Source organism: Bos taurus, chromosome 5 (genome assembly GCF_002263795.3).
Source record: "Bos taurus isolate L1 Dominette 01449 registration number 42190680 breed Hereford chromosome 5, ARS-UCD2.0, whole genome shotgun sequence".
Classification (NCBI taxonomy): domain Eukaryota; kingdom Metazoa; phylum Chordata; class Mammalia; order Artiodactyla; family Bovidae; genus Bos; species Bos taurus.
Window position 1 is genome coordinate 4,303,837 of NC_037332.1, and position 461,669 is coordinate 4,765,505.

General features: G+C 37.7%; 1 protein-coding gene, 1 long non-coding RNA gene and 1 other non-coding gene across 9 annotated transcripts; 2 read left to right on the plus strand and 1 right to left on the minus strand.

Moving 5' to 3' along the window:
- The first annotated feature begins 157,726 nt into the window (after positions 1-157,726).
- On the plus strand, positions 157,727-157,798 carry TRNAY-GUA (transfer RNA tyrosine (anticodon GUA)). Its single transcript has one exon. It is a non-coding gene; the product is annotated as a tRNA-Tyr (tRNA).
- A 27,413-nt stretch (positions 157,799-185,211) lies between these two features.
- On the minus strand, positions 185,212-423,351 carry KCNC2 (potassium voltage-gated channel subfamily C member 2). Of its 7 annotated transcripts, XM_024992372.2 has the most exons (6): positions 422,697-423,347; positions 420,848-421,526; positions 195,355-196,282; positions 193,134-193,298; positions 187,398-187,490; positions 186,250-186,335 (listed from the first exon to the last, which is right to left on the minus strand). In XM_024992372.2, exons 2-5 carry the CDS (start codon positions 421,505-421,507, stop codon positions 187,429-187,431), a joined length of 1,815 nt encoding a protein of 604 aa, XP_024848140.1. In that variant the 5' UTR covers positions 421,508-421,526; positions 422,697-423,347; the 3' UTR covers positions 186,250-186,335; positions 187,398-187,428. The 7 variants fall into 7 exon arrangements, with proteins under 7 accessions (XP_024848139.1, XP_024848135.1, XP_024848138.1 ...); XM_024992371.2 differs by having other exon boundaries at positions 185,212-187,490; positions 422,697-423,346; XM_024992367.2 differs by having other exon boundaries at positions 185,212-188,353; positions 422,697-423,346.
- LOC132345234 (uncharacterized) lies at positions 342,561-344,165 on the plus strand. The gene is made up of 2 exons (XR_009494437.1): positions 342,561-342,616; positions 343,710-344,165. It is a non-coding gene; the product is annotated as an uncharacterized lncRNA (long non-coding RNA).
- Positions 423,352-461,669: the final 38,318 nt, after the last annotated feature.

A 461,669-nucleotide genomic window follows, 5' to 3' on the forward strand; every position in this document is an offset into this window, starting at 1 on the left:
GGGAGCTCATTGGGAGGCAGTTGCAGTGTCCAAACAAAAGATGACAGTGTTGGAATTGAGTGATGGCTGTAGAGATTTTGAGATATTAGCATATTCCTACATATTCTGAAGTTTCTCGTAACAAACTAGTAGGGAAGAAATAACTTTAAAAATATGAGATTGAGATCTTGAGATATTCCCTACGTTGAGAGAGGATGAAATTCAAAGCAAACCAAATTATGGACAAAGATTAAACTATAAAATATAAATGATAAAACACCAATGGAAATATGGATGCATTAAAAACAATCTGAGGTTGCTGAGAGACTTACTAAGCAGAAAGACAATAGTAAAGGAAATAATCAGCAAAGAGAAATTTAAAACTTTTGTATATTAGGAGTACTAAAAATTAAGAGGTGAATATCAGGCATGTAAGAATATCTGAAATATTTATAATGAAATGTACATGTTAGTCTCTAGTTAAAGAAATACCTTCCAGCTTGTTCAGTCCCTTTTATAAATTTTTTTCCCTCTCCTGGCATCTTTCCTCTATTGATCTGGCCATGGTTTATACCCCTCATCAAGAGACATTATTACAGTTATTACCTCACAACTCTAGTTCTTTTGTTCTTCTCATTTAAATTCCTTGGCACACCAACAATCTTAGAGAATCTAACCAATTATATGTCTCCATGCTGAACATTACTAGAGAAAATAACACACACATTAGGGTGGGTTAGCTCATGAATATGATAAATAATGAATATTTATCACCCACAATAAATGATCATTCAACAGTATGCAGTATTATTTACTCCATTTTTCAATTAGCAATGTGGTATGAACATTTATGTGCTTCCCCGGTAGCTGAGCTGGTAAAGAATATGCCTGCAATGCAAAAGAACTGGGTTTGATCCCTGGGTTTGGAAGATCCCCTGGAGGAGGGCACGGCAACCCACTCCAGTATTCTTGTCTGGAGAATCCCCACAGACAGAGGAGTCTGATGGGATTGCAAAGAGTCAGACATGACTGAGCGACTAAGCACAGCACAGCGTGAACATTTATACAAGTTAATAAATTCAAGTATATGAATGTATGGGGGACTAGAAGGCAATTAGCAAACCTATTATCTCATTCATATATTTTGATTCCAAAACTGGACTACTAAAATACAAATGTAATGAATAATCCTATGTCTAAGTATTGCTTTAGCAAACATTATTAAAAGTGGAATTATGTCACAAGGAATATAAAACATTTAAGGCTTCTTATGTATATTTCAAAGTTTCAATCTATTTTCTAGAGGTGAATGACAGCTCCTATACTGTTTTTTGTTGGTTTTCTAATTTATGAATCTTTTAAAATGCTGCCATCTGAATTTAAAATGCTGCTATTTGTATCTTAGTCCACTTGGGCTGCTGTAACACAGTACCACAGGCTGGATGTTTTATAAACAATAGAAATGCTGTGTCTCATGGTCAGGTGAGGGCTCTCTTCCAGGTTGCAGACTTCTCATGATGTTCCTACATGGTGAATGTGGGGAGGGAGCTCTGCAGGCTCTCTCTCCTCTCTCTGTCTTTTTGGCTGCACTGCTTGGCTTTTGGTATCTTAGTTTCCAGATCAGGGATTGAAGCCAGGCGCCTGCAATGAAAACACTGAGTACTAACCACTAGATCACCAGAGAATTCCCAAAGATCTCTTTTTTTCAGAGTAGTAATCCTCTTCATGAAGTCTCCATCCTCATAATCATATCACCTCCCCCAAACCCCAACTTCTAAATCACATTGGGGTTTAGAATTCCAATGTAAATTTAGGGGGGACACAAACAGTCAAACAGTAATTATAATATTTTAATTGTATACTTCTTAAATAGTAACATAACTGTCACATTTAAATAATATTGCTTGATTTCTATGGCTTTATTTACTTCAATATAAGGAAAATGTTAAAAACACTGGGATTTAATGCTATTATAAATGAATGTTATTTCTTACGATTTCCCTACTTATTGCATTTTTTCTGCCAAAAATATCTTCCTTTTAAAATTAGGGGAAAAATACAATTTAAGAAAATTCAGTTTTGTTTTCCTATTTAAAGAATACTTCATGTGGACATTTAGTTTTTGATGTTAATGTCATTAAATAATTTGGGAGACAAATTGAGAAAGTTATCATTTAAAAAGGAAATCAATTACAAAAGCATAATGGTTTTAATATAACATATAAAATAAACCCATTCTAAAAAATTCAAATTATGTAGGCCTTCTGAATATGTCTTACATAAATTAAAGCATGTCATATTTAAAGAGATTAGTGTTAAAGAAATCATAGCTATCTCTATATGTGAATATACAGATATGTATATTTGTGTGTGCGTATCTGTGTATATATATGAAGGGATGATTAAGTTTCAAGGGAGTGAGAAGCATAAAGAATGAAAATGAACCCATAATAGGGAGATCACAAAGAAGTGAGAAGAAGGAGTTCAGAAACTTAAAAGGTAATGGCAAAGAAGAGAAAATATATACCTTCAACCTCTGGTCAGTATTTATCTTAGATAGATAAGTTAGTTCTTGAAAACATCATGATAGGAATGGCTTTCAATTCTTGGTCAGTTCAGTTGCTCAGTCGTATCCGATTCTTTGTGACCCCAGAGACTGCAGCATAGCTGGCTTTCCTGACCGTCACCAACTCCTGGAGCTTGCTCAAACTCATGTCCACTGAGTCAGTGATGACACCCAACCATCTCATCTGCTGTCGCCCCTTCTCCTCTTGCCTTCAATCTTTCCCAGCATCAGGGTCTTTTCCAGTGAGCCAGTTCTTCACATCAGGTGGCCAAGTATTAGAGTTTCAGCTTCAACAGCAGTCCTTCCAATGAATATTTAGGACTGATTTCCTTTACGATGGACTGGTTGGATCTCCTTGCAGTCCAAGGGACTCTTAAGAGTCTTCTCCAACACCACAGTTAAAAGCATCAATTCTTTGGTGCTCAGCTTTCTTTATAGCCCAACTCTCACATCCATACATGACCACTGGAAAAACCATAGCCTTGACTAGATGGAACTTTGTTGGCAAAGTAATGTCTCCGTTTTTCAATATGCTATCTAGGTTGGTCGTAACTTTCCTTCCAAGGAGCAAATGTCTTTTAATTTCATAGCTGCAGTCACCATCTGCAGTGATTTTGGAGCTCAGAAAAATAAAGTCAGCCACTGTTTCCACTGTTTCCCCATCTATTTGCCTTGAAGTGATGGGACTGGATGCCATAATCTTAGTTTTCTGAATGTTGAATTTTAAACCAGCTTTTCACTCTTCTCTTTCACTTTTGTCAAGAGGCTCTTTAGTTCATCTTCAATTTCTGCCATAAGGATGGTATCATCTGTGTATGTGAGGCTATTGATATTTCTCCCAGCAATCCTGATTTCAGCTGTCCTTCATCCAGCCCAGCATTTCTCATGATGTACTCTACATATAAGTTAAATAGGCAGGGTGACAATATACAGGCTTTATGTACTCCTTTCCTGACTTGGAACCAGTCCAGTGTTCCATGTCCAGTTGTAACTGTTGCTTCTTGACTTGCATACAAATTTCTCAAGAGGCAGGTCCGGTGGTCTGGTATTCCCATCTCTTGAAGAACTTCCCACAGTTTGTTGTGATCTACATAGTCAAAGGCTCTGGCACATTCAATAAAGCAGAAGTAGATGTTTTTCTGGAATTCTCTTTTTTGATGATCCAGTGGATATTGGCAATTTGATCTCTGGTTCCTCTGCCTTTTCTAAATCCAACATGAACATATGGATGTTCATGGTTCATGTATTGTTGAAGCGTGGCTTGCAGAATTTTGAGCATTATTTTGCTAGCGTGTGAGGTGAGTGCAATTGTGTGGTAGTTTGAACGTTCTTAGACATTCATTGCCTTTCTTTGGGACTGGAATGAAAACTGACCTTTTCCAGTCCTGTGGGCACTGCTGAGTTTTCCAAATTTGCTGGCATATTGAGTGGAGCAATTTCACAGCATCATCTTTCAGGATTTGGAATAGCTCAACTGGAATTCCATCACCTCCACTAGCTTTGTTCATAGTGATGCTTCCTAAAGCCCACTTAACTTCACACTCAAGGATGTCTGGCTCTAGGTAAGTGATCACACCATCGTGACCCAGATAACTGGGTCATGAAGATCTTTTTTGTGTAGTTCTTCTATGTATTCTTGTCACCTCTGCTTAATATCTTCTGCTTCTTTTAGGTCCATAAAATTTCTGTCCTTTATTGTGCCCATCTTTGCATGAAATGTTCCCTTAGTATCTCTAATTTTCTCAAAGACATCTGTAGTTTTTTCCATTCTATTGTTTTCCTCTATTTCTTTGCTGAAGGAGGGAGGCTTTCTTATGTCTCCTTGCTATTTGGAACTCTGCATTCAAATGTGTATATCTTTCCTTTTCTCCTTTGTCTTTAGCTTATCTTCTTTTCTCAGCTATTTGTAATTCTTGTATTCATAATAATTCATAATAAAACTTTTGTGAATGTATAGGCTGCCAGACTCCTGTCCTAGTGATTCTCCAAATACTGGAGTGGGTTTCCATTTCCTTCTCCAGGGGAACTTCCCACACTTTCCATCCCAGGAATTGAATGCAGATTCCCACGTTGTATGGAGATGCTTTACTGACTGAGCTATGCAGGAAGCTACTTTTAATTCTTAATTCTCAGCTACTTGTAATTCTATTTGTAATTTCTCAATTCTTGGAAAAACTTAATAATTATAATGTAACAAAAATCCCCTCATGTATTATTTCATTATTTGGAGTAGCAAAAAAGTGCTGGAGTGTCTGCCAGCACTTATGTAATAAGGACATTCCATGGTTAGTTTTGACTTCACTATCCTATCTTGGACTTTAACTTGGTTGTCATTTGGATGTTACCAAGTTTAGAGACAACTTGGACTATAATACAAAGCTTGCTGGAAAAATAAACCCCTAAAATTTTTCCCTTTCCTCTAAAACTAGAGATGCTGTTACCAAAAAAAAAAGTGGTTTTTTATTAACCCTATAGGTACTTGATTAGTGACTATTGCATTCATAAAATTTTTATTCCCCTCACATTTTTATTCAGAATCTCAGCAAGTCCATATCTTGGCAACCAGCAGATCTGATTTGTTTTTAGAACAAAGGAGGCTCGGTAGCTAGAATAGCTGGGCATTTATGGAATCTGTTAAGTCTCATAATTGACAAATGTTGCTTCATCAATCACAAGCAGGCCACAGTCCCAGAATCCATTCTCCACAGGCCATTCTGAAGAGATAAATTACTGCTATTTTTGTAGCATGGTCTTACAATAGCTCAATGAGCTGATTTAAAAACCTTTAAAATACCACAACCAAACCACATGCTAAATTTACAAAGATGAATTAAAGTTCGATTTATAGCTTTTAAATGTACACTCCAGGTAGGAGTACTTCAAGGAAATGCAGCAATGGACACTTACCATTGTCCAAGAATGTGAAGAAAATTTTCGACCTAAATGATCTAAATCATTGATTTTGGAATTCATTCCAGGTTTTATTCTCCTCCTAGCAGATATATTATCTGATTACATTTTAGGCTAGTACTAACATAAATTTCTACCCCTTGAGCATACCTAAGTGTTGGGAGAATAGACAGGCATGAAGGATAAATAGACTGAGTCTTCATCCATTCTGTTCTTTCTTTCCTTCTCCAACCTCTATTTACCCTTTCTCCTTTCTTTACTCTTTGACACTCTCCTTATTTATTCATTCCTTCTTCACTTTTCTATTTGCTCATTCCTTATTTCCTTTTTCACTCATTTTCTGAATGTTTTCTTCTTTATCTGAGGGAAAACCCCTTGCCTTGTGACGTGACCTCTGCATTGGAAGCTTTTGAGCTACTTTCCGTGCTCAGTTAAGTTTAGTGTCCTACTAATCAGATTGGAGCGTGGCCTGTAATATAAGTTTAATATAAATAATTAATATTTTGAATAGTGAATGGAAACAAACTATTAGAAGGTAAGTTGTGCATGTTTAGCCGCTTAAATCGTGTCTTCCTCTTTGTGACCCTATGGTCTGGACCATAGCCCACCAGGCTCCTCTGTCCATGGGATTCTCCAGGCAAAAATACTGGAGTGGGTTGCCATGCCTTTCTCCAGGGAATCTTCCCAACCCAGGGATCAAACTCCTGTCTCTCAGTCTCCTGCGTGGGCAGGGGGGTTCTTTACCACCACTGGTGCCACCTGGGAAGCCAGCCACTCGGAAGGTAGGCTACCAGAGGATAAATACTTTATTTTACTAATGGTAAATTTCTAGTGATTTTTTGGTGTGTGGTAGGGAAAAAAATCAAAAGAGTAGAAGCCAAAGAGTTTTAGATCAGGGAATTTGACAATGGCATAGTATCATTTTGGAAATAAAATCTGGATATCTAGAATTTGATTTTTGCTTGGTTGTTTAAAGTAGTCTAGGATTGGACTTTCTGAAATGGTGTCAGATTTCCATTAAGAGGCAATGAACTAAAATCACTATAGACAAATGTAATGCAAACTGCAATAGAATTAAGAAAAGGGCATAAAGTTCTGACATAGAAATTTAGAAAGATGGTAACAATAACCCTGTATACGAGACAGCAAAAGAGACACTGATGTATAGAACAGTCTTTTGGACTCTGTGGGAGAGGGAGAGGGTGAGATGATTTGGGAGAATGGCATTGAAATATGTATAACATCATATATGAAACGGGTCGCCAGTCCAGGTTCAATGCACGATACTGGATGCTTGGGGCTGGTGCACTGGGAGGACCCAGAGGGATGGTATGGGGAGGGAGGAGGGAGGAGGGTTCAGGATGGGGAACACACGTATACTTGTGGCGGATTCATTTTGATATATGGCAAAACCAATACAATATTGTAAAGTTAAATAAAATAAAATTAAAAAAATAAAGAATATGCTAATCACAGAAAAAAAAAGAAATTAAATCTGTCTAGAAGGATGAGAAAAGAATTTCACAGGGAAAATAACATGCGAGTTCAAACTTTAAAAAGAAGTAAGAATTCATTGGCTACAGAAGGAAAATGTGCTTGCCGAGAAAGTGAATAGCAAATAAGTGATGTACATTGGATGAGATTTTTTTCCTGATGCTCCGGAATTACTGAATATTACGTCCCTTCTCCATTGCTAAGGCTCACTGATAGCAAAAAAGAAAGAAAGAAAGAAAGGTCTACCAGAATTGGTTTCCTCTGGCTGGCTTCCAATTATATTTGGGGAAGACTATGTTGGCAGTGAGTATGGTAGCCGAAGTCACTGGGTTTTTATATGGGTGGCATTGAAGCAGCTTAAACACTCCTCTTGGAGGGGCAAAGCAATCCTTGAATGATTCTCAGGAATAGGGTAGATGCTATACGAAAAAATGTGCTTCAGATAGGAAAGGAATTTGATGCTTATAGGTGAGCTGCAAACTCCATCCTAATTAAGTAATGCCTCCTTCCACCCACCACCCCCCTCACCACCTCTTTTCTTTCTGTCCTCAAACATGAAGGATGCTGAATTTAGAAGGGAAGAAGTCAAGAAAGTAAAAGAGCTGAAGAGCCCTCTTAAGCACAGACATAGTTTGCACTGGGTTTGGGGAATAGTTTAGAACAGGATAAGAGATTGGCGTTTAAAGGGGAATGGACTAATTTTAAAAGCAGAAAATGATTATGCATTTATGTAAGCTGCCTAGCTGGGATGAAAAAGTGGAATTTGATATATTTTAGTTTGGGGAAATAATTGGAAGAAATATAAAATTTTCATATCAATATATCTAGATATTTGAGGTTGCTCCAAAACCAGATGATTTGAATGTGTGAAAACACCGGTATAAAAGAGCATAGTGTATTCCAGGTAAATAGATTGGAATGACTAGAAATCAGAGGATGTGCTGGGAAAGCTGAGAGATGCAGCTAGAAAGTTATTCAGGGATTTCCACTCTGTCTTTAAAATTTGAATTTTTTTTGTGGAGAATCTCTTAAAAGCTGTTAAATGCGAAAACGACATGATCAGTTTTTCACTATGAAAATATTGAATGCTGATAAATTTATTTTAATCAGTCAACAGCTGAAACTCAAGTTAAACTTCAGGAAATATGTTTTGGGAGGCATGTTAATAATATGGATTTTATACAGCTTATGCAAAATGGAAACATGAAGAACTAGAAATCATGTAATATGAGGTTTTCTAGAGTAGGTGATATTCAATTTGGGCTTGAAATACTGGTAGAATTTTCATAGATAGAAATAAATTCAAAGCTGGTAAAGGGGAACAGGAAATAATGAAGCTTTATTTAAGGGTAATTGATTCAATTTGCCAGAAAATAGAAGGCATATAGTAAGATAATTACATAATGTATTGTCCAAAATGGGATGCTTTTGAAAAGAAAAAGGGGAATCAATTATGCTGAGGAAAACAGATGTAAACAGGACTTATGGTCAGAAATCTAGAAGTGTGGTCACCTATATGTAGGAGTCAGCAAACACACTAAAGAAAGAGTGTGAACAATCCTCAATTCAACTGTCAGGCTTGTACCTCCAGCAAAAGGGACACATAGAAGAAGTTCTACCAAAAGAGCCCTTTCCTGGGATTTCCCTGGTGGTCCACTGGAAGTTTCCGCTTTCCCAATTCAGAAGACTTGGGTTTGCTCCCTGGTCAGGGAACTAGATCCCACATGTCATAACTAAAGATCCCATGTGTCTCAACGAAAACTGCAGATCCATGTACTGCAACTATGACCCAGCAAAGTCAATTATATAAATAAATAAAAATAAATGCTAAAAATATAATTTTAAAAAACAAACAAAAAAGAGCACTTTATTAAAATTAATGGAATACAAGGATCAGTTAAGCATCCTACATTCTAATCTATGAAGGCATAAGAGCCTGAATAATGGTGACAACAAGAAGTCAAAGGGTTCCAGAAAGAATTAATAAAGCGAACAAAACAGTCCAGTTATCAATTCTATGTGGCTGCTAAAATTATAGGTGGAATCAAACATGACTTAAATATTGTGAGAGTTTGAACTAAATTCTTCTTGTGGATACAAAGAAAAGTGGATGGAATTGAGTGATTATTAGTTCAGTGTTATATAATAATTCGACTTGGGAATTTCTGAGTTAAATAACCCAAGAGTTTTCCTTTTTCTCTTCCTTTGTTTCATTTTCTTTACATCACAGCACTCCTCAAAGCCTTAATTCACTAATGAACATTGAGAATCTTTAATTTGAAAAATTACAAATTACAAATTTGTAATAGAATAGTGAAACTTACAATTATTCACTACAAAGCATGAATAAATGGAATAGCAATTCCAAAGTGACAGACTAGTTTGCACCAAAGCAAGACTAGTTTTCAGGTCTCCTGATTCTCAGTTCCATAGCTTTTTCTTTTCTACTCAGTTGAAGCAATAACAGTGAATGAGGACCTAAGATATTAAGTAGAGAGTGGTAAGATGGTAGAAAAGCCTGAATCTTCAGTAAAAGAAAGATATTAATGCCCTAACACAAGGACCAATTATGTTCAAGGCTCTGCCATGACCTAAATGGAAAGGAGATCGAGAAAAGCGGGGGTCCATGTATACTTTCAGCTGACTCACTCTGCTCTACAGCAGCAACTAACACAACTTCGTAAAGCAACTCCAGTAAAAAGTTTTAAAAGATCTGAACAAGAAGAGTTTCTAGGAGAGCTGTCTAAGACTATTTAGGCTTCTAAAACAAAGCAAACGGGGTGGCTGATAAACACTGTGTATGTGTTAAGTCGCTTCAGTCGTCTCCAACTCTTTGTGACCCAAGGACTGTAGCCCTCCAGGCTCCTCTGTCCATGGCATTCTCTCTAGACAAGACTACTAGAATGGGTTGTCATGCCCACCCTAAGGGGATCTTCCCGACCCAGGGATTGAACCTGCTTCTCTTATGTCCCCTGCATTGACAGGAGGGTTCTTTACCACTAAAAACCACCTGGGAAGCCCCTTATGAACAATAGAACTGTATTTTTCACAGTTTTGGGGGTTGAAGCCTTAGAGCAGGGGACATAAACATGCAAGTATGAGGAGTTAAATTTCAGTGCAAAGATATGCCAAAAGCAACAGGTTATTAAACCAAGAACACAGCAAATGTTGAGAAGGAGGGATTATGAAATCTGACAGGTAGAAATTAGAAATAGCTGAGATGAGAATACACAGAAAGGAAAAGTTGATTAAAGTTCAACAGTGTACTATATAAAGTTGTTCAACACTGAATAATTTAAAATTTTATAAATGAAGTATATTACAGGAAATGTTAAAAGTTTTATGTAAAAATTGGTACCCATATAACGAATAATTTAAAATAAATGTAAAGATAATAGATAATCCAATTACAGCTATGTCAGTAAAATATTCAGTTCAATTCAGTCGCTCAGTTGTGTTCGACTCTTGCGATCCCACGAACCGCAGCACACCAGGCCTTCCTGTCCATCACCAACACCTGGAGTCCACCCAAACCCATGTCCATTGAGTAGGTGATGCCATCCAGCCATCTCATCCTCTGTCCTCCCCTTCTCTTCCTGCCCTCAATCTTTCCCACATCAGGGTCTTTTCAAATGAGTCAGTTCTTCCCATCAGGTGGCCAAAGTATTGGAGTTTCAACTTCAACATCAGCCCTTCCAATGAACACCCGGGACTGATCTCCTCTAGGATGGGCTGGTTGGATCTCCTTGCAGTCCAAGGGACTCTCAAGAGTCTTCTTCAACACCGCAGTTCAAAAACATCAATTCTTCTGTACTTAGCTTTCTTTATAATCCAATTATCACATCCATACATGACCACTGGAAAAACCATAGACTTGACTAGATGGACCTTCATTGGCAAAGTAATGTCTCTGCTTTTGAATATGCTATCTAGGTTGGTCATAACTTCCCTTCCAAGGAGTAAGTATCTTTTCATTTCATGGCTGCAGTCACCATCTGCAGTGATTTTGGAGCCCAGAAAAATAAAATCAGCCACTGTTTCCACTGTTTCCCCGTCTATTTGCCATGAAGTGATGGGACCAGATGCCATGATCTTACTTTTCTGAATGTTGAGCTTTAAGCCAACTTTTCACTCTCCTCTTTCACTTTTGTCAAGAGGCTCTTAAGTTCTTCTTCACTTTCTGCCATAAGGGTGGTGTCATCTGCATATCTGAGGTTATTGATATTTCTCCCGGCAATCCTGATTCCAGCTTGTGCTTCCCCCAGCCCAGCATTTCTCATTACTGCCTTTATTAAAAGATCTTTGCTTCCCTTGTGGCTCAGCTGTTCAAAAAAATCTGCCTGCAATGCGGGAGAGCTGGGTTCGATCTCTGGGTTGGGAAGATCCCCTGGAGAAAGGAAAGGCTACCCACTCTAGGGTGCTGGCCTACAGAATTCCATGGACTGTATAGTCCACAGGGTTACAAAGAGTCAGACATGGCTGAGCGACTTTCACTTTTCACCTTTATTCAGAAAACCAAGAAATATTTGCCTATTAAAGTTATGCAGATATTTTAAGTGAAGGCATTTTCACTTCCTTTAGCTTGTTTTAACTATAATTGCCAACATAGTATTTGCACAAAGTATTTTTTACTATTTTGCATAATAATCTGATATTCCTGGATTTATAATTGTTCAAGTGCCTTCAAAATGCTTAGTAAGTCATCTAATCTATCTGGGATCAACAGTTCTGTTCCTATTATCTAAACATATCCCAGAATAGACAGGTAAATGGTCAGAACATAGTTCTTTCATCTTCAAATCATGACTATATTCAGCATTATATAGTTTATTCTATAATACATAACTGATACAAAATAGATTGGTTGGATTAATATCAGCCATCTTTTTATCAGAGTAAAATAAAAAACAAATTCTACAGTGTCAGACTAATAAAAAGAATGATTTAATTCACAACGGTCTTTCACAGGCATACTTTCCATCAATAAGTACAGAGGAAACTGCATCCATTATAAAGGAGAATTGACCTTTCTTAGACAAGCTTGGTGTTTATTACCTGAATTAGAACTCTAATGTACTAGCCACTACTTACTTGAAAAAAATTTATTTGAAATTAATACATCACACTCTTGTCTTCTTCTTGGATCAATTTCCTATTAGTATAATTTATTTTTGTTTATAGACTAGTATTAATTGAGCAAACTGTTACTCTGAAATGATGATGAGCATAGTAATTCATATAAATAGGCCAATGTTTTCATTTTAATGAGATAATAGAATACAATGTCTATTCCGCTAGCACAATTCAATGTATATTTGGATAGATTTCGAGAAAGAGAAGACCAGCTTCATAAATAATTATCTTATGAGAGCAAAAAATAATCTTTTAAACTTGTAACAGGGCAGGAAACAAATGATAGTGAGAGACTCGTTTCATATATGAGCTCAGCTTTGGTTAGGGCACTGGCCCGTTAAACCCTGTGATTGAAAAAGGAGACATATGGATTTTGTCCCTAAAAGCATTTAAAAGCAATATTACAGCTTCCCTGGTAGCTCAGCTGGTAAAGCATCGGCCTTCAATGCACGAGACCCCCATTCTATTCCTGGGCCAGGACAATCCTCTGGAGAAGGGATGGACTACCCACTCCAGTATTCTTGGGCTCTCCTGGTGGCTCAGCTGGTAAAAGATTTGCCTACAACGTGGGAGGCCTGGGTTTGATCCCTGGGGTGGGAAGATTCCCTGGAGGAGGGCATAGCTACCCACTCCAGTCCTCTGGCATGGAGAATTCTATGGACTGTACAGTCCATGGGGTTGCAAAAGTCACACACAACTGAGTCACTTTCACTTTTCAGTTAGGACACTGGCTCATTTAAACATTGCGATTAAAAAAGGAGATGCATGGTTTTTGTCCCTAAAGGTATTTTAAAGCAATGTTATTTTTAAGAAGAAAGTACTTGCCAAGATCTGGATGGTCATGAAAAGATTTTATAGAAGAGATTTAACTTGAACTAATATTTTATACCTCTAATCTTTCACTAAGTATCTCCTGAGATTCCTGTGGTTCAACTTCATTAGAACCTCTAAAGGAACAGTTAAGCAGTGTAATAGTTAATATACTTGTTTTCAGTTACTTATGGGAGTGTCTTTAGCATTTTGGTAAGTGGTATAAGGACTTGTCAGTTATAATCAGCCTAGTTGCTAGTTTCAAATCCCGACCTGATCACATCCTGTGGTAAAATTGCCTAACCAATCTAAACCTCAGTTTCCTCATCTGTAAACTAGGGATTATCGTAGTAACTACCTCAAAGGGGTGTAGTGAAAATTAAGTAGGTTATTATATATAAAGTTCACAGCAAAAGACCCTGAAAATAACATTAAAATGTGTATTGAACGCTTACTGTTACTACTACTTCTACTAGTACCTCTAAGCGTCTGCCTGCAATGCGGGAGACCCATGTTCAATCCCTGGATCGGGAAGATCCCCTGGAGAAGGAAACGGCAACCCACTCCAGTATTCTTGCCTGGAGAATCCCATGGATGGAGGAGCCTGGCGGGCTACAGTCCATGGGGTTGCAAAGAGTCGGACAGGACTGAGCGACTTCATTTCACATCACTTCTACTAGTACTAGTGCTATACTACTTAGGGAACTATTTATTGCAGTTTGAGCTGAAAGTTATTTTATTTTTTTTCCTCTCAAGTAGAGCAAGTTTCAAAGAACACCCATCCTCATCTGAGTTATATTTTAAAGAGGCTCTAAAAAATGTCCTCATAAGCATGCTTATTCTCCCTTTGCTATGAAATTCAAAGTTCATGATACAGAAAATCCATATGCTTGGATGCAGTTGACTTGGAGGTCAACAATGCATCCCATGAGATGTTTAAACTGTATTTGAGAAAGAATTTAAGCTAGTATAGACAGGACTAGAGGTGTAAAATTTTCTAAAGATGTAATGTTTGCACAATAACATTTTAAAAACTAGTCATACTGAGTTAAGTAAATCAGACAGAGAAAGAAAAATATTATGTGGCATTCTGTATCTGTGGAATCTAAAAAGAAATGATACAAATGACTTACTTACAAAACAGAAATAAACTCACAGACTGAGAGAATGAACTTATGGTTGCTCAGGGGAAGAATGGGAGGAAAGGATAGTTAGGGAGTTTGGGATGGACAAGTACACACTGCTGTGTTTAAAGTGGATAACCAACAAAGACCTACTGTGTAGCACGTGGGACTCTACTCAGTGTACTGTGGCAGTCTCCATGGGAGGGGAGTTTAAGAGTGAATGAACACTTGTATATGTGCGGTTGAATCCCTTTGTTGTTCACCTGAAATTATCACACTGTTAAGTGGTTGTACCCCAATGCAAATTTAAAAGTCTAAAAAACATGGTTAGTAACCAACTCTGCTAATGAATATTGAGAATCTCTGGGAACTGAAGCTGGGAAAGCAGCATGATACCAGCTCAAGGCATTATTTGGATTCTAAGGTGTAACAGAACAAAAATAACATGAATAACGTTAATTGGGTGATTACTGCATGCCATGCACTCATGATGACCCCAAAAATGATATACTATTTTTATATCCAGAAAGAATCAAAAAGAATATGGAGTCTGGAAGACTTTAGTCACTCACCTAAAAATAAACATCTAAGAGTCAGGACTAGAATCAAATGGAGGCAGTCTAATCCAAGAGCCAGCCTCCTTATCTGTATTTTCTAGTACACATACATTTCACAATTTTATTTTAAATTTATTTTTATAGATTTTTGGCAAACATTTAAGTTTTTGAGGAAAGAAATAAAAGCACATTTATGGCTGTAGATTGAGAAATAGGAGATAAATGCTTAAAAGCAGAGAGTTTCATTATTTATTTACTCATTCTAGACCATGGAAATACAGTGCGGCATGTCCTGTATTTTCCTGAAACTTACAGTTTAATGAATGTGAAGACATAGAATAGCACAGACACACCTTGATTTATATTAGTGAACATTGCCAAAGGAATTAACCTTTTTCCACAAGAATGTTTAAACAAGGAAGGTTTTTTTTACTCTTGATATAAACTGAAAAGCTTTTCTGATACATCTCCTGGAAGGAATAAGTGGGATTTGATTGTTTTCAACTGAGATTAGAGGAGATAAGGCATTTAGGAAAGTGAAATTCAGTTCAAAATGTAATTGATACAGCACATTCTAACAAACAAGATGTATTTTTACTATAATTTAACAATCTTTGTTTTTATACATTGAGAAGATGCTTAAATGTGTTTGGGTTAGGTTTTTGCTTTTGATTTTATAAAGCACCACTCAAAAAAATGCTTGAAATCACTACATATTTTAAGGTTTTCAGCAGTTTAGAATAATTACCACCATATAATCGACAATCTATATAATAAGGAATATTAACACCCAGCACCATGACAACTTAATAGCCATTTGTATTTCACTTTGTTGGCCACAAGTTGAAATAGTCAGAAGAAAAGTATTGGAGTTCCAAAATCAATTACAAAAATCAGTGATCTTTCAGAACAAGAAAGGAAAATAAAACAAAAGGAATTTTAATAATGAATCTTAATTCTGATGAACAGGATGACCTCTCTCAATAACATTTTATATATTTTATTTTGCACATATTCTCCCTATATTCTCTAATAGACAAAAAAACTGTTGACAACAATTGACTTTTGGACTTCTCCAGTGGACCAGTGGGTAAAACACTGTGATTTCACTGCAGGGGCCATGGGTTTGATCCCTGACCAGGGAAGTATGCATGCTGTGTGGGACAGTCAAAAAAAAAAAAAAAAACCAAAACAGTTGCTTTTACTAGTTGGGGGTGAGGGTATTCTGGCTAACTTGATTAAATCTAGGTAAATCCCATCAATGCTTAAGTGGCTCAGTTTAGTTGTTTATAGTATAAAGATCAGAATAATAATACTTGGCAACTAAACCACCACCACCACATTAGGTTTGGCTGAATGTAACACAGATGACCAGTAGGGATATAATTTTCTCACTTTAAAAGAAGCTCAGAAACAGTCCAGGACCAACAGAATACCTCCAAAGAGGAGAGTGAAAAAGTTGGCTTAAAGCTCAACATTCAGAAAACTAAGATCATGGCATCTGGTCCCATCACTTCATGGCAAATAGATGGGGAAACAGTGGAAACAGTGGCTGACTTTATTTTGGGAGGCTCCAAAATCACTGCAGATGGTGACTGCAGCCATGAAATGAAAAGATACTTACTCCTTGGAAGGAAAGTTATGAGCAACCTAGACAGCATATTATAAAGCAGAGACATTACTTTGTCAACAAGGTCTGTATAGTCAAAGCTATGGTCTTTTCAGTAGTCATGTATGGATGTTAGAGTTGGACTATAAAGAAAGCTGAGTGCCGAAGAATTAATGCTTTTGAACTACGGTATTGGAGAAGCCTCTTGAGAGTCCCTTGGACTGCAAGGAGATCCAACCAGTCCATTCTAAAGGAGATCAGTCCTGGGTGTTCATTGGAAGGACTGATGTTGAAGGTGAAACTCCAATACTTTGGCCACCTGATGCGAAGAACTGACTCATTTGAAAAGATCCTGATGTTGGGAAAGTTTGAGGGCGGGAGGATAAGGGGACGACAGAGGATGAGATGGTTGGATGGCATCACCGACTCAATGGACGTGAGTTTGAGTAAACTCTAGGAGTTGGTGATGGACAGGGAAGTCTGTCGTGCTGTGGTTCATGGGGTTGCAAAGAGTCAGACACGACTGAGGGACTGAACTGAACTGAGCAATTTCATCTGGGCTGGAGGCACCTTCTGTTTATTCATTCTACCATCCTTAACATGTGTTTTTCATTTTTATGGCTTCAAATCTGTTCTACTTTAGTCACATGTACACAATACAATATGAAGATGAAATCACAAAAAGCAAAAGGTAAGACTGTATCTTTACTCTTTTAGCACAAACATAATACACTTATCTTTAACTTGCTTTCTTCCAAAACATAACAAGCAAAACAATAGGACATCATTTCATGGTACTACATAGATACACTGCCTGTGTGCTAAGTCGGTTCTGTCTGTGCAAAAAATCTGATTATTTGCCACCCTATGTACTGTAGCCCACCAGACTCCACTATCAATGGGATTCTCCAGGCAAGAATACTGAAATGGGTTGCCATGCCCTCCTCCAGAGGATCTTCTGGACCCAGAGATTGAACCCATGTCTCTTATGTCTCCTGAATTGGCAGGTGGGTTCTTTATCACTAGTGCCACCTGGGAAGCCCCAGAAATATATGACATGGGTAGCTGTTTTAAAATTGTTCTTGTATAGCAGTGTTGCAAGGATACACTTGTGTATGTCTTTGCATTCTTGAGTGAGTATAGCTATGTTTTAGGCAAATTTTTAAAAATAGAATGTGTAGGTAAAAGGATATAATATTCTAGATTTTGAAAAACCTTGCCAAAATGTCCTCCAAATGTTGTATTGATTCTTAATTCTAGCAGCAATATTTTTCTTTCACATGCATTCCAAAGCGATTATTTACAAACTTCTTACTCTTGCCAAGTTGAAAGATAGAAATGGAATTCGCTATTTTACTGGGCATATGTTTTTGAGTTAGTTAAGCATTATTTTTTATTGCTTTGGGGCTACATATATATATATATATAAAATAAATTAACATGACAAAATCATTCCATACTTAAACATATTAACCTCTCTAATATGAGTAAATCCTATCCATCCACTGAAGGCCTAAAGACTGAAGAAGTGGAATGCTCTCTCTGCCTGACTCTCTTGTCCCTGGGACATGGGTCTTCTCTTATCCTTGGTCTCAGGCTTGGCTGGAACTCACACCCTTTGATCTCCTTGTTCTTCGGCCCCTGGACTTGGATAACATAGGTTCCCTTGGGTCTCCAGCTGGCCAACTGCTGATATAGAGACTTCTTGGCCTCCACAATCAAGTGCCTGTTTCCTATAACAAACCACACACATGCAGTAGTGCAAACAAAAGTTATGTTTACATTATACTGTAGTCTGTGTACAATAGCTTTCTGTCTAAGAAACAATGTACATACCTTAATTTAAGCATATTTTATTGCTAAAAATGCTAATTTTCATCTGAGACTTATTTCAGTGAGTCACAGTGAGAGCGATCTGAGGGACATGGGGGTATGAATTACTATAACGGCGTGGGATATTGGTGGGAAGAACATAAAGTTACATCAGGTCAAATTTATTGACGAAAAAGAGATTTTGCATTTAATGTTGCAGCTTGGTGAGTTATAATGGGCTCTAACAGTTTGTCTGTTTGGCTGAAACATGAACCAAAAGATAGTCCACTATAAGTGGAAATGCAAGGAAAGGATTCAGAAACTTATGGAGAGTGGAATGTTAGAGTGGATTCTTCATTTGGGACTTGCCCACACTGGAAGGTCTGGAAGAAATACCTTTCACTATTACTGTAAGGTGAAATGTGACATATTTGAAAAGCTCTGTGAGCACTCTTTGTTGATGAGACCTTACAGTGGAAATGCAGTGATGGATTGGAAAACCTCTATGAATTTGGATTAATTGGGTTTTGGTGTTGCAGGGATCAGTCAAATGGTAGTCTTTGACGGAAGGTAAGAGGGGTATAATTATGATAAAGGGCAGCAAGTCAAAGCTGCAATCAAAATAGTCTGACTTGCATGGACTATGGCTAGCTGATCATGGTTTTCCTAAACAGTGTAATGGAGAGGAAATCTATAATTCTTACTCGATTCTCTTAGGCTAATTGATCCAAAGTCTAATCTGAATTATAAAAATTAAAAAAATTTAAAAAAGGCAATGGCACCTCATTTTGTTCCAGCTTGAGCCAGTTTATGGACCCATAACTCCTTGAATGAAGGAGAGGCCCAGTTCTCTTGAGAGAGGACTCTGCTATGCTGTCAAAACTTTATATTGCTAATCTCTTTTCCAGCTTTTCCCCCAAGGACCTTTTACCAAGGTATGTTCACTGGGAAAAGGAAATAATAAGATTTTGGTGGGGGACTATTAGATTCTGTGGGCTTCCCAAGTGGCGCTACTGGTAAAGAACCCACCTGCTAACACAGAAGATGTAAGAGTCACAGGTTCGATCTCTGGGTTGGGAACATCCCCTGGAGGATGGCATGGCAACCCACTCCAGTACTTTTGCCTGGAGAATCCCATGGACAAAGAAGCCTGGAGGGCTACAGTCCACAGAGTCTCACAGAGTTAGACATGACTAAAGCAACTTAGCACCCATGCACACATTAGATACTGTCTCTGTAATGATACTAATTCCAGGACACCCAAAATGTAACTGCAGTTCACAAATCAGAGTAGAGGCTTATGGAAGTCACGTGATCAGTGGAGTTTTAGCTCAGATCTTTTTTACAGTGGGCCACTTTAGTCCCCGCACTCATCCTGTGATTATTTCCACAGTTCCTGAATGCTTATTTGGAATAGATACACTCAGCAGCAGGCAGAATTCCCCTGTCAATTCCCCAACCTGTGGGGTGAGGACTATTATGATGGGAAAGCCAACTGGGGGCCACTAGTAATACCTCTATCTAGGGACATAGTAAACCAAAAGCAATACTTTGTGTCTAGAGAGACTTCAGGGATTAATGACACCACCAAGAACTTGAAGGGTGTAGGGATGGTGATTCACATCATATCCCCATTCAACTTGCCTCTTTAGCTTGTTCAGAAGACAGATGAATCTTGGAGAATGATGGTGGATTATTGTAAGCTCCAGTCATAGCTGTTTTACCAGATGTAGTTTCATTGTTTGAGCAAATCAACACGTCTCCTGGTACCTGGTATGCAACTGTCGCTCTGGCAATTTGCTTTTTCTTTTTTCCCTTCTTTCTCTATTAATAAGATCCACCAGAGCAGTTTGCTTTCAGCTGGAAAGGCCAGCAATCTTCACGATACCCTCAAGGGTATAGCAACTCTCCAGCCCTATATCATAATTTAGCTCTGAAATAGCTTTGAAATCTTTCCTTTGGAGAAAATATCACACTAGCCCATTACATCGATGATATTACACTAATAGCACTACCCTGGATTTAGTTAGCAAGAAATTACAACTACTCTGGACTTATTGGTAAGACATTTGCAAGTCAGAGGGTGAAATAAATCTGACCAAAAATGTGGGGTCTTTTACCTCAGCAACATTTTCAGGGGTCCAGTGGTGTGGGTCATGCCAAGAAATTTCTAAGTTGAAGAATAAGTTATTACATCTGGCCCCTAATAAGAGGGCACATACCTATCGCTCCTCTTTGGATTTCTTAGGTATAATAGTCTTCATTTGAGAGTGTTTGTTGTTGTTTAGTTTCTACATCGTGTCTGATTCTTTGCAACCCCATGGACTGTAGCCTGCCAGGCTCCTCTGTCAGTGGGATTTCTCAGGCAAGAATATTGGAGTGGGTTGCCATTTTCTCCTCCAGGGGATCTTCCCGAACCAGGGATTGAATCCCTGTCTCCTGCATTGCAGGCGGATTCTTTCCCGTTTGAGTATGTTACTCCAGCCCATTTGCCAAATAACCTGAATCCTAGTTTCAGGTGTAGCCCAGAACAGGAGAAGACTGTGCAACAGGCCCAAGCTCCTCTGCAAGCTGCTTCACCGCTGGGGCCCATGACCTAGCATATCCAGTGGTGCTTGAAGGGTCAGCAGCAGATGGAGATGCTCTTTGGAACCTTTGCCAGGCTTCTGTAGGGGGTGGTTCTGCAGTGCCTGCCCTTAGGATTTTGGAGCAACGCCTTACCATATTAATAGATAACATAAAAACAGATAACTTCTGTTTTTCATAAATAATTCTTGGCTTGAGGGTGGACTTTAGTGGAGACTGAATGCTTAATCACGGGCTGCCAAGTTACTATGTGACCTGAGCGTCGCAAATAGTTGGTGTCATCTGACCCACCAAAGCATACAGCAGGACCTGCACAGCAGCCCTCCGTCTTCAAATGGACGGCATACAAAACAGTGCCTCCCTCATTCACGGTTCCCTGTGTCAAGGTTTCAGCTACCTATGGTCAGCCACAGTATGAAATATTAAATGGGATACACCAGAAATAAACAATTCATAAGTTTAAGTTGCACACTGTTCTGAGCAGCGTAACGAAATCTCAAGTGCTTCCAGTCCATCCCACTCTATTTGTGAGTCAATCCTCTGTCCAGTGTATCCACCAGGTATATGTCCATGAGTCACTTAGCAGTCTCCTCAGCTCTAACAATGAACAGTGCCAGTGTCCAGCTAACCTCGTTTACTTAATAATGACCCCAGAGCGCAGGAGTAGTGATGTTGGCAGTTCAGATATCTCTTACAGTGCCTGACTTATAAATTTAACTTTATCATAGGTTGTGTGTATGGATAAAGCATAGTGGGCATCCACGGGGAGTCTTGGAATAATGGGGGGACTACTGTGCACCGTCGCCTCTTCTGTGTCTCCAGCTTGCTGACCACAGCGCTTGTGAACTCTCAGCCTCCATAACTGAATAAGTAAATACCCTGTATTACATATGTAGTCACCATTTTAGTTCTGTTTCTCTGGAGAACTTTCACTAATACACTCATCACCCCACGTTCTGGTAGGCTCGCTAAGTATACATAACTATGACAGAACCAAAGAGATCACTCACTCAAAACTAACTTCTTCAGACGGCATTTAATTCTATGTATAGTTATAAGAAGTTTTTATAAATACATATTGTTTCATATATATGTATATATGTAGATATATGTATAATAATATATAGTATATATCTATATATATGTAGTATTCCAGTATGGTGAACATATATTAACACCTATATGAGAATTTTTGTAAAACATGGGGGGAGGGGAAGAGAATAAAGAAATAAAGACAGAAAGCTGGAGTCAGAATAAGAGACATAGTAATAAATCATTCATTTTCTTTGTGATTTTATACAGAATTGTAATATTTTTATTCTTTTCCTAACTGTTTATCTTAATGTCATTTTAGATTCAGAATTGTTTTTATGTTTTTACTTGTGTATTTTGTAACTAGAACAAATAGGTATTTTGTCGAGAAAAGATTTTTCTTCATTGATTTAAAAGATTTTTTTTTAAATAATAAGAACATGAGCCCTCCTGTCTTCTATGTTGTAATATATTTGTTTTTTGCAGTTGGTCATTTATATTTTGCTTTAGAATACCATTTTCTGAAGTTCAAATATAAAGATGCAATCATAACAGGCTTTCATGACTAACATAGTTCAAACAAAACAAATTGCTTATACACATCCTTCCTTTGCTTATCTCATAGAAAAAAAAGATACTGCATCCAAATGCCATGAAGGTCAGAGACAGCAGTGTTTTCAGCTGCAGTCAGAATTTAAGCAGTAGAAGTCCTTATGTAAGTAAAAGACAAATAAATAGACTTGTCAGTCTTTCAGATGGCATGAATGGAATATATCCCTGCATACCAAAGTACCATTTCCTAACATTGTCCAATATCCAATTTCTGCCTTTTCTTTGTATTGCAATTCATGGTTCTCAGACCACTCATGTATTAGTAAGGTATTCCCAATAGTTGCTTGACTGCTGAGGAATATTTTTCACTTTAAAAAGTCCCTACCTTTGTGTACATGTAGGTATAGACATCATGAAAGAGTACACAGAGGGATAAGAAGAGTACCGGAGAAGAATGGTGACTCAGAACCCAGGAGGAGAATTTCAAAGAAAAGTCCCTGGTGACTCAGAGGGCTTCCCTGGTGGCTCAGTGGTAAAGAATCTGCCTGTGATGCAGGAGACCTGAGTTCAATCCCTGAGTGGGGAAGATCCCTTGGAGAAGGGAATGGCTATCCAATCCAGTATTTTTGCCTGGAGAATTCCATAGACAGAGGAGCCTGACGAGCTACAGTCTGTGGGGTTGCGAAGAGTCAGACATGGCATAACAACTGACACCTTCACTTTCAGGTATAGATATAACATTCACAAAGCATAATATTGACTATTTACATGGCCAACTAGACGGATATTGAATACTAAAATTGTGAATTAACTTATTTTCTTAACTATATATAATTAAATTTTCAAAAATAAATATAGATTTTCAGAATGTCAGCTAAAATAAACAATTTTGATACATAGGGTAATATATTTAGACACAAGTTATGTGAGCTCTATTTGTACTCCTGCTGCAGGCCTAGCAAATTCTAAATGCTGCTGCTGCTGCTGCTAAGTCGCTTCAGTCGTGTCCGACTCTGTGCGACCCCATAGATGGCAGCCGACCAGGCTCCCTGTCCCTGGGATTCTCCAGGCAAGAACACTGGAGTGGGTTGCCATTTCCTTCTCCAATGCATGAAAGTGAAAGTGAAGTCGCTCAGTCGTGTCCGACTTTTAGTGACTTCATAGACTGCAGCCCACCAGGCTCCTCAGTCCATGGGATCTTCCAGGCAAGAGTACTGGAGTGGGGTGCCATTGCCTTCTCTGATTCTAAAGGCAGATCTGCTTAATCAATCCATGTCATTTATCTTCCTAGATTGCAGTACCTGTTAGTAGTAGACATTCATTGTTCAGAATTGTGCTATTGCTACTTCTGTTTCTGTACATGGGCTTCAAGTTCAAAAGTAAAACACAAGATCAGAGGGTGAATTCTGCTTCTTGATAAGAAGAGGGGAAAAACACTGGTGGAGCCATTTCTTTCAGAGCAAAGTTTAGAAATCTGTAGCCATTTATTACCTACGTCTTGAGTATTTAAGTCATACTTCACCCTTGAGTGGAATCTTAAAACTTAAAATTCTGGAATCAGCTGAGACTACCCCAGTTTGCCTAAGGAAAAGACTTTTGATCTTTTGTGGCTGCTGCTGCTATTTTTACAACTGGCTTAAAATGTTGAATGTCTGTAAACTCAGGGAAGAATCTGATTTTCCAGCCGACCTACTTTCTTAATATGAGTGATTTGAGACCCCAGGGCTAAGATTCATTAAGATTTGTTGAGAGTGGCCTCCATCAACTTCAGCTTTGATTTTCATATTCAGATTTCAGGTTTCCTCTGAGGCAGCAACAAGTCACAGGAGTAAGGGACTTCATAAAATTATTTGCTCTGGGAAACTCTCCTCTTCTACACTACAGTTTTCATTTAAATGTCATGTACTTTAGTTTCTTTTGAAAATATATTTTGGTTAAAACTTTTGGGTTATTATTACATGGCAAACACTGTCAAAACACTCTGTATTAGCTCAGGAACCTTGGTAAAAATGAATGAGCTGGTTAAAAGCATAGGATCTAGAGTCAAACTCCTTAAGCTAAAATCTCATTTGGCAGCTGTGTTCGCAGGACAAGTTACTTAAGTTGCCTGAATGCATACTTCTCATCAGAAGAGTAGAGCCAATTATAAAACCTTTCTCACAGGACAGTCATGAGGCTTATTTGAGGTATTTGTTAGAAGCTTAGAACCATGCCTGGTGCACAACAAACACTCAGTATGTGTTGTCTTATGTTCTGATGACTCTGCTGTGATATTGGTTATGTTTGCTTGTTGTTTGGTTTCTTGCTTTGCTGAAACCACAGTCTGAAGCCAGCATATCATTTCAATTCTATTATTGACAGGGCCCACACGGGGTCTCGTTGATAAGACGGCTCATTATGTCGACCTCGCAAACAGAATAAATCACAGTGATCTGTGAGACTGACCAAATTGCCCAGATGGCATCCTGTTATTTCACTGGGGCCTGTCTTCTCAAACCTGCAAGACCACCAGATTCCAGACCTCGGCTACGTGACCATCCCTTCAGAGAATTCGTCACTGGTGGGCTCTAAGAAGGACTCCGTCAGAAACGGAGACCGCTGGTTCTCCTTAAGAGCCAGTCACCCTCTCTTTTCCCTCTAATAGATCTCCCTTTTCTTGCCTGACTGCCCGGCTCACTCTCTTTTTTCTCTGTACTCGCCTTATGATTATGATTATCTTTGTACAAACTAGAAATATGCAGTTAAATCTATGTCAGTCTAACTTAGCTATTCATAAAAATAAACAGATTAATGGAAAATTAGGTCTCACAAAAATCACTACCAGGCAACCATTTCCAAACTATTACTCATCAAGAAGGAGATCCATGCATGGCCACAGCTAATAGACTTTTCTGTAACAGCTCCATCATTTAAACATTAATCCTTTTAAAAAAATAGTGAAATTCAATTGACTTTAAAGACTTTTGCAAGAAATAATTTCAAAATTAAAACTGTTAATATTCTAGAGACTTAGATATCCTCAGGGCCCATGCCAAATAGCTGGTAATGATATGTAGGGTAACATTAATCTATTATATTGCTTCATGTAAACAGTTCTCCCTTTTGACTAATAAATCTGATCTAATGTAATTTAGAGTAATGAATTACAAAAAATAAGGAATGATTTTCCTATTGATTTCATTAAATATTTAAAATATTTTTCTCCAAAAAAAAAAAAATTCAGTCTCTTTTAATGGATAACAATATTTATCTATAATGTTTTCTGAGGCTCTTATTTATAAAACTAATGGTAAATCATCTCAGCTCTTAATTTTTTTGGCAGAGCACAGGTACAATGCATAGATTTAAGGGACATAAGCATGACTACCAGCTGAGACTATAATTGATATGATTGCACATTGATGCATTTGTTTACAATAAAGTAGAAAATATTAATGTTGAACATTGCAGAAAGTCATGGACTTTTCTGTTTTTCATATTTTTTTTTTAAGCTTGCTGTCTTTTTTTCCTTCTCTTTTATTTTTAATGATAATCTTTGAGTTGAAATTGTCTATAGGGTACCGCTGCTGCTGCTGCTAAGTCGCTTCAGTCATGTCCGACTCTGTGCGACCCCATAGACGGCAGCCCACCAGGCCCCACCATCCCTGGGATTCTCCAGGCAAGAAAACTGGAGTGGGTTGCTATTTCCTCCTCCAATGCATGAAAGTGAAAAGTGAAAGTGAAGTCTCCCAGTTGTGTCCGACTCTTAGCAACCCCATGGACTGCAGCCTACCAGGCTCCTCCATCCATGGGATTTTCCAGTCAAGAGTACTGGAGTGGGTTGCCATTCAAGTGCTATTACATAGCAACCTGTAACACATTCTTTAGGGTACCTTTTACAAAATACCAATTTATTCCACTGACAAAATGACTCATTTGTTGCTTTGTTCTATTATCTTATTTTGTCTTCTTGCATTATTGTTTTTATTCAGGCAATAAATCACAGTACATTGTGACTGAAAGTCACTATGATCCTTTCAGTGAAGGATTACACATACTCATATCCTTAATAATGAAAACTTTCTAATGTCTTCATGAAGTAATTGTGGGTTCCTTCTTTCCATACCAAACTTAATTCTTAGGTGGTATTTTAACAAATTTTACTGGGACATGAAAGTCATCTATAAATCCTTTTTTCAAATTTGGGAAGAATGGCTAATCATTTTCAACAAATGCATGCTGTGTATGCTAAGTTGCTTCAGTCATGTCCAACTCTTTGTGATCCTTTGGACTGTATCCCACCAGGTTCCTCTGTCCGTAGGATTCTCCAGGCAAGAATACTAGAGTGGGTAGTCATGCCCTCCTCCAGGGGATCTTCCCGACCCAGGGGTGGAAACAGTGGTCTCCGAGGTCTCCTGCACTGGTAGGCGGGTTCTTTGCCACTAGTGCCACCTGAGAACCTCATGGACTGTAGCTCGCCAGGCTCCTCTGTCCATGGATGTACTAAAAGATAAGTACATCTCTGTATACATAACCACAGTTTCACATCCCATCATCAGCCCCAAATCAAAGGTAGTTCATTCATTAACACCATCAAATATTCAATTATTGTTCACCATTCTTAAATTATCACAATTCAATGAAGAAAATAAAACAAAGAATACTTTTGTCATACCAAAAATGCCACATGTGTGACTCTAAAAATCAATCCTTTCTCTATAGCTTCAAATTCTGGCAACCATTGATCAGCTTTAAGTTCCTAGGTTAACTTTTCCCAGAGTGACACATAAATGAAATCATAATATGCAGCTTTTTGAGTCTTCCAACTTAGCAAAAAAAAAAAATCATTTGATAGTATACATTGTGTCTCATTCCTGCATCCTCTATTTTATTTAATTGGTTTGTCTTTCCAGGTGGCATTAGTGGTAAAGAATCTGCCTGCCAATGTAGGAGACATAGGAGGTTCAGGTTTGATCCCTGGGTCAGAAAGATCCTGTGGAGTAGGAAATTTCAACCAACTCCAGTATTATTGCCTGGAGAATCCTATGGACAGAGGAGCCTGGCAGGCTAAAGTCCATGAGGTCACGAAGAGTCAGACATGACTGAGCGACTGAACACACAACACACGCATTGTTATACCAATACTAGATTGTCTCAGTTACAAGTCTTGAAAGCAGATACGTAAGTTTTTGAAATGTGTTCTTGTTTTTAAAAGTTTTATTTCTTTTAAAAAGGGAAAAAGTATTTTTAATTCTTTTTTCTGCATTAATTTTAGAATTAATGTTTACACACACACACACAAAAGACCCAGCTGGGATTTTGATGGGGACTGCATTGAATCAACTTATCAGTTAGGTGAGAACGATGGTGGCCTAGTGCTAAGTCCTGTCCAACTTTTGTGACCCCATGGATTGTAGATCTCCAGGTTCCTCTATGCATACGATTTCCCAGGCAAGAATACTGGCTGTTGTTTTTCAGTCACTCGGTCCTGTCTGGGTCTTTGCAACCCATGGACTGCAGCATGCCAGTCCTTCGCCATCCTTCACCATCTCCCAGAGTTTGCTCTGGGAGTCAATGTCCGTTGAGTCAATTATGGCATCCAACCATCTTGTCCTCTATCATCCCTTTCTCTTCCTGCTCTCAATCTTTCCCAGAATCAGGGTCTTTTCTAATGAGTTGGCTCTTCACTTCAGCTTCAGCAACAGTCCTTCCAATGAGTATTTAGGATTGATTTCCTTTAGGTTGACAAGTTTGATCTCTTTGCAGTCAAGGCACTCTCAAGAGTCTTCTCCAACACTACAGTTGAAAAGCATCAATTCTTCGGCACGCAGACTTCTTTATGTCCCAACTCTCACATCTACACATGACTACTGGAAAACCATAGCTTTGTCTAGACGGAGTGGGTTGCTATTTCCTTTACCAGGGGATCCTCCTGAACCAGAAATCGAACCCAGGTCTCCCACACTGCAGGAGGACTCCTGACCAGCTGAGCTACAAGGGAGACATACGTCTTAACAATATTCAGTCTTTCAATCTGTGAACAGAGTTTTTCTCTTCACTTATTTAGACTTAATTTTTTGTTGTTTATGTTTGTAGTTTTCAGCATATAAATCTTACAGATATTTTTAGCTATACTTAACTATTCCATGTTACTTGTTGCTATAATAAATCACACCTTTAAAAATTTTAATTTTCTGTTGTTCTCTTCTAGTGTTTAAAAATACAAATGATTTTTAAAAATTAACTTTGTATATTGTGATGTTGTGAATATACATATTAGTTTAGTAACTCTTTTTTAGATTCTTAAGCATTTTCTCTGTAGATAATCATGTCATGAACAAATAGAGAAAACCGTATTTCCTTCTTCCCAGTACTCATACATTTTATGTATTTTTCCAGTCTCATTTGATGGACTGGGTCCTGTTTAACTGAAGTGACAATGATGGATACCCTTTACTTGTTCTTGATCTTAGGAAAAAATCATTGTCTTTTATTGTTATGTATGATGTTAACTGGAGGATTTTCAAAGATGCAGTTTACTAGATTAAGGAAGTTGCTTTATATTCCTTTTTTCTGCTGAAAGTTCTTATCACGAACAGATATGAAAAATATCTAATGCTTTTTCTATGTCTACAAGGAGATTGTGTGTTTTTTTTCTTATATTTTTGATATGGTGAATTGCATTGTTTATTAAAAAAATGTTCAAGCATTTCTTGGATAAACTTACCTTATCATTATATATTATTTTTTAATAGTTGCTGAGTTGATTATTAATGTTTCATTGTGATTTATTGCTTGTATGTTAACAAAGGAGAGCTATCTTTATTTTTAACTTGTTATATCTTTGTCTAATATAATGATAAAAACATAAATAATCTCTCTGGGAGAACAGAGAATGTGTAGTCAACTCAAATCAGGAGATAGAGAAAGACTTCAGGGTGCTATATTAATACTTGGGATGTTGAGTCTTAAAGAATAAAGTTTTGGAAAGGCAAGTAACATCACAGAAGAGGGTAGAAAACCTTAACTGTTCTTCTAAAATGCACAGTTTAATAGCTCTAGTGCCCTGTAATAGACAAACAGATCAAAATTAGAAATGAGTACAAAAGTTTAGAGTTCAACAGGGAAAAGGTTATAAAAGATAAGGCTAATAAGGAGATTATAAGATTGCGAAATGATGGTATAACATTTTTTCAAGCAAGTTAAAAAAAAAAAACAACATAGCCTCTACTCTAATTCAGTAAAACCAAATTAAGGATACCACAGATAAAATGAAAAGAAATTCCAAGCAAGAATTATAATCCTTTGCTGTCCATTTTAAATGGTCAGCACACGATATATATATAAATAGATCAAGATCAATAGCAGGTAAGACTGGAAACTACCTAAGTGTTATTTGCAGGAGTCTACAAACCTTAGTGAAGTCAAATGTTAGAATTTTTAAACTGATTTTATTGCTATGATGAATAAACTATCAGGTACTACTGTGTATACGCAACCCCAAATTTGTGAATATGTATAGGCAAATGGGGCTTCCCTGGAAGCTCAGTTGGTAAAGAATCCGCATGCAATGAAGGAGAACGCAGTTCAAGTTCTGGGTCGGGAATATCCCTTGGAGAAAGACAGGCTACCGGCTCCAGAATTCTTGGGCTTCCCGGTGGCTCAGACAGTAAAGTACACTTACGATCTGGGAGACCTGGGTTCGATCCTTGGGTTGGGAAGATCCCCTGGAGAAGGAAATAGCTACCCACTCCAGTATTCTGGCCTGGAGAATTCCACGGACAGAGAATACCTGGCAGGCTCCTGTCCATGGGGTCGCAAAGAGTCGGACATGACTGAGAGACTTTTACTTCACTTCACATAGGCAAATGAATTTAAATAAAAAATGAAGAATAGATTTTACTAATTTAAAATTGGAAATAAGTGCTTCTTATAAGAGTAACTATTATCATTTATGCACGTGCTCAATCTTTCAGTGGTGTCTGAGTCTTCAGGACCCCGTGGACTGTAGCCCGCCAGTGTCCTCCGCCCATGGGATTTTCCGGGCAAGAATACTGGAGCGGGTTGCCATTTCCTCCTCCAAAGCATGTTCCTGACCCAGGGATGCGATCCCCGTCTTAACATCTCGTAACATCTCCTGCATTGGCAGGTGAATTCTTTACCACTAGCGCCACCTGGGGAAGCCCTTATTTGCACTGGGAAACCAAAAATTTTGTGTAGTGAGATATCGACAAAATAGGAAGAAAGATGAAAAGCCAACAGTCCGTTAGTTTGGAAGGAAGCAAAACACTAATCTTTTGAGGATCACTAGAAAAGCAAATCAGACTGAGTTTGGATTATTTATGCAGTTGCAAACTGAAAAAGCTCAAACGGAGGGGGGGCGGGGGCGGGGAAATCTGGACAGTTTCCCTAGTACTTGGTTTAAAAATGTTTTCTTTTGATTAGATTCCACAATTAGTTACATAAAGGGATATGCAGAGCCATGACTATATTCTTGCAGACAATACCATGCAAATGACTGTAATCAATTTTATAGCCCAAGGGAGGCTGACTTATTTGCATTTGTGTCATTTTGTCTTGCTAATAGACAACCTAGCCACACAGGCAGGGGCAGTTTTCCAAGTTGTTATTTGGTTCTGTCATTTTCAATTAATTTACTGTTATTTTGGTGACTGTTTAATCTGGCCTTGAAAAGAACAATGAGTGCTTCTAAATTTCCTAGCCAGCCTTCTATTCTTTATGAAGCTATGTGACTCTGGCCAATGGATTGCTATTGGAAATGTACTACATCTCCAGGTATGGCACACTAAATCTCCTGAGATAGCCTCCAAGCCCCAGTCATCTCACAGCCAGATGCAGATGATCAAGTGAAAAGGCTTGACAGTCTATTAGATGGAAGGGGCATGCCTGAATCACCACCTGGAATCTGGTTGCCAACTGAATTGAATAAGAAATAAATGAATCTCAATAAGACACAAACATTTTAATTTTAAGGTAGAGAATTTGAGGGTGTCTGTTTTAGCACTGGCATTCTCTGATACCATGAAAATAAGAGTTCTATTATTTTGGATGATAAAAGTTCAGATTTCAAAGATAGTGTATCATCTGCTGGACAAATGCAGAAAAAGAAGCTTTCAAGTTTCTACATCAGCAAAATAGTCATTGTATATTGTATTGAATGTTTGTTTCAAAGTTGAGAATAAAATAAAAACTGGATACAGTGTAAAAAAAACAGAAGGCAACACAGATAAAGGAATAAAACAAGTCTTAAGAAAAAAAAAAATCCCGAAAAGTGGGATCATTTCACTTATGGAAAGAATACAATATTGTGCCTTCAAGAATATTTTAGACTAAGCAGCAGGGCCATCAATCCATCTGAAAATAAAGTTACTAGTGACCATTAAAAAATAATAAAAGCTCAATTAATATTGAGACAATAATAAGATACCAAAGAAATAACCCACAATCTAGCCAAAATGTAACTGATTTGGAAATCTAGAATTAAGCTTGGCAACATTACTCTGTGCCATGAAGGCAGTTGACAAATACAGCGAATTTAAGCTTTGGTTTAGGGGTTAGAAGAAAATGTCCAGGATTTGCCTAAAATAGAAAATCAAAAGGCAGAAAGGCTAAAAATAAATGAACTCAAAAGTTAGGAAAATGAATAAACCCATAGAGTAAATGACTGGAAATATAAAGAAAAAAAGTAACATTAATGAAATACAAAACAGACATCAACAAAGGTCAATGTTGGTTTATGAAAGAGCAATCTAATACAACAGACTAACCATCAGTGAGATTTAATGCATTAATAGATAATGAAAAATTCTATACTAATACATTTGAAAGTCCATATGAAATAGACAAATCTTTAGAACACAAGTTGCATGTTGACAAAGGAAGAACTATTCCTTCCTATAACTCTAAATCGAGTGCAGTCAATAGTGAAAAATGCTTGAAGAAAATTCTTTGTTTACATGGCACTCGTAAATTTTAACTTCTAGTGGCATATGATTCTAATCTTGTACCAACTGTTCCATAATAGAAAATAAGAAGACAATGTACGTATACCAACTTATAAGATTAGTATAACTTTGATATCAAAAACAAATAAGGATAGTATAGGAAAACAAATTTACCCATGAACATAAAGGCAAAAATGCAAACCTATTAATAAACCAAACTTAATGAATAAAAATGATAATATAATCTATGTTATTAAGTTTATTTTGTGGATTCAAGTATATTTAAAATTTGTAAATTAATTAATATAATATACCATGTTAAATTTGAAGGAAATAAAACATTATCTCGATAAATGTAGACAAAAATCATTTATTTTGCTTATACATGACTTTTGGCACATTTATGTTTGATATAGTTGAGTATATCACTAATAGTAAAATTTCTGGGTCACGGGATAAGTGTACCTTCAACTTTAGGAAATATTTTTTCCTAGTCAGGATGCTATCTTAAGGATATCTTTTGAGGAACAGAGTTTATAATTTTAACATAGTCCAATTTGTCAACATTTTTCTTTGTGGAAGATTTTATTTTCAACAAAATTTCCTCTTTCTTCCTCTCTCCCCGGCTCTGTTCCGTCCTGCTTTACCTTTATCTTCGGTCTTTCTTTCAGTGTGACAATACATAGTAATGTCTTCTAAGGTGAATTAGGATTGAGTTATTGCATTAGCCTCAAAAAATAAATATCTACAAGACTGCAGTTCCAATCTGTTGAATATAAGTATTCTAATTTCTGAAACTGGAAGATAAAATCACAGACAGGAAGTAGAAAAGCAATTATTTAACAAAAATTATATAAAGAAACCACTTTCTTGTAAAAGAGAGTAATATTTAAAATGACCCATTTAGAAATTTTGAATCATTATGCATCCATCTGAAATTTGAAAAGAACAGCTCTCCTGATATGCACAGGAATTAGGTAACTGGAAGTGAGGCAGTTTACCAGTGTTTAAGAATGTATGTTCAGAGTTAGACTGAGCACCAAACTGGAGGATGCATGCATTATTTGACTGATCCTGGAGAATTTCTAAAATTCTCTGTGCCTTAGTTTTCTCATCTGTGTGTGTTTCGTATATACAGCAATTTAAAAATGACTTTTAAGTTACCATTGTTTCAAAGGAGAGGATTACAGTTAGAGAAAGCATGAAGTACTTTTCCAACATTCAAAGCAAACTATGGTATGTTTCCCACTAGTTCTCTATGTGCTTCTTCAAATTCTGAAAATGCAATATAATATTCTAAGATATTAAGAACTTAATTAGTAATAAGAGTCGTAGGTCAACTGCAGGATAGATAAAGTTTATTATTAGATTTTGAAATTTGAATATTTTAAGTTCTATTTTATTTTTATGCTCCTTTCTTTAAAGCAGTTCTTTTTAAATATACAACAGTAAATTTCACATCTAATAGTCAAGTAAGATTTTGGTATGTTTTTCCCCAGAAAGGATCCATGTGGTTCTTTGGTATTTCTATATTTTCCACCATGGTTTTACTTTCAAAGAAAAAAAAGTTTATTAAGTTTGTTATTCAATAAGCTTTAAATTTTTCTATGTGTGATAAAAAAAAAAAAAAAAACCTTATTTAATCCACGGAGTTTCTGAGGATTGTCAGTTATGGTATGGAGAAGGCAATGGCACTCCACTCCAGTACCCTTGCCTGGAAAATCCCATGGATGGAGGAGCCTGGTAGGCTGCAGTCCATTGGGTCACTACGAGTTGGACATGACTGAGTGACTTCACTTTAACTTTTCACTTTCGTGCATTGGAGAAGGAAATGGCAACCCACTCCAGTGTTCTTGCCTGGAGAATCCCAGGGACAGAGGAGCCTGGTGGGCTGCCATCTATGGGGTCACACAGAGTCGGACACAAGTGAAGCAACTTAGCAGCAGCAGCAGCAGCAGCAGCAGCAGCAGTTATGGTAACTAGCCTTGTCCAACTATGCTTGGGTATCTCCATTTTATGAATTATTAGCATTACTAAATATTATGTATTTTAATAGCATTCATTTTGGCAGTACTTATTGTATGCTAGGCAATGTACAAAGAATCTTGAATACAATATTTTGCCTTTAACCTGTACACTAGGCCAATATGGAAACTAAATATAGATGATGAAGAAACTGAGGATCAAAGTGGTCATGTGAATTAGATAAGCCACATGGCTTGTAGGGAGCAAACTTATTACACCAGGGTCCAGAGAGTAACAGGTGCCACAAAAACAGGAATAGGTATCAGTCAGTTCAGTTCAGTTCAGTCACTCAGTTGTGTCCGACTCTTTGCGACCCCATGAATCTCAGCATGCCAGGCCTCCCTGTCCATCACCAACTGCCGGAGTTCACTCAGACTCACATCCATTGAGTCAGTGATGCCATCCAGCCATCTCATCCTCTGTCGTCCCCTTCTCCTTCTGCCCCCAGTCCCTCCCAGCATCAGAGTCTTTTCCAATGAGTCAACTCTTCGCATGAGGTGGCCAAAGTACTGGAGTTTCAGCTTCAGCATCGTTCCCTCCAAAGAAATCCCAGGGCTGATCTCCTTCAGAATAGACTGGTTGGATCTCCTTGCAGTCCAAGGGACTGTCAAGAGTCTTCTCCAACGTAAGTATAGTGATGTCAAATAGTCATTCCTATGAAATATATAGAAGGTGGCTTTGCTAACAACTAGTTGCCCAGTAGCATTTGTCAATGAGTTCAGCTTGACAATCAAAAAAGGAAATAGACTAGACGAAAGAAAGAGGATCTTAAAAGCTGAAATGTGAACCTTTGAATTTCCTGCTTCCGACAAATAAAGGAAAACTAGTATGTCTCTTGATACAAATGACTAGTTAGACTAAGGGTTTAAATCAAAACGCTTGACTCTTAAAAAAAAATTGTTGGTCAAAATAGTCTAGTTTTTTAGCTTTTTCTTTTTTAGGCTTGGACATGAAAACAGAAAAATTAGTAAATGTAGATCAAATCTGAATTGTAGATTTTTTCCTTCTCTTATTCTTATGCTCGTAAAAGGGAAATGTCCAAAATTTTATCATATAAACCCAAAAATCACAGATACAATGGAATGGACAATCTTACAAGAAGGTGACACTTTTCTGAATAATGAAATGAAACTATGTAAGTTTCTAGTTCTACATTAACCTAAAAATCCAAAATGGAGGCAGGTTTTATCGGACGAAGTCCCCTTCACAGACTTCATTTTTTAACTTCTAATACAGTATATGGACTGCTGTTCAAATTTATATCAGAACTCCCGTACTTAGCTGAAATCATAAGAACATGAATTGAAAGACACTTTGTAGAAATCTATGTACCCACTGGGCACCCATATGAATAAATCAATGGCAATTTAATACGTGTAGTGAGTTTGGAAGGGGTTGAGCAAAGGAGATGATTAAAGGTTGAAGCACAGGGCCTATAAGAAAAAAAGTAAAAATAAAAAGGATAATTTAGCCTGGAGAAAAAGAAATTGAGGAATAATTTAAGAATGGTCTTCAGAGATATATAGTCTATTTTAGAAATTGTTTCCTTTTTCCAAAAAGAAAAGAACAGAAAGACATGGAGTCAATTTTCTGTAAGCCATAAAAAGGGGGGATATTTTAAACTGTAATAATTATAAAATAGTATTTTCCAGTCTTTTTAGTAATAATAACTGAATCCATTCCTTTTTTTTCTTTTTAATGTTTGGCCACTCAGTGGGAGCAGCTTGTGGGAGTTTTCCCATCAGGGATCAAACTCACAATAGCAGTGAATGCATGGGAGTCCTAACCAATGAGCCTCAGGGAATTCCTCAACTCTGCTTCTTAAATATAAACATGTACGTACTATATGTGTGTGTGCATTAATTCATATAGAGAGTTTTAAAAGTAGATAGATCCTGAACGATTATTTGTCAACCCCTGGCTTGTGCTCTATAATGTTTGCTGTTTGAGTAACTATTATGGACTTCAGAAAATAAAGATTTCTCTTTCCCATACTCAATCTCTTTAGTATAGAACTTCACGACCCCACTGAGGGGGAAATGACCATATCAACTTCAACATTGAGTCAGAGTAATACCATATGTACCTATATGTTATTTGAATAGAAAGTTACTATCAGATTTTACACATTCAAAGTTGTGAGCTAGACTAGTAGGAATAGCAATTATTGAGGAATGGAAAATTCAGGGATCAGACACTGAACTGAAACTTTTTTTTTTCTTTTTTAAGCAGGGGGCTTCTTATACATAAAATAATTACATTAAAATAAAGGATTTCCCTAGATGTGATTTTACAGTGCACTTTTAGACTTGGTATGCAAAACGTTTTTTGTGTGACATATTCTGATTACTCAATAGCTCTGTGGTATCTTTGTTGTTTTTTTTTTTTTTTTTTCTTTCAAACTTAATTTCCCTCTTTGAATATGGGAGTCATATTTCTTTTTCTGCCTACTTCACAGAATTCCTATGAGGACTAAATAAGATAATAATGCAAAAAACCTTTAAAAAGTATAAACTTTTAAAAATATTATGCATTGTTTATCATGATTTTACTTGCCCTGTGTGGCAAGTAGCACCTTTCTGAAATCCATGCACTAAAGATCTGGGATCAGGTAGCTGTCATGCTTATCTACTTGTTTTTCCTTTGAAAAGAATTTGACAAATGCGTCATGTTGGACTAACAAAATGATCGGAAGGTGTTTGAATCATGCAGAAACCCAATCATTGTTAATAAGTCTTTTCATGGTGCTTTAGTTAGAATTCACAAAACCCTAATTGGCTAACGTGAGAGAAAGTGAAATGCATTGAAGGAAGAAACGAAGACTTTCGCTAGTACCAGGCAGGAGCAAATATAGCCCCAAAGGTCGAGGGAGTGAGAACAAATAATCTCCCATCGCATCGCGGCTTTTGTCCCTCAGCTCTCCCCGCCTCCTCCATTTGTGCCACTTAGCTTATGAGTCAAAGTTCTGATGGAGTCTAATAGGCTTAACTGGGTTTGCCTGTCTACATCTTGTCTCTGGGCAGACAATGAATGTTAAAGACTCTGTCTTCAAGAACGCAAGAAGAAACTGTCATTTGGAAGGCTGTTACTAAGAAGTGAGAGTACATGCTGCTGCTGCTGCTAAGTCGCTTCAGTCGTGTCCGACTCTGTGCGACTCCATAGACGGCAGCCCACCAGGCTCCCCCGTCCCTGGGATTCTCCAGGCAAGAACACTGGAGTGGGTTGCCATTTCCTTCTCCAATGCATACATACCAAATATCTAAAACAACAAGTACAACAAGGAGTGTCTACCAGTACAGTAGGATCTTAGGCTTGCTGCAGAGTCGGATATGACTGAAGCGACTTTGCAGCAGCAGCAGAGTGAATCTGAATAGATTAGATTTCTTGCCAAAGTTTCCAAATAGTGGAGGGTATTTTTAATTGATTTTAAACAAACATGTATTACTTCTAATAACAGCTAAGAAATCCTAATATTTAGAAATACTTTGAAGCCATATATATATATAAAGAATAGAGTATGAAAAATACATTGACTATCACTCACTTTCTTTTTTTTAGCTATATTTCCTTTATAATTGCACTGAAGTCTGACACTTTCTATAAATTTGTGGGATAGTGTTTCTCTCCTTGTCTCTGAAATGATTTGTCTGGATCTCAAACAGCTAGTAACCTTGGATATTTGGTTTTACTCTTAAAATAATTGTGATTGTCATCCTAATTAGGCTAAATGTATACTTTTGATCCTAATCAGTATCTATCAAAATACCTAATATACTTATTTTCTAGCAGTGCTGTTCTATTTTTAATGAAGTCTGCTAAAAATATTTCTCCATGTGTTATTTAATTATCTCTATAAGAAAATGCAATAGAATTCTAAAACAATTATCTGTCTTAAGAACCACAATTTATTCGCTTCTCTGTAAATACTTAGCAAGCAACACAGGCATTGTGAAGATACCAGTAAACAGTACTAACACATATAAAACTCCTCTACATGGAAGAAAGTAGGAGCATTCTCAACAAAATGATGCTATGAGAGTATCTAGAAGGAATACTTAAATCTGACCCCCAAAATTGGGGAATGGTCAAATTAGGTAGGCTGTAGTACAATATAGTTTTATTTTGTCTAGTTTCATTGAGATATAACTGACATAAAACACTGTATAAGTTTCAGATTTAAAAGGATTCTGGGACCCAGTTTCTGTGTATGGTGGGCTACAATCCATGGGGTTGCAAAAAGAGTCGGACATGACTTAGCAAGTAAACAAACAAGAAAAAGCATCTAAGAGTGCTCAAAGATGGGAAAAACTTTGGAAAGATGCAGCCAATTGTTAAAATCATCTAGGATTTAAATGCTATCTAACATAAGCCTAATATGTTTAATGTCAACTGAAAATAATGTGATTTTATGTTAGTGGCTCTGATTGCCTTGGAAATACCAAGAAAGAGTCAAGGTAAGTATTTCTTTAAATGAAATCATGATTAGTATGGTTAAGTACTCTTATGCCTTTTCTTAAAAAGGTGTAAGCATGCATATTTCCCCCATAAATTAATCCACAGAATTGAAATGTGTATGATAATCATTCGTTCAGTTCAGTCACTCAGTCGTGTCTAACTCTTTGTGACTCCATGGACTGCAGCATGCCAGGCCTCCCTGTCCATCACCAACTCCCAGAGTTTACTCAAACTCATGTCCATCCAATTGGTGATGCCATCCAACCATCTCATCCTCTGTTGTCCCCTTCTCCTCCCACCTTCAATTTTTCCCAGCACCAGGGTCTTTTCAAATGAGTCAGCTCTTCGCATCAGGTGGCCAAAGTATTGGCGCTTCAGCTTCAGCTTTAGTCCTTCCAATGAACATTCAGGACTGATTTCCTTTAGGATGGACTGATTGGATCTCCTTGCAGTCCAAGGGACTCTCAAGAGTTTTCTACAATACCACAGTTCAAAAGCATCAATTGTTCGGCGCTCAGCTTTCTTTACAGTCCAATTCTCACATCCATACATGACTACTGGAAAAACCATAGCCTTGACTAGATGGAATTTTGTTGGCAAAGTAATGTCTCTGCTTTTTAATATGCTATCTAGGTTGGTCAAAGCTTTTCTTCCAAGGAGTAAGCATCTTTTAATTTCATGGCTGCAGTCACTATCTGCAGTGATTTTGGAGACCAAAAAAATAAAGTCTGTCACTGTTTCCACTGTTTCCCCATCTATTTGTCCTGAAGTGATGGGACCAGATGCTTTGATCTTAGTTTTTTGAATGTTGAGCTTTAAGCCAACTTTTTCACTCTCCTCTTTCACTTTCATCAAGAGGCTCTTTAGTTCTTCTTTGCTTTTTGCCATAAGGGTGGTGTCATCTGCATATCTGAGGTTATTGATATTTCTCCCGGAAATCTTGATCCCAGCTTGTGTTTCTTCCAGCCCAGTGTTTCTCATGATGTACTCTGCATATAAGGTAAATAAGCAGGGTAACAATATACAGCCTTGATGTATTCCTTTCCTATTTTGGAACCAGTCTGTTGTTCCATGTCCAGTTCTAACTGTTGCTTCCTGACCTGCATACAGATTTCTCAAGAGGCAGATCAGGTGGTCTGGTATTCCCATCTCTGAAGAATTTTCCACAGTTTGTTGTGATCCACACAGTCAAAGGCTTTGGCATAGTCAATAAAGCAGAAATAGATGTCTTTCTGGAACTCTCTTGCTTTTTCCATGATCCAGCGGATGTTGGCAATTTGATCTCTGGGTCCTCTGCCTTTTCTAAAACCAACTTGAACATCTGGGAGTTCATGGTTCACATATTGTTGAAGCCAGGCTTGGAGAATTTTGAGCATTACCTTACTATCATGTAAGATGAGTGCAATTTTGCTGTAGTTTGAGCATTCTTTGACATTGCCTTTCTTTGGGATTGGAATGAAAACTGACCTTTTCCAGTCCTGTGGCCACTGCTGAGTTTTCCAAATTTGCTGGCATATTGAGTGCAGCACTTTCACAGCATCACCTTTCAAGATTTGAAATAGCTCAACTGGAATTCCATCACCTCCACTAGCTTTGTTTGTAGTGATGCTTCCTAAGGCCTGCTTGGCTTCACATTCTAGGATGTCTGGCTCTAGGTGAGTGATCACACCACCGTGATTATCTGGGTCATGTAGATCTTTTTTGTGTAGTTCTTCTGTGTAGTCTTGCCACGTTTCTTAATATCTTCTGCTTCTGTGTATAATAGACTCAGCAATAAGCAAAAATCTGAAAAATCTATGTTCTATTCCTTCTTTACTTTACTACTGATTCACTCTATGGTTTTAAATACCTAATGTAGTATTTTTCAAGTTTCAGCATTTAATATGTAAATTTGGAAATATGTATTGTACCAAGCTTCTACTAACCTCACAATAGTGGATAAGCAAATTTTTTTTAATAATAAAGGACATCATAAAGTGAAGTGTTTACAGGGTGATATTAAATGCTTCATCACAAAGAGGACAAAGTGATGATCTTTGCTTACTGAATGGTGGTCATTCACCGTGGCTTGAAATCAGGGATGTTTTCACATTGATTAAATTTATAAGAAACTGGATTAGTATGATCTTTCATATATATTCACCAGGATGCTAATTCACTGATTCATTCTGAGAAATATAAATGATGTTCTTCTCCTCTAGGGAAAAAAAAAAAAAAGAGTTGCTTAGTGAACTTCAAATTGAGAAAAGGAGTTGTTGGCTCCAACAGGATCCATCTGTAACACATAGATATAATTTTAAATAAGAAGCCCAAGGCACCTTTGATTAGAAGCTAGTGTTATTACTGAAAAATCTCTTCCTAAAATTCATATTCACTGCTTTGTTACTGGCAAGAATTGTTAGCACCATTTCTTCTCACCAAAATAACTCATAAAGCATTGCCCCTCACAAATTCTCTCATTGGTTTGCCCCCATTCATTGGGATCGGCCAACGAATTGGGGTCAGCCTTATTCATTGGGGTCCATAATCTCCTAGCCTCTTAACTTGCTGTTTCAGCTCTTTCTCTTATGTCACTTAGTAGGATCCTTTGGCAACAATCCTACTTCTTGCTAATAGGAGCTCCTAACTTTGTCATTTCAATTCCTTGCTCCATTTGCCTTAATACTTATCACATTGGTCATAAATGACAGACAATTTCTTTCAGCATCTACCTGTTGTCAACGTTTACTAACTTACTGTGTAACACTGTTCTAGGATCGCACGCCAATTATTTAGCTATAGTTGAAAAGTTTGTTGATCCAGTTCTGAATTCAATGTTGAAAAGTAGAAAATAGCATCTACTTTTTGTTGTAGAATTTACAACATTCTATTTAAGAATAGAATCTTAAGAAGAATGTTGAGTGTTTCAATGATGTTGCTAAAGAGAATATGGGGTAACCATAAAATCTGTTATCCGCATCAGGAAATTTTGAGGATAAATAAAGTTTCCAATAATAATGCTGTGACAACAGACCTAAACCGAGAGTGTCCAAGACCAACTAGGACATACGCTTACTCAATAATTCAACATTTCAGAAGGGACTCTTCAAGGAAATCCCTAGTTTAAACGGACACATCATAGCTACCATGAGATGATGCTGTGCTGTGCTGAGTCGCTCAGTCATGTCTGACTCTTTGTGATCCCATGGACTGTAGCCCATGAGGCTCCTCGGTCCATGAGGATTCTCCAGGCAAGAATACTAGAGTGGGTTGTCATGGCCTCCTCCAGGGGTTCTTCCCAACCCAGGGATCGAACCCGGGTCTCCCACATTGCAGGCTGATTCTTTACCATCTGAGCCATCAGGGAAGCCTACAAGATGATTAGTTGTGCCTAAACTGCATTACATGGACATGAGAAAGATATTGAGAGTAAAGCCATCCAATAGCCTTTAAATGTTTTGTCTTTTAATATTAAAATGAAAATGCTACATCCACTACTGTGAACATGGCAGGTGGTCCTGTGAACACTTCACTGATCTAGGATATAAGCACCTGGGTGCCAGATGATAAGGATGGTCTATTGAGCAGCTTTGCCAGCGGAGAGTGGGCTACGGAGCCAGGTGGGCATCTTGACAATTAGAGCCCATAAAATAAGCTGGCAAGGGTCTCCTACAGGACCTTGGCAGAACTTCAGCATCCTTCAGAAACTGGACCATCTTAACATCCAAGTGAACTATCAGGATTATATTTAATTTGTCTTAACTTTAATGACATTTTGTGTACAGTATTAATAAACCTCTTTTTGTATTTTATCACTTATTAAATGTCTTTCCATCTGAAATGTACCAGAGAGATTTCATAGTGGAGTATCAGATTATGCAAAGTATAACATTTCACTTTGTGTATTTAATTTCTCTAAGAAAAGCTTGTATAGCATATATTTAAGCATAAATTCTTCTGTATAGGACTTTTAGAGTTTTCCTCAGTGTCCCACAGCTCCATGATGTCACTCACCAAAAAGCAAGCTTAAGATCCTAGACCTTAGCTCCATGATGTCAGTCACCAAAAAGCAAGCTCAAGATCCTAGACCTTAGAGAGAGAGAGTGGCAGAAAGGGAGATATCACTGGCAAAACAGATAGATTATCTTAATGTAGTTGGTTTTTTCAATGTTAGTGAAAATTATTTGGCATTCAGTTAACCACACTATCAGTTCTATATTTTAAATGTTACTCTGTGCCTGTGATCTCAAATCTCTTCCAAGTGCTGAGATTTCAGAGTGACAACGGTCACAGGATATGAGCATTTTTACTTATACATGCATTTTCATGAGCTTGTAATGCTATTATAAACATACAAATATAAAATTTCATTACCACTATTGAAAAAGATGGAGGAATCATTTGATTCATCTAGTTTAATTTGGTGGAGAAGGCAATGGCACCCCACTCCAGTACTTTTGCCTGGAAAATCCCATGGACGGAAGAGCCTGGTGGGCTGCAGTCCATGGGGTCGCTCAGAGTCGGACAAGACTGAGCGACTTCACTTTCACTTTTCACTTTCATGCATTGGAGAAGGAAATGGCAACCCACTCCAGTGTTCTTGCCTGGAGAATCCCAGGGACGGGGGAGCCTGGTAGGCTGCTGTCTCAGGGGTCGCACAGAGTCAGACACGACTGAAGCGACTTAGCAGCAGCAGCAGCAGTTTAATTTGGTGACTTCTCTGGTGGCTCAGATGGTAAAGTGATATGGTCATTCCAATCTTGTTAGCCCAAGTAAGGAAAAATTTAGATAAATATTTAAAAATAAATTGGTCTATATTTGAAGCTGAAGAGAACATAAGGAAATGATCCCTTTTTTAAAATTTTATGTTTATTTATTAATTGAAGGGTAATCAAAAAAGCACCTACCATGTGCTGGACTATTGTGAGACAGTAGTGTCTCACAGATGTGCAGTGTCTCATTAATCCATAAAACAACCCTGAAGGATGCATATATTATCCCCATTTTATAGCTGAAGAAATTGTCTTACTATGTTTAATCAACTTGCTTCATGTCATATAATCAGGAAATTAAAAATCAGACAAATACAGGTTTAACTTTAACCCCTATAACTTTCAACTACACAAGGAGATCCATCATGCCAAACCTTAATTTCAAAGATGAGAGCATTAACATCAACCCAGGTTAGATGATCAGCTTAAGGTCACATAGTAAGCATTTACTGTCAACTCACGTGACCCTCTATCTACAGAAACAATTTATCTGCATGAATGACATCCAATCTTAGCTTAAGTAATTTTATAAATCAATTTTATTAATGGCATAATACATGTAAATATTTAAGTACTATGGCTTAAACATAGGGAAATCCCCCATGGCTCAATGGTAAGGAACCCGCTTGCAATGCAGGAGACCCAGGAGACGGGAATTTGATCCCTTGGTCAGGAAGACACCCTGGAGGAGGGCACAGCAAGCTACTACAGTATTCTTGCCTGAAAACTCCCATGGACAGAAGAGCCTGGCAGGCTACAGCCTCCAGGGTCACAGAGTCGGACACGACTGAAGAGACTGAGCACACAACACAGCGCGTGGCTTAAACATCCCTTGCTCATTCGCTTCTCATTTCCTCCTTATGGTAAAGTCTTCGGTGATAATGTGTTTAGAAAAGTGTGGAGACCATCACATGGGAACACTTATTACAGTGGTATATATTTTATCTCTGTGTACTGTGCTTAGTCACTCAGTCGTGTCCGACTCTTTGTGACCCCGTGGACGATAGCCTGCCAGGCTGCTCTGTCCATGGAGATTCTCCAGGCAAAAATACTGGAGTGGGTTGCCATGCCCTTCTCCAGGGATTGAATCCCTTCCCCACCCAGGTATTGAACCCAGATCTCCCATATTGCAGGCGGATTCTTTACAATCTGAACCACCAGGGTAGCCTATCTTATCTCTGGTCTTATCTAATATGCTAATTCTAGATGTTATAGAGAATTCCTGAATTTTTCAGCAGGAATAGATCATTGATAATTGATCACCGACCAACTCCTTTGGTCATCATAGTGTCTGTAAAGCTGCTCTTAGTTTAGATATCAATCTTGCTATTATCACAGAATTTTAATATTCTATTAAATTATTTCTATTAATATTCTATTAATTATTTCTTGGATAGCCTCATTTCGTAAAAAAAAGTCAGTTCTTAGAACTGTTGAATTGGCTTGGTCACATAAGAAATAAAGTTGCATCTTTTACAGCTCATTGATCTCCCTTTTATTTTCATAACCATCATATTAGTGATACTAAACATTTTCTGCTTCCAATAATAATCACAGAACTGTGGAACTTGAGAGGTCTCAGAGAGCAACAAGCCCTAACGTTTTACATTGTAGGGAAGGAAGCAAAGGTCAAAAGGGCTAAGTGGTCTGCTCACAGCTCTTGAACGCAGATCTCTAGGCTTCTCTTCCTTGGTACTTTCCACTGGAATTTATTTATTTACAAGATCAGAGATTCCTTGTAATTCTGAAACAAGGCCATAAACTGCAATGCTGCACTTTCTGAAAATTCATTGCAAATCATACTACCATTTCAAAAGCAATTATAATCCTCGCTTCAATATTGCAAGGTTAAGGTTCCTGGTCTCTGAATATCTGTTGATATCTGAAGAAAGCATTTCCAGTGATAGCATCTAAAGTGATAGTTGCTTTATTCTCAGTCCTTGAAATAGCTTAGCAGGTCAAAAAAAAAAAAAAAACTTTGACTATTCTAAAGTGAAAGGATACCAGTGTGCAACTTTACTGTGCAAGAAAGCTCATATTCACAGCCTCAGAAGATTATACTACACGGAACAATGAACATGCATTGCAAAACAATTGTGATCATTTTTGGCTATATTTTGTGAGGGTCAGTGTCTTTTTTTCACAATATCTCAAGAAATATCTTGGTAAAAATGAATTATTTAATATATGACATTAAAATATTATCAGTCTCCAGACAGTTTTTCCCTTGCTAACACACAAACTGCTTTGAACTAGCAAAAATCAACCTTTTGAAGCTTATACAGTCCCTCTCTTTTCTATTATTTCTATTATAACTAGATGTGTCATCTGAGGAACTCTTTTCTAAGTAGTAAATAGTTCACCTTATCCGTGTTTTAGATCTTTACTCTCTTTAGTTTTAAGGCACGGACATGTACCTATGATGGAATTAAAATTATTGAGCAACATAAAGATTTCTAAAACTGAGAATTATTTCAGTTGGTTGTGATAGTTTTACATTATAGACATGTGAATAAACCATGGTGAAGTGGACCCACCAGCCCTGGTTCTGCCTTCAGAACTCCACAGCGCCAACTGATGTTTTGGCTGGAAATCCTTCAGAGACCCTAAGTAACAATTACCTTGCTAAGCCTCTTCCAATTCCTGTACCACAGAAACTTCAAGATAATGAAATATTTGTTGTTTTAAACAGCTAGATTTCTGAACAACTTAAGAGACAGTTAATGCTATAGCCAGTTGTGAGTGTATAGTGTGTTATGGCAGAGAAGGCAATGGCACCCCACTCCAGTACTCTTGCCTGGAAAATCCCATGGATGGAGGAGCCTGGTGGGCTACAGTCCATGGGGTCGCTAAGAGTTGGACACGACTGAGTGACTTCACTTTCACTTTTCACTTTCATGCATTGGAGAAGGAAATGGCAACCCACTCCAGTGTTATTGCCCGGAGAATCCCAGGGATGGGGAAGCCTGGTGGGCTGCCATCTATGGGGTCGCACAGAGTCGGACACGACTGAAGTGACTTAGTAGCAGCAGCAGCAGTGTGTTATGGATTGAATTGAGTCCCCACCAAAATTCACATATTGAAGCCTTAACCAGCAATGTGACCATTCTGGGAGATAGAGCTTCTAAGGAGGTAAGATCACAGCGTGATCTGATAGACTGATGTCCATTTAGGAAGAGAAAGAAACCCCAGAACTCACTCACTGGAACTGACTCTGTCTGCAGGTGCCACAGAGAAAGGGCCATGTGACAACACGGTGAGAAGGCGACCACCTGCCAGGCAAGGAGAGAGGTCTCAGCAGAGAACAAGGCTGCTGGAACTTGATCTTGAGCTTCCAACCTCCAAAATGGTGAGAAAATAAGTTGCTTTTGTTGTTTAAGTGACCCTGTCTGCGGTATCTGGTTGTGGTATGGCAGCCCAAGCTGACTGGTACAGAGCCATTCTATAAGTAAGCTCACAATGACCTGTCACCTAGTGTAGTGGTGTATTTGTCTCAAATGCCAACAGAACCAACTCATCTGATGTTTGTAAGCTATCAGTGTCCTTCACACTCCCCTTGATTATTGAAAAGCATTTCCATAGTTCCATTCTGTTTCTATGCCTGATCTAGTGTAGCTTTCCTATAGAAAGGGAGAGAATGAAGGCAAGAAGGAAGGAAAAAACTAGAAAGCCCTTGTTTGCCTTGTGTTGGAATAGCACTGCCGCCTTCTCTTGTGTTGGACTGTTATATGCTTATACCAGTTTGAGTTCCTTCAGAGGGGAGACTAGGCTTTATTTCCGTTTTTGTAATACTTTTTAGAAAGAAGACACAAAACAGACAATGTGAATTTATGGAAGTTAATAAACTCACCCTAGATTTCCTAATTTTGATAAAATGGAAAATTCAAAACTATAATTAATTTTAAAATATGGAAAATTTTAAAAAATTCAGACATAAAATTATATAAAACATTTTTGCTTATTTCATCATTGATTCATTTGATATTTTTATGCATTTGTTATATGCAAAGCTTTCATTTATTTAATTAATTATTAATTTCATTAAAGATTTTAAGCCAAAAAGAAATAGGATTTGGATTAGATTGGTGAGTACTGATCTTTTTACAAGATAAATCCTACTACATCATCGTCCTGCTTAGAATCCTTCAACAGATTTTATCACTGCACTTAGCATGAGTTTTATGTATGCCCATATGACCTGACCCCTGCCTATTTGTTTGACCTCATTTCAAATAACTCCTTATTGTCCACTGTAAGGCCATACCAGCCAATTTATTTTCTTCAGACAAGTCAGTCTGCATCCTAAACTTGTTCCTCCTCATCTTTCTCCTTCTCTGTCATTTCAATTCAAGATTAAACGTCATCTCCTAAAGAGAACTCGTCAGATGCCACAGTTGCACAGAGCCACCCTCCCTCTTCTACATGACCATATTCCCACGCTGTTCAGTGTGCTTATTACAATTGAGTATTGCATCCACTTGTTTATTACTTGTCTTTCCCTACTTAAATGTAAGTTCCAGCCCTAGCGGAGAACTTAACTGTTGTGTTTACTGCTGGATCTCTAGGGCTCAAAATAAGAGTTCATTGTTACTGCTCAATAACTGAATGAATGAATAAATAATGAATACATGAGCAGATGATAAGTGAGAGAACTCAAGGATGATTCCTAAAATTTTGATTTTAGCCAATGGATGGAAAATGATATCACTTAGGAAGACTGAACACTGAAGGAGGAAAAAAGTTAGGAGTGGTTTAAAATGAAGAATTTTGATTAACTCACATTGAATTTCATAATGTTATTATTATAGATTTTCAAGTTCAAGTATAAAGTTGTTAGGTAGTTACTAACTCTGGATATCAATGATAAACTCAATGATAGTATTAAAGAAACAAATATCCAAACACTTTAATAATAACAACAATCATAATAATTAACAAATCATATACATTTGTGTATGTGTGTGTATACGAATGAGCCTGGAATTACTCAGATTGTAGAGAAATATCAAAAAAAGGCAAAAAGGTAAGAGGAAAATTAGGTAGAAACAAAACCAGAGAGTATGTCTTCAGAAAATAAAAGAGGAAAGTTCTTTCTTTTAGAAGGAGTTTCCATGCCAGATATTCCTAAAAGTTGCAAAAAAGAAGAATAAGAGACATCAACCAGATTTTCAAAATAGAGGTAGGTAAGAGGTGACCTCCTTAAAAGCAATCTCTGTTTAGGTGTGAAGTGTGTGAAAAACTAGGAGGAAAGCATTAAGGAGAGAGAAGAAAGTGGAGGAGCCCAGAATGAGACATTTTTCAAGAACGTTTTACCTAATGTGAGTGTAGTATCCAAGATGAAAAGGAGTGGGTTGGGGGAATTTTTTTCATAGAAAGTGTAGAATATGTTTCATACTGATAAAATCATAGTGCTGAAGTCATTATACTAGGAGCTCCTTAAGACCAAATTACAAACAAGGGAAATATCAGAATACAAATCACGTCTATATTATAAATTCAGTATGTAGCTGTACCTTCTTCCCACCCAACACACTAGCTTCTGGATAAAAAGATTTAATTTAAAAATAAATAGCTTGTGAGCACATTTTTTTTAAAAACCTACTGCTGGCCTCATTTAATTCTTTCTAGGTTATGGCAAGTTGGGATGATTAAATATTAAATAAGAACAGCAACACAAAAATGAATGTGAGAGTGTGACTTCCAATCTTTTTCCCACAGATAATTCAAGATAAACATTTCAAGCTGGAGTTGCATTTCTTTCTTTTCTAGAACACAAAAATATTGTCAATTTACTAAAATCAAAGAAACCAAAAGAGAGAAGTGGTGATTAAAGAAGAAATGATATTGCTCTTATCTTGTCAGCATTTGTGGCTTAATTCTAAAATGCTGAGTCCCTTAAAGATCAGAGAAAGGGACTTTTTTATTTAGCAAACACCAAGTCTTGGGGTGGGGCTTCTGTGGTGGCTCAATGGTAAACAATTTGCCTGCAAGGTAGGCAACCCAGAAGATAGGAGTTTGATCCCTGGTTTGGAAAGATTCCATGTGTTCTTGATGGGAAAATCCCATGGACAGAGGAGCTTAAGGACCTATGGTCTATGGGGTTACAAAGAGTCAGACACGACTGAAGCGACTAAGCACGCACAAGCCTTGGGGCATGGGGACAAGTGATAACCAAGAGTTCCCATTGAATAACAGTTGTAGGGTATGTCAGATTCAGACAATGCCAATACACATCTACCCCCAAAAAACCTCAGCAAATTTGGCAACTGCAAGTACTGTGTAGACACTATATTTTTGAATGGAAGCCAGAAAAACATATTCCAGAAAATATATTGTAAATAGATTTTGTTATTGTTATCCAACGCCCCAGTATTATCTAGGACAGAAATATGTTTGTACACATAGTGGTAAGTAAATTAATAGATATTTTTCTTACTTAAATTGCCTGTTGAAGGAGGTATCATGTAGAATAAAACTTGAAGAACTAGGTTAACCATAATGTATTATTCAGAACCTTGGTTCAGCATACTAAGCTGAAAACAAGAAGTTAAAAGCAATAGTTAGTTAATATCTTCCTAAAACAAATCAAGAATGGTAATATGGGCAATGCTTGTTAGCCCAAAGGCAGATTGGTGCTTAAAATCTGTTGCCAGTACTTCAGTACTTACATTGGTTATCCTGATGTCATTGCCACCAGCGTATGTCTATTTACGCCATTGTGCCAATGTACCATGTGTCTTCCCCGTACTTTTGCAATAAATTGCTCTATTTCCTGAAGCAACCATTACATAGCAAATGATTGCTCAATATATCACTAAAGCCCGAAGAAATAATATGCATTCAACTCAAAGCCATCTGCTATTCCAAATGCTGTCTATTGAATAAATAAGTGTTGATTTAATCTGTGGACATTTATAAGCTGATCAAGTGAAGGAAAGCAGAGCTGAATAGAAAAACTGAATTTTCACAGACTGGTGTGGATTATTCATAAAGTGGTATAAAACTCAGAGCGTTTTGAAGTCATGTCTCAATCATTGTTTTATATCCAGGTCAATAAATATTGGTTGCATGAAATATATAAGAGATACCATCTGTCTGTAAAACCAAAATAACAGATGACAGTTGTGGATAAAAGCAACAATAATACTCATTATCATATGCTGAGGGCCTTGACACTACACTAAGAAATGTAATTTTTTTTAATTTAATCTTCAAAGTGACATTAGGGAGAAGATGTTATTATCCACATTTTGGAGAAAAGACTTAGAGAAAATAAGTAATGTGTCCAAGAGACAGTAAGTGGCAGAGTGACTATAGGAAAGAATGTTGGCTAAATTCAGTATCAGTAAGCATAAGAATTATGCTCACTTGAAATTTCTGGAAAAAATATGGGGTGAAAATTAATGAATAATTTTCCTATAGGATTTTTGTTTGGTTTTTTTAATGAGAAGAGAATAGCAAGTGAAAGCAAGTGTTTTGGTCAGTTATTCATAGCTGAAAAAAATATTCTGTCCAATTTTTAGTGATATTGTCCATATATTCTGGATTTATTTTTAATATTTTCTGTGGCAGAGTTTGACTGGAAATAGGTCCATACATACATGGAGACCACAAGAAAAGAAATAGAACGGCAGATTGGAGAGTATTATCTAGTAGAGACCACTGGGCGTTGTTTCTGACACATGGAACTTAGAACAGACCAGAAACCTACCAAGTTTTCAAAGAAATGCAACTTCAAAGAAACTGGCTTTAAAATATGGCAAGGGGATCTTTGACAAATACTTAAAATAATTATTGTGACCTTAAAGTATAAGAAAAAATAAGACTTCAAAAATATACATTGAACATGGCTAAGGAGGATATTGAGCAAGGAGATCCTGAGCAAGGAGAAGCCTTCCGCAGATCTCATCAAGGAGAATATGGGGGAAATGAACACAGGAGCAACTCCCAAATAGCTGACTTGGTTCCCCAACTCAGGCGAGTGGCTTTTACATAGTCTGACTGGCAGGGTTTTGTGTTACTACACAGCAGTAACTTTTGGGTTTTCCTTTTACTTCCAGAATAATAGTATTTTTGTGTTTATGCACTTCTTGTATCGCCATTAAATAATCGAGTGGTTGTTGGGAGGAGTGTATGTCTTTGTTGACAAAAGGTCTCTAGACCCAAAGAAGTAATGATTGATGCAACTGTTTCACAAAGATCCTAGATTTTTGAGATGGATATATGTTGGAGTTGCTAACACTGGGAAAGGCCGAATGTGTTCTGGGTAATGGAGCACATAGGAACAGCGCAAGAGGAGTAACGGAAAGGTTACTGGTGATCAGAAGGGACTGGCTGGACGCGAACCAATTACACTGATTTTTCCGGAGCACACATTAGAACATATGCCAACCTTCTTTGTGGCAAGATTGTGATTCCGAATTAGTTTTGGTCAATAAAATACAGAAGAAATGAGGCATTCCCACTTCCAAGGGTAAACCTAAAAATTCTAGACTTTCCTTTCTTTCTGTCCCTCTCTCTCTCCTTGTCTCTCTCTCTCGCCACAGGCAAATGACTTCAGGAGCCTGGACCCACACTATACAACACTATCCTTAAGTGACTCCTTCAAAAACAGACTCCTAGGAGACCCATGCTACTCACAATAGGCTATGACGTGAGGAAATTATGTATTAAGGCACTTTAGGCACTTTGATTCAAGGGAGCTTTGCTGTGGCAGCTAGAAGTATTACTGTCTAATATGTGACTCATACACCCATCTATGCCTTACCCAAATCCTGCTTGCTTCACTCGTGGTTACTGAATAATGCCCACTCCTTAATGTCACACAGGGAGAGGGTGTCAGACCTTGATGTCACACATTAAGGGAGAGGGTGTCAGACCTATCCAAAGCAAGTTGCAGATAAGGTAAAGTCACTTATTCTAGAACCTACAGTGATAGGTCATCGGCATTTCCTTTTCCTCATTGAAAAATTCTGATAAATTCAAGTTATCCTCTGTTTTCCTAAACACACACACACACACACACACACACACACCCCACATGGTATTCATTCTCTTATTCTGGTGGTAAGGGAGTAGAAATAACACCATTTACTCCTGATGAGTTGCTCACATAGCAAGAAAAAATTCAGCCATGCAGAGATTACAAAATGACCACACCTCTGTTTGGTAATATAAAATAGCAAAGAAAAATAAGACTATAAAGTGAGTGTTATCCACTCTATTTGAATTTGAAATTATGAATCATAAAGCAAGGCAGTTCTCTGAGGAAGCTGGAGGAACTCAGGCTGATTCCTGATATGAGTCTAATGATGAGTCAATGGCCAAGCTATTTATAACTGAGTTGGTCCCAGCAAGAGATAAGAGCCTGTGCAAAACTTCATTAAAACTGGTATTTCTGCTGGCAGCTACCATACTAAATAAATGTTTGTGATACCATCAGTGCACCAGTCCTGTGCAATAAACCAACAGATTCTATGTATTCTTTCAGCATCAGTCTATGGAATGAGAATATTAACTTAGTTACATAAACTGACCTCCAATTTTGAAAACTATTAAACTAGAATTCTCAAAGATTTTTGTCTTTGGCTAAATAAACCTGATTTCGAGTTGTAAAAGGAATCTTTAACGCACGCAAGAAAGCTAGGCTGATTTCGTGTAATGCAATATAAATGTAAAGTTGATTATATATAGCAAAATTATTTCCCAAGGGCAAGTACATCATAAGAAACATCATAAGAAAGAATATTGAATGTTCAGTGTGGATTGCTATAGTCACACTGCAAAAAGTTCATTCCACAATTTGAAAATTCTAATTTGGGGAACTAGGTGAACTGGTTTGCACAACCCTAATAAAGAGTGTAAGCACAACATGTAAACAACAGGCCTTCATTTGCATTTATAGAAAGCAACTTCAGTGTTAAGCCATTCTGTCTAATCCAGATAATTCTAAGGACCACCTACACTTGGTTTACTGGGGTTCCCCTGGAAGCTTAGCTGGTAAAGAATCTGCCTGCAATGCAGGAGACCCCAGTTCGATTCCTGGGTCAGGAAGATCCCTTGGAGAAGGGATAGGCTACCCACTCTAGTACTCTTGGGCTTCCCTGGTGGGTCAGATGGTAAAGAATCCGCCTGCAATGAAGGAGACCTGGGTTCAGTCCCTGGCATGGGAAGATCCCCTGGAGAAGAAGGGCATGGCAACCCACCCTAGTATTCTTACCTAGAGAATCCCCATGGACAGAGGAGCCTGGTGGGCTACAGTCCACAGTGTCACAGAGTGGGATATGACTGAGCAACTGAGCGCAGCACACTGGGTTTACTAGGCTGCTTCTTTACATGCAATATCTAGGGCCCATATCATGCAGCCTGAATAAGAATTATTATGAGTGTGGCTAAAATCTTTTTTTTAAGCAATCTACACAATATCCTAAGGATGCTAAAGTTAATGAACAGGAATTGGAATAGGAATTCTCAAATTTCACAGTGAATCAGGAGAACTTATTAAACATTGCTGGGCTCAACCACCAGAATTTCTGGTTCAATAGGTTTAAGGTAAGTTTTCAGAATCTGCATTTCTAACAAGTTCCCAATGATGCTGATATTGCTGGTCCAGGGACCACGCTTTGAGAGCCACTCTACTAAAATATTAGATTATAAATATGTATACCTGACAAAGGACCTCATTCAGACAGCATCCATAAAAAAATCTATATGCTAGTGATTTTTCTATCTTCTGAGTTATCTTCCCTGAAGATAATGGAAACATGAATTTTTGCCTGAAAATTAGTAACTTCTCTGGAAACTTCCAGTCTTAAAGTTTAAACCTTCTAGTTCAAAGTTATAGACTTTATATGATACATAAAGATAAGGCATAGAAAGCATTTGACCTGACATACAGCTAGCATATAGGGATTCCCTGGTGGCTCAGCCTGTAAAGTATCTGCCCACAATGCGGCAGACCCGGGTTTGATCCCCAGGTCAAGAAGATCCCCTGGAGAAGGAAATAGCAACCCACTCCAGTACTCTTGCCTAGAAAATTCCATAGATGGAGGAGCCGGGTAGGCTACAGCCCATGGGGTTGCAAAGAGTCAGACACAACTGAGCGACTTCACTTTCACTTTCACAGCTAGTATATATTAAGCTGAAAAATAACAGAAAATAAAAATACATAGTTATGCAATACTATTTACTGTCTCTTCAAAATACCGAATCCTTGCTTCATCTTTATAACACCACAGAGGAGAATCTAGTGCTGATACTCACATATCTTAAATAATGAGAGAATAAGTTGCCCCCCTTCAATTTTTTTTTCAGTTTTTTCCAGTTGGAGAATTATCTAAGCTATCCTGAGAATGGCTTTCATGTCCTGTAGCTTAAGACTGAGCTCTCTTATCCCACTTCATTTTACAAAATGTGTAGTAGGGGAAAACTTCATAGACTCCCCAAGAGTCTGTCTTTCCTTTTCAAAGCCACTGTTCTGAACTTGAAAAACTTTTAATCTATATTTCAGTGAGCCCATATTTTCTTGGTCAGCTGTCATCTGCATCAAAGGTGAATCTCAATGTCATGTGGTAGAGTGGGCTATTCAAATAGCCCATCTGAAATCCACAAATTGGCCTGATAATTTCTCCTCTGTTGCAGCTCAAGGAAAATTAACTGATCTTGTCTCTTAGCTGTTGCAGAGACATTAAATGACCAGCTGTTGTGGATACCAGCCCCCTACTCTAAAAGCACAATTTCAAAGAAAAAAAAAGTTTATATAAATGAAGAGGGAAGTTTACCTTTGATTCTGGGTTATTTAATGTTTTGTTGTTGTTGTTGTTTTAACCTCTTGACAGAATGAAAAATTAATGAAGACATTGATAAAGATAGGAACAAATAATAAAAAAGCCCGTGAAAGGTTTGATGAAATACTTCTATGCCAGAAAGAGTTGAACCGGGCTTCAGAGCCTTTCTAGACTTACATTGGAAATGCACAAAGCCATCAAATTTGAATGAAGTGAATGACCTCCCCACAGGTTTGCCAAAGCAAGAACATGGCTGCCATAGGGATCTCAATACAATACATTGAAAGCATTCGGGGAAAGCATTTTCCAAACTGAGAACTAAAAAGTATACCTGGCCTCTGAGTTGCAGGGAAAAAAAATTTTTTATCATTATAAAAAGCTTTTTAAGATTAAAGGGAATCATCTAAGATTTTATCTGTAAGGAAGGTAGAGGAGGAAGTAGGACACAAAGAAATACAGCAAGTGAGCAAAAATAGCAACTCTGAACAAAACCAGATGAAACCTAAAGTATGAACATATTATTTATTCATTTGACAGTCTCTGGAATCAAACAAGAATTACATGTTCTGAATACATCAAATATTAGAATTTTCCAAGGATAGGAAAAAAAATAAAAAGAAAGAAAGCGTAGGTAGTGATCATACTACACCCTAAGATGAAACTCAAGGAATGTAGTTATTCTTACTATCTTGAACAGAATTAATTGCTCACTAACACCCTCCAAATTCTGCTCTCAACATTTTCTTTGTTGTAGCGAATCTCACGTGCTGCACTTATCTATATTGGTCTCTAGGTTGCTCAGGAAGTGATGATCATTTTATCAAAATTAGCAAATAATGAGATTTTGCATATATTACGTTATTTAAGCCTCTCTGATTTTTGAAATACCATAAAATGATCCCCATTTTCCAGATGTACAAATGAAAGTGAAGTTATTTGACCAGGGGACATAGTGGTTGCTATAGTAAGAATCTGAACACCTGAATCCAGAACTCCGACTTCAGGTGGTAAATCAAGCTGACTCTTGAGGAAACAGCAACAGGATTCTGAATATTTCCAGAGGTAAAGCAGGAGTGGCAGTAGTAGCCACAAGTCCAACTTAACCAAATAATTGGAGAGACTTTCAGATTTGCCTAATCCTTTTGGGTAGCTGCCAAGCTATGTTAGAGAAGAGAAGGAAAGTGAAGAGAAAACATGGATGGTACAGAGACTATGCACACATCTGTACATTTCTCTCTCTTTCTCTTTGGAATATGTACTTCTATCCCACATGAGTCTACAGGATTCTGGCAAGGCTACAATTAAGTAGACACAGTTGCCTAGCACGCGGTGGGCTACAGTCCATAGGGTCTCAAAGAGTCAGACAAGACCGAGCGAGTAGGCAGAGCAGAGAGAGGTGGGTTATGACTAAGGAATATTTATTACTTTCTGGGGACAGTTTTGCAGCTAGCACAAGAATATCAGCTGAAAACAATGCACAACTTAAAATTTGAGAGTTACGTTTTATTCAGCGGACTTTCTGAGGAGTTCAAACCAGGGACACAGTATCTCAGATAATGCTGAGCAAACTATTCCAAAGAGGCAAGGGGGATAGAAAATCAGAATATTTAGGAGCTTTTGCAAGGAAAGACCAAGTAGTGGGAACATCAAAAGATTACTGTTAATAAAAGCAAACCAGGAATCTCAAGTTAAGGAATTTGTGCATGCGTGCTCAGTCATGTTGGACTTTTCGCGACCCCATGGACTCTAGCCCACTAGGTTTCTCTGGCCAAAGAATTTTCCAGGCAAGAATACTGAAGTGGGTTGCATTTCCTCCTCCAGGTGAATTCTCTACCATTGAGCCACCTGGGAAGCCCAGGGAATTTAGCCCTTTTCTGTGTATGAGAGGGCTTCCCTGGTGGCTCAGAGGGTAAAGTGTCTGCCTGCAATGCAGGAGACTCGGGTTCGATCCCTGGCTTGGGAAGATCCCCTGGAGAAGGAAATGGCAACCCACTTCAATACTCTTGCCTGGAAAATCCCGTGGACGGAGGAGCCTGGGAGGCTATAGTCCATGGGTTGCAGAGTTAGCGACTGGGCGACTTCACTTGTGTATGAGAAGATGCAAGTGTCTGGGCTCTGAAATCACTTCTTTGATCTGCACCTAGCTACCTGGGACCAGGATCCTTTGTTTTCTGTTTCCCCTCAGAGATGGCTGCAGGGCATGGCTTCTAGACGGGTTCAGCAGTGAGCAGCCTGTTTGTCCTGAGTTCCCTCAGGACTTACAGTCTGTATGTGATGGATTGATATTTGCAGCATCCTTTGTTTACTAATATTTAGTTCTCAAGAACCAAGATGGGCCAAAGACGGACTGCCTTGGGGGAGTTCTGGGAGAAACGAAGTGATCTTTCTCCCTTTTACTAAGATCTCAAATAAAAAAAAATAGTGCAGTCGTAAAGGGTTACACTGAACATCTTGTTTAGAATAAAACCAACACAAAAGAAAAACTGAGAATGACAGAACCTGATATAAAACTGAATGAAAACTGATATAAACCAAGTGAAAAGTGAAAGTTTTAGTTGCTCAGTTTTGTATGACTCTTTTGCCACCACACTGACTATAGCACACCAGGCTCCTCTGTCCATGGGATTTCCCAGGCAAGAATACTGGAGTATTCTGATCAATCAAGAATACTGAAGCCATTCCCTTCTCCAGGGGATCTTCCCAACCCAGGGATAGAACTCAGGTCTCCTGCATTGCAGGGAGATTCTTTATCGTCTGACCCAGCAGGGAAACCCTAATGATTTCTTCAAACCCACGAGTGTTTGGACCCTGAATCCAGCTGTGTTCAGTCATGTCAGATCATAAGCTATTTATTTGATCAATCTCTTGAGTTTATTATCATCACTTCCATCTAAAAGTGTGTTGATGAACCTGATACCTTTGTTTTCTGAACTTAAAAATAGGATTCATATTTTTAAAACAGCAATGTTACCCAAAGGGGGTATTAAGTATTTAGATGAAAACTGTTCTTACAACTAAAACAGTTACATAGCTGACACTTACTATGTGCCAAGTACTGTTTAAAGCACTTTATACAAATATCAAGTTACTTAATTCTCACATGGGTACCGTCATACCAGTCAGTTTATACATAGGGAAAATGACTCATGGATAATATGTAATTGATCATGAGGTCTTTTAAGACCAGTTCCAGTTACTGTCTTGGTTCAGGTTGCCATAACAGGATGCCATAGACAGTGTGGCTTAAACAACAGATATTTACTTCTACTTCTCACACATCTAGACCATGAGAGGTCTGAGGTCTAGGTGCCATCAGATTCACTGTCTGGTAAGGACCCTCTTTCTGGCTTACAAGTGACTCTCTTCTTGCTGAATCCTCACTTGGAGGGCAGGTGGGGCAGGAGAGAGACAGAGAGGGAGACACAGGGACTGAGAAAACAAATAAGCTTACTGATCTCTTAATAGGGCACTAATCCTATCATGAGGACTTGACCCTCATCTAAACTCAGTTACTTTCCAAAAACCCCACCTCCTAATATCATCATTTGGGGGTGGGGCTTCAGCATATATATTTAGAGGCACATAAGTATGCAGTTCATAACAAAACACCAATTCTCATCTTCAAGGGTAGCCCAGACAAGAGGAATGCATATGTCCTAGTATGAATTTCCAAACTTTCTCACACTCTTTTTCATTATATGGGTTGTATATACTCTGATGCTCCATCATTCCAGGGCTTGAGTGACAGAAATGTAAGTAACCAATGTTACAAATAACCCAGAGACATGGAGGAAAAAGGATGAACTCCCAGCCATCTCTCTATATTCATGGCTTTATAGACAAAATTACTTCTGTAACTGAGAAGAAGATTATAGAGAAATACACAAATTTGGAATCTAGAAATATATATACCCATTACAGCCTGAGAGTGTCCCATTTGCAAATAAACATATGTCTGAAACAGACCAATTAGCACTTCCTTAAATGCAGGCCTGATCTTCCAGATATTATAAGTATTCATTATGCTAAGCCATAAAAAAAAAAAAAAAGATACATAAGGGACTTTCAATCAAGAATTAAAGTATTTCATAAAGAAAATGTTTAATGAGACTATATTAAATTTGAAAACTGAAAACTACAATCACGCATTAAATTATTTAAAGGGAAATATTTTGATGAAGACAATTTAACTTTAGATATTGTTTAGATAGATATTGAAATATGATGAGGATGGTGATGATGATGAAATGTCTGCCAATAAAAACAAGAATATTCTTTCACATCACTGATACCAAGTTATCCCCTCTTTGCAAATTTTTAGCAGATTTCTCTCTTTGTTTTATCTTGTTTTATCTCTTCTGACAGGTCACAAGTGGAAAATGTCTAAAGGAACAATAAAATATGTGAGCAAGTAGTAAATACTACTATTAAGGTTTTTTAAGTTTTATATTGTCATTTTCATTAAAGAAAATTTATCAAAATATTTAATAATTTTAATAAATATTCTACAAAAATAATAATGCATACTATAAAAACAATCACTGGGATTTTAATTTAGGGAAATAGGTCTAGTTTAACTGCAAAATACTATTATTTATTTTCATATTTATGATACATATATAAAAACAGGATGAACTTTTGAATAACTTTTCTCAATATACACTAAAAAGGATGTCATGTGAAAGCTAATGTCATGTTAGAACTTTACAGAATGACTTGCATGATGATGAAGTGGGGATATGCAGGAATCCAGGAGCCTGAAGGCTGTCTCGTGCTCTCTGGACAGTATTCTCAAGAGGACCAATGAGATGGTGTATGGATGCACGTGTCATGAAGCCATGTTATGTATACATATGTATAGCCTCATCAGTATTTTATATATGAACCTAACAACCAACCAGAGGAAAAAGTGCCAGACACAGGCTGCTACATAAACGGTGCTAACTGCAGCTTTTATTGTTTTTATTTTCACTTGATTGCTTTGTTTAGTAAGAGTGCAAAGAATAAATGTCAATAAGCTTCCAGTACCTAACTTCATCACCGTTCAGGGTTTGTGTTTTGACACAACACACAAGATGCTATAATGTAGTAGAAGAAGAGACAGAAGCTGTAAACCTGCCTCCACCATAACCAGAGAGAGGTAACCAGAGAGAGGCAATTAATTTATACAGTTTCAGGTTCATCGACTTTTTAAAAAATGATAGCTTTATTAAATATTCTTTTGTTTTTTAAGTAATAGAATTACAGTTTGAAGTAGTTCTATAAAATAGAAAGTATTTGTTTACGTACGACTAGTTCATTCTAGGAGTGAAAATATTGCTCTTATGTCTTTCTCTTCTAAAGCTTCCTTTTCTTTCTGTGCATTATTACGCAGTAATGTATGGTATGTATCACATCCTCCATTGACCGGGGAAGGTGCTATGAGCAGCTCTGGGTTTACATACAAACAATTGAGATTCCCTGGCTTCCCGGGTGTCCTTAGTGGTGAAAAAGTGCCAATGCAGGAGACTTATGAGACACAGATTCCATACCGGGCTCAGGAAGATCCCCTGGAGGGGGGCATGGCAACTCTCCATTCCTGGAGAGTCCCCATGGACAGAGGAACCTGGTGGGTTACAATGCACAGGGTTGCAAAGAGTGGGACACAACCAAAGCGATTTAGCACACATACAATTTAGATTCCCAGAGGAGGCTAAATCTCTCTCCTGTGGCCTGTATACCAAATCCCAGCTAAAGCTCCCGACTGAGTCATTTGGCAGGGATCTATAGTACTCTAAACTACAAGCCTGCAAAGTATGGCTACTCTGATGGCCTGAACAAAGATGCAGTATGATTTCAGGCCCAATGTACTAGGGGAAAAGTGGTCCCAAAGGAAACAAGGAATGGGGAAAGTTCAGAATTACAAGTGGAAATGATTTGTAATTATACCCAATGAGAACCCATATTGAATAGTGTGAGTGGAACAGAGAGATGTTTTCAGGCACATGAGAGTCTCTTAATATTTATTTTCTGTATCCTGTTTTTCAGAAAATTATAGGAGGATGTATTTGAGATGAAAGAGGGAAACACTAAGAAAAGAAAGAAGCAATCATGGGAATGAGGAAATAAGGCTTCCAAAAAGAGACCCTCAAGATGCTGGCAAAGGGTATCCTGTGGCGAGTTGTATACAGCTGTTGTAGAGAGGTTGCAGAAGCAGACCGAGGATTTCAAGACAAACTGGTAAAATACATAACGTATGTGAGGACTGTGAGAAGAATTTTACATTTCTGTAAGATAATTTGAAATTAATATGTAGAAATTCTAGCAAAAGGAAAAATGAGTTAATATGTATAGGAGGAAAACATTTGTAAAGAAAGAATAAGAAATCATAGTATACTACTTGACTTTGCTATGAACACCATTTAATAGTCATAATAATGCAAACACTGAGTACTGCATGAACTGAAACTGGTGATATAAATATAAATATATGTTACTATAATGGAAAGAGAAAGGAAGAGGAAGTAGATCCAGGAGAGGGAAATGTAAAAAAAAACATCTTTCATTGCCATGTGAAATGATGCCTCAAACTGAAAAATAAAAACAGGCAGGCTAATCATATTGCTTATAAACATGGAGATAAACTTGTAAAGAGAACTTGAAGACTTAAAAACGGAGGACTTGAAAGTGGCTACCTCTGAGGTAGAGAATTAGGAAAGGGATGGACTAGGAAAGGTGTTTTTAACAATAAATCATGACTGTTTACATTGCGAATATTTGAATACTTTGAATGTATATAAAATACATATGATATATGCCAGACATAGTATATATTTTCATAAAGGTGAAAATTTAAATTTCTATAAATAGAAACATTAAAATGAATAAATGGATGAGTTTGGAGAATAGGGAAAGAATTCTCCGAAACAATGAAGATTTCAAAAGTTCACCCACGATGATCAATTAAGGAATAAAGGACTATTTATCATGGATTCCCTGAGATACAATGCAGTATCTCAGGTACTACATTGCTCAAGAAACACAGCATTAGATATTTGCCTTGACAAATTCTGCATTCTTTTTTCCTAGTTTTCTAAAAAATTTTTAATTGGAGGACAATTGCTTTACAATATTGTGTTGGCTTCTGCCTTCCACAACATGAATCAGTTATGATTATACATATGTTCCCTCCCTATCGAATATGCTCCCACCCGTGTCCCATCCCACCCCTCTAGGTTATCACAGAGCACTGTACTGAGCTCCCTGTAACACACTCTGCTTTTAATTTCTAAGGATGACTACCTCCTAAAAATCTAATTATTTTAGTTTATGAATTCACCATGTTAATTCTGTATTTAGTTGTGGTTATGTTAACGTAAGGAGATCAGATCAGATCAGTCGCTCAGTCGTATCCGACTCTTTGCGACCCCATGAATTGCAGCACACCAGGCCTCCCTGTCCATCACCAACTCCCAGAGTTCACCGAGACTCACGTCCATCGAGTCAGTGATGCCATCCAGCCATCTCATCCTCTGTTGTCCCCTTCTCCTCCTGCCCCCAATCCCTCCCAGCATCAGAGTCTTTTCCAATGAGTCAACTCTTCGCATGAGGTGGCCAAAGTACTGGAGCTTCAGCTTTAGCATCATTCCTTCCAAAGAACATCTCCTTCCGAATGGACTGGTTGGATCTCCTTGCAGTCCAAGGGACTCTCAAGAGTCTTCTCCAACACCACAGTTCAAAAGCATCAATTCTTCGGCGCTCAGCCTTCTTCACAGTCCAACTCTCACATCCATACATGACCACAGGAAAAACCATAGCCTTGACTAGACGAACCTTTGTTGGCAAAGTAATGTTTCTGCTTTTGAATATGCTATCTAGGTTGGTCATAACTTTCCTTCCAAGGAGTAAGCGTCTTTTAATTTCATGGCTGCAGTTACCATCTGTAGTGATTTTGGAGCCCAGAAAAATAAAGTCTGACACTGTTTCCACTGTTTCCCCATCTATTTCCCATGAAGTGGTGAAGGCAATGGCAACTCCAGTACCCTTGCCTGGAAAATCCCATGGACGGAGGAGCCTGGTAGGCTGCAGTCCATGGGGTCGCGAAGAGTCGGACACGACTGAACGACTTCACTTTCACGTTTCACTTTCCTGCATTGGAGAAGGAAATGGCAACCCACTCCAGTGTTCTTGCCTGGAGAATCCCAGGGATGAGGGAGCCTGGTGGGCTGCCGTCTATGGGGTCTCACAGAGTCGGACACGACTGAAGTGACTTAGCAGCAGCAACAGCATGTTAATGTAATTTATTATATATGAATTTCAAAAAGATTTTAGTTCAAAATTGGGTGTGTGGAGAACTCTTTGGAATAGCCAAATAAAAGCAGTCATGGCATGGACATTACTTAACATTTGCTGATGTTTTAGTTAGATGAAAAAATTCATACTATAAAAGATTCTATGTATTACTGCAATAAGTAGGGCCATTTTAATTAGAACTGTAAAATAGTATTTAAATTTCACTTTAGTGGAATTTCCAGAGAAAGACATTTTATTTTCATAGCCCCTTTAGAATTAGATTTATATGTTTCTCTGCATGGGTATCAAATAAGTTTTCTTTTCTTTTGTATAAAACTATTATGGATACTTTGAGAGGAACCTCGAGAGCTGATGGTGAATTCCAAATCCTCTAACAGAGACTTGGAATTAAGTAATTTGAAAAGCTTGTCCTTAACTTTCAGGAAGTTGTACCTGATGAGAAATTCAAGTGTCCTTATCTCAGATGCGTAAAGAGGTGGGATAAAAAGTTCACAGACTCAGGGGCCAGGTTACCTGCTATAAAATCACAGCTCTGCCCCTAATTAGCTGTGAGGATTTAGACAATTTATTAAGCTCCTTGTGCCTCAGTTTCCTCATCTGTGAAATAAGGATTAATATTTTCATGAAGATTAAGTGTTAATCTTAACACTTAGAGCAGTGGGTTGCTGTAAGACTGTTCCCTCTCATTGCTTCCACTGGATACTTGACATAAAAGTTGTCTGTTGTCAATGATAAGAAAAAATAAGTTTGAATACTGCACTATGAATTGCTATTTACATTATCTTCCAGTTCATGTCCTAGTGGGATTTGTGAATAGTTTCAAACAACAATGGAGTATGATTAGGTATCACATTGAAAGTCAAAGTATTAGTGCCCAAAATGTAGATTACACACAGGAAAACCATGATCCCCATTTGAGTGTTTAATTAAAGAATTGCTATCTCTATTAATGGAGTCTTCACCCAATTTCAGTACAGTGACTGAAGAAAAGGAAGGGAGACTGGAAAGTTAATAGGAGCAACAACATAGTAAAAAAGATTGGCTTCCAGAATCGTTACATTGCCAGCGCTGTGTCAACAGGATGACTGACCAGAAAATAAGGGTGGCTTGAAGGTGAGCCAGCATCAACTGCAGAGACCTCAGCCTGCACGTCCAAGGCCATAGGAAGGTGAGAAGGGAAGGCTGGTCTCAGTGGGATCAGAGCAGGACATCGTTGGCTGAAATGAGAATGCTTTTGTAACATGGGGACTCCAGTAAGGGACCCCAGGGACATGGGGCTGGACTGCTGTGTGGCTCCAATAAGAAAGTGCTGGGGTGGGGTGGGGGTCTCCCTAAAATAAGCCAGAGGCTGCTCTTAGAGTACTTTTGATATACTCTTATCTCCTAGCTTTTCCTTCTCTTATCTGGGTCACACGGGAAATATGGATGACACAAGTATTACAGAGAAATTTCAGAGATATGTGGTAAATGATTTGTGTAAAGTATGTTCTGTCTATCATCTTTGAAAGCAGCATGCTTCTCTCTGGGGATGTAAAAGTGTTTCTGTACTTTGTTTATAGATTTGGTCTATAAAAGACATCATTTTCTCTTTAGTTAAACTTCTGTCCATATATCTATGTTTGCTCAAATGTGTAATGTTCAGTATTGTCCATAGGCCAAAACAATTTTAAAAGGCTCATGGAACGATAACCCTGTAAGCAAGACAGCAAAAGAGACACAGATGTATAGAACAGTCTTTTGGACTCTGCGAAAGGGAGAGGGTGGGATGATTTGAGAGAATGGCATTGAAACATGTATAATATGTGAAACGAATTGCCAGTCCAGGTTTGATGCATGATACAGGAAGCTTGGGGCTGGTGCACTGGGATGATCCAGAGGGATGGTACAGGGAGGGAAGTGGGAGGGGGGTTCAGGATGGGGAACACGTGTACACCCGTGGCAGATTCTTGTTGATGTATGGCAAAACCAATACAATATTGTAAAGTAATTAGCCTCCAATTAGAATTTTAAGAAATGCTCATGGATTGAGGCCCCTGTGATTTATTTACCACACACCAGTGGAATCATTAATGAGAGTATACAGATCATCCATTATCACTGTTGTCCAAAAAAAAAAAAAAAAATGTCACCTTTAACATATTATAAATATTTTGAGAGTGAAAATTTTCATTTGAAAATGATTTAGAAAAACAGAGTGGAGGAGAGCATGGACTAAATTTTCGGCAATGGAATAAATTTGGCCTGCCCCCACAACCAAAGGTCATATGTTGAAAACCTAATACCCAATGTGATGTTATTAAGAGATCAGTTCAGTTTAGTTGCTCAGTAAGGTCCGACTCTTTGCTGCCCCATGGACTGCAGCACTCCAGGCCTCCCTGTCCATCACTGATTCCTATCTACTCAAACTCATGTCCATTGAGTCGGTGATGCCATCCAACCATCTTATTCTTTGTTGTCCCCTTCTCCCACCTTCAATCTTTCCCAGCATCAGAGTCAGTTCTTCGCATCAGGTGGCCAAACTGTTGGAGTTTCATCTTCAGCATCAGTCCTTCCAATGAATATTCAGGACTGGTCTCCTTTAGGAAGGACTGGTTGTATCTCCTTGCTGTCCAAGGGACTCTCAAGAGTCTTCTCCAACACCACAGTTCAAAAGCATCAATTCTTCAGCACTCAGCTTTCTTTATAGTCCAACTCTCACATCCATACATGACCACTGGAAAAACCATAGCTTTGACTAGACAGACCTTTGTTGGTAAAGCAATGTCTCTGCTTTTTAATATGCTGTCTAGGTTTCTTCCAAGGAGCAAGAGTCTTTTAATTTCATGGCTGCAATCACCATCTACAGTGATTTTGGAGCCCCCCAAAATAAAGTCTGCCACTGTTTCCCCATCTATTTGCCATGAAGTGCTGGGACCAAATGGCCATGATCTTAGTTTTCTGAATGTTGAGTTTTAAGATAACTTTTTCAATCTCCTCTTTCACTTTCATCAAGAGGCTCATAGTTTCATTGAGTTAGACAAGGCTGTGGTCCACATGATCAGATTGGTTAGTTTTCTGTGATTGTGGTTTTCAGTCTGTCTTCCCTCTGATGGATAAGGATAAGAGACTTAGTAAGAGATAGGAGCAGGCTTACCTATTGGCTCAGTGGTAAATAATCTGCCTGCCACTGCAGGAGACATGGGCTTGATCTCTGGTCCAGAAAGATCCCACACGCCATGTTGCAGCTAAGCCCATGTTCCACAGCTATTGAGACAGGGCTCTAGAGCCTGGGAGCTGCAACTACAGAGCCCATGAGCCTCAACTACTGAAGCCCACATGCCCTAGAGCCCTTGCTGCCCAACAAGAGAAGCCACTTCAGTGAGAAGCCTCTGCATCCCAACGGGTGAGTAGCCCGCGCTCGCCCCAACTAGAGAAAAGCTCGCACACAGCAACATAGACCCTCACAGCCATAAATAAATAAATAATTTAAACAAAGAGAGAGAGGACTTCATGCCTTTATAAAACAGATCTCAAATAGCTTTCTCACCCCTGCCAAATAAGGACAGAGCAAAAAAATTATAGTTTACAAACCAAGAAGCAGGTTCTCATCAGATGCCAAATCTGTACTGGAATCTTGATCTTGGTCTTCCCAGGCTACAAAACTGTGAGAAATACAGGTTTATTGCTTATAAGCCACTCAGTCTAGATATTCTCTTATGGCAGCCCAAATAGATTAAGACAAGAAAAATAGAATATTTAAAAAATATATATATAACATCTAATTATGCTTCTATAGAGTTAGATATGTGTGTGTATATGTGTGATTCTGTGTTCAACATTGCTGTCAGTCTTAGGAACTCATTATCTTCCATTTGTGCTATTTCCTGTAACTGATGCTGTGTATTCACTGAAAAAGCTGACATTACTGCATAGTCGGCTTGAAATTTTCAATGCACCACTGTGTCAAGCCTTAAAGTTAAGCTCTGTTTCCACAGCAACCACACGTTAGCTCTTCAAGCATAGTTGGACTTTTTTGTGTGTGTGTGTGGTCTTAACCTACACGTACCAGTAAGACTTGCTAATCTTTGATGCAGCATTTATAAGTTTTACTGGTTATATAAGTGAATGCCTCAGGTTTCTTTTGTGCATTTGAAAATCCAATGAAATTTTACATAGAACTAATTTTTGAGGTGACAATTGGGGAAAAACTAGCAGCATTATTGTAAGCAGTTGGGCATTCAGCTACATTTTATATAAAACTAATGACTAGTTCTTTCAAAAAGATATAGATTTGTGTTCATGCTCACTCCACTGTGTATGATTCTCTACCATCCTGTGGACTGCAGCCTGCCAGTCTCCTCTGTCCATGGCAACTTTCAGGCAAGAATACTACAGTGGGTTGCCATTTCCTACTCCCTAGGATCTTCCTGACCCAGGGATCAAACCCATGTCTCCTTCACTGGCAAGTGGATTCTTCACCACTGTGCTACCTGGGAACCCCCTGGATTAGAAAGTTCATCTATAAAAACAACAAATCTGATGCAAGCTTTGAGAGGCCTCTGCTTCACACACAAATACCTACATGTACCCTGGAGAAAATAGGGTACAACTCCTGTGCAACTGATGCTCCTCCAGATGCCTTTCCACATGTATGTCAGTGGATCATCTGAGCTATGGCAGTATGATGGCTGTCTCATGTACCTACAGAACTAAATGATCTGTGTGTACTGCGGCCTGTAATCACTCTTCTCTAACCAGCTGTCTTCCCCCTTAATCAACCTGAGTCTAAATCACTTAACACTTTTTTATAGGGGTACTTCATCTTCTGAAGAAAAAAAATTGCCCAACTGTTTCAGTCACAAGAGATTTCCTTCACACACACACACACACACACACACACACGCTCATTCACTGACTCATTAGATTTACTCTTGAATCACCTGAAGTAAAGGTCAGACTATGTGAAAACTAATGTTGGGCCAATGGAATAGCCTAAAATATGAAGGCAGTCATTTCCATTTCAGATGTCTAAGTAATCCTATTCATTTCCTGAATACATCATTTATTTCTTGCACCAAGTAACTGGCCAAAATCATTCAACTGTGCAGTTTGGTATCTCTTCAAAATTATGGTTCATAAATACATATGACTTCTCAATGATTCTTAGTACTGAATCTATTTTTAGCCATTCACAATCATTCACATTACTCAGAGCAAGTGTTCAAAATTTTCCACATCCCCTTCTAGCTTCCTAACCCTTCTCCTTTAGCATAAGATCTACTTTTCTATTTTACATGAAAGGTGGATACCATCTGGTGTCCATCAACAGCCACTCCCACCTATTCGACCTACAAACTTTCAAATACCAATCATTTTTTACTTCTTGTCTAGGAAGAAACAAATCCAGTTACATCTAAAGTATGACCCTTCTACTGTGCATGCTAGGCTCACTACCCTTTATTGACCTTGAGGATTTTGTCCAGCCATAAGTTGTTGTATATCTTGACCATCTTTTACTCCATTGCTAGTTTCTTCCCCTCTGCTTATAAATATGCACAAGTTGTTTCTGCACTTAAAAATTAAAATATGATGAAATAGAAAGTCAAAGCTTTACCTTTGAGTTTCAAACCATCTATTATTTATTTTCTTGCACTTCTAAAATAACCAAAAGGATTGTCTAAATTCATCATGTTCCAATATCACATCCTCCTATTTGTCAATCCACAGTGCTTGAACTTTTATTATTATCTCATTATTTCAATAAAACTGTACTAATTAAGCCTTGTAATAATACTCTGATTGGTGAATCCAAAGTCATTTTTGTATCCTATTCTCCCTTGACTATTAGCTTTCAGTAGTGGTTATTATCCTTTTTGAATCTGTCTCAACCCTTTGAATCCAGAATATCATTACTGCATTCTCATCTGGTTCACCCCTAGATTCTTTGCAATCTCATTCACAAGTCTCCTTTTTTGCCTTACTCTGCCCCACTTTCTCAGCAGCCACTGTTTTCTTTCACCATTCTCCTTTTCAGGGATCTCATACATTCTAATGATTTTGATTGTCCAGATTCAAATCAGATACTTTTCCTCTCCTTCAGCAAACTGTATTTTCTAGTTTCATCTTTATGTGCTCAGTGATAACAAGAGGCAACCTAAGGGCCAAGATCGAATACTGAGGTTCATAGTCAATCCAGCTTTAACCATCATTTATTTCATACATCGCTAAAAGTTGTATAACTTCTTTGCTCCTAATTATAACTTACATGTGCCCTCTCATCTGAATCCCTACACTCATCACCTGGCTTTTGCCCTACATAGATCACCCGGGATATTGCCTTTTACTTAGGCTTTCTACTTCCGATCTCATTCTCCTCCAGTATATTCTTTTCACTTTTCTAAGTTTTTTTTTTTACAAATGCAAATTACACAGAATACTTAATAAATATTTGCTGAAAGAATAAAAAAATGGGCAAAGATACACACATAAAAAATACAGACCAAGGAAATTTTTCATATTTCAAGGGAAGGGACAAATATGAGACCATGTTTGTCAGTAGCTAATCTCATTTTTATGAATATTAATGTCCCTATGAGTTATTCTATAGATATCTAATCTCCACTCTATATTCCTGCATTTATGGCATCTAACATAGGAGCTAGTTATTTTCATGCAGGTGTTTTATTGGGGAATGTTCTTAAGACCAATACCTGTAAGACAAGGAGGGAACTATGATAGATTGGAGACAGAAGTTGGAGTATCATGAGGTTGTAACAGGTTTCAGGCAATTTCACAGGGAGATCCAGAGTTGGGATGGCCATTCTAAATTGAGCTGAATTGAGGCAAGAGAACTGGGTCATTGTAACCCTAATTAAACCAGCTACTGGATGTGGGCTGCCTTGTCTGCCCCACTGATGGTGCATAACTTCCAGTGAACTAGTTTCTCTGTCAATGGAAAGCTATGAGCCACCATCACTCATACACCTGGTAGCTGGAGGAATGAACTGGGCCACTTACCCTAACAAGGACTGTTCAGTTTTGACAACTCACTTTCTTCCTCCCACTATAAATGCTAACTTTTAAAAAGGCCAAACCCTACATGAAAAAGCAACTCTCTACAACTTTCCCTAGCCCCTCTGGCCACCAGTTAACCCACCCATTGCAGAACACACAGACAACAGAATTACTTCAAAATAAAATTTTTTTTTATTTATGAAGTAAATATCTTGACTCCTAATGACCTACAGATGAAAACACAAACTTTTATGCTATCATATTGAAAGTACTCGTAGGTTTGCTTTTCCTGTCCTGTGGTGACTTGGTCCCTGAGCCATAGTTTATCCAGACTTTTGTCATGACCAACGCAACAATGGCCTTGGGCTAATCCCTATTTTGTACATGCTCTTCTTCTTCTCTATTTAGAGGTATAGAACTTCTCCTTCTTCAAAAATCACCTTAGAACTTTTACTTTTGTAAAGTCTCTCCAGCATCTTCAGCCAAGGTCAAACACAATCTCTTCTGTGTTTTCACTGCAGTGTTCATCAGCACTGTTAGAATATTCCAGTGTTGTTTTACACAATCTGCTTAAAAAGTTCTCTCCCTTTCTATCTTAATCCCTGTAACATCAGTGCTCCCATATTTGCCAGGGCTTCTCTGGTGGCTCAGATGGTAAAGAATCTACCTGCATGCAGGAGACCTGGGTTCGATCCCTGGGTTGGGAGGATCTCCTGGAGAAGGGCATGCCAACCCACTCCAATTTGCTTGCCTGGAGAATTCCATGGACTGAGTAGCCTGCCGGGTTACAGTCTATGAGGTTGCAAAGAGTCAGACACAACTGAGTGACTAACACTTTCACTTTAATATTTGCCAACACACGGTAACTACCAAATATAAGTTCGTTGCATGAGTGAAAGAATAAATGATTAGGGTTAGGGTTAGGGTTAGGGTTTAGGGTTAGGGTAAAAAAAAGAAAAAGAAAAAAAAAAGAATAAATGAATGGCATAGTTGTTTCATTCTAGCATGCACATTTGGATATTAAGTCAGCAGATACAGCAAGCATGGCTAAGAGATTACTGTAGGAGTAAATGCCTAACATGCTTTCTCTGTTTTGCTTTTGTTTATACTCTTCTTTTCTCCATCACTAAGAAAACTGGAGAATCTACTGTTTCAACCTACTGTTTTCCCAAATGCATGAAAATAACTAAATGAATGAACAATGTTTTTCAAGCAATGATATAAAACCAAATAGCTATATTGAGACATTAAAGGATTTTTCTAAGATTGTGTCTTCTGTGTTATAATTCCTGATTCAGCATATATATATATATATTTGATCATTGAATAGCTACTTGGATAACTGCAGCTTTCAATATATCTTACAGTTATAATGTAAATGATTATAATATATATTATTTTTATGATGTTAATAAATATTTTATGATGTTAATGTCTCACACTTATTTTCTAGTATTCTCTATACTAATGCTTATGATATTACAATTTTCATTGAAAATTATCAGAATTAAAAACATCTTTATCTCTGTTCACAGTAGTCATAAGAAGTCCAAGACTCTGCTTATAACTACCTTTGATCAGAAAATCCTTTCAGTTCTACCACAAAAAAAAGTCTATAATTTGACCATTTTTCTAGTTCCATTGTAAAAACTCTAAACAATGTCACAATCATCTTTTTTCAGGATCTAGAAAGGTTGAAACCTGCTTCCAACCACAGCCTCGGATCTATTAGACATTAAAAAAAATGATAATTGTGACTCTCCCTCAGAGCTATATTGGCTTTCCAGGAGGTGCTAGTGGTAAAGAACCTACCTGTCATTGCAGGAGATGCCCAAGACAAAGGTTCAATCTGTCAACTACAAATTGGCACTTGCTTGTCAACTATAAATTGGCACTTGCCAAGGATACACAGAAGAACTATACAAGAAAGATCTTCATGACCCAGATAACCATGATGGTGTGATCACTAACCTAGAGCCAGACATTCTGGAATGCAAAGTCAAGTGGGCCTCAGGAAGTATCACTATGAACAAAGCTAGTGGAGGTGATAGAATTCCAGTTGAGCTCTTTCAAATCCTGAAAGATGATGCTGTAAAAGTGCTGCACTCAATGTGCCAGCAAATTTGAAAAACTCAGCAGCAGCCACAGGACTGAAAAAGGTCAGTTTTCATTCCAATCCCAAAGAAAGGCAGTGCTAAATAATGTTCAAACTACTGCACAATTGCACTCATCTTATATGCTAGCAAAGTAATGCTCAAAATTCTCCATGCCAGGCTTCAACAGTACACAAACCATGAACTTCTAGATGTTCAAGCTGTATTTAGAAAGGGGAGAGGAACCAGAGATCAAATTGCCAGCATCCGCTGGATCATCAAAAAAGCAAAAGAGTTCCAGAAAAAACATCTACTTTTGCTTTATTGACTACATCAAAGCCTTTGACTATGTGGACCACAACAAACTGTGGAAAATTCTTCAGAGATGGGAATACCAGACCATCTGACCTGCTTCTTGAGAAACCTGTATGCAGGTCAGGAAGCAACAGTTAGAACTGGACATGGAACAACAGAGTGGTTCCAATTAGGAAAAGGAGTACATCAAAGCTGTATATTGTCACCCTGCTTATTTAACTTATATGCAGAGTACATCATGAGAAATCCTGGGCTGGATGAAGCACAAGCTGGAATCAAGATTGCCAGGAGAAATATCAATAACCTCAGATATGCAGATAACACCATCCTTATGGCAGAACATTAAGAGGAACTAAAAAGCCTCTTGATGAAAATGAAGGAGGAGAGTGAAAAAGTTGGCTTAAAAGTCAACATTCAGAAAACTAAGATCATGACATCTGGTCCCATCACTTCTTGACAAACAGATGGGGAAACAGTGGAAACAGTGTCAGACTTTATTTCTGGGGCTCCAAAATCACTGAAGATGGTGACTGAAGCCATGAAATTAAAAGATGCTTGCTCCTTGGAAGAAAAGTTATAATCAACTTAGATATATTAAAAAGCAAATATATTACCAACAAAGGTCCGTCTAGTCAAAGCTATGGTTTTTCCAGGAGTAAAGTATGGTTGTGAGAGTTGGACTATAAAGAAAGCTGAGCACTGAAGAATTGATGCTTTTGAACTGTGGTGTTGGAGAAGACTCTTGACAGTCCCTTGGACTGCAAGGAGAGCCAACCAGTCCATCCTGAAGGAGATCAGTCCTGGGTGTTCATTGAAGGACTGATGCTGAAGCTGAAACTCCAATACTTTGGCCACCTCATGCGAAGAGTTGACTCATTGGAAAAGACCCTGATGCTGGGAAAGATTGAAGGCTAGAGGAGAAGGGGACAACAAAGGATCAGATGGTTGGATGGCATCACCAACTTGATGGATATGCGTTTGAGTAAGCTCCCGGAGTTGGTGATGTACAGGAAAGCCTGGCATGCTGCAGTCCACGGGGTCACAAAGAGTCAGAGACGACTGAGTGACTGGACTGAACTGAATGGAAGAGCGCTGCCAGTGACTGAACGAGGGCCTTTGCCATCTGCCTCTGTGGGGACTGAACCCTGTGCTGCTGCAGCTGTTGACCTTCAACACCTCCTGAGGGAATGGCCGGTGGAGTGAGGCACTTTGTGCTCCAGCGAATCTGACAGAACAGGTGTTTAGATAGAGGAACTGATTTCATGATCCCAGTCCTTGTATCTCTTCATATCTGGAAAAGCACTATGTCTCTTCATGACAACATCAGCTCCTCGTGACTAGCAGAAAACCTTTTATGACATAAGCACTTCATTGTGTTGAACTCCCTCTTTACCAAAATCTTATATACTGATCTTTCTCCACTGCCTCTTTGGAGCAGTCTCTCAGAGCTGTCTGTCTCTCAGGCTGCAGTCCTCATTTTGCCCCAAATAAAATTTAACTTGCAACTCTCAAGTTGTCTTCCTTCTTAGTCGACAGTCCTGGGTTGGGAAGATTCCCTGGAAGAGAGCATGGTGACCTACTCCAGTATTCCTGCCTGGAGAATCCCATGGATAGAAGACCCTGGCAGGCTACAGTCTGTAGGGTCTCAAAGAGTCGAATCTGACTGAAGCAATTTAGCACGCACACACATGCATAAGAGCTATATATGTTGCAATGATCTAGAATGTATGCTACAGCTTCCTTTTTTTGTTTTCTGTACCAAAGTTTGACATCATGTGGCCACCAGTATTACGCTGAACATCTTTAAGAAATCTTTATCTAAGAAAAAAATTATTTTATTGTTTGTTTTTAAGTAAGAGAAATACATGTGTATTTATAGAATGAGGAGAAGTATCAACTGGATTTGGAAACGTTAAAAATATGAGAAACCAAATAATTGGTTAAACACATGTCCAGAGAAATGTGATGGGCTTAAAAACCAAGAAAAAGCTAAAGGGTTTGCCATTTCCAGATGGGAAACATGTAGAGACTGAAGGAAGAAAATTATGTGTCAAGAATGTAGTTAGACTTTGACATATCCTTGTTCTAAATCATATAATAGAATAAATTATTCAAACACTTTAAGGCTCAATATTCTTGTCATTTGTCATTTATTCTTACCAAAGATTTATTGATCATCTGTCATCTATTGTCACTCTGCTAGGCATTGAAGATACCTTGGAAGGAAATGTAGTAAAGATATTTGCAAGGATTTCTTTTATAATCTTACTGTACTTAGGACAAAAGAATTACACTGTGGGATTAATATGTTTAGAGCTAGAGTGAGAGAAGTGCAATGTGTTATGGAAACAAAAGGGAGGGTCAGATAACAGATGATAGGGATCAGGATAGGCCTCTTGAAAGACTGGCAAGAGGAAAAGAGACTTGAATAAAAGAGTTTGACTTTGGAAAAAGTGCAGTGATATGAAGGTAAGTAATAGTGCCAGACAAAACAAACAATATATGCAAAAGCCTAGAAGAAGACAGAGCTGGTTAAATACATATTAAATTCAATAATTTTCAAAATCATTGGGGTTGCATCACAGTGTGTCAGAGCACAGAGTAGGAAAAGATGAAGTTGGAGGGGTAGGCAAAGGCTAGATTAAAAGACTATGCGCTTCTAAAAAACTGGGGTGCACAGAAATCATCTGAGAGCTTGTTCAACCTGAGATTCTGAATCCGTAAGTCTGCTATAGGGCCCTAATTCCTAATAAGCTTGCAAATAATGTAATTCTGCTGGCCTGTTTGCTGGTCCACTTTGAACAGCAAGGATTTAAATCAAGTTCGGGAGTTGGAATCCTATATCTATTCCCATGAAGACTCATTGGTAAGTCTAAATAGAAAGGTAACATGATCAAATTTGTGTTTTCACAAGATTCTTCTCATGTCTTATGAAGATTGGATTAGAAAGTAAAAGGTCTGTAGGTAGGGAGACATTAGAAACAATTATTCTAAATTATACAAGTATCTGAGAGGTGATTGCAAACTTGGAAAGTCACAGTGGAGATAACAAGATAAATTTAGTAGCTAAAATCAAGAGAAAACAATAATAAACTGAGTACACATAGAGAAGAAGGGAAGCATTAACTATAATGCCCAATTTTATGGTTAGAGCAAATGCATGGAGATTGATGATTATAATTATGTTAGTAATAAACAGCTAAAATGTATTCATATTTATAACATGCCCAGAATGATTGTTTATGCTTTATAATTACTTAATGCACAAAAAAACCCATAAGTGAGATTCTATTGTATTTCCATTTTATAGATGAGGAAACTAAAACCTGGGTTAAGAAATTCAGAATTGTAGAGTGTATGCCATAGCTTTTCAGAAAATGGCAATTATTATTATTACTCAAATGAATTTGGAGCTGGAAAACAAATGGTTGAAAGAGTCACTCTAATAGAAATAAAGGTTGGGTACGGAATACACGAAAGTGGTGAAACAACACAGTGAAAAATCTACAGAATGAGAGAAAATACTTATAAACTCTATATCTGATAAGGAGTTCATATGCAGAATACATTTTAAAAATTCCTGCAGGTCAATAACTTTTTTAAACCCAATTTAAAAATGGTTAAGAACTGGAATATGTATTTTTCCAAAGAAGACATACAAGTGGCCAAGTGGTATATTAAAGACACTTTAACATCACTAATCAATAGACAAGTTCAAACTATATTTGCTAGACTAGATAGCGTTAGAAGTTGTGGATTTCCACAGTGATTCAAGCATTCAAAGCTTCCTTATTTGCTCTGTGCTCATTTAGTTCACAGATTGAACTCATTCAGTTCAGTTCAGTTCAGTCAGTCGTATCCGACTCTTTGCGACCCCATGAATTGCAGCACGCCAGGCCTCCCTGCCCATCACCAACTCCCAGAATTCACTCAGACTCACGTCCATTGAGTCAGTGATGCCAGCCAGCCATCTCATCCTCTGTTGTCCCCTTCTCCTCCTGCCCCCAATCCGTCCCAGCATCAGAGTCTTTTCCAATGAGTCAACTCTTCGCATGAGGTGGCCAAAGTACTGGAGTTTCAGCTTTAGCATCATTCCTTCCAAAGAAATCCCATTAGACAAAACTAAAAGAAAGCCTTGAAGGGATAAGTAAGTTCTCATAAGATGAAACATAATGTTTTGAATTATTCTAACTTACATATTTCTCACATTTACTGAACATACTTAGTTACTGGATAATAAAGTGAAATTAGGGAGGGACGGAGGAGCCTGGTAGGCTGCAGTCCATGGGGTCACTAAGAGTCGGGCACAACAGAGCGACTTCACTTTCACTTTCATGCACTGGAGAAGGAAATGGCAACCCACTCCATTATTGCCTGGAGAATCCCAGGGATGGGGGAGCCTGGTGGGCTGCCATCTATGGGGTCGCACAGAGCCGGACATGACTGAAGTGACCTAGCATCAGTGCTTCCAATTTCCCAGTGGTCATGTATGGATGTGTGAGTTGGACTGTGAAGAAAGCTGAGTGCTGAAGAATTGATGCTTTTGAACTGTGGTGTTGGAGAAGACTCTTGACAGTCCCTTGGACTGCAAGGAGATCCAACCAGTCCATTCCAAAGGAGATCAGTCCTGGGTGTTTATTGGGAGGACTGATGCTAAAACTCCAATACTTTGGCCACCTCATGCAAAGAGTTGACTCATTGGAAAAGACCCTGATGCTGGGAGGGATTGAGGGCAGGAGGAGAAGGGGACGACAGAGGATGAGATGGCTGGATGGCATCACTGACTTGATGGACATGAGTTTGAGTAAACTCCGGGAATTGGTGATGGACAGGGAGGCCCTGGCATGCTGTGATTCTTGGGGTCACAAAGAGTCGGACACGACTCAGTGACTGAACTGAACTGAACAGTGCTTCCAAACAAGTTGCTAAATTATCTTAAATCTCATTTTAATGTTTTCATATTTCATAACAAAAGAAACCAGAATGCAAATATATGTCGTATGCTTACTTCCCATTCAGAGACAAAATTTCATTGTATTACTGACTTTCAATTTAGCTCATCATCTTTCCCTAGACAGATGGAAAAAAGTCCTTCTTGAAATTTAGAGCTGAATTCATAAAGGGTAGTCTGTTTGCTAAGTGATGCAAAATGCAAATTATTAAATAAGTAAAATATGTAAATATGTCACTCTTTTGATTGTGTATTAAATATGTGCATAATTCTGTTTCTTTTTCTGCTTTATTTGCTATTATTTATTTCATAAATACTTTTTCCTCTACTTTCCTCCATAAAATGTTCATCTTCTCCATTATAAAGCAAGTATTCTTGCCTTTTTGCAGAGAACATCCTCTTTCATACCATAAGCTTATACACTCTATAAAAGTAAAAGGCAACCACTTACACATATATGAAAAAAATAATCAACATGGATACATGTTTTACCTACTTTAATCAACTGGTTATTGTGATTTTGATTCCTATGTTCATAAATTATTCTGGACATTTTATAAAATGAAAAATAGATTTTTCTGCATTTTCTAACACCTGTAACTGTAATTTATAAGTCATTTCTAAGCACTAACAGTGAAATGAATCACATAGCTTCATTTAAAATATACATATGGATCAGATCAGATCAGTCACTCAGTCGTGTCTGATTCTTTGCGACCCCATGAATCGCAGCACGCCAGGCCTCCCTGTCCATCACCAACTCCCGGAGTTCACTCAGATTCATGTCCATCAAGTCAGTGATGCCATCCAGCCATCTCATCCTCTGTCGTCCCCTTCTCCTCCTGCCCCCAGTCCCTCCCAGCATCAGAGTCTTTTCCAATGAGTCAACTCTTCGCATGAGGTGGCCAAAGTACTGGAGTTTCAGCTTTAGCATCATTCCTTCCAAAGAAATCCCAGGGCTGATCTCCTTCAGAATGGACTGGTTGGATCTCCTTGCAGTCCATATGCATATGGATGTACAAATAATAGGACTTTTTTAGCAATAACCAGAATCATTGCAAATAGTTTTATTGAATAAAACAATTTAAACTTTTTATTGTATATTCCACTGAAATGTCTTGTGTCTAAAATATTAAATGCCATCTTATAACATATTTTCTTTCTTGTATTCAGCAGTATCTCAATATTAGACTTAAACAATTCTGGAGGGTGGAGGTTCAATTAGACTAGATGAATTTAAATTTTTAGAGTTTCACATTTTATAGTAGATTATGAAAAATAATAAACACCTTTATTTTGTCACATTGTAAAAATTTTGCACTTTTAAAATGTGAAGTTTTTTTAAATTAAATAAATAACCGGGCATATTACTTCAAGAAACAAGTAGAAATTTTACTTTACTGAGAGCTGAAACCACAATTATTACAAAAGAATGTTCCTTGCATTGACATATATGAGGGAGAAATAAAAATAGTGGATATATAACTTTTTAGTTATAAAAATCCTTTGTCTTCCTTTTCTTTGAATATATATTCAAAAGTAGCAACAGAAAACAAACTGAGAAGAAAAATTCAAATATACTACTTACTCAGGGTTGGGTGTAACAAGGCAAAATCATCAATTAAAAAATAAGGAATTAACTTTGACTCTTTTCCCAGTTCTTCCTCCATCATCCTAATTCTTGAAATTTTCATAGTTTAAGATTTAGTTTATTTTGTGGCTTTGCTTCTAATAATATACTGCCTCTGACCACATAAGTCAAAATGTTTTATGAGAGTTTTGCTAATAAATGTCTTCCTGCTTTTTACATTGCATTTAGTTTGGCATAAAAACGTGACCTTTTATGCAGCAGTATAAATGAAGAATGAATAGATGTTACCCATAAATTAATGGTTGTGGTTTCACTTAATCTTACAATGGACCCATTGCCAACTATAATTTAAGAGGGAAAACTTATAAAATAAATCAGCGAATTTTGCAGTTAGAGAATTTTGCAAAAGAACAATATTGTAAAAGATGACCATTTATTTTTTCCCTCTGTATTACCTTTAAACAACTTCTCCACAATGAAAACACTTAAAGATTGAATTAGGGTTTATGGACTTATAAGAAAGACGAATCTGGAGGTAATGGGGGTATTAAATACTCAAATACTTTTGGTACAAAGGATCAAGTGATGCAAAGTGTACTGATAGAAAAAGAAATAATAACAATTAAATCAAAGAATGAGCAGATCTAAATAGACATTTCTCGAAAGAAGTCATACAGATGGCCAGCAGGCACATGAAAAGATGCTAAACATTGTTAATTATTGGAGAAATGCCAATCAAAAGCACAATAAAGTGTGACCTCACACGGGCCAGAATGGTCATCGCCAAAACGTATATAAATTACGAATGTTGGAGAGGGTGTGGAGAAAAGACAGCCCTCCTGTACTGCTGGTGAAAATTTGAATTGGTGCAGGCATTATGGAGAACAGTACGGAGGTTTCTTATGAGACCAGAAATAGACTATATTATACTATATGACCCACAAGTTTCTGCTGGGTCTGTATCTATAAAAGAGGAAAACTCTAATTCAAAAACATACATGTACCCCAACATTCATAGAGCACTATTCACAGCAGCCAAGATAGGAAAGTAAATACAAATAATAATATATGTAATATATTATATATATTGTAATATTAAATAATAATATTATATTATATTAAAGATGCTGCTGCTAAGTCGCTTCAGTCGTGTCTGACTCTGTGCAACCCCACAGATGGAAGCCCACCAGGCTCCCCCGTCCCTGGGACTCTCCAGGCAAGAACACTGGAGTGGGTTGCCATTTCCTTCTCCAATGTATGAAAGTGAAAACGGAAAGTGAAGTCACGTCTGACTCTCTGCTACCGCATGACTGCAGCCCACCAGGCTCCTCTGTCCATGGGATTTTCCATGCAAGAATACTGGAGTGGGGTGCCATTTCTTTCTCCAGGAGATCTTCCTGACCAAGGGATTGAACCCAGGTCTCCCGCATTGTAGGCAGACGCTTTACCATCTGAGCCACCAGGGAAGTCTTCTTTTAGTTATATCATTTAATTGGATTTTGTGTAGATAATTCTTTAAACTTATGAGGACTCACAATACACAATATATATATAATACATAACATATATAATATATACTATAAATATATTATATCAATATAAATATATTAATATATAATAGTATATTATATATATAATTATATTATATATAGTTATATATATAATATACCATAATTATATATAATATATATTATAGTATGTGATTATATATATTATAGATATAATATATAATATACATAATACATAATAAAATATATATACCGTAAATATGTTATAATATATTAATATATAATATCTATATAATTATATATATTATAATTATAATATATAATATATAAATATGTATAATATAAATAATTTAATATATAATATATATATATAATATATATAGTATATATTTATATTATATATAAATATATGTAAATATAATATATATATATTATGTATATAATATAATTACATTATATATTATATAATCTATATTGATATATTTAATATATATTATATATCTATGATAATATATTAATATATTAATATAAATATATTAATATATTATATTTATATATACATAAACATAATATATATTTAATATATACATATATAATAATATATAATATATATTATCATCTTAATATCTAAATATCTTCTGCTTATTATTATATATAATAAGCAGAAGATTATATTATTATATATAATAATAATAAGCAGAAGATATTAAGAAGAGGTGGCAAAATACACAGAAGACCTGTAAAAAAAGATCTTTACGACCCAGATAATCTGATGGTTTGATCACTCACCAAGAGCCAGATATCCTGGAATGTGAAGTCAATTGGGCCTTAGAAAGCATCACTACGAACAAAGCTAGGGTGGTAATGGAATTCCAGTGGAGCTATTTCAAATCCTGAAATGATGCTGTGAAAGTACTACACTCATTATGCCAGCAAAATTGGAAAACTCAGCAGTGGCCACAGGACTGGAAAAGGTCAGTTTTCATTCCAATCCCAAAGAAAGGCAATGCCAAAGAATGCTCAAATTACCGCACAATTGCACTCATCTCACACGCTAGTAAAATAATGCTCAAAATTCTCCAAGCCAGGCTTCAGCAGTACATGAACCATGAACTTCCAGATGTTCAGCTGGTTTTAGAAAAGTCAGAGGAACCAGACATCAAATTGCCTATATCCGCTGGATCATTGAAAAAGCAAGAGAGTTCCAGAAAAACATCTATTTCTGCTTTATTGACTACGTCAAAGCCTTTGACTGTATGGATCACAAGAAACTGTGGAAAATTTTGAAAGAGATGGGAATACCAGACCACCTGACCTGTCTCTTGAGAAACCTGTATGCAGGTCAGGAAGCAACAGTTAGAACTGGGCATGGAACAACAGGCTGGTTCCTAATAGGAAAAGGAGTACATCAAGGCTGTGTATTGTCACCCTGCTTATTTAACTTATATGCAGAGTACATCATGAGAAATGCTGGGCTGGAAGAAGCACAAGCTGGAATCAAGATTGCTGGGAGAAATATCAATAACCTCAGATGTGCAGATGACACCACCCTTATGGCAGAAAGTGAAGAGGAACTAAAAAGCCTCTTGATGAAAGTGAAAGAGGAGAGTGAAAAAGTTGGCCTAAAGCTCAACATTCAGAAAACGAAGATCATTACTTCTGGTCCCATCACTTCATGGGAAACAGATGGGGAAACAGTGGAAACAGTGTCAGACTTTATTTTTGGGGCTCCAAGATCACTGCAGATGGTGACTGCAGCCATGAAATTAAAAGACGCTTACTCCTTGGAAGGAAAGTTATGACCAACCTAGATAGCATATTGAAAAGCAGGGATATTACTTTGCCAATTAAGGTCCATCTAGTCAAGGCTATGGTTTTTCCTGTGGTCATGTATGGATGTGAGAGTTGGACTGTGAAGAAAGCTGAGCACAGAAGAATTGATGCTTTTGAACTGTGGTGTTGGAGAAGACTCTTGAGAGTCCCTTGGACTGCAAGGAGATCCAACCAATCCATTCGGAAGGAGATGTTCTTTGGAAGGAATGATGCTAAAGCTGAAACTCCATACCTTGGCCACCTCATGCAAAGAGTTGACTCATTGGAAAAGACTCTGATGCTAGGAGGGGGGTTGGGGGCAGGAGGAGAAGGGGACGACAGAGGATGAAATGGCTGGATGGCATCACTGACTCGATGGGCGTGAGTCTGAGTGAGCTCCGGGAGTTGGTGATGGACAGGGAAGCCTGGCATGCTGCAATTCATGGGGTCTCAAAGAGTCGGACACGACTGAGAATCTGAACTGAACTGATATACATTTATATTATTTATAAATATATATTACATGTATTTACATATATATAATTGAATCACTTTGTGGTCTATCTGAAACTATCACAGCATTTTAAATCAGCTATACTTCAATAAAATATTGTTTTGAAAAAAAGAGATGAAAAATATAGAGAATAAATTTGAAAAAATGGTAAGAACAAAATAGAATACATTCCATTGTAAGTAATAATAAGCAACGGGGCTGGATTCGATGAGAAAAGCAGTATTTCGTGTAATCATTTCATCCCCTAGTTTTCATCTATTCTAGTCATTCAAAATGAACAAAATCAATGTCCACATCTGCCATTCCAGACACATTATTTTCTCACTTGACACGGGTGCTCCAATTCTTCTTAAATGATCCATATACATTCTAGCTACTGAGAAATCACTGGTGTGCTATCTCTCCAGACCAAACACATCCTTAATTCTTTAAATCCTGAATTTCTTATTCCAACCCACTCCCCAAGTCCTCTAATAAATTTTTATCTATCACTCCACCCTAACATTCTATACTTCTTTTGTGAAAGTGAAAGAAAGAAAGTCGCTCAGTCATGTCCGACTCTTTGCAAACCCATGGACTGTAGCCTACCAGGCTCTTCCGTCCATGGGATTTTCCATGCAAGAATACTGGAGTGGGGTGCCATTTCCTTCTCCAGGAGATCATCCTGAACCAGGGATTGAACCCAGGTCTCCCGCATGGTAGGCAGACGCTTTACCATCTGAGCCACCAGGGAAGTCTTCTTTTAGTTATATCATTTAATTGGATTTTGTGTAGATAATTCTTTAAACTTATGAGGACTCATTAAACTTTAGTTTTCTCATCTGTAAAAGGAAAATAATAAGACATATTTTAGTGGGTTCTTGTGAAAATAACTTGTGAAAAAGTTTTTAGAAATATATAAATATAGTTAAGTTTTATGTCAATGTTATTTTTTCACAGATTTAACCTTGTATCATTGTTTATGCTTTTGAGTATATGTCCTGCTTTATCAAATATTATGTAAACCATTGAATATTTGCTGTATTTTCAGTTTACGTTTTATGGAAAGTGTACAATAATACAACACCCTTGCTTCCTTGGTGGCTCAGCTGGTGAAGAATCTGCCTACAATGCCGGGAGACCTGAGTTCGATCCCTTGGTTGGGAAGATCCCCTGGAGAAGGGAACAGCGACCCACTCCAGTATTCTGGCCTGGAGAATTCCATGGACTATTCCATGGGGTCACAAAGAATTGGACACGACTGAGCAACTTTTATTTTCACTTTCATCATTTTCCATGTCCAATTTTGTGTCCCCTATCTTTTAGGGGTGTATTTGTTCTTTGTTCCTCTTATTCTCTACATTGTACCGAAGAAGTAGGGTACAGAAGCCTATCAGCTGAAACCCAAAGTTGCTCTCCAGCTATATCATAACTAACAGTGCAATTTCCTCTGCATGTAATCTGGTCTCCATCTCTATAATCAAGTCTTAAAATTCAGTCTTTTTTCTTGCTCAGTTATAGAAGAAGTAGACTCTCCGATATTAATGTTCACTCTGGGGAATTCTCGTTGAATCATTTATAGATAAATTCAATCTATAAGCCTATATTACTTTTTTTCTCTCTTGGAGGACTGGTAATTGATGTGGGTCTGGACAGCATAGTACAGCGAAAAGGATTTAAATTTGAGAATCGTACAGAGGTATGTTTCATTTCACCTCTTTCATCATATAACCTCAGAAAAACTGCTCATACTCTCTGTAGCTCACTTTATTGAAAAACTTTCCAAATTTTGATCATATCTAGTAAGAAATTATTGATTTTTACACTTGTGGCACATCCTCAGACCAATTTTCAAGAACATAAAATGCAAATGCTAGGATACATTTGTCTCTACAGGGTCATGGACCCTCCACCTAGATGCTTGTGGTGTCTCTTTCTCTCTGGAAAGTTTTACTTTCCAGGTCTTGCATATAACATATAAAAGAGGCTGATATCTCCTATATAATCAAATAAGTAATCTTGGGATCTCCCTTAGCCTTTTGGCTGCATAATTGTATAATATAGCTATTTCTAAATAACAGATACCTCCGAACTTAGTGGCTTAAAACAACAGTATTTATTATCTATCAGTCCTCTGGTTTGGGGGTTTTCACAAGTCTGTAATGAAAGTGTCAGCCTGTGCCGTAGTGATCTTAAGGTCTGAATGGGAGTGGGTACTTTTCCAAGATTATTTTCATGTTGTTGACAGGATTCATAACTTCATGGGCTAGTAGACTGTGGGTCTCAGTTCTTCACTGGCTGGTAACCAGAAACCACCCTTAATACCTCTCCCTGTGGCCCTTTCCATAGAGCAGCTCACAAGATCGGAGTTTATTTTATCAGAACTTGCAAACAAGAGGTGAGAAAGTAAGAGCAATATAGAATTCACAGTCCTTTCAAAACTAATATCAGAAGTGACATCCCGTTCATACTGCCATCTTTTCCTTGGTCCAGCCCACACGAGTGTATGGATCTGAGAAGGTGGGAGTCGCTGGGAAGATTTTCAGAAGATGCCTACAACAGTGACGACTCTAGGAGGTTAGTTCAGTTAGCCAACTGTTAAACATGTTTCAGGAAGCAGACTACAATAAAATGACAAATAATATAACGTTGGCTTTAGAAAAGTTCATAATATATTTTGGAAACTAATGGGTCTGAGTTTATCATGCACAGGCTCTTATGGGAAAATAGATTCCTAATCCAGTCTATGAGATCAGAAAAGTTTCCCAGTGGAGGCAACCTAGTCCATTTTTGACACATAAAAGGCAGAGAAGATGCAGCATATCAAACAGAGAAAAACAGCTATGCAAACGTAATAGGGCACCATGCAGGACAGTACGTGACGGTGCATGCTCATAACGGTGTCCATGCTGAGCCCTTCAGAAGATGCCTCAGCCTCATTCCTTCCAACACGTGCACAAAGTGCTACAGGAAAACTCTATTAGGTCTTATTAGCTCTTTTCTACTCACTCTCCCCTGGGCTCACAGTGAGCTCTCTTGCTCCTCAGGAGGCTTTCCTAGACGGTTACTCTAGAACCTATTGCTCAAAACTGGCAATATCCAAATTCAGGCTCCTAGTGGAGTTGACAATAATCACAAGTTATTTCCCCATACAAACTCCAGAGTCTTCATAGAGACCGAATGACATTAGCTCTCCTGATACCCTGCTTATTCCCACAAGCAAACATCCAAATTAAGGTATAATTGTTAGACAATTTCCCTATAAGTGGGAACTTTTTCATTTGCAACAATTATAAAAACCTGCTAATGTTGCAGGAAAAAGTTTTTTTTTTTAATGAAAGAAAAGTATTAGAAATAAAAAAAGTCATAACAAACGTATAAAATCCAATGGACAGTTTTAATTTTTATCTCTGAGACTGTGTGCTATTGATTATCCCTTCTTGAAACATTCTCTTTTCTTGGGATACAATCCTTTGCTGATTTATGTCCTTCACCTCTGAGTACTCATTTATGTATAAATATTTCCAGGCCACTTAAAAATCAGTAGATGTTAATGCCTTGAAATGGAGCCAAATATCACACATTTACCTAATCTTAGAATTTAGGAAATAAATCTAGATTGCATTTGACTCAGTGAAGAGAGGAGTCTCCCTTTCTTGGTGATAAGAGTTTTCTTTGTAAATATAACTATTTCCTTTCTCGCTCTGGCAAGTTTTAAGTTTTTATATCTGCTAGCTCCAACTTCACGTGGTTCTAGAATTCCATGCTATCAATTATTTCCCCATCTCTCCATGACTTAGCTTCGGGGCTTCTGGGGTTATGGGTAAGGGCAGAAATGCAAAGAACTAGAAGGAAACAATGGCCTTTATCATCACAAAATATGGAGCTGTCAACTGTGCTATATATATATATATATATATATATATATATATATATATACACACACACACACACACACACATTTGTTTTCTGGATGAAAACTGGCTTCTTGTTTTAATGTACTTTTATTTATTTATTTAATGTCAATCATTTTTAAAGTCATTACTGCATTTGTTACAATATTGCTTCAGTTTTATGTTTTTGTTACTTGGCCATGAGGCATTGCAGGGTCTTGGCTCCCTGACCAGGGATCAAATCTGCACCCCTGCATTGGAAGGTGAAGTCTTCATCACTGGATTTAATCCACAGAAAGCCAGGACAAGCTTTATATTTTTAATGGAAGGAAAATTTCCTATAAGCATACTAAAATTTATTATAGCTTTAGACTTAGAAAGTAGAACATAATATGGAGGAACACACTTTATCATTGAGCTGGTCTAAACTTGTAGCTGGTGATTTCATCTGCACAAATACTTGTTTCTGACAAGTTGTGTCTGACTCTTTGTGACCCCATGGACTTTAGCCCACCAGGCTCCTCCATCCATGGAATTTCCAGGCAAGAATACTAGAGGGGTTGCCATTTCCTTCTCCAGGGGATCTTCCCAACCCAGGGATTGAACTTGTATCTCCTGCATTGGCAAGCAGATTCCTGAGCCACCAGGAAAGCCCTAATACTAAAGAAGACTAATTGCATGGCCTCTCCAATTATCAAAAATTGTGTCATTAAAATGTCCAAAATTAATGATTTTCTTAAAACATAATAATGACAAAGATACATACAAACAGATGAAAAATGCAATTTAACTAGGGGTAGGGGCAATTTAACTAGAGCATTTGGGGATATAAAAACTAGAGTCAGAATGCCCTAGTGCAAATCCAGATCTGCAATTTACCAGCATTATTTTGGACAGATTACTTAAGCACACTGGTTGCTCTTCTGCAAAATGGGGAAAATAATAGCAACCATCATATAAAATTTTGTGTGAATCAAGGGGCTAACATTTGAAAAAGAATGAAAGATCAGCTGTCACATAGATGGTGTAATAAGCTTGAAAGATTAAAAATAAAATAGCATATCTCTTCAATAGGTCATGATCACTATGTTCAAATAGAAAGATAATAGTTAAAAATGGCTTAAGAAAAACAATTTTAATTAAGAATTTGGAGGTCCCTGGGGTGTGGTGATGAAGCTCTGGACTGCAATCATTTCTTTACTAGGGATTTATCTGTGAGCAGTAGTAGTTGAAGTGGGCAATTATCCATATTAATTCACCTATCAGCATTTATCATTTCTGTTGTGCTAAATGAGGGTTGAGGAATTAATTCATCTAAATATAATTACACATGGTCACAAATGTGATAGCCTATACGAAAATAAAATGAAATATTTTATGGACTTTTCCTAAATCTTCCTTTATATTCTTTTAAAATAAACATCTTTTATAAAATGAATAAATGATTATAAGCAAATTTCAAAAGCCCCTTCAAAATATTACAGATGTGACACCTAGATAAATTCAGTTCTTCCCAAGGAACTCCATGTCATTAATTATAGAGCATGTTGTTCTGTTTTGCTATCTCTATTATGGCCTGAAGTACAGTGCAAATACTCTTATTATAAAGTGAATGATGAGGGAATTTGTTTCCGATATCTAGTGTGGACACAGGAAATATTATCTATTCTCAAACTATAAGGCTCCATGAAGGCCCATACTTGTATGCCTGTATCACTATAACCTCAGCCTTTATCATACTGCAGTCCAGCATATAGCAGGACTTCACTAAATATGTAACAAATGAATTAATGAAAGTTTAGCCTGTTCTCATTCAAGCCTTCAAAGTTTCTGAAGAAATTCTTGCTTCTCTGGGTAGAAGGAAGCATTATTTTCTTTTTCTTTTTTATTTATTCATTTATTTTGCCTTGAAAGTGTGTTGTAATCTGTATTTACCAGCTAAGGAAGCATACCTAGAGAAGAGGAATAATCCAGGGGAAAGGAATGCTTTAGGGTAACTGGAGCTTCTGTGAATGAAAAGTGTTACTTATTATATCATTTAACAAAGGATGTTGCAGCCATTCTTTTCCTGGTCATTCTCATTTCATTTTGCATGCTCACCTCAGTAATATTCAATCTCTAATGTTATCTTTTTTTAATTACCTGAATGTCTTCTCTATGCCAAGCACTTTATACATGTCATTTCCATTAACTCTCATTATTTTATGATATAGGTGATATTAGCTACATTTAACAAAAGAAGAAACTGAAGTTCAGAGAGGTGAAGTGATTTGTAAACATTAGTAAGTGATGTATCTGCAAGGGTAATTTTGTCCAACTCCAAATTACAATTTATTCCCACTACTCGAGGTTGTCTATCTATGAGGGAGGTTATCCCAAGGAATAAGATATATTTATTTTATGTTTGTGGTCATGTTTGCAGGTTTATGTGTCTATTTGACTGCTTTAATTTAAGGCTAAAACTCCAACCTCTTAATCTTTGGTTTGGAATGTCTCCTCTCAGCATCAGTTCCTGATTTTTCCATTTAACACTTAAAGGAATTAATTTCAATACAAATGAGACAAGTGAGTGTGTGTGTGTAAATAATTACAGTAATGCTAAAAAAAAAAAACTGATATGGAAATTAATGTGACCTGCATATGTTGGACATCAGCTTGGCCAAGTAGTTGTGCAAGGAGAGGAAGCAAATTGAGAAACCATCCTCTTCTTCCATTTCCGTATTTGATTCCAGAGCCTTTTTATTATTCCCCTGGTGATTTTGAAAGCAGCTATAAAGTTTCAGGTAGTCAGCCATTACCTACGTATTCCCCAGCCTCTGAACTGCTTTACAGATTCTTGATGGATCTGTCAAAAAAATGAACACAAAGAGAATGAAAGTAATAAATGGAGATTGAAATTGGTTAAAAATACTACTATAATACTGCAATAATGTCAACCCATTCCTTCCCCAGCAACCAGAGGTTACAGTTACTTGAAAAAACAATAAAAAACAAATGTCATTCTTTAGAACCTTTGGGAAGTAGCTGAATCTTAACAAAGCAAATGTTTCTAGATATACCCTTTGGGTACAATGAGACTTTTCAGCAAAAAAAAAAAAAAAGCAATTTGATCCAGTTTGGTTTTATAGATCCTCACCATGGGGAAGGGATGATTTCTGCTACCATCATGCTCACCTGGGATCAAAGAAGACTAGAGTTTGCTAGCAGGCTCTGTTACAACTACATTTATATCTTCCTTGCGTTCTTATGACGAGAATGTTTCTATGTGGTGAACATATTCCAAACGTAAACAAAGAAAAATTAAGCTGAAAGCTGCTAATGCTAAGTTTAGAGCTTGCAGAAAATATCAGCTAGTGAAGAACAGCTGCCAGAATAAGACACTTGTACTCATAGAGATGATTTTTCTTACAAAATTTGAAAGAAATTGTGACGATGAATCATAAGCCCTGCTATAAATAAATTATGACTGCAAATTGCCAGATACAGAAATATGCTCATTAAAGTCCATTGTCTTTGAAGACAAAATTGCCTCATTTATTATTTCAGTAGACTGAAACCAATTTAGAACAATTAAAGCCTGCATTATCAAGCATGCTTGATATGCACTGAAAATACATTAAAAGAGAAACAGGTGCTGTTCCAATTTAATAGGATCAATCACTGACTATCCACTATGTGAAGCATGCAACTTTGTTGTGGAAACAATTTAGAGTGTCTCACTGAATGCATGCCAAGTTTCAATCAGCCAAGGACAATGTGGCCTTATCCTATGCCAACTGTTCCTTTCATTCATTTATTCAATCAATCTTCTGCACTTCCACAGCACCTATTACAGACAAAGCAATTGGCCAAGCATGATAGAAAATCCAATGATAAAAAATTTTTCATTTAAACTCATATGTATTCTCTAGTAGAGTCAAAATATATGTACTGAAATAAACGTAATTTAAAACTGTGCTGTGCCTGGAAACTTGGCAAATGTAGTGTCAAGAAGTTGAGAAGAAAGGAAACTAAGTTTTTGATTGAAGAAGCTAAGCAAATCTATGAGCATTTGACACTATGTGAACTAGGGACCGAAGACTATAAGATTACTTCACTTCTTATTATTAAAGAAGAATATTACAGGTGGAATCAAGAGTGAAAAACAGAGCAAAGAAGGAGTAATAGTGAAGAGTTCAATCTAGAATGATGGAGCATTAAAGAAAGTTGTGGTAGATAAGACTGAAAAATTCAGCCAGATCATAAGCTTAAAATCAAGCAAATGGTTCTAGATTAATTTTAGGCACAATTGAGTGTAGGAAAGGCAGAGGAACCAGAAATCAAATTGCCAATATCATAGAAAAAGCAAGGGAATTCCAGTAAAAATATCTACTTCTGCTTCACTGACTATGCTGAAGCCTTTGACTGTGTAGATCACAATAAACTGGAAAATTCTGAAAGAGATGGGAATACCAGAGCACCTGACCTGTCTCCTGAGAAACGTGTATGCAGGACAAGAGGCAACAGTGAGAAGTGGACATGGAACAATGGACTGGTTCAAAATTGGGAAAGGAGTACATCAATGCTGTACATTATCACCCTGCTTATTTAACTTATATGCAGAGGACATCATGTGAAATGCTGGGCTGGATGAATCACAAGTTGGAATCAAGATTGCTGGGAGAAATATCAACAATCTCATGTATGCAGATGATACCACTTTAAATGGCAAAAAGTGAAGAGGAACTAAAGAGCCTCTTGATGAAGGTAAAAGAAGAGAGTGAGAAAACTGGCTTAAAACTCAACATTCAAAAAATTAAGATCATGGCATCCAGTCCCATCACTCTATGGCAAATAAATGGGGAGAAAATGGAAACATTGACAGATTTTATTTTCTTGGGCTCCAAAATCACTGTGGATGGTGACTGAAGCCATGAAATTAAAAGACTCTTGTTCCTTGGAAGAAAAGCTATGACAAATCTAGACAGCATATTAAAAAGCAGAGACATTACTTTGCTGACAAAAGTCCATATAGTCAAAGCTATGGTTTTTCCATTAGTCATGTATGGATGTGAGAGTTGGAGCATAAAGAAAGCTGAGCGCTGAAGAATTGATGCTTTTGGAGAAGACTCTTGAGAGTCCCTTGGACAGGAAAGAGGTCAATCCCAAAGGAAATCAACCCTGAATATTCTATGGAAGGACTGATGCTGAAGCTCCAATACTTTGGCCACCTGATATGAAGAGTCAATTCACTGGCAAAGACTCTGATGCTGGGAAAGACTGAAGGCAGGAGGAGAAGCAGGTGACAGAGGATGAGATCGTTGGATGGCATCATTGATTCAATGGACATGAGTCTGAGGAAGCTCCAGGAGATAGTGAAGGACAGGGAAGCCTGGCATGCTGCATTGCATGGGGTCACAAAGAGTCAGACACGACTTAGCACTGAACAACAACAATTATACAGACAGTCAAACATTTAGTGAATCCCTCACTTGGTAACTATGAAATTTAAATTTTTCTTCACAAAATCTCTGTACATGTACACTTTCCTGAAAGTATCCATACAAATTATCAGAGGAATAACTTAGTATTCAGACAAATGAATCTGTCATTTATCACATCTGATTCAGGAATGAGGTTCATTAAATGTTACTGACTTTGCCTTTTGAAATGTCCCTTCTTGATCACATCTTCCTACCTCCTATGAGAAACAACTAAATTGTATGTTCATTTTGAAGCTCCTGGAAAAATCAGCAAGAAGTGAAAATGAAAGGGCTTCTGTGGTTCTAGTTTTTAATTTAGGCAATGGAGAGGGTTATTTATATAGATTACTTCTTATCACAGGATGGAAATGATTTTTTTGTATGATATTCTTAAACACAATGAGGAAAAAATAATAGGGGAAAGCGTTTATAAATACTCTGTGGGATATGTGATATTATGGAAAAGAGGTGTGATATGTTACTAAGTGGAAAAATAAGCAGATTATAAAGCAGTATATGAATTTTGATTCTGTTTATTTAAATGTATATATATAAAAAAAAAGAAATAGAATTGCTCTTGCATAAATACTAAGATATATGCAAAAGATTATTGATTTCAGCATAGTTTGAAATAATAAAAAATTTTAAACAATAAAAAAAATGTATATATATATACACACACATACATACACACATACAAGTGTGTTATCAAGTCTGTGAAAAAAATTCAACTAGGTGTTAACATGCTATTTCTTGCCAAGTGGTGTGATGTAACTGGAGAATTTTACTACCTTCATTTTGCTTCTCTATTTTTCAAAGTCTATAATTCATATATAGCTTTATATAAAATAATGAAAATTATTCAACTAATCAAACTATAAACTTATTAATATTAGTTTCTGAATATATGCATGGCTAATGTCAAAGCAATATGAGGTCACTCAAAATGCACTGGATAATCAATCAGGTGAGTTTTATCCAAATTCTGGCTCTATTTCTCACTGACTATGTACAAAAAAGTGTGAGCCTTAGATTTTCTAAGGTGCTTAGATTTCTCATTTGCATAATGAAAATTCAAATATCTTATTTGGCTTCTGGGAATATTTTTATTTTTTTATTATTTTATTTTTTAACTTTATTGTATTGGTTTTGCCATATATCAACATGAATCTGCCACAGGTATACACGTGTTCCCCATCCTGAACCCCCCTCCCACCTCCTTCCCCATACCATCCCTCTGGGTCGTCCCAGTGCACCAGCCCCAAGCATCCAGCACCGTGCATCGAACCTGGACTGGCGATTCGTTTCATATATGATATTATACATGTTTCAATGCCATTCTCCCAAATCATCCCACCCTCTCCCTCTTCCACAGAGTCCAAAAGACTTCTGTACATCAGTGTCTCTTTTGCTGTCTCGTATACAGGGTTATTGTTACCATCTTTCTAAATTCCATATATATGCATTAGTATACTGTATTGGTGTTTTTCTTTATGGCTTACTTCACTCTGTATATTATGAGATTACACACTCAAACATACTTTGAAAGTTCGACTGCTTTTTAAATACCCAACATTGTTTTGAAATAATTTCTCTTTGTGGACTCAATTTTCTTAGATTAAGATTTAAGCTTACTGCTGACTGGCTTGTATATTGGAAATAAAAAATTCAAAAGTTATTTTAAAATACACAAAGCTGTTAAATCATTAGTGGAGAATAATATGTTCTCAATAAGGTTTCCATGTATTCCTTTTTTAAGAAAAATCCTAATTCTAATTCTCTCTAATCTAATAATTCTCTAAATTTTATCTCTAATTCTCAAAAAGTATTTTTCCTAGTGTTATGTATTTTTATTTTGAATTTGTGAATGAGTAATTATCTCACAGGCTATACAGTTTTAAAGCAAAAATGAGTCAGATTAATTTAGACACTTTTCCTCTCTATCAGATTAGCAAGAAAAATGCTTGTAAATTTGAAATATATTCTCAAATTTCTTTGAAACTGTTGTCTTGAAAGACAGCAATAGCATTTTCTACAACCATGTTACCACAGCTACAGGCAGAAACTGGAATGCTGTGCCATTTGTCCCAGTGTACATGTGCTTAATTCCAAGTGAAAACAGGTATATTATGCAATGAAGGACTGGTTTTGTAAATATTTAAGAGAAATGTTTTGAGAATCTGGTCATTTTGATCATCAGACAATTGAAGAGCAAATTTTTTTAATTCAGGCTGAGTTTACTGGTTACACCCATAATGTCTCTCTCAACCTCATATCCATTTCAGCTTTCAGTATTCTAGTTCTATAGCAAAAGTTTGTGTTTTCTGACTTTATGCTTTTCCCTAATTATTAATCAGTCAACAACATGTATTTGTATGCAGAAGAACTAGAGTACTTCACTAAAGGTGAAGATAAACAGGAACAAAATAACAATTCACAGATCTATAAAATAGTCAGATTTCCCCATTTAGTTAAGGAGCAAACATTATAAAGATTTTCTTTTTCCTGGTAGTTTACTGATATTGATTCAATGCTTTATAAAATTTCAAAGCACATCCTCTATCTCATTGTTCACCTTTCTGTACAGTGTGTGTATATATATGTGTGTATATATATATATAGAGAGAGAGACACAGAGAGAGAGACACAGAGATAGCCCCTGGCTGTGTTAGGTCTAATTTAGGTTCTAAACTTGCTGGTTTGGTACTAAACCTGAATTCTTTATGAAGAAGGGAGCTGTGCCAAATGGAGACATTTGAAGATGCTGAAACTCCTAAGATGCTGTGCATGTGGTCTGTAAGCCATGTTCATTAGAGACACTTTACAACAGCATTTTATCAGTCAAGTGAAGTGTTAGTTGCTCAGTCATGTCCAATTCTTTGAGACCCCATAGACTGTAGCCTGCAAGGCTCCTCTGTCCATGGAATTCTCCAGGCAAGAATACCGGAGTGGGTCCCCACGCCCTTCACCAGGGATATTTCTGGCCCAGGGATTGAAACCAGGTCTCCCACATTGCAGGCAGATTCTTTACTGTTAAAGCTACCCAGGAACCAACTATTTTTATCAGATTCCAACAAACTGACAAAGGTTAAGAGCTGGGTTGCCATGTTTATTTATTAATACAAACTCAAATCTACTCATTGCCCTAAGTAAATATTCATTCCAGCTTGTAAAGAATTATTTCTGATTAAAAGCACATTCCTAACATGATGTAGAAGTGATAAATGTTTTATTTCTTTAGAGAAAAATGTTGAAATATTTCCCCATCCATCTCTATGTCTAAATATTTAGCAGAAATTTTTATGATGCAACTTAGTTCTTCACACTGTCCTAAAATCCTTCATCTGCACTAATTTTTACCCTTTGGTAATGTGCCATTGGATTCTCTGTCATGCTTAAAATAGAATTGCACTGAAAAGAAACAAACATGGGTAGTTACAGTTAATGATCTATTACTTGGGTATCTGAGCATAAAGAAACTTCATGACTCAAGGGAATAAAGAGAAGCACAAATGAACACTTTTAATCACAGCCTAATTATACTTGTCCAGAAATATTGTATTGTTTATAGAAAGCTTCTTGAATGCCACATTATTGTTTGAAAATTAAGGCCCTTTTTCAGATATATCTTATATTTCGTTTTCTGGCAGTGCTAAGCATTTACCTCTCTTCATGTTGGAATGCATGACTCTCAGTAGACCAACAGACCACATGTGCAATAATCATTAGAAGTCCATGAAGTAAAAGAAATGAACTTTCACATCTGTATTCTCTGTGCCTAGAACTGTGTCTGGCACTTAGTTTAGTAAATGAACTCACCACAGTCTATTTGGCTCTTATGATCCAAGGATGTTGTACACTGTTTAAATTCAATAAATGTACTTTCCATATGGGTGAACTCAGCTTAAAAATATCCTATATGCCTAGCTTTTCATCAACAGATGCTCACATTTTATATTGTAATTATTTTAATTAAAAGGTTTCCTTTACATGGTGCCTACTCACCTATATGCATTGGTCATTCCATAAGTAATATTGGCTTTATGAATTCAAATTTTTCATAAAATTTTACATGATTTTAATAGATTCTTTTGAAGAAGCACAGTTCAATTCTGAAGCTTTACTTAAAACTATCTAAAAACCCTCCTTGAATATTTTGTTCAAAAATCATCTTTCTAAGCAATTTTGGTGAAATTTTACACTCAATGGAATGCAAGTAAGTAAGTCAGAAAATTTTCTTACTGTTAAGAATTTGAGATAAGGGCTTATTCACAATATTAGTATTCCATTTGCAAAAGACGGTCCAGATATAAAGTGAATATTTTTAAAATAGAACCTAAATTTAATATATACAGTAAGAACAGGTAATATATATAGTCTGTTCTTTAGCCCTTAGAAATTTTTGTGTTTATTCAATGATATTTTACATAACAGAATTTGTGTAAATTTGGCAAACACAATGTCCTATATATTCTCTAAAAATAGAAAACATGTGCCTCTCAAAAAGAGCTATTTGAAACATAGGTAAAGAATCCCTTTGCTAATGCAGGAGACGCTGGAGGACAGGGATTTGATCCCTGGGTTGGGAAGATTCCCTGGAGGAGCAAATGGCAACCCACTCCAGTATTCTTGCCTATAAAATCCCATGGACAGAGAAGCCTGGAGGGCTACAGCCCACGGGATCACAAAAGAGTCATGACTGAACACAGCACCTAGAAAATGGAAGAGTCATTTTTCAAATTTTCAGAAACTCCTATATGTGTGCTACACAAAGATAACCAGATTTCAAGTCCCAGGTTTAGGAAGAAATTGTCTTCACTGACCATCTGAACTAGAATGCCTGGAGATTCAGTCTTCTTTGACATTTGGTTAACAGTTTATATAATCTTTATCTTTTATTTCCGGTATGGACAAGTTGTACCATGAAATGACACCAGAGTTTCCTACTGTAACGGATACAGAAATGGCATGCTGCCCTTAGGTGATACCCTCTAAAGAGAGAGGCTGTGCAGAAGGAACATATGTTCTACTGAATATGGAGAATGCCAGCAACTTGCCAGCGAGTCCAGAGAAGGAAAAGGATGTGTCTCCTGGTAAATGTCTCAGAGTCATCTGAATCTAGTGATGAAGAATGGATTGGGGAAATGATTAATGGATATTGTGGTAAGCATGCCCGAAGAATCTCATATTTAGGAAGAGAAACTGGTACAAATAAAATCACAGAAGTGGGAAAGGATCATGGACCACATTCAGAAAAATACAAGCAGCTAACCTAAGGGAGACAGCACAGAGAAGTTGGAAAAGGAAGTAGCTTAAAAAATCCACAAATATGTGCCTTCTGTAAATCAGAAAATGAAAATAACTACTTGGGCATTGCATACAGATATCTCTGTATGAAAATGTATCCACGTGTGAGTGCAAGAAATGTGGAGAGAAAAATGGCTGCATCTGAAATAGGTCAGCTGATTACACAGCACCTGGAAAAACCTCGGTTTGTAAGCTTATTTTGGAAACTTTTCTTTCTGTCCAAAGCAAAGGAGAAAAAAGGGCGCAACAAAGGAGACGGAAATGTCTGAAAATAGCCTGGTATCTTGCCAGAGAGTGAAGCAGTGCATGTAAATGTGGAAAAATAAGAAGAAAGGGAAAGACTGCATATTTTAGTCATTCCATCAATTTCACACAAACGCAACCATTTCCTACAACCAGAACTAGAGGGAGATTTATCAGGAAAAGTCATTTGCAAATGACAATTTGAAAAAGTGGCCTGTATGCCCCTTGCATAAATAAGGTTTGTTAATTCCAAACACTGGTTCCTCTCACAAATTATTGTTTTCCCTGCTCACTCAGACGGTAAAGCATCTGCTTACAATGCTGGAGACCTGGGTTCGATCCCTGGGTTGGGAAGATCTGGAGAAGGAAATGGCAACCCACTCCAGTATTCTTGCCTGGAAAATCCCATGGATGGAGAAGCCTGGTAGTCTATAGTCATGGGGTTGCAGAGTCGGACACGACTGAGCAACTTCACTTTCACTTTCCCTTTCAAAAACAACCTGAGTAAAGAAATAGGGTGAAATTTCCTACCATCCTGAAAGAGAGGTGTAATATTCTTGGTGTTTTTTTTTTTTTTTTTTTTTTAGTGTATATAGTTGTCATTGACAAATACGCAAGTGTAGTTCCCAGCTAATTAAATGGAAGGATATACAGCTTCCCTAAAGTATTCTGCAGAGGAGAATGAAACTAAGTTAAAGCCCAACCCAAATTCACATTAGTAATGTTTTCATAGTAACGATGCCTGACTTTCAGCTCTCCACAGTACTTTCCAAATCAGTAGAGGATTGGGCAAGAGTTAAAGAAATCTACCCCCACCCCCATCACCTTTAAATTAACATAAAAATGTCCTCAGCCTAAAATAAGATGTCAAAAGAAACAAAAAGTCTCAGAATCCCACAGTTCAGAATAAAATTTGGAGTCCATATACTATCCAAAGTTCAATCCAATCAATAGAAAATGAAAATTAAATACTTCACATAGGTAAATACATGTTCAGTTTTGTGCAGATACAAAGTTCCTGGTAAGGAATTATTAAAAAATACAATTAAAATTAGAAAAGAAAAAAAAATCAGTATTTACTTTTTGAGTTATGCTAACCATAGAACAGATCTATGAGTCACTGAAAATATAGTAAACCTTCACTAATTAATGTAAAATAAAAAGAAAGGAAACACTGCCATGAATAAAAATAACTCCAAATTGTATAACAATTTTAGAATAAACTGATTTTTGAACCACTCTTCATTTTAGAGATGAGGCTATAAGGAGTCCAATAGATGTAAATTAAGAAGTTCAGGTGAACATCGCTAACATGTATTCTTTTCTAACAATTGTTTTAAGACATTTCTTAAAATTAGCACTAACCAGTACATTTCATATATTACATAGACCTGTGTTTCTTTGAGAAACTGCTATCGATACAGTGGTATGATTACTATATTATTTCAACTGGAATATTATTGACTTAAAGAGTTAAACATTTAAAAATTCAGAAGATAGCTTTAATATTAGAAATCAATATTCCAGTTCAGTTCAGTTCCGTCTCTCAGTCGTGTCCAACTCTTTGAGACGCCATGGACTACAGCATGTCAGGCTTCACTCTTCATCACCAAATCCCAGAATCTACTCAAACTCATGTCCACTGAGTCAGAAATGCCATCCAACCACATCATTCTCTGTCGTCCCCTTCCTCCGCCTTCAGTGTTCCCAGCATCAGGGTCTCTTCAAATAAGCCAGTTCTTCGCATCAGGTAGCCAAAGTATTGGAGTTTCAGCTTCAGCATCAGTCCTTCAAATGAATATTCAGGACTGATTTCCTTTAGGATGGACTGGTTACATCTCCTTGCAGTCCAAGGGACTCTCAAGAGTCTTCTCCAACACCACGGCTCAAAAGCATCAATCCTTTGGCGCCCAGCTTTCTTCATAGTCCAACTCTGACATCTATACCTGACTACTGGAAAAATCATAGCCTTAACTAGACACACCTTTGTTGGCAAAGTAATGTCTCTGCTTTTTAATATGCTGTCTAGGTTGGTCATAACTTTCCTTCCAAGGAGCAAGCGTCTTTTAATTTCATGGCTGCAATCATGATCTGCAGTGATTTTGGAGCCCCCCCAAAATACAGTCTGTCACTGTTTCCACTGTTTCCCCATCTATTTGCCATGAAGTGATGGGACCAGATGCCATGATCTTAGTTTTCTGAATGTTGAGTTTTAAGCCAACATTTTCCCTCTTCTCTTTCACTTTCATCAAGAGGCTCTTTAGTTCCTCTTCACTTTCTGCCATAAGCCTGGTGTCATCTGCATATCTGAGGTTATCGACATTTCTCCCAGCAATCTTGATTCCAGCTTGTGCTTCTCCCAGCCCAGTGTTTCTCATGATGTACTCTGCATAGAAGTTAAATAAGCAGGGTGACAATATACAGCCTTGACGTACTCCTTTTCCCATTTGGAACCAGTCTGTTGTTCCATGCCCAGTTCTAACTGTTGCTCCCTGACCTGCATATTTCTCAAGAGGCAGGCCAGGTGGTCTGGTATCCCCATCTCTTTCAGAATTTTCCACAGTTTATTGTGATCCATACAGTCAAAGGCTTTGGCATAGTCGATAAAGCAGAAATAGATGTTTTTCTGGAACTCTCTTGCTTTTTTGATGATCCAATGGATGTTGGTAATTTAATCTCTGGTTCTTCTTCCTTTTCCAAAACCACATTGAACATCTGGAAGATCACGGTTCACATATTGTTGAAGCCTGGCTTGGAGAATTTTAAGCATTACTTGACTAGCGTGTGAGATGAGTGCAATTGTGCGGTAGTTTGAGCATTCTTTGGCATTGCCTTTCTTTGGGATTGGAATGAAAACTGACCTTTTCCAGTCCTGTGGCCACTGCTGAGTTTTCCAAATTTGCTGGTATACTGAGTGGAGCACTTTTGCAGCATCATCTTTTAGGATTTGAAATAGCTCAACTGGAATTCCATCACCCCACTAGCTTTGTTCGTAGTGATGCTTCCTAAGGCCCACTTGACTTCACATTCCAGGATATCTGGCTCTAGGTGACTGATCACACCATCGTGATTATCTGGGTCTTGAAGATCTTTTTTGTATAGTTCTTGTGTGTATTCTTGTCACCTCTTCTTAATACCTTCTGCTTCTGTTAGGTCCATATCATGTCTGTCTTTTATGGAGCCCATCTTTGCATGAAATGTTCCCTTGGTATCTCTAATTTTCTTGAAGAGATCTCTAGTCTTTCCCATCCTATTTTTTTCCCTCTATTTCTTTGCATTGATCACTGAGGAAGGCTTTCTTAGCTCTCCTTGCTATTCTTTGGAACTCTGCATTCAAATGAGTATATCTTTCCTTTTCTCTTTTGCTTTTCACTTGTCTTTGTTTCACAGCTATTTGTAAGGCCTCCTCAGACAGCCACTTTGCTTTTTTGCATTTATTTTTCTTGGGAATGGTCTTGATCCCTGTCTCCTGTACAACGTCATGAACCTCCGTCCATAGTTCATCAGGCACTCTGTCTATAAGATCTAGTCCCTTAAACCTATTTCTCACTTCCATTGTATAATCATAAGGGATTTGATTTAGGTCATACCTGAACAGTTTAGTGGTTTTCCCTACTTTCTTCAATTTAAGTCTGAATTTGGCAATAAGGAGTTCATGGTCTGAGCCACAATCAGCTCCCGGTCTTGTTTTTGCTATCTCTGTAGAGCTTCTCCACCTTTGGCTGCAATACAATCAGTCTGATTTGGTGTTGACCATCTGGTGATGTCCATGTGTGGAGTCTTCTCTGGTGTTGTTGGAAGTGGGTGTTTGCTATGACCAGTGCGTTCTCTTGGCAAAACTCTATTAGCCTTTACCCTGCTTCATTCCGTACTCTGAGGCCAAATTTGCCTGTTACTCCAGGTGTTTCTTGATTTCCTACTTTTTATTCCAATCCCCTAAAATGAAAAGGACATCTTTTTGGAGTGTTAGTTCTAGAAGTTCTTGTAGGTCTTCATAGAACTGTTCAACTTCAGTTTCTTCAGCATTATTGGTCAGGGCATAGACTTGGATTACTGTGATACTGAATGGTTTGCTTTGGAAACAAACAGATCATTCTGTCGTTTTTGAGGTTGCATCCAAGTACTGCTTTTGGACTCTTTTGTTTACTATGATGGCTACTCCATTTCTTCTAAGGGATTCTTGCCCATAGTATATTAAATTCTTTAATTTAAAATAAATATTTTAAATTCTGTGTTTTGTTTTCTTCAAACAAACTTTTCATTAGTAAAAATGAATTTGGAGACATAATACTAATCCAAAGAGAAGGAATACGATACAAACGGCCTCATTTCAATATGATATCCAAGCAACAAACATCAGCAAAAAAATTTTGGATTCTCAGGAGTCTGTAAATATTAGCCAGTTCCGCAGTTTCTTGACTTGAAGATTAAGCGACATTGGAATAAAATCTGTGTTTTAATGCAAACTGCATATTTCTCATTAGTAGCGAGTTTCTAGATTAAAATGAACCATCTGATGCCAGACCACCTGAGTTTAAATTCAGGCTCTTCCAATTACTTAGACTCAAGGCCCTGCCAAGCCAAACTGAAGACAGAAAAAAAATGTGTCTCTATGTACACTTACCTAAATATTCCCATGTATTTTGAATAAATAGAGAAAGTTAATACAAACTTTTATATGTTTATTTACACATAGATGTTATAGATATACTGTATATATGAGCTTATGTGTGTGTGTACAGATAGAAGACAGAAAGAGTTACATCTCTGAATTGCCAAATCTGTTTGCATACCACTGTCAAACATCATAAATGTGTGCTGCAAGAGGAGACAACAGCCTCACTCAGGATCAGGGGATTGACTAGACACAACTGCTCTGCTTGCACAGTAACATTGGGTCATAAGACAAACACACCTGTCTTTATTTAAAATTTGGATATTTGGCTTTTCATGGATTTATTTGATTTTGTTTTTAATTCATGGCTTTAAATATTATTAACCCTGATTATTGGGTTTTTAGGCATCCTTAAATTTTGCAGGAGAGTAAAGTCCCTCACTTGACTCAGTGCACCGTAATAGAGTAGCCCCGACTCGCTGCAAGTAGAGGAAGCCTGCATGGCAACCAAGACCCGGTGCAACCCCAAATGAACATGAAGTGTATGTTGCTGCAGTAATTTCCATCATAATATGATGATGGAAAGATACTATAGGAGAGGAGTGCGAAAGCAAGCAAATGACACACCAGAAGAAGACTGTTAAATCCAGGCTGCTTCTGTGAGCTCAGCTCCTTCCTCCTGCCCCTAAGCCATGTAGGCTCAGGGATGTCAGAGCCAGCTAGCCTCCAGTAGAAGAATTAGAATTCAAGCCCTGCCCTGTGGGGAAAACAGCCCCTATGACATGATTATCAGCATGACAAGAGCATTTAGCCTAATGTCAATAAGATGTTATTTTCCAACAGCTTCTACAAGGAAATCCATTATTCTTAAGAATTTAGACAGAAATAAAAGTGTTATTTATGTTTTCTGGCAGATCTTATTTCTTTATTTTCTGCACTTCGAATAGCAGAGTTCCTTTCATGAATATTCTAATCAGGTTGAAGATTATAGTCTTATAGTTGTAGCTGAGAGTTCCCACAAATGGCAATACCCAAGTAGAGTAAACCAACAAATACCTGCCTTTTGCAGCAGGAGAACTTCTGTCCCCCCTGCCCCCCACCCACCCCCCGCCCCACCACCACAAATATCTCCAGTGCATTTTGGGTATTCACATCAAGAATCCTAGACAGTTTTAAAGAAAGAACTGTCATGTTCTGCTTCCACATTTGCCATTACACCAGGCTGAGTTTTATATTCTCTGGCTGTTCTCTCAGTAATTAGTTCATTTAAATATATGAAAAATGTGCACTATGACTCTACTGCTTCTAAAAGAATGAACTAACCTCGTGAATGACTGAGTAAATGAATGACCCATTGACAGAAAAAGTACAAAATGTCTGACATGTTTTCTTATTCTTGACACCCCGTGTTAATCTTCCATGGCAATAAAACTTGCTCAGTGAAAAGGACAATTTTTTGAGTGGTAAAAATAAAATTAGCCTAAAATGTCACTGGAACATTTTTGAACTGGGAAGAATATGCCAACTTGAGGGAATTTTTTTCTGTCCAATATTTGGCTAGAAGATATGACAGAAACCAGTCAATAATAAAAAAGTTCCACATTTTTACATAATCAAGTGTTCTGAACATCTGAAAGTACACAGGAGAAGTTTACATAAAATCAAGTACTTTTAAATAATCATTTAAAACAGCCATTTATATTAAAAAATTAATAAATAAATTGCATGTAAATGGGGAAAAAAAAAAAAAGTGTCAGGAATCAGGAAATGCAAAGCGAGTATGTATGAGCACATGTATGTATGTATAAAATCAGGCCCTTATTTTTATTTTGCAGTATCATATTGATATTTTATAATAAAATACTTCCTTTGAGCAGATGAAAAAAATAAAAATAAAAAATAAAGTCACTCCATACAGATTGTAAAGGATGTGTGTCTTAGTGATAATATTGAATTAATACTGTTTCTTACTCTTTGTGGCAGATAATGAGTTGAAGGATGTGTTTTCTAAATAGTTACTTCATGGATATGGACAAATCAAAGATGTTTTATCCTCTATACTCATTTAAAGTAATTATATATATATATATATATATATATAATTCATATAATATAATCTACATATATATTACTTTCCATGTGGTAGGTGTACAATGGGGGTTCAGTAATAAATATAATGTAATCTCTGTTCTAAATCAATTTATAGTCCAAAGGAGGAGACATCCAGGCAATTACAAGGCCACTTGATTTGTGCTGTGATAGCACCTAGGAAAAATTAATCTTGGAATGAGAGGGTGAAGAGTTTTCTTGGTGTATGTGAAAGCTAGATGAATCATAAAAAATGAGAAACTAATTAAAATTCTGATTATCAAAGTAGATAAGAATATCCCTAAAAATCTCAATTTGTGTGAAATATGCCAATCATGGTGGCTGTTACAATGAGAGGATCTGCTGAGAGAAACTGCTCCAATCCACTTACCTAAGCTACAGCTCTGGCCCATGTGCAGCTGTTTTCTGGACTCCACCATGCCTTCTGCCCTGGCCTGGCAGGGTGGCTTCTGTCAGAGAGAAGTCAGTCTTGTCACTGCTCTTTAAAAGTCAGAGTCTATGTATGGCAAAAAATCACTCCAATATTGTAAAGTAATTATCCTCCAGTTAAAATAAGTTAATCAATATTTTATAAAAGTAAGAGTAGAACAGATGGCACCTTGAAAATCTGTTGAGAAAAAGACCAAGAGAGAGAACAGACGCCGTAAGTAATCTAAGACTGATGGGAAATAGGCAAGGGAAATTGGAGTAATCTCTGTGTAGATACCAGGTCGAGGGCGGGGCAGCCAGCAGTTGGAGAAGAGAAGCAGAAGAAAAGAAAGAGGTCTCAGGTTTCGGTCTAGTTTCAGTCTCCCTACATGGAACAACAGACTGGTTCCAAATAGGAAAAGGAGTACGTCAAGGCTGTATATTTTCACCCTGCTTATTTAACTTATATGCAGAGTACATCATGAGAAATGCTGGGCTGGAAGAAGCACAAGCTGGAATCAAGATTGCCAGGAGAAATATCAATAACCTTAGATATGCAGATGACACCACCCTTATGGCAGAAAGTGAAGAGGAACTAAAAAGCCTCTTGATGAAAGTAAAAGAGGAGAGTGAAAAAGTTGGCTTAACCGATTCACTTTGCTGTACAGCAGAAACTAACACAACATTGTATAGCAATTATACTCCAATAAAAATTAAACAAACAAAAAAAAACTCAACATTCAGAAAACGAAGATCATGGCATCTAGTACCATCACTTCATGGGAAATAGATGAGGAAACAGTAGAAACAGTGTCAGACTTTATTTTGGGGGGCTCCAAAATCAATGCAGATGGTGATTGCAGCCATGAAATTAAAAGACGCTTACTCCTTGGAAGGAAAGTTATGACCAACCTAGATAGCATATTCAAAAGCAGAGACATTACTTTGCCAACAAAGGTCCGTCTAGTCAAGGCTATGGTTTTTCCAGTGGTCATGTATGGATGTGAGAGTTGGACTGTGAAGAAAGCTGAGCACCGAAGAACTGATGCTTTTGAACTGTGGTGTTGGAGAAGACTCTTGAGAGTCCCTTGGACTGCTAGGAGATCCAACCAGTCCATTCTGAAGGAGATCAGCCCTGGGATTTCTTTGGAAGGAATGATGCTAAAGCTGAAGCTCCAGTACTTTGGCCACCTCATGCGAAGGGTTGACTCATTGGAAAAGACTCTGATGTTGGGAGGGATTGGGGGCAGGAGGAGAAGGGGACAACAGAGGATGAAATGGCTGGATGGCATCACTGACTCGATGGACGTGAGTCTGAGTGAACTCCGGGAGTTGGTCATGGACAGGGAGGCCTGGCGTGCTGCGATTCATGGGGTCACAAAGAGTCGGACACGACTGAGCGACTGAACTGAACTGAACTGAAGGCCCTCTTACTTTAACCTCCCTTACGTTTTCTAACTTCTCTGCCTTCTCAGTGACCATTGAAAGAACTTTCCATATTTAAAGTAATGTGAGTGTCAGTGCCTTGCAACCAAATTGGTCTAACAAAAGTTATCAGTCTTCATTATAAGCTATATAAATATATTTTAAGATACCCAAATCTTTCAATTACCTTAGTGAGAATACTTTTTAAGTAAAGGGCGAAGGGGAAGAAAGCTTAAAATAATAAAGAAGTGGAAGAGATCACATAACGTGGACAAAGTGAAATTATATGTTTCAATCTTATTTATAAAAGGGAAGAAGAACGCATCTCTTGCTAGTTCATTGGCTGCACACAGTGACATTTAAATGGAAAGGGAAAAGTCAAATGTCTACACTGAGTTCCTGCTCACTCCTTGAAACTGCTATGCATCCCCTCGGGAAAATGGCTCTGTAGTTCATCTGGCCAATCTGCATAACGATATCAATTATCATGGTCCAGTGACCACAGAGCTAGTCCTTTTCACTGATGCTCTGAAGTCATCCTTGTATTTCTCACTTAAGTAGGCAGTCAGCCTCTCTCTAGATGTTTGCTTATTTAGAGCCTGAAAGGATAAGAGAAGGGCAAAGAATTAACATTGAGCCATTACCCACTCCATCATTTTTGGGCTTCCCTTGTGGATCAGTTGGTAAAGAATCTGCAAGCAATCTGGCAGGCCTGGGTTCGATCCCTGGGTTGGGCAGATCCCCTGAAGAAGGAAAAGGCTACCCACTCCAGTATTCTGGCCTGGAGAATTCCATAGACTGTATAGTCCATGGGGTCACAAAGAGTCGGACACAACTGACTGAATTAAAAAATAAAAAACTTTATTATCGTCCAGGTCCTTCTCATTGGCCATTTTACCTAATCATAACAGTATCTCTATGACTGAGGTTATCTTTTCTCTGCAGATGAGGAGATTGGCATCAGAAAGTTGTCCAAAGGTCACACTATTGGAATTGGAGCTCAATCTTCAGTTCAGTTCAGTTCAGTCTGCCTACCTCCAAATCACCTATGTCACGATGCTTCCCATTTTCAGGCTTCATTTAGCCCCCCACAACTGACTTTTTACCCTGAAACTCTGGAGACAAAGGGCACCAGGAATTGCAGTTGCTGGTATGGGTTACACTAACACAACCACAGTCCTAAAGAAGCAGATGTTTGAGATTAGAGAGTGGTTCACTTTTCTGGATGGACTCTGCTGGGGTGATTATCTATTAATCTACAGAAACTCTCACCTAAGAAGAAAAACCACATAATCCAACACAAGCCAAACACATTGGAATAATGGCCATCATGTTAAAGAATCCTTACATTACTCCCTCAACTTTCAGCCTTTGATGTCCTTCCCTAAAGAGAGAAGAAAGGGGATAAGAAAGTCTTTCTCTTCCACTATTAATGCTTCATGCTGACATGACAATATTCCAATGATGGTGGGAGTGGGGAGACACAATCTTGCCAAGTATATCCCTTGAACTCTATATTCTGGCCCCCAATTCTAGGGATCAAGAATTTGGGCAGGGTACCAAATTGGCTGAGTGCCAAAGAATTGATGCTTTGAACTATGGTGCTGGAGAAGACTCTTGAGAGTCCCTTGGACAGCAAGGAGATCAAACCAGTCATTTCTAAAGGAAATCAACCTTGAATATTCATTGGAAGGACTGATGCTTAAGCTGAAGCTCCAATACTTTGGCCACCTGATGTGAAGAGCTGACTCATTGGAAAAGACCCTGATTCTTGGAAAGAGTGAGGCCAGGAGGAGAGGAGGGTGACAAAGGATGAGATGATTGATGGCATCATCAGCTCAATGGACATAAGTTTTAGGAAATGCAGGGAGATAGTGAAGGACAAGGAATCCCAGCATGCTGCAGTCCGTGGGGTCACAAACAGACACCACTTAATGACTAAACAACATCAGTGAAGATGGCCTTTCTGTGTGCCACAATGGCTAGGTCTCTTTTGGGGGTAGCGAAATGTCAGGATAGTGCGGAGACAGTCACATGTTTGGACTTCAGTTCTTTTCCATGGGGCATATTCTGGGTCTGGGAAATCCAGGATGACTTCTTCACACTTCTTATGAGTATCTGGACTTGGATGGCAGAACAACTGGCAGTTAACAAATATTGCTTTCTTTTCATATATCCTCTTCCCGTCACCATTTTTTAATTCCTCGCTGAAATGGAGATCTCAGGTAGTCCAGTTTCTTGGCAAGAGACAAGAAGTAAAACAGCAGATTCTTAAGGCCAGAGTCTATAAACTAGTGAAACTTAACCTTTCCTGTAGTTTGTTGGTCAAATAATTCACTCAGATTCAAAGGGGATATAGACTACCCTTTTCAATGGAACAGTCTTAAAAAATTGTGTCTGTCTTCAAACTACTGTAGTTTATCTCCTGCAACTTTCCTCTCCATTCTTCTTGTTTCACTATTAGTATGGATTCCTGATTTAATGGATATTTTGTAATCTTCTTTCTAATTAAGAAACTACTATGTACCACTTAGTTTATTAATATGACAAGGAAATAAAGTAGTATACATAATTGATGGTTCTACCCAATAGTACCTTAGTATCTTTCTAACATTTGCAGCCAAAGATGGAGAAGCTCTATACAGTCAGCAAAAACAAGACCAGGAGCTGACTGTGGCTCAGATCATGAACTCCTTATTGCCAAATTCAGACTTAAATTGAAGAAACTAGGGAAAACCACTAGACCATTCAGGTATGACCTAAATCAAATCCCTTATGACTATACAGTGGAAGTGAGAAATAGATTTAAGGGCCTAGATCTGATAGATAGAGTGCCTGATGAACTATGGACTGAGGTTCGTGACATTGTACAGGAGACAGGGATCAAGACCATCCCCATGGAAAAAAATGCAAAAAAGCAAAATGGCTGTCTGAGGAGGCCTTACAAATAGCTGTGAAAAGAAGAGAAGTGAAAAGCAAAGGAGAAAAGGAAAGATATAAGCATCTGAATGCAGAGTTCCAAAGAATAGCAAGAACAGATAAGAAAGCCTTCTTCAGCGATCAATGCAAAGAAATAGAGGAAAACAACAGAATGGGAAAGACTAGGGATCTCTTCAAGAAAATCAGAGATACCAAAGGAAAATTTCATGCAAAGATGGGCTCGATAAAGGACAGAAATGGTATGGATCTACCAGAAGCAGAAGATATTAAGAAGAGATGGCAAGAATGCACAGAAGAACTGTACAAAAAAGATCTTCACGACCCAGATAATCACGATGGTGTGATCACTGACCTAGAGCCAGACATCCTGGAATGTGAAGTCAAGTGGGCCTTAGAAAGCATCACTATGAACAAAGCTAATGGAGGTGATGGAATTCCAGTTGAGCTATTCCAAATCCTGAAAGATGATGCTGTGAAAGTGCTGCACTCAATATGCCAGCAAATTTGGAAAACTCAGCAGTGGCCACAGGACTGGAAAAGGGCAGTTTTCATTCCAATCCCAAAGAAAGACAATGCCAAAGAATGCTCAAACTACCGCACAATTGCACTCATCTCACACGCTAGTAAAGTAATGCTCAAAATTCTCCAAGCCAGTCTTCAGCAGTATGTGAACCGTGAACTTCCTGATGTTCAAGCTGGTTTTAGAAAAGGCAGAGGAACAAGAGATCAAATTGCCAACATCTGCTGGATCATGGAAAAAGCAAGAGAGTTCCAGAAAAACATCTACTTCTGCTTTATTGACTATGCCAAAGCCTTTGACTGTGTGGATCACAATAAACTGTGGAAAATTCTGAAAGAGATGGGAATACCAGACCACCTGATCTGCCTCTTGAGAAATTTGTATGCAGGTCAGGAAGCAACAGTTAGAACTGGACATGGAACAACAGACTGGTTTCAAATAGGAAAAGGAGTTCGTCAAGGCTGTATATTGTCACCCTGTTTATTTAACTTATATGCAGAGTACATCATGAGAAACACTGGGCTGGAAGAAACACAAACTAGAATCAAGATTGCCGGGAGAAATATCAATAACCTCAGATATGCAGATGACACCACCCTAATGGCAGAAAGTGAAGAGGAACTCAAAAGCCTCTTGATGAAAGTGAAAGTGGAGAGTGAAAAAGTTGGCTTAAAGCTCAACATTCAGAAAACGAAGATCATGGCATCTGGTCCCACCACTTCATGGGAAATAGATGGGGAAACAGTGGAAACAGTGTCAGACTTTATTTTTCTGGGCTCCAAAACCACTGCAGATGGTGACTGCAGCCATGAAATTAAAAGACGCTTACTCCTTGGAAGGAAAGTTATGACCAACCTAGATAGCATATTCAAAAGCAGAGACATTACTTTGCCAACAAAGGTTTGTCTAGTCAAGGCTATGGTTTTTCCTGTGGTCATGTATGGATGTGAGAGTTGGACTGTGAAGAAGGCTGAGCATCGAAGAATTGATGCTTTTGAACTGTGGTGTTGGAGAAGACTCTTGAGAGTCCCTTGGACTGCAAGGAGATCCAACCAGTCCATTCTGAAGGAGATCAGCCCTGGGATTTCTTTGGAAGGAATGATGCTGAAGCTGAAACTCCAGTACTTTGGTCACCTCATGTGAAGAGTTGACTCATTGGAAAAGACTCTGATGCTGGGAGGGATTGGGGGCAGGAGGAGAAGGGGACGACAGAGGATGAGATGGCTGGATGGCATCACTGACTCAATGGACGTGAGTCTGAGTCAACTCCGGGAGTTGGTCATGGACAGGGAGGCCTGGCGTGCTGCGATTCATGGGGTCACAAACAGTCGGACACGACTGAGCGACTGATCTGATCTGATCTCTGATCTTTCTAACAAATCTATTAAGCAAGTAATTTGTCCTTCCCCAGTTCATTTTTGTCATCTGTAATACATATTTGAGACTGGGATGTTTTGACAATTAAATGAGATAAAACAGGTAAATTACCTAACACAGTACCTGGAATACATTCAATTGTGAATAGTCAACTTTCCCTACCCTGAATTAGACTTAATTGTGGTTAATGTGTGTAATTTGGTTATTATAAGTGTGACTTGAGGATGGAAAAAAAGGGAAAGTAAAAAATTTTACTCTATCAATGCCTGTATCATAACAGAAATAGAATTCTTCAGGCAGCATTTCTAGGGAGTATGGAGTAGTTATGGATGGTTTATTTGAGGATACTGAGAACCTATCAAGTCTACAAGAAGCAAAAAAGAAGAAAAATTTGAAAATACTTGAATACTAACAATCATTTGGGCTTAATACACTGGGTTGGCTTATGCATAGTTCTTTTCTCTTTTATTACAATCTTCCTATATTACAAAGGTCTTAGGTATAAATGAAGCTTTTTGTTACAAAGTATGCAAACCAATTGGAATCCACACTATTGCATCAAAAGGTAAAAAGCAAGGAGGCAATTCAGACTTGTTTACACACGATCAAATTGTTTGTCTATAAAATTGAATATATGCTGGAGGAAGTATATTACAATTTTTCAATATCAATCCAGTGGGAACTATAGTGATTTAAATTATACTTACAAAATTATGCAGCTTGTCATCAGAGATATATCTGTTTATGAAAAGTCATATGGTATCTAGATTGTTGGTGCTGCTGCTAAGTCACATCAGTCGTGTCCGACTCTGTGTGACCCCATAGACGGCAGCCCACCAGGCCCCTCCGTCCCTGGGATTCTCCAGGCAAGAACACTGGAGTGGGTTGCCATTTCCTTCTCCAGTGCATGAAAGTGAAAAATGAGAGTGAAGCTGCTCAGTCACATCCGACTCTTCATGACCCCAGGGACTGTAGCCTACCAGGCTCCTCCATCCATGTCCATGGGATTTTCCAGGTATGCCTTATTGCCAAAAGTAAAAAGCCTTTGGAGTTTGACCAATTAATTATTGAGCTCTTACTTTGTGTGAAATACCATAGTAAGTCCTGTAGAATAATTTAATATTACCTATTGCATTGTAATGGAACTCAATTGACAATTTCTTATTTATTATTGAAATTTTATCTATAAGATGTAGACCTTAGGAATAGTATGGGCCATATTTCCAATCCATGAGAGAGCCATTCAGCAATCTAAGTTTTATATTTCAGGAGTATTTTTAGTGTGCGTTTTTAGTCTTCCACAACCACAAAAAGATGCATCAGGATGCAGCAGAAAATAGAAAAATTTAAGTAAAGTAAAAAGAATATGAAAAGAACATTTATACTGGTAAAACCTAGACTGTGACTTGCTATCTTTCTGTGGTGTTTTTGTTTTTTTAAATCAGTCCAATTCTGTATGGGGTATATAGGAAATTCAGCTGTAATTGAGATATTGAAACAGAGGAGTCTACTATTTAACAAATGAAAGGTAAGTAATGAAAATGGACTAAGAATTTAGAGGGTTTTCCTTTGTAGTATTCATCAGTTAGAATGCATGCTCATATTGATAGCTGATAATATCAATATAATTCCCTTAACTGATATTTTAAAATTTAAGTTACATAAAACTTAAGTTGACTAAATGGAACTTGTCAAGCCAAGGTCAGATGTTAGAAACATTACTCAAGAATCCTTTCCAATACTAGACATGTGTTCCCTCTAGTTCTATGAAATATTCACATTGCACTGGCTGAAGAACACTATATGAAATTTAAATATAGTTCCTGTCTAGTAAATTATCTAAGCTAATTTATATGAAAAATTATCCTCTTATTTAACTAAAAACCAGTTGGGATGCCAACAAAACAAGATGATTGATGTAGAAGGAATTGCTAAGAGGCTTGAGATGGCTGTGATACAATTATAGAAATATGATCATGAGTCTAAAGTACACATAGAATTGCACATAATCCAAGTGTTTTCTATTTGAATCCAAATTTTTAGAAACCAGGTCAACTGTACCTAGTAGTTTTTCTGTTGAGCCCAACGAGTCTTGTTTCAGCTGAATCTGTTTCTGTTAGTTTTTCACAAGTGAAAAGTATGCTTTTACAATCCCCCTCATTCCTGTTGCTCACTCACTCTTAGATAAACTATTTGAATACTGCCAGAGCTACTAAAATTAAGAATTCAAAAACAGAAATGCTTGTAATTCTAAACAATAAATTCATCTATACCTTTCCCCCTTCCCCAGCTTTATTGAGGTATAACAAATGTACAAAAACTTCACATATTTAATGTATCCATTTAGATGAGGTGGAAATGTATGTACACCTGTTACACCATAATCAACATCAAGGTAAAATATTGATTAATTACCTCCAAAAGATTAAAAATCCTAAAATGTGGTTTACCTTCTTGAGTCTTAGAATGAACAACATTGTGTGGTTAATAGGCACTGTTTTACAGTTGATCTTTAGAACTTATTCATCTTGTATAATGGATTTTAAAATACCCACAAAACAAAAACTCTCTACTGCCCCTCCATCCAACCCCTGGCAACCACCATTCTACCCTTTATTTCTATTATCTTAATTATTTTGTATACTCTGTACAGGTGAAATCATCCAGTATTGCCCTTTTATGACTGATATTTCATTTAGTATAATGTCTTCCAGGTCCATCCATGTTGTCCAAATGATGGAATGTCCTTCTTTTTCAGGGCTGAATAATACTCCCTTGTATGTGTATACCACATTTTCTTTATCCATCATCAGTCAATGGACATTTAGCTTGTTTCTCTATGTTTACTATCATGAATGATACTGCAGTGAGTATGAGTACAGATATCTCCTTGAAACCCAACACCAATTTTCTGAGATAAATACCCAGGAGTGTGATGGCTGGATTATGTGGTCATTTTATTTTATTCATTTTAAAGAATCCCTATGTATTCTGTAGTGGCTCTTCCGTTTTACATCCCTACCCTATAGTGTACCAGGTTACCGATTTCTCCACCATCTTTACCAACATTCATTATCTTTTGTTTTCTAAGCTTTTTAAAAAATAATACTCTTGAGGTATAATTGATTTACAATGCTGTGTTAGGTTCTGGTGTACAGCAAATATATTCTTTTTCATTATCATTTATTAAAGGATATTGAATATCATTCCATGTGCTACACAGTAGGACCTTGTTCTTTATCTATTTTATATGTAGTCGCTTGTCTCTGCTAATCCCCAACTCCTGATTTATCCTTTACCGCCCTCCTTCCCTTTTGGTAACCATAAATTTGATTTTTATGTCTGTGAGTCTGTTTCTGTTTTATGTAGCTACTGTGGAAAACAGTAGGGAGGTTCCTTAAAAAACTAAAAATAGAGTGACCATATGAACCAGCAATCTCACACACACACACACACACACAGAAGTCGCTCAGTCGTGTCTGACTCTTTGCAACCCCATGGATTGTAGCCCACTAGGCTCCTCGGTCCATGACCATATGAACCAGCAATCTCACTCCTGGGCATAAATGTGGAGAAACTCTAATTCAAAAAGATACTTGCACTCCAATGTTTGTAGTAGCATTATTTACAGCAGTTAAGACATGGAATCAACCTAAGTGTCCATTGACAGATGAAAGGGTAAAGAATATGTGATACACACACACATACACACACACAAAATACACACACAGTGGAATACTATTTGGACATTAAAAAAGAATGAAATGATGTCATTTGCAGTAACGTGGATGAACCTAGGGGTTATCACACAGAGCGAAGTAATGTCAGATAGAAAAAGACAAAAACCATAAAATACCACATGTGCACTCTAAAATATGATACAAATTAACTTATCTTATTTTTTTAATAATAAGTGTGAAGTGATATCTCATTGTGGTTTTGATTTCTCTATGAATTTTAGAGATGTAAAGCAACAACAAATTGTAACTCCAGGAGAAATATATGAAGTACCTTCTGTGATCACAAGACATCAAAAATGTACTATGATTTATTTTTAAATGTCAGTTCGCTTAACTAGTACAAGGGAAATGCCTCTTTTTCATATTTCACACAATTATGTTTCCTTGAATATAAAACAAAAATCAATGATTATACTGTCTCATTGGCACTGAGAAAAAACGTGGTGTGCCCCTGTAACTGATCCCTGAAAAGCAAGAGTCCAAATATCTGACTGAAAACAAAAAGGAAAAATAAAGATGTATTGTAACAAAGAGATTGAACTGTGGCCAGCTCTCCAATATGTAGTTAAACTATTTGAAATATATGCTTTTCAGTTTAGTTCAGTTCAGTCGCTGAGTCGTGTCCAACTCTTTGCAACCCCATGAATCGCAGCACACCAGGCCTCCCTGTCCATCACCAACTCTCAGAGTTCACACAGACTCACGTCCATCAAGTCGGTGATGCCATCCAGTCAGCTCATCCTCTGTCGTCCCCTTCTCCTCCTGCCCCCAATCCCTCCCAGCATCAGGGTCTTTTCCAATGAGTCAACTCTTTGCATGAGGTGGCCAAAGTATTGGAGTTTCAGCCTCAGCATCAGTCCTTCCAATAAACACCCAGGACTGATCTCCTTTAGGATGGACTAGTTGGACCTCCTTGCAGTCCAAGGGACTCTCAAGAGTCTTCTCCAACACCACAGTTCAAAAGCATCAATTCTTCAGCACTCAGCTTTCTTTATAGTCCAACTCTCACATCCATACATGACCACTGGAAAAACCATAGCCTTGACTAGATGGACCTTTGTTGGCAAAGTAGTATCTCTGGTTTTCAATATGCTATCTAGGTTGGTCATAACTTTCCTTCCAAGGAGTAAGCGTCTTTTAATTTCATGGCTGCAATCACCATCTGTAGTGATTTTGGAGCCCAGAAAAATAAAGTCTGACACTGTTTCACTGTTTCCCCATCTATTTCCCATGAAGTGATGGGACAAGATGCCATGATCTTCGTTTTCTGAATGTTGAGCTTTAAGCCAATAAATTGCTCCTTTAAACTGCAAAATACTTTGAAAACAATGGTAGAATTAAATAAGATTTACATAGGTAAAAATTCTGTTATGTTCTTGGAGAAGCTAGATTGATATACATGAAGCAGAAAATCTATGACAGATTATGATTCATTGCTGAACTATTTATACAAACTATATTTATTTATACAAACTATTTATATAAACTATCAAGATTTATACAAACTATAAATCTTTAGGCAGCCCCGTGGACTGTAGCCCACCAGGCTCTTCCATCCATGGAATTTTCTAGGAAAGGGTACTGGAGTGGGTTGCCATTTCCTTCTCCAGGGGAATCTTCCTGACCCAGGGATCGAACCTGGGTCTCCTGCATTGCAGGTGAACACTTTACTGTCTAAGCTACCAGGGAATCCCATACAAACTATCAAGATTTATACAAACTATAAATCTTTAGGTGTTCAAAAAAGGAATAATTAACACAGCACAACATGATTTTCCAAGACTGCAGAGGCTTGAATTCTGAGCCTTAAAGGATGACTAGAGTTTGGAAAGGAAAAGAGTCAAAGATGTTTTTATATATATTCTGCACAGAAAAGAGTTTATGGGAGAATAAAGGAAGAAGGTAACTTATTTCTTCATACATATAATGCCTTGATTTTCTTATCAAAAATAATTTTCTTATAAAAAATTTTATAAAGTTGTGAAAATTTTAGGTAACAATATGTGCAAAGTAGCTGTATTATGATTGAGACATCTAAGTTTAAGAACTTAATAAGATGAGTGGCTTAGCAGGAGTTCTTTGATTAATAACCAGCTTAATATGAGCTTCCCTGGTGGCTCAGATGGTAAAGAATCTGCCTGCAATGCAGGAGACCTGGGTTTGATCTCTGAATTGGGAAGATCTGCTGGAGAAGGGAAAGTCTACCCACTCCAGTATTCTTGCCTGGATAATCCCATGGACAGAGGAGTCTGGCGGGCTACAGTCCATGGGGTTGCAAAGAGTCGGATGCCGGGAGCCGGCATATTGCATATTGAGTGCATATTGCATATTGAGTGCAGCACTTTTCAGGATCTGGAATAGCTCAACTGGAATTCTATCACTGCCGGTAGCCAGCGTGAGGAACTCCGCCCATGACAAAGGTCATGAGGAAGGAGGCTCGGCATACGCAAAGGCGGGATCGAGCTTCAGGAGTCTCCCTGGAAATTCTCGAGCAATCTACCCCCAAAACCAGAGTCTGCCTACTTTCTGCTTTGTGCTTTCACCTACACCTCTGACTTTACGGGGGGCTGTCCCCCACTACCTCTCTCTGAAAAAAGAGTTAGCTTACAGCTCCAGTTAATAATTCCTGGGTGTGACAGTGTTTAACTTACAAACTCCTTTGGAAATCCTCTAGCCTGCCTGAATAGGTTTTTCGGGCCTCATGTGATTGTTCAGAGCCTCCCAACTGTGAGAGGCAGGAGATGTTCTAAACTGTCTAAACACAGATTCTTTTGAGTAGTTAAAAGATTGATTAGAAATTGTATTGGTGAAGGGATTTTCACTTATTGGGCCAATGTTTGCTGCTAAGTTTCCATATCCCTTACCTGCTGTGTCCCTGGCAGTGTATTGGTTAATATAATTGGTGTAAATAGTAGCTTTAATGTTTGTAACCTGGGACCCTTGAGTTAATTCTTTTTCTTGTTGTAGCCCACCACACCTTTGCGCTGTACGAATGCAACTTTATCTAATGCTTTTGGAGGGTGGCTCCTGACCAATCACCTTTAGAGAAAAATAAGTTTTCTGAAGAAAAGGTCTTAAAATGTTAACAGGCCTCCGGGCCAGAAGATGATGCAAATCACCTAAGCTTTTGCATATGATAAGTTTGCAGGAAGAAAGCCTGGTTTGCTGCAAGACTCTACCCCTTCCCCCATTATCCTCTGTGCATAACTTAAGGTATAAAAACTACTTTGAAAAATAAAGTGCGGGCCTTGTTCACCGAAACTTGGTCTCACCATGTCGTTCTTTCTCTTACCTTCTGGCTGAATTATTCAGCCTCTTTTCTCCACTGAATTTCCTCACTGAGCTATCCTTATTTCAGCCTCTTTTCTTCACTGAATTTTACTGAGCTATCCTCATTCTATTACTCTTTATATCCTTAATTAACATTTAATTAAGCAATTGTTTCCTGATCTTCGCCTACGCCGTCTCTCCTTCGAATACCCTGGATCAGCCGGGGCTGGTCCCCGGCAGTCGGACACAACTGAGCACCTAATATAAACTTTGCTATGTTATGCTAAGTCACTTCAGTCGTGTCCGACTCTTTGTGACACTATGGACTGTAGCGCACCAGGCTCCTTTGTTTCCTGAGAGTAAGACCCATCCTTTTGTTGTTCTTGTTGTTCAGTCACTCAGACCCATCCTTAAGCTCTGGACTATAGTGGACAGAACAGTGATTCTTATGACAAACCGCCTCAGAAACTTTAAGTATTTACTTTGCTCAACTGTTGTTGTGTATCTGTGTGTGTGTAGCAGGGGGGAGATGACTACCAAGAAGTACTTATTTTTTGAATGGCACTGGACCTACATTTTTAGAAGGAAATGGTTCAGTTCCACATTGTTCACTAAAATTTTCCTTCTACCTTTTATCCAGGTTTATTTTCATAATTTTGAAAATGTTTTTCTAGATTCCTTTCAGAGACAACTAATCTAAGAAAAAAAATCATGATGTGATTGAAAATGTCTAAATATTGAAGAAAAACTCTTCTCAACTAAGTACAATAATTAAATGACTTGCAAGTTGAATTAATAGATACATTTACATGGATCCTTTTTGTAAAACCTGGGGCATCAAATACTGTATTTATCTTAATGAACGCAGCCTATAAGTTTCTAGTTGTTTGTGACACCCATATAAAATAGCTATAACCAGTTTCTAAACAAGACATGACTTTAAATATAATTCCAGAATTCCAGGTCAGTAAGGGATTCATTCTCCTTGGAAGGAAAGTTATGACCAACCTAGATAGCATATTCAAAAGCAGAGACATTACTTTGCCGACAAAGGTCCGTCTAGTTGATTGAAGAATTGATGCTTTTGAACTGTGGTGTTGGAGAAGACTCTTGAGAGTCCCTTGGACTGCAAGGAGATCCAACCAGTCCATTCTGAAGGAGATCAGCCCTGGGATTTCTTTGGAAGGAATGATGCTGAAGCTGAAACTCCAGTACTTTGGCCACCTCATGCAAAGAACTGACTCACTGGAAAAGACTCTGATGCTAGGAGGGATTGGGGGCAGGAGGAGAAGGGGACGACAGAGGATGAGATGGCTGGATGGCATCACTGACTCGATGGACGTGAGTCTGAGTGAACTCCAGGAGTTGGTGATGGACAGGGAGGCCTGGGGTGCTGTGATTCATGGGGTCACAAAGAGTCGCACACGACTGAGCCACTGATCTGATCTAATCTGAAGGGATTCATTGAGAATGTGTTTAATATGGATTACCATATTCAATAGAACGTTAAAATATTAGTACAAATAGAAGAAATGGAGTAGGAGTTAGGAAGACTCAATCCACGGTTCTCTTTTTTACTTAAAAGAGAGAGGAATTTTCTAATAAGAATTTATTATGTTTTATTACAGTGTCAAGGGATTAATGACAATAATATACCATGTAAAAAAATCTTAGGCAATACTTTGGTTAAGTTAATTTGGAATATAGATGAAAAGAATGCTCGAGGTTAGAGGTCTATGAACTTTTTTCTTTACGGGGCCCAGATGGTAAATATTTTAGGCTCTGTGGGCCGTATGGTCTCTGCTTGCAGCTACTGAATTCAGCCATTGCTAACTGTAGAAAATGCATAGATGAATGAGTGTAGCATTGTTATAATATAATCTTATTTACAAAAGCAAGTGGTGAACCAGATGGATTTGGCCCACAGGCCTTAGTTTACCTTAGTTCACCTGGTCTGGATAAGCAGTTAAACATATTTCTTATACAAAATAATGAATCCTCAGATCTGTAGTTAAAGTAGTAGTTCCTGCCAAATCCCTGAGGGCTTAGCTGGGAGAAAAGGTGTTTTCTTCAGATACTTGCACACTAAGGCTCAAGGGGATCTCTGGCATAAGCTAAGACTCCTTTTTTAGAAGAAAATGCTTGACTAAGTCTGCAGAAACCTCTTTAGAAATTTGACTCTCACAATTAAAAAATATGGAGGAAGCAAAACACAGCTGCATAGGATACTGTGCACCAGTAATCAGTGGAATTGCTGGTTATTTTCTATGAGGACAATAGATCTTAATTTAGTTCTGCTCTCTTCTCCTAACTTTATGCTACATAGTCATCTTTATCCTATAACGGCATATATTGAGTACAACATTGCTGCTTTATCAAAATTCCATGATATGTATATTATATTTTCTGAGGTTGTTACAATTTAAATGTTCCATGATGTCAGAAAAAAAAATCTTTAAAAACTCTCTTATCCTAGATAACTGTGTTATGAGAATCTATAGTATCTTTTTCTGTTCTTCCTAATACAGAACCACAGGCTACCAGGAGCTCAGGAAAAGCTTTCACAATGTAAAGAGGTAGAATTTTTATTTGAACTAAAAATAAGATATTGTTGAATAGAATACATTTAACAGGATAAAGGAGAAACTTTCTCTCATCTCTTGGCAAGATAAAACATCTTAATGCACATCCATCTGTCATTTGAAATGACTCTTATTCTATCTTAGAAATATTTTAACCAATTTCCAGTTGTTGACATAAAGGTCATTTTCAATTACCTACTAAACCAGATAATGTTATGATGAATATTTTTACACACATTTGAATGCCAAAGATAATTCCTAGAAGGAGAATACATCAGACCTTGGATCACTACAGGATACTTTTTGCTTTAATCTTGCCATTTTGATATACAATGATGGTAATTCAATGTTTTTAAATCCATATTGAAGTAAGAGTCTAAATTGTATATGTTTATTTCCCATTTGCATTCCTCTGTTTGAAGACTTATTCTTCCAACCAATATTTATCTTTGTCCACTTGTGCCAAAAACACAGAGGGTCCTGGACAGTACAAGATCGCTGTTCCTCTAAGAGTCTAACTTTCAGTGTGTGAGTCTCAGTTGACCAACAAATCTTTACTGAGAGTCTTTAAAGCATTGAGTACACAGCAATGTATAGGACAGAAAGGTCTTTGTTATAAGGTGGGAAGAGAAAGATACTAAACACAGTGAGTTAATACATATTTCACATATTAATTCTACAAAGAAACTAGAGTAATATGGTAGAGGATAAACAGAGACAGTGAGGTTTGGAAGGGGGAGCCTGCTTTATTTAGAGGATTCTGATTAGGCAACTTTTAAGTTGAGACTTGAATCATAAAAAGAGTCCTGGTAAAAAGCTAACTAGAGGATCACCCAACTTGATGAAAAAAATTACAAAAGATTCTGAGATAGGAGTGAATTTTTTGTCCTGGTAAGTTAGAAACACAGCTAGTCAATCTAGAGTATGAAAACAAGGTAGTGAACAGAGGGAAATAAAGTCAGACTTAGGAAGTGACCAGATCATGCTGGATCAGGTAGGCCAATGTGAGGAAGTTGGACCTGTATTTTAAATATGATAGGAACCTATTGGACAATTCTGAAGAGGGAAGTGATAAGAAAGGGATTGATAAATTATTAGAAAGTGGAGTAAAATGATTTGAAGCCTTGATGAAGTAGCAGATCTGACGGACAAAATAAATGCATAAAGTTAGAGATGAGATTGCTCTCAATGCAGTTAGAGGTCTTATATTTACAGTGTGCCTATCTACATATTTACATGGTGTGGTTACTTGAAGTGAAGTTGTGGTAGAATTCACTGCATTTGAGAAGGTCGGAGAAATCTGATTGGACATACCAAGTGACATTGAAGTGAGAGATGGCATCAGGCCTCAGAAGGGAGAAAGGATGAGAGGAAGGTCAAGTGATGTGATGACAATAGACGATAACAAAAATGATAACCAATAGAATGTGCCATAGGTAATTAGCAGAAACATTCATTAAATTATGGTGGAGATAGATCAGTGATCCACTGGAATATAAATTGTGAGCTGGGAGAATATCACCTTACCTGGCATTTCTATGCTACGTGGCTGTTAGTGGAGCAAGGAGCTTCAGCTTAATATGGCTGAAGGGGTCATGTATTTTGGGAACCAGCACATTTTATTTATAGCAAGAAGCAGTGGTGAGTACTGTGATGAGACTGAAAAATGAAGGGAACACAGTTCCCTAGGAACAGAGGTGCCTGAGGCCCTTTGAGAGAGGTTGGGAAGAGTAAGAAGTGTAGGAGGAGGCCCCACATGTATAAAAGAATGAGTCTGTAAGAATGGGATATCATCATCTCTGATCTGAGACCCAAACAGAAGTTATCATTAAAACCTTTACATAAAGCATAAAAGTAAAATTATTTCAGGGCTCTCCTCTCATGGCGAAAACAGCAGCAGTTCCTAGTCCCAAAAGGATTCAGGCTAACCAGTGAAGCGTGTTCCAGACAGGCTAGGTGGTAGAATTATAAAACAAATTAAGAATTGAACCCTTTCCTCAAGAGGCTTACTGTCTAGTAGAAAGAGGCTGAATACATTTTCTAAAGGTGCCTATAAAGTAAGTACAACAAAGTGTGTATAAATTCATAAAATATTCGTCAGCTTTGTTTTCCCTAAAATCAAAAGTTCTTATGTTTAATATTTCAGGAACTTCATACTACAATAATTGTTGCTAAGTAGTGCAGAGTTTCTAGGCAGAATTTCACACTGGGTCTGGCATATAGAAGCCAATGAAGTATGCATTTATGAAGGGTCTTAAGCAAGGGACCTTTGTATAGTGAGAATATTCTAAGACAAATCTCAACTATACCTGGATCAGGATCCGGGTTCTTCTGCCTAGTCCTGCTCCTTATAATGCAAATGTCCCATTATATTATTTAAGGATGGTTTGGTCCCAATTCAGAGCAAACTGAGCAAGCCTGTTTGCTGAAAATGTATACTGGACATGTCAGAAGCAGTCAGATTCTGTCATGCAGTTATTTTATGACAGATCTAGGCCAAAGACATGAAGCTTGGCAAGTGCCTTATAAATTATAGCTGTGCTGAAGCCTACAGCAGTGAGTCTTAACTTTATCCCACCTTCTAACTATTCTTGCAAAAATAAATATGATAGAATTACTTAACACAGGAAAGGAAAAGCAATTCCTCCAGAAAACTACATGCCAAGCATTCAATAAGAGTCTTAGATTTTTTTTATTAATGTTTTATTTCTTTTTCCAACAAATCTAAAACTGTCACTATTAATAGAAAACCATGTAATATTATGTAATGCTTTTCTTTAAAGTCTAACTGGCCCTAAGTCTAAAGTCCTGGCACAGGTGACAAAAATCTCACCCTAAAGAGATGTGACTAACATCACTCTTTGCTTCATTTTGGGTATTAATTTAGTAATCTTCAAATTTTAAGTGGAAATGTTCTGCATTATCTGTATCTTACTTTCTAAGAGGGCAGGAAGGAAAAGGCTATCGTTACTTAGAAGCAGTGTATCTTGTCACTCACTAATTTAGAATAATTGTTCAATATCATTAAGAGACACTTAGATGTTTGATTATAATGGCAATAAAGGTCCCAGTATAAATTTAATATTTAAGATAGAAAAAATCTATAATAAATCAATGAAAGAGTCTTTCAGCTCTGATAGTCTGATACCTGAGCCTGTGTGTTTCAACAATAGATTAAACAGCAGGAGATCCCGATTCAATTCCTGGGTCCATGAAATTCCCTGGAGAAGGGATAGACTACCCACTATAGTATTCTTGGGCTTCCCTGGTGTCTCAAACAGTAAAGAATCCACCTGCAATGTGAGAGACCTGGATTAGATCCCCTGGACGAGGGCATGGCAACCCACTCCAGTATTCTTGCCCAGAGAATCCCCATGGACAGAGGAGTCTGGCAGGCTACAGTCCATGGGGTTGCAAAGAGTCAGACTGCTGCTGCTAAGTCGCTTCAGTCATGTCCGACTCTGTGTGACCCCACAGACAGAAGGCCACCATGCTCCCCCGTCCCTGGGATTCTCCAGGCAAGAACACTGGAGTGGGTTGCCATTTCCTTCTCCAATGCATGAAAGTGAAAAGTGAAAGGGAAGTTGCTCAGTCGTGTCCGACTCTTAGCGACCCCATGGACTACAGCCCACCAGGCTCCTCCATCCATGGGATTTTCCAGGCAAGAGTACTGGAGTGGGGTGCCATTGCCTTCTCCAAAAGAGTCAGACATGACTGAGCAACTAAGCACAGTAGTCGGTGCAAATTCTTATAGCGTCACCTAGTTCTTTATTATTTGTTTGTGAAATATATAAAAATTTAATAAGTTCAAAAAAATTCCCAAAGAAATTTTATTATCTATTTTTTAAATTACCAAAATTTTCTTCACTTTTGGGTAACTAATTATCATAACTTATTATACATTCTTAATGCTTTTATGGTCTTCCCTGGTGGCTCAGATGGTAAAGAATCTGCTTGTAATGCAGGAGACTGGGTTTGATCCCTGCATCAAGGTATTCCCCTGGAGAAGGGAATGACACATGACTCCAGTATTTTGCCTGGATAGAGGAGACTGGTGGGCTATAGTCCTTGGGGTTGCAAAGAGTCAGAGGTGACTGAGCAACTAACCACCACCATCAATGGTTTCTATGGGCAAACTCGAAGCTTTTGTAATTATTCAGTTCCCAAATTCCTTAGTAAAAATGCATGTTTCAGTCAGTGTAAACAATCTATAAAATACGGTGCTTAAGATAGAGCCATTTAATGTGCAATTGTATGGAGAAATAGGAAATAATGGAAATAGTTTTGTCCAGTCCTATGAGCTCAGTATTCAGAATAACAGTTTTCTCATAATAGTGTTGAAGAGTGCATATTATGTCTTGATTCTGAAATATTTTTTGCCAAAACAATAGCATGAACTGAAGTCTGATTTACTTCAAAATGAAAAACCTTCCCAGGAGAAATATAGAACTTTACATTTTGGTGAAGATAGATAAATAAACATATAGATAGAAAATGACATGGGGAGATTTTTTAAAATAATGAAACTAGGATCTTGCTGTTTTCATCATGGTGGGAAAACTGTGCCCTTACAGTTGAAGTCTATTGCAATGATTGAATTGAATGCCTTTTCATTCAACCCCACCTTCCAAATATTCTTGCAAAAATAAAAATGATACAGTTATCCAATGCACAAATGCACAAATCACTTCCTCCAAGGAAATAAGTGCCAAATATCCAATAATAGGAGCTATGAACTGGACAAAATATATGAAAAACTGTTTTTCAGACACTGGACAAAATGAAACTCAGAATTCTAGTCCTCGAGATAAGAAAAACAAATGAGATGCCTGTGGTGGTCACCTCTTCTTTCTGTATACAGCCACATTCCAGACCACAATGAAGGCAAAGGGGATCCAAGCAGAACATAACTGTATCTCTGAATTTAGGAGGCAGAAAGTCTATGAATAGTTTGGGAAGGCTGAGGAAACTATTACACCAGAAATAATGGAGAAGAAAGAATAGAGCTTCAGAAATTTGAATAAGGTTTGCCTTGAGTCTTTGTTGTTGCTTTGAAGATGAAAAGAACAGATATTTTATCCTTCTGTAGGGGAAGACTCAGTATTATATAGATGTTAATAGGCCCCAAATTAGTCTACAGATTCTTCGTACCTAACGGAATCCTAAGAACTTTTCAAGGCTGGAAGAACTGTACGCTTGTCAGCATTCACATATATATTCACAACAGATGTCCACATAAAGCAAAACATGTAATAAAGGTGATATTTCATGTCAGTGGCTTCATAGAATTAGTAAATATGACTGCTCAAAAAAAGAAAAAAAAAATCCATCTCTGTACCAAAAAAGAACACTCAGATTTAACCAAGTTGGCTTAAACCTGTAGATTTTATTAGCTTTATTCAGAAAGCCACCAAATAACACTTTCACTGCTAGAATTTTAACTCACATGACCTGGAGAGACATTAATATAAAAGCAGTCATTTTGTTTCAAAGAAGCAAGCTTGTGAGCCCCTTCTGCGAGAGCTGCCAGCTTGTCCCCAACTCTCCTCTGTGCTGCTTGGAACCCTCTCTCCTGTTCCAGGTGCCTTGAGTCTTTGGATGAACAGTTTTGTATGCTCAGGGTTCAGCCTATTAATGCTCGGCAAAGAAATATCATGGAGCTGTAAACTGAACAATTTCTGAAGCTCTCTCAGGACAGAGAGATATTCAAATTCCAAACAAGCAGAATAGAGGAATTTATGAATAACCAAGGATTCATTAGAGACTCAGGAAGGCTATGCTTCTGTAAATGAGCTAAAGTGGTTTTAGGAGTTACAGCTATTCTATACGCATTCTTTTTTTTTTTTTTTTTCTGGCCTTTCCATTTATTTTTTTTTATTATTTTTTTCATTTTACTTTATTTAACTTTACAATATTGTATTGGTTTTGCCATATATCAAAATGAATCTGCCACAGGTATACATGTGTTCCCCATCCTGAACCCTCCTCCCTCCTCCCTCCCCATACCATCCCTCTGGGTCGTCCCAGTGCACCAGCCCCAAGCATCCAGTATCTTGCATCGAACCTAGTCTGGCGACTCGTTTCATATATGATATTATACATATTTCAATCCCATTCTCCCAAATCATCCCACTCTCTCCCTCTCCCACAGAGTCCAAAAGACTGTTCTATACATCAGTGTCTCTTTTGCTGTCTCGTATACAGGGTTATTGTTACCATCTTTCTAAATTCCATATACGCATTCTGATCATGATAGTGTTAGATGCTCAGTTGTGTCTGACTCTTTGGAATCCCATGAACTACTAGCAGCTCTCCAGGCTCTTCTGTCCAGGCAATAATACTGGAGTGGGTTGCCATTCCCTTCTCCAGATATCTTCCCAACACAGGGATCAAATCTGGGTCTCTTGCATTGCAGGCAGATTCTTCACCATCTGAGCCACCAGGAAAGCCATATGCATTCTAACAAAGGTTAAAAAGTTCAAAAAAACACAAGTTGATCCAATAGTAACTTAAAGTATTGTAAAACAAAACTAAACAAAATGCGCAAAACCTTTAAAGAAAAACAACCATGTCCAGACATTAGACAATCTAATATGTATAATATCCAGGATCCAGTAGAAACACACTAGACAAGTCAGAAAGCAGGAAAATGTCATCAATAACCAGGAGAACAATCATTAGAAATAGACTCAGAAGGTATAAATTTGGCAGAATTAACTGAACAGGACTTTAAAAACACTATTATATTACAGTTAGGATTTAAAATAAGAATATAATGAGAAGCAAAATATGTTTATAAAATCAAATGGAACTTTTAGAGATGAAAAATACCTGAAAAAAAATCCTGGATGGGTTTAATATCAGATTAGATACTTTCAGAAAATAAATAAATAAATAAAAGGGTATCCAAAGTTAAACAGAGAGAAAGAAAGGTTGAAAAAATAAAAAGAGCCTAAGTGGTACATAGAGTAGTCTCCAGCAGTCTAAAATCCATATTTAACAGTGGGAATGAAAGGAAGCATCACTACAAACAAAGCGGGAATGAAAGGAAGCATCACTACAAACAAAGCTAGTGGAGGTGATGGAATCCCAGTGGAGCTATTTCAAATCCTAAAAGATGGTGCTGTGAAAGTGCTGCACTCAATATGCCAGCAAGTTTGGAAAACTCAGCAGTGGCCACAGGACTGGAAAATGTCAGTTTTCATTCCAATCCCAAAGAAAGGCAATGCCAAAGAATGCTTAAAAACCGCACAAATGCACTCATCTCACACGCTAGTAAGGTAATGCTCAACATTCTCCAAGCCAGGTTTCAACAGTACGTGGACCATGAACTTCCAGATGTTCAGGCTGGTTTTAGGAAAGGCAGAGGAACCACAAATCAAATTGCCAACACCCACTGAATCATCGAAAAAGCAAGAGAGTTCCAGAAAATCATCTATTTTATCTGTTTTATTGACTATGTCAAAGCCTTTGACTGTGTAGGTCACAATAAACTGTGGAAAATTCTGAAAGAGATGGGAATACCAGACCACCTGACCTGCCTCCTGAGAAATATGTATGCAGGTCAGGAAGCAACAGTTAGAACTGGACATGGAACAACACACTGGTTCCAATTAGGAAAAGGAGTACGTCAAGGCTGTATATTGTCACCCTGCTTATTTAACTTATATGCAGAATACATCATGAGAAACGCTGGGCTGGAAGAAGCACAAGCTGGAATGAAGATTGCCAGGAGAAATATCAATGACCTCAGATATGCAGATGACACCATCCTTATGGCAGAAAGTGAAGAAGAACTAAAGAGCCTTTTGATGAAATTGAAAGAGGAGAGTCACAAAGTTGGCTTAAAGCTGAACATTCAGAAAACTAAGATCATGGCATCTGGCCCTATCACTTCATGACAAACAGATGGGCAAAGAGTGGAAACAGTGACAGACTTTATTTTGGGGGCTCCAAAGTCACTGCAGATGGTGACTGCAGCAATGAAATTAAAAGACGCTTACTCCTTGGAAGGAAAGTTATGACTAACCCAGATAGCATATTGAAAAGAAGAGACATTACTTTGCCAACAAAGGTCCATCTAGTCAAGGCTATGGTTTTCCTGTGGTCATGTATGGATGTGAGAGTTGGACTGTGAAGAAGGCTGAGCACCGAAGAATTGATGCTTTTGAACTGTGGTGTTGGAGAAGACTCTTGAGAGTCCCTTGGACTGCAAGGAGATCCAACCAGTCCATTCTGAAGGAGATCAGTCCTGGGTGTTCATTGGAAGGACTGATGCTGAAGCTGAAACTCCAGTACTTTGGCCACCTCGTACGAAGAGTTGACTCATTGGAAAAGAGCCTGATGCTGGGAGGGATTGAGGGCAGGAAGAGAAGGGGACAACAGAGGATGAGATGGCTGGATGGCATCACCGACTCAATGCACATGAGTTTGGGCAAACTCCAGGAGTTGGTGATGGACAGGAAAGCCTGGCGTGCTGCATTCCATGGGGTCGCAAAGAGTCGGACATGACTGAGCAACCGAACTGCAAAGAGTCGGACACGACTGAGCAAATGAACTGAACTGAACTGAACTGAACAGTTGGAATCACAGAAAGAGAGGAGGGAGAAACAATGGTGAAAATATTTGAAGAAATAATAAAAAGTTTACATTCAGTTGATATTTCTATCAACTTCTTTTCAGAATTAATTCAAACCCAAAGAAAATGGAATAGATTCATAATGCTGAAAAAATTAAATTAAAATTAAATATCCAGCAAAAAATTTTTTGAGAAACAAAGGTGATATAGAGACATTTTCAGAAAAAACTAAAGAGAGGATTAATCGTGAACAGCCTTGCACTAGTTAGCGTTAGTTGCTCAGGAATCTCTTTACACTCCACGGACTTGTAGCCCACCAGGCTCCTTTGCTCGTGGAATTCTCCGGGAGACCCAGGTTCAGTCCAAGGGTCGGGAAGATCTCCCGACCCACTGGGGGAGGAAATGGCAACCCACTCCAGTATTCTTGCCTGGAAAATCCCATGGACGGAGGAGCCTGGTAGGTTACCGTCCATGGGGTTCCAAAGAGTCAGACAGGACTGAGCAACTTCACTTTCACTTTCACTTTCATCCACAGTTTGAGGTCTGTTTCAAAAGTGACTTCTTCCATGGAGCCTTTCTCAAATCTCCTTGACAAAAATAATAGCCTCTTTCTTTGAACCTCAGGATACAGTGCAAGAAACTCTTTATACACGTGATCTGTGTTTACATTACTTTTGTAATCAGTTTTTCCTCATTGGTCGGGCACAAGCAGAAAATGCATCTTGCTAACTGTGATATCATGTTTCACATCCAAGATAAAAAGTGAATTAACATTGACTGAACACCTAATATGTATCTTTATGGAACTAATCATTTGAAAAATACTTATCTCTACTACAACCCAAAGAAATGGGAATTAATGTTCCTGTTTTACACATGATGAAATAAAACCTGTGTATCTTGTTCAAGGAGCAGCCCCGGTGGCTCAGCAGTAAAGAATCCACCTGCAATATACATAGATGCAGGTTTGACCACTGGATCAGGAAGATACCCTGGAGGAGGTATTATACTCACTTTTGTATTCCTTCATGGAGAATCCTTGGACAGAGGAGCCTGGTGGGCTGCAGTCCATGGGGTCACAAAGAGTTGGACAGAGCTGAAGTGACTTAGCATGCACACTCACTGGCATCTTGTTCAAGATCACATAAATACTAAGGCAAAGCCATAAAGATACCTTGTGATTCTGAGACTATAAAGCATGCTGCTGCTGCTGCTAAGTCACTTCTGTCGTGTCTGACTCTGTGCGACCCCAGAGACGGCAGCCCACCAGGCTCCCCCGTCCCTGGGATTCTCCAGGCAAGAACACTGGAGTGGGTCGCCATTTCCTTCTCCAGTGCATGAAAGTGAAAAGTGAAAGTGAAGTTGCTCAGTCGTGTCCGACTCTAGCAACCCCATGCACTGCAGCCTACCAGGCTCCTCCGTCCATGGGATTTTCCAGGCAAAAGTACTGGAGTGGGGTACCATTGCCTTCTCCAGACAATAAAGCATACATTTCACTAAATATTCTCTATAATTAATTTGCAAAATAAATATAATCTGAAGAGTTTTGGTTCAGATGAGCTATTGATGTATTAAGTATTTCAAAGATATGAAGAATGGAAGGAAGGGGAAGGGGAATAGGAAGGAAAGAGGGAAGGGAGAGAGTAAAAAGGAAGTAAGAAAAGAAGGGAGGGAGGAAAATACCAGAAGTGGAGACGATAGCGAGTATTTGAAGCAGAAATTCCAAGCATTTTTGTTTAGAACATTTCATATAGAACACCCAAGGGAGTACAAAGGGATAAATCAAAGTAACTTTCACCTCAAGACAGCCATCAAGCAACAACAAAAAAGCCAAGGTGCTACTAAAAATGACTATTATAAAGACAGAAAATCTCTATTGATTTAGATTTCTAGAGTTAGAGGAAGTACCATGAATAAACAGTACATTGAATTACTGTTGGTAACTCCAAAGTCACCTTATGAATGCCTGAACAAGGAAATATATTTCTTTCAAGTAGATCAACTTTCTTCAACAGATGTTGTATATGCATATAGTTAGGTCAATATTCTAAGAATTATTAATAACATCATATGATGATGAGAGGACTTTTGTTAATAAAACAAACACATTAGTTAATGCCTCTTTTACTACAAGTGTCAGGAACGCTTTTGTGCTATGAAGCCTCAAAGAATATTGTCATTTCTTGCTCAATGACAGTAATTTTTTTAGATAAATAAGGCCATGGTTTCCACCTGTTTTTTTAAACACATGGTTTGAAGGACGTGTTGCATAAGTTAAAATATTTATCAGTATTATTTGTGTATATAATCTATGTCTGTTTATGTGTGCATAAATCCATTTACAAATATCTCTGAATCTTGTTACAGAACAATATAAAAATGCTGGAGATTATACCTACACTGATGGATATATATCATTGCCAGTAAAAATAGTTCTATAATTTGCTAGCATATTTCAAAGAGTATAACAGGCAGGGTTACTAACCTCCATTTTGCTCAAATTAAGTCACAGCCATTCTTTGTGAAGCTCTTAAAATGATGTATTAAGTGCTGAAACATATGAAGCTAATATCTAAAAGATGTATACATTTTATAAAAATACACATGTAAATTTCTCCTTGAAAGACATTAACAGAGTTTTTCCAATATGCAATTTTAGGATGTTGAACCATTTTTCAAATGTATTCACTAAGACTTTCTAATCAACATACATTCCAAAGTGGTTCATAATAATTAAAATTTAAAATAATGATGGTCTTCAATAATAGGAAGCAATTATTGCAGTGATAATCTGTGGAAGATATCTTCAAGAAGCTTGACCGCAAAGGCAAAATTATACAGACTGAATTATGGTAGTAATCAGATGAACAATTTCTATAGTAAAAATGGTCATTTCATGGCAGCCTGGTTAATTAATATTGTCGGTTGCAAATCAATTCAAAAATAAACAAGTATATTAGCTAAAATAAATAAGCAGAACACTTTTCAAAACAATTGAGAAAAATATTCCTGAGCAACACAGAAGACTCAGTTGAAAGATTTTTGTGGAAATATATCTTAATCAAGTAAGTAGACGAGATTTTGATGCAGTGGAGAATTATGAATCACAGCATTAACTGCTGTCGTTCGCATCATGTCACAAATGTAACCTTATGTTTAAACTCCAGGATGAGTGACTTTGTTTACCAATACATTCACGGGTTTTGCACTTGCCCATTGTAGGTGTTAAATTATTTGTTGGTTAGGTGAATCAGAAGATGAAAATCTCTTCTGAAAATATCCTTTGCAATAGGAAGAACCACATTTATTCTTTTTCTGTCGATGATATGCATTCACTCTTAGTCTTTTCTCTAACCTCTCACTACTGAGTCCATGTGTTACAAGGACATTTTCCAATATAAAAGGGCAAAAATATCACTAAATTGCTAATGAGATGCCTAGCAGATTACTTTTTTTTTTTTTGCTTTTGCTTCATTTCATTGAACAACATGCAGCCCAGAAGGAACTGGAAAGTTAACATATGGGTTAAAATGTTCCTTCTGATGTTTCACTGTGGCACTGCACAGTAACATTTTATAGGTTCCAAGAAAACAAATGAAAGCAGTAATTCAGACTCTGGTCTAACTATCTCTACAACCTTAATTTTTGTTCTCATTTATGACATAGCCATCTTGGGAATTCTTATTACAAAATTTAATTGCTGAAGCAACAGAGCAATTCAAAAGCAAAGCCGTTCAACCCATCAAAAATGTTTGTGTTGCAGAGGGCAGGACAGGAATCTCTTCAAGTTCATTCATACAGGCCCTTAAGAATTGACAAACACTGTCTGGTAGCATGAATCCCTTGCCACTAGAGCCCACGAAGGTCTTATGTTACACCAGGTTAACTCCCTGACCTGTTCAAAACTGTCTCTAGCCCCAGCCCTAGTAGGTATGCTCAAGATTTCATGAAAAATGAGTTCTCAAACCTACCAGCTCCTTGAATATGATCAACAGGCAAGAAATGAATACTGTCAATGATTATGAAATTAAACTTTTTTCTATCAAGAGTATAAAAAAGTTCTTAGAAGGATTTGTCCTACAAGGAAAAAAATAATTAACAGACTCATATAAAGTAGGCAAGGACTTCTCTGGCAGTAGTGGTTAAGAATTCGCCTTGCAATGCAGGGGACCCGGGTTTGATACTTGGTCAGGGAGATAAGATCCCACACTCTGTGGAGCAGCTAAGCCCATGAGACACAGCTGGAGAGTCTAATGTACGGTGACAACAATCCTGCATGATGCAACAAAGATCCCATGTGCTGCAACTGAGACCCGATGCAGGCAAATAAATAAACACATTTCTTTAATTAAAAGAAAAAAAAGATAAGTGAGTTAAGAGAGTTACCACTTAAGGATGAGGTGTTAAGGCGCAAGTTAAGAAAAGTGATGACTGCTGATGAAGGAGGAGAGGCTGGAGTAAAATAAAAATGCAAAGGGAGCTTTTTGATTCTGCATCTTGTAACTAGTTAGCTCTAAGTCATATGTGTAAAAACAACCTGGGATAGCCCAGGATAAATGTAGTGGTCTATGGAACTTGGTCCTGGAACTTCAAAATTCTTCAGTATTTTTTAATAATTCAGTTACATGTGAAGGGCAACAAATGGTACTCCAAGTGTCAGGAGTGAATGAAGAAATTAGTGTTAAACATATTATCCAGGACACATATACAACTTCCTGTGATTTCTCTTTTTTGAAATCAATATTCCAGGTCATGTGAAATAAAATTACTGGGATAGACTCCAGTTGGCATTCTGGTTTTCTATTCCTGGATTGGAAATGTCAAGGCTGAGCTATGTGTTGAGTCTTGTCTGCTTCTCCCTATGATTAAGAGAATAGTATAAAGAACAGCAGGATTGCCGGGAGAAATATCAGTAACCTCAGTTATGTGAACACCACCACCCTGATGGCAGAAAGGGAAGAGGAACTGAAGAGCCTCTTGATGAAAGTGAGAGAGGAGAGTGAAAAAGTTGGCTTAAAGCTCAACATTCAGAAAACTAAGATCATGGCATCCGGTCCCATCACTTCATGGGAAATAGACGGGGAAACAGTAAAAACAGTGGACTTTATTTTTCTGGGCTCCAAAATCACTGCAGATGGTGACTGCAGCCATGAAATTAAAGGACGCTTACTCCTTGCAAGGAAAGTTATGACCAACCTGGACAGCATATTAAAAAGCAGAGACATTACTTTGTCAACAAAGATCCACTTAGTCAAGGCTATGGTTTTTCCAGTGGTCATGTATGGATGTGAGAGTTGGACTATAAAGAAAGCTGAGCACGGAAGAATCGACATTTTTGAACTGTGGTGTTGGAAAAGACTCTTGAGAGTTCCTTGGACTGCAAGGAGATCCAACCAGTCCATTCTAAAGGAGATCAGTCCTGGGTGTTCATTGGAAGGACTGATGTTGAAGCTAAACTCCAATACTTTGGCCACCTGATGCGAAGAGCTGACTCATTGGAAAAGACCCTGATGCTGAGAAAGATTGAGGGCAGGAGGAAAAGGGGATGACAGAGGATGAGATGGTTGGATGGCATCACCAACTCAATGGACATGAGTTTGGGTAAACTCCGGGAGTTGGTGATGGACAGGGAGGCCTGGCGTGTCACGGTTCATGGGGTCGCAAAGAGTCGGGCACGACTCAGTGACTGAACTGAACTGAACTAAATTGATATAGAACAGCTTTCTTCAAACTAATGAAAAGTAAAGGTGATTAGAGAAACCAACCCAGTAGGGAACAGTCCAGGTTCCTAGATCTAGCTGCTGCTGCTGCTGCTGCTGCTAAGTCACTTCAGTCGTGTGACCCCATAGACGGCAGCCCAACAGGCTCCTCTGTCCCTGGGATTCTCCAGGCAAGAATACTGGAGTGGGTTGCCATTTCCTTCTCCAATGCATGCATGCATGCTAAGTCGCTTCAGTCGTGTCCGACTCTGTGGGACCCTCTGGACTATAGCCCACCAGGCTCCTCTGTCCATGGGATTCTCTAGGTGAGAGTACTGGAGTGGGATGCCATTTCCTTCTCCCTAGATCTAGCTAGAGAACAGTAAACAGTCCACATCTCAAGTTACAGGAAGCTGTCGCCAAAGATTCCAAGGATGATTCAGATTCTTTGGGAGATGTCAGTCTTTGCATAAAGAAAACGTTGCTCCATCTTTTGAGTTATTTAATACATACAGTCTCAGCTTTGAGATATAGTTAGAGCAGTCACACAATCTTGGATTTTTTGAGTCAGTGCCAAATTAAAATTTTCTGTTTTTGATGTGTGTGCCCTCGATTTGGAGTCAGGAAATAATGTTCCCTTGAACCTGATATCACTGGACATTAAAAAATCCCTACCTTAACTCAGGGCAGGGCAAGAAAGGGAAAAAAAGGATTTTCTTAGAGTTTCTAAGTCCCACACCAATTTTTAGCTTCTTTAAAAAAAGGGGGGATGCAAACTTTGAAATATCAAAGAGATCAGAATAATGATGGGCAGAAGATATGGATCATTTTTAGATAAAAGATTTTTGAATACCTTTATCTTATTTATTATCATTGCAGCAGTCAGAAAAGACCCTAAAATAACCATAGGGATTGCGGGCAGACAATAAAGATGCACCTGCTCTTCTCTCTTCCATTTGCTTGCCATACTGTGTGCATGTACATGTGTATACATGTGCTTTTCTCAGCATTTCCTCCACTATATCATGAGCTTTCTTGGGGTAGGGGTATATTTTTAATATCTTTATGTTCTTGAGCCTGACTTAGAATAGGTACTTAGTAAGTGCATGTCAGTTGCATGCATATTTGAATGAATGAATGCTATTCCCATGGCAGAAAAAGTAAATAAAACAACAGTCACGTTAGTTTTAGCTAACATGCGTAAATACTGTGGTAAAGAAGATAAAAATCGTTGCTTTTAAAGTGGAATGTAAATCGATTCTCTAGGTCCCATGTAGGAAGCAGTAGGAGGGGTATAGACTTGGAATCGTTGCCTAGCAACTGCTTACCACTAATAAAAAAGGGTCTCAGAGACAGACCCGAAGAAAGGATCCTGAACCACTGTAGCATGGAATTTATTTTCTAGCTCAGGTACAGTTAATTCTTGATTATTTAATTCAATTTCAAGATATGGATTACGACTAGTATAGACTATAGGCCTTGCCTCCTAGGAGCATAGAGCAAGCAATATTCCCTATTTGCCTTATTCAATCAAGTCCTTGCATCCCTCTCTGTTATACTCAATGCTGAAGATGTAAAGCTGAGTCAGTCTTCTAAAGGAATAGATGAAAATAAAGGCATGTGGAAAATATGGAGCCAAAAAACCGCTTGTCTGAAAGCAGGTCAATCTATGTGGCAAAGCCACATGGAGCAAAAACGGCCACTCTTGATGATTTTGGCAACTAATTTCACCCAATGGACCTAACTGTGTCTCTCACTTCTCAGCTTAAAACCTGGAGAAGCTTGCATTGCTTATACCAGCTCAAAACCTTCAGACTGAGTATATTTGACAGATATGTTTTCTTAGGTCTATTCACTATGAGCCTTCATAATATTTTAAAACTATGATTTATCAGTAATTACAATTTTGGATACTTCACAAAAGTGCAATTTACACTTCTTGAAAAATTGAGAGTTGTGGCAACACTGGGTGATTATAACTGGGGCTTTGTAGTAGCCACTTTAGACAGTAAAATATGCCCCCATGGACCATACCCTGAGAGGCTTCACTTCCAATGAATTCTCCAGGCAAGAATACTGGAGAGGTAGCCATGGCCTCCTCCAGGGGATCTTCCCAACCCAGGGATCAAACCTGGATCCCCTGCATTGCAGGCAGATTCTTTACCATCTGAGCCACCAGGGAAGCCCCCCAGTATTCTCCAGTCTACCACAGTCCTCATCACTCCTAAATGATCCAATGACTGTCAGGTCAGGTCTCCCTTCAGGTATACACAGGTAAGACTGAGGCAGAGGTGTGCTGGAGCTGGCTGATTCTGTTCAGAAGAAAAAGCATGCACAGCTCTTCTGAAGCTCAAGTTCAATAGCACTTTCTGGTTACTCGAACAGTTCTTTACCCAACTTTAGAGACTAGTTGTTAGGCATTCATCAGTGCCCCAAAGGACTGAGGTGAAATGAAGAGCAGCTGCAACTCACAAAGCCACTTCAGTTAACATATATCACCGGCTTTATAGAAAAAAAAAATCAAAATCCACAATAAAAATATACTGACATACCATGATCTACCTCTATACTTATTTTAATTGGAGGATAATTGCTTTACAATGTTTTGTTGGTTTCTGATGTACAAGGATGCAAATCAGAACATATATATATATATATATATATATAGGGGAGAGAGAGAGAGAGCATGGCAACCCACTCCAGTATTTTTGCCTAGAAAATCCCATGAGGAAAATCCGCAGAGGAGGCTGGTAGGATATGATACATAGGGTTGCAAAGAGTTGGATATGATTGAAGCGACTTAGTATTTACACTATATAGAACCCACTCCAGTATTCTTCCCTGAACAATTCCATGGACAGAGGAGCCTTGTGGGCTATAGTCCATGGGGTTGCAAAGAGTTGGACACGACTGAGTGACTAACACTTGCACTTTTTCACTTTCATATATATAAATACATATATATCCCTCCCTCTTGAGACTCCCTTCCCCTCCCACTGCACCCATCTAGGTCATCACAGAGCACTAGCCAGGCTGGGCTCCCTGCATTATGTAGCACCTTCCCGCTAGCTAGCTATTTTCTACATGATAGCACATATATGTCAATGCTACTTTCTCAGTTCTTCCTACTCTCCCCTTCCCTGGCTGTATCCACAAGTATGTTCTCTACTTCTGCCTCTCCATTCCTTCCCTGCAAATAGGTTCATCAGTACTATTTTTCTAGAGTCATATATATATATAGTTAATATAGGACATTTGTTTTTCTCTTTTGGTGCAATCCGTTAGTGTCTGGTACTTATTTTTTTTTAGCATAGTATCAAATGGTCCAATCCAGTCTTGCTAAAGTGCTTAAAGTTTCTAAGATGTAACACTTTTTTTACTTTGTTTCTTTGTAAATATTGTTCCCTTTATCTGGAATAACCTTTCCATCTTCTCCCTCTGACCAGTGCCTGTCTATCCTCTAAGATTCAACTCAGGTAATTTATCATCTGCTCAGTTTCTCTCCAACTGGCTTCCATCTCTGTGCATTTGAACATGGAGGACACTTCTCTAATAGCTCTTTAGTGTTTGGTCATTGCCCGATTGTGTCTTTTCCCCCTGGACTTTGTGACACTTAAGAACAGAACTTTGGGTTTATTTTTTAATTATCCTTATATAAAGATACATGTTTTTCAATAAATGTTCAGTAAACATTTCTTAATTTTAATAAACACTTAACATTTAAGAAAATGAATTTCTTTGTATTTTGAGACATGCAATGCATGCTTGTTATAGCTGTGAGTAGTTTCTCTCTGTAAATCAAAATGTGACTCTCAAGCCTGAAACACTGGAGATAAGGTAGAGTGAGGGGTTAGAATGGCAGAGAATAGAAACACTGTTGGTCACCAAGACTGCAAGGCTCTCAGTGACTGACTGAATCAGGACTCCAGTCCAAGGCTGCTGCTGCTGCTGCTAAGTCGCTTCAGTCGTGTCCGACTCTGTGCGACCCCATAGACGGCAGCCCACCAGGCTCCCCCGTCCCTGGGATTCTCCAGGCAAGAATACTGGAGTGGGTTGCCATTTCCTTCTCCAATGTATGAAAGTGAAAAGTGAAAGTGAAGTCACTCAGTAGTGTCCGACTCTTAGCGACCCCATGGACTGAAGCCTACCAGGCTCCTGCATCCATGGGATTTTCCAGGCAAGAGTACCCGAGTGGGGTGCCATTGCCTTCTCCGCAGTCCAAGGCTGCTAACAACAAATTCAATCTCTTTCCACTGGTTCCTGGTTTCCTTTTAGTCCTATTAATCAATCTTATTACTCCAGCTTTTCTTCCCAATGCTAAAAGTTCCTGCACATGTTTTACCTTCTTCCTAAAGGCACTGGGATTCAATAAATAATGTAGATATCTAATTTTATAACTTAACACCTTAAATTTCTACTTAGGAGTCCATTTCTGCCTTCCCTGGACTACCTCACAGACATCTCTTATCATCTTATCATTGAGATTTATTGGTGTCATTTCATTTACCAACTGCCGTTTTCAATTTCGATCAGAAGCAGATGTTCAATCTGGCATCTTCCCCAGCTGCAATCAGTGTACATAATGCCACAGCTCCTTGATTGGCTTCAAAACATCTTCCTGTGTGCAGTCAGGAAGACAGTTTTAGGTTTCTGATGGCACATCTCAAGATGCTGCTTAATTTGTCTCCAGTTCTCAATATCTTAGTTGTTTCACACTGATCTTTAAAAATAGACTCTCTGTTGTTGTAAGCTGAGAAGTGGTCCTAAAGAAGAGGAGATTAAAATTATTATAGTGCAATATAGATTCCAGATATCCTATTGCACTATGGATATTAAAAGGAATATGCTGGAGAAAAATGTAGATGTATTGAACATGAGCAGTTAGATAACCCCTGTTAGTTGATAAAGTTATTTACTGTGATTATTGTTGCTTTCCTAGTCCGTTTTTTTTTTTTTTTCAACTTCTCTTGATATGAAAAGAAGACTCTTGAGATCCCCTTGGACTGCAGTAAGACTAAACCAGTCAATCCTAAAAGAAATTAACCCTGAATATTCAATGGAAGAACTGATGCTGAAGCTGAAGCTCCAATCCTTTGGCCACCTGATGCCAACAGTTGACTCTGGAAAAGACCCTGACTCTGGGAAAGGTTATGGGCAGGAGGAGAAAGGGGTGACATAGGATGAGATGGTTAGATGGCATCATCAACTCAATGGACGCGAGTCTGAGCAAACTTTGGGAGATAGTGGAGAATAGGGGAGCCATAGGCCATGAGGTAGCAAAGAGTTGGACATGACTCAGCAACTGAACAACAATATAAAAAAAGTAGTAATTTTCTTGGCAGTACTTACATGTGGTTTTCAATGATATACAAAAAAAATTATTTCTTGACATAGAGAAGAATGTTTTATAGCGTGTGAATTATTTTATGCTTAATTAATACAAATTGCTCCAAATAAACTTAATACAATAAGTGCCATTTATCCACTTCTCAAAGCGTGTTTTTAAACACTTTTACTTATAATAAAATATGCAATCTATCCTCATTGAAATATTTCTCTTTTTTCTGTGTGATTGCTATTGTCACTTTTATCATTTAGTTAGTATCCACTGATCAAGTACATACAAAAAAGGCAAGGTTTTTGCCTTTCTCCAGTGAATTTGGCTCTGCTGTGACTGTTACTCCCTCCCCAGCTTCTGAAACAATTAAATCAAAACCACCTAGAATTTTTAGTTGTAGTTGATGAATTCTGAAAATGGGGTGACTTTTTTTATTGGGGTGACTTTTAAAAGAACTTTTTTGCAAAAATCATAATAGAAAACACACCAAGTGATTGAAAAAAAATTCCTCTAGTTTCTAGAGCTCTGTTCACTTTGCTCTTTTTCTATAAATTGTTATTTTTTAGGTAGATTAAAGCAACCTGGTATTTGAAAAGTCTAAAAGACTGGCTTTTAGGTTTCTACTAGTCTATTTAAAGACATTTTAAAGAATTTTTTGCAGTATTTGTACCACAGGGGATCCAGGATATATTAGGAAGGTGGAACAAGGTAAGTGTTTCTCAAAGTGACAGTTATAAGTGAGTAAGACATAAGGAGATGAATCACTTGGTCATCATATTGATCTGAATTCTTGGAGGACATAGATCATAAATCTGAAGGAGAAAGGCAATGCATTTCTGCAAATGGATACTGCTTAAGTCTCTAAAATTCTCCCTGAAATAAAAGGGGCACAAACAAGGTTGCTTTACCCTAAAATGATCTCAGCTCCAATCTTGGAAGTTTTCAGAATTCTTGATACTTCTTGATTATCCTCTTAATCAGTGCATCTTTAATGAGTAGCCAATGGAGTATTGACTGGATGTAGAATCAGAGGCCTTAAGCAAATCACTCTAAGCAAGCAAATTACTCTGAGTATTAACTGTGCGATTTGTAAAATAGATTTTGTTGAAAAAAATATTCACAGATCTCAAAAATCCCATGACATATAACAGTGCAATGCAACCTCATATCAAAAGTCATTCCATTTTCTTCAGAGAGCTCTATTTCAGGGCCTAGTGGAAAATATTCCAGTAAAACATCTAATAATTCCTGAAAACTTTAGCATTGTAAATTACATTATGTTGTTATATGACAAGGCAAAAACATGTATGTTAGGCTTCACTAAAATTCATATTTGGTTTATTATCAGATGAAATTGGCAAGCACACATATAAATATAGAAAATTTTTAATTTCATCTTTGCTACTTAATTTAAAATTTTCATCTTATGTAAATAACCTTAGCTATCTCACATAACTCCTCTGAGTTTAATTTTTTTCCTTCTATAAAGTGGAAAGAATAATTTCAACTATGATAATATAATGAGTTATTAAAAGGTAAATGAAACAATGTAAGAATATCAGCTGTTATATCACCTAGGGATAACTCGTATGTATGAACAGAAGCCAAGAGTCTTTCATAAGCAGTGAATTGCTTTACTGCCATGCTCAGAAGAGGGGCTGAGTTTTTAAAATTAATTTATTTATTTTAACTGGAGGCTAATTACTTTACAATATTGTGGTAATTTGATTTTTGTGGTAATATGGTTTTTGCGATACATCGACATGAATCAGGAGGGGCTGATTTTTAAGTGAGATTTGTTTATTCATTCAAGCCACATTGATATATTTCAAATAGTAGATGAAGGTAGATGATACTGAGATTCATAAAGCACATGCTCTAATTTCAAGAGAGGCATAATCCAGAAAGGTTTGTAAACTCAGCTTATGGTGGCCCACAGATAAATTAATTTTTTGTTAGCACAGTTTATTTAAAGATTGAATTCTAAGACCTTTTAATATACTCTCCAGTTGGCCACATGCTCAACATCTTCCTTTTTTCTTACACTGAAAGTGAAAGTCGCTCAGTCCTGTCTGACTCTTTGCAACTCTACGGTCTTACATTAACCTTCCTTTATTCTTACATTCATTACATTGTCTACATTATGTAGTCAAACATAATATGTGCACTTACCTTCCAAAGTTCATGTGATACAGTCATGATACAAGCATGATCGTGTTTCCTTGGCCAAATGAACACCCTCGTATAGATGCCTTATAATGTGTTGCTTGATTCTCAGGCTCCTTTCAAGAATGCATGTTCCCATGCAAGCTGTTGGAATAATATTTAGATCAGTCATTCTTAAATATGTGTGCCTAAAGCCTTTTCTTTTCATTTTCCTTCCGGACTATGCATATATCTAGATATTTCTCAGATTTGTTGTATTTCTTTATAGTTTTGCTGAAACATAGCCCTGCCAGACAGGATACATGCTGTTACATACTTCTGAGACCTCTATTTTCCTCAAACTCAACAAAGTTAAATCTTCACTACTTGACTATTTTACTCCTTAGTATTTGCCCCCTTTCCTGAATCCCTGTAGCATTATTTACGCATATATCACTCACTAGGGAATGGATATGGGAAATAGATGGGGAAACAGTGGAAACAGTGTCAGACTTTATTTTTCTGGGCTCCAAAATCACTACAGATGGTGACTGCAGCTATGAAATTAAAAGACGCTTACTCCTTGGAAGGAAAGTTATGACCAACCTAGATAGCATATTCAAAAGCAGAGACATTACTTCGCCAACAAAGGTTCGTCTAGTCAAGGCTATGGTTTTTCCAGTGGTCCTGTATGGATGTGAGAGTTGGACTGTGAAGAAGCTGAGCACCGAAGAATTGATGCTTTTGAACTGTGGTGTTGGAGAAGACTCTTGAGAGTCCTGCAAGGAGATCCAACCAGTCCATCCTAAAGGAGATCAGCCCTGGGATTTCTTTGGAAGGACTGATGCTAAAGCTGAAACTCCAGTACTTTGGCCACCTCATGGGAAGAGTTGACTCATTGGAAAAGACTCTGATGCTGGGAGGGATTGGGGGCAGGAGGAGAAGGGGACGACAGAGGATGAGATGGCTGGATGGCCTCACTGACTCGATGGACGTGAGTCTGAGTGAACTCCGGGAGTTGGTGATGGACAGGGAGGCCTGGCGTGCTGCGATTCATGGGGTCGCGAAGACTCGGACCCGACTGAGCGACTGAACTGATCTGATCTGATCTGAGGGAATGGATTCACATGTGAAAACACTTCATTAGCTACTTTGTATCTCTCTAAAACTGCATTGTTTATTTTTTGAGAATAGGAACTGGGTCTTACATTCTCTTCCTTCCAGACCTTCTTCTAGTGAAATTTTTTTTTTTTTTTTTGAAATCTTGGAGTAAGTTGACAAATAAGCACTGAAGGATGACACAACTCAAAGTGAAGTGAAAGTCGCTCAGTCGTGTCCGACTCTGCGACCCGCGGACTAATCCACGGAATTCTCCAGGCCAGAATACTGCAGTGGGTAGCCTTTCCCTTCTCCAGGGATCTCCCTAACCCAGGGATCGAACCCGGGTCTCCCGCATCTCAGGCGGATTCTTTCCAGTTGAGCCACAAGGGAAGCCTGAAACAACTCAAAATGTGACCTCAAATACATTAGTCTAATAATACACACAGGACAGTTATATGAAATATAAAATTATGTAATATATATTATAAAAACTACCCTCAATTATTAGAATCAAGTTAACCACAACTTGTCTGTCTACTTTATTCATCCTGGAACACAAACAACAACTGAGAAAAAAAAAAAAAGCTCCAAACTCTCTTTCCATCAATTCAGTTGCTCAGTCGTGTCCGAATCTTTGCAGCCCCATGAATTGCAACGCGCCAGGCCTCCCTGTCCATCACCATCGCCCGGAGTTCACTCAAACTCATGTCCATCAAGTCAGTGATGCCATCCAGCCATCTCATCCTCTGTCGTCCCCTTCTCCTCCTGCCCCCAATCCCTCCCAGCAGCAGAGTCTTTTCCAATGACTCAACTTTTCACATGAGGTGGCCAAAGTATTGGAGTTTCAGCTTCAGCATCAGCCCTTCCAATGAACACTCAAGACTGATCTCCTTTAGGATGGACTGGTTGGATCTCCTTGCAGTCCAAGGGACTCTCAAGAGTCTTCTCCAACACCACAGTTCAAAAGCATCAATTCTTCGGTGCTCAGCTTTCTTCACAGTCCAACTCTCACATCCATACATGACCACAGGAAAAACCATAGCCTTGACTAGACTGACCTTTATTGGCAAAGTGATGTGTCTGCTTTTGAATATGCTATCTAGGTTGGTCATAACTTTCCTTCCAAGGAGTAAGTGTCTTTTAATTTCATGGCTGCAATCACCATCTACAGTGATTTTGGAGCCCCCAAAAATAAAGTCTGACACTGTTTCCCCATCTATTTCCCATGAAGTGATGGGACCAGACGCCATGATCTTCGTTTTCTGAATGTTGAGCTTTAAGCCAACTTTTTCACTCTCCTCTTTCACTTTCATCAAGAAGCTTTTTCGTTCCTCTTCACTTTCTGCCATAAGGGTGGTGTCATCTGCATATCTGAGGTTATTGATATTTCTCCTGGCATTCTTGATTCCAGTTTGTGCTTCTTCCAGCCCAGCGTTTCTCATGATGTACTCTGTGTATAAGTTAAATAAGCAAGGTGAAAATATACAGCCCCGACATACTCCTTTTCCTATTTGGAACCGGTCTGTTGTTCCATGTCCAGTTCTAACTGTTGCTCCTGACCTGCATATAGGTTTCTCAAGAGGTGACCTACAAAAGCTATTTTAATAATATTATCTGCGGTGCTATAGCAAACATCAGTTTTCTTGGCAACCTATCTTTATCTTCTGTTGCACTTGGTAACCTCTTGATTTTATGTATAGAGTTATTTTTCTGATGCTGAGTGTCTTTATAAAATCACATTTTAATGCTTCTGGAAATAAAAGCTTGTTGTGAGAAGCTATATGGAAACCTAGAGGCTATTATCTCAATAGTTTCATCTAATACACAGCTATGTAGTCTGCAGCTCCCTGATTCTCCATGTAATTCCTAGGAGGCCAGTCCATTACTTTGATGTGCAGGATTTTAAGACTACATTTAACCATGCCTAGGCAGGTCAGTTATCTTTTGTGGCTTTATACTGTATAAAGCTGACCTCTTTATGTGCACATTCATTTTTCTTTCATTTTCTTTAATGGGTCACTGATGCTGGTCAGATATTCTCAAAATGATTTCCAATTAGAAAAACATATAAATTTTTTACCTTTTATAAATGTCCCCCAAATGGAATGATATTTTTACATATAAATTGCAAAAGATTAGCAGAAAGTAAAGATTATTACTGAAGAGGCATTGAATTTCAAATCAGAACACCAGAATTTGGTTTCCATTTTTGTCAGTTAATAAAAATACAGCTTTGGCTGCCTATATAGTAACTTTTCTAAGCTTAATTTTCCTATCTGTGTATATGATAATAATAATTCTACTACCTATTAAGAGTAATTGGGAGGATCAAAAATTTCCAGTGAAGAGCTTTGCCAAACATTATACAACTGGTATGTGTAACTCCTAAGCATAAATAATGATGGCTAAAGTCTTATATCTGGTACCCTTTATTCTTGCATAGCCACAGGACAAGCCACTGCTGATGCAAACAATTAGTAAAGAATCTATAATAGGAAAAGAAGAGTTTTATTTGAACCAAACTGTGGACAATAAGACAGGGAGACACAGATTTGGGAAACTCTTGAATTGTAATCTGCTGGACTACAAAATCTGGCAAGCTTATAAAAGGTGAAACCTGCAAAATTATATAAACTGTAAAGAATTAGAATTGGAGCTGGAAAGACGTAAGGGTGCTTATAACACAAGGATTGACTGGGGTCCAAAATGATTGCATATTTATAAGGGGTGAACTTGAAAGCATATGTTTGCAGCTTGCAGGTGCTACTAGACATTGTTTTGAGAATGCCTTGTTATGTCCTTAAGTTTGATACAGTTCAGAAAATTCAAGTTTTTCAGTGATGCAGGAACATACCTGAAACCATATCCACAAGGGTCACCCAGATCCATTCTGAATGCCTGAACAACAGTTGCTCCATTTTGATTTTTAAATACATTCTTTTCTTTAATGGCTAAAGCAGATATAAAATGCATGTTTGTAATAGGCTACAAAACAGGTTCTAAGTGGCACAAAGTTTAAGTAAAAGTCACTCAGATGTCTGACTCTTTATGACCCCATGGACTATATGGTCCATGGAATTCTCCAGGCCAGAATACTAGAGTGAGTAGCCTTTCCCTTCTCCATGGGATCTTCCCAACCCAGGGATCAAACCCAGGTCTCCCGCATTGCGGGCAAATTCTTTACCAGCTGAGCCACCAGGGAAGCCCAAGAATACTGGAGTGGTGGCCTATCTCTTTTCCAGCAGATCTTCCCAACCCAGGAATCGAACTGGGGTCTCCTGCATTCCAGGCATTCTTTACCAACTGAGCCACCAAGGAATCCCAGAGCTATCATATGTTTATGCTGTTCCATTCCTGGGTATTTATTCTAAGAAAATGAAAACACTAAAATGAAATGGTATATACACTACAATGTTCATTGCCACATTATTTACAATAGCCAAGATATGGAAGCAATCTAAGTGTTCATGATGGATTAATGGATTAAGAAGATATATATATATATATATATATATATATATAATGAATATTAGTCATAAAAAGAATAAAATTTTGCCATCTGAAAGAATCTTACTGGGCCTGGAAGACATTATACTAAGTGAAATAAGTTAGACTGAGAGAGATAAATACTTTATGTTTTCAATTTTACGTGAAATGTAAAAAATTTCAAATTTCAATGAATAAATACAAAGCAACAGAAACAAACTCACAGATACAGACAATAAATTAGCAGTTGCAAGAGGGGAGGGACAGAGAAGGCAATGGCACCCCACTCCAGTACTCTTGCCTGGAAAATCCCATGGACAGGGGAGCCTAGAAGGCTGCAGTCCATGGGATCGCTGAGGGTCGGACACGACTGAGCGACTTCACTTTCACTTTTCACTTTCATGCATTAGGGAAAGAAATGGAAACCCACTCCAGTGTTCTTGCCTGGAGAATCCCAGGGATGGGGGAGCCTGGTGGGCTGCCGTCTCTGGGGTCACACAGAGTCAGACATGACTGAAGCGACTTAACAGCAGCAGCAGCAGAGGGGAGGGATGAGCAAAACGGGTGAAGAGGATTAAAAAGTACAAACCAGTGATAAGTCACAAATATGTAAGGTATAGCACAGGGAGTACAGTCAACAATATTATACTAACTTTGAGGGTTTTTGTATACTCTATCCTGAGAGCTTACTTATTTTATTTATTTCATTGAAGTCATAGTTGACTTATAATGTTGTGTTAATTTCAGGTATGTGGCAAAGAGATTCAGTTTTATATATATGCATGTATCAGATCAGATCAGTCGCTCAGTCATGTCCGACTCTTTGCGACCCCATAAATTGCGAATGCCAGGCCTCCCTGTCCATCACCAACTCCTGGAGTTCACTCAGACTCACGTCCATCGAGTCAGTGATGCCATCCAGCCATCTCATCCTCTGTCGTCCCCTTCTCCTCCTGCCCCCAATCCCTCCCAGCATCAGAGTCTTTTCCAATGAGTCAACTCTTCGCATGAGGTTGCCAAAGTACTGGAGTTTCAGCTTTAGCATCATTCCTTCCAAGGAAATCCCAGGGCTGATCTCCTGGGATTGATTGAAGAATTCAATCAATTCTTCGGCACTCAGCCTTCTTCACAGTCCAACTCTCACATCCATACATGACCACAGGAAAAACCATAGGCTTGACTAGATGAACCTTTGTTGGCAAAGTAATGCCTCTGCTTTTGAATATGCTATCTAGGTTGGTCATAACTTTCCTTTCAAGGAGTAAGCGTCTTTTAATTTCATGGCTGCAGTCACCATCTGCAGTGATTTTGGAGCACAGAAAAATAAAGTCTGACACTGTTTCCACTGTTTCTCCATCTATTTCCCATGAAGTGATGGGATCGGATGCCATGATCTTCGTTTTCTGAATGTTGAGCTTTAAGCCAATTTTTTCACTGTCCACTTTCACTTTCATATATATATATATATATCAGTTCACTCTCTCAGTCATGTCAGACTGTTTACAAACCCAGCACGCCAGGCTTCCCTGTCCATCACCAACTCCCGGAGTTCATTCAAACTCATGTCCATCAAGTTAGTGACGCCATCCAACCATCTCATCCTCTGTCATCCCCTTCTCCTCCTGCCTTCAATCTTTCCCAGCATCAGGGTCTTTTTCAGTGAATCAGTTCTTCACATCAGATGGCCAAAGTGTTGGAGCTTCAGCTTCAGCATTAGTCCTTTCAATGAATATTCAGGACTGATTTCCTTTAGGATGGACTGGTTGGATCTCCTTGCAGTCCAAGGGACTCTCAAGAGTCTTCTCCAACACCACAGTTCAAAAGCATCAGTTCTTCAGTGCTCAGCTTTCTTTATGGTCCAACTCTCACATTCATACGTGACTACTGAAAAAACCATATATTTGACTAGACGGACCTTTGTCACCAAAGTAATGTCTCTGCTTTTTAGTATGCTGTCTAGATTGGTCATAGCTTTTCTTCCAAGGAGCAAGATCTTTTAATTTCATGGCTTCAGTCACCATCTGCAGTGAATTTAGAGCCTAAAAAAATAAAATCTGTTACTGTTTCCATTGTTTCCCATCTATTTGCCATGAAGTGATGGGACAAGTTGCCAGGATCTTAGTTGTTTGAATGTTGAGTTTTAAGCTGGCTATATAGAAATAAAAGCTATATAGGTGGCTTAAAACTCAACCTTCAAAAATATATATAAATAGATATTATATTTGGCAAAACTAATACAATTATGTAAAGTTTAAAAATAAAATTAAATTAAAAAATTTTTTTCACATTATTTCTAAGTTCCCTTATTACAAAATATTGAATATAGTTCCCTGTGCTATACTGTAGGTTCTTGTTGGTTATGTATTTTACATATAGTAATGTAAATATATTAATCCCAAACTTCTAATTTATAATCTTCCCTTTTTTAATCAAAATCTGTTTTCTGTCTGTTTGTCTATTTCCATTTTGCATATGAGTTAATTTGTATTTTTTTAATTCCACATGTAAACAATATCATATGATACTTTGTCTCACTTCACTTAGTATGATAATTTATAATAACTTTGGTGTGTAATCTACAAAAATACCAAATTACTATGTTATATCATATTGTATATAACTGAAAGTAATATAAGTTAATTATACTTCTATAAAAACAGACAATAAAAATATGTAAATTAAGGTGAGAGATCTGATAGCAAAGGGAAAAATGGAGAAAAGTGAACCAGGGAAGGTAAGTAAGTCCGGTACTGAAGGCCTTGTTTGTGGGGCCTGTCAAATATGTTGACCCTAAAAGAAATGGAACCTTTGAAGGGTTTGAAGCAAGAGATCACACGTCTAAATTACATACCTAGAATATATGAATTAGTGTGAAGAAAAAATTTAATGGTACAATACTGGATATGGAAAGAATAGTTGGGGACAATTGCAGTAGGAAGGAACAAATTTGTATTGTTCCTATGGCAGTGGCAGTGGAGATGGAGAGAAGACTGATTTGAGAAACATTTAGGATGTAAAATATATTCACAGTGCTGAGCTCTTCATTGGAGGAAAGGGTCACGGGTGCTAATGTTGGAAACAGCGGAAGGGATCCAATTTAGGGGGACAATAGTGAATTCATGGATGTTGACTTACAGGTGCCTTTGAGGCATCAAATTAGGGATATCGGGACCCTAGTTGGAAATATACTTTTGGAGTCCAGAAATTTCTCATTCATTTGCACATGTTCAAACTGTTGCACTGCATTCAGATCTATTTTAATTGGATGATCCTCTTGCTGTGTTGTTACACCATGCACCTAGTCTCGACAGGATGTGGCTGGTGAACTGCATTTACTGAGAAAGCACGTGGCTGAACTTATTCACAGTCGGGGCTTCATTTGATGGATATTACAAAACAGTGGAAGAGTCCAAGGAATTGATAGTATCATCAAGAGTGCATTGAAATATGAATAGTAGATTATAGTAAAATTGGAGATACTCACAGGCAAGGAAGAAGTAAAGATGACCAGTGGACTTCAGAAGCCAATGAAGTCATAGATAACAGCAGCTAGACTCAAAATGGATTAAAGATCGAAATGTAAGACCAGAAACAAAAACTCCTAGAGAAGAACATAGGCAAAACACTCTGACATAAATCACAGCAGGATCCTGTATGACCCACCTCCCAGAATAATGGAAATAAAAGCAAAAATAAACAAATGGGACCTAATTAAACTTAAAAGCTTTTGCACAATGAAGAAAACTATAAACAAGGTGAAAAGACAGCCTTCAGATTGGGAGAAAACCATACCAAATAAAGCAACTGACAAAGAATTAATCTCAAAAATATACAAGCAACCCCTGCAGCTCAATTCCAGAAAAATAAATGACCCAATCAAAATAAATGGGCCAAAGAGCTAAACAGACATTTCTCCAAAGAAGACATACAAATGGCTAATAAACACATGAAAAGATGCTCAATATCACTCATTATCATAGAAATGCAAATCAAAACCACAATGAGGTGCCATTTCCCACCAGTCAGAATGGCTGCTATCCAAAAGTCTACAAGCAATAAATGCTGGAGAGGGTGTGGAGAAAGAGAGGGGTAAGGAACCCTCTTACACTGTTGGTGAGAATGCAAACTCGTACAGCCACTATGGAGAACAGTGTGAAGATTCCTTAAAAAACTGGAAATAGAACTGCCACATGACCCATCAATCCCACTGCTGGGCATACACACCAAAGAAACCAGAATTGAAAGAGACACATGTACCCCAATGTTCATTGTAGCACTGTTTACAATAGCCAGGACATGGAAGCAACCTAGATGTCCATCAGCAGACAAATGGATAAGAAAGCTGTGGTACATATACACAATGGAGTATTACTCAGCCATTAAAAAGAATGCATCTGAACCAGTTCTAATGAGGAGGATGAAAGTGGAGCCTATTATACAGAGTGGAGTGTGTCAGAAAAAAAAACAATACAATATATTAACACATATATATGGAATTTAGAGGAGAAGGCAATGGCACCCCACTCCAGTACTCTTGCCTGGAAAATCCCATGGACAGAGGAGCCTGGTAGGCTGCAGTCCATGGGGTCGCTAAGAGTTGGATACGACTGAGCGACCTCACTTTCACTTTTCACTTTCATGCATTGGAGAAGGAAATGGCAACCCACTCCAGCATTCTTGCCTAGAGAATCCCAGGGACGGGGTACCCTGATGGGCTGCCGTCTATGGGGTCACACAGAGTCGGACACGACTGAAGCGACTTAGCAGCAGCAGCAGCATGGAATTTAGAAAGATGATAACAATGACCTTATATGCGAGACAGCAAAAGAGACACAGAGATAAAGAATAGACTTTTGGACTCTGTGGGAGAGGGTGAGGGTGGGATGATTTGAGAGAATAGCATTGAAACATGTATATTGTCATATGTGAAACAGATCGCCAGTCCAGGTTCAATGCATGAGACAGGGTCGGGTGCACTGGGATGACCCAGAGGGATGGGATGGGGAGGGAGGTGGGAGGGGGGTTCAGGATGGGGGACTCACGTACACCCATGGCTGATTCATGTCAATGTATGGCAAAACCAATATAATATTGTAAAGTAAAATAAATAAATAAATAAAACTGGAAAAAGAAAAAAAAAAAAAGCAGCTAGAATGGGGGAAGTTTGAGACCAGTATGGGATGTGCTATAAATCTAATTGAAGATGAAATAGTTTCAGGTGGCAGCAAGATGTCTTATAAGAGTGGATGAGATGGTGGAGTGTAAAGGACACTCATCTGCAGTGGGACCAAAGAGTTGGGGAAAACACATGTTGAACATTCCATGATGATGAAGAAAAGGAATAAGTGGTTATTCAAATAAAAACACAAAGACTTGTATACTATTCCCTTGCTCAAGAATATCAAAGAAACTAGAGCATATGCTATTCCAGGAACTTTAAAGACTTTGTTACAATAAAGCCTTTGGGGTCTCTCCATTTTGGATTTCAGTGCAAAATACTTGTACATAAGATCCTAGTGATTTTGGATATTTCACATTTTTAGCTAATATTACACTGATGCCTCTCATCACACACAGACACGCACACCATCCAGAAAATCCAGCATGGAAAAATATATATTTTGACAGCTTTGATCATTAGGAAGCAAAGATGACAGTCATAAGAGATTTCCTAGGAGGCTCTTGGACAGAGAAAGGAAACGTAATTAAGATGTTGAATCAGTTAATGACGTCCACTCTCTAGAGCTTATCTTTTACTGCAGTTGCTATTTCCAGATTCTATTTTCCAGCCAGCGATTTTTTCATGAGTTGTGATATTCACTTGAAACCTTAATCATTCGCAGAGATCCAGCTTTAAATGGAAACTAGGGCTTTTCCCTCCACCTGAAACTCACTTGAAAGAAGGATAGCTGCTGTGTCAACTGCTTTCAAGAATTATGGAGGGCAGGCCAAGGAAAAGGCTTAAGAATAATGTAATAGTTGTTCTTTAGTTTTTTAAAAAAATGTTCTAAGGCACTGGTTATCAAGACTTTCCCTATGAAAACTTCAAAGCTCAGTTTTCAGATCCCAGATTAAGATGCTGGATAAATGCACAGTATGATCTAGGTAAGGATCCCTAATAAAGACCCTGTCATCATAAAATGAACAATTGGCAGCAACTTAAACAATGTAGCTACAAAGTAAGCAGGAAGCAAAATTTTCACACTCAAAACTCTAATTTGAACAATTCTAATAATTTTCACATTGCTTTTAGTGTTGCTTTAATGACTTTATTTACCAAGTTCTGTCACTTTTACCTAACACTTTTTCCTTTGCCCCTGACTTTAAAACATAATTCTCATTCAGTCCCATTTTGCACCCTTAAATTTGTCTCTATCAGTCTACTGACTATATTACTGTTTCAATGCAGTCTTTACTTTGTGATATGTTTCAAACTGCCTCCTTCATTTTGCAAATGCTTTCCTTCCCCAAAGTGAAGTTACAGTGATTGGTCTTATTCCACCATTGTTTTTCCAACTTTAGGAGAAAAATGTCCCCCCTATCCCATACATTTTGTGATAATTTCAGAAACCTATGAATATGTTACATGACAAAGGGAATTAAGGTTGTAAATGGATTACATTACTAATCAGCTGACTTTAAAATAGAGAAATTACTCTACATTTTTGTTATCTAGTCACTAAATCATGTCTGACTCTTTACAACCCTATGGACTTTAGCCCTCCAGGTTCCTCTGTCCATGGGATTCTCCAGGCAAGAATACTAGAGTGGGTTGCCATTTCCTTCTCCAGGGGATCTTCCTGATCCAGGATTCAAACCCCCATCTCCTGTATTGGCAGACAGATTCTTTACCACTGAACCACCAGGCAAGTCCTAGGGAGTATACATTATACTGATGTCATTGTAAAAGTCCTTAAAAGTAGAGAAAGGAGGGAGAGGAGGGCAGAGTTAGAGATATTTGGTGATGCTACACTGTTTCCTTGAAGATGGAGGAAGGGGCTTTGAGCCAAGGAATGTAAGTTACCTCTAGAAGTTAGAAAAACAAACAAGTGTTTTTCTAGATACTCTAGAAGGAACCTGTCAACACTTTGATTGCAACTCCAGAAGACCCACTTCAATCTTCTGACTTTCAGAACTGTAGTATACGTTTGTGTTCTTTTAAGTCACTGCATTTGTGAAAATTTGCGAGTAAAGTAATGCTCAAAATTCTCCAAGACAGGCTTCAGCAATATGTAAACCGTTAACTTCCAGATGTTCAAGCTGGCTTTAGAAAAGGCAGAGGAACCAGAGATCAAATTGCCAACATCCGCTGGATCATGGAAAAAGCAAGAGAGTTTCAGAAAAACATCTATTTCTGCTTTATTGACCAAAGCCTTTGACTGTGTGGATCACAATAAACTGTGGAAAATTCTGAAAGAGATGGGAATACCAAACCACCTGACCTGCCTCTTGAGAAATCTGTATGCAGGTCAGGAAGCAACAGTTAGAACTGGGCATGGAACAACAGACTGGTTCCAAATAGGAAAAGGAGTACGTCAAGGCTGTATATTGTCACTGCTTATTTAACTTATATGCAGAGTACATCATGAGAAATGCTGGGCTGGAAGAAACACAAGCTGGACTCAAGATTGCCAGGGGAAATATCAATAACCTCAGATATGCAGATGACACCACCCTTTTGGCAGAAAGTGAAGAGAAACTAAAAAGCCTCTTGATGAAAGTGAAAGAGGAGAGTGAAAAAGTTGGCTTAAAGCTCAACATTCAGAAAACGAAGATCATGGCATCCGGTCCCATCACTTTATGGGAAATAGATGGGGAAACAGTGGAAACAGTCTCAGACTTTATTTTTGGGGGGCTCCAAAACCACTGCAGATGGTGACTGCAGCCATGAAATTAAAAGACGCTTAGTCCTTGGAAGGAAAGTTATGACCAACCTAGATAGCATATTCAAAAGCAGAGACATTACTTTGCCAACAAAGGTCCGTCTAGTCAAGGCTATGGTTTTTCCCGTGGTCATGTATGGATGTGAGAGTTCGACTGTGAAGAAGGCTGAGCGCTGAAGAATTGATGCTTTTGAACTGTGGTGTTGGAGAAGACTCTTGAGAGTCCCTTGGACTGCAAGGAGATCCAACCAGTCCATTCTGAAGGAGATCAGTCCTGGGTGTCCTTTGGAAGGAATGATGCTGAAGCTGAAATCCAGTACTTTGGCCACCTCATGCAAAGAGTTGACTCACTGGAAAAGACTGATGCTGGGAGGGATTGGGGGCAGGAGGAGAAGGGGACAACAGAGGATGAGATAGCTGGATGGCATAACTGACTCGATGGATGTGAGTCTGAGTGAACTCCGGGAGTTGGTGATAGACAGGGAGACCTGGCGTGCTACGATTCATGGGGTCGCAAAGAGTCAGACACGACTGAGCAACTTAACTGAACTGAACTGAATGGTAAAATAACACCCAAGTTTTTACTTATGGGTCTATCAGCAATTTTCAGCTTCTGAATTCTCATCTTCATTGACAATTTGCACAGATTCTCTACCCCCATCACTGACTGGCATCATAGTCAAATCCACTGTAGCTAGTTTACTGCACTGTAGTTAGGGTTTTCTATTACTCAGTAGCAATATCATGAAATAAATAGTGTTCCCATAAAGGAAACATTGGAAAACCAAGCATCAGAGATGACAAGTCTTCCAGTAAAGCTGCAGAGAAGGATTGCTTTGTTTAACCTCTGCTCATATCACTCACCAGGCTGTCTCACCTACAGGGCTGATTTTTCCCCAATTCCCAGATTTTCTTCTCCTTTACCAGATCCAGAGTCAAATCCATTTGGATGTACCTATCTGTGTTCCCCAAAGTCTGTTCAGGATTAACTCTAGGGCTGTAATAGCTCTTATTATTGTTAATTAAAACAGTGTGTGAAGTATCTCTTATTCCTAAGTAGTTCATGACTAATTGGAGGAGGTACACTGATCATCTAATTTGTCTAGTGAAAGTGAAAGTGTTAGCCATTAAGTCATGTCTGACTCTTTGTGACCCCATGGACTGTAGCCCACCAAGTTCCTCTGTCCATGGAATTTTCCAGGCAAGAATACTGGAGTGGGTTGCCATTCCTTCTCCAGGGATCTTTCCAACCCAAGGATTGAACCTGGGTCTTCTGTATTACAGGTAAATTCTTTACCACCTGAGCCACCAGGGAATCCCTAGAATACTGGAGTGGGTTGCCATGCCCTTCTCCAGGGGATCATCCCAACCCAGGGATAGAATCCAGGTCTCCACATGGCAGGCGGCCTGCAGGGCTACAGTGTGGCAATGCGGGAGACCTGGGTTTGATCCCTGCATTGGAAAGATCCCCTGGAGAAGGGAGCAGCTACCAACCCACTCCAGGTAATAATTTGTCTAAGTAAATAACAATTTCCCAAAGGTATGTAACTTCTAATGATTTCTAATAGTCATTTGAATCACTGGTCCTGATTAGTCTTAAGTTTTAAAAAAATGGAGAAGACACGTCTGAAGAAGAGAAAATTTGAATTATATGATACTTATAAAGGATGAAGTTTTAAATTTATATTATTGACATAATTAAGGTGCAGCTGTCAAGCATTAAGCTATTTGTCTTAAATGATGTTAAGTTTATGAGCAACCTATCAATGTTTGCCTGCTTAGAGATGCTTCCACAGTGTGAAAAATAGCTTATCCTCCTACAAAAAGTTAAATATCTTGGTGGAATGTTACTTGATTTTGTTATTTTTTTTTCTTTCTGAAAAAGTAGAAAATTAAGTTTGTGCACCTAGAGATGGTGATTTCTAAATTGCCAATTTATTGGATTATTATTTATGAAGCTGATGTATGTGGTACATATTTCACATACTTGAACACATCTATAATTTTTATAGTATGCTGTACCATCTATAGGCAGAGACCCTGCATTATGGAACATGGATACGGGTTTGAGAAATGCATTCTTTTCAAATTAACAAGAAAAATAAACCTAGTAATCATTTTCTTCATCTTTCAACTCATAAGCCCTAAGCTCTCAGGCAGAATGTTTTAACTAGATAACAAGGATGAAATAAGCATATTATCTCAAAGAACTATCATGAATAACATTACCCTGATTGTGTACCTCAGAGAATATTTTCAAAAATTATTGGAAGAGTTAATACATTGATGATCCAGTTAGAGAACACATGTATTAGCAGTGTCCTTGTAGCGAAAAATAAATGCCATGCCACAGTTTACAGGAAACACGAGGAATAATGAAACCAACACATAAATAAAATAAATAAATAAGCAATCCCTGCCACCAAATAGCTTCCCTAGTGGTTCAGATGGTAAAGCATCTGCCTGTAATGCAGGAGACCCAGGTTCAATCCCTGGCTCGGGAAGATCCCCTGGAGAAGGAAATGATATTCCTTAGATTGACGATAATCAAAAGAGGTTAAAAAAGGAAAAGGTCTTTCAGAGAAACACAGCATCACAATATTTTAAGGGATATTTTCTTCTGGGCTGGTAACCTTTGAAAGATTCCATCATTTGTCAAGTTAGGATGAAATAAACTCAGATCAAATGGAAAAACAACAAAGCCTAGCAAAATTATGCTGAATCATCTCTTTTTACCCTTTCTTCTGGAAAGTTCAAGCAAATAACATTAGTTTTATTCTATTTGTGGAAAATAGCTATCCACTTACAACAGTCAGACATTCAAAAATATTGAAAAAGAAAATGACTTATTTTTCATTATTCTAAGTAAACGTAGTACTGTTTTACTGATAGCCTCACCACTGTGGGGAATCATGAGAGAGAGAGAGAGACAGCTGACCACTGTGCCTGAATGGAACTGGTTTGTGGCAGAGTTTGACATTTTAAATAAAAATGTCCAAAAGTCAGGTCTTTTCACCTATATATAGATACCCATGCCTAATTAAACTTTTCAAGAGGAATAATTGAAGCTCAAATACCTCATCTGAACTGCTACATAAAATAATATGCTTTATATTTGGTTTATAAAAATGGTGCTCATGTAAGGCTCACAATTTTGCCGTTCTGAGCCATTAAACAGTCTAAAACACTTGACATAAAGGGATTTTAGAAAACAAAGACTATCTATCTTTATAACATATTATTTCAGTAGCTGATTCCTTAATATTTTGGCAAACTTTCATATATGCCAAACAATGTAAGCAATATTTCACTATTACTTAAATCTTCTACCACAGTTTGGAAATAAAATTTTGTGTATTCACCTTAGATGTAAATATAGCTTCTTACATTTTCATTTACAGAATTGAATGGCTCTAAATCCTTTGAAATTTAAATAAATTCAATAACTAGGATATTAATTTCATTCTTAAGAACTCATACTCTTAAAAAAAGACTACAAATGTCAAATATGGTATATTGCCAATAAGATTATAAAACAAATTTGCATCTGGGTAACAAAATCCACTACAAATTCGGGGGAAATTTCCTTTTTGGCTATTACCACACACTTCTGTAGCCATCAAACTGAGAAGGAGTTAAAGAAAATTAGGAAAAATAAGATTAATTTGGATCTAAAAATTGTATCATTAAATCATAGAATAAAAAAGATCCTACTTTTATCCAATTATGCTCCAACAGCATAAATTTACGTAAGCAAAAAATATATAAAAAGGCCTAGAATACGATCTTTAAATGTTTCACGATAGCCTTCAGTTCAGTTCAGTCACTCAGTCATGTCCAACTCTTTGCGACCCCATGAATTGAAGCACCCCAGGCCTCCCTGTCCATCACCAACTCCCGAAGTTCACCCAAACTCATGTCCATCGAGTTGGTGATGCCATCCAACCATCCCATCTCATCCTCTGTCATCCCCTTCTCCTCCTGCCCCCAATCCCTCCCAGCATCAGAGTCTTTTCCAATGAGTCAAATTTTCGAATGAGGTGGCCAAAGTATTGGAGTTTCAGCTTTAGCATCATTCCTTCCAAAGAACACCCAGGACTGATCTCCTTTAGAATGGACTGGTTGGATCTCCTTGCAGTCCAAGGGACTCTCAAGAGTCTTCTCCAACACCACAGTTCAAAAGCATCGATTCTTCGGCACTCAGCTTTCTTTATAGTCCAACTCTCACATCCATACATGACCACTGGAAAAACCATAACCTTGACTAGATGGACCTTTGTTGGCAAAATAATGTCTCTGCTTTTCAATATGCTGTCTAGGTTGGTCATAACTTTCCTTCCAAGGAGTAAGCATCTTTTAATTTCATGGCTGTAGTCACAATCTGCAGTGATTTTGGAGCCCCAAAAATAAAACTGACACTGTTTCCACTGTTTCCCCATCTATTTCCCATGAAGTTATGGGACGGGATGCCATGATCTTAGTTTTCTGAATGTTGAGCTTTAAGCCAACTTTTTCACTCTCCTCTTTCACTTTCATCAAGAGGCTTTTTAGTTCCTCTTCATTTTCTGCCATAAGGGTGGTGTCATCTGCATATCTGAGGTTATTGATATTTCTCCCAGCAATCTTGATTCCAGCTTGTGCATCTTCCAGCCCAGGGTTTCTCACGATGTACTCTGCGTATAAGTTAAATAAGCAGGGTGACAATATACAGCCTTGATGTACTCCTTTTCCTAATTGGAACCAGTCTGTTGTTCCATGTCCAGTTCTAACTGTTGCTTCCTGACCTGCATATAGGTTTTTCAAGATGCAAGTCAGGTGGTCTGGTATTCCCATCTCTTTCAGAATTGTACAGTTTATTGTGATCCACACAGTCAAAGGCTTTGGCATAGTCAATAAAGCAGAAATAGATGTTTTTCTGGAACTGTCTTGCTTTTTCCATGATCCAGCAGATGTTGGCAATTTGATCTCTGGTTCCTCTGTCTTTTCTAAAACCAGCCTGAACATCTGGAAGTTCACGGTTCACGTATTGCTGAAGCCTGGCTTGGAGAATTTTGAGCATTACTTTACTAGTGTGTGAGATGAGTGCAATTGTGCGGTAGTTTGAGCATTCTTTGGCATTGCCTTTCTTTGGGATTGGAATGAAAACTGCCCTTTTCCAGTCCTGTGGCCACTGCTGAGTTTTCCAAATTTGCTGGCATATTGAGTGCAGCATCATCTTCCAGGATTTGGAATAGCTCAACTGGAATTCCATCACCTCCCTAGCTTTGTTCGTAGTGATGCTTTCTAAGGCCTACTTAACTTCACATTCCAGGATGTCTGGCTCTAGGTGAGTGATCAGACCATCGTGATTGTCTTGGTCATGAAGACCTTTTTGTACAGTTCTTCTACGTATTCTTGCCACCTCTTCTTAATATCTTCTGCTTCTGTTATGTCCATACCACTTCTGTTAACATTTCATGTTAGCCTTGGTAGTTATTAATGCATTCTTTGCCTAAACAGGTGAGAACATGAGTACTTATTTTGATTGTTTTGTCAATTATTAATAACTGTAATACAAAAATAAGTGCTTTGGGAGAAGATCACGGAGCTGTTGATATCTGATCTTTTTTTAAGAGTCAATTTTACAGGTGCTAAATTTTTTAAATATTAAGGTTTTATTTAAATTTTTTAAAGTTATTAGGGTTTTTTTTTAATATTTAAGTGTTCTAGAGTATCTGCTTCATGAAGGAAATGGTCTTTAACCTGTTTTATTCACTGACACCAAAGAACTTAGAAAAGTGCTTGTAAAATAGTAAGCAATCCATATAATTACCTCAGTATTTCATATCAAGAGGAAGAGTTTTCTAAAGTTGAAATTTCAAAAATTAAAATCTTGAAATTTTGCCTTTGAGGGTGCTTCCATTTATAAAAACAATATATTTGAGCTTTTTATTTAGCATATTTTGGATATAGGACGGATTTTTCTTCCAGCTTAGGGTTTACACCTACCAATTCCCTTAACCCAATGTCAAGAAAATGAAAGCTCTGATTCTTTAGTGAATTTTGCTTTCTCAAAGAAAATGACAGTGTAAGACATCTGATTCCATCCTGTCTTTTGTTCCGTTTCAGAATAAAGATATTAGGACTTCAGTTGTTGTTCAATCACTCAGTTGTGTCCGACTCTTTGTGACCCCCATGGACTGCAGCACACAGGCTTCGCTGTCCTTCATTATCTCCCAGAGTTTGCTCAAACTCATGTCCATTGAATCTGTGATGCCATCCAAGCATCTAATCCTCTGTCGTCACCTTATCCTCCTGCCCTCAATCTTTCCCAGCATCAGGGTCTTTTCCAATGAGTCAGCTCTTCGCATCAGGTGGCCAAAGGATTGGAGTTTCAGCTTCAACATCAGTCCTTTCAATGAATAATCAGGACTGATTTCCTTTAGGATGGACTGGTTGGATCGCCTTGCTGTCCAAGGGACTCTTAAGAGGACTTGAGAAAAAACTACACGTTAAAAACTAATACCAGATCAGATCAGATCAGTCACTCAGTCGTGTCCGACTCTTTGCAACCCCATGAATCGCAGCACGCCAGGCCTCCCTGTCCATCACCAACTCCCAGAGTTCACTCAGACTCACGTCCATCGAGTCAGTGATGCCATCCAGCCATCTCATCCTCTGCCGTCCCCTTCTCCTCCTGCCCTCAATCCCTCCCAGCATCAGAGTCTTTTCCAATGAGTCAACTCCTCCCATGAGGTGGCCAAAGTACTGGAGTTTCAGCTTTAGCATCATTCCTTCCAAAGAAATCCCAGGGCTGATCTCCTTCAGAATGTACTGGTTGGATCTCCTTGCAGTCCAAGGGACTCTCAAGAGTCTTCTCCAGCACCACAGTTCAAAAGCATCAATTCTTCAGTGCTCAGCCTTCTTCACAGTCCAACTCTCACATCCATACATGACCACATGAAACACCATAGCCTTAACTAGATGAACCTTTGTTGGCAAAGTAATGTCTCTGCTTTTGAATATGCTATCTAGGTTGGTCATAACTTTCCTTCCAGGGAGTAAGTGTCTTTTAATTTCATGGCTGCAGTCACCATCTGTAGTGATTTTGGAGCCCAGAAAAAGAAAGTCTGACACTGTTTCCACTGTTTCCCCATCTATTTCCCATGAAGTGGTGGGACCAGATGCCATGATCTTTGTTTTCTGAATGTTGAGCTTTAAGCCAACTTTTTCACTCTCCACTTTCACTTTCATCAAGAGGCTTTGAAAAATGCATGCCTAAAAACTATATCATTTTTTAAAAATGTATTTATTTATTTTAATTGGAGGCTAATTATCTTACAATATTGTAAGGGCTTTCACCATACATCGACATGAATCAGCCATGGGTGTACACGTGCACCCAGTCCTGAACCCCCCTCCCACCTCCCTCCCCATCCCATCCCTCTGGGTCATCCCAGTGCACCAGCCCTGAACACCCTGTCTCATGCATTGGATCTGGACTGGCAATCTGTTTCACATATGATAATATACATGTTTCAATGCTATTCTCTCAAATCATCCCACCCTCACCCTCTCCCACAGAGTCCAAAAATCTATTCTTTATCTCTGTGTTTCTTTTGCTGTCTCGCATATAGGGTCATCGTTACCATCTTTCTAAATTCCATCAGATCAGGTCAGATCAGATCAGTCACTCAGTCGTGTCCGACTCTTTGCGACCCCATGAATGGCAGCAACCAAGGCCTCCCTCTCCATCACCAACTCCTGGAGTTCACTCAGACTCACGTCCATCGAGTCAGTGATGCCATCCAGCCATCTCATCCTCTGCCGTCCCCTTCTCCTCCTGCCCCCAATTCCTCCTAGCATCAGAGTCTTTTCCAATGAGTCAACTCTTCCCATGAGGTGGCCAAAGTACTGGAGTTTCAGCTTTAGCATCATTCCTTCCAAAGAAATGCCAGGGCTGATCTCCTTCAGAATGGACTGGTTGGATCTCTTTGCAGTCCAAGGGACTCTCAAGAGTCTTCCCCAACACCACAGTTCAAAAGTATCAATTATTCAGTGCTCAGCCTTCTTCACAGTCTTAGATATGCGTTAATATACTGTATCGGTGTTTTTCTTCTGACGCATTCCACTCTATAACAGGCTCCACTTTCATCCACCTCATTAGAACTGATTCAAATGCATTCTTTTTAATAGTTGAGCAATATTCCATTGTGTATATGTACCACAGATTTCTTATCCATTTGTCTGCCAATGGACATCTAGGTTGCTTCCATGTCCTGGCTATTGTAAACAGTGCTACGATGAAAGAGACAATGGGGTACACTTGTCTCTTTCAATTCTGGTTTCCTCATTGTGTATGCCCAGCAGTGGGATTTCTGGGTCGTATGGCAGTCTAATTCCAGTTTTTTAAGGCATCTCCACACTGTTCTCCATAGTGGTTGTACTAGTTTGCATTCCCACCAACAGTGTAAGAGGATTCCCTTTTTTTCGCACCCTCTCCAGCATTTATTGCTTGTAGACTTTTGGATAGCAGCCATTCTGACTGGTGGGAGATGGTACCTCATTGTGGTTTTGATTTGCATTTCTATAATAGTGAGTGATGTTGAGCATCTTTTCATGTGTTTGTTAGCCATCTGTATGTCTTCTTTGGAGAAATGTCGATTTAGTTCTTTGGCCCATTTTCTGATTGGGTCATTTATTTTTCTGGAATTGATCTGCATGAACTGTTTGTAGATTTTTGAGATTAATTGTCAGTTGCTTCATTTGCTATTATTTTCTCCCAATCTGAAGGCTGTCTTTTCACCTTGCTTATAGTTTCGTTGTGCAAAAGCTTTTAAGTTTAATTATGTCCCATTTGTTTATTTTTGCTTTTATTTCCATTATCCTGGGGGGTGGGTCATAGAGGATCCTGCTGTGGTTTATGTCAGCGAGTGTTTTGCCTATGTTTTCCTCTAGGAGTTCTTTAGTTTTTGGCCTTACATTTAGATCTTTAATCCATTTTTAGTTTATTTTTGTATATGGTGTTAGAAAGTGTTCTAGTTTCATTCTTTTACAAGTGGTTGACCAGTTTTCCCAGCACCACTTGTTAAAGAGATTGTCTTTTCTCTATTGTATGTTATTGCCTCCTTTGTCAGAGATATGGAGGAAATGGCAACCCACTCCATTATTCTTGGGTTACAAGAATGGGTTACAGTCCATGGGGTCACAAAGATTTGGACACAACTAAGCAACTAACACGTTGTCAAAGATAAGGTGTCCATAAGTGCGTAGTTTTATCTCCAGGCTTTCTATTTTGTTCCATTGATCTGTATGTCTGTCTTTGTGCCAGTACCATACTGTCTTGATGACTATTGCTTTGTAGTATAGTCTGAAGTCAGGCAGGTTGATTCCTCCAGTTGCATTCTTCTTTCTCAAAACTATACCCTTTTTATCATCTATACTTAATACAGAAACTCTTTATGCTGCTGCTGCTGCTAAGTCACTTCAGTCATGTCTGACTCTGTGCGACCCCATAGATGGCAGCCCACCAGGCTCCCCCATCCCTGGGATTCTCCAGGCAAGAACACTGGAGTGGGTTGCCATTTCCTTCTCCAATGCATGAAAGTGAAAAGTGAAAGTGAAGTTGCTCAGTCGTGTCCAACCTTCAGCAACCCTATGGACTGCAGCCTACCAGGCTCCTCTGTCCATGGGATTTTCCAAGCAAGAGTACTGGAGTGGAGTGTCATTGCCTTCTCCTGAAACTCTTTATAATGCTATGTAAATACAAGGTTTATTTGTATGAGTATGTATAATATAATCCTAGGTAAAAGAGAGTGAATGCATGTTTTATTATTAATAAAATTATTCTATTCCCCAGAATATTTCTTTCTTCCACTAGCAACAAATTTTATTTTTATAGTGTTGAGGGATTTTTTTTTTTTATAGTTTATATGTAAAAATGTGCTGGGAAAATGCTAAAGTAATGTATTCCATGTAGGTCTATTCTGTCACAAATATTATTAGTTCACTTATCTAGTATGTGGTTTCTTTGTAAGTCGGATATGATATTGTTCAAAAATGAAATATATACCTCAGCTATATGGTATTTCATAAGCTATATGATACTTAAATTCAATTATTTGTGTGTGTGTGTGTCTGTGTGTTTTACTCTGCTCTCTCAATGAAGTTAAATGGTGGGACAATTTCAAAGGAGATATTTGATTGAGGTTTTTGCTGACTTTGAGTCCATTGAGGAGGAAAAACTCTCTGATCCCTGATTTTTAATGTCGCCTTTAATTCTCACTTCATTCTTGCCACCAATCTCTGTGGCTACTACAAATGGAGAGATAACTTATAAATTTCCGTGTAATAAACCCAGATAAGAAATTCTCAGATAATAGCCCTGGGAAACAGCAACTGATTTTAGTGTGTCTACTTACTACTACTACTACTAAGTCACTTTAGTCGTGTCCAACTCCGTGCGACCCCGTAGACGGCAGCCCACCAGGCTCCCCCGTCCCTGGGATTCTCCAGGCAAGAACACTGGAGTGGGTTGCCATTTCCCTCTCCAATGCATGAAAGTGAAAAGTGAAAGTGAAGTCGTTCAGTCGTGTCCGACTGTTAGCAACCCCATGGACTGCAGCGCACCAGGCTCCCCCGTCCATGGGATTTTCCAGGCAAGAGTACTGGAGTGGAGTGCCATTGCCTTCTCCAGAGTGTATACTTACAGATCTTCAAATAAATATATATTGGACTGCTATTCCAGTACCATAAATGTCACTTTATTGTTCCTGAATAGAGCTACCGGGGTAAATATTTTGAAAATAAGCATTATCTGAATTCCTATTCCCCTTTAGTTCTTGGATGAAAAGAACTGAATTAGTCACTCTCAACAATTCACCCCACTCCAGTACTCTTGCTTGGAAAATCCCATGGATGGAGGAGCCTGGTAGGCTGCAGTCCATGGGGTCACGGAGAGTCGGACACGACTAAGCGACTTCCCTTTCACTTTTCGCTTTCATGCATTGGAGAGGGAGATGGCAGCCCACTCCAGTGTTCTTGCCTGGAGAATCCCAGGGACGGGGGAGCCTGGTCGGCTGCCATCTCTGGGGTCACACAGAGTCGGACATGACTGAAGTGACTTAGCAGCAGCAGCAGCAGCAACAATTCACAGCTCTCTTTTTTGGCCACGCTCACAACTTGCAGGACCTTAGTTCCCTGCCTGACCAGGGTTTTAACTCAGGCCCTCAGCAGTGAAAGTGCAGAATTCTAACCACTGGACCACCAGAGAATTCTCAGATCTGTTATTTCTTTTTGTATATTTTCAGAATCAACACTCCCAGAACTGTCTGCCTCATAGAAAACCATTCTCAAATATTTAACTTGTTGCCTGAAAAATACTTTGTAAATAGAGAACACATGCCATTGTCTTATGTATATATTTACCACGTGTTGTAGATTTCACTTTTTGCTGTAGTTTTCCCTGGGCATTATGCTTTCACGGTCTAGCATTACTGCCTAGTACTGTTTCAATTGTTTGTTGTGATCCATAGGGCTTTTCCATTGCCCTAGAAGTACACACCTAGGTTACTTTTTTCTGATGCCAAAATTAGCATTACAGTGAAATTCTCCATAGCTGTCCTCTGACATACTTGTTGAGATATTCCTTGGGATCTGTAACTGGGTGTGATTGCAGAGTACATGCCCACTTACTGTCACTGAAGGGGGCAAGACTATTCTGTAAAACAATAATATCATTTACATTCGTACAGAAATGAAGCCTTTCCACAACTCACTGATGCTTGGAAATAATCAGGCTTGTTAAATTTGCCAACTGACCAGACTAGGACAGCAGTGCACTGTCCCTTTAATTTGTACTTTTCATTAGGTTGTGACCATGTCTTCATGTGCCTTCTAGTCATTCATATTTCTCTTTCTATGAATTACTTCTTTGCTCATTTTTCAACGAAAGTCCCTGGTGTGCATGTGCGCCCACATTTGCATATTTCCTTGAAAACCAGTTTTTAAGTGAAAACCAATTTTTAGAATTTAAAAGTGACATTTCACAAAATAAGTCATTTGTTAGATTTTGCATGTGTCATTTCATAAACTGAAACTGTTAATGTTAATGTAGTAAAATTCATGATACATTTTTGTTGTGGTTGCCAACTGTATTTTTTATTAGCTCAGAAGGATTCCTTTCCAACAGTTCTTAAATCCACTGGAATCCAAGAATGATGCAACTAATCTCTCCATAGCAATCAGTTTTGCCAGTGCTGTGTCCTGTGAAGCAGTCCGCCTTTCCTGTACACATGGGTCCGAGTTATTTACTCTCTGCCATTGGTTTTACGTTTGTTAATTTTTCATAAGCATCACACTGTACCTTTGGACTATATTCTAATTTTTGTAGAGTGAGTCCCCTTCTTTGCTCTTCTTTTTCAAAACTGACGTAATTGTTAGGGACATTTTTATGTTTCTACATGAATTTTAGCATACACTCATGAAATGCTTCAAAAATTCTATTGAGATATGACTTGATTTATAAACATGTTAAGAATTAATACATTTTAGTAAGTTATTTCATCTGTGGTGAGATTCTGTCTGTGAACATGAAGAGATGTTTATTTATGCAGGTGTTATGTCTTTCAACAGTTTCCATTTTTTTCCAAAAGGCTTTTCAATATCTTTTCTTGGATTATTTGTCTTCCATTTTGTTGTTTGAGAATGATATAGTTTTCTAATATAATATCTAGTTGACTATTTGTAGAATTTAAAAACATTATTGATTTTTATAAGTCTCTTATGACAAATTAATTTTATCCAGAAGCTTTATGAATTGTTTTATTAGTTCCATAGAGTTTTGGGTGATTCTGTAGGGTTGATCAAATAGCATGAAAAAAATGACATTTTTCTTTCTTCTAATCCTATAAGGATTGTGTTCCTTTTTTCCTTCTAAAATTATGGCCTTTTGTAAATTGTTACAGAGTAACAGTATTAAGGTATATCTCTGGTAATGCCAATCTTAAACAGAAAGTATGTAATTTTCTGAGTTTCTTGCATTTGTTTGACATTACAGCTTTTAGAAAGCTACAGAAAAATTCCCTTATCTGTAGCTCCCTGAAAGTTTTTAAAAACCATAATTGGTATTACTTTTATCAACTTATTTTCCTGAGTCTATTATGATCATTGTTTTCCTTCAATTAATGTGGTAAGCTGATACGTTTTCTGATGCAGAATAACCACTGCATTCTTAGACAAAAGTCTAATTGATCATTATGAAATATTTTGAGTACGTTTTTTGCCTTCTGCATGGTTATAACTTAAATAAGTATTAGTCATTGTTTCTTTGTTCTTTCATTTTCCTGTTTTGAATCAAGTTTATATTAACTTCAAAAAAGTACGTTGAAAATTTTTCCTCTATCTAATACTCTGCAATAAACATATAATATGAAGATAAGCTGTTCTTTGAATTTTGGGAAGAACTCATCAATAAAATCAATTGAGTTGTGACTTCTTGTTGAGAAGGTCACATAGGCTTTAATCATCACTGGAATTTTTTTTCTATTTTGTCTTGTACCATTTTGACATTTTACATCTTTCCCCCAAATGTAAACATTTCTGTTTAATACTCAAAATTTATCATATATTTTTTCATAATATCCCTTTCCTATCTTGCAGTTACGATTGTGTCTGTAATTAGATATCTGCTTTCATTTTGTATTTTATATCTAAATTGCTTCCATTTTCCTTGACCTGATGATTGTCTATTCATCCGTCTCATCAAGAAAGAGGTTTTCCTTGGTTACATCGTTGTTTGGTTTCTGTTCCAGTGATTGCTTCCTTCCTCTTCTTTGCCTGGATTTGTTTCTCTATCATTTTGTCAGTGGTTTACTAATATCAGTTCAGTTCAGTCACTCAGTCGTGTTCAACTCTTTGCGACCCCATGGAATGCAGCACACCAGGCCTCCCTGTCCATCACCAACTCCCAGTCCACCCAAACATATGTCCATTGAGTTGTTGATGCCATTCAACCATCTCATCCTCTGCTGTCCCCTTCTCTTCACGCCATCAATGTTTACTAGCATCAGAGTCTTTTCAAATGAGTCAGCTCTTCGCATTAAATGGTGGAAATATTGGAGTTTCAGCTTCAACATCAGTCCTTCCAATGAACACTCAGGACTGATCTCCTTTAGGATGGACTGGTTGAATCTCCTTGCAGTCCAAGGGACTCTCAAGAGTCCTCTCCAACACCACAGTTCAAAAGCATCAGTTCTTTGGCGCTCAGCTTTCTTTATAGTCCAACTCTCACATCCACACAACTACTGGAAAAACCATAGCCTTGACTAGACAGACCTTTGTTGACAAAGTAATGTCTCTGCTTTTTAATATGCTGTCTAGGTTGGTCATAACTTTTCTTCCAAGGAGCATGTGCCTTTTAATTTCATGGCTGCAGTCACCATCTGCAGTGATTTTGGAGCCCCCCAAATTAAAAGTCTGTCACTGTTTCCCCATCTATTTGCCATGAAGTGATGGGACCAGATGCCATGATCTTAGTTTTCTGAATATTGAGGTTTAAGCCAACTTTTTCACTCTCCTCTTTCACTTTCATCAAGAGCCTCCTTAGTTCTTCGCTTTCTGCCATAAGGGTGGTGTCATCTGCATATCTGAGGTTATTGATATTTCCCCTGGCAAACTTGATTCCTTTATTCTTTCCCACTCTATGAAAAATGAACTTAAAGCAGAACATTGCTATGTCACACATGTGTTGGTATGTTGTGCTTTCACTGTTACACAATTCCATGTATTTTCTAATTGGTCTTATGAGACCCTCTTTCAGGTAAGAATATTTAATAGTATATAGATTTATTGCATTTTAAGCTATTCTCTTGTTATCAATTTCACTTTATTGCATTATGATCAAAGAATATGATTTTTTGAGATGTTGAATCTTTGAATTTATGTAGATTCCTTTTAGGGTTAAAGCAAAAGTTGATTTCTCTGAGTGGGTTTGAAAAGAATGTATGAAGTTATATATTCATTCCAGCTCTTCTGTTCTAGATCCATTGTTCTTTAACATATCGATTTGCTCCTTATAAACTTAAGAAATAATCTTAAATTCATTAGTCTGTTATTAAAACTATTAATCCAACTTACTTTTGGTTGATATTTGCCTGAAATATCTGTTACTCTGTATCATTATATTTGAACTTCTGTTGTTTTGTTTCAGGTGAGTCTAAGTACTGCACAGTGCTTCTGATTATCACTTAGGAAAGTGTTTTCATATACATTGTTCTGTTGATACTTCCACTTCACAAAAAGTGAAATGACCCGCCCAGTTCTTAGGCTTTCAGAACCTCAGTGCTTTCCCGTAGACCACAGCAGAGAGAGCGGAGTTTGCCACTTTCCTCTTTACATCCAGTGTCCCCATTCTGACTGCCTTCCATGGAAATGCCATATTCAGAAGCTTCGACATTCCCACTCTCACACCTCACTTCTGTCTCATTCCCAAAGTGTGTCACTAGGTGACTTCCCAGCTCATCGGATTTGAGAGAATTTTTAAATAGGTAATGATTAATTTTCCTCCTTCTCAAGGGGTGTTTAAATAATTAACAGCAACCTCCAGTGCCTCAACTCAAGGCAATGAATAATGTGGTAATTTCCAGCCCTTGGCAAGTCTAGTGGGATAAATGTTTTTGAATCATGGGGTGTGGGAGTAGCCAGTTTCGGGCTTGTCATGAGCTGAATCACCTGTGCAGGCAGCTCAGCCCACACTACCCACACGACAGCTTAACACTCTGAGTAGTCAACCTAAAGTTACAGGTGTGTAGAGAAGACCCAACTTCAAAAGATGAAAAATTTCAACACTTTTACAACCACTGAAATCCATTAAATTTACATATTCATTATATATGTATATATGCTACTTATGAAGCATTGATAAGAAATTTAATTTTATCCAGAAAGTATAATAAAAGCATGTTAACATTTTTACTCTATAGAGTGTACTCACATCATATGGGAACAGTTAAGTCAACTAATAGATCAATTAAAGTCATAATTTTGAGTTTTTGTTCAATTTGTCAATGAAGATTTTACTATGGTAAATGCCCCTAGGTGTTCTATACCCCCAACGCATCCTCTACCCTTTTCCCTCTTGCTCATGTCACTGCAGACACACAGGTTCCTTGCTGCTCCCTAATCATACCAATCATGCATGTGTGCTAAGCCTCTTTAGCCATATCGGACTCTTTGTAACTCCATGGACTGTAGCCCGCCAGGCTCCTCTGTCCATGGGATTCTCCAGGCAAGAATACTGGAGTGGATTGCCATGCCCTCCTCCAAGGCATCTTCCATGACCCAGGGATCTAACCCCTCTGTGCTGCATCTCCTGCCTTGCAGGCAAAATCTTTACCACTGAGCCACCGGGGAAGCCTCCATACCAATGATACATTTCTGCATTTCTGTCCTCTCAGCTGGAAACACTGTTGTCCCAGGTTTCTCCTAGGACTACAGCTACCTTGATTATCCAATACACATGGCACCTATACCATCCAATCACTTTCTTCACATGCCTATCTATCTATTCAACCCTTATCACCAAATAGCATATAATGGATGTCATTTGTTTCTATAAATTCTATGAAAGCAAAGACTTTGGTGTGCCAAAAACACTATGCCTAGGACTTCCCTGGTGGTGCAGTGGATAAGAACCAGGTTGCCAATGCAGAGGAGCCAGATTCAATCCCTAGTCCGGGAAGATTTCACATATCGTGGAGCAACTCAGACTTTGTGCCACAACTACTGAGCCCACTGTGCTACAACTCCTGAAACCCGCCCACCTCGAGTCTGTGCTCTAGTCTGTGTTTACGAAGAGAAGCCGCCACAGTGAGGAGCCCTCGCACCAAATGAAGAGGAGCCCCGCTCACTGCAACTAGAGAAAGCCCATGCACAGCAGCACAGACCCAGGGCAGTCAAAAATAAATGAAATAATAACTAGAAAAAACACTCTAGCTACGAAAAAAATTGGGGATTCAATAGTTTTTTGTTAATGGATAAACCAAAAGAGAATTTAAGTACTATGCAAATTACAATAGATATCCTATAACTCTAAATTAATGACATATCAATGAAAATAGTATATTTCTGCAGTGTCTTAAATGGCATACTGTTTTATATAAATAAAAGACATTATTAAAATGTTTTGGCTTATGACAAATTCCTAATTATTGTTTTTACCAGTCAACATTTGTGGAGGATTGAGTTTATAATCATCTAAATCATGTTTAATTGAAAATATCTGGAGATAAAAGCATGCTAATAAAATCAACAAATATCTAAGTACCTATTGCAAATGTTTAGATTTTTTTATACTTCTATCAATTGAAAGATCAATAATCTATTTTGTTTAGTGATTGAGATTTCAGGCTCTCAGAGTCATTGCTGGAACATATAATAAAACTGGGTGGCAGATGGTTTTAACTCCACCACATAAATCAGGTACAAGAAGCCTAACATGGCTATATTTTGGTCATCAGATTAAATCCATCTTTATGCCCCTCTTTGCGTGGATATTAATTCAACATTAGTCATTAATGGGGGAAATTTCTCTCTTTGTCTCTAAGATTCTATGAAGATGCCAGGATTTTATGCAGTCCAGCAAATGAAGGTCTTTTATTCTCACTAAAAGCTAAAGGCATGCTTCGATTTCAAGTTGGCATTTTTTTTTTGGAGGAGGTAACATGCCAAGGACAACAGAAGCTATACACTATCTGACTCTTTCTTCACTTCCATCTTATTCTCCTTTGCCTTCCGTGAACACAAGAAACTATAAATACAATGCAATTTACCAGGCTCTATGGCAGCTTGGGGAGCCATGTGGCAGCTGAGCAATGAGTTGAACACAGAAGCTCACTGGTCTTGGTTCTCTCCCCTGGTGCATGGTATATGATTCACTGGTACACAGTTATCTCCACATTCTTTTTCCTGCAACAGCCATGTGAAGCTGGAGGTATAGATACCATATGAAAAGCAAAAGAATAAAAGTCAACATGCTAACAGTGGCAGAAGAGAGAGCCAGCAAGAGCCTGTGTCCTTGATGGCACTGCTGAACAGCTGGGGCAATGCCAAGAACCAGCTACGTATGTGCTAAATGTTATGGCCCCAAACCAAACACCTATTTATTTAAAATATTTTAAGATTCTGTTTCTTGTAGCTGAACACATTGCTAATTGAAATGCCAGTCTTGGGCAAGGGGATCTTTGTCTAGCATTTTAGCCCTGCTACCTACTGTCTCAGCTCGGTAGGTACACCATGCTGTCATTTTCTGCAGTTAGGGCTGCTTCTCTGGGCTCTGGTGATAAAGTGAGCACAGTTATCTGCTAATGGCTGGTAACCTCCGAAGCCTGCCTCCTTCGTGGCCTTGGTGAATTTCACCATTCCACAGAGTGAGCACTTCCAGCTTTTGCCCTCCAAGCACTTATTTTATTCTCCTCCACCATGGAAATATCAAGCATATTCCCTGCAAATGAGCCTTAAACCCTAAACTGAGATCACTTTTAAAGGGTGAGACAGAGAAATAAATGAAATAGGGAAAGTAGAGGATGATGTTAAATACTTTTTTTCATATTAATTTCCCAGTTACACTATTATAACCTATCCTGTTTTGGCATAAGTGTTGATATTTAATTTAGTCATTCAAAAGATCAGTTTTAAATTCCAGAGTCTGCCTCAGTTAGCGAGCAATCAACTGAATGATAGACACATCTAGTACATTGTTGATTAAAATACCAAATAACAAATTGCTATGTTTCAAACCTTAATCTTCCCCATAAAAAAAAAAATCACAGACACAACCTAAGTTAATTTGAAAACAGATTTTATCACCAAGGATAAAAGAAAAAAAGTATGATATCAACTTTATGTTAGCCACTTGAAATCACCTTTAATCCAAAGCCTATGTCTTATGCTCACGTCAGGCACAGTTTAAAAACATCTACCTTTATCTAGAAATAAGCAGAACTTATTTGCAAAATATTTAAGTATATTGTCTCATTTTTTTCTGGCTAAAGAGAAATGCTGTCATTTCCTCCATTTATTAAAAATAATCACTCAACTCCACTTTCCACATCTACAGTTGCCCTATTTCTCTGCTCCCTTTTGTAACAACTTTTCTAAAGAGAATTTCTCCATGTGTTGTCTCCAGGTCTTCATTCTCTTAAACCTATCTTAATCAGATTTTTACCTGTGTCACCAAAGCTGATCTTGTCAAGGTTGCCAATGTCTCCGCAGTGCTAAATCCAGTGACCAGTTCTCCCAATTGATTGTTTCCTCCTCCTTCATTCATTTTCTAAGCTTTCAGTCCCCTGCATTCTTTTCATTTCCATCCCTCCTCACTCTTTGGTCATTCTCAATCTCATTTGTTGGTTATAACAATCTCTCCCTTACCTGGAAGTGTCCCAGGAATCAGTCCCTAGATCTCTTCACTTTCCCATCTACAGATAACTCCCTTGGCGATCTCACCCATTAGGATACCTTTAAGTGCCATCTTTATGTCAACAATTCTCAAAGTATGTTTTCACCTCAGACCTCTTACTCAACCTATGTCATATCTAATAACCAAGCTGATATACCCATTTACATCTTTAAACTATCCACTTGTTCAACGGAAATCTTATATTTATACATACATAAATATGTGTGTGTGTGTGTTCATCACTCAGTTGTGTCTGACTCTGTGACCCCATCGACTGTAGCCTTGCTGTCCATTGGATTCTCCAGGCAAGAATACTGGAGTGGGTTGCCATTTCCTTCTCCAGTGTATCTTCCCAATACACACACACACACACACACACACACACATATAAGGAAATTAAAAATCAATTTTCCTAAGAAGCCAAAATACAGGGTTAATCAATTTATTTTCTTAGAAAGAAATTTACAAGTAACAAATATAAATACACTTTTTGTGCCTAGCCAGTTTCTTCAACAGCTGAATCTTTCACATATTAATATGAAGTTTTGGAGACAGTGCTATAGATATTCTAGAATGTATTTTTACATTAGTAAATGTACTTTAGAAAAAGTTTTCTTTTCCCAAGTGTGCTGTATTTTCCTTCGTTCAAAGAAAAATATGCCAAGTTATATGCCTCAAGAAGAGTTCAGTTCAGTTCAGTCGCTCAGTTGTGTCCGACTCTTTGCGACCCCATGGATTGCAGCACGCCAGGCCTTCCTGTCCATCACCAACTCCCCAAGTTCACTCAGACTCACGTTCAATGAGTGAGTGATGGCATCCAGCCATCTCATCCTCTGTCGTCCCCTTTTCCTCCTGCCCCCAATCCCTCTCAGCATCAGAGTCTTTTCCAATGAGTCAACTCTTCGCATGGGATGGCCAAAGTACTGGAGTTTCAGCTTTAGCATCATTCCTTCCAAAGAAATCCCAGATCTCCCTTAGAATGGACTGGTTGGATCTCCTTGCAGTCCAAGGGACTCCCGAGAGTCTTCTCCAACACCACGGTTCAAAAGCATCAATTTTTCGGTGCTCAGCTTTCTTCACAGTCCAACTCTCACATCCATACATGACCACAGGAAAAACCATAGCCTTGACTAGACGGACCTTTGTTGGCAAAGTAATGTCTCTGCTTTTCAATATGCTATCTAGGTTGGTCATAACTTTTCTTCCAAGGAGTAAGCATCTTTTAATTTCATGGCTGCAGTCACCATCTGCAGTGATTTTGGAGCCCAGAAAAATAAAGTCTGACACTGTTTCCACTCTTTCCCCATCTATTTGCCATGAAGTGATGGGGCCAGATGCCATGGTCTTTGTTTTCTGAATGTTGAGCTTTAAGCCAACTTTTTCACTCTCCACTTTCACTTTCATCAAGAGGCTTTTTAGTTCCTCCTCATAAGAAAGAGTTAGCTTATCTTTATTTTTATCTCAGAAAAAAACAAAATCAAAATATCTTACTGACATTGTTAATAATGTTGGCCACTGCTTCCACCCTTCTCAAGCTAAATGAGGGCATGTTTTCCATTTTCATAGGATTGTGAGAAATAACTAAGCAAATAACTATGTTACTATAACCACTGCTTTAACCAATTCATAATTAAACTCCCTCTTAATGTTAAAAAAAAAAGACAAAACCACTTTTTGTGGATTTGGTAATTTTCTACAGAATTCTCAATAAGCTAGGGAAGTACTACTACCACATCAAAGATTATGTCTAATTTGGATGGTCCTACTGTGACCCTGCGGAGAAGGCAATGGCAACCCACTCCAGTACTCTTGCCTGACAAATCCCATGGGCAGAGGAGCCTGGTAGGCTGCAGTCCATGGGGTCTCGAAGAGTGGGACATGACTGAGTGACTTCACTTTCACTTTTCACGTTCATACATTGGAGAAGGAAATGGCAACCCACTCCAGTGTTCTTGCCTGGAGAATCCCAGGGACGGGGGAACCTGTGGGCTGCCGTCTCTGGGTTCGCACAGAGTTGGACACGACTGAAACGACTTAGCACCAGCAGCAGCAGCCAGCAACACTGTGACCCTGACGGTAATCTTGGAATCTTTAAGCCTACTTTGCAGAATAAAATAAAAGTTATATATAATATTTTTATATTCTTCATAAAATATGCTAAGACTTTCCAAATCATACTGAACCTTTAAATTACCAGAGATTTCGCTGATTTCTATTTATTGTTATAAAATGTAAACAACTCAATCTTTGGAGATTTAGTTTGTAAACAATAGGAAAAAAAAAAAACCTTCGAAAGTATATTCATTTTGATGCTTGGATGAATTTGAAAAGAAGATTTCATTATCTTTAAAGGCAACCTTGAAATGGATTTAGAAACTGTTACCAAAATTTTGTCCCATGATTATTACCTGCAAAAAAAACCATACTAGAAATAAAAACTATGTTACTACTCTATGAAAATTCTTTGCAAAAAAAAATCAATGATAACATAATAATTATAATCATAATTCAGTTCAAATTTACTGAGGAGAATCCCTGAATTCAATACTGTGCTAAGGATGCGTGCATGCATGCTAAGTCACTCAGTGGTGTCTGACTCTGTGTCACTCTCTGGATTGTAGCCCCCCAGGCTCCTCTGTCCGTGGGATTCTCCAGGCAAGAATACTGGAGTGAGTTGCCACGTCCTCCTCCAGGGGATCTTCCCGACCCACAGATCGAACCTGCCTCTCTTACACCTCCTGCACTGGCAGGTGGATAGTTTACCCTAGCCCCACCTGGAAAGCCCCTGTGATAAGTATACTATATGCATTTTCTCATTTAGAACTCATGACAGAATTATGATATAGATATTACTATTCTCAACAGTTTACATGTTTCTATAAAATTTAAATTACTTGCTCGAAATCCATATCACTAGTAAAGGAGAACAAGATTCCAACTCAAATTTACTTCGACTCTAAAGCCATTTGCTTTACCATAGGGCAACAAAGGTCCGTCTAGTCAAGGCTATGGTTTTTCCAGTGCTCATGTATGGATGTGAGAGTTGGACTATTAAAAAAAACCGAGCACCGAAGAATTGATGCTTTTGAACTGTGGTGTTGAGAAGACTCTTGAGAGTCCCTTGGACTGCAAGGAGATCAAACCAGTCCATCCTAAAGGAAATCAGTTTTGAGTGTTCATTGGAAGGACTGATGTTGAAGCTGAAACTCCAATATTTTGGCCACCTGCTGCGAACAGCTGAGTATTTGAAAAGACCCTGATGCTAGGAAATATTGAAGGCAGGAGGAGAAGGGGACAGCAGAGGGTGAGATGGTTGGATGGCATCACCGACTCAACAGACATGAGTTTGGGTGGACTCCAGGAGTTGGTGATGGACAGGGAGGCCTGGCGTGCTGCAGTCCATGGGGTCGCAAAGAGTCGGACATGACTGAGTGACTGAATTGATCTGAACTCAACTGAAGGGCTTCCTAGGTAGTGCTAGTGGTAAAGAACCTGGCTGGCAATGTAGGAAATGTTAAGAGATGCGGGTTTGATCTCTGGGTCAGGAAGATCCTCTGGAGAAGGACATGGCAACCCAGTCCAGTGCTGTTGCCTGGAGAATCCCATGGACAGAGGAGCCTGGTGGGTTAGAGTTCATAGCGTCGCAAAGAGTCAGACAGGACTGAAGCGACAACATAACACACAACACAGGTTAAGTAGGTTTATCTACAAATTACAATAGAATGATGATTTGTGCTAATTGGTGGGGGTGGGGGTAGATCAGGGGAGATCTTTAAAGTGAATTTCTGATCTTAGAAGTTAATTCTGGCATTGCTGTTGATAAGTTTAGATAAAATATATATGAGGTTTAAAATAATAGTAAGCACAAAATCTGTTGCAAATTGAAGTGTAACTTAGACAGTTATTAGTGTCCAAGAAGGCCCAAACCAATAGGTGAGGCAGGACAGCAAGAGGTCCAGGGTCAGTGATGACGCTGTGTCTACCATATCCCAGAGACTTTATGAAGCCCTGGAGCTACTGAACAAAGGAACTAGAGAAAATAATGAATTGTTGACTATAGACACACAAGAAAGAACCAAATGATAAGATGTGTTGAATGGCAAAGTTAAACATTTGTTTTATTCCAATGTTGATAGATTGACAACTAGGAAAGAACATGGTGAGATGCAAATTCAGAAGATTCAGTCTAAGTAACAGTTCACTTTAACAAATATGTACTGAGATTCTTCAGTGAGCTTGGAAGTTTGCCTTGCAGTAGGGATAAAGTGATGAATATACCTGTTGGGGGACTCTAAGGGACAGTGTCCAAAAAAAGAGTGGGTCTTACTAAATCATTTTATCATATTTTGGGCAGTAAAAGGAAAAGAGATGAATGGCAACAACTTAGTTTATTTACAGCTCCCTTTCAATTTAATCATTTCAAAAAGGGAAATTTAATTCTTTCAAAAAATGAAAGCTGTTTTATTAATTCTCAAATTATATTTATGATATTATAAAAAATCTTCTAAATGTCTGTTTCAAAATTAGCTTACAGAGTGGTTGGAATTCCTCTTCACCTCTCCCTACCTATGTAATTCTAAAAATGCTTTTTTCATTTCGTTTTTGTGATTCACCACAACTTACAATATCGACTAAGGAACTAGACAAACTGCATTTCATTGGACCAGTTAAACAGGCAAGGAAGATTTTATTTAAGATTATTGCAATAAGGGACAGAGATTAAACTCAACTACACTGAAACACAAGTGGTAGAGTTTTTAAGCCCTGGAGTGAGCCAGTAAAAAGTACCAGAGGACATTAGAGGGGAGGTTGGTTAATGTGACTGGATCATCGGTGTTTGCTAATTGGCACTTAAGAAATGCATATATATGGAATTTAGAAAGATGGTAATGATAACCCTGTATGTGAGACAGCAAAAGAGACAGAGATGTATAGAACAGTCTTTTGGACTCTGTGGGAGAGGGTGAGGGTGGGATGATTTGGGAGAATGGCACTGAAACATGTACAATATCATATGTGAAACGAATCGCCAGTCCAGGTTCCATGCATGATACAGGATGCTCGGGGCTGGTGCACAGGGATGACCCAGAGGGACGGGACGGGGAAGGAGGAGGGAGCGGGTTCAGGATGGGGAACATGTGTACACCCGTGGCAGATTCATGTTGATGTATGGTAAAACCAGTAAAATATTGTAATTAGCCTCCAATTAAAATAAATAAATTTATATTAAAAAAAAGAAAGTTAGGCTCCTACCTTCCCACAGAGACTAGGAGTTAGAGGTGCTATCTTTTGTGATTATTCTATTTCAAAGAAATGGATCCCAGGAACTTGAAAAAGATATTCCTGGGTTGTAGAAATGGTGAGAGCTAGAAGGCTTACCCTTCCAAGGGGCAGAGAAAGAATTTACACTAGCAAGTTTTCAAAAGTAAACACTTTAAGAAAAAGGGATGTCAGGGGCCAATGCCAGAAAGAAACATGTGGTGACCTAGAGGGGTGGGATAGGGCTCGTGAGAGGGAGGCTCAAGAAGGCAGGGATATGTGTATATTTATGGCTGATTCATATTGTTGTAGGGAAAAAACAACACATACTGTACACAAATCATTTTCCAATTTAAAATAACTTAAAAAATAGTGTTTTGTGGAATTGAGAGGAATGGTAAGGCATCTTGGTCATAACCATCAGTTGGCAATTCAAAAGATAACATTTGTCTTCATGAAACAGTCTCCTAGTTCACCTGGTTTAGTTAGAAGAAGGATTATTTGATGGTGTGAGGCTGCAGAAGTTTCTGCCTGTGGATCTCAAGTGAACCACTTATGTCAGAAGATGCTTTCTAAGCAGCAATTCTACGTGTCTTTCTTCTACAGGTCCAACATACCGCATGTCAATACCAGAACATTTGGTGCCAAGAAAAAATGATATTAAAAGCAAAAAATGTTATTTTACCTTAATATTTTGACATTCAATGTTATGGTTGCTATGTGTTATCAGTTCTAAAAAACAAGTAGGTGGATCTGAGCCTGAAAAAATTTAATTTTGGGAAAATAAACCTTATATACTTGTATCTTTCCTAGGAATCTCATTTGTGTCATTAGGGAATTTCACATTAAAAGGCAACATGTTCTCAGTAGTCCTCTGTCATTTTGTGCTCTTATGATAAATTTTTTAAAAACTTATGTAAATTCATTTTACACAAATCAAAACAAATATAAAGCCAGTAGTATTTTATATTTTGACAGTCAGCTAGTTCTGAAAATATTTAACTTTAACACTAATGTAAAAGTAAAGAAAGGATATTGCTTTGTCAAAACTGAAACAAGCAAATAAAAACAGAGCATCTAAGAGGAAATTGTCTAAATTCACTAAAGAATATGAAAATTTGTGGTCTCTTCTCTAGCATCCCTGTGACGGAATGGAAACCTTTCAAGGTCTCCAGTGAAAAGAAGGTCTGGCCTTTTTGTGCAGAATTTATTCTAACATGACTTATGAAGCTGAATTATATAATTATTTCTTTACCTTTGACTTGTCCTTTCATTTATTTCACACTAACTGACCTTGCTTCAGGCGATATTCAGTGTTTGACTTTATCTCTGGCTTTTCTTTGCCTTTGTATTTGCAGCAGTGAGTGTGTGTCTGTGTGTGTGTGTTTTGATCGGTATTGTCTTAGATTCTGGGGCTCTCTACCAGTCATCTGCCTAGAATTCTTACAATTTTTTTTAAGTTTTTTGCCACCCAATGTGATAAGGAACATCTACTGCAACAGGAGAAAATACCACTGTACAGTGTTTAAACTACTGTCTTTGTTTCCAGATAGAGACCAAATTACTGGTAAAATGTCGGGTCTCAGGGAAAAAAAGAAAAGAAAGAAAGAAATACACAGTCATTCCTTAGGTACTGACTTCATGCTTAAGTCTTCGCAATAAAATTACAGGTTTTATTTTTGATGAGAAAGTTAAGTATATCTTTAAGTCATATACTTTCTCTTGGCTATTAAGAAATAACTGGTTTTAAATTAACTGTTCAGTTCATTGCTAACAGATCTCAAAAGGAGATAAAAACACCGAGACCATTGATTAAAGTTTAATCAAAGCTTTTAGGAACTACGATCTTCAAATTACATTAAGAATGCTTTTATATCCTAGCTGTTTCACCTCACTAGTCACTACTCCTAAGACAAATGTGAAATTGTCACTAATGCCAAAGTCATTTTAATCATTTTGGTGTGATGACAACTCTTTCTAACTCAGAAAAAACTCTAAGTGTTTACCAAATTTATAACAAAGATCAAAAATATTTTCCCTCAAAAATAATATACTTGAGTTAGATGGAATGTCCTTATATCACTTTTTGATTATAAGAAATACACTGAGAAATGAAGATTTAAACTCTATGGATTTACAATACACCTATAAAATTCTTTTTAATGACATCTCACTTTGGAATCACATTTGATGACTACGAAAAAAAATTTTTCCTAATACAGGTACTTGGCTGATCTGCTAGTAAAAGACTAGCTAACCTATATGATAAATTCACTTCAGTTCAGTTCAGTTGCTCAGTCGTATCTGACTCTTCCTGACCCCATGAATCGCAGCACACCAGGCCTCCCTGTCCATCACCAACTCTCAGAGTTTACTTAAACTCATGTTCCTCAAGTCGGTGATGCCATCCAGCCATCTCATCCTCTGTCGTCCCCTTCTCCTCCTGCCCCCAATCCCTCCCAGCAGCAGAGTCTTTTCCAATGAGTCAGCTCTTCCCATGAGGTGGCCAAAGTACTGGAGTTTCAGCTTTAGCATCAGTCCTTCCAATGAACACCCAGGACTGATCTCCTTTGGAATGGACTGGTTGGACCTCCTTGCAGTCCAAGGGACTCTCAAGAGTCTTCTCCAACACCACAGTTCAAAAGCGTCAATTCTTTGGCGCTCAGCTTTCTTCACAGTCCAACTCTCACATCCATACATGACCACTGGAAAAACCATAGCCTTGACTAGACGGACCTTTGTTGGCAAAGTGATGTGTCTGCTTTTCAATATGCTATCTAGGTTGGTCATAACTTTCCTTCCAAGGACTAAGCGTCTTTTAATTTCATGGCCGCAATCACTATCTGCATCACCATCTATTTTTTGGACCCCCCAAAAATAAAGTCTGACACTCTTTCCACTCTTTCCCCATCTATTTGCCATGAAGTGATGGGACCAGATGCCATGATCTTAGTTTCCTGAATGTTGAGCTTTAGGCCAACATTTTCACTCTCCTCTTTCACTTTCATCAAGAGGCTCTTTAGTTCCTCTTCACTTTCTGCCATAAAGGGTGGTGTCATCTGCATATCTGAGGTTATTGATATTTCTCCCGGCAATCTTGATTCCAGCTTGTGCTTCTCCCAGCCCAGCATTTCTCATGATATACTCTGCATATAAGTTAAATAAGCAGGGTGACAATATACAGCCTTGAAATATATATGGTATTTATCAAATCTACAAGTTTAATTCATGCTCATTTTTTTCTTTGTTATGTTTCATTTGCTAATAATATGCATATAAGTCTTTTGTAAAATAATATACATGTCTAGGCTTCATCTCCAGATATAATTTAAAAGGTTTAAATTTTATCTGGCATTTGTTTTTTTAAGTGACATCAACAATTTTTTTGATGCAGAGCCAGGATTAGATATCAATATTCTAGGTGAAGTTTTCCATGCTTGGAATGATGTCTTATGTATCTGTGCTTCCCTGGGCTGCTCTAATGGAAACTATGGACTTTGGATAATCATATATCAATGCAGATTCATTAATTGTAACAAATACCACTGGTGTAGAATGCAGAGAGTGGGGGATGTTGTGCATGAGTGGGAGCAGGGGGTAAATGGGAAGGCTGTATTTTTTGCTTAATGTTTTTATGAATCTAAAGCTGTTCTAAAATATAGTTCATTTTTTAAAAATTGAGGGCTAGGCACCTGGGATTCTCAATGGAGAATACATAGTCTTTGAACATTTTAATGTTCAAAGTGCATATTCATTGGTCTGTCACTTTGACATGACAGTTTGATGAATAAAGAAACCATAATACTAATGCAATTTAATTATTTAATCCTTAGATAATGAAAAATACCATATTCTCAGAGTTGTTTCAGGGGAGAACAGGAAATAAAAGATCAATAATAATGATACTGCAACTATGTCAGGGAAAATTTATATAAATCTATAGTATTCATTTAGCTCTAAATGTCTTCAAGCATGTTATAAATCCTCCAAAGTCCTTGCTTTGTATTATCGTCTTTTAATATATTCACTGTCTCTTTCCAAGTTAAGTTCACTCTTGCTCATTCATCTGTCTTGTGATTTATTTCAAAGATAAACTGAATATCTTCCCCTTTTTTCTGTAAGTATTTAATCTTGATTTTTAATCAAAATTTGATGGCAATTATCATGTATTAAAATGCATTCTTTCCCCATCCTATATAATTTTCCTTTTTACAGTAAATCCTACATCCTGACACCATAGTTAACAACTTTTTGTCAGTAATTATATTTAGACAGATTTTCTTTTCTGAATCTTGGTTTCTTAATAGTCTCTTAATAATCAACAGTCTCTTAATAGACTTAATAATCAATAGTCTCTTAATAATCTAGCTCTTTTAGACCTAGAAAAGATTCAGTAAAGTGTTGGATTTGTCAACCTTATTTCTCTTTTCCATTTTCCCTTTCCTCTCTTCCTGTTGGTCGCATAGAATTTACAGGTAAATAAACACATAACCCTGCAATGAAAATGGAATGCCAGCCACATGTGGTGTACTGCTGAAACACTCATCTTTTATCCAAAAGCAAGACAGAAGTCATATTTAGAAGATACGGCATTTATAAGAGGGCTTCCCAGGTGGCAGTAGTGGTGAAGAAACTTCCTGCCAAAGCAGGAGACACGGGTTCAGGGAAGATCCCCTGGAGTAAGAAATGGCAACCCATTTCAGTATGCTTGCCTAGAGATTCCCATGGACAGAGGAGCCCGGCAGGCTGCAGTCCACGGGGTCACACAGAGTTGGATACGACTGAAAGGGCTCAGCACAAGAAGCTCAGTAGATATTTAAACCATAAGAAACTATGACAGGAAAATCGTGACAAATATATACGTGAATAGTCTTGCCTCTCTGATCTTTCACTTCACCTCCAGTAAAATGAAACAAAAAATATTTACCTCCAGAATCACTGTGATGATTAAATTGGAAAGTGTAAGTGAAAATTCAGTATTTAGTCATAAAATGCCATATAAAAATCAAATACCATAATAATTTTACCACTTCAGAATTATAAGAGCAAAAATCACTTAGAAGAGGAAAACACTGGCTACATGTCTAAGGCTTGAATGAAAATATGACCTATGTATGTTTACAAATCCTTTCATCTCAAATTCTTTATTATGCATGAGTGTCTTTTGTTATCACGATGCATAAAAATGGTAAAGCCTGTTGAAAACTCCAAAACAAAGAGACGAGCCAAGGAAAAAACATGAATAATTTATTCCGATAGGATTCAAGTTTATCCCCAACTTATTTGCCTTTTATTCTTCATTTTAGTTAATTACATTTTCACCATTTATCTTCAAGGTTATGCATGCACCTTGAGATGGTCACAAAAGGTCCGTGATATAGGGGTTCATAATTAGGTTGTATGTTATATTCAGAGTCCCAGGGGAACTAATAGATTCCAGAAATACTGATTAAGCAAGATGAATTCTTATACAGTTTCAACTACAACAGTTTTAAAGACAAGTACAAGCTTCTTTGCCACAAAATTCACAAAAAAAGTAATCGATTGAAGAATATCTCTTTTATGCAAAATATACATTTTAGGATATAATTCAATTCATATTCTACTATACACTGACATTGTTCTTGATAATTTAATAAAAAAATACTCTCATTGCCAGAATTTTATTTTTTTAATATTTATAATTGAGGTAACAATGACAAAATGCTTGAATCATGAATAATATTAATGAGTTTAAGTCAAATAACTTTTAAGAACTTAAAACAAATGTGAGACTCCAAATGGGTCAGTTTTGACAAATAGGCACTGAAAATTTTACAACATAATATGACAAGCTAGTGTAAGTGGTTTATTAAAAATAAATGCTACAGTTAGTGTTCGTGGATCTAACCAACAAAGGAGAACCAAAGGAAATTAAGACAGACCTATAGTATACCAATATCACTGCTCGTATGATCACAGCACAATCTACTGCAGGTCCACAGAGGGTAATTCACAGAGGGGCGGGCCTTACTTGAAGCTCCAGAGACGCTGATCATGACTCTGGCTTTCTTTGATGTGAGATGGCCAAAGCTGTTGACCCATGCATACATGTGGGTATTTACAGCTGTTTCACGCCAGCCAGTCCTCAGCAGACCACTCATATGGGCAGCACCAAATGAGTTCCAGCCACAGTTCTTGCATAGGCTTCTCATGCCTCATGAAGACGCCAGGATCTCTTCCAAGTGCAACCTGGTCACGTCAGGGCACATTCAGCAGCAGAAGTCTGTTTCCAGAACAGTCCTTGGTATGGCTAAATTCCACTGTCCCTTTTTCAGCAGTCAAAAATCCATGATAAATTCTGTATAACACTGCAGTCAATAACAGCAGCACCAGACAGTATATTAATTCCTTCACCATAAACTTGTGTTTAATTATAACTTTCTATGTGTAGTGTTATCAAAAGCATCACGGAATCTCTAAATATAAGTTGTTTATGTCTGGGTAAATACAGTGCTGTACAAGGTCTCTGACATGCAGGTCATGCTCTAGGACTTGGGGATATAAAGTAATGCATGTTATGTGGCCAATTCTAAAAGTGACAATTGTCTCCCTAACCGGAAATAAACATGAGCATCAGGAATTAGCAGTCTCAAGGACCCTAAATGCCTTAGAAATATTGTTTATCTCTCAATTTATAGTATGGTATTTTCTTCCCTCTCATGTCCAATACATCAGACACACTACTGCTATTGCATTTGTAGAGATGTGCAAACAGAATGTCTTCCACTTGGACTGAATAAGACACCCTGAGGGTTTCATCGGCGTGTCCTGATGAATTCTGGTTGCTAGGTAGTAGAAACTGACACTGCAGCAGGCAATCAAATGCAAAGGTAAAACTGCTGCTTAAATCCTGCTCCTCAAAAAGGTTCACAGTACCAATTAACTTAGGTAGTCTACGGGGCATCATTAATTTACACACAAAGCAGAGAGGCTGTTCCAAGTAGTGAAGAAGGCAAGGGGCAGGGGAGAAGACCCAGTTCTAAAATCATGAACACCTTATCAAGGCATTTCTGTGCTTCATGGAGACAGATGGCATATACATATAAGACAGGGAGCTAAGACATGCGGACAGAACAACATACAGGACAAAGCACCTGATTAAACACTGCCTGAAAACCTGATTAATGCTGTCAGTCAGGAATTTAAGGCTGGTCAAGAAAGCTTCCTGTGAACAACAATGCTCTTTGTTGTTTGAGAAAAAAATAATAAATTAAATAAAAGAAGGGGGTAAAAAGACAAGAATTTTGAGTGATATTTGGCACCCTGACTCTGAAAATGATGACAAATTCTGGGATTAAAAAAAAGAAAACATGAGTCTAGTTCCAAATAGCAGTTCCTATCTGAACGATGCAAGCCTGGCTGGCAGTTACCTTTCTCATGTTTTGTGCCTTCCCCAAGCCATTAAGTAAGAGATCTGGCCTCGGCTTGCGTGTAACCAGTAATGACAATCTCTTTGCAGTTATCTGTGTGCAAATAACCAGAGACATTCAGAACTCCAATACAGCATTTTGGAAGGAAAGTAAATCAATCAAGAAATTAAACAAATCTTTTTTTTTTCAAAGACTAATAAAGAAAAAAAAATTGTCAAGGAGAAATTCGCCCTCCCTGCCCCACAGTTCAACATGCAGAACAGCCAACCAGTGCCTTCACATCAGCAGGATGGCTCAATGCAAGTACACATATCCCGAGCCCTCTGCGGTCCCCGAGCTCTGCGACATCGCTTTCAGGTGATAGAGACAAGATGGTCCATGCAAATGAGCTGACCCAAGTCATGTTGTGTGCATTCAAAACAGAATCCCAGACATCTTCAGAATGGTTCAGAGTCACAAGAAATGAAGTTCCCATGAAGTAGCTGGCATTTGGAAGCACAATGATTTAAATATATCTCCCTGAAGATGTGTTTATGTATTAGGGTACTCGCCAATATCTGGTGCTATCTGTCATTTTATTGCGAAAGGAGATCAGGGCAATTCATACGGAGAAGTGGTAGCACTACTAGGAGAAGATTCGTTTAAAGCCAGGATAAGATTCGTCAGCTACCCAAGTGGCATTTCCGACCTCAGATAGTAGTATCATGCAGGATTTATACTGTGTTAATGGCGTGTGGAGTAACTCTACATTTAATTATTTCCATTATGGGGTAAACAGTACTTGAATTAAGACCATTTAGCCAACTGATGCGGTTTGGTTTACAAGATAGATGGGATTGGAGATCGAGAGCGCCTTAGAGGACAAGGAGAGTTGTAAGGTGAAGTTACTGGAGAGAGCCTCAGAGCATTGCCTGCCAAGCCCGCTATGTTGTTTAAGCTTCTGGATTTTTCATATCCTTTTATGGAAAAATGCACAGACATCAGTTGAATTCAACCAGAAAACAGACACAGACAGACAATATCATGCAGGGCAATCAAAGTGCTATTTTTGAGCTCAAAGAATTTTCTTACAAAGAATTCAATATTGAGACAATTTACAACTCTAAAAAAAAAAATGAAGCTCATTGTAGCTGTCATTTCCAAAAGATTAAGCCAGCTATCACAAATTACTATTGTAATATTCAAAATCTATTCTTTTCCAAATTATAGTTTGTATTGATGTAATTTTGACATATTCAGTATCAGAAAACTTTTAAGAATTATGCAAAGCAACTTAAGTAAGATATAAATTTGGCTAGTATTTTTAAATTTCAGAATACGTCCCTGAAAAAAAAAATGAGCTATTTTTTCTCTTTTCATTCTTATGTTAGTATTTACTAGGCTAATAAAGCATGCTTAAGTTTAAGTGGACAACTCTTTCCCAGCATCTTTAATCTTCCAGCTTTAAAAGGGGAAGGGGTTAAAAGGATGATTCCTCAATAATGGCTTTTAATGCCATTATCTAGGTGATGCAGAATGAATGCCCATTTCTAATCCCTTGTATTAAAAAAATAAATAAGTAATATAAACTGAGTCATCATTTCAGTAAATTTAAATCTGATTTTGATTATATATTTTCAGCTGATTCTTCCCTGCCAGGAATAAAGAATAATTTGATATTAATCCACCTTTTCTTCCTATTATCTTGCATTCTAATCTTCTGTTCATAATAATCATTGACTTACAGAATCCTTTCCACTTACAGGTCTTTCTGACAAACTTTAACCCACTGATTTTTGCCTTAGCTGCTCAACCCACATCCATCAAGGACACTTTTAGAAGAAGTATATATTGTGGTATTTTTTATTAGAAAAGACTAGAGGCAGGTAAATGAGGTAGTGAGTACCTACTGTACAAGGAGGGGTAAAATTGTCTTAAAAGCCAGGCAATCATTAACCGAAAAAATAGTCATATTATACAATTCAGTAAATAAATGTTCTGACAGCTCCATTGAAAAAGTGTTATAGATCCAGAAAATGACAGCTCTACTTGGGGTAAGGTTTGACTAGTAGGAACGCTCTCTCTCTATACACACCCACAAACTTTTAGCAGATTAGATGTTTTCTTTGATATTTTGTAGATGAAAATTTATGTCATCCACTGATTATAGTAAAGTTCTCTCGAACATAATTTCTGCTAATGAGAAAATTATCTGCCTATATGTTTTATTAGTATTTTGAGCTATAAAGCTCAAAATGTGAGGTGCATATATTTCACTCTGCTCTGGTGGGTGATGGAATAGTTAATGAGAGAATGTCTTAAATAATTAAAAAGGAATTGCAAGTCATTCATTCTTACATAGGGACCTTCACATTTCTAGAGGGCTAATTATCATTACTCTTCTGTAATGCGATTGGAAATATAACTAGGACTTGTAGAAAGAATAATTTATCCAAGTTGACTTGGATTTTTAGTGTAACCTAAAAATGTAAACTAGACTATAAACATTGATTGGTGTTGATTAAAAGCAACCTCATGAATATACATGAATCAAAGAAGGTTAATAACTATAAACCGTCCTTGTAAAAATATACATCTTTTTCCCCCACAATAACTATGTTCCCTATGAGACTTCCAAAAAAGGTAAAAATCTGTTTAACAATTTATATTAATCATGTTATTTACATGTAAATCTTGGTTGCCCTTGCAAATGTTTAGTTACTTTTCTGAATTATAGTCATTAAGATAAATATTATTTATTCTGTTTATAAGTCCTTTTATTTTTAATAACTATGATTTCAGTGTCCATTTGAGAAGGGTTCCCTTATAATTTAGTAACAAGTATTTAATTAGTAAAATTATGTTTTTCATATACATTTATTCTTCCTTTATTCTGCAGGTTCATTTATGATTAGAAAACTTGACAAAATTTTGCCTCATCAAGCTTTTATTGAATGGAATGACCGAAAATATAATTTATGAGAATAAACAATATTGAACTCAATTTGAACTAACATCTAAATACATGATATACATTTTATACAGCTTTTAAGAGCACATATTTGTTTGGGGCAATATTGAAACTGCCTATTTGTGCACTATCAATGAGATGTTTGTGTTCATGTAAAATGATATATATATATAAAACTACCATATAAATAAAATCATAGGTTCTAAGTTTTGGGATTTCATTCATTTAGGTAATCCATATGTTTTCTTAATGTATGCCCAACTGCATTTACACTTGTTGATAGAAAAAGAATACAATGGGGATCCAGTCATTTTTCTCATCTATATAGGGGAGAATTTACATAACTCAAAAATCAGGTCAGTGTAGAAAATGATTAGAAACATACAGAAGATAAATATGTGAGTGGGAATAATAGAAGACATCTCTAATCTATATAAAGGAAACAGGAGAAGAAATGAATGGATTTCTAATAGACATGACAAAGAAAACACTGAGAAGATTAAGTGAAAATAGCCAGAAATGTTACCAGATCTAGGGAAAAAAAAACACAGATCTACAAAATAAGCAAGAATGAAAAAGGATTTGTTTTTAGTGAGAAATGATGAAAAATAAAAAGCTCATAGTTGGTTTTTCAAAGATGCTTTCATTGATAGAATTTGTATTTGTGAAATAAGATCACATGTATAATTTTCTCATATAAACACAATATCTTATTAATTGCTTTGCTATGGAATTTTGCCATTTTACAGGAAAACTATATTTATATAGGTGCTTTATAGTTTTCAAAGTATTTTTAAATATGTGATCCCCTCTGACAGTTTAAAATTCAAAATACTATCTAACATAGAAGAAAAACATTCTAGCTAGAGTCTTAACATGTAACCCTAGTATAAATACTGCATGTGATATTTTATTGAACGATGCTTAAAATATATCCAAATATAACCACATAATACATAAAAATACATATATACACATATGGATATATGTATATACATATATAGTGATTTAAGATTACAAGGCACTTTAAGTACTATATTCTATATTATTAGTTATATACATATATTTTGCTTAAGTACTATGATAGAGTATTAACTATAAAAATATTTAAAAACTACTGTAACAATATAAAATAGTGAAAAATCAGATAATTGAAACACATTTTCGTACAAGAAATAGATGCAAAGAGTGACAGTTCTTGGAATGAAGTATAATTTAAAATATTACACATTAAAGAAACAAAAGAAGAGTCCTCTGTCTTCTCTTTTGTATGGAGACAGAAAGAACAATATAAAGTGCTCAGAAGAAGCAAAAAAGAAGCACAACATGGGTAATGAGCTATTTCAAAGGAAGTAGGCATCATAAAATAAATATTTTAGGCTTAAGCGGTAAAGTATTCTGTAGGGAGAAACAATGAATTTGCAATGAATAGCAAATAAGCACAATATTTTTAAAATGCAGTTGCATGAACATGAAAGTTCTAGAGTGGTTTTTCATTCAAATTCAGTCAATTGCCTAAGAAATTTTATTTCTTCATAAAAAATGTGTAGTTCTTTCTCTATTCTGTCAGTAAATTGAGTAAAATAACCTTGGCACTAAAGCAACTGGAATTCTCAAAGTAGAAGGTGTTCTAAGAGCATACCAGAACTTTGACAAGAGTGGGTTATAAGTGTTATGAAACTAATTTCTTGAGGATAAAAAGGGTCCAATTGTTTGGTTGGCAAAGTTTACTAAAATGAAAATGAAAACTAGCACCTAAGGAATAGTCATAGATGGCTGATACAATCTAGGGAAATAAAACCACCGTGCTGGAGTGGAGCTTCAGTATCCTGCTACATTTCTTAACCAAGATGCCTATCTAATACAATGCATCCATTCAACAGATATTAAGTATCTTCTATGAGCCAGGAATTGTTCAGTGTCAATTAAAAAATAATAAAATGATTATTGCCCAGAAGAGAAATTTTGTAAGTACATTTTGTAAGTACAGTAAGTAACCTTTCCACTGATTGGGTATACTGTTCTGTATGGCCAGAGGATCATGTACCTTAGCAAGCTCCTGACATTCAGATTAATTACTGGGGAAAATTTGCCCAAACACTGGATAAGAGACCATTAAGTGAAGTCGCTGAGTCGTGTCCGACTCTTTATGACCCCACAGACTGTAGCCTACCAGGCTCCTCTGTCCATGGGATTTTCCAGGCAATAGTACTGGAGTGGATTGCCATTTCCGTCTCCAGGGGATCTTCCCGACCCAGGGATCAAACCCGGGTCTCCCACATTGTAGACAGACGCTTTACTGTCTGAGCCACCAGGATAAGAGACCATTAGAGTATGTTTAATGCTTTACTTTGAAGAAAAAGCTTTATTATTGTTTTATAATTATCAACCACGTATCAAACAGGTGCATAGAGTTAACTAGTGAGTTTAATTTATTGTAGGAAAAAAGATAACTTTTCAAGACTGCTGAATATATTATATTAAAACAATTAGATGATTGACTTTATTAAATACTTCATTACAATTCTGCCTATAGACAAATGAAAAACCAAAAAATAAAAAAAAAGAAAGAAGGGTGAAATGTCTTTCAGATATGACAATCAAGTTGGCTGTCATGATACATATTTTTAAATGTTTATAATGAGATAAGATGTAATGAGGCAAAAAGCACTATGATGTCATAGTTGTTCCTAGAAAATGATGAACGAGCATTTTACATCACTCCATACATTTGCAGCATTTAATTGCTATGTCACCTGTTAGGATCTAATGAAATGCATGCCTACCTTTCCTGATCCCTCCATCAGAAGCACACGTGTAATCACCTGCCGTCAGCAGGAAACATGTTTCCCCTCTTCTGTGTTTGTCTCTGGTACTAGAGCGCCTGATGGGGAGCCTTTCTGGGGGTGATAGTGGTGGCTCACTTCCTGCACTGTCGTCACCTGATAACACTGGTCACAGCGCCGTGCCCATTGACAGACAGTGATGATGAGGAAATGAGACAATACAAAGAGTTTACGCCGGGTGTCCACCGCACAGCCACGCGATAACACAAATCACAATAATCACAACATGGTAAAAGAATTTTCATCACTCGTCACAAAAACTTACATGGAGCAAAATGGAAATGTACGGAAAAGGAGAGAAATGTTCTCAGGGAAATTTTAATTTCATGTTGGATTTTATCTAATATGACAACGACTTTTACAAAACTAACATGATTCAAAGTAAGGGTGATAATGAAGTAGCACACGAATTAACATCTTTCCACTTTTGACAGGTTATCTAGGTACTGCAAACAGACATCTTTAAAAACGGAGCCTACTGAAGGAGAAACTCCTAAGTAAAGGTTTGTCTTTGCAGTGCTAAAAGACATATGCTTTCATTATTTTCTGAAAGTAATTTTTCCCAAATTTCATAATGAAAACAATCCCAAAGTTTACAGACTTAGTGTCCAGATTCTCTGTTTTAAAGCGACATAGTATTTTTGAGCATAACAATGGAACAAGATCAACTTCTCCAAACGCCCTTGAAACGTTTACGTCTAAATACTTGCCAAAGACTTTCACGTCCTATAGCCTAGATGCTAGCTTGTAACAGTGCTTGCCCAAGCTGAGAGTGTGTCCTCCTTTCCATGCCCTTCAGAAAAGCTCTGCACGGGTACCTGAGAACAATCCAATAAGGGCAGCAACACAAACTAAATTCCATCTTTCATAAGGGCATTCCTGGCATAGCAACTCTCAGATACATACTGACAGAATTTGCAAAACAATCTACTAAATAAACATAAGGACTTTGAATAAAATCTTTTAAAAAGCAGCTCTGTTCCAGTCAGGTTCCCACCACCCCCCACCAATTTAATCCATAATAGTTTCTGGGAGCTAAGGAAGCAACCTGTGAAAATGTCACTTGCCTTTTCCATGTGTTTGCTGGTTTGCTTGTTTTGTTTAATCAGTGTTATTTCTAAATAATGCTAAATTATTCACATGAGATTGTCATAAATCATTTTTCTACAAGAAAAAGATTAAACCTATCTAAGTTATAGGGAATGCATATATCTTAACACTTCATAGATGACAAAAAATTAGTTAAATTGTGAGGTCTACAATATAGTTCATCTGTACTAGACACTATTGACTATCACTTTGGCAAACTGAATGTCAATTTACAGTCAATTAACTCTAGATTATCTATGGCAATAGAGAGAAGTAGGAATTCAGCTAATTTCAAGCAGGAATTTATCCAAAATTACATTCTGGGAGGGAAAAGACCAGTGCAGAATGCATAAAAAAGGAAATCCACAGAGAAATTCAACCTTCCTATTGATTAGCCAAAGCAGATCATCTAGACCCTGCATAATGTTGGGCTGATTGTACTACATAGCACTTTACCCAAAGCAAAGGAATTATATTGAAATACCCTAATTTAAGAATAATGAAAACTTAATCAACCGTCCATAATATTAATGAAGAAGACCTTTACTTTCCAAAGGGCATTCTTACATATCACCTCTTCAGTGTTTAGGCCTTGGAAACGTAAACATCCATTCTTTTTACATAACTTTTTCTTGTGAATTAGGTCAAAATGCATGGCCCCGTGTGGCAGAGATAAAACTGAGACAGACACACCAAGCCAAATGATATGGAGATCAACATTTTTAGAATGAAGGATGGAAAATGTCCAATATCATACCACCACATCGTGCAGGGAAACAAAGAAACAACGGCACACAAGCAACGAACAGGCAAAAGAAAATATTGGCGCCGTCAGCACATGGCATTCCCGTCAAAGCAGGAGAACTCTATAGACCAGCTATGCGGACTTCTCCTTAGGATTCATTTAGAAAAGCTACAGTCGAGCTATCTACAAGCCTGACACAAACACATTTTGTAAAGGGGTAGAACTGAAAACTCCAAACACTTGCAGAAAATGAGAAGGTGCCTTCTACTTAAGGGACATACTGGTCTATAAAGTATTTAATGGCATGCATTTGAAACCGTGCCTTACCTGATCTGTTATGTTCCAGAAGCCGACTGTCTTTGCCCAGACACGTGTCACCCTGTTTGCTGTTGCAGGCCATGTTTAATTCTGTCTTGCAAAAACTAGGCGAGCTTGCCTGAGGAGCAGGAGGGATGTGCTTCTTTCTTTTCCTTGGAAGTTTCTGCTTCGCCATTGCCAAGGAGTAGTACATTCCAAAATTGTTGACAATGACAGGCACTGGCATGGCTATTGTCAGTACTCCAGCCAGAGCACACAGGGCTCCCACCAGCATCCCCGACCATGTTTGGGGGTACATATCTCCATAGCCCAAGGTGGTCATGGTCACTACAGCCCACCAGAACCCAATGGGGATGTTTTTGAACTGCGTGTGCTCACTAGCTGAAGGGTCGTTGGGCTGGGCACCCACTCTCTCCGCATAGTAGATCATAGTAGCAAATATCAAAACTCCTAGAGCCAGGAAGATTATGAGCAGCAAAAATTCATTTGTACTCGCTCGAAGAGTATGTCCAAGCACCCTCAAACCTACAAAATGGCGGGTGAGCTTGAAGATCCTCAGGATCCTCACAAATCTGACCACTCTGAGGAAGCCAAGTACATCTTTAGCAGCTTTAGATGAGAGCCCACTGAGGCCCACCTCTAAGTAGAAGGGTAGGATGGCCACAAAGTCAATGATATTCAAGAGGTTCTTGACGAATTCAAGTTTATTGGGGGAGAAAACAATACGGACTAAAAATTCAAAAGTAAACCATACCACACATACTCCTTCTACATACGTCAAGGCAGGATCTGTTTCAATTTCATACTGTGGAACCACGCTGGTGCCATTGGTGACTGATTCTGTCTTGTTCTTAACAATATTGAAAGCTTCATGTGTCTCCAGGCAAAAGGTTGTGATTGAAACCAGGATGAAGAATAAAGAAGCAAAAGCAATAAACTGTAGAGAAAAAAAAAAAAAGAAATAAAAGGAGAAACATAGAATGATCTGAACCATAATATACTTCAACCCAAGTCTAAGAACACTCCCTGTAGATGAAGAAGTATAAACGCATATTTGGAGATTTCACTTGGGATGTTACTCAACTATAAGAACTTAGACATGTAGGTAACATCCATTAGAGTTGCACAGGAAGGATGTTTCAAGTTCTTCTTTCAGCTTATATAGATTAAAAGTTTTGATTTACGTTGGAAAACAATTTGACTCTTTCGGGTAAGAAAAAGAGTGAAAAATAAAATCCTTGCAAAAGAATGTTAAAGGGCAGCAGGCTGAAAAAAAATAATAAATGTAGACAATGGCTCCAGATATTGGTTATGATCCTAGAAATCTTCGTGTATTAGATCCAGATTGACAACCATAAATATAAGATGCAGTCTACACTGATGGAAATTTGGAAGTCACCCATATTTAACTGCAGGCTTCTTAAATGTTCAGATTATCATGAGGTGTGAACATGCAAACACTATCTGAGCTGTGCTACCATTTATATCAACTAAAGGTGAAGGCTTGTCCACAAAGAGCAAACCTAGGGAAGAAGAGTTGGCATTGAGACTGAAGGGAGAGAAAGAATTAAGGAACAAATTAAAGGCATTCTTCCTCTCCTGAAAAAGAACTTCAAATGTTAGAATAATATGTTAAAAAGTTATAAAGTATATGTTATAAAGGATTTTTAAAATTCAACATTTCTTTTTTTATATCTTTTTTTTAATTTTAATTTTTAATTTTATTTTTTAAATTCAACATTTCTTTGGCCAATAATATATGACTATACACACACCTACTAATACAGAATAATAATAAAAGCTCCCACTTATATAGTTCTTACTAGTACCAAACACTCTTCAAAGCAATTCACATAATTAACTCATATCAATGCTCATAACCACACTACACTGTCACTTTTATGGTCACAGAGTTGGTAACTTTTCCAAAGTCATAAGATTAACCTGATAAGTTTTGCCCCAGATTCTGTTCCCATAACTACCAAACTCTCAGATGTAGAATACAAACACGTGGAAACCTTTGTTTATTTTAGGGTCACATTCTTCTTAACATGAAAGACCTGAAAATCTGAGACCCGGTGTCGTGTGATGCCCGTGACACTGCTGCCAGCTATCAGCATTGGAGGCTGTCAGAAAAGCTGGCAGGGCCCTGGTGCTCTCGGAGTGCACTCAGATTGGGCATGCTCACTGAGCATTAAGAGACTACCAAGAGTCCTTGAATACCTAAGCAAATGAATTATGAACGAGGAAGAGGTCATCAGTCAAATAGAGGGAGGTTCTTTTAGAAATAGTACGACATATCCCAAACCCAAAGTTCTTCCCTAATGCCTGCTTCTCAACTAAACATTGAAAAGATCTAAGTTTCAAGAAGAGATTGAAATCATCTCCCTTCTTCCCTGATTGAGTTTCAATGTAAGAGATATACAGATCTTGCCAAATCCATGAGATACACAAAAAGACTGAAAAAAATCTTAGGACTGAGATTATCTGCCTTAAAGAAACTTCTCCAGAGGCAGGGGAAAGATAGGGGTAAAGGATTAAGAGGTACAAACTATTATGGATAAAATAAGTAAGTTATAAAGATATATAGTACAACTTAGGGAATACTATCCAATAGTTTTAATAACTATAAATTGAATACAACTTTTTAAAAGTTGTAAATCACTATGCTGTACACCTGAAACATATAATATTGTACATCAACTATAACCTCAACTAAAAAGGAAAAGAAAATGAAAGTGAAAGTGAAGTCATGTCCGACTCTTTGAGACCCCATGGACTGTAGCCTACTAGGCTCCACCAGCCATGGGATTTTTCCAGGCAAGAATACTGGAGCAGGTTGCCATTTCCTTCTCCAGAAAAGGAAAGAACCACCCCAAATTATGGACTAGTTTCTCTGCAGTGTGCTAGTAAAGTACATTGTTCATATTAATATTATAAGTCATGTAAATCAAGGCTTTGCCTTATTTTTCCATTCCTGTCTTCCAACTTCCCTTGGTTTTGATGTTACAATTTGACTATGATCTTTTCCAGATATATTGTGAGATGATGGCATTTTTTTTTCACTTAGCTTTTCCTTCATACAAATAAATATACTCTTCTTTTTAAGTCAACTACTTGTTCTAACACTCAATATCACTAGGACCTCACAGAGTCTTTAAAATATTACATCTTTTGGAGAAAGAATCAATTATCTTTGTTCTGTGCATCACTTCTTTATCTAATCACAATTTATCTATGGATCTGAGAGTCGTGCTTGTTTCTGACTCTCCCCACACTCTTCCTTTGTCACTAGGGCCTCGGCAGTGTGACATACTGAGTTCTCCACAGCCACTCCCCACACATCCCACCATGGCATCCAGAATTTTAGGCTAAGCATCTAAGGTTTTAGTGGGCAGATTCTATCCATGAGACGTTAGCAAGTACGAAGCGATTAAAGTAAACTGCACTTTTATCTTTAATTCCAGTGTTTCTGAGTCAGCATTTTTTCTGCCTAAAATAAGTTTTCAGTCTCAAATGCTGTCCACCTATACTCTGTAGTGAATAGAGTGGGACCTTCAACGTTGCTCATTCAAAATTAGTCCTGACTTACCACCTCTCATACAACAAAGACAGTTTTCAACTATACTTTTATGCTCATCAATATAAAGTGCTAAAATCTTTTCCAGTCAGATATTTTCCTACACTTCATTCATTAATTCAACAAGTATGTTGAGTGCCTCTGTACGCCAGGTCACAGGGATAGGGCCTTACTTTAACAGTAGTAAACAAAACACAGTCCCATCCTTTGAGGAACTCACAATCCACTAGGTATACAGACATTAAATATTTAACTACACAAAACTACACAATTGCAATTATAATGAATTCAATGAAAGGAAAAAATGACCTAAAACTTTATTTAGACTGAGAGATTATAGAAACCTCTGAGAAAATATCAATAGATTGGACTTTGAAGGATAAGTGGAGGTCAACCTGATAGAAAGGAGAGATGTGTATCACACAAGAGAGAAGTTTTAACAAAAATGTCTGGAATTTCTTAAGTGATGCTTGAAGGGAACACCAAAGGAAGAGTAGAATAGACTTTCCAAGTCTGCCTCTTTTGCACAAATTGTGATGAATAAATCCCAAATTAGCACAGAGATCCTCACTTTTCAAAGGTTTTAAATCAACCAAAAATATTACCTGTATTTGAATTTAAAATGAGACTGTAAGGTGACTTTTGAGGTTTGAGTGCTGGTAGAGTCCTTTTGGACTTTCTATAATGGGAGACCTATTGAATTAACTTGTCTTAAATTATTGCACCAGCCCCATTGACTGGAATAAAGTGAAAATAAAAGATATATATATTAATATGGCTTCTAATTTAAAGCACTATGAAAATACTTGAAATCATTATTACCTCAGTAAGAATTACTGGATCTTACTGTTTATGTTCATTAAACAAGTTGTTACCAGGAAAAGGTCAAAAAAGTCTTAAGATACCACACTAGGTGGCTGGGATTTAGCTAACATGAATCTTTTTGTACTAGGACATTATTTAAATACCCCACTCATATTTCCAAAAATGTGCTCACACTCATTATAACACACCTGGGCAGCTTACATAAATGTGAATTTCTTAGTCCTACATCAGATGTCAGATTCCATTGTTTGGGGAGATGGAATTTGCATTCTATAGGCTTTCTAGGTGATTGCTATGCATAGTATAGTTTGAAACCTCTGTTTCCGTGTTTTTTCAACAGACTGATAATACAAGATTGATAACTGATTACTAAATGAATTGGAGTAGTTTTTAAATTCTAAGCATTTGTAGACTCTTAAAAAGGTCTTCCTAAACCTTAATGAGAGTAGCTAACTACCTCCTATGTAATGGGATGTTTATGGCCCATGTGTGTTTATGTGTGTTTATGTTAAGACATAATTCTGGCTTCTACACAAATAACTGAGTAAGCAAAGCAACTGAACAGTTTCTAAATATACATAATTCTAAGACATAAAACTTCAGAAACCAAAAGTTGTCTGGTTTTATGTCATTTGGATCTTTCATTTATCAAAAATTTTATTAGAATTATTTAAAGAACCACATGATGATTTTTGCATTTGTATTATTCTGCATTGTAGTCTTTATAACTCAATATGTCTTTAGCTTTTAAGGACTTTGTATATCTGCTGGTGTGATAATATTATAACAGGAAAATACAGAGAGTATGAAAAATAGAAATAAACTTCGATATGCTTGGAAATATACAAGATTCATCTTCCAAGTAGATGATTATTTTGTTTAAAAAACAGCTAGATAGGTCATTAATAAAGGCCAAAGACACTTGGTATGGTCAAAATTAAGAAAGCTGTAACCGAAAGCCAAAGTTTACTTCATTATTACATGGTAGGGAACTGGAAGTTGGCTTCTGTCAGCCTGCAAAAGAGGATGCTGGAAGAAAGTTGAATTCTAATGAGAAGGAAATGGAAAAGGTCTCGAAAGACAAGGAGGAAAAGTCCAAAATGCGAGGACAAACAATTAGAGATCCCCCCACAGATATCAGTCAGTAAAGAATCTGCCTGCAATGCAGGAGACCCAGGTTCGATTCCTCGGTTGGGAAGATCCCCTGGAGAAGGAAATGGCAACCCACTCAAGTATTCTTGCCTGGAAAATCCCATGGACAGAGGAGCCTGGCGGGCTGCACCCTATGGGGTCACAAGAGTCAGACGTCTTAGAGACTATATCACCACCACCACCACAGATATAGCAAAAGAACCTTAGGAGACTAACGGAGAACATTAAATTCTAAGACGATGCTTGCTTTCTTACGCCTCAGTAAAAGGTGGTTTTACAAAACAGCGTGGTGTTGAATGTGCTCTGAGTAATGAAGTTCTTGGACCATGGGAGGATGACAGGAGGGGAGCAGGCAGCCAAGGAGGAAACATACATAGTCAGATTCAAAAACATAAGAGAGCAGCAAATAATAGTAAAAGGGAATCAGGAGAAATTGAGCCCCCAGTAAAGTCCTTGGAGATACTGGGAGACAGAGCTTCCCACGGAGTGAAGAACAGGATCTCAGTTTACTAGGAATTTAGTTTGAGCATCAAATGAAAGGGCAGCTCCAGAAATCTTGAAGATCTAGGATTATCCAGAGGCTACACCTGGATTTCTTTAACAAAGGATTTGAACACTTTATTTGAACTTAAATCTAAGAGTCTCAGAGATAGAAAATGTCTTCCTTTGTTCCTACCTCACAGATTGCATCAAAATGAGTAAATGTGAGGTTAGACTGAATAATATTAAGAAAAAGAAATGCAAAGGGAAAGAAATAGGGGGAAAGAAGACTTTAATTATTTATTTATTTATTTATTTTTCTCTTCACTGAACTGGTAACTGTTTAAGGACTTGAATATTGTCATATTCATTTCTATATCCCCTGATTCTGTCACAGTAGTTAATATTTAGTATGACTAGATGGATGAATAGAAGGGTGGAAGAATTAATTCAAAATGTATAAAATGAACAAAATAATAATCACATTTTGATGGTGATAAAAATGATGTGAAAAGGAGAAATGAAAAAATAAAGCATGCACATTGAAGCAAAAATTCAAATTTATAGCAGAAACAAATTAAATTGGTTCCTAGGTCCAAATGTTGCCAATAATAGCTTCCATTCATTCAGCTAATAAAGCTTGTGTCTTACCTGGGATTTGAGGAAGAAAACTATACTGCCATCTTTCTCTTCCTTTTCCCCTGTGATAAGACTACAAACTCCTACAAGCATTAAATAAAAATAAGAAGAGGCATGTTAAATACTAATTAAAAATTTTAAAAGTTTTCCAGAGAAGATGCTGCATGTTGCCTGACTTCAAAGGACTGCTACATCACCTAAGGCAGTTTCAGGATGGGAATATCCTGCTAAAATATTGGTTTGTGGTTCCAAGAAGCAGTTACTTTTTCTCCATAAGCTCAGTGTCCATGCTTAGCAACACAGAGTGCCCAACACTCTCTAATTTTTTTTTTCTTGATTAGCATCTATGGAGAAGTCCTCAGAGCCCAGGTTGTACATGGAATGTATTACATCTAAAAGCCTCAAAGCAAACATTCAAGTAAGATTCTCCAGGTATACATAATAGGCTGAAAGAAAGGTGAGGGAAAATGTCATATAGTTTTATGTTTCATCATTTTCTTTTTCATGTATGTATTAAAATACATATAGCTGAACTCAACAGCTAACTAACATTATCCACCATCATACACAAAAATAAACTCAAAATGATTAAGGACCTAAATGTAAGGCTGAAAAACTTCTAGATGAAAACATAGGCAGAACACTCTTTGACATGCTGCTGCTGCTGCTGCTGCTGCTGCTGCTGCTAAGTCGCTTCAGTTGGGACCGACTCTGTGCGACCCCAGAGACGGCAGTCCAAGAGGCTCCCCCGTCCCTGGGATTCTCCAAACAAGAACACTGGAGTGGGTTGCCATTGCCTTCTCTGCTTTGACATAAATCACAGCAATATTTTTTTTTGGATCCATATCCTAAAGTAAAGGAAATAAAAGCAAAAATAAATAAACAAATGTGAACTAATTAAACTTAACAGCTTTGCATAGCACAGGAAACCATCAACAAAAGAAAAAGACAGCTTAACGAATGGGAAAAATATTTGCAAAAGATATGACTGATAAATGACTAATACCCAACATAAATAAGCAGTTCCTACAACTCAACCTCAAAAAAACCAACAATTCACCTAAAGATGGGCAAGAAAACCTGAGTAGACATTCAGCTAAAGAGGAAATGCAGATGGGTAATAGGCACATAAAAAAATATTCAGCATCACTACTCATCAGGGAAATGCAAATCAAAACCGTGATGAAATATCACCTTACACGTGTTAGGATGGCTACTATCCAGAAGAACACAAGTAACAAGTGTTGGCAAGGAAGGAGAAAAGGGAACACATGTGCATTATTGGTAGGAATGCAAATTGATACAACTACAGTGGAAAACAGTACAGAAGTTTCTCAAAAAAATAAAAATTCCACTCCTGAGAATATACCACCTCCAAAAAACCAAAACATTAGATCAAAAAGATAAATTTACTTCAATGTTCATAGCAATATTATTTACAGTTGTCAAGATATGGAAGCAACCTACATGTCCTTCAGCAATTGAATGGATAAAGAAGATGGGTGTATGTATATATACATGTACATATATACATACATACAATGGAATATACTCAGCTATAGAAAAGAATGAAATATTGCCATTTGCAACACCATGGATGGACTTACATGGCATTATGCTAAGTGCAATCAGTAAAACAGAGAAAGACAAATACTGTGTGATATCACTTATATGTGCAACCTGAAAAATACAACCAACTAGTGAACAGAACAAAAAAGAAGCAAGCTCACAGATATAGCAAACAAGCTAGTGGTTACCAGTGGGGAAAAGGAAGCAGGGATGGGGAATATACAGGGGTAGAGATTAACAGGTACAAACTATTAGGTATAAAATAATCTACAAGGATATGTTGTATAAAATGGGAAATATAGCCAATATTTTATAATAACTATAAATGGATGTAAACTTTAAAATTGTGAATCACTATATTGTATACCTGTGACCTATATAATATTGTATAGCAACTATCAGATCAGATCAGATCAGTCGCTCAGTCATGTCCGACTCTTTGCGACCCCATGAATCATAGCACGCCAGGCCTCCCTGTCCATCACCAACTCCCAGAGTTCACTCAGACTCACGTCCATTGAGTCAATGATGCCATCCAGCCATCTCATCCTCTGTTGTCCCCTTCTCCTCCTGCCCCCAACCCCTCCCAGCATCAGAGTCTTTTCCAATGAGTCAACTCTTCACATGAGGTGGCCAAAGTACTGGAGTTTCAGCTTTAGCATCATTCCTTCCAAAGAAATCTCAGGGCTGATTTCCTTCAGAATGCACTGGTTGGATCTCCTTGTAGTCCAAGGGACTCTCAAGAGTCTTCCCCAACACCACAGTTCAAAAGCATCAATTCTTCAGCACTCAGCCTTCTTCACAGTCCAACTCTCACATCCATACATAACCACTGGAAAAACCATAGCCTTGACTAGACAGACCTTTGTTGGCAAAGTAATGTCTCTGCTTTTGAATATGCTGTCTAGGTTGGTCATAACTTTTCTTCCAAGGAGTAAGCGTCTTTTAATTTCATGGCTGCAGTCACCATCTGCAGTGATTTTGGAGCCCCCCAAAATAAAGTCTGACACTGTTTCCACTGTTTCCCCATCTATTTCCCATGAAACGATGGGACCAGATGCCATGATATTTGTTTTCTGAATGTTGAGCTTTAAGCCAACTTTTTCACTCTCCTCTTTCACCTTCATCAAGAGGCTTCTTAGTTCCTCTTTACTTTCTGCCATAAGGGTGGTGTCATCTGCATATCTGAGGTTATTGATATTTCTCCCAGCAATCTTGATTCCAGCTTGTGCTTCTTCCAGCCCAGCATTTCTCATGATGTACTCTGCACAGAAGTTAAGTAAGCAGGGTGACAATATACAGCCTTGACGTACTCCTTTTCCTATTTGGGACCAATCTTAGGAGGGCAGAAACCAAAAGGAAGAAAGAATTCAACCTTCTTTAAGGAAAGAACTCAACTTTCCTTGAAACCTGGGAAAAGGAGACCTCAAACACAATAACTTAAAAAATAAATGAAAAGGCAGAGAAATACTGCACAAATAAAGGAACAACCTAGAAAAACATAAGTCCAAATAAATGAAGAGAAAATAGGCAAACTACCTGAAAAAGAATTAGAATAATGATAGTAAAGGTTATCAAAAACCTTGAAAACAAAGTGGAGAAAATGCAAGAATCAATTAACAAAGACCTAGAAGAATTAGAGAAAAAACATACAGAGACAAACAACACAATTAGTGAAAGTAAAACTACTCTAGAAGGAATCAGTAGCAGAATATCTGAAGCAGAAGAATGAATCATCAGGCTGGAAGATAAAATGGTGTAAATAACTTCTGAAAAACAGAATAAAGTAAAAAGAATGAAAAAAGCTGAGGACAGTATCAGAGGCCTCCGGGACCATATCAAACCCACCAACATTTGAATTATAGGAGTCCCAGAAGAAGAAGAGAAAAAAAAAAAGGGTATGAGAAAACTTTAGAAGAGATTATAGTTGAAAATTTCCCCAACATGGAAAAGAGAATAATCAATCAAGTCCAAGAGGTACAAAGAGTCCCATACAGAATAAATCCAAGGAGAAACACACCAAGACACATACTAATCAAACTAACAAAGACTAAACACAAAGAAAGAATATTAAAAGCAGCAAGAGAAAAGCAACAAGTAACATACAAGGTAAACCCCATATGCTTAACAGCTGATCTTTCAGCAGAAAGTCTGCAGGCCAGAAAGGAATGGTAGGATATATTTAAAGTACTGAAAGGGAAAAATCTACAACCAAGATTATTGTACAGCAGGGATCTCATTCAGAATTGACGAAGAAAAAAGCTTTTCAGACAAGCAAAAATTTAGAGAATTCAGTACCACCAAACACATATAGACTGAAAGTGAGAGGATGGAAAAATATATTCCATGCAAATGGGAAGCAAAAGAAAGCTGGAGTAGCAATCCTCATATCAAACAAAATAGACCATAAAATAAAGAAGATTATAAGAGATAAGGAAGGACACTATATAATGATCAAGGGATCAATCCAAGAGGAAGACATTAAAACTGTAAATATCTATGCACCCAACACAGAAGGACCTCAATACATAAGACAAACATTAACAGACATAAAGGGAGAAATTGACAGTAACACAATAATAGTAGGAGACTTCAACACCCCACTCACACCAAGGGACAGATCCTCAAAACAGAAAATTAATAAGGAAAAACAAGTCTGAAATGATACATTAGATGAGATGGATCTCACAGATGTCTTCAGGACATTCCATCCAAATGCAGAAGAATACACCTTCTTCTCAAGCACACATGGAACATTCTCCAGGATAGACCACATCTTGGGTCACAAATCAAACCTCAGTAAATTTAAGAAATTGAAATTGTATCAAGCATCTTCTCTGACCACAATGCTATGAGACTAGATATAAATTACAAGAAAAAAAGTGTAAGAAACACAGACACATGGAGATTAAACTATATGTTTCTAAATAACCAACAGGTTACTGAAGAAATCAAAAGGGAAATCAAAAAATTTCTAGAAACAAACAACAATGAAAACATGACAACTAGAAACCTAAGGGATGCAGCAAAAGCAGTTTTCTAAGAGGGAAGTTTATAGCCACACAATCCTACCTCAAGAAACAAGAAAAACATTGAATAGACAACCTAACTTTACACTAAAACAACTGGAAAAAAGAACAAAAAAAAAAACCCCAAATTAGTAGTAAGAAAGAAATCATAAAGATCCAAGCAGAAATAAATGAAAAAGAAATGAAAGAAACAATAGTAAAGACTAATAAAACTAAAAGCTTGTTCTTTGAGAAGATACACAAAATTGACAAACCTTTAGCCAGACTCATCAAAAAAGAGAGAAGAATCAAATCAACAAAATTAGAAGGTTACAACAGACAATGCAGAAATAGAAAGGATTAGAAGAGACTATTATGAACAACTATATGGTAATAAAATAGATAACCTGGAAGAAATGGACAGATTCTTAGAAAAGTTCAATCTTCCAAGACTGAACCAGGAAAAAACAGAAATTATGAACAACCCAATTACAAGCACTGAAATTGAAGCTGTGATTTGGGGAACACATGTATACCTGTGGCGGATTCATTTTGATATTTGGCAAAACTAATACAATTATGTAAAGTTTAAAAATAAAATTAAAAAAAAATAAATAAATAAAATAAAATAAAAAATAAAAATCTCCCCAAAAGCAAAACCCCGGGACCAGATGGCTTCACAGGAGAATTCCATCAAACATTTAGAGAAGACCTAATTCCTATCCCTCTAAAACTCTTTCAAAAAATTGCAGAGGAAGGAATACTTCCAAATTCATTCTACGAGGCCACCATGACCCTGATACCAAAACCAGACAAAGACAACACAAAAAAGGACAACTACAGGCCAATACCATGGATGAACATAGATGCAAAAATCCTCAACAAAATTTTAGCAAACATAATTCAGCAACGCATCTAAAAGCTCATATACCATGATCAAGTTCAGTTTATTCCATGGATGCAAGGATTCTTATATATATGCAAATCAATCCATATGATACTATATTAACAAATTGAAAGGTAAAAACCATATTATTATCTCAATAGATGCAGAAAAAGCCTTTGACAAAATCCAGCACCCATTTATGATTAAAACTCTCCATAAAATGGACACAGAAGGAACCTACCTCAACATAGTGAAAGCCACATATGATAAGCCTGCAGCAAACATTATTCTCAATGGTGAAAAACTGAAAGCATTCCCCCTAAGATCAGGAGCAAGACAAGGGTGACCACTTTCACCACTATTAGTCAACATAGTTCTGGAAGTCCTAGCTACAGCAATCAGAGAAAAAAAATAATAAAAGGAATCTAGATCAGAAAAGAAGCAGTAAAGCTCTCACTGTTTCCAGATGACACGATACTGTACATAGAAAACCCTAAAGATAGTATCAGAAAATTACTAGAGCTAATCAGTGAATTTAGCAAAGTTGCAGGATATAAAATCAATACACAGAAATCACTTGCATTTTCATGTACTAACAATGAAAAATCAGAAAGAGAAATAAGGAATCAATCCCATTCACCATTACAACAAAAAGAATTAAATATCTAGGAATAAACCTACTTTAGGAGACAAAAGAACTGTACACAGAAAATTATGACACTACTGAAAGAAATCAAAGATGATATAAACAGATGGAGAGGTATCCCATGTTCCTGGGTAGGAAGAATCAATATTGTGAAAATGACTATACTACCAAACACAATCTACAGATTTAATGGAATCCCTATCAAATTACCAATGGCATTTTTCACAGAACTAGAACAAAAAAATTTCACAATTCATATGGAAACACAGAAGACCCTGAATAGCCAAAGCAGTCTTGAGAAAGAAGAATGGAGCTGGAGGAATCAATCTTCCTGACTTGAGATTATACTACAAAGCTACAGTCATCAAGACAGTATGGTACTGGCATGAAAACAGAAATATAAACCACTGGAACAAGACAGAAAGCCCAGAGACAAATCCATGCACCTACAGGTATCTTATTTTTGACAAAAGAGGCAAGAATATACAATGGGGCAAAGACAGGCTTGTCAATAAATGATGCTGGGAAAACTGGACAGCTACATGTAAAAAAAATGAAATTAGAACACTTCCTTACACCATACACAAAGATAAACTCAAAATGGATTAAAGACCTAAATGTAAAACCAGAAACTATAAAACTCTTAGAAGAAAACACAGGCAGAACACATGATGACATAAATCAAAGCAAGATCCTCTATGACCCACCTCCTAGAGTAACGGAAATAAAAACAAAAGTAAACAAGTTGGACCTGATTAAACTTAAAAGCTTTTGCACAGCAAAGGAAGCTATAAGCAAGGTGAAAAGACAACCCTCAGAATGGGAGAAAATAATAGCAAATGAAACAACTTACAAAGGATTAATTTCCAAAATATACAAGCAGCTCATACAACTCAATGCCAGAAAAGCAAACAACCCAATCAAAAAGTGGGAGAAAGACCTAAACAGACATTTCTCCAAAGACATAAAGATGGCTAACAAACACATGAAGAGATGCTTAACACCGCTCATTATCAGAGAAATGCAAATCAAAACTACAATGAGATATCACCTCACACTGGGCAGAATGGCCCTCATCAAAAAGTCTACAAACAATAAATGCTGGAAAGGGTGTGAAGAAAAGGGAATGCTCTTGCACTGTTGGTAGGAATGTAAATTGATACAGCCACTATGGAAGACAGTATGGAAATTCCTTAAAAAACTAGGAATAAAACCGCCATATGAGCCAGCAATCCGACTCCTATGCATATATCCTGAGGAAACCAAAATTGAAAGAGACACATGCATCCCATTGTTCATCCCAGCACTATTTACAATAGCTAGAACATGGAATAAACCTAGATGTCCATCAACAGATAGATAAAGAAGTTGTGGTACATATACACAATGGAATATTACTCAGCCATAAAAAGGAACACATTTGAGTCAGTTCTAATGAGGTGGATGAACTTAGAACATATTATACAGAGTGAAGTGAGTCAGAAAGAGAAAGGTAAATACTGTATTCTAATGCATATACACGGAATCTTAAAAAATGGTTCTGAAGAATTTATTTACAGGGCAGCAATGGAGAAACAGACATAGAGAACAGACTTATGGACATGGGGAGAGGGGAGGAGAGGGTGAGATGTATGGAGAGAGTAACATGGAAACTTACATTACCATGTGTAAAATAGATAGCCAATGGGCATTTGCTGTATGGCTCAGGAAACTCAAACAGGGGCTCTGTCTCAACCTAGAAGGGTGGGATGGAGAGGGAGATGGGACGGAGGGTCAAAAGGGAGGGGAATATGTATACCTATGGCTATTCATGTTGAGGTTTGACAGAAAACAACAAAATTCTGTAAAGCAATTATCCTTCAATAAAAAATAAATTAATTAATAATAAATAAATAAAAATAAAAAGAAAGCTAGATAAATAAATAAACTTGAACTCAATAACTAATTCAAAGGCTCCAGGACTTAAAAATGTAATGAGAACCAGACTGATTAAATGACCTTCCTCCACCCTCGTCTAGCCCAGGATCACTGATGACCTTCCTCCACCCTCCCCTAGCCCAGGGTCACTGATAATACTGTAGCACTTTTCTATCAGTCTTGTTCCTGATGCTAATTCCTCATCAGCATTTTGAAGAACACTTTCACAAGTTCTTCAAAGAGAAGGACTTGATATCTATCCTTAAAGCTAAGGACCAGACGTAACCCATGGCAAGAAGTAGGTGCTCAGTTCTTATGAAATTAGTAAAGCAGCACATTTTAAAAATATCTGTTATGTAAAAATTATGTTGGCCACAACACAGAATCTGTCTTTAAAATTCACTTAAAAAAATAAAATTCACTTCATCTTATTAATTCACAGATACATGAACCTTCATTGCAAGTTTTAAAGGGAGAAAATAGTTGAAGAAAACTTAAACTCGCCTCTACGTTTTAACAACAGTCAATGAGATAATTTTATACTTGGACATAAACATTATAAGAAGCTTTTCTAAGGCATATTACCTAAAATATATGCTAAGGAATTTGTTTTTACAGTTCCACATGAGGTGCACCTATTTTTAGCTTGTATTTCAAGGGCATTATATATTTTCCAAATGGGAATGCTTCATTCCTATTATGCTCATTCTGCTTTACTCTCTTAAATAAATACATGAGAAGAGGAAGGTCTTCCAACGATAAAGTATCAGAATTTACAGTGCCTCTTGATCCAAAATTCCCACTTTCAGAAATTTACTCTGGTAAAATATGTATATAGAAATACAAGGATATATGTAGGGCATTCATTTAAGCATTATTGTACAAAAAAGAAACAGAAAAAATATAAACATCCATGAGTCAATGGTATGGTCATGGTATGGTCATAAACTTGCATCACAAAAGAATGATATAACAATATGATATAATGATATAACACAGAATGATCACTAATGAAACATACTAAACAACCACCTGGCTCCTAGTAATTACTATGTACCAGACTCTATGCTAAATGGCTGTAGCACAACAACGCAGAGTTCAACACCATTCCTTTCTTTATGTATAACTGCTGCTACTGCTACTGCTAAGTCACTTCAGTTGTGTCCGACTCTGTGCGACCCCACAGACGGCAGCCCTCCAGGCTTCCCCGTCCCTGGGATTCTCCAGGCAAGAAGTCGCTCAGTCGTGTCTGACTCTTCACGACCCCATGGACTGCAGCCCACCAGGCTCCTCCATCCATGGGATTTTCCAGGCAAGAGTACTGGAGTATAACTAGTACGTACAAATAAATAGAAATGCTATATTCTTAGCAGTGGTTATGTTTGAGTGTAAGAGTGTGGCCTTGAGTGAGTGTGTTGCTAATGGAGAATCATAACTGATTTTATAAATGAAAGCCAAGTTTACATTTATCACAAAAATTTTAATTATGTTTTAAGTTTTAATTTTAAAACAAAACTCAAAGAAAATAATGACCAAAAGAGGATTAAACCTGGATCTTCATTCTTGATGACCATTAAGCTTATTTTATTTGTCCATAGAAATTATACATTGGCAGTTTGTAATTTTTCTTCTTTTCCACAGCATCTGAAACTCAGCAGATGCTCTTAATCATGTCTGTATGCAGATCCCATACACTAGCTTTGCCGTGTTGTTCAAAGAACTGTGGTCTCTAGGGAGAGAAGTTTCTTTCATTAGTCAGTCTATCCTCAAGGGCCAACCAAACAGCCCAGTGTCTGCTGGCTCCATGCAGAGTTGACAATCACTTTGACTTCTTAAGCCAGTAAAATCAGTTTCTCTTCATCCAAGTTTATTATTAAGAAGCAGTTTCACATACATTACTGCATTTATGGTACAGAATTAGGTTGAAGAAAGCTGATCACCTAACGTGATTACTAAACTCAGAAATCAGGGAAGAAGATTAAGCTAGAGGTAAGGCGATGGCACCCCACTCCAGTACTCTTGCCTGGAAAATCCCATGGATGGAGGAGCCTGGTGGGCTGCAGTCCATGGGGTGGCTAAGAGTCAGACACGACTGAGCGACTTCCCTTTCACTTTTCACTTGCATGCATTGGAGAAGGAAATGGCAACCCACTCCAGTGTTCTTGCCTGGAGAATCCCAGGGACGGGGGAGCCTGGTGGGCTGCCGTCTATGCGGTCGCACAGAGTTGGACACGACTGAAGCAACTTAGCAGCAGCAGCAGCAACTGTATGTAATCATGTATGTGTTTATAACATGTTATGTGTTTCATATCTACATATAAAATGTGTTTATGTATGATAGATGGGTATTATATATAGTAGCCATAGATTAAATATAGACACAAAATATTATATAAATAGATATAGAAACAGACATATATAGAAATGGTCAAAAAACCCAAAGACATAGAACAATATAAGATTTTTTAAATCAAGAAAATATACCAAAATTTTACTTTTGGCTACTGAGACCTATGTGATCCCTAATAAATATCTTCCATCATGTTTTTTGGTATCTTTATCCAACATATACATGATTCTCTCTGCACTTTCTTTGCAATAGACTGATTTCACTGAAATTTTAGTTGTTTATAATCAAGGCCTATTCACTCACACCCAAATATAATTTTCCAGGATACAGGCAAAAAAGGCCTGTGTATAATATTAGTATCACCATAATGGATTGTGTTATTCAAAGTTAGAGAACTAGGATTAAAAGCATCAGATATGAATATGTAATGTGATTTTACTTCTCTAAGTCTCACAATACAATCTAAACTGTGTCATTAATATACTTCATGAAAATAATTTTTACAACTGTTTCATTAGACTAAAAAAAATTCTATACCTTTTCAGTCATAAGAATAACAGATCACATATAGTCATTTCACAACAGAAACATGAATTGCATACCTTAGATGCCAATTATTGAAAACTCTCCTCAAACCAAATTTTCCATCTTTAGCATATATTGATTTACCTTAAATTTATTTTTTAAATGATTCAGTTTGTCTTGAAATGATATGATGTATGGAACCATAGTCTAGGATTCCCTAGAGAGGGGCACATTTTAAGCCTTGTATCACATGAACCCCAGTACATCTTTCTTTAGACTAACAACTACTTTCCAAAATGAATTATTTAAGAATCCTTGATTTTACTTAGTTGAAAGTGAGGGAGGCGAAGGGAGGATTAGATGAAGGTGAAGGAAGGTGACTAGTTTGAAAACACCTGCCAGAGATTCACTGACTCTGATAAAAATGTTTCTTTCAACACTATGGCACTGTGGTTGAAACACACTCTACCCAATGACATGCATGCCTGGCTACCTGCCGTACCACCTCTGCTATACACCATACAGTGTTCCCCAGGTTCAGTCTCCAATATTACTGCTCCTTTTGTTCCATATCTGCTTGCTCAGTAATCCTTTCTAAAAATATGACCTATGCCAAGGTAACTGATCCTGAGAGTCTTCCAATCCTAGCCATTGCTCCAATGTATCTGGGCCTTCCCCGTACATACTAACATATTTGTTGGGGTTTTAGTATCCCCCTCTCCTCAAGATCATTTCGTTTAGTAGATACCTTGATCTTCCATGCTACTCAACCTGGGTCAGGCCCCTTCAGTCCACCCTAGTCTACCTCTGTGTGGATTGAGGACTCTAGATTCTCAGTCCCTCCTTTACCTGAAGATCTTGAGCACTAGTGCAAATAGTTGCAAATTCTTCCCAGAAGGCAGAGGAAAATTATCTATATGTCACAAAACAAAGCCCATGTGTAACTTGCAATTTCATTACAAGACACAGAAATGACATATTTAAAAACGAAAGGGGATTCATTGGCTGTGTAATCGAAAACCCAGTAGGGCTGACCTTAATATTGCTTGCCTTAGCAATTTAATGATATCAACAGCTATCACAGTATAACCTGTGGACTTATAGAGGTCCTTAGAACTTTTCCTGGGCCTATAAGATCAAAATTGACTTTGTAATAATATTAAAATAATTTTGGCATTTTTCATTGTCATTGTCTTACCAGTTTACAGAGAAGTTTTCTAGAGGCTGCATGACATGGTGTGTTACAACAGACTGAATGCACAAGGAGATATGAGAATCCAGCCATCTTCTAGTGAGTCAGACATGAGATTTGCAAAAATTTAAAACGATGCCACTCTTCTCACATTTTTTTCTTTCAGAGATGCTATTCTTTTAAAAAATTATTTTTATCAAAAATGTTTGCTTATATCACTGAGTCATGTCCTAATCCAGGAAAACAGGTATCTCCCGATCCTTCTATAATAGCTAGTAGGACTCACCAATGACTCTATTGTTGGTGTTCAGTTGCTCAACTGTGTCTGACTCTTTGTGAGCTCATGAATTTCAGCATGTCGGGGTTCCCTGTCCTTCACCATCTCCCGGAGTTTGCTCATGTCCATTGAGTCAGTGATGCCATCCAACAATTTCATCCTCTGTCATCCCCTTCTCCTCCTGCCTTCAATCTTTCCCAGCATCAGAGTCTCTTCCAAGGAGTTGGCTCTTCACATCAGGTGGCCAAAGTACTGGAACTTCAGCTTCAGCATCAGTCCTTCCAACGAATATTCAGGACTGATTTCCTTTAGGATGGACTGGTTGGATCTCCTTGCTGATCAAGGGACTCTCAAGAGTCTTCTCCAGCACCACAGTTTGAAGGCAATCTTTGATGCTCAGCCTTTTTCATTGTCCAGCTCTCACATCCATACAAGACTACTGGAAAAACCATAGTTTTGACTATATGGACTTTTGTCGGTAAAGTAATGTCTCTGCTTTTTAATACGCTGTCAAGTTTTGTCATTGCTCTTCTTCCAAGGAGCAAGTGTCTTTCATTTCATGGCTGGAGTCACCATCCACAGTGGTTTTGGAGTCCAAGAAAATAAAGTCTGTCACTGTCTCCATTTTTTCTGCATCTGTTTTCATGAAGTAATGGGACCACATGCCATGACCTTTGTTTTGTGAATGTTGAGTTTTAAGCCAGCTTTTTCATTCACTCTCCTCTTTCCTTCACTCTACACAAGACCACTAATTCTCCAAGGTGATCTTTAATAGAATTATATGCTTTATTAGATCATAAAATAAATAAATCATGCATTTATTATATTTATAATTTTAAAACTATCACACATGAACTGAGCTCTAACCTAAGGAATTCTTGGTATTCACAGAAATCTGGAATAATCAGAAATACTTGCATCCACTGATTAAGTATTGAAATCTCTGGAAATCTGGTGAGCTTCTTTATTTCCACAATTCCAACTACCACCAATGTATGAAATATTAATCTTCAGCTTATACTTTTTCCTTTGTGACTTATAATCATAGTTCTCCAAATCCATACAATTCTTCCATCTCAATCAAATAACAAGTAATATGGAGGTAATCAAAACAATAACTCTCTTGGTCCAGGTTCTCTAGAGAAACAGAATCAATATGATATATCTAGGTATATAAAAAGAGATTATGAGGGACTGGCTCACAATATTGCCAAGGCTGAGAAGCCCCATGATCTGCTGTCTGCCAGATGAAGGCTTTAAAAAGCCAGTAGAGTCCCAGTCCAAGCTTGACAGTCTCACAGTAGCCCCCCAGTCTGAGTCTGGTGATCCAGGAACCATGAGTCAAAATGTCCCAGGGCAGGAGGAGATGGATGTCCCCAAACAAGCAGAGAGAGCTAATTCACCGTTCTGGTTTTTGACCCTCAACAGTCCACCCACACTGGTCCACTGATCTTCTTTAGTCAGTGGATAGATTAAAATAACTTATTCCAGAAACACATTCAGAACTAATGTTTTACCAGTGATTAGGGCATTCCTTATCCTAGCTGACACATAAAATTAACCATCAGAGTAGATGTTACATATTTTATTATTGAAGGCTTCAAAGGAACTTCAAACTGTACTTGCCTAATATACATTCAAATCTGATATTTCTATTCCATTATATTTTCTGTTATTTTGAACCTTCATTTGCCAATAAACTGTGGAAAATTCTTAAAGAGATGGGAATACCAGACCACCTGACCTGCCTCCTGAGAAATCATTATGCAGGTCAAGATGCAACAGTTAGAACTGGACATGGAACAACAGACTGGTTCCAAATAGGAAAAGGAGTATCTCAAGGCTGTATATTGTCACCCTGTTATTTAACTTATATGTGGAGTACATCATGAGACATGCCAGGCTGGATGAAGCACAAGATGGAATCAAGATTGCATGAAGAAATATCAGTAACCTCAGATATGCAGATGACACCACCGTTATGGCAGAAAGTGAAGAAGAACGTAAGAACCTCTTGATGAAAGTGAAAGAGGAGAGTGAAAAAGTTGGCTTAAAATTTAACATTCAGAAAACTAAGATCATGGCATCTGGTCCCATTATTTCATGGCAAATAGATGGAGAAAGAATGGTAACAGTGAGAGACTTTATTTTTTTGGGCTCCAAAATCACTGCAGATGGTGACTGCAGCCATGAAATTAAGAGACAACTACTTCTTGGAAGAAAAGCTATCACCAATCTAGACAGCATATTAAAATCAGAGACATTGCTTTACCAACAAAAGTCCATGTTCTAGTCAAAGCTATGGTTTTTCCAGTAGTCATGTATGGATGTGAGAGTTGGACTATAAAGAAAGCTGAGTGCCAAAGAATTGATGCTTTTGAACTGTGGTGTTGGAGAAGACTCTGGAGAGTCCCTTGGACAGCAAAGATCCAACCAGTCCATCCTAAAGGAAATCAGTCCTGAATATTCAATGGAAGGATTGATGCTGAAGCTGAAACTCCAATACTTTGGCCACCTGATGTGATGAACCGACTCATTAGAAAAGACCCTGATGCTGGGAAAGATTGAAGGCAGGAGAAGGGGACAACAGAGGATGAGATGGTGGATGGCAGCACTGACGCCACGCACCTGAGTTTGGGTAGGCTCCAGGAGTTCGTGATGGACAGGGAAGCCTGGTGTGCTGCAGTCCATGGGATCGCAAAGAGTCAGACAAGACTGAACTAATATTTTCTGTTATTTTGAACCATCATTTGACCATTAACCAACTTGGAACCTAGATTCCTTATTTATTTTCCCAACAGCTTCAGCTGTTGAATCACTGAGTCTTGTAGTTTCTCAGACTTAAAATTTCTCTAGTATTTTTCTCCTTTCCCTCTATTCCCAGTCCAGTGGCTTAGCTTTTAATTTGCCTTTCATTAGCTTGTCCTTGATTACCAGGAATAAGCACCCCTTTAAGGGAACAAACGTGATTATGTCACTCATCTGCTTAAAAGTTTAATGGCTCTCAATTACAGGATAACGTTCTGTAATCATTCAAAACATTTCTTTATGGAGACCTTACACACTTTTCTACTGTGAACCTCCCTATCTCCCGTGTTGCACCAGATGCTCCGATCCTCATGCATTTGTACATGCACCTCTTTGCTTTGTATGACTGGCAAAGAACTACTTAATATTCTAGACTCAACTCAGAGATCACTTGGTCTTTGAAATAAATCCCCAAAATCTGAGGCAAAATTAAACACTTTCTTGATAGGTTCCTGTTCATATCTCTACTATAGCACCTCCCTCATTTCTATAATATTTTATTTCTGTTCCTTTGGTTGCATATAAGCTTGTGACAGCAGGAATCTTTGTTCTTCTTTTATGTCAATGTCATTGAGTTGGTGCTTAATAAATATTGGCAATAGCAAAGAATATGCTCACAGCAAACATAAAAGTTTAACACCACTTTGGTTCACTTATTTACACCCAGCCACTTTTTTCAAATCGATGTTTAAAAAGGCTTATGAAAACAACACACACAATAGATTGGAAAGAAAAGTATAAACCAAGACTAATAAAGGAACAGGCTGTCAGTGAGTGACAAGAGCAGGGCAATGTCAGAGATGAAAAGAGAAAGAGGAAGATTCAAGGAAGAGAGATTAAAATGTCAATTTCCGCAGAGTTCAAAGACAATAAAAATGGAGAAAGGTCTTCTGGATGAGATAATTAGGCCATTACTAGTTTCCCTTGATGAGTACTTTTAGTGAAGAAAAAGGGGAGAATAGATTTCAAGGGATTAACAAACTGTGGGTACTAAGAAGTATGAGTTGTATATAAACACACACACACAAATTACTGCTTTCACACGGGTAAGTCAGTTTTGCTCATAGGGATTATTACAGATTTTTAATTTTTGCTCTACTTGCTATAAGAATAAATGAAACGGGCTAGCTCTGAAAAAAATGTAAAAAAGTTATTCAGCTAATACAGCAGCAGACCACATTTTTGAAACTGTAAAGTTAAGAGCTTAGTAATGAAAGTACAAATATCCCAAATATAATCACTGAAACTGTCTAAATCATAGACATTTTCTATCCATAACCAATCAGCAAAATATGGGAACTTGCTGTTGTTCGGTCACTCAGCTGCGTCCGACTCCTTGTGACCCCGAGGACTGCAGCACGTCAGGCCTTCCTGTCCCTCATCATCTCCCAGAGTTTGCCCAAGTTCATGTCCATGGTAACTACACAATTGTTTTATACCGTTTGTAACTAATTCCACCTCCCAAATCTAATTCAGTATCCACTGTCCTCAGCGGCATCGGGAAACTAGGAAATTGAGGGCAGTACCACCAATGATTAAGGATTAAAGAATGATTAAAAAAAACAACTAAGATTAGTTTTAAGATGTCAGGAGGAATACCGTCTTTGTCATTTAAAAGGTAGCAACTAAAAATAATAAAAACAAAAATCTAAAACAAAAAGCAATAATAATACTAATAGGTAAAATTCAGTGAGGGTATCTGTCCTCAAAAATAATTAGTATCTGTTTTAATTCTGCAACCATATTGCAAGTACATTCCATTAACCCATTTTAAAGAAAAGTTGCAGAGACTAAGGTCAAAGCTCTCTGTTTTCTAACATGAATTGATTCTCTGAATTTCTCTCTTATTAAAACAAGAATCTTCAACTATACCGAACACAAATATTTAGAAAATAAGTATTATAATATTCCAACAAATAGCATTTTATACAAATATATATGTACAAACACTCATGCACAGACACATGCTAAACTTTGGTCATCAATAGTGCAAAAGTAGCTAAGCCACAAAAATGAAATTCCTAAGCTTTATTCCTGATTTCTCTTACGGGTCTTTATATATAGTACTTTTTCAAGGTCCTTATAAAATAAATAGAATAATAACCAAATGCTGATTCTTCATAAGCAAAAATAACTAAGCAAAGAGGCATCAGGCTAGAAAGCAACTGTGTGTTCATTACTCGGACAAACCATACATTTTGCTCCTAAAGTATCTTTAAAAAGTCTGAAGCTTGCATGAGTGGACAAGTATGAGCTAGGTTCTTCTCCTTTACATATTTGTTAAAAATCTATTTTCTAGCTAGAGAAAGATATGGTTGTTTTCACAGGTTATTTAGCTCATTTAGACTTTCCAGAGCAAGGTTTGCAGGACTTGCCCTTGATAGAGAGACAATGAAGGGAAGCTTCTGAATATTTAATAGAGCTAGAAAATCCTACAGTTAATATTCTCTTGAGCTTGCACAGTGCTGACTTAGAAAGAAACCCAAAGTGCATCTTTTCCACATTGTAGAATCTTAAAAATGCTGTGTGCTTTAAAATGACACTCACAACTTGAATTGGTTTCATTCTTAAAGGTAAAACATTTCTTTTAAACTATGTGCTAAAAGTCTTTAGTTAATCAGGAAAAGGTAACTTTGACCTTTACCTTATGTTTCTGTTAATGTCTCATTTTTTATCACTTTATTTCTTGTTTTTAGAACTTCAAAATCTGGCAACAGCTCAAGTTTTATCCAGGTTTTATTTTGTTCTGCTTTGTCACTTTTGTTTTGCTTTATTTGAATCAGGGACACATTTTAGGAATGCTAAGCAAATCAGCCATCTAATGCCATTTTAACAGCTTTTGCACATCCAACATGCTTTGTTGATTTTGACTTTATAAATGTGAAAATTTCTTTAAGACAGTAAGTTTTGAAAGAACTAGGACTGGAGAAGGAACCCCCATACAAAAAAAATCCTTCTTAAATGGTTACAGTAATCCTTCACTGAATATATTTAATGACCTACTGTTTTGTTTCTTCTCTGTTCTGCAGTTTTATTAATTGTGCAAGAGTCTAATTCAATTCAGTAAATGTTTCTTGTTCGACTATTAAGTTGAAGCTTCTCTGCCTGAAATTCTGGAGAAACCAAGACAAGTTATCATATACAAAGAGCATGTATTTGTGGGGGGATATAAAAAAATAAATGCCTCAGATAGAGATAAAAATAGTTCATTCAATAAGAAAGAGACAAAATGTTTAAAACTCAGCCATCCACCCACCTCATATTTCTCCAGTTAGAGCACCCAACTCTCATAGAGGGCATGAGTTGCAAGCCAACTTGAATGGATATTTTCATGTTCTCTTCCTCAAAAGCAGTAAACACTAAATGTCCTCTCTCTTTGAGATATTCACAGCAAAGATTTCCAGGCTACCACATCCTTCTGATTTCCTCCCTACTTCTCTGGACAATACTTTCCAGTTTTCTCTGAGAGGTCCTCTCTTCCACTTGATCTCCAAATGATGGAACAACATGCAACTTGGCTGCAGATCCGTTTATATATCTAGGTGACTTCATATGATCCAATGATTAAAAACTCATCCATTTGCTTCTGATTCCAAACTTACATCCCCAGCTCTGGCCTTGCTGAACTCTAGACTACATTCTTGCTCAATGGCTTTCTTGTTATTGCCACTGGACATGATGTCAAGTAGGTTCACCAAATTTTTCAATTTCCCTCTAACCTGTTATTTCTCTCTTCCTCTCTATCTCAGTAGAAATAACACTGGTAGATATCTCAGTAGATAGATCTAACTAGTCAATCCTACAGTCCTGAATATTCACTGGGAGGACCGATGCTGAAGCTGAAACTCCAATACTCTGACCCACCTGACGCGAAGAACTGACTCACTGGAAAAGGCCCTGATGCTGGGAAAGATTAAAGGTGAGAGGAGAAGGGGATGACAGAGGATGAGATGGTTGGATGGCATCACCAACTCAATGGACATGAGTTTGAGTAAACTCCAGGAGTTGGTGATGGACAGGGAGGCCTGGCATGTTGCAGTCCATGGGGTCACAAAGAGTAAGACACAACTGAGCAAATGAACTGAACTGAGAAAACTGGTGTGGGTGTGTGTGTGGGTGTGTGTGTGTGTGTGCGCATGCGCTCAGTTGTGTCTGACTCTTTGTGACTCATGGACTGCAGCCTGCCAGGCTCCTCTGTCCATAGAATTTTCCAGTAAAGAATACTGGAGTGGATTGCCATTTCCTTCTCCAGGGGATTTTTCCCGACCCAGGGATTAAAGCCACATCTCTTGCATCGTCTGCATTGCAGGCAGATTCTTTACCATGGCATCACCTGGGAAGCCCTGGAACACTGGTACTCAAGTACTCAAGTCAAAAGTGAAAGCTCATGTTAGGCCTTTCTTTTCCTTCTCACTTCAGAGTCTAATTCACCAACTCACTGGAGTCAGGAGGCAATCATTCCTTTGAGAAATAACCAGTCTTTAATTAATCTCCTTACTCCCATGCTTCCAGACACGAAAGTTATAGTTATCTATTGTTATGTGAATATTATCTCAAACTTAGAAAATTAACAGATTTTTATTATCCCAATTTCATATCATTCAGGGTAGGTAAGGGTGGTTCTGGCACATGGATTCTCATGAAATTGTAGTTAAGATTTCAGCTAGGAGCTATGGTCACTTGAGGCTTCTCTGGGGCTGGCATATCTATTTCTAAGGTAGCACAGTCATAGTCTGTTTCCAGGAGACCTCTATTCTTACTGTCTATTGAGAGAAGGCCTTAGTTTCTTACCATGTGGGCCCCTTTCCACATGGCCTTGAGAGCCTTCAAAACATCTGCCCACACCAGGGATCCATGAGGAATCCAAAAGAGAGATAAAACAAGGAAGAAAATGTGATGTTTTCTGTGACCTAGTCTCAGAAGCTACTTTATGCACCATCACTTTTCTCCACATTCTGTCTGTTAGAAACAAATCACTAAATCCAGCCCACTTTCAAAAAAGATAAATCAAACACCATTTTTGAAGAGAGAGATAATCAAGAATTAGGGGAACATTTTTAAACCACCACAGCCTTTCTTTGCCCAGAGTGCAGGGCCTTTATACAAAACAACTCCAAGACAATTATAACACATGGAGAGTGGAATTAAAGGGTTCTGAAAATGATTGATTCAAGAATTGAGAGTTTGTACAGATACCAATGCAGAGAATGCTGCTGCTGCTGCTGCTGCTGCTAAGTCGCTTCAGTCATGTCCGACTCTGTGCGACCCCAGAGACGGCAGCCCACCAGGCTCCACCGTCCCTGGGATTCTCCAGGCAAGAACACTGGAGTGGGTTGCCATTTCCTTCTCTAATGCATGAAAGGGAAAAGTGAAAGTGAAGTCCCTCAGTCATGTCCAGCTCTTAGCAACCCCCTGGACTGCAGCCTAACAGGCTCCTCCAGCCATGGGTTTCTCCAGGCAAGAGTACTAGAGTGGGTTGCCAGTGCCTTCTCTGAATCCAGAGAATAATCTTTACTAAAAGAAATCTAGGTGGGAAAACCTAATGTTAACAAGAAAGACTGGAAGAGATTCAAAAATTCTCTGGGCAATTTCAATGAAAAGGGACAGTCTAAATGTATAACCTACAGGGACAAACCTTCCTTCAAATGAGGAAAGCTTCTGGACATGTATAAACCTGGCAGCGGAGAGGAACGTGAAAAGCACCTCTTCTCAAGGAACGGCAAAAGGAGGTCCTGCTAATTAAAAGCAATCTCAGGAAAAGTTAGGTTTCACTTAGGCAAGGAGGTAAAACAATGACAGGGAAGCGAGCTATAAGCTATATTAGTCTGGTCCATAGGCTAGGTGACTTAAACAAAACATCAGAAATTTATTTCTTGCGATTCTGGAGGCCAGAAGTACAGAGGAAGGACGGTTGTTTCTGATAAGACCTCTCTTCCTGGCTTGCAGATGGCTACCTTCTCCCTGTGTCCTGATGTGGTCTTTCTTTTGTGTCTGCTCATTCCTGGTAGCTCTCCCTCTTCTCACAAAAAGATAATAGTCTTGTTGGACTAGAGTTCTACCAATATGGCCTCATTTAACCTTAATTACTTGCTTAAAGGCTCTGTCTCCAAATACAGTCATATTAACAGTTAAGGCTTCAATATAGGAATTTGCAGGGTCGATCAGGAGAAACAATTCAGTCCTTAATACTGAACTGGTTAATTCATAGTCAGAGTGCACTGTGGGTTTCATGGGACCACATGATAGAAGAGCATCACAGTCCAGGTTGTTATAGACACAGGAGAGAGTTAGAACAGATGTTGAGAAAGTGGGAACATATAATATGGAATGAGATCAGAAAGCAAGGACACAGAGTCAGAGTCAGGTGTGGAAGGTAACTGATAAATAATGGGGTGTTGATCTTCAAGCAAGAAAAAACTGCAGTGCGATGAGATGGAGAACATTCCATATTGAGTGAGTATAAGAAGAAGTTGGAAATTAGAAGTTATTCAATGTTCAACTTATATATTTAGAAACTTGGTTTGAATTGGAGCAAAATTATTAGCCTTCTCAGAGCATCTACCTGCCTTGTCTGAGCCTGGAAGGGAAATTATTCTTCACACTGATCTTCAACATCCAGATTGAAAGAAGGACAGTGATAGGAGTGTGTCAGCAATAGGCTTAGGCTGGAAGGAGAAGCAGATCTGAATAAGCAGTAGCTTGTCATTTCATGAACTGAATCACCTCAAATACTTCATTCAATAAGCAATCATTGACAATGCTGGTGGTAAATTCAAGAAAATGTTTGAGATCCTTAAGCTTCTTTTCAAACATTCTGGCAGAAGAGGCCTATACACCAGAGACAGGACAAATTCTCTCACAATTTATGACAAACATGTTCAGGCAGATTAGAAGTTGAATAAAGAAAATTATACGCAGAAGCAAGATTGGTCAAGAATGCCTACACTTCCTTAGCATGCCAATGTATTAATTTTCACAGTCAATTTTTTTTTTTTTTTTTTTTGCCCAACAAAGGATTCACAATAATTTGGATGACTTTTGAAACATTTCCACTAAAATTACATAATTTTCACTTTTTTGGTGTTAAAAAAATGATTTCCTAACTATAAGTTCTTAACAGTAGGGATACAATTAAAAAAACAAAAACTACCCATCACATTTGAAACTATTATTAAATTGTTAAAACCAGACTGACTCCAGGGCTTCCCTGAAGGCTCACTAGGTAAAGTATCTGCCTGTAATGCAGGAAACACAGGAGACGTGGGTTTGATCCCTGGGTCGGGAAGATCCTCTGGAAAAGGAAATTACAACCTACTTCAGTATTCTTGCCCCCCAAATCCCACAGACAGTCCATGGGCAACAGTCCATGGGGTCGCAGAGAGTCAGACATGACTAAGTGACTGAACAACAAGACTGATTCCGAGGTAAAGAAATACTGAGAAGCAAAAATTGATATGCGTGTCACTTAATCTTTCTTAGATTCTACTTTGAAATGAGCTTTCATTACCTCCTTTGTTCTTTTACTCCATTATTTCACTACTCTAAAGTGCTATAAGAGCCAATCTCTCTTTGCAGATTCTGAAAGGTTATTCAGCCAACCATGCCACACTGGATAAGCAGCATCACCTCCCCATAGCACCTTTTAGTTTTTGTGAATCGGCTCCATGGTTCGGCTGTGACTGTTGGAATAAAGCATCCCATTTTTTCTTGAAATAATTATAACTTTTCATTTCCTGGAAAAAAGCTTGAGTATACTAGAGTCTTCTGATCAAGAAGTATAGTAAGTGTTTCAGCTAATTGTATTAGGAAGACAACAAATATATCTCTAAATTATGTTAAAAAGAAGATACAGAAATGTTCACTTTTTGTTACTGTTATTAGGTTATGATTTCTTTCCATTGAATTTTTGCTTGCTATTGTCAGCAGTTGTAATTATTTTCAACAAGACAGATGTTTTCAAACATGGCCTTTGAAATGACAGTAGAAATTATGCTCAAAAATGTCATTTGCAAGTTTATTTCCTGTGATAGGGTATATAGCCTTTTAATTTTGAATTTAACTGATCAGAAATGTTCTCTTAAATTTTGAAGTTCCACATTTGAATTTTGAAGACTTAACCTTAAATTAAAATATACCATTTACAACTTTTACTCCAGGCAAAAGTTTTTGGTACGTCATTTGGATTCTGAGTGTATACACTCCACTATGCACATGTGTGTGTAGCATAGCACCAATATGCTATAAAAGTTATATAAAACTTATGAAATTGTGTGTATATTTTCCCAAATAACACAGGCAACTAGATAGGTGGAAAAGAGAAACTAGTATCAGTGAATTTCTTTACTATTTGAGCATATAATAACCTTTACTCACTAATTTTATTTTATTAGCTAGAGTTTACATCATGAAAACAAAATACAAAATTAAATATAATTATCAGTATTTGAAAAATAGATTTCATTGGTAATGCAAGACTGAATCACTGGATTCAATGAACCCCTAGCGGGGGTGGAAACAGTAACAATCAATGTTTTTTGGCTGTTTCTTCAAAAGACACCAAAACGAAAGATTCAACAGCAGTGTGAGCGCAGTCCTTCAGTGCATTAGTGTGCCTCAGGTGAAGCCCCACTTGATCTAACGTCTTAGAGACTGACAAGCACGTGAGTTTACTTAAAGTTGATTACTTAGTGTTTATAAATTCTATAATACTATAAATAAGCATGATATTGCCAGTTATTTGTTTGCTCTGAATTTTCAATTGTATAAATGCTCAAAGATAGCATTCCATATGATCAGGCTTTTCATGACTAACTTAACTAAAATTACATTTTTGTTTTCAATTTGCTACAAATCCTATTTGTACCAATTATTCAAAATGAGAAATATAGTTATGAAAATCTTATCTTGCAACACTTAATATCAAATGTCTATCTCTTAAAAATAAGACATTATTCTTTTTTTATAGAAATATAAGAATAATTCAAGAAGCCCTAACTTTACAATAGTAATATTTTCTTCTCAGCCTTTATTACTTTTTTTATCTTTACCATTTGGCACTATTTTTTATAGTTAGCCAATGTTTAAAGTATCATAATAAAATTTCTAGTTTGCCTTAAGTTAGGCTACAAATTTTGATTTTATATGATGTCTGATATAGTAAAAATTAATATTTTCCTACAAAGTTCAAACTAAAATGCACTCCTTATGCCACATAAGAAATAGTAAGTTTTTTTTTTCAACAGAGCAAAATCACTTATAAGTTAGATTACATAAATGTCATAACCTATGTCTGCTGCTGCTGCTGCTGCTAAGTCACTTCAGTCGTGTCTGACTCTGTGCAACCCCATAGACGGCAGCCCACCAGGCTCCCCCATCCCTGGGATTCTCCAGGCAAGAACACTGGAGTGGGTTGCCATAACCTATGTCTAAAGTTTCCTAAATAATTTAAGCTTTGGGGCTATAATTGCAGTTGAATAATTCATTTGCATATAAAAATAAAAAATTTGGATACTAAATTAAATCCAATAACTCACTTAACTTCAACTAATGTTAATGAAATAAATAGTACTCTGTTACTATTTGAACGATTCAGTCACATTACAGAGATCTGATTTTAAGCCATGTGTTCTTTCTCTTTAAGTAATTATTCATCATTTAATCAATAAACTTAAACTGTTAATTTCAATAAATCTAACATATATAAGAACTAGAATTGATATGTGTATTCTTGTCCATACCAGTTAATTGAAAATAAATAAAGATTTTTCAAATTTAACAGGACATGGTTTAAAAGTGATATTGTTACCTTAAATATACCAAGTAAATGTATTCCAATTGGTTTTCGTCTATTACACATTAATAGAAAATTAAATTTTAGAGCTATAAAGAAGTTTAAAAGCATTTTGTCTAATCTCTTCAATTCATGGATGAAAAAAGCCTAAGTTAGATCTCATGTCCAGAGTCACCTAGTTTGTGACAAAGTCTCTAAGTAAACACCATAGTATTTACATAGTTATCTTAAAAATTTTAAACACAAGTAAACATATAAATTATAAAATAATATAATATATTATGTCCTATTTGAGAAATTCAGTGGGCTCAGTGGTAAAGAATCTACCTGCTAATGCAGGAGATGTAGAAGACACGGGTTTGATCCCTGGGTCAGGAAGATATCCTAGAGGAGGAAGTGGCAACCCACCCCAGTGTTTTTGCCTGAAAAATCCCATGGACAGAAAAATCTGGCAGCTACACTCCACGGGGTCACAGAAGAGTTGGACGAGACTGAGCACACACACCGTCTTCTCTACATGCATCTAACCAACACTTATTGAACACATAGAATAGGTAAAACCCATGAAAAATATGACAAATATAAATAGAATTCTTTACCGGCTGAACCACAAGAAAAGCCCAAGAATACTGGAGTGGGTAGCCCACCCCTTCTCCAGCGGATCTTCCCGATGGAGGAATCAAACTGGGGTCTCCTCAATTGCAGGCGGATTCTTTACCAACTGAGCTATCAGTGAAGCCCCTTATGCACATAGAGAGTGCCTATAAAACTTCTGTTAAACTAAAGTGAACTGGGTCTAATGCAATGATCATAACATTTATCTCTGAAGCAATGAAACTGATTTTCCAGGGAAGGAAAAAAAAATGGAAAATGTACAGAGTGTTAATAGACTCTACTAATCTGAGACAGAGTAGAGCCAATTATGCATACTTGGAGGGTTAAACCATGGTATGGAAAGCAGTGGCATGTTACTGGGCTTCTGCTTCCCTGGTAGCTCAGACAGTAAAGGATCTGCCTGCAATGCAAGAGACCCAGGCATGTCACTTGTGAAGTAAATGATGGGCAATGAGTCGGATCCAAATAGGCAATGGTCTTAGATGCCATAAGAAACATTGTGTATTCTGTGTTCACCATAGGTGCCCAAGAAAAGTTGTAAACATGGTAGGGATATAATAAACACTTTTTTATGAATTTTAATTAATGATAAGGAAGGAATTTTGGGAGGGAAAAAACTGAGTAGAGTATATTCCAATCAACTAAGCCAGAGAAGATGAAGGCATGAGTTAAAGCCATGGCAGCAGCTGTGAGGATGGAAAAAGGAAACAGGTTCAAGATAGATTTCTGAGGTGAAACAGACACAAGGCACAAATACATTTTGTTAGGAATTATTTAATGAGGTGAATTTGTAGAAAGTAGGAGTTAGAAACAATAAGAGGAGAAGCTATACAGACAAATTGTGCTGTGCTCAGTCGCTCAGTCATGTCCGACTCTTTGGGATCCCACAGACTGCAGCCTGCCAGGCTCCTCTGTCCATGGAGATTCTCCAGGAAATAATATTGAAATGGGTTGCCATGCCCTCCTCCAGAGGATCTTCTCAACCCAGGATCAAACCCAGGTCTCCCCCATTGCAGGAGGATTCTTTACCATCTGAGCCACCACAGGAGTACATATAGACAAATTAAGTATGCCTTACTTCTGTGGGAATTGTCTGCTGACAAAAAGATTATATTTGTACTGATAAAGTTAAGTTGCAAAAAGCCAAAGGAGGAACAAAATTTGAGGAGTAGAGTATTATTAACTAGTTACAAATATCAGGGAGAAATCAAAGAAAACTTAAGATGGGTCTTTGGACTTGGGTAATGGGAACTAATCAATAACGAGAATGAGACAGAATCATTTCAAGGCCGAGGGAGTATTCAGCCCAGAAGCAAACTTAGTTTAGAAATGACTGGCATATAGGAAAGAAGGGCTAACTGTTCTTCACGAAACGCACCCTAATAGGAAAACAAAGTCTTAAAGGGCAGGAACATTTCAAGAAGGTCTGCTTGTCTGCCTGGTTTTTGTCTTCTTTTACAAGATATTTTACTCAAAATAGGCAGAAAGAAAGAAATCAGTGGAAAGGAAGAGCTTGAATATACATGAGTAAGCACACATCTATGTGAAAATAACTTTAAGAATTAAAATTAAAGGACCATTGAAACAAGTCAAAAGAACTGAAATGTAGCTTTGCTTTCATATAATCTAAAAATCAAAACAACTGTCACCTGAGGCTTAGTGTACTGTTTCCATTGAATGATTATGGTGGACCAAAATTTCACTATGCGGTATTGCTTCTGCACAATGACCACTGCAGACAAATTTCAATGGTTTACACAGATCTTTATTTCGGTTCTTCCTATCTAAGCATAACTGGGCTTAATCAAGCATTCTTTATTACCAAGCACTTAAAAAGATGAAAGGAATATGGGGTAATCCAAGGTTTATAGTATTAGGTAGCACTTTTATGGGTTCATGCATACTAAGTCACTTCAGCTGTGTCTGACTTTTTGTGACACCATGGACTGTAGCTCGCCAGTCTCCTTATACAGAGTGAAGTAAGCCAGAAAGAAAAACACCAATACAGTATACTAATGCATATATATGGAATTTAGAAAGATGGTAACAATAACCCTGTATATGAGACAGCGAAAGAGACATGATGTATAGAACAGTCTTTTGGACTCTGTGGGAGAGGGAGAGGGTGGGATGATTTGGGAGAAAGGCATTGAAACATGTATAATATCATATATGAAACGAGTCGCCAGTCCAGGTTCAATGCACAATACTGGATGCTTGGGGCTGGTGCACTGGGATGACCCAGAGGGATGGTATGGGGAGGGAGGAGGGAGGAGGGTTCAGGATGGGGAACACATATATATCTGTGGTGGATTCATTTTGATATATGGCAAAACCAATACAATATTGTAAAGTTAAAATAAAATAAAATTATAAAAAAGAAAAAAGATGAAAGGAAGCCTCTTTACTGTGTAAATCAAGAAAAGGAAAGCATCCCTCCTCCACCTTCACCCTCTGGGTAGAACCTTCTTGCAGCTCTAGGGGATAAACGAAGCTTCAAGGCGAGAAGGAGTTCTCTTCTCTTCTCATTCTATCTTCTCTATCTTTCAGGAAGACCCAGAGGAGTAAGGTTGGGCCTCAGAGGGTCATTTTTACGGCTGTAAAGTCAATTTCAATAGCCCCAACTATACATCAAGAAAACATAAACAGGATCTAAGTGACTCCTCTGCAAAAATTTCATGAGTAGATTTATCTCTCTGGCTTCTTTACTCATGCACAGAAATGGGGCTCTTATCACATTAGCTAATCATTAGCTAAGCTCTATGAGCAAACTTAAGAAAATGCACTTAATCAATAAAAGAATAATAAACAAGTATATGCTTCTTGCCAGTAAAATAAATGTTTTACAATACATTTTTAGACAAGGCATCGTCACTCTTTAACTTGTAGAATATTAAAAATTGCAAAGGTAAATTCTTTCAAGGAGAATGAAATATTTTCAGAGAAAAATTCCTATAGTCTTACACCTACATTGCCGTTTCATCTCAGTCCTCAAGGTGATACAAATAGAACTTAAAAAAAATGCCTGACATATTCTTAAATATAGAATTATAAAATAATAATATACAAATGTATAAATGCATTTATAATACATTTAATTTATATGTACCTTTATAAGAGGTCTATGTATTAATTTCATTTGAGAAAATGACTTTATAAATTATAAATGTTGATTAAAACCGCATTTGTGATAAATAAATGGAGAGTGCAAATATTCTGAAAAACATTTTTCAGACCAAGTGGCTAAAATATACTCACAGAACATATAAATGCAGAGGGAGAAAATTACATATTAAAATTATAAGCTTTAAAATTAATAGCCTATTTTATTAGCAACAGATGTATTTTTCACATTAATTCTTATATTTATTTTTCTAAATTCTTTATTTTCATCTTTTTCACGTTTTTTCCTATACCTAATCACATTTTCATGGTTTAACTGTAAGTAAATTTTACTGGACTGAAGTTGAATCATATCTTCACCATTTACTATCTGTGTAAATCTGGCCATTAGTGTCCCACTTTAAGCAGAGAGATAATAAAACTCTACCTAGTTACTATTTGATCTCCAGAATTACCCGATCTATGTAAAAGGCATTGCATAATGCCAGGGTCTCTTCTGGCATAAAAGATGTCTTGAAAGTAATTTAAATCAACAATAGCTTTGGACAGACTAATTTCCAAAAACACTACCATGCTTCACCAGGTCCCAGGATTTAAGGAACTGAAAGAAGGGATTTCAGATTCCCAGCGTATACCCCATGACAGGAGGCAACACAGGCAGCACGAGTTGCAGTACCTAAGTCATAGTCCTGAGCATTTATTGAGGAGGTACTTAATAAATATTATGCTTTATCTCCCCACTTCTACTTAGACATACCAGGTTTATGAATAAGGGAGTATCCTAAAAATATCTGCACACTTTTTAAAATTTATGTTTTTACATAAACACTTCAAAAGGAAACCCAACACATTCTTCGTTACCTTAAATGGTTAGCTTCATGACTTTTGGGGAGTTATCCTCTGTACTTTATGCATATTATATGTTTTCAAATAATTAGAAAATAATGAACTATGCTTCTTACAAAGCATACCCCACCAAATAAATTTCTTTTATCCTTTAGTAAACACTTCAGAATATACCAATTCCCCAGAACTGGCACCATAGAAACAAATAACCCTCCATCCAAGTGAGAGTGAGCTAAAGTGCTGGTTAATAGAATGCCAGATACAGAGATTATATTTATATAAATATGAAATGTGAAATAAATATCAAATGAAAGCTCAGTAGGGGTATTTCTTAAAATACTGTCAATTTGATATGTGCAGCATTGCTGATATAGAATTAATGTCATGGAGCTAGCTGCAAAATTACATAGACTTCTATCTTTCTATTAATGCCTCTGTTACTTGACTTTTCACAGCTGTTATTAAACATCATGTCATCAAAAAAGAGAAGAATTGAAGTGACTGACATTTGTGCGCACTGTGGCAAGACAATGTGATATCTAATTTGATTCAGTTAAGGCTTAAAATTATGCTAATTACTCATAAATAAATTCAACATAGATGATTTAAAATTATATTTATGGAAAATAGCCTAATAATGGTAAAAAGGAAATTTATTCTTCTGTAATTATAAAAAAGTACTTCATAAATATATTCTTCAAGAAGATCCTTCCTGAGATCTTTCAGGAAGTCCTATTATTTAAATGTATGTGTTACAGAGGCTCAATCTCCCTGCATAGCTGAAGTCTTAAAAATAGAAGGATAACATCTGGGAAACCCAAAGATATGAAATGTCAGGATATTTAAAAGAGAAAACCAACAGAAAAGTCAAGTAAGTCCTATATACAATAGGTCATTTTATTATTAGCTTTTCAGGAACTCTCTTATAGAGCTCAAAAATTTCTCTGGAACTTGCTGAATGCCTGGGAATGACAACCTTAACTTGCAATGTTCTTTCGCTTGTCAGTTTCAATCAGACTTTTAATGCTATTTCAGTAAAGCTTTTTGAACCAAAGATCTTGAAATGGCTTTGATCTGACACGATTTTAAGACACAAATCTGTCAAAATTGCCAAATAAATTTAACTTGTAGACTATTCGGGATTTAGGATCTCCTGATAAGACAGTTTCAACTGCAGTGGGCAGAATGGTGCCCATTCAAAGGAATACAAATATACCCCTCCTTACAAAAAATGCCTATTTATATCAAAGAAAAACAAATATGATCCAAATTGCAACAAACTGAGCTGAGAATTCTAAAGCTCATTCCCTGATTTCATAACTCTGCACAGGTTGTTTATCTGTTTTGACCTGACATTCTATCATCATAAAAGAGTTACTGCCATATCATTGATTATTCAGTCTAAGCACACAATATCTGTACAACTTTTGAGCTTCTCTGAAACAAATATTATCATTTGGTAATAACAATATTTCTATTTTTAAAATAAGCATACTTTTAAAGCAAGTTCTTGGCTGGCTGAATTCTGCCAAAAAAAACTTGTGACTGAAGGTAGGAAATACATTTTTAAAAAGCTTGCAAAGTCAAAGGAATATTTCTATATAAATTTCTGAAATCCACTCTCAAATTTTGTATCACTTCCTTAGACAGTTAAGATTTTCCCAAAATTAAACTTGTTTTGGGGCTTCCCTCGCGGCTCAGTGCTAAAGAATCTGCCTGCCAATGCAAAATTAAACTTGTTTCACAATGGCACCTTAACAGAGTGTTGTTAGTATGTTTAGTAGAAATTTTCCCTCATTAGTTGTAATCTTACATTAACTTCAGGTAGATACAGATGGTCGTATTTTGAGTATTTTGCTTGTGTCTTTGCTTGAAATATTTTTCACAATTAGAAAGTCTGCACCTAAATTTAGGAGACTGTGAATTATGCACATAAGCTAAGTGCAACTAAGATATCTCTTTAAAGAAGGAAGAATATAAAATACAAAAATAGATGATTTCAAATGCCTCTATTAAATAAACTATGGGTGGGATGATTTGGGAGAATGGCATTAAAATACATATAATATCATATATGGAACGAGTCACCAGTCCAGGTTTGATGCACGATACTGGATGCTTGGGGCTTGTGCACTGGGATGACCCAGAGGGATGGTATGGGGAGGGAGGAGGGAGAGGGGTTCAGGATGGGGAACACATGTATACCTGTGGCGGATTCATTTCGATATTTGGCAAAACCAATACAATAAAGTTTAAAAATAAAATTAAATTAAAAAAATTTTAAACATTAAAAAAAATAAATAAATAAACCATGGGAATCGTTTAAAATTCTAGAGAGCATAGAAATGTATGGGCTACTAGATCTAACTAGTTATTATCCTAATATATTGCTATGTTTCATGAGAAACGCTGGGCTGGAAGAAGCACAAGCTGGAATCAAGATTGCCGGGAGAAATATCAATAACCTCAGATATGCAGATGACACCACCCTTATGGCAGAAAGTGAAGAAGAACTGAAAAGCCTCTTGATGAAAGTGAAAGAAGAGAGTGAAAAAGTTGGCTTAAACTTCAACATTCAAAAAACTAAGATCATGGCATCTGGTCCCATCACTTCATGGGAAATGGGGAAACAGTGTCAGACTCTATTTTGGGGGGCTCCAAAATCACTGCAGATGGTGATTGCAGCCATGAAATTAAAACACACTTACTCCTTGGAAGAAAAGTTATGACCAACCTAGACAGCATATTGAAAAGCAGAGACATTACTTTGTCAACAAAGGTCCGTCTAGTCAAGGCTGTGGTTTTTCCAGTGGTCATTTATGGATGTGAGAGTTGGACTGTGAAGACAGCTGAGCGTCAAAGAATTGATGCTTTTGAACTGTGGTGTTGGAGAAGACTCTTGAGATTCCCTTGGACTGCAAGAAGATACAACTAGTCAATTCTAAAGGAGACCAGTCCTGGGTATTCATTGGAAGGACTGATGCTAAAGCTGAAACTGCAGTACTTTGGCCACGTCATGAGAAGAGTTGACTCATTGGAAAAGACTCTGATGTTGGGAGGGATTGTGGGCAGGAGGAGAAGGGGACAACAGAGGATGAGATGGCTGGATGGCATCACCGACTCGATGGACGTGAGTTTGAGTGAACTCCAGGAGATGGTGATGGACAGGGAGGCCTGGTGTGCTGTGATTCATGGGGTTGCAAAGAGTCAGACACAACTGAGTGACTGAACTGAACTGAACTGATTGCTATGTTTCTAAATTGACAATTTTTAATTCAATGAATCCAAGTAAAAATACATACAATTAACCTAATCAAAGTTCATATTTTATATTCGAGTTCCTCCTAAATATTCTGGGCAAGTGACTTTTCCATTTGTCAATTTCACATAATTGTTGTTGAGTCCCTAAGTCATGTCCACCTCTTTGCAACCCCACGGACTACAGCACGCCATGCCTCCCTTCACTATCTCCAGGAGTTTGCTCAAATTCACATCCATTGAGTCAGTGATGCTATCTAACCATTTATCTCTGCCACTCTCTTCTCCTTTTGCCTTTAATCAGGGTCTTTTCCAGTGAGTCCACTCTTCTTATCAGGTAGCCAAAATATTGGAGCTTCAGCATCAGTCCTTCCAATGAATATTCAGGGTTGACTTCCTTTAGGATTGACTGGTTTGATCTCCTTGCTATCCAAGGGACTCTCAAGAGTCTTCTCCAGCACTACTGTTCAGAAGCATCAATTCTCGAGCACTCAGCAGTCTTTAGGGTTCGGCACTCATATCTGTACATGACAACTGGAAAACCCATAGCTTTGACTATACGAACCTTTGTCAGCCAAGTAATGTCTCTGGTTTCTTATATGCTGTCTAGATTTGTCATAACTTTCCTTCCAAGGAGCAAGCATGCTTTAATTTCATGGCTGCAGTCATCATCACTTACAATGTTGCAAACATCAGACATGAGATACTGACACCACAGAGATATATATGATATATCCCCTGACCTCAAAGAGACTGAAGTGCTAAATAAGTGAGATTAGTAAAGTAATACTTACTGTAAACGTTTAATAAGTATTGTGTTTGAGAAACAGTTTGCCTACAGAAGAAAGAAAGAGGCCTGTCTAACTCAGGAGGACAGGAGAACTCACTTCAACCAAAGTTCAGCTCACTGAAGGACAGAAAGGTGTTCCTAGATCAAGAGAGAGAAGGAACAGAAACATTAGAAAACAAGATATGCAGTATTGTTGAGCAACAGTTTTATGTGGAGGAGTAGATGAATGTGAGTCTAGAAAGCTCAAAAAGGAAATAATTTAGGGATCTGAATTTAATCTACAGACACTAAACTCTAAGCCCAAAATAATATTGAAGGTCTATGCAAAACAATGATAGAATCAGATCTATACTTTATAACTCTACTAAAGTGTGAACTAACCACATGTTGGGTTGTTTTGTTTTGTTTTTTGGTTATTTAATTTTGTTTTATCTATTTATCCGAAGCCCCATCCCACCAGGCCAATGTTGGTAGTTAAACTGTTCCAGTCAAGATGTGCTGATTCCTCCTCTCATTATTCCTTCAAAAAAAACACCCTTTCAGGATCTGAATAATCTTCTTAACCTCTTTGTAGGAAAAAATGAATGTCTCTAAACATTAAATCCAAGTCTCGGGAGAACAAAACACAAAGATTCCTCAATACATACATTTTCTAATCTAAAGACTGAAAAGGAATTAATGGAAACCTCTTTAGAAAGAAAACACATAGCTAGTCTTGAATCTATTGGATTGGGTGGAAGGCAGATGACAGCTATCATTGCATTATTAGTTTCTAAAACGTTGGAGTTTTGACCTAAATGTTGAAACTTTAAAAAATTATGAAATTATGGTTGCATTCATGCTCTAAATAAAATAAACTGTATACCATTACTCATATTCATAACTTAGGAAGTATACCTAGGAAGAGGTAAAATACAAGATTTTTCCTCATATCATTTTACAAGCATCTGTTAGAATGGATCTAAATAAATTAACTCCTATCTAAATTTACCTTAAAGATTACTCTTCTATTTAACATTTGCAAGTGACATGCTCACTATAAAAACAATGACAATGTTTCCTAACAATCAAACTACTGGTAAAGTGCTTTCAGGTAGAGATGCTATACGAAGGCCCTGAGACATTTTAGTTCCCACCAACTTAGACCAGATGTAAAAATAAAAAAACGCATAAGCAATCCCAGAACTTTCTCTTGACAGAGAATTCTAGAACACTGACAGAGCCTTTCTATATGCCTAGAGTTTTCAATCAACTTATCCTTTTATATAATAAATGAGTGCGACTCTTTGTGATCCTATGGACTACCGTCCACCAGGCTTCTCTGTCCATGGGATTTTCCCCATAAGAATACTGGAGTGGGTTGCCATTTCATGCTCCTGGAAATCTTCCCAATCCAGGGATCGAACCCACATCTTCTGTGTCTCTTGCATTGCAGGGGGATTCTTGACCACTGAACCATTGGGGAAGCCATAATAAATGGTAGAATTATTGTTAGGTATAAATTTCTAAATTTATGTTATGATTAACCTCCAGAATGTGAGACTCTTGAAACTTATTCATTTCAATAATCCCAATGCACATTACTATAGTTTCAGCATGAAAATTGTTGACTTGCTGTGTATTTTAATATCTTACTCTGCAGCTAAATATATCTATTTCGCTCTACCAAATTAAATATATTAAAGCATTATTGAGTTTCAATAAAGCTTAGGAGTAAGATATTTTCTCACTTGAAATAGTTGCAAATTTAACCTAATCAATGAAAAAACATGTCAATTCAGTTTCACCAACTTTTAATAGTAGATCTATTACATCAGTAGTTCAGCTTGTTAATACCAGTGCTAGTGTCATCAGTATTTGCTGAGAAAAAAATCACTTTTGTCCTTATTATTTAAACAAAAATGCAACCATGTCTATATGATAAACCTCATTAAAATCAGTCAATTTCCTAAGACTTAATAAACTCCTGTTTTCATGGATCTGAATGACTCATACAATAATTACTTTCCGTACAGGGTCATTTTAGTAATATCTCATCACATGCTGTCTGGCCAAATCTGTTTCCTAATTGTATATTCCACGGCTCCAAGTAACTTTGAGAAAACAAGGTAAAGTTTCTGATGCAAATCAACTTCTTGGCAGTATTCATTTGTCCTTTTATTGTTAGTCCATTTTAAGTTTGAAGGGCAAAAATTTCCTCTCTTCTAAAGGATTCCAAGATATACCTTAATTTGTAACCATGGACCTGTCAACTATCTTAAAATAAATATAGCAACCATTAGACTCCTGAAAGGGAAGTCTAGGTTTATATAGGCAATATCCTTTGTTAGACAACCTAAGTAATGACAGGATAAGACCTCCCAAACGTACTACAAAAATTTACAAGGAAAGGGGTAAATGAGTTTAACCTCCACTCCCTCTGGCACTTCTGACAGGAAAGGAGGATGGAGAGCAGGATGTTGAAGGGCAGAGTACATAGTGTCCAGGCTAGGAGGCTGGCGCTACATAAAGATATCATACGTTCTCCTCTGAGTCATAAGGAGAGTCTACTCTTATTATTACCTTCCTTTTCTACCAGGTTCTCCGGCTGTCTTGTTCTTGTCACTTGTCTTCATGCTCTGTGTTCTTTCTTCCATTTATGTGTGACTATGTTTAATAAAACATAACACATTCAGCCCATCTCAGGCAGCTCATATAGAATATTCATTAGGCAGAATGGTCAAGAATAAGAAACCATAAACTGTGAATAAGTGCTAGGAAGAAGTAGTCTGAATGAAGATTCCAGAATGCTGGGTGTGTTCTTTCACAGGCTCACAAAGCCAGAGTGGTATTGGGAGACCAAACTGGTTGGAGTACACTTTATAATAACTTCGGTTTTTAGGCTATATAAGTACAAAGGAGTTTAACTCCTGCCATTGCGCACACTTATGTGTCTGAACATTCAACTTGACGTTTCCACATAAATCCATATTCTGTCATTGTAATGGCTTTAAAGGAAGTGTGATACTAAAGAATACAGAAAGAGTTGTTGAATGGTAATTGCAATTTCCTTCAATACAGTCTTCATCATCATAATAGCCAACACATATTGAGAGTTCTTATTACAAAACCAGTATGTTTTCATAAATGTTCTATACACGTGCTGAATCCTGTAATCCTCAGGGAAACCTTCTTTCTATAAATGAAGTGAAACATACAGACATTAACTCGTGCAAGTTCACATATGCAAGGCTGGGATTCCAATCTAGTTAGTCAGTTTCTGTTTTAACTAGGAGAATAAATCTGGTAGGCAAAAGGAATGTCTTAAAGATATTAGTGAGGATATTTTTTAACATAATTTATATCCCTGAGATACTGGAGTTTCAACAGCCTTTTTTAATACTACAAATCAATCAAGTTGGGTATGACTAGAGATTATTTAAGCAATGGTAGCATAAATTTCCAGAGAAGGCAATGGCACCCCACTCCAGTACTCCTGCCTGGAGAATCCCATGGACGGAGGGGCCTGGTAGGCTGCAGTCCATGGGGTTGCTGAGAGTTGGACATGACTGAGCGACTTCACTTTCACTTTTCACGTTCATGCATTGGAGAAGGAAATGGCAACCCACTCCGGTGTTCTTGCCTGGAGAATTTCAGGGATGGGGGAGCCTGATGGGCTATCGTCTACGGGGTCACACAGAGTCGGACACGACTGAAGTGACTTAGCAGCAGCAGCATAAATTTCTCTAGATTCTATCTATACCCAAGGGCTTCCCCAGTGGCTCAGCAGGTAAAGAATCTGCCTGCAATGCATGAGATGCAGGAGACATGGGTTCAATCCCTGGGCTGGGAAGATCCCCTGGAGGAGGGCATAGTAACCCAGTCCGATATTGTTGCTGGGAAAACCCCAGCAAGAATGGACAGAAGAGCCTGGTGGGCTACAGTCCATGGGGTCGCAGAGAGTCGGACACGACTGAAATGACTGAGCACACATCTATACCCAAGTTTAATGTAAGAGCATAGAGAATTTTATGTGTATATTCTTACATTACTAAGATAAATATGTACTAAACACAAAAGCTTCATGTTTTACCAGAAGCTGAAATTAGACTAGGAGGTCAGAGAAATTAAATTACATGTTTCACATAGATCTTAGAATATACCACCAAATCATGTATGCAACTTACAAAATGTTTTTGGTATTGTGGTAACAGTATATAGGAATATGTTAAGCCATATTTATGGTCTGTGCCTCTGCCACTGTTAAACATGAATAACGATCAAAGGCTTGATCTTTCCCTAAGGATAAATTACCAAATGCTTTAGAACTATAATTTAATCCATGATTCCCCAGAAGTTTTCCAGTGAACTACCTTAAGGAATGCAATTTTCTTCATTCTTGAGTGGAAAGACTATATGTAAACTTTGAATACTAAAAAAAAAAAAAAAATGTTCAACTGTGAAAAACAACCTAAGGTCCCAAGATCTTAAGAATAGTGTATTTAGTATAGTAGGCATGTAATACATATCATGGAATACTTTGTTGACTAAATGAATAAATACATACTCAGCCCCTTTGCTAATATATCTCTGTGTTTAAAATAGCTATGTTTGTATGATGGTGTATATGCTTATAAGCTGTTTGATCACCATAACTTACTGCAAGGTAAATCTTATCATGCATCATAAAAATATGCAGTCTCTGTACAAGGTCAGAATTCTAAACAAAAATAAAATAAAAACTCACTTACTGAACATCAAAATCTGGAATAAATATAAGCATATAAAAGTCTACTGAATTTAACAGCTCTCACTCAGTTTCTCAATATAAAATAACCAAATAACCAAAAGTTAAGATAATTGTCTATCATATTTTTATCATTTAAGATACGGAAAGAGGGGGAAAGTATAGCACCCGTCTTTGAAATAAAGCATTTCCTTTGTGGATGCCGTTCTTTTAGTGGGAAACGATGTGTTGTCTGATTTTTGTCTCTGAAGACTTTTCACATTTTATCAGCAGTGAGAATAAAAAGGAATAAATGAGCTTAATCTTACACAATCAGTCTAATTTTACACAAAAAATTTCCTGTTTTAATTTCAACATATACTGCTTTTGTTCTTATTTTCTTGCTCAACCTTGTGATCAGTTCTGTTGGCAATGAATTACTCCTCCAAAATAACTTGAGAATTTAATTGAAGATAATTTTTAAAAATCAAGAATGCAGAAAAAGTAATTAAATAACATGCTAAGACAAGTAGATGAACTATGCAAGCACTCTTTTATCGGTGGCATTTGTGCACCAAGATTGAGGATTAGAGTGTCTTGTTTGGAACATGTGAGCGAGGAAATGCTTGTATTCACTATCATGCACAAGCTTCACTTACTGTGATAAAACAGAAGAAAATGCAGAACACTGAGAAACTACTCAAGCTATCTCTTGATACAAACCAGCTAGCCATGCATAAAGAGAACACAGTTCAGTTCAACATTTGCGCTTCAAGCTTTACAATAAACACAAAAGGCATTTTTCAATATATATAAATATCTCTATAAATGGAAATGCTGTACTGGGCTAGAATTGTACTGAACGACACATAACAGATCAAACTTTAAGATATGATTATCCTTGAAGAATTACTTTATAAAAATAAATACAGGAAACCTTATTTAAAAACAAACAAACATAACTAAGCAAAACCAAAGCCATTGATACAGAGGAAAAACAGATAGTTACTAAAGGAGAGGGGATGGGGGAGGAGAGAAACAGGTGAGGGAGATTAACAGTACAATTTTCAGTTACAAAATAAATGAGTCACATACGTGAAATGTATATTGTGGGGAATATAGTCAACAATTGTGTATCTTTGTATGGTGACAGGTGATAACTAGACATCTCAGTGATCATTTTGAAACATATAGTATATGAAATCAGTATGTACCAGGAATTAACATATTGCTGTAGGATTAATTAATACTTCAAACAAACTCATGGAAAGAGGGGTCAAATACATGGTTACCATATGCAGGTAGAGGGAGGGGTGAAAGAGGAATTGGATGAAGGTGGTCAAAAGGTACAAGCTTCCAGTTATAAATTAGTACTAAAAATGTGATGTACAGCATGATAAATGACGTACAACATGATAATTAACATAGCTGTATGTTATATATGACAGTTGTTAAGACAGTAAATCCCAAGAGTTTTCATCAAAATATTTTTCTATTTCTTGAGTGCTGTTATCTATTTAAATGATGGATGTTCACTTTATAATTGTGCTGACCATTTCATGTGTATGTTAAGTCAAATCACTGGGCTGTACACCTTAAACTGGAACAGAGCTGTTTGTCAATTATATTTCAATAAAACTAGAAGAAAACATAATTAAAGTTGGGAAGCTCTAAGGAGGCACTCTCACCACAGGTCACATACTGCGGCAGGAAGAAAGATTCCCTCCTGACCCGGTAACAAGCGGCCCACAGCCTGCAGCCAATGAAGAGCCGCCACCGCCTCCCCAACTTCCTCCTGATACCTACTAAAGGCTAGCCTCCCATCTGTCTCCTCAGACTTGCTATAGTTTGCCACAGTTGGATGACCCAAATTGCAAATTTCTCTGATCTTCCCAAATAAATTTATTTCGCTGGTAAAATAATTGGCTATTTTGTTTTTCAAGGTAAACAGACTTGAGGAATAGTTCTACACTGAAGCTTTCCTCCGCCCCTTAGCACACACCACCCTTCTTTAACTCTCTCTCCTCTGGCTGCACACCAGTCACCTATCTCTGCCACACACACACACACACACACACACACACACACAGACTATAATATGCCTATACTAGAATTTCGTTCCTAGATAGTTGTTTTGAGTTTGTATTTGATCATCCCATGATGGCACGACCCTCACTACAAAGTACAGAGCTGAGCATTAATCAGAAGTCACATTAATTGACAAAAACTGATGGATCATTTATGGCTTCTTAATCTTCTTATGGCGAATTCCTCCCAGAAAGAAGATATGCTAGCATAGGGTAAAATTACTGGTTTCAGAAATGACTTTCTTTTTTTTTTTTTCTAATTTTGTTTTATTTTTAAACTTTACATAATTGTATTAGTTTTGCCAAATATCAAAATGAATCCGCCACAGGTATACTTTCTATTGTCTGTAATTATATTCTATAGCCTCCCTATAACTCTACACATTATGTCTTCAGTATCCATGTCTTAAGTACCCATTCTATTAGAATGGGAAGGGAGGAGGGAGGAGGGTTCAGGATGGGGAACACATGTATACCTGTGGCGGATTCATTTTGATATTTGGCAAAACTAATACAATTATGTAAAGTTTAAAAATAAAAATTTTAAAAAAAAGAGTAATATCTTTAACAACTTTCTTCCAATAACCTTTAAAGATCCTGGTACAGCATTAAAACTAAACCAAATCCCCTCCCAGAGAGTTTCTTCTCACAGCAGGACTCTGGTATGTCAACAGATTTAAATAATCAATGTATTCTGCCACATTCAATTCCCGGGTAATTTATATTTTGTTTATATCACTGTGTTCCTATTGGAATAAAATAGAAGCACCATCTAACACTGCTTATTCTTTTTTCTCCTTCCAAATTGCTACTTTTTATCCATTTATTTTGACCTTAGAAGACTCTGGCAGAAGATGAGCTTTATAGAGACAATAAAGTATAATAATGAGACCTAAGACTGACTTGACCAACCTCAAAATACTTTTGTTCTATAGATTTACAACTTTTGTAATAATTTGGTTGCTGGGGATAGTTTGCTAAATAGTTTATCTACAAACAGCCTGATTCACTTCTTGTAATAAATTTCCTCAGCTATTCTGGAAATGCAATAAAAATGAAAGGTAATGAAGTTATGCCTATATAATAGCTTGAGACCATGAGAACTATTTATACCTAAGAAGAGAGAAACATAAATGCCTCAGTGGAAACACACACAAATTGAAAATCATGACACATAACTTCTAAGTTTAGAAAAATATAATACATCTTAGCAGATGTATGTGGGGGTGTGTGTGTGGGTGTGTGTGTGGGTGTATGTGTGGGTGTGTGTGTGGGTGTGTGTGTGTGTGTGTATTGTGTACTCCATCACTCAGTCGAGTCCTACTCTTTGTGATCCTTTAGACTGTAGTCTTCCTAGGTCCTCTATCCGTGGTGTTTTTCAAGCAAGAGTACTGGAGTGGGTTGCTATTTCCTCATTCAGGGAATCTTCCCAACCCAGGGATTCAACCCACATCTCCTGTGTCTCCTGCATTACAGGCAGACTCTCTACCACTGAGCCATCTAGGAAGCCCATTAGCAGACATCCTCTGATCTAATTGTTTGGTACCTATAAGCGTGTGCTGGACCCAAAGCCAACACAATATGGACTGGACCTTTTTACTGATTCCTATTCATAGTAAGCATCTTCAAAACAATTATGTTACCAAACTAAAAATTTATTCCAATTTCCTAGAAGTATGCATTTCCACAGAATCTCTTGAGAACCACTTAATTTCTGCTTAAGCTTAAATAAGTTGCTTTTCTGCTAAGTACTTTCAGAATGTGTGAAAGACAAACAATAATACTTATTTCTTATTATTACCTCAGTGGTGTGAAGATTAATTAAAATACTGTTTGCTGACAATTTTGAAAAGTGCTATATAAACACAAGGTATTACTTCTGAGGAGTAAGAAACTACCTTAGGGAAGTTTAAATCCTGGAAATTAATGACTCATCAGAAGGCCTGTAATAATAATTTTACTTAAAGTTATGCGACGGTGCACAAGCATGGCCAAGAGGAGCTACCCCACATCCAAGGTCAGGGATGGCGGCCAGGAGGAGCTACCCCACGTCCTAGGTCAGGGGCAGCAGCTGCACTTTGCTGGAGCACCCATGAAGAGATACCCTACGTCCAAGGTCAGAGAAACCCAACTATGATGGTAGGCGCTGAAAGAGGGCATCAGAGGGCAGACAGACTGAAACCACAATCACAGACAGCTAGCCAATCTGATCACAGGGACCACAGCCTTGTCTAACTCAATGAAACTAAGCCACACCATGTGGGGCCACACAAGATGGGCGGGTCATGGTGGAGAGGTCTGACAGAATGTGGTCCACTGGAGAAGGCAATGGCAAACCACTCCAGTATTCTTGCCTTGAGAACCCCATGAACAGTATGAAAAGGCAAAATGATAGGATACTGCAAGGGGAACTCCCCAAGTCAGTTAGGTGCCCAATATACTACTGGAGATCAGTGGAGAAATAACTCCAGAAAGAATGAAGGGATGGAACCAAAGCAGAAACAACATCCAGTTGTGGATGGGAATGGTGATAGAAACAAGGTCTGATGCTGTAAAGAGCAATATTGCATAGGAACCTGGAATGTTAGGTTCATGAATTAAGGCAAATGGTCAAACAGGAGATAATAAGAGTGAACATCAACATTCCAGGAATCAGCGAACTACGATGGACTGAAATAGGTGAATTTAACTCAACTGACCATTATATTTACTATTTTGGGCAGGAATCCCTTAGAAGAAATGGAGTAGCCATCATAGTCAACAAAAAAGTCTGAAAGGCAGTACTTGGATGCAATCTCAAAAATGACAGAATGATCTCTGTTGGTTTCTAAGGCAAAACATTCAATATCACGGCAATCCAAGTCTATGCCCTGACCAGTAATGCTGAAGAAGCTGAGGTTGAACAGTTCTATGAAGACCTACAAGACCTTCTAGAACTAACACTCAAAAAAGATGTCCTTTTCATTATAGGGGACTGGAATGCAAAAGTAGGAAGTCAAGAAACATCTGGAGTAACAGGCAAACTTGGCCTTGGAGTACAGAATGAAGCAGGGCAAAGGCTAATAGAGTTCTGCCAAGAGAACACACTGGTCACAGTGAATACCCTCTTCCAACAACACAAGAGACATCACCAGATGGTCAACACCGAAATCAGATTGATTATATTCTTTGTAGCCAAAGATGGAGAACCTCTATACAGTCAACAAAAACAAGACCAGAGTTGACTGTGGCTTGGATCATGAACTCCTTATTGCCAAATTCAGACTGAAACTGAAGAAAGTGGAGAAAACTACTAGACCATTCAGGTATGACCTAAATCAAATCCCTTATGATTACACAGTTGAGAAATAGATTTAAGGGCCGAGATCTGATAAACAGAGTGCCTGATGAACTATGAACGGAGGTTCATGACATTGTACAGGAGACAAGGATCAATACCATCCCCAAGAAAAAGAAATACAAAAAGGCAAAATGGCTACCTGAGGAGGCCTTACAAATAGCTGTGAAAAGAAGAGAAGCAAAAAGCAAAGGAGAAAAGGAACGATATACTCATTTGAATGCAGAGTTCCAAAGAATAGCAAGGAGAGATAAGAAAGTCTTATGAGTGATCAATGCAAAGAAATAGAAGAAAACAATAGAATGGGAAAGACTAGACATCTCTTCAAGAAAATTAGAGATACCAGGGGAACATTTCATGCAAAGATGGGCTCAATAAAGGACAGAAATGGTATGCACCTAAAAGAAGCAGAAGATATTAAAAAGAGATGGCAAGAATACACAGAAGAACTGTACAAAAAAGATCTTCATGACCCAGATAATCATGATGGTGTGGTAACTCACCTAGAGCCAGACATCCTGGAATGTGAAATCAATGGGCCTTTGGAAGTATCACTACAAACAAAGCTTGTGGAGGTGATGGAATTCCAGTTGAGCTATTTCAAACCCTGAAAGATGATGCTGTGAAAGTGCTGCACTCAATATGCCAGCAAATTTAGAAAACTTAGCAGTGGCCACAGGACTGGAAAAGGTCAGTTCTCATTCCAAGCCCAAAGGAAGATAATGCTAAAGAATTCTCAAACTACTGCACAGTTGCACTCATCTCACACGCTAGTAAAGTAATAATCAAAATTTTCCAAGCCAGGCTTCAGCAATACGTGAACCATGAACTTCCAGATGTTCAACCTGATTTTAGAAAAGGCAGAGGAACCAGAGATCAAATTGCCAACATCTGCTGGATCATCAAAAAAGCAAGAGAGTTCCAGAATATCATCTATTTCTGCTTTATTGACTATGCCAAACTCTTTGACTGTGTGGATCACATTAAGCTGTGGAAAATTCTGAAAGAGATGGGAATACCAGACCATCTGACCTGCCTCTTGAGAAATCTGTTTGCAGATCAGGATGCAACAGTTAGAACTGGACATGGAACAACAGACTGGTTCCAAATAGGAAAAGGAGTACGTCAAGGCTGTATACTGTCACCCTGCTTATTTGACTTGTATGCAGAGTACATGATGAGAAACGCTGGGATGGAAGAAGCACAAGCTGGAATCAAGATTGCTGGGAGAAATATCAAGAACCTCAGATATGCAGATGACACCACCCTTTGACAAAAAGTGAGGAAGAACTAAACAGCCTCTTGATGAAAGTGAAAGTGGAGAGTGAAAAAGTTGGCTTAAAGCTCAACATTCAGAAAACTAAGATCCTGGCATCCGGTCCCATCAGTTCAATTCAGTTGCTCAGTCATGTCCGACTCTTTGTGACCCCATGAATAGCAGAACGCCAGACGCTAGTAAAGTAATGCTCAAAATTCTCCAAGCCAGGCTTCAGCAATACGTGAACCATGAAATTCCAGATGTTCAACCTGGTTTTAGAAAAGGCAGAGGAACCAGAGATCAAATTGCCAACATCCGCTGGATCATCAAAAAAGCAAGAAAGTTCCAGAAAAAACATCTATTTCTGCTTTATTGACTATGCCAAACTCTTTGACTGTGTGGATCACAATAAACTGTGGCAAATTCTGAAAGAGGTGGGAATACCAGACCACCTGACCTGCCTCTTGAGAAACTTATATGCAGGTCAGGAAGCAATAGTTAGAACTGGACATGGAACAACAGACTGGTTCCAAATAGGAAAAGGAGTATGTGAAGGCTGCATATTGTCACCCTACTTATTTAACTTATATGCAGAGTACATCATGAGAAATGCTGGGCTGGAGGAAGCACAAGCTGGAATCAAGATTGCTGGGAGAAATATCAATAACCTCAGATATGCAGATGACACCACCCTTATGGCAGAAAGTGAAGAGGAACTCAAAAGCCTCTTGATGAAAGTGAAAGTGGAGAGTGAAAAAGTTGGCTTAAAGCTCAACATTCAGAAAACGAAGATCATGGCAACCGGTCCCATCACTTCATGGGAAATACATGGGAAACAGTGGAAACAGTGTCAGACTTTATTTTGGGGGGCTCCAAAATCACTGCAGATGGTGACTGCAGCCATGAAATTAAAAGATGCTTACTCCTTGGAAGAAAAGTTATGACCAACCTAGACAGCATATTGAAAAGCAGAGACATCACTTTGCCATCAAAGGTCCGTCTGGTCAAGGCTATGGTTTTTCCAGTGGTCATGTATGGATGCAAGAGTTGGACTGTGAAGAAAGCTGAGCACCGCAGAATTGATGCTTTTGAACTGTGGTGTTGGAGAAGACTCTTGAGAGTCCCTTGGACTGCAAGGAGATCCAACCAGTCCATTTTAAAGATCGGTCCTGGGTGTTCTTTGGAAGCAATGATGCTGAAGCTGAAACTCCAGTACTTCGGCCACCTCATGCGAAGAGTTGACTCATTGGAAAAGACTCTGATGCTGGGAGGGATTGGGGGCAGGAGGAGAAGGTGATGACAGAGGATGAGATGGCTGGATGGCATCACCGACTCGATGGATGTGAGTTTGAGTGAACTCTGGGTGATGGTGATGGACAGGGAGGCCTGGTGTGCTGTGATTCAAGGGGTCGCAAAGAGTCAGACACAACTGAGTGACTGAACTGAACTGAGGCCTCCCTGTCCATCACCAACTCCCAGAGTTCACTCAAACTCATGTCCATCCAGTCAGTGATACAATCCAGCAATCTCATCCTCTGTCGTCCCCTTTCTCCTCCTGCCCTCAATCCCTTCCAGCATCAGAGTCTTTTCCAATGAGTCAACTCTTCGCATGAGGTGGCCAAGTATTGGAGTTTCAGCCTCAGCATCAGTCCTTCCAAAGAACACCCAGGACTGATCTCCTTTATGATGGACTGGTTGGAACTCCTTGCAGTCCAAGGGACTCTCAAGAGTCTTCTCAAACACCACAGTTCAAAAGCATCAATTCTTCGGCACTCAGCTTTCTTCACAGTCCAACTCTTGCATCCATACATGACCACAGGAAAAACCATAGCCTTGACTAGACAGACCTTTGTTGGCAAAGTAATATCTCTGCTTTTTAATATGCTATCTAGGTTGCTCATAACTTTCCTTCTAAGGAGTAAGCATCTTTTAATTTGATGGCTGCAATCACCATCTGCAGTGATTTTGGAGCACAAACAAATGTCTGCCACTGTTTCCACTGTTTCCCCATCTATTTCCCACTAAGTGATGGGACCGGATGCCATGATCTTAGTTTTCTGAATATTGAGTTTAAGCCAACTTTTTCACTCTCCTTTTTCACTTTCATCAAGAGGCTTTTTAGTTCTTCTTCACTTTCTGCCATAAGGGTGATGTTATCTGCATATCTGAGGTTCTGATATTTCTCCCAGCAATCTCGATTCCAGCTTGTGCTTCTTTCAGCCCAGCATTTGTCATGATGTACTCTGCATATAAGTTAAATAAATATACAGCCTTGACGTACTCTTTTTCCTATTTGGAACCAGTCTGTTGTCCCATGTCCAGTTCTAACTGTTGCTTCCTGACCTGCATACAGGTTTTTCAAGAGGCAGGTCAGGTGGTCTGGTATTCCCATCTCTTTCAGAATTTTCCACACTTCATGGGAAATAGATGGGGAAACAGTGGAAACATTGGCTGACTTTATTTTTCTGAGTTCCAAAACACTGGTGATGGTGATTGCAGCCATGAAAATAAAGACGCTTACTCCTTGGGAGAAAAGCTATGACCAACCTAGGCAGCATATTCAAAAGCAGAGATATTACTTTGCCAACAAAGGTCCATCTAGTGAAGGCTATGGTTTTTCCAGTTGCCATGTATGGATGTGAGAGTTGGACTATAAAGAAAGCTGAGCGCCGAAGAATTGATGCTTTTGAACTGTGGTGTTGGAGAAAACTCTGAGAGTCCCTTGGACTGCAAGGAGATCCAACCAGTCCATCCTAAAGGAGATCAGTCCTGGGTGTTCTTTGGTAGGACTGATGTTGAAGCTGAAACTCCTATACTTTGGACACCTGATGTGAAGAGTTGAATCATTTGAAAAGACCCTGATGCTGGGAAAGATTGAGGGTATAAGGAGAAGGGGACAACAGAGGATGAGATGGCTGGATGGCATCACTGACTCAATGGACATGGGTTTGGGTGGACTCAGGAGTTGGTGATGGACAGGGAGGCCAGGTGTGCTGCAGTCCATGTGGTCACAAAGAGTGTGACATAACTCATTGACTGAACTGAACTGAAGTGATAGAATGACATTGGAAGTGAGAATCCTACAACTGAACCTCCTACTATCATGAACAGGTTTTGTGTAAAATAAAACTCTATCATAGAAACTAATCTCCAGGAAAATAGTGTTACTAGCACTCATAACATACATATGAAAGAAGGACATGCACGCTAAGTCGCTTTAATCGTGTTCACCTCTCTGTGACCCTATGGACTATAGCCCGCCAGGCTCCTCTGTCCTTGAGATCCTCCAAGCAGGAATACTGGAGTGGGTTGCCATGCCATCCTTCCAGGGGATCCTCCTGGCCCAGGGATCGTACCCACATCTCCTATGTCTCCTGCATTGGCAGGCGGGTTCTTTACTGCTACCACCACCTGGGAAGCCCCACCCTAGAAAAGGACAGACAGCAGTATTTAATTAGCACTGTGATACTAGTATAGCAGACACTGTGCCAATCGTTTTTCCATAAAGATCTCATTTGAGGCTTACAAGAATCCTTAATGTAGACAGGTATAGCTTTAACTATTTCAGAGGTGATGAAACAGTCTCAACATGTTGAATAATGTGCCCAAATCAAACAGCCTTTAACTACCAGAGCTAAGAATTCTATCCAGGTCTTCTGCTCTTTGCATTTCAACATGTTGTATTTATTTTAATGGTCATTGACCAAAATATAATTGATATTTCAACTATTTAATGAGAATTTAAACGTCCTAAAAGTAGAGAGATTACTCTGTATAAGTGTAGACTTTTCCCTATGAGTGAGTGGGTATCACCTGGTATGTAGGGAGATACTGCCATAATTAAAACTTAGTGGTCACTACCACTGCTCAGAAGGACACTTCAGATTGTTAACATCACACATAAAATGAAAATACAGTAAACAACTCAAGACAATGACATTTGTAACATACGTGACCTTGATTAGCATGCTTGATATGTAAAAAACTTTTTTATAATTACACATCTTTAAACATATGAGTCAAAGAACACAAGCAGCGAATTCACAGAGAGTACGGATGTCCATTTTCTGTTCTTTAATGTTTAGCTTCACTCATAATAAAAAAAAAAAAAAGAACAATTCAAAACCATAAGATATTTGCTGCGAATCAAATGCATATTTGAACCAATGTTTATAAAATTGGGGGATGTTTATTTTTCTGGTTGGAGTATAAATTAATACAACATTTTAGAAGATTAATTTAATAATAAAATAAACCCAAAATTTTAAAAATGTAAATTCTATTTGATCCAGAAAGTCTTTTAGATTCTCATTCAAAGGAATTAAGTTTTGATGTGTTAAATTTTTCACTATGAGAATATTCATCATGGTGCTGCTTTTCATGGTAAAAACATGGACATTACCTCAATATACATGTAATAAAGGATAATTAAGATAAATCCTGGAGCATTCATATATCGACTTACTTGCTAAACAATTAAAACAGCATTTTGGAAAAATACTAAATGATAAGAAAAAAAGGTTCATAAACTTACTGAAAAGTAATCAGGGTGCAATTTAATATTGAGGATGATTCTATTTTGTTTATATAAAGACAGCATATATTTCATTTTTACATCCAGAGATAGATATATATATATAGAAAGAGATGGAAAGACATCTGTATAGCAGAGATAGAACCAGAGATAAATCAAGAAAGACAAAGACAGATATACCTCATGAGATAGGTGTGGAAATAAAATACAGATAGAGGTACTTACATATAGAAATAAAATATTTCTATAGAGATAAAATTACACTTTCAGAAATACATGAATCTAGATGTGTATATATATATATCTTTAAACAGCTAAAATTTAGAAGTAGCTATCTAAAGGAACTGAGGATTGAAATTTTTTTTCTGTTCATCTGTCTTCTTTTGCTTAAAAAATTACTAATTTTAGAAATTTTTAAAAATTAATATGCAATATTATGTTTTTAAAAAATCATTTGTAAAGACAAAAATAATTATAACTAAAGGCCAGCATCCAAGAACAGTAACACTGCTGTTTTCTGTTAGCTGTTTTAATTCAGAGTAAGAAGAAAAAATCATGACCCTTTTAGATGTCTCCAATCATCATCCAATTTCTGTTTGTTAACTGTATCAGTAATTAATTGGTAAAATATTTTAAAACTTTAAGGTTTACAATAAAAAGTCCTTGGAGACAACCACGCTAGGTGCATTTAACTAGACAATGTGTATAGAATGTAATTATTTGTAGTTAATTTGATAAAATTAATAAGGGTACATGTTAAAGCCAAAAGAGAATAGTAAATCAGAAGTCATGAAAATAAGAGCTATAATCCTACTTCTGCTATTTGCCAGGCACAAAGCTTTGAAATGTTTCCTGAAAATTTCTATACCTCATTTACTTCATTTACAAAATTGGGCTAAAACTAACTGCCCTTATACCTTAACAGATATATGTAAATACTAACTCTGGTAGTATGCATAAAATCTAAGAAGATTTACATAAGCATTACACTCAGTGTAATTATTATTATTTAATAATAAACCAAGAAATTTACAACTTGAGTTAATTATCATGTATGTTAATCAGTATAAAATACTTAAATTTAACATTTTAAGACTTTAAGAAATTTTATTATAATAAATACATGATTTTCTAATGTTTTTCTTACCCTTCTCTATTAGCAAGGTGAAAAGGCAGCCTTCAGAATGGGAGAAAATAATAGCAAATGAAGCAACTGACAAACAACTAATCTCAAAAATATACAAGCAACTCCTACAGCTCAACTCCAGAAAAATAAATGACCCAATCAAAAAATGGGCCAAAGAACTAAATAGACATTTCTCCAAAGAAGACATACAGATGGCTAACAAACACATGAAAAGATGCTCAACATCACACATTATCAGAGAAATGCAAATCAAAACCACTATGAGGTACCATTTCACGCCAGTCAGAATGGCTGCGATCCAAAAGTCTACAAGCAATAAATGCTGGAGAGGGTGTGGAGAAAAGGGAACTCTCTTACACTGTTGGTGGGAATGCAAACTAGTACAGCCACTATGGAGAACAGTGTGGAGATTCCTTAAAAAACTGGAAATAGAATTGCCTTATGATCCAGCAATCCCACTGCTGGGCATACACACTGAGGAAACCAGAAGGGAAAGAGACACGTGTACCCCAATGTTCATCGCAGCACTGTTTATAATAGCCAGGACATGGAAGCAACCTAGATGTCCGTCAGCAGATGAATGGATAAGAAAGCTGTGGTACATATACACAATGGAGTATTACTCAGCCATTAAAAAGAATACATTTGAATCAGTTCTAATGAGGTGGATGAAACTGCAGCCTATTATACAGAGTGACGTAAGCCAGAAGGAAAAACACCAATACAGTATACTAACGCATATATATGGAATTTAGAAAGATGGTAACGATAACCTGGTGCATGAGACAGCAAAAGAGACACTGATGTATAGATCAGTCTTATGGACTCTGTGGGAGAAGGAGAGGGAGAGGGTGGGGAGATTTGGGAGACTGGCATTGAAACATGTATAATATCATGTATAAAATGAGTCGCCAGTCCAGGTTCGATGCACGATACTGGATGCTTGGGGCTGGTGCACTGGGACGGCCCAGAGGGAGGGTATGGGGAGGGAGGAGGGAGGAGGGTTCAGGATGGGGAACACATGTATACCTGTGGTGGATTCATTTCGATATTTGGCAAAACCAATACAATATTGTAAAGTTTAAAAATAAAATAATATTTTTAAAAAATTCAGAAACATCAAGGTAAATAAAATACTTCATTAAATTCAAAGAATAAATAAGTTCATTTTTATTCCCTCTATACTATAGTCTTGGGCCAAGTGGAAAATGTAAGCACTAATGTTCCTAAATTGGAATGTACCCCTTTAATTAGAATCCTCTGTTTAATTTTTGCTTTGAGTGCTTCATACTTCTCTTGAAGTATCCTAGAGTTAAACCACTTCAAGTGTGTTCACAAAGAAAGCTGGAAAATGTGGACATGAAAGAAAGTAATTCACCCAAAAGTATCTAAGGAACATCTTCTTTACCAAATACTATATGAAAAGGAAATCTTGCTCTCCAGGGGTTCATAATCTAGTTGATTTTATATCTGTATCTACCTATCTGGCTATCTAATAAATAAAATACATATATATAAATATATATACATACATTTAAAAATGCAAAATGATAGAATTTTAAACCTCTCCAAACGCTATAGGAATTCATAAAAATAGGACACCATCCTAGTTCTAGTATTTTTTGAATTATACTGCTACAGTTAGGGAGTGACTGAGCTAGGATTCAAACTTTTGTCATTCAAGTTCAAGGCCTATGATTTTGCCATCTACAGAGAGGCTGACATATTTGAAAATTCCATTAACTCTCTTCAGTCACATATATTTTACTGTGCTTAAGAGTGATTTCTCAAATAGTGTCTCTGAGAAGTTTATTGGCCCAATAAAAGGTCATTATTATTCATCTCTCACACTAGTCTCCTAAAGATAAATTCATTTCAATTGATTATGATCCCTTATCTAGTAGCCTTCCAAATTCTCATATCTCAAAATATAAAGAACAAGAAAATTAAAGATGAATCTAAACCAGTGTTGTTAATGCAGTGATTGTGATGGAATAACATTATGTTGGGATTCAAAACACCTGATTTCTCCACTCTACACATTTCTTAGTGAAATTTCTTTTCTGCTGAAGGTATGAGCATAACTCATGCCCATGCTAGTTCTAAAATTTATGGTTTTAATTCAGCTTTTTTAAACAAATATTTTCCATCAATAGTATGTTCCATTCATATTCTAGAAAAGATTCAGGTTGTAGGAAATATCAACAGTGACTATAAAATTTCTCTACCCCAAAATTCAAGAAGCCATCATTTTGCTCTAAAACTACCTGGAAGGGCTTGGGTTGGGGTGTGTGTTGGGTGAAGTGGGAGGAAGAGTAGAGGGGACAATGGGTGAGAAATGTAATCATTCGAAGACATGATTTTGTGCCATAAATGGCTCCTGGCTGTTGAGCCATCTGCATTCCCCTACTATCTGTCAAGTACACAGTTTAAGTGACTTGGAAAAACATGCATAATGAAAGGATAATGAAAAGAATTTAGCCGAAACAAGAAATAAGATGTATTTTTCTACCTTCATTTGCTTGTTATGTTCTACTATCTTGGTGCTCTCCTCGTGAAATAGTAAAATGGATGTGACTAAGTCAGATCTATCTAATGTGTTGTTAGCCTGCCTTTGGTCATGTAATAGACACACTCAGGGAGGCAGTAAGTCAGCACCAGGATTTAGGGCTAAGGCATATGTTTAGTTCACCTTCAAACAAGTAGAATACAATCCCTTAAAAAGTAGATTCACTTACTAATAAAATATAATTTAAGATAAAAGATAAGAGCAAGTTTAAGAAGCAAAGAAAAAAAATGAACATGTTAAATTTCCCACATTAGCTAATAATACTATTCAAGTGAACTGGGTTTATTTAGTTAAGTCATCCTTCTGTAGCGAGGATCCTCAACCTCAGAATCAACCAAAGACAGACTGAAATACTCAGGCTGAGAACTGGTTGATAGGGATGCCTAATACTACTCCATTTCATATACTCATTCACAGATTTTGGTATCCATGGGGTCCTTGAACCAACTCCTCTCAGATACCAAGGGACAGCTGTACCTGGCTCAACCAATAAATTGGAGTTGAGTAACTTTAAAATTTTTTCTTGCAATGCTTCTTAATGTTCAACAGCACCTTTAGACTCACTTATTCATGTAGTTATTCAACAAAAAGGAAATCATCAAAATAATTCTTTTGTACCAAGTTCTTCTCTGCATACTGAGGATGGAAGAATAAAGAACTTTGTTAGCCTTTACTCTTATGGAGCTTGGAGTTTGAGAAGGGAAACACATAAACAAATCATTCTTGGTCTACATGAGAAGGGCCATGTGAAAGAATGTTCAGTGCCGAACCACTTATCTTCACAAAAACCTCTGGTTAAACTTAATGTTTGCATCCCCATACTAAAGGTAGCATTGGCCTCTGGAGGTATAGCAGGATTTTTCCAAGGCCTGAGAACTAAAGCAGAATCATAAGACTTTTCATCCATAACATTCAGCTTAGCATTAGTACATGCCCTCTCTTCCAATTAGTAAGGATAATATTCTAGAGGTTTAGATTCATAAATGCTTTGCTATTATTTTAGGTATGTAGAGTAATATCCGTTGGTGATCTCAGCATCGTTTTCCTCAGCAGTTTTCTCAGCAATTGTTCCTACAATTGGTCACTTCAATAATTTTCAAACCTCTAATAATTGTGTAAAGACATACTTTTTTCTTGTTTTTTTATATTAATTTATCCATTTTAATTGGAGGCTAATTACTTTACAATATTGTACTGGTTTTTGCCATACATTGACATGAATCAGCCATGGGTGTACATGTGTTCCCATCCTGAACCCCCCTCCCACCTCCCTCCCCATCCCATCCCTCAGGGTCGTCCCAGTGCACCAGCCCTGAGCGCCCTGTCTCATGCATCGAACCTGGACTGGTGATCTGTTTCACGTATGATAATATGCATGTTTCTATGCTATTCTCTCAAATTATCCCACCATCGCCTTTTCCCACAGAGTCCAAAAGTCTGTTCCTTACATCTGTGTCTCATTTGCTGTCTTGTATATAGGGTCATTGTTACCATTTTTCTAAAGAAAAACACCAATACAGTACATTAACGCATGTATATGGAATTTAGAAAGATGATACATTTTTTAAATTAATCTTTTCCTAGTGCTTTCATTATTTTGAGGTTCCTGACCTTTAGCACCCAAGGCAATTACCATTTGGTTTTTCTTTTCGATGCTCATGACCTTAGTTTGATTTGTCCACATTCAACTCTTTCAAATTAAATCTTAGGGAAACCCAAGGCAACACTGCTACTTACCGTATAGATCTCCATCCATGGGTGTATGTTACTGCTGGGTTTAGTAATGCAAAGCCTGGGAAGAGGCTGGGAGTGGGCCAGGGATGAGAACATGAAGATAGGCTAGTGGAAAACTGCCTCTTCCCCCAGTAATCTGACTAAAGTGTTTCAAATGTAACCCAGTGGCCACCAGTGTCATCCTCTTCCTTTCCTCTTAAACTCCTGATTGTCCCAAGTGTTCCATGGTAACAGAAACTAGCCTAATAATTGAGTGATAGATTTTTTATTTGATGGATCTGGGTTTATATCCAGTCTTTGACACTTATCAGCTATATAGCATTAGGCAGCATGTTTATCTCTCATCTGTGAATTGGAGGTTACAAACACGATTGACCCAATAGGGTAATTATAAGGATTTAATGAGGGGAAATAATGGAAACAGTGTCAGACTTTATTTGGGGAGGGGGGCTCCAAAATCACTGCAGATGGTGATTGCAGCCATGAAATTAAAAGACGCTTACTCCTTGGAAGTAAAGTTATTTCCCTCCAAATCCTTGGAAGGAAAGTTATGACCAACCTAAATAGCATATTCAAAAGCAGAGATATTACTTTGCCGACAAAGGTCCGTCTAGTCAAGGCTATGGTTTATCCAGTGGTTATGTATGGATGTGAAAGTTGGACTGTGAAGAAAGCTGAGCATCAAAGAATTGATGCTTTTGAACTGTGATGTTGGAGAAGACTCTTGAGAGTTTCTTGGACTGCAAGGAGATCCAACCACTCCATCCTAAAGGAGACCAGTCCTGGGTGTTCACTGTAAGGACTGGTGCTGAGGCTGAAACTCCAATACTTTGGCCACCTCATGCGAAGAGTTGACTCATTAGAAAAGACCCTGATGCTGGAAAAGACTGAGGGCAGGAGGAGAAGGGGACGACAGAGGTTGAGATGGTTGGATGGCATCACTGACTCAATGCACATGAGTTTGAGTGAACTCCGGGAGTTGGTGATGGACAGGGAGGCCTGGCATGCTGCAATTCATGGGGTCACAAAGAGTCAGACACGACTAAGCGACTGAACTGACTGAATGAGACAATAAACGTTGTGTTCTAGCACAGTGTCTGGCTTATAGTGAAATCAATGGGACTTTTAGCAAATTGTACAAAAATTAAGTTCTAAGTTTCAATTTCCACATCTGTGTAAGTAAAAATAAATTATCCCTTAAAGTCTGAGAATTTAATGAGGGAATGCATGAAAGTATTTCACCTGGTGTCAGGTCTATAAAATGAGCTCAATAAATGTGAAATTGTAAAATACTGCACAAGTATAAAGTTACAGTGGAAGCTCGCTTAACCTCTAATTAACTAATTGCCCAGATTAACCAAAAGTTCTGTTCTTTGTGTACAACATATTAACTGATGTTCAAAGTTTCCAAACACCAAGGCTAGTAACACACTTTGTAACTATAGGCCTTAGTTTGTCTGGAACAGTCATAATTTTATTCTCAAAAGCTTCTAGGTGTGGAAGATAAATTATATGCCTACTATACAAATATGCCCATGCCCACCATACCTGCCAGAAAATGTGTACACTCACCAAGTACTCTCTGGATTAGTTTACAGAGATGTTTTTGCAAGTTTTCCTTATTATTATAAACTCATAATCCAAAAAATTTTATAAAAACTGATGAAAATGCTATATTTGTTTCATATATGCTTTATCTATACCTATAAAATGCTATAGAATTAAATGTAATTTAATTAAAATTTACATAAACTAATGAAATCTTCTACAGCATTGGACATGAGAGAGGGAAAAAAAAAGATCAGAAGATGGGACTAGAGACTTTTTGAAAGTGTAGAAGCTTCAGCAGGCTTTACTTTCCAAGTTTAAGTGCTTGTTCTCATTCACTGAAATTCGAAGTAAAAATTGTAGAGAATGGAGAAAAGAAAACATTAAATTTGTCACTGGATTCATACTCACATACATACTTTACCACTGCACCTCAAAATAACCTTGCAAGGAAATAATTTGTCTAAGTCCACTAACAAGCAACAGTGCTGCATCACAAACCTAAATGTGTCTGACACTGAAGTCCTTCTCTCAGGAGCTAGAACATAGCTCCCCCCACTCCCATAATGAAGACGCAGTATGTAAAGGCTGGCTGCTGCTGCTGCTAAGTCTCTGCAGTCGTGTCTGACTCTGTGTGACCCCATAGACGGCAGACCACCAGGCTCCTCCATCCCTGGGATTCTCCAGGCAAGAACACTGGAGTGGATTGCCATTTCCTTCTCCGTAAAGGCTGGAGTGAGCAAGAAAATATAATATCTTTTGAATTGAAGCCCAAAGGGCTTAATTTGTTAATTCTGGAAGATTGACAATATACAATTTTTTATACAAAAGAGCATCATAAGTTAAGGATGCATCATTATGCTCTATGTCAGCATTCCATTGAGATAGATAAATACGGGCTTCCCAGGTGGCGCTAGTGGTAAAGAACCCACCTGCCAATGGAGGAGACACCTTCAGGCCCTGGGTTGGGAAGATCCCCTGGAGGAGGGCTTGGCAGCCCACTCCAGTATTCTTCCCTGGAGAATCCCCATGGACAGAGGAGCCTGGCCAGCTACAGTCCATGGGGCCTCAAAGAGTCAGACATGACTGAGTGACTAAGCACATTGACAGATATATTTTTAATTGCAAAAGGAAAAAGTGAAGAGAGATTGAGTACATCCTGGTGATTTATTTTCTGTTATCATTCTACTAAAAATTAAGTGCCTGTATAATTCTGCTGTAACACAGTAAAGGCATATATTTAATCTGCAGTCCTGCAATATATAAACTTTAATGTTAAACACAAAACTGCCATTCATTCTCAGTGCTCACTATGTAATCCTTCTAAATTGATAACCTTCTATTAGAGCACTGTGTAATATGACTATAAAATAGTCTATAAAATAGTATCCAGTTTCATCAGTAATTGATTTGGGCTCTGCTTTGAAAGATTATCTTAATTATACTGAAACCAGGAAAATAAAAATGCAACCTAGTTAGATTTAAATTATGATTTATGAATTTTAAAATATTGAACCATTTTACATACATGTTTCACTAATGTCAGTGGGAGACGTGCAGCTAAAAGAACATGCAACACTTAACAATGTTATACTTAATTGGACACTTCTTTTCCGTTTCCTTTATCAGTGATGATGGTGGATTATTACAAATGGAATTGCAATCTCCAAATTGTTCATAATGCACTCTGTTTTAGATTAAAATACTTATAAAATATCTAGATTTATAAATTACAAATATAAATTATAAAACTATAAATATCTAAATTATAAATAAGTTATTAACTTAATACATTACATAAAATGTGAAATGCTCTCGACAGTCATGTTTCAAGTACTTGGTAAACACACATGGCTGGTCTCAACCATCACGGGCAGCGCAAATACAAAACAACTATTGGAGAGTCCCTATATAGGTTTTAGAAGAAACTCTTTTCAGTTTTAATTTTCCATGCATAAAAGTCCAGTTTGTGACTTTCTAACAAACTAGAATGGATTTTAAAAATATTTTCATTATTATTAATAAACCAGGTAGGTTTGGATGGTACCTTCTAGGGAGCTCCAAATCCTCATGTCTATAGCCTGACATCTCTACCAGAAGTCTCTAAATATCCTCAAACTCATTACTTTGGGAAAATCTATGTGTCTGCCATACACAGTTCTCCAAAGCCCCTGTTTACCTTCTTCTTCTATTTATGTTTATGGTACTACCATCTCCACAGCCACATCAAAATAATTTTCAAAGTCATGCCTTTGATTACTTCCTTTACCTCTCACCACGACCTCTAAAGTGGTCACGGTGCCATTTCTTAAACCGGATAATTCCTTTTTTGCCTTGTCCTCTTCTCTACCCTCACTGTAACTCTTAACAATCGTTTTCTCACCTTAATATATCTTCCAAACAAACACCATATCAGTCTTATTAAAACATAGATAAGATGCCAGATCCAACTACAAAACGAGAGGCAAACTCCCAAGCATAGCATTGCTGCTAAGTCGCTTCAGTTGTGTCCGACTCTGTGCAACCCCACAGACGGCAGCCCACCAGGCTCCCCCATCCCTGGGATTCTCCGGGCAAGAACACTGGAGTGGGTTGCCATTTCCTTCTCCAGTGCATGAAAGTGAAAAGTGAAAGTGAAGTTGCTTAGTTGTGTCCGACTCTTCACAACCCCATGGACTATAGCCTACCAGGTTCCTCCATCCGTGGGATTTTCCAGGCAAGAGTACTGGAGTGGGCTTCACTGCCTTCATAAACCCCAACACATGTTACAGACACCGCCCCCCCCCCCACAATGCCTTGGTAACTTCTGTTGGCATATTTTGAAGCCTTTTCCAAATAGCTGAAAATAAATTCAAGGTCTTTAATCTTTGTGACCCTCAGTTTTTCTACCATAAGTGGAGGAAAGAATAGCTACTTTCAGGGATAATTTAGAGCTTCAAATAAGCCATGTAATAAATTTTTGCTGTTGTTATCATCATCCTCTTCAATATAATCATTAATTTGGCTTTAAACCTCCACATCTCTAGTTGCATTTTCAAAGAAGTCTTCATAGACGGAGTGGTCAAGATTCCTATGTTTCATTTCACTGGTGAAGGAAAATAGGTCAGACAAGGCACCATCCACTTGCCATGACCAATCCTATCACTGAGGGGTAGCCCGAGGATCGCAACGACCTTTCATTACCACTAAAAATTACTCAAAGGCTGTTGAGGCCCAATGCTATAAATAATCTTAAATTATTTTTATAAGATTTCTGAATGCAGTATAAAAATGTCCATTGTACTCCACCGCCTGATACAAAGATCACATCTGTAGTCCCTATGCCTTATTGCCCAGACAGATTATAATACTGAGTCTATCCAGTTGGTAATGTTATCCCCTTATTACTAAAGAAGAATTGCTGGAATATTTTTCTTATAAGGCTTATCTCAGTTTTCATCTTTTGTTTCCTCCAGTTTTTATTTAACTGATGTACAGCACAATTTCCAGGTGTACTGCATAATGGTTTGACTTGCATACATGATGAAATGATACCACAATGAGTTCAGTGAATATCATCATCTCATTTAGACGCAACATGAAAGAAATAGAAAAAACATATTGTATCCTTGTGATGAGAACTCTTAGGATTTACTCTCTCAGCAACTTTCATATATACTGTACAGCAGTGTTAATTATATTAATCATTAAATATATTAAATCATTAATTATATTAAATCCCTAGTACCTGTTTTTCTTAAACTGGAAGTTTGTACCTCTCAACCACCTTCACCAATTTTCACTTTTCACTTTGAGTTTTTTTAATTCTTTAAGGTTTTCTAACTCTTCCTGCAGCAACAATTTACGAACAGTTGTCAATAAGATAGCTCCCTTTTGATTTAATAAAGGCAACTTGTTATCAGCAAAAGCATCAAATTTGCTGAAGGATTATAACATTTGAGTAAGGCTGGCCTAGCAAATGAATCTTTGAATCTCAGCTTTCTGCACGCACAGTCCGATTCTGAAAATCATTTAAAAACTGCTTGAAAAGTAATTTATAAAACACTACTTTTATCCTCATAGAAAATAGGTGGAGAGTCAGATATTAAGTTGCTCTAATTAAAAAGTCTTCAGTTTCTACAATGCAAACTATGTCTTTGTTTCATTTTGTTATTGAAACAAAGTTTAGAAGATGTGAGAATATGTGGAGAATTCTCTCTCACTGATGATAAAACTATTTATGGGTACTTTTGAGAAACAAAACAGAATGCTAAAAGGCCTTAGTGTGTATATGCTTAGTCACTTAGTCGTGTCTGATTCTTTGTGACGCTATACACTGTAGCCCACCAGGCTCCTCTGTCCATGGGATTTTTCAGGCAAGAATACTGGAGTGGGTAGCCATTCCCTTCTCCAGGGGATCTTCATGACCCAAGGATCAAACCTCAGTCTCCTGTGTCTCCTGCACCGCAGGTGGATTCTTTAACCCCTGAGCCATCAGGGAAGCCCATGAGAGCTGTAGACAAATATAAAGTTGTGTCCTTTAAAACATATGCAAACACTATCCACTTTGGTTGTAAGACACAAACTTATGAGATGTCAGTTAATTTTGTGATTAATGGCAAATGTTCAACTCAATTGTGGTTAATAGTTAATTGAGAAAAACAATGTTTACTTTATAGAATTTCCCTTAAATACCAACATTACTTCATTGTAACCATGTGTCTCCAAGTGTCTCCTAGATCAACAGTATCCGGTACATCTGAAACACTTGTTTGAAACATAGATTACTGGAAGAATTTGAATTTTGGAGTTAGGGCCTAATCTTCATTTTAACAATCTCCTCAGATAACTCCCGGAGAAGGCAATGGCACCCCACTCCAGTACTCCTGCCTGGAAAATCCCATGGACAGAGGAGCCTGGTAGGCTGCTAAGAGTTGGACATGAGTAGTGACTTCACTTTCACTTTTCACTTTCATGCATTGAAGAAGGAAATGGGAACCCACTCCAGTATTCTTGCCTGGAGAATTCCAGGTACAGGGGAGCCTGGTGGGCTGCTGTCTATGGGGTCGCATAGAGTCATACACGACTGAAAAGACTTAGCAGCAGCAGCAGATAACTCTCAGGTATTCAAAATTTAAAAACAATGCACTATGTTATTTAGAATGAAAGCAATTAAGTGATAAAACCAAAGGCAGATAAAAGGTCAGGTGGACCATTTCCCTCTCTCCTTTAAATCACACGGAACAACTAAAGTCCTTACTTTAGATATACGGTATGTATGCTCAGTCGCTCTGTCATATCTGACTCTTTGCAACCCCATGGACTGTTACCGCCAAGTTCCTCTGTCCTTGGAATTTTCCAGGCAAGAATACTGGAGTGGGTAGCCATTCCCTTCTCCAGGGGATCTTTCTGACCCAGGGATAGAACCCTTGTCTCCTGCAAGTCTCCTACAATGGCAGGCAAACTCTTTACCACCGGGCTTTCCTGGTAACTCAGCTGGTTAAACAACCTGCCTGCAATGAAGAAGTTCAGTTCAGTTCGGTCGCTCAGTCGTGTCCAACTCCTTGCAACTCCATGAACCATAGCATGCCAGGCCTCCCTGTCCATCACCAACTCCCAGAGTCCACCCAAACCCATGTCCATAGAGTCGGTGATGCCATCCAACCATCTCATCCTCTGTCGTCCTCTTCTCCTGCTGCCTTTCCCAGCATCAGGGTCTTTACAAATGAGTCAGCTTTTTGCATCAGGTGTCCAAAGGACTGGAGTTTCAGCTTCAGCATCAGTCCTACCAATGAACACCCAGGACTGATGTCCTTTAGGATGGACTGGTTGGCTCTCCTTGCAGTCCAAGAGACTCTCAAGAGTCTTCTCCAACACCACAGTTTAAAAGCATCAATTCTTCGGCGCTCAGCTTTCTTCACAGTCCAACTCTCACATCCATACATGACCACTCGTAAAACCATAGCCTTGACTAGATGGACCTTTGTTGACAAAGTAATGTCTCTGCTTTTTAATATGCTGTCTAGGTTGGTCATAACTTTCCTTCTAAGGAGCAATGCAAGAGACCCTGGTTCAATTCCTGGGTCTGGAAGTTCCCATGGAGAAGGGATAGGTCACCTACTCCTGTATTCTTGGGCTTCCATGGTGGCTCAGATGGTAAAGAATCCACCCGCATGCTGGAGACCTGGGTTCAATATCTGGGTTGGGAAGATCCCTTGGAGGAGTACATGGTAACCCACTCCAGTATTCTTGCCTGGAGAACCCCATGGACAGAAGAGCCTGGTGGGCTACAGTCTATGGGGTCACAAACAGCCAGGCACAACTGAGAGACTAAGCACAGCACACATGTAGGGTACAGTCAGTATGTATAATTACCCTGCAGCATAACAGATCTGGTTTTTAAATCTTCTTGACAAAGTTTTGATAGTTTAAATAGGAAAACAGACCGATGCTTTTACTGCCAACATAAATTTACTTGTAAAAATGTTTTAATCAGTGTAGCACTTCTCTAGGGGGGAAAAAAGTTGATTTTTCATTGCCTTGCAAACATATTCAAATATATTTTACTCAACTTAACATTAAAATTCATTGATGACAACTTGCACAAATATCTTCAAGGCAAATTGAACACAGACATCTATTCCTAAAGAATGAGACTCTCTCTTGGGACAGTGATAATTATGATAATCAGTTGTACAAAACTCTGAACAACAATGATAAAAAAATTAAAATTTCATGGTTGAGGAAAATAAAAGAATAATTGTCAATCTTCCCTTCTCCCTTTCATACTTCTGTCACAATCTCTAAGGGAAAGACATATCAAATATTACATTTAGTCCCGAAGACAATATTCTTTGAATAAAAGGAACAAATTAATAACTTTGCTCAAAATTAAACCTACTATGTGAATAAGCTTATCATATTCAATATTCTTGCATACTGTTTAATCAGCTCATCACAAATCTTTATCATAAGATTGATAAGGTCATGAGTCATTGAAAAGGTCATGAGTCCAGGATATGATTGTAATTTGACCTTCAGTGTTTTTTAATCGGTTGAATAGTTATCTGTTCTGTCCCCTGTCCTTGAAACCACTAAGAAAATGAGGATAGCGAGCACAGAGAACCAATACAACAATTGAAAACATCCCTTTTTATTGCTTTATGAATTCACAGACTCTAAAACCTTTGGCAAACACAAACATGAAACATATGCATATTCAGATGGAATGGCAGCAATTCATAAATTAAATGAAACTCAATAAAGTCTTCTTTTAAAATCTGTTCCCTTTTTTCCCAATATCAGTTGTCTCAGTAGTGTCAACTCTACATATATTATAGGATTAGTTTATGTCCATTAAAAGGAAAAAACTATTGTAGTATGTTCCTTCTCTCATGTGTTTCATGGAAAATCAATCTCTGAAAGAAGCTAATGCCCCAACAAGCCTGACTTCTTCAGATGCAACATCTATTCTTTAGACCTCTTCAGCACTGATTGGTTATCCATGGACTTGTGGAAGACTAAAAGACTTGAAACTCGTGTTTAATTTACTCAGGGATAGAAGGGCTTATTTCATCTAGAAGTGTAGACAGCAACATAATACAAGTAAATTATTGTTAGAGTAAAAGGGCTAATGAAGTTTCATAGACAATTGGTAACTGGGACTGTGTTTAGGTACAGAGAACACAGCACAACCTGACACTGACTAGAGCTCATTGAACTAATTTTGCTTTGATTTAAATGACCAGCTAAGACACATGGCAATCCACAAAAGAATCAAGCTTTTCAGAAAAAAAATCAACTTGTAATCTTCATTATTTACAAATAGTAAACATGTACGTGGGGCTTTGCAGGTGGCACTAATAAAGAATCTGCCTGCCAAGGCAGGAGGCACAAGAAATGCGGATTCGATCTCTGGGTCAGGATGATCCCTCAGAGTAGGAAATTGTAAGCTGCTCCAGTATTCTTGCCTGGAAAATTCCATGGACAGAGGAGCCTGGAGGGCTACAGTCCATGGTGTTGCAAAGAGTCAGACATGATTGATCAACTGAGCACACTAATATGTATGTACTGACCAGTGAGAAACAGGTAATGTGAGGCCACTTTATTAAAAGGTTTCACTTTAAGAGAGAAGTTTAGTACATTCTGAATTTATAATAATGCATAGTTTCAGTATAATGCTTTACTAGGCCCTCTTTTTAAATTATTTTAAAGTAATTAAAAATTATTCTCCACGACCCAGCAATCCCACTGCTGGGCATACACACTGAGGAAACCAGAATTGAAAGAGACATGTGTACCCCAATGTTCATCGCAGCACTGTTTATAATAGCCAAGGCATGGAAGCAACCTAGATGTCCATCAGCAGATGAATGGATAAGAAAGCTGTGGTACATATACACAATGGAGCCATTAAAAAGAATACATTTGAATCAGTTCTAATGAGGTGGATGAAACTGGAGCCTATTATACAGAGTGAAGTAAGCCAGAAAGAAAAACACCAATACAGTATACTAACGCATATATATGGAATTTAGGAAGATGGTAACGATAACCCTGTATGTGAGACAGCAAAAGAGACACAGATGTATAGAACAGTCTTTTGGACTCTGTGGGAGAGGGAGTGGGGGGATGATTTGGGAGAATGGCATTGAAACATGTATAATATCATATATGAAACGAATCACCAGTCCAGGTTTGATGCAGGATACAGGATGCTCAGGGCTGGTGCACTGGGATGACCCAGAGGGATGAGATGGGGAGGGAGGTGGGAGGGGGGTTCAGGATGGGGAACACGTGTATACCCGTGGTGAATTCATGTTGATGTATGGCAAAACCAATACAACACTGTAGAGTAATTAGCCTCCAATTAAAATAAATAAATTTATATTTTAAAAATTATTCTCCAGTACACACACAAAAAAGCAAACTCTTGCCACTCTTTTGCGTTGAGGCTCAGAATACAGTCTGCACATTTAGTGACTAGTTCACAGTTTGGGTAGATACAACTTTCTGGTTGTTAAAAGTAAAATTAAATATGATTTCTCTTTTAAAGTTATCTTTTGATTTTTCAATTACATAAATATTGAACATACACAAGTACATATTGAAAGTAAAAAACTATCTGCTTCTCTTATACTAACATCAAATATTCCACCAACTAATACTTTATGAATGGACTACCAAAGCATATGGCTATGAAGCTAATACATGGTTAAATGAATTGTCATTCTCAAGTTGAGTGAATTAGAAGTCTGTTTGTCAAAGGTGATACAGCAAAATTATTCTGCTCTTGTATGCTTGTGAGTAAATGCATCTATTTTAACTTAAAAGTGGAAACAGAATAGCAAAATTCTCCCCTACCCTCTCATATTTATATTCAGTAATATTTTGCCTTCTCATTTTTATCAATTCTATATATAAACCTTCCCTTATCCAGGGAAATGTCTGACTCTTAAAATTCTTGTTTCTATTTAGCAAGAATATTCACCTTTCTAACAGCAAGGTTTCCAAAAGGGCAATTCAAACAAACATTGAGAAGTTTCCAGGAATTTTTAATTGAATCAGAACCGATAAAAATTAATTAGCTACATCTGTCCTCATGACAGTCCTGATGTGGGAACAATAATCAAATGAAAACTCTGCCAACAGAAATTGGCAGTGATAAAGACTTACTGCATCCCTCTCTCAAATGTAAATCCCCACTGCAAAGACATTACAGAAAATGATGTTACAATGAGATGGATGATAAGTGACCTGATGTGATTGGAAACAGACCAATGCGTCTAGGAACATCTAGCTTTTTAAAAAGCAATAATGTGTAAAACTGAGAATTAACAATGCCCCCTTGATTGAACAAAGTCTTAAAGGCATCATGCTTCACAGAGTGAACAATACATTGTCAGCACATTTAAATCGTGAAGGAAGACTTGTGTTTATGCACTTATGTTATATAGATAACAGAAGAAGTGTAAGGGTAGAGAATTATAAGGATGGAAAATGATTTATAGCTGATCATTAACAAAGAAAATTATACAACCATACTTTCTGCTGTCCTGTCCAATTTATGATTTTAATCCTTAAAATGTCCCTCAGTGCTCACAGGGAATTCTACTGTAATCTCTTTTTCACCTTAAAATGCATGAGTGTATCTGCACTTAGGACCCATGCTTGGTTTCATGCATAGCTTTCAGAGACTTGAGGGTTTTTTTTTTTTTTTTAACAATTTATTAATAGGACTCTCACATTTTGTGTTGCCTGTGCTAGTCAAATCTCTATATTCCTCTACTTACCCAATAATTATTATTGCTTTCTTTTAGTCTTCTAGTGTCTTCTTCTTTCATCTCTCTGTTTGAAGGTTTGGGTATATTATTTTACTAAAAAGGAAATGAAAACAATCAAAAGAGAATTTCTACCTCCTCCTGCAACCATATTCAGCAACCTACATCTGTATACATATAAAGTTGGGTCTCCTTCTATTAAATTAAATAAATGTTTCTCATTTTATCTAAAACCACATAACCCACAGGGAACATAACTTCTACTTAATGCCTGGTCTACAGAATCGCATGAAAAGCCAATAAATCTGCCTAACTGTGGAATGCAGTATTAGGAAACCCATTTTGCCCTTGCAACTGAGCTACAATCCCCATTCCACCTCTATTAGTACTAGAGGTAATATTTTAGGATCTCTGTCTATTCATTCCTTGTCTTATTTTTCAGAACAGAAAAAATTTAATGTTGTTTGTGAGTCCCTCAAAGACCTCAACAGAGATCTCTTAATTAAATATTTCTTGAAAGACTGAATAAGTGAAATGTGTCCTTTAATGTTTGTTTACATTTACCTAATCTACCAAGTAACCTTAATTTTTAAAATCTCCTGATTTTTACTTCCTTACCATAATTATCATATTTTTCTTATCCCATTAATAGTAATGTATGCCAAAGCCTTTGACTGTGTGGATCACAATAAACTGTGGAAAATTCTGAAAGAGATGGGAATACCGGACCACCTCATCTGCCTCTTGAGAAATCTGTATGCAGGTCAGGAAGCAACAGTTAGAACTGGACATGGAACAACAGACTGGTTCCAAATAGGAAAAGGAGTATGTCAAGGCTGTATATTGTCACCCTGTTTATTTAACTTATATGCAGAGTACATCATGAGAAACGCTGGACTGGAAGAAACACAAGCTGGAATCAAGATTGCCGGGAGAAATCTCAATAACCTCAGATATGCAGATAACACCACCCTTATGGCAGAAAGTGAAGAGGAACTCAAAAGCCTCTTGATGAAAGTGAAAGTGGAGAGTGAAAAAGTTGGCTTAAAGCTCAACATTCAGAAAACGAAGATCATGGCATCCAGTCCCATCACTTCATGGGAAAGAGATGGGAAACAGTGGAAACAGTGTCAGACTTTATTTTTCTGGCCTCCAAAATCACTGGTGACTGCAGCCATGAAATTAAAAGACACTTACTCCTTGGAAGGAAAGTTATGACCAACTTAGATAGCATATTCAAAAGCAGAGACATTAATTTACCAACAAAGGTCCGTCTAGTTAAGGCTATGGTTTTTCCTGTGGTCATGTATGGATGTGACAGTTGGACTGTGAAGAAGGCTGAGCGCCGAAGAATTGATGCTTTTGAACTGTGGTGCTGGAGAAGACTCTTGAGAGTCCCTTGGACTGCAAGGAGATGCAACCAGTCCATTCTGAAGGAGATCAGCCCTGGGATTTCTTTGGAAGGAATGATGCTAAAGCTGAAACTCCAGTACTTTGGCCACCTCATGTGAAGAGTTGACTCATTGGAAAAGACTCTGATGCTGGGAGGAATTGGGGGCAAGAGGAGAAGGGGACGACAGAGGATGAGATGGCTGGATGGCATCACTGACTCGATGGACGTGAGTCTGAGTGAACTCTGGGAGTTGGTGATGGACAGGGAGGCCTGGCGTGCTGCGATTCATGGGGTCGCAAAGAGTCGGACACGACTGAGCGACTGATCTGATCTGATCTGATGGGTATAGGAATCTGTTTCAAGTAAGTGATGCTCAAAGACTAAGTTTAGTTGAGAAAATAACTTAAATGGCTTACAGTAAAATGGTAAATTATGATGACTCTACAGAAGTGAGTTTTCACCCTCTCCCTACAACTTCAATTTACAGCTGATCGAAGTCCTTAATTTTCTCCATATATCACAATGAACAAATTTCACAATTTGCTCTCCATTACACTACTTCCCTGATCTGGGGCTTCCCTGATAGCTCAGTTAGTAAAGAGTCCACCTGCAATGCAGGAGACTCTGGTTTGATTCCTGGGTTGGGAAGATCTGGGAAGATCCCCTGGAGAAGGGATAGTCTACCCACTCCAGTATTTGGGGGCTTCTCTTGTGGCTCAGCTGGTAAAGAATCCACCTGCAATGCAGAAGACCTGGATTCAATCGCTGGGTTGGGAAGATCCCTTGGAGAAGGGAAAGGTTACCCATACCCACTCCAGTATTCTGGCCTGGAGAATTCCATGGACTGTATACTCCATGGGGTCAATAAGAGTCAGACACAATTTAGTGACTTTCACTTCACACTACTTCCAACCAAGTCAACTGCAAACAGCTCAGCTCAATTTTATCTCCCTTTAGGAATAAAGATACACTTTAATTTCCCATGCTTATAGGAGTTCCAAACTGAAAAGAATGAATTAGATTAATGTTTTCTAATATTGTTGATTTCATAAAAATATTTTAGAAACAGTTTTGGGTAAGTGGGGAAAATAGGAAAGAACTTCAGTGGATTCTCCACTTTCTACCAGAGCAAATCTGTATTTGCTTTCATTATTCATTGATTTTTCTCATACATTTGTTTAAGATATTCTTCTGCTAAAACTTGTCTAAGTCTCCTTAATAGTTCTAAATGATTAAATAAAATATTATTGTTGAATATAGGAAAAAAGCATATAGACAATTTGTTACCCAAGGATCTATATTAAAGAAAGAAATGGTACACTTCTTCGTAAGAAAAACTGAGTAAAAGGCAAGTGATTAATTATACAATTATAGGGGGAAAAAAGAATGAGTAATAAATGACAGAAGAATAAGAAAAAGTTGCAAAAGCACATATTCATCCCTATTATCATTACCCTACTCCCCTTAAGCATTTAGGAAATGAGCTTAACCAGATTTAGGAATCTTTAAAAATTCTGCAATTCATACATGGAAAGATGAATTTAAAATCAAGTTATAACTCATTTTGCTTAGTGAATAAATAGTATCCTCATTATTTTCAGGCCTTTAAGAATTTCCACTTTAATATTATGGAAAATAATTTAATTTATATAAATGTAAAACTAAAAACAGAACTACCTTATGACCCAGCAATTTCACTCCTGGGTATATATCTCAAAAATACAAAAACACTAATTTGAAAAGATATACACACCCCAATGTTCATGGCAGCATTATTTACAATTGCTGCCACTGCTGCTGCTGCTAAGTCACTTCAGTCATGTCCGACTCTGTACGACCCCATAGACAGCAGCCCACTCGGCTCCCCTGTCCCTGGGATTCTCCAGGCAAGAATGGATATAACCTAAATGTCCATAAACAGATGAAGAGATAAAGAAGACGTGGTGTATATGTGTGCGTACATATATATATATGTATATATATGTGTGTGTGTGAATATATATACATATTCATATACCAGCTGAGCTACCAGGAAAGCCATATATATATATATTCCAATATGGAATATTACTCAGTCATAAGAAGAATGAAATTTTGCAGTTTGCAACAACATGGATGACCATGGAGAGTATTATGCTTAGTGAAATAAGTCAGACAGAGAAAGACAAATACTGTATGATATCACTAACATGTAGAATCTAAAACATACAACGAACTAATGAATATAACAAAAAAACAAACAAAAACAGACTCACAGATATAAAGAAGAAACTAGCAGTTACCAGTGGGGAGAGGAAAGGGGCAGGGTCAATATAGTGGTAAGGGTTAACTGTAAATGGAATATAACCTTCAAAAATTGTGAATCATTATATTGTATACCTGAACCTACATAATATACTTATATAATAGAGTTAAATAATAGAACTTACATAATCCAGTGTAGCTCAGTAAAAATAAGTAAATAAATAAAATAAGAAATGAGATATGTTCATGCAAAAACCTGTATATGAATGTTTATATCAGCTTTTATTTTATTTCTAAAACTTGGAAGTGACCAAGATATCCTCCAATAAGTGAGTGAGTGGATAAACAGGTACATTTGTACAATGGAATATTATTCAGTGATTTTAAAAATGAGCTATCGAACCAGGAAAAGACATGGAAGAAACTTAAATGCATATTGGTAAAAGGCCAAACTATAGAGACAGCAAAAGATCAATGGTCCCCAGGAGTTTGGGGTGGGGAGGAAAGGATGAATGGATGGAGCATAGGGGATTTTTAGCACAGTGAATATACTCTGTGTGGTATTATAATGGCAGATATATGTCATTATATATTTTTCAAAACTATAGACTGTATAACACAAAGAGAAATTGTGAGCTGAAGACTTTAAATAATAATAATGTGTCAGTATTGGCCCATCAATTGTTAACAAACGTACCACTTTAATGAAAGAAATGGTAACGGGAGGAGAGGCTGCTGCTGCTAAGTCGCATCAGTTGTGTCCAACTCTGCGACCCCATAGACGGCAGCCCATCAGGCTCCGTCGTCCCTGGGATTCTCCAGGCAAGAATGCTTGAGTGGGTTGCCATTTCCTTCTCCAATGCATGAAAGTGAAAAGTGAAAGTGAAGTCACTCAGTCGCGTCCGACTCTTCACGACCCCATGGACTGTAACCCACCAGGCTCCTCCGTCTGTGGGATTCTCCAGGCAAGAGTACTGGAGTGGGGTGCCATTGCCTTCTCCGGGGAGGCGAGGAGGGGGGATGCAAATGGGAACTCTGCACTTTCTGCCCAATTTTTCTGAAAACCAAAACTGTTCAAAAGTAAATAAAGTCTATTTTTACGATCCATAAAAATGAGAAGAGAAAATAAAAGTACACTAGTGAAGTAATTTTACCTTACAAAACAGCACCAGAAGCCTATATATACCATGATTTCTAACAGCAAGGATTTTGAAGAGAGCTCAACCAGCATTTCAACTGAAGCTTTGCTATCTACCACCTGTTTCACCTTGGAGAAAAAGTTTTAATCACTCAAAAACTAAGTTCCGTCATTTACAAGAAAAAGATGATATTTGTACCTATTTCCCTCATTCTGTTTTATCTCAACATGAAATATTAAAATAACCCAATAATGTCCTTTTATTTGTTCTTTTGGAAATAAAAACAGTATCATGTTATGAGATGGTTCAGTTTGAATAATTGCTTTAAATTACTACCTTCTGCCTACTCAAGTTCTATAGTAAGAAAGCTTATTATTTACATTATTATTAATATGTATAATTAAGAAGTCTTGCTCATTTTCAAGCCTTAAAGAGGTGGTGAATTTATAGCAATAAGGCTCCAAACTGAGCTTCATTATGTAGATGCAGTTCTCATCCAGATAAGGGCAACTTAGAGACATGATAATATTATTGAATATTTCATGTTAAAATACATTACCAGCATTTAATAGAAGAGAAATTTGCTTCTGTTGTTCATTTAAGAAGTATGAGAAGCCTTTTAAGCACTTACATGTTTCACTGGGCACTTATATTACTGTGCAATCTGTTGCTATTTGTAAAATATTTATTTCACATCACTTCGGTTTGTTGATTCAGGTTTTATTTCCATGGAGAACTACAGAGAAGCTTTTCAAACACTCTAAAACTACCTTAAATCCCCCTTATCTGTGGAATACTTAAATTGTGTTGGTCTGGTGCAGGGAATTATTTCTCAGAAATCATGCTGGAAGAATTCTGAACCAATACAAAAATCATAAGCCAGTGTCGTCTGAGAAAGGCTGTTGACACACAGAGTAGGGCTTTGCCCTCAGAGAACGTGGAAAGATTCTGCTCTCAGTGTCCTGCTGATTCACTGTTTGACCTCTCTCAAGGACTCTTCCTCACTAGTTGTTGAAAATGAGCAAAAGATGTCAGTATCTTCTACATTCTTTAATGACAAATTATAAATCAATAACCTTATCTTATGATACAAATCTGAAACAGAAATGTTGCTAATACAAAGCATTATCATTATTTATGCAAAATGTGATAAAAACCTGAATGTATTAACTTGAAGAATTATGAGTCGTGCCTAGAGGGCTGGCACCATGCAAGGTGTCATTTGTTCTGAGATAAATTTACTTTCCATTTCTAAGATTCAAATGAGAGAAAGAACTTGAATATTTCACCCACAAACACACAACTCTACAATGCATCCAGGGATTTTGGAGTTGAATTTAATTCACATTCAAATAAAGTTCAGTTTTTGCACATTTTTGCTTTGTTTTGTCCATGAAAGGCCCAGCTGCTTGCCCAGCTGCCTATCAGTCATTCCAGATCATAGCTTTATTTGTGTGATTCTGTACTCCTGCTATTTCCTTTGGAACTAAAAATTGTAGATGTATATTTTCTTTGTTTTAAGGTCATACGAAAAGCTTCTGACTCTATGAACATGAAGATTATAAAGAAGACATTATTTAGAGATTCTTATACAAACATAAGGCACTTATAAGAATTCACCCTGATTGAGTTATTATGGCTTCCTTAGCTGTTGAATGACCAATCATCTCAAGATAAAGAACTCAGCTTGGGTTCAAATACTAGATTTCTATCATTTCCATTTCACACTCAAGTCTCCATTGAATAACTTCAGTTAAAAAACAAAATATATCACAAAAAAATGTCAAGTTTCCAAGACCCATAACATTTGTCAGAATGAACAAAAGAACTGTGAGCTGTGGATAAGTGCAACAACAGACCAGGATCAGAAGAGCTTTCTCTGACTCCAAACGATGCTAAGACCTTGGGAAACTATCTGGACATCCATTTACACGTAACAGTTAAGGAAAATAGGCTAGATGAATGATTTGCAAATTGAATTCCAGAACATCTGGGTTCTGTGAAGGTATCTGAAAGGAAGGCTTAGGCAGAAAAAATGGAGAAAGAAAAGTTCAGATGGGTAGGATTTTTGCTCCCCTTTTCATTAGAATCACTCTGCACTAATCTTTCTTTGGTTTAATAAAAATGTTTTCTATACATGCATTAAATAACTGGGTTATTTCTATAGTCTTTTTTATATCTAAGAGTCAAACCAGAAAAAAATTGATGAATTTCAGGCAAATCCTGATCAATATGTTCCTCAAACAGGTTACATCAAAGGGTTGCTCATCCTTTGGTTTGTTTGTTGTTATTATGGTATCATGTACTTAATGTACAAATTTCAGCATGTCCACACAGCAAAATACATTCTGGAAATCCAAACCAACTGACAAAGACAGTAAGACAATATAAAACTACATTAAAATTTCCCTAAAGAAATTACTGATATATAATTTTGCATACTGAATAAAAAATATAATTTTACATGGAAATAATAATTATATAAAACATATGCACACCATAAATTTTTGGATATCATTAAGTACTCTATTTTGCTCTTATTATGAACCATATTGCTACTACCATTTCAGTGGTCCTCTTTCCTTACTTCCCACATTTAGATAATCTTAATGTATATTCATAATGATTACAACAAATCCAAAATTATAGTATGAAATTTTGATTGCACATATTTTTAATACATTTTTGTCTTAGGGACAAACTTGACAAATCTAAATATTAAATTAATATTCCTTAGATCATAAACTACAAGCTCTGTACAAGCAGTTAATGATAAAGGTCAAATCAGGAGTTTAAATAATCAGATATCAAGAGAAATACAACGTGAAAAAATAGTAGGAATTATGAAGCAGTGGAAGTGTTTAAGTAAAGCAGGTCTCCAAACATCATACATAAGTATCAGCTCAATTTGATGATAGACTTAAAGGTAAAAACAAAACTACACAATTTTTAGGGACTTCCCTATAGCTCAGATAGCAGAGAATTTGCCTGCAATGTAAGAGACCTAGGTTTGACCCCTGGGTCAGGAAGATCCCTTATAGAAGGAAACGGAAACCCACTCCAGCATTCTTGCCTGGGGAATCCCATGGACAGAGAAGCTCCGTGGTCCATGGGGTCACAGGGTCGGACACAACTAATACAGACACACACACACAATTTCAAGAAGAAAATACTTTTAAAAATTCTTTGTAAAATTCTGTTAGACTCATCCTTAGATAGGACACAAACCAAGGAGTCTTAAAAATAAATAAATAAAAATCTATCAGAAGTAAAAATCTTCTGCTTTCTCTTTTCATGCTAAAAACATATCACAATAGGCAATAAACTATAAGAAAGTAATTACAAAATGCATTATTAAAGGACTTAATCCACAATATGTAAAGAACTCTTATAACTCAATAATATATGAAAACCAACGGTACAATCTAAAAAAGAACAAAAGATTAGAACAGACACTTCATCAGACAAGAGATGAAGATGATGAACAGGAACATGAAAAGATGTTTAATATTATTAGCCATCGGGGAAATGCAAATTAAACCACAGTAAGATACTACTATATACAACTACTAGAATGGCTAAAAATTTTTTTAAGAAAAGTACAATATAAAATTCTAACAAGGAAACTCTCAAACATTGCCTGGTGAGAGTGCAAAATGGTACTACTTTGGAAACCAGGTTGACAGTTTCCAAAGATTGGTATTTTCAATGGAGACAGCTGTTTAGCCCTCCAGGCATTTAGGTCTGTATACTGTTGACAGTATTGACAGTTTGACAGGTTGACAGTTTGACAGTTTCTTATAAGATTACAATCATATCTACAGGTTGACAGTTTCTTATAAGATTACAATCCAGGTTGACAGTTTCTTATAAGATTACAATCATATCTACCATGTGACCCAATAATTCATAGAGTAATTACCCAAGAGAAATGGAAACTTGTGTCAAACAAAGGCCTATGCACATATTCTTCACTCACAATTGCCCCAAACTGGAAACAACCCAAACTTCCATCAGCAGATGAATGGATAATTAAACTGTGACAGATTCATACCGTGAAAACTTTACAGCAATACAAAACAACAACAGTGATGAATCTCGAAAGCATCATGCTGACTGAAAGAAAGCAAGCTACACACTGCATGATTCTATTCATTGGACATATGGAACAGGGAAAGCAGTGGTGTCCAAGGGTGGGATGACTGGGAGCAACGAAAGAAGCAAGACTGAATCCAAAGGGGCATCACACTCTGCAGTGACGGAAACCTTCCTATTTTAATTAAGGTGTTGCTTCCAAGTGTGTACATTCACCAGAACTCATCAAACTTTGACCTGAAAAGAATGCTGTTTCATTCATTTCTAAAATGAATAAGCATATCTTTTCAAAAAACAGATCTACTCTATCTGTGGTTCAACAATAGAGAGCTATTTTTTTCAAGTCATTAGAAAAATATATGCATAGACAGAAAATTCATGGACTCTTTCAGTTTATTCAGAGCTTTTTCAGTATCACTTAAGAGAACCACATGTGATCTGAACTTCCTTGAAAAATCCCATGTGAAATTAAAATAAGAAAAAAATAAGAATGAAAATAGAAATAAAAATAGAAATACTGGTAAGGAAGAAACTTAGAAACCATAAAACAATAAGTGCTGTGGCATATCGTGCATATTACAAGAGCAGTGGGGCTTTGCTGCTGCTGCTGCTGCTGCTAAGTCGCTTCAGTCATTAAGATGGTAGCCCACCAGGCTCCCCCATCCCTGGGATTCTCCAGGCAAGAACACTGGAGTGGATTGCCATTTCGTTCTCCAATGCATGAAAGTGAAAAGTGAAAGCGAAGTCGCTCAGTCATGTCCGACTCTTAGCGACCTCATGAGCTACTGCCCACCAGGCTCCTCCGTTCATGGGATTTTCCAGGCAAGAGTACTGGAGTGGGTTGCCAGTGCCTTCTCCAGTGGGGTTTTAGGTAGCACAAATTCTTAGGACCTCTATCTTGATTAACTCCGGAGTGCCTCTCATGTCACACTCCCCTTCCTATGGCCTTTCATGGCTGCTGAAAATGGAAGAGCATCTTATGGGATTTACTATCTTCTTTCCCCTCAATTCTTAAGGAATTGTCCACAGGGCCCTCCTAGTCAGACCACAGTAAGAGTAAGCCATCCAGATTAATTTGATTAGGGGGTGGTAAATTTGGGAGGGCTACTCTATTAATGTATTTGCGTGTTCCTCTACTGGTTGATTTTGGGGGGCACAGATAATATAGTTTGCTCCATTAAATAACTGCTGATACAGTGTTTTGAGAAGTCCAAGGAATGACAGGATTGGGCAAAGCACAATGAAAATCTTACAAAGAATCTTCTATTCTTTCCTTACAGTGATAGACGCTCAGCCGTGCCCAACTCTTTGTGACCCCATGGATTGAAGCCCACCCAGCTCCTCTGTCCATGGAATTCTCCAGGCAAGAATTCTGGGATGGGTAGCTGTTCCCTTCTCTAGGATATCTTCTCAACCCAGGGATCGAACCCAGGTCTCCCTCATGGCAGGCGGATTCTTTATTGTCTGAGTCACTAGGGAGGCCCTTTCCTGACAGTATACAGACCTAAATGCCTGGAGGGCTAAACAGCTGTCTCCACTGAAAATACCAAAGGAAAAAAGGCACACAGCTCTTCAGTTCCCCTGACACATGCTCACACATGAACAACAATACCATTCTTTGGGGGAGGGATCATATGGACAATTTGATATTGGTCATGAAAACACAGACTTCCCAAATGATTCAGAAAAAAGGGGGAATGTTTACCCCAGAAGATATGAATCAAGATCAGTCTGAAACTGCAAGATCATCACACCAGTGTGTAACCACACACACACAAAAAAGTGGTAATTCCTAAGGTTTGGATTTCACGTATATAGTCAACTATTTGCCTTGAGTTTTGTTTTTGTTTTTTTTTCCCAAAGCTTTAGGTGAATCATTTTGCATTCATTCCACATTCTTCTCCTACATATGGGTTTTCTAACCTTGGGTCTGATCACAAGATTATATGGAAATACTACTACACAGAGGTCAGGAGATCTAAGTCCTTATTACCTCCGCAATCTGACCAAATCAATTAACTGCAATGACACTCAAGTTTCTTTTTAAAAGGTTTTTTAAATGTTAAAAGATATCATTCTATTGGATGACTAATGAACGGGAATAAAATGTAGTTTTCTGAGCCATTTATGTCACGATGCTGAATTTAAATTACATTAATAAAATCTTAAAATTTTAATAGTCTTTAATTTTTCAAAGTACTTTCACATACCTCATTTTTCGTCCACAAAATTACTGTTTAAAATTTTGTCTTTGGTTTTATATACATTAATCAATGTAGCATCAGTGAAAACTAAATATTTATCACATGTAAGTATATACATATAAATATATTTTGCTCATGTATTTATCAATGTAATTAATGAGTTACATTAATTACTACTGAATATGTTAGAGTAGAGTAAGGGTATCCTATACGTTGTCAATATAGTATGATCTAAATGATTCCTGATTTTTCTGAACTGTAATTGTATTAATTAATATCTCTGCTTTGGAAGAATTTTAGTCAGAGTTACCTACATATATAGAAAACAATTTTCTGTTGCATTGGACAGGGAATAAGCCTTGTCCTCCAAAGAAAACTGGTTGAGAGACATCTTCAATCACATTTACTAATGGCATATTAGCAAATTATAACACTAAATTCCATAAAATATCTAGCTTTTATGAAAGAAATTAGGGCTTCCCTAGTGGTTCAGTAGTAAAGAATTCATCTGCAATTCAGGAGACGCAGAAGACTAGAGTTCAATCCCTGGGTCAGGAAGATCCCCTGGAGAAGGGCACAGCAGGCCACTCCAATAATTCTTGCCTGGAGAATTCCATGCATAAACGAACCTGGCGGGTTACAGTCCATGAATTCTAGAAGAGTTCAGCTGCACAAGACTGAAGGGACTGAGCCCCCATGCAGAAAGAGAAACTATATCTTAAAGAAAGAATTATTCCTTTCCTCTAAAACAAGAGTATGGAATGTTGGCTGTGTGGTACAGGAGCTAGCTCATGTCCAGAGCAAGGAACAGCAGCCATGAGGAGCTACCACATGTCCAAGGTCAGGAGCAGCGGCCATGAGGAGATACCCCACACCCAAGGTCAAAAGCGGTGACCAAGAGGAGCTACCCCATGTCCAAGATCACGAGCGGTGGCCTTGCTTTTCTGGAGCAGCTGTGAAGAGATACCCCACATCTAAGGTAAGAAAAACCCAAATAAGACAGGAGGCACTGAGATGGGGCATCAGAGGGCAGACAGACTGAAACCACAATCACAGACAACTAGCCAATCTGATCACAAGGACCAGAGCCTTGTCTAACTCAGTGAAACTAAGCCATGCCTTGTGGGGCCACCCAAGACAGAAAGGTCATGGTGGAGAGTTCTGACAGAATGTGCTCCACTGGAGAAGGGAATGGCAAACCACGTCAGTACTGGTGCCTTGAGAACCCCATGAACAGTATGAAAAGGCAAAATGATAGGACACTGAAAAATGAACTCTCCAGGTCGGTAGGTGCCCAATATGCTGATGGAGATCAGTGAAGAAATAAATCCAGAAAGAATGAAGGGATGGAGCCAAAGCAAAAAGAACACCCAGTTGTGGATGTAACTGGTGATAGAAGCAAGGTCCGATGCTGTAAAGAGCAATATTGCATAGGAACCTGGAATGTCAAATTGGAAGTGGTCAAACAGGAGATGGCAAGAGTGAACGTCGACATGCTAGGAATCAGCGAACTAAAATGGAATGGAATGGGTGAATTTAACTCGGATGACCATTATATCTATACTGTGGGCAGGAATCCCTTAGAAGAAATGGAGTAGCCATCATAGTCAACAAAAGAGTCCGAAAGGCAGTACTTGGATGCAATCTCAAAAATGACAGAACGATCTCTGTTCGTTTCGAAGGCAAACCATTCAATATCACGGTAATCCAAGTCTATGCCCCAACCAGTAATGCTGAAGCAGCAGAAATTGAACAGTTCTATGAAGACCTACAAGACCTTTTAGAACTAACACCCAAAAAAGATGTCCTTTTCAGTATAGGGGAGTGGAATGCAAAAGGAGGAAGTCAAGAAACACGGAGGAACAGGCAAACTTGGCCTTGGAGTACAGAATGCAGCAGGGCAAAGGCTAATAGAGTTCTGCCAAGAGAACACACTGGCCATAGCAAACACCCTCTTCCAAAAACACAGGAGAATATTCCACACATGAACATCACCAGATGGTTGACACCGAAATCAGACTGATTATATTCTTTGCAGCCAAAGATGGAGAAACTCTATACAGTCAGCAAAAACAATACCAGGAGCAGACTGTGGCTCAGATCATGAACTCTATATTGTCAAATTCAGACTGAAATTGAAGAAAGTGGAGAAAACCACTATAGCATTCACACATGACCTAAATCAAATCCCTTATACAGTAGAAGTGAGACATAGATTTAAGGGATTCCATCTGATAGAGTGCCTGATGAACTATGGATGGAGGTTCTTGACACTGTACAGGAGACAGTTATCAAGACAATCCCAAGGAAAAAGAAATGCAAAAAAGGCAAAATGGCTGTCTGAGGAGGCCTAACAAATAGCTGTGAAAAGAAGAGAAGTGAAAAGCAAAGGAGAAAAGGAGAGATATAAGCATCTGAATGCAGAGTTCCAAAGAATAGCAAGGAGAGATAAGAAAGCCTTCCTCAGCGATCAATGCAAAGAAATAGAGGAAAACAACAGAAGGGCAAGACTAGAGATCTCTTCAAGAAAATTAGAGATACCAAGGGAAAATTCTATGCAAAGATGAGCTCGATAAAGGACAGAAGGGGTATGGACCTAACAGAAGCAGGTGATATTAAGAAGAGGTGGCAAGAATACACTGAAGAACTGTACAAAAAAGGTCTTCATGACCCAGACAATACGATGGTGTGATCACTGACCTAGAGCCAGACATCCTGGAATGTGAAGTCAAGTGGGCCTTAGGAAGCATCACTATGAACAAAGCTACTGGAGGTGACGGAATTCCAGTTGAGCTATTTCAAATCCTGAAAGATGATGCTGTGAAAGTGCTGCACTCAATATGCCAGCAAATTTGGAAAACTCAGCAATGGCCACAGGACTGGGAAAGGTCAGTTTTCATTCCAATCCCAAAGAATGGCAATGGCAAAGAATGCTCAAACTACCGCATAATTGCACTCATCTCATACGCTAGTAAAGTAATGCTCAAAATTCTCCAAGCCAAGCTTCAGCAATACGTGAACCATGAACTTCCAGATGTTCAGGCTGGTTTTAGAAAGCGCAGAGGAACCAGAGATCAAATTGCCAACATCTCCCGGATCACTGAAAAAGCAAGGGAGTTCCAGAAAAACATCTATTTCTGCTTTGACTATGCCAAAGCCTTTGACTGCATGGATCACAATAAACTGTGGAAAATTCTGAAAGAGATGGGAATGCCAGACCACCTGACCTGCCTCTTAAGAAATGTGTATACAGGTCAGGAAGCAACAGTTAGAAGTGGACATGGAACAACAGACTGGTTCCAAATAGGAAAAAGGATACCTCAAGGCTGTATATTGTCACCCTGTTATTTTAACTTAGATGCAGCATACATCATGAGAAACTCTGGGCTGGAAGAAGCACAAGCTGGAATCAAGATTGGCGGGAGAAACATCAATAACTTCAGATATGCAGATGACAACACCCTTATGGCAGAAAGTGAAGAAGAACTAAAGAGCCTCTTGATGAAATTTAAAAAGGTGAGTGAAAATGTTGGCTTAAAGCTCAACATTCAGAAAACGAAGATCATGGCTCTGATCCCATGACTTCATGGGAAACAGATGGGGAAATGGTGGTTGACTTTATTTTTTTGGGCTCCAAAGTCACTGCAGATGGTGACTGCAGCCATGAAACTAAAAGATGCTTACTCCTTGGAAGGAAAGTTATGATCAATCTAGACAGCATATTAAAAAGCAGAGACATTACATTGTCAACAAAGGTCCATCTAGTCAAGGCTATGGTTTTTCCTGTGGTCATGTATGGATGTGAGAGTTGGACTGTAAAGAAAGCTGAGCACTGAAGAATTGATGCTTTTGAACTGTGGTGTTGGAGAAGACTCTTGAGAGTCCCTTGGATTGCAAGGAGATCCAACCAGTCCATTCTAAAGGAGATCAGTCCTGGGTGTTCATTGGAAGGACTGATGCTAAAGCTGAATCTCCAATACTTTGGCCACCTTATGCGAAGAGTTGACTCACCGGAAAAGACCCTGATGCTGAGAGGGATTGGGGGCAGGAGGAGAAGGGGCCAACAGAGGATGAGATGGCTGGATGGCATCACCGACTCAATGGACATGCATTTGGGTGGACTCCAGGTGTTGGTGATAGACAGGGAGACCTGGCCTACTGCAGTTCATGGCATTGCAAAGAGTTGCACTCAACTAAGTGACTGAACTGAACTGAATTGATCATTTAAAATGAATGTTTCAACTGAGAATTGTTATTTCAGTGGAAGTCTCATTTGCCATTTTTGACGTAATACGTTTCACATACATTTAGATCTCTGTGGTTGGGATTGCAATCCCTAATGTCTACTCAAAAGTCCAGCCAGCACAATCTAAGAGGGCAGTTTTACCTACTTTTATTTGATAAAATGACTATTAAAATTAAAATTTTCACATTAATAAGAATGGTTAAGCTCAAGATTACACAGTGTTCAGAGATTTGCCAATTCATTATGGGGCAGTTTCACAGGGTGGACCTATTCTGGGAATACATAAGGGTAGGTTACATGTGATTTGTAAAAGAAAAAAAATACCTTGTTGCAGAGTTGGTCAGTTGATCTGTTATACCTTTTGAGGATGCAACTCTGAGTTTAAAAAGGCAACAATAGCAAAAAGAATTAATTAATTCAGTATGTGAGCATAAAGAAAGCTTCATTTCCACAAAAAGAGTATTCCTAAAAAAGAGAACACTTGACTAGTTTCTAAAATCACCTTTGCTTCCTGAATGTAAGCATACTCTTCCTTAAGAAACTAAAAAGACCAAAAATAAAGATTCCATATTGTCTGCTTTAATACCAATTTCCCAAAGCTTTAGGTGCAGTGCTAGCAATTATGTGGGATTTTCCTTATTCTTAGCACCAGCGATGAAAGTAAGAACAGAAAATAAAAATAAAAATTGCATATATATTCCTCTGTGGCCAAATTTAACAAGTCTTGAAATTGCTAGAAAATGAGATTTCATTCAAGAGGAAGAGATGGCATTTAAAATACCAAATCATCAAGTTCAAAGTGCTTATCCCAGCAATGCAAACTGACAGCATATGCACAGACATAATCAAATGGGAAATAATAATAGTACATCTCAATAGACCGCCCAGCACAAAAAGTCAACGGCCCAAGGGATATGTCAAGAATAATTTCTTCACATGCATTGCTCCCATGCTGTGCTCCGTCACAGAGTGATTTCATCAATGGAGAGTATATGAAGCTCTCAGGCAACAAGACTCGATCTTTATTCACACCCAGCTTCTTTACATGGGAAGAAGAAATCAGGTTACCTTCTTAAAACAAGCAGCTCTTTGCTTGGAGTTAGCAGTGAAGGCTTTTTCTAAAAACCATATTTCTGTGTATGCATAGGAATCAAGAGGGAAGGAAAAGGAACTATTTTCCAAAAGTGAGTAGAGACAAAAGTATGTAGTGGGAGAAGATTTGATCCTTTTACAGAGGAAAACTCTATCATTTGGAAGTTATTTCAAATATAATCATTAGATGCAAATTAGATAACTAGGGTGACATCTGCACTGGTTGCTGCTGCTGCTGCTTCTAAGTCACTTCAGTTGTGTCTGACTCTGTGCAACCCCAGAGATGGCAGGCCACCAGGCTTCCCCATCCCTGGGATTCTCCAGGCAAGAACACTTAAGTGGGTTGCCATTTCTTTCTCCAATGCATGAAAGTGAAAGTGAAAGTGAAGTCGCTCAGCCATGTCCGACTACCAGCGACCCCATGGACTGCAGCCCACCAGGCTCCTCTGTCTGGTTACATACCTCTAATTTTGGAGAGCCCTAGTAGCTAGCCCAGAACACCACGTCAGCAGCCAAAACAACCCTCAATAAAAGCTACAGAAATTCAAATGCTATCTGGACATTTCTTGAAGGCCTATATTTTTTAGAATTCTCCCCCAAAATATTTATTACCAATAGCCAAAGAAAAGATTTCTAATTATAAATATGCTGTGCTTAGTCGCTCAGTCATGTCCGACTCTTTGTGATCCCATGGAGTGTAGCCTGCCAGGCTCCACTGTCCATGGGAATTCTCCAGGCAAGAATACTGGAGTGGGTTGCCATGCTCTCCTCCAGGGGATCTTCCCAACCCAGGGAATGAACTCACGTCTTCTGCAATTGCAGGCAGATTCTTTATCATCTTAGCCACCAGGGAGGCCCAAGAATACTGGGAATATATGCATATGTATATACATAGATATAGATATAGATATACACACATTTCTAATTACACATACATACAGGTCACATTATATATACATATGTAATACATAACTATGTGCTTGTGTACATGCTCAGTCACTTCAGTCATGTCTGACTCTTTGCAATGCTATAGACTAGGGCCCACCAGGCTCCTCTGTCCATAAGATTCTTCAGGCAAGAATACTAGAGTGGGTTCCCACGCCATCCTCCAGGGGATCTTCCTCACCCAGGGATCAAACCTGCGTCTCCTGCATCTCCTGCATTGGCAGGTGGGTGCTTTACCACTAGAACCACCTGGGAAGCCCAATTATATAACAGCATAATATATTAATTATAAAATAATATTATATAATAATTATACATACATATAGCTTAAATTTGGGCTTCCCTGGTGGCTCAGATGATAAAGATTCTTCCTACAATGCAGCAGACCCAGGTTTGATCCCTGGGTCAGGAAGATTCCATGGAGAAGGGAATGGCTACCTACTCCAGTATTTTTGCCTGGGGAATTCCATGGACAAGGAGCTTCATGGACTATACAGTCCATGGAGTCACAAAGAGTCGGACAGGACTGAGTCACTAACACACAGAGTTTATATACGTATACATTTCTAATGGAATACACACATATATGTCTATGTTGTTTTTAAGATTGAAGGGTTGTCTCTTAATGGAGCTAATTAGGCGACTACAGAAAAAATTAGGCTCTTATAACATGGTGAGCTTTCAGAGTTTTTAGAAAGCGCCATTGCCCATGGAACATGTCCCCTCCCATACAGGATTATTGATAACAGATCTTTTAATAGAGGACAATGCCTTTGATTTTACAAGATAATTTCTTTCAAATAGCGTCTATGGAATGGAACGTTTTGATTTGAACTTTTCCCATATAATATAAAAATCTGTAACTAACACTTCTTCAGTGCAGGTCTTCACAGTTGGAGAAGAGCCCTGGGATGGAACATGCCTCCACCGAGTACAAGCATGAAAGACAAACCCGGGTGCCAAGAGGTGAGATTAAGAATGCTGAGACACACCCAGCTTTCCCTAAGAAGGTGCTGAATTGCTGAAAAAATCATCTTTAAGGGCAAATCATAAGCTCTCTAAATGAAAATGATTAAAAGGGTTAAATCTAACTCCATGGAAAACAAACAAGCCAAAGAATGTAACTGGACATTTCCAACCATGAGTCAGACTAGATGTGGGGCTTCTATGACCACTATTGTCGTTTCCAAGCACGTGAGGGGTTTTCTCTCCTTACTGTTGTTATATAAAATTGTTAAGGAGGGCCTATTATTTGTTCTTATCCATTTGTTTGAAACCTGCAAATATAGCCCCTCATAAAATCCCACTAGTAACTTTCCGTAAGATATCAAAGCAAGGACAATATTTACACATCCTGGGGATTGATCCTCATTCTTCACTGTCAGGGTTACTGAGTAATTGATCTACTTAGTATCAACCATTCTTCAAGATCTTCTATATCTGTTACCTCATTTGCATATTATACTAGAAAATATCCCCATTCTAAAATGAGGTGGATAAAATTTAACATTATTAACTTGAATCCACATGACTAGTGGGAAGACTGGAACCACAAATCAGATTCCAAAAATCCACACTCACTGTATGATGTGACATTCATAGAGTGTGTAGGGATCAGTACAATGCACTCCCCAAAAAACAGGCACTGAAAGAAACAATACTAATAATCAAGTACGATCAACTTGTTCTATGAACACCATTATATCTATATAATTTACTTCTGAGCATAGTTTTGAAACATATCTAATTCATATATCAATTTAATAATATTCCTTGTGCAATATATATATATATATATATATATATATATATATATGCTATAAGGAAACTGACAGAATAATTAACTTGTCTAAGGTCATACAAAGTAAATGGTAGAGCCAGTTTTCAAACCTGGGCAATATGATTCCAGTCTCAAGAACACTGTTGGTGGGAATGCAAACTAGTACAGCCACTATGGAGAACAGTGTGGAGATTCCTTAAAAAACTGGAAATAGAACTGCCTTATGATCCAGCAATCCCACTGCTGGGCATACACACTGAGGAAACCAGAAAGGAAAGAGACACCTGTATCCCAATGTTCATCGCAGCACTGTTTATAATAGCCAGGACATGGAAGCAACCTAGATGTCCATCAGCAGATGAATGGATAAGAAAGCTGTGGTACATATATACAATGGAGTATTACTCAGCCATTAAAAAGAATTCATTTGAATCCATTCTAATGAGGTGGATGAAACTGGAGCCTATTATACAGAGTGAAGTAAGCCAGAAGGAAAAACACCAATACAGTATACTAACGCATATATATGGAATTTAGAAAGATGATAACAATAACCCTGTGTACGAGACAGCAAAAGAGACACTGATGTATGGAACAGTCTTATGGACTCTGTGGGAGAGGGAGAGGGTGGGAAGATTTGGGAGAATGGCATTGAAACATGTAAAATATCATGTATGAAACGAGATGCCAGTCCAGGTTCAATGCACGATACTGGATGCTTGGGGCTAGTGCACTGGGACGACCCAGAGGGATGGTATGGGGAGGGAGGAGGGAGGAGGGTTCAGGATGGGGAACACATGTATACCTGTGATGGATTCATTTTGATATTTGGCAAAACTAATACAATTATGTAAAGTTTAAAAATAAAATAAAATTTTAAAAAAAATCAAAAAAAAAAAAAAAAGAATCTTACCAGTAGCTTGCACTGCCCTTTACAGAATAAAAGCATGTTCTGAGTTTAATGCTATGAAATTAAAAGATGCTTACTCCTTGGAAGGAAAGTTATGACCAACCTAGACAGCATATTAAAAAGCAGAGACATTACTTTGCCAACAAAGGTCCGTCTAGTCAAGGCTATGGTTTTTCCAGTGGTCATGTATGGATGTGAGAGTTGGACTGTGAAGAAAGCTGAGCGCTGAAAAATTGATGCTTTTGAACTGTCGTGTTGGAGAAGACTCTTGAGAGTCCCTTGGACTGCAAGGAGATCCAACCAGTCCATCCTAAAGGAGATCAGTCCTGGGTGTTCATTGAAAGGACTGATGCCGAAGCTGAAACGCCAATATTTTGGCTACCTCATGCAAAGAAATGACTCATCGGAAAAGACCCTGATGCTGGGAGGGATTGGGGGCAGGAGGAGAAGGGACCAACAGAGGATGAGATGGCTGGATGGCATCACCGACTCGATGGACATGAGTCTGGGTAAACTCTGGGAGTTGGTGATGGACGGGGAGGCCTGGCGTGCTGCAATTCATGGGGTCGCAAAGAGTTGGACACGACTGAGCGACTGAACTGAACTAAACTGATAATCCACTAATTCAATAGGCTTTGATCTAAGTGCCTGAGATGAAGCTAGAATCAAAACATATCAAGGTCCCTGACTTCAGAGAGACTGTATTCTAATGGAGAAATCAGGAAACAGGCATTATCAGTAAGTAAAATATATGGCATGTCAGTGCTTTGGATAAAAACATAAATAAGTGAAATAAGAAAGTTTAGGTATATAAGAGGTGAAGATATACTGTTTTAAATTTCTTACTATAGAGATGGCATTTAAAGAGAGAGCTGAAGGAGGTGATGGTAGTGGTTTAAATTTGGTGATAGCAATGGAGAGAAATATCAAATTCCAGATATATTTTTGAAAGCAGAGCAAACAGAATTTCTTAGGGGCTTCCCAGTGGCAGTAGTGGTGAAGAACCTGACTCTCAACACAGGAGTTGTAAGAGATGCTGGTTCATTCCCTGGGTTGGAAGATCCCCTGAAGGAGGGCATGGCAACCCACTCCACTATTCTTTCCTGGAGAATCCCGTGGACAGAGGAGCCTGGAGGGCTATGGTCAACAGGGTTGCAAACAGTTGGATACAACTGAAGCGACTTAGCACATACACATACACGCAAGAATAGGATATAGGGAGTGAAAAAAAAAGGAGAGCTTAAACTTGACTCCAGTGTTTTGGAGTCACAGGATAAAGCTGCCATATCTTGAGGTGGGGAATGCTTTTCAAGAAGCTGTTTTAGGGCTTACCAGAATTTCACTGAGTCATGTTAAGTCTGTAGTAACGGCTATAAGGCAACAAGGAAGAGATGTCCATTACAGCAGCTGAATACAAGAATCTAGTTTGGAGAAGAAGACTATATGAACGAATGTATAGAATTCGACTTTCTTAGACTGGAAGAAATCACCTACAGAGGGAACTAGAGCAAGTGAAGCTTTGAGGACTGAGTTCCTGGAGACGCCACCATTAGGACATTGGGCAGAGAAGAAAACAGCAGAAGAGACCAAGAAGAGCTGAGATGATCACTTGTGTCAAGCACTGCTGATAAGCGTTAGTGTTGCAAAGATGAATGATTTCACCTTAGTTTTAGCAACCAGAAGTCACAGGCGACCTTGAAAACAGCAGTCCTGTGACATTGAGGGCTGAAAGCCTGAGAGCAGTAGGTTCAAGCATGAGTGGTAAAATGGAGAAAGTAGAGAGAGAAAATAGACACCTCTTGAGAAAATTTTATGCAAAAGACAGCAGAGAAATAAGGTGGTGGCAGGAAGAAATTATAGTATGTCTCTATGCTGATAAAAAGTATTCCTGGCTAAAAGAAAAAGCAATGATAACTAAGAGAGAAAGGAGAATTGCTGGGGTGGTGTCACTGAGAAGAGGAGATGAGCTGGATTTATTGAACAAGAGGAGAGACTGCTATCAGATGGGAAGAGGGAAGATCCACTCATGGAAACAGGAGGGAAAGCAAAGGATGAGGATTTGGCCAAAAGATGCAGACAAATACCTAGAAGCACATGCAGGTTTCTTCAAATTGCTATAATTTTCTCAATAATATATAAAGTGAATAAAATACAATATAAATATAATCACCACTAATAGAGACTGAGCATCAACTGTGTAGCAGGCACAGGCCTGGGCCCATTAATTATGTGATAATACCTCTTTTAATTTAGATACTATTCTTACATCACTGGGCTTCCCTGGTGGCTCAGATGGTGAAGAATCCTCCTGCAATGTGGGAGACCTGGGTTTGATCCCTGGGTTGGGAAGATCCCCTGGAGAAGGGAACAGCTACCCACTCCAGTATTCTGGCCTGGAGAATTCCATAAACTGAATAGTCCACAGGGTAGCAAAGAGTTGGACACAACTGAGTGACTTTCACTTTCACCTACATTACTATGGAGAAAGCTGATATCAGCAAGAAAACAATTCATATATTCAATTTCAAAAATATGCTTTTAATTCCACACAAACTAATATTTAGGGAAAGTCAAATTTAATAGAATAACAATATATAGTAAAGAATAGCAGTTTTTAGAATCAAGTCAATTTTTTGTCAGCAAATTTAAAGTTATTCTTTTTTCTTTCATATTAAGAAGATAAGCCCCCCAAATATCACAGGGATATGAACAGAGTTGAAAGAGTAGGAATAACTGCTCATGATAAAAGGCTTTTCTAATAGAGTTTATTATGAAATCAAAAGCACATAAAAAGTCAAATAATATTTTATTATCTGATGCATTATCTGAAATGCTTAGTCTATTTTACTAACTTCTGTCAGGAAAAGCAAAATTTCTCTAATTAGTCTCCAATTAATAACATGGCCACTCAGTCTTCTCAAATCCCTGTTAGATTTATGTTTTCAACTGAAGAGCAGAAGGAAAACACAAAGTGCATATTTTTATTTGAATATGTTTCTTGTAAATGTCTTTCATGTAACACAGCTATAAGTTTTAAGTTTAAAAATCAGAACAGTAAAAGGAACGTGATGATGACCACCATAAAGAATATAAATTTTAGAATAAGCTGTAAGAGCAAACAAAGAAAAATCAGGTCCAAGTCATTGATTTTTACCTTTTGTAAACTATTCAGGAAAATCTGGAAAAGAATTACTTCTACATGATGCATATTAAAACATAGAGCTCTCCACATACTCTTATTTACTTTCTTACTTTACTTATATACTTTATTTATTTACTTTACTTATATACTTTCTTTTCTAAAAGTAGCAGAATCCTGCATAGAAACCTAATTTACTTTTCAATTCTTTATTCACATCACACAACATGAAAAAGAAAATAAAAAACAAAGCAGGAAGGAGAAAGAAGATAATTGCAGAGTAGAAAATAAAGCTACCAGAGCTGTCCTTAGACCTGTGACCTCTGGGAAGTGACACATTTCTTCAGTCAATAGTAAGAAAGAATGTTTGCTGAATAAATCAATAAATAAATGCCAAGCAGATATTTGGTACAGCATTCTGGGTTATTTTCCACCTACCTCTTCAGAATATGACCTCTCTGAAGCTAACTGAATATATCCAAGAAAAATTAAAACAGCCTGACTTTTGATTCAGAATGATGAGTGTTTTACAAAGCAGAGATGCAAGAGGCCTCTGCGACCTTGGGCAAGCTGCTTAACCTATCTGAGCTCTAATTTCCACATTCATTAAATAAGAAAAAAGACGATTACCTTGTAAAGGCTTTCCCAACCTCACTGTGATGATATATTTCTCTCTTTTACTTCATAATTTTAAAAGGTTCAGAAATATCCATGTCCATTCTTTAGGAACACCATCTCCTTGGCTACTTAGTTCCTTATATTATCATATGACAGTGAATTTGAGAACAAATTTTAATTAAAAAGTAGAGGAGGAAACAGCAGTGACTAAAATTTGGTTCTGATTATAGCTACATAAAATAATTACTAACATTTGCATATTTTTGTTTACCCTATGTTTTCTATGACTATTCAACTGAAGACTACTTAAGGGCAAGAAAAGGAGACCCTGCCATCTATTTTTTTTAACCCCTCAACAGCTTCAAGAACAATTTGTCTAATACTGTTGTTTACCCATTCATCTTAGAAGCAATTATTTTAAAAACATATTTAGAATTGAGACTAAAGTTTACCATGACTAAGCCTTTAACTGCCCTTATCCATTCCAAAACAGCTGCTAATTTCATAAAGCCAGCAATTACAACTTTCTCCCTCCCCCAAACCCTCATAGATTCTTACAAATGGATTGTTAGCTTAATTTCATTCTAAACCAAATAAGAGTGTTTTCACGAATCCAGTGTGGTTGTTTCAAGGCTGAGATGGTTTCATTGGGCATGGATATTTAAGCATTTTTTTTTTCTAAACTGAAATTCAAACTATCAGATACAGTCACTTTACAGTAAATATCATCCCAAAGGAATACATGTGCTAGAAGGAAAGAAGGGAATATGACAGCAACTGTCACAATTCTTCTGCAATTAAGTTCAGGGTAACTTAGAAAGTAAGAGAGTTACCTCCTCGTAAAGGTGCAAAAGACTATAAAAGAGTGAAAAAGTCTATAAAGTCCAGAAAATCGGGAGTCAAAATCTTAGCCACTTAACCCTTGCATCTGTGAGCAGGTTACTTATTTAACTAAAACCTCAGTTTCCTCCCTTTAAGTGGGGCAATTACTATATACCTCGAGACACTGATGTGGTGATTTAAAAGTAGATAAAGCCTGACACATAGGAAACCCCACAAACAATGTTATCTTTTATGTAAAACTGATCAGTCTCATAAAAAGTTCTGGGAGATTCTGGAGAGACGGCATCTCCTGAACTTAATCCTTAATGCTCCCACCATACTCTCTCTTGCTCTATGGTTCCAGACAGCAGCCGCTGAAGAAAAACCATTCACTCTCCTCTGTGTTTTGACGGAAGCCAGAAACCACTGGTCCGGGGTGATTATTCTGACCTTCGTACACCCAGAGATAATGTCACCCTTCAAAATCTGTGAGTTATTGTAGGGAAGTCATGCTTATGTGAGGTCTGAGAACCTACAGAGGACCCATAATTCGAGCCACACTGCTAACTGTCTTGAAAGTTATTAAGTGCAGTATTAAGACTTGCATTGCACCCCAGAAGGTCTAGGAGCATCTGAGAAGCTCCTCCATGGTACCCCATCAGATTTCAAGTCCCCTGTCTATTCACAGGTCTAAAGGAACAAAAACATATTGGGCTCTCTTTGCTGGTTGGGCAGCAATGACAGGATCCTAACAATCTGACCTGATGGCTACCAACAGGTATTGGAGCCCAGATACCTATGGGAGGACTTTCAAGTAGATGATCCCAAACTGAAGGCTTTTACACAGTTCACTGAGAAGAGTCTGTTGATGACTTGAAACTAATAAAAAAGCAATAAGACCATATAAAGATATCCTTTGGGTCTTAAAAAATAATCCGAACTTTTAAAAAATTAGCAGCAGAGGAAATGAAAGAGACAATGTTTAGGCAAAGACCAATGAACAGGAATATCTCAAAACACACAAAAGAGACAGGAATATAAAAAGTCATGGGAGAACAGTTAAGAGTCTGAAGGAAAAATACAGGAGGCTGGATGTAAATTAATAAGAATTTCAGATAAAGGGAAAGGAACAGATGGAGGAGAGAGAATAATCAAGCCAACAATAGACAAAATGTTTTCTGAACTGAAGAAACATTTGAGCCACAGATTGAAAAGATTCACCACACCCCAGTAAGGACTAATTAAAAAAAACATATTTTTATATGTACTCCAGTAAATTCTTTTAAGCTTCCACACAAAGTTACTTTCACAATAAAAAGAACTGGAGTAACATTCAAATCATCTGAAATTCCAAAAGTTAAAAGAAACTCATATTCACAGCCTGCTGAGAATGGGCAATAATCAATAACCCATATCCAGATGATACTCCTGTCACCTGGGAAGAGAAAAGAAGTCTATCTCTGCATATACAGAGATTCTGAGATTACATCACTCACGTATTCCCATTTGAGGAAAATATGAGAAAGTATCAAACATCAACTGAGGAAGACTGTAGACCCCGGGATAGAAAAAGATGAAAAGAGGAGAGTAGTAAGCCAGGAACATTGTTGAGCATACAGGGATGTGTGTACACATAAGGCGCACAGCACACAGGGATGTGTGTACACATAAGGCGCACAGCACACAGGGATGTGTGTACACATAAGGCACACAGCACACAGGGATGTGTGTACACATAAGGCACACAACATATGGGGACGATCTCCATGAAGATGCCGATCACTGATATGTTGTAAATATGCTTTTTCTTGAAAACATCTTAATGCAATGCTTTTAGTTATAAAATATGCACATAAAAGTTATAAAGAACAATAACAAAAAGAATATCCATGAACCAACTACTTGACCACTCCAAAAACTCTAGGCTACAACACCTCTGCCTTACTGTACCAGCAGTGTTGTGTTAGTCGCTCAGTCATGTCTGACGCTTTGTGATCCCACGGACTGTAGTCTACCAGGTTTCTCTATGGGATTTTCCAGGCAAGAATACTGGAGTGGGTTGCCATTCCCTTCTCCAGGAGATCTTCCCAACCCAGCAATCAAACTCAGGTCTCCTGCATTGAAGGCGGATCCTTTACTGTCTGAACCATCAGCAGAGACCATTATATTTTTCTTGCTCTTTTGGAATTTATGTTTTAAACAACATATGCATATTTATATACATTTTTTTTACTTTTCTTGCTAGACTATGCAACTTTCTGAAACTTGCTTTTTATGCAGTAATATGCTCATTCAGCTCATGAATGTTTTTCTGTAGATGATCTGCTTTCAGTGCAAGACATATCCATTGAATGAACTCATTGCACATTTTGTCTGTTTTTTGGTGGAAGAAACTTGGTGGTTAATAATCATGAACAATATTAATATAAACTATTTTATTTATATTTACTGGTACAATAGTTTCTCTAGAGAACATACCAAGATAAATATTTTAATTTTATGTTAATATAATAAATATATGTTCTACAAGGTAATGCCAATTTCATTGTCTCCAGTCATGTATATGTTTTCATTAAAAGTTGTCAAGATTTGGCATTGTCAATACTAATGAGTCTTAAAAGATAAAGTGATTCAAGACAAAACATTAAATCTGGAGTAAAGAATATTAAGCTATCTCCTCAAAAATCTAAAAACTTGAAGCAATTTAGGAAAAGATAGGAAATACATGAATTTTTAAAGCACATGAATTTAAATATCCATTCTGTGAACAGAGGAACATTATACGTGTTTCTCTTTTAAGTAATAATTTAAAAATATGAATTTAAAAATTATTGATTAGAATGGGAATATAAGCACCAGCAGAAATGAAAATTGTATTTAAAAGCTCTAAATTTGTCAGTTTAGACAGGATAAATTCCTTACCATTTTATAAAACAAGAAATAACAATGAAAATAACTAGAAAAATTCAGAAAGCAGAATTAAAAATCACACACAAAGCTATCATTACCTACATTAAACATGACTGACTTGACTGCTGATCTCCCCTAATACAGGAGAAGGGCCCACCAAGAAAGGCAATAAAACCCTTCTATTTGTTTCTTTCACACTACATGTAAAACAAAAGGCTTAAAATAAAACTAGAGCCAGTGACTAGACAAATGCAAGCAGAACCAAAGCAGAAGTGACAATATCAGCAAAGCAGACTTTAAAGTCAAAGCACCAAATAGGACAAGAGGCATGTGAGGTAATCATAAAGACACAATTTACAAATTTCTCCTATAAACTTTGCAGCTAAATATAAAAACTCAAACTTACTCAAAGTACAAGGTGACCTTGGCAAACAATTACAGCGTTAGATACAGCTTTCTGAATAGAACAGAATACAGAGAAAAAACATTTTGTTAAGGAATGAAGGGGTCTGAAAAATACAACTAAAAAGTTCAGTTATATTGATTTATATTTTCTACCCATATCTGTATATAATTATCTCTTATACTATAAGCACTGAAATGTTATTCATATCCTATGATGAAGGGACATTTATAAATATGCATTATATGCTTACAAATTAAAAATCTTCAATATATTTTAAAAAAGAAGAAATCATCAAATAACTTAGAAATAATAAAATCAAGAAACAGTAATTTTCCTTATAATTGCATCCAACTGATTAAGAAAAAAATGTACATATTCTTCAAATAAAAGGCCACAATATAGAAAATATATTAATGTTTATTTTTAATCAACCAATAAACTTAAAAAATGAATTAATTGTAACCATACAAAGAATGAACATTGATAAAAGTCAGCATGCCAGAAACTAAAAATTTGAAAATATGGGAGATATATACTACGAACAAATGTCTAGGGTGTAAAGATGTCTTTTCTTGACAATTAACCTTCCCTTGATATTCAAATAATTGGAATCACCAAATAAAGTTAGAAATGATAAAAGGACAATTAAATAACTTAACTATAACAGCATTTTCTGAATTTTTTCCTAATCCCTGGGTCAAATAAAAAACCCAAACTAAATATACAAAGTTCACTTGGATTCATGTTGATGTATGGCAAAACCAATACAATATTGTAAAGTAATTAACCTCCAATTAAAATAAATAAATTTATATTAAAAAATAATAAAATTTTAAAAACTTAAAAAAGATTTATTTTTGAAAGTGATCAAAATCTACACAGAGGAAATCTGATAGACTTGAGTATCATCATTACTAAAAACTGGAACTGACAAAAGTAACTTAGCACTTATTTTAAGAAAAAGATAAAAAATAAATAAATAAACCAGGAAAGTCAGAAGATGTAATTAATACAGGTAAAAACAATTGGCCCTCCATATCTGCTGGTTCTGCATTTGCAGATTCAAACAACTGCAGATCAAAAGCATTCAGAAATATAAAATTCTAGAAAGTTCCAAAAAGCAAAACTTGAATTTGCCACAAGCCAGCAACTATTTACATAGCATTTACATTGTATTTACAATTATTTACATAGCATTATGGAGTATAAGTAATCTAGGGATGATTTAAAGTATACAGGAAGTTGTACACAGGCTGTATGCAAATACTGTTACACCATTTTATTTCTATGAGGAACCTGAGCATTGGCAGGTTTTGATATCCACTGGGATCCTGGAACCAATCCCTCACATATATTGAAGGATGACTACACTAAAATAAAATAAGTAAAAAATAAAAAAGGGAACTTGTAGTTTCCAAACTATCTTTTAGTATTTCATTCTGGCTGCCTTTATCATCAGTGTCCATTAAAATTAACCATTAATACCATAACTTTCATAATAATAAGGGGTCAGGAGTTTTTAGCAAGAGAGGTGGTCATAATTCATTATTGCTACATCAGTTCATTAACACAGGTCAGAAACTCAAATGCCTAAAGAATTCAGATGAGTGACATAATTATTGCCTCAAGACAGGTGAGGGTACAGTAGGGAAAGATCCGGAACACGCAGGCTGATTCACGGGGGATGCTGCCAGCTTCAGACAAACGCTGTCACGTGGGAGTGTGGGCCACTGCAGCCAGATCTTCCAACTTTTCAAAAGATGCCTAACAAAAGCTTTGTTTTATTTTGCTCTTACATGATATTACTGGGAAACCAATTGAAAAGTTTTAAAATACAGTGAGAAACTATGCTACATGAACTAAAATGGGTGGGCCTGGTAAAACAGTGAGTGCCTGCTCAGTCGCTTCAGGCGTGTCCAGCCCTATGACCCCGTGGACCAGAGCCCGCCAGGCTCCTCTGTCCATGGGGATTCTCCAGGCAAGAATTCTGGAGTGGTGGCCATGCCCTTCTCCAGGACATCTTTCTGACCCAGGGATCAAACCAGCATCTCTTTTGTCTCTTGAATTGGCAGGTGAGGTCTTTATCACCAGCGCCATCTGGGAAGCCCAGTGAAACAAATCAACAGCTAAATTCAGTCCATGGACTACTTGATATCACCTTCTTCCTTAAATCCCAAAATTAATGTTCCCTGGAATATTATAGCAAACATAGAAACAGCAGATACAGCAATTTCATCTTTAAAGTTCCTCAACAAACCATCCCATCTGTGCTGTGTGAAAAAAAATCACACAATTTTTAAATACTCTCATTGTTTAAAAAATATTCTACAGACAAGATAAAGAAAATTATGAAAATACTGAAATCTCCATCCAATTCACATTAGATTTTTTATGTTAATTTTTAGAAGTCTCTTCTATTAAAATACAAAATATCTTTTTTTTATAATTTCATTTATAATTAAAAAAATATTTTGTATTGAAGTATAGTTGATTAATAATGTATTAGTATAGCAAAGTGATTCAATTATACATATACATGTATCTATTCTTTTTCAAATTCTTTTCCTATTTAGGGAAAATTTCATAAATCTGTTTTTATAAATTCACAATACAATATCTCTATTGTATTGGTGGGGAGAAAAAAAGAACCTCTTACTTGTATTTTGATTCTGAAGTTTAGTCCTGTTCGTGTCCATTACAGGACATTATTAGTACATTCTCCTGCCCTGGGTCATAAGAATCATGCTGATGCTAAGACAGAGCATCTAGACATTTAAACATCTCCTCTAGGAGAGAGAATTTTTTTTAACCAACAGAATCCAACTTACTACACAGTTTATTTATTTTAAATTTACTTTTCCTTCCCCAAAGTAACTCCCACACTCATATTTATTGTTTATGAAAGTTTAATTTCATAGATAAGTAAAAAGAAAAACAAGTTCATTAATCTAACTCATATTTGAATGTGACTTAACTAAATTTTTAATTTCAAACAGAATGAAAAACTCACAAAATATGATGGCTAACATGTACAGCAGTAAACCAAAATGAGAGTTTTTCTGACATTTTGACTTAGAGATTCAAAACCAGCTATGAACACATATATTTTAGTATCAGATATCACTAAACAAAAAAAATCAAAATTTAAAAATAAAATTGTAGATGGCAGCCAGTTTTGACTCTTCCCTCTTTTTGTACCCTACAGCCAATCTGTCAGCAAAAATAATGGGTTCTTGTTCCTAAATATTTTTCAGGCATTATTAATTTATTTAATAAATATATAGAGAATATTTAATAAATATCAGACACTGTTTTGGCAGCAGTGACATAATAGTGAGCAAAATAGACTAAGTCTTGCCCTCTTGAGCATGTGTTCTATGATGCAATATTGCTATCAGAAAAATAAATCAGGACAAGGAAATGTTAGAGGATAATATCTCAGATAGGGGATTACAACCCACGGAGGTAACATTTGATCAAAGCATAAGTGATGCATAGATCTGAGCCTTACTCAAGGTGTGTGCAAAGGACCTGGGATCCTCTCTGTATCAAGAGTTACATCTAGTATTTCCTTTATTTATACCTTTGCTTGTAACTAAAATGCCCACCACCCTCTCTGCTGCCTTTTGGAATCCAATCAGTTCCTTGCACGCTTCCAGGACCCTGTCTCAGAAAACTCCAGTCTATACTCAACTTCTGTCATTCATGGGCAGCTCTCTCGCTTCCTGTGACCTGCACCAAATATCACTGCACTTAGAATCTAAAAGAGAAACGAAGTGAAACTTTTAGAACCTCTAATATGAGCCATATCCCTGCCCATAGCCTATTATATATTATCTCACTTAACAGTCATGCTACTTCTGCTGCTGCTGCTAAGTCATTTCAGTTGTGTCCGACTCTGTGTAACCCAATAGATGGCAGCCCACCAGGCTCCCTCGTCCCTGGGATTCTCCAGGCAAGAACACTGGAGTGGGTTGCCATTTCCTTCTCCAATGCATGAAAATGAAAAGTGAAAGGGAAGTCGCTCAGTCATGTCTGACTCTTGGCGACCCCATGGACTGCAGCCCACCAGGCTCCTCCAACCATGGGATTTTCCAGGCAAGAGTACTGGAGTGGGGTACCATCGCTTTCTCCAATGCTGCTTCTAGAAGGTAGCTATTACTGTTCAGTTTTACAGATGTGGGAACTCAACTGAGAGATTCTGACCACACAGAGATTCTGACCACAAAGACAAAATCCATATTCAGTTTTATACTATTCCATATATCTATTTTAATTAATTTATTTATTCTTGCTCCTACATCAAAACAGTTTGCCCCGTGTCTTTTTTTCCAAGTGAAGGAGGTAGATGATTTTTAGCACTTTTGCTTAGAACTCTGTTAGGTTCCTTCTCTGCATATCAAAATTTTCAGAGCCCAGCATGCTACAATGCTTTTTCAAATAGTTAAGACAGTATTGATCTCTTCTCTGAATTCCTGATACACTTGGAATCAGAATTGCACAGACTGGAACCTGTTTATTTCTCTGCTTGTTTGGTTCTTAATCCTTTTTTCTAAACAAAATTACTGAAGAATCTAATGTGAGCTCTAGATACCCTCCTCCGAAAAATAATGAATACAATTACACTATTGTGCTTTCCTGAAGCTCATCCCTTGGACTTCCGGCTTTGAATGAATTTATTTAAACCATGCAAGAAAATTACGTGCTCCTTGAGAACAGCAACTATGATTTATTTTCTCTTGAGCTCCCTGCAGTGCCTAGCACAGTGCTGAACAAATATACTAAGTGACGTACCTGTCAAAGAATCTTGTGCTATAGATTATGCCAAGTGATAGGTTCTCAGCATAAGCTCATCTAATTCCAGTCTGCAAAATAAGAAAGTTGGATGTATTTTACAGAACCGAAAGACCAGGAGATTACAGTTTCTAAAAGGGAGCACAATAGAGTTCATTTCCACCATTTCAAGGTCATTGAGCTGTGAATTCTCAACCTGACTGCAGAATCTGGATTTTTTTCCTTTGATTTTTAAATTAATTTTTATTGGAGTATAGTTGACTTACAATGATGTTAGTTTTTGCTGTACAGCAAAATGAACTTATTGTAAATAAATATATATCCTCTCATTTTTAGATTCTATTCCCATATAGCTCATTACAGAATATTGAGTGGAGTTCCCTATGCTATACACAAGGTCATTAGTTATTTATTTTATATACAGTAGTGTGTATATGTCAATCCCAATCACCCAGTTTATCTCCCCCAATCCCCGTTTATCCCTTGGTAAGCATAAGTTTATTTTCTACATCTATGATTCTATTTCTGTTTCGTAACATTTTTTTTAAGATTCCACATAAAAGTGATATCATATGATATTTGTCTTTGTCTGACTTACTTCACTTAGTATGACAACCTCAACATCCATCTATCTTGCTGCAAATGGCACTACTTCATTCTTTTTTATGGAAGAGTAATATTATATATATATATATATATATATATATATATATATATATATATATATATCTCACACCTTCTTTATCCATTCCTCCACTGATGGACATTTAGGTTGCTTCCACATCCTGGCTATTGGAAATAGTGCTGCAGTGAACAACGGGATAACACGTATCTTCTCCAATTATGGTTTTCCCTGGATGCATACCCAGGAGTAGGACTGCAGGAGCATATTGTAGCTCTGTTTGCAGTTTCTTAAGAAACCTCCATACTGTTCTCCATGGTGGCTGTACCAATGTACATCCCCAGAAACAGTGTAGGAGGGTTCCTTTTTCTCCACAACCTTTCCAGCATTTCTTGTTTATAGATTTTGTTTGATGATGGCTATTCTTGACTGGTGTGAAGTGATACCTCATTGTAGTTTTGTATTTCTCTGATAATTAATGATGTTGAGCATCTTTTCATGTGCCTCTTGGCCGTCTGTATGCCCACCTATCCCTCCGTTTCCCTTCAGACATTCCTCTTAAGCAGGAATCCATATTATAGACATACAGAAGCCGGGCTCAAATGGGACTCACATTCCCTGCCTTAAAGATAGCATCAGACGTATAGCTCCTCATGGTTGGAGGAAGTCCTCCTATTGTTGGACTTGCTCATTATAAAATAATAATAAAGCAAAGGGAAATATTATTAGGTTTCAAAATCAAACTATAAAAGCAGCTACTAAAAATCACTGTTAGGAAGTCTTCCAATTCATATAATATCATTTTCTTACTCAGTTTCAAATGAAATAAACATTCTCAGGGAACTGGCTGACTATACATATTCCAGCAGGAGAAAATACTGCAAGAGCAAACCAACATTTAGAAACAGCCAAATAAGCACAGTAGGAACAAAAGACAAAACACAATATTTCATGCTAAAATTTAGATCACTAGATAACAAAACAATATTTAAAAGTGGAACAAAACAGTAATGAATGTAGGAAAGGCTAAGCTGCAAGATGGCCCTGTTCCTAACATTCTCTATCTTGGCAACCTCAGTCCAAATGCTGCACCCACTCCTTAGCAGACCCCACATACTGACCCCTATACACATGTCTCCAGTTCACGGTTGATGAACTTTTTCCCTGCAGCCCATCCACCGCCAAATAAACAGCTTTAAATTATCTAACAGTAATAGATGGCATCTCACTTGCTTCGGCTGTAATTTCCAGCCTAGCATAAGAAAGTTTTCCTTTACAATTGCTCTCCCTAAAATTCCATTCACATAGCAATACATTTTTCCTTCTGTTTTGGGCACATTTACTCCATGACTCTCATTAGCACTGGTAATTGCTCTTTTTATTTATTTATTTATTTATTTTTTTGGCATTGCACTTTCTTTCTTTTTAAGGAGAAGAAAGAGAAAACAAAAAGAAAGAAATAACTTCCAGATTTAATTACACATTTGTCTCCATACATTGAGAAGTTTCTGGGTGTAAAGGCTTAATGTTTTTTGTTCTTTGTAATGCTCTGAGAAGGTTTTCTTTTGAATTCATTTTGCCTGCTCCTTTCAAAACATACAAAGGAGAAAATCTGGGGAAGATACAAGCTGCCTTATCAACAGGCTGGCCCTGCACTGCTTTTATTATCGTGACTGCAGCCGCCAACAGGACAGCAGACACTGTATATAAGCTACCCGTAGCAACTGCCCCCCTCCCCAAAAAACTGTAATGCTGATTCTTCTTTTGCGCAATTGTTAGAATCATGGATAGTCTTGGGATCTTTCCAAACCAGGGGTCGAACCCAGTCCCCTGCACTGGCAGGTGGCTTCTTAAGCACTGGATCACCAGGGAAACCCCCTCATCAGCTGTTCATGAATATCATATGAGTTAATATTTAAAAGCGTTTAAAACAATGTGTTACATAATTTAGGGCAATGAAGCTGGGCTTAACATACCACCAACTGAAAAGTACCCCTGGAGTTGTACAGTTCGGCAGCCCAGTATAGTGACCAACGTGTGTCAGTTACTCGTCCAGTCCTTGCCGACCTCACTGCACGGTGCGCTCTTCAAAACAGGCCCTGTCCTTCATCCTCGGACCTCCGCCTGACGCAAGGCCTGGAAAGGCGGATGCTAACATTGTCAGAGAGTGTCACAAAATCTCTGGGAACTAATAGATAGAGAAGATGATTAGTATTCTCTGTAGACAAATCAGGAGGCTGAATCTCAGAAAGGATAAGTGACTTAATCAAGAACTTTCACTTAAATGATCATTGGCCATTTCTGAACATCTATGATGTGCCAGACTTCAAGGGCACAGCCAAGGATAACACATAACCATTACTGCAGAGGAGCTAACATTCCACTGGGGAGAAACAGATGAAGAGCATGGAAGTGAATAAAAGAACTTCAGATACTACTGATTAGAAAAAGGAATAAGGTGGAGTGGTAGGGTCTAGAGTGGCTTGGTTGGCAGGTTTACAAAATGTACTTGGGGAAGTCCCCTTGGAAGAGGTGACCTTTGCATTTCAACCCCAGTTCTTAAAAGACTGCCTTGTAAGAAGCAGGAGAAAGCATCCCAAGCAGAAGGAAATCAAGGATCAAGACCTGAAAGAAGCTGGCAAAGAGAAGAAACCCAGAGAGTTTGGAATGCTTTGAGTACAGAGATTTTAGGAAGAAGTCAGAAGGAAAGGTCAGGCATTAGAAGTCATGGTCGAGGAGATAGACTTCTTTCTGGTTACTGTGGAAATCCGCTAGATGGCTTTAAGCAGGGAAGCAATGGGATTCAATTTAAACTTTAGAAAACTTACTCCAGCTAACTGTAGAAAACAAGGTAAGAAAAGTGCATAAAGTTCAGTTGAGGGCCCAGTGTAGTAATTCAGGAAAGAGATTACGTTTTGCAGTACATTCCTTTCTACGACTATGAGAGAAAGAACCTCTAACTGGACAGAATGCAGTACTGAATGAATATGATATCCCAACTTTTATGCTTTTATAAATTTACAAGCACAGAAAAAGGGAATTTGCTAGCAAGCCAAATGTGGTACCTGCACTTCTTATCAACTTCACACTAAGTTACCGGGCCTTAGGAGAGTCCAGCTAAATTGTGGAGAAACGGTGAAATTATGAAGAATAAAGCAATGCATCACTTACACTGAAATGTTATATGGAATATGTTTGCTGGATATGCCCTTTCATTGTATCCCTTCAGGTCTTTTCACTTCACTCAATGCCTCTTTCGAATAGATTAGTATTGAATGCACAACTTAGTACCTGCAAGACTGGGATACTGAGGCTGCTCACATTCATTTTCAAAAATACAACCACAACAACAAAAAACCCTTGCAGAGACTGCCAAGTGAGCCATTTCACACATAACTTCAAAATTTAGGTTTTCTTTAAAAAGTGGCCTTGACCAAACCAAATCACAGCTAGGAAGGTAGACATTCTCTCTAGTGGAGAGATTGAAAAGGGTTTGGTTAAAAATAACTAATATTAAATAAATAAATAAATAATATTATGTATCAGTTTACTATTTGTAAACTGCTTTCCCACCCAATGCCTCATTATGATACCTAAAGTAACACTGCGATTTAGGGTAATAATAATTATTATCTCTAATATAGAGATGAATAAGTAAGTTTCGACAGGTAGTGACCTAACCGAGAAAACTCAGCCAGGAACTGTCAGCTGGGTCAGAGCTGCCATTCACCATCACGCTAGTTCCATCAGTCTCTGCAGCCTGCATTCAGTAAAGGCTCTCTTGCCCTAGAAGCTGCAGGTTCCAGTGATAAAAACAGACTTTCCGGTCAGATATAGCTGCATGGATCTATACTCTAGCTCTCTTATCTCACTGGCACTCTTGGTATCTAATTGTTTCCAATGTTCTTACGCGTGAAATGGGGATACACATAGAAGTCGCTCAGTCATGTCCGAATCTTTGCGACCCCATGGATTGTAGCCCACAAGGTTCCTCGGTCCATGGGATTTTCCAGGCATGAATACTGGAGTGGGTTGCCGTTTTCTTATACCAAGTTCCAATTCAAAGATCTTGTTTTGAGGATTAAGACAATATATAGAAAGAGTTTAGCATAGTATCTTCAGTTCAGTTCAGTCGCTCAGTCATGTCCGACTCTTTGCAACCCCCTAACCGCAGCATGCCAGGCCTCCCTGGCCTCCCTGTCCATCACCAACTCCCGGAGTTCACTCAGACTCATGTCCATCGAGTCAGTGATGCCATCCAGCCATCTCATCCTCTGTCGTCCCCTTCTCCTCCTGACCTCAATCCTTCCCAGCATCAGAGTCTTTTCCAATGAGTCAACTCTTTGCATGAGGTGGTGAAAGTACTGGAGTTTCAGCTTTAGCATCATTCCTTCCAAAGAAATCCCAGGGCTGATCTCCTTCAGAATGGACTGGTTGGATCTCCTTGCAGTCCAAGGAGCATAGTATCTTAAGCAACAGCAATAACTTAATAAATGATAGTTTCAGAAGTGGATGACCCTCACAACTAAATGAAGCATACACTCTAATTGTCTTTAGAATACAACTGTAAAACCAAGTCAGGGATAAGGTGACACAGACAGTTATGGTACTCTGCATAAAACTTTCAAAGATGATTTCTAGCCCATCCTCTACATCTCACTTTTAATTAATAGAAGCCTGGGGATTTAAATGCAATACATACAGAATGAATACAATAGCAAATTAAGTCTCTTATGAGCATCAGTTGAATAGTTCTGGTCATCTGCATTTAAGGGGTGTTTGGAATAACTCATTTCCAATTAACCCCAAATATTCTATCATATTAACAGTTGCAGAGACTCCCTAGTATGGCAGCAGTGTCTCATCAATATTCAGGATTGATTTATGTTGGAGCACATGTTGGAACACAGGGATTCCTCGGTGTCTCAGCAGTAAAGAATCCACCTGCAAGGCAGGAGATACAGGAGACGCAGGTTCAATCCCTGGGTTTGGAAGATCCCCTAGAGGAGGACATGGCAACGCACTCCAGTATTCTTGCCTGGAGAATCCCATAAACAGAGGATTCTGGCGGACTACAGTCTATGGGGTCACACAGAGTAGGACACGACCAAAGCAACTGAGCACATAGGCACACACAGAGGATGCTTAGCATCTTCTTTTCTGAAGGCATGGATCATGTCTATTTTGCAATGGTATGTCCTTAGCATCTCACCCTATGCCCTGCCCTGAGCTCAGTAACTAGTTATAAAATGAGAAAGGGGTCTTGTTAGCAAACTGTCCATTGGATCATTGAAAAAGCAAGAGAGTTCCAGAAAAACATCTGCTTCTACTTTATTGACTATGCCAAAACCTTTGACTGTGTGGATCACAACAAACTGTGGAATACCAGACACCTGACCTGCAGAGGACAGGTCAAGAAGCAACAGTTAGAACTGCACATGGAACAACAGTCTGGTTTCAAATCAGGAAAGGAGTACATAAAGGCTGTATACTGTCATCATGCTTATTTAACTTATATGGAGAGTACATCAAAAGAAACGCTGGGGTGGATGAAGCACAAACTGGAATCAAGATTGTCTGAAGAAATATCAATAACCTCAGATATGCAGATGACACCACACTTATGGCAGAAAGCAAAGAACTAAAGAATCTCTTGATGAAAGTGAAAGAGGATAGTAAAAAAGTTGGCTTAAAGCTCAACATTCAGAAAACTAAGATCACGGCAACTGGTTCCATCACTTCATGGCAAATAGATGAAGAAACAATGGAAACAGTGAGAGACTTTATATTTTGGGGGCTACAAAATCACTTCTGATGGTGACTGCAGCCATGAAATTAACAGACACTTGCTCCTTGGAAGAAAAGTTATGACCAACCTAGATAGCTTATTAAAAAGCAAAGACATTACTTTTCCAACAAAGGTCCATCTAGTCAAAGTTATGGTTTTTCCAGTAGTCAGTATGAATGTGAGAAAGCTGAGCACTGAAGAACTGATGCTTTTGAACCGTGGTGTTGGAGAAGACTCTTGAGAGTACCTTAGACTACAAGGAGATCCAACCAGTCCATCCTAAAGAAAATCAGTCCTGAATATTCATTGGAAGGATTGATGCTGAAGCTGAGACTCCAATACTTTGGCCACCTGATGCAAAGAGTTGACTCATTAGTAAAAAACCCTGATGCTGGGAAAGATTGAAAGTGGGAGGAGAAGGGGACGACAGAGGATGAGATGGCTGGATGGCATCACCCACTCAATGGACATGGGTTTGAGTAAACTCTGGGAGTTAGTAATGGACAGGGAAGCCTGGCATGTTGCAGTCCATGGGGTCACAAAGAGTCGGACATGACTAAGGAACTGAAATGAACTGAGCTGAATTGAGGTATGTGGTATTAGGAATTAGGGATGAGAGGAATTAAGATCTGGAAACATCATAAAAGCTAGGGATGGAAAAATAGAAGTTATCTAGGACAATCTTGGCATTGTGGATCATGTGCCTCAGAGAGAGGTGTACACAGAGGTCTAGAGTAGATAGAAGGAAAATGCTGTACAAGAGTTTGCTCTTAGTGAGTTGCACATATTAACTCATATTAGCTGCAGAGAAGGGGATAAATTACAGCCATCATCTATTGTTGAAAAAATGCATAAAGTAAATCTCTTGTGAATTTATCATCGGAGATAGTGTTTAAGGAAAAAATGTCACAAAGATTAAAAGGAAATAAAAAGATGTATGAAGCTAAAATGAGCTTCTCAGAGCTATATACTCAGAGCTATGGTTTTTGCAGTAGCCATGTACAGATGTGAGAGTTGTACCATAAAGAAGTCTGAATGCTGAAGAATTTTGGTGCTGGAGAAGACTCCCAAGAGTCTTTTGGACAGCAAGGAGATCAATCCAGTCAATTCCAAAAGAAATCAACCCTGAATATTCATTGGAAGGACTGATGCTGAAGCTGAAGCTCCAATACTTTGGCCACCTGATGCAAAGAACCAAGTCATTGGAAAAGACCCTGATGCTGGGAAAGACTGCAGGTGGGAGGAGAAGGGGATGACAGAGGATGAGATGTTTGGATGGCATCACTAACTCAATGGACATGAGTTTGAGAAAGCTCCAAGAGATAGTGAAGGACAGGGAAGCCTGGTGTGCTGCAGTCCATGGGGCCGCAGAGCCAGACACGACCGAGTGGCTGAACAACAACAAGATAGCATAATCTCGCAGCCTGCAGAAGAGAGACATGTGGGGCCCTCTAGGGTAATTCCTGCAAGTTGTCTCAAAGAGACACTTTCTGAGGACCACCAAGCGTCTACCTTTCCTGGAGAGCAATTAATAACCAACTGCCAAGGAATGTTTTGTTAGAGACTCTCCTTGTTGCCAAAGTGTTTCATCAAATTTAGCACTTTTGTGTTTAGGGGTCAGGACATTCCTTTGATGGCTTTGGCCTCATTTGTGGCTTCAATCTATGCAGTTTCAGAATCTTAAAAGGGTGCCATTCCCTAGGCCTTAGGATGTAGTATATGGATTTGTTCCAGCTGTGAAAAGAACTAGCTGGACTCAAGGCATGGCATCATAAAGAAACGCTGCTCCATATAATCCCAGCTGTAAATCCTGCTTGATTTAGAATCCTGGGTCAAAGGAGGCCAGCAGGGGAGGCGAGGGCTCCTGGTGGGAGGCAGGATGGGACTGTGTCTGCCAAACCTGAGTGCCAGAATGCCCACAGTCTTAGCATCCTTCAGGAAAGAGGATGCTAAGCAAGGAACCACATACATAACTCAAAAGTGGAGGTTGCTATATGTGCTAGTAAAAAAGGAGAGGAGGTGGGAGGGAGTCAGAGAAGGCCCCTGAGGAAGTGACTGCCTTTGTCAGAGGACCATAAGCAGTCTTTAATTGCACTTTTTTATGAGCTGTTGAAATCCAAATGTTGTATTAGTTTGGTTAATATTCAGCAAGTGACTCAGACACTCTTTAGCTGTGCCCAAAGAGCTTGGTCCTGTTTCTTTTGGAATTTCCAGTGGAACAGAAGCATTCATTTCCCTTGGCCATATTGGATGGATTAAAATAAGTGCAACTCATTTGTCGGCTCAGTTGAAGCAACGTCACAGTAAAATTCTCCATTCCATATCTAGTATTCACTGAGATCCTTGGCCACCTCCCCTGCATGGAGGGGAAAAGTGAGGTCCTCTGTGTATAAATGATCTTATCCAAAGGACTCCGCAAGTTTATGATAGAGAAAAGGTCAGAACACAGAGCCCTGGGTTATCAGTTCCTGCACACTGACTCAGCAGCTACACTTGGTGACCGGAGGCATCACGCAGACACTGCTGCGGACGCTGCTCAAGAGTCTCACACCCCTCAATGCCCCAACCAAAGCACGTAGAAGGATAGTATGTGTGTGCATGCTAAGTCGCTTCAGTCGTGTCAGACTCCTTGTGACCCCATGGACTTTAGCCCACCAGGCTCCTCTGTCCATGGGATGCTACAGGCAAGAATACTAGCAGAGGTTGTCATGCCCTCCTTCAGGGGATCTTCCTGACCCAGGGATTGAACCAGCATCCCTAAGGTCTCTGGCATTGGCAAGTGGGTTCTTTACCAATAGCACCACCTGGGAAGCCCAGAAGAAGAAATCGAAAGTCATGTTCCACCATCACCAACGCAAGAACATCAGCCTTCTTTCCAGAAAAAAATGGAGTTCTCTCTGCCCTCCCTAGACTCACAGATAGTAGAGTTCATTTGTTAGTGTGAAGGGAGATAGGAAATGGGAGCTCTTTTATACCGTCAGGACCACCCGACAAAAATCATCATCCAAGTATTACAGCAACTCCAGGATATGGGATATTGTTTTACAGATGCAGAAACTGAGTCCCAGAGCCATTTATATGGTGAGAAAACACAGCACTCATTTTAGTACCCACACAAGTGGGAATCCAAAACTGCCAAGTTTCCTGTTACACCTACCAGTGTTGAAATATAGGGTATGAATTAAGAGCTAAGTTTGTCGTATAACTCTCCTTGAGGAGTACCCTGTTCTATATACTGACTTAACAACAGAACATTTTATTTTTAAAAAGTCAGAAGAACAGGAAATAGAAGTTCAAAGCTGATGGCTCTGAAGCTCAGCATACTTGAGTTTTTATCCTGGCTGTGCTGCCCACTAGACATTTTGTTACCTGTAAAATCAGGTCAATAACTTGTATCATTCTATTTGGAATCTTTCAAGTATTTTTTTTTTCCAAAATGTTTCAAGTATAATTTTTTAAGTATCAGTGTCTGGCACACGCCCAGGAAACGTTAGCTATCATTTTATAGTCGACATTCACATGAATGAAACTGTTTTTTGAAGCTGTGTTAAGTAACTTTTGAAAAGGTTCAGTTAAATGAACATACATCATAACACATTTTCAATAAAAATTCAGTTCCATAGTACATGTCCTAAGGTCTTTAAACCTTTTATTTCATTGCTTAAGTCTCAACCTTATAGAAAACTTAAAGCAAAACAATAAGCCATGCAATAAATAGATTACAGATCCAGAATCTGAAGACCAAAGTTCAAGTCTCAGTTTTTTCCATTTGTGGCTTTGTGATGTTGTATATTTATTTAATCCTTATGAGTGGATCAGTAGCCCTATATTTAAGATAAGGAAGATAGGATTCACTTCCTCCACATGGCTTCAGTATCAAAGTAAATCATTGTTAAAACAGGGAAATCTATTAAATATGCTTTTCAGTAACTAAAACAGAAAAATTCAAGGATTGAATGTTCTTATTTGATCTCTTAGGCCAAATAAGCATGAAATACAATTATAAGGCATCATAGCAAGCCAGAAAGCAGAAACATTTTGTTGTTGTTGTTCATCTGTGGAATATTCATTATCTTCTAACATTTGCTAAGATCGTATAACGAAACATCAGATACTAGTTAAAATCAGAAAGCTGGAAAAATATCAGAGTGCTGTAGGTTATAGTTTTACTAAAAGAAATTTATTCTTTGAAACTCAGATTTATTTTAATCAGAGGATATTTTAATTCAGGTCTTAGGCCAATCTGTCTTGATAATTTATAAAGATATTTTATGAAGTATTATGTCTTTAAAATTGAGTGTTTAGCACATCCTAGATGAAATAAAATCTCTACCTAACCAGATCAGATAATTACATCAAATTAAATATATTTCTTCAAAAGTACAAATTTTGTAGGAAAAAAAAAATGAAGATTGGTATATAGGTCTTGCTCATTTTTAAAGGATAAGTGCTCTTTAACATCATTATATAAACTTAAGGTACCACTTAGGACAAAAATGGAAACACTTTCATAAAATTTCTGCTTCAAATTTATATTGAAGAGACATAGCAGAGACATGCATAACAAAATAGTCTTTTTTTCAAGGTAATGTTTTATGCATCGATTAAGCCTAAACATTAAGTTTATGTTAATTGACTCAGAATCAGTGACATGTAAATCTTAAGAGTATCACTTGAAACCAGTTCTATTCTTAAAAGTACAAAAATAGGCACAATGAAATACTTCTCTTCTAATTAAATGTTTTAAAAATACATTTAAGAAGCAGAGCAAAACAAACACATTGGTATCCACCCACCATTCCAAGCAATTACTTTTCCTAAATGCCTCTTTGGGGGCTGAATAGGCAGTACATTTGTAATCCTTCTACCTGAGGTCCTCTTCCCTGATCATTCATTCTGCAAAGAAAACCAATACAACAGCATCCCCTCCTTCATGTGGGAACAACACAACTTTATCTGAGGACACAATTTAAGGTCTTGATCCTAGACCAATTAAGTCAAGGCTTAAAAGCTAACAGGCTCCCTGACCTTCATTTCAGTCCAATACAATCTGAATACAGTTCTTCCTCTGGGGTATAAACCCCTCCACATTTCTTTCTCCTTCAATTCTTCCCTACTGTGGTAGAACCCTTAGGGATCTTATGGTCTTAGAACCTCAGGAATCAGTGAGCATCACTAGAATCACATAAAAAACAGCAGAAACTTCAAAATCAGCAGCACTTGGAACACTGGACTTAGAGGAAGCTGACCAGAGGAGGATGCAAAGGTTATTTGCCAAAAACCAAATCTGAATACCACTTTTGCAACACAAGGGAGCTATCCTTCAATAAACACTACGTTTTCTAAGCCTTATATGTTCCCCATTTGAGTGACGGGAATGAAATTTCACTTAGGATTGCTAAAGGAAGAAAGTACAAAATTCCAAAAAAGAGTCCAAACCTTTCAAATCTTTCTAATAACATTTAATTACTTTTTGTATACAGCATTTGGTTCTATATGAACTTAAATCATCCTCATTCCCCCAAATCAATTTTCACCATGTATATAACTCCAGGGGAAAAAACCAGTCTGTCCTACACTGATCAATATTTATTCTTTAAATAAACCCAATGATATGATTATCTACACTTCACAAAACATATTCAGGGGATTTATATACCCTAAATTGCCTTTACACCACATTCTTTTTAAGTTAAAAGTCTGCACGTTTACTTGATCATAATCATCAGCTCTATAGCGATTTACTATATAGACGTTTTATGCCTTCACTCAGGCTGGTACAAGAATTTAGATTGCAATGAGAAGGTTTTTGTGAGATTTAAATATGAATTGATGGTAAACGGGACTTTTACCATCAAAGATACTTTGACAAGTGATTGCGGATTAACTCTCTGAGATGTCTTAAATACTTAACCATAAACAGAGACAAAAAATGAGCTCTGGGGATCCCTTACAGACCTATGATTCTATAGAAATGAGCCATGACACAGGTGAGTCTTTTAAGATAAAGATGTTCACTACAAGTTGAACAAGGATTAAAGATGTAGAATTTGCAATATTCTGTGATTAAATCTCTATCTCCTACCAGGCTCATAATACTGTAAAAACAAACACCAAAAAATGAAAATAATTTGCTTTCTCATTAGTGATTACAGCATTCTGCAAAGAAGTTCATAATATTCCCATTGAAATTTACCACGCTTCATATCTTTATTACTATTCCTATTTAGGAGATCTTAGTTAAAATGCATCAAAAATTGTGGGCAAACATAATAACCAAGCTGGCAAAGAACATCAAAGAGGTTCAAATGATTGGTGTATGGTCCACCACAGCAGGAAAATAACTAAGACATTGACAAACTCATGAGGCTACCATTCTCCTGCAACAAGTTGTTCACAATGTGAGTGATGAGCAGATTAACATAGCATGCAAAAGTACACATCTCAATTAAGTGTTTTGGAAAATAAATTTGAAATATTGAACTTGAGCCAAAATCAGACCAACCCACTTTAGTCAATCACGAAACAGTTTAGGTTCCATGATTATATTGTTATTCTTCTTAACAGAAACTTATCAATAAATTTACAGTTAAAAGGAATCAGCTGTGTTTTCAGCAGATGATCCAAACAAACTGAAGAAGGAGAAGATGTTTCTTAGCAGCAGTATGTGCATATACCCTTAAGAAATGGTGGAATCTTTCATGCTTGGCTCTTTCTCTTTCAGAAAGCAATCATTCTGACTATGAGCCACAGCTTCTGTTTCAAGATCACCTTTTGTTAGGTATCTAGCCAAGACTATTAGAACATGTACGAGAAAATTTTAAGCCATTGCTGTTTTATGTGTCAAACAACCCTTCTGCACTCCTTTCACCTTTTTGCATGCACTGTTATCAAACTTACACACACTCGGGCTATGGGCCAGGACCCTCAAACTAAATGCACTTATTTTTCTCGTTCCTCATCGGAATACTCCCTTTTATAGAATCATGCATTGGAAAATAAAGTGTTCAATACAAATTTCTGCTTGAATATTGCCCTTCAGAAATACATAGACAAATGGATAGATATACAGATAAATATAGATAGAAAGAAATAATGAGAGAGAGTGAGATCTCATTTTGCTCCTTATGATAATCCCATAACATGAATGTTGTTTTCTTCATTTTAGATGATAAGGGAAATAAGGCCAAAGGATGGGTATCTAGTGGGCTGTGGAATCAAAACTAATACCCAAGTCCCTCTTCTCTTAAACTGAAGGCCTTACTGCTTTACAAATTAGTAAAAAAAATAATAATAATCTTCATAGCCTAGCCCAGGGCTACATGAACTAGTTTTAAAAGTTGCATTGAAGGTGGTAAAACTAATTGAATTTATGTGTCATCTCATTTATAATATTTTTCATTTTAAAAGAGAATAATTAGGTAAATTAGATCTTTAAAATAGGAAAATGAACTTCCAATGTTGAAATATCAAGCATTAATTTATTCATTCATACATTCATTCAACAGACTCTTACTGAGCACTGTACAATGTGCAAGTCACTGTATAAGCTATTAAGGATATAATTTGAATAAGCTGTTTTTATATCTCTAAGTATTTTATATCAGGGCAGATAGAAAACTAAACATCATTGATTACTGTGGAGTGATATACGAGAGGTTTACATAGGATGCCATGAAAACAAAAGGAGTTTGGCGAAAACATACTGTAAAGGTTTCATGTGTAATGTGGCAAATGAGCCGAGTGCTTTAGGACGAGGAAGTTGGTGATACTAGAGAAAGAATTTTCCAGACACCTGGGACTGCATGAAGAAGGCACAGGCGTGAAACAGCCTGAGACAGGGAAGGAAACACACGTCACTCAAAACGGCTCTGAGCAATGTGCAAGGCTCAATGCACAGACTGAAAATGAAGGGCCATAGGCTAAACTGAAAAGTCTGAGCTTCATCTTGAATCCTATGGGGACATCAAAGGGTTAAAAACAAGAGTGTTCAGAATACGACCACTCTAGCAATATTAGAAACATGCCTTGGAGAAGGAGTTGGGGGCAGGAAGGGTTTCCCAGTGTTCTTAAAATCACACTTTTGAAGAGAGTCAACTCTTCAAAATGACCTGGATATGTTAAAAGAAAAAATCACGCATAATAACCAAACATTCCAACAAAGTTTCTATCATGCCTACTAAAACACAATGCACCATTATATATTGTACTGTATCGGAGAAGGCAATGGCACCCCACTTGCCTGGAAAATCCCATGGACGGAGGAGCCTGGTAGGCTGCAGTCCATGGGGTCGCTAAGAGTTGGACACGACTGAGCGACTTCCCTTTCACTTTTCACTTTCATGCATTGGAGAAGGAAATGGCAACCCACTCCAGTGTTCTTGCCTGAAGAATCTCAGGGTCGGGGAAGCCTGGTGGGCTGCCGTCTATGGGGTCGCACAGAGTCGGACACGATTGAAGCAACTTAGCAGCAGCAGCATTGTACTGTATATTGTGTGTACTGTATAATGTATATTGTTAAAATTTTTTGCTTTTTAGTTTGTCTCAGTTAATGTTTTGGGTTTTCCACTTGTCCCAAAGATTTAAGAATGAAAACTCACTATGCAAATTACAGAAGACAGGTAGCAACAATCTTTCTGTTCTGGTGAAATCCACACTCTAATCAAGTGAGAATTAGTAGCTGCATGACAGCACTAGTTGAAAATGTAGCTCAAATTAAATTCAAACATATAGAAAATTATAGGATCTCTCACTTGCTTTCAGAGAGAAAGGTCAGTTCTCCTACTGCTGACAGGAAGAAAAAAGGGAGCTTGATATTTAAGGAAAATTGTCTATGGTTTTATGGAACCATTGAGAAAATTGGCAGTCTCAATGGTACGTTTTATTTAAGTCAAGTGATAGTTTGGAAATAATAATAGAGCATGCCAATTGGAAAATATAAAGAAAAAGGATGGGGGAAAAAAACTATTACTTTACTGAGTAATCAAAACACATAAATTCTCATTCCCAAGGTGAAAAGCTTTAAAGAGGATGATGAGGCAAATATACACATTGCCCTTAGGAATGAAAATAATAAAGACTAGAAATGATGAAGAAGTGGAAAAAGGAGGGCAAATCATATTTCTCCAAAAAGAGGAAGCAAGTGGAAAAGAATTTAACATTGAAAATGTGAGCATGTTTGGAAGACAAATGTAATGAGAAAAAAGTTTAGTCCATTAAAAAAACTCAACAGAATATTCCTATTTCACAAACCAATGTACCTTTTCAAAAAGTTATCAATTATGGAATTGCTAATGGAATTCCTTTCTTATCTTTAAGAAAATATTAAAATTGTTTTTCATCAAGTTAACCTGGAGAGGAACAAAGACTATCATCATCTAAAAATATATGGATACAACTTTTCTTCAAGCTGAGAAAAAACATATCAAGCCAAAACCTTTATTATTTCATTATAACTTCTCATATTAAAGTGGTATAGCAATGAAAATGTCTAGTAATCTAATAAAATGTCCCAGTTTCAAACTCAATGTCCAAGAAAATTCTTGTTACAAAGTACTCTCTACAGTAAATTTTCCATTACCTTTTCTCCTAATTAATCTACTTTTTTTATTATCTTTAACCCCCAAATATTTACAATTTAGATTTTAAATGTGCATTGGAATGATACAGGAAAATATTCAGTACAATAGCCATAAAACTAGTCAATAAAGAATAACTCAAATATGTTCAATCTTCTGTGGCCCACAGTAGGAATCTATTGTATTATACTCATTTATAAGTAGAAATATATTAAACATTAAAAATGCATGTAAATTCCTAAGCCTATTTCTGCAGAACACTATGACCAAAACAATGAGAGGATATTGGAGGGAGTAAATAAATTCTTACAAATCAGCTTCATATTCAGTGTACTTTTAAACATGCCAGGGTTGTGGACCTTTCAAAATTCCTCATAATTTTAGGATCTCAACACCTAGTTTATAAAATCAGTTAAAATGGCAAGTCAACAAACTCTACCACTGAATAGGTGGTATTAAAGCATTAAAATGCTTAGAGAATGAGACTCCCTTATGCTTTTAAGCGTAAGCACCTATCCTCCCCACTTACAGACTCAAGGAAAACATAGCGACCTATGTTCATATGTTCAAAGAGAGTAGTTCATACTTGCATTTTCAGGAATTTTAGACTTTAACATTTATGCATACCCAATACCAGTCTCCTGTGTTAAGAAAAGAAAACCTATCTAGGGTTTTGTCTTTCAAATCCTACAAGAGACAAATAACAGATATTCAAGAGCCTCAGGAGATTTTTCAGACTCTGGTAATATTATTCAAAAAGAAGGTTAAATTTTAAACTCATTAATTTCACATAGGAGGCAAAGAGAAATGCATACAATCAGATAATCACCAGTAGTGAGTCCCATTATTTGTTGATTCATGCTTTATTTATTTTCATGTTTTCTCTAGAGAAGATGCAATTAGCCTCTCACCTGCTAATCAAATGTGTGGTTTCATGCCTCTCAGCATTTCAATTTATATTGATTCAAGAAACCAAGGTCAGATTGTTACCAACTTGAAAATCCTCTCCACGGACTTCTACAAGCCAAATTATTATCCATGTATCAGAAAAGTCTTTTTTTAAAAAAGAAAACTTGAATAGTCATAAAAGACAGTTTATTTTTTATTGAAATATCGTTGACAGACAACATAATGCTATTTTCAGGTGTGCCACATGGTGGCTTGACATTTACATACATTATGAAGTAATCAGTATGGTAAGCCTAATAAACATCTGTCCCCAACAAAATTACTACAGTATTACTGACAGTACTCTGATGCTGTATATGATATCCCCCTGGCTTACTTATTTTATAATTGGAGGACTGTACCTCCTAATCCGGTCACCCATTTTTTAACTCATCTTTTTGATGTTGAGTTGTAATGAGTTCTCTGTATATTTCGGATTGTTGTGCTGTTGTGCTAAGTTTCAGTAGTGTCTGACTGTGCAACCCTAGGGACTATAGCCCACCAGACTCCTCTGTCCATGGGACTCTCCAGGCAAGAATACTGGAATGGGGTGCCATTTCCTCCTCCAGAGGATCTTCCCAACCCAGGGATCAAACCTGTGTCTCTTATGTCTCCTGCACTGGCAGGCAGTTTCTTTACTACTAGCGCCACCTGGGAATTTAACCGCTTATTAGGTATATTTGGCGGAGAAGGCAATGGCACCCCACTCCAGTACTTTTGCCTAGAAAATCCCATGGACGGAGGAGCCTGGTGGGCTGCAGTCCATGGGGTTGCTAGAGTCGGACATGACTGAGCGACTTCACTTCACTTTTCCCTTTCATGCATTGGAGAAGGAAATGGCAACCCACTCCAGTGTTCTTGCCTGGAGAATCCCAGGGATGGGGAAGCCTGGTGGGCTCCCGTCTATGGGGTCGCACAGAGTCAGACACGACTGAAGTGACTTAGCAGCAGCAGCAGCAGCAGGTATATTTGGAGAAGGAAATGGCAACCCACTCCAGTATTCTTACCTGGAGAATCCCAGGGACAGGGGAGCCTGGTGGGCTGCCGTCTATGGGGTCGCACAGAGTCAGACACGACTGAATAGACAGCAGCAGCAGCAGCATTGGGTATATTGTTTGCTAAAATCTTCTAATCAGCAAGCTGCCTTTTACTTTTATTGATAGTTTCCATCACTGTGCAAAAGCTTTTTAGTTTGATATAGTCCCATTTGTTTATTTTTGCTTTTGCTTCCCTTGCCCAAGGAAGCAGATCTAAACAAATATTGCTAGGACCTATTTTATAGAGTTTGCTGACTATCTTTATTTTCAGGAGTTTTATAGTAACAGGTTTTACTTACACTTAAGTCTTTAACCTATTTCGAGTTTATTTCTGTATATGATGTGAAAAGGTAGTCCACTCTGATTCTATTGTACATAGCTATCTACTTTTCCCAACACCATTCATAGAAGAGGCTGTTTCCCCACCACTGAATATTTTTGTCTTGTCACAGATTAATTGATCATATAAATGTAAGTTTATTTCTGGGCTCTCCATTCTGTATCATTAATCTATGTGCCTGTTTATGTGCCAGTACCATACTATTTTGATAAGTGTAGCTTTGTAGTTTAGTTTTAAATCAAGGTGTATAAAAAAATAAATAAATAAATCAAGGAGTATGATCCCTCCAGTATTTTCTTTTTCAAGATTACTTTTGCTATTTGGGGTCTTTTGTGTTTCCATAAAAATTTTAGAAATATTTGTTCCAAGTTCTGCGAAAAAAAAAAATCCCCTTGGTATAAGACTGCATTGAATCAGTAGATTGCTTCGCATAGTATGGTCATTTTAACATTATTAATTCTTCCAGTCTATGAGCATGTTACATCTTTCCACTTGCACTGTCTTAAATTTTCTTATCAACATCTTATAGTTTTCAGAGTATAAGTCTTTGACCTTTTGGTTAGATTTATTCCTAGGTATTCTATTATTTTTAATGCAGTGTAAATAAAATTTTTGCTTAATTTCTATTTTTGATAGTTTGCTATTAGTGTGTGGAAAGACAAAAGATTTCTGTATAGTAATTTTATATCCTGAAACTTGACTGAATTCAGTTATTAGTTCTAATAGCACTTTGGTAGTATGTTTAGGATTTTCTATATATGATATCATGTCAGCTGAAAAAAGATTTACTTCTTCCTTTCCAATGTAGATTCCATTATTTATTTATTTATTGTCAGATCACTATGCCTAGAAATTCCAATATTATGCTAAATAAAAGTGGGAAAAGTGGGCATCCTTGTCTTGTTCCTAGTTGTAGAAGAAATGCTTTTAGCTTTCTACTGTTGAGTATTATAGTGGCTTTGAGTTTATCATTCATATTCTTTATTATATTGAGGTATGTTCCCTCTGTACCCACTTTGCTGAGAGTTTTTATCATAAGAGGATGTAGAATTCTGTCAAAAGTTTTTCCTGCATCTACTAAGTAACCATATGATTTTTACTCTTCAATCTGTTAATGTGGTGTATCTCATTAATTGATTTCCAGATATTCACCCATTCTTGCATCTGAGATATAAATCCCACTTGATCATGGTGCATTACCTTTTTAATGCATTGTTGAATTTATTTTGCTAATATTTTGTTTAAAAATTTGCATCTATGCTCATTAGTGATACTGGTATGTAACTTTCTCTTAATGTGGTGTCCTTGTCTAGTGTTAGTATTAACATGATAGCTTCATAGAGTGAGTTCAGAAGCATTCCTTCTTCTTCGACTTTTTGGAACAGTTTAAGAAGGTATGTGTTAATTCTTTTTTTTTTTAAATTCACTTGTGAAACTGTCTGGACTTCTGTTTGTTGGGAGTTTTCTTTTTCTTTAATTACTGTTTCAATTTCACTATTAGTAATCTATATATTCATATTTTTTATTTCTTCCTGATTTAGTCTTGGGAGATTATACATTTCAAGGAATTTACCCATTTGTTCTAGATTGTGCATTTCATTTGCATATAACTGTTAGTATGATCTTTGGTATTTGATCCTTGGTATCCTCTTATGATCCTTGGTATTTCTGTGGTGTTGGCATGTATATTCTCTTTTGTTTCTAATTTTCATTTATATGGGCCATCTCTCTTTTTTTTTATGTATCTGACTACAAGTTTATCAATTTCTTTTTTTTTTAATTTTTTAAATTTTATTTTATTTTTAAACTTTACATAATTGTATTAGTTTTGCCAAATATCAAAATGAATCCACCACAGGTATACATGTGTTCCCCATCCTGAACCCTCCTCCCTCCTCCCTCCCCATACCATCCCTCTGGGTCGTCCCAGTGCACTAGCCCCAAGCATCCAGTATTGTGCATAGAACCTGGACTGGCATCTCCTTTCATACATGATATTTTACATGTTTCAATGCCATTCTCCCAAATCTTCCCACCCTCTCCCTCTCCCATAGAGTCCATAAGACTGTTCTATACATCATTTATCTTTTCAAAGAACTAGCTCTTAGTTTCATTGGTCTCTGTCTCTATTTCATTGATTTCTGCTCTAATCTTCATTATTTCTTTCTTTCTACTAACTCTGGATTTTGTTTGCTCTCTTTGATAGTTCCTTTAGGTGTGAGCTTAGATTATTTATTTGAGATTTTTCTGGCTTCTTGAGGCAGGCTTGAGTCACGACAGGATTCCCTCTGGAAACGTTTCGCTGCATCTCCTACAGTTTGGATTGTTCTGTTTCCATTTTCATTTGACTCCCAGTATTTTTTTTTTTTTATTCTTCTTTGATTTTTTTTCAGTGACCTATAGATTGTTTGTATCATGATTTATATTCCACATATTTGCAGTGTTTGCTCTTTTCTTCTTGTAGTTGATTTCTACTAGTCTCATAGCATTGTGGTCAGAAGAGATGCCTGACATGATTTCAACCTTCTTAAATTTATTTAGGCTTATATTGTTGCCTAGCATGTAATCTATCCTGGAGAAATTTCTACAGGCATTTGAAAACAAATGTGCATTCTACTTGGCTTTCTGTATATGTCTATTAATTCTATCCAGTCTAATTTGTCATGTAAGACCACTGTTTGCTTCCTGATTTTCTGTCTGAATGATATGTCCATTGATACAGGTAGGGGGAAAACCATTTAAAGCATGAGTCAACACTGAGGTTACCAATACGCCAACTTGGAATTCTCTAAAGCCAGTTATATTTTCTCTCATGGTTATGTACTTCACATTATATACAAGCTTCTTGCAGTTTTGCAAGAGTATATAACCACTTGCAAACTACTGTCTTATAAAGGCAAGCTATAGTAGATCTCAAAGGGAAATGAGAAAATGGTGGCAAACCAGCACAAACAAGTACATTAACACCACGGGATGAACAGCTCCTCAAACATATGTTCCAGCCATCCAGGAGTCATGGCACTAACATTCTGGGAAAGAGTCCCCTTCCCGCTATAACTCTGTCATGGTAGCCAGTTACTCTGGATAACAATTCAGCACAAAGATCCAGTGATGGCTTTCATGGATAAAGTGGCTTACACTGAGCTCGCTTTTCCCTACCATTCAGTTCACCAAGTGCCAAGTATTAAATAACAGAGAGCATTGTGCTTTCATTGGTATTTACATTTGACTCTTGTCTACATTCTAATTTCTTTATGGGTAAGACTGTTTCTTACTGTTTTGGTTCCCTTTTCATTGCACACCACACTGTTTGATGTACAAGAAGTGTTTTCATCTATACACCCTGAAATAAAGGAAAGTAAATAGAGACAATAGAAAAAAGAGTGAGGGAAGAAATAAAGAAGATTTTCTGTTATCTGTAGAACTATATAGAAATCATGCAAAAAAAATGAGGATTGAAGTGTCTGATAGAAACAGAACATTGTGAACAGTCCTGATAATCATTATACTAAGAAGATATTCATAGAATGTAATGATGCCCAAGAGCTTACCATATTTTAGGAGACTGAAAAAATTATAGAAGAATGGTAATTTGATTATATATTTGCTTCACTAGGTAAATAACTTATCAGAAGGCATATACAGAAATAAATCTCATGTATAGTCCTAAAATCATTAAGTCCATATAATGCTATTTAAGCTACGTATAGTATCCATGATATGCTAGTAGGCTTAATTTTTAAAACTACGGGAACAGTCCTAATCAGTTGCCATATAGATATAATTGCTTATTACATATTTTTAGCCTTAGTTCATATAATTGTATGAAAGTGCAAACACCACACAAATATTTATATCTTTCGAGTCTTTAGGCCTCAGTTAGGTCCGTCTCTTCTATGTTCTTTTAATATTCCTGATCATAGCACTCATTACTGTATTATAATAAATTTATTTGCATGTTGTTCATTTCTGCTTGTCTGTAAACTTTTAAAGAATCTTTTCCCAATTTATCTCTCTTGTCCCAGGACTTAACAATGACTAATATAACTTAGAGCCACAATAAGTTCAGTTCATTCACTCAGTATGCAAAAATAAGTGAATGAAAGGATTAAATAATCAAAACTGAGCACATGTTTTGTACTAGAATCAGTATTAGGAAATGTCAGGGCCGTAAATATGAGTCACATTTAAACCATGACCAGAGTGAGCTTACAGAAATTATTGTAACATAGAAAGTGATAAAGCAATAGACAAGAAAATATTATAAGGATGGGATGAAAAACTAATTAATTTGCATCAATGTGGATATTGAAAGTATATGTTATCCATACTTGTGAGGGCAAGAATTTTTTATTTGACTTGGATACTTCCACTTAAGCCATACAGGGAAGCTCAGATTCAGTCTATCTACCCTAGAATCTACTTTAGTTCACTGGCAATTCTGAATGAATGACCAATATCTGCCATTCACAGATAAAAGCAATTCCATCTGTTGTGTCCTCTGAATTTTTGCTGCTTGGATGCACCAATGCAATGATGTGTGGAATACCCTTCAGGATATAACTAGAACAAACATATGTTGAGAAAAGACCTAAAGCTTCCAAGCAGTTGTGTCATTTTATATATTTCCATGAAAATAAATAAGACTAGATGATTATAAATTTTCAGATATGCAATGCAACAAGTCAGCTAGAATGCCTCAAATAAAAACAGAATGACTCACAGCCTATGAAAGAGAATATTTCACAGGGAAAAGGACCATAATTTTTATTGTTATCTTGAAACATTTGGTTTTCAACATATATCCAGAAATCAAAAGGTAAATATAAATATTACAATAATTTCTCACAGATTTTACCCTCAAATATTAATTAAATTCTTTATAATTTACTCTTAATAAAATTTTTGATAATCAGGAACTCTTTTTTTAAAATAGGACTACTGAAAGCAATGGCATATAACTGTGATTGCGGCTGGCAGAGTGAAATCCTTAACATAGTCAGACTTGTAAATATGTAACTTTACATAACAACAGGGATTTTGCAAATGTAACTAAGATTATAGATACTAGAATAGGGAGATTACTCTGGTTTATTGGAGTGGATCTAATCTAATCAGATGGGTCCTTAAAAGCAGAGAGCTTTCTCTGGCTGAAGGTAGAAAGATGAAGTAGAAGAAAAGTTAGAGATATTCAGAGAATGAGAGAAATTCAACTCATCATTGCTGGAGTGGGGCCATACAGAAAGTTTAAGGAAGTCAGCCAGCGTCTAGGAGCAAAATGGCCCCCTTACAGATAGTCAGTAAAGAAAGGAGGACCTCAGTTCTACAGCTACATGGAACTTAATTTGACCAACACATGATTGAGGTAGAATCTTCTGCAGAGCTTCCAGATCAACAACCAGCCCAGATAACACTTTGATTTCATCCTTGTGAGACCTTAGACAATGGATCCAAATGAGCTATGCTCTGTACAGATTTCTGACCCATGAATCTCGGAGATAAATGGATATTGTTTTAAGCTGCTAAGATTGTGGGCATTTGTTACAGCAACAATAAAAAAACTAATACAGAAGCTCTTGTTCTGGAATTAAGACTCTTTAGGTTCAAATCCCAGCCCTACCACAAAGATATAATCGGAGAAAGTTTACTAATCAATTTATATAAGTTTTCTAATCAACCTTGCAAGTTGACCAACCTCTACAACTAAGAATATTGGGAAAATTATGCCTCCATAATTAAGTGTCCATATTTTCACCTGGAAAGTTTATTTAATAAAAACAACACCTTTCTCATACTTTTTTGGGTGTATCAGTAAGATACCACAAGTAACATAGTTAAGTGCTTTGTATAGAATAATGTGCTGATCAAAGATTAGCTACTTCTATTTAAAGTCAAATGCACTTGAAATATTTAGCCAGGGTGTAAGTATCTTTAATTAACCTTGAAATGTATCAAAAATAAGCAGATTAATGGATAGACATTGGGTTGGATAAATGGATAGATATATGAAAATCCAAGTATAATATATTGTTAATGGCAGAAGGGAAGTAGGTAGATGGATGCTCCCTGTGAAATTCCATCTAACTTTTGTGTGCTTGGAAATTTTTATTACAAAAACATTGGGGGAAAAAATTCATGCCAGTGGTCTTTTATGAAGAAAACACCTTATATTAAAACACAGATAGTGTTACGGTTAGTAAAATTACAAACTTTGAGAAGAAACCTTGGTTTTTTACTCTTGCTTTTTCTCTCTGGCCTGTCTTCTCTGAGATGTTAAGAAAACAAAATTATATGGAAGCAAATTCTCAATGCAAAATAAAAGTGTTATATGGTATCTTTTTATTATATAATTAATAATTCTTCACATAGTGAAGTGATACATTGAGTGTTCTAAAATAGACTCATTAAATCAAATTAAATGATTCTCTAACATTGCTGAAGAAATGTAACATAAATTTAATGACAACTCCCCTGCTAATGTGTGCTCCCTGACACTGCATTATCACTGCTGCTCAGCTTCACTCTCATTCATTCCTTATTGACTCCCTCTCACACTGACAACTGCATCCTCGAGTTGATTAATAAGCATGTGAGGTTATTTTGAGCCTTGAATCACTGTAAATTCTGAATTATTAAAGAAAAATTAATAAAGCTACTATAAGATCAATGGTAGTCTTTATCAAATGTATTACCTACTTCACTTTTATCCAGATACCAAAAAGCTTAATAATTCTTCTTTTAATTATTAGCTGCCTGTAACCAAGGGTTTTAGTTTTCATCTATTCTAGATGGTTTGGTTAAGAGTTCTGAAATTGCAAAAATCTTAGCATGACCCCTTACCCTCATGTGTAGACTGTATACAAAATTTCTACCACTTAGCAGTTGGATTTTCATGAGTATTCTTACATAATATGGCAAATTTTTCCTTTCAGATTTTACTAAATATTATATAACTTGAAATGTAATACAAAAAATATAGTCTATGATGTATATACTGGTGAACTGGATACTAACTTGGAAAGTTAGGAAAAAGTTCATAGGCTTTAATAATCAAGTGATAATTACAAAATTCTATCTATGTAATGCATGTTCTGAATGCTAAAAGAACTGATAAATGAGTGCAACACCAGACTGCAAAACCAAGTCAAGATAAAAGTATAAGCACTGGATTTGATGTTCACCAGTTCTTATCAGCAACCCTCCAGATAATACTCAATAGACCTAGTTCTAGTATAACCTAGAACAAAATTATGTGTACTCCTTTCAGATACATGTGGAGAAAACTAAACTGACATTTTTCTAATCATCTATAATAAATTACTTGCTCTCCCAAGTGAGTGGGGAAATGACATTTCTAGTGTTTATATTACAGTGATTATGATTGATTATTCATTAGATTTTCTTTAAAATATGCATTCCCACAATCAGATAAAAGGTAAAGAAGAAATTTAACTCAAGGACAATATATTTCACCATAATTAAAGTAGTGTTGGGGAAATCCATTGATTCTAGGAAGTTCAGCTTGATCATAGTGAACAAAAATAACCTAGCTGCTAAGAGCTGAATGCGGATGTGATTCAATTTTCTACTTGTACTCCTGATCACAACATTTCACTTGTAGAGAGGCCATTTGGATCAAGTCAAGAATCATTCCATACGTAGAAAGTCAGCACATATAAGCCAAGTGAATCAGCTCTATTCCTAGTTCAGGAGCACTATTTATACAAATAGTGAATAAGTACGGAGGGCCCAGGTGGTCCTAGTTGTAAAGAACCCTCCTGCCAATGCAAAAGACATAAAAGACATGGGTTCTATCCCTGGGTCGGGAAGATCCCAAGAAGAAAATGGCAACCAACTCTAGTATTCTTGCCTGGAGAATCCCATGGACAGAAGAGCCTGGTGGGCTACAGCCTATGAGATCACAGAGTCGGGCATGACTGAAGCAACTGCACATGCAGGGAGGGCTGGGGCAAAGCAGAAGCCTGCTGCTGCTGCTGCTAAGTCCTTCAGTCATGTCTGACCCAACTCTGTGTGACCCCATAGACGGCAGCCCACCGGGCTCCCCCGTCCCTGGGATTCTCCAGGCAAGAACACTGGAATGGGTTGCCATTTCCTCCTCCAATGCATGAAAGTGAAAAGTGAAAGTGAAGTCACTCAGTCGTGTCTGACTCTTGGTGACCCCATGCACTGCATCCCACCAGGCTCCTCCATCCATGGGACTTTCCAGGCAAGAGTACTGGAGTGGGGTGCCACTGCCTTCTCCAAAGCAGAAGCCTAGGAGAGCGCTAACCTCAGAAACACCTTCAACCAGTGAGCTGGGAGAAAACTTAGGGAATAAACATACCAGTGATATTTTTGTCTCTTCAATCACATTTTCACAGTTTCACATGAACAGTAACAAGACTAACATAAGGGTCAGATGATTTGAATTGTAATTAATACCTCTGCATTTGAAGTAGGTGATATCTTAATTTCTCCCTGTATCAGTTAGATGGACCATGCAAAATTGAATAATTGAGGATCATTTAATGCAGAATGGGGGGGGGGGCATTTATACAGGTATGGGAAAGGTTTGGAAATCCATGAGAGATGGTGAATCACCTGGTTGGCAATAGCAGAATGTTGTTCCCATCCCTAGGCTTGCAGACAAATGACGGGACAGCATCAGGGAGAGCTGCAGCTCCAGGGCAGGGACCTTTGGTCAATGACACAGCTATTACCAATTTAAGTTCCAGCAAGGAAGGAGAAGAAGGAATAAGTGCAGAGACATCCGGTCTTCTGGTCTCTTGCCAGTCCTTCCAAATAGCTAAACCCTCCTGGGATACAGAGAGCAAGGAGGGAGCCCGCTGAAGGTATCCTCAGGAGAGAGGTGGGGAAAAGGAGCTGGAGGGGCAAAGATACCCTACACATTACCTGTCACCCAACCTGACTCATTCTTTTAAACAGTAAAAAGGGATGAGGAAAAGTATGAAGAAAGAAGCAAAATGTGGCGCTAGAATTCTCCACTGCTCTCCCCCAGAGGCTAAGTGGCTAAATAACTCCACTAAGATGGACTGAGCCTACTCAGTCCTCTCTCAAACTAGTGAAAATGGTAAAATATGGGCCTGAAAAGGTAAAAGGGAACTGTTCCCCATCCAAGAGGAAAGCACTCAGGCTTTGACCAGTAAGATATTAGCTATACAATTTTGCATTTTTTTTTAGGGGAAAAAAAAAAAATTCCAGTGGAGTCATACATGTGTTGGGAGCAAAACAAGGAGAGAAGAACTTAGGGGGAAAAGCAGCAATGCCTTTCCCGTCTGCTCGCTGCCTCCACCCCCATCGCACTCCCCAGATTCACCCTCTTTTTAACTGTTTGTTTTTAGTACCTTTAGCAGTTACCTCCATAAATCTACATAAAAGGCTTAACCTCTTTTTCTCCATTTATCAACTTGAAATAATATCTCTAGACACCTTAATATGAAAAGGGAGGATTTAGCTCATTTACTCTAAACCTCCTCCTCTTCCAAATGTTTTATCTTATTCCATTCTTCCACTATTCTTACCTTTGCAATTTTAAATAATATACAAACCTTCCAATCAGAAGCCCCAACTTTCATTTTTTTTATCCATTTATAGTACTGTGAGCTGCCTAATATTTAAAAGTGAAGACAACCTACAATACAGATGCCAGAACAATAAGGCCAAAAATTCTTCATGGTGAATCCCAAATAGTTAAGGAGCCCTAGAAAACAGGAAGGATGGTCACACAGGTTAGGTGCATCTCAGACACCAGAGGAGCCTGTTTTATCATGATGTCAAGCCTCATTTATGGCCAAACTTAACATTAGGACTTAAACTGAAGTTTAAACAGTGAGTTGGAGACATCTACCCTGAGACTCAGGTCAAAGTTTATTGTGGTTACTTAAAAGTTTTAGGTTTCAAAAGTTTGTCTTTCCTAAAAATTGTAAGGTGCTGTTAAATACTCCTTTTCAGTAGAGAAGCTTTCTTCACCTCCTCTAGTCTCCTCCTATTGCCTCCGATCCAAACAATGCTTCAAGGGCTCATGGTGATGGGTTGTGTCGACTTCCACCAGTGGGGGGGTGCTGTACAGGTCTAGCTCCCTGACGTCTTCGCCATGATTTACCTTGGTGACTCCCCTCCTATGGGCTCCTCACCCTGAGACACATATCAGACATAAGGGGAGTTAGGGTGGCTCTGGCAAAGATAACAAGGGCAGTGAGCTGGGCATAGCCTCCCACACCATTCAGCACCAGCCTATCCCTGAAAAGACAATAAGGCAGGTCAGGAAGTACAAGGACAGTAGCTGCTAATCAGACAAGAATTAATTCCGCACCCTTGTCTAAGAATGAGGGAGTGTGGTGGGTAGTTGAGAGGAAGCCAGAAGCAGCAAGGTGACTTGGGAGGAGAATCAGGAAATAGTGGAGAGTGTTAGAACTGCCCAGGTGTTAGAGTTGGGCTCTAAAGTAGAGGGTGGGGGAGGGGTCAGAAGTATAACAGGATGGCAGGAATTTTTACTAGGGATACACAGGGATTTGAAAAGTTATGCTTAACATGATAACATTTTATGCTTGAAAAACACTTTTAAAAGGAGTACATGACTACTTTGTTCAGAAATTCCTTCAGTGAAAAATCAGAAGTTACATAAGTTGAGAAGCACTACTTTAGAGACAACCTGGGTACTTAATTTAAAATACCTAAATAAATCCTTTGATTCAAATCTGCTGAAATTGGTTACATTTGCCTGCTCTTAATTCTCTAGTATAACAGAAAAAAAAATTATAATTATTTTAAATACCACAACGTTGCTTTAAAAGAAAAAAGAAAGTCAACACTCCCCCCACCCCATCCCCAGTCTGAGCTTTGGCGGCAAGTGAATAAATGAAGCGGTGATTAATTTAAGAGGTGCCAGCAGCTTTGATTTGTTTTCTAGTTTCTTTGAACAGAATGTGCCCTAATTTGTACTTCTGCCCAGTCCCTCTCGACCTTGACACTCTTAAGTGCTAATTTTTTTTTTTTTTTTTTTGCTTTTAGTTCCTCTCCACCCTCTTGAGTGACCTTCAGGCCACTCACCAGTGAAATCTTCCGAAGTAAAGAGTTGGTGCCCACCTGAGGCTCTTAAAACTTGGGTTTGCTCAATAATCATCCAGCAAGGTTGTTAAACATGAAACATGTTTTTCCACCCTACCCTGTCCCTACCCAACAAGAGGGTTAAAGGAGGAACTACCAACCTCTACCACCAGGAAAACCAAATTCCAGGGCCACCAGGAAGACCCCATCCCACATCTCTGAGACTCCTGGCAGCCCTCCCTCCTCCACCCCGAACTCCACGTTCAGAATCTTCTCTTCCACCTCCTCCTCCTCCTCGCTATACAATTTTCTTAAATGTACTTTAACTGTGTTAGTTGCTCAGTTGTGTCCTACTCTTTGTGACCCCATGAACTGAGCCCCCCCAAGTCCTCTGTCCAGGGAATTTTCCAGATAAGAATACTGGAGTGGGTTGCCATTCTCTTTTTCAGGGGAACTTCCCGACCCAGGTCTCCTGCATTGCAGGCAGACTCTTTAGCATCAGAGCCACCAGGGAAGCCTAGGGATATTCACTTTTATTCTTAATTTGTGGAAATTTTTTATCATGAACTATGATTGCTGTTTTTTCATCTATTGATAAAATTATACCATTTTTGCTTTTCAGTTTGTTTATAAGGTGAGTTACATTGTTTTGTTCTCAAATGTTAAAACTACCTTGCATTTTGGAGTAAAACTCAGCTGGTCAGGGTATAGATAGATAGATAGATAGATATAGATAGATACACATAAACATACATATATATAAACATATATATATATATATATATATATATATAATGTATTACTAAATTCAGTTTTCCAATATTTGATAATGACTATTCATGATAGATACTGATCTATAGCTTTCTTATGTTGTAATTATTTTGAATCTGGACAAAACTGGCCTCATAAAATGAAGTGGGAAACATTCCCTCTTTCTCTACTTTCCAGAAGGATTTTTGTAGACTTGAGATTATTTCTTCCTAAATGTTTTATAGACTCACTCCAGTACTCTTGCCTGGAAAATCCCATGGATGGGGGAGGCTGGTAGGCTGCAGTCCATGGGGTCGCTGAGGGTCGGACATGACTGAGCGACTTCACTTTCCCTTTTCACTTTCATGCATTGGAAAAGGAAATGGCAACCCACTCCAGTGTTCTTGCCTGGAGAGTCCCAGGGACGGGGGAGCCTGGTGGGCTGCCGTCTCTGGGGTCACACAGAGTCGGACACGACTGAAGTGACTTAACAGCAGCAGCAGTGATTGTATCTAGAATTTTTTTTGATAGAAATGTTTTTTAGTTTTTAATTTCTTTAATAAATCTTAGGCTATTAATACTATCAATTTATTTTTAATGATAATCTTATTTAGATAACTCACCATTTTGAAGTGTACAATTCAGTAGTATTTAGTACATCTATAGTGTGCAACCATAACCATTATCTAATTTTAGGATATTTTAATCATTCCACAAAGAAATTCTATAGCCATTAGAAAACATTTTCCATTTATTCTTCCCCTGAGTCCATGACAACTACTAATCTAATTATTGTCTCTATGGATTTACCTATTCTGGACACTTTGTATAAATGGATCAGACAATATTTGGCCCTTTTCATTTTTGCTCTTTTTTAAATTTTTTTTTAATTGGAGGAAAATTGTTTTACAATGTTGTGTAGGTTAACATATAGCTTTTTATATATGGCTTCTTTCACTTGGCATGGAGTGTTCATGGTTCATCCATGTTGTAGCATATATCAGTTCTTCTTTCATTTTTATGACCAAATCATACCACATTTTATTTAGCTTTCCATCAGTTGATGGGCCCCTGGGTTGTTTCTACTTTTTGTGTATCATGAATAATACTTCTAGGAACACTCATGTCTCCATTTTTATGTAGACAAATGTTTTCAACTTTCTTGGGTATATAGCTAGGAATGAAAATGGCTAGGTTAAATGATAACTCTGTGTTTAACCAATTGAGGAAGTACCAAACTCTTTTTCAAAGTAGCTACATTTTATATTCTCACCAACAATTTATGAAGGTTCCAATTTCTCCAGTATCCTCCACAATACTTATTTTCAATCTTTTTTGTTACAGCCATCTTCATAGATGTAGATGGTTATCTCATTGTGGTTTTTATTTGCATTTCCCTAATGACTGATGACACTGAGCACCTTTTGATGTGTTTACTGGCCACTTGGGTAACTTCTTTGGAGAAATATCTATTCAGATTACGTGCCCATAAATAAATTGAGTTATTTGTCCCTTTTGTTATTTAGTTGTAAGGCTGCTTTTTGTATCATGGTTACCAGTCCTTATTGATATACCATTTGTAAATATTTTATTTCAATATGTGGGTTATCCTCTTTAATTTCTTATGAAGTAATATTCACTGTACTTCTTTCGCTGTGTTTCACTGATTTTTCTCATGATTATTGGGCTGTCTTATCCTACTTCTTTGTGACTTTTGGTCTTTCCACTTGTCCTTGTTGGAACATGAGCTACGGCCAGTCCTCTGTGACCTTTGGGATTGTTCCACCTTCCACTTTTCAGTAGTTCTTTCCTTGTATATGCAAATGAATACTCAACCAAAAATTGGAAGAAACTCCTTTGCATAGTTTGAGATAATCTGTGTAGTTGCACCATCTTTCATATTTTGCTCTGCAAATTACAGCAGCCCTGACACATTAGACTCTTTATCCTCTACTGAAAGGGGTTGTCTTGGGTTTTTTTCAAATTCTTTCTCCTTGCCTGTGGCCTGGAAACTCCAGGGAATCATCTAGGGCAGTGGTAGAAATTACCTTATTCATTTTCCTTCTCTCAGGGATCACTACTCGGTGGCTTGTATATAATTGGGAGAAAAACCAAAAACTTGGAAAATGAGTTTAGAAAGTCATAAAATGATAAATTCCATGCTAAGAAATTTACCTTTACTATTTTTATTGTTTTCTGTTGTTTTTCCCAAAAAGGAACATAATAATTATATAATGAGAAAATCACCAAGTAACACTATAAAGGATGAATCACAGGGTAAAAGTTATGATACGGGCCTGAAACAGGGTGAAAACAGATGAAATGGTGAAGGATTGTAATCACTCTAGAAAGAAATTTATTCTGATGGGTGTACCACTGAATCTGGAGAATGACACAAATGAAAGTGTTCATCGTTAGACTAGGTTTTGTAGCTTAAGAAAATTGATGATAATGATTCTAGAGAAAGCATTAATGAAGGCAAAAGAAGGAGGAATATTTTCTATGGGGGAAGAAGCCAAATAGTTAAAATCAGGATACACAGTGTTAGGCATTCTATGTGATACAAAGATATATGTATTAAAACCCAAAAATGATTCTCTTTGCCATCTGTAGTTACCATATTTTATTTGGTTATCCTATATTATACAGTGGTCAAAGGCTGAAATTTGAGTAAACAGTGACTTTTCATTCCTTATAAGTTTTATTTAAATCTTCATTCATTAGTAATTTCTTTATCAAAATAATTGCCCAGTTGCTCATCATCCTGTTTTAATTGCAGCACAATTCAATTTTAGATGCTTCAAAATTCTGCTTCGAAACCAGTGTGGATCACCTTTCATCTCCCTTGAGTCTACTTATGAGGTTTTGGCAGAAGTGTCAGGCTACCTAAACAGAGTGTTGGAACCTTTGAACAAACTAAATTAAAAGATGTCTCTTACTTAAGCAGATTCTTAAAGCAAAGTTGATACAGAATTTTAAAATAAAACCTTTTATGTATTGCCAATAGGAAAAGAATTTTGAAAGATATTCAGGCAAAAAAATAAAAATAAGAAAATAAAGTGTATGTGCTGATGGTTGGATAATTCCCCAAACTGTAATGTCTTTTCTAAATTCAACAGGCACTGCGAGTTAGCTCCTATATCGAATGAGGACCATAATTCATCAAAATTGCCCTGATCTAAATTTTTGTCTCTTATCAAAGGAAAATGAGTTCAACCAACATTTAGACTGGAATGCCAAAACCTTTCCCTGATTAATCAACTGTTCATTTCTGGCTGCAAGACTCCTTTAGAGATTTTCAATATGTCTAAGCCTTGGAGCCTTGGAGACATACATCTATAAATCATGATATTTTAAACAAATGATAAGAATTTCAGCAACACTGTATTACAGACATCTAACAGGGAGGTTTGTTTTTTTTTTTTTTTAAGTTTTCTATTTGACTGGCTTTTACTTTCCCTAGAACTTCTACTGGCTGGAGAAGTTTGAACATTTGTTAGAAGTTATAAATGACCTCCTGATTTCATCCATCACTGAAGAAATATCTATTTGGGTCTACCTTTAGAAATAAAAAGTATTAAATTAATATTTTTAGGTTTAAATGATGTGCAAGACTCAATAACTTCAAATAAAACAACTTATACAAGTTTATAGACAGGAAAGGATTTTGTCCAGTAATTATCTTTCATGCTTAAAAAAATCTTCAAGATTTTGCTACCAGCATCATACAAATCAAAACTTGTGTTAAAGAACGGTTCATAAACAAGTACTGATATTGACTGAGGATTGTCTCGGTAGGGGGTTTGTAGTTAAATTCAGAAGCTCAATGACATTGTGTCCCCGTCATTTAGAGTAGATGAGCATTAACTGCAATTAATGATTTCCATAAAAGGAAAGCTTTCAAGAATCCACTCAAACCAATTTCAACGTTTACACTAAGACACTACCAGGAAAATCTTCCTTGTGTATCTCTTCATATTTCCAATGCTAGATCTGAATCATTTCCCTCAATTTTTTTCTCAGTTGAGATGATTAACAGTATCCTTTTTTTTTTTTTTTGGTGAGACTTCTTCAGCAATTAAAGATCAGTCACTGAACTCTGTGTGTAAAACTGGTTACCATTTGGGGCAAACTGTATTGAATAAGGCCCAATGCAGGAAGGGACAGATAGACTCTGAAATATAAGAAACAGATTCTGGTTCTGTCTCTATAAAGTTAAGCAAATATTTTGATTTCTCTGTAACTCATTTTTTGATAAAATGTGAATTCATTCATCCAACAAATATTATAAAACACGTGCAAGAAACTGGGATAGAAACTGGGCTAGACAGCAGTGACAGCGACCAGCCAAGACACGGTTCCTGCCCTCAGCAGGAGAGTGGGGCGAGCAACAAAAATGATAATAGTGAACAAAAACCATAGAAAGAAAACAGGCACCAGAGGAGAGAGCAACATGATGATAGTGAACAAAAATCATAAAAGAAAATGATGCAAGAGGGGTAAGGGTATGAGAATCACAAGAGCATATACCAGTAGGCATTGATTAATATTTATCCTAATTTCCTCAAAAGTTTGCTGTGACGCACATGTATGAGAGCTTGAAACAAGTGAAACTTGTCACACAAATGAAAAGCAATCTAGTATTATCTTCCAGAGTGATAAAAATGTGTCTGGACAGTTGTCAGACTCACCTGGCAGACTAGCCATCATCCACTAAAAATAGTATAATTAAAATTAAAGCATAATGAACTGCCTATAATAAACATCAAGTGATTACTTGCTGACTAAAGTACTGCGATACTCCAAATATATAATTATATGTTTCTGCTCATACCATGACAGAGAAGGCAATGGCACCCCACTCCAGTACTCTTGCCTGGAAAATCCCATGGACGGGGGAGCCTGGCAGGCTGCAGTCCATGGGGTCGCTAAGAGTCGGACACGACTGAGCAACTTCACTTTCACTTTTCACTTTCATGCACTGGAGAAGGAAATGGCAACCCACTCCAGTGTTCTTGCCTGGAGAATCCCAGGGATGGGGGAGCCTGGTGGGCTCCCGTCTACGGGGTCGCACAGAGACACGACTGAAGCAACTTAGCAGCAGCAGCAGCAGCAGCACTCATACCATGAAATAATATGACTAATGCAGACACATGCTTTTTAATAACACAGAAGGGATTATATCTATATTCTCTGAAACAGGAATATGCAATTCTATTGAGCATAAATTATTATTTTTTAAACATGATGTTAGAATGACAGAAAAATAGGTATGGCTATCTTTATGATGACTTAAAAAAACAATTCACCATCTAAGCTCATGTTGGAGGCTGTTGTGATGCACATAAACATGTACTATACATGTTTGTAACACTGCCAGCCCCAACCCATCCATAGACCATAAACGGCATTGTTATTCTCTTTTCATAGATCAATCCAATGTTTTGAGTTAGATTCAGAATGGATTATGCAAGGCACTAAGATTATAAATTCTTTTAAAGTATCAGTCTTTCCAGAAACAACTATTCACAGATAATTAATGGATACAATTATAATCATTTTATAATAGAGGGCATTTCTTAAAGCCTACTCTTAGAAAACACTTTCAATCTAATATTAAATGCAATGTTCATTTGCAAGTAACAAAATCACATTTGCTTTAAATGTTCTGAAATACAGATTTAAACTAGAGTTCTCTCTACTTAGTCTGATTAACTAGGTTTCATACAATTATAATTACACTCACAAAAATAATTGTTTCTAGTAAACTTATTCATAACCAGTATCAGGCCATTTTTCTCTAAATAAATACAAAATACTTTCCTATTTGCTCTCTCAAATGTTACACAGCCCCAGTCACTAAATCAAGATTATACTGATTCTTATGACCTCGGGTCACAAATATCTGTCCTCCTTAGAATCCCTACACACAGTGACATAGTGACTGGGAATAAGTCCAGGATAAAACAGATGGAGAATGGCTGGGTTCATTAGGCACCAGGCCAGGTGTTTGTTTCTGGCAAAACTGTAAGAAAAAAGTGCCAGTGAATCCCTGACTATTACGTACGCACAGTTCTGTGTGAACGCGGTCATGGTGGCAGTTAATTAATGTGTCCTCTTTACTACCAGGCAGGTTGCGTTATTTCAATCACACATGCAAACGTTTACTGCGTGGAAACTCAATGTGCAGTTTCCTATCATTAGTGTCCTAAAGTTCTCTCTAGAGAAAATAAGAGAGATAAGTAGTTAGCTAAACAAAGAAATGTGTGTGTGTGTGTGTGTGCGCTCACTCAATCATATCTTTGTGACCCCATAGACTGTAACCCACCAGGTTCCTTCGTCCATGGAATTTTCCAGGCAAGAATACTGGAGTGGGTTTCCTATTCCTACTCCAGGGGATCTTCCTGACTCAGGGATCAAACCCACATCTTGTGCATCTCCTGCATTGGCAGGCGGCTTCGTTCCACTGTGCCACTGGGAAGCATCCTCCAGACCCAAGGATCGAAGCCAGGCCTCCTGCATTGCAGGATTTTTTACAGTCTGAGCCACCAGGAAGTCCAAACAAATAAATACTTAAATTCAAACTTCAGACAACATTCTGAAAATAACTATTTTTAGTACAAGAGAGAATTTATAAACTAAGCTGTACAACAGATATTACAGCAATACTTTTATAATTGCAGAACTTTTGATGAGAACTTATTACAGAAAATCAGAGGGAGAAAATGGAAGGACATTCTACATTCGTTCTGTGACAAATAGCTTCCCTTCTCCACACACCACAGAACTGTGGCTATCACAATGGACATGATCTCTGTTTACTCATTTCCTCAAATCAATGACTCATCTGAGTTCTTTAAAATAAAATAATTGGTTCATTATAACCCCACAGTTTTGACGATTAACAGCACAAGGGATAACTACACCCTACATTTACCCTGAGCATGTTTATTTTCTAATTTAACGTGGTGTCTTCTTTGACAAGTGTGTGATCTATAGAGAAAAAACAAGTATTTTTTATTACACACATTAAACTTATCTTCAACTCCTTTTCTCTAATCTCAGAGGAAAGGTGCCCCTCCAGTTAAGATTAATCTGTCAATTTAAGCACTCAGAGATCCCCATATTATCGAGGAGTTTTCCACGTGGTTCAGATGGTAAACAATCTGCCTGAAAAGCAGGAGATGTGGGTTCAGTCCCTGGGTTGGGAAGATCCCCCAGAGAAGGGAATGGCAACCCACTCTAAATATTCTTGCCTGGAGAATTCTATGGACAGAGCGGGCTCAGTTCCTGTTAATATTATCTTTTCTCTCTTTGTACATATAACAACTTTCTTCACCGTCACCCTCTCTTTAGCCTGCCGGGAAACCCAAGTTCCTTCTACTTTTTAAAAAATAAAGCCACTTTTGCTTTACTCTGTGTGATCCCACCACAATCCACTGCAACTTTTTCTCTTCCCTTCTCAACCAAACTTGCAACAATAACTTACTCTAGCTATCTTCCTTTTTTTTTTCTTCTTCTTTCAAATGGCTACAGTAAGTTTTTTCCCAAAAGCCTTAACTAAGGTCTGATCACCTAATACTTGAATCTAACAGACTCTTTTAAGGATTTTCTTCTCTCTTTGGCCCTCAGGATATTCTCTCACCTAGATCTTTACTACTTTAGTGGTCATTCCCTTTAAGTGTACAACAGTAGGCTTTTTCCCCTTTTTGTCATATACATACTAATTCCTCAAGGATCCCATGCTCAACTCTTTTCACACATTACATGTACCACCTGGAAAATCATATAACCCATTGGTTTTACCTACCACCTCTATAAAAGAATTTTTACAACTGCATCTGTGATCCTGGTTTCTCCTCAAAGTCCCAGGATCCTATGTACAGCTGCAAATAGTCTCTATACATTTTATTACTGTTGCTTATTTGTCATAACTAAATTCTTTATAAGACCATGAAAAAACTGGACTAATCACATTGATGAAAAAATAGAATGCATTAAAGAAATGATGACATGGTCAAATCCATTAAAAATAGCAGGATTATCATTAATATTTTGTCCCAACACCCTGTTGTTACATATATATATATATCTTCATGCTGAAACATTTCTGCATAGATCACTCTTATTTCTGAATGAAGAAAGCTTTACAGTCAATATGACCTTTTAAGAAAAGATATAAAGGAGACAAAGTCATATTAAATTCCCTTCCTCAGTTCACATCTCCATTAGCAAATATCTATCACCATCAAATATTCTCACCTCTTCAGCATGGGCAGAAACAAAAGACCAATACCTCTGATTCAACCTTGGTACGCAGAAATGTGCCCATGAGCAGTTTACGTTTAATAGCTACAAAAATGAAAGTACAGTGTTGAGTTTATTTCCTAAAGAGAAAAATCCAATTCCTCAAGATTATGAGCATGACTGGAAGCCCACTGTGGGAATGCAGTGGTTGTTTAGAATGAGAATGAAAGTGAAAAGCACTCAGTCACTGTCTTACTCTTTACGACACCATGGACTGTAGCCCACCAGGCTCCTCTGTCCATGGAATTCTCCAGGCCAGAATACTGGATTTGGGTAGCCATTCCCTTCTCCAGGAGGTCTTCCCAATTCAGGGACTGAACCCAGGTCTCCTGCATCGCGGGCAGATTCTTTACCATCTGAGCCACCAGGGAAGCCCAAGAACACTGGAGCAGGTAGTCAATCCCTTCTCCAGTGGATCTTCCTGACTCGGAGTCTCCTGCATTACAGGCAGATTCTTTACCAGCTGAGCTACCATGGGTTGTCATTAATTGGCAGTCACCCATGCTGTGCCCTCACATGGACTGACTCACTGATATGGACATAAACAGAATCCTGCTAATTCCATTTTTTAAAGCAATGCTCATTTTAGGAAGATTGCATATGTGTTTCCTGACATGAAAGCATAGCAACCACCTGAATATTTAGTTACTGCATTTTGTCTTTGTCAAGGGAAAAAAATCCACTGTTTAGTCACTTGCTTGTTAGTGGCTCAGTTGGTAAAGAATCTGCCTGCAGTGTAGGAAACCTGGGTTCAGTCCCTGGGTCAGGAAGATTCCCTGGAGAAGGGAATAGCAAACCACTCCAGTATCTTGCCTGGAGAATTCCATGGACAGAGAAGCCTGGCAGACTACAGTCCATGGGGTCACAAAGATTGGACACAAGTGAGTAACTAACACTTCACTTCACTGTCTTGTATCCACTACAAACAACTCTATCACTTAATGTTCTCACTAGCTTTATCATAGGTCTTAAAAAACTGCTTATACATATGTGTGACTTACCAATACCAATTAGAAGATAACAATATAATTATATCTAAATTTATAAAACTATGGTTTAGGCCATTTCAAAATCACCTGGATGCTTTTTAAAAAATAAAACACAACAAAAACAGATTCCTGGAGCATCTCAGGAAATCCACACAGTCCGAAGATTTGCAGTGAATCGAGGGTCTGTGTTTTAGTGGACTCCCCAGGTGATGTTTATGCACACTAAACTTGAAAACAAGACTCTCTCATTGCTTTTACTAAGTTGACTTTGAACAAGAAATCAGAAAGAGGGATTGAAAGAGAACGTTGTCAAAAATGTTTCACTTAAAAAGAGAGAGAGAGATCTCATTTACAAAAGGTTCAAGGAGATTCCTGCTAGTGCTCCTCACCTGAGAAAAAGCCAAATCAATGAAGGCATTCTAGCATGGCATCCTCGAGACCTCAAGACCTAATAAATCATATTATTTACTGTCTACTTCTTTAAGATCAGCTTGACTGCCTTTGCTCTCGTTAGAGTTAAAATAACCAATTCACTTCTCTTCCTTCTGCTGCACAAAATCAGTTGCTTCAAGCATCCAAGTTGGCCCAGATATAATAATAAGGCCATGCCTTGAAAAGGAAATGAAAAAGAATAAAACATGAACCAAAATTGTACCTCTTCCTCAAAGGAAGCTGTGAATTATGGTTAGAAATAAGCTGATAAAATTGTAGGCAATGCTCTGCTTTAAAAACAGCCCAAGTGAAATACAATTTGGCAGCCAGAGAGAACACAAAATTCTTTTAGAAAAAGAGATCACTATTGAGGGTGAAATTTCTTTATGTGAACAAGAATTTTTGTGAGAATTCAGTTCAGCTCTAACTGCTATTCCAATCCATAAATACTATCCTCACTCAGGCTTTCTCTCTTTTTTTCTAAGTATACGTTCTGATGATGGCTAATACAACTCTTCTCCATACCGAGGAAAAGATGTCTTAGCAGAAATACACTATAGCTATTTTTTCAAATATAAAAGAAAATAATTTTGACTTTGGAAATATGACTTATATTTTGCTTTAGAATTTTTAAAAATTTCTAAAGAACTTTATGATATCATATTAGACTTTTCTTCTAAATCTGCTGAAAGAATTAATAAAATATTATAGAAGAAAACCTAGTAGCAACCCTATAGAGTCCTCGTGTGTAAAACTGAGACAACAAAATCTTCCCTAATTGGTTCCCAAGGTTGATATACCCACATGCTTCAAAGAGCAATATGTGTATCAGTCACCTATTGCTGTTTAACAAATCACCCGGAAATTAAGGCATCTAAACAAAAGCAATCTATTGACTGTGTATTCTTCTTTGGGATGGATTTAGCTGAAGAATCTTCTAATCATCTCACCCATGTTCTTGCGTGAGGGGATCTAGTGGGTGTAGATGGTCCATAGCGGACTCATTCACATTCACATGTCTGGTGGTTCACTGGGACTGCTGTTCTGGGCACTTTTGTTCTTTGTATAACTTCTCCAGCATGTTCCAAGGGAGCAAGTCACAATGAGCAACATCAAGCCTCTGCTTGCATCACAATGATGACTATACAGTTGGTTAAAGCAAGTCATATGGCCAAGTGCAGAAGTCACAGGAGGGGACCGTACAAAGAGGCAGACACCAGGGGTGTGATAATGCAGTTAACCTCTCCAATATTAATTGTCTTGAGGATTAAATAAATTATTTTACAATGAGTTTAAATAGTAACCAGTGTAAATATGGCTAGCAAGCAGTTGTTATATCAATAGTCACAGTGATAACAGATGTTTGGCAGCTAATTTTAAACCTTCTCATGTACTGGCATTTTTACTAATAATATGTATTGTATTATTGGCTAATATGTAGCTTCTCAGCAAATATGACTACTAAGTCCTTCTTCAACTTTATTCAGACTGAATCAATGATTTCCCATTTGAGTATTCCATTGTTTAAAGTTTATTCAGTTATCAAAGTCATTCAGAATTTGAATCTATCTTCTTATTTTTTCATGTCTGAGTAAGGTTGTTAACTAATATAAATGTATTATTATGGGTTGAGTGAGCTATGAGGTCCTGAGAAGGAGTTGGGAGAAGGACAATGCTCTTTAGAAGATATTGCTATATACCTGAGGAGAAAATAGCAGTTTGTTTTGAAGGACTGTATTATTTAATTCCAATAATAATAAATGACAGCTAACATGTTTTGAGTATTTACTATGCTACATACTGTGCTACACAACTTACATGAATTAGTTCTTTTATCTTCACAAAATTATAACGCTGTAGTAGGTACTTACACTGTCTCATTTATAAATGAGAAAGTTCAGTCTTAGACAGATCACGTGACGTGCCTAATGCCGCAGACGTTTTAAGTGTCAGTGTCTGATAAATCCAGACTCTAGAAGCTGAATGTCTAATCCTTAAATAAACTTCCTGTGCAACTGCCACAAAAAGTAAGAGAGTTATTGGCTCTATTTCATAGGTCGAATAAATTCAGACAAAGAAAAGTTAAATAACTTGTCCAAGATCTCAACATAAACGGCAGACTAAAGATTTGAACCCAGGAACAAAAACAGTAAAAACTGTGGCTCCAGAAAGCACAAATCCACAAACGTAAATTTCTTGCGATGCTATCTGGGTACACTTGTCATTCACAAGTCCATCTTTAAGCTTTGAAAAGAAAATGATAGAAACAATGAAACTTGTATGCTAAACAGTTTTTTAAATTCTCCTGATTATAGGGACCTTCACTCAAGTAAGCAAGCACATGGTATCCAGCATGACAAACAGCCCCCAAAACTCAGTGGCTTACAACAGTCATTTATTTACTCATGGATCTGTAGTTTTGAGATGAACAGGCCATTTCTGCTCCACACAGAATCAGCTGTTGGAGATCTGAGCAAGGACTTGACAGTCTATTTCAAGATGCTTCTGCAGACTGGCAGCTTGGACTCAGCCAGGGATATCAAGCCCCTTCCTGGACTGCATGACTTCTCTCATGGCATGGTAGCTGGATTCCAAAAGTGAGCAACTCCAAAGAACTATGTAGAAGCAGTGTTATCTGTTATGAGTTAGCCTGGGACACAGGGACACTTTGCTGTAGTCACAAGTCAGCCCGCCAATGTTCACAGGATGGGAACATGGCCACCCATCTCTTGGGAGGAGTGTCAAAGCAATAAAGTACTTAAGCTCCTGCACTTGTTTTACTTTTAAAGCTCCAGTCCTTCAACCCTGATTAATAACTTTAGTCTCATTCTCAATTCTCATATCAACTCTGTCTCTAGCAAAGTGGACATACAGAGCCATGCTGAAACAGTTTAGGAGCTTTGTGAGGAGTCAGACCTGGAGGCCTATAGAAATAATAATGCTGTTCAAAGAATATTCATCCCGGAAATCAGGCCATCCAAGATCAAATGGGGGTTGGGTCTGACTAACTTATGGGTAAGGACTCTGCAGGCTTCAGTTCTCTCATCTATAAAATGACTGTTGGTCTAAGCCACCTCCGAAGCCTCTGAGATTTATGATGAAAGTAACTTTTTCTACCTATTCTCCCATATTTCATGTCCTATACCTCATATCCTAGTGGCCACCCAGACACAGAATTTGTCTGCCTCTGAAAACCTACCTTTGTGAATAGGCACCTAGTACCTACTCCTACAACCCTCTCAGGGGAAAACCTGCCTTCCAGGATCACTACCACATGTAACTCCGTCCCTCAGCTATTCCGCTTGATTGCAGAGATAGACCTGAGGTTTGGGAACTCATCTGGATGAGGTTCTAGCAACCTACTCCTTATGTAGATTGACTCGTCAGGGACTTATCTTTTTTTTTTTTTTTCATTTTTTAATATAAATTTACTTTAATTGGAGGCTAATTACTTTACAATATTGTATTGGTTTTGCCATACATCAAAGGAACATTTCATGCAAAGATGAGCTCTATAAAGGACAGAAATGGTATGGACCTAACAGAAGCAGAAGATATTAAGAAGAGATGGCAAGAATACACAGAAGAACTGTACAAAAAAGATCTTCACGACCCAGATAATCACGATGGTGTGATCACTGACCTAGAGCCAGACATCCTGGAATGTGAAGTCAAGTGGGCCTTAGAAAGCATCACTACGAACAAAGCTAGTGGAGGTGATAGAATTCCAGTTGAGCTATTCCAAATCCTGAAAGATGAGGCTGTGAAAGTGCTGCACTCAACATGCCAGCAAATTTGGAAAACTCAGCAGTGGCCACAGGACTGGAAAAGGTCAGTTTTCATTCCAATCCCAAACAAAGGCAATGCCAAAGAATGCTCAAACTACCGCACAATTGAACTCATCTCACACGCTAGTAAAGTAATGCTCAAAATTCTCCAAGCCAGGCTTCAGCAATATGTGAACCGGGAACTTCCTGATGTTCAAGCTGGTTTTAGAAAAGGCAGAGGAACCAGAGATCAAATTGCCAACATCCGCTGGATCATGGAAAAAGCAAGAGAGTTCCAGAAAAACATCTATTTCTGCTTTTTTGACTATGCCAAAGCCTTTGACTGTGTGGATCACAATAAACTGTGGAAAATTCTGAAAGAGATGGGAATCCCAGAACACCTGATCTGCCTCTTGAGAAATTTGTATGCAGGTCAGGAAGCAACAGTTAGAAGTGGACATGGAACAACAGACTGGTTCCAAATAGGAAAAGGAGTACGTCAAGGCTGTATATTGTCACCCTGTTTATTTAACTTATATGCAGAGTACATCATGAGAAACGCTGGACTGGAAGAAACACAAGCTGGAATCAAGATTGCCGGGAGAAATCTCAATAACCTCAGATATGCAGATGACACCACCCTTATGGCAGAAAGTGAAGAGGAACTAAAAAGCCTCTTGATGAAAGTGCAAGTGGAGAGTGAAAAAGTTGGCTTAAAGCTCAACAAAGGTTCAGGATGGGGAACACGGGTATACCCGTGGCAGATTCATGTTCAGATGAGATCAGATCAGATCAGTCGCTCAGTCATGTCCGACTCTTTGCAAACCCATGAATCGCAGCACGCCAGGCCTCCCTGCCCATCACCAACTCCCGGAGTTCACTCAGACTCACGTCCATTGAGTCAGTGATGCCATCCAGCCATCTCGTCCTCTGTCGTCCCCTTCTCCTCCAGCCCCCAATCCCTCCCAGCATCAGAGTCTTTTCCAGTGAGTCAACTCTTCGCATCAGGTGGCCAAAGTACTGGAGTTTCAGCTTTAGCATCATTCCCTCCAAAGAAATCCCAGGGCTGATCTCCTTCAGAATGGACTGGTTGGATCTCCTTGCAGTCCAAGGGACTCTCAAGAGTCTTCTCCAACACCACAGTTCAAAAGCATCAATTCTTTGGTGCTCAGCCTTCTTCACAGTCCAACTCTCACATCCATACATGACCACAGAAAAAACCATAGCCTTGACTAGACGGACCTTTGTTGGCAAAGTAATGTCTCTGCTTTTGAATATGCTATCTAGGTTGGTCATAACTTTCCTTCCAAGGAGTACCCTTCCATAAAATTTCATGTTAAGTCAGCTTGAAAACTCCTATTATGCACGATATGTTTTGATGGGAGTTTTAATTAAACATATAAAACTAATTTAAGTGTCAGCAATATTTTTTCCAATATGCATGTAGACATACTTTTCATCTGATAATAAAACCGACACAAAAGGTAAAGAAAGAATTATTGCATGGAAGTAATAATTGCCTAAGAAAACATTGCAATTATGGTGAATACCTGTTTTTGTATGACTGACATTGCATTAATAATTATTATAGTTTTACTTGTCACTGAAACAAAGAAAACAATATTAGCTTTATTGTACAAAGATAGATTCACCAAATATATTGTCTTATGAGTCTATTATTTATTTTTAAAATTATTCACTATCATCTGCATTTTAATTAGCACATCTTAATATTCCCTGGTGGCTCAGATGGTAAAGAATCTGTCTGCAATGCAGGAGACCTGGGTTCGATCCCTGAGTTGGGAAGATCCCCTGGAGGAGGGCTTGGCAACCCACTCCAGTAGTCTTGCCTGGAGAATTCCATGGACAGAGGAGTCTGGCGGGCTATAATCCATGGGATCGCAAAGAGTCAGACACAACTGAGCGACTGAGCACACTGCATAATATCTGCAGGGCACTAAATATTCTGGAATACCAGTTATTGAAAGACATGGCTGTTATCCTCAAACATCCGTAAAAAGATGCAAATCTATGACTCATTGTTATACCTAAGTTTAACAAAGTCCCAATTCAATCTTTTACATGGCTAGTAAAAAAGTAATTAGGATAACCTCTATCCATACGGATAAAACTTTATAGCTCTTCCATGACTGACATACAATCTGTACCAATTATTCATTTAAAATGAGCTCTCAGGCGATATTCTTCCTCCTTGTCTTGCTTTTAAACTATACATTCTTATAGGTCAGGAGGTCTTCCTAGTCTCAGTTGTATGGGTAATTTATAACAAGTGTTTTAGCCATTTTTTCCTTCTGGATATATCTTCCTAAGGTTAAAAATAGTCATTTGAATCAAAAGATTAACTTAGTGACTATGATTTCAGTATTTCCACTTAGCATATTAAAATATTTCTTAAATGTTTTATGCTATATTTTATAGGTAAAGTAAAATTGCATTATTTGTTTTTTACCAAGAACATAACAGAAGCTTAATGGCAAACACTATTGTAGGTTTTTTTAATATTTTTAAAATTTATTTTTGATTGGAGGATAATTGCTTTGCAATGTTGTGTTGGTTTTTGCCATACAACAACATGAATCAGCCATAAGGATACATATGTCCTCTCCCTCTTTAGCCTCTCTCCCGACTCCCAGCCCAGGCTGTCACAGAGCATGGGCTGAGATCCCTGTGCTACACAACTTCCCACTGGCTGTCTGTTTACACACGGTAATACATATGTTACAGGGCTACTCTCTCAGTTGGTCCTACCCTCTCCTTCCCCTGCTGTATTTTTATACTTCTCCTCTAACTTTGGTCAAATTCTTCAAAGAATAATGAAATCCTTTTTTGTCTTAATTCTCCTTAATATCTGTCTAGGGAAGAAAGACTATTTCAGCATTGCCAATTCAGTTTTTTGCCTCAATTTCACCTCAACAGTTTTAGGATTTCCCATCTGCCAATGCAAACATTTTTTAAAGTGGTTTATTTCTTATACCACTTCTTATGTCTCATGGCATTTCACAATGTCAATGAATGTGAAAAGCTTTTTGATAACTGATTAAATTGGGAAAAAAAAAAAAAGATTCTTGGTAGAAATTGAAAATTGATACCATCTTATCACTGTCTACCAGAATATTAAAATGAGAAGTACAAGTTAAGAATGACCAATTTTGGATAATTCAATAGATCGAGGATGCAATTTAAGGAAACCTTTATCTAGTCATTAAAAAAGGTAATGATGTGGAAAAGCTGGAGGAACTCGTGTGTGTCTGTTTGTGTGTGTGAAGTATGCATTTTATTTTATAGTTTTCCCACTTATTGTACTTCTTATATTATTAATGTGTAAAAATAAGCACATCCTGTGTCTACATATTTTCATTCACAGATCAAGACTATATACTATTTCTGATTACCTTTTAGTCATCAAGAGGGAGGGGATATGTGGCTCAGCTGGTAAAGAATCTGCCTGCAGTGCAGGAGATCTGGGTTCAATCCTTGGGTTGGGAAGATCCCCTGGAGAAGGGAAAGGCTACCCACTCCAGTATTCTGGCCTAGAGAATTCCATGAACTGTATAGCCCATGGGGTCACAAAGAATCAGACACAACTGAGCGACTTTCACTTTAGTCATCTGAAGATCATGTATTTGCCTCTCCTCCAAAAATTATTCTGTAATATGGTGAAAGCCCAGATACGTATATCATTGTAATTGTGAACAGAACCTACACTGTGGAAGTTTTCCTTATCATCCTTCTAATCCATACAAATGAAAAAAAAAACAGTCAATAGTTGTGGCATGTCTTTCCACAGGTATTCTAGCTCAAATCTCCTATTAGTCACCTTTAACCTGCATTATGCATATATGCTTAGTCCCTCAGTTGTGTCTCACTCTTTGTGACCCTTTGGACTGTTTGAGACCCTTTGGACTGTAACCCACCAAGCTCCTCTGTCCCTGAGATTTCCCAGGCAAAAATGCTGGAGTGGGTTGCTATTTCCTCCTCCAGAGGATCTTCCCAACCCAGGGATTGAACCTGCATTCCCTGTGTCTCCTGCATTACAGGCATAATCTTTACCCGCCGAGCCATCAGGGAAGCCCTTAATCTTCACTGGTGCTCCATATTTGTGAATTAAACAGCCAATATTTGTTTTATGTTTTGACCTGTGTCCAAAAATTTAAAATATTGGAAGGCATTTTAATCATCTGCTAAGAAACAAAAAGTCAAGTATAATTACTACTAATAATAATTACCTAATAATATTTTTAAAGAAAGATAAATCAAAATACATGCATATATTTATTAAATTTGGACAGGAAAAAACTCAACAGTTTCTTACTGAAGTCATGAACGTCTTAAGAGATACAATTGAAGATTATTGACATAATTCAGCAACAATTTCTATTTTATTCAATAAGCAGATACAGTGCTATTGAAACACTAATTGAAGATTATTGACATAATTCAGCAACAATTTCTATTTTATTCAATAAGCAGATACAGTGCTATTGAAACACTAAATTTAACTATTGTTTGGTTGGGCAAGGACTCAATTGATCACAGCACCCTCATATCTTACTATAAGCAATTGCTTGTTACCTGCCTGACCCCTGAAGGCACTTGACTGCAACGACCGCAAATATAAACCAATGCACTGATCCTCCATTCAGAGTCTACTAGAGCTCACTTCTGCTAAATATGTATTTCTGCATAGGCTTTGTTCTATTGCCCATGTAACTTTTAAGAAATCAGAAAATCATTTAGTTTCGATTATGTGGATGATTAAAAAAATAACTTCAGTGACCTCTGCTTAACAATTTTTTCCTTTTTCACTACACCCTCATCATCCACACTAACACACTGTATACTCTCTAGTAATAGCGAGCTTAGACTTCTATATTATACTGCTCTGCATATAACGCTATGCCTTTATAAACTATTGTCACCACCGTCTCCAATGTATTCACTTGGTAAATGCCTCTTACATATCAAGACTCTTCTTAAAAGTTCCTTGATTCTCACAGGCAGACTGAGTGGATCCTTCCTCTAAACACCATTAATATGTACGTGAATTTTGAGGTATCTAGTTACTTGATTGCATGGGTATCCATTTACTAAACTACGAGCTTCATCAAAGCAGGAACATCCCATGTGCTTTGGGAAATCTTGGGACATAGTAAGCATTCAAGAAATAATTTTCAAAAGAAGAAATAAATTGTTACATAAATATCCTCAATTTTCCAAGTCACTTAGAGAATGTATTGTAAATGTATTAGTATTAGTAAATGCACTGTTATCTAAGAAAATTGGATTCTGAAGCCGTACTGTCTGGGTTCTAAATCTGGCACGGCTACAACTAACCGTGTAAATATGGGTGAGCTACTCAGACTCTCTGACCTCAGTTTTTTCATATATAAAATAAGTATTAAAGAGTACCTTCCTCAAAGAGTCATGACGAGGACTGAGTAAATAAATTTTAAAAATTTAGAACGGTCTCTAGTGCATAGAGGTGTTCAATAAAAGTTAGCTATTTTTATTACTGAAGAAATAATGCCTTTTTATGGACACCATAAACAAATCATTCCTAAAGTTAAACAAATGAAAACGCATAATTCTCACAGTTCTTTGATTTTTAGCAGAAGTTTTTAAAAATTTGGAAAGGCTTACTGGCCAAGTATATCTTTGTATATACACATGAAACACTGCAAAAAAATTACATGATCACATTATTCTAATAAAAGATTTTATAGTTATGGTTAATATAGTTATATTATGTTTAATATAATATGTTTAACTATATTTATAACTATATAGTTATGTTTAATATATCAATATTTTATACATTCACTTTTAATAAATTATGTCCACCTGAATACCAATGTTTCATTCACTAAATTTGTCTTCATTTGGTTTCAAGAAAAAAATGTAGATTATACAATAAAACCTCAGCTATGTAAAACATTCCCTTCAAAATCCTACAGTAAAATTAGGTGTTAAAATCAATCTTTATGCATTTGCAGTTCTTAACACCCAAAATATCTAGTTCCATTCTTACAGTGGATTATATACCTTCAGTGCCTCAGATGGTAGAGAATCTACCCATGATGCAAGAGACCCCGGTTCTATCCCTGGTTCAGGAAAATCTCCTGCAGAAGAGAATGTCAACCCACTCCAATATCTTGGCTGGAGAATCCCATGGACTCAGAAGCCTAGCAGGCTACATGAGTTTGCAGTGAGTCGGACAGAACTGAGAGACTAACACTTTTACTTTCATACACCCTGCCTGATGCTCCTTGCTGCTGCTGCTGCTGCTGCTAAGTCGCTTCAGTCGTGTCTGACTCTGCGTGACCCCATAGACGGCAGCCCACCAGGCTCCCCCGTCCCTGGGATTCTCCAGGCAAGAACACTGGAGTGGGTTGCCATTTCCTTCTCCAATGCATGAAAGGGAAAAGTGAAAGTGAAGTCGTGCAGTCGTGTCCGACCCTCAGCGACCCCATGCTCCTTACTGAGGAATAAAAATTATATGTAAGTGTGTGTGCCAGTGTGCATGTCTGTGTAATACATGTTATTCTGAACACATCACTGCACTGATGCAAAAATACAAAAGAGGAAGCAAGAGCTCTGGAATGTGAGGAAATACCAAAGGTGATTTTTACCTGGACATTTTTTGCCTGAAGCCAAAAGGCTTTGAGCTTCCATGTGATTACTGCACAGAAGTACAAAACTGGTAAAGCCTGAGGTTCTCACAATGCAGCGAAACTCGTAAGAAAGCTTTGCACAAAAGATTAAGCACAGGGGAAATAAACCCTTCTGTTTGGAAAGATCCACGACTGTCTAGATGCTGGATGTGGGTGAAGAGAAATGTTAACATTTCTCCTGAGCATCTCTAGCCACAGATGAGTTTCAAACCAGGTTTGGAGTTGGAATTCACACTATCCCAAGATCCTCATGTGGATAAGGTCAAGGTGTCCTGGGTGGTGGCCCTGCCAGATGACTATAAAGTCTCTCTGGAAGAGCTCAGTTTCAAACCAGACCTCAAAGAGTCCCTACAGGTAAAAATTCCAAAAGAAGTGAATAGCTCACAGTCAAAATTCACAACCTGTGCCAAAACAAGAACCAGCAGATTGTAATACATAGATGGATAGATGAGAGAAGGAAAGAGGGAGGGGGAGAAGGAGAGAGAAAGTAGATTAGACAGATAGATATACAGAAAAATGAATAATACTCAAATCAAAACAGACAATGGATTCTGGAATTATAAATATACCTATTTAATATATTTAAAGAAATTAAAATCCTAATAAAGATATTTGATAATATGACCAAGAATCAAGCAGATCTGAAAAAAAAATAGTATTTAGAGAAATGAAAAATATAATAATGGAATCAAAAACATATTAGCAAGATCAACTAAATGCATTAGTTTAAGAGAAAATTAGTGAACCACAATAAACATCTGAGATAGTGTTCAGAATATAATGCAGAAGGTTAAAGAGAAGGAAAATATGAAAAAGAGAAAATGTGACATGGAGACAGTAGAAGCAAGTCTAATGTAAAATTGTAGGTCAAAAAAGTAGCCAATAAAGAAAAAAGGGAGCAAAAAGATACAGCTGAATACATTTCCAAGACAATGGTTAAAGATTCAATGCTCATATCCATGAAGCTCAATGAATCCTAAGCAGAAAAATAAAAAGAAATACAATAAAATAAAAATTACCCAAATGAATGGGAAGATCATAACATCAGTGAGAATAAAAACAGACAATCTTCAAAAGAATGACTATTAAAATATTTGCTGGCTTTTGAACAACAGTAGGAGTCAGAAAAGAATGTATCCCTTGGTTTACTGAGAGTAAATAATGGTTAACACAGTTCTAAAATTTCCAGTATCACTGATTTCAAGTCATATTCAAACAAGTAATAAACGAGAGTTTCAGATATGCAGATGATACCACTCTAACGGCAGAAAGCAAAGAGGAACTAAAAAGCCTCTTAATGAGGGTGAAGGAGGACAGTGAAAGAGTTGGCTTAAGATTAAATATTAAAAAAAAACTAAGATCATGGCATCCAGCCCCATTAATTGCATGGCAAATTAGAAGGGGAAAAGGTGGAAGTAGTGACAGATTTCCTCTTCTTGGGCTCCAAAATCACTGAGGATGGTGACTGCAGCCATGAAACCAGAAGACGACTGCTCCTTGGCAGGAAAGCTATGACAAACCTAGACAGTGTGTTGAAAAGCAGAGACATTACTCTGCCGACAAAGGTCGGTATAGTCAAGGCTGTGGTGTTCTCAGTGGTCACATCCGGTTGTGAGAGCCGGACCGTAAAGAAGACAGAACGCCAAAGAATTGATGCCTTCGAACTATAGTGCTGGAGAAGACTCCTGAAGGTCCCTTGGAAAGCAAGGAGATCAAACCAGGCAATCTTAAGGGAAACCAACCCTGAATACTGGTTGCAAGGACTGATGATGAAGCTGAGGCTCCAGTATTTTGGTCATCTGATGCCAACAGATGACTCATTGGAAAAGTCCCTGATGCTGGGCAAGATTCAGGACAGCAGAACAGAGCATCAGAGGATGAGATAGCTGGACAGCATTACCAATGCATGGACATGAACTTGGGTAAACACTGGGAGATGGTGAGGGACAGAGAGGCCTGGGGTGCTCCAGTCCACTGGGTTGCAAAGAGTTGGATACGACTCAGTGACTGAACAACTACAGTAGTACCGAAAGACCCTCACTGAAAGAAACTTTTATCTAAATCCTTCAAGACAAAGGAAAATTATCCCAGATGTGAGATTTGAGATGTAAAAAAGAACGGTAAACACAATAAATATTTGGGTAAATTTAAACAGTGATTGTCTACATTAGTTGCAAAAATTGTTCATTGTATGTTGGTGTGGAGTAGAACATAAACAGGCTAGAATTAAAATATCAAGCCAAAAATAAACTAGAGTGTTCAAGGTAAAGAATTCTAAAGTATTCGATTAGTTGTAAAGAAAGTTATGATATGGCATAAAAATTTAGAGGCCTCAAGCAAACTATGCTTGTTATATGTACTAAGATAGGCACTAGAAAAACAGCGTAGACCATACAACTTGTAAAAATTAAAGGAGAAATATATAATAAGAAGAATAAATTTGAAAACTCAATTTATCCCAAAAAACTGGGGCAAGGGTGGGGCAAAGGGAGAGCGGGAAAGCCATCTACAACCAACATGCATGAATTACAATATGTTACGTTGAGGCAAAATCTAAATAAATACTCTATGATTTCATTTAGCATTCACAAAAAGTTAAGACTAAACCATATTATTTAGAGATACATTTAAAGGAACTGTGATTTGGAATAATAGATACTTTGAGGGAGATATACTAGCATGTCATGGGATAGGGGGTCATGAAGGGTTTCTAGCATACAAATATGTCTCAGTGATGTGACAACGATGTTTACCATTTTTCCGGAAGTATGCATGCAATTTTACATAACCTAATTAGAATGATGTAGTTCTTTTTATTGGAGCATAATTGCTTTACAATGTTATGTTATTCTGCTATACAACAAAGTGAATCAGCTACATGTATACATATATCCCCTCACTCTTGGACCTCCCTCCCACCCCACCCCCATCTCACCCTCTAGGTCATCACCGAGCACCAAGCTGGGCTGTGTACTGAACCAAGAAGCTGCCCACTGGCTGGCTATTTTACATGTGGTAGTATATATATGTTAGCGTCCCTGGTAGCTCAGCTGGTAAAGAATCCACCTACAATGCCAGAGACCCCTGGTTTGATTCCTGAGATGGGAAGATCCCCTGGCAAAGGGATAGGCTACCCACTGCAGTATTCTTGGGCTTCCCTAATGGCTCAGATGGTAAAGAATCCACCTGCAATGAGGGAGACCTGGGTTCAATCTCTGGGTCGGGAAGATGCCCTGGAGGAGGACATGGCCACCCACCCCAGTATTCTTGCCTGGAGAATCCCATGGACAGAGGAGCCTGGCGGGCTATAGTCCATGGGGTCACAGAGAGTTGGACACGACCGAGTGACTAAGCACAGCGCAGTGTATATATGTCAATCCTAATCTCCCAGTTCATCCCACCCTCCCCTTCCCGCACTGTGTCTGCACGTCTGTTCTCTACATCTGCACCTCTATTTAGGATTCTTTATAAAGGCACTTACTTTCATTCCACTGAGTAGTTTCATGAGGAAAATGACAGAACAGGGCACCCTGAAGTAGATGATTCCCTGGGGTCCAGGCTGATATTTAATTATTTGGCAAAACACACAACTACTGCACTTGTTGTATCAGGAGAAATAACTGTGGAAGATTTTAGACAGGAGCATCTGAAAGACTGGCGTCTTAAATAGGTCACATTCTTTAGATAAAACTGACTGCTGCAGACCAAGCAGCTGAGATCCGGGAAGCCTTCGCTGAGGTCTCCTGCCCAAGTGTCATCACGCCCATCCTCCCAGTTGTCCATTTCCAGACTCCCAGCCTGAGGCTCCCATGGACGTTCAGGGGCTCTCATATTACGCAGCTTTTACACCTTAGCAAACGTCAGGTGTTAGGACTCTTCCTCTCTGGCATTTGTGGCGTGTGGAAGGTAAGTGACAATAAATCAAACTGACTAAATTTCCTAATCCCATCTGGAGCTACTGCTGCACAGATAGATGCAATCATGTTTTAAAAGAGACATCTGACTGGCAATGGTGTGCCCTGAGTCATGAAATGTGCGAGCTGGTCACCCAAATAAGTAAGAGAGGATAACTCACTTAGAGCTTTTATAATTCTGAGCTATTTTCATTTGATGTCATTTCATAAATCATACGGTACTGGTGCTACAAACCTAAATACACGGTATATAAATAGATAATAGAAAAGTCTTTGGTTTTCTATAACAGTTACAACACAGCAACTGCTATGTGAGATTTCTTTCACATTTTAACCATTTTGAAACATGCTTCTTTCAATTTTTCTGTCTTTACAGTCTCTATTGTCAAGAAGTACCTTTCAAGTTCCAACACACTTTTTCACTGATATGCCATGCTGTGTGCTAAGTATAAAGAGAGCTTCAGAACCGTCACCAAACAGTTGGGAGTTCAAAGTTCAGGGCAATTAACATTAGATTCAGTCCTGTCTTCCAACTCCCTCTTCCCAGAAAATCTCCCTTCTTCGTCTTGTCTGCACAAGCCTCTGGCTCAAATGTTACCATAACGACTATCAATGCACAGATTGGATTAGGGCTGGTTATATAAATCGAGGGATTTGTATTTTGTGGTGCCTATGATGAAGCCATGTTCTCTCATGCACTCTTTCAACAGCGGATTTAGAGGCAATGGAACAAGAAAACAAAGAACAACTAAGCACAGCAACAATCCTTTCCCCCCACACACAAAGCTAGTCTCAAATCCAAACGTCAGGGGTAAGAAGGACAAAGGAAAATAAACTCACAGTCACTCAAGAGAAGAAAGTCAGTGCCAGCATGATTTCCCAAAGATGGAGCCCCAACCAATTAATGCAGGTTTCCTACAAAAGATAATTTGTGTTTATGTTGGCAAGGCTTTATATCTAACCCTGACGAGTTCATATTCTACATCTACTGACTGATGACAGAAAACGAGAGGGCTCGTTAAGACTGCAGGTGATCCTAACTTGAGAGGGTGCTTAGCAAGGAAGCAGACGGGAGAAGGATTAATAGGTTAAACATCGCCGAGCAGCAGAAGAGAAGCAGAGCACCATTATAGAATGACAAGGTTAAGAAGCTTCAAGTCACTGGGTTAAGTGCTTTTTACATAGTTTACCATTTCTTCTTGCAATAAGACTTCAAGGTAGGTAACATTTACAGAAGACAATGTAAAATCCCAAAGAAATAAGAGTATAAAGAAAGCTGAGGGCTGAAGAATTGATGCTGTTTAATTGTGGTGTTGGACAAGACTCTTGAGAGTCCCTTGGACTGCAAGGAGATGCAACCAGTCCATCCTAAAGGAAATCAGTCCTGAATATTCACTGAAGGACTGATGCTGAAGCTGAAGCTCCGATACTTTGGCCATCTGATGCGAAGAACTGACTCATTGGAAAAGACCGTGATGCTGGGAAAGATTGAAGGCTGGGAAAGACTGAATGGGACAACAGAGGATGAGATGGTTGGATGGCATCACCGACTCAATGGACATAGAGGTTTGAGTAAGCTCTGGGAGTTGGTGATGGACAGGGAAGCCTGGCATGCTGCAGTCCATGGGGTCGCAAAGAGTCGGATACAATTGAGCAACTGAACTGAACTGAACTGACAGTAAAAAACAGGCTTCCCAGATGGTGCTACTGATAAAGAAACTGCCTGCCAATGCAGGAGCCTAAAGAGGTGCAGGTCGATTCCCTGAGTAGGTAAGATCCCTGAAGGAGGGCATGGCAACGCACTCCAGTATTTTTGCCTGGAGAATCCCCTGGACAGAGGAGCCTGGCAGGCTCTAATCCACAGGGTCACAAAGAGTCAGACATAACTGAAGCGACAGCACAGCACAGCATAGTAAAAAGGAAGAAAAAGGAGAAAATGTTGTCATTAGGGAGCATAAACAAAAAATAAACACCTACCGTATAGCACTATGTAGTTAAAGAAAGTGGAGTTTGGCTTCAAAGTTTAGAAAAAAATGCTCTAATGGTCTGATTTCAGATCACCAAGAACAGTGGTTGAATATTTCTTCCTCATACTTTTTGAGGGTAGAGACAGTGCAGTATCTAGGAAATGCCAGTTGGATATATCTACAGCTGCTAGGTATAGCAGCAAAGTCAAATACAGAGGATTTAGAGCAGTGATCAGCAAGCTATGACCCATGGACCAAAGTTGACATCCCTGCCCATATTTTTGTACAGTCCACAAGCGAATAATGGCTTATACATTCTTAAGTGGCTGAAAAATACGAGAACAAAAATGTTATTTTATCACCTGTGAGCATTACAACTTTTGCAATCTAAAATCTTTACTATCCAGCCCTTTACAGAGCAAGTTTTCTGACCTTGCTCTGAGTCACTGGGTCTTGAATTCAAATCCTGATTAATGTCTAGCTAAACACAATTTCTTTCAACCTCATATCTTCATCAGTAAATAATATCCATCTTGAAGGTTTATTGTGAGACAAAATGATAAACTCAGTGGCTCAGTTATATCCAATCTTTTTGCAATTCTCCCCACCCACCCACCGCCCCATGGACAGTAGGCCACCAAGCTCCTATGTCCATGGTATTCTCCAGGCGAGAATACTGGACTTGGTTGCCATTTCCTCCTCCAGGGGATCATCGTGACCCCGGGACTGACCCCAAGTCTGTTGTGTCTCCAGCAGTGGCAGGCGGATTCTTTACCACTAAGCCGCCTGGGAAGCATTCTACCTCAAGACTTCTTGGCAAACCAGAAAAATAAAGCTTTCCATTTATTTTTTGGTTTCTCTGTTTCTTATAGCAAAATCCAATCTTAACTAATATATTCACCCTCAAAGAACTATTTGATCCATATCCTTATTTGGGTCCAGGCGCCCAAACATCAAGACTACAGTTCAGTCATTTTAATCAGTTTCCTGTCATTTTTGCCTGAGTAATATTATGTAACTTACTAGCACCAAGCACCAAAAGTGAAAGAAAAAGATAAAGAAACAGGAGAAAGGAATTGAGATGCTGCACTCTGAATGAGACTCCCTGCCACTGACTACTGACAGTGCTGATCTTAATTGACAGGATCTCTGATTTGGGAGCTTGAACTCTGTACTGCAAACCAACAGTATAATTAAGTTATCACTTCAAGACATTTTCAATGGAAACTTAAAACTTCATAGACCTTTGGCTTACCCACTCCTCTGGAAACTTCTCTCTCTTAGAAAGCTTAGATTAAATGGCAGGGAGGCTTTATTGACGGAAAGTCCATTTAAGTCATAACTCAGGAAGTTCACTGATTCAAGTTATATTGGTATTTGGCCAAACTTTGTCATTAATCTGATCCTATGAACTTTACTTAAAAGATTTACATTTGAAGTCAATAGAAGTCAGTGGGAGACTTATTTATGTTTTCTCACAGGTTCAGTAATGAATATATACAATTTTACCAATCTCTTAGTTTATCAATTTATTGTCTGAATAAATCTGCCATCTACCAAAACTCAAGATGTGAATGGAACAGAAATAAAATAGTGTTGCCAAAAAACTGTAGTTCTAATTTTCAACTAATAGAATCTTTTAACCTTAATTGAAAGTGGGGGAGAAAGTTACCAGCACAACTTTGCTGCCCACCTTTAATAAGAAGGAAACCATGTGTATATCTGGAAATCATTCACTATATTAATGAAGATTATATTTTCAGATATACTTCAAGGAGAAAAAAGGAAGTAGCCACACATTTTTAGTTAAAGCAAAAACAAAGTAACAGACTATATCCTCTCACCTTTACATTGGTATTACCTTGGTTTTTCCTACCAAGAAGGCTTGATGCTTTGAGATCCAAACCAAGGTTTTTTTCTTGGTTATGAAATTCCCCATGACATTTATTTTAAAAAAATCAATCTGGCTTTTCAAGTACTGGAAACAGGGTCTTGAGAAATGAGGAAACCATAACAAGGCTTCAACCAACAACATTACTTTGATTTTTTTTTTTTTTTTTTTTTGCCCAAAAGCCTTCTGAGAAGCTTTATCTGAAAATGGATCTAGTAATATATCAAAGGCAAAGACCACCTAAGAGGCTTTTTATTAACTGCAAGATTATCTTCTTCTACAGATTTAATTTTAGTCCCCTGAGACTCTGAATATAATCAAGTCATAGAGTCAATACTGAGCAAAATTTAATTTGGTCTTGTCCTAATCAGACCCGAAAAATGAAACGGGAATGACAAAATTCCTATTTAAAAGGCTGAGAGGTATGAAGTGGAAATGTGGCCTCAGTAGAGGCAGAATGAGCAGCTAAAGATCTGTGCAACATCTTTAAAGTATATCTGAAAAGTAAATTATCAAATATATATATATGTACATATATATATATTTATATGCACACTTATATATGGGTCTTGATTTGGTTTTCTCCCAATAACACTTCCTTAAGTCCAGTAAAATGTAAGAAATAGTTTGCTGATGGCTTTGAAATACTACTATGATTGGCAGCTGCATATAAAGCTCTAATGAACCCAAGTCGACAGTTGAAGACTATCTCATGAAATAATCAAGTATTTATTTATGTTAGGGAAACACAGAAGCAAGGTTCAACCGAACTTCCTACTCAAACTAGATGTGTAATCTCAGGCAAAACACTTGAGATTCTCTGAAGCTTAATTTTTATCATTAGGACCACAAGGCACAATGACCACAAAAGGACTCAGTCACCTACAAAGCACCTTTTAGATTTTCAGTTATTATTTTCCATTTGATCAGTGGAAGCCAAACTCCCATTATCTCCCAGAGAATTTTTTTTAATAACTACATAATTCACAGCCCTCTCTGAGAGATCCTGACGTATTCAGGAGTCTGAATATTTTAAAGTCCTTCTGGTCACTCTGCCATTCTGTTATGTAGTCAAGTTTGCAATCCACTGTAACTACATTACAAGTTAATTGAGGGCAGGGGCAAGTGTGACAGTCAGATGCCCTGTGCCTAACACAAGTGTCTGCCCCAGAGTAGGTACTTTACAACGTGTGTGCTCAGTCGCTCAGTCGTACCCAACCCTTTGTGACCCCACTGACCGTAGCCAGCCAGGCTCCTCTGTCTGTCCATGGAATTATCCTGGCATTAATGCTGGCGTGGGTTGCCATTTCCTGCTCCAGGGCATCTTCCCAACTCAGGGATAGAACCCGTATCTCCTGCGTCTTCTGTATTGGCAGGCAGATCTTTACCATTGAGCCACCTGAGAAGCCCAGGTACTTTATAAGTGAGTGCTAAATGAAAATATATAAATGACTGAACAGATCGTGAAAACACCTAGTCACTATTATGACTCCCTCAAAATTTATATGTTGAATCCCTAACCTTCAGTATTTCAGAATGTGACTACTTGGAGACAGGGGCTTTAAAGAGGTAATTACCTTAAAATGGAATTGAGCAGGCTCTAATCCAACATGACCATTGTCCTTAGAAGAAGACAAAAGCTGGACATACAGAAAGATACAACAGACGTGCCAGCACACGGGAGGCATGGGAAGACACTGAAAGAAAGTGGCTTGTCTGCAAGCCAAGAGAAGCCTCAGGAGAAACCAGACCTGCTGACACCTTGACCTTGGACTTTCATCCTAAAGAATGGTGAGAAAATAAAGTTCTGCTTTTTTAAGTCACCCAGTCTGTAATATTTTGTTATGAGAACCCTGGGGTTTGAACACTGGTCTAGGAGTTATGTAATTATAACTCAAACCCTTTGCCTACTCTACTGTGGCATGGAATGTGCTCTATTAACAAATCCAGAATTATAACCACCTCTAAAAGATTGATCCAATCTGTAAAAAGACTAAAGTTATCTGTTCAGAAGCGGCATGCTTTTCAGGATAACATCTGTGTCAAATGCACATTGGTATCTTCTCTCTTCAGATCGTCATTTGCTAAATCATAAGATAAATGCAACCCACTCCAATATTCTTGCCTGAAAATCCCATAGAGAGAGGAGCCTGGTGGGCTACAGTCCATGGGGTAGCAAAGAGTCAGACACGACTTAGCAACTAAATTACCCAGATAAACATACTCAAGGCTTCATTAAGATCTTAAAAAATACATGCATTTAACATCTCAGTTAAATGCATTATCATAGTTTCACAAAAGATATGTATGGTAGGAGATAATAACCACAAGAAACAGAGAAACAGTTTTAAGACATGTAACAAATTTTTCAAGTTCATTATTGATTTGAAAAGTTTCCATCTCCCATGAAAAGCAAATGATAGGTTGTATAAGGTTCAGTTCAGTTCAGTCATTCAGTTGTGTCCGACTCCTTGCAACCCCATGGACTTCGGCACACCAGACTTCCCTGTCCATCACCAACTCCTAGAGCTTGCTCAAACTCATGTCCATCGAGTCGGTGATGCCATCCAACCATCTCATCCTCTGTTGTCCCCTTGTTCTTCTGCCTTTGATCTTTCTCAGCATCAGGATCTTTTCCAATGAGTCAGTTCTTTGCATCAGGTGGCCAAAGTATTGGAGTTTCAGCTTCAGCATCAAATATTCAGGACTGATTTCCTTTAGGAGGGACTGGTTGGATCTTTGTTGTCCAAGGGACTCTCAAGAGTCTTGTCCAAAACCACAGTTCAAAAACGTCAATTCTTCTGCACTCAGCTTTCTTTATCGACCAATTCTCACATCCATACATGACCACTGGAAAAACCATAGCCTTGATTAGATGGACCTTTGTTGGCAAAGTAATATCTCTGCTTTTCAACATGCCATCAAGGTTGGTCATAACTTTCCCTCCAAGGAGCAAGTGTCTTTAAATTTCATGGCTGCAATCACCATCTGCAGTGATTTTGAAGCCCGAAAAAATAAAGTCTCTCACTGTTTCCATTGTTTCCCCATCTATTTGCCATGAAGTGATGGGACCAGATGCCACGATCTTAGTTTTTTGACTGTTGAGTTTTAAGTCAACTTTTTCACTTAATTGGTGTATGCTCAGATGTGTCCAACTCTCTGCAGTCCCATGGGCTGTAGCCAGGCAGGCTCCTCTCTCCATGGAAATTCTCCAGGCAAGAATTTTGGAGTGGGTTGTCATTTTCTACTCCAGGGGATCTTCTCAACCCAGGAGTGGAATCCATGTCTCCTGCCTTAATAGGTGGATTCTTCATCACTGCACAATCGGGGAAGCCCAAATACTAATCTTTGAATATCAACCAGCCTGTACCATTAAAGGTTGTAGGCACTCGATAGCTTTAAATATAAACTCAAGATTGCCTTTGCTTTCAAAACAAGCATGATAGCAACAATAATAAATATTATTCAGAACTTTATATTTTCAAAGTTAAATCAAAATAGTAATCTAAGCTATTGTTTTGAACATCTATGGACTCACCCTACAAACATACCTTTAAAATGTAAATGACAGCTACTCAAGTTTAATTTAATTTAATCATTTAATTTAAATTGATATCAACTAATTTTACCCAAAGCCATATGGAAAGCTACTTTCAAGTGGTAGTTCAAAAACAAAGAGTTCAAAGAAACAAAAATAATCCATCAAATGGAGTACAGTGATATCTTCTAAATGAAAACTTCATTTTTATCTAATATCAGGGTCTTTTACAGAATAAAGTTCTGCAAAATTTGAACATGAAGTTAAGACATCCTGATTTCTGCTTGGCAGAGAACTTTATTGCCATTTCTCCTCCAGCAATGTGAAGAAAGAAAAGTGATTACTTTAAACACCTTGGTAAAATTTATAGTTCTTGGCAAATTTTACAATCTAGAGCTGTCACATACACTCATGCAGGTTGGCCGCTACCCAGTTCTAGAGACTTGAATGTGAATTGCAACCCTCTGGAGTCACGTAATGCTTTCTTTCTTTCTTTCTTTTTTTTTTGGAGTCACGTAATGCTTTCTAACTGGGAAATACATCTTAACTCTAATTTTTTTTACTAAGAAAAGAAACAGCCTTACTCCCCTACCCATGGTAGATTACTATGACTTAAAGTGTAGGGTGGAGAAGTGAAAGTCACTCAGTCGTGCCCAATCCTTTGTGACCCATGGACTATACAGTCCATGGAATTCTTTACCAGCTGAGCCACGAGGGAAGCCCAAAGGCTCAGGGTGGAAAAGGCAGTGGCAACTGAGAAGCAATACTTGGGGAGAGATATGAAAACATGCTGAAGAAGGGAAGTGATACCATTAATAGAACTGAAATCTTCCAGTAACTAAATTCCTTCAAAGTCGTGAATTCTGTGCTTATAAAATCCCAACCCATATACCATCCAACATTCATCAGCCAATAATGACGGGATCCATGAAGAGCAGAGAGCTCTGTGAGGTTCTATTAGGGATTACAGAAAATAAAGACATTCCAGTCATGCTCCCATTCTCTATTATAGACTGAATGCCTGTGCTCCTGCAAAATTCTTATGTTGAAACCTAACCCCCAGTGTGATGGTATTTGGAGATGGGGCCTTCGGGATGTGATTAGACCATGAGGATGGAGCTCTCGTGAATAGAATTAGTGCCCTTATAAAACAGACCTCAGAGAGTTCCCTTGTGCACTTCCCCATGTAAGGACACAGAGAAGATGATGGTTTATGAACTAGGAAGCAGGCCCTCATAAGACATCTCTTTATGCCAGTACCTTGATCTTGGACTTCCTAGGCTCCAAGACTGTGAGAAATGCATCTCTGTAATTTATGAGTCACCAAGTCTATAGTACTTTTGTTATAGCAGCCTGAAAGACTAAGGCAGCCCCACCACAACCACCCGCAAGTGAGTCTTTCTGCATAATCAGGTTTTCCAATGAGCCAGTTTACTTCATTACAAAACACAGCATCTTGCTTTTAAAAAATTAATGTTGTATGAACATCTTTATAAAATGTATTAAATATAGCTTCTTTGATAGAATACTTGACCTTAGTTTCTTCACTTATGAAAGATTTCGGTTATGTGGACTCCAAGGTCTGCTTTTCAAATTTTCCTAAATGATCAGCATTGTTGGTCTCAACCTACTGATAATTCTTTCCCAAGACAGCCTGAGGCCATCAGGGTTGGCTCAAGTTTATGGGACTCTTTGCCAGCCCACAAATTGGCAGCTGGTGGCAATGTCTTTCGAATTATTAGATTACATCTCTACTTTTGTTCTTTCTTCTCTTGCTGTCACACTGTCAGAAGCTACACTTTGCTCTGCTGAACACCGTTAAGTCCTTTCTCCTGCACTGATTTCCCATCTTAAATCATAAGCACATTTACAATTGGACAACCATGCCTGCTAAAACTCCACAAAAAGAGGCGTGCCCTGTAGTTTAGATTTTGAAGAGAAAGAACAGATTTACTAACATCCGTGTTGCCTACTCATCATCAGAAAACCTCACTTTCTCCATTTCTGTTCACTCCATTTTTCAAAATAGGTAACTTCACCCCCTCTGCTTACTTGCAGATTAGTGGAAGGCAATGTCTCCAGCTCCTTTGCTGCTGCTCAGTCACTTCAGTCACATCCAACTCTGTGCGACGCTGTGGACTGCAGCCTGTCAAGCCCCTCTGTCCATGGGATTCTCTAGGCAAGAGTACTAGAGTGGGTTGCCATGTCCTCCTTCAGAGGATATTCCCAACCCAAGGATTGAACCCAGGTCTCCAGCACTGCAGGCAGAGTCTTTACCTTTCCCACCAGGGGAGCCCCTTCCAGCTCCTTTAGGAGTCCCCATTTCAAGACATTCACACAGAAGGTGTATTTAACTAGAGATTTAAAAGTCTAAGGCCATGACCTACTTCCTCTTTATTTACTGTAATTAAAGGCAGAAGATCTCTCTTGCAATTTGTCTTCACAGAGCAGACCTATTTAACTGGTGTAAATCCTGGAGATTTATGGATCTACAGATCTCTGTGTAGGCAAGCTTGAGTTTCAGTTCAGGGGAAGATGGCATACTCCATTTGCCTGCAAACCTCAGACTGATCCTGCAGCTTCCCTGAGAAAGCCAGCAAAGAGGGAGTGGGGGATCAGGAGGCGGTGAAGGAAGAAAAGTGAGATGTGCTGTCATCCTGCACTTTTCCATTCATTAATAAAGCTGATATTTTATTTCCTTTTTGTCTGTAACTTCTTGACCAAGAACCCAAAGGGAAAAGGATTGACAGGTCCTCTCCAGGTAAAAGAGATTTTATTGAGAAATCACTGTGGGGAGTAAACAGAGGGTTGCTGAGAGAAACCTATTTTCTCAAGTGGGATTCCTAAGCTGAAAGTTGACCAGATGGCGAAAAAGAACACTTCCCATTTGGAACAAATGCATTTAGTTTCTACACATTAATAATTTGTTTTAGTATCAGCCACTTACAGATGAAAAATTCTGAGCATTAATTATGACACTGAGCACACACCTATTTCTATAGACTGTTAAACTTCAAAAATATGAAATAGATGCATAGCCTATATAAGAAATATCTATTGCTGCTTACTCATTCCAACCATTTTGCTCTATTTGTTTTTTTAAAAAGCTAGTGACATAATCATGAATATAATTTAGAAAATCACACTACTACATTTGGAGAACTGTAACATCAATGACTCGAAAAATACAGGTCACACTGTATAAAAAGAAAGATGAGCTATTTTCCTGAAACCTAAAAATTTGACATGTTAAGTGTTGATGTTACAACACTTATATTTTTGCCAGACTTCTCCAAACTGTAACCTCATTTCAAAACTGCCATGAGATTTCCTACAAAGATTGTTGCTACTACTGTGAAGCAAATCCCAGAAATCCTTAAACTATGTTGGGGAAAATTATACTTCCCTTGGTTGGAATTTGCAAGAAATATATGCAAGAAAGCAAAAGAATGATACCTGAACTCAGGAATTCTCAGAACTAACCTAAGAATTACCTTTTATATATGACTTAAGCTCCTGTTTCATAACTTTTCTTTTCTTTAGTCACTGAGGAGAATACAGGCCCAGTATCTGAACATCATTAGCCTCATGCTTATTTTCTATTGTATTTTTAAAATATATTTTAATGGGAGAAATAGTTTGGACTTAATGCATGTGTCGGCCCTGCTCATGTTCACTCAGCCCAGCACAACACACTACAATCTAAACCAAATTTCTTTCACTTCATTTTGAACGATAAATCAGCATCCAGTGTAGGGACTGCTCTGGTTATGTTATTACACGAATACCCCGGGGTATAAGAGGTCAAATTATATTCTTAGCCCCACACATATTCTAACACATTTTAAACTGTGCCCTCACTTGAAAATTCTAGGTCCTAGAAACTACTCAGATCTTTGATCCTTTGCCAGCAGCCACTGTCACTTAATGCATTTGGGCATAACTATTGATCCTTAACTAGAGTGCATTTCTCTGGACTAAACTGTTGCCAGGTAGAATTTGGGTAATGGACCCACCAGTCATCTGCAAGGAGACCATAAATGTTCTCTGGGTAAGTCAAATGGAGTCCCTTAAACACACACCTGTAACAAATGCTGTTTTGTTTCCCCTCCCAAATCTATTTTTTATGTATGAGGACAGCCAGTGGTATGGTGCCTGAAGTTTTCTATTTATATTCATAGACCAGAAATGACTGAAATAAAACTATCTTCATCTGCATGAGTTATTCAAAATTTTTGTTTGATATTCATTAATATTTTAAAAGCCCATTTAACAAATTCTGTCAATATTTCAATTACTTGCTTTCCTAACTTCACCACCCAAATATCCACCAGCCTACTGCAGTTAAAACCATTATTCTTAGGCTAAGCCATGACTGCTACATACACTAAAATTCCTATTTCATTTCTTAGTGACTTTAATTTGTACAGGTCAAGATAGTGATCAAGATATTTTCCTGGCAATGTCTCCCAAATCCATGGGGCCATTTGTGAACATTCTAAGGGGAACTGATGGAAGGAAGTCTGCACTGTTATCTTTGAATCTCATTAAAGCGTTAATAAAATCTACCCTTTAACAATTATTTTCCCATATTTTATCAGTGGACCAGATAGAAAATCTCAATAGAACTAAAACAAGTAATGAGATTTAAGTATTAATTTTAGAAGCTACCCCTACCAAACAAACAAAAAAACCAACTACACAGTTTCATTAGTGAACTCCATGAAATATTTAAAGAATTAATGCCAATCCCTCACAAGCTGTTCAAAAACAGGACAGAAAGGAACATTTTCCAATCCTTTCTGTGAGACGATTATTGTCTTAATACACAGCCCAAAAAAGATCTCTTTCTCTCTCCCTCTCTCTCTCTCACACACACACACATACAGAACAATATTCCCTATAAATATAGACCAGAAAAGAAAATTCTCAACAAAATATTTGTACACTGAGTTGAGTAAAATATAAAAAGGATTATATATCATGACCAAGTGGATTTATCTCCACAATGCAAGATTAGATTAAATCTGAAAATTAACCAATGTGATCAACATTGATTAATCAATTAATCAACATTCTATTAATAGAATATATGACTCTATTAATAGAATATAGGACAAAAGCCACATGATCATCTTGACTAATGTAGAAAAAGGCATTTGACAAAATCCAACAATCTTTCTTGATAAAAAGTACTCAAACCAATACAATATTGTAAAGTTTAAAAATAAAATTAAATTAAAAAAAAAAAACCTGGAAATAGAAAGGAACTTGCTCATCTTGATAAAGGGAGTGTACAAAAAACACTTACATTTAGTGGCAGAAGCCTAAGATCAGGAACACTCTAATATCAGGAACAAGACAAGAATGTTCCCTATTGCCACTTCTATTCTATTACACTGGAGGCTCTAACCAGGAAAATTATGCAGGAAAAAGAAATAAAGGGCATTTGTATTGAAAAAAGAAGTATCTGTAGATCACATGATCATGATGATAAGGACTCCACTGAAAAATGTTATAACTCATAAACAATTTTAGCAAGCTTGCAGGATACAAGATAAATATGTAAAAATTAATTGCATCTCTACACACTACCAATGAAGAAACTGAAAATGAAATTCAGGAGGCAATTCCATTTAAAATAGCATCAAAATACTTGAGAATAAATTTAATAGAAGAAGTATAAGATTTGCATACCGATAATTACAAATATTTTAAAAATAAATTAAAATCTCTAAAAAATGGAAAGATAAGTCATGTTAATGGATATCAGAAACTTGGATATTATGTGCCTGTGAAGTCGTTCAGTTGTGTCCGACTCTTTGTGACCCCATGGACTGTAGCCTGCCTGGCTCCTCTGTCCATGGGATTCTCCAGGCAAGAATACTGGACTGGACATTGTGTGCCTAGGCAGGTTGAATTTTTCTCACTTAGGGTTCCTTAAACTTCTTGAACCTGAATTTTACCAGTTTTGGAAAAGCCTCAGCTGCTATCACTTTAAAGTGATTTAAAGTATTTAAATACTATTTCTTTCATTCATTCCCCTCTTTCTAGTACTCTAAATTTCCAGATGTTTACACCCATTTATTATGCTCCAAATATCTCTTTTTTTTCTGTTCTTACTAGTCTGTTTTTCCTGTGTTCCAGATGTGTTTTATAGATCTGCCTTTTGATTTCATTAAACCTATGTTCAGCTCTAATCTGTTGTGAATCCAATCTAACACTCTCTTAAGTTTAGAATTAGTATGAATAGAATATTCACTGGAATCTGATAGTTCAAAAGTCTATATTAAATTCTCCAGTTTTCAAATTTCATCCTTTTAAAATTCAAATTTCCTTTCTTTTTAAAATATATCCATTATAGTTAAAGATTTTGTTTGCCAGCCCTACCATGTAAGTTATCTGTGTGTCTGCTTCTAAAATTTTCCTTTAATATTCTTTCCTTTTTACTTATAAGTTTTCATTTATATGTCAAACATTGTGCATTAAAAAAAAAAAATACCTAGAAGCTGAAATTGAAAATCTCTTCCCTAGAGCAGATTCATCCTTTCCACTATTAAGACAGATACTTTGAGGGGCTAAATACTTAACCCAATAAGGATTTGAGATGGATTAGAGATATTTTGCATTTTCTGTATGATTCACTACATCTCTGATTTAAATGTCTATTGCAGAGACTTGTAGAATATTTCAGGCCTCTCCCGCCAGCAGGATTTTGTTTCATCAGCAATGAGACAGTGTACAAGATTTCATTCTGCTTTTCTAGCCCAAGGTTAATCTTAATTTTATAAATGTTATAGTTTTTATCACTAATCCATTAAATCCTCATAACCATAAGTTAATTACTACTATAATTACTGTTTTACCTGTGAGGAAACCCAGCAACAGAATGATTTAAAAACTTGCGCAAAATAATTCATCTGTGAGTGGCAGAGCTGCCATCTGAACAAGGGAAATCTAGGTTTAGGACCATGCTCTTAACCATTACATATCTATTACTACCTTTCAAAAATATTATAAATGTTCAAAAATATAAATTTGTTAAATATGCAATGTAGCTTTCTATGAATATTATGTAACCACTAAAATTACCATGTAGATCTATCTTTAGGCAGAAATGATAGTATATGTATGCTGTGAAGTAAAAAAGAGAACAAAACTATGTTATATGATTTAATTTTTGCAAAATAAAACTGTGTGGTACAGACACAGAGAACAGACTTTGGACATAGTGGGGGAAGGAGAGAGTGGGATGAATTAAGAGAGTAGCATTGAAACATATGCACTGCTGCTGCTGCTGCTGCGTCACTTCAGTCGCGTCCTAAAACAGACAGCAGCGGGAGGTTGCTGTACACCCGCACAGTTGCAGTGCGGTACTCTGTGACAACCTAAAGGGCTGGGACGGGGTGGGAGGCGGGGGGAGGCCCAAACGGGAGGGCGCATATGTGTGCTCACGGCTGATTCATGTGGTTGTATGGCAGAAGCCAACATAATATTGTAAAGCAACTGTCCTCCAATTAAAAATAAATTTTTTTAAAAGTGAGGTTTAACACATGTATACCTGTGGCGGATTCATTTTGATATTTGGCAAAACTAATACAATTATGTAAAATTTAAAAATAAAATAAAATTAAAAAAATAAAAAATAAAAAAATAAAAGTGTGGTTTATGCACTCGTGTATACGTGAATATATAAAAAATATAAATCAGTGTATGTCCAAATAGTAACAGTGGTTATCAGCAGGCATAGGGTTATGGGTGAATTTTTACTCTATTATCTGTATTTTTTTCTTCTTTTGTTTCTATTTATTAACTATCATGTAGTACTTATTTAAATGTTTCATTCATAAAATAAAGTTTATGTAGTAAATACTACAAAGAGTAAAATTTTCTCAAAAATATAAAACAAAAGTTTCTGATGAGTCACATTTTCTTCTTTAGAAATTATAAGCTAGGAATCATTCATAAATATATGAAAAGAATATCATAAATACTGGAATGACAGAGAAGAAACCACACAAAGATAATAACCTTATCTAACATATGTAAAGACACATGAAATTAAAAACAAACACAAGCTGATAACTAGAGTTGTCTTAGCAGAGAGGTCTTTCTCCCACCAATCTGAGTTGTAATTAATGCATTGTGATTACAGGTCTATGTTTTTGGCATTTCCGTTTTCTCAAAAGTACTGCTGAGAACGAGTTAGTTACTAAATCATGCACTCTCCTGAATAATTTTTCATCATTTTCACTTTCAAAATCCTCTTTCTTTTCAGATAATTCCTATCTTATAACAGGATTTAATCATGGCTATATGTATGACAGTATCTCAAGATTTTCTGACACACTGATGGCCTTTAATCTATAATGCATAAAAAAAGTTATCTTAAATTCTCAATCATCATTTCCAATTTTGCTTCAATCTCCACATTTTATCTTTCATATTTTAATGATGACTCTTTGTTAAAAATGTATAATATGAGACTGCCAAAGACCAAAATGAGCTCCACACGTCCAAGTGATTTGGAGCACCTGTCTCCAAAATGCTAATCTCTCCTTGCTGTTCATCATTTCCCCTCCTGTAACTGACAAAATGAATGTTGGGTTTTTGATTTTGTTTAATGAATGACTTGAGAAAACTAAAAGGCATGGTGGATGTTGGCCTAATCAATCAAGCAGTGGAGGAAAACAATTCTTTAATGACTTTTATATATCTTATTTTGAATATTTACTATGTATACGTCTAGTAGGTATACATGGTAAGTACATTTGATAAGAAATAATAATGAGGGACTTCCCTAGTGGTCTATTGATTAAGACTTCACCTTTCAATCAGAGAGCAGAGGTTCGATCCCTGGTCAGGCAGCTAAGATCCCACATACCTTGTGGCTTTAAAAACCAGAACATTAAAAAAAAAGAAAAAAGCCAGGAGCTATAGTGTAACAAATTGACTTTTTAAAAAAGAAATAATAATGAACTGTTTATTATGCACTTCTCTCTTTGCCAGGTATTGTGTTTAGTCCTTACACAGCAAATAAGAGCACCAGCCCTGTTTTGCAAACTAGAAAACTAAGTTAAGGAAGCTGATTTCCCAGCATCATCAAGAAGCTAGAAAGTGGTGGTACCAGGATGCAGAACCAGAGATTTGGTCTAATTATTATGCTCTATAATTATGAATTGCATGGTTTCCATACAAACAATACATTTAATTTAAACTGACTAGGAAAATATAATGAAGTAAGAAACAAAACACAACAATTTTGAAATTCACAAATGATAAATATAATTATTTGATTTTTTTATTTTGACAACAGCATTTTCTGTTTAAAGCCATATCAGCAGAAGGAGAATTGATCGAATATTTTTAAAAAATGTTTATTCCCTCATGAAACTTATTCCCAAATAATTTTGTAATAAGTATGGGTTGTAAATAATGCAGAAGTCTGTACTGGCTAGAATTTGTTCAAATATCTTTAACTCAGCCAAAATAAATATTAAAAATCTGTTTCAATATTTTTGGAAGCAAAGTAGTTCACATAATCTTCATTTAAAGATTCTCTTACTTGGTTTAAGCCTTTGCTATGACTATTTGTAAAGATTTGCTCACAAATACAATGCAAATACTAACAGAAAGGCTTTCCTTTGCAGAAGTCAGGTAAATGATGTTTTAAACCATCAATCTTCTGTTGAGATAGATGCCAAAAGAAAAGAGCATATATTTTTATGGTATCTCTCTACCAGAGAATTAACTTACTACGTGTAGCCTCCATTATTGAAGGCCAGAAACCAATGTAATCAAAACTAAACCATAGTAATTCAAATAATCTCTTTCAAGCACAAAGCTAACTGGGACTGCCTTTGTCTGAGGCCTTGACAGTCTTTCGCAAGAAAATCACTACACTAGCACCTAGCATGGTGCCTGGCACACAGTGAACGCTGAACAAAAATATTTTTGAATAAATGGATGAATCATTGATTATCACAAAATAGATATCAAACTGCAACCACTCTGAAAAAACTGGTAGAATTAATTATAACAAATGAAATAGCACAAATTATTCACAATGTATATATAAAAAGATATTCAATGATGTTCCATTACAAGTGACAAGATAATGTCATCTAGGGTACAAAATTAAAATTTGTGAAGTCAAAAGATATATATATATATATATATATATGACCTTCTTAATGAACCAAGCTTGATTTATACTTTATCTTCACTGGGCAACAAGGTTAGAAAAAAAGTTGGGAAAGCATTTTAACCAATACAATCACTTTCAGGGTACTTTCATATCCTCCTCTTCTGAGTTTCATTGTTTTAATCTTCAGAATACACATAATCTTTCTCAACAACAACAAAACAGTCATTTTAGCAACAGTAGTTTCTTTAATGGGGCTTCCCTGGTACCTCAGCTGGTAAAGAATCCACCTACAATGCAGGAGACCCCGGTTCGATTCTTAGGTTGGGAAGAACCCCTGGGGAAGAGATAAGTTACCCACTCCAGTATTCTTGGGCTTCCCTGGTGCCTCAGATGGCAAAGAATCCACCTGCAATGTGGGAGACCTGGATTTGATCCCTGGATTGGGAAGATCCTCTGGAGAAGGGTATTCTGGCCTGGAGGATTCCATGGACTTTATAGATAGTCTCTTTAATATAGATTTTGATTGAATTTGAGTTAAATATTATTCTTCCTCAGAGCTCTAACGTTTTTCCCACCTGGTTTCTTAATTTAATCAGGTGATCAAAATTATAGGAAACTTGAATATCCTAGATCATTGATTAAACTTGATCAGAATTCTTAAATATTATTAAACACATGACTATATTGTCATAAAACAAGTGCTAACTTTTCAAATGTTCTTAAATAGAATGATTGGAGGACCATCTTAGTTACTTCTGATGCTCTGTCCTTATGGCACGTGGATCCCCTAGTGAATATAAAACAGAGAGTAGCAAAAACCCATTTTATTTTGCTTCATTCTCACCACAAGAGAGATGGACACTTTACAGCACTGTCATACAGTCTGAAAATCTCTTATTGAGACACAAGTGAATTTCCCTCAACATAATGAATGTGTTGCCTCTGATCCACTCCTTTCATATATAAAAATGATCATTTAAATCCAGTCTTCACTTAAGAGTTTAAATGTATTTAGCAAAATATATCTTTTCAGTTTATGGAAAATGAAGTCTGGATTTCTGGCAGAAATCCACCAAGGTTTGTTATTTATCCCAAAGGGATTCAAAAAGAAGTCTCATTTGAGTAGTCAACATATTTTTCTATATGTTGTATTGAATTAATTGTGGTTTTATACACATGTGCTTATGTGTGAACATCTGTTTATCTGACCTGATTGAAAGGATAGTAAAAAAGAAAAAGGTTAAAGGAAATTAATATCAGATTAATTCCCCTAAGCTAGAAATGGCAGTAGTAAAGGGGTACAAAAAGAAAAGAATTTTTATTGTCCAGAAGCAGAGGAATCCTGCCTGCCATGTAGAACCTCTGGGTAAACAGGCTGGTAAATGAGAAGCAGAGAGAAGCCCGTATCTGAAGGACCAATGAAGACCACAACTGTGTACATCTCAAGAGTAAAGCTCAGATGAAATCACACCTTCACACAGCGCTGGGACTAGAGAAAGGTGCTGTTGTTGTTGCTTAGTTACTACATATCCAATTCTTTTGCAACCCTGTGGACTGTAGCCTGCCAGGCTCCTCTGTCCATGGCATTCTCCAGGCAAGAACACTGGAGTGGGTTGCCATTTCCTTCTCCAGGGGATCTTCCGAACCCAGGGATCTAACCCACGTCTCCTGTAATGGCAAGCAGATTCTTCACCACTGAGCCACCAGTGAAGCCTCAGACAGAGACGAGTGAGGTGCAAATGTAAGATGAATTCAACACACATGGATTGAAGTTATACTCTGTCAATATAATTCTAGGTTCTGCCTCTCAAATAATTTATCTCAAAAAGATTAAATAAGTAGAAAATGGTTAAACTGCAAATTAAAATAAGATAAATATCATTAGGAAATTACAAATAAATCCCAAGTGGCTCTAGAAAGGGAAGATTACACCCATGGGGAATTGCACCTAGAAATTACATCATTCCTGCTTCCTCTAGCTCCAGTCTAGCTCCAGTCCCCTCTTTCCCAGGATATGATAGAACTGAACTCTTATTCCTCTTTAGCTGATGGGCCCAAAAGACTTTTCTGGCCAATGAGTTGCAAATGGCAGTTATGTTTGTTACTTTCAGACCAGAGCAATTAATTGCTAATGTGAAATTCTGCAAAGCTCTCCCTCTGGCATCATAAGAAGCAACTTTGAAATGGTAGTCTCTGAAGAACTAAATTAAGAGGGCTTCTCTGCTATGCTGTAAAGTACATGTAGCATAAACAGGAAATAAAACTTTGTTGTGTAAAGTCTCTAAGACTTTGGAGTGGCACAACAAAACCTATCCTCATTGAAACTTCAGTGCTCATTGACACTTGAGCACTAACGCACTAAGCTGTAAATTAATTACAGCTTATTAATAGTGTTGCCAGATAAAATTCTGGGCTTTCAGATGAATCCTAATTTTAATAAACAATGAAAAGTAGTAAGTGTCCCATCGTTCTAATTTTAAATTATTCATTGTTTATCTGAAATTCAAATTTGATTGGACCTCCTATGTTTTTACTTGCTGAATTTGACAACCTTATTTATGAAGGCAGTGGTATCTGAGATGAATCTTAAATCATTAATAAATTTTGACATGTAGGACAGATAAACAAATGCTCAGGCAAAGGGCCAAAGAGCAAAAAGTATAGAAAAATGTCCAAAGATCAGGAAGTCTAACTTAACTGAAACACTGTGTACCTAGGATGGCAGATTCCCTTGCATTTTTCTGTTTCCTAGTGCTCCATCCATGATACTACTCTCATTATTCTACCTGCTTGCCCTAAGCACTGTCATCCACTCCAGCTTCCTCTCATCTGAGCTGGAATGGGATACAAATGGCAGACTGGGCTATAACTCACTTCGAGAACTTCCTCTCTGTTGAGAGCCACCATATCTAGCCTATATTCTTACAACAGCCCCCTAACCCAGACTGAGCCTTTGCTGTCACTCCTACATTAAGTTTCACAATAGTGACCATGGTAGTCCTTTTAAAAAGAAGCCATCTGTATGTCTTCTTTGGAGAAATATCTGTTTAGTTCTTTGGCCCATTTTTTGATTGGGTCATTTATTTTTCTGGAGTTGAGCTGCAGGAGTTGCTTCTATATTATTGAGATTAAACCTTTGTCAGTTGCTTCATTTGCTAATATTTTCTCCCATTCTGAAGGCTGTCTTTTCACCTTCCTTATAGTTTGCTTTCTTGGGTAGAAGCTTTTAATTTTAATTAGGTCCCATTTGTCTATTTTTGCTTTTATTTCCAATGTACTGGGAGATGGGTCATAGAGGATCCTGCTGTGATTTAAGCTGGAGAGTGTTTTGTCTGTGTTCTCCTCTAGGAGTTTTATAGTTTCTGGTCTTACGTTTAGGTCTTTAATCCATTTTGAGTTTATTTTTGTGTATGGTGTTAGAAAGTGTTCTAGTTTCATTCTTTTACAAGTGGTTGACCAGTTTTCCCAGCACCACTTGTTAAAAGGATTGTCTTTTCTTCATTGTATATTCTTGCCTCCTTTGTCAAAGATAAGGTCTCCATAGGTGCGTGGGTTTATCTCTGGGCTTTCTATTTTGTTGCATTGACTATATTTCTGTCTTTGTGCCAGTACCATACTGTCTTGATGACTGTGGCTTTGTAGCAGAGCCTGAAGTCAGGTAGGTTGATTCCTCCAGTTCCATTCCTCTTTCTCAAGATTGCTTTGGCTATTCGAGGTTTTTTGTATTCCCATACAAATTGTGAAATTATTTGTCCTAGCTCTGTGAAAAATACCATTGGTAGCTTGCTAGGAATTGCATTGAATCTATAGATTGCTTTGGGTAGTATACTCATTTTCAGTATATTGATTCTTCCGATCCATGAACATTTCTCCATCTATTAGTGTCCTCTTTGATTTCTTTCACCAGTGGTTTATAGTTTTTTATATATATGTCTTTTGTTTCTTTATGTAGATATATTTCTAAGTATTTTATTCTTTTCATTGCAATGGTGAATGGAATTGTTTCCTTAATTTCTCTATTTTCTCATTATTACTGTATAGGAATGCAAGGGATTTCTGTGTGTTGATTTTATATCCTACAACTTTACTATATTCATTGATTAGCTCTAGTAATTTTCTGGTGGAGTCTTTAGGGTTTTCTATGTAGAAGATCATATCATCTGCAACAGTGAGAGTTTTACTTCTTCTTTTCCAATTTGCATTCCTTTTATTTCTTTTTCTGCTCTGACTGCTGTGGCCAAAACTTCAAAAACTATGTTGAACAGTAGTGGTGAAAGTGGGCACCCTTGTCAACAAACACATGAAAAGATGCTCAACATCACTCATTATCAGAGAAATGAGAATCAAAACCACAATGAGGTACCATTTCACGCCAGTCAAAATGGCTGCGATCCAAAAGTCTACAAGCAATAAATGCTGGAGAGGGTGTGAAGAACAGGGAACCCTCTTACACTGTTGGTGACAATGCAAACTCGTACAGCCACTATGGAGAACAGTGTGGAGATTCCTTAAAAACTGGAAATAGAACTGCCCTATGACCCAGCAATCCCACTGCTGGGCATACACACTGAGGAAACCAGAATTGAAAGAGACACGTGTACCCCAGTGTTCATTGCAGCACTGTTTATAATAGCCAGGACATAAAGCAACCTAGATGTCCATCAGCAGATGAATGGATAAGAAAGCTGTGGTACATATACACAATGGAGTATTACTCAGCCATTAAAAAAAATACATTTGAATCAGTTCTAATGAGGTGGATGAAACTGGAGCCTATTATACAGAGTGAAGTAAGCCAGAAAGAAAAACACCAATACAGTATACTAACGCATATATATGGAATTTAGAAAAACAGTAACGAAAACCCTGTATGCGAGAGCACAAAAGAGACACAGATGTATAGAACAGTCTTTTGAACTCTGTGGGAGAGGGAGGGGGGGATGATTTGGGAGAATGGCATTGAAACATGTATAATATCATATATGAAACGAAATACCGGTCCAGGTTCAATGCCTGATACAGGATGCTCGGGGCTGGTGCACTTGGGATGACCCAGAGGGATGGTACGGGGAGGGAGGTGGGAGAAGGGTTCAGGATGGGGAACACGTGTACACCTGTGGCAGATTCATGTTGATATATGGCAAAACCAATACAATATTGTAAAGTAATTAGCCTCCAATTAAAATAAATAAATTTATATTAAAACAAAATTAAAAATTAAAAAAATTAAAAACCAGGTCATGTCACTCTTCTGCTTAAAATGTTTCAATGAGTCTGACTCAGAGTAAAAGCTGAAATCATTACAACAATCTCAGGCCCTGCAAGATCTCCTGCCCTGCAAACTCTCTGGCTGTTTACCACTGCTCTCCACCATCCCCGCACCAGGCTAATGGCCTTCCTAGTGCTCCTAAAAAGCAACAGGCACACTTTCCAGCACTCCTAAAAAGCAACAGGCACACTTCCCAGCGTGGAATCTTTGCACTTGTTCCTGTCTCCACTTGAAGATACTTTTCACCTAAATTTTTGTGCAGCCTCCTATCTTACAACCTTCTGGACTTTGTTCAAATATTCCCTTTCTGCTGTAGCCTTTTCTTCTAGTTATGACATTGAAGCCCTCATTTCTTGTCAAACATTTTCTCCATACTTTTGTCACCATATATTATATGGTATATCAGTTCAGTTCAGTTTAGTTCAGTCACTCAGTCATGTTTAAACCTTTGTGACCCCATGAATCACAGCACGCCAGGCCTCCCTGTCCATTGCCAACTCTCGGAGTTCACCCAAACCTATGTCCATTGAGTTGGTGATGCCATCCAACCATCTCATCCTCTGTTGTCCTTTTCTCTTCCTGCCCTCAATCTTTCCCAGCATCAGGGTCTTTTCAAATGAGTCAGCTCTTTGCATCAGGTGGCCAAAGGACTGGAGTTTCACCTTCAAAATCAGTCCTTCCAATGAACACACAGGACTGAGCTCCTTTAGGATAGACTCGTTGGATCCCCTTGCAGTCCAAGGAACTCTCAGGAGTCTTCTCCAACACCACAATTCAAAAGCATCAATTCTTTGGTGCTCAGTTTTCTTTATAGTCCAACTCTCACATCCATACATGACCACAGGAAAAACCAGAGCCTTGACTAGAGGGACCTTTGTTAACAAAGTAATGTCTCTGCTTTTTAATATGCTGTCTAAGTTGGTCATAACTTTCCTTCCAAGGAGTAAATGTCTTTTAATTTCATGGTTGTAATCACCATCTGCAGTGATTTTGGAGCACAAAAAAATAAAGTCTGATACTGTTTCCACTGTTTCCCCATCTATTTCCCATGAAGTGATGGGACTAAATGCATGATCTTCGCTTTCTGAATGTTGAGCTCTAAGCCAACTTTTTAACTCTCTTTCACTTTTATCAAGAGGCTCTTTAGCTCCTCTTCACTTTCTGCCATAAGGGTGGTGTCATCTGCATATCTGAGGTTATTGATATTTCTCCCAGCAATCTTGATTCCAGCTTGTGCTTCCTCCAGCCCAGCATTTTTCATGATATACTCTGCATGTAAGTTAAATAAGCAGGGTGACAATATACAGCCTTGACGAACTCCTTTTCCTATTTGGAACCAGTCTGTTGTTCCATGTCCAGTTTGAACTGTTGCTTCCTGACCTGCATACAGATTTCTCAAGAGGCAGATCAGGTGAACTGGTATTCCGATCTCTTTCAGAATTTTCCACAGTTTATTGTGATCCACACAGTCAAAGGCTTTGGCATAGTCAATAAAGCAGAAATAGATATTTTTCTGGAATTCTCTTGCTTTTTCCATGATCCAGCAGATGTTGGCAATTTGATCTCTGGTTCCTCTGCCTTTTCTAAAACCAGCCTGAACATCTGGAAGTTCATGGTTCACGTATTGCTGAAACCTGGCTTGGAAAATTTTGAGCATTACTTTACGAGCGTGTGAGATGAGTGCAATTGTGCGGTAGTTTGAGCTTTCTTTGGCATTGCCTTTCTTAGGATTGGTATGAAAACTGACCTTTTCCAGTCCCGTGGCCACTGCTGAGTTTGCTCAAATTTGCTGACATATTGAGTGCAGGACTTTCATAGCATCATATTTTAGGATTTGAAACAGCTCAACTGGAATTCCATCACTTCTACTAGCTTTCTTTGTTCGTAGTGATGCTTCCTAAGGCCCACTTGCCTTCACATTCCAGGATGTCTGGCTCTAGGCGAGTGTGAGTGATCAAACCATCGTGATTATCTGGGTCGTGAAGATCTTTTTTGTACAGTTCTTCTGTGTATTCTTGCCACCTCTTATTTGTTTATTTTCTATCTACACCCTCAATAAAATGTAAATCCACAAGGGTAAAGGTTTTGTTTGCTTTATTCATTTCTGTATTTCCAGGTCCCAAAACAGCAAGCTGCACATGAAGATACTCAATATTTTTAAATGAATGAATGTATCAATTACATGGACAACAAGAATAATGTTGGCTGGTCTGAAGTCAGTAAGCATATTACCTGAGCTGTACTTTATTAATATTAGTAACAGAGTTAAAGGGTAGTGGGCATATCCCAAATAAATGACTTTTCAAAAAATTAAACCATAAAATAAGTGTAGGGAAGTCTATTGAAGTTATCTTTTCCAAAATGTTGCTTTCAATATATTTTTCATCTTTTATTTCTTTCTAGGTATTTTTAAAAATATCTAATACCAAATTTTTTAAGAAAAATAAATGCTCCAACTTTCCCAGTATCTTAATATTCCCATGAATAATCAATGCAGGGAAGATAGGAAGTTCATTGTGGAAGCTATTTCTGTAATATCAAAAGAGCAACAGTTGTGGGAATAAGAATATGTATGTGAGATAACAAGATAAAATTTTTAGAATTTAGTAATCAAAGGGATAAGGAGAAAATTGTGGAAAAATCTTTAAGGTAACTCTAGAGTTTGAGACCCATGTGATTTTACTGACAGATGGAATTTTTATGCTTTATGGACCACTCTTCCTCTGTTTAGTCACTGTTTGAAGTCCATAATCTATCTCTTAACAGACCATGACTCAGTCAACTTTGCTCATCCCTAGCCCATGTCAATGGCAAACTGTTTACATTATCCTAAGAATATAAGAGCAGTTTCATTGTAGCCTAATTTTCAATAAATAGAGACATTTTTCCATGACATATGCAACTTTCATTTTTAATAGTTTAATTTTAGATAGTATAGTTTTATTTCAGCTATTATGTTTCCTTGTTCATACTATTAAAAAGTAATTCATGCAATGATTTATTATTAAAACAGATAAAGTAATATAAAAGTCTTATAAAAAATGTAGGGGAAAGGAACCATGATGTTAGATATGGCAATTATTCCTTACATAGGGTACCAAAAGCACAGTAAACAAAGAAAAAACTATATAAATTAGACTTTATCAAAATTAAAAACTTTTGTACATCAAAAGATATTATCAACAGAGTGAAAAGGCAACCCGCAGGGTAGAAAATATTTTTAAAATCATATATCTGATATAGAAATAATATTTAGAATATATAAGAAATTCTATAAGTCAACAACAGCAGAAAAGAAAACCACCTGATAAAAATATGGGCAAAGGACTTAGACATTTCTCCAAAGAAGATAAACAAATGGCCAGTAAACACACCAAAAGATGCTGAGCATCTCCAGGCATTACAGACATGCAAATCAGAACCATGGTGAGACACCAACTTCACACTCATTTAAAATGGCCAGCATGGTTAGGGGGGCATGGGTTCCACTGCAGAGGGCATGGGTTCCATCCTTGGCTGGGCAACTAATATCCTGCAAGCCATGCGGCATGGCCATTAAAAAAAAAATAGTATTTTTTAAACGACTGTTATCAGAAAAACAGAAAATAACAAGTGTTAGAAAGAAATGGAGATGTTGGAAACCATGAGCATCGCTAATGGGAATGTAAAAGTGTGCAGCTGCTAAATAGTATGGTGATTTCTCACTAAATTAAATGTAATTAAACGTTTCTCACTAAATTAAATGTGATCTAGAAATTCCACTTCTAGGTAAGGATCCAAAAGAGCTGAAACCTGGAACTTGAACAGATATCTGTACACCCACATCCACGGCAACATTATTCATAATAGCCAAATATTAAGCAACCCAAGTGCCCACCCAGAGATGAATGGATAAACAAGATGGGATACATACATACAATAGAATATCATTCAGCCTAAAAAAGGGAGGACATTGTGACATATACTATATAACACAAATGAAACTTCAGGACAGTGTGTTAAGTGAAACAAGCCAGTCACAAAAGAAAAAGCAATGTATTATTCCTCCTACATGAAATTTCTAGAGTGGCTTGATCCATAGAGACAGAAAGTAGAATGACAGTTGCCAGGGGTAGGGGAAGATGGGAAGGGAAATTAGTGCTTAATGGGTACAGAGTCTCAGTAGGAGAAGATGAGAATGCTCTGGAGATGGATAGTGATGAAGGTGCAGAACAATCTGGATATACTTAATTCCATAAAATTGATCACATAAAAATAACTGGAATGAGGAATTTTACATTTGTATTTTACCATAATTTTTTAAAAACAGATAGCCTGTATCCAATGTGTGTCATACCCGATTCACTTCGTTCAGCTTTGAATTCAAATCCTCTCATTAAAAAATTTAAAAAGTTGATAACATGACATACACTGAAGAAAAATAACACAACATACCATATTCCTTGGCAATGCCCATTAGTTGTCATCTTAGTGAGACGGAAATCAAGAGATTTGCCCTAATCTCCCTCTCCTGTCCATACTCATCTTTCTTCATTGAGAAAAATCTCCAAACACAGATAATATTATAGTTATGTGCCAGGAGCCGGCATATTGCATATTGAGTGCATACTGCATATTGAGTGCAGCACTTTCCACAGCATCATCTTTCAGGATCTGGAATAGCTCAACTAGAATTCTATCACTGCCAGGAGCCAGCGTGAGGAACTCCGCCCATGGCAAAGGTCATGAGGAAGGAGGCTCGGCATAGGCAAAGGCGGGATCGAGCCTCAGGAGTCCCCCTGGAAATTCTCGAGCATCTACCCCCAAAACCAGAGTCTGCCTACTTTCTGCTTTGTGCTTTCACCTACACCTCTGACTTTACGGGGGGCTGTCCCCCACTACCTCTCTCTGAAAAAAGACTTAGCTTACAGCTCCAGTTAATAATTCCTGGGTGTGACAGTATTTCGACCTACAAACTCCTTTGGAAGTCCTCTAGCCTGCCTGAATAGGTTTTTCTGGCCACATGTGATTGCTCAGAGCCTCCCAACTGTGAGAGGCAGGAGATGTTCTAACTGTCTAAACACAGATTCCTTTGAGTAGTTAAAAGATTGATTAGAAATTGTAGTGGTGAAGGGTTTTTCACTTATTGGGCCAATGTTTGCTGCTAAGTCTCCATATTCCTTACCTACTGTGTCCTTGGCAGTGTACTGATTGATATAATGGGTGTATAGAAATGTAAGTAGTAGCCTCAATGTTTGTAACCTTGGACCCTTGAGTTAATTCTTTTCTTGATTGAGCCCACCTCACCTTTGCCCTATAGGAATGCAGCTTTGTCCAATGCTTTTTTGGAGGCTGGTGCCTGACTTTGGAATAATCACCTTTAGAGAAAAATAAGTTTCTTAAAATGTTAACAGGCCTCCTGGCCAGAAGATGATGTAAATCACCTGAACTTTTGCATATGATAAGTTTGAAAGCCTGGCTTCGATTAGAACCAGGAACTGCTGTCCTTGCATGACTCCACCCCTTCCCCCATTATCCTCTATACACAACTTAAGGTATAAAACTACTTTGGAAAATAAAGTACGCCCCTTTTTGTTCACCGAAATTTGGTCTCCCCATGTCATTCTTTCTTTCACCTTCTGGCTGAATTTTTCCTCTGAGGCCGGGAAGCTCGTCAAGCCTACTAATTTTGCCTGGGCTTCTAAGATCTGACCGGGGAGGCCTTAGTGTCTCCTCTCCTTCGGGAGAACGGGAGGACGCCTGCAGCCTTCGTAGGTGACGTAAATTCCTTGCCTTGGAATTTTATTCAGCTTCTTTTCTTCACTGAATTTTCCTACTGAGCTATCCTTATTTCAGCCGCTTTTCTCCACTGAATTTCCTCACTGAGCTATCCTCATTCTATTACTCTTTGTATCTTTGATAAATATTTAAATAAATAGGTCGCCTACGCTGTCTCTCCTTCGAATACCCTGGATCAGCCGGGGCTGGACCCCAGCAGTTATGTAGTAATATTTCCTCCTGATAAGTTTTCTTTTTCTCTGTAGTTTAATATGGATGGTACAAGCTTTTCATATCCTCTCAAATGTCCTATTCAACTTCTCACCTTCTAATTCATCACAAACACCAAAACCTCAGATATAAACTGGCTCATCTCCTGACTCATTCAGAATTTATCTACGTTTACACCTAATACTATACAATTATCTTCGTTCTCAGAGGATGTGTGATTCTTGTGCTATTCACTAATCCTTCGCCTATATCCACTCATTTATTCACTTAGGAAATATTAATTGAGTCAACCATGAGTCATTTGATTTTCTGCCTTTTCTTTGACTCATTTCAAGATCCTTTTAGTTTCCTTTTTTCCTATTTATTGATCTCTCCCAGCTCTGAATACGATCAAGTCATCCGTGCATGTGTGCTTAGTTGCTTCAGCCGGGTCCAGCACCTAGTGACCCCAGGGGCTGCAGCCCACCAGCCTCCTCTGTCCATGGGAGCGTCCAGGCAAGAATACTGGAGTAGGCTGCCACGCCATCCTCCAGGTGATCTTCCCGACCCAGGGATCGAACCCATGTCTCTTCTGTCTCTTGCATTATAGACAGATTCTTTGACCACTGAACCACCAGGGAAGGCCCATGATCAAGCCATACCCAATCTCAAACAATATCCTTCCTTCAATCCAAATCCACACTTCTGTGAACCTACAATTCTCTTATTAAAACTGTATCTTTCACCCTCGTTTCATAGAAAACCTTCTTGAAATAATGCTTTATACCAGACTTTATTATTTACCTTTAACCTACTGGAATATGGAAACTTCCCACCAGAAACTGCTCATTCTAAAGTCATCCATAATCACCATGTCTATAAACTGGATAGCCACTTTTCAGGCCTTATATTATTGGACTTCTAGACTGTACATGACATGTTCATCTTTGTTTGAAATCTTTATAAATATTTTATTCCCTTAGTTTAATGGTTGGCTCTATTGTGGGTGATGATATCTTACCTCCATAGCCATTATTTATCAAAGTACTTTGTGAGTCCTCTTTGCCCACTCTACATTTTGCCATCTCCTAGGTTTTATATTTAGAATAACTCACAGGGCTTCCCTGGTGTCTCAGACAGTAAAGAATCTACCTGTAATACAGGAGACCTGGGTTCGATCCCTGGGTTAGGAAGATCCCCTGGAAATGGAAATGGCTGCCACCCACTCCAGTATTCTTGTACAGAACTCCATGGACAGAACCTGGCGGGCTACAGTCCAGTCCATGGGTTTGCAAAGCACCAGACATGACTGAACATCTAACACACACACACTAGTCTCACTACTCTAAATGCTTACTCTTGACCCTGTAATACATTCCAGCCTTTCCTCTCACTAAGCCTCAGACATATATTCAAATGCCTGATGGACACATGTATCTGCAGAGCCCACGAACACATCAATTCAACACACCTAAACTGCATGTATCATCTTTCTCTTACAGTCTCCACCTCAGTAATGACACCTGTCACTCAGACCAAAACCTAGGAGTTATCTTACTCTCTCACTCCCTACACGTAATCACTGTGGCATGGTGTTAAGATCATATCCTTAACATATTTCAAATCCAAGTTCTTTTTTCATGTTTACTAGCATTGCTTTAATTGAAGTAATCATTTTAGCCCAAAAATAACTGGTGAAACCTCCTACCTCTCTACTGCCATTCTTGCTTTAATTTCTATAAAGCCGTCTTCCTTACTATAGTAAGAGTGATCTACTTAAACTCTGATTAAACTCTTTCCCCACTTCAGTTAACAATGAATCCCTACCAGCTCAACATGTTCTCAATCATTTAATTTGTAGTAGTGAAAAAAGAAATAGAATGATGGAATATTGTGTTTCATCAGGAAGTATAAACAGAACGACTGCATGAATATTAAGTGTTAATAAAGTTATGTAAAACAATGCTCCAAATTATTATACACTGTACTTCAACTTTGCACATTGGAAAACAGGAAGAAATGAAACCAATTGTTTGAGAATATAGTAGTTTGCTACAGATGCCATAACACCACATTCTGGGTGACTTTAGCAGCAAAAATTTATGTTGTCATAGTTCTGGAGGCTATGATCTAAGCCTGGAGGCTATATGTCCAAGATCAAGGCATTGGCAGGTTTAGTCTCCCCCATGATCTCTCTCCTGGATCTGCATGTGGCCACCTTCTCGCTGGGTGCGCACATGGTTGTTTCTCTATTTGCTATCTTTGTGTCCTAATCACCTCTTCTTACAAGGACTTCAGTAACTGGATTAGGGCCCACCTTAATGACCCTATTTTAGCTTAATTGTCTCTTTAAAGTAGCTAAGTCCAATACAATCACATTCTGAAGGTTAAGGCCTCAACATGTGAATTTTGGAGGGCTTATAATTCAGCTCAAAATACAATCAATATACAATATACAAATATAATACAATACAAAACAGTCACATTCTGAAGGTTAGGGCCTCAACATGTGAATTTTGGAGGGCTTATAATTCAGCTTAAAATGTACGGTAGTGATACAGAGCCTCTGTTTGAGTTTCCTGAGCCATACAGCAAATTCCCGTTGGGTATCTATTTTACATATGGCAATGTAAGTTTCCATGTTACTCTTTCCATACATCTCACCCTCTCCTCCCTTCTCCCCATGTCCATAAGTCTATTCTCTATGTCTGTTTCTCCACTGCTGCCCTGAAAATAAATTCTTCAGTACCATTTTTCTAGATTCTGTATATAAGCGTTAGTATACAATATTTATCTTTCTCTTTCTGACTTACTTCACTGTATACCTATGACATTCATATTGAGGTTTTACAGAAAACAACAAAATTCTGTAAAGCAATTATCTTCAATTAAAAAATAAATTTAAAAAATACAGTAATGGAATTATAGTTGAAATGTTTTTATTGTCTTATAAATATTATAATCAAATGTTAACATAAAAACAAGATCTACTTTGGGAGAAGCTGCTATGGGATGAAGTGAGAATTAAGGAGGAAGATTTAATAAACTTATAGAATTTAATAAAATCTCATCTATTCCCCTATGTCCTGGCAAAAAAAAAAAAAAAACAGTGGGGAAACACCAGGAAGAGGTAATGCTATTCCATGATACAGGGTTCAGAAAATGTACTTTTAATTCTATAAACTTACTGTGGAACATTAATTATATATTTAAAAAAAAAAATAATCAAAATGCAAGGAAATTTGGGAATTGTGTAAACTAAGAGACTTTCAGCTGCAATAAACAAGAAATACTGACTAAATCTTACTTAAAATATAGGAAAATTCATCTTAAATTTTATGAAAACCAGGAGAAGCTTAAAGGCTGGTTGACTCAGCAGCTCACCTAGTGGTCAGGTTCATTCAATTTTTCTGCTCTAAGATCCCTTGTGTTCATTTCATCCTTCATCAAAAAACTGTTTCAGTCATGGTATCTGGATATAATGTTACATAGAGAAGGAAACTTAAGTTCTAACCTTGAGGCAAACTCTTTGGAAGGAAGATAATTTCTCCAAAATTTCCTTGGAGACCTGCCCTAAAATTCTGTTGTTTTTATTGAGCCATTCATTGACAAGAGAAATGGGATTGTTCTTAGACCATTTAGGTCCATCACTGTATCTAGGCTGAGGTCAACATCACCTGTATGTAACATATAGCTGTATACAGATACTGGGGCCTCCCTGAACAAAATCAGAATTATTTTCTAAAGGAACAAAGCGGAGAATAGAGGGAAACAACAGTGTTCCTTGTCTTCATATTAACACACTAAAGACAATATCCGGACTTGTACATTAACACACTAAAGGTGATATACATAAAGACTAAAAACCTTGCCCAAGAATTGAGTGACAAGGCCTGCCATCGATGCCCATGTCTTCTGGAAAGTGGAGTGCCCAGTGAAATATTGGTTAATCTTCTCAACTTTCATAATTATCCCCAAGAACACACTGAAGGCACGGCCCAGATGAGAGACACTAATGAAGTAGTCAAGACACTCTTCTACTTTCATCATTACTACAAAGTTAAATAGTTCAGTTTTAAACTTGAATCAGAGCACTAGTAAAAAAAAAAAAAAATAGGCTTTCTATAGGATATGATACAATGTTTTACTTGTCTATAAACATTCAGAAGCAAATGAACTTTGAAAAGTGAAAACCAATTGCTCCTTAGAAAAAAAGATCATTTATCATTTTTATTGATCTCAGTTTTCTTTTTCCTATTTTGGTTAAAATATAGAAGAAATCTAACTAATTAAAGAAATGTTCCTTAAATCAGAGAACAAGAATAAATTTACAAAGCTTTAAAAACAATCCCACATGTTGTTGTTTGTTTCTGTTTAGTCGCTTAGTCATGTCTGACTCTTTGTGACCCCATGGACTGTCCTGTCCATGGGATTTCCCAGGCAAGGATACTGGAGTGGGTTGCCATTTCCTTCTCCAGGGGATCTTCCCAACCCAGGGATCAAACCTGGGTCTCATGCACAGGCAGGCAGGTTCTTTACCACCACTAAGCCACCTGGGAAGCCCCAGTACTAGAGTTGGTTCCTATGCCCTCCTCTAGAGGATCTTTCCAAACCCAGGGATCAAACCCAGATCTCCTACATTACAGGCAGATTCTTTACCATCTGAGCAACCAGGGAAGTCCAGGAATACTGGAGTGGGTAGCCTATACTCCTCCATCCAACCTATAGCCCTCCATTTAACCTTTTTTTTAACTTTTGCATAGAAATTACCACAAGTATAGAATGCAAAATTATAAATGGACAACTTGCAAATTGAATTTATATTTTAAAACATAAAAAATATAAATAAGTCATCAAGTTCCTTATTTTACCTTGTGGATCATTTTCTTCAGTACTGAAGATTGTCCAGGAAGGCTCTCTTTTCAAGTATTTATTGTAAAGCATTGTACAAAACAAGTTGAAAGTGAAAGTCACTCAGTCGTTATCTCTTTTCAATCCCATGGACTATATACAGTCCATGGAATTCTCCAGGCCAGAATACTGGAGTGGGTAGCATTTCCCTTCTCCACGGGATCTTCCCAACCCAGGGATCGAACCCAAGTCTCCTATGGAAACCCAGTCCAGTATTCTGAGAGCATTCCTGGACAATCTTCAAATACTGAAGACTGAATACAAATACTGAAGAAAATGATCCACAAGGTTAAATAAGGAACTTGATGAATTAGTTTCCAGGATTCCCATGGAAATGGAAGGCAAAACTCAAAGGTCAATTCATTTAAAATGCAAGTGACCTATGATCCCAGGTACAAAGGTTAAGGACCTCATTTGAATTTAAAAAAATAACAATAATTCCTCATCCTTAAGAATAATGAACTGTGTTCATAAAGTAAACCATTTCCCTACTTGTAACGATATTACTGTTCACTTTTTCCAATGCTTAATCACCCTTTTAATCACCTCTTTCTGTCTGTACAGGACATACCTGCATATTTACACCAATGCAAATACGACCAATCTTAAGCAATACTCTAGAGCAGCAAAGCTATTCTGAGCTGGCTAGGCTTCAAGCTACGCTTCAGCAGTATGGGAACCGAGAACTTCCAAATGTACAAACTGGGCTTAGAAAAAGCAGAGGAATCAGAGTTCAAGTTGCCAACATTCAATGGATCATAAAGTGAGGGAATTCCAGAAAAACATCTACTTATGCTTCACTGACTACACTAAAGCCTTTAACTGTGTGGATCACAACAAACCATGGAAAATTTTTAAAGAGATGGGAGTACCAGACCACCTCCTGAGAAATCTGTATGCAGGTCAAGAAGCAACAGTTAGAACCAGACATGGAACAATGGTCTGGTTCAAAATTGGGAAAGGAGGACGTCAAGGCTGTATATTGTCACCCTGCTTATTTAAATTATATTCAGAGTACATCATGTGGAATGCTGGGCTGGATGAAGCACAAGCTGGAATCAAGACTTCCAGTAGAAATATCAATAACCTCAGATATGCAGATGGTACCATTTTAATGGCAGACAGCAAAGAGGAACTAAAGACCCTCTTGATGAAAATGAAAGAGGAGAGTGAAAAAACTGGCTTGAAACTCAACATTCAAAAAACTAAGATCATGGCATCTGGTCCCATCACTTCATGGCAAATAGAAAGGCAAACTGGAAACAGTGACAGATTTTATTTTCTTGGGCTCCAAAATCACTGCAAATGGTGACTGCAGCCATGAAATTAAAAGATGCTTGCTCCTTCAAAGGAAAGCTATGACCAACCTAGACAGTATATTAAAAAGCAGAGACATCATTTTGTCAAACAAATTTCCATATAGTCAAAGCTATGGTTTTTATAGTGGTCATGTATGGGTATGAGAGTTGGATCATAAAGAAGGCTGAGTGCCATAGAATTGATGCTTTCTAGTTGTGGTGTTGGAGAAAACACTTGAAAGTCCCTTGGATGGCAAGGATATCAAACCAGCCAATCCTAAAGGAAATGAACTCTAGAATTGGAATATTCCAATATTGTTGGAAGGACTGATGCTGAAGCTAAAGCTCCAATACTTTGACCACCTGATAGGAAGAGAAGACTTATTGAAAAAGATCCTGATGCTGGGAAAGACTGAAGGCAAAAGGAGAAGTAGGCGGCAGAGGATGAGATGGTTAGATAGCATCACCCACTCAATGGACACGAGTTATAGACTATACTCTGGGAGACAGTGGAGGACAGAGGAGCCTGGCATGCTGCAGTCCATGGGGTCACAAATAGTTGGACATGACTTAGAGACTGAACAACAACACAACAAAAAATTATACTTAATACTTTTATTTCAGCCTTTGATTTCTGCCTCCTCCTTTTAATATACCCAACTAAACTTTCATGGATGATGAGGGTCCCCGACTAGAGTGCCCACCCCCTGACTTTCTCTAAGCAGCCTCTTTTTCCCAATATTTTAATTGCAAGCAATTCACTAAAGCACCCCTTTTTACAGAGAAGCAATAGAGTACAACTATGAAAAGAGTAGACTTGATGACATCACAGGTACGGACTCAAACTCTTCTTAACGACTTTCCTGCTGTGTGACCATAGGCAAGCTATCAAACTTGTCAGATCTGTTTCTTCATCTATAAAATGATGATCATGGTGCCAATATCACAGTTTTATCAAAATGATTAATAATAATAACTCTGTGAAGCACAGTTATAAGCGCTTTGCATCTCTTAAATCATTTAATCTCCATTACAAGTCTATTAGGGAAATTTTACTTCTCTGTTTTGAGACGAGAAAACTGAAGTAAAGGAAAGGAAAGGACAGTGCCCAAAGGCATACAGCGGGTTAGAGAATGGAGATGAAATTCCAACCCAGGTAGTTTAGCGTTCAAATGCCTGCTCTTTTACCCTGCAAAACCACCTCTCATTATTAACAAGGTTATACGTGCTAATACTCAAGTGCCCCACCTGACTTGTGGGAAGTGCTGAAGATACGGTACTTTCCAAGATCTTCCGTTTCTTACTCAAAACACTTAGGGCCAGGTGTATTTCTGAATTCTTTTTTAGATTTTAGAAAGGCAATACCGTATCTTTAACCTATGTTATGTAACATCTCCACAGGGTCTGGGGCAGCGTCCCATAATCAAGCACATTAATATTTCTGCAGCAATCAAAACTTTCACACTAAGTGGGATAAATAAGGACTATAAATAGCCTCACCTCACTTCAGGACAAGCTTTACTGCAAATCAGTTCCTAAAAAAAATGTTCTCTTTCCAGAGCTTCTCTTCCCTCCAGGATCTAAGAACTGAGGACTAGATACTGTGGGCTATTTTATGCCAGGCACTGCTCTGGGTGCCACAGACGTGAGATGCCTAACAGCAGACCGTGAGAAGCAGAATGAAGACATCATCCTTCAGACCTTCTATCCCCAAATAGAGTGCTTCTTGCTTCTGACTTCTTCCAGACCCTCACTGACAAACAGTTAGCAATCTGACCGCTACTTTAGCATAGTGTTTGTGGCTTAAAAGAGTCCAACAAGGTCAACTCTCTCAGGAAACATATTTAAATGTTATGAGACATTCCAAAATCACAGTGCTTTAATTTAAAGAAGTAACTTCCACTAGAAGTGTTTTTACAAACAAGTTTTTTTTTTTTAAACAAAATAACATAACGTAGAGATTTTGCTGCTCTTAGTTCAAATATTCCCCACAAATAGACTACTCATAGAGAGACATCAAACCTAAATCTGAGAAATCCTTTGTGTTAACCAAGTAGGAGCTCTAGTCACCATGAACATTTCTAAAAAAGAAAGAAAAATGTAGTCTATTACAGCAAGTATCCATCCACCATAATAAAAATACTTAAACTTTCTTTTCAGTGTCCAATCCAAAAAGCAAAAAATACAGAAATCACTGTGTCCAATGCACCAAAATCATCAGTCATACTCAGGAATGAAATAACCAGTGACTGAAAAGACCAGGAAATGACAAGGCCCTGGAGATGAAAGCAAACTACATTTGAAATTTCTGTAAGGCTTTGATGTGTCTTTGAAATATTATCTACATATGTTAGAAGTTTTAGCATAATCATTACGCTTCTTTTAAGTCCAACTGAATGATATCTTTTTCTCCTCTCCATACAGGGATGTAGGAATATGAAATGTCAGCTCTCCTTGAGATGGTTCCAAAACTTTAACAAAGAATCGATTTAATGAAGAAATCGACTTTACTCTGGAATTTGAAAGGAAACTGAATAATTTTATATTTTGTTGGTCAAAAAAAAGTGAAGCTGCTATTTTCCCCAGTTAGAAACACAGAAGTAAAGTCCAGATGGTCCAGTTAAAAAAAAAAGTTGTTTTGCTTTTAAGTAAGCTGTAGTTCAAGTTTGCTATTCACTGTGTACACTTCTAAATAGGCAAAAACACTCTATAACAACAGCCATGAAAGGGAAGTACACTAAGATGCTCAAATATTATAGAAAAATCTGGCCTAGATTAGTATAATGCCTCTTTCACTTTTGACTCTCCTTACATTCTTACCCTTGCTCTTTTATCCATTCTCCAATGTTGTTTTAAACCTTACAATGGATTTTTTCACTCACTTGCCACAAATCCTTCACTGAACACTCACTGCTCTCAGGATAAGCCCAAAGTCCTTTACGTGGCTTACTGGGCTCTCCACTGTCTCCATCCGCCTTTGCAACCTCACTGCCCTCTCTCCCCCGCAGATTCTTAGACCCCTAGCTTTGCTCAACTTTATTCTCTTCCTCAGGAGTGTCACATTCACCGCCCATCCACCTGATAACTTTTCTGTCTTACACACATTTCCTGTTCACAACCACTTCTCTTAATCCACACTCTTCCTTCATGAATCTATATGAATTTTAATTCCTGTAGGTTTCCTTTGATCATCTTTGGCTTGGTTAGATCCACTTTCTATATGTTCCCCATATACCCACTATTATAACAATTATCATATTTGATTGTAATTATTGGTTATCATTTTCTAGATGTAAATTCTATAAGGATTTATATAGTAACTCATGTAGCCCCTTTAGTGACAGTCTTCCATTTCACAGAAACATAAAATGAATAATTTTAATAATCATGCATCACTTTGTAGGAGCTAAACATTTTTGTACTATTCAAGAGCAGATACTTATTAGTGTCAATTTAATCATCTAGCTGAGAGTCTTCATAGATGTCAATCAGCTAGGCTAAGGAAATTTGGGTTAATGGCACTGGATTTAATCACTAATAATATTATGAAGCATTAGATAAGCACTTTCTATGCAAAGACAATTTACATATTTTTCTCACTTCAGGTTCAGTTCAGTTCAGTCACTCAGTCGTATTCGACTCTTTGCGACCCCATGGACTGCAGCATGCCAGGCTTCCCTGTCCATCACCAACTCCCAGAGCTTACTCAAACCTCTGTGTCCATTGAGTTGGTGATGCCATCCAACCATCTCAACCTCTGTTGTCCCCTTCTCCCCTCGCCTTCAATTTTTCCCACCATCCGGGTCTTTTCAAATGAGTCAGTTCTTCACACCAGGTGACCAAAGTATTGGAGTTTCAGCTTCAACATCAGTCCTTCCAAAGAACACCCAGGACTGATCTCCTTTAGGATGGACTGGTTGGATCTCCTTGCTGTCCAAGGAATGCTCAAGAGTCTTCTCCAACACCACAGTTCAAAAGCATCAATTCTCTCTTAACCTCTAACTATATCTCTTTCAACAAGGAAAGCAAGGTAACTTCCTGGAGATCAATAATTTAATTGGCAGAGCTGATATGTAAACCCAGGTCTAATTCTGCCAGGCACTTTTTTATACTTAGATAGACTGGCAGGATGTGCTGCCACAAAGCATTTCTTTCCAGAATTAAGGAAATATAGAAGTCATGAGACACAGTGATCTCTTTTAATTATCTCATAGAACCTAAGAAAGATTATATTAAAAATATTCATCTAGTCCTGTATGACACATTGATTGAAGATCAATCAATAAGATATGAAGGCACATATTTAACTGCCTATTTGAGAAATGATCTGTGAATCCACAGAGATAGAACAGAGTTTAAATACGTGTGATGGTTACATGCCCAATCTTCACTGTTCAAAATCAGATCTGAGCATGGCCACGACAGTCCATATTCTCTTAGGAAATTCTTAGTATGTAAATATCCATTAGTGGACACATGAATGCAGGCTCTCTCCGAAGGGAACAGAGGTGTAGAGTTGGAAAAATATACAGAATATATTGGAATGGTAAGAGTAGATTTTCCATCTGAAATAATATCTGTTGAATACTCATAGAAGAAAATGAATAATCAAGAGTTACAAAGAAAAACAAAGCTTGATGTGTAATCCTTTACAGGAATGGTAACAGATGTGTTTAACCAGATAATAGAAGACAGAATTATGAAAGACATCTTTGGACTGGCACAATGGTAACACATTTTACTTAGTTTCTGCGATTTGTTAGTTTGCATATTAGTAGCTGAGCATTGAGCACTGCAAACATTCTCAGTTGTGTCCAACTCTTTGTGACCCCATGGACTGCAGCCCACAGGCTCCTCTGCCCATGGGATTTTCCAGGCAAGAATACCGGAATGGGTTGCCATTTCTTATTCCAGGGGATCTTCCCAATCCAGGAATCGAATCCACATCTCTTGTGTCTCCTGCATTCCAGGTGGTCTTTACCATTTGAGCCATCAGTCACTTACTCAGTTTGTATGTATTTCTGAAAATGCTATAAAATCTGCTACCTATTAAATAAATGTACTATTGTAGTCTCCAAAAATGTCATTTTAGTTATTAATTTCAATTTCATTGGAATGCCAATAAGGAAAATAGAGGTGTAGCACTGAAGACATAGTACTAAAGATCCTACAAATTCTAGACTATTGGAAATTTTCTTAACACTTCTTTGAGAACGATTCTTAAAGTGCTAGAAGCATTTTAGGGAAAACACTGGGCTCCCCGTCACCATTCCTCCCACCTCAGTACTCTCCTCAAGCCAAAATGATTGATCCACGGGTTGTTCTCAAATTTGATGCAATCCCAGCATTGCCCCCTCTATCAGGAACATATTTCTTCTTACTTTCCTCTCTACATGCAACCTGTAATTTGACTCAGCTCAGGTGTTGCCTTCTCAAGTAAATCTCTTCTGATTCTTAGGTCTGGATTAGACGCTCATGTTATGGGTCCTTAAGATATTGTGTGTGTCTCTCTCATGAATTTACCAAACTGTGTAATCGTCTGTTTACCTGCCTGCTGTACCTCCAAACTCCAGTTAGGCTGTGTGATTCTTCAGGCTAGAGATAATCTCCAGCACCAATAGCATTTAGGAGGCATGAAGCTCATTAAATATCTAATTAATAAAAATATAAAAATTAAACTGGGTATTTATTTTTTCTCACTGAATTTCTTTCTGTGGTATACATTAGAGTTTAAATATTAGAGCTGAGATTTTTTTTATAATTTTACTAATTCCTTTAAAGCAGAAAGACAGAATTTTCAGCCAGCTACATCTTCAGTGCTAAGAGCTTTATTTGCACACACTGCTATACCTTAGAAACATGCTTTTAAAATTAGTACATTCATGTTTTTTATAAAGTTAACAAATGGCCACTGGACAAAACTGAGAAATACATAATCTTTTTAGGATGAAAAAGTAAATGATCTCAAATCTCTATAGTTTGGTTATATAAATAATTTTTTTACTAGTTCTCAGAATTTATTCAATGTATATGAAATAAGCAAAATTTAAATCTGCTATGATAATGTTTTATAAATAGTTTTCCATATTACTAAGATTTTTTCATAAATATTATTTTTCAAAGTACAATAATATTCTATTATATGGACTGCCATAATTTGCATATATCTTTTATTACCCTTTGTTGGAAATTAAAGTTATTTCAAATTTTTATGAATATAAAATAATTATTCAAGGAATATTTTTTCAAAGATTAGTTTCTTCATATTTAATATACTTTTAAAAATTAATCCTAACAGATGTCTAGATTGAGAAAAAAAAATAGGTTACTTACAAAGTTGACAGCATTTCATTTCACCAATCTTTTCTATTTTCTGTTAACTTGCATGAAAACATTTTTCTTTCTTTGTTACTGTATTTTCCAGCTCATAATTCCTTAATTTATAATGGAATCATGTGATCAAACTCCTCAAGTACTATCTTGTGCATGCATGTTCAGTCATTAAGTTCAGTTCAGTTCAGTCACTCAGTTGTGTCTGACTCTTTGCAACCCCATGAATCACAGCACACCAGGCCTCCCTCTCCATCACCAACTCCTGGAGTTCACTCAGACTCACGTCCATTGAGTTGGTGATGCCATCAAGCCATCTCATCCTCTGTCGTCCCCTTCTCCTCCTGCCCCCAATCCCTCCCAGCATCAGAGTCTTTTCCAATGAGTCAACTCTTCACATGAGGTGGCCAAAGTACTGGAGTTTCAGCTTTAGCATCACTCCTTCCAAAGGACATCCAGGACTGATCTCCTTTAGAATGGACTGGTTGGATCTCCTTGCAGTCCAAGGGACTCTCAAGAGTCTTCTCCAACACCACAGTTCGAAAGCATCAATTCTTCGGCGCTCAGCTTTCTTCACAGTCCAACTCTCACATCCATACATGACCACTGGAAAAACCATAGCCTTGACTAGACGGACCTTTGTTGGCAAAGTAATGTCTCTGTTTTTGAATATGCTATCTAGGTTGGTCATAACTTTCCTTCCAAGGAGTAAGTATCTTTTAATTTCATGGCTGCAGTCACCATCTACAGTGATTTTGGAGCCCAAAAAAATAAAGTCTGACACTTGTTTCCACTGTTTCCCCATCTATTTCCCATGAAGTGATGGGACCGGATGCCATGATCTTCGTTTTCTGAATGTTGAGCTTTAAGCCAACTTTTTCACTCTCCTCTTTCACTTTCATCAAGAGGCTTTTTAGTTCCTCTTCACTTCCTGATGTTCAAGCTGGTTTTAGAAAAGGCAGAGGAACCAGAGATCAAATTGCCAATATCCGCTGGATCATCGAAAAAGCAAGAGAGTTCCAGAAAAACATCTATTTCTGTTTTATTGACTCTGCCAAAGACTTTGACTGTGTGGACCACAATAAACTGTGGAAAATTCTGAAAGAGATGGGAATACCAGACCACCTGACCGGCCTCTTGAAAAACCTATATGCAGGTCACTTAGTCATGTCCAACTCTTTGGGACCCCATGGACTCTAGCCCACCAGACTGCTCTGTCCATTATCCAGTATTATCCAGCCAGAATACTGGAGTGGGTTGCCATTTCCTCTTCCAGGGGATCTTCCGGACCCACCCATCAAACTCACATCTGCTGTGGCTTCTGTATTGGCAGGCAGATTCTTTTCCACTGAGCAAGACTGGGAAGCCCAAATATTACCTTGAATGGTGGCCAAACTCAAAACACAAAGTTGAGCTGAACTTTCATTTCACAAAATCATTCTTTTTCCATTTCAGTCCTGCACTCTAACTATTAGATGCCTGAATCACAGGTATCATTTCCCTTCCATCAGCCATTTTAACACCTTCCCTGCAACATGTGACACTAAAGCAACGGCTTTAAACACACACAAACCAAATCTCAGATAAGCAATGACATGGTCTCCTTCTTTCAAAAAATGCCCGAAGGAAAGTATTTTTTGAAAGACACTCCATGAAATGGTATGTTTGCAGGGGGAAACTGGAAGATAGGTACCTTTCCTTTTTGTTTTATTTATAATTAGTGGGATTTCTCAGAGGCCTAATGCACAATATGTCCTGTGAATCAGCAAGTGGAGACAGGGTGTGACTCAAGAAGAATTTGCTTTTTATAATGCAGCATCTCAAAGGACTTGTGTACTAAAGAACACACTTCTGCTTGGGGAGATGATGCCCTTAGTAAGACACTGCCATGGTTTAAAACATGTTTAGAAGTCCTCTGTTGGAATCAACTTCAAGAAACAACTTACCATACTAGAAAAATCAGTCTTACCAAATTACAGTTACAGGATATCTCTTTCTTTGTCCTTAGTTCCTCTGCTGTATTCCTTCACTTGTCTGTTCCTCACCTACTGAACCATGCAGAACTCACAGTGGGGCATGTTGGCTCTGTTCACAAGGACAGTTATTTGCAGAAGAGACAGTGAAGGCCAAAGGGAACGACTGTTGGAACCAAACTGAAGGCACAGGCAAGATGCAACTCTGCCCAAAGTGCATCACGGAGCAGACTATTTAATTGCCCACGGACTACTGCCTGCCTGTGAAACAGCACAATTACTAACATAAATAACCTGAGGATTATAACATAAAATTATGAGAAACCAAATTTCCAGAAGTTAAGAATGCATACACCCATATATTTTAAAACACATCTGAAATAAGATGAATTTCTCTATAGCTCAGTAGCAGTTACTAAGTTTTCCTCAAATAATATAGCCTTTGTGTACAATTATTTAGCAATAATTAGAAGTCCTCTTTTTTGCAATCATTATACCTGTATTGAGTAAAATATACTAGGAAGAGGCTATTGACATGCAAACAGAAGTTGTATGAAAGCCAAGAAGAGAAAAAAGTACAGAAATATGTTGGTCCAATAACATTTGAATGAAAATGGTATTAAATTCCACCCTTTCTCCAGCTCTGAGATCACAGAAATGACCTCTGGCAAGGACCCAACCATCTTTGTTGTTGTTCTGGCAGTGATGTCCCTGGACAGCTGGAGAAGTTATCTATCTCTATTTGAACACTAACTGCTTCAAAAATTAGAGCAAGTGCTACAGTAGACAATGCGCAGCACCATGAATATATTCAGTTCGAAAATCTGTGTTTGGAACTAAACGTAAAACAGTGAGAAAGACTGCAAAATACAAGCACCAAAAATTTATTTCTGCATTCTCTTTAAAATGCTATGCAGCATTGCCAGATTCAGCAAGTAAAAATTATAGGGTGTCTATTTAATTTGGAATGTCAGATAAGAAACAGAATGCTTTTAGTGTAAGTATGACCCATAATCTGGTACACACATTTATCCTAAAAGCACTTACTTTTTGTTTATCTGTAATCAAAATTATCTAGGTGTCATATTTTATCTGTCAAACCTACAGTCATAAAAACATATGATATAATACAATACCTGAGAAAACTTGAGGACAAAAACTCACAACATGCCAGGATCCAGGAAAGTTTATACTAATTAAAATATTTACTGATGAGAATAGTTAAGAATTGATGTTCATAGCAGCTTTTGCTCAAACTCTTAAAGCAAATGAAACAACTGACAAAGGATCAATTTCCAAAATATACAAGCAGCTCTTACAAGTCAATATCAGAAAAACAAACAACACAATCAAAAAGTGGGAAAAAGACCTAAACAGACATTACAGGAAAGAAGACATGTTAGCAGATGGCTAACAAACACCTGAAAAGATGCTCAAGATGACTCATTATTAGAGAAATGCAAATCAAAACTACAATTATATATCACCTCATACAGGTCAGAATGGCCATCATCAAAAAGTCTGCAAAAAACAAATGCTGGAGAGGGTGTGGAGAATAGGGAATCCTCCTACTCTGTTGGTGGGAATGCAAATCGATACAACCACTATGTAAGACAGTATAAAGACTCCTTAAAAAAACTAGGAATAAAACCACCATATGATCCTGCAATCCCACTACTAGGCACATACCCTGAGGAAACCAAAATTTTAAAAGACACATGTATCCCATCTGTCACTGCAGCACTGTTTACAATAGCTAGAACATGGAAGCAACGTAGACGTCCATTGACAAATGAATGGATAGAGAAGCTATGGCACATATAAACAGTGGACTATTACTCAGTCATAAAAGGGAACACATTTGAGCCAGTTCTAATGGGATGGATGAACCTAGAGCCTATTCTACAGAGTGAAGTCAGTCAGAAAAACAAATATGGTATACTAACATATATATATATATGGAATCTAGAGAGACGGCACTGATGAAATGTGCAGGGCAGCAATGGAGACAGAGACACAGAGAACAGACTTATGGACACGGAGATGGGGAGGAATGAGGGGGTGGGGTGCATGGCAAGAGTAACACGGCAACTTACATTACCATGTGAAATTAGATAGCCAATAGGAATTTGCTGTATGACTCAGGGAACTCAAACTGGACCTCTGTAGCAACCTAGAGGGGTGGGATGGGGAGGGAGGTTAAAGAAGGAAGGGAGATATATATATGTATACACCCAGGACTGATTTATGCTGATGTCTGGCAGAAATCAACACAATTCTATAAATCAAGTATCCTTCAATTTAGAAATAAATAAATTTAGCAGGTCACAGATACACCGCCCACCACCACCCCCCCCCCCCCGCCAAAAAAAAAAAGAATTGATTTCATAGCATCTTGTGCTCAAACTCTTGAACTGGTGGTTGGGGCAAGTGAAGACTGGACAGGATTAGAGAAACATGAAAACTGCCTTAAGCTTAAAAGTTACAGTAGATTCAGGCTTTACCTCTGACTAGGAGAATGACATTAGCCAAGAATCCGTCCACCAATAAGGGTTTGAAGAATGGGAACTAATTAATAAGAGGGGAGGACTTTACTTCCGTAAAAGTATTAGTTACTTGTTTGTTACTCTTGATAGCTCAGGAGTGGAGAGAGTTGCCAGTGTGGCATGCTCTCCAACACCAGCAATGTAACGACGGTCAAGGGGCCTCCTATTCCTTATTGTCCAATAACCATCCCAGGGAGCCACAGAGCTGGGGGAAGAAAGGTTTCTAGATGCTTCCCTCAGAGATGCACTGGCAGGTGAAGCAGCAGAAGCCTCTGGAGAACTGCATGCTGGGAAGTATGCACACGTATGTGCATGCGTGCTTGTGCGTGAGTACTTAGTCACTCAGTCATATCTGACTCTTGCAACCCATGGACTGTACCTCCAAGTTCCTCTGTCCATAGCATTTTTCAGGCAAGAATACTGGAGTGGGTTGTCATTTCCTTCTCCAGGGCATTTTCCCCACCAAGGGATCAAACCTGAGTCTCCTGAATTGCAGGCAGATTCTTTACTATCTGAACCACAAGAGAAGACTCGTCCCAAGATCTAAACATACAACAAGCATTTGAAAGATGCCACTAATTATTAGGCTGAAGATTTTTCACATCAGCCTGCCCTCGGGCTTCATATAATAATAGTTACCATTTTTAGAAGGCTTGGGCTTCCAGGTGGCACTAGCGGTAAAGAACCTGCCAATCAAAGCAGGAGACATAAGAGACACTGGTTCGATCCCTGGGTTGGGAAGATCCCTTGAAGAAGGGCATGGCAACCCACTCCAGCATTCTTGCCTGGAGAATCCCATGGACGAAAGAGGCTGGTGGACTACAGTCTATAGGGTCACAAAGAATCAGACATGACTGAAGTGGCTTAGCACACCCACACACACATAGAAGGCTTAGTTTTTGTTAGGCATCCTACTCTATGCACTAAATACACTATTTTATTTAGTTCTATCATTCAATCCTCATAATACCCAGCTTATGAGGAAGTTCTTTTACAAATAATGAGACAAAATATTAAAGAAGTTAACAATGTCATCCAAGGTCATGAAACATAATATGTTATAGGGCCATAACCAAATCCAGGTCTGCCTGATGCCAAGACTTCTACTCTTAGCCATCATATATGCTGCTTCTTAAAGAGAGGTTATGCCAGAACTTAAACGGATTAGGAGGAAATGCAGGTCCATCCTGAGTCCTGGCTGCAGAATACTGAGAGAATTGGAGACCAAAGGTGGAAGTAGAAGCAGAACTCGCAGCAAGAGATATCCTACTTGGGGCCAAGATTTGTTTAGTGCTCCTGCCTGTGCTTATCACACATGGGAATTTCTCTATCATTGTTTTCGTCTACATTTCATTATTTCTAACTATCACATAGAAACAGCAGATTTTAGTAATCAAAACTGGGTATCCAAAAGTTCTAAACTTAGCCAAGGTAATTTTCATAGGTCACTGCAACAGAAAGATATCCTCAGATACATGAATACCCACAAAAATACATCATACTCAAGTCAATCCTAAAAAAGAAATTTTAAATATATATTAATAGCATATCATAAAGAAATCCAAACTGACTCAAAAATGAGAAATAACAACAAAGTAATAGTGGTAATTTGTTAATTGGGTACAAATACATCTGTAAATAAAGACCATAATATAGTTACAAATTAAATGCATATAATAAAAATTCAAAGAGAAAAGAGATATTAGTTAAAACTATTAGAAATTATAAAATGAATTATCATTTACATATGTGGCATATCCACAAAACCTAAAACAATAAACTGAAATGCTATTTCTGTCGATAAGGATTCAATAAGAACTATTGCTGTTGTTTGGTCACTAAGTTGAGTCCTACTCTTTTGCAACCCCATGGACTGTAGCCCACCAGGCACCTCTGCCCATGGGATTCTGAAGACAAGAATACTGGAGCAGGTTGCCATTTCCTTCTCCAGGGGATCTTCCCGACCCGGGACCAAAGCCGAGGCTCCTACATTGGCAGGCGGTTCCTTTACCACCGAACAATCAGGGAAGCCAAAGTAACTATACATATTATTAATACACTAAAAGTAGTAGTTTATTCATATGCCATCAGTAATTAGTTAAAATTTAAGGGACAGCAAGACCCCATTCACAACACCATCTAAACATAAAATATATAGTAATAATACTTGAAGTAAACACGTAGGACAAGTATGAAGTAAACAATAAAATTATTTTATGAGATGTAAAATCAGATTTGAATTAAATCAGAAGGTACTGTGTTCCTCATTACAAAGATTAAATATTGGATAAAGAACTCTTTATACCCCCATGTAATTTAGAATTATCTTACAGAAAATAAAAATAATTATACTAAATTTCTAAAAGCCTTTGGGGGATAAAAGGGCTATTTTCTTCTTTAGCATATTATATATATTCCCTTAACTGTCCATAATCAGAACATTTACTTTTAAGATTTAGACTATTTTTTATTTTAAAAATAAATTACAATGACCCCTTATCTTAAAAACATAAATTTGTTCTAAAATTACTGTTTTAAGCATCATGATTTATTTTACAATTTTTATTTACTATCTCACAGTGGTTCTTCCTAAAAACAATACAGCTTTGCCTGATGTCTCTAACATATACAATCACATGTATGCATGAAGGCTTTTCCCCCCTCCTTCCATTTGCATCACCACTTTAATATATATGTGCCTGTATGCCCATGTTCAGCCACTCACTGCCATGCATCTATGTTTCTTTAAATGTCTTTCTCAGTCTTTCTATTTGCCACAACTCGGAATATCTGAGCATAATTAGGTTTTAGATGTAATTATCTTCATTACTGCACTGGTTTGATAAACTGTATTCTAGGTACATGGGGAAAAATTCACCTTTGGATATTTCCACTTTATTAAACGAAATGAGATAACAATACTGTGATGAATAGGAATCTTTTTTTTTTTTCCTGTCCTTCTTGTCTAATTTCCTTGCTGCTCACACATCCATTCTTTAGCATCTTTTCTTAGGACACAGCACCCTTCATGAAGGCCCAATTTCCATGTAATTAGCAGGACAATCAGTGCCATCTATTATCATCAGTCAGATGTCTCTCTACAAAATAAGGACTAAAGCATGTGGTCTCATTGGCAATGTCTCGGTGTAAAAAATTAAAGCAGGCTAACATGTAAATGTTATTTCTGCTTGACTCTATTACTTTATTGGGGAAATTTAAATACAACAAACATCTGTTAAACCATCAAAGTTCATGTCCTTACAGATGTATTCTCAGTGGGCAAATGATAAATTAATGAGTCACTGTTCTCCAAGTAATAATTTTCTAGGATTTTGTATTAATGTTAGTCTAACAAGCCTCTTATAGGCAATGATAAAATCACACACTATACGTCGGCTTTGAATATCTTCTTTAAGACTGTATATTTGGGAAGCAGAATAGATAAAAAGTGGACAAAGAAGGTGGCCCAAAGAAGATAAGAAGAAACAATGACCGCAGGGAAGAATCATAGAGGAATGCATCCTTGTAGACAAGGGAACTCATGGAATTGTTCATATGATAATTAAAAAAAAAAAAAAAAAAAAAACACCTCACTGAGAAAACTACCAGACACTGTGTGTTACTCTGGAAAATGACAACAAGAATGGAATGGTGCCCCCATGTATGAGTTCATAACTAGTGCAAGGAGCAAGGGGGCTATATACACATACAGTCAAATTCTACTTGGAAGATAGCACACTTTATCTCCTTGGCCAAGTCTCGTTAAAAATCATGAAAAATTATCACAGGGATAGAAAAGTAGGAAACACTGCTATCATTGACCCAGAAGCAAACACAATTGAGATGCAGATTCAGGGGAGAGGTAGAATGGAATTCAATATAGGTGCAAGAGAAAGCTTTTCCTGAAGTTGGTCAAGTGCTTCCCAGATAGTTACAGAAACCAGAGGAATCTCAAACTCAGAGGCAACAGTCCCTAGGACAAGGACTGTAGGACAACTTCTTAGAAGACCCTGACTTCCTTCAGTGGCTCCTAAAGAATTTTCCCTCAGGATATAGCCAGCAAGAATAGCTCTCTAGGGGGCTTCCCAGGTGGTCCAGTGGTTGGAAGTCCACCTGCCAATTCAGGGAACACAGGTTCAATCCCTGGTCCAGGAATACCCACATACCACAGGGCAGCTAAACTGGTGGGCCACAGCTCCTGAGCCCCCTCTCCTAGAGCATGGGAGCTGCAACTGCTGAAGCCTGCGTGCCTAGAGATCACGCTCTGAAACACGCAAAGCCACTGCAGTGGGAGGCCCGTGCACAGCAACAGGAGAGTAGCCCCCAGGCCTTGCAACTAGAGAAAAACAAAAGAGAAAGACCACACACAGCAAGGAAGACACAGCACAGCCGAAAATAAACAAATAAATATTCTTAAGAAAAGAAGAGCTCTCTAAATTACCTAGAGAATCAACAGAAGATAGTTTCTAATTAGACGTGCCATGACAGAGGACAGTAATGTAAATTTCTTAGTGCCCCATATTTACTCAAAGTGTATGGAGAAAAAGAAGAAGGGTCACTCCGTGTTAATCAAAATTCATTAAATTTCTTTCCCCAAATACAGATTCCTTTCTTGGACCCTGAGAGGGTCCCTAATTTACCCAACCACCCTATCCACCCTGAAGGGAATTCTTTTTTCTGCACAATCCTGCCTGTCTACCCACATAACACTACAATCACTGCCACCTTCTTTTAAAGGAAAAGATACCTGAAGAAAATAAATAACTATAAAAAGGGACAAAAGTGAAAGAATAGAAAAAAATCTACAGAGGAACCCAGAGTTAATACCTGAAATGAAATAGAACTTTGAAAATTATCTAACTAGTATCTTCATATTCTTGAAGACATGGTATCCATTAAGTGAGAACATACCAAAATGGAAAAGGAGAAATCAAGACAATAAAAGATTTATCAGATACTACGAAATTGTTGCCCAAATGGACAAGTTAGCATCCTGGGTTAAATGGTATCTCCCCAAAATGCATGTTCACCTCAAACCTCAGAATGTGACCTTATTTTGTGACCTCTTTGTGGAGGTAATTTAAGTACAGCCCACACTAATCCAGTATGACCACATCTTAATTTATTCAATTTACTCAATTTATTTAAATTAACAAGTGGTCATACTGGATTACTGTAGGATATAACCCCCAAAATTGGTGTCTTTTAAGAAGAGACACCTGAGACACACCAGGACGATTATCTTGTCAAAATGGTGGCAGGGACTGGAGTGCCATGGCTACAAACTGAGGAACACCGAACTGCCAGCAGACCTTTCCCTCAAAGCCCCAGAAGAAACAAAGTCTGCTGAGACCAGGATTTCAGACTTTTAGCCTGCAGAGCCATAAGAGAATAAATTCTGTTGTTTCAAGTCATCCAGTTTGTGGTAGTTAGCTACAACAGCTCAGGGAAACTAATACAGCCAGTTAAATGCTACAATACTATAGCCACAAAGTGATACAGAAACTCAAAGGAGAAAACAAACTGCTTTTGAAAGAGTTGAGAAGGTGCCAAGCAAGACTTGATAATTTTACAAACTACTGAAAGATGATTGAATCAACATGTAAAATCAAGGAGGGGAGAGTGCAGGCTGTGAGAACAGTGTACAAAAACACAGGACATTGTGCACACATCTCTTATACTCAGGAATGGCAAAGCATGCTGTCTGAGCAGTAGAGCTGTGGGAGCTGTTATTGCATTTGTAGATGATGGGCAGATTCTGGGAAGCCAGGCTACGAAAAATATGTTTTAATATATAGCCACTAGAAAAAGGATAACAAGTTTATAAGCAAGAAAATGGCACGGTACAGTAATGCTTTAGAAGGAGCTACTCTGCCTTGGATCTGAACTCACCACATTCTTCCCAGTTTAATTCCTTTGGTGCCTCTTCCCACTTTTGTTTTTCTTCCTCACTACCTTTGCTCCTTCCTGGACTTTATCTAGAGGAAATATTTACTTAAAACAAGTTTCCAAAGAGCCACAGAATCTCACTGGTACTTTTCAATCCCTAGTTAAATTTAAGCTTCTAGCTTTGGAATCTATATGAACTACTATATTGAATGAGTCAGTTACATTTCACAAAAATTATGCAAAAATTGATATTATTTTTTGGGGCATGAAACCAAAATAATATATAGCAAGACAAAGCTAACATTTATTTTAGAGAGGACTTATTCCTCACTATCTTTTATGGTGGTGAATTACGGCAACCAAAAATTTTAAGGGGCGTACTCTGCATCTAATTTCACAACAATAAAATCTATGAAATAGCTATTAATAACTGAGTAATTGGTACTGAAATATAAAAGAAAAATTACAAAACATAATACAAAATACTACAGTGTTAAATCCATAAAAGAATAACTACTGATTTCTCAAATCATATAACCACTGACTCTTGAATTAGAAAAAAGTCATAAAAGTTGTCTTGTCCCATTGGGCAAACAGAAGCTAGGGAGACATTCTTGACTTCTCTCTCTGCCTTACTCAAATGGCACCTAATTAATCAACAGTTCCACTTTAGTTGTCTTCATTTCACTTCATCACTCCGGCCACTGTTTTAAGTGAGATCACCGGTATCTCTTGGGCTGGTGGCTCAGATGGTAAGAGACCTGGGTTCAATCCCTGGGTCAGTAAGATGCCCAGGAGGATGAAATGGTAAGTATCTTTTCCAGTATTCTTGCATGGAGAATCCCATGGACAGAGGAGCCTGGCGGGCTATAGTCCACGGGGTTGCAAAGAGTCAGACACAACTGAGTGACTAACACTTTCACTTTTTAGTATCTCACACCTGGATTAGCACACTCACGTGCTAAACTATAGCTCTTGTGACAAACTTGCACTCATTTTCCCCAGCCCAATCCTGTCTTCAAGTATAAATATTTCAGAATAATAGTCCTAATTACAAAGATGCATGCCATTGCTCTGCTGAAAATCCTTCCAAAGGTCTCCAGTCCCAGAGAAAGACCAGACCTTCTAAACAGAGCTTGCCAAGGCTTTCGATCCAACCTCAACTCGTTTCTGGAAACACCTCCACATCCCTTACACAAGGTGGGGGCTGTCCTGAATTATTTACAGCGTCTTGCATAGGCCTTGCCTTCTTTCCCTCTTAGGATTTTATTTCAACTCTTCTCTTTAAAAACTCTGGCTATCTCCTCTTCAGCCTCTGGTACCAAGACAGGTATATTTCTTCCAGGAAGTTTTTTCCCACCCTTGGCAACCTTCTGCCGGAGCTCTCCTGACATTGCACTTTCATTTCTTTTCTGCTGTTCTCCTCCAGGACACTACAGCTGCTTAAAGGCAGGGAATAAACCATTATCTTACAACTTGTAAAATGTTTGGTATAGGATATACATATGTTAGATATTGTTCTAACTACTATGTATTCATGTGGAATAGAATTATTCCTATAATTTCCCAGATAGCTATCCAATGTTCATACATTGGAAAAAACCTCAGCAATAGACAACTTACTTTTTTATGAACAATCTAAATGCTAGAATGTTCCCTTAAGGTACTCTATGTAACTACCCAATCCCTCTCAAATAACCAGCGCTTGGCATAAGGAATAGTGACGATTGTGATGATGATGATAACAGTAATAATGATACAGCTAAAATTGAGAGAACTAGACACCATGCTGGCTTCTGAACATGAATATGCACAATCCACCCTCATAACAATTCTTTGAGTCAGATACAATTATTATCTTCCCAGTCCAGATGAAAAGAGGGAGGCTTAAAGAAGCGACAGTGTGAAAGTGATACAGCAGGCAAGTGGTAAGTCAGGACCCAGACTCAGTGAACTGAGTGCAGTCCTTTACATTAACTCACTCCTGTCTCAAAACCAACTGTCAGCTAGTATTTTAACTCTTTTCCCTGAAAAAGAGATGTAGTAAAAATGATATCAAGAAGAAGAAGACAGATTGAAAAATAAAAATCTAGTTAAAAATCTTTATTTTAAATTAGTTTCCGAATTCATTTGTCTATGGAACTCTTTTGAGGGCAACACCTGTTAACATTCTGGATTGCTTTAGATCTAGAAAACATACTTTGGGAAATATTGGTTCAAGCATGATTATTACCCTATTTCAATGTTAAACTGTATTTGCTTTGGCAGCAGTCACATCACAGTACTAACATGAACTGGGTCAGTGGCCCACTACAATGCCAAAGATGTTCATCTTATCTGAATCCTATCCAAATCCTACTGGAGTGAGACCTGGGAAGTCGAAAATCTAGCCATCATCTCAGGTTATTCCTAGGCACATCTAAGTTTTAGAACCACTATCTAAGTGGTTAGGACCACTATTTTCAAATACACTGAGATAACATTCCTACCCAGAGGCCCTCTCTTCCGTTCAAGCCTGTTCTCCTGCATTCTGGTCCTTTTATTACCCCTTATGACATGGCACAGCATTCTATGTCAAGCCTCCATGTTTGCACACTACTCTGTTGACCTAATCCTTGACTGCTGGAAAACACATCTCTTGCATGTTAACTATTCAAATCTCATCTCCTCTTTATAGGACAGTGCGATCTGTGTGTCCACAGTATGCCAATATCGCTGCTATAGTTTTAATGCATTATACTGTAACCATGGGCAGACAGTTGTTCTTTTCCAATAGAATACAAGTGTCTTGAAGGTAAATGACAAATTTTAACCCTTACATTCTCTGTACTAACCTAGTTTGGGCCAATAGTTAAAACCCAAGAACTGTCAGCAGAGAGATTCAAAAGCATTTGACAGCTTTCATCTTTGAGGCTTGGTTCTCCTCCAGTTGGTTTAATTGAGAGAAATGTACTAATACCTAGCACATTATTTCAACCAAGAAATGCCATCAGTCCTGAATATCCATTGGAAGGACTGATGCTGAAGTTGAAGCTCCAATACTTTGGCCTCCTGATGTGAAGAACTGACTCATGGATGGCATCACCGACTCAACAGACATGAGTCTGAGTAAGCTCCGGGAGTTGACGATGGACAGGGAAGCCTGGCATGCTGCAGTCCATGGGGTCACAAAGAGTCGAACACGACTGAGTGACTGAACTGAAGCAATGCAGCAAGCCAAGGCAGAGGAAACACAAAAGGTTGCAAACAAAGAAACTCAGCACTGAAGCAGTCAAGTACTCAAAACTAAAGACAGAGAAATTTGAGATGAATTAAATCAATGATTAATACATAAACAGAAAAATGAATAGGTATTGAAAACAATCACTGAATTTTAAAAAATTAAAGAATTGATAGTATGCACGTATTACAACTAAAAACTAAGCAGTGGATTCTTATAAGAAAGTGGAACAATTAAAGAACCCTGTTTTTGAATTGAGACTAATCTATTTTGAATGTCATTGAAGCCTATCAGTGCATTAAAATACATTTGATTTCATTGCTTGGCATGAATTTTATATCTCTAACATTGTACTCTAAATATCAAAGCACCGTGAACACCATTTTGAACCTGGGAATTAAGTATAAGTTCACAAATGCCTCTCCATCATGATACAAATATGATGGTTGTTCAACTTTGATGAACCACTAATCATTTTATGTAACCCTGATAGCTCACTCAGGCCTGATAGTAAAGTTGTAGCTTTAAAAAAAAGGCTACTTGGTCCTTTAGAATCTCTTGGCACAAAAAAGGGCTAGCTAAACCTCTGTTCTGTCCATTTCCTACTCAATTTATATATGAAAGATGGGTCTCACTAAGAATATTATGAAAAATTTTCATAATCACCCTCTCACTGTTCACCTCAAGAGGGAAGCAGGACAATTGAAACAATAAATCAACTTGTAATGATGTCTTGTTCTACTTTCCTAAATATCAATTTTATCCAAATTAATATAGTAAGGAAGCTTCCTTTTGCCACTGTTTCCAATGCCATTACTTTGTCATTGTTTCCAATACAGTTATTATATAATATTCACTTTAAGCAAGTGGCATTTTATCCTCAATCAATAAATATAGAAATAAGCAACCCCATATCTGAACTTATGCAGCAAAATTTACAAACAAGACAGAAAATTTACAGAAATTGTGAATAATCCTTGGCCCTTTCACTGAACCTAATCAGACAAACTGCTCTAGGAATAACTGCAAAGTGAAAGTGATACTTGCTCAGTCGTGTCTGACTCTGCAATCCCATGGATTATAGCCCGCCAGGCTCCTTATATTCATCCAAATAGATTTTACATCAACATGTTGCCTTAAGTTTAGAATTAATAGTATCATTTGGATATCTTGACAATATTATTTAGGATCACTTTATATAAAAAAGTTTTTGCATTTTATCATTTAATGAATGACTTTAAAATTCTGGACAGTTTTGGTGTAAAGGAAGAGAACATCTGTGGCCAAAAGGTGGCAGATTTTCATCACTGAGACTTTCTCCATGGAGACAACTCAAAGGAGAACATCTTCCATTGCTGAGACTAAATCACAGAACATTTGCCAGGAAGGGCTGTCTTGAATTTTGCTCCAGTTTTTAAAGACATCAACAATGTTGTCAGATGCAGAAAGAATGGCAAAGCTCTAAGTTCTGATACAAAATCCACCAATGTCTTCAAACAGAAAATTAAGACACTAAGGTGTCTGCATAGGGTTTTCTTAATACATGAACACGGAGGAAACGTCAGGTTACACAGATGTCTCTATCATTATGAGCTTTCAGAAGAAAAGGTCAGTCAAGAAACCATAGCAATTATGGAGTACTTTTTTCCCCAATACTACCAGCAACTTCTTCTGTTTGACTCCTATAAAATGCCTTCTCTCAAACACACACAAAATTATAGGCTGCTTTACATTCCACCAATAGGGAAGGAAGCACTACCTTTGACTAACTACTAAAGAAGGTTGAAGGAAAAGTTTTTTAGTCTTGTATTTACTGACCTCACTAAAACATAAATCTCATTTTAGGTCTTAGAAACAGCTCCAACCATCTTCACTCTAATTTACCAGTTATCCCTGTGTATACCCAACCAAAATGTTGGGCTCCAAAATCACAGCAGGTGGTGACTGCAGCCATGAAATTAAAAGACACTTGCTCCTTGGAAAGAAAGTGATGATCAACCTAGATAGCATATTCAAAAGCAGAGACATTACTGTACCTACAAAGATCTGTCTAGTCAAAGCTCCAGTTTTTCCAGTAGTCATGTATGGATGTGAGATCTGGACTATAAAGAAAGCTGAGCGCTGAAGAATTGATGCTTTTGAACTGTGGTGCTGAAGAAGACCCGAGAGTCCCTTGGACTGCAAGGAGATCCAACCAGTCCATCCTAAAGAAAATCAGTCCTGGGTGTTCACTGGAAGGACTGATGCTGAAGCTGAAACTGCAATACTTTGGCCACCTGATGTGGAGAGCTGACTCATCTGAAAAGACCCTGATGCTGGGAAAGATTGAGGGCAGGAGGAGAAGGGGACAACAGAGGATGAGATGGTTGGATGCCATCACCGACTCAATGGACATGAGTTTGAGTAAGCTCTGGGTGTTGGTGATGGACAGGGAAGCCTGGAGTGCTGCAGTCCATGGGGTCGCAAAGAGTCTGACACGACTGAATGACTGAACTGAAACCCATGATCTGGTTAGTTACACGTGAGAAGAGAATGTCCTATAAAACATTAACCATCACCAATAGGTTGAACAAGGGTTGCATTTAAAAATTCCAAAGGCAATAAAGCCAAAAAAAGTAGAAAAACATATTACAAAAGACACACACACAAGGGATAAAGGGATAAAATAGGAGGTAAGTGAATAAACAGGCAGATTAGTTTTGATGTTTTAAAGGCAGTAGAACAGTAAGATGTAGACCTGGTAGAGAAGGCAGCAATGGAAGGATGCATCTGGAGGGTATCTGGAAATAGAATAAGAAGATAGGGACAATTTCCCTGCTATTGTTGAACAATAGGACATTGAAGAGGACAGACCCTACCCCAACTACTTCCAATAGGCTTGCTACCATCCGAAAACTAAAATTTGTGCAGCTGATATCAAACCCAATCCAGACTAAGCAATCAAGATGGAATGGGAGGAGTGCCGGGAGTCAGAAGTTCTAAATTCCAACCCTGCCACTGTGACTAACTACCCATGGCTATGAACAAGTCAGCTGTTTTTGTGATTTAAGGTCACTGTGTCAGGTTTCCTGACACAATGACCAGTTTCCTTCCAAGTCTCATGAACAACAGAAGTCTGTTATACATACCAGTGTCACTGAAAGATGCTGTGGTGTGGTGGGATGCATGCTCAGTTGTGTCCGACTCTTTGCGATTCCACAGACTGTAGCCTGCTAGGCTCTCTGTCCATGGGATTTCCCAGGCAAGAATACTGGAGTGGATTGCCATTTCCTCCTCCAGGGGATCTTCCCGACCCAGGGATCGAACCTGCATCTGCATTGGCAGGTGGATTCTTTACCACTGAGCCATTAGGGAGGCCACATTCAAAGATTATATACCACATAATATATAATACACGTATGCTCACACACAAATATTCTCAATCAAAACTTTAAGCCATATTCCCACAAGTCTCTTCCTTCACTTATCCATATAAACATTTCATCAATATACAGAGTATGTATCTACATTATGATAGTGAATATATCTTTTTTATGTAAATATATATAGGCTGAAATAGAAAAACTATTTTTTTCTCAAAAGAGAAATAGGACAAAAGAGACACTGATGTATAGAACAGTCTTTTGGACTCTGTGGGAGAGGGAGAGGGTGGGATGATTTGGGAGAATGGCATTGAAACATGTATAATATCATATATGAAACGAGTCGCCAGTCCAGGTTTGATGCACAATACTGGATGCTTGGGGCTGGTGCACTGGGATGACCCAGAGGGATGGTATGGGGAGGGAGGAGGAAGGAGGGTTCAGGATGGGGAACACATGGCGGATTCTTGTTGATATATGGCAAAACCAATACAATATTGTAAAGTTAAATAAAATAAAATTTTAAAAAGAAGAAATAGGGTGCACTATATAATCCATACATATTTTTCTCTTCAAATATTCTTCACTAGTGAGTACATTAAAACACAAACTTACAAAGTGTGCTAGACAGCATACTATTCTCTATGCTTATCCTGATTGAATGAGTTATGAAAAAAGATTAGAACTGAATAATTTGACACTATTTGGTAAACACTTAATGTGTTAGGCATATCTGTAAATCCTCAAGTGAATAAGACTTTCGCTTCTGTATAAGATATGGGAAGGGGAAAAGGCTGGTGTCTTTGACAAGGCACTTTTCAAATGGAAATAAAACTGAGATTACCTAATCAGTTACCCTTGTGGGTGGATGGCTATACACCTGCACTGAATCTTAGACTTAGAAAATGACAGAGCCGATCATCTTTATGGGTTTCATGACAGAGCGGACAGCAAAATGATTCCTGAGATCAATATGTGGTTGAAAGAAAGCTGTTTTCAATGGAAACAGGAAGCTAGGAGCCAACCTGTTTCTATGGTAACCAGAGCAGCAGCTACCCAACAGCTGTAGGAAAAGAAAAGGGCAGCAAGTTAAAATTCAAAAAAAAAAAAAAAAAAACAAGAGAAATCCATGCTAGTTTACCTTAATAGTGTGATGGTCCCTAGAGGACAATCAAAATGAGTGCAGACATGCTCTTTTCCTACCCAGGGATTTTCAGCGTCACTATCCTTGTTTTTTCCTCTAAACTTCAAAATCTTGGAGCTGGAAAGAAGTTTGAATACTTATCTAATCCAGTGTGTCATCCCCATTTTTTCTTTCAAAATAAAGCCAAAGGAAATCAAGAATTAGAAAGATGAAGTAAATTCTCAAAGGTCACACAGCTAGCTGTGAAAGCAGAGTTAGTGCCTAGGACTCATGGATTCCAACTCAGGCATTTTTCCAATGCACTTTCCATGTACTCTCTACTCTACTCTCTTCTCCTCCCAACACCTACAGTTTAGTCACTTTCTGTGAAAATATTGACTACACAGTATTAAAATTAATCACCACCCTTCAAACTATAAGCAAAAGGCAATGCTATCTTGTCATAGAAAAATCTTGACTGTTTTTCCAAAAGAAAAGCCCTTCATACTTCAAAAAGAACTGGATCAAGTTTATATAATCCACTGATGGTTACAGTTTAGATTATCTTGCCATTATGTATTTCCTTAGAGAGACCTGTGTTTATACTATATCAGTCCTTTAGTGCTCTTTACTATTTCATTCAGATACACTTCTACAGTTGCCATAATAAAAAAGGGTAAATGATTCAGAATTTGAGAATAAAAATGAGATCTGAAAACTGCATTTACTTTATTTGCAGTAGTTAAAATAAATAGTAATGATACATATTTCTAAATGGAAAAGGTTGACCTGCATTTTTTATAAAACTACACATTTCCTCGTTTTCAGTTGCTTTGAAAATAAGCTGCTTGACAGAGAAGAAAAATTTCTCTGACTCTCATTTAGTTTTGTCAATTCAGGTCTACACATGAGCTCTTGGGAAAATATAACAGAAAGAAAAAAAAAAAAAAACCATACATAAACTGTCCAACTACTCACCTTTGGCATGATAATGCCCTAGCAACAGATTAGGTCACCTAGTCTGGGGTCAAATACACTATCAAAAATACAGTTCTACTAAAGTTACTTGCTTTTTTAAATTATGTGTTGAATGAGGCACTCTCTAATCTTATCCAATGCTCAGAATATATGAATAAAATCAAATATATCTGTGAAGTGTATAATGAGTGGCCTGGAAAAAGTCAAGGGAGACTTAGATGCTTATATAGCAAATGCAAATACACCAGACTCTTAACAGCAGACTCTTTTTAGGGGTCTGAAGTTTGGATTTGTATTGTCATGTGGTTGGCCATAACTTTTAATTGTGAGATTAAAAAGATGGTTAGATAGCATCACCGACTCAAAGGAAATGAAACTGAGCAAACTCTGGAAGATAGTGAAGGACAGAGAAGCCTGGCGAGCTGCAGTCCATGGGGTCACAAAGAGTCGGACATAACTTAGTGACTGAACAAACAACAACAAACTTTTAATTAAAATAGGAAGGGATGAAGACACTCAAACACACTGTAAATAATTCAGTTGTTTTCTCTGCAAATAATTCAGTTTATAGCTATAAGCACAGCTTGTCTCATACTCTTCAATAATATTGCAAAGAGAGAGCCTATATATCACTCTGAAAACAGAAAAATCAAGGCTAAAAAAGCCTAACACTTTCATAATAAAATAAAGACTAACAGAAGCATAAAACTGTTGTTTCTTTTTTTTTTTTTTTGGCCACACCACACAGCTTCCAGGATCTTAGTTCCCCTGCCAGGTATTGAGCCCCAGTTTCTCCTAACCAGTGGCCCACCAGAGAATCACCAAGATCATCATTTCTAAACGCAGTATTTTCCCGAACATCTCAAGCAACACTTCCACATGAGTTTTGGTTTTTTTTTAAGGGAAACATCTTTAGTGTCTCTGGAATTTTGCTTGTTGTTATTCTGTTGTACTTTTAACTGAATAGATAATATTTTAGGAAATATTTTATTATAAATAGAGTGGTGAGCTTACTGAGGCCAAGTACTATATCTGCTCACGCACTTCTAGTATCTTATATAGTTTCTGGTCTACAATGACTGCAGAAACAATGTTAATTGACTAAAATTCTAAAATTTTAATAATTAACAACAATATTTCACAAACAAGCTTTATTTGGCCATTATTTCTTTTAACTGGAGTAAGGCTCACAGAACAAGAATTAATACGTGTTCTTTCTTTAATCTTAATGTATGACTCAAATTGTCCTTACCATATTATAACTTTAAAAAATTAAATGCGACATCTAAACCTAGAAAATAGTTATTTAGAAGATCATTCCTTTCCTGTTTTGTACTTTGAGGTAGAGGAAAAAATGTCCCATAAAAAGCAAATTACATATATGCAATTCTGAATCCAATTTTAGATATTCAAATTTAAATTGTAATAGTTTTAAGGAGTATATTTTATTAATTCTGTGGAAATAAAACCATTTAAAATGCTTTTTTCTATTTGTAAATATTATTCAATGCCATCAACAGGATAATCTCTCTTCTTTCCAGATCTCATTTTCTCCACAACAGGTTTCCATGACAACTTATATTTAAATTTTTATAAATTTCTAATATATTTCTAAGAATACAATTCATAAATGTAAAATATAAACTTATTTACCAAGTTAACCTGAACAATTTAGACTGTTCAAATATGTATTTATATCATAAATTAAAAGCAACAGAGGAGGGGGAAATGCCAACCAAAACAAAAGGCAAAAATACAATGCTGTAAAATTAAATTAATTATCTAGTTCCTACTACTGTTGTTTCAGTCTGCCACTTTAGACTAAAAAAGTTAGAAGTAAAACAAATCTACTATATAATTAAGTCACTCTCCTCAGTACTGGGAAAGGATAAGGACAATGATGAAACAAGTATAACAAATTGAAAACAGAATTTGCACAGTTAAAATTGTTCATCTCAAGTACATCAATAAAAGATGAACTAATGTAAAATGAAAAGTAAGAGGGTTTATAAAAGTTAAATACTTCTATTAAGAATGACATCAGTAAGACCACAGCTGAAACAAACCACTTGATAATTGATTTTATGTCTCCTAGAATCATGTCCATGAAAATATAATTTCATCCAGTGACCTCCCAATGTAATTCTATTTACCAAAGTAGTCAGATAATATTGTCAGTCAATCATCTGAACTAAAAGTGTCCATAAAAAAAATATTAAATCACATGTAAATAGAATGGGGACTTCTGAGTACTCTTTTTTAAGCAACCCCTAATAATTTGAAAAGCGATTTTTCTGAAGACAAATCCCACAAATGTTAGCCAATCTGAAAAAAAAAAAAAGGAAAAACATTACATATAAACTGGTCAATAAAAATTGAAAGTTAGAACAGGGTTCATTTGAAGAAAACTGGAATCCCATATTTGCACTCTAATGTTGGGTAGTGCAGCCAAAGACCTGGAAAAAAATGTGTATGTATGCATATATATATATACACACACACAGAGATAAGTCATAGATGACCTTTCAAAGTTAGAAGACTAAGGACTGTCCTATGCTGCATTAAATCTCAAGAGCAACACTGTCTGCAGAGATTTCACAAGCCAGATAGTCAGTTATAATCAGTGGTTGCGGTGGAAAGGGCCTGGGGAGGGTGTCATGAGACCTTCAGCGTAATTTTGGCTTTGCTAATAACTTGCTCTATGACCTTGGCCATCACTTAGCATCTGCAGTCTTCATTTTCCTCATCTACAAACTACAGGTTCCTCAAGAGGTGACCTCAACGAAATTTTCCAGGTCTCTCATTCTCAGCTGATTCTGTTTCTAATGGCTCTTTGACCTAAAACTAATCTCTAATCTATCTGTGTTCTTTTCCTCACCTAAAGTGGATGCAGGTCAGATTCTTAATATTATTACAACAAAATCTTGGTAAGATTTTTAAAAAACTATTTTCAAGTTAATGGGCTACCCTTAGACCATTAATTCATAGAATCAAATTCCATAGCAGTAATAAAAATTGAACGCCTTGAAGCTTTTCCTGTGCAACCTAGCCTCCAAAAAATGCATTTTATTATCATGAATAAAGATAATAAAACATCCTGGTTTTTTATACCACATAAAATAACAAAATTATATGATGAGTCTGAAAACAAATGCAGATTATCTTTTTAGTCGCCAATTGGAAAGAGCACTATGGCACACAGCTGGAATCCAAAACAACAGAGATAATTGTCATGAGTCTCTGATTTAATTTAAATAAATAAATAAGTCTGCACTTTTTTTTTTCCCTGAATGCCAACTCTTGCTGAATTCATAGAATGGTCTTAAAAGGAAGATCTCGGAGTTGAAGTTATTAATTCTATATTCAAATATGAGAATGTGGACATACTGGAATTTATGTGTGCACTTAAATACCAGATCCCATAATGTAGCAATGCTTTAAATTGTCTCTTTGATAGTCTATATCAAATTGCAAACAGAATACATGCTCAGACTTCTAAAGTGGTATCAGAAGCACATCTTCTGACATGTTATCAGACAGCTGCAAAATGTCTCAGAGGCAGAGACTTCTGACATGCAGAGGATGGAGCCAAACTCAAGCTGGGAGAAATCCCCTTCTGCCCAAGGAGGATCTTTCCTAGGTTCAGAAGCAAACCAGACACATGCAGTTGCAAAGATTTAACTAAATACAGTACTCCATTCTCACACAGAATTAAAAACCATTCATATACTGCATAATCTGAGGTTATTTATATTTCTTTTATTTCCTTTAAAATTAGAGAAACCATTACTAGTTACTTTTATCATCTCTTAATTTTGAAGAATTTTGAAGAATCAATCCGGTGTGTCAAAGACTAAATTTAAACTGTCACTCAAACTAGAAACTGAAAAGAAAAATGAGTATGGGATCAAAATGTATAGAATAAAATTAAGTTGCCTACAATCTAAATTAGAGACTCCCACTGAACTAGGACCACCGAAGTGTCCAATCGGCATTGAACCTGTAAAAGACACAGAGCGCCAGGGGAAAGACACAGACTCCAAAATTCACTGTGCAGGTGGGCTATCCCGTCAGTTTACTGAGGCAAGCAGACTCAGCACTGCTCTCCCTTGGATGGAGACAGGCCCAAACGATATTCAGGAGGTTCTCTTTCCAAGATGAACCTGTTCATCTCCCGGCCCAGCCACAGACATATATTCCGTTTCCCTCTACTGCCCTAAGTAGGGCCACTGCTCTGCGTGAGTCAGGCGTGTCAGACCTCACTGGAAAGATCAAACCGTGATGATCGGGAGGCCTGGAGGACCCTCGGAACTCAAGAAAAGGTTGGAATAAAAGAGAAACAGAAATTCCACGTCATGAAGCGTGGGTAGCGATTTCAGAACGAGGTTCCAACAGACTTGCCCAGAGCAGTGGACATTTGCCCTGCTGGTCCCACCTGGGGAAGTAAATCTCGGTTTGAGTTGAGGAGAGGAGGGGAAGCGGAGGGGAACCGGGCGGGTAGAAAGAGGACGAGGGAGGGGGGTCCTGAGTTTGCCCTGAGCGATGAGCCCCCTGCCTACCGATACGGGACACCCCGGCCCGCTCCCCGAAGCCCTCTCCTGAGAGAGCAGGACATCTGGAAGGGATGGGGAGAAGCTGGAGCAGCACGGAAGGGGGCGCCTCTGGCCTTACCCGGGCAGCTCTGGACGAGTAGGGGTCCTCGAAGAGAGCCCACATGCGGGGCTGCAGCCTCCTCCAGCGGCCGGACTTGCCGTCTGGGCCCCCCAGGCCCGCGGCGTCCTCGATGCCCAGCCTCTTGGCCGCCAGGTCCTCGTCGTCGCCGGGGTCGCCGCCGAGGAGGTCGGGGGCCTCGAAGATGTCGAGCGCCTCCTCGGCGTCGCGGTGCTGCCGGTAGGTCATCCAGCAGCAGGGCTCCACGTCGGTCTCGTCGATGCCCCAGAAGGCCAGCTCCTCCTCGAAGAGCGGCCCGCACACGTCGGCCGGGCAGTGCAGCTTGCCGGTGCGGTAGTAGTTGAGCACGTAGGCAAAGACGCCCGGGTGCCGGTCGAAGAAGAACTCGCGGCCGCCCCCGGCGGGGTGGTCGCCGCCGCGGGCGCTGCAATTGCGCGCGCCGCCCTCCAGGCAGCCGCCCGGCCCGGGGGACCGCGGAGGCGGCCGCGGCGGCGGCGAGCGCGCAGGGGTCGGCGGCTGCAGCGGGTCGCCCTGGGTTTCGGAGGCGGCGAGCAGGGCCAGGCGCGTCCCGGGCAGGGTCTTGAGGGTGCTGCGGTAGGTTTCGTGCCGGGTGCCCCCGACATTGAGGATCACCCTCTCGTTGCTCTCGATCTTGCCCATCTCTGTGCCTCAGACATGACTGGGGGGAGGCGAATACAGCGCCAAGTTAAACAGCGCGGCTGGCGGAGCCGCGCTGTGACCCCCGCCCCCACTCCCAGCCCCAGCGCCCCAGGATGCAGCGTGGACGGGGAGGTGAGGCGCCAAGGAGCCTCCCTGGAGAAGCCCGACGCCCAGCCCTGTCCCCGCCTCACGCAGCACTGAGCCTTCCCCAGGTTTCTAGAGAACTGAGGAGATAGCAGTCCCCATCTTCCTCGACCTCTCACGACCCCTCTCCCCCAGCCTCTCACCTTTCTCCCTCAGCTCTGCCTCCTGCAGCTTCTCACCCCTCACCTTCTCTCGAGTTGAACCCGTTTCCAGTCCCTACACCTCCCCCGCTCTCTCCCCAGTCCCCTCATTTTCCCCTCCGAGATCCTCCCGCGTTTTCTTCCTCCGCCCCATCCTCTCCCCAAGCCCGCTCCCTTTCCTCCCTCACACTGAGACCCGCTTCCCCCCTACCCTCTCCGGGAGGCAGTTCCCTTAGGCAAGGAGTTCTCTGTGCCCAGGCAACTTGACAGTGCTGGGTGGAGAGACCCCCGGACTGGGCGGCGAGCCCCCCTCAAACGCGTACCCTCGGTGAACTCTGGACGGCCCGCCGCTCCCAGGCTCCCGGGGAATGCCCTCTGCACGACCTGTTCTCGGTTCACCTCTCCTCTCCCTCCCGGGCCAGGCAAATAGACCCAACGCAGAAGTCGGAGCAAAAACAAACGTCCCTGCTAGTGCCTTTCACCAAGGAGACCTCTGCCTAATTTCCTGATCCAGTTTTCTTTTCACATGATTGCTGTGAAAATTATTATTACTTGGGAAAGGAAACGACTAACTAGAATCCATTTTGGAGAGAAGTGATCCATGCATCCCACCCCATCCCCCTTTCCCAAGAGAAACAAACGCCTCTCGGGTGGAGAGTCGGGGGCTGCTTCCCAGGAGGCGCGAGTGGGGCGGGTCCCCGAGGGAAAGCTGCTGGAGGCACGCCCCCTGGACCCCGGAGTTGGGAGTCCTGGTGACGGTGTCCCCGTTTCCGACCTCCCAGCCACCTCTCCCCGGGGCTTCGGCTCTCCAGTCCAGGAGCGGAACGGAGCGGAGATGCCTGCCTCGCGGGCTCTCGCACGTCCTTCCCGGCAAACCCTCCCCTCGCCTTCCCGCCCCTAGTTACCTTAAGGAGACCGAGAGGAAAGTGCTGCTGCTCCGGCGTCCGAGCGGACGAGGGGCTTGGGGCAGCCCGACTGAGTCCCGACGCCCAGCCCAGCCGCCAGGCGCCAACGAGAAACTACTTGTTGGCGTTTTCCCGGTGCAGGTGGTTGGGCCGCTGCCCCGGGTACCGGGCTCGCACAGACAGCGCCCGCCGGCCGCCCGCGCCGCCCGCCCTCATTCCGCGAGCGGCGGGCGCGCCCCGCGCCGACCTCGGCGCCGAGAGGCAGCATCGCGCGGGGCTGGGCGGACCATGGAGCGCGGGGCGGGCCCCGCCGGCGCGCCGTGACCCCGCCGGCAGCGGCCGCCGCGCGGCCCACCCGAGTCCGGGGGGCTCATCCGCCCGCAGGCGAGCCCACCCGACCTACGCGGGCCGCAGGTCTCCTTCCGCCCCGCAGGCGGCCGCTGTCGGAGCCGCCCCTCCGCGCAGCTCGCCGCCGGCCTCTGCGCCCGAGCCCCGAGCTCGCGGAGCGGCGGGTGGGCGGCGGGTGGGTCTGGGGAAGCGCTGCTGTACCAACCAGGTTCAGCTCCTTTCCTTCAGGGAGACTCTGTCCCCGCCCTCTCTGGAGCGGCTGTCTGCCTTATTTACACCCCACTCTCCACACCCTTTCTCTTCCCGCTACCCCACCCCTCCCAACAAGTGAGAGCGAAAATCTGAGACCAAGTGTGTTTTTTTATGTTTGTTTTTGTTTTTTTTCTTAATGGCAGCTGAAGGGAGCAAGCTCTACTTACAGGTGACAAGTGAGTCCGGTCTCTTGCGTCTTAACCATGTCTATGGCTTGCTCTTTTCAGTGAAATGTAGGTCTCCAGTCAGCACATCATGGTTATATAAAACAAAACAAGTTTTAAAAGTTTATTCCAGGAACATAAGGCTCTAGCAAGTGAAAATTCAGGTTTATCAGAAGCTTAAAAAGACAAACTACAGATATCCAAGTACCAAAGCAGTGATCTCATTAGCCAGTTTCTCCCTTTCTAAAAATTTTATTGGGCCCTGTATTAGTTTGCTAGGGCTGTCAATAATAGAGTACCACGAACTGGATTGTTTAAGCAGCAGAAATTTATTATCCCCCAATTCTGGAAACTCAAAGCTCCAAATGAAGGTGTTGTCAGGGTTGGTTTCTTCTGAGGGCTGTGAGGAATGGATCTCTTCCAAGCCTTTCTCCTTGGTTTATAGATGGCTGTCTTCTCCCTTTGTCTGTACCTCATTTTCCCTTTATGCACGCCTGTCTCTGAACAAATTTCTCCTTTAAACACTAGTCATACTGGATTAGGGCCCACTTTCATGATTTCATTTTAACTTAATTACGTCTGTAAAGACCCTAACCCCAAAGAAAGGGGCACTCTGAGGTACTGGAGGCTAGGAGTCCCACATCTCTTTTTTGGGGCCGTGATGATTTGGGGGAGGTTTGAGGGGAAGCCTGAGACACAGTTCAACCCATATTAGATCTTACCACCAAATAGAGGGTGTGTTTCTGTGACTCTGCCTATATTTCTAGAAAGAAAAGGATGGAGAAGAGCGATCATGGTCCATGGAGGTAGTTTGATAGGCTTGAAGTCCGTGGAGTAGGTGAGACACCAGGTTGTATGTAGGAGGAAGTGCCTGAAAAACAGATACTAACATAGACACTATGGAAAGAGCAAGAGTTGTGAGTTACTAATGGAAACGTTTTAGCAATATACAAGACTACAAGATAGGCAATTAACTATAAACAATTCACTAAAGAAAATTCCTACCTGTTATGACTGTAAATACCTAAACAAAGTGAAGAAAGATCTTTGGAAGGGCACTGATGTCCAGGAAACTAATGCCAGAAAATATGGTAAGTATACATTTGTAAGAAATTTACTAACAGTATGACAGTAAATGTGTAATAATAACCTACCTAGCCTTGTGAAAGTATAAACTTGTTTTACTAACATGTAAAGAAATGTAACACTTAAATACTGAGGTAATAATTCTAGTTACAAAGTCATGGAGCCATTTCCTAAAAGAACAGTAATAGTATATTCAGTTGTCAGAAATTTACAAAGAAAAATTATATTCAAATTCTAATATGCATTCTCATATTGTCTAGATAGTTCCTTATATAGCTTTAGTGTAAGTTCAATAGGGAGAAAAAGGCATATGGTTTGCTTTAAAATAAATTAGCAATAGTAAGTTTAGTAGCAGCAGCATTTATAGTAATAGCATTTACTGAGAGCTTACTATGTGCAAAATGCTTTACATAAATTACTCCTGTTGATTTAGAGGAAATATTTATACTAAATTACAAGACATCCAGAAAGATAACTCATACAGATGGCAGGAATCAATAATGAAAGCCTTCAGCTTGATAATGTTAAGGCTGCATTATAAAGGCTCTATATAGAAACCAAAAGAAAGGAGGAAAATGATGCAGAGGACTCATGGGGGAAAGGAAAAGACAAAGACCTAATGAATCAAGTTCAGTCTGAGATTATATAAGCTTCTCTGGAAATAATCACATTGGAAAAAGGATTCTCTTTTAGAAAAATTCAGAATTTTCTTGTGATTCATAAAAGAATAGCTGTGAAAAGAGAGAAGATTTTGGATAAGTCTGAAAACAAGAATATGGGAAGAGGATAACATGCCCTTATCAATGGAGAACTGATAAATGAAACAATGAATGAGATACAGTCTCATTTTTTCCCTCTTGGTCAATATAAGAGAGGAAAATCCTAGAACAAATATCCAGGCTTCATATATAAGACCGGAGAGAATAGAACACCCTTCCCCCCACCCCCCGCCCCCAACCTCAGCTAACTAACTCCACTGATCCTGCTGTAAAAGACCCATAAAAGCCGGAGGTGGAAGACAGACAGGAAGCAAATCTTTGAAAGATGGCAATGGAAAACCTAGGAGGGAAATCAGTTGTGATTTCCTGTGTTGGTTTGTGTGGAACAAGAATTCAAAGGACCGTGTGGACATTACTTCTTGCAGAGAAGCAACTGAAATGCTCCTTCCTTTGTACCCTTAAGTCAGCATCACAGAAGGCTACAGAAACTGAGCAGCATATCACCACTAGAAATGTGGATCTCATGAAACCACCTTGTGACTGTCAGATGGCAACTTGTCAGATTTTAACATTTGAACAAATTAACTCTTTTAAAATCCAGTATGAGGATTATTTAAATATTATTAACCCTACTTAAGGAAGCAATATGTTCATAAGCAAAATTTCTCTGCAGTAGTCCTAAATGGCTGCGTTTTCCCATCCCTTCCTTTAGGTATGCCCTTTTGTAATGTGATTTTGCATCTTCTCCCACTAAGTCCGTTTCTCCAGCCCTTGAATCTATACTGGCTTTGCATCTTGCTTTAGCCAACAGAAAGAGTGGAAGTGATTTTTTACCCGTCCAACGCCTTGGCTTCAAAAAGTCTTGCATGCTTCTGCTTTCTCTCTTTCTTGGAACCTTACCCTAGAGCTATGACAACAAGTCTTATCTGACCTGCATGATGGAAGGAGTTATATTTTCCAGTGTCCTCCCACCCCACCCCAAACACACATCTCTTTGGTGCAAAGAAAAATAGTACTAGAAAATAAGTAAAAGGACATAATAGAGCAAGGATTTAAAAGAAATAAACATCTAAAAGATATAAAGTACCCCCCACCAATAGCTAAAACCTCATCTCTGCCCCTGGAGGATAGCCAGCTAATCTCCAGAGGTAGAACTGCCTTGCTCTTATGCGTGTGTCCAGAAGAGCTGTCCCAGACATGCTAACACACAGAATCAAGAGCTAAAGAGAAAACTATGTATAGAGGCTATTAAGTTTTGGAATGGTTTGTTATACAAATTGATTCATCCTCTAAGGTCCCTTCATCTGAAAATTAAAGGACATGAACCTACTTACCTGCCCTCTTAACAATAACTAACATTTATATCATGTATTGTGAATTCTAAAAATCCCCAGCAATATATGATATATATTTTTCCTCAAGCTATAAATTTTTGAAAGGTGGTTTTCATAGTGGTTAATTCCACAGGCCTTGGAGACAGGTAAAATGAAATTTTATCTTCTGAGTGTTGCTTGCTAGGTATCTGACCTGGAAAAAAGTACTCATCTCCTTGAGCCTCAATTTCCCTTTCCATAGAATAAAAAAGATGTCACTATAGTTAATATGGGGATTAAATGGCATAAGGCCAATAAAAAGCTTACGTTTCTAGCATATTTTAAGCATCTATGGATAGTAACTTTTATTGTCAAATGAGGAATAAGTCTCATCCCAAAGTCACCTAGTTAATAATTGGCAGGAGCAGACCATAACCCATGTGTTTTCATGGCGGTTCTAACCCTTAACTGTTACAGCACACTATCCTGTAGAGAGGTCAAAACTAGTTCAAATATTGAATAGTCCATAAAGATGCAATGAAACCAAAACTCTAGAATACTTGCACTATGTCTGCATTCTTCACAAATTATTTTAGTTCAAAAATATATGTATTAGCCATCTTTTAATGACTTAGTTTATGCAATATACTTTCTAATACCCAACATAGTTACTTGTAACAATTATAAGATAGACCTGCTGCTGCTGCTGCTGCTGCTGCTAAGTCACTTCAGTCGTGTCCAACTCTGTGCGATCCCATAGACGGCAGCCCACCAGGCTTCCCCATCCCTGGGATTCTCCAGGCAAGAACACTGGAGTGGATTGCCATTTCCTTCTCCAGTGCATGAAAGGGAGAAGTGAAAATGAAGTTGCTCAGTCGTGTCCAACTCTAGCGACCCCATGAACTGCAGCCTACCAGGTTCCTCCGCCCATGGAATTTTCCAGGCAAAAGCACTGGAGTGGGGTGCCATTGCCTTCTCCGAAGATAGACCTACATACAAAGAATTCATGGATTACTACTTTTACAACTTGGTCATTTGATTTGTAAGAAATATGTATTTGTGTTGGTTATCAAGAGTCAGAGGCTTTGCATAAATACTCAGCATGACAACATAGACATTGAACCAATTTGAGCTTGTCATATGCCTAGAAAATTAATGTGCAAGAGTTCTAAGAAAAGGCATTTAGATTGAAGAAAGAGAAAAAATTCCCATGAACATAGTATGATGTTGACAGATGAGCATTAAAAGCAAGAGTTGAAGATAGCCTTCTCATTATGAAAAATTCTTTATAGTCCTCTGCATCATCCATTTAAACAAATCCTGATACTGATGCTGAAGATAGACAGGTAACTTTGGTAAATGGAGCAATGCATTATTCACATTACACATCTTGATGTCATTTTAACTTACACAGAGGTCAGTGTGCAGCACTTTCTCCTGGTATGACTGATTGTTTTACTACTAAGGGTTAAATTATTGGCAGATACCGATAAAGTGCACTTTACTTCCTATTGCCCTTGTTCCTCAATAGGTCATGGGTGCAAGATAAGATGTTTCATTAAAATTTTATAATCTGTATTTTTAGTACTTCCCTGCCTTCTCCTGCTAATTATTTCATATGTGTATGACTTACATTATATACATTTATAGATTCCCTCTCTACATTTTCTGCCTCACTCCAGACTGGAGAGTTCTATGCTTTGAAGTGCATCAAACTCCCCTGAGAAGGCTTTTAAGATGCAAGGCTCCACCCTGAGTTTTTGTTTCAGTTGGTTTGGTCTGCACCAGTTTGTGCAGTCAGAAATCTGTGTTTTTAAAAAGCATCCTACACTTTATGAAATGTCCATAGGAAGCTGTATGGAAGGGAGTGTTTATAAATATATAACAAGGAATTAGCTGAAAATTGCACCTGCAGAATATATTAGAGAGGAGTGGAGCAAGAAGAGAACTAACATTTATTAAGGACAAACTGTAGATATTATACATTATTTTATTATTATTACAGAAAGTGTAAGAAGCAAGTATTGAAATACTAATTTTCTTCATATTAGGTCAGGGATTGTCAGAGTGACCAAAAAAAAAAAAGAAGAAGAATTATTAGCAACTGCAGTAGTCAAAACTTTTTTAGGTAATTAAGAGCAAAGTAAAAGTCAGAGAGGGACTTCCTGCTTGGTCCAGTGGTTAAGACTACAGGTTAGATCAACTACAGGTTAGATCCCTGGTTGGGGAACTAAGATCCCACATGTGGCATGGCCAAAAGATTTTTTTAAAAGGCTAAGAGCTTTAGATGTGACTCATTTAATCCTCAACCTATGATTTTACCTGCATTTTACTAATAAGGAGACTGAGAATTTTAAAATAAGTTGCCCACTATCACACAACTAATAAGACACAGCTGGTACCATTCAACACATGTGCATTTAATCTCAATACCTGTGTTCTAGTCAGAGAGTAAATAGTAGAGCCATGATTTGAATATATGTAGAACCATAATTTGAATCAGAATTAAAAGACAATAGACATAACAAAAAATAAATAGCAAATTTGATGTATACCAATTGTTTTGATAATAGAAAACCCTTAGGTTTTAGATACTGTGATACTCATTATCACAGTATCTCAGAGCTATATCTCTCCCTTCTGTTTAATAAATAGCATATGAAAAAAAGCAGAAATCAAAATAAGACAGTAAAGCAAATTTTTTAAAAGGACTTTGGATTTATTTAATGCAAGAGGAGAAGAATGGAAACCATGAGTCACAAATATTGTTTTGCAAAAAGTTGGAAATAATCTGATAGAAATAATCCCTAGAAAATAAAGTAAGAGCTCAAAGAATGAGGAAAGCTTAAAGAGACTTGCAATAAGACTAAAGCAGATATAAGCACACCATTTTAGCTTTATTATTTAGAAAGATGTCTAGACAGGCAGAAAAGCAAGCTTCTGAAAAGTCACTATAGAAGATTTCAAATGGAGTTGAGGGAAGTTAAAATAATGTCAGGGCAAAGGAGGAGTTCTTATTGAAATTCTTTAACTGTGCTGTGGAAACCTGCTTTTCAGTTTATATTTATTTATTTCTTTAAAGAAATGGAACTAGGGGATAACATAGAATATCATGTAAGTTTGGGGACAGAAGTGAAAAGTAATTTAAAACTCCAGTATGAATTAGCATGACAAAACAGCCTCTCAGAGAAAATGTTAAATCCTACAATAAAACACACTGTTAATTGTTTCCAAGAGATATAAAATACTTTCGAATTTTTGTCAGAAACACACATACACACACATCAATTTTTAACTCCATAGTAAGATATATAATCTTAAAAGTCCAGTATTCTCTGAAAGTCCTGAATCTATTTTATTGCCATAGTTAAATTTGGACTGTTAGTTAAATAGATTTAAGAGTATCTTTAGCTGATTTCATTTAATTACTGTGATGGGTGACACAATTTATTAATGAAATATTAAACCAAGAGAATACTCATATACTCTTCCCTAGTCCTGAGACAATACTTTCTGCTTTTACTAGCAGTCATTTCAATTATTTTGTCCCCTTTTAGGCAAAGACAAAAAATCAGGGATGATAACAAAAATAAATAAATAAATTGTCCCAGAGGCATTGCCAATAGAATTTCTAAAACTAAGCTCATCAGCCATTGACTTCAGCCTCCAATTCAGCTTTTCCAACCCCCTCCTGAAATCTGTGAGTGGTACTGATATGCTCAAAGTGAAAACTTGGGAAACAGTCATGACTCAATCCCTCTATATCTTATATCCAAGATCAACTCTGTCACCAGGTTGAAAAAATTCTTCTCCTAAATAGCTTTCAAGTCTGTTCACTTCCTTCCATTCTTGACTGTCCAGGCAGTCAACATGTGTTATCTCCATAAAGTTCACAACTCCTAACAGAGTTCTCTGCCCTCAACATTAATACTAAAAAACAAAAACAAAAACAATTCTGCATGTTGCAGTCAAAATGGTCTTTCAGAGAATAAAGATACTTATGCTGCCCTGTCCTATTTTATTACTTATCAGTGGCTACTCCTTGCATCTAGGAAAAACCCAATTTCCTTAGGATGTCCCTATCCATCTCACCTGTGCCATTTCTTTCTCTTGCTTTCTCCTTCTTTATACTACCTCAGCATAGTCTCAGATACTCTTCTTTTTTCATGGAAACTTCCCTTCTCTCCTCACATGTCTAACTGCTACTCAACCTTTGGATCTCAGTAACAACATTGTCTTGTTGCAAGCTTCCTCAATGCTGTAAAATATGTTGTATTCTGTGGATCCCAAACTATACACGTGTACATAGCATGCTATATTTTCTATATCAGGACACTTAGAAGTCAGAATTGCAATTATTTTTTAATTGCTTATCTCCCATGGCAGACTACGAGGGCTGGAATCAAGTGTGTCTTGGATACAATTATATCCCCAATGTCTCTAGGTTAATGTCCACTTTACAATGATCTGTGATGGTGATGATGATGATGAAGAAATAACTGCAATTGTGATCATATTACATTTGATGATATTGTATTATATTATTGTATAACTACCATCTTCCAGATTCTGGGCTAAATGATTTATATTTATTCCTCCATTTAATTATCACAGCAATGCTTTAGCATATGTATTATGATTACTCCCATTTTAGAGATAATGACTATTCCCATTTTAGAAATAAGAGCATGTAGGTGTAGAAAGGTTATTAAAATTGCCTTAAATCAAACCTCTAATAATTTGAGGAAATGAGACTTCAATCCAGGTGTTTTAGCTGCAAAGGTTGTCTTTTTCAATGTGTGGAGAAAATTACTCTTTATGAGTTTGAGTTTCTACAACTGAGAATTTTAGATATTGAATTCTTATCCCATTGGATTTCTGACGTTTCCATCTTATTCATTCACAATGTAATGCTAGTGCTCTCAGCTCTGCTTCTTGTTCTTAAGAATTCTAAATGTAGTAATTCCTTGGAAAATTACAAAACTCATACAAGTTTACAAAGTAAAAGTGTTTTAATGGGTATTCAGAAGTATATAGTCAAAGTCCTTCTAATTTTAAAATTAATTTAATGACACTATTTTTCAGTCAATGTCTTGTTCTAATACTAGACATCTATATTCAAAAAATAAGAGAAAATCTTCCAAAATATAAGGATGCTTCTCAACTTGCTTCTTACCTGAAGTTGGTTAGAGTCTAAAAGCCTCTTCTCATTTTGAAATTTACCTGCCCCTTTCAGTCCAAGATAATATAATTCTTTTACAATTTTTTTAAATTTTAAATTGTATCAAATTAAGATCTAGTCTATTAAACAAAAGATATATTCATATATTTTTTTCCTCAAAGCCCATCTAAAGCTTGGGTTCCAGTGAGGCTGCTATGATACAAAACCCTTAATAGTTTTAGTTCTATTGTTTTAACAGGGAAAGTCTTTGTGGCATGCCCTTAAATTCTTTAGATGGCTTGTGTCTAACTGAAAGTAACTATGAGAGATAACAACTTATATCTTTGGGGGCTTTTAACAAAGGATCTTATAGCCCTGTCTGAATTTGATTTGTTACTTTGGTAGTCTTTTGCTGAGAAAGATTAAGAAAAGAAACAGTTTTATTTCAAATCCAGCAAGTTCTAATTCATGTAATCTCTCTAAATCATGCTCAAAAATGTAGAGGCTTCTTCTTTGGTGCATCTATTCTTCTCCTGTTTTATCACAGCCAGTAAAAAGAAGCCAGTTGTCACTTTGTACATTTTGCCTAAAAATCTCCCCAGCCAGATCTGAGTTCATTGGGTTTCCTTTCTATTTTTCATGTGACCATAGGCAACAGTACTGTCAAACTTTCTTACACTATGTAATGAGAATCCCTTGTTTTCCAATTTCCAATAATATTTTCCTCGTTTTCCTTCAAGCCTTCACCAGTGGTTTCCTCAAGGTTATTTCCAGCTTTGGCTAACAGTCTTCTTGAGATTCTTTCTGCTTTGGTCAGCCACTGGGTCTCAAAGCCAGTGGGAAATGCTTTGGGTTTTTACTACAGTAGTGCTAGAGGAGAGTGAAAAAGTTGTCTTAAAGCTCAACATTCAGAAAACTAAAATCATGGCATCCGGTCCCATCACTTCATGGCAAGTAGATGGGGAAACAGTGGCTGACTTTATTATTTGGGGCTCCAAAATCACTCCAGATGGCGATTGCAGCCATGAAATTAAAAGACGCTTACTCCTTGGAAGGAAAGTTATGACCAACCTAGACAGCATATTAGAAAGCAGAGACATTACTTTGTCAACAAAGGTCCATCTAGTCAAGGCTATCGTTTTTCCAGTGGTCATGTATGGACGTGAGAGTTGGACTATAAAGAAGGCTGAGCGCAGAAGAACTGATACTGTTGAACTGTGGTGTTGGAGAAGACTCTTGAGAGTCCCTTGGACTGCAAGGAGATCCAACCAGTCTATCCTAAAGGAGATCAGTCCTGGGTGTTCATTGGAAGGACTGATGCTGAAGCTGAAACTCCAGTACTTTGGCCACCTCATGCGAAGAGCTGACTCATTTGAAAAGACCCTGATTCTGGGAAAGATTGAGGGCAGGAGGAGAAGGGGACGACAGAGGATGAGATGGTTGGATGGCATCACCAACTCAATTGACATGGGTTTGGGTGGACTCAGGAGTTGGTGATGGACAGGGAGGCCTGGTGTGCTGCAGTTCATGGGGTCACAAAGAGTCGGACACGACTGAGTGACTGAACTAAACTGAACTGAACACTTACAGAATCAAATTCTGTTTTGCTTAGATATGCAGCACAAACTACTCCGTAAACTTTGGGGCTTAAAACCAGAGCCATCTTCTTATTATCCGCAATGGTTCTGCAGGTCAAGCACCATAGCAAGAGATGGTCCATCCTTGCTCCATGATGAGGAAGGGCCCAGATGGGAAGATTGAAATGGCTGTGGGCTAGATCTGCCGAGGCTGACTGTAAGTTTGCTGTCTACCTAATCTCAGGGTCTTTCCATGGGATGTCTTCTTGCCATTTTTCCAGTATGTCAGCCCAGGAGAGTCATACACTTTACACTGAAGCTCAGAGTTTCAAAAACGATAGATCCAATAGATGATAGCATAAACTACAGGATTCCTGTGGTGCCACAAAACTAGCCTTAAGCTTCAGTCCTAGTAGTTTTATTTATATTCCATAATCTACTAAATTAGTTCTATCTTGGGACCGTTTCATTAACTGTTTCCTTTCCTGAATTGCTATTCTACTGGATCTTTTCCTGGATTGCTCTTTATGTCATTCAAGTCTCTGGTCAGACTCATCATCACACAGTGACTGCCTTGACATGGTTACCTCCTGCATCAGTCACCCAGAATCCAAGGAAGCATGTCACTTTTCTTAGTGAGATTGGAGGGACTGCAGTGGAGAGGTCAAAAGGAAAAAGAGAGCCCTCTATTGCAGGTGGTGAGATACAATTACTTATGACTATTTTTTTACCCTCTGTGAATCTTTGTGGTTTTATGAAAAGCAAAATGATATACAATCTAATCATGTATCACTTTGTTTCTTGCCCTTAACATAATAGATTTGGGGAAGATGTAATTATAAAGGGTTTCCCTTGTGGCTCACTTGGTAAAGAATCTGCCTGAGATGCAGGAGACCTCGGTTCAATCCCTGGGTTGGGAAGATCCCCTGGAGAAGGGAAAGGCTACCTACGCCAGTATTCTGGCCTGGAGAATTCCACGGACTGTATAGTCCCTGGGGTCACAAAGATTTGGACATGACTGAATCACTTTCATGAAGGGCTTCCCTGATAACTCAGTTGGTAAAGAATCCACCTGCAAGCAAGAGACCCTAGTTCGATTCCTGGGTCGGAAAGAAATAAGTTAGAATCTAAACTTTAAAAAGTGGGGACAACAGAGCAGAATATTCAACCCTTAAACTCCTCAACTTGTCTCTAATCAACTGTGTCAATCACCATCTTCCTGTTTTGTTTTACTCCCATACCCTAACCAACATCAACAATAGTTGAAAGATAGAAAATATACAGTATAAAACAAACACTTATGCATTTTATTCATTCAAATACTATTTCTTAAACTCTAATTATTTCTCATCTGAACAATAGAATGCCAAATGAAATTGCAAGTTTGGAAATTATATTAGACATAGAAAAGTCTGATTTCAATGGTTTTAAGTACAATGTGTTGTATTGTCATAGCAAATGCAAAGAAATTATTAGAAAGCAATGCCTGGATCAACTTGGATGAACTCTCCCTTCAGGCAACAGAGGAAACTAGAAATTTAATTGTAGTCTTGTCCCCGTCTTAGAAATGTGGACGTCAAATCACAAGGGAATATCATTAAACATCAAGTTTCATCACTTCCACCAGGATTTAGAAGCAAGTTAATTTCACATGCATTTTTTTCTCAGTAAGGAAAATGTTTCCACAGAATCTAACTCATGGGAATCGTACTAGAATCTATTACACTGTGAAAAAAAAGTAATATAGAAATATCTTTGTGCCATTGCTAGCCTAGAAAGCACAGGCAAAGCTAGTAACACATAATCCATTAAGAAAGTGTACCCAGAAGTCCCATTCTCAGGCTAGCAAAATAAAAGTCTTGAATCTCTTCTTGTGAAGGTAAAATTACTTTTTTGGAGTAAAACTACTTGCAATAAAATGGAATGGAGGAACTCTGACTATAAAGGACAGGCAGAAATATAATTTGTCAAATTATATATTACTACCCTGGAAGAATTAAGAGACTCCACAGGGCTGGACATATTGCTTATAGAAAAAAAGTAGCAGCTCTCTCTTAATATATAATAACATTAAGATTTTGTTTCTGATAGCTGGTGAATGTTCTGATTGTTCATATTTTCAAGTCATGTAGCAATTATTCCTTTAGATTTCAAATATTTACTTTTCAATATTTCAAGAAAAGCTATTTAGAATATATTTCACATTATCTGCTTTAGTAAATTCTGTGAAGAAGCTTAATTTATCTTCTCTATTGATTCAGAAGGAAAATACTTTATTGTTTTATTATCTTATATTTATTTTATTATTGGTGAATTTAACTTACTTGTTAAATATATATATTTAGTTACATTTATATGTATATTAATTTACCTTATATATATAAATATATACACATATGTATGTGTATATGTGTGTATCTGTTGCTGAAGCATGCAAAAATAAGCTATAGATGACTTTATGTTTTATCTCTGATTACTTCAGTATGTGTTTCCTATAAATGAATACATTCTCTTATATGTATAATACCTAAGAAAATTAACAATTCAGTAATGTCTATATAAACATTCCATGTTGAATTTTTCCCATTCTGGGATCTAATTATGTATGAAGTGACATAGTGTTTTTACATAGTTGAATGTGTTCGTTATGTCTCTTTAATCTCTTTTCATCTGGAATTTGTTGCCCTTTCTTTGTTTCTCAAAGAGACCTGGCCATTTGTCTTGCAAGACATCTGATGGTCTAAACTTGTCTGACTGTTCTCTCATCAGATTCAACTACACATTTGTGGAAAGAATACATGATATAGCCTTGTTTTTTATTGTATCATATCTGAAGACATGCAATAGTCAATTGTACAACTGCTGATGCTAAGGTGGTCATCTGGTCATCGAGCAACCACCAAGTCTCTTAAGATAAAGATACATTAGACTATAGTAATTAGTGAATAATCTGTGGATGATTCTTTGTGATCACGTGAAAATTCTTTTTCCCAACCCTATGTTTTTAGCATTCATGGATAATCATTATCTAATTTTGATTAAATTAGTTGTTATAATTAAGAAATCCTAGAAATAAAATATATAGTAAATTATTACACGAGACATTAGACACAATAGATGAAGTATTTGGTGAAGTGGAAGTTCGGTCAACTAGTAGAAAATATCAAGACTGAAACCACATATAGGGTAAAGGAGTAAAAAATGAAGAATATAGAAGATTATGGAACACTATAAAAGGTCTAATAAGAATTAAAAGCACTGAAGGAAAGGAAAGAAATAAAGGGGCAAGTAACTATGCTTTTCAAACATACAGGATAGCTGCCTAAAATTAGATGATGTTATTGACCTGAAAGAATATGGCCTTAAAGTTTAAAGTTTTTACCCCTGGCGTTACTAGTGTCTGCTCATGGCAAAAATGTCTTTATTCATAAGACATATCATACAACTTTAACGGTCTTCAGTAGCCTCAGTTTTCTAAATGGTGATTTTAAACAACACATATTGTCAACAGGAAAAAATATGTTATTATTTTACAATTATTATTCTTCATAGAGAAAAAGTCTTATCTTCAGATAACTTAATATGCCAAAATAAAGTCCTATTTTCAACAAATTTAATTGAAAAGAGTGAATTGAAAATATGTAGCTATTGTTCAGTCTATCTTTGAATAACCATGCCTTGATTTACATATTGTCAAGGTATTATTTGGAAAACATCAGAAAAAAAAATCTGTATCAGAACTACAAGACATTTACAAAATAGTTTGTACACAAATCCATTCTCTTAAAAAAACCATTGTTAATTATGCATATGTTTGCTTTTTTAATAATGTATCTACCTTTGAAGAGTCAAAGTCATGAATGGACTTAAAACTGCATAAACCAAGTTTATAGTATAATAGTTTTTGTTTGTTTGTTTTAATTGTTAGGTATTAGGAATAACTTTGACCATTTTTAAGAAAAATTTTTAGGTTTGTAACATACATGTAAGGTTAAGGAAGAAAAATTTCCAGCATATCCAAAATATTCCTTCAGTGCCTTGCCAATCATTTCACCTTGGCTTCCAACAACAAATATATCCTTGTTATTTTGATGTTATGTAAAGAGAGATATCAATGCAAAGAAATAGAGGAAAACAAGAGGATGGGAAAGACTAGAGATCTCTTAAAGAAAACTAGAGATACCAAGGGAACATTTCAGGCAAAGATGGGCTCGATAAAGGACAGAAATGGTATGGACCTAACAGAAGCAGATGATATTAAGAAGAGGTGGCAAGACTACACAGAACTGTACAAAAAAGATCTTCACGCCCCAGATAATCACGATGGTGTGATCACCGACCTAGAGCCAGACATCCTGGAATGTGAAGTCAGGTGGGCCTTAGAAAGCATCACTGCGAACAAAGCTAGTGGAGGTGATGGAATTCCAGTTGAGCTATTTCAAATCCTGAAAGATGATGCTGTGAAAGTGCTGCACTCAATATATGCCAGCAAATTTGGAAAACACAGCAGTGGCCACAGGACTGGAAAAGGACAGTTTTTATTCCAATCCCAAAGAAAGGAAATGCCAAAGAATGCTCAAACTACTGCACAATTGCACTCATCTCACACGCTAGAAAAGTAATGCTCAAAATTCTCCAAGCCAGGCTTCAGCAATACATGAACCATGAACTTCCAGATGTTCAAGCTGGTTTTAGAAAGGCAGAGGAACCAGAGATCAAATTGCCAACATCTGCTGGATCATTGAAAAAGCAAGAGAGTTCCAGAAAAACATCTATTTCTGCTTTATTGACTATGCCAAAGCCTTTGCCTGTGTGGATCACAATAAACTGTGGAAAATTCTGAAAGAGATGGGAATACCAGACCACCTGATCTGCCTCTTGAGAAATTTGTATGCAGGTCAGGAAGCAACAGTTAGAACTGGACATGGAAAAACAGACTGGTTCCATATAGGAAAAGGAGTACATCAAGGCTGTATATTGTCACCCTGCTTATTTAACTTATATGCAGAGTACATCATGAGAAATGCTGGGCTGGAAGAAGCACAAGCTGGAGTCAAGATTGCCAGGAGAAATATCAATAACCTCAGATATGCAGATGACACCACCCTTATGGCAGAAAGTGAAGAGGAACTAAAAAGCCTCTTGATGAAGGTGAAAGAGGAGAGTGAAAAAGTTGGCTTAAAGCTCAACATTCAGAAGATGAAGATCATGGCATCTGGCCCAATCACTTCATGGGAAATAGATGGGGAAACTGGAAACAGTGTCAGACTTTATTTTTGGGGTTCCAAAATCACTGCAGATGGTGACTGCAGCCATGAAATTAAAAGACACTTACTCCTTGGAAGGAAAGTTATGACCAACCTAGATAGCATATTCAAAAACAGAGACATTACTTTGCCAACAAAGGTCTGTCTAGTCAAGGCTATGGTTTTTCCCGTAGTCATGTATGGATGTGAGAGTTGGACTGTGAAGAAAGCTGAGCACTGAAGAATTGATGCTTTTGAGCTGTGGTGTTGGAGAAGACTCTTGAGAGTCCCTTCGACTGCAAGGAGATCCATCCAGTCCATTCTGAAGGAGATCAGCCCTGGGATTTCTTTGGAAGGAATGATGCTAAAGCTGAAACTCCAGTACTTTGGCTAACTCATGCAAAGAGTTGACTCATTGGAAAAGACTCTGATGCTGGGAGGGATTAGTGGCAGGAGAAGAAGAGGACAACAGAGGATGAGATGGCTGGATGGCATCACTGACTCGATGGACATGAGTCTGAGTGAACTTCAGGAGTTGGTGATGGACAGGGAGGCCTGGTATGCTGGGATTCATGGGGTCGCAAAGAGTCGGACATGATTGAGCGACAACTGAACTGAACTGAACTGAACTGAAAGAGAGACATGGAGCTTCCCTGGTAGTTTAGTCAGTAAAGAATCTGCATGCCATGCAAGAGACTGGAATTCAATCCCTGGGTTGGGAAGATCCCCTCAAGAAGGAAATGGCAATCCACTCCAGTATTCTTGCCTGGAAAACCCCATGGATAGAGGGGCCTGGTGGGCTACAGCTCAAGGAGTCACAAGAGTCAAACCCAACTTAGTGACTAAACCACCAAAGAGAGTTATTTAATATGTATCCTTTCATATCTGGCTTCTTTTCTTGGACATTATGTTTGTGAGATTCATCCACATTGCTGAATGTAGTCATAATTCATTTTTTTTCATTTTTTAAAGAGATCTTATTTTTAGAGCAGTTTTAGGTTTACAACAAAATTGAGGAGTAGGTACAATTTCTGTTTTTCTGAGAAAATTTCTATTTCTCCTTCCCTTTTGAAGGATAATTTCATAGGGTACAGATTTCTAAATTGCATAGTTTTTTCACTCAATCCTTTAAATATTTTACTCTACTTTCTTCTTACTTACATGGTTTCTGAGAAAAAGTCAGATGTGATCATTTCTGTTTCTCCTAGATAAAGTGTTGCTTTCCTCTTTGTTCTTTAGGGATTTTTTTTTTTTATCTTTGATTTTCTACAACTGGAAAATAATATGCTAAGGTGTAGTGGTTTATTGGTGTTTATCTTGCTTGCTGCTCTCTGAGCTTCCTGGATGTGTGGTTTGGCATCTGATTAATTGGGGGAAATTCTCAGTCATTATAGTTTGAAATATTTCTTCTGCTCCTTTCTCTCTTTCTTGTCGTTCTGCTATTCATATTATACATGAGTCACACTTTTGTAGTTGTCCACAGTCCTTGGATATTCTATTCTGTTTCTTTCAGTCACTGTTCTCTTTGCTTTCAATTTTTGAGAATTCTCTGAACTGATTCTCTAGTTCAGGGATTCTTCCCTTTGCCACATCCAGTCTAGTAATAAACCCGTTAAAAACATTCATTTGCGTTCCAGTGTTCTTGATTTCTAGCTTTTATTTTTGGTTCTTTGTCAGGATTTCTGTCTCTGCTTAATTGCCCATTTGTTCTTACATGCTGTCTATGTCACTCCTTAGAGCCCTTTAAGCATAGTTAATCAAAGTTATCTTAAATGTGTGGGTCTGGGACTTCCTTGGCAATTCAGTGATTAAAACCTTGCACTCCCATTTCAGGGGGCTCATGTTCAGTTCCTAGTCAGGGCAATATCCTACATCCACAAGGTGTGGCCAAAAATTATTCTTGTTGTTTAGTCACTATATCTTGTCTGACTCTTTGTGACCTCACGGACGATAGCCTTCCAGGCTCCTCTGTCCCTGGGATTTTCCAAGCAAGAATACTGGAGTGGATTGCCATTTCCTTCTCCAGGGGATCTTCCCCACCCACGAATGAAACTGCATCTCCAGTATTGGCGGGCATATTCTTTACCATTAGGCTACCAAGGAAGCCCTGTGGCCAAAAATAAATAAATAAATAAATTCAGGGTCTGATAATTTCGATGTTTCTGCCATGTGTGGTTCTCTGTATCTTCAAATTATGGTTTTTGCTTTTTGGTATGCCATTTTTCTGTTTTTTGTTTCTGTTTTTCCTGATAGCCAAGCATGCTGTACCAGGTAAAATAGACTGCTGTAAATAGGCCTTCACTAGTATGGTGGTGAGGTATGGGAGGGTGAATGCATTCTGCTGCTGCTGCTAAGTCGCTTCAGTCGTGTCTGACTCTGTGCGACCCCATAGACGGCAGCCCACCAGGCTCCAACGTTCCTGGGATGCATGAAAGTGAAAAGGGAAAGTGAAGTCGCTCAGTTGTGTCCGACTCTTAGAAAACAATTAGGTCTGAGTCTTTTAATGAACCTAACCCCACTCCAGTACTCTTGCCTGGAAAATCCCATGGATCGAGGAGCCTGGTTGGCTGCAGTCCATGGGGTCGCTAAAAGTCAGACACGACTGAGCGACTTCACTTTCACTTTTCACTTTCATGCATTGGAGAAGGAAATGGCAACCCACTCCAGTGTTCTTGCCTGGAGAATCCCAGGGACAGGGGAGGATGGTGGGCTGCCGTCTATGGGGTCGCACAGAGTTGGACACAACTGAAGTGACTTAGCAGCAGCAGCAGCATGCTTCTGAATTATGACCTTCACAAATTTCTCAATTTTCTTCTCCAATAATGGGACAAAAAGGGCAGACTGAGCTGGATTTGGGTATTTCCCTTCTCAAGATCAGTTAGACTCTCATCATACTCCAGCTGCTTAGGCTCTCATTAACTAGTTTCACAGGCATGCTTTGTTGAGAAGAGTGCTCTGGATGGTTCACATTGTTTCATTTTCCCCCTCCCTCTACTGGAAGCCTTAGGGGATTTTCCTCTGATTGTTGTTATTGAGTCACTCAGTCATGTCAGACTCTTTGCGACCCCATGGACTTCGGCATGCCAAGTTTCCCTGTCCTTCACCATCTCCCAGAGCTTGCTTAAACTCATGTCCATTGAGTTAGTAATGCCATCTAACCATCTCATCCTCTGTCACCCTCTTCTCTTCCTGCCTTCAATCCTTCACAGCATCAGGGTCTTTTGCAGTGAATTTACTCTTCACATCAGGTGACCAAAGTATTGGAGCTTCAGCTTCACCATCAGTCCTTCTAGTGAGTATTCAGTATTCAAGATTTCCTTTAGGATTGAAACAGGTTTGATCTCCCTGCAGTCCAGGGGACTCTCAAGAGTCTTCTCCAATACCACAGTTCAAAAGCATCAATTCTTTAGTGCTCAGCCTTCCTTATGGTCCAGCTCTCACATCTGTACATGACTACTGGAAAGGCCATAGCTTTCACTGTACGAACCTTTGTTGGCAAAGTGATGTCTCTGCTTTTTAATGTGCGGTCTAGGTTTGTTATAGCTTTACTTCCAAGAAGCAAGATTCTTTAATTTCATGGCTGTAGTCACCGTCTGCAGTGATTTTGGAGCCCAAGAAAATAAAGTCTGTCATTGTTTCATTATTTCCCCATCTATTTGCCATGAAATGATGGGACCGGATGCTGTGACCTTAGTTTTTTGAATGTGGAGCTTTAAGCCAGCTTTTTCGGTCTCCTTTTTCACCTTCATCAAGAGGCTTTTTAGTTCAGCTTTACTTTCTGCCATAAGGGTGGTGTCATCTGCATATCTGAGGTTATTGATATTTCTCCCAGCAGTCTTGATTCCAGTTTGTGCTTCATCCAGCCCAGCATTTTGCATGATGTACTCTGCATATAAGTTAAATAAGTGAGGTGACAATATACAGCCTTGACATACTCCTTTCACAGTTTTGAACCAGACTGTTGTTCCATGTCAGTTCTAAATGTTGCTTCTTGACCTGCATACAGGTTTCTCAGGAAGCAGGTAAGGTGGTCCGGTATTCATGGCTCTTTAAGACTTTTCCACAGTTTGTTGTGATCCACACAGTGGATATCTTGTCATGCCCCTGGAGATCTATTTCACACCACTGTGGGAACCCCGCTGTGGCTTGGTTCCCTTGGAGTTTTAAACTCTGAGAGTTGTCCACACTGAGCCTCCAGAAGTCTCTCAATTGGAGTTCAGTTTTTCTCTTACTCCTAGGACTAATTCCTGCCGCTGTTTCTGCTTGTGATTCTCTGCTCTAGTAAGCCACTACTTCCCAGCTCTACAGTCTTGGGGACAGCAGTTTGCCCTGTGGCCTTCTCTCTCTTATGTATCCTAGAAAAGTTACTGATTTTTCAGTCTGTTCAACTTTTTAGTTGGTTTAAAACAGGATAGGTGCCTTCCAAGCTCTTTTATGAAGAACCAGAAACTGGAAATGTTTGCATTTTAGTCATTATTAACATAGAATTACTGCAATTTAAAGGAGATCAGTCCTAGGTGTTCATTGGAAAGACTGATGTTGAAGCTGAAACTCCAATACTTTGGCCACCTGATGCAAAGAGCTGACTCATTTGAAAAGACCCTGATGCTGGGAAAGATTGAGGGCAGGAGGAGAAGGGGACGATGGAGGATGAGATGGTTGGATGGCGTCACCGACTCAATGTACATGGGTTTGAGTGGACTCCGGAAGTTGGTGATGGACAGGGAGGCCTGGCGTGCTGTGATTCATGGGGTCGCAAAGAGTCGGACACAACTGAGCAACTGAACTGACTGACTGCAATTTATGTATTAACTTATGAATAATGATAATTTTGTTTTTTTCAACAGTCTTGACTTATAAAAGTCTAAAATAACATATTTTTACCTCTTCTTGAAAAAATGCAAGGCTTTTAGAATACTTTAAATTTGTTTATTTAGATTTAAATTATATTGTTGTCATTCATTACATATACAGAGATATAACTCTATGACATACATATGTATAATATGTATCATATATATTAAATGTATTTATACAAGTATTCTTGCTGGGAAAATCCCATGGACAGAGGAACCTGGTCAGCTACAGTGCATAGGGTCGCAAAGATTCAGACACAGTTGAGTGACTGAACACACACAGCGTGTATTAAACTCTATAAAATATTGTTCTTATTCTGTATAGTCACTGGTTATATATGTCCATATATTTCTGTCCATCACTCTTTATTTATTCTTCCATCTCAGTGCTCCTTACAATCTTTTTCCTTCTTCCAGAATAACAACCTTTACTGTTTCCTTCAGAAGTCAGATGATGACAGATTTTTCTAAGAATGCCTGTGTTTTGTCATCAGTTTTAGAGGCTGTTTTTTACTATTATACCCTGATTCCTAATTGCTATTGAGAAATCAGGTGTCATTCTTGTTCTGTTTTTCTGTTGCTGTGAAAACTTTCTATTTATATGTTTTAGTTTATATTTTTACAGTTTTACCTTGAGGCATCTCAATAAATCTTTTTATTACTCATCCTTTTCTGTTTTGGAAGGGCGTCTTGAATTTGTATATTGGTATCTTTCATGAATATTAGATCTTTGTAGCTATTAGGTCTTGAGATATTGTTTCTGCTCTGCCCTCATTTCTTTTCTCCCACTAATACAGCTGCACTTATTTAAGATCTTGTCACTGTGTTTCTTGTATCTTTTGTATTGCTTTCTGTATTTTTTCACTATGTTGTTTCTCTGTGTCTTGTTATGAACATTTTCTTTTGACCAATCAGCATCATAATTTTCTTATAATATACATATTTAAGTCTATATTTAAATACTTAATTTTGATTTTTAGAATTTTTCTTTAAGTCTGCATTTTTTTATAGTTTCAAGTTTTCTGTCAAAGTTTTCAATCTTTTTTTAAATTCCTAAACAAGTACTACATAGTTATTTTTAAATCTGTAACTCTATTATCTCTATTTCTTATTGATCTATTTCTATATTTTATTGTTTCTCTTGGTTTTAACTCATGTTGATTGCCTCCATTAGTTACTCAATCTTTTTTTTAAATCTTATTTACAAACATCATGTGCTGTGCTATGCTTAGTCACTCAGTCACGTCCAACTCTTTGCCACCCTATGGACTGCAGCCCGCCAGGCTTCTTTGTCCATGGGGATTCTCTAGTCAAGAATACTGGAGTGGGTTGCCATGTCCTCTGCCAGGGTTGCTCCCAATTCAGGGATCAAACACAAGTCTCCCACATGGCAGGCAGATTCTGTACCATCTGAATCACCAGGGAAGTTCAAGAATACTAGAGTGGGTAGCCTAGCCCTTCTCCAGGGCAATGTCCCTGCCCAGGAATTGAACCAGGGTCTCCTGCTTTGCAGGTGGATTCTTTACCAGCTGAGCTATGCAGGAAGCTTAAAAACTTCATAAATGAACTTTTATGTAAATAACCTGAGGCCTATGATGACATTAACTTTTGCTAGCTTCTCTGTTATTGCTCTGTGATCTTTTGCTACACGTTACTCAAAAACATGAATTAGCTGTTCTAATTTAGTGATCATACAAAGAAGGGCTCAACTATTTTATTTAGCTTATTTTGGAAAAAAATCTGATATTTTAGTATATCCTTTATTCATCTATGTTAACAATTATTTATTGTTAAATAGTCATTAGATTCATGTATCCAAGAAAGCTAATAATAGATCACTTACATCCCTTTACAGAGATTAAAATGACTTGATCGCTTTCTTGAAAGGCTTTTCTACTTCTGATTCAACTTTATTTTAGGGTGCATTCTTTCACATTCTAACTCAAGATGGAATATTTGCCAGTGCTATTCCTTTCTGATAAATTCTTGATACTAATTTGCCTCTCTGGTCCTATAAGGCTATTTAAAACTCTGCTCAGCCCTTACCCTCTGAGACCCATTTCTCCGAATTGGTATTGGCATATATTGCCTGTAAGACTAGTGCCCCAAATGTCAGGATTGCCTCTCTCCTTCATAATTCTGCTTTACCTTGTTAATTTTCTGTGCCTTCAAGCAATTTTGATTTGATACTTTATCCATTTTTTCTAGATGATCTATAGGGCCTGCATTTCTTTGCCTGCTGTTATTAGAATCACTTTTTTTGAGTAACCTTTACTAAAGGTTACCCAAAACAAGTATGAATTGGCTGTTCTGATTGAGTAATTATTTATAACAAAGAACTTCTCTACAGTTTTATTTAGTTCATTTTTGCAAAGAACATACCATTTTAGAATATCTATTACTTACCTATTTAACAATTATTTATTGAGGATTTACTATGCACAAGTATGAAATAATAGGAAACACACACTTTTCCCACCTCAGCCTTTACTTTCTCATTGGTGTAATACAGTAAACAAACACATAAGTATAATAACCTCAGATTGTAATTAGTACTATGAAGGGAATAAATAGCAGGTTATTATAGAAAGTAAATGTTAAGCTGAAACAAAGATTGAGAAGGAACTCACTCTACAGAATATTAGAAAAACAGTGTCCAGGCAGAGGAAAGTAAATAAATGAATGCCCCATGGAAGAAAAAAGCTTGCTGTGTCAGCAGATCATGTGAAATATGAGAGCAGATTAGAGTAAATTGAAGTTGGAAAGAAACAGTGTCTGGATTATACAGAACTCTGGGCTGTAGAGCTCTGGGCTGTAGTAAGAATAACTTGTCTTTGGTCTGTAACTGTTTTAATACAATATAGTATGAGTTATGGCTCTGTGTTGTAGCTAAGTTAACTATCATAATATTTCTACCTAAATGACTACCAAAAAAAATGGTCTCAGGCCACTAAACTGGTAGGAGTACCCTGGACTGTCAAATTAGTTCGTAACTAAGTTGTTTCCACTGATAGTTTTACCTTTAGAGGGTAGTGGAAGCAACTTGGGACATTGCTACTCTGAACTTAGTAATGACCAAGAAGGAAAAATCGGTTGGTAGAACATAGAAAAATTGGTGACAAGAATCTTGACAACAGGCAACAGTGCTACCCTAGAGTCTAAAATCACAACGAAAGGAAATTCTGGGTACATTCAGATAACCTTTTTGTTTACCTTTTTGAAGAAAAGCTTGTTAGTCTGTTTAAGAAGAAAGTGAAATTGAACTCAGGCTATCAGAAGCTATAAGGTAAGACATCTGGACACTTTAACATCTGAGCCACCAGGGAAACCCATCAAAATTCTCCGCAAAATGTAATTCTGCTTTATTGTACGGAAGAGATACTGATGAGAAAAAATGTGGGAAAGAAACATGATATTTCCACCAAAAAAGCTTTCTGATACATTTATTAAAAAATGTATTCAAAAAGGCAAACAAAATAGTCACAGTATTATAATAGTAGCACTTAAGAATGTTTTCAAGAAGTCTTATTCACAATACATGTAAAATTACAAAAATATTAAAGGCAACTAAAATAATTCTTTGCTCGTTTTTGGAGCAAAAGACAACCAAAGGAGGAGGAGCTTGGAGAAATGTTAAGGTATAATAAGAAGAAAATGAAACAACTATTTTTCATTTGTTTTCTCCTATAAGGTGAATTACTATATTTAGGGTAGAATAGATATGCCAAAAAGAGGGAATTGCAAGCCAGAATGTAAGATATTAAGGAGAAATAGCAACATCTCAAAATGAGGCCAGTTCTCAAAGACCAGGTGAGTTACTAGAGTGGTAAAATAACTTGGAAAGAATCTGCTGAAGGATGTATGCTGGGCATTAAATCTTTGAGAAATCTGGGCTTTGAGAAGCTGGATACCTGAGCTTCCAGAAGCCTGAAGAGAATCAGGTTTCTCTAATCTTCAAAAAGGCAAAAAACAAAGTGAAAAACCTAGAAGACTGTCTTATCTAGAAGAACATTTCTAGAATAAGAGATAATGGTATAATTTCTAAGCTTTATGAAATGAAGCTGTAATTATTAGGAAATTATTAGGAAACAGTAGGAAGGGTACTAATGACAAGCAATTTAATGTTAACATTCTTCCTTTCCTCTTTGCTCTCTATGCTCCCACCATAGAGGGTTGCTTTTCATCCAAAAACCTGGCACAGAATAGAAACCAAGTAAATTTTTGTTGAGTGGGTGACAGTTTTCATTCTCCATCTCTCTAATATGATATCCTCCAATCGGTTTTTCCATACATGGCCTCTGCACATGCTGTTCCTCGGCCTGTAAACCACTCTCTCCCTTGATTGAAACTCCCTTAAGCCCGACAGCTTTAACCTAGCCAACTCAATTTGCCCTTCAAATTCAACATTATTTATATGAAATCCTTCTCTAATACCACTTTCCACACAGAAACACAAACATTGGACAGAATCCCCCATTACAGCCTTAGTTCTTCATTCATAATATTATCACCTTTATTATTGATTCATTGTCTGCATAATTATTTGTTTAATATTTGTCTTTCCCACCAGACTAAACCTCTGTCAGGATGAGAAACATGTCTGTCTTGTTCATCTCTATACACCAGGGATCTGGGTTAGGGAAATTTATGGATCATAAGCTCTTTGCAGGATGGTTTGTGGATGTAGGCAAGGTCTTTTATACAAATATCTAAGAAAAGATAGTGAAATATGAGCTGGTCATGGTTCAGTTCAACTGAATAGCAACCTTGGATTAAACGACTGTATCTGAGGGTTAGAGATTAAAGATTCTAAAGCAGTATATATTATGTGTCCAGTGTCACATCACATATAAAGCAGTGATTCACTATCTCTAGTGTAAGTCAGAATCACCTTTGTACTTGCCAAAATAAGGGTAAACCCAGGACCCCATCCCCAGCAATTCAGGTTCACGAAGTTCTCTGTGCTCTGTCCATAGGGAAACTTTCTAAGAATTTTGTGGTTTTCAACAAGGTCTCTGACTGTAATATCACAAGGGCATTCTTTCTCCCATTGATCTTTTTCTCTCAGGCATACTCAGTTACACATTACGTTAGTAAGAGTCCATCTTGGTGGCTTTTCTATTTTAAGCTACTGTATGAATGACATACAGGATAGAATTAAAATTAAAAAAAAAAATTTTACTGAGGGGGGGAATATATTCCCAGAACAGATTTTTTTTTAAATTTTAGTTTATAATAGTTTTAGATATACAGAAAAATTGAGACAGTAGTAAAGAGAGTGTCCATATAGCCATACCCTCTTTTCACTATTAATAGCATCATACATTATTAGGGACATTTATCACAATGAACTAACAATGATTATTATTATTAACTAAAGTCTATATTTTATTCATATTTCCTTAGCTTTTAACTAACGTCTTTTTTGTTGCAGGATTCTATCCAGAATGCCAATTATATTTAGTTGTTATATTCACTTAAATTCATTGTGACTGATATTTCTTAAGTTTTCCTATTTTTTCATGACTTTGACACTTTTGAGGAGTACAGGTCAGATATTTTGTAAAACGTCTCTTGATTTGGATTCTTCTGATTCATTTTTCTAATGATTGGGCTGAGGTTATAGGTTTTTAGGAGAAAGACCACACAGGTCAAGTCCCATTCTTGCCCCATCATCTCAGTGGTAAAACAGTCAACACGTCTTATCACTGTCGATGTTAACCTTGACCCCCTCAGCTGAGGTAGTCTGTGTCAGATTTTTCCACTGTAAAGTTACTCTTTTTTTTTCTCCCATTTACATATCATATTCTTGGCAATCACTATGATGGATCACACTTAAGAAGTGGAGGATTATGTCCCAACTCCCTGAGGACAGAGCATAGTTACTTGGAATCTTCTGCTTGAAAAATGTACCTATTCTCTTCTTTCCTTTATTGATTTATTTATATCCATACGGCTCATGGACATTTCATAGCATGGGTTATAATGTAATATTTATTTTTTTATTTATTTTTATGCTCAAATTGTTCTGGCTTTGGCCATTACAAACCGCCATCACTGTGGCTTTTTGTGTTGTGTTTCTGACAAGAAGTCAGCCATCATTCCTATACTTACTGCTTTATAGGAAGATTCTCCCACCTCTTCTTCTTGGATATTTTCAACATTTTCCTTTGATTTTCTGAGGTTTGAATATGATATGCCTAAATGTGGATTTTAATATATATCCTGCTCTGCATTCTATAAACTTCCTGGATCTATGGTGATTGTCATTAATTTTGAAAAATTCTCCGAGATGGTTACTTTAAATATTTCTCCTGCTTTGTTTTCTTTTTCTCCTTCTGCTTTTCCAATTATAAGTATGTTATATTTTTTGAAGTTGTTTCACAGTCTTGAATGTTCAGCCTGTTTTTTTATTGTTCTTTTTCACTGTGAATTTCAGTTTGGGAAGTTTTTGTGTACCTATAATCACGAACATAAAGAAACACTGATACATTGTCATGAGACATCTGGTTGCAGCATACCCATAGAAAAGAACTGGCAGTATAAATTTAGTCATTTGTGTTTTCAGGTAACACCTGTTCCATTTATCGTTGCATTCTTTTCTATTTAATTTGTGCTTAATCGCTCAGTCGTGCCCGACTCTTTGCGACCCCATGGGCTGTAGCCTGCCAGGCTCCTCTCTCCATGGTGATTCTCCAGGCAAGAACACTGGAGTGACTGGCCATGCCCTCCCCCAGGGGATCTTCCCAACCCAGGGATCAAACCCCAGTCTCCCACATTGCAGGCAGATTCTTTACCATCTGAGCCTCTACGGAAGCCCCTATTTAATTCAGGAGGGTAAAAATACTAATATATTGTCAGTATTCTGTATAGTCCAATACACAGTTTTTTCCTTTGATTGCATTTTCAAAATCCAGCAGGCATATTTTTAATCTCCAAATATACTTCTTACATCTTTAATGACTCCTTACTCTAGTTTTCTTGAACTTTAAGACATTTATAAATGATAGATTTCTCAAAGTTTCTCTTTCTTATGAGTATGTTTATTTTATGGCGGGAGGGCGGGGGGGCATTTGTTTTACGTCCTCATACCAGTCTCAATTTAAAGACTCAATTTCCATATATCAGTCAACGTTTTGGTTTACCTAACCCTAGAGAAGGAAACTTATGTTTGAATAATGTTGAGGTTGAGATGAATTGTAAGAAATTGAATAAGTCCCTGTGCTAATCATAAAAGTAAGAAAAGAAAAACATAGGTTTATTGTCATTTTACTTTGGAAGATTAGTGATCAAGGACATTATAGTTGGATGCAGTCATAGCATGGATTATCTCTTCTTTGCTGAAGAGTTTCTTAACTGTAATTATGGAGTAGTCCCGGCACTTTTCACGAAACTCTTCTCACTGGTTTGACAGCTCTCACTGGGCACCAGCCTCACCTGTCTCCCTGATTTAGTTAAAAGTGTAATATGAGAATAATCTGTACAGCAGGTTCCTTCCCCTGCATAAACTCTGGCATCCAGAAAATTTCTGGTGGTATGTTTAATTAGGACCAAGTTATACTTCTTACCAACTGCTCTGCAACCCACACTTTTATCCAGCACATGCCATTCAAACTTAGGTAACGGTAATAATTTTTTCAGTTCTAACATAGGCTACAGTCTTATATGCAGTAAATGATGGGGTGACATGGCTTCTCTGTATATTCTCACCTCTTCTGTGGCCTGCAGACTTCTCAAATCTTTGAAACAAGAACCACATTCTTTTCCAAGTTTCATCATTCCAAGATCCATATTTTCACTATATTATATTCCCTCAGTAATTTAATGATGATTTTATGAGAGAATAATGGTACATGTCTTAAAAAGTGAGGGTTATTATTTTTTACTTTTATTATTATTTATGTTTAAAGTTTTAAGCCAATTAAATGCCACCAACCACAAATGTTATATTCATCTAAATTTTACCACAGTGAAGTCCTCTCTCTTGATTTCCCCTAATTGCTTTTGGAGAAGGAAATGGCAACCCACTCCAGTGTTCTTGCCTGGAGAATCCCAGGGACGGGGGACCCTGGTGGGCTGCCATCTATGGGGTCGCACAGAGTTCGACACGACTGAAGCGACTTAGCAGCAGCAGCAGCAGCAACTGCTTTTGAGATTTTCTCCTTACCTGGTTTTCAGCAACTGGATTAGCGTCATTTTCTTAAAGGTTTCCCAGGTGACCTAGTGACGAAGAATCTGCCTGCCAAAGAAGGAGACACAAGAGACTGTGGGTTCAATCACCAGGTCGAGAAGATCCCCTGGAGGAGGAAACGGCAACTTACTCCAGTGTTTGCCTGGGAAAATCCCATGGAGGAGCCTGGCAGGCTATAGCCCATGGGGGTTGCAAAAGAGTTGACCACAACTGAGCACATAAACGTTTATCTTGTTTGGAGTTTGTTGAGATTCTTGAGTCTGCAGATTTGTAGTCTTTCAAAAACTTGGAAAAATAGTCAGTTATTATTTCAAATTTTTTTCTCTCATCTATCTTTCTTTTCTCCTTTTGAGGCCACAATTGCATGTACATTAGACTGTCTGATATCATTCCACAAGTCAATAATGAGGTTCATTTCTTTTTTCTTTTTTGCGTCTGTGCATAATTTTGTATAATTTCTATAGCTCTGTGTTCAGGTTCACTGATTGTTTTTCTTCTGTGTCCGATTTAATATGAACATTATCTGTCTCAGTCTTCTCAGGATGCTATATGGTAAAAATACCATAGACGATTGGCTTAAACAACAGATATTCATTTCTCCTAGTTTTAGAGACTGCGAAGTCCAAGATCAAGACACTGGAATATTTGCCTACTGACGGCCCACTTCCTAATTCATAGATGGCCCTGACGTGGTAACTAGGGCATAGGAGCACTCTGGGGTATCTTTTCTAAGGAAACTAATCCTTTTTTATAAGGGTTTCACCCTCATGACTTAATCATCTTCTGAGGTACCCACCTCCAAATATCATTACATTTAGCATTAAGATTCAGATATATGAATTTGCAGAGAAAATAGACAGTTAGCCCATATTATGATCTATTTTATTTTTCATCTCAGATACTGTATTTTTATCTCAAAAAGTTCAATTTAAGTCTTTGTGTTTTTCAGTTGTCTCTTTTTCATGACCATGTTTTTCTCTACCTTCTTGTCCATATGGGTTGTATCGATAATCAAAATAGCTGTTGTGATGTGCTTCTCTACTAATTCCTTCATCTCTTCAATTTCAGAGCTGGTTTTAGTGAGTGATTAAAATTCTCTTTGCGTTAATTCAATTCCAATATGTCTTCTAAGAACCTCAAACAAAAAATTATCAGAGTCAGTTACTCAGGCGAGATCGGGTGCATTCCAGTAGTATGGCCATATATGAAGCCAATCATTCATAGTAACCAGAAACTATAAAATAATCCAAATGGATAGGCAAATTTTTGTATATTTATTCAATAAAATACTATTTGGTAATAAAAGAAAGCAAACTGCCGATATACCCCAAAACAGAATTTCACAGATACATGTTGAGTGAACAGATCAGACAAATCTCTCAAAGTAGATATAATCAGAGTAGATATAGTAAAATTCTATTCACTGAATTTCTACAGCACAGAAATCTAATCTATGATGCTAGGAATCAGAACAATAGTGGTCAGCAGGAAGCAGGGGAGAGGGGATCAACTGGAAGGGGATAGAAAGGAGCTTTCTTTGGTGATATAATTGAACTCTACAATGATTAGAATGTTAGTCACATGGATTTACGTATTTGCCAGTTCATCTAACAATACTCTTTAAATCTGTGCATTTCACTGTAGTTAAAGTATAGCTCAATTTAAAATGTTAGAGAAATTTCAAAATGTGAAAACAAAATGAAAAAATTACAGCCTACAATACAGAGTCAAAATCATAACTTTCAATTTGGAGACTCGATAGTGAAAAGATGCCTCTCTTATACAGGATTAAGGAAAAAGAATAAAAACATTTATTTTTCCAAATAAGTTAAAATTACATGTAGGATGGTAAACTCCCTTAGAAACTGGAGAAATTAAATTTTAGATCACATTGAGATATATATTTTTTCACCTTTCAAATGTGTTCATTTATTATAAATATCACATAGTTTCATATTTCAATACTGTAAGCCTCCTACATACAAACCTTCAAGTTGTAAACTTTTGAAGATGCAAGTATCCATTCCATGATATCAGGCATAAGTGATGTTGCAGCTTGCCTTCTGTCTCCTAATTGCTGACAATTCTTCAGCTCTACCGTGTCCCACCTCCTCTCACTTCTCTCGTCAGTAACTTTTCTTGCCTTTTACTAGATTCCAGTCCTGTATGCCAGCTATTGTACAGTACCACTGTACTTTTCAAAGCACTATACTGGAAGATTAAAAATGTTTTATGTTTTACGTTCATTTTTCTATGTTTATTTGTGTGAAAAGTATTATAAATCTATTACAATGCAGTAATATATAGCCAATTGTGTCCATTAGGTACCTAGGCTAACTTTGTTGGACTTAGGAACAAATTGGACTTACAAACATGCTTTTGAAATGGAATGCATTTGTATGTAGGGGTTTAGTATACTTTTTGTATGGTAGACCCTCAAGTAATCAGTGAATGAATAAAATAATGTTAATTTAATTTAAATAGCCCATGTTTAAATTAATTAATATTAAAAGTAAATTTTTAATTTAAAAACTGGAATACATCCTTATTATTTAACAATAAAACATGTATCAAATTACATAACAGCCAAACAAAACTGTAACAGAAGTATGAATTTCAGAGCTTTCATTGCTTTAAATAATAAAGATAAGTTTAAAACAATCATAAAAAGTAAACAAAAATTATAAATAATTTACTTAAAGACAATAACAGGATTGATATCACGAACTGATTCTTTGAGGCAGTAACAGTAAAATGAAAAATGCAATGGTAAACCTTATTAAAAAAGAATTATAAGCATAAATAAAATAATACTGGAGAAGTGAAGTGAAGTGAAATGAAAGTCTCTCAGTCGTGTCCGACTCTTTGCAACCCAATAGACTATACAGTCCATGGAATTCTCCAGGCCAGAATACTGGAGTGGGTAGCCTTTCCCTTCTCCAGGAGATCTTCCCAAACCAGGGATCGAACCCAGGTCTTGCACATTGCAGGCTTTATCAGCTGAGCCACAGGGAAGCCTGCAAGACTGAAGAGACTGTAAATTATAAGAAACACACTGTTCACATTTGAATCTAATAAATTTCAAGTAGATTTACTTTTAATTATCAAATGTTAATTTTAAATGATAAATTTAAGTGATAGTTTTAAAGTATCAAATGTTTCTGAAGAAGAATCAGAAAATTTGAAGATAAAAATAACCAAGGATGATAATGAAAAGCTAAAAAACCCCAAAGAGTGAGGAATAAAGCCATGGGAGTTTACTGAAGACCCGAAAGATCTGGAAAAGGAAGAGATGTATCATGTATCATGAGGAGCAAATAAATCTGTGTTTAAATATCACCTCAACCAATGACAAAAGAAACTAACCAAGAACTAATTCTAAAGTTCATAAAAAGAATAAAGTAGGAATCCTATGAAAAATATAGCTAGAACACTTTTTTAATTAATGAAGAAAGACATGAAAGATAGAAGTTAAAATATATCACAAAGAGCATCCATAAATAGACCTACATATCTATTTTAATTTAGTTTGTGGTGAATATAGTATTTCAAGTAAAAATGAAAATATGGACTATTTTATTACAGTATTTTAACAACTGGATATGCATATTTAAAAAATATTATAAGGCCTGTGTGCCTGTGTAAATTCCAGGTAATTTAATTAATACTACAAAAGTCATAGAAGAAAATACAAGTTAATATCGGTAAGGATATTTCCTAAGTCAAAGACAGAAGCCAAATTAAAACACTAACAGATTTTATTTCATATAAAGTCTCCCTAAAACAAAATGAATTATAAATAACGTTAAAATTTCAGGAAAGTTCTGGGGAAAAAAAAATTTGACCTTGTATTACTGAGAAAGATTATTAACCAGAATATGCGCAGAGTTCCTAAAGTCAATTTAAAAAAAAAAACAAAACATAAAAATAATGGGCAAGATATAAAGAAACAAGTCACAAAGGATAGTTGCAAACGTCTGCATAAATATATATAGAAAGCTGCTCAACCTGATGAGTTGTAAGAAAATGTAAATCAAAAGGAATTGTTTTTCATAAATTTGACAAGAATCAGTGATGATATCATGCCCTGGCAAGTACACAAGAAATAGTACTTTTGTACACTTTTAGTGGGAGTATAAATTGAAGAAACCGTTCTGGAAACCAAGTTGACAGTCTATCAAAATAAAATTGTACATTTCCATTGACTCAGCAGTTCCATTTCTAAGAAACAATTCAAGAGAAATATTCACTGATAAGCATTAAAATGTACATAATAGAGTGATTTCTTTGTTGTGGTAGTGAAAATTGGAAATCTAAATGTCCATCAATAAATTATTTTTACAATATTTTAATTATACAACTTTTTAAATGAACAAGATAATTTTATGTACTTATACAAACCCTTACCCCTACTCTATAAAAATAGAAGTTACAAGATACAAAGACTGAAGATCAAAGTATATATTTCCATCTGATAGAAATTCCAGAAAGAAAAAAAAAATAAGAAAATAGAGAGGAAAGAACTTAAAGACACCACATCAGTCAGTTCAGTTGCTCAGTAGTGTCCGACTTTTTGTGACCCCATGGACTGCAACATGCCAGGCTTTCCTGTCCATCACCAACTCCCAGAGCTTGCTCAAACTCATGTCCATTGAGTCAATGATGCCATCCAACCATCTCATCCTCTGCCACCCTCTTCTCCATTTGCCTTCAATCTTTCCCAAAATCAGGGTCTTTTCCAGTGAGTTGGCTCTTGGCATCAGGTGGCCAGAGTACTGGACCTTCTGCATCAGTCCTTTCAATGAATATTCAGGGTGGACTGGTTTCATCTCTTGCAGACCTTTAGGATTGACTGGTTTGGCCTCCCTGCAGACCAAGGGACTCTAAAGGGTCTTCAGCACCACAATTCAAAAGAATCAATTTTCTTGGTGCTCAGTCTTCTTTATGGTCCATAAGAAACCATCTATTCTCCAATAAAAAAACAAACCTCACCCCATCCCTTATTGATTCCCCTTCCACTTCTCTAATTGCTCTATTATTTTATTTTTCATATTTTTAATCCATCTCTATATCTGAAAATCTCTAAACTTGAGCCATGTATTTGCCTAAAATGCTCTTTAGATTAATCATATATTCTTTTTAGTTTTTTATTGAAGGATAATTGTTTTACAGGATTTTGTTGTTCTCTGTCAAACCTCAGTATGAATCAGCCATAGGTATACACATATCCTCTCCCTTTTGAACCTCCCTCCCATCTCCCACCCCATCGCACCCCTCTAGATTGATACTAGATTAATCATATATTCTTATAGCTTCTCTATAGTATCAATTTCCAAATTCAAATCTGTTTTTTCATCTGGATATTTATGCTTTCATAGCATTATATTACCTCAAACTCAACATAAATCAATTGAATCTCATTATCTTCTATCCCAAAACATCTCCCATTGCCAATTATTGTTGGCATCTCTGGATACATTGCTATCCCAATTGACTTTAAAAAAAGATTCATATGTTTGTTTTTCTCTTTTCCTTCTCTGATCAATCACATCAGCTCCCATAAATTCACAACTGTATTAATTTCCTATTGTTTTAACAAGGTATTGAAAACTTAGGGCTTAAAACAACATCAATTTATTATCTTACAGTTTTAGAGGACAGAAGTCTGAAATGGTACCAGCAGGGCTGCATTCCTTCAGTTCAGTTCAGTCGCTCAGTCATGTCTGACTCTTTGTGACCCCATGGACTGCAGCACACCAGGCCTCCTTGTCCATCACCTACTCCTGGAGTTTACTCATACTCATGCCCATTGAGTCGATGATGCCATCCAACCATCCCATCCTCTGTCGTCCCCTTCTCCTACCACCTTCAATCTTTCCCAGCATCAGGGTCTTTTCCAATGAGTCAGCTCTTTGCATCAGGTGGCCAAAGTATTGGAGTTTCAGCTTCAGCATCAGTCTTTCCAATGAATATTCAGGACTGATTTCCTTTAGGGTGGACTGGTTGGATCTCCTTGCAGTCCAAGCAAAAGCATCAATTCTTCGGCGCTCAGCTTTCTTTATAGTCCAATTCTCACATCCATACATGACTACTGGAAAAACCACAACCTTGACTAGACTGACTTTTGTTGGCAAAGCGATGTGTCTGCTTTTTAATATGCTGTCTAGGTTGGTCATAACTATTCTTCCAAGGAGTAAGTGTCTTTTAATTTCATGGCTGCAACCACCCATCTACAGTGATTTTGGACCCACAAAAAATAAAGTCTGCCACTGTTTCCACTGTTTTCCCATCTATTTGCCATGAAGTGATGGGGCCAGATGCCATGATCTTAGTTTTCTGAATGTTGAGCTTTAAGCCAACTTTTTCACTCTCCTCTTTTACTTTCAGGTTCAAGGGAAGAATTTAGTTTTTAACCTTTTCCATCTTCTGCAGGCTACCCACATTCCTTAGCTCAAGGTCCCCTTCTAACTTCAAAGCTGGCAATGACTAATTGAATCTGTTTTATGTTGCCATTTCTCTGGTTCTCTTTTTTTCTGTCTCCTTCCTTGATGACCCTTTAGATTACACTAAGCCCACCTGGATAATCCAGAATAATTTTCTATATTAGCTGATTAGCAATCTTAATTGCAATCTCAACCTTAATTTCCCTGTCAGCAGGTAACATTCACAGATTCTGGGAATTCGGATTGGACATCTCTTTGTGTCCAAATCATTATTCTATCCATCACAATATCTAATCCAAGTCAATTCAAATGTCACTTCACCCCCCTCCTTCTTTGCTTTCCTCCCCTTATTTCATAATTCAGGAAAAATTCTATGTAAAATTCTTTCGCTTCCAAGCATTTCTGGGAGTCCCACCAGCTCCCTTACATGTACTTAAACCAAGTCATATTTTTTAACGTTTCTCTCTTTTCTTCCTCAGCCTTGTTCATTAAATGCAAGCATGTCTTCTTGGTGGCAATGCAGCCTCGGAGGGTCACTTCCCAGCCCTGCCCACCCTTTCTACTGACGCTGCAGCAGTGGCACTGATGTCCCAGAAACAACAAATCTTTGAATTGAGGGAAAATACTCCTTTCCACTTTTTCTACTATGTTCTGCTAAAGGATAACACAGCAGAGTTACTTGTTCACATCTTAGAGACTTAAAAAAAAACAAACAGTTTTTACTTTAAAATAGAGACGTATGGAGGAGACAAATCTAACTGGCAGAAATGGTGTGTACTGAGCATCATTATGCCCCAGGGATGACAAATACCTGGTTTGGGTTCTGATATCTATAGACGGAGTCATTGACTCCCTTTTCTCTCTGGTTGAGTTTTCATCCAAGAAGCGTCCTCAGTTAGGCTGGCTAGACTCTGGTAGACCTAATCAGCAGCGTGCAGAGCAGATCTGACACCAGGGGTGGAAACAGTCTGGCTTAAATGCAGTCAGCTGCAACCACAGCCTCTCATACTGATCTCTTCTTTACTTTGCCGTAATCACAAAACTTGCCCAACGAGGGAGGTTTACTTAATATTTAGATAATTGCAATAGCCACCACCATCACCCTGTTATAATCCTCACCCATCCAACATGACATCATTGATTAAGATTCCTAAATCAGTGCTAGTTTTCGATTTGAGGATGTATAGTATTTTTCTGTTACTATTTACATAAAAGCCCAAACAATCTATCATTTAAATATCTTCCTTATATTTATAATATGATTTCCATTATTTTATTGTTAGCTATTGCCTTTCTTCATTCTAGTCCTTAGTCACACACTTTCCTTTTCAAAATCTAAGTCACATCATATTTAAGTATCCACAATAAGTCCCCACTTCTCAATACAGTTGAAAAATTTTCTAGGTAAATTTTAAGTCTTTTTAGAAACTTTGTAAATCAGTTGATATTTAAATGATTGAAAAAGTATAAATTTTGTTTAATAGATGTCACCTGATGCTTTATTGTACTTCAGTGAGAATGCTGCTGCTGCTGCTAAGTCACTTCAGTTGTGTCCGACTCTGTGCGACCCCAGAGACGGCAGCCCACCAGGCTCCCCCGTCCCTGGGATTCTCCAGGCAAGAACACTGGAGTGGGTTGCCATTTCCTTCTCCAATGCATGAAAGTGAAAAGTGAAAGTGAAGTCGCTCAGTCCTGTCCGACTCTTAGCAACCCCATGGACTAGAGCCTACCAGGCTCCTCGTCCATGGGATTTTCCAGGCAAGAGTACTGGAGTGGGGTGCCATTGCCTTCTCCACTTCGGTGAGAATAGTATCTCTTAAAAGTAAAAATGAAACAATTCATCCTAGAGTTGGCATTATTTTATTATTGCTCCCTCAGGCTAGCAAACCACTGATAACAGTCCCAGGTGTTACTCTGTCCTTTCTTGCTGACTTAAACTCAATAATTCAGGTTAAGTCTCATCCTGATATCCTCAAAAACCCAATTTGGCAGTTCTGTTATTTCCTGTCTGTACCCAATACCCTTAGCAAATCTCCTTTCCTGAGGCCACCGCCTGCCCTTTTAGAAAAAATTTCCTTTTATCCACTTCTCCAAACCCACAATATTTTTCAACTGGCTTGCCTTTAGTCCTTCTGGAAATGACTGCAGCTCTTTCAAGCTAGGGCAAAAATATACTTCTTGAAATTCTAAAATTTCTCATAAAAAGATTTTTTATTTCACCATTTACAGCCATACCAGGTCAAATTTCTGAGAAATGATTATTAATAAATCATGAAATTAGTTTATCTGAAGATAATATGATCACGTTCACTGACAGGGAAAACAGGGACTATAATTCAATATCCTCAACATTTGAGGAAGGAAGTATTCTTCACAAAGCTTTCTGCTTGAAAAATGCTGCATAATTTTAAGATAACAGAATCATTTTGGCAACAGGGAGAAAGAGCTTCAAGAGTTCTGAGGTATGTCTTTACTCGTGCATTTTTAGAGATCTTTCATGAGGATGAAGTAACCCTTATGGAGGAAAAAAATACCAGTGTTGCTACAACTGCTGATAAAAGCAAATAGTACCAACAAAAGAACCATGATTTAAGACACTGTGAGCAGAAGGCCGAAAGATCTGATATTTGGGAACTTTAATGGTAAATTTGCTGATAAACTTGTTACCTGTTTGCATGTACTGTCCTACTGTCTGTCCTAAAGAGGTTGAAAAGCACTGTGAAAACCAATTTTTTAAAAAAGAAAGATCGTGTTTTGGGGGCTTCACTGCCAGCCTCTGACTTGACGGAAAAGAGTTACTGGGCTTAAGTAAGTCATCTTGTCACCATTTCAGTTAAATATATGACACCAGGAAGGTTGTGATTAAGGGACTGATTCCAACACCATGAAAAAGCTCTGGATTTTTCAGCACTCTTAAAACTGGTTGAACTCTCCTCACATATAGTCCTCACTACATGCCTAAGACAGGCAGGGTACAATACTGCCTGCACAAAAATGACTTGTGCAAAAGTTAACATGGAAAAATATCCAAGAACAATCACATGTGAACAATCTTCATTCTTATTTTTCTCAATCACTGAAAAACAACAACATCCCGGACTTTCTCCTCTTTTCTTTTCCTGGGCTCCTGTACTATTACTATTTTCAAATTTATTTTCCTGATCTTTCTGGAAAGATTCACTGCCATGCAAGACTCCTTTCTGTGGATAATGAATGCCTTGTGTTCTTTTTTCTTTTCTTTCAGGGTCTCTTCCCTTCCCGTTACCTCCTAGATAATTTGAAAGTTTTTTTCCACATAGATGACAGTGAAAAGAGAATCTTTGAATAACCAGAGGACTAGCTCAAAGCAGCATTTCATAAGTGTAAATTTTCTTTGACATTTGCTGTTTTATCATTAACATGTACATAAATTTGGCATCCTACTTCAAAATGGATCCAAGTTTCTGTTAATCTAAGGTGTATGACATTGTTTACCAGGCATGGAAATTGATGCTACAGGAAGACGTGCTAAGCTGCTTCAGTCGCATCTGACTCTTTCTGACCCCATAGACTGAAGCCCGTCCAGCTCTTCTGTCCATGGGATTCTCCAGGCAAGAATACTGGACTGGGTTGCCGTG

Excerpts from the sequence above, each read along its gene's own strand:
- KCNC2 (XM_024992367.2), bottom strand. The coding sequence starts at position 421,507 with ATGGGCAAGATCGAGAGCAACGAGAGGGTGATCCTCAATGTCGGGGGC. Across the intron at positions 196,283-420,847 it reads ACTCGTCCAGAGCTGCCCGG|TTTATTGCTTTTGCTTCTTT; the intron begins GTAAGGCCAGAG and ends TTTTCTCTACAG. Across the intron at positions 193,299-195,354 it reads TCTGGAACATAACAGATCAG|TGTTATCAGGTGACGACAGT; the intron begins GTAAGGCACGGT and ends CGCTGTGACCAG.